At 44.1% G+C, this 576,716-nt stretch overlaps 4 protein-coding genes and 1 long non-coding RNA gene across 21 annotated transcripts in view; 1 reads left to right on the top strand and 4 right to left on the bottom strand.

Moving 5' to 3' along the window:
* Positions 1–34,011: 34,011 nt before the first annotated feature.
* ADAMTS17 (ADAM metallopeptidase with thrombospondin type 1 motif 17) lies at positions 34,012–377,573 on the bottom strand. Of its 4 annotated transcripts, none has more exons than XM_019460109.2 (24): positions 377,397–377,573; positions 376,538–376,908; positions 364,287–364,455; positions 313,915–314,087; positions 303,443–303,526; positions 302,569–302,726; positions 295,473–295,516; positions 243,254–243,359; positions 204,515–204,655; positions 202,150–202,300; positions 175,062–175,163; positions 173,870–174,015; positions 159,118–159,284; positions 150,947–151,074; positions 138,353–138,473; positions 133,797–133,865; positions 120,743–120,823; positions 111,108–111,265; positions 108,050–108,209; positions 105,336–105,471; positions 56,754–56,958; positions 52,258–52,410; positions 38,054–38,231; positions 34,012–36,925 (listed from the first exon to the last, which is right to left on the bottom strand). In XM_019460109.2, the coding sequence occupies exons 1-24, from the start codon at positions 377,473–377,475 to the stop codon at positions 36,756–36,758; spliced, it is 3,450 nt and encodes a 1,149-aa protein (XP_019315654.2). In that variant the 5' UTR covers positions 377,476–377,573; the 3' UTR covers positions 34,012–36,755. The 4 variants fall into 4 exon arrangements, with proteins under 4 accessions (XP_019315654.2, XP_019315653.2, XP_019315656.2 ...); XM_019460108.2 differs by having other exon boundaries at positions 175,062–175,166; XM_019460111.2 differs by lacking the exon at positions 133,797–133,865.
* On the bottom strand, positions 50,489–52,070 carry LOC109273350 (uncharacterized). Its single transcript, XR_008416990.1, has 2 exons — positions 50,613–52,070; positions 50,489–50,579 (listed from the first exon to the last, which is right to left on the bottom strand). It is a non-coding gene; the product is annotated as an uncharacterized LOC109273350 (long non-coding RNA).
* A 44,998-nt stretch (positions 377,574–422,571) lies between the features above and the next one.
* Positions 422,572–529,414, bottom strand: CERS3 (ceramide synthase 3). The gene is made up of 12 exons (XM_019460107.2): positions 529,163–529,414; positions 521,336–521,450; positions 502,210–502,383; positions 490,405–490,522; positions 485,019–485,137; positions 478,248–478,305; positions 477,306–477,356; positions 473,038–473,130; positions 470,031–470,159; positions 467,696–467,802; positions 455,793–455,946; positions 422,572–424,891 (listed from the first exon to the last, which is right to left on the bottom strand). Exons 3-12 carry the CDS (start codon positions 502,380–502,382, stop codon positions 424,727–424,729), a joined length of 1,167 nt encoding a protein of 388 aa, XP_019315652.1. The 5' UTR covers position 502,383; positions 521,336–521,450; positions 529,163–529,414; the 3' UTR covers positions 422,572–424,726.
* Positions 529,415–551,625: 22,211 nt separating this feature from the next.
* Positions 551,626–573,430, bottom strand: LINS1 (lines homolog 1). 11 transcript variants are annotated; one of them, XM_053888767.1, is made up of 10 exons: positions 573,345–573,383; positions 572,555–572,590; positions 562,913–563,016; positions 561,564–561,728; positions 558,949–559,449; positions 558,750–558,839; positions 557,757–557,898; positions 556,287–556,877; positions 554,455–554,630; positions 551,626–552,622 (listed from the first exon to the last, which is right to left on the bottom strand). In XM_053888767.1, the coding sequence occupies exons 5-10, from the start codon at positions 559,369–559,371 to the stop codon at positions 551,744–551,746; spliced, it is 2,301 nt and encodes a 766-aa protein (XP_053744742.1). In that variant the 5' UTR covers positions 559,372–559,449; positions 561,564–561,728; positions 562,913–563,016; positions 572,555–572,590; positions 573,345–573,383; the 3' UTR covers positions 551,626–551,743. The 11 variants fall into 11 exon arrangements, with proteins under 11 accessions (XP_053744742.1, XP_053744738.1, XP_053744739.1 ...); XM_053888763.1 differs by having other exon boundaries at positions 572,555–573,423; XM_053888764.1 differs by having other exon boundaries at positions 562,913–563,021; positions 572,555–573,423.
* A 283-nt stretch (positions 573,431–573,713) lies between these two features.
* ASB7 (ankyrin repeat and SOCS box containing 7) overlaps positions 573,714–576,716 on the top strand; it is a 50,792-nt gene continuing 47,789 nt past the window's right edge. For 2 of the 4 annotated variants that reach the window (XM_019460089.2, XM_053888773.1), the window contains exons 1-2: positions 573,718–574,264; positions 574,428–574,521. The gene's annotated coding sequence lies outside the window, so the exon portion shown is untranslated. Of the gene's footprint in view, positions 574,265–574,427; positions 574,522–576,716 lie in introns of all 4 variants that reach the window. The other 2 variants (XM_019460090.2, XM_053888774.1) reach the window with 2 other exon arrangements.

The raw sequence follows: 576,716 nt of genomic DNA on the forward strand, positions 1-576,716 counted from the left end.
ACTGTATGAGGTCCTTCATTTTGCATGTGAGGTCAGCATGATTCTCCCCAATTTACAGATGAAGAAGCTGAGATTCAGTGGCTTGCTCCTGCCCAGCTCCTCCACGACTGTGTCTTTGCCTAAGGCCTTGGAGAAAGAAATGAGTGTCTGTGGGTCAGGGCACTTGTGTAATACATGCAGACTGTCCCACAAAATGCTTTGTGAACATCCTAATTTGTTCCCATAACTGGGGACTTCCCAGAGAAAAGCCACGTGATGTTGAGGCCCAGGTTTTATAACACCTTCTCTACTTCTGCTCGGGACAAGTGTTGTGGAGCATGTGTCCAAAAAGACCATCTGGCCTGGATCCAAGTTCTCCTGGTAAAATGACTTCCCAGACCCTCCCATCACTGTGATGGGTTGAACTGTGCCCTTCAAGCAGGTATATGTGTTGAAATCCTGACCCCCAGCACCTCAAAATGTGGCCCCAGTTGGAAATAGGGTCATTGAAGATGTAGTTAGTTGAGTGGAGTCATAGGGTGGGCCCCTAATTCAGTATGAACTGGCATCCTTATGAAAAGGGGGAATTTGGACACAGAGACAGACATACACAGAGACAGAACACTGTGTGAACATAAAGGCAGAGGTTGGGGTGATGCTCCTACAAGCTGAGGAACCCCAAAGTTGCCAGCAAACTACCAGAAGGTAAGCAACAGGCCTGGAACGGAAGCTCCCTTCCCCAGAAGGGATCGGCACAGCCAGCACCTTGGCCCCAGCCTTCCAGCCTCCAGAGCAGTGAGACAAGACATTTCTTTTGGTTGAGGCCCCCAGTCTGTGGTACCTTGTTACAGCACTGCTCACAAATGGACAGTAATCTCACCACCACTCAGTGGCCTCAGTGGGCCCCCAGGCTCCGTTCAGAGGGGTTCTCTGCTGCGGACAACTAGAAATACCCTGTTGCTGCTCTGAGCAGATGCCGACAAGGCCTCACAGGCCGTCATTAGCCTCCTGTTTGCTCTGGCTGACATTCCCCCTTTCTCTTTTCCCAAAACAAACTTGGCTTCTCTGAGGCTCGTTAATTTCTGTTTACAGAGAAGCTCAGTGTATAAATACTCTCCTAGCTGTTAAAAGGGCTGCTTCTTTTACCTCAGGGTCTTTGTGTCACGTTAATTATCCTGAGGAAATTTCCAGGCCCTCCCTTTCCAAATGACTTCCTGGCAGCATCTGTGAACAGCCAGCCCTCCCCGAGGCCCCGACAAAGAGAGGGGTGGGAGGTGCCCTCCTCCTTGCTAACAAACAGAATCTTGGAGAACATGGTATGTTTCAGGGGGCTGCTTGAACAAACTATTCAACTGTTGTAAAGAGTCCTGAATTGGTGGAAGGGATTCCCCAGCTTTGAGACAGATCTAGGGGATCCTTCCCACAGGCATCGTAAGAAACAATGCACACAGGTCATGATTGATTAGTGTCCCTCCGCGGGGGGCTGGTTTAATGAACTGTACATCCATGCGTCGCAGCTGTATAAACTGTGTAAGTGCTTCAGGAGTAGATAAGGAAAGGTCAGCTGGTGTATTGTGACATGAACAAACAGAGTGAAAAACAGTGGCGAGAGTGTGCTATTGTGTGAGAAAGAGAGAAAGTTCAGGTATGAATTTGTATTTCCTTCTGTTATGGCCACACCAAAAAGCAGTAAAAGGGGCTGTGAAGGTTAATTTTACACCATGGTGATACTCATCATTTGTTCAAACGCCAGTCTAGATATCGCTGCGAAGCCATTTTTTTTAGATGAGATTACCATTTATATCCATAGACTTTGAGAAAACAGGTTACCATCCACAATGTGGGTGGGCCTCATCCAATCAGTTGAAGGCACTGAGAACAAAGACTGAGGTTCCCTGGAGAAAAGAGAATTCTGCTTCTGGACTGCCTTTTGAGTCAAGCTGTGACACCACCTCTTTCCTGGGTCTCTACCCTGTTGGTCTACCTTGTACAATTTGGACTTGACAGCCCCCACGAGCACATGAGCCAAGTCCTTACTCTCTCTGTCTCCTCTCCACGTTGGTTCATGTTTCTCTGAAGAAACCAGACTAAGACAACGGTTACCCAGGGTAAACTATTAGGATCAGGACAAAAGTAGGAGTGAGATCAAGGACGATAGGACTGGAGCAAGATTGTTTGATGTACTCCTTTTTATATCATGATTTAAAAAAAATTTTTTTAAATGTTTATTTTTGAGAGAGAGAGAGCGCGCGAGTGAGCACAAGCAGGGGAGGGGCAGAGAGAGAGGGAGGGACAGAATCCGAAGCAGGCTCCAGGCTCTGAGCTGTCAGCACAGAGCCCGACTTGGGGCTTGAGCTCACGAACCGTGAGATCATGACCTGAGCCAAAGTCCAATGCTCAACTGACTGAGCCACCCAAGCACCCCTATAGATCATTACTTTTGAAGCATATAAATGTATTACATATTAAAAATGTATAAAATAACTAAATAGATAAATGGATAAATACATACACACAGAGAAATATTATTCACCCGTAAAAGGAAGAAAATCTTGCCATTTATGATGATATGGATGGCACTTGAGGGCATTGCATTCAGTGAAATAAGTCAGAGAAAGACAATACTGCGTGATCTCACCAATATGTGGAGTCTAAAAAAGCCAGACTCATAAACACAGCAAACAGACGTGGTTGTCAGAGGTAGGTGGGATGGGTGAAGGTAGTGAAGGTACAAACTTTCAGTTATAAGATGAATAAGCCACGGGGGTGTAATGTACAGCAAGGTGTGTATAGTTAATAATACTGTATTGCAGGGGTACCTGGGTGGCTTAGTCAGTTAAGCATCTGACTTCAGCTCAGGTCATGACCTCACGGTTCGTGACCTGGACCCCCGCATCGGGCTCTGTGCTGACAGCTCGGAGCCTGGAGCCTGCTTCGGATCCTGTGTCTCCCTCTCTCTCTGCCCCTCCCCCTCTTGTGCTCTGTCTTGCTCTCTCTCAAAAATAAATAAACATTAAAAACACAATACTGTATTGCATATTTGAAAGCTGTTAAGATAACAAAGTTTTCATCACAAAAAATTGTAATTATGTATGGTGATGGATGTTAACTGAATGTATTGTGATCATTTTACAATGTACACACATATAAAATCATTGCATTGTATACCTAAAATGAATACAATATTATATGTCAATTACATCTCACTTAGGGAGCCAAAACATAAGAGACTCTTAAAAACTGAGAACAAACTGAGGGTTGATGGGGGGTGGGAGGGAGGGGAGGGTTGGTGATGGGTATTGGGGAGGCACCTGTTGGGATGAGCACTGGGTGTCGTATGGAAACCAATTTGACAATACATTTCACAGTAAAAAAAATTACATCTTAATTAAAAAGAAAAGCAAATAGAAGAACTTGAGGATGGGCACACGGCTGGTGTGGTTCTGGAACATGTCACGATTTTGCTCTAGAGCCAACGGTGACTAGTAGTGGACGACTTGTAATTCTGTTTAGCAAAAGAGGCCCCGCCAGGGTGGACTCCGTGGAAGATCAAGAACCCCAGGTGTATAGCCCAGCTCATCTGGGGCATCACAAGGGCTCTGTTACCATCCATTTAGAGGAGACAGGACGTACCACCAAACCTGTCTTGAGTGTCTGCAGAGGTGCCAGCCACACTTCAAGTTCAGTTTCCAAACAACGGGGCATGACATTGGCTGGTGGCCATCACAAGGTGTTGTGCTGCCCAGACCCACGAGTGATGGGTCAGACTCTCCTGAGAAACTGCCATGGGCTAAGCCCACAACATACACTCTGAGCCCAGGGACACAGTGGCAATGAGAGAGACCACTTATCCTCACAGAGCTCATGTGGTGAAGGAGACAGGAGGTAATGTAAATACGGTCTGGGAAGACAAAGGGCTGCTGTCTCGCTCAGTGTGGAAGATGGAGCTCTTTTATAGAGGGGATGGGGGGTGGCTTACCCGAGTGGGTGGCATGAGAGAATGAGAAGGAGCCGGCTGGGTGAGGAGTCGGTGCAGGAGGGACCCCCTTGCTGGGTGCAGAGGAGATACAGCACAGCTCACCTGTTTTCGTTCTGCCTTTCACGTGCCAAGGGCGCTGAGGAGGAAACCAAGTCCAGGAGGGAGAAGTGAGCTGTTCAAGGTTTGCACACCCAGCTGTGCATGCTTCTAATCTCAGCGGGGGAGAGGTTCTCTGATTGCTTCTGGTTGTAGCTTCTGGAAGCTGTCAGAAGCCGCAGCTGTGCACAGTTGAGTGGCGAGGCACGGGCTCTGGGGTCAGAGCTGCCCGGGGTTCAAACCCGGCTCTGCCACTTCCTAGCTGCGTACCCTTGAGTCAGCTGTGGGACTTCTCCGACTCTCCTCTCTTGAGGATTAGATATGATACTTTGGTGCTCTCTATGTGACAGTTACTCTACACTTTGTTCGTGTCATTTATGTAGAAAAGAGAATGAAACAGGGCAGGGAGTACATGTAGCAGAAGGGCACAGGAGAGGTTTCACAGGCAGAATTTTGAAGCGATTTCAACTGGTCCTTTGGAACCTCTGGAATGAGGGTTCTACCCCATGGACAGTCCCTGGGCCGGCATCCTTGGCATCCCCCAGGAAGCTAGAAATGCAGGACCTAAGGCCACACCTGGGAACACTGAACCAGAATTTACATTTTGACACTTGGGTTGGTGTGTACCCCGATTTCAACCAAGAAGCACTTCTCTACTGCTGGGGCCACTACCCATGTCCTTTGGCCTCAGCCAGTCTGGCTTCTGTCCCTCCTTCCACCAAGCTAGCATCCCCAGCTTCCCTCTGGTTCCCTCTGAGGAGTCCTCCTGTGCTTTGCTTTGCTGTCACCTCATGCACGCCCTACTTCATCAGACACCTCCCTCTCTAAGCGATATGAGTCGGAGAACAGGCAAAGAAGGAAGGACTCCAGCCGTAGGAACCATGGTGGGTGCAAGGAGACCCCATTTCTTCCTCTTCTGGTGACAAGAGAGTGGGGGGAGATGTGTCCCCTGAATGGACCTAGAGGCAAGGAGACTCAGACCCTCCTTGGTCCAGAGTTCTGTAAGGAGGCCCTTAGGGGGCTCATAGCCTCAGAGCTGAAGAAATGGGGCATGGCATGACTGGGAAGGAAATGGGAGCCCCCCACCCCAGCCCTCTGAAGCCCTCAGAAAGTGCAGAAGAACTCCTCATGGAGGAACTTTGGTGGACAGACAGAAGCCATAGGGCCATTTGAGCAATGGGCATGTGCCTGGAGAGTCACGTTGTGTCCCATACCTTGGCCAGGCTGAGGGGACTTGGGAGAGGTGGTCCTTAGCAAGATAAGGGCTGGAGTAACACTACACTCTGCCTCCAGAGGAGGCATCTCCCAAGGGAGATGTGAGCAGAGGCCACCAAAATTGCTTAGAGGCAGCTCCCTGTGGACCTTCTGTCTCCCCATGTCCTTACCCTGGACTCAGGATAAGCACCCAGGAGAGGGGAAAGAGTAGCTCAGACAAACCTCAGCCCCCTCCCCACCTTCAGGTGGCTGGGTCCTGTCTCTGGCTGGCACTAGGGGAGGGAGAGGAGTTTTTTGTTTTTTGTTTTTTTAATTTTTTTTAACGTTTATTTATTTTTGAGACAGAGAGAGACAGAGCATGAATGGGGGAGGGTCAGAGAGAGAGGGAGACACAGAATCTGAAACAGGCTCCAGGCTCTGAGCTGTCAGCACAGAGCCCGACGCGGGGCTCAAACTCACAGACCGCGAGATCATGACCTGAGCTGAAGTCGGACGCTCATCCGACTGAGCCACCCAGGCGCCCCTAGAGAGGAGTTTTTTATGGAATTTGAGAGTAAAGATTCGACACACGAACAAAACCAAAAGAGAAAAAAAAAACTTTTCTCTAACTGTGACTTCCTGCCAGACTCTTTTCCTTTCTTCTTCTGGTCCCTATCAAGCTTCTGGAAAGGTTTTCTGCCCTTGCTCCTTCGCTTCTTCATCTCTCACAGTTTCTCAGCCCAAAGGAGATTCAGATTACTAAAATCAGGGATGAAAGAGGTGATATGGTTACCAGCCTTACAAAAATAAAACAGAGCAGAAGGGAAGAGATAAACAATTGTATGCCAGCAAATTATATATGTAACTACAGGAAGTAGACAAATTCCTAGGAAGACACAAACTGTTGAAACTGACTGAAGAAGAAATAGAAAATTGAAAAGACCTATAACAAGTAAAGCAATAGTCAGTAATAAAGAAACTTCCTACAACAACCCAAGGCCAAGTGGCTTCCCTGGTGAATTCTATCAAATGTTTAAAGGATAAACAACACAAACCTTTTACAGATTCTACCTGAAAATAGAGGACAAAACTATTCTTAACTCATTCTGTGAAGTCAGTATTACCCTGATACCAAAACCAAAGCTGTAATAAGAAAACTGTAAACCCTACACTATGGAGAGATCCCAAATGTCCATTGACTGATGAATGGATAATGAGGTATTCAATGGAATATTACTCAGCCTTTAAAAAGAAGGAAATCTTGCCATTTGCAATGGCATGGATAGAGCTAAGATGTATTATGCTAAGCAAAATAAGTCAATCAGAGAAAGACAAATACCATATGATTTCACTCATGTAGAATTTAAGAAATAAAACAGATGAGCATATGGGAAGGCAGGGAGAGAAGAGAAAGAAACAAACTGCAAGAGACTCTTAATGATAGAGAACACACTATGGGTTGATGGAGGGAGGTGGGTGAGAGATGGGCTAGATGGGTGATGGATACTAAGGGGGGTGCTTGTTGTGATGAGCACCGGGTTGTATGTAAGTGATGGATCACTGAATTCTCCTGACCAATATTGCACTGTATGTTAACTAAAATTTAAATTTAAAAAAGGAAAAAAAGAGAAAACTACAAACCAATGACACTTAAAAGTATAGATACAAAAATCCTCAACAGAATATTAGCAAACTGAATCCAGCAGCTTATAAAAAGGATTAGAGAACATGACACAATGAGATTTGTCCCAGGAATCAACATATAAAAGGTTGGTTCAACACACGAAAATCAATCAACATAACACAACATATTAATTAACACACATGATCATTTCAATAGACACAGCAGAAGCATTTAACAAAATCCAACATCCTTTCACAATAAACACATTCAACAAACTAGAAATTCAAGGGAAATTTATCAGCCTTATAAATAGCATCTGTGGAGACTCCATATCTAACATCATACTTAATGATGAAAGACTGACAGCTACCCCTTAAGATAAGAAACAAGACAAGAATATCTGCTCTTGGGGCACCATATTCCTATCTCCGTTACTTCACCTGTATGATTTTTGACAGAGCACTTATCACCATCTAAAATATCATATATTTTGGGGGAGGGGAAGGGGTAAAAAAAGTTACAGAGAGGGAGGGAGGCAAACCATAAGAGACTTTTAAATACCGAGAACAAAATGAGGGTTGATGGGGGGTGGGGGAGAGGGGAAAGTGGGGGGTGGGCATTGAAGAGGTCACCTGTTGGGATGAGCACTGGGTGTTGTATGGAGACCAATTTGACAATAAATTATATTTAATATTTAAAAAATCATATATTTTACTCAAGTTTGGGGGCACCTGGGTGGCTCAGTTGGTTAAGCAATTGATTTTGGCTCAGGTCATGATCTCATGGTTCGTGGGTGTAAGCCCTGCATTGGGCTCTGCGTTGACAGTGCAGAGCCTTCTTGGGAGTCTCTCTCTCTCTCTCTCTCTCTCTCTCTGCTCCACGCTCTCTCTCTCTCTCTTATTCTCAAAATAAATAAATAAACTTTTAAAAAAATCTTAAAAAAAAGAATATCTTCTCTTGCCACTTCTATTCAACATTGTAGTGGAGGTTCTGGCTAGGGAAACTAGGCAAGAAGATGAAATAAAAGGCATTCAGATTGACAATAACGAAGTAAAACTATCTCTGTTTGCTGATGATAGGATTTTGTACATAAAAAAATATCTTCTCAATATCCATGAAGAAACTATTAGAGTTTAAGCAATGTTGCATAATACAAGATCAGTATATAAAAATCAGTTGTATTGAAGATACACTAGCAATGAACATTCCAAAAATGAAATTAAGAAACAATCACACAATAGCATCAAAAAGAATAAAGCACTTATGAAGAAAATTAACAAAAGAAGCACAAGACTTATACACCAAAAAATAGAGAATTAAAAAGGATCTAAATAAATGAAAAGGTATCTCATGTTCATTGATATGAATATTTAACATTTCTTAAGATAGCAACTCCCCAAATTGGTCTATGGATTCAATGCAACCCTCTTAAAATTCCACCTCTCTTCTTACTGCAAATATAGACAACCTGATCTTAGAATTCATACAGAAATTCAAGGGACCCAGAAGATCCAAAACAATACTGAAAAATAAGAACACGATTGGAGGACTCAAGAATTCCTGATTTCAAAACCTTCTACAAAGCTACAATAATCAAAACTGGCATAAGAATAGACATGCAGATCAACGGAATAGAAGTGACAGTCCAGAAAAGTCCTCACATTAAAAGTCAATTCATTTTTGACAAGGATATCAAGGCTATTCAGTGGACAAAAGAACAGTCCTTTCTAAAAATAGTGTTGGGACAACTGCTTATCCACATTTAAAAAAATATGAATTTTCATCTGTACTGCACACCATAGACAGAAACATTAACTGAAAATGGATCTGAAATCTAAATCTAAGAGCTAAAGTTATAAAATTCTTAGAAGAAAACATAGTTTTAAAAATTTGTGATCTTGGATTAGGCAAAGTTTTCTTGGATATGACACTAAAAGCATAAGCAATCAAAGAAATCAAAGAAAAAATGTACAAATTGGATTTCATCAAAACTGAAAACACTGTACCTAACCTAGCACCACCAAGAAAGTGAAAAGATAGCTCATACACTAGAAGAAAATATTTGCAATTCATATATCCATATATCCAGGTATATATCCATATACGCATATATCCAGAATAATGTATAAGGAATTCATACAATAAAAAGACAAAAAAAAAATCACTAAAAATAGAGAATTTGAATAGACATTTTCCCAAAGAATATAAGGAGCCAATAAGGATGTGGAGCAATTGGACCTCTCATAAATCCCTGATGTGAATATAAAATGGTGTAGCTGTTCTGAAAAAGTTTGGCAGTTCCTAAAAAAGTCAGACATCTAGTGTAATAATATGATCCAGCAATTCCACTTCTAGGTATATACACAAGAGAATTTATAACATATGTTTATGTGCATATGTACATATGTACAAAAATGTGTATATAAGTACTCATAGCAGCATTATTCATAATAGCCAAAAACAAAGAAACAATCCAAATGTCCATCAACTGATGAATGTGTAAACATAATGTGGTAAACCCACAGAATAGAATATTATTGAGCCATAAAAAGCATTAACACATGCTACAACCTGGATGAATCTTGGAAACAGTAATGAAGTGTTAGTGAAAAAGAAGGGAAAGAAGCCGGACACAAAAAGCCATGCATTGTATGGTTCCATTTACATGAAATGTCAAGAATAGGCAAACCCATAGAGGCGTAAAGTAGATTAGTGGTTGGCAGAGGCTATGATGAGTGTGGAACAGGAATTGACTTCTTAATGGGTACAGGTTTATTTTTGTGGAGGGGTGATAAAAACGTTCTGGGATTAGACAGTGGTGATCGTTGGATAACTTGGCAAATATACTAAAAGAAACATTGGGTTTTATCCTTTAAAATGGTGACTTTTATACTATCTGGATTATGCATCAAAAAAAAAAAAGTCTGGAATCCAATCTAGGGTCACACATTGCATTCACTTGTTATGTCTCTTTAATCTTAGTTTAAAACAACTCTCTCCTTACCCTTCTCTCATTTTCCCCTCCATAACATTGACATTTTTGAAGAGTCCAGGCCAGTTACCTTGTAGAACGTCCTACAGTCTAGATTTGGCTTGTTTCCTCATGAGTGGTTTCAGTTTATACATTTTTGGAGGGGTAAGATTCTTAATATTTGTTATTGGTAACACACAAATACAATAGATTTTTATAGTGATCTTGTAGCCAGTGGCCTTGGCAAATTCTTTTATTAATTTTAATGTCCTGTCTGTTTTTATTACATTTGTACGCACACAATCATGTTATCTGTGAATAATGACAGTTTTATTTCTTCCTTTTCAGTCCTTATCCTTTGATTATTTTTCTTGCCTTATTGCAACAGCTATTTCCCCAATCTCCTAACACTAACCACAGTGTTTTCCATCTGTAATTCATTATTTCAAGAATATTATATAAACTGAATCAAACAATATATAATCTTTGATATTTTTTTTCTTACTCAGCATACTTCCCTTGAGGTCCATCCAAGTCCTTGCATGCCAATATCCATATGATTTTTAGAATCATATTGCATAGATCTATTTGAGGAGAACTGACATCTTCCAACATCGAGTATACCAATGAGTTTAGCATATCCTTTAACCTATTTATATCTTTAAGTTTTTCTTTCAATATTATCATATGATTTTCTTCTTTTTTTCTCTGCTAATATAGTAAATAACTCTGATTTTAAGTCCCTCTTTTCCTATGCTTTGGAAGAATTTGTTGAAGATTAGTGATATTTCTTTCTTAATTGGGATAATTCACTGGAAAAACTATTTGCATCTGGTTTTGGGGCAGTTTTTTAATTAGAATATAGGTATTTTTAAGTTTCTATTGGTAATGAGTTTCTCAGTGCTGTTTGTCTTTAAACCTCCCTATCTCTCCTTCACTTTTTGAAGGATACTTCACTGGGTATAGAATTCCAGTTTGCCAGTTATTTTTAATAATGCCAGTCCTTGTTTCCTGATTTCCTGGTGTCCATTGTTTCTGTTTCAAAGTCAGTTATCACTTTAATGTTGCTCATTTGAAGGTATTTTTTTTTTCCTGAATGGTTTTATGTTTTTTTTTCTGTCTGTTTTTCATCAGTTCATTTGCTTTTATTCTTCTTGGGAATTACAGTGCTGCCTTAACCTGTGACTTGATTTTTTTTTATCAGTTTTTGCAAATTCTCTGCTTTTATTTTTTTCAAATAGTATTTCTGCCCTACTCTCTCTTCTCCTTTACTTCTGGGACTCGAAAATACAAATATGCTAGATATTTTCACCATATCCTAGATACCTCTTAAATTCTTTTCTCTATTTTCCAACCTTTTGTCTTCCTGTGCCTTTGTGTGGACATTTTCCTCTGGTCCATCTTCCAATTCACTAATTCTTTCTTCAGTTAAATTCAAGCTCTTATTAAACCCATCTGTTGAGTTCATATTTTTTATTATTTTTTAATTTTAGAATTTCTATTTTGAATCCTTTTTATGCTTTCTCATTTGCTGCTGAAATTGTATTTTAATTAATTGAACCAATTAATTATAGCTATATTGAGGTTTGTTTCTGATAACTTCAAATCCTGGATGTTCCATAAGTCTGTTTTGGCTGTTCATTGATTTTTTAAAATATTTTTTTATTTATTTAGAGATGGAGAGAGAGTGTACTGGGGGAGAAGCAGAGAGAGAGGGAGAGAGAGAATCCTAAGCAGGCTCTGCACTGTTAGTGCCCAGAGCCCAGCATAGGGCTGGATCTCAGGAACCATGAGATCATGACCTGAGCTGAAATCAGACACTTAACTGACTGAGCCACACAGGCAATCTGTGTTCATTGATTATTTTGAATTTTGCTAATATCCTCAGTTACTCCTGGCTATTTTTGATTGAATGCTGGACATTATAAGTAAAAAAACTTAAGAGATAATTTGAGGCTCTGGATTATTGCATCTACATTTTAAGAGGGTTACTTTTCTGCACTCAGCTAGACTACAGTCACTGGAAATTCCAGGGTGTATTAATCTAATCAGGGATTGATATGATTTTGAAGCTGGGCTTCAGTTCCTCTGAAGGGTGGTATCTTTTTAATATTCTGTGGTCAAGATGGCCTCAAATTATGGGCTAACTTCTCTGGGATTTCCTTCCTACCCCACAATTTCTCACTGGTTTGTTAGCTCTCAATGTCAGGCTTTCCTATTGTTATAGGGAGGTAAGTGGTCTGATCCACAGAGTCATTACTGGGCACAGAACCTACCTCACAGCAGCTTGTTTCTTGGCATGTTCTGTGACTTTTGATTACAAAGTTAGGTCCTTGTAACTATCTTTGAGAATTTTTTAAGGCCTGGGGTTAAGTCTTTCCCAGAGAATTTATGTTTGCTTTTGGTAGGTGCCAGAAAGAATTACCAACTTTATTTATTTATTTATTTACTTATTTATTTATTTTAATATGAAATTTATTGTCAAATTGGTTTCCATACAACAGCCAGTGCTCATCCCAACAGGTGCCCTCCTCAATACCCATCACCCACCCATCCCTCCCTCCCACCCTCCATAAACCCTGTTTGTTCTCAGTTTTTAGGAGTCTCTTATGTTTTGGCTCCCTCCCTAACCATTTTTTTTCCTTCCCGTCCCCCCATGGTCTTCCGCTAAGTTTCTCAGGATCCACACAGGGGTGAAAACATATGGAATCTGTCCTTCTCTGCATGACTTATTTCACTTAGTATAACACTCTCCAGTTCCATCCACGTTGCTGCAAAAGGCCATATTTCATTCTTTCTCATTGCCATGTAGTAAGAATGACCAACTTTAAATCACTTTAAACTAAAATTTCCATTTGGGATTCCTTTTGTTTTTGAAGAGAGTATGAATCCTCATTTCCTACCCTATGGACTAGGTAAGTGGTTAACATTTTTTTTCAGGGAGAATGCATTACTCCTTTTCTTTTTCTGTGGTCACCAACTGAAAGTGTTGATCTTCAAGAGTCCTTGCTTTATGCAGGAGACTCTGATGGGAAGTTTTCCCCCAAACAACCAGCATCTTCTACTTTTGTCTCTTGTGCCCAGGATAGCCCAGTGTAACTGGGGCTCTAGGCTGTGTGGGGGAGTGGGCACTCAGCACTGGATTTAGAGTCAATAGACCTAGGTTTGCCTCTCAGCTCCACCATAAACCAATTGTTCCATGCAGACACTTGCAGTTTTATTTTTTTTAATTTTAATTTAATTTATTTATTTTTTAATTTACATGCAAGTTAGTTAGCATATAGTGCGACAATGATTTCAGGAGTAGATTCCTTAATGTCTCTTACCCACTTAGCCCATCCCCCCTCCCACAACCCCTCCAGCAACCTCTGTTTGTTCTCCATATTTAAGAGTCTCTTATGTATTTGTCCCCCTCCCTGTTTTTATATTATTTTTGCTTCTCTTCCCTTATGTTCATCTGTTTTGTATCTTAAAGTCTTCATATGCATGAACTCATATGATACTTGTCTTTCTCTGACTAATTTCGCTTAGCATAATACCCTCTGGTTCCTTCCACATAGTTGCAAATGGCAAGATTTCATTCTTTTTGATTACCGAATACTCCATTGTATATATATATATATATATATATATATATATATATATATCACATTCATCCATCGATGGACATTTGGGCTCTTTCCATACTTTGGCTATTGTCAATAGGGGTGTTATAAACAGTGAGGTGCATGTACCCCTTCGAAACAGCACACCTGTATCCCTTGGATAAATGCCTAGTAACACTTGCAGTTTTATAAAAAGGGATGTAAAAAGTCTTTGAGTCAATAAATATTAGCTAAGCACCTACTATGTGTAAGAAACTTTTCTAAGTGCTAGGAATACAACAAAAATCTCTACGTGCATATGCATGCCCATATGTATAGTAACCTAATAAAATAAGAAAAAATTGAGTGAAATACATTTTATTTTATTTTTTAAAGTTTATTTACTTATTTTGAGAGAGATAGAGACAGCATGAGCAAGGGAGGGGCAGAGAGAGAGGAAGAGAGAGAGTCCCAAGCAGGCTCTGCATAGTCAGCATGGAGCCCATAGTCAGCATGGGGCTTGAACTCACTAACCGTGAGATCATGACCAGAGCTGAAACCAAGAGTTGGATGCTTAACTGACTGAGCCACCCAGGCGCCCCCAAAACTGAGTAAAATATATGATATTTTAGATGGTGATAAGTGCTCTGTCAAAAAATAATGCAGGGGAAGTCAAGGTGATAGGAATATCTGTGTGTGTGTGGTGGGGGAGGGCTCATCGGTTCTTTATCCCAAACACCAGCATATGACCTGGCACAGAGTAGTTCAATAAACTTTTGACATAGGAATTAGCAGCTTAGGGGACACCTATCACCATGTATGGCAAATAATAGTAGCTTTTGATTTTAGAATGGCTGTAGTTGTTACTGGATTCTCCACTTTATGCCCAGTTGATGTCAGGTTCACACAGCTGTGCTTGGGCTCAGAAATTATCCAGATGAAAACTGGGATAGAAGTTCAACTCCCTTCCTCCTTCTGTACACCATATCTGCAAATCTACTGAAAAGTCCATACATCTCTTCTCCCCCCGGGAGTAGCATCCAGCTTTGTGGGGCTGACACCTTGCTGTCTGGGTTCTCCCTGATCTCCAAGGAGAGGCAGGGAGCCACAAGTCCAGGGTGACTGCTGCTGAAACCATGCTGGGTACTCAGGTGCGGGCCCAGGTGCCTGCCCAGGTGTGTGCCTCGTGCAGAAGGGGAGTAGCAATTGGCAACACGGCCTGACCATGTGAATAGAGTGAGTGCACCCGGCCGGCAGGGGGCGCTGTGGCGTCACCTTGGGTCCAGTTTGTGAGAGTGCTCCTTCCCGTGGGCTTTTGTCCAAGATCACACAGCTGTTGAGTGGCAGAGCTTGGTTTTAAGTTTGCATCTCTTTGACACCGATGGTTATGGTTTTCTCACTGTCCGGGGCTCAGTTTCCTTGAATGCAGGCTGCCGCTTCTCACTCAGAGAGCCCAGAAAGCCTGGAGTTCTGCCTTGTGACAAATGGCATTAAAATTGACAGAAGAAGCTCCACTGGGTTTTCCAGAGCTTCTATGCTCTCCCCCTCCTCTGGGTTTCAGCATTAACCTGGGGACTTTAAAGAGATGTATGGTTGTAAGCAAGCCTCTGATCCAGGGCCTCTGATTTCTAGGATGTCTCCAAGGCCTGTGCTGGTCAGAAGCTCATGGCGCAGCACACAGCCAGGTGGCAGTGCTGGAAGGCTCCAGGAGGGATTTAGGCATTCAGCTCCAAATATCTGGCGCTCAGAGTCTGAAGTCCCCCACTGTGGCCCTCCCCACGCCAAAAGCCTGGACTTAAATACGAAATCTCCATTGTGGATCAGATGAATCAGCCCTGAGCCAGAGAGACTTGTGACACTACGATGCTCCCGTGATGACAAGCAGTGGACTGGGGGGTATAATAGAAGGTCTGCTAAGGGACTCATCACTCTGCTTGCAGATCCACTTCTAAGTGCCCTGGGGGCAGCCATGGGAATGCCCTTGCTTGTCTGCAATTGCTGGCCAGGCTCTTTCTCTTTTTTTCTCCTCTCTCTCTTTGTCCCTCTCCCTTTCTGGGGAGCAAGCTGTCCCCACCACCCTAAGCCACTGGGTTCTGAATGTTGAAGGGGCCAGAGGGGGTTCTGGTCTCTACTTAGCCACTCTCCCCAGGCAAATCACCTCACCTGGAATGGAGGGTCTTCACATCCCAGTTATACAGGCTGCTGTTAGTACCAGATAAAGGCTTGGGGGAGGGGGAAGGATTTGAAGGTTTCCCTTGATGGTTCATCCAGGGCCAGAGCTTGTCTCTCTTTTGGCCCAAATGGCCTAAGTCACCATCCCTGTCCATCCACCCTCCCCCAGATGCCAAGTCTGTGGCTGGAGGCAGTGTAAGGGGATGGAGAAGTTTGAGGATGAGAATTCTGTCCACCAGAAGGACCCTGGGCTAGAAGAAGATGGGACAGGATGTCCATTTAGAAATGGAAATGCCACCTTCCAGGAGATGAATGGTGAGAACAGATATCCTTGTTTTGTTCCTGATCTTAAGGAGAAAGCATTCAGTCTTTCACCATTAGTATGGTGCTAGTTTTGTGCTTTTCTTAGGTGCCCTTTGTCAGGCTGAAGAAGTTCCCTTCTGTTCCCGGTTTGTTGAGTGTTTTATCATGAGAGGGTGTTGTATTTTGTCACATGCTTATTTTCAATCTATTGAGATGATGGTATTTTTTTCTTTTATTCTATTAATATTTAAATCTATCAAATTGATTAATATCAATAACATCCTATTACTCTCTAGAACATCTCTAGAACCGATGAATATATTATTTTACATGGTAAAAGGGAATTTATAGATGTGATTAGGTTAAGGATCCTGAGATGGGGAGATTTTCCAGGATTTTCTGGTTGGAACCAATTTAATCTCAAGGGTTCTTATAGAAGGAGGATAAGAGGATTAGAGTCAGACAGGGTGGCATGATGATGGAAGAGAGACAGATATTTGAAGATACTAGCCAATTTGTGTTGCTTTTTAAGCCATTAAGTTTGTGGTGATTTGTAATAGCAGCAATATGAATTAATACAATTACATTGGCTGTTTTTTGTCTGTTGAACCAACCTTCCACTCCTGACATAAATCCCACTTGGCTATGGTGTAAAATCCTTTTAATATACTGCTGGAATCTGTTTGTTGGTGTTTTGTTGAGGACTATATTCATAAGGGATATTGATCTATAATTTTTGTTTTCTTGTCCGGTTTTGGTATCAAGGTTATACTGGCCTCCTGGAATGAGTTAGGAAATGTTTCCATCCTTTTCTATTTTTTGGAAGACTTTGTGAAGGTTTAATGTTAATTTTTAAACATTGGGTAGAACTAACCAGGGGAGCCATCTGGTCCTGGCCTTTTCTTTGTTGGAAGTTTTTTGGTAGCTAGCTTGGTCTCTTTACTTGCTGTAGATGTATTCAGATTTTCTACTTCTTCTTGAATTAGTTTTGGTAGTTTGTGTCATTCTCAAAATTTGTCCATTTCATCTAGTTTATCTAATGTTTTATCATTCAATTATTCATAATATTGCTTATAATACTTTTTATTTCTGTAAGATTGGTAATACTGTCACCTCTTTCATTACTGGTTTTAGGAATTTGAGTCCTCCTTTTTTCTTCTTGATCATGGGAGTTAAAAATTCCTCAATTTTGTCCATCTTCTCAAAGAATTTTCAATTTTGTTCATTTTCTCTTGTTTTTCTATTTTTATTTTTACTCTTGTTTTTATTATTCTCTACCTTATGCTTTCTTTTAAGCTTAGTTTGCTCATCATTTCTAGTTTCTTAAGGTTGAAGATTAGATTATTTGACATTTTTCTTCTTTTGTTTTTGATGTAGACACTTATAGCTTTGAATTTCTCTCTGGGAACTAGCTCAACTGCATCCCATAAGTTGTGGAATTTTGAGTTATTTTCATTCATTTCAAAGAATGCTCCAATCTCCCTTGTGATTTCTTCTTTAACTCATTGGTTATTTAGGAGTATGTTGTTTAATTTTCACTTACTTGTTGATTCCTCAAATTTCTCTCTGTTACTGATTTCTAATTTCATTTCATTGTGTTAAGAGAACATGCTTTGATTGGAATCCTTTTACATTTATTTAGACTTTTTTAGTGGCCTATATATGGTCCATCCTGGATGATGTTCCATATGTACTTGAGTAGAATGTGTATTCTGTTGTTGGGTAGGAGCTTCTACAGATATTTGTTAGATCTAATTGGTTAATAGTGTTGTTCAACTCTTCTATTTTCTTGCTGATTTTCTGTCTAGTTGGTGTATTCATTCCTAAAAGTGGGATTTTTCAGTCTCCAACTATTAGTGTTAGTTTTTCTAGTTTTCTCTTATATTCTGTTCAGTTTTGCCTCATCTATGTTGAGACTCTGTTAGGTGTGAATATGTGTATAATGGTTAGATATTCTTGATGGATTGAACCTTTTATCATTATACAATTCCTTGTCTCTAGTAACAATTTTTGTTTTAAATGGTGTACAAAACTTTGCTTCTATATAACTCTGGTCCCTCTTACCTTCTGTAAGCTCCTACTTTCACAAATCACAGCTGTATACGTTGTGCACCCATTAACAGACTTATAATTATTGTTTTACACGGTTGCTTTTTAAATCATCTTCCTAAATGTCTCCTTCATCAATCCTCTGGGAGAAGAAAGGAGTTTCAAACAAAAAGATAAAATCATACTGTTATCTTACTCAGTTTAGGCTGGTATAACAAAATACCATAAGTTGAATGTCTTACACACCATTTAATTCTCACAGTTCTGCAGGTTGGGGAGAACAAGACCAAGATGTCAAGATGGTTGAGTTTTGGGGAACCCTTTTCTGGTTGCAGACAGCCACCTTCTTGCTCTATCCTTTCATGGTGGGGAAAGAAATCTCATGTCTCTTCCTTTTAAAAGTAAGGGCATTAATACAACATGAGGGCTCCACCCTCAAGACCTAATTTGACCCCAATTACTACCTCCAAATGCCATCACATGGGGGATTAGGGCTTTGATATGTGACTTCTGGAAGGACACAAACACTCATTCCATGGTAACTGTCTTTTTAATTTACCTATGTAGTTACCTTTACCAGTGCTCTTTATTTTTTTTTTTTAATTTTTTATTCTTTATTTTTGAGAGAGAGACAGTGAAGCAGAGTGCAAGCAGGGGAGGAACAGAGAGAGAGGGAGACACAGAATCCGAAGCAGGATCCAGGCTCTGAGCTGTCAGTGCCGAGCCCGACACAGGGCTAGAACTCACGAACCACGAGATCATGACCTGAGCTGAAGTCGGATGCCCAACCGACTGAGCCACCCAGGCACCCCAGAGCTCTTTATTTCTAATGTGGGTTCACATTTCTTTGCCACCTGCTTCTTCTGCCTTCTTATTTATTCCCCTTTATTGTCTAATTTATCTCCTTTCCCCACAGTTTCAGGCATCCTTTTATTTCATTCTGTGGGCCTGTAAGAATTTAACTTTCTATCTGCACAACCATTGACTTCTGCCAGTTTTCAAGGTCATGGTTCCCAAGTGTCTCCTCCCCCTGCCCTCATCCCAAGTACAATGTGAGGGCACCTATCTTCCAAGCCATAGAAACATAATTTACTTGAGGAAAAACTGACTTTTAAAAAATATCATATTTTCTATCTTGTCTCTAGAGGCTACGGTAGTAAGTTCTACATTTTCTATTCTACTCTTACCAATTGCTCATAATTAGCAGCCATTAAATAAAGCAGTTGTCCCCTTGAGTAGATATGGGGCTCCAGTAGGGATGTCGTAAAACGCAGGGTAGACTTAGTAATGGATATCTGGTAGGAGCAGACCACCAGGGGTGGCCATTAACACCACATTATTCAGGGCCATTGTTACAGGACTAATTAATTGTGAATTAGAGTTTGAGCCACGTATAACTTAATTGTGGCATGGTGTCACCATTAATCATGTTCTGGAATGCTGAGAAAAGACCGAAGTGAGCTAAAAGTCGAAGGTTTAAGGTTTCTTGAAACAAAGCTCATTTAATGGTATTCATGAGTGAATGACGTATTGTGGTAACCAGTCCTTGGTATTAGTCCAATTCCATTGGTGATCCCAGGGGCTAGATAGCTGCCCAGATGCTGAGCTTTCTGGAAAACAGCGATTAGTATTCAGCATGTGTCTGGGGAGAAACCATATACAGCACATCTTGTATTTTCAAAGATCCAAATGGAGACCAAATGAGAAGGAGAGGTTTAAGATTTCCACATAAAATTCAAAAGTTGTATTAGGCTGAAGAGAGGGGCCAGATTTCCTTGCAGTTGGGGACTTCCTCAGGGTCCCATAGGCCTGGAAAGTGACCTAAACATGAGAGTCAACTTTAGAGGGGCAGGAAACAAAGCAAGCTTGGGGTTGGGGAAACCGCTAAGGTGCTTTTTCATGCTATTGGTCCAGTTATTACCATGAACGGCAATAACACTGGCTTCCGTCTCTTTGGATCTATTATGTATCAGGCTCTGTCCTAGGTGTTTTGTGGACACTAAAGTATATAGTTTCGTTTTCAGGACACTCTTTCATGGTAGGTTGTATTATCTTTATTTTAAGATGAGAAAACCATGTACCACATGTACCTGTGGCACTGAGCACACACAAATTCTGGAGTTAGGGTGGTCATGAATCATCTTACTGCTGCCTCTTCACTGTTCCTGTAAATCCATATTGTGGGACTGGTTCTTTCCCTGGCCCTGGATGAAAACTTTGGCCCATGAATTTTCTGGTCTCTCCTAGGTAATAAAAACAGTTCTCTGGTCACATTCTCAAGTCAAGCAAATCTAAATATTCTCTCAATTCAGCAGTAAAAATATCTAGTTTCATTTAATAATCTAAATTCTGAACTTAGTTAAAATTGAGATTACTCCTTCTCTCACTTGGGCTGGAAACCTCCTTGGAAGAGGGGTCCATGATAAGCCTCCTGAGTTGTTCTCACTTGGCATTCTTCTTCCATTTGCTTGGGGAGGGTGGAGAGAAAAGGGGAGTACGAAAGTTCCCACTCGTCAGGTACTCATGTGGCTATTGAATATAAGCATTCTTTGGGCCTCGGGGGCACTAAAGGCTGACTTTCCTCCTAGATCACTTTAATAGGTTGCTTGGAGATACACACCCACTGTCCCATTATCTGCTGGGATCTCCCATCTGTAGGGGTATGTGGAAGACATCTTTCCTTCATCTGTGGCTGACTTGTGGCTCTTTCCTTAGCTCCTGGATATGGGCAGGTTAGAGTTGGGCCCTTGTGGTCCCCTCACCACAGAATGTTCTTGGACAGGACCTGAGCCTCCCCCGTGACCACTCCCCTACTCCAAACTGGCTTTCTTTTACATAGAGCCCACACACTCTGCACACTCTGGAAACGTAGGCTGATCCTGGTGCATCAACCTCTCTTTCATTTTGCTGTCAAGGCAGCTAGGCAGCCTGCTATGAACTGAATTGTGTCCCTCTACCCCCATTTATATGTTGAAATCCTAAGCCCCAATGTGACTGTATTTGGAGATGGGGCCTGTAACAAGGTAATTAAGGTTAAATGAGGTCATAAGGGTGGGGCCCTGATCCAGTAGGATTAATACCATTATAAGACAAGATACCAGAGACTTGTTCTCTCTTCCACTCCCTTTCTCTCTCCTTCCCTCTCTCCCTGTCTCCCTCCCGGCTCAGCATCTAGAGGGAAGACCATGTAGGAACTATGGTGCTGTCTGTAAGCCAGGAAGAGGGCTATAGCCAGAAACCAAACCCTGTTGGACCTTGACTTGGGGCTTCCAGCCTCCAGGACTGTGAGAAATACATCTCGATTATTTAAGCCACTTGGTCTGAGAGATTTTGTTATGGCAGCCTGCATGGACTGATACATCTCTCTCTCAAGGTTTTTACTTCTCTGGTGTGAGTTGGGCAGCAGTCTACTGTGCCACTCAAGCTTCTGGGTATGTGTTGAATCCTTAAGAGGTCCCCATTTGGCCTCTTTTCCTAGGCCTAAGGGGAGTAGGAGGTACCATCTCCCTCTCCCCATTGACAGGGCCAGAGTGAGGCTCACAGCAGTGTTCCCCAAAGAAATCCTTGAATTATTTACTCATTCATTCATTCATTCATTCATTTATATTTGAAAGAGAGAGAGAGAGAACATGAACAGGGGAGGGGGCAGAGGGAGAGAGAGAGAAAGACAGAGAAAATCCCAAACAGGCTTCATTCTCAGCATGGAGCTCAATGTGAGGCTCAATCCCATGACCCTGGGATTGTGACCTGAACTGAAATTGAGTCAGGTGCTCAATTAACTGAGCCACCCAGCACCCCAGGCATCATCAGTATTTTTAGATCCATGAAGTAGGTATGTGGTTAAAAGATGTATAACGGGTTTGACAGTTTTGGCCAGGCACTATCTTGGGCACATGGCATCCAGTCTTGATATGGATCCAAACTTCCACATTAATGCCATTTAATACACAGATGGGAAGAAGATCATCTCTGTATTGAATCCAGGTATCTTTAAGATTTGTGGTCTTTCCACAAAAATACTGCACCTGCCTTCTGAAATGGAAGGTTTCTGACTATAGGCTCATGAGGGCAGGGCTGTGTCTGTCACATTTACCACTGTGTCCCTTGACTTCTGGCATACTTAGCACAGAGCCTACGCTATCGTGCAGGTGGTAATTGCCACATGGACATCAACCAGTACAGTGCCAGGCACATAACAAGGGTTCAATAAATAATGTTAACATTGTTGAGTGGAACTCTCTAGCACCAGAATGAGGGGTTGGGAATCAGGTAAAAATTCTGGGTTCCTCGGAAGGGTCCAAGGAACCTGTTCAGTGAAAGGAGCCTCCATGGGATGCAGCTGTGAAATATTACTGCCTGAACATTTTCCATGGGGCTAGAGCAGGCCCATTACCATTCGGGTCCAGCTTCTCCTTCTCCCCGCTTTCTCTCAGGCATACATGAGCCATCTCTGCTTCCTCAGGGGCTGTGGTTCCACCTGTCCCCCAAAGGAGACAATTGTCGGAGGACAGAACCACAACGCTGTGAACTGGCTGCAGCCGGTCTGAAGGAACTGGTATCTCAGCTACCCTGGAGGAGAGGAGGCCCTGCCTGGGCCCAGACCTCAGATAAGGCCTCAGTCCATGGTTTGGTGGGTCTTTTTGGCCCTTGGTCAAAGCAAGGACTGGGGGGCCCAGTTTAGGACAGGGGCCGAGGGTCATTGCTGCTTCCAGTTTCACTGCTACAGTGCTGTGTGACCTTGGCAAACATCATTACTCTCTAAACAACCTGGGGTGGGGTGGGGGAGTCTGCTGGCTAATGCGTTGCATGTGTATATTGCAAGGTATAATAAAACAGGCTCTACAAACCATATTTTGTCTTGGAGGGACAAACAGTACAAGCTATTTTAGAAGCATGGCTTAACCAGCTTTTCCAGCTCAGCTCAGAAACTGGCAATCCTGGCATAGTCTCTCAGAAGCAGCAAAGTCTAATTAGGTGTCCTTTTCTGCTTGGAGCCCAGTCTGATCCAAGCAGAAGACAAATATGCTGTTAGGCATCAAGGTCCTACCTCTTGTCCTCATTCATTCATCCAGAATCTTTATGGAGCCCTTCATCTGCACCAGGGCCAGGGGGCGTGAAACTGGAAACATACTGGTTTTTACCTCCAGCTTCAACTCCTGTCACTTCCACCACACTACATGCACCCTGTGTCCCAGCAACTTTTCATCCATCTCTGTTCTATGGCGCACTCTGTCCCTTCTACCAGGAATGCCCTTTTCTCTCTTCTGGCTGCCAAATCCTAACTCTTCCTTCAAGTACCCTCTCTATGAGGTTTTCCTGGGCTCTGTTAAGCAGAGCAAGTCACTCTGTGTTCTTGTCACTGCGAGAGGCAAAGACAAGAGCACCTCCCTGGCCTCAGCCTTCCTGCTGCTGAACACAGCCGTGCCCAGTCTGTGCTGACGGATGGCCCTGGTTACTCTGAATTACTCAAAGCCAAATAGGACCTCATCTTGAGGTGATTTCACCCATAAATCTGCCTCAGGACCTAGAACCTGTAGCCAGCATTTCTCCAGGCCTCTGTGGGAGCGGTTTTTAGTTCTGAGAAGGTAATGTGCATTGTAGGCTTACCGAAGGCTGGGGTCCAGGGTGGGTAGACCAAAGGTTCGAAAGACCCCAGGAAGCCTGCATGATAGTAAGATAAGAATATATATTTTGGAGTTTGATTTATTAGTGTTTTTTCTTTTCAAGGAGAGTCAGGCTGATTTCCCAACTTAAGAAGGAAGAACAGGCTATGGGTCAGCTGAGAGTGGGTGGGATGAACATGGCAGGGTGGTAAATGGCTGTTGACCATCTGCTTAAACACAACCTATTGACCCATCTGCTCCCCTCCCAGGGAACCCACCCAGCCAGGCAAACAGGCCCTAGAGTATCCACATGTGGGTCCTGCCTGAATCCTCCTGATATAATGTATTAATGGAATATTTAAAGTAGAGCAAGACCAGCAGACCAAGAGACAAAAAGTTTGTTATTCACAGTTCTCAAAAGGAGGGTGCAGGGCCACATGGGGAAGTGTTAGGGGGTGGATGTAGGCAAAAAGTCTTTACTGTGGTTTCTGCAGGAAGAAATGAGCAAGGCAGGGTAAGCAGAATTAAGATTGCCTAGTTTGAATGATACCAGTGGGCTCTGGAGCATTGGGGCTGTCCCTGGTTGTTCAATACCTGGTCCTTTGGTGATTAGGGCATGGGAGAGTGGCCTGGAGTATGAAAGTGAGAGCCTCACAAAGAAGGTGATTGGGTGTGTGGTGTAGTAGTTGGGGATTTGTTGGTTTGCATGCGGAAAGGACACTCTTGGATAGTCTATCCTGGGATATTCAGATGACCAAGCATCTAGGAATTGGCTAGCCCTGGGAGGAGATCTGTTCAACTACTCAGCTCTTTGTAGTGATCAAGCTGCCATAGACAATACATAAACAGGTGGGTGTGCTTGTTCCAATAAAACTTTAACAATAGGCGGTGGGAAGGAATTGGCTGATGGGCCATAGTTTGCAGATTCCTGGCTTAGAGACTTTGCTGTCCATAGGCAAGCATGGGCAGGAGGAGAATGGAAGGAGATGGAAGGACAGGGCTGGAGGGTCAACATGTTGCCTTGAGAGTGAGCCAGGGATGAGCTTTGAGCAGCGAAGCAGTAAAGAGAGTACCAATTAGACCTCAAAGGGTCATTTTGGTATTAGTATGGTGGCCAGAGGTGGCAAAGCTAATGGGGAGGCAACTGGAATGGGCCTGAACCAGAACAGTGTCCACTGGGGGGGCGGGGGGGAAGAAGGACAGACTGAAAGGAATTTAAGACAGAAAATGACAGGACTTGGGGATATTCTGTCTATGGGCTGGTTCTCAGGTTTCTGGCTTTTGCAAGAAGGTGTGGATGGTGGGGTCACTCATTGTGATGAGTAGGCTTGGAGAGGGACCATGAATGCGAGAATTGACTCCTGCCCATTGTAGGAGACTCTGGAGAAGGGCAAAGATGAGCTTCCCACTGTATGTTCCATGGGACACTTCTAAGCAGAAGTAGGTATCGGGGCTCTCAGCCCTTGAAGATGTTATTCAATTTCCTTCTTACATCTGCCATCAGTTGGCTATTATTCCACAGGGGTTACCTGGCTTTTCTCTTTGGCCGCTTCCAAGATTTGCTCTTCATCCATGATTTCTGCAGTTTCACTACTATGTGTGAGGTACAGATTGATTTCTATTTATTTTGTTCACTATTTGTAGTGCCTTTTGATATAAAAACTCATGTCTTTCTTCAATTTTTGGCCATCCTGAGTATCTCCTCAAAGATGGCTCCTCTGCCATTTCTTCCATTCTCATCTTGGGAGCGCCTATCAGACAAAAGTTGATACCTCTCAAACTGTTTTCACTCTTTCTTAATGACATGTTCATTAAAAAAACAAAACAAAACAAAAAACCCAGAAAAACTTCATTTCTCAATATAGTCTTTTATGTGAAATTCTTCAATCCTACCTTCCAATCATGAATATTCTGATTCCTTCTTCTCTAGGGCTTATCCAGTGTTTTTCACTTTTTCATTCTGCTTGTCAATTATGAGTTTTCTTGTTGGTTCTTTTTCCTATCCTCTTGATTTTGTTTCATGACTTCCAGTTCCTTTAAAAATGTATGTTATTCCTTGATTTCTCTCTTTCGGCATCCTAAAATAGCCATGTAGGAGTCTAGCTCACATCTGCAACTGGCTGTGTGCAGAGAGATATGTCCATCTGCCATGGCCAGGCGGTGTGGTCTAGACAGATAAAACCCCACAGGACTATCCAGTGTAGTTTGACCTGTCAACAGCTTGAAAAGCACAGGTAATGTCATTATGAAGTGACATTTGTCATGAGTGCAATATTGGAGGTGCAGAATTTATTTGATGGGGCTTACAAGGGAGGCACTCAAACTTTGAGAACTTGGCTTCACTGAATTACAGCCATCCGAAAGACAGCAATCTGATTTCTTCTTGGGCAGAGGTTTGTTTATCCTAAATGCTGAGCCAACAGCCCTATTAGTTTTGAACTGACTTAAATATTTTTCCACATTTGGGCAGAGCCACTATTTGCCAAGAGAAGGGTACAACAACATATTGTTATGATTCTCCAAGGACAGGGGACTGTGTAACCTTTCCTCCACCCTACAGCTATCACACTGTTCCATAAAAGTTTATTGACTTACACTGTAAAATGGTCATTTAGCATAGAAGTCATGATATAAATAAATTTTATATTTCATGATCTGTACATTGAGATGGGTGTTGCTTCTGCCTTGGAAGCCTCTGTCCTGAGTGATGTGGCCACTGCTCCAGAGGACACAGGGATCCTGCTGAAATTGCTCTAGGGCCATTTCATAAGCCACAACAGACTGTCTCAAGTTAACCAACTGTGTGGTCACACTTCACATGTAAGCATTGTATTTATGCACGTATGTCTACTAGGTGCATACAGAATACAAATGAAGTATAATATATGTGGATATATCATATAATTATTTTATAAAAAACAACATTGGAAAAAATCATGAACACATCAAACCAATATTGTTGAACATTTGCAATACTCTCTCTTCCCTGTACTGTATTCCAATTTAATAAAACAGCATCTGGCTTCCACTGAAGTTTCAAAATTTTTCCATATTTGATAGGTCAACAATTACAATAGTATGTTGACCTTGCAATATACTGTTTTAATAACGTGTTAATACATAGCAATCCTTGGATGGAACTTCCAGAATTGCTGTTTTATAATCATCCACTGGCATATTAAAACTAACCTCAGTGGCCAGAAAGCCAGTTGCTGATGTGTATCATTAGCTGAAGGATTGTTGCACGTGTGATTGGCACACATAGAATTAAGCTTGAAGTGAGCACCCAGAGACCTCTGAAACTTCTAAAGAACAGCTAGTTTGCAAGGATCCTGGGTGAGTGGTTTGAGAGTGCATTTGTAAAGGGTACTTGGCAATCTAAAGACTCAGTGGAAACTCAGTCCCTGGAGGAGCTCGCTGTCCCTAGTGGGCCTTCAGTGAACATTTCTACATCAACAATGGGGTCAAAGTCAGAAATGGACAATCATCTGAAACTTGGGAATGGGAAAAATGTAGAAAGTGAAAAGGAAAAGAGGAATGATGGGTAGAGGAAGGGAGAGAGGGAATAAATAAATAAAACCGAAGGAGAACATAAGCTAAAGAGGTGGAAAGCATGGAGAAGAGAACATTCTGAATGGAGAGAGAGACTTTGGAAGGAGCAGGGAGGAGCCTGTTGGAGACTGCAGGGACACTCCTTTTTCCTGAGCTTCATTTAGGCCAACCTATGTGTCTGTGCACATAATTTCTATGTGTTGGATTTTATGGAAGTGTTAGTCACTGGGTGGGTACCTGGACAGCCCTGGTAGTGTCCTGATCCACATCCTCATCACTCTGATGGAAAGGAGTTTTGTTTCGGCTTGACTAGGGTCTGTCTACCAAGGGACCCTTTGATTTACTGGGCCATTTACATTTTTCCTACAGAAGGATTGAGTCCCCCAGACCTGAATAGTCTTTTCCAAGGGAAACCCTAGCATTCTCCTAAGAAATTCCAGGAGGAGGACCACCTGGGTGGTTCAGTCGGTTACGTGTCAGACTTTGGCTCAGGTCATGATCTCACAGTTCGTGGGTTTGAGCCCTGCATTGGGCTCTGTGCTGTCAGCATGGAGCCTGCTTTGGATCCCCTGTACCTTTCTCTGCTCCTCCCCTGCTCATGTTCTCTCTCTCTCTCAAAAATAAATAAACACTAAAAAGAAAAAGAAATTCCAGGAGGAAAACCTAATTTCTTGGTCATTTTTGAGAGTTATCCCCTGGAATGCTGAAGCTGCTCGGGTTCAAAAAGGGGTTGTTTTTCTGAGAAGGGCTTCAAAACCAAGGGGATGACAATGTCATAGTGCATGGGGGAGTAACAACTGTCCCTGGTCAAGGAAACCCCACAGTGAGCACCCATGTTGCACTGGATCCTGCCAGTCATGGGGACCTGTCCTGACAACTCTATGAGCCTGATGGTTAAACTTTTATTCCAGAAACACCAGATGGTGGCGCCACGTCAAGCTTTACAAAGATCCTCACCAAACCTCAGACTCTCTGCCTCCTGAATCTGTCACTCTCCTGTTCCAAAGATAAAATGAAAAGGAGAGAAAACAGCTTTGAGATCACCATGGCAACCATCTGGAAACACCTGTCTCTGTTGGCAAAGGGTGGCTGACAAGGGGGAGAATTTGAAAAACTGCAAACATCTTGTTTTCATTGACTTACAGCTAGTTGTCCAAATATTTGTATCATTTGAGGTATATGCAAGAAAAAAAAAGTCATTGAATTCAGAGTGCACTCCTATTATCCAGTACAAACACCTTGTGGTACAATCTGAACTTTCCTGAAAATAATCTAAACAATATACATTGTGACTAGCAAAGGGGAAACATGTTCGCTTAGTGTCTGCATGTGTTGGGCATTAGGGATCTGATGATACATGAGGGGCATGGGTGTTTTGCCCTCGTGGCACTTACTTTCTAGGTGGGAAGACAGACTATATGGTAGTGCAACAGGTCAAGGGAGTCATGATAGGTTATGGCAAGGAATGAGGAAATATGAGGAATATGATGAGGAAATAAAGATGGCTGCCATGACTGGGAAGTCACTTCAGATGGCATTCAAGGAAAGTCTGAGGAATAAATAACATTTCAGCAGAGGCATGAAGGATGTAGATAATCAGCCACGGGAAGGTCTGGGCTAGTTGGGGCAACACAAGCAATAGGACCTGCAAAGGCCCAAAGCGGGGAAGAGGGTGGGGGATGATAAGACAGAAAGGAGGCTGTGAGGCTGATGTATATGTGAGAATGACCATGTAGGAGGGAGGACAGCAGGGGCAGGATCACACAGGGCTGTGAGATGAGAAAACTCCAGAGGTGAGAAGCTATTGAAGGGTTTTAAGTGGGGAGGATGCCAGGGTTTATGTTTGGGAGATATTGCTCTGACTGGGGTGTGGAGAGCATATTGGAAGGAGCCGAAAGGAGGGAGGGGGATGGTCAGGAGGCAGGGTCCTGGTGGGGGTCTGTGACGTGGTGCACAGTGGTGGCGGAGTCAGAGGGAAAGGCAGACAGATTAGAGACATAATTTGGAGGCAGAACCAATGGTATTTATGGCTGCACTGGACTGGGGATAAAAAGGGAAACTGAGGAAACAAGGATGACTTTGAAGTTTTTTTTTCTTTTTTGCCTTTTCTTTTTCTTATCTATCATCTACCATCTACCTATCAATCTATCATCTATCATCTATGTATTTATGCATGTATGTATGTATGTATGTATCTACTCATCCATCTATCTAAATATGAGTTACTTAACATACAGTGTAGTCTGGGTTTTAGGAGTAGAATTTAGTGATTCATCACTTACATATAACACCCAGTGCTCATCCCAACAAGTGCCCTCCTAATGTTCACTGCCCATTTAGCCCACCCCCCAACCACCTCATTAGTGGATAGTGGTGCCATTGAGACGAAGAAACCTCTGGAAGGAGTTTATAAGAGGGAGGAAATTGAGAATTTAATTTCATAAGATCTAAGCTTGAGGCATGCAGTGGGAGTTGTGCTGTGCTACACAAATCTCCCTCCAGAATCGAGGCCCTCATTCTCCCAGCTCCCTCAGTCTTGGCTGACTCACAGCAGAGTACGTTCCCAGGCCTTGCCCTTGGCAGAAGGGAGATAACTCTTTATGTTTTTTTAAATTTACTTTTTAGAGAGATAGAGCACAAGAGGGGCAGAGAGAGAGAGAGAGAGAGAGAGAGGATCTTAAGCAGGGTCCACACTCAGCATGAAGCCTGATGCAGGGCTCAATCTCAGGATCCTGAGATCATGACTTGAGCCGAAATCAAGAGTCAGATGCTTAACCGATTGAGCAACCCAGGCATCCCAGAAGGGAGCTAACTCTTAAGACTACACTTTCCCCAGGGCAGCTGGCAGCAAAATACACAGGCCCACCCCCTTGCATTAGTGTGGGACAACGTTGAAGGGCCATTCCAGCTTCAAAACTCCCTATGGCACCAGCTGAGCTCCTGTTGTGACTGTCAGGGTTCCCTATCTCTTTGTGCCCAACCAACCTTGATGCGCTCGCACCTTTGTTGTGTTCCTGAGGGCACCTCCCCGTGAACCTCCCTCCACAGATCTCCACCTCAGAGACTGGTTCCCAAACATGCAAACTAAGGCAGTTGGTGCCAGGAGCGATCCTAAGGAAGCAGGCCCTAAAATAGGATTTTGGAGTTGCATCTCCTGCCAGCTAGATCAAGGGACCTCATGCCCCTGACATCAGTACGAGTGGCATAATGTCTCAGTCATTTGAAAGACACAGGGAAACAGAAATTATAAAGTGAAGAAATTGAATGGCTATTGCTGAGTGTCCCTGATGCATTGGCAAAAAGCAGTAAGAGTGCTGAGGATGATTAATTTAATCCTTAGTCAATTACATGCTGCACATGGGATCCAAGTTGACAATGCTGCTGGGGACCCAGAGTGTTATCATGGTCCCATTCTAGAGTGAAGGGGGATGAGGTTCAGATAATGAATGGAGTCCTGGTCCAGGTTTGATTCATAGTGGGCCCACTGGTTCCTTAAGACCACCCAGTGATCATTTCCCCTGTCCCTGAATGGGCACTTGGGGTAGATGAACTAAGTCCTCATCCTGTGGAATAAGGCACCATTATAGTGGGGAAGTCCAAGTGGAAGCCTGTGATCCTGTCTCCCTCTCTCCAGGCAAGAAAGTGAGTCAATAGCAATATTGCAAAATAGCAATATTGCAATGGTGAATTTCAGCATCATGCTTAAAGACCGAAAGAATGCAGGGGGAGGTTATTCCACCATCTCCCCATAAAAGTCATCAGTCTGGCCCCTGAGAAATTTAGATTTGGTCCTGTCACATGACAGTCTTAACCAAGAATTAGTCACCAATGAGTATGCTGTGCTAGATGTGGTATCCTTTCCAGAGCAGATTAACAAGCTTCAAGATACAAGGTATACAACTTTTAAGCTAGGAAATGCATCCTTTTCCAGTTCTATCAGAAAGGAAGGCCAGAGTAGGTCATGTTCGTGTGTGACAGACAACAGTAGCCATCATGTACTGTCTTCTCCAGGGCTACCTTAACACTCTGTTATAACATAGCCCCAGAGGGCCTGGACTATACAGGCCCTTCACAGAATCCACAGTGATCCACTGTATCCACGATGTCATGTTAATCAGAGCAGAGACATGTAAATTGGAGGCCTCATAAAGACACTTGTGCTCTAGCAGGTGGGAGATTAGCACTGTGAATATTCAAGGACACACCGGATCAGTGATGTTTTTAGGAGTCCAGAGGTCTGGAGCATGTTAGCATGTCCTCAGCAGAGGCAAGGGCCCTTGACTGCATTTTCTTCCCCTACCATTAGGAATGAATCGCAGCAAATGGCAAGCATCTTTGGCTTCTGGAGGCAATTCTGGGAGAATCACTCCCAGGCAGTAGGGCTGGGTCTAATGGAACAGGCCACTTGTGCCATGCTGGACTTTAGAACTGCTACGGACAGTAGTTTCTATGGGCCTCCCTTTCCCCTCCTTTTTAAACAGAGAGTATCTACATCGGCTCTCCTGTGCCCATCCCACTCTTTTCTCTTGGGTGTTGGAGGTTGGGAGGAGATAATGTCCCTTCTGAGTTTCATGGTCTTTACATTGAGAGAAATAGTGCTCAAGAAGCTGCCTACCTGTACCTGCACCTGACTTAGATGGTGAAATCCAGGGCCTTGAGCCTGAACATGACGTTGAAATGGGATGGAACACTGGGGGGAAGGTGAGCATATTCTGCATGTGGGAGTATATGGCTCTTCCCCCAAATGGCTGCACAAATTCTCATCTCAGTTGCTCTTCCAGGGTCTTGCTGTTGCCCCCAGCAAGACATAGAATCTTTGAACTTAGGTGAGCCTTTGTGACTTCCTCAACTATTAGAGGATGGTGGACGTGATGCTGTTAAATTTTGAGTAGTTACATGAGGTCAGGAGAGTCATGGTCTCTCTCAGAGTGTTTGCCACTGAAACCCTGCCATTGTGCCTCAGGGCTGCCAAGCAGCCCCTTGGAGAGGTCACTTGTAGGTGTTCTGGATAACAGTCCTGGGTGAGGTTCTTAGAGCCAGCATTGGTTGTCAGATATGCAAGCATGGGAGCCTTCTGATAACCCCAGCCTCTCCTCCTTTGAACCACCCCAGCTAAAGCCACATGGAGGGAGCCAGAGGTAAGCTATCCCCACCAAGTCTCAGATTTGGCACACCTCTGAAAGGCCATCCCAGTATCAGAGCTTCCTGTGGGCTTGCCTGTGCACATGGAGAGGTCGTGTATATATATGGAGGTCAAGGGAGAGGTCAGGGCCAAAGATGTTCATTTGGGAGATACCAGAATGTGCATGGTTGTCAAAGTCTCAGGTCTGGGTGACATAGCCTAGGGATAAAGTATATAGAGAGATGGAGGTTAGGGCTGAGCCCTGGGGCATTCCATCACATAGAGTTGGCAGGAAAGGAGATCTAGGAAGGAGTTGGAGGAGGACAAAAGTCAGGACACAGTGGGTCCATAGACAGGGAGAAGAGGATGACCCAAAGGAGAGGGCTGCTGAGGACAGGTGTGAAAACGTCTGTGCAATGGGATACCTGAAGGTCAGGTGACCTGAGAATAGTGTTAGTGCAGCACAGGGGGCAGTGCCAGTGGTCTGGAGAGTTCATGGAAATTCCAACCCTAACCCTTCTAGCCTGTGTCCAGAGGTCAATCAACGAACCCACAAAGGAGGTCCTGACCTTTCCCTCCTTGGAGTTCCTGCAGCTCTAGCTCATTCTCTGTTGTTCTGAACTCCAGGCTTGTCGGCTCAATGGGGCTGTGGGCTTCTGAGCTGGTCTTTTGTTCTTTTGTGTTCCATCAGTTCCAGGGAGTGCTTGGTTCCTACTAGAAACCCACTCAACACTTGCTGATTGAGCGCTTGTCAATTTCACCCAAGAAATTGAAATGGCTGAGGACCACCCCAGAGTCTAAGCGGCTTATGGAGAAATCACAAACCATCAGGGCTGTTAGAAGTTCTAGAGAGATCAGAACTCAGAGAAAGGAGGAGAAGATACAGGTGCCTGAGGTAGATGGCTGATCATTAATGAGAATTAAGACAAGCAACAGCTTTCCTGGCAACTGGGGGGCCGTGGGCAGTTTGTCATCTGTTAAACAAACAGTCTTTATTTCACGAGATTTCTGGGGGCTGCTCCAATGTTAAAAGGAAGTGCTGTCTGTCGAATGGAGTTCCAAGTTCTTGGCTGGGGAGCTCTTTCTCCTTGATGCCAGGAGGAGATGAGACCCTGTGTAAATTTTGAGTAGTTACATGAGGTCATGTAACTACTCCCATGAGAAGGAGAGGTGACATCCCTGCTCCTGGTCAGGCCAAGACAGGGTCCCAATAACTGCAGCAATCTCAGTTATGGTGGTGTAGTACCCTTGCTGTGTCCTCAGTCTGGGACGATGGTGGGGCCAGGACCCCTGCTCACACTTGCACGAAGAGGGGAGCTGTATGGACCATCAGCAGGGTTGGGGACGGGGGTGCTAAAGACAGACAAGCAGGGTTGCAGGGAGCAGGTGCCTATTCTGACACGACCAGGGCTGGAGCTCTGAGGGGTCCCCTGCAGCAGGGGTCACTGCACCCCCATGGTGCACGGGCGTCTCCGTGAGCTAGGTGGCTGCTGTTCTGCATCAGACACAGACTGACAGCACAGCTGCCAGACCCTCATGTCCCCACCCGCGGTTTTGCAACCACACAGGGGTGAGGCCTGGGACGGAATGATTTGTTAGTGCTCACGCAGGGAGACACAGCCACCCGCCAGAACTGCATTTACCAGCGACCTCTGACCCTGTCCACAGCTGTGGTCGGGACGCTGTTCCAGGCAAGCTATGTGACCACTCGCAGAAGGACAGGCCTCCCTCTGTCAGCCCCGGAGGACTGGTTTTTGTCTCGTACTCCACAGACAGCTTAAAATTGTTATGGAAAAACATTTTATTAACATGTTCAACTCACTTCCAATGAAATGATTAATTTTTCATTTACAGTGGTGTCCAATGTTTGTCTTCTGTTCTTTTTTTTTCTTTCAAAACCAGCACCAAAAAGTAAAACAAAAATACCATGGGTACAGTACGTAATGTAAGTTAACTAATGGAAAATATATACATTTGACTCTGAAATGGAGAAAAGAGAACAAAGCAATGAGATTATTGCTGCTGAGGATCTTTCCCTGTGTTCTGATAATGTCAAGCCATGGTCAAGTGAGAGGGCTTCATTTGCACCCACAAAAGTAGCACCATAAGGTCGTAAGACTCTGTCGTTAGTAACGCGTTTGTGCAATCAAAAAGGTACAGTACTTGAGTGACAGTACAGGGTATTGTGAATAAAGAAACGTCACTGTTGTGATCACAGGGTTTCAATGTCTTCTGTACAAAGTGGAACAAGAGTGCCATCATGGCTTCGCCGAAATCAATCATTGCTTGTGCCATGAACAGAAGGCGGGCTGGTGAATTTCAGAGCAGCAAGTGCCAGCATGAGCTAAAGGAGGTCAGAGAGACATGGACTCTGGGGGAACCAGTGGGTGTTCGATAATAACGAAATCAATTATTTGCATTTTGAGAGGGTGGGGCCCTTGCCAGATGCATCCAGTTGATATAGTCAAGGTAGCCAGTCGGGGGGAATATTCAGAGGCATCCGAGAAAGTGCTAGCCTAGGGGCACGTACATGCCCAGCTTGGGCGGGCCCCGTGGGTTCCTTAGCTGGCTGCCCTGGCTCAGCTCCTCAGCCCCCGAGGCTGCTATCTTTCTGACATTACATGGTGAAGCACAGCCCATTTTGGAACCCTAGCTCCCCAAGAATTTGAGAGTTTTGCAGAAATGGGGTTTGGGGGAGTCTGTCAGTGGCCAAGCCTGAGCTGGGGAGGATAGCGTTTTGCATAGGCTGTGCTGCAACACTGACGGGGTTTACACTGCAGGGTGGATCGCGCTATCCTGGCACTCTCTCAATCAGAGCACCCAAGCAAGCTTCTCAAATACTTCTCGTTGATTCAAGAGGAACCGCACAAATCTCTTGTCATCCCTACCACGTCTCTATCTCTGGAATATTAGAAATCATAAATTGAAACAGCCTGTAAGACGGGGTTGAGAAGGCAGGAGATTTTCTTTTTGTTTTCTTTCTGATTTAAGCTAATGGACCCTAAAGTTGTGACATCATCAAAAACCAAAGCAGATACATAAACACAGCACCAATAAATCAGGAAGAACTTGGAGATGATCCCTGGGACATTGGCATAAGTGAGATTCCCCCGTCTGCAATAAGGGAGAAGGTGGGTTTGTCATGGTAAAGTCCTTGAACAAAAGCACCCATCAAACACCCACCAAGCTGGTGAGCAAAACAGGTCTCCTGGCATCTAGGGTCTTTCTCTCCCAGCTCCCAAAGCGGGCAGGGTCCTACCATCTTCTGTGTTCTTGTCATTTCCTCAGACTTCTAGACAGGGCACAGCTCTGTTTTGATAGGTTGCGGGAGGGAAAGACTTTCTTCGTGCTTTTCTGAGGGTCATCCTTGTCTTACTAAGAAGATGGGTCAATACCGACAGCATGACAATAATGGGTCCCCCAAGGTCTGGGCTGTGGGAAGGCTCGGTGCTTGTGCAGTGATCCCGGCCCCCCAGGCCGAGGGGCTTCTGGAGGAAACCAGTCCCATGCCAGGGCGAAGGAGGCAGAGCTTCTAAAAAGAATCAACTTCAGATAGATGGCCAAGGTCAATGGGAAGCCACGTCTAAGGTGCAAAGCTTTATGAAGTACTGACAAGAGTGGAGGCCCCCAGAATGTGGAGGGGCCACACACCCCTGACAAAGCTGTCCTGAGCTCACCTTTATGCCAGGGAACAGTCCCATCACCCAAATGAACAGATGTCCCATTTCATAGCACCTCGAAGAAAGACTTTTCTGTTTCCCTATGTGGTGGACAGTAGAGTATACAAATTAGATGCCTGCCCAAACCCAAACACTTCCAGAATATTCTCCCCAACACAGGTTTTTACGCAAAACTATGCGGCCCTGGTGTCTTTGGCTGATACAGATTCAGACTGTCAGGGACAAGACTTCCAAGAGAAGGCCCAGGATCTAGAGAACACCTTTTCAGAGATGAGCTGAGAGGCTAAGTGCTGACCCTGGCCCTCTTGGGGGGAGCCATTGGCAGAGGCTCACTGACATCTGTCCTTCCTTCCGGGGTGTCACCGGCTTTCAGAATAAAGCCTGTTTGAACGTGGAATGTCTCACTGGGGGGATAGTCCCCCTGCCCCCGGCACATCAAGCACCGGGAATTCAATCGTCAAAAGAAAGCTGGACAGAAGCGCTCAGTGACGTCTCTTTCTTTTGACAACTGTCTGTCAGAGGTGTTCCCTTTGAGGTACACAGAACCTTAGAAATTACAATAATTTTGTGACTCATGCCTATTTTTTTCCTTACCGGAGAAAGCCATCCAGTGGCCATTAACAATATATTAAGTACAAAAGCACTAACAGCAAATGTCAAGTCCACGCTCAAGTTCTATGCGATTGGATTCTCGGGACAGCCTGGTGGGGGGAGCGGCGCTGTGCTCTGGGGGAGGGGGGTCCCGGCCGCAGGACTGGTGCGCTCTTGGGTAGGGAGGCTTTCAACGAGCCATGTCATCAGGATTCAGGCCTCGCGCTGGCGCGTCGAGGGACCCTTGGGCCACGTGTCATGAGCTTGGTGGCGGTGGCAGCGGCTGGCGCATCTTGTTCGCATAGAAGTCCCTGCACGTCTGGCAGCAGCGCTGGTACCACCGCATGTCCTGACAGAGGTTCTTTTCTCGGATGACCCGGCAGTACACTGTCCACTGGTCCCGCGTACATTTGTAGGTCAGAGCGGCTACAGGGACGGTGGAAACAGAAAGCCCAGGGGTTACGGATGGCCCAGGGACATCAGGATGCCTGCGCAGGGGCAGCCTGTGGTCTGACACACTCCGGAGCTGCCCTCACCGACAAGCACACCGGAGCCTTGCGCAAACGGAGGAAATACACCCCCTGCCGGGGCCACGGGATGCCGCTGTTTTCGACAGGGGACACGCTCCTGTGTCTAACCCGACCCTTTGGCAGAGCATGGGTCTGCCTGCTGCTTCCTCAGGGCCAGGGCACTGTGCACCCTGCTTCTCACCTAAGTGGCACTTGCCGTTATTTTTTGGAGAAGGACACCATCGTTGCTGGCATTCATAAAACAGAACGGCACGGGGCGGTGGACATCAAAGGGCCACCAAAGCATAAGCTCGTAGCCTAAGCAAGTGGCCCGAATCTCCTTCAGGGTCATCCTGCAGAGAGAATGTCCTGCCTGAGGGAGGTCTCTGGAGCATACCAAGGAGGTGTGTGCATGCAAAAGCCCGGGGTGCCCCTCTGCCAGTTCAAAGACCCTCCAGTGAAGCAACTTAGAAACCCTCTTCATTCTGGCTGTGTTCCAGTGTTAGGGAAAGGGGCTCTGGGTAGGAAAAGATTCCTCAGGGATTTCTATTTGGAAAAGTGGACACCGTCAAAAGGAATCACCAGATTAGTGTTAAATGCTCCTCTTCTCCCTCCTGTGCCACTGAATTAAATACTCCACCCTATCAACACCTCTGTTTTCTTCTCAAGTGTTAGCTTGGGGAGCATCCCATGCGAACGTCACCGAGGCTTCGTGAATGTCGCCCCAGCTCCTTCACTTCTGGAAGAACGCACCTCCCTTTGCCCTCCTCGTGCACAGGAGCCCAAAAACATTGACTGAAGACCACCCTCCCGTGTTCCTCATTGTTGGCAGAGGGACTAAGCGGGACGCTTGAGCCGTTGTTGTGTTTGAGGTTGCCGCTAGCAGACGTCTTTTTCATGACAAGGAACGAAATTCCACCTCTGAAACCTCTAACCTTCTACAGAGCTGACAAAAGACCTCTTCAGGGCTCAGCTAGGGCCCAAAGGGGGCTTTCTGGCTTACAGAACTCCCACCTCCCCACCCCAGAAACCGGGGGCCACTCACCGAGGCGAGGGGAGGTGATGGTGTTCACGTTGATCTTGTCATTGCAGACCTCCTGGTGGCACTGTCTGTAGGCTGCTGGCTTCGAGAGGGCGGGGCACTCGTTGCCATGGCGGCCGGTGACCTTGTGCATGCACTGTACTACGCGGGACTGGAGGCCCTTCCCACAGGTTGAGGAGCACTGCCAGACACAGGGACAGCCTGAGCTGGGGGCCTAACCTACACCCAGGAGTCCTTGACAATGGCTTTGCAATGCAGCTGCCCCTCGGTGTCATTCCCAGGGGCTTGGAATAATGCAGGACAAGGGGCTTCACTGCATCCCAGGTGTCTGACAGAAACCTGCTTCGAGATGTTACGGACTGAATGTCTTTTGTCTCCCCAAATCCCTAACTCCCAATGGGATCGTATTTGAAGGTGGGGCTTTTGGGAGGTAGTTAGGTTTAGATGAGGGTATGAGGGCAGAGCCTCCATGATGAGAACTGTGTCTTTATAAAGAGGAAGAGAGACCAGAGTCTGTCTTTCCCCCGTGTGAGGACACGGCCAGGACACGGGCCCTCACCAAGAAACAAATCTGCTAGCACCTTGACCTTAGACTTCTCAGCCTCCAGAATCATAAGAACTAAATGTCTGTGGTTTAAGCCCCTTAGTCTATGGAGTTTCACCCCAGCAGCCTGAGCTAAGATGCAACACAGTTGCTAAAACATTAATGTATGAGGCCTGCATTTCACTTCCCACCCTCCCTACTCCCATTCCCAGCAGAGAGCTGGGCTTTTGAAATCCTTGAGACAGTGGACAGGGTGGCCTGATGGCATCCAGGAGGCACTGGGCCTGATGACCAAGTGGGTCTTCCCCAGTGCTTTGTGCTGTGGGAGGCTCTGGGGTCTTTGCCTGGTCTTGGTTGTGGAGGGGAGCTCAGGCATGAGTGGGGTCAAATTTCCCGCAAGCCTGGAGGGTCGGGGCTCAGAATCAAGGTGGAGAAAACAAAGCACAATCTTTTTTTCGCATCACAGAGTCAAGGAATCTCATACTGTTTGTGGCTGACAGCTTTAACTCAGACACCAAATCCCGGGCTGCTGGTAGACCTGGGTTTGCTAAAACCCGCCTGGCGTAGCTCAGCAGACATCCCAGGTTCCCAGTGAGCGGACTCGGTAGGACTTTCCCAAGTCCTGTCTCTCTTTGCATCCCTTTAAAGTGCTCCACAGGGAGACTGTCAGCGACTCAGCTCCGCCACCCTGGTCCTGCTCTCCGAACTCCTGGGCACTTGCACGCTCTCCCAGGGACCCTTGGAACTGTCTCTCCAATAAGCTGGTCGCTTCCAGCCAGAGAGCCAGGTTCCTATGCACTTTCTCCCCATCTGGTGTCCCCTAGCGCCCACGCAACCCGTGATTTATGGGGTTCTGAGAGCACTCTGCAAAACTTTAATAAAGCAAAGGCCTCAGGTGCAATAGCCCAGCTGGAGTTAATACCGGCACCTTGGGGTGGAGAAAGGAGAGCGGGGCCTGCCCTCCAAATGCCACATGCGGTGACGATGCCAGGTGCCGTCCGGAGAGTGTGCCTCCCTGTCTCCTCCCCTTTGTGCCGGACCTTGGCCTGTGCTGGAAGGAGGACCTTCCCTCCAGGGGTCTGCGAGGAGTCACCAGGCACAGGCTTGATGGGAGACTGCTGGTACCATTTGTGACCACGTGGGCACTGTCTGCTCCGCAAAGAGCTTTTGTGTGCCAGGTGAATTCCTCTGCAGAATCATGTGGGGTTTTTGTTTTTGTTTTCACTTTAGAAGGATAAAGAGGCTCAGAGGGAATGGTGCTCTGAAGGGGTCTTTGCAAATCAAAAAGGAGGTGGGAAAACCACAAGTGACACCCACTGTGGGCTCTGGCATGTTCAAACCAGAACAGGCACGCTCCCCAACAGGCAAGGCGGGCCCCAGGGCCCCCGCTTTGTGTCTTGCTTCACATCCTATCTTCTGGATACACTAGGCATGGGCTGCTTGTGGGCTTGAGAATTCATTGTGCATTAATGGATGCAGATTTCTGGGCCCCACCCTAGACCTTGGGGGTTGGCACTGGAGCACAAGGGAAGTTTGAGGGCTGCTGAGGTGGAGGAGTGAGGTCACATGAGGAGGTCCCACCAACAGGAGACCTTAAACTTAGGACGGCTGCCATAGCAACAGGACTTATACCTGGGGGGCCTCTGGGGGGGCGGGGAGCTGACAGCAGGTTGGGATCTGTTCTTGGGATTACCTGGTGAGCCCAAGGTATCCCTTGGTGTCCTTCGGTGTCCCAGGACAATCAATCAATATATGTAGAAGGGGCACCCACAACTGAGAACCTCTGATTTATCCTGAACTTCTGCCCAGTGGCCTGTGTAGTGGAATGAGCTCTCTCTTCTTACAACTGAAGTAGTTGAATATTCATATACAAATACCGTAAAACCTTGGATTGTAACTTGTTCTTCTAGTGCTCTGCAAGATGAGCAAACATTTCTAATAAGTTAAAATTTTTTTTAATGTTTATTTATTTTTGAGACAGAGAAAGACAGGGTGTGAGCAGCGGAGGGGCAGACAAAGAGGGAGACACAGAATCCGAAGCAGGCTCCAGGCTCTGAGCTGTCAGCACAGAGCTTGACGTGGGGCTGGAACTCACGAACCATGAGATCATGACCTGAGCTGAAGTCAGACGGACACTCAACTGACTGAGCCACCCGGGCGCCCCTATTATATACCTTTAAATATGAATGTGTAACTACCTGAATAAATTATATAGTTTATGGAGACATTTGACTAGTCCACCTATACCATTAAAGATTTTTTATATGTAAGGTGGTTGTAAAATCAAAAAAATAAAATAAAATCTACTTCCTGGGAAAATGGGATTACCATGTACTTGGGACCAGATTCCTGTGACTATTTGGCACTCAACTGCCTTTGTGAGGAAAAGAGGTATCTGCAGACTGATCTACAAGTGACATCAACATCCTTTTTCTCATCGGATCTTGACTGCACCATGGGCCTTGGAGCCACCTGCTATAGGAGACACACCCGGAAGGAAGAATTAGGAATTACGTGTCTTAATATTCCTTGGAGAGGGGGACCACCCAGGGTGGGACTGGTGGTGGTTGGGGCCCCAGGAAACAGCACAGCCTAATGGAGAAGGTGCCTAAAGCTATGTCTATCTTGCTCCTATGGCACCCCCTGACCGCGAGGTACCCAAAGCCCTGCTGGCTAGGCGGTCGGCCAGGGGTGAGTTACTTCCTGGCCAGGAACCTCAGGAAGTGTTTCGATGTCTTTTGCAGGTGTCATTATTATGTACGTAAAAATCAGGGCAAGAACTCAATCCTGTGGGTCTATTCACACCAAGCACAAAACTGACAAAGGTCTCTGCCTGAAAATGATCAATGACCATTGTAAAACTCAGGTATTCAGGGTGACCTTGATGGATGGTTTCCTCCTCTGAAAGTTCTTAGTCATGTTTCACATGCTCTGGGGACAGGAGGTTGGGTGGGGGCAGGGAGAGCATTCATGATGTCCCCCTGCATATGCAGATGGTATGTTTGCTTATCCTGTGGGTTTGCTTGTAAGGTTCCATAATAAGGTGGAACATTCCACAACAATCTAGAGGCTGCTGGCTACTGAGCTCAGTGGGGGTGTCTGGTCCAAGGTCACACGGTGAGTGAGTGGCAGAGGAGGGACAGGACCCCAGCTGCCCCATTCCATGGACCAAATTCCATCTTCCTGTACGAATTACAGCTTGCACTGGTGGGAGCCTCTATGGGAGCCAGGAAATGAAAAGCTAGGTCACTGCCCAGGTCCACTTCTTATTCATTATCTTTCCTAGTATGGGTCATTGGCCTTTAATTTCCCAGTCTGGAGAAAAGAACTGCTCCATGAGATCACAGAATTCTCTCCAAAGATCCCGCATAGAGACTCAAGGGTCTGTTCTCATGGCTCTCCAGCACCTATGTGAAGCCGGGCAGGGCCAGGTGACAGGCTGGGGGCCGACCCTCCGCTGCTGTAGGGGCATGTAGGGACCCTGCAGGCCCTGCCCCTCATAGGGATTTGCCTCTCAGATTAGGCTGGGCTAAATTTTAGCTGGAGTCCTAGGAACTCTGCTGTTCCCACAGCGGTGGGCTGTGAAAGGCCTGTACTCATTAAAAAGAACTTTTGAGAACCTTAGAGCATTTGCTTATCCACCTGAATTGTGTGTGAGCCAGCCCCACAGAGGCTGCTTCAATGCCTCAGGTGAGAAGACAAGCACGTAACCAAGTGGCAGGTAAAGAAACTTCCATTTCAGTCCAGGTGGTGTTAAGCCTGCCCGCCCCCGCCGAACACCCATGGGTAACCACACTCTCCCCGACTGGGGTTTTACTGGGGACAGAGCCATAGGGGCAGCACAGACCTGTCAGCATATTCCATCCCTGCTTACTCGCTGTGTGACCTCAGGCAAGTTACTTAACCTATCTGAGCCCCAGTTTTTTCATTTGTGGCTTGAGGATAATAAAACTCTCCTTGCAGAATGATTTAGTGATTAGAATCACTTGGACGGGTGACCAGCAGGGAGTCTGGGAGAGAGCGAGCCCTCAACAAGTGCTGCTATTATTATTAACAGTTAGCGCTTGGACAAGAACAGAGAGAGCCGACCAGGGAGTCCCTCAAGCCCAGGAAAACACACTGAGTCACTTGGCCAACTTGCTTAGCTCTCCATGGGGCGGCCATGCCCTGCCTGGCAGCAGGCCGCCACAGACAGGTGTTGCGGGGCCACCCTTGCCCGGCTCCTGGCCCTGATCTGGCAGCTCAGCCAGATGACCTCTGAGAGCACAGTTAGAAGCTGATTTGACCCTGAAGACAAACGTGATTGCAGACAGGTCTGAAGGGTTGCTTTGAACAGCATCCCGTTGTATGTAACTTGAGCTTGCTGCATTCAGGATAACACAGGCGCAGACAATGGGCTCCATCTCTGTCTGCCTCCCCTTGGCCTCAATTTTAATTAAACAGTGAGGAGACCACAGTGTCTCCAGATTGCACCGGATTAGCCCCAAGCATTGCTGTGAAGCCATTTTCAGGCTCTTAAAATCCAAGCAAACAGATCTGTAAAAAAACGTATCTGGTCTTGTTAGAAGCACTCTTTCACTGTTGGGTATTTTTTTTTTTTCAGGTCGCTCATTACGTTAACATTTATCGTGACTCCCTGAGACTCGGGAAACAAAGATAGAAATGGAGCAGGGATAAATCCAGCAGAAAAGCTCCCTGCCAGACGACCTGAAGCAGGGTCAGCCCCCTCCCCAGCAAGTGGCCGCAGCCGCACGTCAGAGACTAGGCTTGGTGACCCGCCACCGATCTCAGGGCCCTCCCCTGGCTAGGATGGGGAGTCAAAGACACTTGCAGCGGGAGTTTCACTGGAAAAGCAATAACAAAATCAAAAGTTCTGGTGCACAGAGAGCAAAAGGTTCACGGCAACAAAGAGAAATCTTCAACTTGAATTTACTCATGGGCTTGTGGTGTTAGTTCTGGTGTGGCTATGAAAAAGAGGATTCCCTAAAAGAGTGGGAAGGCCTGTGGTCCCTCAGACCCAAGGACACGGTGGAAGGCTTCCCACCTCTGCTTCCTTGATGACAATGATGGTGACAATAGCAGTAATAGCAGCCAGGTCCACCTTCTGCATGCCCGCTGAGGGCTGGGCCCTGGACTTAACGTCATTCTCGTTAGTCCTTGTTAATCATTCTACTACCAGCGGCTGTGGCCAGGGCAGTGCTCAGAACATAGTAGGTGCACAATAAACACACACCAAATGCGTGAATGGCACCACAAGGAGCACAGGACTGCCTTTCAGAGAGGCCGAATGTGAGGCTTAGGGCGTCCATGTGACTGTTCCCCAGTGACAGCTCCAGGCCCCCCACCCGGCCTCCTCCAGGGCCACACCGCTCCCCGGAGGGGAGGATCCAGGTCTCTGTCACCCCACAGAGGCCTGACCCTGATGACATGCTCCACTTCGGTGAGGACTTCCTTCTCTTCACTTCTCGCAGCTATAAAATCACCACTATAAATAACACGGAATCCCAAAGGGGTGTTTTGAGAATTAGCTAAAGGAGGTTGTAAAAACCTCAGGAAGGGGAAAACGCTGCAGGAATGTTTGGTGCTTGCATGAGCCCGGGGTTCCGACAGAGTCGGGGAGGGGGGGGCGGGTGGGCTGGCTTCCTCCCCGGGGCTCTGGGGTGAGCAGGAGGCTTGGCAAGGGGGAGCCCTCACCCCGCGGTGTAACCGCCCCCACGTTCTCCCGTTCTCCCAGAGCCTGGTGTCTGAGGGGCCAGCCCGCCCCCGGGGCGGGTGTGGATGGCAGAGAATGAGGCAGGGGGTGGGGGAAGAGAATACCCTCCAGATAAAACTCCATTTTGTGTCTGAGAGGCACTTGGCTGGTGAAATGTCAAAAGCTCTTCAAAAGCATTTTTGACAGATTTTCCCCCGACTTGGCATTGAACAATGCAAACATCGGAAGCTGTTGAAACCTGAAATAGCAGGTTTTAAACAGTAATGAAAATCCCCACTGTCTTTGCTCCAGCCTTGAAACTGGAAATGCTTTCTTAGACACACACACACACACACACACACACACACACACACACACACACACACCCTTCAACTCATACTCCCTCACAAACTGTTTTTCCCTTCTAGCCTCAGCCTTAGCTTCGGGTTTCCCCCAAGTCTCTGAATTTGCAACCTGGCGACCTACAGATTCTGGCTGGGCCACGCCAGCCCAGGAGCCAGAAGGCCAAGTTGACTCCCGAGGAACTGCAAGAGCTCTGGACTGTGCTCTGTGAGCCCGGAGCACAGGGGACTCTGCCTGGCCACTCTGTGTGTCCTTGGGCAGAGGCTGTTATCACTCCGGTAGCTTAGCTCTCCCAGCCCGTCAGTGACTGCGCACAAGATGCTCCACCCCGCTGGAGGAGGCTGGCCCAGGAGCCCAGCAAATGCCGCAGCAGCCCCTCTCCTGCCTCCTAGCCACGCTGTTGCCATGCGCACACACCGGGTCAGGGCACACACTGTTTTATGGGACCTGAACCACATTCAAAGAGCTGCTCTAAGATAACACATATTTGATAGGCCCATGGAAGAAATGGGATTCCACCAGAGATCTGTGGCTGCAGCAGAAGACAATGGCAAAAATAACGAGATGATGATGATGATAGAAACAAGCACCTCCCGGGTGATCTCCCTGTGCCAGGCCTTGGGCTAAGTGCTTTTACAGATGCCCTATAGGGGGGTACCCCTAGACCCAGCTGACAGAGGGTGATGCTGGTTCAAGTTTACAGGAGGCCACAGCCCAGTGGGGGGTGTGGACCTGTGTCATCCTGACCGTCTGCCCTACTTTAGGGTCACTGACGTAGCATGTGTTGAAACAAAAGTGTTCCTTAGGGGCAGCATCTCCTCTGATTCAATGACTAGGTCCAGGTAGTGGTTAAAACCCAGGCTGCAATGCAGGGGGAGCCACCCCCTCTCTCGGATCCCTTGCTCCACACCAAGGCAGCTGGTTTGACAAAGGGCACCACTAGGTGAATGGACGGGTCAGAGGCATCAGCTATTATTCAGCTCACTTCATGCAGGCACCTCTCCTCGAAATTTCCGATAACTCTGCTGCTCTACAGGAAGCCCATTTCTCTCACATGAGCAGGTATGGGTCCTGGACTTTTCTCTGCAAGTCCACGACCCAGTGGCAGGCTCTGTTCACCCACTCAAAGTGCTCCACACCGAGGGGGTATTCTGCCCTCTCTCCCTTCTGCCCCTGCCTGAAACGCGTTGAGATCTGATGACCTTCCTTTCATTGGCTGCTTATGCTCCTCAGAGTAATGTCAAATAGAGAGAGAATTGGCTTATCTCTCTCTTTGCCCACAGTGCTGGCTGCCCGCTGGCTGCCCCAGAGAAGGGCCCCGATATCCCCAATGTCTCACATACTTCCTCTTTGATGTGCAAGTTTCTTTTAATAAGGACTCAACTTTTTATTTCACAAATAAGGGTAGACAACGTGTAGGACCGCAGATAGAGGCAAGGGATTGCCATTATGTCAATGACTGATACAAAGCCCTTGGAGAGCAGGTTTAGATGGGGGGTGGTGTGGAGAGAGAGCAGGGAGATACTTGACTTGTTTTTTTTTGGGAGGGGGGTGGATCAGTCAGTTGAGTGTCCGACTTCAGCTCAGGTCATGATCTCGCGGTTCATGAGTTTGAGCCCTGCGTCGGACTCTGTGCTGTCAGTGCAGAGCCAGCTTCAGATCCTCTGTCCCCCTCTCTCTGGCCCTCCCCCGCTTGCACTCTCTCAAAAATAAATATTAAAAACAAAGCAAAACAAGGGCAGGTAGACACTTGACTTTATACCAAGCATATGCCTATGACGATTAGAGCTGCAGGCCATAGGTCATCTCCTACCCGTTTCAGGTTAGGAATCTAAGCCTCTGAGGTTATTATGCACCTGGAAGAAAGGTGAATTAAGAGCCAGAAGGCAGGGACCAGACTCTTAGCCCTGCTATTTTGTAGCTGTGGGACTTTGGGGAAAAAAGCCACATCACCACTCTGAGTCAGTTTTCTCATCTGTAAAATGAGGACGGGGTCAAATGAGATAATATGAGTGAATGTGCTTTGTAAATTTTAAAGCACTGGTGTATGTCAGGGGCCACTGTCACTGGTCCCAACAGGAGCAGTGTCACCCCCTGCCAGCATCCCCATCCACAGTTTTCCCAGGAAGAGGCTGCCTGGGTCCCATAGCACTGTGCTCATACTGGCCCAGTGGGACTCAGGGTGGCCTTCTGCAGTTGGCTCCCTGTCGGTCTGTACCTTGTATGGGTCACTATCCACTCTCATACCCCCAGGGCCCAGAGCGGGTTTTCTGGCACAGATCGGGAGCTCAGGAAATGCTGGTTGAATCCCAGAGTCTTGGCTGCCGGCCCCCAGCTTGGCAGGCAGGCCAGCCTTGCAGAGTGGGGAGTGGGGTCAGACCCCACCAAAACAGGTGCAAGCTTTGGAAGTGGTGTGGGCTGGAAAACTTCCCGTAACAAGCCCCTCTCGCGATGCAAGGTCTGTTCATTGCTAAGGCCGTGGAGCTGAAACCCCCATCTCCCTGCCTAGAGCACAGTAAGGCCTCCACCACTGAGTGAGAGGCTCTCCCAGACTTCTTGGGGGTCTGCAGCTCACACACTCTTCATGCTTATTTCTTCCTTTGACCTCCTATGGCCCCTGGGAGGTGCTGTGATTTCCACATCAGTCTGGGGCTCGGGTGTGAGGGGCACACCTGGGGCCTGACTGAGGCCTTGGAGTTAGACCAGCCCCCTTCCATGGGACCTTCGCAGGCACCAGGAAGTCAACGGTCACTTTGATCTCTTCAGTGAAAGGGAACAGCCATACTCTTAACACAGACAGCCAACGGTTTTCTTTAAAAACACCATCCATTATGATCCCTCCAGAATAATTTGTTTCTAATTAGAAACATCCCGTCATTTCAGCGGTGATTAATGCCTCTGGTCTTGAAACTGAAACATCTCAACTTTTGATCAAAAGTCATGCTATTCTAGAAAGAAATGCGATTTCCTCCTCTCCCATTTTAAGTGACGTCTCCCTCCCCCCGGGTTGAATACCCAGCAGTTAGCGGGTGAAAACAATGATTTGCACAGATCTGGAAATAGCTAATATCCCAGGAGGGTAGCCAGCTGCAGGCCATTTTTCAAACATGGCAGAGCAGTAATAATGCCCTCAGCAGGGATGGGAATGTGAAGCCTGTCCCTCATATGGGACCCCGGTTACGGTTCAGTCATTTGCTGAGGCTGGGGGAAGGGGAGGGGCCCTGCCTCCCCCAGGTTCTGGGTGTTGTTCTCAGGCACCCTCACCCAGCTACAGGAAGGGATGGGTGCCAGCCCCTTCTCAGGGGTGACTGGTCCTTCTTATTTCAGTGAGTGCAGGATGGCACCGGTGGAATGTCCATGGACTGGCTGGTCCCTCACCTCCCTGGAGACGGCTTATCTTTCTCAACGGCACCCGTGGGGCCAAGTAACAGGAGACTGCTTGGATGCAAAATGTCAAAGCTTCCAGACACACTGATGCCCTGACGGCCCTTGAAATTCTATTGACTTTCCTTTGGGGCAACTTGTGTGAAGCCTTCAAAGTCTGGAATGTGGGGAGGTTTGGAGGCTGGTTACAATGGAGAGGGTTTAAAAGTGCACTGACCCTTGGGGCAACTGGGTGGCTCAGCCAGTTAAGTGTCCAACTCTTGATTTCTGCTCAAGTCATAATCTTGCAGTTCGTGAGTTCAAGCCCTGCATCCAGCTCTGTGCTCACAATGTGGTGCCTGCTTGGGATTCTCTCTCTCTCTCTCTCTCTCTCTCTCTCTCTCTCTCTCTCTCTCTCTCTCTTCTCTCTCTGCCCCTCCTGAGCTTGTTTTCTCTCTCTCTCTCTCAAGAAAATAAACTTAAAAAAAAAATGCACCCACCCCAGGCATGCAACAAGGGGACGGTGCACAAGCCGCAGAGCAGAGACAAGATGTTACTCACAAAGCACATTTAGTCTGAATAAGTGAAAATGTCAGGGTAAGAACCATCCAGTGGAATCCACCAACACTGACCTGATCACCCAGTGAGAGAGGACAAGTATCCCCACGGGATCCTTTCCACTTCTCCAGAGAAGAAATGGGGAAAAACCATGGGCAGATTTCTATTAACTGTACAGATTTCTGTAACTGTGCATGCCAGCCCACCCAGGGATGGCGGTGGCAGGAGGGAGTGGTGGTGAGGCAAACAGGGTGAGGGTCCCACGGCTGAGTTCTGTGCTGCTCCTGCCCCACCACACTTGCTCCCAATATGTTCATGCATGCACAGACTTCCAGTTCAGTGTCCGTGATGAATTTTCAGCTTGGGAGAACGAGCCTGTGCCTGGGTCCTGGTTCTGGCCAGATGTGCTGGGGAGGGGGCCAGTGGCACCCACAAATGCTGAGTACTCTCCCCAAAGGCTCTGTGCACCAATCAGATGCCAGAAGATACCAGCCCTGGATGGCAGCCGAGATCATTCCGTTCCATTATTCTTTCTTGTTTTTACTTTCCTTGATCAGGGATAACTGATCAAGCTGGCTGTGGTAAAAAGTGGGCACGGTGGCCTTCTAATGCCTTCCTTTCCAGAAAGCTGGGAGGTGTTATTCGCCATGGTCTGGCTACTAGAGAAGCAGGCCAGCTAACGGCTCTACCTGGTGGGCTGTGTGTGGGAGTTGGCTGGACCACATACCAGCGTCCTCAGCCAAGGAAGTGCCCCTGAACATCGGAGGAGGGAAAGCCTGAGCTACTAGATCTGGGGCAGTGCCGTGCTAAGCTTCTCAGGCACTAGTCACATTCATTTTCTGGTGTTCTGCAGCTCCTAGTGCCAGGAAGCTCATGGTACTTCAGGAAACAAAAGTGTCCCTCTGGTTCTCAAAACCAGATGGCCATAACGGCTGGAGAAAGCCAAGCCCTGGAGAGCCAACGAACACGTGTAGGGCATGCTGTGGCTCAAAGGCACCGTCACGGGGACTCCGCAGCCCTTCTCGTTCTGTGTCCACTGGTTGGATTGAGCTCTGAACTGGGGTTCAGGAGCTTGGACTCTGCCAGAGGGGTGTGGGCACGCCACTCAATCTTGGAGCATCTATTGCTTCTTCAGTGAACCAGGGCTAATGACCCTGGCTGCAGGGCACAGGTACAGAGGTAAACCTCAAAGGGGAAATGATGCCAGGTGCCCTCAGACCCTGACGGGTGCACACAGCCCAGGCCCTAACTGACCACTCCTCCCCTCTGCTTCCTGCGCAGGGATATCTGTGACCATGGAAGCCACCCATCAGTAGCACAGGATGCACTTAGGGTGGTGACCACTAGGACCCTTCCAATTTCCCGAGTATAATGACCGCTTTATTCCAATCCACACCTGGACTTTTGGAGTCCAGATGATGTTACTTTACTATGTTGGGTAGTTGTCCCTCCACATCTTCTGACAGTTCTGACATAGGACACCCACAAATGTTTTCTTATTGGTTAGAACCCAAGCTGTTGATAGCCTGTTTACGTCAAGCTGGGTCTGACATGCTTGGCTACAAGACGGTTTTGGGTATGGTTGTATAAAAGCCTGGGTACTCCTACTGATAAGACAAAGTTAGATGAGATCAGAACGGGTTAGTCCTGGTGCCTGTGCCTCACAATGGTGTGGGCCCTGGGTGATAGGTTTGGGGCAGGAAAACGGGCTGAGATGTCCAAGTGCTGAGTCACATATACTAGCACGTTGAAAGCTCGGAGCGTCTCTGCGAAATGGCCAGGGCCAGTGTTAATGATTCTCCATTTCAGAGATAAAGAGACTGAGAGCCAGACAGATTAAGACACATTAAGTGGTGAGTCAGAGCTGTAACTCAGCCCCTTGACGTCTTTCTCACAGGATTCTAGGTTCTAATGGCACTTTCTTTTTGTTTGTTTGTTTTGCAAGAGCCTTCAAGTGAAGTTCAAGTGAGACTTCTTCCAATGATAAGACTCATCCTGGCAACTCCATACTAAGCGTTATTACATTCATGGAGAAACCGGACCTAAGCGTTATTACATTCATGGAGAAACCGGACCTACTGGCCTCGGTTCTATTGCTCTGGTCAGATTTTCTGATCAGGGCGTAAATAAACAGGAGGTGTTTTTGGTCGTCCCCAAATTCGCAGTTATCCAGATGCTGCATTTCAGCACAGACAGCAAACTGGAACCGGAGGAATTTGGCTTTTATGCACTCCAATAGTTTGCAGGAATTTGTATTCAGACTTGTGGGAAGGTGGCCATTTGGGTACCAGATTTGGGGAAGTTTTGCTTTCCAATGGCCAAAGCATCTCTCCTTCCATAAAGCAGAGGCACAAAGCAAGAAAGGTACTGCCTGGGCCAGGCAGGTAAATCAAAATGCATAGTGGCTGGAGGAGCCTGGGGAGAGGCTGGAGGACCAGGGTCTGGGGGAAGGTACCAGGCCTGCGTGGCCCCAGTTCATGGTGGCCACGTGAGGACGCAGGCCACATTGCCCTGTTGCCAGATTTCCAGACAGGGGCCCATCTCCAGACTTTCAGGTGGAATTGTCCTGTTTTTAAATGTTAGTAACTAATTCTAAAATGTTTAAGACATTGTTGTGCAGGCCATGCAAACACCGGAGGCTCTCGGGCCATCAGTGTGCAACCCAGGAGTGAAGAGGCATCGAGAGAAACAAACAGGGAGTTTTCAGTTGCTAAGACCAAAAAGAAACACAAACACACTCTAGGCTGTCATTAGAAATTTTCTTAGAAAATCCGACATTAGCAAATGTCACTAGAAATTCTATAGCTGTTGGGGCACCTGGGTGGCTCAGTCGGTTGAGCATCCGACTTCTGGTTTCAGCTCAGGTGGTCACGTTGCAGCTTTGTGAGATGGATCCCTGCATCCCATCCCAGCTTTGTGAGAATCTGCTTGGGATTCTCTCTCCCTCTCTCTCCACCCCTCCCCCACTCCCGCTGTCTCTCTCAAAATAAACAAACTTAAAAAAAAAAGAAATTCTACAGGTGTTGGGAAAATGTTCTCTAGAAGGTGTACTGGCTGGGGCTCACATGTGATGACTTAGCTCAGCCCCTGGTAAACAGGCTTTAGAGGTAACAGGTTGACAGATACCAGGTGAATGAGCAAAAGAAGGGCTAAGCAGGAAAGAAGTTTTTATATCGGGTTTACATTCCTGTGCTATTTAAGCCTCTCTGTCCCCCAGGGGTGCAGGCCAGGCTCTGGAAGAAGGCTCTTCCTTTCTGCCACCCCCAAGGCTCATACCTATCCGCCCCTGCATCATCCAGGCCCTCACCCAAGGGTCCTGAAGTGAATGGAAGTGTTGTTTGCCCATGAGCCCCCTCCACATTTGCCTCAGCCAAGGCTCCTGTGTGTTCACAAGGCTTTTGCCATGGCCGGCGGCCAAGTCCCCCGCAGGATGCTGGGGCACAGCCAGCACGCAGCACAGGACAGCCAACTGGCACCCGGAGCACCCTGCTTCGTGCTGCGGGGGGGCATTCGGTTTCCTTCCCACTGCACGCAGCCTGGGGTCACCGGCAGGTGCACAGCTTGGAGAGAAAGCGCACTTGCCTGGGTAGACTGGGACCGCCTCGTTGAATCGAGGCGCGTGGTGAGATCTGAGCTCCTGTTTCTAGAGTTCCCTGCAGGGTGGAAACGCAGGCGCGTTGGACTCACCTTGGACCAGTCCCCGGTTTTCCACTCGTAGCAGCCTGAGTAGTCCTCGCACGCCTCCTCTGCTTTCGGCCTCATGGACGCGTCGCATTTTCCTTGCGAGTTGGTGCACGTCACAGTTCGCTTTTGGGTCCCTTTACCACAGGTGGCAGAGCACTGCAAGACACCGGTTGGATGTTTAATCTGGTCTGATTCAGCTCAAGTTCATCAATCTTGTTAAGTCGCTCCTATGTGCCAGACCCAGTTCTGGGGACGCCAAGGGTGAAAAGGATCCTGGTCTTCCGGAGTCTGATGCACCTGGTCCTTTATGTGACTCCAGATAAGTGGCTGGTGATGGGGGGAGTAGGGAGAGCTCAGGGGCACCCAGAAGACCAAACTAAGAATTTAGTGGCCTGCTGCCAGGTCCCAAAGACCAATGCAGTGAGTGAGTTCAAGGGGCAAATGCTGCTGAGGACAGACACCAAAGCAAAGATGTGTGAGGCCCCTGGCTCCTCCCAGCTGGCCTGCAGCTATATGCACTCTGTCTGGACCAGCCTGGGGGAAAGGCACAGGTCCAGGGTGGAGAAGCGGGGAGACGCAAAGCCAGGCCACAGGTGACTTTCACGTCAGGCAGGTGGCAAGCTCTTGCAGAGAGCCACAATGACTGTTTTAAGCATGGATGCCAAGAGTGTGATGGAGCCATGTTCCCTGTAGCATTTTACTTTACTTCTTGGGAGACACTTCGAGAGACAGTGTGGGGACGGGGCCCAAGTAGGGCCTGAGGAATGACAAATCATGGGTGAGTCCCGAGAGAGGTCAAGATTCCCATTCCCCCAGGCAGCAAGATACACTGAGTTAGGGATGAGAGATGGAGTGACAAGATGTAAATAGTGCGGTCCTGCGGGGTGTATCTGGAGCCTTCTCCCCGTGAGCTCAGGGAGGGACCTCGCCCGGGCTCAAAGAGGGCTTACCCACCTCCACACCAAGCAGAAGGAAGCCCAGGCAGATTTGTGACCTTGGGAGGACAGGTCTGACAGCGTGCATGATCTGGCCAGCAAGAGGAGACATGGCCATAGACCCATGGAGCCCTCCCTCGTATCTGCCGGGTGCGGAAGCCCTGTCCCCACCACGCAAACAAACATGGAACTCGTGGCGACAGGGGGCTGAAGGCGGTGTTCTGCCAAGATGTACAGACACAAGGAAACCCAGGCTGCCTGGGAAAGTTCCTCCCAACTGCTGGGTCCCAGAGCTATGGTGGGGACAGCTCGTGAGTGTAGTAGCCCCAACATGGAGCCCTAGCAATGTGAATGCCTCTTTCATACTTGCTTGATTTATCAGAAATGTACAGCAGTGATATTCTTGAGCTACAATAAACTTGATTTTTAAAAAGTTCTACTGTGTCCCCTGAAAAAATGCACGGAGATCAAATGTTATTCTTTATATTTCCATTATTAATGTTTACCCCAAAATGTTATTTACCTTTATTTATTTATTTTTTTAATGAATTCCCTGTCCCATTTAGCTCTCTGACGGGCCCCTTGGGGTTCTTCCCTTCCCTTCCCTTCCCTTCCCTTCCCTTCCCTTCCCTTCCCTTCCCTTCCCTTCCCTTCCCTCCCCTCCCCTCCCCTCCCCCCTCCCCTCCCTCTCCCCCTCCCCTCCCCTCCTTTCTTCCCTCTTTTCTTTTTGAAACTCAGACTGCCTTGTTTTAGAAGAAATATATAGGCAGGGTCATGATCCCACAATTCATAAGTTTGAGTCCCAAGTTGGGCTCTGCACTGACAGCGAGGAACCTGCTTGGGATTCTCTCTCCCTCCCTCTCTCTCTGTCCTTCCCCCACTTTCTCTCTCTCTCTCTCTCTCTCTCTCTCTCTCTCTCTCTCTCTCTCTCGGTAAATAAAGAAACTTTAGATGAAATACACAGGCTTCAGAACTGGTCACCTAGCAGGGAGCTGGACAGCATGAGTATTTGGTCCTGTGCATGGGTGAGGGACAGCTTAACAGGACCTCAGATACAAGGAGTCGGTCTATGGCAGGTGTTACCTTCCTGGGCAGGCTGGGTTGTGGCCAGGAGGGCTGCTGCAGGGAGCCTGGGTTCCTGAGTCGACCTTCAACTTCTTCTTCTCTGTAAGGTGATGCTCCATGACCATTTCATCAGCCCCACCCTCACCATTTGACGTGTGGGCTCCTCCCTGGCACCGGCACCCACACCACTGGCTCTTTCTCCAACTAGAAGCCTACTTACCACTTATGCCTGAGTTTCTGCATTGTCTTACTCTATTCTGTGTTCCCTATCCCTTTCCCTTGAAGTTCAAATGCTAATGTCCAGTCTGTTTCTTTACCAAACCCTAGTTCAGCCCTTCTGACCACCAGCATTGGCTGGAAGCCTTAAGCCTTGAGAAAGGGGCAGCATTGCAGGTGGGGTTTCCTCTGGGGGACCTAGGAGGGCCATGTTCAGTTTCTCCCTTGGCTTCTGATCCAGGGATGGGGACCAGAAGCCCAGGACAGGAGAGAGTCACTATCTTTTGCCTCCTTCATGGTTTCTGCTCCTCATTCTAGCAAAGCTGTGAAGAAGGTGGGGTGTAGACAGTAAGGGTGATCAACACTGCTGGCTGAATAAGAGCAACCTTGTTGATCAAATACATTTCTCTGCCATCAGAAACGTAAACCCATTTGTTTCCAGAAGAAATATTAAAGGGGTTGATTCAGCATGTGGTGAAGTAGTAGAAATACGAGTTTGGTGAGCATCTCATGAATGGGGGCGAGATTTGATTCCAAGTTCAATGTGCAGAAAGATGCATTTGGCTCAAGGCTGGGCTGAGCCAGAATTAGACTGATTGGTACAGATGCTATTTCAGCATTAGGATCACATATGCGCAAAGATACAGATGTGAAATTAGAGATATTTCTTTTTTAAAAAATTTTTTGCATTTATTTATTTTTGAGACACAGAGCACAAATGGGGAGGCAGAGAGAGAGAGAGAGAGAGAGAGAGACAGAATCCAAAGCAGGCTCCAAGCTCTGAGCTGTCAGCACAGAGCCTGACACAGGGCTTGAACTCACAAACCGTGAGTGAGATCATGACCTGAGCCAAAGTTGGACACTTAACCGACTGAGCCACCCAGGCGCCCCTAGAGATATTTCTTTAAATCTTGCTTCAGTTGTCTCACCTTTTTCAATCTGGTATTCTTTAACACTATGGTGACAGTTGATAATGTCAGGTTTGGTTATTTTGGTAAGGACTTTTTTTCTCTTTTTTCTATGAGAAAGAATCCAAATGGAAAATGTATGGCTTTGATCTGATTACAGTGTAAATCTTGTTTGGATCAGGAGTCTGGTGATCAAGGATCTTAGGCTCAAGGTGGGTTGGGGGAAGACTGCATTCCTGCCTCTACCCCTCCAGCAAGTAGCCCCCCTCCCTAAAAGAGGTCCCTTGAACGTTTAACTTACAAACCTTAATACATGTAAAAAAAATCAAAATTTTAAACTCTCTCTTTTCTTTAAAATATAATAACGAGCAGGTTAAAGACTCAAGTCTTTAAATGGGTACATGTTAAGATCCGTCTGAAAAGTAATCCCCATTTCAGAGCAGCCAAGGGCAGACTTTTCGTTCATTAAGAATGGGCTGAATACTTTCTTATTCAAAATAATTCCAACTGTTTGGCAATAAAAAGGAACTTTAAAAATATTTTCCACACTGAAGAGTGTCTTGGATTTAGCCTTTCTGACTTTCCTAGAACACATTTGATGGGGGATCTGAGGGAAACTTGCCCTTTGTTCAGCTATTTTTTTGTTTTATGGCCAGTCAAAATCATTAATGCAAAGTCAATGCAAAGCCTTGAAAGATGATATTACCAAAGATAAAATATTTCCAGAATCACTCTTCAGCGTAAGTTAAAACTTAAGGCTTAATTGACCTCTTTCCAGCATGTTTTATGGCATGAGGTGTGTGATTCCAACCTGCGCACTAAAAACTGTCCCTTCCAGCATCTGCTTGTCTCTTACAATCTACAAAGACTGACACAGAGTTCAAAGAAAGCCTATGATACCACCTTACCAATCTGATCACACTAAAGTTCAAACGTGTTGAAAGAAAATTAAAAGATTGGTCAGTTGGTCTGTCTGTCTACCTACTTATGTCCACACCTACCCATCTATCCATCCATCCACGCACTCATCCGTCCATCCGTCCATCCATCCATCCATCCATCCATCCATCCATCCATCCAACTTTACATGAGAATTGTCATAGGAAATGGGATCAAACTGTGATATATATTATCAAAAACGTATACATGATCAAAACCACATTATCCATGCTTCCTTTAGCCATATTGTTATCTCAGGTGGAATTTAAGAATATGTGACTAGAATTCATCTTTTGGCTATCTGGGGGTTGGCGAGGACTGTGATATGTGGTATTGAGTCACAAATACCATGGAGGGAAAGGCACCAATTGGGTGGTGGACAAGGCACAGAGGCCCTGTTGGTGGGTTCAGCACTGGCGACAGCCCAGGCACCCACCTGTGACCACTCAGACGCCTCCCAGATGGACAGGCAGTCCTGGCCTTCACAGCTCTGCACTGGTGCTGGCCGGGGGCCCGGGCAATAGAGGGGCCGCGTGGTGACATGTGTGCCGTTCTGCAGCTGGTACACGCAGGTCACCTCCCGATGCTGGATGCCCTTCTCACAGGTCGCTGAGCAGGGGCTCCATGGGCCTGCCACCCACCTGTCCAGGAGGAGGAAAGACAGTGAAAAAATAACTGGGTGGAAAGGCCAGTTTCCCCGGAGGGCCTTCTGGACAGATCACGGCATCTTGGGTCTGTAGTGTGAGAGAGGGAGATAGACTCAAAGAGCTTTGCAATCAACTTTAGAAATAATTCTGAAGTATTAGGGCAGAGGAAGCCACATGAGTTGAGTAGTTCAATAGCTTATTCAAAACAGAAATCCTTCTGCACACAACACCTCTATGGTTGATTCAATTATTGCTCCCAAGTGGTCACTCTCCTTGTAGCGGGATTCCATATCCCACCCACTGTCTATGACGTGCTTTGTTCAATGGGGTGTGAGTGGACATGAAGTTGGCCATGTCCCAGCAGAAGCTTTGAGTGTGATTATGTGGTTTGGCTCTGGTTCTCCCTGTTTCCTGCCCTCTGCCATGAGAGCAGCAGGTCCCAATACAGGGGATGCTCCAACAGCTGAGCTCTGTAATAACATGACACCATTTGCTATAAGCCACTGAGATACCGGGCTCATTTGTCACTGCAACAAAACCAGACTGGTATAGCCTATGACAAGGGACACTCCAGGGCCAGCTTGAACACACCAGGACCAGGTACCCCCTGCTTTTCAAAGAGTGGATAGCCCTTTTGGGTGGGGACTGTCACTCTTGAGGAGGCAACTTGTGGGCTGTAACAGAACTGAGCTGTTGCAAGTGCTTGACTAGAACTTGGCCTACCTGCCTTATCTTTCAATGACCCCGGTTCTGCCATGGCTCCTGTTGGCCTTGTGGTGTTGGAAGGAAGCTGAGCAGTTGTAAATCATGATTTCTCAGGACACCGAGTGGGGCTTTGAATGGCCTTTTGGGGACACAAAAGGACTCTCTCCTGTTTGGTCCCTGCATGAGCCTCAAGTCCACCTAGTTCCCAGGAGCTCCCATATTAACAGAATGGCTCAATCTATGCCCATGTCTGATAAACACACTCCTCTTCATCATCATCGAGTCCTAAGTTGCTCAAACCAAATCTGATTATGCTATCCTGTTGTTTAGAAAAAACAGCAGTGTTGGGCACCTGGGTGGCTCAGTCGGTTAAGCGTCCCACTCTTGATTTCAGCGCAGGTCATGATCTCAAGGTTCGTGAGATCGGGCCCCGTGTCGAGCTCTGTGCTGACAGTGCAGAGTCTGCTTGAGATTTTCTCTCTTCCTCTCTCTCTGCCTCTCCCTCATTCATGCTATCTAAATAAAACACTTAAAAAAAACCCTAAAAAAATATATCAGCAGTGCCTTTCCACAGGCAGGTCCTTGAAGGGACACTGGATGGTGCCACCCCCCCAATTCTTCTCCAGTTCTAGCTTACTTGCTCATTCACCCATCCTAGCATGGCACATTCACTGAGGGCTTCCCATGTGCTGGGCACTGTCCTAGGTTCTGATGATGAGGCAGTGAACAAGACAAGGCCCTGCCCTACAAATCTTACCATCCTAATGGGAACAGACAGTAAATCAACAAATGTATACAATAGAATATAACACAGTAAACTATATATAACATATATCATATATGAATAGAGGAGATGCCACATGGTAGTAAGTGCTTCAGAGAAAAGTAGGGCAGTGTAGGGAAGGAGGGGGAGGAGGAGGGGGGTGAGCACACAAGTTGGCAGGGACAGCCTCACTGATAAGCTGACGTGTGAGCAGAGCCTGGAAGGAAGCGAGAGAGTAAGCAGAGAAGACTTCCAGGCAGAGGGCACAGTGGGTGCAAAGGCCCTGGGGAGGAGTGTGCTGGCAGGGTTGAGGAGCAGCAAGGAGTCCAGTGTGGCTGGAGAAGGGGGGAGGAGGGAGGAGCAGAGGGAGGAGCAGAGAGAGGGGCATGAGAAGGCACAGGGGGGAGATTCTACAGGCCCTGGCTGGCCACTGTGGCTCTTGTTTGAATAAGATGCAGTCTCAGGGGGTTTGGAGACAGGAGTGACATGCCCTGCAGGGCAGCAGCAAGGAGACCAGGGAGGAGGCCACTGCACCAGTCCAGGCAGGGGATGAGGGTAACTTGTACCAGCTGGGGGTAGTGGTAGTGGTTGGGGTAAATGTTGAGAAGAAGGAGCTCCCCCGGCCCCTCCCTCCACTGCTCCTCCTCATCCCTTAGGGCAAGCTCAGGCCACCTCCTCTGACTTTCAGTTCCCTTGGAAGAGCTCATCACTGTCCTCTATGCCCCCAGGGAATAAATCCAGGGAAGCTTCTCTTCCCAGACCCCTTGCATAAACTGCAGGATGGAAAGGGATGCAAAGGAGTGTGTGTACCCTGGAGTGTGAGGACAAGTGACATGTTGCCTGTAAGTTGCTTACAGCAGCACCTGGCACACATCAGCCCTTATAACTTGTAGCAATTGTTATTCCTTATCTTCTCGGCAGGAGAAGATGAAGTCCCAGAGGGCAGTGAGCAAATCTTGCCCCCATTTCACCACCTGACAACTATTTAAATGACACTGTAAGAACTAAACCCAATCCTTCCCATTTCTCCTTGTTCTGGTCTTTGGAGTGACATGATTGCCTTCGTAAATATTTGAAGATGGCTCTGTTGTTCCCTTGTAAGTTTTCTCTTATCCCAATCAAAATAATTTGCATGTGGCAGATCTGAATCCTTTCCCTTCTAATTCTCTAATCAGTCACTACTGTTCTCCAAATGGATTGCTTTGTCATGGGCAAAATGGCCCAGATGGGGTCTGAAAGCAGCAGGAGAGAATGTGATGATTTTCTCTCTCTTTAAGTGGGGAGGCTCCATGTTTATTAATGCAGCTCAGCTCCTTGCCATTTCTATTTTCCAAACAAAATAGAACTTAGAGGACTCTCAGCCAGATCCCCTTTGTCCTGACCTTTTGCAACTGACTTTGTGAATACAAACGTCAGGCTTTAGGCTGATGACACCTGCTGTTGTGCTGACCCCAGCTGTGAACAGAGCTGTGTCCCCCTCTTGTCTTTTGTATTTGCTGTGCTTCCTGGAGGCCACCCCTGGGAACTGGGACTGCTGTGTCATACTCATGAGAATGTCACCTGCAGGCTCTTGGCCAGAGGGTGCCAGTGTCTCCATCCCTGGGCACACAACCAGAGCATGTGCTCTAGGAAATATGCAAATTGACTCTGATCCACACAAAAGTCCATCTGGGCAGCCAAGGGGATGGGGAAGAGCTGGGAGAGGTTCAGCAGTCACGCCTCAAACGTCTCCTATGCCTCCTGTTCTATCAGTGACTGGAAGAGTCAGACCCAAGGGGATCAGATTCTTATAGAGCTGTGAGGGATTGCCAATCTTCCCCGTTCCTCCTTCCTTTGCTTCTGGTGTCTCTTGTGCATTTTGGGTGCTTTGCAGCAGTATGACAGAATGGAAAACAGCCTATGTGTCCCTCCTCCCCTTTCCAGAAGAATCCTTTGACCCCCTGCAATGTCCCCTGTTGCTGTTGCCCAGAGTCTGGCAGAGGAATGGGTGACAGAGCCCCACACATGTAGAGATGCATGACACTGATCTATGGTTGGCCCTGCTCCTTAACTGGGGGGGGGGGGGGTTCTCTGTCCCCTGGGGCTGTGTAAAAGCGCTGTCCCTGCTCCTGTCCTTGGGGTGATAGTTACTGTCAGATGTACTGAGGATCTGCTGAGGTTCAAAACAGGCTCTGTCTGAGGCCAAGGCGCCCTTCCGAACCTCCTGTGGCTCTCACACATGACCCCACACCTGCAAGTCACACGTGGGGCAGCTCACGGCACATTCCCATCTCCTTGCCCCTCCACCCTTCCTTCTCCCCTCCCACTTCCCAGCTCCACACAGGGATCTGGTTATCCAGACGCAACCATGGCACAACACCTCAGGAGAACGTACGACAAAATATCATTCGGCCTTAAAAAGGAAGGAGATTCGAAAACACACTACAATATGGAGGAGCCATGGGGACATCATGCTGAGTGAAATAAGCCAGTCAGAGAAGGACAAGTCCTGAAGGACTCCACTTACATGAGGTAACTGGAGTAGATTCATAGAGACAGAAAGATGGTGGCCATCAGGTGGGAAGGAATGGGGAGCTAGTGTTTAAGGGATGCAGAGCTGTATGTGAGCAGGAGGTGGGGTTCTGGAGACAGACGGTAGTAATGGGCACTCAGTGTGAATGTGTCTAATGCCACTTAAACTGTACACTTAAACAGGGTTGAGGTGGTAAATGTTATGTGTATTTTCATCACAATTTAATTAAAAAAAATTTAATATATTTTATCGTCAAGTCTGCTAACATACAGTGTATACAGTGTGTTCCTGGTTTTTGGGGTAGATTCCTGTGATTCATTGCTTACATACAATACCCAGTGTTCATCCCAGCAAAGTGCCCAACTAGACAGAGAGTGAGCAGGGGAGGGGCAGAGAGAGAGAGAGGAAGAGAGAGAAGCCCAAGAAGGCTCTGTGCTTGATCCTGCGAACCATGAGATCACGACCTGAGCCAAGAGCCGGGTGCTCCTTCAGAATTTAAAGAAGCGATGGTTAGGAACAGGAAGTAAGTGAGAGAAGGACAAGGAAGTGAAGTGTTCTCAAGTCCCAGGGAGGCCATGATGAGCCGGTGAGAAAGGCTGGTGCTCAGCTCTGTGCAGACATCAGGTAACCGCGGAGTATCCCTGAATGGCGTCTTCACCGAGTGCCTGTAGCCCCGTCTGAGGTGCGTGCCCAACCAGCTCCAGGAGAGCTGTTGCCCCACATAGGCACGCAAGCTGCAGGGGATCGGAGCTATTTTTCAGCTAGGCTTGTTTTTGCTCATCTTGACAAACAGCCACATTCCCTCCGTGAGGCTGGGGGAGCAAAAGATGACTTTCTGGAAACTTTGTTGCTGGTGGCTGAAAGAAACCATTTTACCAGCAGCCAGGAAGTCTGCAGGAGGGTCCTCTGTGGAAGAGGAACATCATGCAAGTAAACATCAGAGTGAAGTCCCACTAATCCCGAGTCCAGGAATGGGAGAAAGGAACTGTGATTCCGTAAAACAATTCATATTACAAGTGCAGCTCAAGCCTGATTGTTTTTTCACTCATGTCCTCTAAGAACCTTAACAGTGACATTTATTAGCTAAGTTTGAGTTTGTAGATCTTCTTAAAAGCAGTAAAATTCATGCTTCAGGAAGCCCCCATTAACACTTCCTTAGTTCGGGCCACCCTTCCTCGGTTGCTCTCGAGTCTGGAAGGACTGGATTCCTTTCCTGTCCAGCAGGAAACAGACTCAGCTCCTCTGCACATACTTCAAGTTCGATGCTTCTCATCAGATCCTCCAGGCAGCTCAGTCACTGCCTGAGACCTTGTATTCTTTTTTTCTTTTTTTTTTTATTGCTGCTGCAGCAAATGACCATAAACTTAATGGCACAAAACAACACAGATTTATTATTTTATGCTCCTGGAGGTTGGAAATCTGACATGGATCTCACTGGTCTAAAACAAAGATGCTGCCGGGGCTGGTTCCCTCCAGATGCTCTGGGAAGACTTGCCTCTTCCAGCTTCTAGATGCTGCCCCAGTGGCTTGGCGTATGCTCTTGTCTCCATCTTCAACGCCAGCAGCATCTGGCCAAGCCCTTCTCATATGCTATCACTCCAACATTCTCGTCTGCCTTCTTCCTCCACTTTTAAGAACCTTTGTGATTGCACTGGACCCAAGCAGATGATACAGGATAATCTAGTTTAGGGCCAACTGATTAGCAAGCTGTAGTAGTTTGCTTTTTTTTTTATTGCTGGAAAAAGTACCACAAACTAGGTGGCTTAAAACACCAGAAAGCTATTCTCTCACAGTTCTGCAGGTTCGAAGCCAGAAGGCAAAGTGTCGTAGGGTTGCTTCCTTCTGAGGGCTGTGAGGAAGATGTTCTATGCCTCTCTCCTAGGTTCTAATGACAGCTGGCAATTCTTGGTGTCCCTTTGCTTGTATGTGTGTTACTCCATCTCTGCCTCTGTCTTCACATGATGTTCACCCTGTGTCTCCATGTCCTTAAATAGCTGTCTTTGGAAGGACACTAATCAGATTAGATTAGGGGCCCACCCTACCTCAGTGTGACCTCACCTTAACTAATTACAGCTGTAATGACCCTATTTCCAAACAAGGTCACATTCTGAAATACTGACGGCTAGGACTTCAATGTCTTTTTTGGTGTATGTGTGGGGTGGAGATGCAGTTCAACCCATCACACAACTTTATTTCCAATTGCAACCCTCTGATTTCCCTAATTTCCCTTTGACATGTAATGGGAGTTCCAGGAATTAAGATCGAGATCTCTCTGGTGGGGGGCACTATTCTGCCTACGTTCCAGTTCTGAAAATTTCAGCTTCTATTCAAAATTCACTTTCTGTTCAGATCTTGATTTGGCTGAGATTTAAACTAGGTAAAAATCTTGTGAAACCCGCTGCAATGTGACTTAGTTGTTACAAAGAAACAATGACATATTTAGGATCAAGTTCTTTTGACACAGTTATTTTATGTTGACTATCTAGGGAATCTCAAATATAGAGAGCCAGAGAGAGAACACTGGTAGGTCATTCATTTTCAACAACTTCAAACTATAAACAAAACAAAACAAAAAACTGTGAGTTGTATTTCAACACAAGATGTGTTGGAGCTAACAAGTGTTGTGTCTAAGGGATTCAGTCAACTTTATGCATCTACAAAATGCATCAGTAAGAAGGATCTGGTATTGGCTGAGCATCGATCTATGCTTAGCTCTGTGCCAAAAATGTTCCCTACATTAGTTAAATTAACCAACGTAAGGAAAACAACATGCCAGTATGTGATAATCTGAGCAACTGTTATGGAGACAGACAAATGTCAGGCATAGCATCCTATAGGCCACGTGTAAAACATCACAGCATAAAAAGAATGATGGGAAACATCTCAGCCAAGTGTGTGGTCCTTGGGGGAAAGAGAAACATATAAACAGACAATTTCTTCACTATCTTATAAGTGCTGTGGAGGAAGTGGGCCTTGAGTTGGGTCCTGATGGTCAATGTGAAGTTGGCCAACCAAAGAAGCAGGACTGGTGCTCTCATAGAGAGAGACTGCCCATGATCCCATGATATTTAAGCAGCAGGGGGAGGGAGGGAGGAGAGAGAGAGAGAATGCGAGCGAGCAGCTGCCCAGTTTGGGATGGTTGGTTCTTGAAGAGTACTTAAGGGCGGGTGGAAGAGAGGTTGCCTTGGGTGTCTCAGGTAACCATGAATCTTGGGACAAGATGATGACTTTCACCGAGGCAGTAGTGCAGAAAAACAGATATAAGACTATTTAAGAGTGGGATTGAAAGGGCTTTGGGTATGTGGGGTCAAGGTGATAAAGGGGGCAAGAGTCAAGCTCAGGATTCCAATGGGCTGAGAGGAGTCCAACAGTACCTCCACTGCAAGGGAGAACATGGGGAGAGGATTTAGCTTGGGGGAAGAAGGGTGGGCACCACTTTGAGAGGGTCAGGTTGAGGCAGCCGCTGGGCAGCTGAGTGGTACTGGGAAGGGTCTGAAGGTGCAGTTCTGGAGTTCAGGGGTGGGATCTGGGGTGGAGACACAGGGTTGGAAGTCACCAGCAACAAGGTCATGGTAGAAAGCAAGATAAGAACAACTCACACAGGGAGCTTCTACAGGGAGAAAAGAGGATGGGGGACGGATGGCAGGGGTTGGGGATGCAAGCATCTATGATTGGAATAAGGAGCCAGAGAAGGAGCAGCCAGCAAGGCCAGGGAGGGTGGGAGGACTGTTCAAGAGAAGCCAGGACAGGGTTGGGTTGGAGGAGGCCTGAAAAGCATTCTCTGGATTTAGCCACAAGGAGGTGTTGCTGACACAGGAGAGGTCTCAGGGAGAAGAGGGTGCCAGAAGACAGACTTCGAGAATGCCCCTTCAATAAATCTGGTTTGATGCCTACACAGTGGGATCCACAGACTCTCAGTCCTGGAGTAATAATGTCTAGGCTTTGGAAACCAGGCCTGTCCTCAACGGCAGAGGTAAGGAAGACGTCTCACTACTCTCACTGAGGCTCTGGGCAGGTGGGCTGCACATGGAGGAAGGCTGAGTTAGAAGGTTAGACCTGAGGACTGAGGGGTGGAAGCAAAGGATCCAGAACAGACAGGGAAGTTTCTCTCATGGACACATCTGTCTAGAGGGGCCACCCCTGCCCACTGGCAGTGGCTTTGGGAAAAGTCATCCCAGCACAGATGGCAGAGCGGGAGACCTGTCAGAGACCTGCATAATGTCTAAGACACGGGTCAGGGACTGGGTGAGTAGAGAGAATGTGTGACAGGGATCGCCACTGTCTCTCCTTGGGATTTGGTGGCAGAGTTCAGGTCAACTGGCTCGTGTACCTTGAAAAAGGGTCTGGCCTGAAGAATGATCGTGTCCATCTGTAAGCCATGGAGGACCCAGGCAGTCTGATTTGGAAAACCAGATAGATTGAAGCTCTCCCTTCTCACTTACTCTTTGTCAAGAGAAAGTTGGAAAGCACAGGCTCACCTTTGCCCTCTGGTGGGTCAGCACTATACTCTGTGTGGGCATGGTCACCCCTCTGCTTTGTGGCCTGGTCCTTCCCTGCCGCCATCTTGCTTTCACCTCCCAGAGCTCCCAGGGGAAGGACTTTCTGCATTACAGGTGGAGAGACCACTGGGACATGTGACCAGGCTCACCCGAGACCCACCAGTTATTAAGTAGCGGGGGTTTGTGTGTGTGGTGGGAGGTCCTCTGTGTCCCAATCCAGGGGCTTTGTTTTTCACTTATACAATTATGCTTCTGGTTAGGGTACGCCTGACCAACCTCCCCATGATGCCTGTAAATCAAAGGTGCCCACGTATTTCAGTCACACATTCTCAAATTCTCAGAAGCCCACATTCAGGACCTGGACTCGAGTCTTCACCAACTCACCAGCCACGTGACCTTGGGCACATCAGTGCTCAAGCCTCAGTTTCCTCCTCTGCACAATGTCGGTAGTACTTTCCTCTCACAGGCTTTGGTAGAGGATTGGCCCACGTGATCTCTGCTTACATGGTCCAGGCCCAGATGATAAATGCATGGGAGGTAAGATCCCAGGGAAATGGCTGGCATGGAGGAGGCCCCCAGGGATGTGGGTCTCTTCTCCTCCTCCCCTGTGCAGGGCTGCTGTCCATTGGGCTGTGAGGGTGCAGCCAAGGAAACGCAAACACCTTGCTCTGCCTTCCTGTGGATGACAAGGCCTTTCCCAGCACACCTGAAGCTTCTGTCTCTGCGTGTGCTGCACGCTTGGGGGTCAGGAGACATGGCAGAGGCCAGCTGGCCAAGTGCCGGACCTCCTGGACTCTCTCCCCAAAACACCACAGAGGACCCTCAGGCAGCAGCAGACTCCCATCTGCCCGAGTCACTCTTGCATCTCCAGCCAGATTAGAGCCAACAACTCCGTTAAAAAAACAATCAAAACACGACTTCAACACGTGTCATTTATAGTCTCTGAAGATACGTGGCTGCTTTTATGGAACAGATGTCTGTGAAAGAAGGAGCGGGGTGAGGAGGGACAACAGGGGCTTCATGGGCCCAGCTGTGATGCTCTCCCGAGGGGACCAGGGTCATGCTTTACAGCCGCACGTTCGGCTCCAGCTCAGCATTTCTCCATCTACAACTTGAGAATTATGAGTTCTCATATACATTCCCCCGAAAAGTAATATTATTCACATATTTGTTTTTTTAAAGGAGGAAATGAAAACCTGAAGGGCATAATGAGGAACGAATATGCTAGTCTGTGAATGTGAGCTTTTGTGGGCTTGAGGGTGTTAGTCCAGCCCTGAGAACCAAGATGAGTGACTGGCCGGAGCCCGAGAACCTTCCCCATTTTCCTGAAAGGGTCTTTGGATCACTGTGGTTGGTTCTCATTTGCTAGGGAAAAGAAGGCAAAGAGAGGGAGGGGGGATGGAAGGAAGGGAGGGAAGGAGGGAGGAAGGAAGGACAGAATGACGGACAGAATTCCACACTTAGCTAAAATATAGTTTAAGGGAAAATGTGTTAAAAATAGTTTCTCGGGGAGCCTGGGTGACTCAGTCGGTTGAAGGTCTGACTTTGGCTCAGGTCATGATCACATGGTTCATGAGTTCAAGCCCTGCGTCTGGCTCTCTGATGTCAGTGCAGAGCCCGCTTCAGATCCTCTGTCCCCCCCTCTCTCTGCCCCTCCTCTGTTTGTGCTCTCTCTCTCAAAAGTAAATAAACTTAAAAAAAAAAAAAAGGTCTCTCTAGGGGAGGTGGGGGAGATGGGCAAAATAGATGATGGGGATTAAAGACTACACTTATGATGAGAGCTAAGTAATGTATAGAACTGTTGAATCACTATATTGTATACCTGAAACTAATATAACACTGTATGCTAATTACATTGGACTTAAAAACCTTGATGAAAAAATGGTTTTTCTAGATATTATACCAGCTAATCCTTTCTGATGGCTTCCTTTGTACTGGGCAATGTTCTCAGCACCTGACATGATTCAACTTACTTGATCCTTACAATGGTCCTATATAAAGCCATCCTACAGATGGGGAAATTGAGGCACAGAGAGGTTAAGTGTCTTGCCCAAGGTCACACACTAGTAAGTGGAAGAATCATAACAGTTCCACTGAAGTGTAAGTCACATAGCATGTAATTCATCCACATATGGAGGACAATTCAATATATTCACAGAGTTGTGAAACCACCACCAAAATCAATTTTAGAACACTTTAGTTACCCCCCAAAGAAATCCCTATGCCTTAGCTGCCATCGTACATACCCCCTATTTCAATCCCTCCCAGCCCTACACAATCACTAATCTACTTTCCATCTTTATAGATTTGCCTCTCCTCGACATTTCATATACATGGAATCCTATCACATGTGGTTCTTTGTGACTGGTTTCTTTTTTTAGCATAATGTTTCCAAGGGTCATGTATGTTGTAGCATGGAGCAGTATTTAATTCCCTTTTATTGTTGAATAAATAATATTGTTGCACGGATCTACCACGTTTCATTTATCAGCTCATCAGTTCATGGGCATTTGGGCTGTTTCCATGTTTTGGCTATTATGAATCATATTATGATGAACATCTGTGTATAATTTTTGTATGGATGGCTGTTCTCATTTCTCTTGGGTATATTCCAAGGAGTGGAATTGCTGGATGATATGTTAACTCTAAGTTTAACAATTTAAGGAATTTAAGACTTTTCCAAAGCAGCTGCACCATTCTGCATTCCTGTAGTAGTTAATGAAGGTTCTAAGTGCTCTACATCCTTATACATTTTTGCTAGTGTCTGTCTTTCTGATTATAGTCATCCTGGTGGGTGTAACGTGGTATCTCATTATAGTTTGGTTTTATTGTGGCAAAAGACACATAACATAAAGTTTAACATTTTAACCACTTTTAAGTGTACAGTTCAGCCGCATTCACTACATTCACATTGCTGTACAGCCATCACCACTATCTTCCAAACTTTTCTTCTTCCCAAACTGAAACTGTGGACTCATTAAACAATAACTACCTATGCCCATTTCCCTCCAGCTCCTGGAAGCCATCATGCTTTCTGTCTCTATGACAACTTATATGATACAACTCATATAAGTGGAATCATACAATATTTGTCCTTCCGTGAGTGGTTTATTTAGCATAATTTTCTTCAAGTCTCACTCCTATGGTAGCAGGTGTCAGAATTTCTTCCCTTCTTAAGGCTCATGGTATGTATGTAATACATTTCATTTATTCATTTGTCCATTGATGGACACTTTGGGTTGCTTCCACTATTTGGCTGTTGTGAGTAATGCTGCTATGAACATGGTTGTACAGTATTTTTTTTTTTTTTTTTGGTCTTTGCTTTCAATTCTTTTGCGTATATACCCAGAAGTGGAATTGTTAAGTGATATGGTAATTCCGTATTTAAATTTTTTGAGGAACCATAATGCTGTTTCTCACAATGACCGCCCCACTTGACATTCCAATCAGCAATGTACAAGGGTTCTAATTTTGCCACATCTTCGCTAACACTTGTTTTTGATAGTAACTATCCTAACGGGTGTGAAGTGATTATCTCGTGATTTTGAATGGCATTTCCCTAATGACTAGTGATGTTAAACATCTTTTCATATACTTAGTGACCATTTGTATCTTTTTTTTAAATGTTTATTTATTTTTGAGAGAGAGAGGGAGACAGAGCATAAGTGGGGAAGGGGAAGAAAGAGGAAGACACAGAATCTGAAGCAGGCTCCAGGCTCTGAGCTGTCAGCACAGAGTTCAAACAGGGCTTGAATTCATGAACAGTGAGATCATGACCTGAGCTGAAGTTGGATGCTCAACTGACTGAACCACCCAGGCGCCCCCTTTTGTAGAAATACATATTTGGAGAAATACATAACTAAGTCCTTAGCCTATTTTTAAATTGGGTTGTTTTTTGTTGTTGATTTATAGGAGTTTTTAAAAATATATTCTGGAAATTACTCCTTTAACAAATATATGATTTGCAAATATTTTCTCCCATTATTGGACTGCCTTTCACTCTGTTGATACTGTCTTCGATGCATAAAAGGTTTTCATTTTGATCAAGTCCAGCTTATCTCATTTTACTTTGTTGTCTGTGCTTTTCTAGTTATATGTAAGAAATCATCACCAAATCCAATATCATGGCCCTTTTTTCCTACGTTTTCTTTTAAGAGTCTTACAGTTTTATCTCTTACATCTAGGTCTTTGATCCACTTTGAGTCAATTTTTGCATATGGTATAAAGTAAGGTCCAACTTCATTCTTTTATATGTATTTACCATTTGTTGGATTTCTTTGTGGTTTTGATTTGTAGTTCTGTGATGGCTGATACTGAGTATCTACTCATGTGCTTATTGGCCATTTTGCAGTCCTTTGGAGAAATGTCGATTCGGATGGTTTGTCCATTTTTAATTGGATTGTCTTTTTTATTACTGAGTTGTGTTATTTATATATTCTAGATATGACTACTTTATCAGATATATGATTTCCAGAATTTTCCTTCAATTCTTTTAATTATCTTTTCATTTTCTCAATGATTTTGAAGCACAAAAGTTTAAAATTTGGATAATGTCTAGTCATCTATTTTTTTTCTTTTGTTGTGGTGATTTTGCTCTCATATATAACAAACCATTGCCTAATCTGGAATCAGGAAGATTTATGCCTATGTTTTCTTGTAATTTTTAAAGCTTTAACTCTTATATTTAGGTCTTTGATTCACTTTGAGTTCACTTTTGTCTGTGGTATAAGCTAGGGATCCAACTTCATTCTTTTGCATGTAAACATCCAGTGTCTCAGCACAATTTGCAGAAAAGGTTCTGTTTACCCATTGAATTGTCTTGGAATCCTTGTCAAAAATCAACTAACAGTAAATGTAAGGGTTTATTTCTAGACACTCAATTATATTCTATTGTTCTTTATGGTCTCTTTTTATGCCAGTACCATACTGTCTTGATTACTCTAAATTTGTAGTAGTTTTTGAAATCAAATAATTTTTCAGTCTTCCACCTTTGTTCTTATTTTTTAATGTTTATTTATTTATTTTGAAAAAGAGAGAGAGAGAGAGAGGGAGAGAAAGAGAGAAAGACAGAGAAAGGGAGTGTAAGTGGGGGAAGGGCAGAGAGAGATGGAAAGAGAATATCCCAAGCAGGCTCCATACTCAGCACAGAGCTTGATGTGGGGCTCAATCTCATGACTATGAGATTATGACCTGAGCTGAAATCAAGACTTGGATGCTTAATCAACTGAGCCACCCAGGGACCCCTGTTCTTAAAGATTGTTTTGACTATTAGGGGTTCTTTGCAATTCCACATAAACTTTAAAATCTGTTTGTGCAATAAAGACAGCTGGAATTTTAATAGGGATTGTGTTATAGCAACCTATACCTATATATTATAGATATAATAGTGAAATTTTAATAGAGATCATGTTATAGCAGTAGATCAATTTGTAGAGTATTTCCATCTTAACAATGTTAAGTCTTCCAGTCCATGAACATGGGATGTATTTAGATATTCAATACTTCTTCAATAACATTTTGTTGGGGCATGGCTCAGTTGGTTAAGCATCCAGCTCTTGATCCGACATGTAGCTCGGGTCATTATCTCACAATGTGAGTCTCGCACCAGGCTCTGCACTGACAATGCAAAGCCTGCTTGGGATTCTCTCTCTCCCTCTCTCTCTGCCCCTCCCCACTCATGTTTGCTCTCTCTCTCTCTCTCTCTAAAAATAAATAAATAAACCTTAAAAAATTTTTGTTTTCAGTGTAGAAATCTTGTACTTTTTTGTAAAATTTTTTCTAGGTATTTTATTGATTTTGATGTTACAGTAAACGGAACTGCTTTCTTAATTTCCTTTTCAGATAATTCATTGCAAGGGTATGGCTATGTAATAGATTTTTGAATATTGATTTCATATCTAATAACTTTGCTTGCTCAATGCATATATTAGTTTCAGTAGCTTTTTAGTGGATTCTTTAGAAATTTCCTATATATATAAGACCGTGTCATCTGCAAATAGATACAGTTTCACTACTCCAAACCAGATGCCTTTTCAATGTCACTTCATTTTCTTGCCTAATTTCTCTGTCTAGAACCACTGGTACAAAGTTGAAGATAGGTGGTGAAAACAGACATTCTTGTCTTGTTCCTCTCTTAGGGGGAAAACATTCAGTCTCCCTCAAGTATGATGATAGCTGTGGGTTTTTTATAGATGTTCTTTATGAGGTTGAGGAAACTCCCTTCTATTCCTAGTTGGTTGCATTCTTTGACTGTGATGAGTATTGCATTTTGTCAGCTGTTTTGTGTTTGTCAATTGCAATGATAATGCAATCTTGTCTTTTATACTGTTGATGTGGTATGCTACCTTAACTGATTTTCAGATGATAAACCGACATTGCATTCCTGGCATGAGTTCCACTTGGTTATGACGTATAATCCCTTTTATATTGCTGGATTCATTTTACCAATATTTTGTTGAGGATTTTTGTGTCTTTATTGATAAGAGACACTGGTCTGTAGTTTCCTTGTAATGTCTTTGTCTAGTTTTGTTATCAGGGTAACACTGGCCTTATAGAATGAGTTGTAAAGTGCTTCCTCCTCTTCCACTTTTTAGATGAGTTTGTGAAGGACTGATACTAATTCTTTTTTGTATGTTCGGTAAAATTCACCAGTAAAGGCATCTGATCCTGGGCCTTTCTTTGTGGGAAGTTTGATTACTAACTCAGTCTCTTGTTATAGGTCTGTTCAGGTTATCTATTTTTTTCTTCAGTCAGTTTCAATAGTTTGTGCTTCTGGGAATTTGTCCATTTCATCTAAGTAATCTAATTTTCATATCAGTAGCACTTTTATTTTTTCAAAATAGTAGCACCAAATCTCCACATAATAATGGGGAGAATTGGGGTACTTAAGGGGTCACATGTGCCAAAGTCACTGTGTTGTTTGAGAACAGGGTAGTGATTCTGAGTAACTCTGGACTTTACTAAAACTCTGACAATTAAGATATATGGGAAACATTTAAGGGTAACCATCAGAAGAACAGAAAAACTAATAGAAGGAAAAGAAGGAAATAAGAAATGCTTGCTAGTTTTAAATGTTTTGTAATTTTCGTTACCATTTCTTCTTCTTCTTTTTTTTTTTTTTTTAGAGAGAGAGTGCATGCAAGTGGGGGAGAGGGACAGAGGGGGAGAGAAAGCGAATCTTACACAGCCTTCACACTCAGTGTGGAGCCCGATGTGGGGCTCAATCCTGCAACCTTGGGATCGTTACCTGAGCCAAAATCAAGAATTGGATGTTCAACTGACTTGGCCACCTAGGAGCCCCAGTGCCATTTCCTTTTTAACCCATGAGTTATATATATTTCTAGTTTCTGAAAATATAGAGTAAGATGGATCACTACTTTTTACCGCTTACTTCCAATGTAATTTTCTTGTGCTCAAGAAACACAATGTGTTTTGTTACCTTGGTCACCATAAATGCAGCCTTGTCAATCAATGGAAAAGGAGTAAACTACCCATTATGAAATGCAGAAGCAACAGATTATCATATGGAAGAAATAAATGCATTGCCTCAACTCATACAGAGAAAGACATTCTGGATAGGTTAAAGCCTTATATATAAGAAAAGCCAAACCTTAAAAGTTCTAGAAGAACATGTAAAGAAATGTATTTATGACTGGCAAGGTAGGGAAGGAATTGTCAAACAAGACAAAAGAAGCACAATCCTCAATTAAAAGTTAATCAATGCAACCTACTTAAAGGTAACAGCTTTTACTCAAACACACCATAGATGAAAAGACAGGGCTCAAAGGAAGATATTTATAATCCAGGATGTATAAATCAATTTCTTGTCAATGCTCATAAACCAATTAGGAGCAGATAAATGGCCCAACAAATTAATGGTCAAAGAATAGGAGAATACATCACAGAGGAAGAAATATCAGTATCTTCTTAACATGTGAAAATCCTCAATCTCACTACAGAGCAGTGGAGTTAAAAAAATCAAATAGTGATGCACCTTTTCCTGCCTACCAGACTGGCAACCCAAAAAAGTCTGATGAAACCAAAATTTGGCCATGACTGGAGTGATGATAGCTCCTCCAGTATTGGTGACATGGTATCTATAAGTAAGCCATTTGAGAAAGTTCAAGCTGCACACATCTTGTGACTCTAATTCAGTTTCTATGGGTATAGTTTCTTGCACACGTGCACAGGAAAACTGGATAAGGATGTTCACTGCATAATTGTTTATATAAACCTCGACTGGCAGACTCTCCGAATGTTCACCAATGGCAGAATGACTAAAATACATAAGATGAAATAATACAAAGTCTAGAAAATAGGTGCACCATAGCCACAGTGGCAACATGAACAGATCCCAAAGGCAAAATGAATGGACATATGCTATGACCTTGTTTAAACATGCCAGATTATACTTTTTCTTGTTTGTGGATATATATAAATACAGTAAACGTTTGAAAATTTGGGTGGGAAGCATACACACCAAAGGGAGGGAAGGAGAATAGGACTGGAGGGGTCAGGGAGGATTATAAATATGTCTGTAATATATTATTATTTAAAACATGGGAAGTGACGGGGCGCCTGGGTGACTCAGTCGGTTGGGCGTTCCACTTTGGTTCAGGTCATGATCTTGCGGTTCATGAGTTTGAGCCCCACGTCAGGCTCTGTGCTGACAGCTCAGAGCCTGGAGCCTGCTTTGTATTCTGTGTCTCCCTTTCTGTCCCTCCCCCTCTGGTGCTCTGTCTCTCTCTCAAACAAATAAACATTAAAAAATAAATTTAAAAAACCATGGGACATGAAAATGGCAGTTGTGAAGATGTTAAAATTGGGAGGTGCAGTCATAGGTGTTTATTAGTCTCAGTATTTTTCTGTATAAATGAATATGCATACAAGAAAAATACATATACACACCAGAGCTAGGTCAGTATGTACTAACTGACCTTGACTGTAGACAGTGGCCACAGCTGTGGTCAACCAAGAACAATGGTGCCCAGGCCCAGGGGCAGACATCTGTTACCCTGTGGCCACAAAGGTCACGTGCTGCCATATCCTTCCTTTTTAAAAGCAAAGCCGAAAATCCAGAGTCTTTTTGCAATCTCCTTATGTAAAAATGTTGGAAGTGGATTCTAAAACCTTAAGATGCCCGTGTGGGCCAAGCCATGTCTGCTGTGGAATTTGGCCCTGCAGTCTCCAGTCTAGGACTTCACACTTGAATATTCCGGGGAGGTGGCTGTGGTGGTTCAGACTTTAAACCCAAGTAACAAGATGTGTATTTTCCTCCACCTCTTACCTGAGGAGGCCACTCTGCACCATTTGCCTGCCACAAGGGTCCTCCATCATTGCTTTGGTCCCCACGTTCCTGTTCCATGCACATACTAGTTTATCTTTTGATCGGCTGAATAGGTTAGCCCCAAGAAGTCTGTCCTAAGAAGATTAGGAAAAAAGACTCCCCTGGATTAATGATGTGACATGGTTTTCCCAAGACGACAGTCTGAGTAGTACCAATCAGAAATAACACCAAAGTTCTGCACCAAGCGGGCAGCAGAAAACACCCAGTGGCCTGATTAACACCAGCAGGAGTCCCTGCCTGGCCGTCGCAGCTACACAAAATTATTCAACGTGAAAACATGCAAGCAGACCTCCCCAACATTCCTCCGTCGCTACTGCCCCACTTTGGCTATGAAAATGCTCAGAGTTTCACAAGACTCTCTGAAAATGTTCCTAGGGGGAGTTCTCAAGAGCTGCAGTGAGCCAGCTCTGCGTCTTCTGGAAGGGGTACAGAGGGGAAAGGCCGTTGTGTTTGGAGGGACAGAGGCAGGGCTCCAGCACGACCAGCCTGAAGAGCTGGCTGACTCTGGCTCTGAGCTCGCCCTGGGAGGGTTCTGGCACACAGATTTATGAGCAAGAGAATTTATAGCTCTGCCCGCTTCCCCACCCACGACTACCTTTAATTGCAAGCCTCACATTTGCTCCCTGCACCCCTCCCACCAAAAGTGCTCCCTGACTGCCCCAGAGCAGACAGGAGCTAGCCAGACCCTTCAACAACAACCTCCAAGGTGACTCTCTGTTGGTCTATTTCAAATCCCTGGTGCCTCACACCATGCTGCTGTGTTAGAAGTGGTGGCTCTGCTGGTTATGGCTTGTGAAAGATTGTGCCCACTGTGAACCTGAGAAAAAATTCTTCAGGGGTGACAGACATCCAGGCCAGGCCTAGGGGGAGAAGGCTGGGTGATGCGGGACCCAAATACCGTTCAGTGACTGGTGTCCTGCAATGTCTACCCTCCTGCACTAAATGAAATGACTCAGGGTCTTTGGTGAGCATAACTTATCCTAAAAATCCTTAATGCAGCTGATGTCTTTGACACGTTTGACACTGGCCACCACTCTGCCTGATTATTGCTGGCTTTCTCCTTGACTCCTTAGATGCTGACAGCTCTTGCCACCCTGTCTCTGGTCTCTGTGGCCTCCTTCTCCCCAATTCTCTGGATTCTGGCCCTCCCCTTGGTTCAGTCTTTGGCTCTTTTGCTCCCACGGCTCATTTTTCTTTTTCCAGACCTTACTTATGCCACAGTTTCCATAGGTACTTTAATACAGAGGACCCCTGATTCTCCACCTTGGGAATTCTGTCTCTCATTGACAGCTGAGAGAACAGCAGGGAATCCCACCACACCTCTGGCTCTGGGTGGGCGTGGTCATAAACCATTCCTATTTTTCCCACTGACAAGTCCCATGGCCCCTTCTTTCCCAGAGAGCAGCCGTGCAGGGTGAGGATCCAGTGGGCAGTTCAGAATGCTCCCTCAGCCATGTCCAAGCATTGCCAAGCTAACCTCCACAAGGAATCTCCAATCTGCCTCATTTTCCCATTTCCATGGCCATCCTTGCCTGGGGTATTGTTACACCCTCCTAACTGGTATCCTGTCTTCTTCCCTTCAAGAGATCTGTGCACTTCTTCCATGGCTTCAATCATGTGACTTTCTCACTCTGAAATTTTCAATGGCTCCCTAGGACCTATTGTTTTTTACATCCTGGGCCTGGCAATCAAGGCTCAGTCTGATAATTGACTCATTCCTTCAGCCCTGCTCCTCCTTCATTCCACCAAAGATTGCAGATGTTTTCAGGAATATATGCAAGCCAACAAAAATAAGACTCTGGGTTAAGGAAAATAAGAATTAGGATAGATCTAAGGTAAGGGGAACCCAGTCTTATCCCCTGGGTTCTGGTTGGCCTCACATACCCCTTCCCTCCCCAGACTGTCTCATATTCCCTGACCCAGAGATGTGGATGGGCACTGTTCCTTCTGCTTGGCACACCCTCCTCATTTCTCTCAGTTGGCCAATCTCAAGTGTCTACCCTTCATCATGAACTCTTCTATGGGTTCTAGATGTGCCCTCTTCTACTTCTGGCACTTCTATGGTTCCTAAATGGTCTGAATGATACGGTTTCCCCTGAGAATATCTTCACCTTGCCATAGCTGAGAACCTCCTAGGAGGCAGCAGGTTCTGCTGTTCAGGCTCCCGGGATGAGTCTTTTTTTTTTAAGTTTATTTATTCATTTTGAGAGAGAGAGAGAGAGAGAGAGAGAGAGAGAGAGAGAGAGAGAGAGAGAGAGAATGAATATCCCAAGCATGCTTCATGTCATCAGCGCAGAGCCCAACGTGGGGCTTGAACTCATGAACTGTGAGACTGTGACCTGCGCTGAAATCAAGAACCACTCCTTGGCTAAGTCTTTGATGACTCTGGCTAATAAACTTCCTCCAGGTTCAGTTTTCCCTTCTGTGAAATGGGGTGAATAGCTCCTATGCATTAATTGCCAGCAATTAATCATACACGGTCAACCTGTTATTGTCCTACATCCCCTTCCGGGATGACTTAGGTCTTCAGTTGGCACATTAAAGAACAGCCCAGGATCTGTGCTCTCCTTCACCCCACACCAAGTACACTGACTTAGCCACACCACTCACAGACCTGCCCACTTCCTCCTCAGGCGTGGATCTCACGAAGGCAGTGTGTTCTGAGTACACCCTAAACTTTGGCTCTAGCACGTTGGAGAGACAGTGTGCATTAACGCTGCTGGCTAATAAAACAACCAGCAGTTTCCTATAAAAAGTTACAGTGGGATAAATCCACAATAAAATATTCATGCCCTTTATTTCACTTCACAGAAAGATTCAAACATCCCAACTAAATGGAGTCACAGCAGATGCTGGGCAGATTTTCTTCAGGCAAGCAAATGAGGGACAATAATTAGTCTCAATTAAGTTCTCAATAAATTATGTAACGGAGACCTTTAGCCACTCAGCCCGGAGTGCCTTGCTGGGCCAAAGTCGGTGAACCTGTTCCAAAATGATTTAGAAACTTTGGATTGCTTTGGATAATTCATGTTCTGAGTAAATTGCATAAAGTCTTGGCATGAGAGGAAATAATGAATACCATAACCACTTTCAATTGAAAATAATAATTTGTTAATAATTTTAATAGCTAATGAGCTACAGAAAACATGTCCCTGAGACCTCCAAACAGAAAGGAAAGAAATTAATTTTATTCCTGGATTTATTAAGTCCATGGCATTAAATCACCTACATACTTTTGAGGTTTTTATTCAGCAAGTATTTCAGAATGATCTGTTTCACCAGAACTCAGCTTCTTCTCCTTGATTTTAAAAAAGTTTCCTAAGTATCTGTTCAGTGAAGGTGTCTCTAATTGGGCTTTAAGGATATATCATGAAGAGAGGCGCACAGGACTGGCTGTCCCCATTACACCTTCCGGAACCTGAGAGGACAGACTTTTAGATAAGTCTTGTCAAACTGAGTTTTGTGACATCTTCTCCCTTGTGCTGTAAGTGTTGCATGTTGTCAATTTTTAGGTGAACAAGATAAAGTTTTATTTAGAAAACTGTAGAGAATGTTCCTCCCCCTGGTGAAATACCTGGGGTCACCAGATTCCTCTCCCTTCATGCTCCAAGGCCTTGGTCACATTCTGCTGTGTGGATTATTCTTGTCCACTTTTGATGGGAAGTTTCTAGCATAGAGCTTTGTGCTCATTGAAGACCCAACAAATGTTTTTTGAGTGTAATTGAATTCATGGTTGTCAATGAAGAAAATTGAGAAGTGATCTGGAGTTTCTTGAAAGGATTTTTGTGCCGGTCTCTAGAGGAATCTCTATCTACACTTTTACTCGTTTTAGGAATCTCTCCTATAGCCATGTTTTTTGTATACTTAGTAGAAATTATAAATATAATCCATGCACACTGTAGAAAATCTGGAAGGTACATGGCAATATAAAACAAGATGACCAAAGAACACATATGATCCTAGTCTCTACCTAAACATATTTTCTTCAATGTTGATGTCATACTCTAAACAAGTCATTTTGTATTTTGCTTATTTCACTCTTGAGAGCAGGTGCAATTCCTATATGATCAAAAATCTTTTCTCAAGAGTGATTTTTTAATGCTTGCATAACACTCCGTCACACGGATAGAGCCAAATTACTCAACTAGCACATACTTGTTGGACATTTGGGTAGCTGCCAATTTTGTCCATTTTTTGGATGATTTCCAAAGGGTAGAAATTTAAGTCCTGGATCCAAGGTGATGAGTGATGTATTCAGACAACCAGCAGGGACTGCTAGGATCTGTGTATGATGGCAGCACATTGCACTGTGACTGTTGACATCTGTCCCACTAGGCTGCTGAAGCACCAGCATAGGCATACTTGTTCTCTAGATGATGATGCTTAAAGTATGTGCCCAAGGACACTTGGGCAAGGTCTCTGAAATCCTTCTATATCTGTCTTTAGTGTTTTTTTTTTTTAAACCAACATACACAACCCTTCAGTTGTCCTTAATGAGGCAGCAGTATCCAGGACACTCGCCCTTGACTCCCATCTCCTTCTTTGGACACACCCAGCTGGTCAAGGTTTCCTTAGCATGTGGCCTTAACAGATACATGCTCCAGTTATAACCTGACCAGCTTCCAGTCAATAACAACACTGATCGAACATTTCTGTATGCCAGATGTCATCATGTGCTGTAGTTCTCACTGGATCCCTAGTCAGATGAGGAAAGAGAGGTTCCTATGAAGTACCCTGCTCAGGATCATGTAGCCAGTGAGCGAGGTGGGTTCTCCCATCATACTCCACCCAGCTCTGGTGTGATGCAGCCCAATCACTGCTTCCTGGGACCTCGACACAACTCTACACATATCCTGGCAGGGTGTTTGTCCTGTGTCCCCAGTCACGGGCTCTTCCTACAGGGGCTGGAGCTGTCTTGCTTCTCTTAGACTCTTCCACCCAGAGGAAGCTCTGAAGGGCAGATGGGATCCTCTTTATCTTAGGTAAGCCTCGACTGGACACAACATTTGCACATAGAAGGTGCTCAGTTAAGTCTGTCAAATGAGTGAATGAAGGAACAGCTTTAAGCGCTTAGGATGTTTAATGTCGGTGGACATCCCCAGTCTTCCCACTTCTGAGTTACTTCCATATGTGGGTGTGTTGTATCTTGTATATTTTTATTTCTGGGTAGAGGGGGCTTTTGCATTAAAAAACTTTTTTGTTATTAACTTCCAACTTTATTGCTTTGTGATCAAAGGGTCTTATTTGTACTAGTTCTAATTCATGGAGCTTTGATGCTTTCTCTGTGATCAAATATATGATCAGATTTCGTGAGTCTTCTCTGTGCCCTTGAGAAAAAGGTGATTTTCTACTATCTTGGTGTAGTGTTTGAGATATATTACTTGCCCTATCAATTGTGTTGTTTAGATCTTCTATATCCTTCATTATTTTTTAATATTTCTTTTTTTTTTTAGTTTATTTATTTGAGAGAGACAGTGTGAGTTGGGGAGGGGAAGAGAGAGAGGGAGAGAGAGAGAGACAGAATCCCAAGCAGGCTCTGACCTTCCAGTTTGGCGCCTGACGCGGGGCTCAAACCCATGAAACTGTAAGTTCATGACCTGACCTGAAACCAAGAGTTGAATGCTTAACTGACTGAGCCACCCAGGTGCCCCTCTTTCTTTATTTTATATCTACTTGCCACTTGATCTGTCCCACATTGCTAATGGTGTGTTAATTTCTCTTAAACCCAATAAATTTCTCTCCTAATCCCTTTGCATATCCCATGGTTTAGGCTTGAAGTTGTTATGTTATTTGGGGTATAACTATTCATAACTGTTGTATCTTCATTGTTAATATTCCTGTATACACATCTGCTTTAGTCTTAGTTTTACAAATATTAAAATGTTCACAGTCAGTCCTTTGACCAAAATGTCTCTAGGCATCTCCTAGTTAGAGGAAGAGCATCCTATCACGCAAGGGCTGGCCAACTATGGCCTGACTCTTGTTTTTGTAAAGTTTTTGACTTTGACTCTTGTTTTTGTAAAGTTTGACTCTTTGACTCTTGTTTTTGACTCTTGTCCCTTTGACTCTTGTTTTTGTAAAGTTTTATTGGAACACAGTCCTACCTATTGGTTTATATACTGTGTATGGCTGCTTTTATGCTACAAAGATAGAGTGGAATAGTTATGACAGAGATCATATGGCTTGCAGAGCTAAAATATTTAGTATTTTCCCTTTTTAGAAAAAGTTTGCTGAGTTCTGGTCTAGTAGATTCCTCAAGAAGGGCTCATGGGTACAGTATCCTAAGCTCTCGCATATTTAAGGCTGTTTTTCTAAAGCTTGATATTTGAAGCACACTTGCTGGATATAAAATCTTCAGTTCATGTTCTTCTTCCTGTTCACGTTCTCCTTCCTGGTCTGCTGTCCTGTCCTGACACCATTCATAGTCTTATGATCACTGAGAACTGACACACCTCTACACAAATCCTGGAAGGGTGTGTCAGTCACTGGAGCCACAAGGAGTGGGTGGGGGATGGAAGCAAGGGAGAGCAGAGTGAGTGCCCTGGTTCTGGCAAAAGCCTCACCACTTAACAGCACAGGTTTCTGTGGTGCATCCTGGTCCCGTGGCAGCCCCCACCATGGACCCTTGCCAGAGCAGTCACATGCTCCCTGGACACAGATAAAGGAGACCTGGATCTAGCTGTAGCTCCATGGCGATGGGCCATCACCTTGCCCCTGTTTTCCTGCTTCATCCATAGTAACATCATGGAGACTTGCTAAGTGCTCTGCTGACCTGACCCACCACCCCAATAACACTGTCTTACAGGCACTGGTGTTCTCATTAAACCCTCCCTCATCTGGGGCATGCATGCAGCCTTCTCCCTAAAATGCACATAAACCATCTTCCTAAGTCATTAATTTGTCTGCTAGTTGTGCCAGGGGTTGACAGCAGGCTGAGGCTGAATTCCTTGGACCTGCCCATTTATCCATTTGGGAAACTGAAACCCGCCCTCAGAATTTGGCCCCTCTCTCATCAGCCATGACTTCATAGAACCAATCAGCAGAGATTTGGAGGTAACATTTGTAGAGTTCTGTAGCATCTTGGATTGGATTTCCTTCTGGAATGGGGTTTTGGACACTTCTGAAAAATCATGATAATAACAACAGTGATCATAAAAATGACTTATTTAGCACTTACTGTGTGCCAGGAACTGTCCTAAGCAATTTATTTCTACTAACTCATATAATTCTCCTGATAGACCTATTGCAGTAGGTGCTGTGTCTCCCGTTTTACGGAGGCTGAGTGGTCTGGTCTAGATCCCCCAGTGGCAACTGTGGAGCTGTGATGGGACAGGAACCCAGCAGCTGAGCTCTCATCCTTGAACTTGGACACACTTTGCTTCCTGGGGCTCATGCTCTACATTCCCCATATCGTCCTTGGCTGTCATGCACACACATGTTGGTGTGCTTTTTATTCTGCCTTGTTCCAGTTTTAGCCTCATTCTCCTTGTTAAAAAGCAATATATTGACCTTATCCTTCCCAGTTTTTCTTACTTTGAAGGTTAATTTAACCAACAACAAAAAGCTGCTTTTGTTGAACCCTTCTAAACAGGGCTTAGCTGGCAGGCCTCTGCTTGACTGGCCTGTTTTCTGGCCACGTGTCCCTTTCTCCTGGTGTTATGCTCCTGGGTAGCTTCCTGGGTCTTCACCTGTCTCCCCTTGTATGTCTTGTTATATCTGTCCATGATTATGGAGTCAGAATCAAATCCTCCAGAATTCGCCCTACCTTTTAAGGTGTACTGACCTTCTTTAGCAGATCAGAACTGTCTCTAATTTGACCTTTATTTCTTCTATTTTCCAAAAGCAGAGAGGTCTGTACTTAACCTTGTTGAATTCCCTTTCCTGACTGTGACAAACTGAAAAAATGATATGGTTAGTCATTGCTTCCTAGGTTTCTGTCACTGTCATATAATAATGACTCTTTTCTTATTTGTAAGGATTAAAATGAGGGTGGTGGACCCTTTCACAGCACCTTCATCTGAGAGAAGAGCAAGTGGGCAATGCTTTGTCTATAAGCTTGGGTGACCAGCTGTCTGCACCCCTTACTGCCATCATGTCACTAAAGCTTCTGCTATGCAAGGCCCAGAGCCTCCTTGAGGGTCCTGCTTGCTTTCCTGACTTGGTTAGGGTCTCCAGCCCCAGTTGCTCTTTCCCCTTAATGATCTGGGGTCTGGGCCCCCTTGTCCTCCAGCCCTCAGAAGATGAGCTAACAGACTACCTTTCCTTCCTAGATCGTCCACACCCTCTTTCTACTGGAGGATTTTGGCATCTGCCATTAAATTCAAGTCATGGGACCTAATCCATGAAATCTGGTTATTCTCACCATACTTCCTGAGTTAAAATTTCAAGTAACCTTTGTTACCATATGTTGGTGGCTTTTGGTGTGGTGCCTGGACCAGCATCATTGGAAAGCATCACTGGGATGCAGATTCTCAGGTCCATCTATAGATCTACTGAATCAGAAACTCTGGGAGTAGGTCTGGTTATCTGTCAGTTAACAAGCCCCCAGGAGATCCTAGTGCACTAGAACTACTACATATGCTATAAAAACAATCACCTGAGGAGCACTTGGGTGGTTTAGTCGGTTAAGCATCTGACTCTTGACTTCAGCTCAGATCATGATCTCACAGTTCATGGGATTGAGCCCCATGTCAGGCTCTGCACTGACAGCAAAGAGCTTGCTTGGGGTTCTTTCTCTCCCTTTCTCTCTGCCTCTCCTCTGCTCTCTTTCTCTCTCTCTAAAAAAATAATAAACTTAAAAAAATAATCACCTGATTTCTGATTAGCTCTGTGAAAATAGCTGGTCTTCAGGTCACCTTTTGTTCTCCTTGACAACTCACTGGGCAGGTGCAGTTGAAATTTTTTCCCCTCCCTGCTCTCAAGATTTAGTGTAAAGCTCTCTCCAAGTGGCCAGTTTGCGTTTGCTTCCCAGGAAGCGGATTAGGAGTTGTGGAAGGGAAAACACTCCTGAGCTGTGTGCTGGGTGTGGGCCAGAGCACATTCATTACCTCCATGGTGCTAATTTCTGCCCTTAATGCCATCAGGAATTCCTCTTGGAAATTATGTACTTATATTTCACCAGGCTCCTTCCTTCAGTGGTGTGTAATTCCAAATACAGGTTAGCAGGCAGAGGTGATGGCAGGTTCCAGCATTTTGTATCCATCCATGTCAAGCGTAACCTTATTACTTACTCCCCACAATGTCTCCAGCCTGGTTTGTAACGAGCCACCTGGGCATTAGACACCTGTGAAGCTTCTAGTCACGCACCATGCCAGTAACCCAATCGTGGGGTCTGGATGACGCGGAAACCCTTTCATATAATCCCTTTTCCTCCCCAAGTCCTACCTCCATCCTGCTGATAATATTATCTGGAGTTCACAAACACAGCGCTCAGAAACATTCATGATGTCAGAAATGAACCACTCGAGATTTTTCTGTTATTTCAATTTACCCTGAAATACATATAAATTATATAAACTTGTTCTGACAAGAAGGGGAACATTAGCATATACCAGGACCTTCCCCCAATCTTTTATTACCAGGAAAATACTAGCACAGGTTATTTAAATTTTGTAGTTATACACTATTAAAAACGTGGTGTGTGTCCGTGCATGTGTGTGTGTGTGTGGGGGGGGGGGGTGGGGTGGGTGCACCCCATTGTGTCTTAAGAAATGATGGATAATCCATAAAATGCTGGGGTCCAACAGCTGGCTGATGTTTATCATGAATATAGTTTTGTAGCTGAGCAGTGATGATGGTTTTGGCCAGCATTCATCTAGTGCTTACTTGGGATGGAGGAATTTATAGGCATTACTTCATCTAATCTTCTCAAGACTTCTATGAGAGAGGTTCTAACTTCCCAATTTATAGATGGCAAGATCATGTAACTTACCCACGTGTTTGCCTGTAGCTAGTGGTGGGTGCTGGAACCTGACCCATGCTGCAACTGACCAACCAGTGTGTGATCTCAATAACCCCCATGAGAGGCTGCCCCCGGGAAATATGGAGAGAGCAGTTCACTCTTGTCCTCAGTTACCAAGCCTAACAACTTGTGTGTCTTGGTACCTCTACACAATAAGGAAGTAATCATCTTTTCTTCCCAACCTTAAAAATATTCTATTTAAATAAAGGCCAGAGTAAAGCATGCCTGGGAGAAGGACGGATCTAAGGAACTTCTGCAGGAACTGATACTAACAGAATGGATAAGAAGGACGCCTGGGAGGGGTCAAGGTGGGCCTGGATAAAGTCCACCATGGGCTGCACTGAGGATGGGTGAATGATTTAACCAGGGGCTGGTCGAGCACACACCAGCGGTCCAAACCAGCCTCTGACTTCCACCCCCTTGTCAATGGAACACCTATCCAGGTCAGACATGTGCTCCACGGTGGGTAAATGCATATGGTGCTGAACGAAACCTCATCTTCAACACAGTGCTGCTTTACTAGGAGATGAGGAATCCTGTCTCTCTGCATATTAAATAATCCATTCATCCATTCAAGCAACTTACTAGCCCTCTTAAGCTCTGGGCACTGCTGGGTATTGGACAGAGACCAGCATACCCAAGTGTTCCCTGCCCACATGGCACATTGTAGGTGCTCTACAAATATTTGCTGAATGAATGGCATATTGACAAGGTCCTTGTCCTTGTGGAGAAGAGAACAAGATAAAGAAGGGGAACAATAAACAAAGGAATAAACAGAGCCATGCAGACTACTTGGCAGGAGTGACAGACGTGCCTTGCCCATACCTCGTACTTGGCCACAGGAAAACTCACTGTTTGGCCACAGTGGACACACTGGAGGTGTTAGAGGCTACAAATTTGATCCCTAAATGGGCTGGCTTAGCTTTTAACACAGAAAAATCTTAGACCTGGGCCAGACCAGACCTTAGACAGACCACATCTTACCTGTCCAGTCGCTATAAATTGTGTCTTTGCTCATTCAGGTCTCAGTGAGCGTGAGGTTCTCCCGCAGCCTCTCCAAGCCCGTGATTGGCTAGCTGGGGGTCAAGAGTGACTTGTCTTGGTTTCACAGGAAAGCACCCCTGCAAGGATATCTTCCTGCCCCCCAAAACTTGGCACATACACAGGCCTCTGGGAAGCCACCTTCATATTTGAATCTCCTGTTTTAGCTGCCAAAGTCCTGAATTTTAATTTCATTTCCAGCATGAGTCCAGATAACACAAAGAACAAACCAGAAAACTGAACAACTACAGGTCTTCCTCAATTTATGATGGAGTTATGTCCTGACAGACCATCATCAGTTGAAAATACCCTAAGCTGAAAATGCATTGAATAAACCGAACCTACTGAATATCATGGCCCAGCCCAACTTAAATGTGCTCAGAACACTTACATTAGCCCACACTTGGGCAAAATCTAACACAAAGCCTATTTTATAATAAAGTGTTGAATGTCTCATGTGATTTATTGGTTACTGTATTGAAACTGAAGAACAGAATGGTTGTATGGGTGCAGAATGGTCATACATGTGTTGGTCCTTTACCCTCAAGATCGTGTGGCTGATGGAGAGCTGGGGCTTGTTGCTGCTGCCCGGCATCATGAGAGAGGATCATATCATGTGTCACTAGCCTAGGAAAAGATCAAAGTCAAAATTTGTGGGCTGCCTGGGTGGCTCAGTTGGTTAAGCATCCTACTCTTGATTTCTGCTCAGGTCACAGTCTCATGGTTCAAGGAATCAAGCCCCATTTTGGGCTCTGTGCTGACAGCGTGGAGCCTGCTTGAGATTCTCTCTCTCTCTCTCTCTCTCTCTCTCTCTCTCTCTCTGCTCCCTCCCCTTTTCGCACTCTCTCAAAATAAATAAACATTTTTTTTAAAAGTCAAAATTTTAAGTATGGTTTCTACAGAACATGTGTTGCTTTCACAGTACTGTAAAGGCAAAAAATCTCATGTCAAACCATGGTAAGTTGGGGACCATCTGTACGGCATTTAGCAAAACTGCTCTAGTGTTTAACTGCAAAACTTCAAACCTCTGGCTGCATGTTTCACTTCCAGAGAAGGGAGCCACCACAGCTTCCTTTTAACCCCCTCACTCTGAGCTGAAGTCTGCTCCAAGGCTATCCACTGCCTTCTCTTGTCCCACTTGTGAATATCTATTTAAAGGTGGCCTGGTCACAAAGGGTTCCTTTTCATGCTATGGTAGAAGCAGGTTGTACTATTTTTAAATAGGAATGTATAGCAGGAGCATGTCAGATTTAAAGTCAGAAAACTTGGTTTGAGTTCTGCTATCTGCCTGTATGACCTTGGGTAAGTTTCTTCTCAAAGTCTTCATCTGTAAAGTGAGATGACCAGCCCTTCCCTCCCTTCTCACCTCACCACTGACAGGCAGGAATGGACTGGACCCCTCCTACCCTGCTCTGGATTTCTGCCATCTCCATAATTTACATCATATCAAGAAGAACACAACTTCTCAGGTTTTTTAAAATGTTTATTTATTTATTTTGGGAGAGAGAGAGAGAGAGATTGGAAGAGAGAGAGAGAGAGAGAGAGAGAGAGAGAGAGGCAGACAGAGGGAGAGAGAGAGAATCCCAAGCAGGCTCCACACGAATAGTACAGAGCCTGATGTGGTGCTTGATCCCACAGACCATGAGATCATGACCTGAGCCCAAATCAAGAGTCAGATGTTTAACTGACTGAGCCACCCAGGCACCCCACAACTTCTAAGTTTTAAGATTCTCTGCTTTCACGTGTACGACATAGTGATTCAACAATTCTGTATGTTACTCTCAGTGCTCACCACAGTGAGTGTGTCACCACACATTATTGCAATACTATTAACTATATTTTTATGCTATACTTTTCATCTCCACGACTTGATTTCTTTTAAAACTTGAAGTTTGTACCTCTTAATCTCCTTACCGATTCTACCCATCCCCTTCACCCTCCACCTCTCTGGCAAAGACCATTTTGTTCTCTGTATTTATGAGTCTGTTTTTTTTTTTTTCCGTCTGTTTGCTAATGAGTATGGAGTTTTTTTTTTCTTTGCAGTGATGAAAATGTTCTTCAATTAGAGTGATGGTTGCACAGCTCCGTGAGTTCAAGTACAATTTTAAACGGACGAATTGTAATGGTACGTGAATTATATCTCAATAAAGGTGTTAAGAAAAGATTCTCTGCTTTTACAATAAATTCATTTTCAAACATTCTTTTGGGAGGGAAAGAAGTTTCTCTGAGATTTATAGGAACAGACTGAATTGTCAGTAGGGAAGCAGAAGGACAAGTGAAGAGAGTTTAACCAGCAGCTGATGAGATCACTGGACCCAGAGACATTTCTTTTCAGCTGTCACACCTGATCCGGTTACACTCCAGGAACTGGCACTTGTGTTGGTACTTGTTTGGGGGTTAAAATAACCAGGAGAAGCCTGGGTTTGGTAACACGTCGTACCACACCCATCACTAAAAGTCTGGAAAAAAAACTCTCATGCTTTGAGAATCGTACAATTGCTGATGCTGAAAGTTCACATCCAAGAGTAACATTCTCATCAGGCTGCCTTTCTTACCGGGACACAGGAATTTTCCAGTACAGTAGCCCTCCTGTTAATAGACTTGCCGGCTCTCACACTAGCTGGACAGCGTCTACTGGATGGTTTTCCTTAGTCTCGCTTTGGTCATGACATCAGCATGCCCCTACGTGTTCGGGGTGGAGGACAGTCTGCTGTTTCCGCCTGCTTGCTGTTGTGTTCCTTTTTTGGTTTTCCTTCTGGTGTCTACGCCATGCTTGGGCGGATCATGTGAGCTGAATCAGGCCAATCAGACCTTATCAGGGAACCTGGATTTAAGTGGAGCAGCTCCTGGAGGGGAGGCAGTGAGTTCACAGTGCCGTGTGGAGCCTGTTGCCTGCAGCTGGCTCTGAGATCCCTTCTCCAAGATATGCTGTTCAGCATCTCTTCAATGTGGGGAGCTACTCCACGTCCTTTCTATGTACTCTTATCTTTTTGCTACATTTGTAGATTCAGTTGCCATTGCCTGGGACCAAAGAACCTTGATGCACATGTTTCCTGAGTCCAGCTTCACTAAAGACAGAACCCAGTGTGTTAGAGAAGCTGGTGGTCTGAGGTCACTTCTGTTGCGTTTCTATGCTGTTGGCAGGGCTTTGGAGCAGGTGGGAGTCTCGTGGGGTCAGAAGTACCATTTGCAGACATGTCATTAGCTAACTGGGTGGTCTGCTGCCTCTCGCCATACTTGATCATCTCTTCAGTGGAAGAAAGAGGTCTGAGTACTGAGTGTACTTTTCTGGGAGAGGCATAGGGTCACCTTGCAGGGTGGTGGCCCCTGGAACCTTCTGCCAGGAGCACCTACCTCTAGAAACTCTAGGAAGAGGGACTTTCAAGATCGAAATTCTCCTGGGGAAATAGCCCGGGCATGGAGTTCTCACAGCAATTCACAGGGTGCAGTGGCACATCAAAAGTGTACTAGTTAGGGACGTTGCAATGATGAGCCCCATGTGGCTCTGTGTGATATCCCATTTCCCTTTCTGATGTGACCATGAAGTTCTTCCTCCCTCTAAACTTGCCACGGGCCCTGCTTTGGGAAGTGCTGCTGTTGACCAGCACCAGTGTGTACACATAGCGGAGGCCTGGCCAGCCAGCTGGTAGGAGGGTCACAGGACTTGCCATCTATAATTCCAAGAAGGAAGGACACTCAGAGGCAAGACATGCACTCTGACCTTAAGAGAATCATGAATCCCTGTGGAAGCGAACACCACAGCTGGTCTTGGAACAAAAGACACTGTCATGTACCGCTGCTAGTAACTGAACTGGCATTTGTAGCAACCTTATATATTTCAAATTGTGAACCCTTTCCTGTGACGTCTGAAGCTGTTCTCTACAACTCTCTCAGGAAAGGTTCTAAGCCGAACAGGGGAAAGGGCCAGGGATGGCTTCACCCTGTACTGACTTCCTCCACCCATTCTCCATCCTGCCTCCTTGTGTGCCCAACTCCTACTATTAGCCTTACTCCACCAGGATTAAAACCTCTCTCAGGCAGGTGCCTGTGTGGCTCAGTCAGTTGAGCATCCGACTTTGGCTCAGGTCATGATCTCGCAGTTCTTGAGTTTGAGCCCCACGTCGGTCTCTGTGCTGACAGCTCAGAGCCTGGAGTCTGCTTCATATTCTGTGTCTCCCTCTCTCTACCCCTCCCCCACTCACGCTCTGTCTCTCTTTAAATAAAGATATTAAAAAATAAATAAAAATAAAACCTCTTTCAGGAATAGACCCTATAAATTCACTTGGACACAGGAAGAAGGTTAAGAAAAAGGTAAAATTTCTTCCCTCCCAGGGCAATGTCTTTGGCCTACCAAAGAAATCCTTCATTCCATTCCTTCCTTGACACAATGGCTCCTTAGCCTAACTGTGCAGGCACACAGAACTGGAAGGCTAGCTTCCTTGGAGTAGGAGAAGCTGGTATATCTTCCAGCTAACCCCCCCTGTTCTCAGGAAGCACAAGAATAATGCTGTGTACCATAGGGAAACCCCAAGCACTTGAGATATTTGTAAAAAGATCCTCAAGGTACTGAGGGAGCTCAGTTTTTATAAGTGTGATAAGGCTGAGCAAAGGCCAGGCATGCAGGTACACAGCTTTGCTTTAGATGCTCAGAAATAACCTAAGTCCCATGGTGCCACCTCTCACAGGTACCCCTTGGAAGACTTATGGATCCAGCCTGTTTGGGGTCCTTCTAGAAAGGCTCAAGTGGTTTCTTAGGAAGCAATGGATGCATAATGCCACTGTAAGGCATTAGTTATTTAAACAATTTAATACAAATGCTGGGGTATTTCCAGAGCATATGCATTACTCTAATCCAGCAAGAGTGATCCTGTCTTTGTATGAAGGAGTCCTGACCAAAGCCTCTGTCGAGTTCTTTCTTTTTTTATTTTTACATCTATGTGTACAACGTAATGATTCAAAATTTGCTTATATTGCAAAATGTTCATGGCAGTAAGTCTAGCTAACATCTGTTACCATATGTGACCACAAAATTGTTTTTCTTGTGATGAGAACTTTTAAGATTTACTCTCTTAGCAACTTTCAAACATGTGATACAGTATTATTAACTATAATAATAGTTATAATAACTATAATAGCTACAATAATGAGCCATGCTGTACATTACATCCCCAGGACTTATTTTATAACTGGAAGTAGGTACCTTTTGACTTCCTTCACCCATTTCACCCACCCCTCCACCCTCTGCCTCTAGCAACCACCAATCTGTTCTCTGTGTTTAAAAATTTTTGTTTTTGTTTTAGATTCTACATGTAAGTGAGGTCATACAGTATTCATCTTTCTCTGACTTATTTCATTTCACATAATGCCCTCAAAGTCCATCCATGTTGTTGCCAATGCCAAGATTTCATTCTTTTTTTATGGTTGAATAATATTCTACTATCTATTAACTATTCATCTGTCAATGGAAATTTAGGTTGTTTCCATATTTTAGCTATTGTAAATAATGCTGCAATGAACAACGTGCATACACCTTTTTGAGTTAGTGTTTTCATTTTCTTTGGAAAAATACCTAGAAGTGAAATTGCTGGATCATATGGGACTTCTGTTTTTAATTTCTTAGGAACGTCCATACTATTTTCCATAGCGGCTGCACCAATATTCATTCCCACCAACACAAGGGTCCCCTTTTCTCCACATCCTCATCAACACCTGTTATTTCTTGTCTTTCTGCTAATAGCCATTCTAACAGGTGTGAGGTAATATCTCGTTGTGGTTTTAATTTGCATTTCCCTGATGATTAGTGTCATTGGACATCTTTTAACGTACCTGTTGGTCATGTTTGCTTTTGGAAAAATGTCTACTCATATCCTCTGACCAATTTTTTGGTTGGATTTTTTTTTCTTGGTATTGAGTTGTAGGAATTCTCTATATATTTTCGATATTAACCCCTTATCAGAGATACGATTTGCAAATATCTTCTCTCATTCAGTAGGTGGTCTTTCCATTTTTTTATGGTTTCCTTGGCAGAAGCTTTTTAGTTTGATGTGGTTCCACTTATTAATTTTTCATTTTGTTGTCTTTGCTTTTGGTATCAAATCAAAACAATCACCATCAAGAATGATTGCAAGGAGTTTATTGCCTATGTTTTTTTTCTAGGAGTTTTATGGTTTCAGGTGTTACAGTCAAGTCTTTACACCATTTTGAGTTCTTTTTTTGTGTATGGTGTAAGATTGTAGTCCAATTTCATTCTTTTGTGTGTTGCTGTCCAGTTTCCCCATCTATTGAAGAGACTGTCCTTTCCCCATTGTATATTCTTGGATCCTTTGTTGTAAATTAATTGACCATATATGTGTGGGTTTATTTTTGGATTGTCTATTCTGTTCCATTGATCTGTGTGTCTGTTTTTATACCACTACCACACAGTTTTGATTACTAGCTTTGTAATATAGTTTGAAAACAGGGAGTGTGATGTTTCATTCTTCCTTCTCAAGACTGCTTTGGCTATTTGGGGTCTTTTGTGGTTCCAGACAAATGTTTGGATTGTTTGTTCTAGTTTTGTGGAAAATACCGTTGGAATTTTGATAGGGATTGCATTGAAACTGTAGATCTCTTTGGGTAGTATGAACATTTTAACAATATTAATTCTTCCAATCCATGAGCATGGCATATCTTTCCATTTATTTGTTTTTTCTTCCATGTCTTATAATTCTCAATTTATTCCTAGGTATTTTATCATTTTCATGCAATTATAAATGGGATTTTCTGAATTTCTCTGATAATTATTAGTGTATAGAAATGCAACAGACTTCTGTACATTAATTTTGCAACCTTACTGAATTCATTTGTTCAAACAGGTTTTGTTTTTTTTTTTGGTGGAATCTTTAGGGTTTTCTTTTTTTTTTTAATTTTTTTTTTTTTTTAATTTTTTTTTTTTCCAACATTTTTTATTTATTTATTTTTTTGGGACAGAGAGAGACAGAGCATGAACGGGGGAGGGGCAGAGAGAGAGGGAGACACAGAATCGGAAACAGGCTCCAGGCTCCGAGCCATCAGCCCAGAGCCTGACGCGGGGCTCGAACTCACGGACCGCGAGATCGTGACCTGGCTGAAGTCGGATGCTTAACCGACTGCGCCACCCAGGCGCCCCTTTTTAATTTTTTTTTTTTAACGTTTATTTATTTTTGAGACAGGGAGAGACAGCATGAACGGGGGAGGGTCAGAGAGAGAGGGAGACACAGAATCTGAAACAGGCTCCAGGCTCTGAGCTGTCAGCACAGAGCCCGATGCGGGGCTCGAACTCATGGACCGCGCAATCGTGACCTGAGCTGAAGTCGGATGCTTAACCGACTGAGCCACCCAGGCGCCCCTAGGGTTTTCTATATGTAGTACCAGGTCATCTGCAATGACAGTTTTACTTCCCACTTTATAATTTGGATACCTTTTATTTCTTTTTCTTGACTAATTGCTCTGGCTAGGATTTCTAGAATTATGTTGAATAAAAGTGGTGGGAGTAGACATCATTTTCTTGTTCCTGATCTTAGAGGAAAAGCTCTCAATTTTTCACCACAGAGTATGTCAAGTTCTTATTTTAATTGTCTCAACCATGTACACGGTTTGTTCATTCTTATTGTGATGTTTCTGCTTTGAGGTTTGGAGAAGAGGTGCCATGGGTGAGAAGAAAGGGAGAGACAGGGCTTTCCTCAGGGTGGTATTTGACTGATCTGGGTAGGCTAGGGGCCACCGAGAGAATGGGCAGGTCTGTGTGCTCTAGAAGGACCCTTGAAGTAGGGACTCCTAGTTTCAGAGACTGGCTTCCCTTTTCTGTTTATTGAGTCCTTTCTCATCTTGTCCAGTACTAAACTCTGTGATGAAGGTAGGATAGGGGGCTATTAAGCCAGTATCAAATCATTTGACTACTTAGACTACTTGGAACATGGTAGTACATTGTATAGATACTAAAAAGAAATGACCAAATAAATAAAGTGATGGAGTACCAACTGGTAGTTATTCCCTTCATGTTATGGATGCACAAGCCACTGCTCAGAGACACAGGTGGTCACCCCCAAATTCCCCATCCCCCATTGAGAGGAATGCAAAGCACTAGTTTGTGAGTGGGATTCACTGCCTCTGGATTGAAAACGCTGCCTGCTTACTTGTGTGGTTTCACTAATTTGATAATAGGGGGTGGTTTTTTGGTAAGGCCACAAGAATGATGGCTGGCATGGGGAAAAGGACTTTCAGCCTCATTTGCCAGTGTGTTTGGGGAATGGCAGCAATGTTAGGCACATATCTTACTAGAAAGCTCTCTGGAGAAAAGGTATAGAGGACACAGGGAGGCTTGGGAGATAGCCGAGGGGGAAGGTCAATTCAAACAGGATCAATGGGAGGGCGACTGAATGCACCCATCAAATGATCTGACCCAAGAATCTCCAACCAGAGGCTCAGGGAGAGATCTGGCATTTTGTAGTGGGAGAGAATGGAAGAGATCAGCAGCCCATGCATGATAATAGTGGCCATTAAATTAAGATCTGGTGATGCTTGTTTAAGAGGTGACACCTAAGGTATTTCAGCCAATGCTCCTGTCTTGAGCTCCACATATTCTGAGATACCTGGGTTCTGGGTTGGGGCTGGCCCTTCAGACTCTGTATTCATGGGAACCAGCTAGAGGCCTCTGCTTAGAGCTGAAAGAGCCTGCACTTTTTAAAATGTGCACTTGTGTGTTTATTTTTTAACAGCCTTACGGAGATATAACTATGCCACAGAATTCAGCAATTCAGTGGCCTTTACCACAATCTAGAATATTCTTAATATGCCAAAAAGAAACTCTATGCCTTTTTGCTACCAACCCCCAGTTCCTTCTCTCCCCCTTCTCCTCAGGAGAAATATCTATTCAGATCCTTTATAATTGGGTTATGTGTCATTTTATTATTGAGTTGTAATAGTTCTTTATATATTCTAGATAGAAGGCTCTTATCAGATAGATGATTTGAAAATATATTTTCCCATTTGTGGGTTGTCTTTTCATTTGCTTAATTTTTTTTTCACTTTTCTTGATATTTCAGGGTATCTCAGGACACAGTGGGAGCCTATTAGCACATAAGTTTATAATTTTGATTAAACCTAATTTATCTATTTTTCTTTTTTTGCTTGTACTTTTGCTGTCATATCTAATAAATCATACATAATAAAGATTTTTTTCCTGCTTTCTTTCAAGAATTTTATACATTTAGCTCTTTAGGTCTTTGATCATTGGGTTAATTTTCATATATGTGTGAGCCAGGTGTCCATCTTTACTCTTCTATGTGTGGACATAAAGTTGTCACAATACCATTTGTTGAAAAGACTGTTCTTTCCTCATTGAATCCTCTTGGCCACCTTGTCAACAGTCAATGAACAGTAAATGTGAGGGTCTATTTCTGGACTTTCAAATATATACCATGTTCTATATGTCTGTCTTTATTGTAACACACTATCTTGATTACTGTAGTTTTGTAGTAAGTTTTAAAGTTGGAAGTATGAGTCTTCCAACTTCGTTCCTCTTTTTAAAGATTTTTTTTGACTATTCAGGGCCCTTTACAATTCCATTTGAATTTCAGGATCAGCTTATCCATTTGTGCAATAAAAATAGCTGGGATTTTGATAGAAATGGCATTGAATCTGTAGATCAATTTGTGGAATATTTCCACCTTCACAATATTAGGTTTTCCAAGCCATGAACATGGTACATCTTTCCATTTATTGAGATATTCTTTAATTTCTTTTAACAATGTTTTGTAGTTTTCAGAGTATGAATTTTGCACCTCTTTTGTTAAATTTATTCTCAAATAATTTATTCTTTTTGATGTTATTGTAAATGGCATTTTTTAAACTTCATTTTTGGTTTGTTCACCATTACTGTATAGCAATACAATTGATTTTAGCTTATTGATCTTATATCTTGCAACCTTACTGAATTTATTGGTTCTAATACTTTTTTTAGTGGATTCCTTAGAATATTCTACATTCAAGATCATGACAGCTGTAAAGAGAGGTAGTTTTACTTCCTCACTTCCAATCTGGATGCCTTTTATTTCATTTTCTTGTCTAAATGTCCTGGCTAGAATCTCCAGTAAAATGTAGAATAGAAGTGGCCAGAATATTGTGTCTTATTCTTGTTCCTAGGGGAAAAACATACAGTCTTTCACCATTAAGTATGATGTTAGTTGTGGATTTCTTATAGATGCCCTTTATCAGGTTGAGGAAATTCTCTTCCAATTCTAGTTTGTTAAATTTTGTTTTGTTTTGTTTGTTTTTTTAAATCACAAAAAGGTCTTGGGTTTTGTCAACAGCTTTTTCTGCATCTATTGAGATAATCATGTTTAAAAAATTATTTCATTGATATAATGTGTTACATTAATTCATTTTCAAATGATCAATCAACCCTGCATTCTTGGGATAAGACCCACTTGGTCATGGCGTATAATCCTTTTTATGTGTTGCTGGATATGGTTTGCTTGCATTTTGTTGAAGATTTTTCATTAATATTTTTTTAATGTTTAATTATTTATTTTGAAAGAGCATGCATGCAAATGGGGGAGGGGCAGAGAGAGGGAGAGAGAGAATCCCAAGCAGGCTCCATGCTGTCAGCACACAGGTGGATGCCGGGCTTGACCTCACAAAAGATCATGACCTGAGCTGATACTGAGTAAGCCACCGACTTTAACTGACTGAGCCACCCAGGTGCCCCTCATCAATGCTCATAAGAGATACTGGTTTGTAGTATTTTTTTCTAGTGATGTCTTTGTCCGGTTTTATTATCTGGGTAATACTGGCTTCATAGAATAAACTGGGAAGTATTCCCTCCTCTTCTATTTTTTTGGAAGAGTTTGTGCAGGATTGGTGTTAATTCTGCTTTAAATATTTGGTAGAATTTGCAAGTGAAGGCTACTGGTCCTGGGTTTTTCTTTTTGGGAAGCTTTTTGATTAGTAATTTAATCTACTTGTTATGGGTCTATTCAGATTTTCTATTTCTTCTTTATTCAATTTTGGTAGCTTGTATCTTTCTAGGAATTTGTCCATTTTATGTTAGTTATCAAATTTATTGGCATACGACTGTTTGTAGTATTCCCTTATAACCTCTTTCATTTCTAATTTTAGTAATTTGAGTCTTCTCTCATTTTTTTCTTGGTTGATCTAGCTAAATGTCATTGTTTTATTTTTGTTCTCTTCATGTAATCAACTTTTGGTCTGACTTTTTATTGTTTTTCTACTCTGTATTTAAAATATCACCACCCACCCACCCCCAGCGATAAAATTTGCCCTAAGGACTACTTTAGCTGCATTGTCTAACTTTGATATGTTGTATCTTCATTTTCATTCATCTGAAAGTATTTTGTAAATTCCCTCATGATTTCTCTTTGATGCAATTGCTATTTAGGAAGTTTTGTGCTTTTTTTTTTTTTTTATTTCCATGCATTTGCAAATTTCCAAAATTTCTTTCTGTTGTTGATTTCTAACTTTATCCCATTAAGGTAAGAGAATATACTTTGCATTATTTCAGTCCCTTTACATTTGTTGAGGTTTATTAAATGGCCTAGATGATGGTCTATCCTGCGGAATGTTTCACATGCACATAAGAAGAATGTATATTCTGCTCTCGTTGGGTAGTGCTCTATAGATACCTCTTAGGTCTAGTAGGTTTATAGTGTTGTTCAAGTCTTATACTTCCTTATTGATATTTTCTAGTTTTAAAAATCCATTACTGAAAGTCTGGCATTAAAGTCTCTAATATGGCTGAACTATTTTTCTCTTTATATTGTATATTTTAGGGCTCTGTTATTAGGTACAGACACATTTATAATTGTTATATCTTTGATGGACTGCCCTATACCATTATAAAATACTTTTTATTTCTAGCAATTTGTTTTGTTTTAAAGTCTATTTTGTCTGGTATTTGTATAGGTACTCCTGATTTAAAAAAACATTTTTTTTAATGTTTATTTATTTTTGAGACAGAGAGAGACAGAGCATGAGCAGGGGAGGGGCAGAGAGAGAGGGAGACACAGAATCTGAAACGGGCTCCAGGCTCTGAGCTGTCAGCACAGAGCCCGACGCAGGGCTTGAACTCACGCACCATGAAATCATGACCTGAGCTGAAGTCAGACGCTTAACCGACTGAGCCACCCAGGCGCCCCAAGGTATCCCGATAAAAATCGGCGTCCCGATTTTTTATGGTTTCTTTTTGTGACACATCTTTTTCCATCCTTTTACTTCGAAAAGTCTTTGTATACAAATAAGGAGGAAAGAATAATACTTTTCTAGAAAAAATCAGTTATATCTATGGATTATTTATTCCTGTAAGAGAGCCAGCCAGCACAGAACTGTCATCAGTGGCTTTCATGAGAAGGGGCTAATAATCTGGGAAGCTGCCACCAAGCATACCCCAACCTCAGTTCTGAAATATCTCCAGAGATTCTACAAGTCAGAAATACTTCATTGTCTACTCCCACTGTAGAGCCATTCCTTCTTGGTCTGATGTTTTCTTTTTCCCCTAGAACGTGGAGAGTACATATTTCTCTCTCATTTCTTCACTGTGATCTTGGTTGTATTTGTTTTTATTCCTCAGACTGAGTTTCAACTTTGCAATTTACTTGTCTTTTTTTGTAATTGCAGCATAAAATCAATGCAAACATTGAGTGCTCAATGCTCTTTATATTTTAATACTCAGAAAGTCAGAAAGAGAGAAGGACTTTTAATGGACCCCAGGGTCTACATGTAAAATATTTCTTGACAGGAGAATTCTGTTACCTGTGGAACTCGTATCTCGGAATTCTCTTGTCCTCTGTAATAATCAAAGGACAGGGATGTTCAAATAATCAAATGGTTAAGTATGGCGGAAAAGAAGAAAATTGCATCTTCAAATTCAAAATAGTGCTCTGAAATGCTTTCTCTTTCTCCATCTGGAATGTTTCCTAATTTAAACAAATAACTAAAAGCTTCAAAGCTTTACTATTTAATTTAAATATGAGTGAAATTCTGGAATTTTATTAGTGTTGGAAAACAGATCTGGAATCCATCTAAATTTCTCCTCACCATTCCCATACCGATAAGGCATGTAAGAGATCAGTAATGCTATTTGCTATCTTTCCTTTTCAGGCACTGTTATTTCATATGGTTTGTGGGGTGCCCCTCATCGTAGACCTGTGGACATATGCTAAGGTGTCTGAAAAGTGGGCCAAGCCTGAAAGAGGGGAGTCCCACTCTGAAGATCCCCAGGCTATCACTGTTGACTTGTAGTAACATACAACCATAGGCCTTGCCCTCCTGCCCACGAGCAGTCCTGCATCATGGGCTCCTTTTCTGCCACAGGGGGCAGTCAGTGCCAAAGATGGCCTCCTCTGGCCTCCCACATCCAGGGCATGGTAGATAGAGATGTGGCAATTAGATTTACCTGTTTTATTTTCCAAGAAAGCAGTAAACTTAAAAGCTTAACGTTTTAGACTGGCTAGAAATGGATTAAACAATGTTTCTGTTCAGATTTTGGCTGTGTCTAAAGATCCACACGTTCTAGGTTTCATTCTTAAGTCATGATCTCACACACACACACACACGCGAATATGCTTTCATAAAAACAGGAGGGGTTCCATTCCATTTTAACTAAAACAAGGCACACCTGGTTAAGATAATGAGCAAAGAGGACAAATTTAAAATCCAAATACACTTCCTTACAGATGACTATTCAATTCAACTGGCAGTACAATATTAGATATTCTTTTCTGAATCACTGTAATTCAATGTACAGTACAGTATGTACTGTCTGGGATGAAGTTCAAATCATAAATACTATGGGAAACATCTAATAGCTTGGAATGGCCTTTGCAAGTGGCCAATAAGCTCTAAGAGACTGCAAACATATTAAATCTGGTGAAGCATGAGCTATGTGTTCCAGAATGAGCCCATCTCCCTGCCATACCCCACCTCCTTACTCCAGCACTATCAGGGACTGGGTCTTAAGGAGCTGGCACATGGTGTTACTCTTTGGATGCCAAATGATGGTGGGGCCTCTTCCCTGCAGACTGTGGTCAGCAAGGTGAAGGCTGCTGGCCACAGTCATAACAGCTGAGCTGATCTGTGATTTCTGCCTCTCCTGCCAATGTCGGGGCCAGATTTGCCGATGTGTTTGTGTTGGTGTGCAAGATGCTGGAGAGAGGCCATCTGCCCTGCGTGTCAGATTCCAGATTCCGTATGGTTATGGCAGGGTTTGGGAGAAGTATCCACAGAGCTAGGGGCAGGATTAGAATAAAGAGGTGCTAATGGTGTGCAGTTGGGAAGGTAAAGGAAACTGTCGGGAACTTGATGGAAAAAGAGGGTTGAAGAAAATTAAAGAAAGATCAGGGGAAATAAAGAAAAATATAAGGGAGAAGACAAACATTGCTGTTGTTTTAAAGGTCAAGGAGTAACAATAATATAGAAAGGCTCTTTCACCTTGCCAGATTCAACAGTGAGTTGCATTTTGGCTCCTTCAATAAAATTTACACCATTGGGATCTTGGGCTCTCCTTCCAGGTTACAGGCTCTGTCTTCCAGTCATGCCCATCCCACCTGAAACAGTCATTTATTCTCCAGATGCTATACATCTCCACACTCACCCCCTTCACTAAGGTCCAGTTTTTACTTACAGATTAAATCTCTTTCTGATTATTTAGCACTAGTTTTCTGAGGCCAATCTCTTCACTTTTCTTCACCTTCGTCCATACTGCTATATGTTCTGAAGACAGGTCAACTAGATCACGCTATGCAAGAATTCAAGTTTTATTGTTCAAATATATGTGTGTGTACATACATATGTGCATATGTATATATCTCTATATAACATTTGAATATATAGCGTATGTATGTGTGTATATACATACATGTGTGTGCATCTGTGTGCTTAAATATAAATAAATATAACTAAGATTTATAGGAATTTTAAAATCTATCAGATCACGTTTCTTCAAACAATATTCTTTGATAAGCCATGGCAGTTCATTTTCATGAGTCCACACTTTAAGAATCAGTACAAAGTCAGATGGTTTAAAATATAAACAAACAAACAACAAATAAAACCAGACTAAAAGAGGCATCCAGGCTTTCTTTTCTAGGCTCTGAGACAAATTTCAGGTGCTGTCTTCTATCAATTTCATTTTATCCTCTGCTCTTGGAAACTCCACTCATTCTTTAAGTCTGATTCATATGATTTTACAGAGTCAGGAAGGGGGTCAAAGAGGAAAAAAAGATGACCCAGAAAGGTAGGTCAGAGAGGGGGAGGGAGAAACCAAGTCACATGAGAACAAGGAACCTGTGTGTCTTTCTTACTTCTAAATACCTTGGTACTTAGAACAGGGCCTGGTGAATGGGATGGTACTCAACAAATACATGCCAGATGAGGGAAATTACTGATGTTGTACCGTGCACTTAGGGTCAGGTTGGGTGCTTTTACATTTATTTATTTTTGAGAGACAGAGAGAGAGCACAAGTTGGGGAGGGGCAGAGAGAGAATGAGACACAGCATCTGAAGTAGGCTCCAGGCTCTGAGCTGTCAGTATAGCGCTTGACATGGGACTGGAACTCACAAACTGTGAGACCATGACCTGAGCCGAAAATGGAAGCTTAACTGCTTAGCGATTGAGCCACCCAGGCGCGCCAGGCTGGGTGCTTTTAAAAAGAGTACTGAACAACTGGGCAATAAAAAGTAACTAGGTATAACAACATGTTCTTCTTTGTGTAATAAGAACACGTATTTCCTGAGGCAGTACCTTTAGAACTTGGGCTCATGCTGAGGCTGTGGTCCCAAAGTCCCAGAGGGCAGAGCAAGGGTAAGCAGTAATCTAAGGTGGGGCCAAGTCTGGCCTGCAGACTGTTTTCCTACAACCCAGGAGTTGAAAATAGGTTTTTACATTTTTAAAAGGGTTATAAACAAAACAAAGAAAAACAGACATCAGAAACCTTATGTGGCCTGTAAAACCAAAACTACTTATTATCTAGCCCTTAACAGAAAAAGTTTGCTAACCCTCGTGCTAAGGAGATACTAAAAACGTGCCTCTGAGCTTACTTTTAGTCTAAAGTGTGTTTGGCTTGAACTTGTGTTCAACCACGGTGAGACTGCAGGCCTGTGGTCTGTCAGAATGCTCTGTGAGCACACGCACGCGCGCGCGCGCACACACACACACACACACACACACACACACACACACACACACACTCGATGTTCTCCATCCAAACTTAGAGCAGCTCCGTAGCACTGAATTATAGAGTTTATACTTTTGTTAATTCATGCTTGGTGATGTGACTTTTGTAGGTGTTTTCCGACATGATTTTCTCGTTAGAGTTTCACAGTGCAACAAAGTCCCTTCCTAGAATATCTGTGTGTGGCAAAATCATAAAGGTGTTGCATGTAATATGGTGTAATGATCACAGAGCTTTGTTATGGAGCTTTGGATTCATTTGGAATCTAGCTGAAATGCTCAAGGCATAACCTAATTACCTCCCTTCTGTCTTTCATTAAAGCTGGGAAATTTTTGGTCATTGTTTATGATTATTTTCTGCCCTAATCTTCCCCTCTTCCCCTTCTCTGACTCTAATTACATTTATGTTAGGATGCCTGATATTATGGCACAGATCACGGAATCTCTGTCACTGTCAACAATCTTTTCTTTCCATTTTCCAGATGGATAATTTCTATTCTTCTATCTTTAAGTTCGTTGATTTTTTTTTTTTTTTTCATCATCTGCTGTTAGGCCCATCAAGTGATTTTTTTAAAAAAATTTCAGACACTATATTTCTCAGTGCTAAAATTTGGTTTGCTTTTAGAGTGTCTCTTTTTTGTGCTTAGGTTTCCTATATGTTCATTGATTGTGGCTATATTTTTTCTTATGTATTTGAGCATAATTATAATAGCTGCTTTGAAATTATTATCTATTAATCTCAATATATGTGTCCTCTTGGAGTCAGTTTCCTTTAATGTATGGGTCACATGTTTCTGGGGTTTTTTTTTTGTATGTCTAGTAATTTTGGACCGTATCTTGAACATTGTGACTGCTATGTTAATCTATAGCAGTGCAGTTCAATAGAATTAACACATGAGCCATATATGTAATTTTAATTTTCTATTATCCATATTAAAAAATTAAAAAGAAATTTGTGAATTTTACTAATATATTGCATTTAACCCAATGTATTCAAAATATAACTATTTCAACATGTAATCAGTATTAAAAATTACTAAGATATTTCACAATCTCTTTCCATACTAAACCTTTGAAATCAGGTGTATACTTTTACAGCACATTTCAATTTGGACAACACTGCTACCAAAGATGGTTATGTGCTCAGCACAGTTAGGAGTATCATTAGTGAAGAATATTGAGAAGTGGTCCAATAAAAGTAACCCCATCATTTAAATTCTATTCGTTGGCATTCTGCAGAGATACTGAGGGCCTACTAGGATATGAAGAAGGAAAGAGTACACTGGGCTTCTCTTCCCTATCACATATGTGTCTCAATTCAATCAGAGAAACTCTGATTCCATGTTTTATATTATTTGGCTTATGTGCATAATTTTAGAAATATTTGGACGCTAAAATAGTTTGAAAACATAAATGATTTTAAAACAGGATTCTTAGAGCACCTGGGTGGCTCACTCAGTTAAGCATCTGACTTGATTTCGGCTCAGGTCATGATCTAATGGTTGTGAGATCGAGTCCTGCATTGGGCTCTGCACTGAGCGTGGAGCCTGCTTGGGATTCTCTCTCTCCCTTTGCCCCTCCCCTGCTTGCACACACACAAAATAAAACAAAATAAAATAAAATAAAGGGTGTCTGGGTAGCTCACTTGGTTAACCGTCTGACTTTGGCTCAGGTCATGATCTCACGGTTTGTGGGTTTGAGCCCTACGTTGGGCTCTGTGCTGACAGCTCGGAGCCTGAAGCCTGCTTCTGATTCTGTGTCTCCCTCTCTCTCTGCCTGTCCCCTGCTCACACTCTGTCTCTCAAAAATAAATAAATGTAAAAAAAAAAAAATAAAAAATAAAATAAAATAAAATAAAATAAAATAAAATGATTCTTGAATGGATTCCTAAGACCATTCTTGCTCAGTCATGCCCTTGAGCCCATGCTGACCTGTCCTCTTCTAGATTCACTTATCCTACTTTCCAATATGTCACAGAGCTGGGCTGTCTCTGTGACCTGTCTGATCTTTGAGTCTTCACGGTGGCAAGGCCTTCCTTCTTTGGTCCTGGATGTGTGTGTGGTTGATTCATTCACCAATTGATGCATTTGTGGGATGGCTGCTCATACCAAAGATGCTCAGGGAGACTTCTGAGAGTGAGCCATTCCTCATGGCCTTCAGTGTTAGGGTGGAATTTTATTCTTTTGTTTAAATTGAAGTATAATTAACATACAGCACTATATTAGTTTCACATGTACAACATAACAATTCAGTAATTCTATATATTGCTCACCACAATAAGTGTAGTCACCATCTGTCACCAAACAACACCCCTACCATCTTATTGACTATATTCCCTATGCTGCGACTTTTATCTCCATGTCTTATTTATTTTGTAACTGGAAGTTTGTACCTCTTAATCCCCCTCACCTATTTCCCCTTGCCACCCACCTTCATCCTTAAGTTGCCATGGACCACACACAACCCACAGAGTAAGTCTCACCTCTTGCTTTCCCTCTTATCTTCCCTCTCTCACTCATACACGCTTTACCAGTTTGACAAAGCAAAGGAGGTTGGCATGAAAACCAAAATGCTTTGTGAAACTTTTGTGCCAGGTGAGAGGCACAAGTTGGTCTTAAAAAGCTGCCATGTCAAAAGTCCAGCTTCTTTATAAAAGGAAAACATGCAGAGAACCACGAAGCAAAAACCATGTACCGCAACCCAGAGCAGAATGGGAGGCCAGGGGTGATATTACACACTCTAACAACCACAGCGCTATGCAAAGTCTCACTGAAATGGCCGGAAATAAGGAGGCTGAACTGACAAACACGTTTCACACAACTCATCTCGGTTGACAGCCCAAGAAAATTCACTCCAGAGCACATGAGAAACATGGCCACGAAAGCTGGGGTTGGCAACAGACCTCCTGATGGGTTCTAAACAATGTACAGCAAGATCCACACTCACTGGTGTTAGTTTCAGCCACTGAAACAGATCAACCACAGACACTAACCTGTGTTACTTACTCATGGGTTCTCACACTCGGACTTCGATTTCCTTTTTCTCCAAGACAAAATAACTTGGCGGGAGCTGACATGTATCAGTTGAAAGCATGTGATGATTTTTTCTGCATGAGATGTTCTTAGTGGCCTGCTAAAAAATACCTTCTAGCTAGGATTGCACATTTTTATCAGACCTCTCGCCAGAAAGTCAGTATTTCGAGCAAGCAGAAATCACTTGCCAACAACAAGAGAATGTGGCAGAGAGAGGTACTGTGGTGTTAACTGTATCTCACCCCCCAACTCATAGGTGCTTCTACCCCAACCCTGGAGGGTCCAAGTTTGAGAACACAGTGACTTACCGTGATTGGCACGGGTGTGAGTTGCACCTTCGGACCTGGGGCTCTGGACGGCTTGCTTGAGGACAGTCACTGTCATTCACCAGAGTTGTGGTCTTGTTAACAATCTGTGTGCAGGACACAATGGTTCTGCGTTCCCCTGGAAACCAAACACAGGGAACTGAGAGGCTGTGGCTACACACACCTGGAAAGGCCGTTCATTGATGCGGATGGAGGAACATTCAGGTGCGTCTTTTGATCAGTTTGCCATTTTAAAGTGGCTGTTGTAATGCTTTATTGGTTGTCAGAGAGAAAGAACCATAAGGTTAGGGATGAGAGTGTGTAAGACATGACAAGGGGCACCATGGGGCAGGAGGAAGATTCTAGAACAGGATCAGAAAGAGGCAACACCTCAGATTAGCTATGTGCTTAGACAGCTTGGGATTCATTGAGGCCAGAGTTCTGATTAGGCTCTTTAATTTCCAACAAAGATTGCCAATCTCTTTATCCGTTCCTTTGATATTTAAAGTCTATGCGGGTCTGGTCTTGAACCTGTACATCAGCCCTCACCAGAAGATCACGGCTCCCTATTACCGAATTCCTATGTGTTGGAGAGAAGTGAGAAGCAGAGGGGCTGGTCTGAAGGACACACAGACGTGCATCGTCCAGGCAGGCAATCTCGAGCCAACCTGAGAATCTGTTTCGCCAACTACTACTTGTCCAGGGTATCACTTGCATTTGGGAACTTCACTAACTGGTTATCCCAGATGGGTGTAGCCATTCTCTGGGTGTCCCCAAAGCACCCTACACACTGCTTGGTCATGACTTTGCCACGGAGGCAGATGATAGGGAGCAGGGAGGGTAGTTTCTGGAGTCAGGCAGCCTGGGTTCAAACTTGGCTCCATCACTAGCATAATGATCACCGTATCAGCAGCCAGCCACCATGCTTCTGTGCCTCGATCTTCTCAACCAGGCTGGTTTATTTAACCCCCATGCCTTAGGGTGTTCCAGGGATGGTTAAAATTAAGCGATACATATAAAGTATTTAGAACAGAGCCTAGCAAGGGTTAACACTCCATGTTAGCTGTATTTTATTTTCATTGTTATTTGGGAAGTATGGCAATGAAAGATTAAGAGGATGTCAAGGACAACTATTTGGACCCCAGATTTCTCGCTTGGTCTCCTGGAGAATTTGTCCTTTAGGGATGCCTCAAAAGTGTGGAGTCCTGAATTATACCATCAACTGTTACTGCCTGCAACTGCAGCCTTGGGTGAGTGCAGAAAGCATGGGGCCGTCTCAAGCCACATTTTCGTTTTGGCTGCAGGTCTGACAATGGTGAGTCATTGGTTGTCATCTGACAACCTGAGAGTCACTGGTGTCATAAAAGAATGCCACTGGGCCAACAGTGACAGCAGAACAGTACCCCCTGCCCCACCCGCCCCCAGCTGAGGGGAGGCTGCTAACTGCTCCATTTGGGCCATGCTTTGTTTGCCCAAGAAAAAAGTCTGGCAATTAGGGATGTGGGAGTTGCTGGATTTGGAGGTTGCAGGGACACTGGCACAGGGGGACAGCTGAGGGATGGGGGGCTCCTAGGGAGAAGTGCAAAGTGGGACAACGACAGGGCTGATGAGGGTTCCTGAAGCTATGCCAACTGCCAGGGCTGCCTGAGGAACAGGCTAAGAACAAACAGCAAGGGCAGTTAGCCAAGATGTGCAGGAGAAGGAAGGAATTCACAGCTGGCCCTGGCAGTGTCTGATGGCCCAATGATGTTATGGCTAGAATTCCTACCTATTAGAAATGGGACAAGTCACTAAATGGTAAGCAATCCTCTACATATTAGATACCTGACAAACACCATCTTAGCGGTCAATAGCCATGTGGGATTGGGTATTGGTGGGGCCATCCCACTCTCTGGGCTGGCATTCCAGAGTCTAGGTGAACTCTCCATCCTAACTCTGTGCCCATAAAACCCCATACATCCTGTGTCCCACCTCTCATCACTGGGCTGTGTGTCCTATCAGGGTGACAAACTGCCCTGTCCCAAGGGGCTGCTGGCTAAGAGTTCAGAATGGCTTCCTACTGCTCCCCCTAAACCTCCCCGTAATGAATATGGTGCCTTTTGCCGATACTAATTTTTGCAGTATGGCAGTTCCTTCCCTGCAGTAGGCATAGGGGCCGATCACTCTATTTGAGAGGTGAGAAAATTTTAGTATAGATAGGGTAAGTCATTTGCTAATATATGGCAGCAAATTGTGACTCAGCCAGGACTCATGCTCAGAATGTTTCATCAGACTCGTGGGGCTTTTTCCTTCTGCTGTATCCTGTAGTGGGACACCTGTGGCAAAAAGGAAAGAGTATTTTGGGGCAACACATCTGGTTCCCTTCCACCAAACAGTAACAAGTGAAGGTCTGTCCTGTTCATCCCCAGGGTCACTCACCTGTCATACCTGTGATGTATCTGCATAGCGGCCAAACCTCCACTCAGGTCAGAGTCCAAGGGCCCTGGGCCATAGGCAAAGCAGCCTTGGGGGCACAGCTCCAACACGGAGGAATTTGGAAGGCTACACAAGTGTTTTGCAGAGAGAGTTCACTGGGGTGCGCTTAAGTTTCCCGGGAAATACAGGTGACGTGGCCAGCCCTTCTCGTGCCCTCTGCACTGGCTGCCGAGTGCCTCGAGTTCACAGCCTTCCTTGAGCAAAACCCCACACCCCATGGGCGCGTGACCCCGGATGCTCACCTCCTCCGCACTGCACGCTGCACCCTTCCCAGCCGCTGTGGGTCCAGATGAACAAAGAGTCCTGGGGTTTTTCCGGCTCGCTTTGATTTTCGGCAGTGTAGTTTACAGGAACGGTGTACTCGTAATGGATTCCATAATTTTGGTCATGAAATAACAACACCTGGATCAGCAGCAAAATAAAAGGCCATTCTGGAATCAAGCGGAAGCATCCGGGCTTGCTGAATTTGCAAACCAGGCCGCCCTTGGGGCTGTCTCTCTACCAGGGTAACCAGTTCGTTTCTGGGTTTCAAAACACGTTCAGTCTAGGGGCACCCCCTTATTTGGGTCTTGGCTTCCTCAGATACTCAACTCAGGGGCTGGAGTGTATGTGGACCATCAGCAGGGAGCTCTGCCCCTTCCCATTGGAGACAGGACCAGTTTGGACGAGGAATTTGGAGACAGGCAAATTTGCGGGCTCTCACTGAACTCTATGTGGAGAGCCCCTCGCTGCAGAGAAAAGAGCCTGTTTCCGCATACTCACCCACGAAGCTGCCCTTGCAGGCAAGAAAGACACAAACATACTGTTTTTCCCTAAAAAGGCATGTGAACAAGTAGGGTTATTCTACTTCTTTGAGAATGAACACCACTCTTCATTCCCCTAGCGCCGGTCATTGCCACATGGAAGGCAGGCCCAAGGGCAAACACAGCCCACCACAGAGGAGCCTTGGGGACTTCTGTTTAGGAGTCCAAGGACGCACGAGCCTTCTTGCTGCCACAGGAGTTAGGATGCCGATGCCCACGGGGTGACAGGGGCCTGGCTCGAGGCTGAAAGCTCAAAGTGAGGGGCGGGGAGCCATCCTGCAGCTTGGGGACCCTTGGGTCTGAAATCCTGGTGAGTGAGCAGATGGACGGGCCTGCTCTTCGTATGACAAGGCATCACAAGCCCTGTAAAGACAGAAGTGCTCTCTCAGCTTTGTTTCTCGACACACACGCTTTGGTGCAGAACAAGCCTTCTTGCGGGAGCCTGGCTGGAGGTGATGTGTCTTTGGGTTAGACTCAGAACCAGTGGGTACTTCTGGGTCAAGGCAGCTCTCAAGTTCACTTCCAGGCCTGGAGAAGCAGCAGACAGCTACAGGCTGAGTGTGCTCCACCTGCCTGGACCCGGGGAGGGGACTGCACAGCTCCTGAGCATCTCCCACCCCTCCCAGAGCTTGAGTGGTGGGGTGGGGGTGAGGTGCTAAGAGCAGCCTGAACCGCATACACATCCACTTCTCCAAGAAACAGACGTGCAGTAATGCATGGAAAAATGCCTCCAGTTAAAAAAAAAAAAAAAAAGATAAAAAAAAACCTCTTTAAAAGATCTTTATTATCTCAGTATGGGAATAAGACTGGTGAATCAAGAATCCATATGAAACCAATTTCATGCAATTTTGCAGCCACGTATAATTTGTGTGTGTGAGTGTGTAATTGGTTTCAAATGCAGGTCCCCGTGCCTCTTATGGACGCTCCCGACCCTGCAGGCAATGTATGCACCCCAGTTTGGGGACAGCAGACTTCTATTTAGAGGCAGAGGGGCACGTCTCCTTTCTGGATTTAAAAACTTGAAGTAATCATTTTTCAAGAGAAAAAAGTGATTAATAAATATTAAAAACGGTTGGAACTTCAGCTGAGTCTTGCTTATCAGGCACGGTCTGCATGAGTCCAGGCTGCGCGTTTGCTTTGATGGGCTGACGGTTCACTCACAGTTGATGAAAGCATTGGGCAAAGAAGGAAAATATACCCGTCTTAGGGTTGGATAATAAAGCAGATTCATGTGCTAACAGGTGACAGTGCTGTATGACTTTTATCTCGTCTTATGCTTCCTCTTACAACAGGACAGGAGGATTTGTTCTAATCCAGTAATCTATTGCAGGGCAGTGGCTTCAGTATAGGTTCTTGGGCCCCAGAAATCAAACTTGCAGGGCTGCGTCTACAGTGGACTTCGTGGGCTGAGTGCTGGTCGCATGGGCAGGCTGCAGGATGGTTGAAATCATGCATGGAAACCAGTTCACTCTAATCAGTCAGAAGGTGTAGCAGGGGTAGGGCCATCATGGGTGATGTTGTACTGGGTGCCCGTGCTCACAGGCAGAGCTGGTCTCCTCAGGGGATTCCCTGAGAAGTGGCCAGGGAATCTTCTGGCTGTCACCTAACCTTGAACGGCTGCAGATTGCCAGAGACCGCAAATTAATGGAGGGAAAAAAAAAAAAATTTCCAAGCGGAGACTTTGGCAAGCACAGAGGACAAAATGTGCTTTGATTACAGACGCACAAGCTGCCACAAAATCCGTTCTTTGGAATGAGACATGGAATCAATAATTATGAGCTATCAGAAGTTAGCCATGAGAACTTCTGGACCCTGAGAAAGAAATGGTGGTATCCCCTTCTCTGGAGATCTTTAATGCTTTTACAAGGATGTATGACCGATGATAAAGTGGTTTACATGGGGTGCCCGCCCGAGACAAGAGGTAAGACAAGGTTGCCCCAACCTGGGCTGACTACCCAGGGAGTAAATCTTCCTGTAGAACCTGGTTCTCCTTCCCGATTCCCGAACTCCTGTTGCAAGCCGAGTCTGGAAAATCTGAGCGACGCTGGTTTGGAAAGAGAGTCAACAGTTCATTTCCAAAAGGTAGTTTCCAATGTGGATATACAAACTGTGGGGCGGATCTGTGCCATCTGATATAAAAACACAGACTCCAAGCGAGGCTGTCTGCTCGATGAGGCCAATTCTCCCTGGCTGCCACATGGCGAAGTATTTCCTTCCTGGAGGCGGTTCCTTTTGAAAAAGATGGTAACTCTCTCTGCCAGTGAAGAGCCAGGGTAAAGTTTTGGGAGGGGGAAATTCTCAGGCATGTGGCAAAAGGGATGAGATAAGAGAAGATGGAGAGAGAGAGGGGGCGGGGGAGGCTTGAGCAGCAGGTGGCCAGGTAACCCACCAGGAGCCAGGTCCCCAGGAACCTCTCCCCAGTTCCCAGGGAAGAAGAGGGCCAGCAGACCCCTTGGAGAATCAGGCTCAAGACAAACACAAAAGCACAGCAAGTTACCATCAGATGCAGTGGTATTTTGGTTGGTCCCTTGGCAGAAATTTTCTCCCACAGGCCCCTTCTAACGTAGCGCACAGTGGTGCCGGCGATCTGGTACTCCCCGGGGAGCTCGATCTTCCAGTCGCTGTTGATGGATCTCTTACTGGTGTCTTTCAGGGCTAGGAAGAAAAAGGGGACACCATGGGAACCAGGGGGAGTCAGTCTGGGTGTTCTGAGTGGTGGGGCAGAGGTCTCAGCCTCCGCCTCTACAGGGGAAGGGAGGAGGGTGGCGTGCAGTGATAGAAGGTGAGTTTTCTGTGTACCGGCAACAGAAGCCTGGCTCACAGGGGGCAAACAGCCCAAGGGCCGCAGGACCTGGAGAAACCTGAGAAAGAGCGGTTGCGATAGCGGCAGCTTCAAGTGTGGGCTGTCTCAGAATCCACCCACCCAGTGGGGGTGCGGGGAGGAGCGCCAGAGGGTGGAGACAAACACAGCACAATCACACGTTCCTAAACTCCCAGGGGAGAGGGTCTCCTGCCTGGTGGGTGAATTCTATCTTAACGTGCCCAAGCCTACCAAGAGGGACTTGCCGCTTTAGCAAAACGCATCAACTCATTTTACTGTTACCTACCTGGGGCTTCTTAAAGTCACAGCCCAGGGGCGCCTGGGTGGCTCGGTCGGTAAGCGTCCGGCATCGGCTCAGATCATGAACTCACGGCGCGTGGGTTTGAGCCCCGTTTGGGGTTCTGTGCTGACAACTGGGAGCCTGGAGCCTGCTTCGGATTCTGTCTCTGTCTCTCTCTCTGCCCCTCCCCTGCTTGTGCACTCTCTCTCTCTCTCTCTCAAATATAAATTAAGAAAAAATAAAAAAAGAAGAGTCGTAAAGTTACAGCTTAATCCGGCTTCTCTTAAGGATTTGATAGCCCTGCACTAGTGAAGTGGATGCCTCCTCAAGAAACCACCGTTACTCTTTTAAGTCTTTCCCAGTCGAGTCCGGGAACCCGGGCTGCCCACAGACAGGACGGCAGAGCTCCACCAGGGCTGTGAGACTAGGGCTCCGTGGGCTTCGGGTTCACTCTCTGCTGGCTCACACCTCCACCGGGTACAAAATGTGTTGGAAGAGACAAAACCAACAGTGTGATGATCGGCCGGAGCAAAACTGCGGTTTTTCCACACAAGCCACATAGTGATGGTCTGAGGGCTGACGGTGACTCGTTAGTGTCTCCTCGCTTAGGTTTGGAGTCCTGTCGTTCTCATGAGGAGAGCACTCTGTGGTGAAAGCCCATTTTTTTTTTTTTTTTTTTTTTTTTTTGTTGTTGTTGTTGTTTAGGAAAGCAAAGAACTACTCTGGCGGTTAGGAGAAGGTGGCAAATGACAGTAGGTGACACCAAGTCTTATGCCGCCCAAAAAATGAAACTTCAGGGCACCCAGAGTGCAATGCCTCAGTCTCTGTAAATACAGCTGGAGCCCCCGATGCCCCCAATGGCTTGGGGACACTGCTCCGTCCACAATCAGTGAAATCACGTTCCACCCTGCTCCCTCTTCTCTGCTTACCGAGGCCAGAAATAAAACACTTGCATTTAATACCGATTTTGCATAATAAGAGTTGAAGCCAAAAAGGGGCTTCCTGTGAACCCGGAATCCGTGAGCTCCGGGCTGGGTTAGGATCTGGTTGGACCCGGTCCTGGCCAGGCCACAAGCACCTGGGAGACGCTGGGCCTCTGCTTCCTCATCTCCAAGACATGATGGTCCCAGCCCTCACTCCCGCCCAGCAAGGCTCTCCTGGCACACGCAGAGGACATGCATGCTCAGGACTCCTTGCTTATAGGAACTGCCAAGAGAAACTGAGAAAGAAACAGGGAGGGCCGCTTTCCAGCAGAGCAACTTCCAGTTGGGGTTTCATATCCAGGGTGGTTGTGCAGAGCGAGCGGTTGAGGATTACAGGACTCCAGGGAAGGCTTAGAAGAGAGAAGGCTCTACTTCTTGGAATCAAATGTTTCCCTTCAAGAAATTCTACCTGCTACTGACATTTCCTGGCTCCTAAAAGGAAGCGAGAGTATCGGGATACTCACAATTTCTGCTTCCTCAGCCACCACCTAAAGCCACCATTTAAGGGCCATGTGCTCTGATTTGGCCCCTCATGTACTTTTACCCATGTAACCTTCCCAACAACTCTCCAAGGTAAAGGATCATTTTGCTGTTTCCTCAGATGAGGAAATGGGGGCCCAGAGAGGTTAAGTTACCTGCCTAAAGTCACACAGCTATTACGAGTAGACACCTGAACCTAAACAGACCAAGCACAGCACCCTTACCATTCTGGCTATATAAATCCCCATGTTCCTTAGGTTATAACCTCAGTCTAGAGTTTTAGGAAAAATGCCGAGATGGGCAAATGTCACCCTTGTTTTTAAAGAGGACAAAATCCAGGCTCGAAAGGGTACAGGGTCTTACATTCCATATACCCTCCTAAAAATCACTAACTTTGCAGATTTCCAAAGCTTCCAGTGAATGAACAGCCTCAAATGTGTTCGGTAATGTTAATTATTGGGGAATCTAGGTGAAGCCTGTATGGGTGTTCATTGTTCTAATTTCTCCATAGGTTTGGAAAATTGGTTCTTGCACACGCATATGAAAATTTGGTTTCAGAAATCAGTGCAGGCTGGTGGGATGTGGCAGACAGGCCAAAGGAGGGGCCAGAGTCTCAGAAAGAACTGTCTCCGAAAGAACAAGACTGGGAAGCATAGGGAGTGACCCACACACGCCCCCCCAACCCCCTCCCCCCCCTCAGCCCCTCACGCTTTTCTGAGGGCCTCCTAGCAGGTGCTAAGCACACAGCTCCTGTCCTCAGCCAGCTCCCTGTATGGAAGGTGAGAGAATGGATGAACACAACACAGTTTCATAGACTCTGTGGCAGAGGTGAGTTCGGGGCCCCCATATGTGTGTGCGGGGGACAGGGACACGGGCAGATGGGGAAGACTGTCTGAAAGCAACGCAGAGGCAGGGAGAAGAAGTGGCCTGGGAGCGCCTGGTAGGCAAGGACTGGATGGCATGGATCCTGACCTGGGCGGCCATGACTGATGTTCCTGTGGTGGGCTGGTGGAGAGAGGAAGGCTCTGTGTGGAGTAGAGGGAGGCAAAGGCATTTTCTTTTTCCCTAGAAGTTTGGCTGAGCAAAGGAGGTGAGGTAAAGAGTGGCTCTAGAGGGTGGAGAAGGGGAGAGAAGTTTCAGTGTTCCTGTTATTGGGGTGGGGGATTTGAGCATGTCAAGACCCCCCCTCCCTGCCCCTCCCCCTCCCGCCCCGTAACTTGGGGTTAGAGGGATGAACAGAAAAGTTTCTTTAGAGCTACATGCTGACCACCAGCATGCTTGGGCCCATCTCAGAGAACCCACTGCCCACACAGACACCAGAGGCACTCTGGGGTGACTGTGCTCCTTGTCGCGGCCTACCCACATGTGCCTGCTGACTCCCCCACTCAGTGCCCAGGGTTGGGGCCTTGGGTCTAAGACTTGGGGCCCTGACCTTCTTCTCAGGTTATGGCTGCTATGAATCGTGTGTTGTTGTCTGGCATTTATTTCTTCAAGTAACAACCTGGGGTTGCCTTTGGGGATATGTTCTTCCTCTAGCCATGCTGGGCAGACCCCAAACTCACCCCAGTTCCAGGCATGGACCCATCACCCAACCCTGGACAGTGAGAGTCAGTCCCAAGACTTCGTTCACCTTGGGAAGCAGCAGCCTTCTTACCACAGAATTGCCCAGAGACTCGATGTAAGTCTGGGTTACCAGTACATGGGAAGAGGCCCCCAGAATAAGGTCAACTGAGAGAGGACAGCAGTGCCCAGGGGAGAGAGAGAATATTTTCCCATGATATCATTTAAAGCTCCTGGATCCAGCTGTGCCTGAAGCTGATGCTCAGCAACTGAGAACTGGGTTTTGCTTTCACATTTGCTTTTTGGAGGTCAGTTAAAAAAAAAAAAAAAAAAAAAAAACACTAACCATGATAGGGGCAGAGCAGTTTGGGAAAGATTACTAGTGTGGACTCTTAGAAACCACGCTAGGATCCTTACTAGCATTAAGCTTAGTAGCCAGAGATTTAGAAGGTCTGACATTATCTATGCCTTAAACTGTCTCCCAGGCCTCTGCTCCTGTCTGACACTAATGTTCAGGATGAGGTGACTCTTTCTCACTCAGCCTTGTTTGTGCATTTCCCCGCCCTTTGTGGGAAGCACTTTAAAGTGACTTAGTGAATTATAAACTGAAAACTTGAAAGCTACCCGGCCTCCATGCCAGAAGTCAAACATCTGGGGGGTCAGGAGTGGGAAGGACTGGGAAAAGTGAGGGAGGGCACACCTGGAGATGATTATGAAACCATCTACAGAAACAGTGCGCAGAGGTGTAGGGGCCAGCCGGGGGAGCCCTGTTTCTGCTGGCAGAGGCACCCACTGTGGGTGAGATGCAGGGGACAGATGTCCAGCCAGCTGGGGCTTGGGGCTCATCAGCCTCCGATCACCAGAGGTTGTTCCTGTCAGAAAGGGGAGGTGCTGAGAGGGGTAGGTGGAGGAGACCTTGCAGGAGGTCCTCTGCTTTGGAGGAGTGGGTGTGGTCAAAGAATTGGGGGAAAGGAAGTGAGGGGGCAGGCTGTGGCTAGCAGGCTATGCCAGAACAAGGCCAGCAGCCGACTGGGGAAGAACACGTCAGTCAGTGGAACATTGGCAACCAGCCCCCTTAGGAAAGAAGCCGAGATCTAGAGTGCTTGTTGCTCCCATGGGGTCAATGCCCCCACCATGGAGGCTTTCAAGTAATCTGTGTGCCCTCAGTGAACGCAGACCTCCTCCAAGCCACATGCCACTACTAGGGCACCCCCATGAGCTCTGGAAGTGCCTGTCTTTGTTCTGGAGGGCCTGGTGTGGAGCTGCTGACTTGGTGAAGTCTCCCACTATCACAGCTTTGGGGGTGGGTGGGTGGGGCTCTCACGTCCCCAGAATGAATAAACTTTGCGTGTCCAAGCTCTGCTTGTGGCCACCTCCACGGGCGGCTGCAAGCTTCCAGGCACTGCAAACGTGGTTTCGCAACTGCCACTTGGCACCCCCATCCTCAGGACAGTTTGATCGTGATGACCATACTTTCTGAATTTTGCAGTGGGAGGAAAAACACAGAGTTAAAAGTAGGAGCTCAGCAATCCCAAGAAGCATGGAGATCGCCTCAAACCTACTGACTTCGGGTGAGTAATTTAGTCAGCAAGATTGAAAATTTGCAAGGTTTTTGCTGGGGTCCAGCAGTGACCCTGGAACTTCCTGCTGAAATCGGAATTTAGCACCTGAGATTCCTTCAAAAGGGAGGGACAGTAGCCTCAGAGAATCTCCGAACATCATGATCATTATCAGCAGTGAGTAAATAGGTTCCTTGTGCGTCCAATGAGAAAACCATGTCCTGGGGCCGTGTCAGCTCCAGCTCCAGACAGCGGTAACGCAGACCACCCCTGGCCCATCGCAGCAGCCTCTACCCTGAGCACGCTCCTTCACTCTGCAGGGCTTGCCAGAGTCCGCCAGGAGGAAGCACCAGGGCCCCCCACCCCCCAAGTTGTTGCAGGAATACTTTCTAAGGCCTTGCACATAATGTGGCGTTCCTTTTCTTAAAGAAGGCCCCTGAGTTAAACAAGTTTTGGGCCCCACAAGTTCCTGTCCCTCTCAATCCTGAGGCATCGATGGGTATGGGCAAGGATACTCCTTGTCGTAGGCAGTTTGAGATTTTTAGGCCTAGAAACTCAACAGGGGCTACTGAAATGAAGACAGATGCTTTGATTTGACAGGCAAACGATGGAGTTCAGAACACAGGGAAATCCTGAGCGACCTAATGGGATCTGTGCTGTCTGAAGTTCGGATTCGCTGGGGAGCAAAGTTTCGCTTGCTGGTTCTGCCTGGGTCAGAGGCTGGATGTTTGAAGCCACCATCTGAAATAGACCAGTGCCTGCTTTTGTGTATTTGGCTCAGGAGCCATTAGAAGCCTTTTGGCAGCTTTTGGAGAGACTTTTGCAGGGATGAGGATGAGCACGTGCTCTTTCTCGCTACCTGTGAAGAACGAAACCTCCTTAACGGCCTGGAACGTGAGGTCATGTGGCAAATGTCCATTTCCATCCCCGGGCCCTTCTTTTGCCCTGTGAACATCTACACATCGTCCCTGGACTTCACTGGGGAGCAAGTGGTGGTGGTGGGGGGAACGGGGACGTTCCTGATGGGAGGGCACAGCTCCTCCTTATAGCTGGCTGGAGGCAGGCACGAGAGGTCCAACCCCATCCCCATGCCCTCCTCTTGCATGGCGCTGTGCAGAAGCTGCTTCTTTTTTGTCCTTCTCCCTCTTGGATTCCACTGGAAGACTTGACCCACAGTCAACCTACTTCTAATCCTGGCATCCAGTCAGTTCCTTTTATTTCCACTCACAGTTCTGCCAGCTCTGTTCTTAGCTGTGGATGCAAACTGCAGAGGCATTTCCTGTTCCAGGTGGTTTTGAGCAGAAAGCCAGGCAGCGTGGGCTGAAGGTAGGTGGGGTGAAATTCTTCAGGAACTGCTCCCAGCAAATGTGAGAGTAATTCAAAGTTACACTGGGTTGACTTCCAAAGCACCCAGCCCCGAGTGGAAACAAGGCTTGTTTGAACTAACTTTAGAAACATAATGAGCATGGACCACCTTCGGATTTGCCCTTGCTCACACACCAGGCCCTGGAATCCTGGGATTAAAATGTATGAATAAGATAAGAAGACAAAAGCTGGCTTCCCCCTCTGCAGGAGGCCCGGTGCTTCTGGGGAAGTTGTCCTGAGACACTGAACCAATTTCCTTGGGCTGGAGGTTCGCTTCTTTGAAGTCCACATAAATAAGTCACAGCAATGGGCAGGTTTAACGCATGTTAGCCAGGGAAAAGTCGTTTCCCTCTGTTGATCTCTGGCTGTAATGGAACACATCAGAGCAATTCCAGGAGGCTCTGTGGATTGCCACAGGCCCAGATGAAATGAGGACCTTTGGACAAGCTGCTGAACCCCTGGAGCCTCAGTTTCTTCCTCAGCGAAATAGGAAAAGCAATACTTTGCAGTACTTAATGCGGGCGGTTAGGGGTCAGGTCTACAGAGCCAAGCAGGGCTCAGTGACTGGGAACCACAAACGTCGATGCTCCTGTTACCTGCATGTGTGGCCCACAGGCTCTGGGAGCTGAGAGGAGCCAATAGGAGAGCTCGCCCCCCCCCCCCCCCCACCATGGGCAGCATCACTATTTACTTGGCCCTAAAGTGGGTTCCAGCAAAACATCTGTGTTTGCTACAGAAGTTGAACAATCTAAAGGATTCTGACATCCTCTGTCATTCTTAGGTTGCCACAGAAAAGCACAGATAACGTTCCTATTTTGGACAGAAACCTGGGGCTGGGACGTCTCGGAAGCCAGGACCGGAAGCCAAGGGACTCACCTGCAGGGGCACCTGCTGGCCAGCCAATAAGTTGACCTTGGAACTGTGCCAGCTCTGGGGATATTGAGATTATGATTTTTGAATAAGATAAGGGTCAAAGGCAATGTCTGCCTCCCAAAGACACCCGGTGACCCCAGGGGGTAGAAATGTCCTTTCCAGGTAGGCAACGGCTGATGAACCAGTCGGAAAGGGTAACATCTGGGAGTGACCCAAGGTGACAGATGCCAGTGAGGCTGACCCAATTTCCTCAGGTGGGAGGAAAGGGGCGGGGGTGGGCTCTTTGAGAATTTGGTAAAAAGGCCATAGCTCCAAGGAAGCTGCCAGAAGCAGCACAAGGCTGTTTTCGAAAGCATGTATAAGCACTGTTCCCTCTGCGGCAACAGCTCAGACAGCTGCAATGAAGGGGGCCAGGCTAGACGGGGACAGTGTCCACACCAGGCAGGTGGAAAAACCACAGGGCTGATGGAGACGGATTTGAGTATGAACCTGTAAGGTTCCACCCCGGCTTAAGGAGCAGTGGTGGCCTCACGGAGGCAGAGTGGACAGCAGAAGAGAAATCTGAAGAGGAGGTGACAGGGTTGCCTGGGACACAGTAGGGGCCCCAGGCGGCTGCTTGCTGGTGAGCCCTGGTGTGGGCACTCAGGAATGAGAGCTCCTGTCCCTACTGCCGCCGTTCCCCAAAGCACATGTGTGAGGATTATCTGAGTGCCTGCAAAGTGTTTTCTTAAGTGACAGGACAGTGGTCTTCGTTGGAAACTTGCCTAAGAGAGGTTTGTTTTATGTCTGTCTAACGAGACTTGGAGTTTCTCAAGTAGAGACCATTTCAAAGAAAGACCTAGATCCTTCTGAAGCTGCAAAGGCAGGAATGTGGATAATGATATAATTAATAAAAAAATTAGCGATAAAAGCTGAACTAAAAGCATTTCATCAGGAGCTTCATTTGAGCCAAAACAACTTAATTCTTAAGTTTGAAGCCAGAGAGAGAGAGATCATGTCTTATAAATTCTTTTCAATCTCAAACGGCACCTTGCAACACAGACGGAGGAGATTATAATACGAGAAAGCCCAGGAGAAGGACCTGGGTAGGAGATCAGCCACCTCCAGTTTGAAATCCAACCTGAGACAGAACACAGGAAGGAGAAGGGCTGGCGGGAGGGCACGGGTCACAGCATGTCCCATCCCAGGGGACTAGCAGTAGAGGCAGGCTCTGAGCACCCTACTGGTCCCCACAGCAGCATAAAGAGCACATCACTCTACTCTGGTGCTCAAGTACCAGGCAGACCTTTGAGAGGGCCAATGGAGAGGCTGGCAGCTAAGCTTAGGATACACTCAGAGGGACTTCTGTGCCCAAGGAGGTGTTCAGTTGAACAATTCTTCGTAGGCTTTAAAAAAAAATTTTTTTTTTAAACTATTTATTTTTGAGAGAGAGAGAGAGAGAGAGACAGAGAGAGGGAGTGAGGGAGGGAGGAAGGGGCAGAGAGGGAGGGTGACACAGAATCCAGGCTCTGAGCTGTCAGCACAGAGCCCAATTCGGGGCTCGAGCTGTGAGATCATGAGCTGAGCCAAAGTCGGTCACCCAAACTGACTGAGCCACCCAGGAGCCCCTCTTCTTAGGCTTTAAGTATGGTTCTGTTGAAGGCAATGAGGAAAAATCTGGAATGGAAGCCAATCCTTCTGCAGACAGATGCAGGCATTTGTGCCTGAAGTCAATAGAGGTGGCTGTTAGGAATTTGGGGTACACAACACTCAGTGAAAACCAGGGTTCTTTTGTGCTTCCATTGGATTTAGGGCTATTACTCTTTTTTCCAGCTAAGAAATCATCCCCAGAGCCATCAACAGCCTCCAGGGGCTTCCTCCAAGCCAGGCAACGGGTCTATGCTGTGTAGGCTAAGGCTGCTCTGAGTTCTCTGGGGGTTACTTTGGGGGGCTTTCGCCACCCCAATTCCATCCTTCCTTCCTCTGTCATCTTCCATGACATATCCAAAGCTGGTGGTTCCTCCTGCTCTCCCCCACCCCATCTACTTTGGGGGTGGCTGCACTTTAGCCAAAGACGACAACATTGTGTGGAGTGCTCTGATTACTTCTGTCTTTATGTCTCAAATACCGGTGTAAAACCCGTGGCCTGGGAGAATGATGCTGGACCAAATAATCAGCCTGATCATGCAAACCTTAGAACATGAACCACGGATCAGATCATTTTCATTTTACCCAGAAAACTGTGGGCAGGTTTATCCTCCACCACGCGGATCCTCCGAGCTCCAGCTGGAATGACAGCAGCTTCAATATAACCTGTAGTGACAGACAAGATACAGGTAAAGCACACCTCCACCCTCCATCAGAGGTCCACGTAGAACCCCCCAGAAAGATCCACCCCTATGGTAACTTCAGAGCCTGTGGAATGGGATGGTCCAGCTCCGAGAAATCAAGTCAACCAACCAAGAGTTGTTCTTTGATGGCCAGCACCGCCCAGCTGCCCAAATTCCAGACAGCACCATTTGTATGTGTTAAGAGTTGAGCTGTCTCTCCCCCACTCCCATTCTTATGTTCAAGTCCTAACCCCCACTATCTCAGAATGTGACTTAATTTGGAAATTAGGCCCTTGCAGATGTAATTCGTTAAGATGAGATCGCACTGGAGTAGGGTGGGCACCTAATCTTATAAAAAGGGGAAACCCGGATGCAGACACGCACACAGAACTCCATGTAAACAGAGGTCAGAATGATGCATCTACAAGCCAAGGGACACTACAGATTGCCAGCAAACCACCAGAAGCTAGGAGAGAGGCACGAAGCAGATTCTTCCTTACAGCAATCCAAAGGAAGCAACCCTGCCCACAATTTGATCTTGGACTTCTAGCTTCTAGAGCCATGAGACAGTCAGTGAGGGTCTGTGATTTATGCTACTCAGTTTGTGGTACTTGGTTACAGCAGCCCTAGCAGACTAAGGCAGCCTAGAATCCTAGCAGACTAAGAGAGCCCCTCCAGGGAGCATGGACGCACAGAGCCCCCGGTCACTTCATCTGCTGGAGGTTCCTTTGGTCTTTGCCGGACTTTGAGCTTTTCCTGAATCTGTGGAATGATAGCGGAAGTTAAGCGACTCCCCCAGTGACAAAACCACTCCTTACCACACTGTGCCCCATTTCCTACTTCCATTGACCTTCAGGAATTTCTGCAACTCTCTCAGTGCATGCTTTTGTCTATTTCCTTGAGTATTTCCAGCTATAATGGGAGCCCTTCAGAGGCCAGAGGGCTTCCTCTGCCCATACTCTGACCCGACTTGTACCCAGACAGTGGGTGGATAATGATGATTCAGGGAGGAAATGGCTGAGGCTGCCAGGGAGGAGGTCAGCAACCAGCGGATGCCTGGTTTAACTGTGTCAATAAAGGAACCCAACACTATCGGTGAGATTCTGAAATGCAGGCTGGTAATCATTTTGTTATGATTTTCATTTGGGTTTGGACAAGGGTTATGCGTGTTTGCTTCAGCAATTTAGGTGATCATTCCAAATTAGATTATGAATCTTTCCACTGTGGTTCCTAAATGTGATCATCAGAATCAGCAAGGGAGCTTTAAAAATGAGAGATTTCTGAGCCCAGCTATGTAGAGATGGTGGAAATATCTATTTTTGAGGGGTCTATTTACTCCCTCATTTTCTCCCAGCAAAACTAGCTTCATTTTCGTTATAAAAATAGTACATGATAATTTAAACCACAAAAGGGGGGAAAAAACCCAAAATCAACCTGTACCACATTGCACTACAGAAATGACCCCTAAAAAGGTAATATTTTGGTGGCTAGCCTTTTCAGCATGTTAATGCACATAAAAATACATACATCATTTTACACGAATAGGATATTGTACGTAGTTTTAAAAGGTCAAGGACAACTTTAAGATCGAGTTTTGCTAGGCAATATGTGTCCAAGGTGCAAAATTCAAATTACAAAAGGATATGGTAGAAAGTATGTTTCTTTAATAAGATATATCCTGCACTTAGCTACCATTTCATTATTTACATATTATTACTATTTATAATAATTTGTCTATTTTGGCTTGGTTTCCATAAAGCTAATTGAAACATCCGCTCATATGGCAGTTTTATTTCTTCCTTTCTAATCGTTACGGTTTTAATTTCTTCTCCTTTCACCACCGTGACTGGAACTTACAAAATCACGTTGCATGCAACATGGGACTGTGCCATCCTTGCCTTATTCATGATGTTCACAGGAATGCCTCCAAAGTTGTCCCACTGAAAATGAGGTCTTCGTGATAATGTGATAGGTAACAATTATCAGGTTAAGGAAGTTCCCCCTTCGTCCTAGTTTGTTAAAAGCTTTTGTCACAAAGAGGTACTGGAGTGAATCAAGTTCTTTTTTGCCTGTACTGAGGTCATCATATTGTTGTTTTCCCCAAACAATCTGAAGACCTCAGGACAGTTGAACTGTAATCACACTGGTCACGGCTCACATGGCATGTGGGTCAGTATCTCAGCTTTGTCTTTCCTTCACCAACACATTTTACTTAATTGTTATTTCTTTTCCGTTCTGATGTTTTTCTGTAAATCTTTAGTTATAGTTACACTTCTATTATGTGATTTGTCAGCTGTAAGTGAAATATTTTTTTTTTAATTTTTTTTTTAACGTTTATTTATTTTTGAGACAGAGAGAGACAGAGCATGAACAGGGGAGGGTCAGAGAGAGGGAGACACAGAATCTGAAACAGGCTCCAGGCTCTGAGCTGTCAGCACAGAGCCCGACGTGGGGCTTGAACTCATGGACCGCGAAACCATGACCTGAGCCGAAGTCGGCCGCTTAACCGACTGAGCCACCCAGGCGCCCCTGTAAGTGAAATATTTTAATCCCTGGATATTAAAAGACGAGGAGGGGCTCCTGGGTGGCTCAGTCAGTTAAGCGTCTGACTTTGATTTTCTGCCCGGGTCATGATCTCATGGCTGTGAGATTGAGCCTGTGTCAGGCTCTGTGTTGACAGTAGATAGCCTGCTTGAGATTCTCTCTCTCCCCCCCCTCGCTCTCTGTCTGACTCTCCCCTGCTTGCGTGCATACATGTGTTGTCTCTCTCTCTCTCAAAAAAAGAGGAAGTCAGCATAGCTACACTGTGCTCCACTTTCTTACATCTTTTCAATTTTTACTGTATGAATCCTACACTGTATTAATTTATAACATTTATTTTTTGCTAAGATAATTCCTGCAGTTGTTTTAGTCTTAATCTTAAAAATTAATTTAATGTTCATTATGTGTCCCCTCTGCCACAATTTCTTCAGCAAATTCTTATGTCCCTCATGTTTGCACTCTTTGTGATGGGCTTGTGAGAATTATATTTTCTGAAATGTAATATAGTTAAAAATTATTGTTTGTTGTTTTTATACTTGAATGTCAGTTTCATAGCTATAAAATTATTGGCTCACACTTTTTTAAAAATTTTTTTTTAACGTTTATTTATTTTGGAGACAGAGAGAGAACATGAATGGGGGAGGGTCAGAGAGAGAGGGAGACACAGAATCCGAAACAGGCTCCAGGCTTTGAGCTGTCAGCACACAGCCCGATGCGGGACTCGAACTCACAGACTGAGAGATCATGACCTGAGCCGAAGTCGGACGCCTAACCGACTAAGCCACCCAGGCGTCCCTCTTGGCTCACACTTTCTCTGAGCTCACTGTAGGCGTTGTTCCATTGAATGTCAATGAGGAGAAGATTGAGGCCAATCTGATATTTTCTTTTCATTAGGTTACCTAAAATTGGGATTGAATGCCTACTAGAGTCTTATATTAAAAATCTGATATCTACTGGACTAGTCACCATTTAGTATAATTTTTTCCCGGGACATGAAGGTATACTATTATTATACTTGTTTGGTTTTCTTTTTTCAGGGACACCAAATTAGGCTTGATTTTCTTTTTCTTCCATTGTGTTCATTTAATCTCTTACTCTTTTGATGCTTTTTTTCATTTGCATTTTGCTCAGCTCATTTTTCTTAATCTTGTCCTCCGTGCTTCTTCTTGTGTTCTCAGCAATATCAATTTCCTTGCTTCCACAGGGACTTGGTTTTTGTGATGGATTCATTTTCTTCCTTGACATGTTTCCTCAGCTCTGACAAGTCATGTTTTGTCTCCCTCTGCCACTTCACCATATCTTCATTGGGGTCTTATGTCCTAGTCATGAGTTCTTATTTTATTGAGGCTATTGTTTAATCAGTTTTTGGCATTTATAACAGTAACATTTGGTTGCAATTTTCATTTTCTCCTTGGTAACACTTTGCTGGTGGTTATTTTTTTTTAACCATTCATTTGTTCTCCTGCCCTTTATTCCTTTCTTATTGCAGTTATGGATACTGTTCTGATTCTCTTCCTAGATTACTAGTTTTTAAGTGACACAAGTTCTAACTGTATAAGCTGCTTGCAGTAGGCTTATACTGTAGGCAAGGATGGGACAGTGTCGTAGGCAACAGCACTTTTTCTTGATATACAGTAAAAATTACTAGGATGTAAGTTTATGTGTATCAGTGAGTTAATATTTTTTATATATTTTAAATTTATACAAATACACATGTATATTTTCTCATAAGAATTTTATAATACAAGGAAATCTCAAGTCTTCTTAATCTCACTCCCCTTCCTGTGGGAACTGCCACCATCAGTTTGGTGTATATTCATTCAGATATTTTACTATTTATACATATATTCATGCAAACTAAAAATATACTGTGTGGCATTTTCATATTTATATTTGTCTATATTTTACATAAGTGTTAGAGTAACATTATAACTAAATATTGTATTATACTTTTTTTAACATGCTATTTCTTGGAGATCCATGTGAGTGTGTATAGTTATACTTCATTTTTCATTTAAATTGCTATGTAGTTATGTGACTACTCCCTTAATGATGGACATTTGTTTCAAATTCGTCATTGTTAGAAACAATGCTATATTATATAAAAATATGCACACAAACCCCTAACAAAACACTAGCAATCTAATCCAGCAACATATAAAAAGGATTGTATACCATGATCAAATAAAATTTGTTCCAGGAATTCAAGGTTAGTTTAATATATAGAAATGAATCAATGAAATCTATATAAAACACAAAAAACCACAAGATCCTTTTAACAGATTCAGAGAAAGCATTTGACAAAATTTAATACCCTTTCATGATAAAAGCACTTAACAAACTAGGAATAAAAGGGAACTTCCTCAACCTGATAAACAGCTCTTAGAAAAACCCACAGCTAACATCAGACTTAATGGTGAAATACTTAAAGCCTTCCCCCTAAAATCAGGAAGAAGACAAGGATGTCCATTCTAGGTACTTCTATGTAGCATTGCATAGGAAGTTCTCTTCATGTCAATTAGGCAAGAAAGCTTTTTAAAAGGCATCCAAATTAGAAAAGAAGTAAAAACATCTCTATTTGCAGATATCAAGATTTTATATATAAGGAAAATCCTAAAGAATACACTAAAACATATTAAAACAGGTTTAGCAAGGTTATAAGATATGAGATCAGTATACAAGAATCAACTGGATTGCCAGGCATTAGGGCTGAACAGTTAAAAATTAAATTAACAATCTGAATTAAATAGTGTCAAAAAAAATAAAATACTTAGGAATAAACTTCACAAAAGATGTGCAAGATCTCTACACCAAAAACTAGAAAACACTGTTGAAAAGATACTGAAGAAGATCTAAGTAAGTGGAAAGACATTCCATATTCATGGATCAGAAGACTTAATAACGTTAAAATGGAATACTTCACAAATTGATTTACCGATCAACAGTGTGTATAAAAATTCCAGCTCTTTGATTTTGCTTTTTTGCCAAGAATGACAAGTTACTCCTAAAATTCATATGGAAATACAAGGGACCTAGGATACAGAAATCAATACCTAAAAAGAGCAAAGTTGGAGAACTGACACTAACTGATTTTAAGGCTTTCTAGCCAGTTACAGTAATGAGGATAATGTGATACTGGCATAAAGACAGACATTTTTATTAATGGGGTATAATTGAGAATCTAGAAATAAATCCTTTATTGACTTTTTAAAAGCAAAGGTGCCAAGAATATTAAATGGGGAAATAATAGTCTTTTCAACAGTGTTGGGATAACTGGATATCCACATACAAAGGAATGCAGCTAGGTCAGAGGATATGAAAACCCTAACCAAAAAATGGATCAAAGACCAAAATCTAAGAGCTAAGACTATAAAAGTCTTAGAAGGAAACACAGAAGTACAATTTTTTGACCTTGGGTTAGGCAATGGATTCTTAGATATGACTGCAAATGCACAAGCAACTAAAGGAAAAAACCAAAGTAGATTATATCAGAATTTAAAACTTTGTGCTTCCAAAGACACCATCAACAAAGTGAAAAGCAAATTCATTCACTGGAAGAAACAATTTGTAAATCATTTTGATAAAGAAACTATACCAAGAATATATAAAACAGCTTATAACTCAATAATAAAGGGACAAATAATTCCATTTAAAAATAGGCATAGGATTTTAATAGACGTTTTTCTCCAAAGAAGATATATGGTATGAATGGCCACCAGGCACATGAAAAGATTCTCAAAATCATTAGTCATTAGGGAAATGCAAATCAAAACCACCGTGAGATACTTCTTCATACCCACGAAGATGCCTATAACCAAAACAATGGACAAGAAGAGCTGTAGAGAATGTGGAGCAAATGGAGGCCTCATTCATTACCAGCAGGAATGTAAAATGGTAGACACTTTGGAGAAGAGTTTGGCAGTTTCCAAAAAAATTAAACAGAATTACCATATGGCCTACCAATTCTGTTCCTATGTATATAGCCAAGAAAAATGAAAGCACATGTCCATGCAAATACAGATGTTCACATCAGTATTATTCATAATAGCTAAAAAAAGTAGAAACAACTCAAATACCCATCAACTGATGAATGATTTAAAAAATGTGGTATAACCATACAATGGAATGTTATTCAGCAATAAAAAGATGGAAGCCACTGATACATGGCTGTGATGGTTCATATGGGCGAACCCTGAAAATCTTATGCTAAGTTAAAGAAGCCAGTCGCAAAGGCCCACATATCGTATGTGCCATTTATATGAAATGTTCAGAAGAGACAAATATACACAGAAAGTAGTTGCTGAGGGCTGGGGTAGGAGGGAGATGGGGAATGAGTGCTAATGAGCGTAGGACTTCTTTTTAGGATGATTGTGGTGATGGCTGTGCAACTTTGTGCATGTATTAAACACCCACTGAATTGCACATGTTAAATGGGTGAATTTTATGGTGTATGGATTATATTTCAACAAAGATGCTTAAAAAGAAAACCCAATACTGCAGTGAACAGCTTTGCACATGTCTTATTGTGCATATATATGACGTCCTACCAGTCAGCTGTGAGAATTGCTGGGTCAAATAAACATCAATTTATGTGTTTACGTATAGCTAAATTACCCTCCATAACAGCTTAACTAATAGATAAGTCAACCAACACTATATGAAGTTTTCTGTTTATTCATAGACTTCTAAATACTTGAAATTATCAATCTTCTTTTTTTATTATTTATTTTTTAAATTTACATCCAAATTAGTTAGCGTATAGTGCAACAATGATTTCAGGAGTAGATTCCTTAAGCCCCTTACCCATTTAGCCCATACCCCCTCCCACAACCCCTCCAGTAACCCTGTTTGTTCTCCATATTTAAGAATATCTTATGTTTTGTTCCCCTCCCTGTTTTTATGTTATTTTTGCTTCCTTTCCCTTATGTTCATCTGTTTTATATCTTAAAGTCCTCATATGAGTGAAGTCATATGATATTTGTTTTTCTGTGGCTAATTTTGCTTAGCATAATACCCTCTAGTTCCATCCACATTGCAAATGGCAAGATTTCATTCTCTTTGATTGCTGAGTAATACTCCAATGTATATGTATACACCACATCTTCTTTATCCATTCATCCATCAGTGGACATTTGGGCTCTTTTCATACTTTGGCTGTTGTTGATAGTGCTGCTATAAACATTGAGGTGCATGTGTTCCTTCAAAACAGCATACCTGTATCCCTTAGATAAATACCTAGTATTGCAATTTCTGGGTTGTAAGGTAGTTCTATTTTTAATTTTTTGAGGAACCTCCATACTGTTTTCCAGAATGGCTGCACTAGTTTGCATTCCCACAAGCAGTGCAAAAGAGATCCTCTTTCTCTGCATCCTCGCCAACACCTGTTGTTGCCTGAGTTGTTAGCCATTCTGACAGGTGTGAGGTGGTATCTCATTGTGGTTTTGATTTGTATTTCCCTGATGATCAGTGATGTTGAGCATTTTTTCATGTGTTGGTTGGCCATCTGGATGTCTTCCTTGGAGAAGTGTCTGTTCATGTCTTTTGCCCATTTCTTCACTGGGTTATTTGTTTTTTGGGTGTTGAGTTTGGTAAGTTCTTTATAGATTTTGGATACTAACCCTTTATCTGATACACCATTTGCAAACATCTTCTCCCATTCTGTTGGTTGCCTTTTGGTTTTGCTGATTGTTTCCTTCACTGTGCAGAAGCTTTTTATCTTGATGAGGTCCCAATAGCTTATTTTTGCTTTTGTTTCCCTTGCCTCCAGAGACATGTCAAGTAAAAAGTTGCTGTGGCAAAGGTCAAAGAGCTTTTTGCCTGCTTTCTCCTCAAGGATTTAAAAAAAATTTTTTTAATGTCTATTTTTGAGAGAGACAGAGAGACAGAGAGACAGAGAGACAGAGAGACAGAGCATGAGTGGGGGAGGGGCAGAGAGTGAGGGAGACAGAATCTGAAGCAGGCTCCAGGCTCTGAGCTGTCAGCACAGAGACCAACGTGGAGCTTGAACCCACGAACCGAGAGATCATGACCTGAGCCGAAGTCGTACGCTTAACCAACTAAGCCACCCAGGTACCCCATTGCCTCAAGGATTTTGATGGCTTCCTGTCTTACATTTAGGTCTTTTATCCATTTTGAGTTTATTTTTGGGTATGGTGTAAGAAAGTGGTCGAGGTTCATTTTTCTGCATGTCGCTGTCCAGTTTTCCCAGCACCACCTGCAGAAGAGTCTTTATTCCACTGGATATTCTTTCCTGCTTTGTCAACGATTAGTTGGCCATATGTTTGTGGGTCCATTTCTGGGTTCTCCATTCTGTTCATTGATCTGAGTGTCTGCTTTTATGCCAGTACCATACTGTCTTGATGATTACAGCTTTGTAATACAGCTTGAAGTCCATAAATCTTAATATTTGCTAATCTAATAGGTGCAAAAAAATTATGCTGGAGATTTCATTTGCATTTCCCTCACTATTGATGTGGCTTGGCATCTTATTATATATTGGTTGGCTATTTGCATATCCTTTTCAGTTAACTGCCTTGTTGATAAGCATCACCCATGTTTTCTATTGGCTGGTTTTTTGTTTTTTTGTTTTTTTTTTAGTTTGATGAGCAGGAATTTTAGAAGTATATCTTAGGGGCACCTGGATGGCTCAGTTGGTTGATGTCCAACTCTTGATTCTAGCTCAGGTCATGATCACAGGGTTGGGGGATTGAGCCCTCCACTGGGGGCCTCACAATGAGCATGGACCCTGCTTAAGATTCTCTCTCTCTCTCTCTCTCTCTCTCTCTCTCTCTCTCTCTCTCTCTCTCTCTCCACCCCCTCTCCCCCACTCGTGGGAGCTCTCTAAAATTAAAAAAAAAAAAAATATATATATATATATATATCTTAGTACTTATCAATATATATTTAATGTTTTGAACCCAAACTCTTTACTTACTAGACTTATTGTAAACATTTTTTCCGTCATTTGTTGTTTTTTTATGAAGCTCTTTATCACATATTTTTAATTTGAGAGACATATTTTTGAGATCTTTTTGTTTTCTGATGGTTTCTTCTTAGAACATTCCATACTAGTTTTATGAATACAGTCACATCTTGGATCTTTTTAAGAACAGTTGGTAGAGATTTTGTATTTCTATTATTTGAGTGATCTTTTCCCATCTTTTCATCTTACCTTGCTCTCCCCTTTGTGTTGAGACTCCTTCAAGAAGGAGGCCAAAGATGGGTTGTCTTTGTATATACAGATGGGGTTTGGTGACCACGAGGGCTGGCTTTCAGCTGAGGGGCAGGGAGCCATTGTTGAGGGCTGACAACCAGAATAGCAGAACGTCAGCTATAGGAGCTGTGTGCCGTGGTGCTGGTCACCAAATATTTCCAGGTCTCTCTCCAGAAATGTTAAGGATGCATCTCCCTACATTCTTAAAATTGTGGGACCATGTGACATACTTTGACCTTAAAAATGTGAGTAAAACTGAGGTGCACATAGGAGCTTTAAGAGCATCAGGACCTGATTTGTTGTGTTCCCTTTTTCCTGCCAAGGTGGCTGTGGCGGCATCTGAACAATAAAATCTGTCAGCCCAGGTCCATGAGTGGCCCAAACACACACACCCTCCTACCTCCCCATGCTGGACATGTAACATGAGCAAGAAATAAACTTTTGTGTTAAGCCACTGAGATGTGGGGGGCTTTCGCATTGAGTCTTGTTTATTGTGGCAAATCCAAATCTATTAATTCAGATTCATATGTGTATGAATGTCCACCTGAGATGTCCTTGTTCTCCTCAGACCTTATCATAGGCTCCTTTTCATTCGTTTTAAGTTGAGCTCAGGAAGACAGGAAGTACTTGTTGTTCAACCAGCCATCTTTGATGGAAAGTTTGGTAGCGTCTGCCACACAGACAGCAAATGTCTGGGCATTGTTACTACAGATCCAGCCCCAGAACTTTCCGAAATACATGTTCTACTTGACTCCCCAGATGTAAACACAGTTCAGCCTGAGGGCAGCGGTTGTCTTACTTCTAGTGCCCTGATCCATCCTGATTCCCAGGCAGGATGACTGAAACCAGCCGGGGTGTGGTCCTCCAACGTGATTCCTTCCAGACACTTCCCCCAGCCACGGAGAAGGGCAGTGCTGGCTCGTCCAAACAGCCTGCTGCACGCGGCCCCTGCATTGTCCAGTCCTCACAGCGTGAGGCAGGGGTTTTTGATTAAAAACAGTTTTTACTCTAGTAATGCTTCTCTACTTGAAAAGTCTGGCCACCAAAAACACAACAAAACACACAGAACCAAACCAAACAACAACAAAACACATCTTTTAGGATTACAACATTGGCTTTTGTGCCACAGATTTCTCTCAGTGAAATCCATTCCTTCTGGGGGAGTTTGAAGACTTATTGGATTCTAGGGATATAAGACAATAAAATGTCAAAAGCAGAGACAAAAACTGTTTGGGGTCAATGTGATTCAAACCCTTCTGGAGAGGAATCTCCATTTAAACCGCAGAACTGACCCGGGAATAAGGATCTGCTTGGAGAGCTGAAGTATTCTCGGAGAGAAGCTGCTGTTAATGGAATCTTTCTATTTTGTGACTAACAAACCTTAGTGTGAACATTACTAGGCTGCTAGAATCTGAGGCACTGGATACATCCACCAAGATCCAGATTGGTTCATTTTCCACATTCCCCAGCAAGGTAGTATGTTTGCAACCAATGTCTGGTCACCATGCCTGTGTTTAAACTTAACTTTGGCACAAATAATAATACCGAAAAGGCACCCGTTTTTTCTCTCTTCTCTCAAGAACCCTGGGGGGTAGAGCAGATGAACAGTGAAAAGCTCAGGGTAGATGAGGCTTATCCTCAGGTGACCCCTGAATAACACAGCAGAGGAATCATTGCCATTCATGGGTTCTGCTAACCTTTCTAAGATGAGCTCCTCTGCTCATGACCTGCAGGGAACCAATCAAAGAGTCCCTGAAATGGAAGGCAAGTGTTTTGTCCACAGAGCAAGGAAACCACCTCTACCTCACTGTCCTCTGTCTGATGGCCCCTACTTTGACTCACAGCTCAAAGCCCATGCTGAAGTTGGTGTAAAAAGTGACCAGAAATGGTAAGAGTCCCATCACCAAGTCCCAGAGCACCCTGCTGTCATCCCTCAAACCAGATGGCCCCTATGCAGAAGCCAGATACCACATGTTGACTAGGCATGAAATATAATTAAAGGGGGGGGGGTGATTTACTCTAAGAATTCACAAGATAAAGTCACATTTGAGGTAGCGTAGCAGGACTTTATCTTTGGAATAATTTTTCATTCTAGTCTCTGCAATCAAGTAGGAGAAATCCAGTTAGAGGGATGTGATTTGGGTTCATGAGGAAGCCGTGGATAAAATTCAATGCCTTTGCCATCCTCCTGGGAGGACAGGTAATTTCTGCTGTAAGAACGAGTAGTTAGAAGGAACATCAGTGTGATGTTGACTTGAAACCGATCTTAAATCTTCTGAGGAGTTCATATCACCAGGCTATGAACACGTTCCCCTGCAAAATAATTTTTGTCTGATTCCCCAAGTAGCCTTGCTTTTAGATGATCACTTTTTGTGTTTTTAGTAACATTAACTGTCTTTGAAAGAAAACCATTGAACTGGCAAGGTACCATGATGGAATGCAGGTAAAACTCTGGCTATGTGGCCTGGAGCTCTTTCACAAGATTGTATCAAACATGTAAAAGAAACCAAAGTTCAATTTTTTTTTTTTTGTAGTTTTTTTATAAAATACTTAGGCTTTTGTGTAAGTTTATAGTTTTCCCTTTTTACAAAAGTTGTTTATGAGAATACCTCTATCTTTATGTTTATCCCTAAGGGCTATTCTGGGTCTAATTGGAAAGACCTCATTGTTTGGGAAGCCCGGGGGGCCAGACTAATACCCTTGTTCAGTTCCCAGAACGTGAGGTCAGTGTAGGTGGGCCAAAGCAAGGCCATGACCTTATCTCTAGTATGAAGACCAGGAGGATGTTATCCCCTGCCCTTTGGGAAATCCAACCCTGTGGTATGGAGACTTCACTATGGAAGAAAGTGCCACCTTCGGCAAATTCTCTGGCACGTCTTCGCATTTTCTGCCGAAGTGTCAGGTGTGGCTGAGAATGAAGACGTATCCATGGCACACTAATGCATGTTTCTGGTCTCCAGTCTCATAACCCTTTACCTTTTAGCTTTAAAATTGGTTTTACTCTACAGTTTTTCTTTTTCGCAATCAGTCCTACACGTCAATTATATGTAAGTGATTAATGGCCTTTGTGTTTATCCGTGGCTTCATGCATGACTCATTCCCGTCGACTGTGCTCAGAAAACATTCAGGCATGTAAGCGAGGAAAGAATCCCACACCACACATGTAACCACTGGTACTGCACATAATATATAAACATCTTACATGAGAAACACTTGGGAACAGCCTTTGCCATCACACACGTGGACACCTTCGTACAAGGATTATTCTTGACTGAGGAAAAGAAGTATATTGTACTTGGTTTACATGCACACTTCCAGAACTGAGACTGGTGTTCTTAATCACGGTGGAGAGAAGGCTCATTATTTGTTATCATAGAGGGTAAATTTCTCCACAGAACCTGCATACCCCACACCGAGAGACTTGGCACGTGACAGAGGTTCTAAAGGTAATTACTGAATAAATAAATATGTGACTTGAGGATCCATCTGCACTCAAAAGGGATAGATGACATCACCTTCTCTTTTAAAAATTCATAGTTTAAGGAGGTTCTCTTTGAAAGCAAGGGTAATGCGATTCGGAACCCATAGAGTGGTTCTTGGTGGGGACTTCGGTGGGTACTAGTCTCCTTTGTAGCACTGAGGAGGAGCACAGCAGAAAGATACAAATGTCACAATGACAATTTAGTGAAGGAGGTGAAGGCAGCACACCAAGAACTTCCAAATTTCTAAATTAAAAAACTCCACTGTTTGAACTCAACCAAAGGCTTGAGAATGTGCAAGCCCTCCATCCATCCAGGAAGTAATACGACAGCCAATTCGAGCAGATCCCTCCTATAGCCGAGTTGCTGAGGGCCTCGGTGCTTCAAAGTCAGGAGTCAATAGGCCAGGGGGTGTAATAAACAGCCAACACTGACCTCACAAGGACCCAAGAGGGGGATACCCTGGGGGATGTGGACACGGTCCCTGTGTGGGTCTGCTCTGGATTCTCAGCTCAAGCACTTAGGTGAAAAAACCCAGAAGGGTTCAGGCAAGGGTCAGGACTTCAGATAATTGGGCAAAAATCCTGCATTTGATTACTTGTTATCTTTCTGGTATGGTATTTCTTTTTGATATTTACCCTTAAGGGTGATAAGACATTCCTCCTTTTCCCAATCTTTAGGAGCTGGGCTAAGATGAAAGTTACCTTCCTATCTAAACTGACAGGATTACTGAATCCATCCAGCCACACTTGGAGTCACCCAGATGTTATATGACCTGGGGCTTTATACCAGTCCTAAATTGGGTTTTTCCTTCAGCCTGAAATGCCCTTCCTCCACCCCCACTGTCAGTTAATTTCTACTGGCCTTTTAGGGCTTGGGGACCACCCTCATCTTTCAGCAGGCCTGGGCCAGGTGGCCCAGGAGAATTTGAGGCCCCACAGCACCCCCCACTGAGATGCTTTGGCCTCACACTCAAGCTGCTTGCCTGGGGGTTCCCTCCCTTGACTGTGACCGACTTGGGGAACCTCTAGCTTTTATTTCTGTACAACTCACATTCAAAGTGTAGTAGCACTGGGGCACCTGGGTGGCTCAGTCGGCTAAGCGTCCAAACTTCGGCTCAGGTCATGAGCTCATGGTTCGTGGTTTCAAACCCCGTGTCAGGCTCTGTGCTGACAGCTCAGAGCCTGGAGCCTGCTTCGAATTCTGGGTCTCCCATTCTCTCTGCCCCTCCCCTGCTCATGCTCTCTCTCTCTCAAAAACAAACATTAAAAAAATTAAAATGTAGTAGTGTTGAATAAATGTTTGCTGGGTAAGTGGACTATTGGTGACCCTTTGTCAGTATCTCTGTATATGTGCATTCCAGAATGTCAGACCACGATTACAGGGTTGATGAAACTATGTTAAATAGCAATTCATTTATGTGTGAGTGAGCATTTCATGCACATCTTCTGTAAGCAGAATCCACAATGATATAAGCTTCTGCTCACAGACGGTGAACACTTGGGAAAAACAACTTCAGACTTTAAAACAAAGATGTGACATCTGGCAACTGCTCAGGACAGAACTTTTCCAGGTGGGTGAGGCTATGGGTGCTTATCTTTCTCTGAAGGTTTGCTAAGGCTTTTGTGCGCCAGAAGCTAGAAGGAAGCACATTAACCACAGGCCTGGGTGGGGGCAGCTACCCCCAGGAGGCTTCCAATGGTTCTCTGTCCCTCCACAGGGGACTGGCTGCCAGAGCCCCAGAATCCTGACCTCCCTGGGAGGAAGCCTACACATTCCTGCCCACATTCCTCCTGTGAACAGGTAGGATGAAGAAAGGGGAGGCAAGAAAAAAAAAAAGTTACTGTGATTGGAAGAATGCATCTACTCACGATGAGATCAAAGGTCAACAAGCAGATTAGACTCCAGGAAAAAACAGAGAACATTTTTTACCCCCATTGGGGTTCTCTTGGAAATGAGCTGCGATGTTGCCTCCAGTGGAGATTTTCAAAGGTGTGTGACAGAACCACCCTTAGTGTTCTACTGAATTGCCCCAGGGGCGGGAGCGGGCACAGATGTGTTCAACTTGCCTTCCACATAAGGGAGCAACTGGAGTTAGCTCAGTTTACTGAACAATATTTGATTTAAATAAAAGGTTCTTTTTTTTTTAATGTTTATTTATTTTTGAGAGAGAGAGAGAGAGCGAGGACCCACGGAGGGTGCAGAGAGAGAGGCAGAGAGAGAGGGAGACACAGAATCCGAAGCAGGTTCCAGACTCTGAGCTGTCAGCATAGAGCCCAACATGGGGCTCAAACTCACAAACCATGAGATTATGATCTGAGCCAAAGTAGAACATTTAACCAACTGAGCCACCCAGGTGCCCCAATTTAAATAAAAGGTTCTAATCTCTCCCCCACTTTTTAAAAAATCAGTACTAAAACTTGCAGAGGTTTTGTTGCTAAGTAGGCAAGGTCAGAGTCTCATGGCAGATTGGAGCTGGGGATCCAAACAGAGAAAGTGCCATTAGACATGTCAAAACAAATAGAAATCACCAACGTTCCAGAGCAGTGTTGTTCGAGAACTTTCTGCGATGATGGAAATGTTCTCTCTCTGTGCTGTCTGGCACAGGAGCCACTAGCCACCTGTGGCAATGGAACACTTGAAATGTAGCTAGTAGGACCGAGGGCTGAACTTTTAAGTTTGTTTAATTTTAATTATAATTAAAAAAAAAATTTAAACATTGATTTAAGAGAGAGTGCACACGCGTGTGTGCTCGAGTGGGGCAGGGACAGAGAGGGACACAGAGAACCCCAAGCAGGCTCTTCACTGTCAGTGCAGGGTCCCATGTGGGGCTCAAACTCATGAACCGTGAGATCATGACCTGAGATGAAATCCAGAGTCAGACACTTAACTGACTAAGCCACCCAGACGTCCCTATAACTAAAATTTGAATAGCCTAAAGTGGCCTGTGACTACTGTCCCGGAAGGTGTAGCTTCGGAGGGCACTTTCCCCCCAAACTGACTTGCTCTAGCACTACTTTCCTCAGTTGACCTCAGGAGCCACGCAGCAGGCACAGATTCTCACACAAGTGTCCTATTTTGTAGACTGGGCACCTGTCTTTAAAATCCAGAAACCAGGCCTGAAATGCACTTCCTAAGCATAAGTTTAAAATTAGATTTTGTGCTTACATTTGCCTCTGGTTTTGCTTTCACCAGATCCTGCAAAATCCTTGTGCAATAGGTTGCCCTTTCTGCAAGGTATCAAGAAGGAATGTTTCCGCTAGACCAGGTCTTCTATCCAGATACAGGAGAGGGGGAGCACACACAGACTTCTCCTCTCTGCCTCATTCCCAGAGGCCTGTTCTGTGGGACAGAGAGGATTACCTGTGATTGTGTTCCCCTGTGGGGTAAAATTGAAGGGAAAAGCTTCTATGGAAAGTAATCGTTCAAATTCGGATAGAGACTTTTCAGCTCAGCTCCGCCACCAAGCTACCTTGGTGATGTCGCACTTGGGCGAGCAGACACTCACTAAGGCTCTGAGAAGAGCTCTCTCCCCAGAGGACTTGTCTGCTTCATGCTCCCCTCGTTATGTGTCAACCCAGACACATCCCTGAACATCATAAGCTAGTGTCCCCCAGGACAGGCGATCAGAAACCATCTCCCACCTCTGGGCTAAGCAGCCCACAGCTGCAAAGATAGTTCTAGCAGAAAGCCTCCGAAGACCCATCAGCTGAACTTGGATGGACCTCTGTAAGCACAGTGTTGGGGGAGGTCTACATCTGGGAAACAGGAGACTCCTCTCTTCTGCATTCACAGTTGCCAGAGAGGCAGCTCAGACTTCCTGGAACATTCGGCTTCATGCGTGTTTTAGGGATGTGTGTAAATGCGGTCCTACTTTAGCTGACAGAACACTCAGAGAATCTTCTGTCTATAGGTAAAAATGACCTGGCCAAGTGTCACATCGGAAGACAGGCTGATGCAAAGCGCAGGGGAGCCCATTGGGCAGGTCAGGGCAGCACCACTGGCCACCATAGGGAAACCGCTCGCTTCTAGGAACCTAAAGATAATCTGGCTAAACTGTTTTCTCTTTGCCTTTCAGAAATCATAAAACTGAAGGGCCAGGTCACCTATTATCAACTAGAAGGTGTGTGATCATTGGCTTTGGGTAAAGGAATTACAATCTATAAACACCTACAGGCTGTCCTGCAGCGGCAGTAACCCTCGGGGCTCCCCCTCACCCACACCCTCCCCGCCCCCCACGAATGGCCAGGGTCCCCTGTCCCTCGGGCTTCGCACTCACCTGTGCCCCGAGAGTGGCTGAAGTCGCCCTTCACTACGCGGCAGGTCTTGCCGTCACCACTGCAGACCCCACACCGGTCTTCCTTGGCCGCGGACCCGATGATGCCATCACAGCCGATTTTCTGAACAACCAAAGGGCCGGGTTATTCTGTGTCTAAGACTCAGAGGGATCTTCCAGGAGAATCTCTACAGGGCTGACTTCTCCAACAGACCTGGCAGGCATGGTGCCTGGGGCCTGCCGGACTCTCAGAGTCCACGAAAATATTTTATTTCAAGATCAGAAGAGAAGGGGCACCTGGGTGGCTCAGTCGGTTAAGCATCCGACTTCAGCTCAGGTCATGATCTCACGGTTTGTGGGTTCGAGCCCGGCATCGGGCTCTGTGGTGACAGCTTAGAGCCTAGAGCCTGCTCTGGATTCTGTGTCTCCCTTTCTCTCTCAAAAATAAATAAATGCAAAACAAAAATCAAAATCAGAAGAGAAAAAAATGAATAGAATCCAGCTTGTATTATATCTGTTTTTATACCCACATAGTTGCCAGACATATTTTTTATTATTTGTTACAGAGGAGGGGACCCAGAAAGGCACATATTTATGCCTCCGAAGTCAGACTGAGGCCTGAGGCCTGGCCTTTCTAGCACCTCCTGAGGCAGAGGCCATGCCTCTGACTCCCACACACCCACTGGTGTGGCCACAACTTCACAGAATTCATGTTTCCCTGGGGCTGTGTGGGGCACCTGTATCTGGGTTCTAACAGCCAACAGAACAGTGTGCACAAACCACACTGACTTTTCTGTTGAGGCCAGGAAGCCCAGAGCTCCTTGAGACATGGCTGAAGACATGAGACCCCCCCATTTCCCTGTAGAGACTGAGCCCAAGAAGACCCATGTCTCTCAAAACTTTCAAAAAGGCATGTGTGAGGGCAGAGAAGAGTAACCTGACCCAGAGTGGTTCTGGGTGGCACAGCCCAAGTCAGTGTGGGAAAACTGGGAAAAGATTGTGAACTCTTGTTTTTCCTTAAAAAACAAAAAAAAAATGCGTGAGAATTTTATATTCCGCAAAAAAACACATCTAACTTTATATTCTGGCGAACACGGAGTATGTGTTGGCTAAATTGCTGAAACTCCGCTTTCCCCCCGGAAGTGAGTACTTCCAGAACAAGAACGGAGTTTCTCCACTGCCCCGTGCCCTGCATTAGGGATTGACGGTTCAGGCCATAAGGAAGTCAACAGCCAGATAACTCAGGCCAAGGTGATTTCACTCCTTCCCATGATGCTTGGGTGAATCTGGCCAGGGGCTTCCCTCCTTGCACCCCACTCCAGCAGGGCGTGGAGTGGAGCTGGCTGAACAGTTCATGACCTCCCGGCTCCCCAACTTAATCAGGACCCCCTGCTTCATGATAGGAGTGGGTCTTCAACGGGAATGTGCATCCGCCTCTCTAGGAGGGCTGTCAAGGCACAGACTCCGGGATCCTGTGCCCGGCAGGTCTGGGTGGGCCTGGGGATCATGGAGACCCAGACGCCATCTGCAACACCTGGCTGCACCCAAGAACAGCCTGGAGGAAGACAGGCTGCCACAGTGGACCCGGAGCCTGGAGAACATTGCAGGAGCTGCCTAGATTCATGATCGGGACTGCCGGCTGATTATTGCAAAGTTGCTCGATACAAAATTATATGGGCTAAGAATCCAAGGCAGCCACGATCCAAAATTTTGCTCAACCAGCATGGTCAGCGAGGGCCCTGGCTGCACGTGTGCTGTCAATCTGTGCTGCTCCTTTGGGTTCTAAAGCTCCAGCTTGCTTCCGGCCCCCAAACACTGGCTTCTTTCATGTCATCCTGACATGTCGCCACACGTGGCTTCCCTCTCTCTCAGGTGCTCTGAGCTCTAGACTCTAACGATGTGGACTTCCTGTTATCTTTTAACCACACTCCTGCTGGCTTGCCATCCCTATCTGGTACCTCTGTTAGGGTTTCCTGATTAAATAGCTTCTAGATGTTCTAAGTTAGCATCCCACTTTGTCCAGACCACCTTTCCCCCAGCCACAATGATGGCACCTGACGAATCGAAGGCCACACAGCAAGTTGTTTGGTGGGGCCAGGAGCAGTACCTCACCTCTTGCCTCCCAGCCCTGGCTGCCTGGGAATCTCCCCTGATTGTCTTCAGTCAAGGACCAGGGTCACTGGGAGGCATTCTGGAGAGGGTAGGGCCCCTTCCCAAAGCCTGCTGGGTTTGCAAGAATGTAGAATAAAGAAGCTAAAAGAACACGAGAAAAAGGAAAGTGAGGAGAGCATCTGCGCCAGAATTTCAAAAGGCCACGTGCCCTTTGGCTAGGTGATCAGGACAAGGAGGCAAAGTGTGCAGTTGGCAATCTTCCAGAGCAGGAGTTCACTGGGAAGCTGGAAGGACAGATGTGGGAGGTGCTTCAGGGAGGAACAGGGCAAAGACCCCACTGGGAGGAAGGGCGCTTAGGAGAACACACACCTTCCTAGATGAACAAACCACTTCTCCCAGAGTCCCCTGAAAGAAGGACCTCGGTGGAAAGAGACAAATGAGAAGGAGAAAAGGCTGTGGATTAAGTGAGCACTTGCAAAGCGCCTGCACAGCCAGACCAGCACTAGGTGCCCTCATGGCCAATCCTGGCAGGAGATGCTGTTGGCCCCAAACAAGCAGAGGCAAGTTAGGGAGCAATTTTCTACTCCTCCTGATATTCTTGCCACGGCTCCCGAAATGTGGCAAAAAGAACATGTACACAATGCGGCAGCGAAGCTCTGACCAGTACTGATTTAGACCTCAGGGGATCCAGAGTTTAAGTAGATATAATGTTTGGCATTGATTTCCCTTTTTTCCGGGAAGAAGTCCAAGTTAGTTGGGAGCCCAGCAAGGCCTGATGTCTGTGAGGCTGCTAGGGCATGCTTGGCCTGCACGGAACTAGCACCTGCCTCTTTTCTAAGAGTCTAGGATATTTCCAGGCAAGCCAGTGCGGCCCATCCTCATCAGTGTCTGTTCCTCTCAGGGGGCCAAATAAAGCATCTAAAGCGCATGGGCTTAGATCTGGATCTGAGACAATGGAGGATCCTTTCTGAAACATGATCACCTGCTTATTTTTTTGATTGGGACAATTGTTCTTGAGAGCTAAAATTAGTCTATGCAGATGGTATGCCCTTTCAGACAAAGTCTTGCTCTGCATGTTCTGGAGAACCTAAAGGGAACAACTCCTCTCAGTCTGACCAGCGGTGGTCAGTTTCTAGGGTAGACCAAAGATCTCCCAGGCCCAGAGCCGCAAGATCACGTGGGGTAGCTGTTCTCCAACTCCAGCATGCCAGAATCTCCTGGAGGGCTGGGCGGGTCACCCATTGTTAGGGCGGGGCCCCCGAATCTGCCTTCCCCAGGGAGTTCTCAGGCAATGCTGTGGGCCCAGGTCAGATTGGGAGACCACTGGGCTAGGTTTGGAGCTCAGAGATAGAGCCCCTCATGGAGACGGCCACTGCCACGGACGCTGAGCTTTCTGTGTCCCGAGGAGGCAGTGTCTACTTAACTGATACCCCCTGTGCCACTGAAAGACCCGAGGCATGAGTTCCCACTGGGAAAGTAACTACTGCTGCCTCCATCCTCTGTCACCCCTGAGCTGAAGCAGTTCTGGGCTGAGGTATCCTGGAGGCATGTGGGGGAGGCCAGCAGAGCAACAAGGACAACAGAGGCTGGTTCCCCTATACTCTCAGGAAGCAGATCCCCCCCTACAATGGTGCCCAGGGCAGGTAAATGATCCGTGGGAGGCTCCACCATGACACACTCTCTAGTTACAAAACCCCAAATGCCCTCAACTGAGGGCCTCACGGATCACCTGGATGCTGTTCGGTCCTTCCGCTCACAGGGTGGTTACACTTCTACCCCTCTCCACCAGGGAAACAGAAACTCAGATCTGGAGCCTTTGATAAGCCTTGCTTGTAGGATTCACATCATCTTATGTGTAAAACTGTCAATGGCTGGATACAGGCGGAAAGTGCTCTGCTCTTTTCTCCCCTTTCCCCACCCAGCATCTTGTTTCAATTTTAAAAACCAGCCTCCTTTGCTAAAACTTCACCTCTAAGAGCAAACGTAACTCAGACATGACTTCAAATTGTAGGCTAACTGCCTTCTGGATTAGGGCTAAATTACCCAGGCAGGTAGGCCATAAGCTTCTCTTCCACAAATGTCATGCTCAAGGCTGTGGTCACTATGCATATCCTGAGAATAATTACAGATTTGGATAGGAGCCTCAGTTTACCCATTCTATAAACTGGAATATTAACCTCAACCTCAACCTCAGAGGTTAAAAAAAATGACCTCTCCTCTGGCTCACTTCTTGGGACCCTCGTGACAGGTGGGTGCTGTCAGGACAGATGGAGACAGCACACAGACCATCCTCCCCCTAAGGGGATGGGGGACAGCTAGTACCTTATCTGAGCACAGTAGGGCTCAAAAGGTAATTGTCCTTCCACAGAACCCCTGCCCTCTCCAAAAAAGGAAGACAGGGAAGGAGAAAGTAGGCAGGACCACATCCTTCCCCTGGTCCCTCTTCGGGAAACATGCAGAGAGAGCCAGTGTCCAGAGGGTCATCCACAGGTGGGTTCTCCCATAATATCAAGCAGCGCCCCCATGCAGCAGGTCACTGTCTGCCCCAGTGGGCTTCTCAGATCATGTGCAAACAAGGACACATGGTCACCCTTTGTATTAATTCTTCGAGACACCCAAGGGGTCAGCACAGGTTTGTATGTTCTGCCCACTGTCTGGTATTATTTTAGGCACCTAGTGTGTTTGAAGGCAGGGCACACAAGGGATGTCAATGTCTAAGAAGCAGCAATCACAGAGGCAAAGAAGAGACGTCAAACTAACCTGCCAATAGTGGCATTTTCTCCCTTTGCCCCACAGTTAGTGCAAGTGACATAGAATATTTTTGCAAGGGACTGGGATTTTTTTTTTTTCAAAATGGAAGTTACCAAAGCATAAAACTCATTAATTCTGAATGTTAGAGGAGTTTTAACAATTGTATTTATGAGGACTGGTGTTCTAAGAGGGCAAGATGACCAAACCAAAGCAAACTCCAAACAATGAATTCTAGGATCTTCCTATGCTTTCCTAGCGATCCCTAGCAGTTACTTTTCCACATACACTAGGCATTCCTGCTACCGATTTCTGAGATTTCAGAGCAGGTCTTAAAGTTCCTGGTCAGCATCTGCAGGTCTGAGCCCTGTTCTGCTAACAAACTGGGGTATGTAGGACACCAGGGGAGGACACTGCCGGGGGCATAATTAATCAAAGGCTCAAGATGATAGGGAACTGGTGGGGAAAGCACAAGCTCTTTTTTGGTAGAGGCAGTCCCTGTGAAACACACAAAAAGCCTAGAAAGGCTTTAGGGCTCAGCACGCTGTGCTGGAGGAGGGGACAGGATGAGCCATGGACAGTGCAGCCATTTCTCCCAGAAGTGAGAAATATCCATCTTTGGTGATCTGAAACCTGGATTCTGCCCGCAGAATCCTGCCCCTGCATGGTAGAAGATCACCAGCAACAGACAACCTCCTGGTCACCACATATAGTGGCCATTTCTCCATCTTCTTTGACTTGGTGGCTTTGTCCCCTAATAGACTGTAGTGTCTACTTTTTCTCCATGCTCATGGTCACAGCCCAGTTTAGACCCTCACTATTCGGGACATGACCTATTGTACCTGTTTCCTCCCCTTTGCTGCCAGATTGATCTTCACCTAAGAGATGAGAAGACCCATGGTGGAGTACGTCCACACTTAGGGATTCAAGATGCTCCACGATGCCATGACACCTGCTCATCACCTCAGCTTTCCTCCCTCGTCCTCTAAATGCACACTGAACCCAATCTCCTCCCAGTCCCATTGCCTCTCAGCTACATGATTCACCCTAACAACCTCCTACCTGGTTTCCTGGGTTCCATTCAGGCCCCACACAGCTGATTCTCCATAACCAAGGTGGGTTCACACCTCTGCTTCAATCCCTCCACTCCCGACAGAATGAAATCTCGATTCCTGTCATGGCCTGAGGCCCTGTAGGGTGTGGGCCCTGACACCTCTGCCCTCACATCCACTCCTCCAGCACCTGCCACCCAGATCTCCTCTGCTTCTGGAACCTACCAGCCTTGGAGGCACCTTCTGCCTGGATCATTCTGTTCTGTCTTCATGAGGCTGGATCTTCCATAAATGCCATCTCCCTGGAGAGACCTTCCATGCCATTCAGTCTTCCTCAGCTACAATCCCCCTCTCAATCTATGAAACCATTTTCTTCTTCACATGGACCAGTCCTTGGAGAGACCATGTTTGTGAGTTTATGTGTTTCTCGTCTGCACATTGCATGGGGACAGGGACCCTCTCAGTCCTGCTCACCGTTGAACGTCTAGCACACGTTAGTGCTTAGCACGTGAAATGTGCTCAATAAATATTTGATGAATGAATGAACCCAGTTCTACCCTATATACTTTCTGCTATGTCTAAACCAAATCTCACTGGCTCTCAATTATGACTTCACCTTTGGTTGTTAGGGTTTTGCTTAAGTCTCATCTTCGGGACAGACTGTAAGCGCATGGAGGGTGGTGTCTTACAATTCTTTGTGTATGGTGGTCCATTAGGCAAATAGAATTACTTGTGGAATTTAGGAGAATTCTAAGACTTCTTGTGACTTCTTGTATTCTTGTCCCCCACACCTGATCCCAGCAGCCAGCATGGTGTTAAGCACATCACAGGTGTTCAATAAATGCACAAGAATGATGCCTTCTTACCGAGCTGGGCCCTGGGGCAAACTGGGATCAGGAGACTTTGATTTTCAGAATGGGACCTCTGTCTCTCTCTTATGCACCCTGAGCCAGCCAGCAACCCTTCCCCAGTGGTGAAGTTTATTGTCTCTTATTTGAACTGGGACTTTCTCATATAGGTTTGGATGGCCTTTGTTTTTTTGTTTTCTTTTGACCAGGAATAGAAGCACTTGCACTCTTTAACTTCATAGCTATCTTCCAACTATGCTTCATTCAGTCTCTTCTGTTGGAGGGATGCCACTAACTTCTTGTTTTAATTTTAACTGAATGCTTTTAGGCCAGCGGCACAGCCCCCAGCCCAGTGTTTCCTGGGCTTCTGTGTTAGTTGCACCAACTCTTACTGTGCTTACCTTTTTTTTTTTTTTTCACTTTACCTTTGTCTTATTAAACTACACATAATTTCCTCAGAATGGATGCATGGAAAATAAAATTTCTAAGTTCTTCTGTGTCTCGTAATTATTTTGTCCACATGCTTGATTGATAATTTAGCTGTGGAGAATTCTATGATTATCCCAATTTTCTGCCAGGGTCAGTTTCTCTGTTTGTTTTTCTTGGTCTTTCTTGTTCCTGCTGCTGGTTTTCTTCAAATAGCTGTTGATCTCCAGTTGACCACTCGTATTTGAGAATGAGGTACAGAAAGGTAGACTGAAAGGGCTCTATATTTGGGGGTGGGAGGGGTCATGTGGCAGGCTTCTATTTGGGACTGGTGGCAGGAAAGCTGGAGTTCACCCCTAAACTCAGGAGGGTGAGTGTGTGCTCAAGTGCCGAGGTCACACATCTGCCTCAGTTGTCCTTATACAGTTTATCACACGACTTTGGAAAGGAGCCCCCTGATACTTTGCATTGAGCTTATCACCTAACAGCCCATCAAGCTCCAAGTGCAGGGCCAGTCGTGATCAGCCATGTTGTATGGCCCTTTGCCTTCTTTCAATTTTCAGCCCACACCTCACTCCCACACTCTGTTCTCAAGTCCTAGACTCCCTTGAGCGTTCTGCTTTCTTTTCCATTGCGACTCTCCTCTTGTTTCATTTCTGGCCTCGGCTGCTTTGTTCCTTCAACGAAACTTCCATCTACTTCCACCCTCCACAAAGAGGTGGTATCTTTCTTTTGTCAAAGGGCCTCTGCTTCTCTTCGCCATCATGGTTTGTGCTATTCTGCATTTACCATCGGTTTAGTGGAGTCCCACGTGAGGCTCCATCTGCCAGCTTAATCCAGAAGTTGCAATGGGAAGTTAATTAGACAAAGGGGGGTGCAGGGAATGACTCCAGACTTTTTAGGCCCTGCTGTCAGTAAAGGTTCGGCACCAAAAGTCACACACTTCAGAGATGTCAACTGCAGTGTTGTGACATGGGGAGAAGCAGCAACAAGGAAGGTGTTGTTGAAATATAGGCGTAAGCACCTGTTAGGTTTTCCTACATGCTTGTTACCTCCTTCTTCACACAGGGGGACTCTGAGGCCAGAGTCTTAGAATTCTCCTAAATTCCACAAGTAATTCTATTTGCCTAATGGACCACTATACACAAAATGGGAGGCCAAGAAACACTGGACAGTGAAAATAGTTCATTGAAATGGGCTCCAGATTCCAGAATCACTAGAGTCCTAAGAGCAGAGGAGCCATCCACCCATGCATCCACTCACTGCTGTTCTCTTTTCAGTATGTAATCAAAGGCTCTCCTCCAAGCCAGCAGCTGGTGGAACACAGATAATTGGACACAGTCCTTCCACCGAGGAAGTTTATGGGACCTGAAAGTCTTTTGGGTGTTTATCAAGCCCAGGATATGCATACGAGTAAGGATCTCAAAGAAGTGGGACCCTAATTGGATGCCTATGAGCATACGTGAGCTGATGAGGCCTTAAAGAATAGCCAAGTGTACCTGGTCTCAGGTTATCTTCAGATCTACCCTTCACTTTGACTCATCGACTGAAGGTCAGTAGCTCTGAGGGAAGTTGTACATTTGAAACGTATGAACTTGATTTCTTTGTCTCTGCAGGTCAACATAGGCACTGCGGATGATGGGAGTCCTGATTTATACAGACTTGCCGAAAAATAGACAATGTTTGTGTTTCTTTCCCCAGCTCGCTCCTACTTTTATGAGTGCTGTTAAGTTTCATTTCAGCATGTGAAATAATTTGTGACTCACTGAAATGAAACTCCACTCAGTCCTCATAAAAGCAGAATAAAATGGTATTTCCATGTTTCGTGTTCTGGTTTGAATCAGCCTGCTCTGTGGAGCTTAGTGGAATCTGCTCAAAATGCCATGTGGGAGCCTCTTGTCCCCTCCATTCCCTACCAGCTCGTCACCGTGCTTCTCAAAATTTCCCAGAACTCCTTCTGCCACCCTAAAATAGCAAAATTTATAGCTGAAGGGAACAGAGGAAAAAGCTAGTAAGTGAACCATGGCAGTATTTCTGTAAGTGCTGTCTTACACAAAATGTGGATGATTTCTACCTTTTATCCAATATAATTAGATAATAGTATTGGTGAATAGGTACAGATCCTTTGCTCACTAAACTCAAGATTTTGTTTTATTACTATTCTTCTCTTTAACCAATTTTCTTTGCCTTACTCATTCACAAGTACCACAGGAATCCAAAACATTCTACTTTGGCAATTACTGTAACTAGGTATCGATACTGTACTTGTATTTAATTTCTTATACTCTTATTTAAGTATGCTCAACATTCTTATAAAACTTTATTAACTCTGACTTTGCTCATTTGGATTCTTATGAGAACGGACTCCCCAAGGGGCTAAATTTAACCTTTGTAGTTTCTCTCAGAGGAATAAGTGCTGTTAGAAAAATCACAGGTGGTATTTTTAACTTCCGTCAAAAAGTGAGTTGTTTTGCAGGGATTTGACTTCATGAGGTGCTTATGGGTGCATGCTCCCACCACCTACCAGGATGGTGGTCTTCTTGCTAGGACCGGTGGGCTGCCTGGAGGCAGCTGGTACTTGGGAACATCCATGCAGAGGAGATGGCAGTTCTGAGAACTGACAGGTGGGGCAAGGCTCTGATGAGCATGAGCCTGCCCACCTGCCACAGAGCATGGCCAGAGGGGCCACTGTCTGTACCTGTGTGCCCTAGTGCTCCTGTGCTGAGCAGTGGTGCCTGGTTAGTGCTAGTCTCACTTCAGCTGTCAGTAAATGCAATGATCGTTTGAGGCATTTGAGAGAGACTGGGGTGGGGGTTAGGGAAGGGGTGGCATCCGGGAATGGCAAGGCAGGTGTACCCATGTTACTGCCATCACGCCCAAGTGTAGGGCAGGTTCTGGCTTGAAGGCTGGCAGAGACCTGGTAGAGACCTTGGGTGGCATCTCACCCATATTGTTCTGACTGAAAAACTGGATATTTTGCTGTCATGGCGCAGGGAAGTTCCCTAACTGAAGAGTGTGCAGTGAGAACCAAGGTTACATGGGGCACCTGGGTGGCTCAATAGGTTGAATGTCCGACTTTGGCTCAGGTCATGATCTCCCAATTCGCAAGTTTGAGCTGTGCGTGGGGCTCTGTGCTGACAACTTGGAGCCTGGAGCCTGTTTCAGATTCTGTGTCTCCCTCTCTTTCTGTCCCTCCCCCCTCCCCCCCCCCCCCACGACTTGTGCTCTGTCTCTCTCTCAAAAATAAATAAACATTAAAAAAAAAAAAAGAACCAAGGTCACAGAAGGGACCCATTGGCACTGATCACTTAGAGCTGAAATCATGTCTGGCCACTTAACATTGACCCCACTGGCCAGAAAATTTCAGGACTCTTAGAAATGTCTGCACATTGGCAAGAACATTGCAAAAGATGCTGGCAACAGCCCAGAGGTAGCTCAGATGGTGCCTTCTAAAGGGTACAAGTGCTTTTTACTTGGAAAATTGTCCTAAAGAAATGTTCATCGCCACACTGTAGGATGGGCCCTGGAAATGTGTAAGTTAGGAAAGAAAAAAATCCTCCACTTGATTTGCTAGCAGATTTATAGGGAAATGCCGGCAATTCCTCATTTTGGTGACAATGATAAGACCTGTGTTCACACCCCCAAAGGCCCTGCACGTTCTCCACGACAACGCTGCAGCCCTGAGGGTCCAACTCCACCACCATCACCGCCTCCTTCCCCAGAAGGATGCCTTGCCAAGACTCTTGGGCACCTAGTGCCTGTCACCCATGCATATCTGGATTTGATAACAAAGCTAGGCAGGGCCAGAGGGGTCTGGATATTGCCAAGCTTTTTTTCTGAAAAATCCCGTTTGGGGACTAGTTTGGACTTCGCAGGGAAAAAAAATCCACTAGGGTTGAAATGGCCCCAGGAATCACCTTAGAGGTTGCATTTGTGTGTCTTGCTGCCTGCCTCCCCTTTTACTCTGTCTGTCTTCACTGATTCACCAAAACGCTGCCCTCAGCCATACTTGGGAAGCAGAGAGAACAAGACGCGCTACCTTATGGGGTCAGTCGGTCCCAGGCCTGGAGGCAGGTTTCTGGTGTAAGTATAGTTAGGGGGAATAATAGTTTCTCTCTCCCGTGACCCCTAGACTTTAAAATTTTTCACATGCTTTTAATAGTTCCATGAATCTGGACATCAGAGATGGGTGTTGACTTTGGGAGGTGTGGGCGCCCCGAAGCATCAGTAGGCACGTGGCTCCTGGGATCCGGTTTCTCTTTTCCAAGCAAAATGAGAAGACCCCTCAGAAGCCCTTGGTCAGTGGACTCCTTGCTTATTAGTCTCATGCTGCAGATGCTGGTCAATGGAGGCCAAACAAGGAAGAGTGGAAATCAGAGGCAAGCCCTGGTTTTCCTTTCTGTGCCAAATGCACAGCAACCCTGCTATCCATCTGCCTGCTGAGGGCTCTAGGAGCCACCGCCTCCTCCGGCTCTCAGTGGGCTCACCTGCTGAGGACACGGCTGAGGCAGCCTGGCCTCAACCATGAGGAGGGCACATGTCTGTGGCTGAGGGCGAGGACTCTCTCATGACAGGTGCAGACCCAACTGAATCAGCAGGAAATATGGCACATACAGCACAATGGAGGGTGGCATCATCTGAGTCATGGCCCTCTGGGCACACACCCTCTTGACTCCTACCCCAATTCCAGCTGCTGTACACATCAGGAGGATGGCCATTCTGATGGACAAATAGGACCGTTACGCTGGGCCAGGGAGCCTTGAGTCAGGAGGGCCCAGCTTCAGGTGAGCCCCCAGCTCAGGCAGATTTAACGCAGGTGGAAGGTGCACTTCTACCCATCCCCTCTCCCTCCCTCTCTTTTTCCTTTTGTCTTCTTGAATGTTACTTATCATCATTCTAATGAGTTGCAGACATCCAACACCAGGATGGCTTTGGGGACTAAATTGCAGTTGTCCCCAAAGCCAGCATATTGAATTGAATTCCTAGCACATTCAATTCAGCATACTGAACCACCTGTGAAGGAATCTGCTTAGCTCAACGAGATCTTTTATAGCTGAACAGAACATAGCTTGTCCAAAAACACATGCACGTACATCTTCCAGTCTTACCTTAGCATTCTACCTGTTCTTCCCTTCACCGGAATGGCTAAAGTTATTTTAAGATTTTTGAGATTATGATGTCGCCACTACTCTTCCAGCCACCTCAACTACCAGCTGGCCTATAGATAAGCTTCATGCTCAGTCACTGCTGAGGGAGGGAGGGGTGCCAAGCTGCAGGAGACAGCACCATGGGTGCCTTATGGAGAAAATCCGTTCCTTCCCCAGGGCTCTGCCCCTCCCTGAAACCTTCTGGGGTGAGGGAGGCTCCCCTCCAAAGAAAGCCCCACCAAAGACACAAGGAAAACACGTCACCTGGCACTTGCCGTGCACACAGAGGTCGGTCTCATAGGGCCCACAGGGTGTGCCATCCAGGACTCTGTCGGCCACCAGCAGCGGGGACTCCTTCCCAAGGGGTGAGCAGTAGAGTTCACATGGTTTATCTGAGGAGGGAAAGGGGAAGGTGGACATTGATGTGGGAAGTGGTTTGTGGGCCATGCAAGGTGCAGGTGCATACGGATGGTGGCCCAAATGATGAGAGGTCAGCATGGAATAAAGGTCACAGGAACCTGGCACATGCTCAGAGACATGGACCTGCCCCTTGGAACACTCAACACAACAAATGGAGAAAGACCCTCAGGCACAGGTGAACAACACATGGGTGAGGGCTCTGTGGGCTTTTATTTATCTTATTCTTCCTTTTCTTTAAGACATTAAAAATACCAGGTTGAAAAAGCATTTTGTTGTGTGCTAACATCTAAGTGAGTTGAATATATATGAAGGGTGAGGCTAGGAGCATCTCTTGTTGTGGGGGCTGGAAAGGGGGAGAAGGTGAATCAGAATGCCTTTGGGTAGGAAGGGGTGTGAGCCCCATGGATGTCTCTACAGCAGTGGCTTTTACTAAAAGCTTTAGTGCTCCACTGGCTGTTGGATAAAAACTGCAGGGCTGAGATATGTAGCAAGAAGGTCCTGGAAGAAACTGAGCAGGAGTAAAATACAGGAACATAGCAGCCTCTAGGACAACTTGGAAGGGTCATGTCAGAACCAAGAGAGCTCCGAGAACATGACAAGCTCTCATGCCTTTGCCAAAACTCTTCCTTATGCTTGGAAACCTCTCTCTGCACATAGCTTTCTGGGAGATTCCTATCACCCTAGAAGCTTCTACTCCAGAGCTCTCCTCTCATGCCATCTCTGACATGGAATCTCCCTCTGCACTTTGCTTATGCCTCCATTAAAGCCCTTAACTATTATCCTATTGTTTTATAATTGTTTGAGTAACTTCCATATACAAGAGGGTTTCTTATAAGGTGAGTTCCATTGCTAAAAGAGTTTGAAAGGGATGGATTTTAATTATTATCTTTGGATTTGAAGAACTGACAGTACTGGGAGCCCCTGGAGGACAAGGGACTGAGATTTTTCTCTCTTGTCCTCAGGCCAGGTCCAGGATCTGGCTTGCAGAAGGACTTGGTAAATATTTTAATCTTTCCATATAAACTTTAGAATTAGTTTTTCAATATCTACAAAATAACTTCCTGGGATTTTGATTGGGATTGCACTGAATCTATAGGTCAAGTTGACAAGATCAACTGACATGACAATATTGATTCTTGTCATGAATCATTGAAACATGGAATTTCTCCCCATTTAATTTGTTAAATTCATTCCTTACAGTTTTTCTCATATAGATCTTACACATATTTTGTTAGATTTATACCTAAATATTTCATTTCTTGGGTGCTCGTGTAAATGGTATTGTGCTTTTAATTTCAAACTCCATTTGCTCATTGCTGGTATACACAAAAGTGATTTTTGTACATTTACTTTGTATCTTGTAACCTTGCTATAATCATTTACTAATTCCAGGAGTTTTTTTCTTTTCTTCTATTTTTTTTTTGTTTTTGTTGTTGATTCTTTTGGATTTTCTACATAAATCATCATGTCATCTGCAAACAAAGGTAGTTTTATTTTTCCCTTCCCAATTTGTGTATTTTTCATTTCCTTTTCTTGTCTTATTGCATTATCTAGGACTACCAGTATGATGTTGAAAAGGAGTGGTGAAAAAAAAAAATCCTTGCCTTGTTCTTGATCTTAACAGAAAAATCAAGCTTCTTTTTTTAATAAATGAATGGATTTTGTTCTTCCGTATGTAACTGAGAAAGAGGAATGCACCCTTCTCTCTCTGTGTCACCTAATTCCAATGATGTTTATGTGATTATTTTGCAAGGAAACCTCCAGAGAGAGAAACAGCAGCACGTCTGTGCTGCCTCTGTCAGGCCCTTTGTTTCCACCATGATCTTTCTCCACTGGGTCCTTCCACTGGTTTCAGGTGAGCAAGGGCAGGGGTAGAAAAAGGCTTCTGGAGTTGACTTGGCCTCAGAAGACCTTGACATTCCAGCTGGATAGTTCTTGTCAGAGCAGATGTGCTGTCTCACTCAGGCTCTGCGGCTTTCATGACTGAATGACATTCACTAAACCACCAACATTTTCAGCAGCTTTCCAAAGCTCCTCTCTCATGGAGCTCTGCTGACCAACATGCCGAGTGGGATGTCTTGTCTTATAACACTAGAGAGAAGCTACAGAGGTTCAGTAGAAATGTTCAGCTTGTTTGTTCCAGTTAGTTGTGGGCGGAAACTGCTGTGAAGAGTAGTTTCCCAGGTAAGTAAAGTAATGATGTTTCAATGTTTATTCATTCAAAAAACAGGAATTGAGCCCCTCCACCACACAAGGCACTCTTGTGGCACTTTGGGGAAAGAAAGATGAGTAGTGTATGCTTTTCAAGGCCCTGGTGGTCTAAGGGACAGCAAATCCCAGAAGAGGCATACTGTGAAAAGCCACATGAAATGGACCTGAGCTGTCAGAGGACAGGGCACTAAGTGGAAAGAATGACCCATTTCCCAGCTAGCAGGCTAGAGGCAGTTGTCCCTCCATTTAAGTGGAATGACCCAGGAAGGCAGCCAGTGGAAGAGGTATGGGAGACTAAAATGTAAACTGAGATCAGGTTCTGGGAGGCTCATCTGACAGAATTTTTGAGGTGCTCTTTGGGACCTTGAGGTTTCCTGTGAGCACCTTGGGGAATGACTGGGAGAATGCAGCACCACAGCCCCCAGTCTGAGTTGATGGGTGTATCTTCTTCACATCCTAGGTAGGCTTCCTCTAATGTTACATTGTAAGGAAGGAAGGGTCCCCTGGGTCCAAGAAATCTGAAAACTACGTATTTTACCTTTAAACTGCCTCAATACTTGGCATAACTGAGCTTTGAAGTGATTTGTACAATAGCAGTAATAATGGTGATGATGTTGATAAAATCACAAATAACATTAATTATATTTCGTGTACAAGGCAGCATGCTAAGTAGTACCTGTGCACTTCAGGTGGGTGCTGTCATTGCTCCATCTTATAGACGAGCATGCGAAGCTCAGAAAAGGTACAGGCTACCCAGAGTCTCTTGATTGGCAAGGCCAGACCCTAGCCTCTTTGTGCCAGCCTAGTTTTCTTTCGGACACTGGGGGCCAAAAAAACCAAGAGACAAAATGGTGTTACTGAAAACAAACCACTAGTTTCATGAATGTTTCTGGCTTCTGAATATACTCTGACTTGAGCAGAAATGGAAATGGGATTTGGGTGAAAAAGTAGAGGGTCTTTTGAGACAAGTTAGAAAGACCAGACTTCGAGGGGTGAAGATTTTGGGGGGCTCTTTGGTGTAAACAGGAAAGTAGAGATTCTCCAAAGCAGGGGGGTTGACCTCAAATGGAGGATTTTTAGCAATGACCCCAGGCAAGAAAGTATACTCAACTCTGTCCACACTGGACTCTTGCAGCTGCAGACACTGTCCTCCTTGGCTTGGGAAGTCTGGGGGCACCCAGACTCCAGAACAGAGTTCAGACATAACACTTCCTTCCTTTGCTCAGACTGAAACTCCATTTGTCCATCTCCTTTTCTGAGGTCTGTGCTCAGAATTTAGGGTACCCCACACCTCTAGGAAGGTGTAGTACTCTCTCCCAAAGGGACTCAGGATAACCTTTATAAAACTTGAGGAGAAGCCCCTCAAAATTCCCTGAATATTCCCATTGGATGGGCAATTAACCTCCAGATAAATAAGGTGCTGTGATTTTCTCTGAGCACAGTATCTTACATTCTTAGTAGTACAGAAGGAGGTCAAATCTTAAAAGCTATACAACCACACACTCCAAAGAAAGCTTAGAGTGTCCCTCTTGGCTGATATGTGCCAAGATGAAATTCTGATTGAGGCTGGACTGTCTGCTGTAAATCCTGGTCTCTCACTGGCCCACTTGTCTCCAGGACTCATATTTTGATGAAGAAACCACACAGGGCAGGGGAGATGAGCTCAGGGGCTTGAGAGCCACCTGATCATATCTGCTCATTGGATGCCTGGAGGACTCCCCCTGGTGCTTCATGATGAAAAGGACACTTGTGGCTACTGGCACTCTTGCTGTTCTCTCTGCCAAGTGGTTACAAGGTCTTACTAAGGTGGAGACACCACTGAATTTTGAGGCCATCACAAGTGCTCACTCCAGCTCTGGCTGGCTATCTTGGGCGGGGGAGGGGGGTACATGCTGAGGAGACTGCTTTGTCCCCTATCCCCAAAGCTGCCCACCATGAGTCCAAAGCCAAGCCTTAGTTGATTGGACCAGAAGCAGCCACTTGACTGTAGTTGTGCCACTCAGTTCTTTTTCTCCACCACAACCTCATAGCCACGCCTCAACTGATTAGACTAAGTGTAGCCACAGGTAGACCAATCAGAGTCTCTCTCTTGAAAAAATCAGCACTAAATTCAGATATGGAACAGCTGTGTCTGTTCATGATTGATGGATCTGAAATAAGTCTATACCCCCTTATCCACAATCCAGAATTCCAAAAAGCTCTGGAAACTGCAAGCATGTTCTTATATTTGTGGCAAACGCATTTGGCAGCAAAACCGGGCTTGACTGACATGAGGCTGTTGGTAGTGTGCAGTATCCTCATTAGAGATTGTTCATGGATTACTTGGTAGAGATATCACATGCATCCCTGGACTGTGGAGTGCTTCCCAGGGCTCCACTGGGGGTATTAAGTAATATACGGTCGATATACTGTTGTTACCTAACACCAAAAATGTTTGGCCATATCTGGCCCCAAAGCGCTCAGATAAAGGATAAAGGTCCTTTATCAGGAAAGGTGCTGTGGGTGACCCATCAGCCTGCATGTGGACAAATCATGAGAAAGCCAGTCTGCAGGTGGGGGGCAGGAAGATACGACTCACAAACACATTAGTTGTGGTGGGCATGGAGAGGGGGTTCGGATATTTTCAGAGGCCCTGGCCTCAGACCCTCATCTGGGCCCTCGGGATCTGAGACACCCTTCATCTTTGCAACAACTTTCTCTTTTTCATTAAGCAAGTGGAGTCAGCTTGGCCAAACTGCAGTCAGAGAGTCCTTAACCATCATACCCTCCAGCCCCTGGAAGGCTGAGACCCAGAGTGGCTTCTGCCATGCCGGGGAGGCGCTGGGAATGCACCTCCACGTCCAGACATGGCCTTCGCCAAGCCCTCCGACACTTCAGTGGGCATGTGGCCTGCTGGCTTGGGCGGGAAGGACTGAACTCCTGAAGGTTTCTACTTAAATGAGATTCCATGGGGAAAGCAGAAATGGGGTGGGTCTGGCAACAGGGCATCTCAATGGGTTTCTGTCTAAAGGCTTTCCCACCCAGAACTATTTTCTAAGGAGAGCCTTTGTCTTCTTTTAGAGGTGGTATGGATTTGTGGTCCTGAGACCTCTCTTGGAAAATCTACCTCTGCAAGAATTCTTTTTTTTTTTTCAGCAGGAAAAAAAAGAAAAAATATAGCTTCCCCTTTCTTGAACTGTGCGTCACTCGCCAAAGAATTCCGCAGTGATAGCAATGCTATGAATAGGGCAGTCATAATGGGCTTCGAGAGAGCCCAGAGCCCGACCACAGGAATCGTTCCCATCACGGCTGAGCTAGAATTGGGCCTTTTATAAGCTGATTTTTCAGAAGAACGCACTTATAATCTGTATTCTCCCCCTTGCCCTCTGAATTGGCCATTTATTATTTTGTTTTCATCCTTGTTAAATGCTCCTTTCACAAATGCTGGCTTCTGTTTATATTTGACAGGGAAATGAAACCAAATATGCAAGAAGTCATGACAATTCCACCCTGGAGGAGGAGGTGTCAAGCTACCCTTGCAAAGCCCTGAACTTGGGGTCCCTCCTTCAAAGACAAAATGCATACTGCCCGCTAGCTGTCCTTATCAAATAGGGTAGTGCTTTCCAGATCAAAGGCAGTAGCACTCTGGCTATAATTATTGATGGTTTTGGTAGAGAGACATGAAAAGTGAGTGGGCAAGAACATATTCTGAATCCGGCAAGCTTCCCCAAATTGCTGCCCTGAGAAGCTTCTTTGGAGGGGGATCCAGGGCAGACATCAGTTTCAGCCACTGTGATGATAAGAGAACTAAGGAGCTCAGTGATCCAAAAGTGGTTACAAGTAAAATAGAAGCTTAATCTGGACTTGGAGAAATCTGTGGAAAACCAGCCATTTAAGTGGGATTTCTGCATCGAATAAAAGAGGACTGAAAGCTGAAGCAGACCAAGGAAAGAATAACAACTCTGTGTGCATAGCTGGGTGGAAATGGGTGAGTCTTTCTTAGATCTGACCTCTTTTTGCTCCTGACAAGCAGCAGAGGACACGACAGAGGGCCTAAGGGGTCTTTACCCAGCAGGCTGGGATGGCTGATGGTATGGAAACAAGTCTGCTCCGCATCAGAACTGACTGCAGTGCTGGAAACAGCTTCTGCTTGGGGCTTGCTCCCTCCAGATTAGGGGCTTGAATGTGCTCGTGACATGTGGAAGCCTCCTGTGTCTTCCTGCATCTGAGGAATGGCCAGGCAGAGAGAAGTGAGGATCCTGGGCGAGCCCCTGCGTCCAGCTGCATGTGTTCCTTTGGGGAGGGCGAGTCTGCTCGGCCTCCTCTCTCCTTGGTCTGCAGAAACAGCTGAGGGTACGGAGGCTGCTCTTCTCTTGAAGTCTTGGTTATGTGATGATATACCTACAATCACACAGCTCCAAACGGTGGTGTTCTTTTTTAAAAAGGAAAAGGTCTGGGGAGCTCCCAGATGCTTTTAAATGAGCCCATAGCCGAGCGGGTCGGTATTATCTGCGATGATTTAGAGCATCTCATGTTATTTTACAACTCAGTTCAAAGCACGTGGGTCAGGTTGCTGGGTTAAAAGCGACAGGTCTGAGGTCATTACTCCCTGTGATGCCTGGGTCTACCCCTACAGCTAGGTACACTTGACCCTGTAAGAACAGACTGCAGCATGTAGATTTTAGAAGTTCTTTAAACCACAAAGAAGAAACCTAAGACCTGGCACAGGAACTTCATTCTCCTACAGAAGCCTTAGAGACTCTGTTACTGCAGTTCTTATTAAAGCCTCTTCACTTGACACTTCTGAAGTCATGCTCTCTTACTCGAGTATGGGAAGCCAGATGATAGTTGGTTATTTTCTGAGTCACCTCCTCCAGAACTGGGGTCCCTCCCTGCTTCTTATCAGCTGCAGGGACTCAGATAGGTCCCATGACCCGTAACCTCTCCTCTCTGCATGGCTCATTATGCATATTAATTGAGATGATGTATGCAGAGCTAACCTGTGCCTGGCATATGATGTGCTCAACAAATAGGACCATATTGTCATCATTACAATACAGTCTTATCTCCAGGAGACAAAAGTCTAAAAAACCCTGAACTAGGCCATGGCCACAGGAGGCTGTGTGCGTGTGGGGGGGGGGGGGGGGGGAGGCTGGGGGGGAAGGCAGTCTTTATCAATGATAAATAGACATCACAAATCCTACAGACAAGATATACCACCTAGAAGTTTATCAGCCACTGGAAATGCCTGCAGCGGCCCATGGGGAAGCCTCCCTTGAGTTGGGAGAAATCTCTTGGAAGGAAAACATGACCTGTGCCTATCATCGCCTTCGGCGAGTTGTGAACTGGCCTCCAAACTTTTTTTTTTTTCAAACACTCTAGGCAAAGAGTAAAAGCCAACCCCAAAATGAACCGAGAAAGAAATGCAAGAAAGCATCAACCTTGGAAATAGAGACAGCAGACACAGAGACCCACCATCCTGTCCCTGCAGAGTCTTGCTCTCCTCAAAGCTGGCCCTGGGCCCCTCAGCACATGGCACTGTGCGGCAGGCCGCCAGCACACCCGCCTCGCTGCAAATGGGGGTGCAGGACAATTCTGGTCTGCTGCCCGCCTCACAGCTGCTTTTAAGAAATCTCCCAGGGCTGGGTCATCCAAGTTCAACCCCACTGCTTGAGAAGTGGGCCCACTGCTGCCTGGGGTAGCAGGACTGGAGCGTCCTGTTGGATGGATTGCTGGGAAGGGGGGGCCCTGTGGGTTTTCCCAGGAGGTGTTTACATTTTTGGAGAAGGGGGGGCACTGTGAAAGGACGTGCCATATGCCTTTACCATCAACCACTACTGCTGTCAGCAGGCCCTTCTTCTTGCTGCTGAGCCGGTCATGCGTCTGGCACTGCTGGTCCCGGAAGCTGGGCAGGCCCTTGGGGCAGGGAAGGTTCTCGCAGACGGCGTGCTCCACACTGGCGCCCAGGCAGTGCGTGCCTCCAGGCCCAGGGCTAGAAGGAAGAGAAAGGTCCGTGTTAACCAGACAGTGCTGTGGAAACAGCAGGGGCGTTTGGATTTTGCCTCTCTTGCCAAAAGGGGGAGGGGCCAGGCAAAGTTTCCAAAGCACCCTCCCTCTGCTCTTACACACCATATCTCGGCAATCCCAGCCCCGTGCTGACGGCATGTTTAAGTGAGCCATCAGAAAAATGCATCCAAGAACTGTAAATCAGGGTCATCTGGAAATAGAATACAGTGAGTATAAGTTCGGCAAGAATCACAAATTGTGTCTTTCATCTGAACCTAAAACTTGGCCATCTGTAACACTGAAAACCCAAAGGGGAATTTTTAGTGTGTGGATTTTTTTTGTCTGTTTGTTTGTTTTATTTTTCTATAAAACAAAGGCCTTTAAATGGCTCCTGCATACATTCTGGAGGTCGCTAAGTATGAGTAAATAGCTCTTGTTTACTTTATAATAAAAAGAATCAGAATGATTAATTAACTTGTTCATGGGCTTTGGGTGGAGACTGGTCAGATCCGGGCTCTGCAACCTTTGCTGGGGCAAGCGTGAGACCAAATGTGATCAATGACACGGCATGGGTCCCAGCTCTGTGCTTAGACTGCGGTTCTAAGCAGTTCTGGAGACTCAGCTGTGTTCTCTGGCCTAGCCCATGTGTGTGAGGGGCACTGAGGAGGAATAACAGGATGCTGGTCCAGCTGTGGCTGAAACGTGGCTCTGCCCACCGCTTCCATGAGGCCCTGGGGTATCCCCATCAGGCTCTGAACCAAGCAACCTCAGTGGCTCCTTTCATTTCCACGAGACCCAAATCACCATGATGGAGTACCGCTGTTTTCTCCCTGTACTTTTTACTGAAATTGAGCATTCAAGAGAAAAGAACACAAATCACAATTGTTTTGCTCAATGGATTCTCACAAATTGCATTTACCTGTTGGCAAGATATTTTTGACACATTAACCATTTCATACTAAGTATTTCTTTTCCTCCCTTTGCCATTCCTTGTGTTTAGACAACTGGAGGCCACCCTCTGATCACATGAGGGGAGATACATCACAGCAGAAGTCCTCAGGCTTTTGTGTCACAAAAGTCTACACCAGGGGCTCTACAAACATTTTTGGCAAAGGGCCAGATGGTGAATATTTCTGTAGGAACTACTCAACTCTGCCACTGTAGCAAAAAAGGAGCCAGAGATGATGCATAAACAAAAGGGCATAACTGTGCGCCAATAACACCTTATTTAGAAAACCAGGTGATGAACCAGATTTGGTCCATGGGCCATTGTTTTCCAGCTCTTTGTCTGCATAAATGTGTTGGAGAAAACATCTGGAATGGGAAGAAAGGCTTCTTTCATACCCCTATGACCATTTCATATACACCAGACATCTCTCTCACCTGGGCATGGTGACAGCCTTGTGAGAGGGTACATACTGGTGGATCCAGAGAGGGACCCTGAGTTCTGATCTCCAAGTTAGGAAATAGCAGAACCTCTCTGAGGTTTACAGGATCTGAGAACAGAGGGAGCTTTTGTTCTTTTTCCTTCCCAGAGCACAAGGCAGGCAGCTGGATCTCAGAGAAATGATTGCATGGCATAGAGAGAGTCTCAGACAGCCTCCCAAGAACCTAGGGCCTGCATACCAAGTGTGAACAGATGAATGGGTTCCTGTGCCACAAAGCACACTGTGGAAGAAACAGAGAGGGGAAAAGCCATGCGGACCAGCAGGAGGACATCTTCTTTGTAATAGGCAAGTTCCCATGGCTGGGATCAGAGAAGGGATGGGTAAGGCTACAGATGCTGTATGGTGAGAAGTTCTGGGTTGAATTGTGTCCATCCTAAAATCATATGAAGTCCTAACCCCAATGCCTCAGAATGTGGCCTTATTTAAAAATAGGACCACTGCAGATGTAGTTAATTAAGATGAGATCATACCAGAGCAGGGTGAGTTCCTAATCCAATATGATTAGTCTTGTTATAAAAAGAGGAAATATGGAGATGGAAACACAGAGGGAGAGCACCATGCAGAGATGAAGACAGAAATCAGGGTGATGTTTCTATACTCTAAGGAATGACAAAGATCACCAGCAAGCCACTAAGCAGTTAGGAGAGGTGCAAGGAACAGATTCTCCTTCACAGCCTTCTGAAGGAACCAATCCTTCCAAGACCTTGATCTGGCAATTCTGGCTTCCAGAACTAGAAGCGAAAAAACTTGTGTTGTTTATGCCACCCAGTTAGTAGCAGTTGGTCATGGTAGCCCTAGAGGACAAACATACCAGACGACACAAGGATCACTGAACTTAGCTACAGACTCAGGGAAAATGGGGCAAAAACTCCGGAAGTGATTAAGAATCCAACATGGACTAGAATGGAGTTCAAAAACACAAATTAAAAAAATCAAAAACACAAATGCAAATGAAAAATTGGTTTCTAGAAAAATAAAGAAAGCTATGTTTTCCTACACAGTTTAGGGTGTGAACTGAGATCTGTGCACATCATGTAATTACGCTCCTGAGATGTCACTGAGCTTTATTTTAGCTTCCATTGTACCCACCTGTGTCAATTGTTTTTTCCAGGTTTGCATCTGACTGACCCTCATAAACCAACTAACTTTATGGTTAATAGCAGGTTGGTGGAGAGGTTAGACAGGATGAGAAAACTCCTGGATCCAGGAGAAAGTGGGCCTGGAGGGATTCCTCATGTGCCTCAGGGTGCTTTCTTCCTGAACTCTGTTTATCTTGTTTCTTCTCCCTGTCCCTTCTCCCACGGGCAAGTCCCCTTTCAGCCACCCATCTAGCTCACTGTCCCATCTTCTCCACCCCCCACCCCGACTCTCTGTCCATCCTTGAGGCCACCTCCACCCTGCAGCCTCTTTTTATTTTCTACCTGGAGCCTGTCCTGACCCGGCTTGGTTCTCTGCTATACTGCTTATTATCAACTTTGTGAAATGGTGAGCTAGATTACTGTCTTCCTCCTACTTTTCTGTAGCTTTTAGCAGAGAAATTTGCACAGGCAAGTTAACAAACCGTTAACAAACCGTTAACAAACGGTAGTTAGACTGAGTTGAACTATATTATCAAAATTTATCTTAAAATGACCAAAAGATAGGGGCGCCTGGGTGGCTCAGTTGGTTGAGCGTCCAACTTGGGCCCAGGTCATGATCTTGTGGTTAGTGAGTTTGAGCCCCATGTCGGGCTCTGTGCTGACAGCTCAGAGCCTGGAGCCTGCTTCTGATTCTGTGTCTCCCTCTCTCTGCCCCTGTCCTGCTCATGCTTTGTCTCTCTCTCTCTCTTAAAAATAAACATTAAAAAAAAGAAAATTTTTAAAAAATGACCAAAAGACAGAGCAAGGTCAGGAAGATGGTGGAGTAGGAAGCACCAGGGATCCATTTCTCCACTTAGATGATAATTGTATTGGCAAAAACTGTTTGAAGTGACCATTTTGAAATTCTGGAGTCTGTTTGAAAGCGTGCAACCTCCTGGAAAAAGTTTGGCTGGTAAGCTGTGGTGAATTTAGATAAATTTCAGCCTTTATTGTGGTAGTGGCTATCTGTCCTCCACACTCCAGCCCCACGGCAGGCAGCTGTGCCTGTATTCCTGATGTGGCTGGCTGGAGCCAGGGTGGACAATGAGAACCCTATTCTCCAAATACTGGGGTTCTGTTCTGATTATTCAGTGCTACTTTTGATTTCTGAGATGTGGGGACAGAGGGTGGCCACCATTGTTGCAACTCCTCTGAGCTGAAGTGACTTCCCGGGAATTTCAATGAGCAATACATTTTTCCCTTCTTTTCTCCCTTTTGGGAGTCAGATATTTAAGGATTAAGTCATTAAGAAGCAACTGCACATATGGGAAAATTTAGAAAGCCACCAAGTATGCTCAGGGAAAGATGAAGTCTCATTAAAGGCTTGAGAAGACCTTATACTTTCACTTCAGGTTGATCCCCAGCATAGAGAAACTTTTTAACAACAAAGAAAGAGCAAATCATGGGACAGGGGGAAGCTGATTATCAAGGCTACATTATAAGATTCGAATGTCCAGTTTTCAACCACAACAACAACAAAATCACAAGGGATACAAAGGGAAAGGAAAGTATGGTCCAATCAAAGGAACAAAATACATAAGCAGAAACTGGGTCTGGGGAAACTCAGATGTTGGGCTTATTAGACAAAGACTTAAAACAACTGTCTTAAAAATGCTCAAAATACTGAAGGAAGATATAAATAAAAATGATGTATGAGAAAATGAGAGTATCAGTAGAGATAGAAATGATGAAAAGTTAAATTCCAGAGTTGAAAAATATAATAACAGAAATGAAAAATTCACCAGGTGGTTCAAAAGCAGATTTAAGCAGGCAAAAGACAGAATCATCAAATTTAAATGTAGAAGAAAGGCATGAATCTACAAATCCAAGAAGCTCAACAAAATCCCAGTAGGATAAATTCACTGATACATTTTTCAACCAAACTGTCAAAAAAAAAAAAAAAAGAGAGAGAGAGAATCTTAAAAGTAGCAAGAGAGAGTCAACAAACACCACATACAAGACAATCTCAATAAATTATGAGCCTATTTCTCATTAGAAACTTTGGAGACGAGAAGGCAGTGGCTTTATACATTCAAAGTTCTCAAAGAAAAAAAAATCTATCAACTAAGAATTCTATATCCAGCAAAACTGTCATTCAAAAAAATGATGGAGAAATTCAGACATTTCCAGAGAAGTAAAAATTGAGGACGTTTTTGTTTGTTTTTATTTTTTTAATGTTTATCTTATTTTTGACAGAGAGAGACAGAGCATGAGCAGGGGAGGAGCAGAGAGAGAGGGAGACACAGAATCCGAAGCAGGCTCCAGGCTCCAAGCTGTCAGCACAGAGCCTGACCTGGGGCTCGAACTCACAGACTGCGAGATCATGACCTGAGCCAAAGTCGGACGCTCAACCAACTGAGCCACCCAGGTGCCCCCGTTTGTTTGTTTTTACTACCAGACCTGCTCTACACAAAATACTAGAGAGTCCTTCACAGCTCAAATGAGAAAATGCTAGATGGTGACTTAAGGCCGTATAAGGAATTAAAGATCTCCAGTCAAGCAGGCATGATGCTAAGCTTTGTAAGCACTAGAGTGATGCTAGAGAAAGAACAGACTTTTCTCTCTGGTTCTGGTAATTAATTCCTTTCAGCAGACTCCTGCAGTGGCCTGTGATGCAGGCTACTTCCCTAGGGCAGCATTCATCCCATAGGGCAGCTTCCAAGAACACCAATGCTTTGGGGAAATTCCCAGCCTGGTTTCAGGTGTAGTCTCTCCCCTTGGATAGCTTTCCCTAACACCCCTTAGTGTGACTTTCCAGAGGGTTCTACCAGTGTGCCATCTCTGCAAACTTCTCCCTCATCCAATGAGCCTTAGTTTCATCCACTCCAACAAAGTCCAAGGAATCTCACCCGTGTGTGTGTGTGTGTGTGTGTGTGTGTGTATGAGACAGAGACAGAGAGAGAGAGAGAGAGAGAGAGGGAGGGAGGGAGGGAGGGAGAAGGAAAGGGAGAGGCAGAGGGAGAGAGGGAGGGAGAGGGAGGGAGAGAGGGAGGGAGAGGGAGGGAGAGAGGGAGGGAGAGGGAGGGAGAGAGAGATGGGCACCTTCATCTGTATTTGTTCCTTCTTTGGGTACTTTGCCTCAGATCCAATGACAGTGGCCACTTTTATATTTGCTCTTTCAGTGCTCTTCCGGTGTTCTCTTTATCTCTTAGCAGTTAATTCCCATTTGTCCAATCACCTGTTATAGCTAATGTTTTTTTGTTTTTACATTAAAATTTCCTGCTCAAAAAGAAAATGGCCCAAAGCATTGATTTTTCTTGTTTTCCTTTGGGTCATTATTTGAACAACATAGGAAAAAGAGAGAAGCAATCCATGAGTAGCATGATTTCTTACCCAAATCATCCCAGTATGTCAATCCATGGCCAGCCCCTTCCTTCTTCATGACTGTGTCTATAATCTGGGTTATCTGAGAGCTACCATGACACCAGTGATGGCTTCCCAGGTATACACTGGTGTGAGACAACAGAAAGACACCCTCCATATAGGAAGAGAGAGGAGCATCAATGTGTGGGAAGGGTGTGTGTGACAGGGTGGTCCACAAACTGAAGTTCTGTGGTGGGAGGACTTGGAAGGAGGGGGCCAACTTCACCAAGGAACCCACGTCATGTGAGTGTGCCAAGCTTCACTTGTATGGACACAAGGGCTTTAGGGCATGCTGTATTGGGGTTGGCAGACACAGGCAGGAGAGATCACCCTCCCCATGTCTGAGGAGCAGAGGGCTGAGGTTCTCATTCACTCTGGTAAGATTCTCTTGGCTACGCAGCATGGATAAAATAAAAAGACACCTAGGAAAACCAAAACAACAGAAACCAAGCTTGACATGGCTAAAATGAGGGACAGGTGAAATAACAGAATTCTGGTAGAAAAGAACTGTTCCTTTTTGAGGGCTAAAAGTAGACCTATGTCCTTCCCTCAGCCTTTCCTAAGAGGGCTGCAAGGCACAGACAAGCCTGCCAGGCTCCATAGCCTCACAAGGACTCACGGAAATAGATGGGGATATGACACAGTAATTTGAAATCTCATCTTGAGGTGAGGTGTGGTCAGCCGAGGACACAGGTGAAGAGCTTATATATAAAGAGGCACTTTCACATACACTGCAATTATAGACTAATATGGCCAAAGGGCTTACCTGTTACCTGTTCTTTAGAACCATTACCTTGATAAATCTATGCAAGACATCTGAAGGGGTTTCTGCCTGCATCCTTCAGATGAGGAAATCAAAGATCTAATATGATAGAACAAAGCTCAGTGGGTAAGAGGTGGAGATAAGAAGTGTGATTCCCAAGAGGTTCTGGATGCAGCCGGAGCAGGCTGGCAAGGGGGCTGCCCATCAGCTGTTGTGAGACTGAGAAGCCAGCCTGACCTACGAGTATAGTCAGCTGGGATGTGATGGACTTTTCAAGATGCTTCTCCCACATTAATCCTCAATTTCTACTTGTACTCTGTTGGTTTTTTTAAGTTTATTTATTTATTTTGGGAGAGACAGAGATGGTGTGAGTGGGGGGAGGGGCAGAGAGAGAGAGAGAGAGAGAGGGAGAGAGAGAGAATCCCAACTAAGCTCCACCCTGTCAGTGCAGGGCACGATGCGAGGATCAAACTCATGAAACTGTGAGATTGTGACCTGAGCTGAAACCAAGAGTTGGACATTTAACCAACTGAGCCACCCAGGCACCCCTCTGTTGGGACTTTATAAACATGAATAAAGTAGAAGATCAGATATAAAATGAAATGACTTGAATGGGCACATCATAAGAAAAGATATCCAAATGGCAAACACAGACACAAACAATGCTCAGCCTCATTACTTGGAAAGGAAATGCCAACGAAAACCCCAGGGAGATACCACTCTACACCCACCAGAAAGGCCAACGTGGAAAAGACTAACAATATGGGGCACTGGTGACGCTGAGAGCAAGTGGAAGCCCACTGTGGCTCACGGCAGTGGATATGGTAGGGTTGCTCTGCAAAACCACACCCTCCTTCGGTCACATACACGCACATTAGGAGGCAATGACTCCTTCCCGCTGTGTGAACATACACCTGCCCAACACACACACTTGACTAGATGGGCAGTACTGCAGCAGGAAGCATGCTCTAGAACAGGTGCCCGTTTCTCTATGTTATACCTTGATAAAGATTTTTTTTTAATGTTTATTTACTTTTGAGAGAAAGAGAGAGAGAGACAGAGGCATGAGCAGGGGAGGGGCAGAGATGGAGACACAGAATCTGAAGCAGGCTCTAGGCTCTGAGCTGTCAGCACAGAGCCTGACATGGGGCTCGAACTCACAACTGAGATCACGGACTGAGCCGAAGTCAGACGCTCAACCGACTGAGCCACCCAGGTGCCCCCCTTGATAAGGATGTTTAAAAATAAGGACAAACAATAAGGTAGAGAGGCTTTGGTGAGAGACTGAAAGTGTGGAGAGACAGGTGAGCTCCTGCAGGGCAGGACTGTGGCTTGTTAGGACTGGGTCTGAAGTGCCTTGGGCAGACTCCAGGGCAGAGCAGGGACAAGGCAAGGGGTCACTGAGATGAACAGGAACCCAAGGCACTTTCCCTCAGGGGTGGATAAACACATAGAATCAGGATAAGAGGAAGACACTCCAACTGAGTGACACATGTTTTTTGCTCTGTTCTACTCAATGAAGATAGATTATAAGATAAAGTCACAAAAGTGGTTCAGACCTGCTCACCATCTGGAGGCACAGACTGCTTAACGGACAGCAGCTCCAGGTGTCAGGGGTAGCGTGGGGCTGCTAACGCCCTTTCAGGGCAGCAGACATCCCAGGTTTAAGGCCTCCCCTTCGAGGTATCCAAGTAACACATGTAACTTAGGCTCAAGTGTAGAAGACTGAGATTTTTAAAAATCCATCCGTGGGAACACCAGGTCACTGGCATTTTGAAAGTAGACACATGGGGGCTTTGCTTTGGAAGCAAAAAGCAAGTATAGGCATATAGCTTCACGTCCCACCCCAAGGCTTCCTGCTTGGTCTTAGGAGGCTGACTGCTTTCCTTCTGGATGCTCATGGGGTGATGCTGTGTGCTAACCCCAGCGCATTCCGTATCTATGCTACACTCACCTTCTGGTCCTTCTCTGACAGAGCGGGCTTCTCACACAAGACCATCTGAACCTTTTCTCCTGACCCTACGTCTCCAGCCCTCTCCCTGAAACACAAGCCTCCTGATGGGGTACCAGAATTCAAATTGGAGATGAACTTTCTGCCTTGCAGTCTTTTGGCAGAAACTACCACCCACAGTGACACAAAATTATGGCAGGAAGGGGCGAGCCCAGGAAGCTGGATTAAAAACACGGATGGTCCCCAAGGCCTTGATGTCAGCTGGCAAGAAATACGAATTCCAAGAGCTGTAAAGACCAAGGCTAGGGAGAGAAAAAGGTGCGGTAGGGGAGCGGACTCTCTTGCCAGTATTTTTGGACAGTGAATAAACCAGCTGCAGAAGACGGGGAAGGAGCCAGGAATACAAAGTGAGGTGGGGGGGGGGGGGAGTTGGGTAGGGAGAGGTTGGTGGGAGCGTTCCAAGTCCGAGATGTTCATAGCAGTGTGATTCGGACATCCTTGGGAAATCTCAAGGCAGCGAGCCTGGTGATTTAAGGAGTGAGCCAGGCAGAGGACATTGTTTTGGTCAGAGATTGGCTCCAGGTCCTCGATCAGCTGTGCTTTGTAACAATCACCACGTCAGGCTTCTCTGCCAAAACAGGTTAACAACTGTTGCCTGGACTTCGTAAAACGCTGTCTGCATCTCCCCCGGAAACACCTGGGGCTGCCGCTAAACCACCCACCCAAGGACTGGGCCCTTCTCTTCCCATTCACCTGGGGTGGTTCCCTGAAAGGGAAGGAACCTTATAGAAACTACCTGGGGGAAAGAGCCTGTTGTTGCTTTCCAGAACGGAAAACAGATCTATGCTGTTATTACGAAAGGTTGGACAGGCTACCAAGGCATAAATATTACAGATGCAAAGACATAGTGTTTCTGTCACATGGAGTAAACAAGGCTGGGCTACATTTTGGACTTTGTTCTTGAGAGGGCCCTGAGCCTCCCTAGCTGTGGCCTACAACCTCGCCAGGGTTGGGCAGGTGTGTGAGAAGGTGACCCTCATGTGTAGGGGAACCTGAACCCCACTCATGGCTGTTCACGGCATCTAGGCCTCAGTGAGGTGAGACAGTACAAGAAAGGGGAGGCTAGCGCGTGATCTACCTTCTAGGCATAATAATTTACAATAACCTTTGTGTTTGGGGGGGAGAACAGTATGAAGTGTGTCTTCTGGGGCAGTAGAAAAGCAGAGACTGCTTTTTCTCAGCCAGCATGCATCCAAGTGATGAGGTAGGAAGCGGATATCATTGAGGACCGTTCTGCTATAAGCACGGAAAGGAAAATGGTGCCCAGACAGGTGTGGCCTTCGTGGAGCCCAGAGGCCAGTGGGGGGAGGACAGAGTGAAAACAAGCGAGCAAGTACAAAAGAGTAATTACAAATTGTTATCATACCTGTAAAGTAGAAAGAGGGTGCTGAGAGAGAGGGTAAAGCAGGCACCCAGTCTGGTGCAAGGTGCTCAGGAAGGAGGCCTGAGAGGACATTTAGTTAGAGACCCAAGGAGAGACACAGGCAAGCTGGGGAGAGGGAAAGGAATACTGACAAGTGTTTGGAGCCTGAAGTGCTGTATCTGAGGACAAAAAGGAAGCTGCAGTGAGTTGAATGGTGGTCCCTTCCCCTCCAAGATAATCCTACTCAGAACCTTCGAATGTGACCTTAATTGGAAAGAGGGTCTTGGTTGATGTAATTAAGGATCTCTTGGGGTGCCTGGGTGGCTCAGTCAGTTGGGCATCCGACTTTGGCTCAGGTCATGATCTGGTTCATGAGTTCAAGCCCCACATCGGGCTCTGTGCTGACAGCTTGGAGCCTGGAGCCTGCTTAGGATTCTGTGTCTCCCTCTCAAAATAAATAAACATTAAAAACAAAACAAAACAAAAGGATCTCTTAATCATGAGATGAGGTCATCCTGAATTAGGGTAGGCCCTAAATCCAACTACAGGGGTCCTTAGGAGAGGAGAAGACACACCAAGAAGACCATGTGAAGACAGAGGCAGAGACCAGAGGCAAGTCTACAGGGGCAAAGAATGCCAAAGGGCACCGGAAGCCACCAGAAGGTCAGGGAGAGGCATGGGTGGGATGAATTCTTCAATTTCAAGAAGGAATCAATCCTGCCAATACCTTGATTTCAGACTTCTGGTTTCTACAATGGGGAGAGGAGGATAAATTTCTGTTTAAGACACCAAGTTGTGGTCAGTTATTACAGCAGCCCCAGGAAATGAATACAGAGGCTATGGTCAAGAGTATGGATTTTATTCTAAGTGCAGAGGGAAATGATTGACAGGGCTGAAGCAGGAAGAAATATAACTGGATTTATGCTTAAGTGGATCTCTCTGGCTCTGTGTGGGAAATGAATCTGGGGGACAAGGAGCATGTGGGAAGCAGGGAGGCCAGTGCAAAACGTCTGAAAGAACAATGGAGCCTCGTTGCTAGGTTCTAAACCAGCTGTGTGACCACGGGCAAGTTACCTAACCTTTCTACCACTCAATTTCTAATCAGTGGAGCCAAAAAGAATACCTATCCTCATAGGGCAGCATTTTTACATGATTCACTTTCTGTAAATGCATAGGAGGGAGCGTGGCACACGGTGTGGGCTCACTGTATTTGCCATTCTTCCCCTGAGAGGACACGGAGGAGGAAGAGAGGGGACAAGAGGACCACTCACAGACTCAGGGGCTTTGGACTGTGGCAATGTCACAGAGGGTGGTGCTATGAACTGAGTGGGGAAGTGGGCTGGGAGGAGAGATCAGTTTGGGAAGGGTCAGGTCCAGGAGAAGACCAAGGGAAGTCGGCGAGGACTTTTTAATCTGTTTTTGCTTGTCACTATAAGCCTATAACTAGCTGAGTCCTTAGTCCAGAGTCAGAGCCTTGTCAAGGTGTGTGAAGGCACCATGTTGGAAAGGTGTCATTGCGAAGGGGAACAGGAGCCAGGAGACATGAGAGCACCAGTATTCTTTTTCTGGTCCTTCTACCATTGCCTGCCCCACGGGATGTTGTTGGATGACAGAGATCAGACATAAAGACTTCCCTCTCAGGGATGTGTCAGTGCCCATAACCATCTGATGTGCTAAGACCTGCATACCCCTCAGTGGCCTGTTTGTGGTAGCCTGACAAATCCCCCCCCCCCCCCCCATTCCTCAATGATAATACACAGGAAGAGGGGCAAGGAGAGAGAAAGTCCATGACCACCACTGGGTGGGGAGGAAGGGCACCTGATAAAGAAGAGGAATGGAAGATTTTTACAACTTTGGGATTTCTGGAACAGCCTCTCTCTTGAGGCCACTGGGTGTGGAGGGATAGGGTGAGGACCCAGCCCATGAAATCCCACAGCAGGTCAGGCCAGGGAAGCACGTTAACTTGGCTTTCTGAACTAGGGGTTCTTTAGGAGTGGGTGGGCAGAAAGCAGCTGGGATGAGAACAGTGGGTAGAGCCAAGGCATGGGGGATGCCTTAGCCAACATCATGCCAAGAAAACAAAGTCAGGGCCCTTAAAAGTTGTGCCCAATGCATCTGCTCAGCATCGATGACATCTTATTCTTGTAAGGGGTGTCCTTACCTGAATACAATCCAATTGTCAACCGTCTCTGGGCACAGGGTCCTTCTGGGCATTTAAAGGTTCTGATAGGCCCCTACTATGACATTTCCTGGGTGACATCTGGTGTGGAATGCTGTGCCAAAGGAGACCAATCCTCGGCTAGAGTACAGGAGCTCCAGATGCAAACATGACGCATCCATGACAGCTATGTATTACAACAAAGCCTTTCCGTGTAAATCACCCTCCTCTGAGCCTCAAACAGTGCTGTGAGTTAGGGGGCAGGGCACACAGTCTCCTCCCATCCCTAATCTTCCATTAGTGCTAATATAGAGAAGGACCATATACTAAAGATAGACCGTGTATGTTATATGTATGCCCATGAATTATTCCAACTTCAGACAGAGACACAGGTAATAGCCATCACCTGCTATAGGGAGTGGCCCTGGGACTTGAAGCCTTCTCTGTTTCACTTTGAAGTCCAGCTCTTCCTACCATACTGTGCCAGCTCCCTCTAATGGCAAAACTGATACCCAGAGGGAAGAAGGGGCTTCCTTGAGGACACACGACCCACAATTAAGCCAGGCCTAAATCTCTGCATCCTGATTCCAAATCCAGAGCTCTCTTCTCAGGGCCACAGATGAAACTATTTTAACTTCCTCACAGAGCCATGAATAAATAGAAACCTCTATTAATTTCTCACCATTTAGCAAAACAGGCTTTCTAACCTTCTACACATCTGTGATGGTTACTTTTATGTGTTGATGTGACTGGCCACAGGGTGTGCAGATGAAAGGTTATTTCTGGGTGTGTCTGTGAGGGTTTCTGGATGAGGCTGGCATGCGGGCCTGTGGACGCAGTAACGTAGATGGCCCTCCCTAATGGGCATCGTCCAATCCCTAAAGGTCTGAATAGAACAAAAGGCAGAAGAAGAAGGAATTCACACACGCACCCTGTGCCCCTACCCCCACTAGGACCTCTCTTCTCATCTTCTCTTGCCCTCCCCTGGGATTCCACCATCAGCTCCTTTGGGTCTCAGGCCTTCAGACCTGACTGGATGACATCACCAGCTTTCCTGGGTCTCCAGCTTGCAGATGGCAGATCGCGGGACCCCCTCGGCCTCCATAATTATATGAGCCAAGTTCTCATCAAGATTCATACATATATTCGTTGATTCTGTTTCTCTGGAGGATCCCAGTATAGCCTCTATGCTTTTAATTAAGAAGTCATTCCTAAAAGATTAAAGACACACCTATTATTTTTCAGCCACTCTGCTAAATACCGGAAGGAAAAGTTTTAACAAGACACAGTATGTGATGCCAATTCTTATAGCACTACTGGGGGAAAAACAGTGTTCTTGACGTTGACTAAACTGTGTGCATGTTTTCCTTTAATCGGGAAGTTCTTGACCTTGGCTGGCCATTGGGTTCACCTGGAGAGATTTAAAACATCCAGTTCCTGGGTCCCATCCCCAGAATTTGTGAATTAATTGGTCTGGGATACAGCCTGGGCTTCAGGATTTTTAAACACAGGAGGGATTTGCTAATTATTCATCACCATGACTTAATTATGGATATAAAGCATTTCTTTTTCACTGATAATTTATAACTTGCTCTTTTTGAAGTGAATGTGATGAAGTTGATGGCACACAGGACATGAAACAGACTCTTTTAAGAAATACTAAAAATGGGAAATTTCAGAGGAGACGAGAAACACCTGTGGGCAAGGAATTTTTATAATTAAGCACAACATCTACCCCTGAGCTTTCTGGAGCAAATGTGCCAAGAACAAGAGGGGTCATGGTGTCTTCTAGGTCAATAAAAGGAAGCTTATAAGATAAAACACAAGAACAAAACAAAACAAAACAAAAACACCCAAAAAACAATTTTCTCTCAAATCGTTCTAAAAGGACCCATGAAAAGTATCTGGATGTACAGGACAGCTGAAACCCCAGGTGCTTTGTGACTCATCAACAGCCAGGCAGCTCCCAGATCAGCTAAGAGCCAATCGAAAGGTGAGCCTCTCTTTTGAAGGTCCACAGGCCTCCCCGGAAGGTCCCCTAAGGAAGCTGCAGGCCAGGGGAGTGTGTCACCCAGCTGTCTCAGGACAGCTTTCTAGCAAGGCCCACGTGAGGAGTAAGGAGCCATGGGACTCAGGGTATCTGTGCTCACAGAAAGAGCTCTGTCGAAGTTGAGGTGGCCTATGACACACTCAACACCCTGCGTCCGTGGCCCTTGGAGGGACTTGGTCTTCCTTCCGCTCAAATTCTCGCAGGAGACAGACCCTCCTTTGCCTAAGGCAGGAAGAGCTGCTGCTGGGAAACCCCGATCAAGGCACCCTGGAGAATGCCTGCTCAAGGGGAACTTACGGGGGGTTGTCACATTTCCTCTGCCGGAAGCGGGCTCCCGTCCCACACGTCCGGCTGCACATGCTCCACGCGCCCCAGGGGCTCCAGTCTCCGTCCACGTGCTCCGGGATGGGTGTCTTGCTCACGCACTCCCCTGCGCGGCACCACTGAAACACAGCAGGGGGGCCCCAGGGGCCCTCAGTGCCCAAGGATCAAACCTGCTCACTCACCCGGTAACTTGCGATTCCCACCACGTGAAAAAGCACCTTGCCGTCCCAAATTGCCTTCTGTAATTCACGTACGAGCAGACCGTTTTGGGGCATGCATGCTTCTTAGCTCTAGCGACCTTTCTTCCTCACTCAACCTGACACCTGTACACCTGTGGCATTTGCAGCGTGCCCTAAAATCCCACGTGACGTGTGCTCCGTTGGAGTTTTCTAAGTTCTCAGAAAAAGGATTAGTTCACATGGCTTATGGAGAGACCTGAATTTCTGCCAACTTTCCTGACTGGGAGTGCATCTCTCTGAAAGGCTGAGTCTCCTGGCTTTGTGGTTTTGAACTTCAAAGTTGGGTTTGGTGCTTCGGAGATGACACCGTAAGTTCCACACGGGTGAACCTTGGCTCCAAGGATAAGGGAAAGCCAATCCTCTAAAATGGAAGTTTCCCAACGTGTGTGGCACATCCAGGGCAGGACAGGTGATTTAGTGGTTCCCAACCACGGCATCTCATTCATTCCTTGCAGGAAGACTAAGAGAACTCTGCGGCTGCTGGCCCTGAACACCTCTCCTCTCCAACACCAATCTCTCCGGTTAATGAAGATCAGGCCTACAGGCTTGCTCTCTTAAACTTGAGCTAGAAGTGAGCAACACAGTTCTCATAGAATTTATTTTATGATAGCCCTTTGTGTATGGCGAGCGATCCTGTTTTTCTATGTATGGTTTATTGACGTGCAAGTTTTAAGTAAATTCACTTGTATGACAAAAAGAGTCGATTGAACAAAAATAGCAAGTGGTTCTTGTATCTTATCAGCAGAAAAAGGAGAGGTGATGTGGGTGCCCCTCTTTTCCCAGAGTGGGCTCCATGGGCATTTCTGGGGCAGCCCAGAGGGTGCTTCAGGTACTCCTGAGTAAAGCACAGACCACTGCCCTTCAGGAGAGACGCCCAATGCTCAGGAGATGGGGGCTGGGGGAGGGCAGTGGGAGGCGGGGGTTACCTTGTCTGCCCCACACTCAGTGCCGTCCAGGGGAGGGTCCAGCTTGGTCTTGCAGGACGTATCTCCTTCCACCAGGCACCACAGTCCAGCGCACATCAGATGCTGCTGACAAGGGAAGGAAGGTAACTGCCTAGAGCACCACACACAGGTCACTACTGGGGGCAGAAGGTGGGGCTTGATGACTGGTTTGGATTGAGAATTTGAAACATGAAGGGAAGGAGGGTCATGAGTCTGGATGTGAAGAAACAAAAATATGTGCATCATTCAACTGGTTCATTTTAACTCAACAAAATTCTGTGCCTTTATTTCCCATGCTTGTCTCATGGGGATTCAGTTCAGCAATTCCTGCATTAGCTATTGAGGGCCTAGGAGTTGTCCGATGCAGGGCGCAGGCTGGGAGCCAGTAACAAACACATACTTTCCATTTAATGTAGGAAGGTATGAGGCAGACACCCATGGGTCAGACCGAGTGCATAGGAAAGGAATCTCTCCATCCTAACCTCACCAAGGAGGGCTTGCCGGAAAAGGCAGCTTCAGAGCTGAGGCTGGAGGGGCCACTGTGCAGGCCCAGAATTGAGACCCCCAAGGGGTTAAAGAAGGCTTTCCATTCTCCCTGTGGTCACCTGCTTTCTAGTTCAGCTGCATTATGCCTAATTTCTTATAGTGTTTCACCTAAAGAATTTCTTAACTGCACAAATAATTGAAATAATTCTATTTAAGAATAGGCATTTAAAAACAGACTCCCATTTGTATTAATAGGAAACCTGCATGTAGACAGAGTGCTCAAGATGGGACTATTTATGAAAATAGCTGGATACATGGCCAGTGTCCTCCCTGGCTGCTTCAGTCTCCCTTGCAGGACTCGGAGAAGACAGCACACTCACCGGCTGCTGCTTCCCCAGTCTCTCTGCTGGAGGCCATCCCCTGACCACGGAGCAACCGTCGGTCATGGGGATGGGAGCTGGACACCCCATCTCCTTGGGTGCAATGGCTCTGAGGCCAGCGCCACACTTCTCTCTGAGGGTCCCGGTGGGATGGTCCCATTGTCCATGCAGTCGCCTGCCCATCAGTGTACTTTGGACTTGCCACCCTCCTCTCCCTTCCCTGCCCCCTCACGGTGCTTCCTGGGATCACTTCCCAGATAAACTACTTGCACCCAAATCCTCGCCTCGTGGTCTGAAAATTGAGAACAGATGTACAGAAGGCTCTTTTAAAGACACAGCACTTCTGGGATGCCAAGCCCAAGCACACGGGGAAAAGGTCTGAGCCGCAGTAGGGAGATATCACCCTCCCGGGCGTGGCCGGGGCACCTGCGGGTACATTTTGGGCAGGGTGAGGGTCAAGGGTCCTTGCTCAGGATAGTCACAGTGGGGCTCACAAAGGGTGTGCTGTGCTTTGTGTAGAGTTCTGCTGTTCCAAGTAATCTCAAACATCTGCATAGAATAGTGTGCACTGTGCTGTCTCAAATCAAAAAATATTTAGAAGCTGAAGAGACAATAGGAGAAACAGGGAAGGAAAACAGGGCTGGAGGGGCTTTGACAAAGAGCTCACAGAGCGCAAGCTCTTGCTCATTTTTTCAAGTGTGTCGAAGCCACTCCATGCCCTTAAAGAAATTGATGATTCAAGGGGAATAGTGTGCCCGTGGGTTCAGGAAAACCCCTGTGTTCCCATTATTGTTCAGTTCTCAGCGGACCGGTAAAAAGATGAGAACTCTGAGCACAACCCCAGCTGGTCCCATAAAGACAGACTGCACCTCATTAAATGTTTGATTCCATGCACCTTGACCTCGGAGCTCTTCGAGAGTGTGGTGTCAGCGCGTGGACATGTGTTCATGAGAACAACGCTGACCCGGCAGGTAATTTATGGGTAGGAGTGCTTGGGATTAGGAGACACACCTGCCCCATCAAGAGGGAGAGGAGGAAGGCGGTGTGAACGGTTTGTTATGCACTTTATAGACCATGAATTCCCATAAAACTTTTCTAGCCATCAAAGAAAAGGAGATGAGTCTGGCAAAGACTTTCAAGAACACAAAAAGTAGTAACCATAAAGGCCAAAGAAATGAATTATATTATGTTAAAATGAAGAACTTCTGTGTATCAAGAGACAACCATAAGAAAGTGAGAGAGGATATTTGCAATAAAAGGGAGAGATACTTATAACGCATGGAGCCAACAAAGGATTTGTATCAAGAATATCTGTAAAAACACGAAAGCTCCCACAATTAAGAAAATAGCCCAGTAGAAAAATGGGCAAAAAACTTGAACACTTTACAAACAAGGGCATTTAAACTTAAGGATGGGGTGCCTAGCTGGCTCAATTGGTGGAGCGTGTGACTCTTGATGTTGGGGTTGTGAATTTGAGCCCTACGTTGGGTGTAGAGATCACTTAAAAAAAAACAAAACATAACGATGGCCAATAAACATATGAGCAGGTGCTTAATTTCATCAGCCACTACCACTTGGTACCTCTACACATGCACCAGAATGGCTAGAATGACAGAGACAGAGAATACAAAGTGTTGGCAAGGATGTGGTATGATATGAATGCTCTAAAACTGATGCTGAGCTTCTAACTTGGTTCAACAACTCTGGAAAACTCTTTGGCAGTACTTACTAACACTGAAGACATGCACATTCTAACACTCAACAATTCCACTCTGACGTATGCATCGGACAGAAATGTGTGTATCCCATTTTTATGAGGTTTAAAAACAAATAAGATAAAATTATCGTTTTCTGTGAGTCAGGATAGTGGATACCTTTCTGTGTTTAGTTTAAAAACAAAGACAAGGGAGTTGAGCAGAAAAGGCAACTTTAGAGCTGCAGCCTCTGATCCCAGCTCAGCCACCAGCACTGCCGTGTGTGCCCAAGCTAAGCAATCACCCTTCTGTGATTCCTTGTGAGTACAGGACAAATGGTAAGGACTGCATTAATGCTTGTCACTGCGGTGCCTGTGAGATAGCTGGCATTCATGTCATGCTTTCCAAGTGACCCAGTGCTCTGCCATCTGTAGGACAAAGTCCTCTAACATCTGTCATCCTGAGGACAGCTGTGGAAGGCAGGTAGGGCAGGGCTTTCTCTATTTTTTTCCTTCTTCCCAAAGAACAGGCACATGTTTGTGGAGGTCAAGGGCCTGAGCTGGTCAGAAGCACCAGACTGGGGAGTTCATTTATCAAGGTTCATATCCTGGTCCTTGACCTATGTAGTGGCTCCACACGTGTGTTCACTTTCTAAAAAAGAATCAAGCTCTAAATGTATGACCTGTGCATTTTTGATGCATGCTCAGTATACTATTTATGGTAAAACCACTTACTGAAAGAGAGAAGACAAGAGAGAAATGCATGCTCTGATAATGGAAGATTCTCTGGACCAACCTATCACAAGGTAGAAGCGGGAAAATCAGGGCTTCACAAGGAAAGTACAAGGATAGACCACGTGTGGGGGGAGCCACTCCTCAGAGCAGGAGAAAGACTGCATGGTGGATAGTCTTGCAACTGCTGGTCTCTTTAGGTCAGGACACACACACTGGTCTCATAAGGAGAATGCCTGCTAGCCTGGAAATAGCCCTGACACTCTCCAAAATGAACATCCTATCTATAGCTGGTCCAGGAATAACTCAGAGGTGAACAATTCATAGAAATAATCAGCACAGGATCTGTACTCATTAGTACAAAAAGGGAGAAGTTACGGGAAGGAGAAAGCATGTGAAGAATATTCACTCACTGGATAAAATGATCATAAAATGACTAAAAATAATGTGCAAGCACATGTGCATTATTATTTTTTAAGAACAAAGTAATTGCATTTTTTTTGGTTTTGTTTCTTGTTTTTTAAGTTTATTTATTTATTTTGAAAGAGAGAGAGCAAGTAGGGGAGGGGCAGAGGGAGAGGGAGAGGGAATTCCAAGTAGGCTCCACACTGTCAGCACAGAGCCTGACACAGGGTTCAAACCCATGAACTGTGAAATCATGACCTGAGCCGAAATGCAGAGTTTGACGCTCAACTGACCGAGCCATGCAGGCACCCCTGTTTTTTCACTTTTTGCACTTGCAAAAGGAAAATACATAAGAACTCAAGGAAATGATGGTCAGGTCAAATGAGATAAAATATTAACCATCACAGCTGGCTGGTCTCTCCTAAAGGAGAGAACCAAAGTAATGTAACAGAAAAGGTATTTGAATACAAATTCAAGGGGTGCCTGGGTGGCTCAGTTGGTTAAGAATCTGACTTCGGTTTAGGTCATGATCTCGCGGTTTGTGAGTTCAAGCCCCGTGTAGGGCTCTGTGCTAACAGTGTGGAGCCTGCTTGGGCTTCTTTGTCTCCCTCTCTCTCTGCCCCTCCCTTGCTCATGCTGTCTCTCTCTCTCTCTCTCTCAAAAAATAAATAAACACTAAAAAATGTATATAAATTCAAGACCCTATCCTGAAATGAAAGAATACCTCAGTCTCAGATTGAAAAGCAAAGCCTTGTTCCAGGGAAAATGGCGAAGAATCATGAACACGGAGGCATGTCCTGATAAAAGTTACTGGATTTCAGAGATAAAGCAAAAAATATTTTAGGCAGCCAGGCAAAAAGACCAAGTCACTGATAATGGGAAAAGGTATCAGGCTACATGCAGATTTCTCCACAGCAGCCCTCAATGCTGGAAGGCAATGGAACAATGCTCAGAAAGACGCAAGGAAAGAAAATGTAACCCAAGCAACTTCTAGCAACTGAAGTGTTGCCCAAATATTTAGGTTACGGAAAATTATTTTCAAACCTATAAAGAGCTGGATCTTTTTTGGGAGACAATACTAGAGGATGAAATTCAGCGAGCAGAGAAATGAGGGGAAAACCCAAGGATTAGAAGTGAACATGGATCAAAGACACTGACTGAAACGTGGGGACTGAAGTTAGACAACAGAACGCAGAGGCTATAAGCTAATATGAGGCAGAAATAATATAGGTATAAGAACAGGCTAGAAAAGAAGGTTTTATGAGATTGTCCATATACATCAATTTCTTTATTGTTTTTGGCTGGGGGAGTAACAAAACATAACAGATAAATATAGTAACTGAGATATAAGAGCTTTTAAAGGTAAAATGTTAACCACTAAGGAAATAATTAAATTGGGGGGGTAGAGGGAATGGAAAGAAGGGGTTTGAAGGTAGAAATTCATCTATTTTATCAAGCTCAAGGAATTAGGATACAGTAAAATAGATAGAAGTTGACCTAAGGCACCTTTTGCTTCCAGCAAATGTCAGACCAAATAGTCTGTGGGAGGCAGGGCTGCTCATCCATTACAAAAGCAGTGAGGTATTGTAATAAAATATCATCCTTATTGCTGCACTCACCAGAAGTAAAGGAACTATTCAAGAAAGCAAACACAAAATACACACATAGCTATATCTCTACATACATACAACATAGTCCAATCTGGGGGTAAGCACATACAAGAGGTGCATTCCCTTGAGGGCCAGCAATGATCTTGATACTACAGTTGGGAGAGTAAGTCTGGAATCTGGAAGGATTGGTGACATCCCTGGCTTTGGTTGAGACAAATATAAATTCTCTCTGAAGGAAAGCAAATCACCATTCAGCCTCTCACAATTCCACGGTGGTAGTCAATAAAAGTAAACTTACAATGAAACATGGAAACATGAATGACAGCTGGCGGAAGACACAAACACAAGACTTAAACTTTCAAAGTGTTTAGATAACAGAATGATCAGATACAGAATATAGAATATCTATAAAATGTTTAAAGAACTAGAAGATGAGATCACATACACAAGCTGGCAGGAAGATACTATTGAGTATGACCAGGCTAATCTGAAAAAGAAACTAGAAAGAACCTTTTAAAAACTGAATGTATAATTGTTGAAGAAAAGCAATAGATTCTGACATCATTGAAAGACAGAATGAGTGACTGGAAAATAGATGTGAATAAATTATACACAGTACAGTATGGAGAGAAAAGGAATTGGGAAATACTAAAAAAAAAAAAAAATGGGTTAAGAGATAAGAAAGAAAAATATTGATGTATGTATCTAATCATAGTCCCAGAAGGAGAGAATAGAAAGAATGGGAGACAGGAAGTATTTGAGAAGAAAATAGCTGACATAGAACATGTATCATATAGAATAATGAGTGCCCATACTTAGTGGGGGGCAGTCTTCTATTACAGCCCAACAACCCCTCCTCCTGCTACTCATACTGTAAGTGTAATGCCCTCCTCTTGTACATTTGATGAAACTACCAGCTTGCTTTGGATCCATATAATGCAGCAAAAATCACAGGATGTCATTTGAAACAATTCTTGGGCTAATGGGAAAGTCATAATGAAAGTTGCAAATGATAAAGAAAATAATGAAGGTGAAGTGCTAGATATCATGACAAATGAAGGAAGAGTCTCAAATACTCATAGACAATAAGGAAAATAAATTAAGTATCCATTTGAAAAAGTTTGAAAGGGGAAAAACATAAATCTATAAGAAAGCAGAATAAATTAATGATGAGGAAAGGAGAAATTTATTATTTAGGAAGAAGAAAAACAATAGGCAAATAGGAGTTGGCTCTTTGGGGGAAAAATAAATGGGATAAACCGCTAGTTAATCTATTTAAGAAAAAGGGGAGAAAGCAGGAATAACAGAAAAAGAAAGAAAGAAAGAAAGAAAGAAAGAAAGAAAGAAAGAAAGAAAGAAAAAGAAAAGAAAGAGAGAGAAAAGAAAGGAAAGGAGGAAAGAAAGAAGGAAAGAAAATAATCAAAATGTAAAGGAAATTAAAAAAAATAATCAGTGATCACTGAGCTCAATTCTATTACATAAGCTTAAGATGAGATGATTTCCTAACAGCATATAAATTAATAGATCTATTGTTGAGAATAGACTAAAAATGTATACAGACTAGTTAATACAGAAGACCTAGGGAAGCTTGCCAATGAGCTGCCCTTTCTGAAAACCTCTGGTTTCTTAGCAGTATTTTCCATAGGGGGATTCTATTTAGTCTTTAAGAAACAGATAATACCAATGCATTCAAACTGTTTAATGGCATACGAAAGGAGGGAAAGCTTTCCTTATTCTTTGTATTAATCAATATGACTTTGAAACCAAACTGAACAGGGCAGGAAAGGAGAAAAGCTTCATACCAAACTCATTTATGAACACTACTGTAAAAATCCTAAATAAAAGTGAAGCATGCACCATGACCAAGAAAGCTTTACTCTGAGAACCTGAAGATGGTTTAATATTAGAAAATCTGCTAATATAATTTGCCACATTAATAATTAAGACAGAACTCATCCATTCCTCATTATGGATGCAGAGAAGACATTTACTAAAATTTAATCATAACCTCTTATTAAAGTTCTTAACAATATAAATAAATGGATACTTTCTTCACTTGATAAATACCTATCTCATGGAGAAACATCAGAAGAATTTCTCATTAATGCTTCTGATGTATAGAATGTATATTATTACAGTTTTTATTTTAGATGAGAAAAGAATGGATATTATCACACTTTTTATTTTAGATGAGAGAGAGAATTAGGGGCTAATATAGAATTATATAACTAAAAACCCAAATGACTCAATTAAAGAACTATTATAATCTCTAGAAGAATTCAGTCAGATGGCTGGACATAAAATGAAAATACAGTAATCAAAGTTCTTTATAAATATCAAATACAACCAGTTTTAAAGATATAATGGAATATGGGATTGCAAGCTGGTGCAGCCACTCTGGAAAACAGTATGGAGGTTCCTCAAAAAACTAAAAATAGAACAACCCTACGACCCAGCAATTGCACTACTAGGCATTTATCCACAGGATACAGGTGTGCTGTTTCTAAGGGACACATGCACCTTCATGTTTATAGCAGCACTATCGACAATAGCCAAAGTATAGAAAGAACCCAAATGTCCATCAATGGATGAATGGATAAATAAACACACACACACACACACAACAGAGTATTACTCAGCAATCAAAAAGAATGAAATCTTGCCATTTGCAACTACATGGATGGAACTGGAGGGTATTATGCTAAGCGAAATTAGTCAGAGGAAGACAAAAATCATATGACTTCACTCATATGAGGACTTTAAGAGACAAAACAGATGAACATAAGGGAAGGGAAACAAAAATAATATAAAAACAGGGAAGGGGACAAAACAGAAGAGGCTCATAAATATGGAGAACAAACTGAGGGTTATGGGAGGGGTTGTGGGAGGGGGAATGGGCTAAATGGGTAAGGGGCACTAAGGAGTCTACTCCTGAAATCATTGTTGCGCTATATGATAACTAATTTGGATGTAAATTTTAAAAAATAAAAAATAAAATAAAAGATATAATGGAATAAAAGACACCATTAAAATAGAAAAAAAATATACTATAGAAATAAATATATTAAGAAACTTATAAAATATACATAAAGAAAAATTTTAAATTTCCTTGAGGGAGGGAGGATGTCTTGAATGGATGTAAAGAAATACTATGTAGGAAAACTCAAGTGTATAAAGGTATTATTTTTCCCTGAGTTAGTCTCTAAAATAATATAATTGAATTTAAAATACCAACATAATTTGGAACTAAACAAGCAGATTCTAAAGACCATATGAAGAAACAAACAAATAATAGCCTGGAAAACTGTGGAAAAGCATATGGTTAGTGCATTAAAATATAAAACAATGGCCATGTAAATATTAAGAGGTACATGATTATATCAGTGGAACAGGCTGGGAAATCCAGAAATATATTTTTTAAATGAGAAATAAAGAAGTATAATGTATTATAAAGATGGCATTTCGAATTCATGGGGAGATATGAATTAATCAGTAAATGGTATGGAGCCACCTGAGGGGCCATCTGGAAACCAACTGAGGTTGGATCCCTACCTCACACCTTACACTAAAATAAATGATTGCTGTATTAAGGATTTAAACATAAAAATGAAATCATAAAAGTACTAGAAGATACGATACAATTAAGTTTATTTACAATTTAGGAATGGGAAAGACCTTTCAAACCATGACATAAAACCCAGAAGACTAAAGATATTGATATATTTGACTTTACACACACACAGACACACACACACACACACACACACACACACACACACACACACACACTTCTGCTTGACATAAAATGATTTTAAAGAAGTAAAAAACAAACATCAAAAAAATCTGTAACTCATATTTCATCTAAAGGGCCAATTTCCTTAATCTATAAAATTTCCAACAAATCACTAAAAAAATCAATAATCCAAAAGATTTAAAAAGACAGTCCACAGAAAAGACAACCCAACTGGTTTTTTAATATATGAAAAAAATACTCAAACGCATCAATAAAGAAAGTGTCATTTAACCTGCAAGATTCATTTCCTAAATGCTCAGATTGGCAAAGACCAGAGAGGCTAAGCAGATATGGGAAAACAGGCACTTCCATATGTTGTTTATGAGAGTGTAAATAGAGAAGCCTCTTTGGAGAGCAATCTGACAATATCTATCAAGGACTGAGGCATGTACATAATTTCATCTAGAGTTCAAAGACAGGCAAAATTAATCTGTGGGGTCACAAAGAAAGACAGTGAGGGTACCTGGGTGGCTCAGTCAGTTAAGTGACTTCAGCCCAGGTCATGATCTCACAGTGTGTGGGTTTGAGCCCCGCATCCGGCTCTGTGTTGACAGCTCAGAGCCTGGAGTCTCCTTCAGATTCTGTGTCTCCCTCTCTCTCTGCCCCTCCCCTGCTAGCACTCTCTCTCTGTCTCTCACAAATGAATAAAAACGTTAAAAAATTAAAAAAAAAAGGAAAGAGTGATTATTGCTGAGGGTTACAGAGTAGAAGGGAACTTCAAGGAAGCTTCTGGAATTGAAGAAATGCTGTATTTATTTATTTTTTTAATGTTTATTTCTTTTGAGAGAGAGAGAGCATATATGTGAGCATGAGTAAGGGAGGCGCAAAGAGAGAGGCAAAGAGAGAATCCCAAGCAGGCTCCGCAACGTCAGCGCAGAGCCCAATGGGGGCTCAATCCCACAAACTATGAGATCATGACCTGAGCCAAACACACACACACACAAGAATGTAACTGTACACTTAGGATTTGAACTTTTCTGTGTTTCATGTTATGTTATACATAGGTGAATAAAACTCCAAAAATTACATACATGCAAAAATAGCCTTTTATCCACTTGTAGGCATTTATATTGTAGATTAATGGTTGTCAATTAGGGGTGATTTTGCCCCCCTGCAAGATATTTGACAATGTGTGAAGACATTTTTTGGTTGTCACAACTAGGGGAGGCCCCTGACTTATAGTGCAAGAGGCTAATGACGTTGCTAAATATCCTATAGTGCATAAGCCCCACCGCAAAGAACAGTCTGGCCCAGATGTCAAGAGTGCTGAGGTCAGGAAACTACAGATAAACTCACTGGTAATGACAAAAAAAATAAATAAATAAAAAGTAAGTTACAGTGGAGAATCCTCCAAAACACCTTAGCCAGGTGACCAAGGTTAACATCACCAGTATGGCAGTCCCCCTTTATCCATAGGGGATGTGTTCCATGACCCCTAGTGGATGCCTGAAACTATGGAGAATACTAATCCTATGGACCCTTATATATACTGTTATTTCCCGTATGTACATCCCTATGACAAAGCTTAATTTATAAATTAGGCACAGTAAGAGAGAGAGAACATTAGCAAAACAGAACACTTATAACAATATACTGTAATAAAAGTTATGTGAATGTAGCCTTTCTCTCTCAAAATATCTTATTGTACTCACCCTTCTTCTTCATGTGATGGATGTGAGATGATAAAATGCCCACGTGATGAGATAAAGGAACATCATCACTTCATGATGTGGGCATTGTGACATAATGAGAGGCTACGGGTGCCCTTCTGACCACGTCAGAAGGGTCATCCACTTCAGACCGCGGTTGACTGTGGGTAACTGAAACCATGGAAAGCAAAACTGCAGATAAGGGGGCACCACTGCCATAAGATGTATGGTGGGCCCCTTCCCAATAATGCATCGCCTCAATATCATCATGAGGAAACATCAGATAAACCCAAATTGCAAACGTAATTGACTAATACTGTTCAAGTGATGAGGTCATGAGAGACAGAGACCAAGGAACTACCACAAACCGGAGGAGACCAAGAGACAGGACAACTAAATGCAAAACAGGATGCCGGTACAGAAAGAAGGACATTGGTGGGAAAAGCGGTGAAATCTGCATGCACTTTAGTGAATAACATTGTACTGGGATTAACAACCTGGTTTTGATAATGATTCTATGATTCTGTAAGATGCTGACACAGAAGGAAGCTGGGGGAAAGGCATATGCTTTCTGGACTAGTTTTGTAACTCTTCTTAAGTCTAAACCTACCTCCCAACAAAAAGTTAAAAAAATAACACAATCTGTAGTAAAGGGGGCGGGGGGAAGGATGAGGCAACTCTATTTACACTGGTACTGAACAACTCTAAAGCGTAGTTAAGAGGAAAAAAAGATACGCAACAGTATGGTAGAATGCTAATATTTGTATGAAAAAGGGGAAAGCAAATATGCAAACATACAAATTTTGAATTTCACACCTTGTGCATAGATTTCTTATTCAGAAAACAAATTCATTCCCAAGTCACACTGATAACCAAGCATCTGTGGTAGAGATGGTCTTTGCTATAATTATCTAGTACCCACATGCCTATTTACAAAGCACTGATGAGACAAATTCAAAGATTGGCAATGTGGCTTTTCCAGAGTGAGTTCTTTCTTTTCATCTTCAATTCCACTGCCTCATTCAAGTCCTCGTCCTCTCTCATCTGGACAAATGCAGTCATTTCCTGCAGGTCTTGTGAATGCAGTCTTCCTTGGGCTCAATATGGCTGCAAAATCCTTTTGAAGACACAGATCTCAACTGAACGCATCCCACCACTCCCTTTGGGACTCACTGAAAACCCGTACGACATAGCCCCACTCTTCACTTCGTTTCTGCCCCTCTCCTCTGCCTGCTGCCTCCGCGCACCCCTGTGCTAACTGCACCTGACTACCCACATCCACAGCTCCTCTGTGCCCCTGCCCAGGCTGCTGCTTCTGCTGGGAGAGCCCTCCCAGCCCCTCGTCCAGGCCCACCTCCCTGCAGACTGCACCATGCCACGCTGGAGAAGTGAACAGTAAGCATCACCTGCTGCCTGCCCTCACACAGCTCAGTCCAGGGAAGGAACCAGAAGTGAAGTAAATAAGAGACAGCCATGAAATCATCCTTTGTATTCTTCAAGGCCAAATCCAGGAGCCCCATCTTTGTGAAGTCTTCCCTCCTCTCCTCTATTCCAACCAGCAAGAACCCATCTGGGTTCAATACGCATTCCACACTCAACTGCTGAGTGACCACCCCACGTGTCTCACCTCCCACCCACTTGGTTCCCCTCCATCACGATCTCCCGGGGGGCATCGGCTGTGTTTTAGTGCCTCCTCATTGCATTAGTTGGCACATGTCTGGAAGCACATTGAACATACCCCAAAAAAGCTTTGCTGAATGAGCAAATGAACGCACGAATGAATGAACGAACAAATACATTCACTAGTGAGGCAATGCACAGCTTTGATAGTGTGAGGGAAGAGCTGTCGTATTCTAAGCACTTATGGAGATCAGGCATTAAGCTAAGTACTTCATTACTACTCACGCCAACCTTGAGAGACAGAAACTGTCATAAGTCACACTTTGCAGACTGGGACTGCAGAGCTGGGACATCTCCTGGCCCTACAACACATACTCGTTATTCACTGGTTATGATACTGTCTCTTGATGGCTCCCAATTTCCTCTTCTGCTTCCTCCCCCTGCAACCTCGCATCCTCTGCACCAACCAGGCAGGAATGCCCATCATCGTCTCGTATTTGCAGGGGAATGGAATGCTCTGGGCCCTCCGCCCACAATGTTGCATTTGCAAGCATTGCCAGGCAACATAGTCTTGGCTCAAAGGAAACGTACAGCCACTGAAGCCACATCAGGGGCGGGGGCACACAGGTTTTCCCTGCTCCTGCACCCGAAACCAGGACACTCTACTCAAGACCAACTCCTGGATAAGAGGGATAAGGGAGAATTGTGTTTGTAATACACAGGATTTTATCCTGTCCTGGATTTTAAACTTTTTGGTAAATTGGGAAAGAGTAAAGTTTTATAGGGGGAAAAAAAAGAGGGAAATAAAGTCAGATGGGAAAGCAAAACAGAATGAACAAAAAAACCCTCAAAACCAAACCAAAGCAGATTAAACAGCAGTGGAAAGCCACTGTCCGGGGCAAAGAACAAGGAAAATGAAACAGCTGTCTGGTTCTAGCATCTGTTACCTCCCTGGCTACACTTAAGCATCAACTACATTTTGCAGCAGAATTACTCAAGCGTCTGCAGGACAAACGAGCCAATGCCCAGCTTCCTTCCCCTGGAAGGAAAACACAGGCAAGGTCTGAGTCCCTCGGAAGACAGCACTGCTCCTGCACTCAAGGCTTTGCCATTTTTCTTCAACTGGCGGTGGTCCGTATTAAGTGCTGGGAAGGCTGTTTTGATCCTCTCCCTCCACTGGGCACCCACTGAGTGTTTGGAGAACAGCTCTGTCTCAAAGCAATACTGAAGGCAATGGTTATGTAAAAAGCCTCAGAAATGTGTTGCTGATAACACAAGCCAAAAGGGAGATACAATAAGAGCTGGATGAAAAAAAAGTTACTAAATCCAAATTTTCCACAAGTACTACTGCAGTTTGAAGTCCTCCCCCAGGCTGGCATGCCAGCCCCACTTCTGGAAGGCTCCCTGAGTCCTGAGGTTGGTCACTCCTTCCATGTCCTGTGGGCTGCAGAGATGGTCACCTGGCTGGGGTCACTTTGTGTGTAGGGCGGGTGGGGAGGGGGGACGCTGCCGGGCGAAGGCAGGGTCAGGGCACCCGGTCACGCTCCTGGCAAGGGGTGCAGATGGGGGGGCGGGCAAGAAATGGCAGATAACACTCAACTTGCAAAGTCTGGAGAGCTCTCTGAGGAGGCAGTCTACTGTAAACTTCCAAACACTTCTGGAAAATTGAGGCCATCTGCTGCCAAAGCCCAACAGTTTTGAGAGAGGCTGCAGATGCTGGGCAGTAGGCTGAGACTGAGGCAGGCAGGACAGCTTTCAACCTGGCACCCAACCCAACGTCCTACCGCGCGGCTCTGTCTGTCTGAGAGCAGCAGGGCGAGGCTCTGGTTCCGGCCAGCTGCCCACTCCGGCCAGGTATGCAGCATTAAAGGGGCAGGTTTCATTTAAATCAGCAGTCCCCAAGCCCAGCTGAGTGTGAGATCCACCGGGGAAGTGGTCTTCCAGAGATTCAAAGGCCCAAGATCTGGAGTCGGACGTTACAACTTTTGACATTCTTGGGAGGAGCTTCTAATGACCTGCCAGGATTAGAAGTGACCAACATCAGAGAAAAGAGCACTGTAGTTCCAGATGGAATGTGACACCCTGAGCTTCCTGGACCCCACAGGGGTCTCTAGCCATCAAGATGCCTGTGAGAATCTCTATGGGATCTGGGAAAGTCTGCAAAGAGCTCTTCCGTCCTGGGGCCTGGGGGTGTGCCAAGAGAGAGATACTGATGCTGGAGAGCAATTCCTGGGGCTTCCAGGGTAGCAGGAGGAACGGAAAGGACAACACAAGGAAAGATGCAGAAAAGAAAAGCCGGCCAACAAGACTGCCAGCTACATAATCTGCTCCACTACCACTGGCTCCAGGATGGAAAAAATGGTACTAGCTAACCTTTCCTGAGTGTATACTATGTCCTAAGCACTCTAACTCATTTGTTACTTAGCCCTCGTAATAACCCTATGATGTTTAAGCAGAGCTATTTTCCCCATTTTGCAGACTAGAAAACTGAGGCAGAAGAGACCGTGTAACTTGCTGAAGAGGCAGAGGCTAGACATGACCCTGGGTGCCTGACTTGGGAGGCTCCCTTCTTAACCATTGTGTGTTATGAACAGAACCTCCACCCTGTACTTACAGGCCAAGAGAACTAAATGGGAAGAACGAAGGAGCAAACAATAGGTAGAAAAGAACACATACCCTCGAATGTCTATCACCATTCTAGACACTCTCGTCTTCCTGAAACAATTGGCCTATGGCTTCTGTGCTCAATACTTAAAAAAATAGCATGACATGCACATCTTAGGCCAGTGCAAATGCCAAGACATGTAGGCACACCTTTGCTCAAGTCAGTTATAAGGCTGGTGTTCATCATTTCCCAGAACTACCTTCCTTTCCAGGTAGGGCAGTCAGGCATGGGCTTTAGGGCAATGATGGCAGAACGTGCTGCCAAGAAGCTCGTCTGGTAAAGGGATGAGTGGTCATTACACAGCATCTTTCAACTCTGAATCTCCAGGAACTGGGGTGATGAGGGGGCATAGACAAATATCTTTCATGCTGGAAAGAAGTGAGGGCTTTATGAGGCTGTGATCATTGTCGGAACGTTGCCCGAGCTCCCTATTTCTTGCTCTGTCTCCGGGAGCAATGTCATAGTCTTTCTTTCAGTTGGTGATGCCTACGTTTGCCTTTCCTACCCTCTGCCGCACCTTCCAGGATATCTGAGACTCAACAGCTTTAAAGGCTTGTTACATAGTGACTTTGATTTCCAGTGACTTTCCTGACCAAGACAGGAGGAACTTGTAATCATAAAAAAGATGGATTGGGCTAATTGCATAAAGTTCATTTCCCCTTTGTCATAAATATTTACCATCCAATGTTTATAACTTTTGTGTTTGGACTTTCTTGAAATGCTTTATTGAATTAAAAACATCACATTACCATTGGCTAAAAGAGGAGACAGCTATATTTGCCAATAATTACTGCAACAAATGCCAGCTATTGATGCCAATTTTTTTTTTTTTTTTGGTAGTTCATATTTCCATAGACAGCTTTGAGGCTTACAATACCAGCATTTTGCAGATGTAATGGTGATGGTGTGGGGATCTCCAGGGCCCTAGACATGAAAATGGACTATATTTTAATTTTTTCTTGGTTCTCTGGTATGCAAATATTTAAGAAGGCAAGAAACCTGGTTAATATTTGAAGTGAGGCTGTTCCCAAAGCAATCATTTTTCTGAAGTTATTTACCCTATGCCCTTGAGAGAGGAAATGGCTTTTAAGTTTGACCTTAAAATGGCCATGAATTGTGTTGAAGAACATACACAAAGACCCAGTCAGGAGGTTGTGTATTTGAAATTCCAGCTAAAGAGTAAAATAGCTCAGGGCAAGCTAGCATTTCCTGTTGGGGAGAGACGGGAGAGACGGGGGCCTGACATGCCTAGTGCTGGGCACCTGGCCTTGTGCTACGAGGCACCTGGGGAGCCTATAAACACCTTTTCAGAACAATATTTGTCAATGCATTATTATAAAATTCACAAGATTGCCAAGGAAACAAATTTAACTATAATTCGAAATACAAGAATAAATACCAGTTCGTAATATTGTAACATGTATGTATTTCTTTGTCAGCACGTTACCTAAGAAGATCTAGCCGTGGGTCTAATAACCACCACAATTTCAAATATTTTTCTTTCTTTTTTTTTCATTTGAGAGGGAGTAGGGAGGGGGAGAGAAAGCACACAAGTGAGCAGGGGAGGGGGCAGAGGGAGGGGGAGGGGAAAGGGAGGGAGGGAAGGAGGGAGGGAGAGAGAGAGGGAGAGAGAGAGGGAGAGAGAGAGAGAGAGAGAGAGATGAGAGAGAGAGAGAGAGAGAGAGAATCTTAAACAGGCTCCATGCTCAGCGCATAGCACAACATGGGGCTCTATCTCACGACCCTGGGATCAAGACTTGAGCCAAAATCAAAATCAAGAATTGGACACTCAACCGACTGAGCCACCTAGTGCCCCTGTAATTTTAATTTTTTTAGTATTTATTTTTGAGAGAGAGAGAGAGAGAGAGAGAGAGAGAGAGAGAACAGAGTGAGTGGGGGAGTGGCAGAGAGAGAGAGGGAGACACAGAATCCGAAGCAGGCTCCAGGATCTGAGCTGGCAGCACAGAGCCTGACATGGGGCTCGAACCCATGGAACTGCGGATTCATGACCTGAGCCGAAGTTGGATGCTTACCCGAGTGAGCCACCCAGGCGCCCCTTTAATTTTAAAGTAGCGGTGACAAAACCACAATGAGATACCACCTCACACCTGTCAGAATGGCTAACATTGACAACTCAGGAAACAACAGATGTTGGCAAGGATGTGGAGAAAGGGGAACACTTTTGCACTTCTGGTGGGAACGCAAACTAGTGCAGCCGCTCTGGAAAACAGTATGGAGGTTCCTCAGGAAGTTAAAAATAGAACTATCCTATGACCCAGCAATTGCACTAGTAGGTAAAGGATACAAAAATGCTGATTCAGAGAGGCACATGCACCCCAATGTTTATAGCCGCACAATCAACAATAGCCAAAGTATGGGAAGAGCCCAATGTCCATCGACTAATGAATGGATAAAGAAGATGTGGTGTATATATACAATGGGATATTACTTCCATGGAATGGAATGAAATCTTACCATTTGCAACAACGTGGATGGAACTAGAGGGTATTATGCTAAGCGAATTAAGTCCATCAGAGAAAGACAAATATATGATTTCACTCATATGTAGAATTTAAGAAACAAAACTGATGAACATAGGGGAAGGGAAGCGACGATAAGATAAAAACAGACAGGGAGACAAACCACGAGAGACTCTTAAATAACAGAGAACAAACTGAGGGTTGCTGGTGGGGTGTTTGCGGGGGGGATGGGCTAAACGGCTGACTGGCATTAAGGAGGGCACTTGTTGGGATGAGCACTGGGTGTTATGTGTAACTGATGAATCACTGAATCCTATTCCCGAAATCATTATTACACAGTATGTTAACTCACTTGGATTTAAATTTAAAAAATAAATTAATAAAGGAATAAAAGTATAAATTGGTGTAATAAAAAATAAAGTAGTGGTGAGTGTAAATGATAATTTGAGATAGCAGCTACAACTGTCACACGATATGAAAAGATCTGTGAGTCCTAATCACGAGACAGTCACAGGTACTGCTAACCCTGCTGTGGCTTCCTGCCAACATCCACGGTTGAAGGAAATACAGCCGATCACTGAACAGCACAGGCATAAGGATGCCGATCCCAACACCAACAAAAATCCACATATAGCTTTCGAACTACTAACAGCTTACTGTTGGAGTCCTTACCAACCACACAAATAGTTGATTACCACATATTTTGTATGTTACATGTATTACATACTGTAGTCTTACAGGAAATTTACTGGAAGTAAAAGAACACGTTAAGAAAATCGTAGGAGAAAGTACATTCGTAGTGCTGTACTGGATTTATAAAAAAAAAAAATCCATACATAAGTGGATTCACAGAGTTCACATCTGTGTTGTTCATGGTTTAACCGTAGTCGTTTCAGTTACAGATTGAAGATAACAAAATATGTAAAGTTTCATGATCCTTGTTCACAAACCCTCTGAAATCTATTCGCAGACCCTGGTTCAGAACCCCTGCTTCCACACGATAATAAAGATGTGTTCATGAGAAACACAGCCCTCTTGGGACGACAGGCCTCTACCTTCTGCCAGGGATAAGCTTTTGTTCCTCATAAAAGGCAGAAGCAAAATGAAAACTCTTCCCACCAGGAGTCATGGGTTAGTATTTTCCTCAAAATATAATCTCTCCAGTTCCTTCTCTTCTTATTTTTATGGGTCCATATTCCAGAAAGCAAAAAAGAAAATGTTCAACTCCTCAGCACTGATGTGTTTCATGGTTTCATTCCCTTGGCAGTTTCCAACCTCTGTTACATTTCATTATTATTTTCTTTTGTGTGATAGGCTTAAAGTTCTAGGAATTTCTAAGATAAAAGATACACACACCCTATTTGTCTCGTTGATGTGTAGGTCCTTTTCCAACCTAACCCCCTACTGCTCTGCACAGGAATGCCAGCCGAGGGGCTTGCCAATGAACTTCCTGCCATCTAAAGTCTTTGAGGGAGCCAGGACCTGAGAACATGGACAACGTTCCCACTGCCATGTATGAATGCAGTTTGTAAAGGGAGAGATTCCTTTAGATTTCTGGAGGGTTTTTTTTTTTTTTTTTTGAATGTTTATTTATTTTTGAGAGACAGAGTATGAGCGGGGGAGCAGCAGAGAGAGGGAGACACAGAATCCGAAGCAGGTTCCAGGCTCTAGCTATCAGCACAGAGCCCGACGTGCGGCTTGTACTCACAAACCGTGAGATCATGACCTGAGCTAAAGTCAGATGCTTAACCGATTGAGCCAGCCAGGCACCCCCAGAGTTCTGGAGTTTTAATGGCTTTATGATACTCATTCTTCTAAACTTCCTGGCTTGGAGTGTTTTTCTTTCTTTTTCATGGTATCTAGTAAGTAGTAATTTTTTTTTTTCCTATTAAAGGGGGCCTCATGATACACAGAATTTTGTTGAGAATTGCCTCTGAAATAACCAGAGATACCTGACGTGTCATGACGTCATGGGTGTGATTATTGTGAAGAAGTCGACAGCTGGAGACATGGGATGAGCACGGGGCTACGAGGAGACCCACATCTAAATAGAACAGGTCATGGGCCCTAATGTCAATTGCAACAGCTTCTTAGCATAATGGAATATAAATGTCTATGGACTTATAATTCACCTTTACATAATCAGTTCTAATATACTTAAGGGGTCACAGGGATAAGTGATATATGCTCACATTTTGTTTTCTTTGTTGGCTTATTAGCTATACTTTTGCTGTGTTATTCATTGGTTGATTTACAGTTGGTATTATATATCTTTAACTTATCACAGTCTGTCTTTATGTGCAATTATTCCACCTCATACATAGCATAAAGACCTTACAACAGTATATGACCACTTGCTCCCATTCTGGTCTTTTGTGTGTATATCACACATTTTACATTTACATATGTTATAAACTCTGCATTACTGTATTGGTTTCCTATGGCAAAGCTATTAGTGTTTCCAACTTCTTCTCTAAAAAACATTGCCATAAACACAGTGGCTTAAAATAACACCAATGTCTCATTGTATGGTTCTGGAGGTTAGAAGTCCAAAATCAGTCTCACTGGGCTTAAGTAAAGGTTTTAACAGGGCTGGTTCCATCTGGAGGCTCCAAGGGGAGAATTTGTTTCTCTGAACTTCCAGCTTCTAGAGGCTCCCTTGCTCTCCTTGGTTTATGGCCTCTCCTTGCATGACCCCCACCTCTCATTTTGGCTATCATGTCTCCTCCTGCCTATTCTGATTCCTGCTTCCCCCTTAGTAAGGACCCTTCTCATTACATCAGGCCACCCAGATAATCCAGGAAATGTCCCCATCTCAAGATCTTTAACTTTTTTGTCATATACGATAAAGCTCACAGGTTCTGGGGATTAGGATGCTGGATATGTACCATGACTATATTCTTATTATTTTTTTTTTTGTAAGACAGTTGTTTAAATGATCAGTGATCCTTTTTAAAGACATTTGAACATATTTAAATATATCATATATCCACCCATATAGTCACTACTTCCAGGGTTCTTCATTCCTTTGTTCTGCCTGAAAGACTTCCTTTATTTTTTTTTTTTAATTTCTTTCTTTACATTTATTTTTGAGAGAGACAGACACAGAGCACAAGCAGGGGAGGGGCAGAGAGAGAGGGAGGGAGACACAGAATCTGAAGCAGGCTCCAGGCTCTGAGCTGTCAGCACAGAGCCCAATGCAGGGTTCAAACCCACAAACTGGGAGGTCATGACCTGAGCCAAAGTTGGATGCTTAACTGACTGAGCCACTCAGCTGTCCCTCCTTTAACATTTCTTCTAACATGGGTTGGCCAGCAACATTTCAGCTTTTCCGCTTTTGCATCATAAAAAGACTCCATTTCACCTTAATTTTTGAAAGAGATTTTTGCTGGGTGTAAATTTCTAATGTGACAGGTTTTTCTTTGCCCTCAGTACTTTATTTATTATTTTATTTTTTAAGTTTATTTATTTTGAGACAGAGAGAGCGTGAGTGGGGGGGCAGAGAGGGAGAGGGAGAGAATCCCAAGCAGTCTCCACACTGCCAGCACAGAGCCCGATATGAGGCTTGAACCCATGAAACAGTGAGATCACGACCTGGGCCAAAACCAAGAGTTGGTTGCTTAACCGACAGAGCCACCAAGGTGTCTCTTCTCTCAGCACTTTAAAGATGCGGCTCCCCGTCTTTTCTGCTTACATTGTTTTGAATGAGAAATACACTATCTTCTTTACCTCTGTTTATGTGTTCATAACGTTTTTTTCCTCTGGCACTTTTAAGACGTTCTCTTTATCATTACTTTTAAGCAGTTGGATTTTGATAAGTGCTGGTCTGGATTTCTTTGTGTTTCTTGTGCTTGGGGTTCACTGAGCTTCTTGGATACGTGGGATTATCATTTTCACCAAGTTTGGAATTTTTTTTAGCCATTGTTTCTTCAAATATTATTTTTGTCCTTGTTCTCTCTCATCTCCTTTTGGGGTGTCAACTGCATATGTATTAGGCCACTTAAAGACCCACAGCTCACTGATGCCATCTTCTTTTTCTTGTCCATAATTTTTTCTCCTTGTGTTTCATTTTGGATAGTTTCAATCACTTTGTCCTCAAGTTCACCAATCATTTCTTCTACAATCTCTCATTTCCCAGCAACCTCATGCAGAATCTCTTTCATCTCCAACAGTGTAGTTTTCATTTCTAGAAGTTTCCTTGGGATCTGTTTTATATCTTCCATATCTCTACTTAATGTGTTAAATCTTTCTGCTACCTTCTTGAGCCTGGGACCTGATGATAATTACTATTTTAATGCCCTGTGGTCTGTTAATGCTATCATCTGTGTCTCTCTTGGTCAGTTCTGACTAATTTTTCTCCTCATTATGGATATATTTTTTTGTTCCTTTGAAGGCCTAGTAATTTTTTATTTGATGCTAGATATTGTGAATTTTATTTTACTGAGTGCTGGATGGTTTTGTATTTCTACAAATATTTTTGAGCTTTGTTCTAGGACTTGGTTAGGTCACCTGGAAACTGTTTAATTTTTTCAGATTTTGCTTATAAACTTACATAGGTGGCACTGATCAGCATTCAGTATAGGGCTAATTTTGCCATGCTACTGATGCAACACCCTTATGCGCATTTAAGTGAGCTCCAGAGGTTGTACCTCTAACATTTTCAGATGGTTCTTTTCCTGGCCTTGGGTAGTTTTCTCACACATACATTGCTGAGCACTAAGCTGAAGATTGATGGAGATCTTGTGCAGATTTCTGAGGTTCTCTTTTTATAAAACTCTCTCTTCTATGGTACTCTGCTCTGTGAACAACTTGTACTCCCAGCTCTGTTTCTTCAACTCAAGAAGACTTGCTTCTTCTCAGTTCTCCCTCCCTGTGTCACAGCCTGGAGACCACCCAGGCAGTAAGCCAGGACAACTAGGGGGCTCACTATGTGCTTCACATCTCTCAAGGATCATAATTCTTCCTTGCTTGATGTGCAATGTCATGAAAAATCACTGTTACATACAGTTCATTGGATTTCTCAGTTGCTTCAGGTGGGAGGGTAAATCTGGTCCCTTTTACTTTGCCTTGGCCAAAGGCAGAAGTCAAGATAAGAGATTTAAAGGCAACATTGCAACCATGATCATTTTATAATGTGAGATCCACTTTCATCCTCAAGGGCATTAAAGAATAATAATGGTTATAAAGACCTGTGTGGCACTGGATTAAAAGACCTTTCTGATTGGTTCTGGATGTCTCTGGCTACCAAAGGAGTACAGGTTTTACATAATGCTTAATTTTCCATGGCCCTCAGAAGTTCAATACAGAGAAATGCTGATCTAAGAGATGTACACAGACAGATTAGTTCTGTGCTCCAACAGATGGGAATCAGTGTTATCCATAAAGGTAATAATAACATACATATCAGCTCAAAACTTTGGGTGCTGGCATTGTGACAGACCCAGTCCTCAGCGCCTTATGTGTATCAATTAACTCACCAGGAGCCTTGGATTTTTACCAATGAGGGCACTAGTACACAAAGAAAGAGACACACAGAGGTGGTCACTAGGAACCAGCCTGTAGTCAGTCACTATCAGATCTGCCATGCTGCTTTGGACAGTTTCTTGCCCTGGGAGGAAGCCACAGGACAGATCTGTATTGACCTCTGCAAGATATGTGACAGAGTCTTACATGTACGCTGGTGAACCAGATGGTGAACTGAGGCTTAGAGAATCGATATATTATAATTATACAGGGAGGTCTCTAACAGTTTTTCCTCAACTCAGCTTGCCCACAGGGTCATCAGTGGTTGGATAAAGTCACATAAGAACTTAAATTTTCTGTTTAGGGTTATGGATGGATCCCAGATCAAAACATAGTTACTGAGCACCTACTATGTGCCAGGCACTGACCAAGGTAGGTGGAAAACACTGGGGAGCAAAAGTAAAATTTCTGCCCTTGAAAGGTTTATAATCCAGAAGAGGGAGATTATCAGTAGTCATGACAAACAAATGAATTCTACAGCATATTGAAAATGCTATGTTTACGGGGGTGCCTGGGTGGTTCAGCCAGTTAAGTGTCCGACTTTGGCTCAGGTCATGATCTTGCAGTTGGTGAGTTCAAGCCTCATATGGGACTCTCTGCTGTCAGCACACCTCCCCACCCTGCTCTCTGCATGTCCCCTGATCTCTCTCTCTCTCTCAAAAATAAATAAACCTAAAGAGGGTTAAGTTTATGAATACAGGGCTTTCCCTTAGGGAATCAGGAGTCCTGGGTGCTCTAAGAGTGGATGGGGGAGGGTTACCCAGTTGAAATTTTAAGTAGCAGGTCAGGGCAGGCCTCCTTGAGAAGGTTACCTTGGAAAAAAACAAAATCAAAAAATCAAAAAAAAAAAAAAAAAAAAGAAAGAAAGAAAAAAGATGAGGGACTTAGTCACGGGGACAAGTGGGAGAAGAGTGTCCAGGCAGAGGAAACAGCTGGCATGAAGCAAAGTGGCCTTGCTAGGAGCATGCCTTCCAGGTTCAAGAAAGAGTGGAAAGGCAATTCAACCGGAATGGAGTAGGGGAAGGGGAGTGCAGAAGGAAATGAGGACCAGGAAGAAGAAGGACTCATACCAGCATCAAAGAGTCAGTGTTACACGGGAACAAGAAAGGAATAATACGACGTATATACGCTCTCCTGTTAGACTGAACACCGACTGAAACACGGACCCGTAAAGGTACAACACGAGGAAATTGATGATAAAACAAGCCTTAGAATCCCACAGCGGGGTGCTGCCTTGGTTTGTCTTTGAGTCATATGGTGTGTCCCAGGCCTAGGGCCAGCACTTCCAAAGTTCTTGGTTCCCAGCTGGCCTTCTGTCTCTCTGTTCTCCGACACTGCCTCCTGTGCATTTGTATGACATTTTCTCCCGTGTGAAGTTACCGCCATCTGTGAGATTCACAATGAAGGAAGCACCCTAGCCTCGCAAGCAGGACAATTTCCACCAGCTTCCCCGAGGCTACTGGCCATCTAAGTCAGCCGTGCTAAGAGGTGCTCTTTCATTCCCCTAAGGAATCGCTCCCGCTAGGTACCAGGGGGAGGAAAATGCCCATTTTATATTTTAGTACTGGTGAAACTCTCAGGAAAAGGCAAGGACGAGAACATATTTTGTGGTTCCTGGTGAGGTGTAGGAATAAAATGTTCAGCTTCCCTATAACTTACAAAATAAGAAGATTTCACTTTATGTAATTGTATCTTGAGCTTCTAGGGAGAATAAAAAGTGACACAGCTGAGCTGATCATTACTTGTTGACATTTTCACTGTCTTCTAGCAAAATGATGCTAGCAGAGGAAAATAAAATACCAGGTCACCTTCCTCCCCTTTGGGGTCTGTGTTTGAATGACTATATGTAGCTTTCCTTTTCTCCTTCAGTAATAGACACACCTGGGCTCACTCTGCAGCCCATTCCTTCCTGGCTGGGTGATCTCAGCCCATTGCCTAACCTCTCCTAGCCTCTGTCTTCTCATCTGTTAAATGGGGTTCAAAGCCTCTGCCTCAAGGGTCGCAGCCGGGGTTTCATGTGACAGTGCATGGGAAGCTGACCCTTCCTATTCACTCTCTCCATGTACTCTCTCTGCCTGGGAAATCATGAGCCCCTAGCATAGGCACCTCCCTCCTCCTGTCCCTCCTGGCTCAATTGGTGTGCAATTGGCTCCTAAAAGGCAAACGTGGCTGCAGCTCTCAGGGAGGAGGCAGTCTCTGCCCCACTCTCCGTAACTCCCCATCCATCCTGCCCCTGGTAGGGCCAGTACAGCCTGGCCCGCAACAACCCACCAGCCCCGAGAAGACTCCATGGTGGGCAGAGTGGCTGCTCTGTGTCCCATGACTCAGCTGGGCACTTCCCTCTTCTCCACCCCAGGAGCCCAGGATGTTTCTACTCTTCCTGAATGCTCAGGGTCCTCCCCTGGGGTTTTAATCATATGGATTTCATGCTGTCACCACACCATCCGAGGACCCTTTGAAACCGCCCTTTCTGATGGTTCTGCATCAGCAGGTACTTTAAAGGACTGAAGGCTGGGAAGGGTAAACAGGGTGCCTCCTGGCTGGCATATGGTATGTGAAGGAGAGTCTTAATGGCCAAGGCTGATGGTGAGCACATCAGGCACCAGGGGCAGACAGCCGGGGATGATCGAGTCCTGGGGCCCACTGCATCTCCTCAGAGAGGCGTCCTTCAACCCTGCTGCTGCTGGGCAGAAGATACAAGGCACAGGGGTGTAAAGTGGGACTCAGCTCTCCATTACTCAGCCTGGACGGGACCCTTGCTGGCACCTCCACAGGGCAATGGGGCAGGACAACGCTGGGCACAAATGCCCTTTGGGGAAACAGCTAGCAGGAGGTGCTAGCCTGGTTTGGGGGTTTCTGCACCCCAAACGATGGACTGGGGACTCCACCCTGATTTCCCAGACCAACTCCCACATAGCCAGGAAGCTCTCAAGAGGCCGCCTCCTGACTCCCGTGGTCCAGGCTGACTCGTTCTGCTGGCTGCGACCCCAGGGTCACGTTCTAGAGGCACAGTCCCTGGTGTGTCCATCTTGGAGATGGTCCTGCCCTGGGCTGGGGTCTCGCTCGGGGAACGTGGCCAGCCCTCCAGCCTCCCTCCCTGGGACCAGATACCATCTTGAGCTCCAGCACTTGGAGAGCCCTCCCTCAGGCCAACTGCCACTGGGTGGCTCCTGAGTCCCACACATCCCCAGCTAGTTCTGCTTCTGTCCTTCTGCTCCAGAATGGCACAGGCTCTGCTCCTCGACCTGAGCCAACTGCCAACGCAGGTTGCTGTGGCCTCCACCTGGTCCACGGCACGGAGACCGTGCTGCCCCAGGTCCTGGCGCCTCTACCCCGGCACCCGCACCCACAAAAGTGGCCAAGCCACGGCCTGCTGTCAACAGCATGGTGGGGAAAGTGTGTGCTCTGGGGGTGAACAGACCCGAGTCAAATCCCTGCTCTACTACCTGCTAACCAAGGCATTTCGAATGACCGCTGAATCTCTGAGGCTTGGCGTTACCATCTGTACACTGGGGACAACAACCCAGGGAACCTGTGGTGACGGCTCATCGGGCTCACACGCGTTTAGAAGCCTTAGGACAGGGGCGCCTTGGTGGCTCCGTCGGTCGAGCTTCCGACTTTGGCTCAGGTCATGATCTCACGGTTTGTGAGTTCGAGCCCTGTGTGAGCTCTGCACTGACAATGCGGAGCCCGCTTGGGATTCTCTCTCTCCCTCTCTCTTTGCCACTCCCCTGCTCGCTCTTTCCCTCTCTCAGAATCAATCAACTTAAAAAAAATTAAAAAAAAAAAAAGCTTCCTGTGTGTGGAAGTATGTCTATGCACGCATGTAACTGCATGTGTGCATGTGCGCACGTGTAGCTCTCTACAGGTACACCTATGCAAATGCCCTCAAGGGCGTACGTAAACACGCGTCAGGGTAAGCGAACAGGTGGGTGCATATACGTGTGCACGTGTGTGTGTGGAGTATGGATACCTGTGTCCTCCAACAGAAGCCAGACGCTCCATCCCAAGCCGGTCCTCCCGCGGCTGCTTACCTCCATGTTTCTGCAGAAGGTGGCATTGGTGCCAAACAGGATCTGGCATTGCTCGTTGGCACTGTAGTGCATGCCTGGCAGCTTGTGAGGGAGACGCACTGCATGCTGGCTCCTGGGGTCTGTGACCAGCAAACAGGTGCTGACTTTCGACCTGAAACAGCCAAGGGGCAAGTTGACTTATAAGGCTACTTCCCAGGTTTTTGTTTTGATTTGTCACTCAAGAGAAGGGGAGAAGGACGCATCTCTGAATTATGTATGGGAAGATGACCCAGGCACTGGACTCTTTTTCTACCTGGCCAAATGCAGATCTTTACTAAGAAGACAATGAGGGCTTAGCAACTAGGAAAGGGCCTGGGAATAATACCCCGTGAGGCTAACGTACTTTTCTCAAGTTTGAGCTTTCTTGGGTGAAAATCTATTTCTGAAATCGATTCCCACAGTATTTTCTTAGAATACATCTTTGAGGGGTGCCTGGGTGGCTCAGTTGGTTAAGTATCCAACTCATGGTTTTGGCCTCTTGGTTTTGGCTCAGGTCATGATCTCACAGTTCGTGGGTTTGAGCTCCGCGTACGGCTCTGTGATGACAGCTGTGGTGTCTGCTTGGGATTCTCTCTCTCCCCCTCTCTCTCTACCCCTCTCCTGCTTCCTATCTTTCCCTTAAATAAATAAACATTAAAACAAAAGAATACGTTTTTGAGCAAAATTATCATGAATAAAGAAAAAAATAGAAGCTAGGGTCATTTTTGCTTTATTTTGAATAAAAAACAAAGTGCTTATTTCCAACTCTGCAGACTCTCTTGGAGAGCCTGTGTCAGGCCATGGAAGCTGACTGGTCTAGGTGTCCTACCTGAGCACACATTCTGCCCTCAGTAAAAACTGGCTGGAGGCATGATTTGCAAAGGAGGTCAGGATTTCTACCGCGATGGAAACATTCACAGATGTTGAGAACAACTCTGAAAAACTGAACTGGGGGCTAAGAGCCTGTGGCTCCCTTAGGAGGTTGAATATTTGAATGCTTTTGCTTTTCAATTCCCAAAAGCAAGGCAGATGGTAGTAGAAAGGAAACCCAGCCTCACCCCAAGATTCTCGAAGAAGAGAGTTGCACGCAAGTATACACAGGCCGACGCTGGCCACCTCCCCGGGGCTCACACACACACAACACTTTAAGAAAGGCAATGGGACCAGCAATGTGCATATAAGCAAATGAAAATATCCTGCCTTGTTTCACTGACCCTTCTGGGGAAAATGAAACAATGTCAAGAGGCTTACAACAACATTTCATGGAGATTCTGTGATAACAAGTACTCAGGAAGAAATAGACGCTATTAAAACTAATGAATCCGTTTTTAAGCCTTGTGTAGCACATAATTTCTCCACCCACAGGAAATATCATGAAAGAAGACCCAGGATAGGGACAGAAGGCAGAGTGATGCCCGGCTTCTGCATCCCGAATTCACGGAGGGTACTTTAATGTGTTACTGAACCACAAAGCTCCGTACGCAGGTAAGACTCAGTTCCTTCCATCTCCATGTGGTGGACGGACGAATACAACTAAGCACGGAAGTGATCGGGGTCTACCCGTCAATCTGTAAGTTTATCCCTGAGGTCTTGACACTAAGGGATCCTTATGGTACCTGAGCAAAGACTTTGTTTGACAAAGGTCTGAAATCAGACGGCCAGCTCTTCTGTAGCAATCTGCAAGTGGAATGATGCAGATATATTCTGGAAAGAAGGTGGCAGCGAGATAAACACAGCCCATCCTTACATGGGAGGGGGGAGGTGAGCAAGCCCTGCTCCCCAGCAAGTGTGCCCCCTATCAAGGGAAGCAGGCTGAGCGTTAAGGAAGTGACTTTTTCTGTAGCACCCAAGGACACTGCTATGGTGGTATCCACTCAGAGTCAAAGTACTGCAGAGAAACGAAATGGGGTTCTTTTCAAGTCCTGGTCACTGTGCTGATATTCTGTCAATCAATAATGCATTTACGAGTAGCAGCTGGGTGCCCAGCATCCTGGCATATGCACATGTGAGAGGAAGTTTTGGCCAGATATAGGAGACTCTGCGCTGACCTCCTCTTTAGGCCAGATCAGAGTTCTAAGCGATTCATTTCTCTTTCCCACACTTGCTAAGACCTCAATTATTATTATGTCTTCTGGAAGCACTTGTTTAGAAACATTTTTTTATATTTTTTATTACTTTTTTTTTTTTTTTTTGAGAGTGGGGGCGGAGCCTGATGCGGGGCTCTCAACCGTGAGACCATTTTCACAACCGTGAAATCAAGAGTCGGACGCTTAACTGACTGAGCCACCCACATGTCCCAGAAATATCTTCTATTATAGTGCTTGTACGGAATGATTCAAGGACTTACTTGAGGAAGTTTTCCAGGTCATCTCGGCTGCAGGATGACCAAGAGAGGTCACTGGGGTTCCGGCCTTTTACCCACTCTCCTGACATGATGTGGGATCTGCCAGCGCAGGATGAGTGGTCATCATCATGGTTCATTCCCAAGCTGCCCGAGGAAAAGGAAAAGGAGAGAGGGACGCTTATGCTATAGGCTTTCATCTGCAGTTCCAGGTTCCAGCATACCATGCTAACTTAAATCAGGTCTGAAACACAAAGAGTGACACAGGCTGACACCCAGTACACTATTCTCAACAAAGCAGACCAGCAACCACGAGCTTATAGAGACATTGAGCGATGACTTCCTTACTTAATGAACGAAGACAGAGCAGACACAAGGAGCATTTGCTAAGTAAATGAATAAATGAAAAATTACATCAATGCTGTGATATTATCGTTCTTACACTGTAAACTTCTGATGGTTACTCTTATTTGTGACACTATAATAGACCAATGTTAATGATCTAAGTGTATTGCTGTCCTATGGAGAAGTCATTATGGGAAGGTCTAGTGGGAACCACCCATGACTTTGACTTATATAATAATATCATGGGTGTAAACCTTCAAATCAGTGGAAAATGTGGCTTTTCTGTCTTTCACATCATTATACCTGGGTCCACCAACATCATACCTGTGGCCTCCATGCCCAGTTGTACCTAATAGACACCAGGATGCCTGTCTAGATATATGTGGCTGACCGCACACTAGAAGCTGAACAAGGATCTTAGTTTGCTCACATGCTGTCACTGGGGTAACCTGAGGCACAGAACATACAAGATCAGATGGCCCACACTTTGCTGACCTGTGATATCCAGGGCAGAGATTCACTGTGCAGAAGGACGCCCATCCTTTGCCAACAAGCCCAATGGAGAAAACATGTACTTCCTTTCATTCAAAAATATTTACCAGAGGTTTCCCAAGTGCCAGCTAATGGACTACAAAGACACGACAGTGCACAAAATGCCATCCCTGACTCCAGATCACTGCCTGCCTGGGCAAGGAGACAACACAAACAGAGATAATTATAAAAAGAGGTTCTAAAGGCTTCTCTGGAGCCTCATTTTCCAGTTTCCGTCATACATCTCTGACCATCTTCCATCAATGCCCCCTGCTTGCTGCTTAATCCTGGGGTCTGTCGACAGAGGCCTGCCTGTATTCTTACTCTGCACACCCTCCAAGCCACTCCCATACTCTTGCCAATGGAGACACTCCCTTCACCAATACCATGGGGAGCTGGATTAGCCAAAGCTATCCTAGTCCTTGGAAAACACACCACCTGGCACTCGTGCTCCTGAATCCTCAGACTGGCAGGGCAGTCTCTGATCACCCACATATCTGCTCCTGTGAGTTAAGGGAACGCTTATCAAGACTTAACTGCATTTATTCTTAAGCCTATTTATGTCAGTAATACTTGCTATTTCAATTAATACATGAAACACGAGAACAAGAGTAGTTGTTTTCATGAAAACTAACTTAGCTCGCTAAAAATAGCCCACTGCCAAATTGGATGTGGGCAAGACAAGTGTAAGAGATGAGGGGAAAAAATATCATAAAAATCTGGTCCAGACTGCTTCACAAGGATCTTTTGTATTCTACCCAATCTAAAAAAGAAAAAGAAACTGGAATTTGAACTCATTTCATTATAACTCGTGGTTTGTGTGAAGAAGGTGACGTGCGAGGGCAATCAGCAGACACATACCCTCTAAGAAAAAGCGTTCACCGCCACTGCAATATTGGTGAAAAAATTAACATTTTCATGGCTTAAGCTTAAACCAAATGTTTAAGGCACCTAAGTATAATTTCTTTACGTTTCTCCACTTGAACCTTGTTTTTTGGTGGGGGGGTGTCAGTTGGTCAATTGACCAACTACTACCCTGTCAGAAGAAAGCTTATCTGTGGTGCCATGGACCCATGTGTTGGTGGCCATGTTTTCCCGTGGTCCAGACTGCTCTCCTAGATGTCACCCTGAACAGCCCTCTCCCTCTGCATTTCCCAAAAGGCGCTTCCAACTCCCCAGGGCAGTTTTCTATCCCTGGTGGAGTCTCTACCAGTGACTGGCACAGAGTGGGCACTCTGTGAATATTTATTGAATAAACTAGCTATTTAATAATGGAGAAAGCACCACAAAAATCAGAGAATCCATGTCCATTACGAGGGCACTAAGTCTAGCACCATGGCGTCTTGCTCAACAGAATGATGAAAGCCTTCTCTGGCTAGATTCAGTCTTGCCCTCTTGCCAAGAAACCAGGTATCCGTCCAATTCAAGTTAAATGAAGAGCCAAGAAATTGTCAGATAAATCTGACCAATAGGAGTAATTTAGATACGTTTCTATTGGTTACTTCACTGAATAAAATGAGTCCTATTTTTTAGCACCATTGTTCAGCTTTTTAGTTTTTTTCCCTGCTTGTTATCTATCTACGCCAATAGGTATCTACAGCTATCCATCTGTCTATCTGCCTATCATCTCTTTGTTTTGTGTTAACTTTTTTTTTTTTTTAACGTTTATTTATTTTTGAGACAGAGAGAGACAGAGCATGAACAGGGGAGGAGCAGAGAGAGAGGGAGACACAGAATCTGAAACAGGCTCCAGGCTCTGAGTGGTCAGCACAGAGCCTGACACGGGGCTTGAACTCATGGACCATGAGATCATGACCTGAGCTGAAGTCGGACGCTTAACCGACCATGCCACCCAGGTGTCCCTGTTTTGTGTTAACTTTTGAAGGAAGTGGCTGGTTTTTCAAGTGCCTTTAGCAAAGGATGCTAAAAGTCATCTTAAATTTGTCTTAGGGTTTTATCTGATATCTTTAAATGAAACTAGAGATAGGGTTTTCGAAATAAACAGATCTTCTGAAAATTTTGATGGATTTCGGTGAACTCTGCTAAATGTGTACAGGTTCCAGAAAGAAAATGTCTCAGGAAAACAGTGGCTCCGTTCTATCTTCAATGACAAGGTGTAAGCACGGCGCACAGACCAGGTGCAACTGGTCTGCTGTCACCCTTGGGGAATATAGTCCTACAGAGAACCAACCTGTGAGTCAGTTTTTCTTCTAGCTTTGCACTTTTATAAGCCGGTTCCCATCATCCTGGGCTGGGATCCCCTGAGTGGCCACCAGATGGGTTTTTTCAAACAACAAGGATGTTGTTTGGGAAACCACAACGGGAGGAGATCCAAGTCCTGGCAGAATGGCCTCACCACCTATGGAGGAATATTTCATCTGTGACCACTTCTAAGTTTTCTCTCGTGGTCAAGTTGGTCGTAAAATGAAAGAGGTTCCTTTGCTCACACTGCCAGACTCTGCTGGCCAGAGGGCCTGGTCTCTCAGGAGACAAAACTATGTTTAAAACAGTGCTCAGAAAAGCTGACTATGCCGTCGATAACCATATGCCTACACAGTGTGCTATGTTAGTGTTTCACTAAGCCAGCCCCAGAGAAGGACTTCCCCAAGGAATGTTCCAGTCAGCAAGATCAGCCAAGAGTGGGATTCTTGGATTTCTGGAGCCTGTTTCTAACACAGATCATGCTTGATCTAGTTTAAAATGTTCAAATGCTAACTAAGTGCCTCATAAATTTACAGTTTGATGAACTAGCATTGGGCTGGGAGTCCTGATATTTGAGGTTTACATAAACTACTGTTTAGGCTATTTTTAGATTAAATTCAGGATTACTTGACTGAGAAATGTATGTTGTTTTAGGTTTATGTCCCAGGGCATCTATTACTTCTGGCAACATTATATTTAACAAGAAGGAGTAGCATTAAGCGAACACAGTAATTCTGACTCTAAGTAACAGTGGGGTTAAGGACACGGACATGCCTCATGTCACATGTGACTGAGATTTATCAGACACAGTCACAACTTAATGGCCTTGAGTTGATTTTATCTTAAAACAAGTAACACGTTGCTTCTGTATTAGCTTTAGGAAATCCAATATGTACCATGCAGGGAGTTCTAAGAGAATCCCTACAATGTTTCACCCCTCCTAGCTTCACCCCAAATCCTGAAAACCATGGAGACGGCTGTGTATTTTAGGTTTGGTATATCTGCCATCTTGAAAGTGTTGGTTTTACCTGGCTCTGAGTCTGTTTCTCAGAAGCTTTGGGATTTTGACAACAGGTATACAATGAGGTCTCACCTCCCCTCCAAACAGGGAACCTGGGGAAATGGCTCCCGTGACGTAGCCTCCACACTGAAGGGGCTGCTGGCCAACCCAGGCCAACCCTGTTAGCCCTGTGGGCATACTGACAGTCCATTTTCAGTAAGTGCTCACTGAAGCAGCACTCCGCTGCAGTAATAGGGATGGCTCATGGCAGTTTCTAGGAGATAGTAGTTAGATTTGTATTAATTCGTATTACTTAACAGTAACAACTAACACATCAGCTTTATACTGGAAGGAAAATTCTCGACTGTCAATACTTCTTTGACAAGAACCACACTGTGCCCTCAATCTTCAGCTACTCAGAAACGTCACTTGCAAGTATTAAAAGTCACTAGGAGTAACAGGTCGCACTCATTTATCCAGCTTAAATTGTCATGATCATCAATAACCCGATTTAGAGGGAACAAAACAAGTAGGCAACAATAACATCAAAATCCTCTCCCCCCCCCCCCCCGGAGGAGGTTTTGTTTGTTTCTGTTTTTGTCCAAGGAAATGAGCCTATCAGCCTTCAGGGATTCAGTAGCAATGCAACCAGCAGAGTAGATCTGGGGTCTCTACAGACTCAGCTTTGCCTCCTACACACACAGGATCATCACAGTAAGAATGATCCTAAGTCACCATGAAGTTTGGATCACCAGTGGGTAAATAATGATCAGCACAGCGTTGGTGTTAAGTGTGCTTTGCTGTAGTGGATTATATCACAGCGGCTGACAATGGTTAAGACACATGCAGTATACACCGTCTCTCTTCACTCGCCAGAGCACAAAAGTAATGAAAACACTCAAGTTCCTGAATTTATGTATAAGGGATTTTGATGTCAGGTATATGAGTCAGGTCTGTCTCCTCCTTCTGCCTGGGCTTGTGTATTGTGTGTTTATCCGTACAGAAGATTCCCATCAAACGGGCTCTAACTTTTCATTGAACAAAAATGCAATTGACTGTGTTGAGAGAGAGGTCAAGAGAGAAAAAGAAAAGAGAGAAGGCGTGCATAACCTGAGTGATTCTGGCCCTCACTCTGGTCCCTGAGCGTGTACATGTGCGTGTGCAAGAGCGTGCATGTATGTGTGCATGTGCAAGACCGTGCATCCCCTAAGACAGTGGGACAGCTCTGTGTATCTGCCCTCCTCTCAGGAGGTCTCCGGGCCGCTCTCTGTGAATGCAGCACGACGCTGAGGGTGATTATGGTGTTTCACAACACACATTTGCATGCAACATGGGCACAAGGTATGAAGTTTAAATTTTATCTGATGCTTGAAGAAATGGCTGCCGGTTCCAACAGGGGCAGGAAGATCAGGTGTGACGGCCTTGGTGTCGGGTGCCTGAGGCGCACCTCCGGAAAGCAATTTTTAAAGGTAATGTTGATAAGTATTTTCACCTTTTATTCCTGTTTAAGAATCCACTCTGTACAAGCAGTTGCAGTATCACTGGGCCATCATTTGGCCTGAGTATCTTCACTTCTATTTCCATTTGTATCTTTATACCCTCCAGATGAAGCAAACACTTCCTTCATTCTTTTTTGTTTTTATTATTTTGTTTTAATGTTTATTTATTTCTGAGACAGAGAGACAGAGCATGAGTGGGGGAGGGGCAGAGAGAGAAGGGGACACAGAATCTGAAGCAGGCTCCAGGCTCTGAGCTATCAGCACAGAGCCCGATGCGGGGCTCGAACTCACAGACTGCTAGATCATGACCTGAGCCGAAGCCGGACGCTCAACCGACTGAGCCACCCAGGCGCCCCACTTCCTTCATTCTTGATGAGCCCCTTTGGGGCTGTAAAACTAGGGTGACATGCTTCAGGTCACACACCAGGCCAGACTCTTTTTTCTGAGACTATCTTTCCAGGCCAGGTAGACCACAGCAGGCACGGTGGCTCTCGATGATGAGGCTTCTCCCCTTCCGGCACCTTCCCCCATAGACTCCCTTCTGCTTGGACACGTTGCACACAGAGAAGCTGGCTTCCAATTTTCTGATAGTTTAATGAACATATGTAAACAAAGAGATGATACTAATTCAAAGGGATACATGCACCTCTATGTTCATAGTAGCATTATCGACAATAATCAAATTACGGAAGCAGTACGAGTGCCCATCAACAGATGAATGGATAAAGAAGATGTGGTGTATATATATAGAATAGAATATTACTCAGCCATAAAAAGAATGAGAACTTGCCATTTGCGGCAACATGGATGGAGCTAGGGAGTATAATGGTACGTGAAATTAGTCAGAGAAAGACAAATACCATATGATTTCCCTCGTATGTGGAATTTAAGAAAGAAAACAAATGAACAAAGGGAAAGAGAGAGAGAGAGAGAGAGAGAGAAACCAAGAAACAGACTCAACCCTAGAGGACAAACTGTTACTAGAGAGGTGGGGTGGGGGGAAATGTGTGAAACAGGTGAAGGGGATTAAGAGCACATTGATCATGATGAATGCTGAGTAAGGGACAGTATTGCTGAATCACTACATTGTACACCTGAGTCTTACATAACAGTGTATGTTAACTAATTTAAAGTAATTAAACTAATTTAGTTAAAATTTAAAACAATAAAAAAAAACCTATGTAGAAAAAAATTTCTGTTGCAAGTATATAGTTTATGAGTAGACTTCAATTCAACCCTAGTAGATGATGTAAGTGTAGACACGCCAAAAAACATACACATCCAGTAAAGGGTATCAAGATTTGGATTTCTCTCAAGAACTGTCAAAATGAAAGTCTGATTGTGAGCATGTCTGTTTCAGGATAGTGGTCATCTCATAATTCCTGTTAAAGGCTTTTGAAATAAAATGAATTCTGAAAGAATCTGCTAACAAGGTGAAGTTTTCAATGATAACATACCTTAAAGAAAAAAGAAAAAGGAAAAAAGAAAGAGATGATATGAAACCCCATTCTCATCATGCAGAAGCAAGTGCTATATTTGAGGGTCCTGGCTTTGGAGTCGCACAGACTTGGATGAGGATTCCAGCAACTGTGCACCTCCAATTCCTCATCTACGACTAAACAGGGACAAAATCTTAATGCCACTCATTTATTTGTTCATTCATTCAACAAATATTCATCAGGTATCTTCTACAAATAGAAGTCTGGCAGAGGCTAGACCCCTGCCTTCGTGGAGTCTGTATTCTAAAGGACTGGAAGTGAGGCATACGTGGGAACGAACACACACACACACGCTTGAGGGAAGAAGGCTACAGTCCCCAAACTGCAAACCCGGTGCCCTCAGAGAGCCACAGAGTTAATGAGGGAGGTGGGGAGATGCCACACCAAAGGGAAGGTGGGCTCATGGTGAACGGAAAAGGTGCTACTCTGTCAAATGCCTTTAAATTCCATTTTTTGCTGCGCCTGGGTGGTTCAGTTGGTTGAGCATCTGACTCCTGGTTTCCACTCAGGTCATGATCTCACAGCTTCGTGGGTTCGAGCTCCGCATTGGAATCTGTGCTGGCAGTGTGGAGTCTGCTTGGGATTCTCTCTCTGCCTCCCTCTCTCTCTGCCCCTACCCCACTTGTGCTGTCTCTGTCTCTTTCAAAATAAAATAAATAAACTTAAAAAAAATTCCATTTTTCTTTTGCAGTGAGCTAACTGAATAGAACAGGTCTGTCTTGGCAGATGTGGTGCAGGGACTGGAGTAAGGCCCCTGAAGAGCAGCTTTGTGGGAGCCCCAGAAGCCCAACTGCTCTTGGGAGGCAGTCATCCTGTCCAAGACTGCAGACACCCCCCAGGACACCTGTGAAGGATAATCACTGATGACCACTGGTCTATACCACTCGTTGCCCTTTGTAGGAAGAGCACGAAGATGGGGGTCCATGGCACAGCCTCCCGTTTCTTTACATCTCCCAGCAGCAGATCTAGGTTTGAAAGCACACACCAATCACACTCTTGCTTGTTTCTCTGAGCATCCAGCAGCCTGGGGCTGGTGAAGGCTTGAGGCACACAGGCCTGGAGGGCTGAAGCTATTGCCATCTTAGTGAAAACCGTTTCCTGGCTCTGATAACTCCTACTGGCTCTCTAGCCCCCGTGCTTCTGGTCCTTCCCTCACCTCCCCAACCCATGACAAAGATAGTCCTTACACTGTGACATGGGCCACCCTTCCCTGCTCCACCAGGTCTCAGGGCAGGGCTGGGCACATGGCAGGGCTCAATAAATGGCTATAGAACAAAAGCAGCACGTGGACATCTAGGTCCATATGACAGCTCACCAAGCACCCAGAATACAGGCTACCTGTGGTCTCCTTCCTCTGCCTCATAAACACAAGGATGACTCCAGGATGGGATGGTCCCCAACATGAACACATGAACAAATGAGAGGCACCTTCTTGGGACATCCATAGCCTTCTGTGCATAGGGCCCTCACTGCTTAAAGCATTCTGTGAGTGCGTCCAGGGAGAATGCTTCCATACGCTTCAATCAAATGATGCTTAAAAATTTTACAAAAAAAAAATCTACAAAGGTATGTTGGGTTTCTGACCTGGGAAGATATTCTATAAAAGGGGAGAAGGGCATTTGAAGTGGATTCCTGGTAGACATTCCAAAGATGCTCCGAAAGGTAGCTACATTGATAGAATAAGGACGTACCCTCCCAAGGTGACTACTTAGAAGTGACAGCATTGATTCGGATGGAAAGGCTGTAAGTGTTAAGAAAAAATTCCATCTGTGTGGCGCCTGGGTGGCTCGGCCAGTTAAGCCCTGACTCTTGATTTTGGCTCAGGTCATGATCTCGCGGTTGGTGAGATGAAACCCCACATTGGGCTCTGCACTGACAGTGTAGAGCCTGCTCAGGATTCTCTCTCTCCCTCTCTCTCTTTCTGCCCCTACCCTGCTTGAGCTCTCTCTTTCCCAAAATAAATAAATAAATAAACATTTAGAAGAAAACAGAAACTTTACCTATGACAAGGTAAACAGACTAATAAGCCAATTCTCCTTTCCTCTTTGTGTGTGTGTGTGTGTGTGTGTGTGTGTTTCCAGAATTATCTCAGATATTTTAAGAACTTTACTCCCATTATGCATTTGGCTTGTTAAGTTCCCCAAAAGGCCTTTCAGTTTGGGACTGCACTCAATGAACTAATTCATTTGGGGAGAACTAGAATCACTAAAGTTTCGAGTCTTGCCATCCTGGGACACAGGCACCTCTTTATCTTTTCAGGCTTTCTTAAGTGACCTCTGGCAAAGTTTTATTTTGTAAAGAAAGGTATTACATTTCTTATTAGCATCATTCCTGGGTATTCCAGATCTTTGGCAGATGTGTGGAATGAGGTTTGCTTATCATTCTTCTGTAACTGATCTGCCTATGTATAGGAAAGCCATAGATTATTCTATATTGGTCTTGTGATTTGCACCATGATGAACACTTATTGTTTGCAATAGTCTTGTCAGATGATTCTTTTTAAAAAAATTTTTTTTAAATGCTTTTTATTTTTGAGAGAGAGACAGAGACAGAGTGCAAGTGGGGTAGGGACAGAGAGAGAGGGAGACACAGAATCTGAAGCAGGCTCCAGGCTCTGAGCTGTTAGCACAGAGCCTGATGCGGGGCTTGAACCCACACACTGTGAGATCATGACCTGAGCTGAAGTCGAACACTCAACCGACTGAGCCACCCAGGCGCTCCTGTCAGATGAGTCTTTTACAACATGCAGATAACAACCACTCTGACTCTTCCCTTTCAATGCGTATACCTTTCTTGCCTTATGAAATTTGGCAGACTTCCAAAACAATGTAAAATATTGTTAGTTACCACATGGGCACCTTTACACTGGTCCCAAGTCAAATGGAAATGCTATTAATACATGCACACTGAATACACCTGCTCTAGAGGGCTTCTAGGTAGTTAAACTGGCTCAACTTAAGGACATTTTCTTCTAAATGATCATTTGAGGACTTCTTCACTGCCATTTCAAAGCAAACACTAAGAGAGTTTAACATGGTGGACAGAGTGATGGTCCAAGGAGAAAGAGGTCATTGCTAGTGTTAAAGATTTGCCCTAATTAGTTTGGGGACCTAAGACAAGGTTCCAGTCATATCAGGACTGTCTTCCCATCTGGGAAGTGAGGGGCTTGAACCAGATGACTATTAAAAGGTTTTCCAGTTCAACTGGAACGTATTATGTATGCCAAGTGAAATAAGTTAGTCAGAGAAGGACAGATATCATATGTTTTCACTCATATGTGGATCTTGAGAATTTTAACAGAAGACCATGGAGGAAGGAATGGGGGAAAAATAGTTACAAACAGAGAGGGAGGGAGGCAAACCATAAGAGACTCTTGAATACAGAGAACAAACTGAGGGTGGATGGGGAGGTGGGGGAGAGGGGAAAGTGGGTGATGGGCATTGAGGAGGGCGCTTGTTGGGATGAGCACTGGGTGTTACATGTAAGCCAATTTGACAATAAATTATATTATAAATAAATAAACATTTAAAATGACAATAATTTTTAAAAAACAAGGTTTTCTAGTTCAAGATGTAATCATTTCATGATTCTTAATCTGTAGAACTGAATACAATTTAAGGTAGAGTTGCTATTCAGTCTTTTAATAAGAGCTGACTGAACATAATCTTGCACCAGGCATTTTCGGGGCACCAGTTTCACAGCAAGGAGCGGCACACACAGGCCTGCCCGCAGAAATCCCACGGTCTGGCAGGGATCACAGATAAATCAATACGTTCTGACCCATGCTGTCCAGTGAAACTTTCTGTAATGGAGGAAAAATCTCCCTGTGTGCTGTCCAACATGGCCATAGACCACAGGTGGCTACTGAGTGTTTAAAATGTGCTATGTGACCAAAGAATGGAAGTTCTGATGATACGAAATTTTATTTAAGATAAATTTCAAGATCCACCTGTGGCTAAGTGCCACCTCGTTGGACCGTACAGCTGTAGCCAATAATGCCATTGAACTAATTTGAATACCACCATTGTGCTAGGAGCTGTGGATATCATACACTGGTGTAAGAGTATATCCATGTCCACAAATTACTTACAGACTTACAGATTCTGGGAGAAAGAAGACAAGCTGATGACACACCTGGAGAAGAATTAGTGGCCAGGCGTAGCTATCAGGAGCTAAGAGCCATCTTAGAGAAGGGAAACTTCCACACATCGTCTCATAGTGACTTCTTGTACGACCTAACTTACGCCTAGTTTTTCTGCCTGCTGATGGTTATGCTGCTGGTACCACCTGTGAAAAGTGGTACCTCCAAATCCCTGGGCTGGAGGGTGAGGTATTGGAAGAGCCTGGATATCCTCTGAGAGCTTTTCACAGCATCCAAGAAAATGAAAGAACATCAGCCTAAGTCTATTTTGACAAGAAGGTGCCTGGAGAGCAAATAAAATCTCCAACAGAAAGAGGGATGCTTCTTCTGTGCAACTAAACCTGGGACATTCTCAGTATCAAATCCATTTAGTCAAGGAGTGACATAAAAGAGTGTGCCTTTGCTGATTGAAAAAGTGAATGGTAAGATGTTAAGTTCTGTGAGGTTCTCCTTAGCTTTTTAAAAGGAGAACATTTATTGGGGAAAAAAAGAAAACATTATTTTCATTTCAAAGGAAGACTACAAAAGCACTGAGCTCTTCCAAAAATAATCACAGACACAATGAATGCCATCCTGGCCTCAGAGCTGTTGTCCCTTCTGTGGCCTGCTCTGGGGCCTACAATGCCAGAGATGCTCCCAGCCAAGGGTTGGTGTGACCTGTTGAAGTCCAGAATGCTGTGAAGCCCATGTAGACACCATCAGCTCCAGAGGCCAGCAGCATCAATAAGGCTGACATCCCTGTGATGTGCTCCCCCCACCCTCCCAAATTGCATGATGGTTCACTGGGCCTCCTGTTCTCCATCAAGTCTATGGTGGGTCCTCCTTTGGCTTAGCTGTATTTGATGGAGGCATGCATGGGGCATGGGAATGAGGTAGGGAAACTGAAAGACTCCCTAAAAAATCTGCCTGTTGCCCCTTTTCCTGCTTCTACTCTTGCTAGGACTTGAACCCTCACTCCACTTTACCCATGCCTCATAGTACAAATAGTGTATGTCCTCCTTATAGGGGACAGGGAGTTAATGATTTCTCTAGAACAGGCAACATCTAAGGAGGAACCAGTGAGAATGACCAGACAAAGCTACCATGTGTGTATTCCAGACCACTGGTGCTAAATAGCTGGAGGACACCAAGAGCCCTGGGTCCAAGGAATAACACCTAGACCCTTGTCTTTGTTCTAACTGGTTCCTGGATGCCTGAGGGACTTTATAGCAGACTATCACCCTCAGTAAAAAAAAAAAAAAAAACGCAGGCCCCAAAGAAAAGACTTGTGCTCCGTTCCTTTCTGAGTCTCCCAGATGCTCTGTATCTCCTCTCTCTAAATCTTCAACAAACTCTGTGCTGACTCCTATTTTATTTCCATCCTGCATAAAACCAAGGACCCTCTTGGCTGGTCCTGCGGGATCCCCTCTGCGTCCGAGGACCTGGCCTGCCAGCATCAGGAAGCGTTCTGAGAACCCAGGCTGATGCAGCGTAAGTGGGTCTCAGCTCCACTCACTTTTCCTGGTCTGCCAAAGGTGCATTGCAATGATGGGGGAACCAACCCCAAACTTTCATTCCCGGGTGGATCTACAAGGAGACCACGTGCCCAGCTTGGCGAGCAAGACCATAACAGAGAAGTTGAACAGCACAAAGTGTTTCTCTTTCAATAAACGTGCTCCCAAGGTCCTGCCAAGGAAAGACTGCGCTGTCCCTATCACAGCACTTACTTTGTGAAAGGAAACGGGGAGGTTGGGTGAGAATGACAAACACATGCTTTCTGCTTCTTGGTCTAAAGGGTAATTAGCATAAGGGGGCTGCAGACACCGGACTGGAATAGGGCAGGAAATGGAAGGACAGCTAAAACCTTCCAAAGACGTAAATTCCGGGCTAATCCATCCTACCATCCAGATGTCAAGAAGGAACTTGCAGTTAACAATGGATGGCAACAACTGATGTGCAAATGGAGAGTGCTATCCCAGTTTTAGGGAAATATATGGCCACTTCCAATCCTACAGAGCTGGGCTCTGCACAATGCCACAGAGGCAAGCACTTCAGGGAGCCAAGGTCAAATCTCCTGGTCCTTCTGCAGTGGGTCAAATCTCCACTGCCCAGCTCCACAGTGAGGTAGAGAAGGGAGAAGAATGTGGTTCCTTCTCTTCCCACTTCCAGTATCCAACACCCAGGGTTACCTGTCTGCTCCTGTCCTCCTTGAGTCCCTGATTCAGAGGAAACTTCCCTTTCCCTCCCTGCTCCCCAAAGCAGTTTGCATTTTAACACAGTCAGCCTCAGCACATCCATCCAGAGGAACAACTGTAATGGCAGGTGTGTTGAGCACTGTGGTAGTGGATGAGGCAAAGAGGGTAAAAAATGATGGGATCCAAGGGCAGGCTTTGCTCACCACACTCATCAGAGGTGGAGATTCATACCCTCCTGTGTCAGCTGAAGGCTGCTGTTCACTACGGTCTGAGCCAGGCAAGCCCAGAGGATATGGAGGCCCTAAGTCGACACCCTAATCGTGTGCTCATTCATCTACCAACACCAACTCCATGCCTGTCACATACCAGGCACGGCTCAAAGCACCCATGTGCCCATGGGACACGCATCAAAGGTGCAGACAAAGGTGGCTCTCTCCCTGAACATGGATGCTCAATGGGATGCTAACAGTGGGAACTGGGAAAGGAGATGTGATACAATGGTGGCCTCCTGCCTAAGAAGGAGAGAGCACCCAGAAAAGCAGAGAAACAGTGTTTTCATTGTTCCAGTACCCGTTACATATATTGCCTCACTCACAGGATACCTTACTGTCCCCACTTCACAGAGGAGGGAAATGAGGCCAACGGAGAGGGAACTAAGAAGATGAGAAGCTTGCCCAGGGTCAAATAGCTGATAACTGGTCAAGCACAATTTGAGCCTGTGCAGTATATACTCTGAACCTGCATGCATGGCCCAGCCCTTTGAGGATGAAATTTGCCTCCACACCCAAAGGAGAGCAAATGATGGGACCTGCTAACCCATGCAGGAGTGGCTTGTCTTGAAGGTCGAGGGGCTGGCAGGGAGCCCTCAGAATACTATGGACTGGATATGAAAACCCCTTTTAGGATTAGCAGTGGAAAGCCAAGAGGCACTGGAGGGCTCAAGGTCTACTGTCAGGGCAATGCCAGTAAGACAGTTTGGAGCCAGAAGAGGGGCCTACAGAGTGTGGACATGGCCTTGCAGAGAACAGGTGCTGGGCAGCAGCCAAGAGCCTTCCTGGGCCCAGCTTGGAGGAATCACACCTCTGGTTCTCTGGGGACTGAGACACTCAGGAGGGGCTTCAGACTTGGTCTCCTTCTAGACACCTCCTAGTTCTCTTACCTGAAGCATGCATCTGAGACATTGCTAGCACCCACCCTACCCTCCAGCCTTCCCATAAATACCTGAGGCTCAGAGGACATGGGCAGGAGAGGGACACAGACATATCCAGGGTCATGAAAAGCTGGCGGGGGGGGGGGCACGTTAAGGTTGGAGAATGACTCAAGGAGCGTGGGATCAGGGTGGGGAACCTTGAAGTTTTTGTGATCTCTACCCATCCTCTCCTTTTTGATATTTGAAAATTTTGCACATTAAAAATATATTACTAGGAGACTGCCACTCAGGATACTGACTCCTTTTCTGGTTGAGACCTAGGCTCTAAAGAGCCACAAGATTTGAGGCATTAAGGCTTCCTGAAGCTCCTCTGTCTGAGCTAGGGTGGAAACCAGAGCCCAAAGAGAGATGCCCACCCAGTACCTTTCTGCCAGCAGCAGCAAACACTTCCAGGAACCAAGGGTTTCCTGCCAGCTGGTCTGAAATCAGATTTCTGGTCTACCTCCCAGGTTCTGCTTTAATCCAACCCAGCCATCTTGTGAACAGCGATGGGAAACAGTGTCTAAAGCTTGAGAGGACATCACATTAGAAATCCTTCAAAGGTCCTCTATGGACTTGAAGATGAAATTTGGTGTGGTGTTGGAAAACCTCATAATCAGGCCTCAAATGACCATCTTTTAGATTTACCTAGAAGAAAGGCCGTATGTTCATTGGTTTTGTATTGGCCTCCCCCACCCCCACCAAGGAACAGAAGGACAGTATTTTTCTCCTTTTTAACCACTGGCATCCCTTACCTAAACAAGAGTATTTTCAAGTCCACCTAGACTTAGCAACTTTGATTTGCTTGGAAGCTTGGATTTAATAAGCTTTCCATTCACAAACGGTGGCAACTGCCTGATTTCTCAAGGGAGGGTTTTCCTCAGCCGATAGGAGAAGGCCTGGCTTGGATAAGTGTACGGTAGAAATTGAAAAGAGACAAGGGGGTAGGAGATGAAAACGGAGTCTCCCCCCCCCCACCCCAGTGGCAATCTCAGTCACTAATTCTTCTAGGGGCTGCTGTGTTAATGGGCGCTGGAAACCAGCCCCCAGCACTTCCTAACCCCTTCAAAGGCAGTGCAGAGGAGGGGATTAGCTGACCTGCAGGAGGGACCTGCTGCCCAGAGAAAACCTGCAGCTTCTCCAAGTTCAAAGACCCCTGAGGGACATCAAAGGGCACAGGATGCTCCAGGCAGCAGAAACCCTAAGGATAGGCTGCTTCCTGCTCCTAATGACCATCAACCCCTTCTTTTCCTTAAAAACCACACATCAGGAGGGGCTTTATGGCCTAATTATTTGGACTCTGCCTTTTCCACCTTTCCTGGGGCGGGGGGGGGGGGGCGGTTGGATTGAGAGTGTGGGGGGAGGCATGTGCATCCCCCTCCCTTCCTCACAGAACTGTGAAATATATGCTATGCGTCAGCAGGCCTGAGAGGGGTGCAGCCCCAAACAACTGCAGCCCCACAGCAAGCACTGTATGACTCCCATAAGACCCCAAGGGCAACTCCCACAAAGACCCCAGGGCCTTTGCTCAAGCCCTTCACCTCTCTGTAGATGCCCCTTCCCACACTTCCTACCAGCTGAGGTCCTCTTCTTTCTGTAAGGCCCAGAGGGCAGATAACGGCCTCTCTGTAGCTGCCCTTGACCCTGCCCAAGGATCCCTCTAGCCTGAACTGCCAAGCACCATGGTCCTTCTCTCAAGACTTCCCTAAAGGCAAAACTTGTCATTCTTCTTTACTCCTCAAAACAGCCCAGAGCCTCCCTACAGTCTGGCCCTGTGCTCACCACACAGAAGGTGCGGATAAGTGTTAGTTAAGTGATAAAATAATAAATAAGTGATAGAATGAAATAAGTGATAGAATAAATTGAACAAAACCAAGTTGAGTGTATCTAAGAGTTTCCCCTAAAAGCTTTCACCCTCATGGGTCTAGGGTCTCTTTGCTATATTTAGGTGGTAGGGTCAGTCTGAAAACATCACAGAATTCTTGTGGGTCCTTCCTGCTGCAAGTGTAATAAATCAGAAGCAAGCCGCCACACCTTCCATCTGCAACAACGGGTTCCCTGTCCTTCTTCTCCAGCTGTAAAGCAGGTTATGTCCCACCTAATGAAATTGAGCACTAGAGACAGAGAATTTCAGAGACCAATTCTACAGTCTTGCGACCAAGAGGGACCTGGCTCAATTTCTGCAGAGCACTGGCTCTCAAACACAGTCACGCAGTGGAATCTCCAGGCAATCCCTAGAAAACACTACCCCACCAGCAGAGGTTCTGATTTCACTGGTATGAGGCATGACCTGAGCATCAGATTTTTAAATGTTCCCCAGTGATGGTCAAGTCCATTAGGACCGCTGCCACAGTGTTGACCAAGTGGCTCTTGATGAAGGAGCATAAGGCAAGCTGACAGGCTGCAACCTGCCCCCCCCCCCCCCCCGCCAGGTGCAATATGTGTGATATTCCTTCTCAGGCACTCCAGGCTGCCCAAGAACAAAGGAAAGGGGGAAAACAAAGGGCTAACTAATAGAGATCATAGTCCTGCAGGACCTATGTCTCCATCACCCCTCCATAGTAATGTGGGAAACAAAGGAGAAGAAAATGGCAGATAGAACTAAACTTCCTTATAACCCACTAACAAATACTTGAGGCTGGCAGAGTAAAACATTTCCCCAGGAACTCCCTCCTGTCTTAATGCTTTGCTAGAGGGAAAAACAACCTTAGGCCTCCAGTATCCTCTGAGTCTTCTTCAGCATATGGAAATCTCACTGGAAACTTCCCCTGGACTTCCCCTAAGAACCCCATAGTATATAACCAGTCTCTCCTTATGTCCCAGGGCAGCTCTTCCTGCCCATGGGTCCTGTCCCCGTGCTTCAATAAATCACCTTTCTGCAGCAAAGACGTCTTGAAGAATTCTTTCCTGGTCATCGGCTCCGGACCCCATGAACCCACTATCACCCCAAAAACCTCATCAACTCTCAGACTTCAGTGCACACTAGAATCCCCTATCAGGGCCTGTGAAAACTCAGAGGGCTGGGCCCTACCCCAGAGTTTCTGATTCAATAGGTCTAAGGGGCCTGGGGATGGGGTGACAGGGAGGGGGATAATGATTTGCATTTCTATTAAATTCCCCAGGGATGCACAGCTGAGACCCACTATTGATGGTTTTACCAAGTGTCCCACATTGGCCTTGGGTGACAATCACCTGAGAAACTTTGAACACACCAATACCTGGGGCCCACCTCAGACCAAGTGAATCAGGATTCCTGAGCCTGTGGCCAGCACCTGTATTTTTGAGAGGCTCCCAAGTGAGACTGGTGTACCTCCAGAACTAAGAACGTTGCCTCCAGAAACAGGCTGTCCGTTAAGATGGCAGCAGGGGACCACACAACAGCTTCTTCCTATGCTGAGTGGAGATGGGCCTCCACGCAGCTTCCATGCACAGACCCCACGCCTGCCTTCTTAGTGAGCACGGACTGGAACCCTCACTCTTCGTGCTGTGACGGAGTGCAAATATTTGAGATCACACTCTTGCCCTCCTTTGCTCTTCCCTCCTCTTGCCCACACATTCCAGGGAGAAGCCCACATTGGTAACAAAGAGCAGAACTTCTCATCAAGCTTTTGGCCAAGCAACAAAAGGTTTAGGGACAAACCCTTCTTGGTTAGTCAAAGTCAAAATCCTAACTACTTTATTTCTGCCTGGATTCCCAGATTGGAGGCAAGACCGAGGGAGCGCATTACTGTTGGTAGATTCTGGACACACACACACTACAAGGCCCAAACGTATCATCTGTAAATTCGACCCCGATGGTGAAGATTCTAAGGAATAGACCAATTTCGGGAATGGGACTCCCCCAATTGCTAAATTATTAAATGCTAGTCTGTGTGACTTTCCGTGAAGTATTCTGGGTCCTGTATATATAGACTCATTGTTTCTCTAACACCAAGGGTTTGTCTGAGAAATTTCAACCCAATTGAGACCTTGGGGGCTTTGTTACTGCCATTTCTTTTTCCTTTTTTTTTTTTTTTTTTTTTGAGGCTCTTAAGCAATACTTTTTATCTTAAAAGAGAAATCTTCGCTTCTCCTAGTATAAATTATAGCTTCTTACAGTAATCACTACTGCTTAACTGGCATTCAATTTACAGGATAAAAATATATTCTTTTGGCCGCCTTAACGACTGTGTACACAGCTTGTCCTCAAACCCTCTCTGAGTTTTGGCTCAGAGCAGCTATCATGTTAAGAGGATGGAATGCGGTTTCAAGCAATGCCAGGAGTATTGCATAAGCGATAATTGATATTTTTACTAGCGGCAACTTTGTAGTTGATAATGGGTTATTAAAACAGGAAAAGAGGCCCTCCCCACAGAATCCCATCTGAGATGTAAAAGGAAAGGTGTTCCAGACAAAAAGCCCCTAGGTGTCAATAAAGGGTGGTTCTGGCAGGTCCCATATCTTCCAGAATGTGCAGCCCCAGGCAGAAAGCAGAGAAGAGTAACCTCCTTGTTGCAGGGTCTCCACGGCTGAGGCCAGGGAAGAGGCTGCCTGTTCACCCAGCCACACGCGACCCGGCTCTAGCTGGGACTCTGTCACACTTTTGGAGTGAGGCAGGGACACAGAAAGAGCAAGGGTACCAAGTGTCCTGCCATCCCTGCTCCTTTTCAAAAAACAATTTTGATACTGGCTTTTATTGAAATGTCTGCTTTCAACCCTTCTGTAAACCTAACAGATCAGCATCAAATCTGGCAACCCTGATGGGGCGGAGGCTGACTGGTCTGAAATAGGAGCTGCCAAGGGCCAGCCATCCGTCCTCATCTTTGGCCACTTCCACCGCCCAAGCCGTATCCTCCAGGTAGGATGTCAGGGAGGCTTCATCTACTTGAAGGCATCAGAGGGCTCATCCACTGCAAATACCATAGGTTCCCCTGCCCCGCCCCCTGCATTTTGAGGTTTTCAAGAGAATCCCAATTCTTTAGGCAAAGGAACCAATGCACTGATCCTTCGTGCAGCAAAGGAGGCTGAGGCAGAGCAGCAGCTGATGTGCAGGGGTTGGTGAGGGAAGGTGTGCCAGGGCAGGATGGAAACACCAGACCTTAGGGGTCACCTCTCCTCGCGGGTCACCTTTTGTCACTTCATTCTCACTCTCATGAAGTCACCAGCTCATGCTCAGTCTTCCTCATATCGCGTCAGCACCGAGTCCAGCTGCAGGGGCCACACCGCTGCTGATGTGAGTGGCCCCCCAGGAGTCAATGCGGTGGCCCTGCTTTCTGCTTTGCAAGATTTCGTATGCTTTCTATCCCTTCACCCTCCAGCTTCAACACAGACTCAGGCTTGTCAGTGTCACAGGCACAGAAATACTTTTTTAAGTTTCTTTATTTATTTTGAGAGAGAGAGAGAGGATGAACATGAGCAGGGGAGGGGCAGAAAGAGGAGAGCGAAGATTTCAAGCAGGCTCTGCACTGACGGTGCAGACATGGGGCTCAAACCTACGAACTGAGAGATTATGACCTAAAAGCTGAAATTGAGAGTCAGATGCTTAACCAACTGAGCCACCCAGGCGCTCCTGCAAATACTTTTTTGTGGCCATGGCTTTTCTTTTTGGGGCACTGGAAGGAAGACAGCTGGAGATGCAGGGCAGAGAGAGAGAGAGAGAGAGAGAGAGACAGAGAGAGAGAGAGAGAGAGACAGAGAGAGAAACAGAGAAAGACAGAGAGTGCCCAAGGTGGTGGAAACAGTGATAGACTGACCTGCTGTTTGTTGTAAGAATTCCCTGGAACAAGGCTGTAATATCCTCCAAAAACAAGGTAAAGGCCCTGTGCCTGGGCCATGAGGCCAAAGTCAGAATGACCCACACGGGTATGGATTTCCTCTGCCTCCACATCTTTCTTTCTGAGTCACCCTAAGTGTCCAGAAGAATTGTCTACAAGCTGTATCTGCATCTGGTCAAGTCCTGGGGGCCTAGGGCCTACCTTCTTGCTCCCCACCTTCCCTGCTCCATTATGGTTCCAGAAGGCACCACAACAGCAACACAGATGTGTCTAAACCATAAAGGACCATCTCCGGGTAGAAGGAAGAGATGTGAGAAACCCCAAAGACCATAATGAGTGAAGGCTTTCCAAAGCCAACTCCTCCCGACCTTCTCTGGAAACAGAGAGAGCTCTTCAGAAGCAGGGAACACACTCAGCAACAATGTCCAAGTGCCTTTTCTCTGTCATCACAGGGAAAAGTCAAAGGGCCAGCACCACACCAGAACCCGTGACAGCAGAGGCTCTTTTTCAAAAGCAACGTCACTGTGTAAGAATGAGGGAGCTCCACATCTTCTATGCTTCCGGGCTCATGAGACAGTCATCTGTCCACATGGGGAAGGCCATAGAATGATGGCAGGGAATGCATGCGGGACCCAAGGTATTTTACAAAAATCCCCTAACCCTGGACAAGCAGAGCAAGACTAGCTCCATTTTGTGCTACACCCACCATCTCATGTATAACCCCCACATGACCTTATTGTTTAAGACACTCCCCCACCCTAGTCAAGCTGCTGAGCACACCCTTACTGGAAACCGGCTCATATAGGAATGCAGAACCCCTAACTGCCAAAGAATGTAAACCCCGCCTTTTGCCCGCCAAACTTGCGCGCTAATTCTGACCAGAGTGATAGGCTAGTTCAAACAGTTACTATAGGGTAAGTTGTAATTCAATTGGCCACCTGCGTGTGGACTGACATGAATGTGCAACTTTCTGTGTGTGTTATAATCTCATTGGCCACTGGCCCCCATAAAACTGCTACACCTTTTAACCTAGGGGTTCAAGTCCCTGCTCCGCTGTGTCAGGTATACTTGGGCCCAAGCTCGAGCTTGTAAATAAACCCTCGTGTGTTTGCATCGGTATCAGCTCCTTGGTGGTCTCTCAGATTCGAAATTGGGGGCATTACATGCAGAAGAGTGGTTATTACCGACAGCGAACCGATGTGACCAATGGATGCGGGGAGCTTCGAACAGTGCGCGGTACAGCACAAGTGCTCTATTCCTGCAGCCACCACCATGATGACTGAGAGGAAGAAGACAATAATGGCAAGTGCTCAACATTAATGAGAACAGCCCTCAAACTTGGCTGTTCGTTGGAACCACCTAAGGAAGTTCAGAAAAATCCTCCCTACAGGAATCCTGATTTAATTGGTATGAGGTGTGGCCTGGATACCTGTGTTTTAAAAAGATCTTTAAGACATTCTCTCTTATTCTGAATTTTAAAATTCTGAATTAAAGGTGCACAGACAGCAAAAAGTAAAATATAGGGAGGTTCTGCGCCTCCCACTATGGCAACATCTTGTGTAATAACTGCAGTGTGACGTCAAAACCATGAAGTTGACGTTGGGACAATCCATAGTGCTTCTCCAGATCTCACCAGTTATATACACACTTTCTGTGCATGGGGGTGGTTCTGTGTAATTCTGTCACACAGCTTCCTGTAACTACCGCCTCAACCGAGAAATCAGAGCACTACCACAAGACTAACCTTTTTCGGCCACACTCACCCTTTCCCCCATCCCTTTAAACCCAAACAACCACAAGTCTGTTCCCCATCTCTGTAATTATGTTATTTCACAAATGTTACGTAAATAGGATCATGCGGTATTCATCCCTTCAAGACTGGATTTTCTTTACTCGGTATAATTTCTTAGGTGTTCATCCAAATGGTTGTGTGTATCCATAATCCATTCATTTTTTTACTGCCGAGTAGTATTCTGCAACACGGAGGGTCTACCAGTCATGTCGTCATGCACCCATGGAAAGACATCTGGGTAGTTTCAAATTTGGGGCTACTACGATCTAAAGCTAATATAGACATTCATGTGTAAGTTTCTAGGTAAAAGTAAGTTTTTTATTTTTATTTATTGATTTATTTTATTTTAGAGAGCATGAGCAGGGGAGAGGGGCAGATGGGAAGAGAAGGAGAGAATCTCAAGCAGGCTGTACACTCAGCACGGAGCTTGATGCAGGGGGCTTGATCCCACAACCCTGGGATCATGACGTGACCCAAAATCAAGAGTCAGACCCTCAACCGACTGAACCACATAGGTGCCCCAAAGATAAGTTTTTATTTCTCTAGGATAGATGCCCCAGAGTGCAATCACCGGGTTGTATAGTAAATTTTAGGGTTTTTAATGTTTATTCATCTATTTTTGACAGAGAGAGAGAGAGAGAGCAAGAGAGAGAGAAAGCAGGGCAGAGGCAAAAAGAGAGGGAGACAGGTAATCCCAAGCAGTCTCCGTGCTGACAGTGCAGAGCCTGATACGGGGCTCAAACCCATGAACCATGAGAACATGATCCAAGGCAAAATCCAGAGTCAGACACTCAACCACCTGAGCCACCCAGGCGCCCCAGTAAATTTTAGTTTTAAAAAGAATTGCCAAACTCTGTTCCAGAGTGGCCCTAGCATTTTACATCCCACCTGGTTTCTCCATCCTGGCCAGTATTTGGTGCTGTTGCCATCTATCTTGGTGATGTTCCATGGGCATCCATGGAAAAGGATGTGTATTTGGCTGTTGTTGGATAGATGTTCTATAAGCATCAGATCCTATTGCTTGACGGTGTGTTCAGTCCTTTTATATTAACTTATAATTAATTGTTGGAACATTTTTATTCTTTAAAATTGTTCTGAGAGGGGCACCTGGGTGACTCAGTCAGTTAAGCGTCCTACTTCAGCTCAGGTCATGATCTCACAGTTCATGAGTTTGAGCCCCGCGTCGGGCTCTGTGCTGTTAGTGTGGAGCCTGCTTCAGATCCTGTCTCCCTTTCTCTCTGCCCCTCCCTCTCTCCCTCTCAAAATAAACAAACATTAAACAAAATAAAATTATTGTCAGATAATTCCAACATGTATCACTGGTGTCTGCTGACAGACCTCTCATTCAAGTTGTGGACTTCCCGGTCCTGGTGGGATGGCTAATTTTCATCAACTGGGTCCTGGATATTTTGGCTCTGATGTTAGGTAAGTCTTATCCTATTTAAGTCTTCTATTTTACCAGGCAGTCACCCTGGCCTCCTTTTGTGAGCTTCGGTTCCAAAGACACTACAGTGTTCAGGACCCTTCTTCTGGTCTGCCCTGATTTCCTGGTGCTGCTGGGGCTGCCGTTCAGTCCCTGGTGGTGATAACCACAGAGGTGGAGGGAACTTGTCAAATGTCACCTGGGGTCACCAGGCACCTTCTGGGGGAGAGGGGTGTGGGAAGGAGGAGCTGCTGGGCCTGGGTCTCCTTATGCCACTGGTGGGGGTAGGGGGCAGGGTGACAAAGGCCTTCGCTGTTGCTGCAGCCGCCAGCAGATCCGGCTGCCCACCCATGTCCTGGGTGGGAGGCAGGAGCAGGGGTGACCTTAGGGGTTGTTGCTGCAGCTGCAAGTAGAGTGGGCACACTGCACTCTGTTTATGGAGCGTGTGTGAGGGCTCCTCATGAGCTCTCTCTTGGGCTTTGCCTTTCCCAGCCCGCTGGCTAGAGAGAGCAGACTGTTCTTGGGTTTTGTGTGGCTCCAGGTATTCAGTCCAGGGTTTGTGTGTGGGAAGCAAAAAGAAAACCCCAGAACTCACTCTGTGCACGTTCCTCAAGCGCTAAGATTCGGCTTTCATAGCCTTTTAAGTGCTTGTCTATGGACTCATTTCCAAGGTATTTGGTTGTATTTAAAGGACAGGAGTATCGGGGCGCCTGGGTGGCTCAGCTGGTTGAGCATCCAACTTTGGCTCAGGTCATGATCTCACGGTTCTTGAGTTCGGGCCACGCATTGGGCTCTATGCTGACAGCTCAGAGTCTGGAGCCTGCTTCAGATTCTGTCTCCCTCTCTCTGCCCCTCCCTGCTCATGCTCTGTCTCTCTCTCTCAAAAAATAATAAATAAACTTTAAAAAATAATAAATAAAGGACAGGAGTATGGAAAAGTGACTCTGGACCATCTCATTCCAGTATCAGAAGTCCCTACTGTCTCTTTTAATCCTCCTGACCATGCTGTGAGGAAGGAAAAAAAAAAATCAGTATGTCCATTATACAGATGGGGAAACTGGGTGGGGAGGGCGCACAAGGAGGTTGGTAACTTGCTTCATGTGGGACAAAGCTGCCTCCAGGATTTACGCCGTGAAAGCCTAAATTAAAGCTGCAGGCTTGGATTGCACATCCGGGCAGAAGCTCTGAGGAGACTTTTATCATCACCTGCTTACCTCTCTGCACTTGATATTTTGCACTTCACAAAAAATTACCTATTACCAACTATCTTACTTCCAAAAGCACCCTAATATTATGACAATGTCCTCATGTGAAACCAGTGCCTGTGATAGTGCTGAGGGTGCGAAGGCCCCATGCCAGAGGCTGGGTATCCAGGGCTAGCAGCATGGGCTCCAAGTTCTGGCCTCCCTGTTCAAATTTGGATTCCACCACCTAGAAGCTGGACCACAGAGCTGTGGTGAGTTGCTTAACCTCTCTGTGCTTCAGTTTCCTTACGTATAAAATGGGGAGAATGACAGTACTGAACCCATGGGATGATAGGGAGGATCCGACTAATGAATAGATGTAAAAACAATGAAAACAAGCTTGTTTACTAAACCTGTGAGATTTGCTCCTATTTCACAGAGGTGTATATGTGCTATAAGCTTGGCCCTGGGGTCCGTGCACCACCCCGATCCTGGTTCCTTTCGTCTCCTATGCCGTCCGAGGGTCACAGAATCAACCATGACAGAGTCTGATGTGAGATCAGAGATTGGTTCAGCCATCCTCATATTCCAAGAACCGCTCCTTCAACCCTCAGGCTGGAGGGCCAGCTCTGCAAATACCAGCGGGAGGAAACCAGCACTGCCTCACGAGTTTCTAGACAGCTCGAATTTTAAGAACTTTCTTCCTTCCACTGTGCTGAAACCACTTTCCCTGTGTTTTGAGCACACTGGCTGGGCTCTGCCCCGGGGGCCATGCAGAGCTCTCTTGTGTCCTGGCAGCCTCTCATGTGGCCCCCTCAGTGCTTCTGTCCCTCTGCATACCTCTTGTTCACATACATGCTCCTTTCTTCCAGCTGTTTCCTTCATCATCCCCCTCCCTTGCATATGGGCATGGTCCTGGCTCCTGATGTCCTTCTTAAAACAGATCCCCTAATACTGAATGCAAGTCTCCTACTTAACTTCTGAAGGGCGGAGCGGAGTTCCAACTGCCTCCTTCATTCCTGGAGATGAGGTTCATGTTAATATGGTCTAAGAATGCCCTGGTTTTGTAAGCATGTAGCTAACCATGCCCCCTTACATGCGGGAGATCTGTTTCATCTCTTGTGTCAAGCTTAATCTATGGGCAGTGGCTGCCTACAGAATTAGGAAGTATTATGAGCTGGGACTCAGTGGAAAAGGGTCCTGGGATCAATTAGTAATGTCTGTCAGTGGAAGAAAAGACAGACGTGTTTGTTGGCAGTGACTAGAAGCTTTTCAAACATGCTGCCATTAGGCCATGTTTCTACCATCCTGTGCATTATGTCTGGTTCATCTGGGGCTTAAATCAAATTAAATACCATCTGGAAAGCTGTAAGGCATATGGTTAGTGCGCAGACTTGAACACCGACAAAGGGCTTGAAAGCTGGATTCTGCCATTTACCATTGGAAGGTCCCTAGGCCTCATTTTCCTCTCTATAAAATGTAAATAATCATAGTAGTAGAGAAATGGGTGCAAATGAAACGCCATCCTGCATTGCTGCATTGGCCACTTTTCCAAGGTGGTCATGGACTTCGTGTACTCTGAATTTTTACACACTGTTCTCCCTCCCATCTTTGTGCCATCTCAATGACTGATGAGCATGCTATCCCTCTCTGCAAGCAGGTCATGACCGAAATGTTAAATCAGGGAGTGCCACGGCAGAAGGAAGCTTCTCTCCCAGACACACACCTCTCTACCAACCATGCCTTGAGTAAGGCTGTCCGGCAGTTACAAGTTCATTTGTAGGAGTATCCAACCTACAGTTCCCCCTACTTCTCATTTGGAATGTTAAGAGTTTTGCAGAAACCTTGGTGAAATTTACATTCCCTGCCTCTGCAGAATCTGTTTTGGGTGTGGCTGGTTATCCACAGATTCTTGCCTGACTTCTAGGATTGCCTCTTCTAATTCTGAATGCTCACAAATTATGTCTGACGAGCCATTTGGGAATCTTTCCTACAAATTACCTAAGTCTAAAATGTATACCACTTGTCTCATTTCCCTCTTACAAGATGCCATTTGCCTATTTAAGTCTTTGGCACACCTTGCTTCTCCTTCATTGCTTCTGCACAATTATCAAAGTGGGCTGGCACTCTCATCTGCAAACAAGTTCTATCGGTCTGGGCCAAGAGAGCCCAAATCATGTGAAGCAGCTGGTTGATCTCTTATCACCTCCTCCATCATCTGGGTCTTTAGCTCCTCACAGAACAAGGTGTATGTACAATCTCAGGATGTATGAAAACCAGGTAGGAGGCACTAGGCAGTCAGGTCTTGAGTATGTCCAGCAATAGAGGCAATTAAGTCACAAAAGGCAGTATCCTGCAGGGTGTGGCTTTTCAAAACACAAAGTGCCCCTGGTTTTCAAAAGGGGGGGGGGGGTCTTTATAACCCACTGCAAATTCACAAGTTTGGAATTAGGATTGCTTTTGTGTGTGTTGGGGATATGAGGGGGGGCTCTTTAACTTGCTTTCCACTTGGGTAACCAACCATCATAATGAGCCATCTTTCATGAAGAAGTGAATTTTATGATCACTTTGTAGGAGTTACTGTATGCACAAGGACCAGAGAACAGTAAGTACTGAAGACTGATGCCAGGTGATCTCCAGACTCAAGCCCCAGGGGCAGACCAGCTTCTCATGACTCAACACATGTTGCAGCAAGAAGAGACCTGGGCTTTAGGGCTCACTCTAAACCTTCGGATTGCAGCATTCCACATAGTACTGGTTTTCTAGAGGTCTTCTAGGACTGAGTAGTCAATGGAAAATGTGAAGAGAGACAATGATGCCTTTAATACCTGCCACCTGTGTAATTCCACAAACAGGGCAGCTGGAGGGATGGAGTCTTCACACATGTGTCACTGGTGGCAAGGATGGGAAGAAGCCGTCCTTAGGACAGGCACAGTCACTCAGGCATCTGCTTCTGCCACCAAAACCCAAAGAAAATCTGACTGGGAGGGGGCAAGACAGGAATGCCAGCATTTCCAAGTCTAGGACCCTCTTCTGCCCTTTGAGCATGTCAAAGACCACTCACTGCTCTGGGGCTTTTAGGGATAGTTTGACATTCCTGTTCAGTGTTTCAGTCCTGCCTCTTCCTTCCATCTTCACATGGCACAACCGCCATTTTGTGGGCAGACCAAACTCTGGTTGACCAGCACATTCCCCAAGACGTCTGTCGCTACCCAAGAGTTGGACATTCTGGAGGATAGCCAAAAATGTACCAGATTTTATGATGCACCAAGTTAAATATTTAGACTGGAGTGGGGTCTCTTTCAACAGATAGGATGGGTGGTGGCCATTCCAACCATGTCTTCAAAGTAAACTGGTGTCCAAGCTCCAGAGCAAGTTGAGCGGGAACCTGGAATCTAGCTCTGAACGCCGGCGGGAGAGCCCTCAGCGCCTGCTGGCATGGCACGGGTGTTAAACAAAGCATGGGTGGAAAGGAAGGGTCATAGAAGAAATTCCAAAACCAGGGCAAGAAGGCTATTCGAAAAACTGCCCCATGGGAAAAACTTACAAATGAAACAAACATCCATGTTCCCTTCATGGCCAGCTGGCAGGTACAGCATCCAGCCAGAAGCAGCATCCGCTGAGATGGGGTCGGCAGACAGGGCTACCACTCGGATGTGCTGGAATTGCCCTGCTCAGCTGTCTTGCATCAAGAATACCGGGGTGCGCCCGATCCCCACATTTCTAGCCAGCTCCCAGATGGCGTGATGCTGCTGGTGCTCAGACCACACTCTGAAGAGCAAGGCACTGGCTAGCTGCAGTTGCACGTGTTTCTCCAGTCCGTTCCTGGTGCACTGCCATCACAGTGGGGCTGCCTCATGCTTCTCTGCCAGATTCTGGACTGGGCATGGGATAGGGGGGTTTTAGGCGACAACTGTCAAGTCAGGAAGGACAATTCGGTTTGGGGTTGGATGGGGGAGGAAAGGAGTGGGGTTTCTGGGAGCTTGCTCTGCTGACAAAACCAAGCTCTGCATGGACCAGACAGCCAACAGCAAGCTGGCCTTTTTTTTCCGTCCTGCTGATGGGGCAGTTCCTGCCTCCCCTTGGCGGTCATAGAACATGTGCAACAAAGATGAATAAGTAGTGCATGTGCTCTCCTCACCGCAGAGCTGCTCACACAGTCAACCGTCGGTTCATTAGGTGTCACTTACCCAATGAGCCCATGTGCTCCTGTCAGGAAGGCTCCTCTAACCAGAAACCACCCTGCACGTGCCTCTCGGAAATGCACAGGGTGCCGGCTGTCTAGTCCTCAGTGTGTTTAAAGCTGCCTCATGGTGGGTGTCCTACTGGACCTGCTACGTCCTCATTGTGGGGACACTGTTAACAAGTTTGACTTGTAAAGGCCATGACTGTTTCTTACCCTCCCTCCTTCTCTTTAACAGTCTACCCAGTTGGAAGCTGGGTGGGAATTGGGGGAGGGGGGAGTCGTGGCCATGGTGCAGGCTTGCCCCCCAAGTGACACATCCCAGGGTCCCAGGGTCCAGCATCTCCCAGTGGCTATGCGCCCACCCCACCCTGCAGCATCAGCAGCTCAGGGGCCCTGCCAGCCCCAAGACTGTTCCTGGTTCGGGTCAAAACTGACCAAGCTGCCTCCTTTCTATTCTCTCCCCAGATGATAATCATAAGTGAGCATCAGGTAATCACCGGGCTTACTTCACACCTGCCCCCTCTCAACACCACAGAAGTGTGGCTATGATTAACAAGACAATGTCTTTGTAATGCTTCCAGTGACTTGCTAAGAAAATTATAACCACCCTCCTTCTAGATCCATCTATTTATGTTTTTTTTTCTTTTTTTTTTCCAAGACAGGCCATTCCCAGATCCTCACATGGGCCCTTGGCAACTTCTGTGCTCTGCTCTGACGTCAGGAACAAGATGTGTGATCTCATGGCTCCCCTTAACCCTTTCTGCTGGTCCTTTCTGACACCACCATCTGGCAAAACCACTACTTCCCCACCCTGTGTGCCTGCAAATGGACAAGAATGAGAAGGGCTCTTTCCTAGAACATGCTGTTGGCAATGCTGGTGGCAAAGTTCCCAAGGTCTTAGCAAATGTGCAGCTGCCCTCAGGTCTTTAGTCTGGAATTTTCCATCAGCAGTGGGCAGTAGATAAACAAGGATTTCAGGCATGAAGCCAAACACCTTGGGAGAATGGAGGGCATCTCTTAGCTAGCTTGGGCTGCTATAACAAAATACCATAAGCTGGGCAGCTAATCAATAATGGATATTTCTCACAGTTGTAGAGGCTGGAAGTCCAAGGGCCCTTTTTTAGGCTGCAAACAGCCATGTTCTCTTTGCATCCTCACATGGCAGAAAAAGAAGTAGCTAGCTCTCGGGTCCTTTCTTATAAGGACACTTATCTCATTTATGGGGGCTCCATCCTCATGACCTAAGCACCTGCTAATACCATCAGAATGGAGGTTAGATGTCATCCTATGAATTCTGGGGGGTCACAAATAATCAGCCCCTAACAGAAAACTCCACCTGTAGAGAAATTTCCATCATATACCCCTGCCACCTCCCATGGTCCTTACAAAACCCTAGCCATGTGAGCAGAGGGCGTCTTTCCAGGTAAAGGTGGGTAAATCCAGGCACCAAGGGACCCATGTGGGAAGGGCTAGGCCTCAGCACACATTTATTAGCTTGTGCAAAGGGCTTTGCTCGATGTCTCTGGCCACTTAGAGCCATGGGAAGCAAGGTAACTCTCCATTGGCGAAATGAGGCTAAGAGGACTGTGGACGTCCCTTGCTCTGAGAACCGGGAGAAAAGCCACTTTGGTGAAGCTGCCAGAAGCTCTGGCGATCTAACGAGAAAACTGGATCTCATCTAATTCCTGGAATAGTCTGTAACGTAAGGAAGTTCTGAGGGGATTTTGGAATTTGGTTCTTCAGCCAAAGTCAGACTTCCTCCCATTCTCCTCCAACACCATCCCGGACCACAGCCTTTTAGGTAAGGAAATCTACCGACAATTAAATGCAAAGAATTCCTGGGGCAGAGACAGACACTCACAACAGCTTCTGTAGCCTTCCCTGTTACAGTAATGGTTCTCTGGGGGCAGCAGGCGCCCCACATCCAGCTGGATTTTCCATCAGAGCGATAACGTCCGGCCAATAGCTGCACGGACTGGCTGCTCTGGATGCAGGTGGGACCACATCTGTCTGCTTGCAGAAGAGCTTTTAATGCTTTTCCCTTTGTTTGTGTTCCCCTCCCAGGCCTGGCCTGGGCAGATCTGGGAAGGCTGTGGTCAAGGTCCTCTTAAGGACAGCGGCTCGGGGCTCTCCAAGCAACTGGAATAAGCGTTCTGTCCCCACATTCGACTCAGCGTGAAGGGTAAGACTGCAGAGGACATCCTAGTAAGTTCTGTGCAATTCCTGTTAAGACTGTGCAGTGAGAAATCCTAGCTCAGGGCAGAAAAGCCACATAAATACAGCCATCGGTTACAACATGACTTTGCTGCTCTGGACACTGCACCTCCCGTTCAAAATCACACGTCTGGAAGGGGCCAGAAGGAAACTGCTTTTATGAAAGAGATGCTCAGGGCCACGCTGAGTGGGCTCATAGAAGCTGTGCAGGGCACAGGCCTGCCTTGCAAATCCTCCGGCACCGTATCCTCTGAAGTCACAGGTCACTAGCTCAGTGAAGACATGAGGAGGAAGGTAGCTTGTAAATTAACGTCAAAGACCCCACAGCTTCCGGCAGCAAATTTAAGAAATAATGATAAAATGAAAGGCAATGAGGCCTGAACGCTTTGTACAACTCTGGAATTTGGATAAGACTGCCGCGCCCTGCGGATGCTCACACACTGACTTTGATCCAGGGGCCAAATGCCGAGGAAATCATACTCAGGAATCCCTCTAAGCTCCTCTGCGTGAAACCTGAGAGCCCTAAACACTGCTAGCACCACGGATTACCCTTCAGCCTGGAGGGGGAGGCCGCAGGAGACTGTGGGAGCTGAGTGGGAACAGAGGGTAAGACCCAGAGAACCCGGGAGGAACCCTTCTGAAAACCCAGGGTCTGCTCTAGAACCTGTGCCTGCTCTAGAACCAGAACCACCCTGCAGACCTCCTGGGGGCACATACTGCTCCCCCCCTTTCTGTTCTGTGAGAAAGACTGATCCTCTATGTGAATACGACCACCCTAACTCTAACTAGAACAAAAGCACACTCCCCCTCCTCCCGGGGTTTCTAAGCAGTTATGACATTTCCAGAAATCCTCTTTCTGCTGTGCCTTCTTTATAAGGCTGGCCCATCTGATGTCTATGCTGCACCTACCAGACTGAGACCCCCAGCAAAGGGTTCGGGCAACAGCAGTGGCTGTCGGTGCGTCCGCGGGCAGGTGACCCGCCTGATCACATCTGGCCTCCATTCACTCTGCGTCTCCCCCACGCTGCGCCGGGCAGCTCATTGCTAATACAGATCACAGACAAACATTCCCCCTCTTCACACATCTGGATAATGGCTTTCCTTACTTCCTGTTCTGGACTCGAGACCACTCTTTTCAGATTGAACTGTGTCGGCTCCAGTTAGAAGAACATTCCTCCCCCAGAACAGCTGTCTCCTCCCCTTTCCCTCTGCTCCCCAGCCCTCCCTGGACACTCACCCACTCTCTGCCCATAAGCCACGATTCTCAGGGATGGGAGTCAGTTGAAATTCTGTGCTGCACACCAGGCGAGCACGTCCCCAGGCATGTGTAAATGAGACATCCTTCCAACATCCACTGCCCTGAGCTCATTTGCACACTGTCACATTCTGGCTGGAAACATCCAGAGTGCCTGGATCTAGCTTTTTAGGGAATGTCTTTATTGGAGGATACCAAGCTTCACATGGGACCTGCCTGGGGCCAAAGATCCCACTTGTTACTTCGGGACATGTAGTGGCATCCCACCTGCCCTGTCCTCATAGGACTGAGCTGGGGAACAAAGTCCCTGCTCTGTTCATGCTTCAATACTCCTTCCAAGTTCTGCCAGTCAGGCCGTGTTTCCAAAACAGGGGATGGGCATGGTTCTAAGGGCCATGGGCATATGAGCAAGTCTGAGAACCCAGCCGTGCCCCACACATTGCTGCAACTGAGCCCATTTATAACTGTTCGCATGCCTACAGGTGCACACATGGCTGCTAGATCACCAAACATCGCTCCTTATCAGGACACTTGTATCTCTACGCCTCAGTCCTGCATTTCTCTCCATTTCTGAGTACTCATGTACTCAGCACCTCAGTCCTCGATGGGGCACAAGCCTCCTGTGGGCCTCCTTCTACCTCTGCTCCTCCATTTCCAGGCTTCTGCCCATCACATTCACATTTTTCCCATCACTAACTTCTTGACGCTTTGTTCCGGGCCCTCAGTGAAGTCTCCCAGCAGGTGTCGGACGACAGGTAACAGAACTAACCCTGCCTACATACTGCCACTGTCAGGATGGCTGGGCTTTTCTTCACCTGCCTCGCCAACTGTGAGTGCATGTGGTTGGTTTGGTGTTAGCAGCGGAGGGCGTGGGTTTCAGGGTGACAGAAAGGCAAGCCAGGACCAGGACAGCAGGACCATATCTAGCACTATGTGGCTCACCTGAGGGTGGCCCAGAGGGACTAAAGAAAGGGGTTGAGACAGAAGCAAGAAGGTAGAGGAGGCCAAAAAGCAACAATGCAGCCTGAGTACTATTATGAGCCATGAATGTCCCGGGAATCTCCTGGAGGGTCTTCCTGAGCTGCTTCTCCCCCAGAGGGTGTGTTCTAATTGATCTCGGGTGAAACTCAGGCTCCTGCCACTTATAAATGCTTCAGGAGCCCCCCTTGGGCAGCAACACCCAGCTGTCACCTGTACCAGGGCCCCAAGCTTTCCTGAAGAGAACATTTTGCAGAGGCCACAACCCGAGCCGACCAACCAGAGACGAGATAAATTCCAGAATGGGAAGAGCTGAGAAAGGGCATATGGAAGTCAGAAAAAAATCCCTGGAAGAGCAGGTGGGGAGAGTGCCCACGTGGAGAACAGGCAGCAAGAGCCCAAACATGGGGCGTGGCTTGTGGGTCTGTCAGGAAGGCTTTCTGTAGATGTACTTGGGTTAGAGAGGTCACATAGTTTGACTCAAGGCAGGAACTGATCTGGCTCAGGCTTATCTAACAGAGCCTCCTAAATCCAACAGAAGCTGAGGTTTATTTTCTGCAAGAGAAAGCTCTTTGTTTCTACATATAAAGATATGTCCTGTCTTTTTTTTTCCCGTGTGTGTGGGTGGCCAAGTGTGCACTATGTGGTTCCCCTTCCCCCTCTCAACCCCCCACCCAGAAGGGCCTGTGTTTAGACATTTCCCGAGAGCTCTCAGTCTTACCTGATTGAGAAGCTGCGTGCATGGTGTTCTGGGTCTCCCCAGGCCCCAAATGTTCAGTTGAGACTCAGCTCTGTGCCCTCTTGCCCTCCAACAGTGCTAGGGAGGGCTCTTGCCGTCAAGTACCTCCCCTGGCCCTAATCATGCCATTTTCCCCCAAACAAAAGGCATTCTAACCAGCTGTCCTAGAACCACTTACTTTCTCCCTTCTACACTAAAACTTCCAAATCACAACAAACAATATATTCTAAAATTCTGGTAGATATATTATATGTTATATATTATATATTATGTATGATGTATTATATGTTATACATTATGTCATATGTTATATATTATATATACTATACCCAGGTGTTTACCACCCTGAGTGCGCCCAATATCATCTGATGTATTATACCCAATTATCTTAATATTATACTAAAGCCACTAGCAACTTCCTCCTTGATCTGTGAGGGTGTCCCTTGATTTTGTTTTTGCTTTTCTCATGGGCCATCAGCATGGACCTGAGCTTCTAATCCTCGGCAGGGGAGAGTCCTTCCCATGGCCGATCAGGGTTGAGCCTCAAAAGCATGAGCTTGCCCAAGAGAAACAAATGCTTGCTTCTAGCTGTCCTTCTTTAACTTGAAAGCCAAATACTGATAAACATCTTGGACACTGAGGTCTACCATAACGTACCCTGTTCTGGTTTCTCATGGGAAAACACCTGGGCAGTGCTGGCCCAGCTGGGTTGTGTCTCTAAAGGCACACCATGGCCCCCACTTCATCAATTTCAGTTGTAACCAATACCAGGTGTCAGCTATAGCTCTCTGGAGTAAGAGAGGTCCATCATGGCCATCTTCTAGCATTCAGGAGCTACTCCCCTCTCCTGGCCACTGCAGGATGAAGTAGTCCCTCATTTTCAGCTGGGTTCTCAAGCAATCATGGCAAGACAGAGAGACAGATGCCTTCCCAAATGCATGCTACCACATTTCTGTTCACTAGGTAAACATACAGCTGCCTACCAGGCAGTCTTTCATGAGCAAGAAGGCAACTAAGGTCATGAAGGCTAGAAAACCTCAAAGTCAAAGTCATGGTCCATCACGGCTTCTGTGTGGCACCAACTCATCCTCCTAGCGGAAGTGCAGAACAGCCCCTCCCAGGTTCTCATCCTCCAACCCCCACCAGAAATTGCAAATCCTTCAGTCCTCATCTAAACCCAGGCCTGGAGTCTTTCCACCCCACTTCTTTACCAGGTAATCACCAGAAAGCTGTCGATTGCAGCTACAGTACTTGAGTTTCGTAAGGAAGCCCCTCTTGCTGACACATTGGCTTTCTTCTGCCACTGACTGTCCCTTCTGCCTTGGTTGGTAGCAATCTGAAGGTGCCTTGGTTTTGTGGAGATGTAAAAGTTGTCTCCTTATTACCCTTCTCTTAGAACGTGGATCCTTACTTTAATAGCCCTAACATATGGGTATATTATCATAAAGGGGATCCCAAATCATATCAAGTAGAGACTAGAAATTTTTAAAAAGTAATACTAGTTCCCTAATCTATAAAAGTTAAATAATACCTACCCCACAGAACTGATCAATAGCATAATGAATGCACAGTATCTAACACAGTAGATGTTCAATAAATGAGATTGGATTTGACATAACCATCACTAGTACATTATTAATTCCTGTCCTAAGCAGAATTATTGATATCATGGTAAGAATTTTTCATTTAATTCATAATTTAGAACCTATCTGATTGCAGATTGGATCGGAGCCAGTTTATAGTAACAAAAAATTATTTTTGAACTTTAATATGTAAAATACAACCATTCGTACAAAGAGACCCAGAAAAGGGGAGAAAACCACAATTTTGGGACTTACGAAAATGAGTCTGAAAACGAGCCTGACATTTGCTTTGCGTTTTCTGACAGCCAAAGCAGAAAGAAAATCAAGTTCACTTATGCGACCCTCATTGTCTGATAAATGCAATGAGTAGCTCATGTGGAAAGTACACCTTTCTCCTAACATTCAGAGCTGGGGTAACTGCTCTCACAGATCCTCATATGAGGTATTTGGGGTAAACAACAGAAGGGCCATGCTTACGTGTGCCCACGTGCAAGGGCACACACCCCTCCTTCAGAAGACAAGTTTCACTTTATCAGTATTAAAAGGTTAGGGACACCAGTTGGTGAGTCCCCTGGGGACTTTCTAGGGGTATGCAGAAGAGTACTCTCATTTTCTAAAGCTTTCACTGAGAAATCTTCCTGAAGAACATGGACCAGTTGGCTTAGGTCCACTGAGAATACCATCCTATCCTTAGTTCACCTGTACTTAAGGAACACGGAGTTAAATTACTCGGAAAACACGGAAATTTAAGTTACTATATTTCAAAATATACAACAGCTTCCAGGTTTCATATCTGTGAAGCAGCCTGGCCAGTGGCTTCACGGAGAGTGCAGGCTGAGCCTTCTTGTTAGGCCTCCACACAGTCTGCTCTGCAGCTCGGAGCCCAGCTGACCAGAAGGGTCTGCAGATGGAGAGAATGTGGCTTCATTCCCGGGGGGACCCGCTTCCCAGTGCTCATGAATAATCAGAGACAACAGACTTTCTCTGAGAAAACCATAATCACCAGACTAGGGGCAGGGCCAAATGCTAACAGAATTTATTGGCTTTGATTAACAATAAGGTGTTTGTTTTTGTAGGTAATTAGAGTTCAATAGCAAGCTATAAAGAGCCCTCCAAGAAATTTAAGCAGACTGTACCTAAAGGCTACTGGAATATGACTAAATCTAACCATTCATTTCTGCAGACCTGCGCTGAGGTGCCAGTGACCCAGCATGATCGCACAGGTCATCAGGGAGAAAATGGCCCTCTGTGTTCTTACTGTCCAAGGAGAAAGGCCTCTGTGCAGGACGTGTGTGTTCACATGTGGGTGTAAAAAGCACTCTGGCATGTGCCCTGGCTCCAAATGCTGCAAGGAATATTGCAGTTCATAGAAATCTATTCAAAAGTCCATGACAACCCACATGCTGGGAAACGTTTTGACAACTGCATTCTCAAAACCATTAGGTAGTTGGTTCTGAGGAACTGGGACAGGCTGGGTGGGTCACTGAATAGCGGGAAGGTGTTTGCCAAAGTCGTACTGATTTACACTTTTCTCTCAGCAACCACTCTTGTTTTTTTTCCCATAAACCAGAAATATGAAAATATATTTGATTACCATTAGTTTTAAAAATTATTTCCCGGTAGGTAAAAAGGTATAGGCAATGTGCTGTCACCAGTGTTTTATCACTCATTGTACTCACATCATGATACTCAATAGATATAGAAAAGTCAACTACCAAACCCATCTACAGGAGTGAAAAACAGGAGAATGGGGCCAGATAAACAAAACGGAGGAGGAGGAGGAGGAGGAGGAGGAGGAGGAGGAGGAGGAGGAGGAGGAGGAGGAGGAGGAGGAGGGGGAGGAGAAGGAGGAGGAGAAGGAGGAGGAGGAGGAGGAGAAGGAGGAGGAGGAGGAGGAGGAGAAGGAGGAGGAGGAGGAGAAGGAGGAGGAGAAGGAGGAGGAGGAGGAGGAGAAGAAGGAGGAGGAGGAGGAGAAGGAGGAGGAGAAGGAGGAGGAGGAGGAGAAGGAGGAGGAGGAGGAGAAGGAGGAGGAGGAGGAGAAGGAGGAGGAGGAGGAGGAGACGACGACGACGACGACGAAGACGAAGAAGAAGAAGAAATATACATCTATATCTAGCCATAGATAGGGCTAATCCTAGAGGAAATTGCTTTTGTCCTCCTCCTTATAGATGGGCTTTACTCAAGAAGCAGCTTGAGTTCATATTTAGGGTCCCAGGCATCTAGTAGTCCATAGATCACTAGGAAACATTTACAGTACATTTATCCCCTCAAGAACTAGATTTCCATTTAACTTTGTTCGAGTCAACCCAATATAAATGTTCCTATTGTTCTTCATGCCCTGACCTCCTCAATTTGCTTATTTATTTTTTAAGTTCTCATGCAGTCATACCACAATTTTTCCTTCAGAGAAAAACAAAACAGACACCTATTGCAGGAGAAACAGTCAACACTCAGGCCACAGTTTTAGAGTCGGCTGGCTGGCTGCCACCTGAGACTTCCTGCAGGTGATCTTACTCATAGGCCAGCCGCTCAACCCCTCTGACCTTCTGTTTCCTCCTCTGAAAAGACCCTTTCTAGAACATCTTTGGGCTCTGGGGTCCAATGGCTATCCCATCCTCAAGGGAAGAATTTCCATGTACAAAGGCAGTAGCTGATAATTCTTTAAACCTAAGACACTGACATTCTACCTTCAGACAGCTGGACTTTATCTATGAAGACAAATCCCATTATTTGAACGATATACTTAGAGTGAATCAAAGATCGTGCTGGTCCAGGAAAGGAAATGCAACCAAAGAGGACACTCTGGGAAAAACTTCTCCCCTCTACAAAATAGACATGAACACGGAATTAACATTTCAACTCTCAGAGACCATCTGTTCAGTAATCTCTGGGGCTCCCTGAAGGGCTGGGACCCAGGCTTGCTGACCTAGGTCTGTGTTACGAAAGAAGCAAAGGCTTAGAGCAGAACTGTTTTAGAACTTACAGAATTCAAGTGAAAAAAAATATATATTCAGAAAGGAATTGGAAGAGGCAGAACAACACAGAGTCTGATACTTACTTGTGGCCCAGCTCATGAGCGATGGTAAAGGCCAAATTGAGACCATTGTCTTCGGCAAGGACACATTTCCTCTTAGCACTGCACACACCTCCTAAGTAAGCAATTCCTGCAGCAGAGACACAAAACACATCCTCTTCAGAACGTGGGAGGCCCTGACCTTGCGGGGCAAGTCCATACGGTCAACATCACACATGATTGAGAGAAGAGGGGCAAACTGGGAGGATGATGTAGCCACGGGGCTAGAGCTGTCATTCCAGAGCTCACGTGGGGGATGGGCTTGAGTATACCGCTTTTGGATTCACAATAATAAGCCACCATGCAGCTCTCCTAAGCATCTAAGTGGTGTCAGGCAATGTGCTGAGTGCATACACATTATCTAATTTAATCCTAATTACCCACGATGGCAGTAACAGAAGGAAACCAAGCCTCAGAGGTGAAAGGTAAGGTGGATTGGCCCAGAGAGGGAGGGAGGGAGCATCTCCCTAAGTCCTGCACTCTGGGCACCTTCTTCCCCTCATCCCAGCCCTAGCCCTTTGAGGGCCAATGCTCTCAGGTGTGAGCAGGAAGCAGAGGAGCAGCGGGGCTCCCAGAAAGCAGGCCAGGGAGAGCTGGGCAGAATATTCAGAAAGATGTTTCAGGAATCCTTGGGAGAAAATGAAACAGGGAGCCCAAGGGAGGGAGAGGACCACTGAAGAGTGAGGGCCTGGAAATCATCACTGAGGATGTGCCCTGTGGACCAACTCCTCTGCACACACACCTGACTGGGGTCCTTAGGCCCCTCTCTGAGACAAGAACCCAACCCAGCCAACTGGGAGCAAGACAGATGTGGGGGACTGGGGTGAGTGAGGGACAGGAGGCTGCCACAGCCTCTGGTGGGCAGATGGGAGTCTTCTAGGGAAGAAAGGTTATTCTGGCAGAAAGGTGTGTATAAAACAGGAGGGCCTTGGCCAGGCTGGGCACATCTGAGGCATGTACTGGCCACCTGTCTGCAAGCTGCCCCTGCCCCACGGCAGCTCTCTGCACTTCCTGTTCGCTTCTGCTATCTCTGCGCCCAGGACAGGCATCTCTTACAGATCCAGGTGGCCCTAGGGCTTATCTCAACAAAAGAGTCCGTGGACCCCACCCCCTCCCAGGGCTTGGGACAGAACTCGAGTGAGGGCTGGAAGCACTGTGGCACCTGCCTCCTCCATACACTGTGAAATGGATGAGTGGGTGGTGGCACAGAGTGGCTGGCCGGTCACACGCCCGAGAAGATTCAGTATTGCTCCTGCTGTGAGTTCACAAAGGATGTGGGGGGCGGGGGGCAGGCATGTGCCGCTTAGTGGTGCCTGTTGACTGGCTGGCTAGAGGCTCTCCCAGCCCGACTCTGCCCAACAGCCCTGTGCCCTGGGAGGGACTGCGGCCACCAGAGCAAGAGGCGCCTCTTTTCCACCCACAACACCATCAACCGCCAAGCTACATGCTGCTCCATTCAGAGGGCCCCTTTCACAACGTGCACAGGGTATCTCTGGAGCTGACACCTGCCTTGCAGGCACAAGAGTTGGGGAAGGAACGAGTTGGCAGAAGGTGGAAGAGAATGGATGGGGTGGTTGGGGGCGGGGGGGAATTAATTAAAAATGAGCCTCTTTCTCTGCTCCCCCAAAGCTAATCCAATCCTCTTTGTTGACATCAAGTTCTAACTGAGGTAGACCTCAGCCACACACCGGGCACCCCCTCCTTCCTCCTGACTGTCCCCCATGAACCCCTTAGAAGTATGGCGCCCACATCCCTGCTCTGCAGGGAGATGCTTCTCCCAGACTCCACTCACATTCGGCACACCAAGCCGGCACCACGGGGTATGTCTATTTTTATTTGGAAACATGCAATGTGCTTGGCCAAGTTTGCAGAATTAAAAAAAAAAAAAAAAAGAAATGTTATTTGGCCTCAAGATGCTTTTTTTGCACGTGGACATCATAATCCGGCAATGCAGACTATTGGAAGGAGAAAAATGACAAGCAGAGAAAGGACATGCTCTGGCTTCTCGGTGCCTTCAAGGTCATTATTCTGGTTTTGTTTAAAAATGCTTTGTGGGTTGCTACATCAAGTCCAGCAGTGAGTAGGTGGAACACTTCTACATAGTGCTGATGGTATGTGCGTGCAACAACACACGCACACACTCCGATGCACACCCAGAAGTGCTCTCCCAGCCCGGACTGTGGAGTCCTGGGTCAATGAATCAATTGGAACAATCAGATGTGGTCGCCCCCGGGAGAAGTCATCTGGTGAATGGGGGAAGGAGGCATCTAAAGCCAGCTGTGCTGAGCTTGCTGTCCCACGAGCGTGTGCTGAACCAGCAGCTTCAATGCCACACAAACACGTCCCCTGGCCTCTGCCGCGCTCAGCACCCAGAGCTGGCAGTTCTGAGTTTCCACTGGGATTAGGTAACACGCGACATGAGGGAAACGGCTAAGCAAGGAGCCTTCCAATAATTGCATTTTAATTTTTCCAAGGCCCAGATGATTTTTTTTAAACTAGAAAACAAAGGGTCGGTTTATTTACAAGAAATGTTCTCACACAAAGGTGGATTAAGGTCTAGTGCTTTCAGTGACGTAGTCCAATCGTGAACAGCCTGGTCATAAGAGCGAGCAAGGCAAAGCGTGTAAAAGAGGACGGCTCCTGATCTGGAGTGCAGGGGACTTGAGCATTTATGTGCCACAGTGTGGAAATGCGTAGAAGTCACAAAGCAAATCTGGAGAAAATCCCAGGTCGTTGTCAAAGTAAGAGCTTCGGGGAATAAATGGTCATTAAGCCATGAGCTCCCACGGGAAACAAAGCCACTGCTATTCCATGCTCCCTGGGAAGAACAGCAGTGTGGGGCGGAGAGGGTGCAGAAGCCCTGGAGAGAGACCTGTCACCTCAGGACGCAAAGGCACCAACCTGGAAAACCTGCCCCAGCCCCACACTGGCACTTGTCAAGAAATGAGGAAATACCACTTTTCTCTACGTTGATTTCCTGTTAAAAAAATGAGGTCTGTAAGCCCAAGTTCTGGTAACATCGATGCTGAAGGTGTGGGACCAGAGGGGCCTTCCCTGGTCACTGGAATTCCCTACGCAGACAGCAAGACCCTAGAGCGGTACTTTTCCATGACTTAAAATTCTCCACACACATAAAAAAATCACAGAACTTACTTTTGAAATTTTAAAAACATCAAACAACACATGTTTACAGAGCTCCCTGGAATAAAAGGGAAACAGACAACGGGGTCTTAGGGTCCTCTCTGTGGACAAGCACTGCTCTGCACGCGGGACCCTCCCTTATTTGGCGGGTATGGTTACTGGCCCAATTTACAGACAGGGAAATGGAGGCCCAGTCACCGGTTATAGGGCTGACCAAGCCCAGGCCCGGATCCAAGGGCAGGACTCTCTTTTCTCCAACACCAGGGCTTCTCCAGGCAAACCCTGGGCCTCCCTCACCATAGCTTTGGTGACCAACAACAATGAATAATCTTTGGGGGTTTTGACAATTTTCATAAATCTTAATGTGTGTTTCTGCAGAGATGGGGGCATAAAATAAAGGTTTCAGGTGTTCAAGTCCAAACGGTTTTAAAACGAAAGATAAAGACTCACTGGATATATGCAACAATAATAACAGTTACCTCTAGGACATGGTGAAGTCATTATAAATCTTAAATTTTCGTCCTTTTTCTCGTTTTTTTAAAATTTTTTTAGCGTTTATTCATTTTTGAGGACAGAGAGAGACAGAGCATGAGTGGGGAAGAGGCAGAGGGAGGGAGACACAGAATCTGAAGCAGGCTCCAGGCTCTCAGCTGTCAGCACAGAGCCCGACGCGAGGCTCAAACTCACGAACTGTGAGATCATGACCCGAGCTGGAGTCTGACGCTCAACCTACCGAGGCACCCAGGTGCCCCTCTTTTTCTCTTGGTTTAAACCTAATATAATGAGTATGTGCTTGCCATGAAAATCAAAGTTCTTGCTTATATTCCATTTATCCAAGGTGACTTATAGCAGAGGCAGAGGTGGGAGCGACCTCCCTGACCACTCCCTGCCTCAAAAAAATACCCTCCAAATTTTGATCCTGACTATGTGGCCCTTCAGGCAGCAGAGATGAAGGGAGGTCACAGTCAAGGCATCACTGAGTGTATGATTGTTTCCAAATAGCGGCTCACTCCATCTTTGCTACACTTCTGGCAGATTAGGGAAGCAAAACACGCTTTTAAAAATCTGAAATGCTGGGGCCCCTGGGTGGCTCAGTCAGTTAAGCATCTGACTCTTGATCTCAGTTCAGGTCATGATCTCACAGTTCATGGGATCAAGCCCCACATCGGGCTCTGTGCTGACAGCACAGAGCCTGCTTGGGATTCTCTCCCTCTCTGCCACTCTCCTGCTCATGCTCTCTCTCTCAAAATAAACAAATAAACTTAAAAAAAATAAAATAAAAATCTGAAATGTTGATGGGCTGTAAAGAGTTTTTCTGATGCCTGGAGAAGTCTACCTGACTCATTCAGAAAAGCCTGTCTCCTAACCTACCCTCCCAGCCATGCCAACACATTGTGGACATTCTCCCTTCTCCTCCTTTCCTTGATAGGATTGCAATTTTGGAGAGGAAATTGGCTGAGGAGATTTAATTATTTTCTTTCTCAGTAGAAAACTGCATGGTGTAAGCACAGAATTCTTAAACTCTGGGTTGACCATATTCTTTCTAGGTTTAAGAAGTAAACAACACATAGCTGTATAAACTCTGATTTATCCAGCAAATTGTCACGTGTAAACAGTTTACAGCTGTTGGCCTTGTTGCCCATTACTCAGACCTTCTTGGACTCTGCCTCTGAAAGAAACGGTCGAATTTCTTCTACCAACTGCTCAAAGTACTAACACCACTATGGTTATCACTGGGACGCAATGCTGCCAATTGCGAGAAAGCAACTTATATCTACTCACTTGGCAATCACAGTGGTTGGGACAGAGTTGCACATTCAGGCTCGTGGACATGTCCTCGTGCTCTTGTAAATATTGCTAAGCGGTTGGAAGTATGAGCTGAATGTGTAAACAGCATTTAAGAGCAAAGTCTTGGGGCACCGGTTAAGCATTCGACTCTTGGGGTTTCAGCACAGGTCATGAACTCACGGTTTGTGAGTTCAAGCCCCGTGTCGGGCTCCATGCTGACAGTGCAGGGCCTGCTTGGGATTCTCTCTCTCCCTCTCTCCCATCCCTTCCCCACTCACTCAGTCTCTCTCAAAATAAATAAACTTAAAAAAATTTTAAAAGAGCTAAAGTCTTACAGTCTAGTATGTGACAAAAGAAAAGGAATTACAGTTGATTCTTATTATCAGTGGTAGGTAGATTCTAAAAAGTCAGTGTAAACACCGGATTCTCAAATACATAGCCATTGCTCCCAGAGGACATTATAGGGTTAGGCTCCTATGAGCTTCTAGTCACAACATCTTTGTCAACTGATTAATACAGAACCTTGTGTTATGTGTTTGTGTTCAAAGACACCTCATTTAATATATGGTTGATTCTTTCACATTGAATTCATGGCCAACAGTCCTATAACTCCTGCCCGAATGAAGCTTATGTATTTTCTCTGTTAGGCACATGACAGCCTTTCTCTGCTTTAGACCACTAGACAGCACTTAAGCACTATTCTTGGAAGCCATTGTAAACAGCAAAATCACCACCAAAAAAAAAAAAAAAAAAAAGCACAAAAATGTAAAAAAAAAAAAAAAAAAAAAAGTGGCACCAGACAGGCCACGAGAAAGGCATTTGTGTACAGTATGACAGCTGGAACGAGAAGGCAAAAGGTCACTCTGTTCATCTGGGAACGTGCCTCTTTGGTGTCTCAAATTTTTGCTTCTCTGCACACGTCTGCAAAATGACCACATAAGCATTACAAAGACTGATTTTGGAGTCACAAATAAATTTTAGCAAGTAGGCAATTCACCAATGCAGAATCCTCGAGTGATGACAATGAACTGTATTCTAAAAAATCATGTCCTATTATCAGACACAGTGGAGTCCTCAACAGTTGCAATCAGGAAATTCAGCCTACATTTAACTGTCACGTTCATTTCTGAACTCTGCACTATCCAAATCGTTTGGTTAACTCAGGTCTGTCCTCCTCCGCACTTTTGCTTCTGCTTCCTCTCCAAGGTGAGTGGCCCACAGGGCCATCGCCTCCACTGTAAGTCACTGACCTCCTAAATGGTTCTGCACAGGGTGGACAAAGCCTCAGATGTGCTGAAAGACAGGCACAGCTTCAAAAAATTGGGACAGAACATTAACGGGAAGGCTCTGGAGGGCTGGTAGAAGTGGCCTGAGCAGCACAGCCCCGCTTCTTGGGACTGAGGAGCACCGCCTTCCAGAGCTGGCCCGGTCGATGCCTCTCTGCCCCAGCTCAGTGCCCCTATCTCCCAGGAGCACAGCTGGATAAGCCTTCCCAGACCTAGCCTTGTCTTAGCAATTCCACTACCAGTATGTATACCAGTTTCCCTGTTTCTTGTTTTCTGGATCCCTTGGGGTCAGCTACTGTGGAAGGAAGATGAGTTAGCCAAGGTCTTTATTCCTACACCATGAACAGAGGGTGAGGGCCAAGGCTCACAGAGGGGCATTAGTTCCTTCCTTAAACCTGAGCATTGCAGAGGCTGCCACTGTAATTCAAAAGTGCCGATACCTACACAGCTATTTACCGAGCAGGATGTCAATAAGCAGAAAAATTCAGCAACTTACTCAAGGCTAAAGGAAGCAGTAAATGCACAAAGTAAAGGGAATAGCTTGCGAGCCTGATCACTGAAGGGTTCAACATTCCCAATTTTGAAACTAATACAAAATTAGAGTAGCCAAAACAATGTAGTAGTTGAATAAACAGACATTTAGGTCAATGGACCATAACTGGGAGTCCAGAATTAAACGTTCACATTTCTAGTCAATTGGTTTTCAACAAGGGTGCCAAGACCATCCAGCGCAGAGAAAAAAGAGCCTTTTCAACAAATGGTGCTGGGACACCTGGACAGCTGCATGCCAAAGATTGACATCACATCTCCTTCTTTATGTGGTACACAGAAACTAACTCCAAGTGGATCGCAGAGCTAGATGTAAGATCTGAAACTATAAAACTCTTAGAAGAAAACATAGAAGTTAAGTCTTTCTGACCTTGGGGTAGGCAAATCCTTCTTAAGTAGAACATTAAAGGTGCAATGGAGGAAAAGAAAAACTCATGCCAGAGTGTTCATCGAGTCAGACACCTTCCCTGGAACAAGAGAATAGCTGTGTGGGGCTGGGAGTGAGGTGGGGAGAAGAGTCACCAAGACAGGCAATGGACACACAGACGCATCCCAAGGACGCTTCCCAGCCTTCCCCATGCAATACGGCTTTCTGCTAATTGGGAGCCACGGCCCAGCAGCCTTTGGGTCACAGGCTAACTTGCTTAGCCAGTCCAAATGTCACACGAACTACAGTTTTGAGAAAGGGGGGTTCTTGATGATGGTCAGAGTCAAGGAGAACTACACACTCTTACTCCAGGTTTCTCAAGTGTCTCCAGGATCCAGGACTTTGGGAAAAGATGCCACCCCGGTGAGGCAATCACAGAGCCAAGTCCCCAGAGTGGACTGGAGGGTCCCAGGGCTGGAGCCATGGCTCCAACAACATTTTGATGAGTTAAGTGAGTAAATGTAGGGGTCAACTCTCCCTGGGGATTTACAAGTTCGAAGCAAAAAAGTTTATCCTAACACTTTACTGCTTTCTTAGAAAACCCAAACGTGCTGGGACAGGGGAGGGAAGAGAAGTAACTGTTGATATTCAACAGACCATGACCAACATGAGCCAAGTGCACAGAGACATCCTGCAGATTTCTCACCCTTCAGGGAAGATGGCTTGTAACCTGGGGGGGGGTGGTGGCATCACGTGGGAGGGGATCTCTAGAGTGTAGACTTAACATTCCTCAAATAAGCAAGGTGCCTCTCCTCGGAGGACTCCACAGAGGCTCAGGGGCTTCTGGAAGAGGCCTGGACACCCACTAGAAAGGGCCCCCAGCAGGCCCACCTCAGGACATTGGAGGTGGGGGGTCTGTCCAGACATCCCTGAAGATCTCTTATTTTAACAAATACTTCATCAGGTGTTTCCTGGGCTACCTATACATGACAGTATCATGCCAGGTGTCATGCACGCTTGCATGTACTCCCTGAGCACGACAGGGACGCCGACCCATCTTCTAGCATTTGCCATTCCGGAAGCACGCCCACCTAATACTGAGCCTGCTCAAGGTCTGCACCTCTGTAGCACAGCAACCGTGCCTGTGTGTGTGCGTGCATGTGTGTGGGTTTGTGTGTGTGCACACGTGAGTGTGCATGTGTGGACATGGTCCCAGGCAGATGACACAGAGCACTCTTTCTGTAAGCTGATACCACGAGGTTGATGCCTATACTCCCATAGCAACAGATGCAAACGAATTTTGGATGCTTTCATGCGTTGTTATCAACTGGATAGCTTGGCATTTATTTTTGCCAATAATGTAAGAAGGAACTTTGACGGTCCTGCTTCAACAGCTTTAAGACTCCTCTGTCTTCTTCTCTTCCCATTAATGTTTTCCCTTTACCAGTAGGTTAAAATGCTCTCCCTCTCCCTCTGGAAAGGTGGGGTTTAGGTGCGGATGAGGCTGAAGGGACATGTGAGGGGTTTTGTCTAAAAATATCTCCTCCATGAGGGGAAAGAGACAGCTAAGGCTTCCACAGGGCCAGATGTCTCCAAAGGAGGGTCTGTGAGTAAATTGAAGTGCTCCCTGTGGGAACCAAGTGCTCCCTGGAAAGAGAACATATTCCCGACTCAGCCTTCTCATGGCCAAAGGATGTGCCCTGAGTCATAGTCCCTTCTCCACCATTCTGTTTGAGCTTGTTAGAGGGCCCAAAGACAGTGCCACATGGGAAGATGGCTAAATCGTGGTGGCAGCCAGAGCCACGAAGAAGGCAAAATGACTGGTGGCTGATAAGAGGGATCTCATGTACGTTCATCATGCCCAGCGTGGAGAACTGCACTGTGTCCCCCCAAATTCACATGCTGAAGCCCTAACCCCCAGTGTGACTGTACCCAGAGATAGGCCCCTTAAAGATGAATTAAGTTTGGGTCGCCTGGGTGGCTCAGTGGATTGGGCACCCAACGCTTGATTTCGGCTCAGGTCATGATCCCAGGGTTGTGAGATAAAGCCTGCTCTCTTTCTCTCCCTCTGCCACTCTCTCCCACTCACAGGCTCTTTCTCTCTGTGTGTGTCTCTAAAATTGAAAAAAAAAAAAAAAGATGTAATTTAGTTTAAGTGAGGTCATAAGGATGGGATGGAATCCAATATGACTGGTGTCCTCATACGAAGAGGAAGAGACACCAGAGACCTCTCTCCCCATGCACGCACAGAGAGCACATGTAAGGACACAGTGAGAAGATGGCCATGTACAAGTCAGGAAGAGTGGCTTCACCAGAAATCGACCCTGATAGCACCTGGATCTTGGACTTCCAGCCTGAAAACCTGAGAAAATAAATCTGCTATTTAAGCTACCCAGGATGGGATATTTCGTTATGGCAGCCTGAGCAGACGAATACACCCAGCATGTGACCTGGGTACAGATGCAAGTGCCCCGTGTCTCCTTTATTCACGTGAGTAACTGACACAGGAACTTGCCATCCTCATGTGCCAGATGACACCAGAGCCGCCCAACATGCTGGGGGACCGGGCTCCCTGTTTAGGACACAGTTTGGTAATAGGAAACCGATCTGGAATGTTGTACGGGCCATCAGTCAAAACAGCAAAAACGCGTGGTAGTCCCAGAGTGGCATTCTGGGAGTCAAGGATGTATCTATGGCTCTCTGTGTTTAAGGTCACAAAACCCCTCAACCAGTGGCACTTGGAGGCACAGAGCTGACATCTCAGTCATGTGGCAGTGGGGTTGGGGCTGGGGTCCCCCTGCCTGGGGAGAAGGGAGAAGACGAGGTTTTGCCAAAGGCACACCCCCGCCATCCACAGCATCGGCATCTTGAGATTGCCCGTCCCTCTGAAATGCTCTCAAAAAGTTCACCAGCACAGCCTCTGAGGGAAGAGCCAGTTTCCAATGATGCTTGTAAAAGTGACACGGTGTGCCAGGTCTGAAGGGCGGGAGGCTCAAAGCTTTTCTTCAAATCCCCGGGGAACTGCAAAGAACGCCAGGGAGAGGGGACAGGGAGAGGACTCAGGGGGCAGGGAGCTAGGGAACCGACCTTCTGGGTCTGCGTGGGAACCTGGGAGCCGCACCAGGCACACAGCAGGCCCCCAAATTTCTGCCAAGCAAGGGAAAGGGAGCCTTGCTGCTGTTTCTGCTCAGTGACTCTCAATGAAAGCGGAACCGGCAGCAGCGGGGGCACTCCATGTGCACAGGGCCAAGCTCAGCAAGCCGGGAAACACAAACGCGGTTGTTCTTTTCACCTTGACTCATTCAAAAACGACGAGCGCACGAGCCAGGAGACACACGGGAGCTTTCGGTGCAGACGGCCAGACAGTGGTTACGTGTGGGAGGAGAGGAGCCATGACTGAGATGGGGCCCGGGGAGGGGCGTCTGCCTGGCAGACGAACTCCAGTGGCTGACCGGGCGGTGGGGGGGGGACTGTCACACAGACGCTCCCATTATCATAATTCACCGAAGCAATTTAAAAAGTCAGGTCTGGTTACCCCGGAGGGAACAGACACGGAAGGGGCCTGAGCGAGTCTTCCCAGGGCCTGGTAGTGTCAGGTTTCCTAGTCTGTGGTCTGGTGATACAGGGTGCTCAGTTTGCAAATATTTGCTGAGCAGTACACTTAGATGGACCTGTCTCTATGTAAATTAGATTCCAACTGAATTTTTAAAACTATAAAGAGGGGCTCCTGGGTGGCTCAGTCGGTTAAGTGTCCGACTTCGGCTCAGGTCATGATCTCACGGTTCGTGAGTTGAAGCCCCACGTCAGGCTCTGTGCTGATGGCTCAGAGCCTGGAGACTGTTTCAGATTCTGTGTCTCCCTCTCTCTCTGACCCTCCTCCATTCATGCTCTGTCTCTCTCTGTCTCAAAAATAAATAAACGTTAAAAAATTAAAAAATAAATAAAAACTATAAAGAGATGCACGTACAAGTGAAATAGGAAAGTACGGACCTGATTTAACAGTGTGGGAATGACCATGATTATTGGCCAATTTAGATGATGGAAATTGGTCTTCTCTCAGGAGCTAATGTATGACATGGCAACTACCATTGATGCTACTGTATTGTTTAATTGAAATTTGCTAATGAGAGTGGCACTTAAGTGTTCTCACTACGCCCCCCCCCCAAAAAAAGAAAGTAAATATGTGAGGTGATGGATATGTTAATTAACTTGAGGGGAATTCCTTTACAATGTATACATATATCAAACATCACATGGTACACTTTAAAAAGCGTATCTTACAATTTTGTTTGTCAATGATACCTTAATAAAGCTGGGTGGGGGTGGGAAACAGAGTTTATATTGAGAGCATTCAAGGGTCATAGGTTGATAAAGTCACAGTGCTAATAATTAGTTAATTAATTAATCACAGAGGTATTAACTAGTCAAGGTCAGGTTTATCAGTATCACCAGACCTCACCTGTATTACCTGTATTTCTCAGACCATATGTGCTGCTTCTAGAATTTACCTTTATCGTCTTGCAAGGACTCTCGCAACGGTATGTTCTCGAAACTTGCCTGAGACAGCCCTGATAAACAGCTTCACTCCCTCTCATGCTAATAGCTGTATTTCCACAGTCAGAATAAAATACGAGGTCACGCATAGAAATATTTGCCAAGTTAGCAAAAAAAAAAAAAAAAAAAAAAAAAAAAACCACAAGAAAAAAAGAACAGCTTTCTCAGAATAATTAAGAAACCACATTTCCTGCTAAATGCTTAGCCCAGCAAAGTCACCCTCTTGGGGATACACTGTGAAATCTAAGTGAGACCCCAGGACAAGGGTCAACAGCAGCACCAAAGGCGCTTCCATACTGTGTTTTGTTCTACGCCCCTGTAGGGTGGGCCTGGCTCACTGGCTGTGCATGGGGCTGGGGGGTGGGGTGGGGTGGGGGGAGACAGGGAAAGGTCAGGCCAAGCCCCAGGGCATCTCTGTGCACCAGCTCCTGAGCCCAAATCCGCAAATCCCCCACTGGCAGGACACTACAGCCCCCTCAACTGAGAAAGTAACCCAAAGTGGAAGTTGGCTGTCATTTTTGACTCAACATTCATGAGCTAGTCCACCGACCATGACAAGCCCTCCCTTCTGATGGCCTAGGGAGGCTTGGGTGGGGCTCTGCGTCCACCCAAAAGATGAAGAACACTTACTTTTAATATGTGGAAATTCCACATATTTCCATCTCATTTTTGTGCTGACGGTCCCTACGCTCTATCTCCAGGACGAGACTTGGGGATTTAAGCCTTGCTGTGGCATTCTACCGAGCCTGGCCAGCCTGGCCATCCCACACTTTACCCCAGATGCAGCCCATACCAAACAGGATTTGCTACTCCAAACTAAGCATTCTCGAGCTCCCCCGTCCCCCACTTCCAAGTTCAAAAGCTCACAGACCCAGGGAACCTCTCTTTCTCTCCTCCCCCCACCCCATCTCAGAAATCATCAAGGGCTGTCACTTCCTGCTGCTCACAGACTTGGAGACTTACTCCTTTATCTCTGGGTCCAAGCCCAGACCCTTGCCATCACTTTAAGCGTGGACTTAAGTCATATCTCCTCAGGGGTCACCTCCCTGTGTCTCCCCACTCTAGTCCTTAAAACACCAGACTGGAGTGTGCCCTCCTCCATTGATTCTTCTCCAATCCTGCCAGGGCATGCTTCTCTCCTCCTCTAGATGCCCAGAGCCCATCATGGTACCTTTACTGCAGCAGAAGCCCTGTGTTCACGGTAGCCCAGGCATCTGAACAAACCTTACGTCTGTAAAGACACTAAGCAGCCTCTCTGGTCAATACGACCTGCATGCCACAGTATAGGTTAACACATCCTCCAAAAGTTCACAAGTGGGGGAGCCTGGGTGGCTTGGTCAGCTAAGCATCTGACTCTTGGTTTTAGCTCAGATCATGATCTCACAATTTTGAGGGTTCGAGCCCCACATCGGGCTCTGTGCTGATGGTGCAGAGCCTTCTTGGAATTCTCTCCCTCCCCACCTCTCTGCCCCTCCCCTGCTCACGCTGTTTCTGTCTCTCCCAAAATAAATAAATAAACTTAAAAAAATTTTTTTTAAAGTTCACAAAGGAATGAACACATGCCAGTCCTGCCAGCTTACTCTTCATATAACACCAGCCTCTGCTGCTTCAGAGAGGTCAACTGGAACAGGGAGGAATAAATAAGAAGGAGGAAGATGTTGATGAATGCTAACATTTCTTAAACACTTACCATGTGCACACCAGGCCCTGTGCTGATGATTTCCATACATTATCTCACTGTATGCTTATAATCACCTGATGAGCTACATACTATTATTATCCCCATGGTACTGATGAAGAAACCAAGACCCTAAGAAGTCGATAGTTTGCCCAAGTTCAAGCATCGAGTAAAGGTGCTGAGATTCAATCTCAGGGCTTTTGTACCACAGGCCTTGTCTGAAACTTGCACCAGAGGCTGGCAAACGGTGCCCACAAGCAGGATCTGGACCACAGAGATGATGGACCATTTAATAAACTGCTATGGCAACAGGTGGTCTGCAGGGCAACAAATGAATTAAGTTCTCCGCCTTGCCATACCATACACAAAAACCAACTCTAAACAGATTAAATACACAAATGTGAAAACCAAACTTGTGCATTCTATCAGAAGGAAATGCAGGGCAATGCCATTATGATCTTAGATAGTAAAAAAAAAAAAAATAAAATAAATTAAAGCAATACCTAAAGAGCAGCAATCATAAGGGAAAAGACTGAGAAACCTAGCTAAATCCACACTGGACATGTCTATGTGACAAAAGGCATCACAAAGTTCAAGACAGAGGGCAGCCAGGATGAAGTGACTTGCGGCTTGCATGGCCAAGCAAAAACGTAAAAGATGTTCCTTCCACCTCACTAGCAGTCGGAAGTGCAAAATAGCCACTCGCACCCAGCATGTTGATAAAACCTAGCAAGGTCGTCAGGATTAAAGACTCTCGGGTGCTGGGGGTGCCTGGGTGGCTCAGTTTGTTAAAAGCCTGACTCTTGATTTTGTCTGAGGTCATGATCTCATGGTCTGTGAGATTGAGCCCGTGTGTCTGTCATCAAGGAGCCTGCTTGGGATTCTCTCTCTCCTCTCTCTCTCTCTCTCTGCCCCTCTCCCTGCTTGTTCATTCTCTCTCTCTCTCTATCTCAAAATAAATCAATAAAAATTTTTAAAAAGACTCTTGGATGCTGTTAATGAAAGTAAAAACTGGTAGAAAGGCCATTTCCAAGAGCGATCTGGCCCATCCAGAAAAGCTGAAAGATGTGCAGGCATTGAAAAGTGGCTATACCCCAGGAAGCACCAGGCTGCATTTCTGCACTGGCATGCCCTACCCACTGGCCCTGGTGACAGCAATCTCTGCAATCCTCCCCCCTCCGAACACCTGGGCACGTCCACACATGTCCACATGCATGCACACAGATGCACACATGCACGTGTGCACACATACAACCACAACTCTACAAAAAGATGCTATTACCATCCTCACTGGCCCGTGAGAAAACTAAGGCACCCACAGGATGAGCCACTGTCCCAGGCTCATGCTACAAGAAGAAGAACCCACTGAACCAGGTAGGCTGGCTGTAGGTCCCCCTGTCAGTCCCCAGAGGACACCTCTGCTTCAGGGAGCTGGAGGCAGGCAGGGGAGACAGACACACAGCCAGGTCTGTGCAGAACGCATTCCAGGGGCTAAAGGAGAAGCCTGCCAACTACTGTTCAAAGCCCAGGGAGTTTTCTATTAAAACATAAACTCAAAAGACTCTAATACAGATGTCTTTAACCCTTAAGACTGTGCAAAATTTGGTACATGTGTGTATTTCTTGCAGGCGGGTTTATAGCGTTCCTCAAATTTCCAAAGGGGTCCATAACCTCAAAAAAGTTAAAAACACTAAACACAGGAATCCCAGAATATAATCAAGGACATTCCCTAGGAAAAAATCCTCTCTGGACAGCCAAGTCAGACCAAAAGATCCTGAGAAAATTACCCTTCAGCCCTCAGGGACTACCCAAGCATTCCTCAGAAGGTGATAACCACCAACGTTTTGCAGAATGTGCTTTTCTTTGCCAGATCTTAACTGACTGACTCATGGAGTAGACGAGTAAGGGTCGAACTCCCATTATTCACCAACAATGTTACTTTTAATAGAGCAGCCAAAGCAGTACAAACATTGGAAGGTGGATTTTGTCAATTAGGTGCATGCACTTTATTGAGAAAACACTTTAAATTAAGTATTCAAGTTATAACGGACACTGTGGTTGTAAAGAATTTAACAATGAAAGAAAAAAAACAGCTGGGGGATATGCATGCACATGTGTATGATTTACAAATACATAACCCAGAGTGTTGAAATATATATATGAACTTTTCAAAGAAACCACTGTTCTGTTTTGACAAGGCCCCTATCTGTTCCCTCAGGCTGCATTTAACTATAGGACTTTTACTGTATCTTAGAGTGTTTTATTGGATCAGGGAATTGCACGTATGTGGAAGTGGACCTCATACAACAGAGTACAAGTGACATTTGTTACAAATTGTCTTTGTTTTCTGCAAATGACTATTTCTTAAAAATGAATTTGTTTTGGGTTAATAAGAGTAGAAACACAACATAAAAGCCATTTGTTGATTTCGCTCTCCACTTGAAGGATACTGACAAATTAGCATTCTCATTCATAAAACTTATGTCAGCATCTGCTGTATCAGCTTCAAGGTTAAGGTCAAAGGAGCATTTATCCTGCTTCATCCTGTCCACAGCACACCTGACATCCTGACAACACCAGCACATGAATAGAATAGAGCTTTGGTTTTCTTTAAGTCCTCCTCAAAATTGGTCTAACATAAACAACCAACCAATACTTGGAGACAAGGCAGGGAGAATCCCTCTTATAAAAGGATAAGTCCTTCAAGACCATCTTCTGAGAAAGTATGAAATTGCACACAAATTTTTAAGGCATTTCTTAACCACACTGCTGGCCTGGCCACCATCCACTCTTCCTGGTACTGGAAACCACAGAATGTTCTGGGTTCATCTGCCCTGCCCGCCACCCACATAGGATGCTGAAACCATTTCTTAATGCCTCTTGTATTACCTCCCTTAACTGGTCACTCCAATTCCAAATATGCTACAGACTTCTTCTGAGATGGGCTTAGGTTATCACTATGGGAACAACGACACCATGGAGACGTGGAGGTTTGCTGTGAAACTGTCCCATCAACAATTTATCCCACTCCTGTGTCTTAGTGGGATAGAACTGCCCCCATTCCATTCTATTGTCCCACTGATCTCTTGAACCTCAGTCTGGTATCATGAAATAAATATTAATCCCAACCCTCTCGGTTTAGAAGATCTTCCATTCAAAAACATAAGAACCCAAGAATGCAAACTGAAAATTCTTGACGCTGTACCATGCAGGGCAGGCTCTGGCTATAGCCAAAGCCAGCCCCGATGACTGGTTTGAAATGCGGAAGCAATAATAAATCAGATGGACTGGTGAACGCAGGAATCAAACCAGAATGTGGCAGAGCAAATTTCCCAAAACAAAGCAAGAGGTTGACTGAGGATCAGCTGTTCATGAGATTAAGTGACAGTCTTCCTGAACTCCTTTTTAGAGTTCGTGTCTGGATTTTGTCTGGAACATCTACCAAACTGATCGAGACCCCAAATATCTGGCATTCCTTTTATAACTCCAGCCCTGTGACTGTCCCTTGGCCATGGTAGTGGGACATTTCTAGCCTTGATTTCAGGTTATGATGGACTCTCCTCTTTTATCACCTGAGCTTTTCTAGCACAGATAATGCCACTTGGAGTCTTTATACAACCATCAGAGACTTGGAAGACCTCTGGGACACCCACACTGGTCATCACTGCCCTTGGTGGGCCATTTGTCCCTCCAGCTGATAGTCAGCAAAGTCTCTGACTGTCCTGGTGTGAGTGACCAAGGCAGCAGAGGTCCCTCTCTGGGTATAAGGGATGGTCCACAAGGCCCCTGGGCTTCTCTCTAGGTAAGGGCAAATGGACCTCCCTGAAAAAAGCTTCTAGTGCATTTCCATTCTCCTGCTCAAAGACATGGCAGAATGGCCAATGAACCCCACAAGAGACCCAATTCTTCCGAAGACGGTTCTCAAACTCAGAGTTATCAATTTATGATTAAGGATACTGTCTGACTCTCCATAAGAGAATTGGGATTGTGCTTATTCAAGCAGGGCTGACTTGGAAGCCACTGTATCCAACATACCCTTGGCCATTCTTGGGGATATAAACCATGGGTAGACTTCTCTCTGGGCCAGCTGACTCTGAGGGGCTGGGGAAGACAGTTCTGGACTCAGGTCTGTGTCTGAATCCCACTCTGCCATTTACCACCTGGGTGATTATGGCAATTACTTAATCTCTCCAAGCATTTTTCCCCATTCGTAAGATGAGTCTAATACCTAACTAATGGTTTGAGGATTAAATGAATAATGCAAGTAAAGCATTTTTCACATAGTAAACACAGAACAACTATTATCTATTACTGCAATTATTTTTTACCAAATCCAAATTTAAAAAAAGAAGTTTTAACAAAAAGTATTTATCAAGCTAAAATTCTGTGCCAAATAGCATACAACAATTTCTCAATTATAAGCTTTAGTTGCCAGTGTAAAGATGTGCTAAGCCTCTAAATGCTTTTATCAACATGACAGGGGGTTTGGAAAGCACCATCCTCAGTGGTCTTCAGGGCCACTCCTCTACATGCTCTGGGGGCAAGGATGCAGCCTGGTAGCAAGAGCTATCAACGTGCCCTTCCATTGTTTGGAACCATGCTGTATTTCCTCACTCTTGATCTGGGCTTCCTCGGCTGACCCAATTTCAACTTGGATTTTGTACTGATTCCTTCCGTTTTTGTTTTTCTTTTTTTTAAGTTTATTTCTGAGAGAGAGGGTGAGAGAGAGAGAGCACAAGTGAGGTGTCATAGACTCTGGGTCTGATGTTCTCTCTTGTCCAGCAAGACAGCAGGAAGCAGGATTGAAAATGCGAGAGAGGCTAATGTCTGGGAGGAGACAAGAGCCCCGAATAAGGGTCCTTGCTCCATTTTTATTAAGACCAGAAGACTTACAAGTGTGATGGATGTGATGGACGTGTACAAAGAGACAAGGGAATTATGAACATTAACTCATGGGTGTGGGAGAAAGGGGGTTTTAAAGATATGCGGTGTTAGGGGTTTGGGTCAATACAAAACAAGATTCTGGTGCTGGGTGGAAGGTTGCTTACAGCAAACATGAGGCACCACCTCTGTTTACTTGAACTGATCTAGGGGACAAGAAAGACAGAGCATGCTACCTCAGGGTCAAAAAGGCACCTTTCTTTTGCTAATTATCTCTGCTCTGGGCAACTTTGCCTGCGGTCTAAAGTCCTGTCTACCTGTTTACCTATTTTGGTCCTTCCTTCCAGTGAAAGCAGCTTTCTGCTATTGTACTAAGTTGGGGGGCATTTCCACCCTGAATGCCTAATCTTGTTTACCTCATCTTGGATGTTTTCATCCTGAGATTTCCCATTCCTATACCTTTGTCCTATACTGTGGGCCTTTGCTCCATTTACCTAAGTTTATTTACCTAATCTTGTTTACCCAAACTTGGGTGTATACATCCTATGGCTTTCTAATTCTTTATGCCTTGTTAACAAGCTCAGGGAATTCCCAAGCCTATTCCCTGCAGTGGGGGAGAAGCAGAGAGGGAGGAGACAGAAAATCCCAAGCAAGCTCCATGCTGCCAGTGCAGAGTCCGATGTAGGGCTTGAACTCACGAACCATGAGATCATGACCTGAGCCAAAGTCAAGAGTAGGATGCTTAACCAACTGAGCCACCCAAGCACCCCTGGGTTGAGTCCTTTCAAGCACAGGGCTCAAAGAACTCCTTTTGGGGATACTTCTACCTGCCCGGACCCTGCCTGTGTCCACTAAGCTACCAGGATGCTTAATCCAGATGTTTCTACAAGCCAGTTATCTACGTCCTGGTGCACCAGGCATGCCTGATAACTTCCCTGGGCTCCAAAGGGAAAGAGAACCCTTTAAAAACCTTCTCAGGTTTGGAAATAGAATTTCTAAAACTTGAATAAAGATCTTTACTAAGATTAAATCTACAATGCATACTGAATGCACTCCTTGCAAACATCATGTTCTGTTGTCTCCCTGAAGTCACCTTACCTCCTTGCTATAAGCCTCCTATGTATCTGATCAAACACAATTCTAAAAATTGATAAAATTAGTTTTCTGAGTCAGAAAATGCTACTTTCAAGAGGAAGAGTTGACATTAAACTTATAACTAGACAATAGTGACTTATCCTGGGAGTATGTATTATAGCTCAGAAGTATGTTTCTGAAAGGAAAAAAGAAGTAGGATATCTCGTATTCCACTGGAGAAAATATCTGTCTGGGTTTCCCCACCAACTTATCATCCAGGCCAAGACAATTCAGTGGAGGAAAGAATAATCTTTTCAATAAATGGTCGTGTGCCAACTGGAGACGCAAGAAAATGGATGTAGACCTGCTCCTTGTATCACATACAAATATTAACTCCAAATGGATTGTAGACCTAAACATAAGAGATAAAATAATAAAACTCTCAGAAGAAAACTTAGAAGTAAATCGGGTGACATGTGATTAGCCAATGACTTCTTAAGTTTGACACCAGAAAGTACAAGTGTTAAGAGAAGACTCAAGCTGACTTTCATCTAAGTTGAAAAGCTTCCATGTAATACTCTTACTAAGTGAAAAGGGCAGTGCCTGCCTTGGGAGAAAATATTTGCAAATTACCCACCTGATAAGGGAGCTGTACCTAGAATATATAAAGAGTTCTTACAACTCAATAATGGAGAAGAAAAAACAATTTAAAAATGGCAAAGATGCTGAACAGACACTTTTCTCAAAGAAGATCTGCAAATGGACAATGAGCATGTGAAGTGTTGCTCATCATTAGCTGTCAGGGAATTGCAACTGAAAACCACAAGGAGATGCTACCTCACCTCCACCGGAATGACGGTGATTCAAAAGACAGGTGTTGGCAAGGAGGCAGAGATTAGAACCTTCACACATTGCTGGTAGGAATGTAAAATGGGCAGACACCTGGGAAAACAGTTTGACATAGAGTTAGCTCACCACTTCGCAATGCTGCTTCTAATTATATGCCCAGGAGACCTAAAAAGCCATCTGCATAAAAACTCTTACATAAATGTTCACAGAAGTATTATTCATAACAGCCAAAAAGGAGAAATAACCCAAATACCCATCTCCTGAGGGTGGATAAGCAAAATGTAGTATAGCCAAGCAATGGAATATTATTTGGCAATAAAAAGAATGAAGAAGTGATACATGCTAAAACATGAATAGACCCTGAAAACATTATGCTATGTGAAAGAAGCCAGAAACAAAAGGCCACAAAGTGTATGATTCCATTTAGATGAAACGTCCAGAATAGGTAAATCCATAGAGACAGAAGGTAAATTCGTGGTTGGCTAGGGCTTGGTGGGGGTGGGGGGTAAGGAGGGAGTATGGCCTTCGTCCAATGGGTCCAGAGTTTTTGTCTAGGGTGATGGAAACATTCTAAAATTAAGTTATGGTCATGGTTGCACAATGCTATAAATACACTAAGAAACACTGAAGTTTAAACATTGTAAACAGGTGAACTTTATAGTATGCAAATCATATTTTAATGAATAAAAATAATTTACTCTATTAATAATAAAATAAAATCATATTTTAATAAAGCTGTTTCTAAAATGTTATCCTGCAAAGGTTTTTTGCCCTTTTTCCTAATTAAAAAAAGTTTATCAGAGCAGACATTCTCGAAAACACTGAAGAACTTGGAACAGGAAAATCAAAACCACTCACAACCTTGCCCCTACATAAGGAGGTAATGTTACTCTCCTTAGGGCTTTTCTCATTTCAAACCCAGGATCGTGATGGCAGACAGAAGTAAACTAGCACCCAGCATCCCCAGAAGTCCTGCGACTATGTCTTTTAGGTGGTCTCAGTCATCGTCCTAATGTGGGTTGGGGGAGGCAGGTAAGGAGAGAAGCCAGGGAGAAGTCAAGGTAGCTTTATGCTCAGGAGATGGCCAAGGGAAGAATAATTCTGACTTCCCTTGGAAGTCACCCTTCCAGGTGGAACTGAATCCATCACCTGATCTTGGGGTGCTAGAGATCCAGAAGTATTCTGAAGCAAGATGGAAATCATTCAGCTAATTCCCCTAGCTCTCCATCTCCCTCCAACTCTTTTTACCTTCCACTGAACTCAGTACATAACAACTTCTTAAATAATGTGTGCCAGGAATTGTGATAAGCACTTTCTACATGCTGCCTCACAATTTTATGTAGCAGGTGCAATTATTATTTCCATTTTGCAGAGGAGGAAACCGAGACATACACACATGTCCTTATGTCCTAGGTGCATAACCTATTCCTGACGCACTTGCCATGATCATTTCTGATGTGTACAGTTTTACCACGAATACACTCATTCATGTATTTAACCAGCAGTGCTAACCCGATGAAGTGAAAGTATGGCCTTGAACACTCTTCAAGTGTTCATAAATTGAACACTTTGGCTCAATTTGGCTGGACAACAGACGTGTGTCAAGTCAGGCCTCTCTACCAGGAGACTCCTCAACCAGGGTCAGACTAACCCCAAAATAGCATTCAGTAGCTTGAGGGTCAAATAGTTTCTTCTGTGTCTTTTTTTTTTTTTCAATTCAAATCCATCTCAAATGTGGGTGCCTCAGTAGCCTAGAGCAGAAACATATAGTTTTCTTGTCTTTGCTTCCCCCCCCCCACCCATGAACCGTTCATTGTGAAAATCTTCACACCGAAAAGTTGAAAGAAAAGTAATATGATCAGCCTTGTTCCTTCCACTAGAATCAATAACGGGTGACATTTTCTTCTATTTGCTTTATCTACCATTTTGAGATACAATTCACATACCATAAAATTCGACTTTTAAAATGTGTAATTCTGTGGGTGTTGGTATATTCAGAAAGTTGTACAACCATCGCCAGGATCTAATTTTAGAATATTTTCATCACCCCAAAAAGAAACTCTACTCATTAGAAGTCACTCCCCTCTCCCCGTTCCCCCAGTCTGAGGAAACCACTAATCCACTTATGGTCTCTGATTTCCCTATTCTAGACATTTCCTCTAAATGGAATCATACAGCATGTGACCTTTTATGCCCGGCTTCTTTCACTCTGCTTGACATTTTCAAGATTCATCTCTGCTGTGGCCTGAATTCATACTCCTTCTAGCTGAATAATATGATCCATTGTGTGGGTATACCTCAACTCATGTAATATTTGGGTAGTGTCCACTCTTGGGAATTTATGAATTTATGAATTCATGCAGTACTTCCATATTTAATTCTTTGAAGAATGGAGGATATGATTTTTTTTAAAAAATTATTTAATGTTTATTCAGTTTTGAGAGATAGAGAGCAAGCAGGGGTGGGGCAGAGAGAGGGAGACACAGAATCCGAAGCAGGCTCCAGGCTCCGAGCTGTCAGCACAGAGCCCAACGCGGGGCTCAAATTCATGAGCTGTGGGATCATGACCTGAACCGAAGTCGGACGCCCAACCAACTGAGCCACCAGGCGCCCCAGGATATGCTTCTTGATTTCCAACTTAATACTGCCAAGTGAATGGGCAAATGCTTGTGCTGTTCTTCAAACAGTAGCCTACGAGACGTATACAAATCTTCTCAATTAAAATAATACGAATAACACACGTAAAAATTTTATTCTGCTTTTGTTGTCCTTTTGAGGAAACAGAAGCATTTCCCTGGGGTAACAGATATCCCAAGGTATCCTTATAGGTTCCCCTTTAAATATATTCTCGCTTGTTCTAAAACCTGTCAGGTACTGGGTCAATCATGACTATTTGCCGAAGACCCCGTATATGTTCCAACTTCCACATCGTTCTCAGGAGATCACAAATCTTTCCAGAATGTTGTTTCTCAAAGAGGTAGGGAAAGGGTGTCACGGTATAGGGGTTTGTGGGCAGTCTGAGGGCTGGTGTACAATGGTCCGGAATCGTATCTACTTCTAAGGACTCTAGGTTCTATTAGCAGGGCCTGAAATAAGGCCCCACTATTTGTGCTCAGGGTTGGCAGGGCCTAGAGACTTCTTCCGCCTCTGCCAACAGTGGCTTGGGGTCTCCAAGAGGCACCATGCAGGCATCATCTGAGGGCCTTGGAAATGCTCTCAGCTCCACCACACGGGGCCCAGATGACACCCATATAGTCTGGGACCTGGTCAGCCATGTGGGCTAGCACATGCCCCAAACTGTCTAGTAAACCAAACAGCGCCTTAGCCTTAAGACTGCTTTGGTGGTAGTCTGACCTACCACTGCAATCAACCCACCAACTTCCACCGAGACCATTTCCTTATAGCCCCTAGAGACGAATCCACACAGAACAACGTACTGTGGCCGGGGTGTACACACTAACATAGATCCCGGGAAGAAGCAAAGAGTCAGGTAACCACGGAGGAGGTGCTATTTTGTGCAGACGGTTCTCTGCCTTAAGTCTGGGCATCCGTCCGGCTTTGGATCGCTCTTAATACCACACTGGCAGACAAGCCGGACGCTCCTGCCAGCGCACTTGGATCAAAGGGATCATGGCACGATTGAACAGAAAGGTGTGATAAGAACAACGTGGCTTTGTTCTGCTGGATGGCCCTGCTGCAGGAGGAGGCAGCTCAGACGGGCCTCGGCACTGAGCCGGGGGAGCATGGCGCTCGGGTGACTCATGCACCTGTGCCGCCTGCGAGCACTCCCCACACCAGACTCATGGGCTTGGGTCCCTCCACTCTTGTCGACAGCTATCCCAGGGCACAACCTGCCGTGTTTGGCCCCTTCCAGGGGGCAAGCCCTGGAGGTCAGTGCTCCTCCACCTGGGGAATATTTGGAAATACTGCATTATGATGACTGTGGGGTCACTCGTGGGCAGAGGCCAGGGATGCCAAATGCTCATGAGCAAACCAGACAGACCTGCACACTGAGCATACTACTCCGCCCATGATGTCAATGTGGCTGCAGCTGAGAGGTGACCCTTTTAGGGCAAGAGTCCTAAACCCAGGGGGCACCTGGGTGGCTTAGTCAGGGAAGCGTCCAACTCTTGATTTTGGCTCAGGTCATAATCTGGTCATTCAGGGGACTGAGCCCTGCATCGGGCTCTGTGATGACAGTGCAGAGCCTGCTTGGGATTCTCTCTCTCTCCCTCTCACGCACATGTGTGTACTCTCTCTCTCTCTTGCTCGCTCTCTCTCAAAATAAATAAATAAACTTTAAAAAACAGTCACAACTCAAATGCCAGTGAAGACCAGCTGAGTATCCCATGGGTGACACAGGTTCCCTTATAATGGTCTTGTGAATTGTGTTCTTTTGACACAAACACACTGTGCTGGCCTTTTCACTACAAATGGGTATTTTCTGTGATTTAACTCTACCAAAAAATACAATCTTTCACATTTTTTTCCTTGAAACGCTCAGCCTTACTGACCCTTCTCTTCATTTTCCCACCTTTTATAAACATGTAGGTAAAGCAACATTTTAGTTTCCTCTTAACCGTACCACAAGGAAAGCAACTGCACAAATTTGCAAATGAATGGCATTTGCCCTTCACCAATTAGCGCCAGAGAGACAAGAGGTCAAGGCAGACACTGTGGCAAACTGGAAACTGTCTAAAGGGGCCGCCACTGCTCAGCTCGAACAGATTGCTGTCATCCAGGATGTGGGCCAGGAGTTGCCAAACCTATCCAGGAAAGCCGGAGAGTCAGGGACGAGAAAAGCACGGTGTGGTTTTCTTTTTTGGTAAATACTGAAAAACTAATAAGAAAAGCTAAACTAAAAAAGAAAGAAAGAAAGAAAGAAAGAAAGAAAGAAAGAAAGAAAGAAAGAAAGAAAGAAAGAAAGAAAGAAAGAAAGAAAGAAAGAAAGAAAGAAAGAAAGAAAGAAAAAGAAAAGGTAAACAAAACACGTTTGAGGCCAGAGGCAGCCTCTCGGTACCTAGTTTGCGATTTCTGCAGGGGGTGTGAAAGCATTTCACATGCTATCCACCTGCGCTGGTCCCGAGCTGCTCTCACGAGGCCAACAGCTGGACCCTGCCTTCCTGGGACGTTAGGAGCAGGGCAGAGCACCCAGCTCCCAAACAAGGAGACTCACAAGAATCACAATGACTTCTGTTCCAGGGACCTACATGTGCAAGGGTGTCTATACTGGCTGCAGCCCTCTGGTCTTGCTCAGCAATTACACAGCAGAGACACATCCAGTGCAAGTGTCCAAGTGTGGGGAGTGCAGTGGGGGAAGCATATGCACCTGAGGGGGGGTGCCACGGACGAAGAAGTTTTCATGAGTAGCAATTTCTTCCTCTGCAGCCAGATGTCGACACCCCAGGGTGGAAGAACTGGCTGAGATTCAGACACGGTTACGCTGTCGTAACGTTACTCAGTCCCCACAAATTCCAAGGAGGGAACTCAAAAGGATTTGACTGGAGACAGAAAAATGCTTGTGATTGTAAAGAGGCAAAAAGTTATCCTTTCTTAGATGTCCCAGTTCTTTACCCCAAGTGCAAAGGTCAGGAAAGGCCATTGTTTTCCCAGCATCCCCTCCGATCTGCCTTGACGTTCCCCAAGGCTTACGTTTCGGAAGCAGCCACAGAGGGACACAGAAAGCTCTTTGTCCCGCACTGGCTGCCTCAGGCACTGACATTCCAGGGAGGGGACCTCCCTTCAGTTCCAGAGAGAGCCCCACGGGCATAACCCCAGGCTCTGGATAGTTCTACTCTTTGTCCCTTATGGGGCCACCCACAGGTTTGGGGGGGAAGGAACAGCAAAGGAAGCTACAGAATTGGGCAGGCAACTCAAGAATCCCACAGATGTCACCACCAAAGTTCTGCTTGGACCCAGGAGCACCCAGAATTACCCGGTCCCCAGGTGCAGTGCAGGTCTAAGCGGTGGCCTTGCTGGAACCCTGTCATCCCTCTTATGTCCCTGCAGGGAAAATCCACCACCAACTTCACAGCCTTGGGGAACGCGTCCTTTGCGGCCTGAGTTCCACAAGCAACCAATTTTCTTCCATTTGCAGCAAAGCACACAGCCACTAATTGCTCCATTGTTGAAAAGTGTCCAACCATCTTGGCAAAAGCCTTCAAGGGACAAAAATTTCACACAGGGATCTAAAAAAAAATCTTTTTTTTTTTTAAGGTTGGGGAGGCATATAAAGAATTATTTCTCTCTTGTGGCAGAAAGTGCATGTGGTTTCCTTAAAACAATCAAGTGCCAGGGCACGGACCAAACTAGGACCTAAGAGGGTACAAAGGGGACCCAGAAGAGTTCCCCCAACCTGATGGCTGCTGCACCTGAGGGGCCGAGAGTGGAGCTGTGTCAGCCCATGGGGGATGATCAAAGACAGAGGAAGACGGGTGTCCTATGTCTCCAAAGACAAGCAGGGAATCAGCCAAGGTGGAAGGGTGCAGGGCCTTTCTGGCCTGAACCCCAGAATCATGAAACATGGAAACAGGTAGAGTCTGAGGGACCATGTCACCACCGGAAGCAAAAACTGGTATCGTCCACAGCTAGACCGTCAAGTGAAGAGAAGACTTCTGGTGCAGCTGAATCTGCGGTATGAAGAAATGCACAAGAAAGACAAGATACTCAAAGGAAATATGACCCTGAAGAAATCCTATAATCCCATCACCACGTTTGAAAATCTGGGGCATGATCTGGAGAGTGAAGTGCAGGGGGTTTCTATCAAAAGAGGAGTCTCTGGAGAGGCAGGTGAGGGGTGAACAATAAAAGGCCTTGGAAGATTCATCTCAGTTGGGATTTCACCCTGTGGGCGTGGAGGAAACCAGGGGCTAGTTTTATGTAGGAGAACGACAGGAATACATTTAAATAGAAAGTAAGCCATGGTAAACTGGTTGGTTTGACCTAGAAGACAGTATCTGGTACAGACTTGGTACTAAGAACTATTAGGCTGAACCATCTGAAATTGCGGATAGTCAATGGCGTCGACATATAAAAATGACAGTGTCACTTGATTCAACCTAATATATGTGATTTGATGCAATTAAGTGACAGGCAACATTTATCATTTAATGACTAAAGATATAGGGAGGGCTGATCAGCACTATCAACAATAGCCAAATTATGGAAAGGGGCCAAATGTCCATCAACTGGTGAACAAAGAGGATGTTGTATATATATACAATTGAATACTACTCGGTGATGAAAAAGAATGAAATCTTGGCATTTGCAACAACATAGATGGAACTAGAGGGTATTCACTTAGGTGAAATAAATCAGAGAAAGATATCACATGATTTTACGCATATGTGGAATATGAGAAACACAACAGATGAACACAGGGGAAGGGAAGGAAAAATAAGAAAAACTAAGAGGGAAACAAACCATAAATAAGAGACTCTTAAATACAGAGAACAAACTGAAGGTTGCTGGAGGGGAGGTTAAATGGGTGATGGGCATTAAGGAGGGTACTTTTTGAGATAAGCACTGGGTGTCATAAGTAAGAGATGAATCACTGGGTTCTACTCCTGAAATCAAGACTACACTACATGTTAACCAACTTGAATTTAAATTAAAAAAAAAAAAAAAAATGGAGGGCTGATAAGAAGAAGGGGAGAGATGTCTGCATCTGGCCATCTCCTTACTCCCCCGCCCCCCCCCCCACTGGCTCCTCCAGGTGACCTCACCCCTTTCCATGGCTCCAGTCCTGTCTGAGTGCTAATAAGCCCCAACTGCCATCTCAGGCAGGTCCATGTAGCATGCCTCTTGGACACTTCCACCTGGATTTCTCCTGGTCTAAAGCCAAACCCCAGCCCCAGGTCCAGCTCCAAATCAAAAGTGTTTCAACTTGACCCAAGTAACAACTGTCTACCATACTGGATGCTGAGCCAGGTGCTGGTTGGTGAACAAGACTGACATCCTTCATCCTTTATCTCCCACCTGCCATCTACCTTCTGTCATGCCAGAAATCCTCACTAGCCCCTCTCCATCCCTCCCCATTCACCTCCAATTCGTTATGAAATCATTTCTATTTGGCTACCTCGGATACCCCCTTTCCTTCGTCTCCTCTGACATATAAGTTAGGGTGCATTTGGCTGTGAGTTACAAACAAGCTAGCTGACTGTGTCTCGTTCATAGAGACAACATCGCTGCACAAAACAGGGGTCTGGAGGTGGGTAGTTCCGGGTTGATTAGATAGTGGGTGTGGCATAGCTCTGGGTGGGCAAGTCTGTGACTTCTGGCCTTTCCCTCATGGCCCCAAGATGGCTGCTGTAGTTCCAGGCACGATCCCTGCACAGCAGCTTCACAGGGAAGAAAATCTTCCTCTAAAGCTCCCAGCAGGCTCTCCTGTAGGTTTCCCTAAATGTGGTCACAGGACCACTGCTGCAAGGGAGGCTGTACAAGGGATTATCTGGCCAAAGCAAATCACCTGCGATGACTGGATCAGCCCCTGAGGGTGGGCACTCTGGCAGGTGAGGTATGAGGGAATGGCTGTTAGGCATGGAGCTAGCAGCTAGCGGTGTCTTCACACGGCCATCGTCTTACAATAACTGCTTCCTCCTGATCACCACTCCACCTCCAACCCCTTAAAAGTAAATCAGGTCACAGCATTCTGCCTGAGGCTATTTAACAATAAATCACTGCAGGAGATACAATCGATAGCCTCCAACAGCACCTACAAGGCCTCATTTGGTATGGCCTCTCACCTCCCTCCTGGCTTATCTGTCACCATTTGGCTCCTTTTTGTCCCTCGAATGCAACAAGCATTTTCTTGCCTCAGAGCCTTCAGAAGGGGCTGTCTCCATATCTAGAACATTCTTTCCCCAACCCTTTACATGGTGGACTCCTCACATTTCAGGTCTCGACCCTCATGCAACTCTCTCAGACAGTTTCTGTAAGTACACTCTCTTAACACCATGAACTTTGCCTGCATAAACCCTAGCACGGTTTATAGTGTATACCTACCTGTATGACCATTTCTTTTATGTCAGCCTCCTCAACTAGAATGTAAATGTTCTGACATCAGGAATTTTCTCTGGTCTACACACCACCGTAACCACGGGAGGGCACTCAGTGCCTGACAGGTAGCACATGCAAATAAACACTATCGAATTCACAGTTGGTTAATTAGAAAATGAACAAAACAGCCCTTGAAAGTCAGACTGGCCCAAGGGGAAGAGGAAGGCTCAAGGGTGATGGTGCATAGGATACTTTGTGCAGGAAGGCAAGGTCCAGGACCCTGGGTCGGCCGAAGCGGAGGTCTTGGTGTGAGATACAAAAAAACCACTGAACACATAAGGTGGGCAGAGGCTTGGACCTTTGACTGTCATGCTCAGTGTGTTCTTTTAGGGCTCCATCTTTTAGGGTTCTTTTAGGATGCTCCATCCTCCATGTTTCCATGTGGATAGACCTCAGCTGCGGTAAGGTTCTACCCAGTAAAAGTGGGTGGCTTGCCTGCCTGAGGGTCTGGGGGAAGGAGTTCACATGCTCACTAGCCTTGCTGGCTCACCTTTCTACCTAAGGAAAATGAGGCCCTGGGGTGGGCTCATCATTTACAGCATGGCCTCTCCTCTGCCACAATGGCTGCAGGGGATGAAGCTTGGCCATTCTTGGGTGAAACACTCAGTGACATTCAGGGCTTTTTCCTCAGTCACCTTCTTCAGTAAGAGCTGTGGCTGCCACTGGCTCCAAACTTGGGAGGGGAAGATGGCTACTGCATGTTAGCCCTAAAGACCCCAACTCAGCAGTTCACCATTTTTTTTTTAATTTTTTGAGAGAATGAGGGAACGTGAGTGTGCATGCATGAAGGAGGGGCAGAGGGAGAGAGAGAATCCCAAGCAAGGTCCACGCCCAGCACAGAGCCCGACATGGGGCTCAAGCTCACAACCATGAGATCATGACCTGAGCCGAAATCCAGAGCTGGACACTTAAGTGACTGGGCCACCCAGGCGGCCCAGCAGTTCACCATTCATTCCACAGACAATGGCTATCAAAACACCTTCCTTCCTCCTAAGTGCCTCTCCCCATCCATTCCCAGGGCTGAGTGACCTGGTGAGTGTGGCCCAGCTTCCCAGTCCCATGGTCTCATATTCTGCCCTACTCCTCTGACCTGGACTGTGAGTCCTGACTAATCTTTGCTCATGTCCTGGTCTGTAGCACAGTTCACTCTCAGCTTGGTGTTTTCTGCTCTCTGCAGCACACAGTCCCACCTGTTCGCCAGGGCACTGACTTCACGTGTGCAAGGACACTCCATGGACTGAGAGCCACCACAAGGCTGGCCCCACTAAATTGAAGAGGCCCCACTGTCCTGGACTACAGTCCAGAGTCCACTCCATGCTGACTGCACAGAACCACACGATGTCCCAGAAGCAGCCACTCAAAGGCCATGCATGCCGTTGAAGCTGCTAACCCCCAACCACGCCCACAGAGTCTGGAGAACTCGGCACAAAGCTCCGGCCACCTGAGCAAAGGCAAAGGCTTTCTGCTGAATGTGAGGAAAATTGTCCCAAGGTGGTGGTGTGCTGAGATGCAGAGGGCAGGTGCACATAGAGCGAAGACAGAAGGCTCACACAGGCTGCCCAGCCAGCACGACACTGCTGCACAGAGTCATGGAAAGCAACCGACACAAGGAAACTATGACTGCATCAGCCTCCCTCACTGAAGGAAGGCAGACAGGCTGGCAGACCATCAGCCGACTTCAAGGGTTTCAAATCACTCTGCTCTGACCTCTAACCACCAGCCCATAGTGAAGTTTTAGAAGCTTCCTGGTCAAGCCTGCACAGGCATAACGCAAATGAGGCATGTAAGGAGAACCATCGAATTTTTGCAGCAAAACCCCTCAGAAACATTAGCAAGGGCACTCATGATGCAGCAACATTAGCAAGGACACTCATGGCGGGCCGAGGCTGCCTGGCCTTGCTGGCCACTGCCTTCTGACATTCTCAGAGTGATTGCCACATTCTACAGAGCCCGTCGAATGAGTAAGTACCCGGGGCTAATGGTAGACTAAATGGTAGCAGATCCTGGTGTGTAAGATAACCCTTTCCAGATATGGACAGAGTTGGAGGAGAAGCAGTCTATGCCAGGGATGCATGTGAGTGATTCCCAAACCCATGGGTGGTTGGGTGTGAGGTGCAGGGGAGGGGTGCTTATTCCTGAGGCCAGCACTGGCTCAAGAGCAGACAGAGGTGTAGAAGAAACCGGTTTGGATTAGAATGGTCTGAAGATAGTGACAGTATGTTCAATAAAAATCTCCTGAAAGACACAGGGTCTGAGGGTCCAGAGTCATCTTCATAACGTCCATCTCAGTCCTGGCCACAGGTTAGCCCAGGAGAGACTGATACTGAACACTTCCACCAGATGTAGCAATCCAACAAAAGGTTAGGAAATACTGCCTTTACTGTTTAAATGAAAAGTACCTTGGGGGGCGCCTGGGTGGCTCAGTCAGTTGAGCCTCTGACTTCGCCTCAGGTCATGATCTCACAGCTCGTGAGTTCGAGCCCCACGTCGGGCTCTGTGCTTCTGCTTCTGTGTCTCCCTCTCTCTCTGCCCCTAACCCACTCGCATTCTGTCTCTGTCTCTCTCAAAAATAAACATTAAAAAATTTTTTTGAAAAGTACCTTGTGGATAACAGTTACACTAGGAAAAAGGTAATTAGAAGAGTAGATTTAAAAATATACACACACACGGAAACATATTTTAGCGGGAGAATCGAAGCCCATTGTTTACACTGAACACCACTGCACAGGTGTTTTGACTCTGTCTGGTGACCCAATTAGGAGGCCATCACTCTGTCTCCCAGCAGCTAGGGGACAAGAACCATCTGCAGGGAGGAGGAAGGAGTTGGGATGGGGGGCGGGGAATTATCTCAGCAAGGTAAGTCCTGGAAGGCAGCCACTCTTCCCCCCACTCCCAGCACCGGGAACTCTGTTGGCACCAAAAGGAATTTTGAAGTTGTAAACCCTTCCCCATCAGAGTGCAGATGGAGAACCCGCACATCCTAGTGGGGGAAATAATCCAAAGCAGTCTTTAAGATAAATACTTCCATCAGGGTAATTTAAGTGCTTTGTATCTAGCGATGGCGTGCCTCATTATTTCCAGCGCTGTGTTATGTTATGGCTCGTGTCGCGTTCAATTCTGAACTCATGCCATTTATCAAAGACAAGAAAATCCCAAAGGCACAACTACTTATCATCAGATAATCCAATGGAAAGTTTAATTGAGGCTTCAGTGCAATGCCTCTTGGCCATGACCCCTACACATCTAACTCTCCAGCTAATTCTCATTTCATTAAAGTACATTTCCCAGTGTGCCAAAGCTTCTTACTTCCTAAACTGGCCACTGGAACTGCACAGATGATGATCGCCTTCTTAGAGGAATGAGTGGCACCTCTCCACTGCTGGCCTGGCCGGGATGGGAGGCGATCAGATCAGGGGTCCAGTTACTGACAGGAGACCTTGCTCCCTTCTCGAAGGACTACGTGTGATCAAACCATATTTTTCTAAGTATTTCACCACCTGGTCTCTTAGTTGGGATTAGAAGGCCTTCTCCAGGGCTGACGTCACAGGATGAGTAATTTCCCGGCATGCCCTGAGGCTTTCTCAGGGCAGGAGGTATTTGGAATCACTTGCTTGGCTGGTCAGGTGCAGGCTTCCCCTGAACTCACTAAATCTTGTCCAAAAGGGTTGACTGTCTGCTGCTTTCTTGTGAGCTTTGAGTATACATTTTTTGGCCTTTGATTCAGCTAACGATTATATTATGTAATCTTGTGGTAATCCCCCAGAGACTTCAATGATGTATAGGAATTCCTTGTCAGTTTTCTTCTTTTGAGCCCAAATTTGGACTGAGCACAGAGACAAAATCCTTGGCACCAATCTTCTTCATTAGTCTCCACGTCTAATTCCTGAACCTTCATTCTACTTATAAATTACAGTTACTCTAGAACTCAGCAAGTCAGCAAAAATGAATCAAGGAGACCTTAGCCTCACTTGAATTGCTTTCAGGGTCAAGACTTGTTTTCCCTCTGCTGAAGTAATGAAGGGATTTATGCTCAGAATAAAATAAGCAGAAAAGCTGGGTTGGGCTGGGGATACCTGGCCAGAAGGCAGTTCCAGATTTCACTGCAAATTTCAGAAGGCAAAGCATTCTCCAATAGGGCCAAAATAGCCCCAAAGTAGCACAGAAAGCCAATCCCTCCAGGTGGGACCCCTCCTGCCTGTGGTGTGGAGTCAGCATGGGGGGGCCTCAGCTTCTCCCCTACAGCCACCTCCCCCACCCCAATCTGTATCATCTCCCCAAAGGCAGAGGTGACATTCAAGTCCTGGGTGTGGATGCATCCCTGGGCTTTGGAAGCCTGAGGGAGAGGAAAACAGTGCCAGATACAGAATGAACTCTCTGGTATTCCTAGACTAATTCCAAGTCACACGGAGAGGTTATATGCGCTCCCGGTAAGCCTATTCTCTTCTTGATCAAAAACATGCTGGTGGGACATAGATGCTACTTTGGCTGTGCCCCTCCCTGCTTGTGCTGGGAAAGCTTGTCTGGCCATGGAAGGCTATGTGGGCAAGTGTCAGGCCCAGAGTTACCAGAACTGCATCCTTCCTCTTGCCGCATGCTCTCCCAGCCCACTTCCTGACCACCTGCTGCCATGGAGCAGTAAGGGTGATGTGGGCTACCGCGGATTGAGTGGGCCTTACCCGCAGACCACACAGCCCAGCTTCATCTCATTTCATACTCACAACACGTCTGTGCACAGACACCATTTCCCTTGCACTTAAGATCTGAGGCAGCACGTGTTCAGTCAACTGCCCACAGTTTCACAGGTAGAAGGGCCACCTCAGGTACACCCCACTGGAGGTACACCCTGCTTAACCTCCAAGGCCCACTGCATAGTTTTAGTCCTCAAACGTGGAAGCTACCTAGATATTTAACAAATAGCAGTTGCATCTGAAGCTCCTTTATGGAAGATTAACGCACTGGAAGGTTGCATTGGGTATCCTTTTTTAAGATGGTAAGCTGGAGTCATAAATGGGGCTGAAAACTCCCTCGTGGTGGGTCATGAACCTCTAATCTCTCTGAACACCACTACCAATTTATCTGGTCAACAAATTCACTTTAATTCATCTACTCGGTTATGCAATACACATTCATGGGGCCATCACAAGCTGGGGCTGGGAATACAATGGGGACACGAAGACAAAGAAGGGTCTTCTTGGGGTTTGCGCTCCTGCTGCAGAGGCTGACAGCACACAGATACCCATGCAACCTGGGGTATTGATTAAGCAGGAAATGGAGAGGCTGTTTCTGCTTCTCTTAGATGCTATTTGAACAGGGATCTGAAGGAAGGGACAGAGTGAACAATCAAGACGTAAGGGGGAGAGAATGTGGGGCCCAGTGACACAAGCAAGAAGCTCTGAGACAGTGGAAAGCTTAGCAAGGGAGGAATGAATAGAAGGCACAGGTGAGCAAGGCCATGAGCACTGGGAGGTGAGGTCAGTAAGGGAGCCAAGGGCTACCAAGGGTGTTCTGGGGCCTTTGGATTTTATCCAAAGCCATTGGAGGAGTTTAAGCAAGGAATGCCCATGATCTATGTTTTAAAAGGAACCCTCTGGTTACCCCAGAAGAATGAGCTGTCCAGGAGGTCACCACAGAGGCCTGGAGACCCGGCAGGTGGGGGTAAGAAGCCTGGACCACAAGGAGGAACAGCAGATATGGTTAAAGGAGGTCTGATTCAGAATGTATTTTGAAGGCACAGCAGGTGGGAATTGCTGGTGGTTTAGAAGTATCAGGCACCTCCTGAAACAGACCATCGACGGCCAGCTGATTTCCAGAAAAGGCTAAGAAAGGTCACAGCCACCATTTTCCACGAGGCAGGCAGGCCTAACGCCAAATGCTTCACATTTGTTCGCATCCTCCGCCCTGACAACACCGCCAGGCCGGCAGGCACCCCGCCACGATTCCACTGCTGCGGAGGGTGAAGGGAATAGCCCAAGGTCACATTGGTGAGGAGCTAAGCCGGCGGGCCGCACTAGAGCCCCTTCTTCTTCTGCTCTGCAACCTGCCTCCTTGGCCTTACACATAATCCCAAATTCACAGCTCTCTCTTTTACACGCAGGCTGTGCAAATCTGGGCGTGGAGGGAAAAGGCTGCTTGGCTCCACACCGAGACTGTCTTATTGATTTCCTTTTCCAAGATAAAAACCTCTTGGGGTTTCCACTTTATCTCAAAACTTATGTTTACCTTGGCAACCGGAGCTCTGTGGCAAAGGAAATGCTGTAAGCAGCCGGTAGAGGCCGGCCCCTGGGGCTCCCGCTGCTCCCCTTGCCCTGCCTCTCTGGGAACCCCTCCATTTAATCAGCAGCCCGGCCAAGGTGGAGAGCAGCGGGCTCCTGAGGCAGCCCCTCCACGACCAGGCACAGCTATTTGGTCCTGTTTGATTCTGTAACCATGGGGTACAGGGGACAGTAAGAAATATCTGGAATAATAGGAGACCAACCAAGAGGAAAGCAGTGAGAACCCAACAGAGGAAGCATGAAGTTGAATTGGCTTTTCCAAAAAAACAAAAGCAAAAACCACTAATCATTTTCATAGAATTGAAGAAGGAAAAAAAAAAAAAAAAACAACGACCCTGGAATGCCGTGGGAAAACGAAACAAGGAGCTGCATGCTATATAAGCAGCACCTTTTGGCAATTTGAGAAGCAGGCCCAAATGGCCCCACAGTGAGGCAGGGAGCCAGAAGATTCTCAGTGGGGGGCAGGGGGAAGGGGGGGGTGGAGAAGGAAAAATGGTATAATCGTGTTTAGGGAAAGTGTCTTCTTCAGCAGTGATAGGAAGAGAATTCTATTTGCCAGAATACTCAGAGCGTGCTCTGGGAAGGAAGCCAGCGGTGCTGACGTTGGGGAGGGGGTCCACAGTGCTGCTTCCCTGGTAACTTAATGCAGCTGCATTAAGGGTATCTATCTAGCTTCCCTGAGCTCAGATCTCCTTGTTCCTTCCATCCAACACACACACACACACACACACACACACACACACAGCCAACAGAATTAAGTCCTCCTGTTTCTCTAGTACTGCCAAGGCTTAATCAGTGGTTCTCAAACTTGAGTGCACATCAGAATCCCCTGAGAGCTGGTGAAAACACAGACTGCACAGAAATTCTAATGCAGGAGAGCTTGGATGGGGCCAAGACTGTATTTCTACCACCTTCCTGCTTCCCAGGTGCTCCGAATGCTGGGATCACCCTTTAAGAAACATTAACTTTGAGCATCTCTTTTCCTGAACGGCAGCACCAAGGACTTCCAGTTCCTCTTCTGACACTTGTTGGGCAGGGGGCACTGAAACAAGACCCACAGAGTTAGCGCAGACGGCACATTTATTATGAGTGCTGGGCCTCTATCTACACTGACTCATCCACGATCACCACATGAGGAGGAATTACGATTATGCCCATTTTACTAGGCATAGTGAAATAGGCACAGGCCCACTTTACTAGGAAAGTGAAACGTGAGGACAAGAGACATGCCCAGGTCTCTACTGTTAGCAGAGTTGGTATTTGAAATAGGTATGGGGAAACCAGAGGCTGTTCTGGAAACTTCCACTCCCTCCTGCCCTGGACTCAAATCCAAACTTGCACGTCGGGCTCCCTGGGTCCCCGAGGCCCTGCCCCGGAGTCAGCTACCCACTTTGGCAGAAGCACAAGTTGGGTGTCAGGCTGGCCTACATTCTCCCGCTGTGCAACTTAGAGTAACTCAGCCTTGGTTTCTCCATCTGTCTGTTGGAACGTTAGCTTGGACACAAGCACCTGGCAGGTGGGAGAACCTCAATAAACATCAGCCCTTGCTCCCCTCTGTCTCCACTGTCCTTGCTCACACAGTGACTCGTGCCTGAGGAGCTGTCACCCTGACCTGCTCTGAAACCCTGCCCCAGGACCCTTCCAGGAAGACCCACACAGCGGGAAGAGGAAGGCCTATAGCCAATGGCAGGGAAGCAGGCATTCAGAGCAGCACCATTATTAGGGTCCCCCGCAGGCACTTTCTCATGTGATGCTTAGAGCAGGCCTGAAGGAGGATGTTGAGGTCTCCTACAAACAGGGAAACTGAGGAATCCTGACTTTATTAAGTGACATGCCCAATGTCAAGTAAACACCAGCATGAGGATCCACACTCAGGTCTGACTGTGGCCAAGAAGCAGAGCCAGGAGTCCTACATAAGGAAAGCAAAGGTGGAATGGGCCAGGGGACACCCTGCTTGTCCTCACTGGGGGATGGCTGGTCACCCTGGGGACCCTTCCTTTGCTCTTAGGGATTAATACTGGTGGCATAATTAACATCAACACCTCTAGAAGCCCTGGCCTGCAAAACAGATTTCAGGTGATGAGTCTGATTTCTGAATGTCACCCTCTCTCCAAAGTCTTCATCCACTCACTCCTGCTGAAATCTGAAGGCCCTCTTCCTCAAAGCTCCATTTCCCTTCTCTATTTTTCCTCTTTGTTGATTACCTCTACTCCTGCTAAGATGACTTCTAGATCACACATATCCATCTCCTCTACTAAAATGTTCATGCCACAAAGACAGGGACCTTTGTTTTGCACATCCAGGATCCCCAGAGCTGGAGCAGAGCCAGGCACACAACAGGTACTCAATGAATATATACAAATGCAAAGCCCGCAGAAGCCAAGTGTCTGCGAGGACACAGGTCTATTCCGAAAACAGTGCATGATAAAGACAGGGGGCAAAAAGGCCATACTGGGTAAAAATAATGATGGACAATCGATAATTGCAGAAAAAGAAAACCAAATGGGCACAGATCTGGCAAGAGAGATAGGAGTTAAACCCTCAGGGTTTCCAGTGAGTTCCTTCAATGCCAGCTGTCACTCATTAATGGTATAATTTCAGACAAGAAATGTATCCTTTTGGGGGCTCAGTGTCCCCATCTGTTCACAGGAATAATGATACTTCACTTCAAAGGTTACTGAAAGGCAAAATATAGTTAAAATACTGGAGCTGAACTGTCTGGGGTCAAGGGTTGGCTCCACCCCTTACACGCAGTATGTGGCTCTGGGCAAGTTAGTTACCTTCTTATACCTCAGTTTCCCCATATGTAAATTTAGCAGCACTTCCTCAGAGAATCGGGAGGACTAAATGAATTAAAAGCATGAAGGATCTGGGAGCTCCTGGGTGGCTCAGTTGGTTAAACGTCTGACTTCGGCTCAGGTCATGATCTCAGTTTGTGGGTTCGAGCCCCATGTCAGGCTCTGAGCTGATAGCCCAAAGCCTGGAGACTGCTTCCGATTCTGTGTCTCCCTCTCTCTCTCTCTGCCTCTCCCCTGCTTGTGTACATGCTCTTTCTCTGTCAAAAGTAAATAAAACATCTTAAGAAAATAAAAAATAAAAGCATGAAGTCTCTGATATCCAAGTTCCCAACAAACGGTAGCTGCTCCTAGTTGCAGCTCTGTCACCACCAGACGACAGGATGAGCAGCAGCATGGACGCCATCTGGCCACGAGGGTCCGGTGTGAGGATACAGCAGAAGGCTCTGTTGAAAGCAAAGCTCCTCCACATTCCAAGGGGAAGTTCAAAGAAGGCTTGGATCTTGGCACCACTCCCAGGCTCGTGAGGTGCTAAACTGTTGCCTGCTGCTGCCTGCTATGCACTGCATGCTTGAAGCACCCCTCTTCCCATTTACTGAAGCCCTAACTCCCAGTGGGATGGCTTTAGGAGGTGGGGGCCTTTGGGAGGTGATCAGATTTAGATGAGTCATGGGGGTGGAGCCCGCATGAGGGGATGAGTGTCTTTGTAAGAAGAGGAAGAGAGACCAGGCTCACTGGCTCACTCTCCACTAGTGAGGACACAGAGGTCATCTGCAAGCTGGGAAGCTGGACCTCATCAGACACAGAATTGGCCAACACCTTGATCTGGGACTTTCCAGCCTCCAGAACTGTGAAAAACAAAGGTCTGTATTTAAGCCTCCCAGTCTATGGTATTTTGCTACAGCAGCCCAAGCTGGTGAAGACAATGCCCTTGACCAACAGGAGATGGAAGAGGGCATAAAGAGCTAGAAGAGGCTACCATTTGCGGACATGAGCAAAGAAGAGGGACCCTCTCCAGCCCTGGAGAAGGGAGCCCCAAAGAAGTGCTCTAGGACCACAGAGGCTGCCATCTTGTCCACATGTGGATGTCTACTGAGATGCTAGGTTCCTTGACCTTCCTGGTGCTACTGGACTGAGGACCAGGACACTGCAGAGAGAACGCCAATGTGGCCAGGAAGAGGATGGACAAGGACACAACACCACTATTTACTCAACTTGACAAAGAAATCTAATGTGAATCTCATCCATCAGGGCCTTACTACCCTCAGGGCAGGAGACTGTAAACCCTCTGGGGAAATATGCCCTATCCTCAGGATTGGCTCCCAGGCCCCTGGCTAGTGAAGGAGGAGGTGGTCTCCAGGTTAAAACCATCACTGGACATCTCTCTTCACCCTCAGTCACAGCATGCCCTAACCCTAAAGCCCTAGGTCATGCTGGTTCATCAGTGAATCTGCTCCCCTCACACAGGGTGGTCCAGTTGTTATAGGACTCCTCTCAATGCCCACCTGCTGCCTTCCAGACACGTGAGGGGCTCTGGGCTCCACTTCCAGCCCAAGACTGGTTCCGGACTCTTGATCAAAGCTGGGAAACTGCTGATCCACACTTAGACCACCTCAAGAGATAGGAGTTGTTCAGCACCAATGGGCTCCCTGGCCCTCAGTACTGATCTCAAGGAACAGCAATCTTTGTACTTCTCTTCCCTTCTCTGCCCTCAATACCTTCTACAAGGGAAGGAATTTCCCCAAAGATCATGGTGAAGTCTGAGGGGTTGTAGAATACACCACCCCAAAATGTGCCATTTGGGCATAAGGATTATTTTGAATGAAGGCAATTATGAAGCAGTTACAAGAAAATCTCTGTCCTTCCCCCATTTGCCTAAAAGCAGAACATGCATTTGTAAAGGTGCCTCCTTCTCCTTTCCATAGAAGTTAATCACCAGAGATAACCCTAGATCCTTATCAGCCCAGAGATGGCACCAGAGGAATCTGTATATCAATACAGGCTTAAACCAGCCCTTATCGACCATAGGTCTTCCTAAGACTTGTCACTACAGAAACCCAAAGTCCTTTGCCTCTGTCTGGTCACTTCTCTGAAACTGTATTTGTTTTTTTTTTGTTTGTTTGTTTTGTTTTTTTTTAAGATGCTAGATAAGCCTGAGTTCTAACTACCCTTGGAGTTACCCATTACTGCACAATGCTCCCATGTGCATTGCATGTGTTAATAAACTTGTCTGCTTTTCTCTTATTAGTTTATCCTCTGTCAGTCAAATTGACAGGCACCCAGCCAAGACACCTAAGACTGGTAGAAGAAAAATAGGTTTTCCTCCCCTCCAACTCCAAGACTGCTTTTTAATTCTTCATGGGAAGAATGCTCAAGGTTCTGGGCTCTGTCTCTTGTCCTCCCCACACCCCATGGGACACCTGCCAGATTTGTTCCTTCCAGCCTGAACGTGGAGACGGTGCCACTGTCCTGTCAGTGCCCCAGAGCAGAAGTCCTCACTGTATCGGGACTGCCAAGTACCTCAAGGACAGAGTCTTATATGTACTCAGACTCTGACATTTTTGGTCATTAGAAGTAAGCACAGTAGCAGACAAGATGTCAAATTTCAGAGTCTACACACGTTTTACTTCTCACTCACATAGCATCCAATGTGTTAGGGTCCATGGCTGCAGCTCCCTGGGGAACCTTTGCCAGTCATCCAATGGAGAAAGAACCTCCAGTACTATTCAGAAAGATTTGTAAGGGCCATGCCTAGAAATCATTTCTACTCTCCTTCCCACTGGACAAGGCAGTCATTTAGCCACACCTATTGTTAGGAAGGCAGGGAAATTTAATCACTCAGAGAGAAAAAATATGTGTGGATATCAGCTAGCAGTCTTTCCATAACACCCTGGACCGTGTCAGCAACATGTCTTAACCAAAATTCAGCAGCTTCCTAACCAAGACTTAGCTCTCCCTAACCATGATTCAGCTCTTCCTAACCAGGGCTCAAGTCCCCTCCTAACCAGGATTCAGTCTCTCCTAACCAGGACTCAGTCCCTTCCTAACCAGGACTCAGTCCCTTCCTAACCATGATTCAGTCCCTCCTAACTAGGACTCAGCCCCTTCCCAACCAGGACTCAGCTCCTTCCTAACCATGACTCAGCCCTTCCTAATAAGGACTCAGTCCCTTCCCAACCAGGACTCAGCCCCTTCCTAACCATGACTCAGTCCCTCCTGACTGGGACTCAGCCCTTCCTAATAAGGACTCAGCCCTCCCTAACCATGGCTCAGCCCCTTCCCAACCATGGCTCAGTCCCTTCCTAATCAAGACTTAGCCCCTTCCTAGCTAGGACCTAGCCTTTCCAATGTATCAGTGGAACCCCCCTTCCCCCACACAACAGCGCTCGTCAGGAATTTCTGATCCAAGTTGTCCATGCCAGTAATTACAAAGGTTGTTTGAATCCAAACCCTAGATAACATCCAGGCCCATATCTGGTATCTGTGCAACAGAACAGACCAACAGGCTGGCCTGACATAATCTCTTCTTCCTGTTCTGAAGCACTCCTAAGTGTTAAGCTTCATATTTATAGAAAGTGAGCTAGAAACCTCAGAGCCAACTTTCAACTTCATACAGGAGAATTGGGGGTCCTTCCATTTAAGAGCCCACAAAGGCCACAGAATTCTGGTAAACTACCTGAAATATACAAGCAACACACAAACATTCTTCCCTAAATTGTAGTTCTGCCTCTGGAAGGTCACACACATCCTACCCTGTGGTTAATTCTGAGCACTGACCACATGGCTTGAGTGTGACCAACCCCAGCTCTGTATACCATGAGTCCAACAGTTGAGCAGTCACTGAAAAGTGAATTCTTGACTCAACTATAAAGTGAGGACTTTAATGCCAGATACAGACAACGATGGCCCCATGGGCCAAAAATATCAGCAGTAACTTCACTAAGTCTCAGAGCCTGCATGGTCCAATCTGACCCTAGAATCTAAGCCAAAGAAGCATACCTAGCAACCAAGAAACTTGCAAAAGGCCTCCTAACCCCTACTTGCATCTCTCTAAGAATATTAATGAAGGCACTACAATTCAATCCCTAGCAATGCTGCTCAGAATTCTCTCTCGTCTCTTCACTCTTCCCCCCACCTAGAGTCTCATCCTCTTCTATCTCATCACCTCCCACTCGGCCTCCCAGGGAGGAAAGCACAAGAACCTCCTTCTGTGGGAATTGTACTTCTCCCATCCTGATTAATTTTTCTCAGAAGAAATCTTTGAGAAGAAGGGGGAGTGAATAAAATTCATAACTTAGCTCTTTTGGCCATCTCACTTAAAAAAATTGTGATGAAGTATATGTAACACAAAATTTACGATTTTAACCATTTTTAAGTGTACAGTTCAATAGCTTTAAAGACACTCACATTGCTGTATAACAAACGCTGTCTTGCAACTGTCACTACCATCCATCTTCAGAGCTTTTCCATCTTCCCAAACTGAAACTCTACACTCATCAAACACTAACTCTTCACCCTTCCTCCTCTTGAATGCCTGGCAACTACCATCCTACATGGTCTCTGGAATTTTGATGACTCTAGGAACCTCACATAAGTGGAACATACATTATTTGTCTTTTTGTGACAGGCTTATTTCATTTAGCCTAATGTCTTCAAGTTTTATCCACATTATAGCATATTTCAGAAAACCCTTTGCTTTTAAGGCTGAGTAATTCCCGTGTGTGTGTGTGTGTGTGTGTGTGTGTGTGTGTGTATCTGTTCATTATTTATCTGTTTATCTGTTCATTGTTCAAAGGATACCCTGAATTGCTTCTTTGTGAATAATGCTGCTATGAATGTGGACATACAAATAACTATTCAAGTCCCATTTCTTTTGGGTATATACCTAGAAAAGGAATTCCTAGATGATAGTTTTATTTTTTGAGTAACTGCCATACTGTTTTCCATAGCAGATAAACCATACGTTCCCTCTAGCACTATACAAGGGCTCCTGTTCCTCCACATCTTCACCATAACTTGCTATTTTCTGGGGTTCTTTTGGGCAACAGCCATCCTAATGAGTGGGATCAATCATCTTGTTTAACCTTGAGAATAACCCTGGGCATTATTATTCCCATTTTACAGATGAGAAAACAGAGCTGGAGATTTTAGATGACTCATACAAGGACACTGGTGGAGGCAGGACTCGAACCCAGGTCTAGCTACAGGGCCAATGCTTAGACCACCACACTAAGCCAACCATGGTCCCTGAGGATGGTTCAGTGTTCACTGGGAAGATGGTGGGACTTTTTGGGTGATATAAGAGACCACCACATGGGTCACACTGTAAAGAAAGCAGCAGTGGGAGCACTTCTCCCATTCTTTGTTCTCACTGGACCTACTGCAGACGTAAAGCTGATCTCCTCACCTCCTGCTCACTCCTGAGGCTTTCAACGAGCAGGAGGCATGCAGGCTCCAAGAATGTTCAAGGATTCACAATCACACAAAAGGCATCTCACAAAGACCACGTTTCCTGTTTATGATTCTACTCCCTGTCCTTCTTCCCTGCCCTGGGCCCCATTCAGAGAGGGTTTTTGTTGTTATTGTTTCTCACAAAGTTAATAAAGGGTTGGGACTGAGAATTGCATGACTGGAGGAAGAGCAGTACCATAATGAGATGAAGCATCCCCCTTCATGCCAAGCTAATCATAAAGCACTCCTCTGGCCATGAGAAATGGAGACATAGAGGGAGCAATGGAGACAGCCAGCCTCTGCCCATATCATGCCAAGGCCTGTGATAAATAGGGTGGCAGACTGTGGCCTGACACCAATGTTACCGACATTATGTGCAGGTGAAAGGCCACTGGAAGGGCATCTGTTTCAGAATCCCCTTCAAGCCACCTGAGCACAGAACCTGGGAAGGGGCTAATCAGCAGTCTTGGGGAAGGACATAAGGTACACACTTTCTGAGCTGAACATAGAAGAGGATTCCAAAGCCTACATTTGAAGGGCCACAGCTGGAAACCCTACAGGGGCCAGGTTTTTTTTCCTGTTCAGCCCTGTTGATTTCCAGCCCCAAAGGCAATCAACCATGGCTACGTGTTTTGTTGGTCTCTGTGTAGTTCCAAAATAAATAGAGTTGCGATCTCCAAAGGGCTGGCAGAAGCTTACCCCATGCAAAACAGACCCATGTATTTTCACCATTTTAAAATTTCAGCCATTATGTAACCTTGAACATGACCCTGGCACAAGGAAGAAGAAAAGTTGAATTCGGTCCCCTGGGGCAACTGGTTTCCGTGTGGACTTCCCGCCAAGTCCCAAACAGAAAGCTCCCGCCCTGGGTTCTTGTGTTATCGCCAGGACAGGCAGGCCTTCTTGGGGCGACTCCCTTCTAGGGAACTCACAGAATTTTGTGGGCACAAAGGAAGCCCCTCCAGACTTCAATATACAGGAAGTATGCACACACACTATGCACTTCTGCCATACATGTGTGTAGTTAGGCATGTGTTTCAAGGCATGTATGTGCGCACGTGTGTGTGCGTGCGCGCGCACACACACACACACACATTCATCTTTTTATTCTCCCAGATACTATTTTCAAGTCACACCACAGGATAGCTGTGCAGAGGTAAACAGGCAGGAAACTCCCCAGGGCCACCCCGTTCTTGTCCGCTTCTGTTCTCTTTAGGCATGGTGGCTCTTAGGAAAGTCTTTTAGAAGACCCTCTCCAACATCCAGACACAACTTAGTTGTCATTTTTGAGAAAACAATCTATGCCTACATTTAAAGCTGAATGAGTGAGAGAAGAAGCCAGCTTACTGAAGTATATACTATTTAGCTTTCCCAGAAACTCTATTAGCTGAGAAATCTAAGCTGAATTTGTGGGGAGCAAAGCTCTAACATTAACAAAATGCAACTTTCCTAACCCTCTTATGGGGATGGACTATTTTTTTTTTTTTTATTGTATGATGAGGGAGGCAGCACTTGTCCAAACAGTCTGAATCCCTGATTGCTAGATGCATGCATATTTGATTTCCAAAATTGAAACCTTTCATAAAACCTCTAAAAAAATCACATATCATGGTCAAGAGCCTAACTATAAATACCAATATAACTTCTAAAAAACAGATGAATTTGCCGAAGACCTAAGGTCATCTGATTTGGGACAACTAACATGTCATTGAATGGTATGCCTTCTCCTCTGTAAGCTTCTCAGAGTAGACACAAAGGACACAGTGTGGGTAAGCCTGACACTGAAGCAACATGTGCCCAGCATGGGGTGAGGTTATAAGGAAAACACATAAGAACTTATTCATTCAATGGGGTAGTCAGAGGCAATCATCTGAGACTACTTCTGACAAACAATTTTGTGGCAAAATCGAACCCTAACTTCTGTAAGGTCATAAGGAATAACAAAATAAAGCAAACAAACCCATAGGAAAGCTCTCAGAAACAAAGAAACCCAAAGCTCAAGTCTAATGAGTAAAACTTTTGTATTTTTATCCCAAACAAATTTTCCAGCCTCATTCAGCAAACAGAACCTTGACATCTCTACAATTCAAACACACCCTCACAGAATGAAGACTTAACACTACCATGAAAACACATAAAAATGAATGTGCACTCTGAAGGAAATTCCACAAAAGAGGGCAGGGGGAATCTACACACTTTTTTCAGCCACAGCACCAGTTGCCTAGCCCTACTTAGACATGACATAGTTCAGAGCTTGATGAACTCCTTGATGCACTTAATAAAAACCCAACAGGTGCAGTGTTAGGACACTAGCCCCACCCTCCCTCGTCTCTCACTGGTTCCCCAGCACATCTTCCTTCCGTGACTCTGTGTAGGTTGGACTGAAACAGACTTCCAAAGCAGAAATATCATTCCCCCAAACCTTCATTCTGGTGTGTGATGCTCCTTTCTGCCTTTCCTCCCTCATTGACAGACCTGTTATGTGGAGGTCAGTGGCCATATCCATGAAGTCCCCACTGGGCTGCCCACACCTATTAGGGAGTTCAGCACCAGTGCTGTGGGCCACATAGGGAAGGGCTCCTTCCTCCCAAGTTCAGGGACAGCCATGGGACCCTCAGTGCAGAGCAGCAGGACCCCAGAGCATGGACCCATCTTGGAGCCCCTCAGCAGCATCTCCCTGGCCTTGTGTGTGAAACACTTCATGAGGCCACCGAACATTTATTTCCATTGTCCTTTGTGCAGGATTATCACTTCCCTTGACTTGGCAGTGGCACGGGTAAAGGAGGCTTTTCCATTAATTAAAAAAATGAAGGCAAACAAGGAAAAATATAAATCCCAGTAATTAAATTAGTGAAGCTTGAATAAGGTGGCTATCAAAAAAAAAAAAATTCACCACAGCTCAGTTTACAGCTAAATGTGGGAGCAGGACAAATGCCATGGAACCGAAATCTGTCTGGTCATCCAGGCTGTAGAGATGTGTGTTGGGAAGAGGAATGTGGGAATGTGAACGGCCAACAAAGGCTTCCAGAGGTCTTGCCTTTTCACACTCCTGAGCACTCCTCACCCCTTCTCATCTAGGGCAGCATTTTCCTCAGGATGCTGGCAGCAAAGCCAATGGCTCAGGGTGAACCAACTCAACAAAGGAAAAGCCCACCCCCAACCCCCACAAAGGCAAGGCTTGTAATGTGCAAAGTAAGCCCCCCTCCCCCCCAGTGAGGGGGACAGTTACTTCTCTTAGGGATGAAGCTGTTTTTCCAGATCCTTCTGCCTTGAGTTGTCTCTTCTTGTGTGTGTCCTCCTCCAAGGTAGAGATCAGCAGAACCTCTATGGTGCCATCCCTTTTCCTTCCAGAGCTGGGAGGGAGGGTCCATAAGGTATGATGGTTTTAAAATCATGTTCACTCAGTCTGTGTAGGCAAATCCCTATCCAGTGTGGTAGATCTTGGCGAGCCCCCTCAGGGGTCGGGACCACCTTGGTTAGGGCCAGGGAAGCTCCCCTTGCCTCTGTTAGTAGGACCCTTGTGATGTGCACAGACAGTAAGCTGCAGATATGCTGGTCTCTCATATTTCAATCTTTACTGAAAGGATGTAGTGAACATTGGTGATTCTGGAATGTCCAGCATCTGTCCCTCCTCCTGGCTAAAGCACGCGGACCACCTCCCCCCACCCCATGGAGAACTCCATCCCATGCATTGTTGTGGGAAGGAGTATAGCCCCCCCTGCGCAAGCCCAAAGAGCCAGAGCCCCCCTCATATCCTGCGCAGGTGACCTAGGGCAGGCCTGGGAGCTGGTGAAAAACAGCTGGCTGTGTGTATAGATGGAGGCCATTCCCTGCAGGCCCCAACACTGACCTCTGCATGGTGTCTATGGCCTCACCTGCCAGGGCTGCCTAGGGTGCTGTGTTCCCACCAGATCTGCCACCGTCATGGCAGCCCCTTTCTGATAAACGCCCTTTTTGCTTGCTCCTTGCAATCGGGGTCCTGGTCTGCTGAAATGGGCTAATGCAGATGGAACAATGTAGAGGGGAAGTATTTTTAAATTTTCTTTTTATGTTTATTTTTGAAGAGAGAGAGAGAGTGTGAGCAGGGGAGGGGCAAAGAGAGGGGGAAACAGAATCTGAAGCAGGCTCCAGGCTCTGAGCTGTCAGCACAGAGCCTGACACGGAGCTCGAACCCATGAGCTGTGAGATCATGACCTGAGCTGAAGTCAGATGCTTAACCAATTGAGCCACCCAGGTGCCCCCACCTTTTTTTTTTTAAGGGGAAGTATTTTTAACAGAACCCCAAATTCTACTAACTACCTCAGAGATTCTCCAAATGGATCGTTCAAATTTAACTTTTAAATCTATTTTAAGCTACTTTACAGGACAGTAATAAAACATTTACAATGGTAAGTTGCTTTTGGAGGGATAGTGGCTGGGAGGGGATAGGAGGGAACCTTTGAAGGGGTCAGATGACATTCCATACCTTAATCTGAGTAGTGGTTTTGAGACTACATACGTATGATCGCACAACAGTGTGGACGTACTTAATGTCACTGAAACACACACTTAAAAATGGTTAAGATTTTATGTATAAGTTTTATGTTATATACATTTTACCACCATTTAAAAATAGGTTAAAACAGAATTCAAAATGCAGCTTTAAAACTATTTCAATAAATACCAAAAAAGCGCATAGGCGTAACTTAAAATTTCACCAAGATTTGCACCCTTTCCCATATGTAAGTTATACCCTAATCAAAACAAGAAAGCACACACACAAAAAAACACTGTAATATGCCAAGTTATAAAACACTGGTGATTCCCAAGCTTTCCTAAGTTTCTCAAGGTACCACATTATCTCATTTTCTGCAGAACCCAGGGCACAGCCCTCCTGGTAGAGCTGGATCCTGAGATTTGAAGGCAGCTGTTCAAAATCTCTTAGCACTGGCAACCACATATCTATGTGATTCAGATTATTTTTTCCATTCCGTGGAATCAAAACAAAATACAAAAATAAATTGGATGCTGGAATGACAAAACTACAGAGATGGAATACAGATACATGGTAGCCAGGGGTTAGAGAAAGGGAGGGAGGCAGGGAGGGAGGGAGGAAGGGAGATTCTACAGGAGCAGCCCAAGGGAGTTGCTTGGAGGTAATGGACTGGTTCTGCTCCTGACTCTCCTGGGGGTTGGATGAATACCTACATATGGGATAAAATGTCACAGAACCATATGTAAAAACATACCCCAAAATGGGTTCATGCAAAAACCCTGTGAAATCTGAGTAGAATTTGTAGTCTAGCTCATTGCATTGTGCCAATCAATTTCCTGGTTTTGGAAATAACACTACGGTTACATAAGATGTAACCATGGGAGGAAGTGGGGTGATAGGTACAAGAGACTTCTCTGAATTACTCTGGCAACCTTCAGCTATTCTATAATTATTTCAAAATAAAAAGTTAAAAAAGCACAGAAACAGATCAAATGAGACTGCTAGAAGCCTGTCATAACCCCAGCTTTCAAATTTTTCTCTTCCTGGACTCACCATTGTCCTTACGAACTGACTTAATAGTACAAATAAATTATGACACATTAAAACAAAAGCACCATGTAACTATTTTTTGTTTTCAAGGAAGGGATTCATTTCCTTTGTAAAAGCTGAAAATCACTGAGGTATTGGAAAGAGCATGCAATAAGGAAGTAAGAGACGGGGCTAGTTCAGCCCTGAGCTAACCGGCTGTCACATAAAGAATTATTACAGCTGGTCCATGCAATTAAAAGACTTTGTGGAGGAAATGAGACACACACATCTGGGAGGTCACATAAGGACGTAAGATTTCCCCAGCAGTATGCAAAGTGTCAAACGAATAGTGCTATGGATTGTATTGTGCCCCCCTCCCCCAAATTCCTATGTTGGAGTGCTAACTCCCAATGTAAATGTATTGGGAGACAGGGCTTTTAAAAGGTAACAAAGGTTAAATGAGGTCATGAGAGTGGGGCACTAATGGAATATGACTGGTATCCATGAAAGAAGAGGTGATCAGGGGACGCCTGGGTGGCTCAGTTGGTTAAGTGTCCAACTCTTGGTTTCGGCTCAGGTCATGGTCTCATGGTTCATGAGTTAGAGCCCCATACTGGGCTCTGTGTTAACAGGGCGGAGCCTGCTTGAGATTCTCTCTCTCCTTCTCTCTCTCAAAATAAATAATTAAGTTAAAAAAAAAAAAAAAAAAAAAGAGGCAGTCCGGACACAGACACACACAAGAAAGACCAGCTAAGGACATGGGGGAGAAGGCAGCCATCTGCACACCAAGGGGAGAGGCTTCAAGGAGAAACCACCAGGGCCGACATGTTGATTTTGGACTTCCAGCCTCTAAAAGCATGAGACAACAAATTTCCGTTGTTTAAGCAGCTCAATCTATGGTACTTCAATAGAATAGCCTTAGCAGATGGACTTAAGTAGCAAGGTGAACTAGTTCAGAAGAAAGAAGAAAGACAGAACTAGCTGTTCGCTCTTTAACAGGGGGTCTGAAATAGAGTACATAATCACAATTGATGGTTGATGTGAAAATTATATACTCAAAAGAAAGCCAGCTATAAATCATATGAAAGAAAACCTGCAATTCCTTCATCTGCGTTTATGCATGCATTCAATCAATCAATCAATCAATCAATCAATCAACAGTGGTGACCAAGACTTGAAAGCCCTGTACCAGGTCACACAGGTGAAGGGCAGAGCTTGGCTCTGCCTGGTACAGAGTCTTCTGGGAAAGACATTCAGGCAAGGGCAATGCAACGGGTATCTCCTCAGAGGCTAGCACAGGGAGTGGGAGGGGTCTGGAGCAGCCTCAACCCCTACCGCACCCCACCCCCTGCTGGGCAGAAGTGAAGAAGCTGATTTGTGAACAAATGCTGGGAAGGAACAGCCACTCCTTGAGATAGTACATGCTTTTTTGGCTCTGCCAAGGGATACTGGTCTTCCTCAAGCCCCAACTGGACTGCGACAGGTGTCAGCTATCCCTCTGTTGGAGCCGATTTTATGATGCATTTGCATAGCGATTCCTTTATGGAGACAGCCCCTGACAATGAAGCATGGATTGGTGGGGCAGTTTTTGACACTTGTCTCCCAGATTTGTTTAGGGGGCTGGTGGAATATAAGATAAAAAAAATCATCTCGAAAACTCTAAAATGTGACATAAATGCTAGCTATCATCATACTAGGTTTTTTTGTAACATTTATTTATTTATTTTTGAGTGATAGAGAAATAGTACGTGCACACAAGTGGGGGAGGGGCAGAGAGTGAAGGAGACCCAGAATCTGAAGCAGGCTCCAGGATCTGAGCTGTCAGGGAGAGCCTGACGAGGGGCCTGAACTCACAAACCGTGAGATCATGACCTGAGCTGAAGTCAGACACTTAACAGACTGAACCACCCAGGCACCCCCCATCATACTAGATTTTGTAGGGCCTTTTAAGCCACCTAGTTTAAAATGATCAAGGTCACCCAGCTCATATGTGGCCGAGCCAGAGCAAAGGCTCAGGATTACCCACTGCCAGGACTCCCTAGGAAACACAGGTTTTTAAACATTTGAATTCCACAATAATATTTATTTGTCAGTCCCATACTGTTTTACTACAATTCAAAGCACATCACGTTCAGAATCTTGCTCTTGGCAGTACAATATTTCAACCTCCTGGTGGATAAAGGTTAGTGCTATAGCTGTCAAAATTGGAAACCGTCTTGGGGTTTCCTCTGTTAACCAAGGGCCCTATTCCTATGCTCAAAGACTGGTTCCAGTTTGAAACCTACAACATGTCAACAACAAGCCAGATACAACTGAGGATAGAAGAGAAAAAAAAAATGGCAAATGAAGAAAAAGCTGAGGGAGGAAGCAAAAGTAGAAGGAGGGAGGAAGGGAGGGAAGGGGAAGAAGAAAAATGTGCCTTGTCAGCGCCACGTGTTGGTCTCAGTACCATTTGACCAGAAGGAAACGAGCCTGGTGCCCAGACTGGCAGAGGAGACCCGTCTCACCCCCATACAGTCACCTGTTAGGACACTTGGTAAAGATCACCCACATACATGAGAGTAAACAGTAAGCTTTTGTCTCATGACAACTGTGTTAACTTGGGGGGGGGGGGTTCCCCTCCTGCATGAGTGACCAAGAGGCTCAGTGCCAACTGTGTCCCCTACCACAGTCATCTTTAGGCAGCCCCTGGAGACACCTTCTATGGTTTAACTTTTCATACCTTCCTTATTAAGCATCTGTTTGGACATCTTCTGCCATGAGCAACCTCAACATTTATCAGGGGGAAAAAAATGAAGTAAAATAAAGTCAAAGAACTAATTTATAAGAAAAGAGGCAACAGAAAAGGCAGAGTGTGTCTGAGGACAGTTCCTCCAGACTAGAAGTCTTACCAAGTCTCCAGATTATCACAGGGGGGCGGCAGCCCCTTAAATTATTATTATTCTGCCTCTAGACTTACCAACGGTGTCACACGGTTCATCTTTGTGTACGCAGAAATCTGTCCTGAAAAAAAACAAAGACAGACCTGGTCAGGTGTATGCAGTGGCCCCCAAGAATGGGAGAAGAAAACACTGTCAATGAAGCCCGATTGGTTATCCTGCTCTGTTACTGGTTCGGGTGGCCCAGCTTATAGTGAAGAACACCAATTAGCCACTTGTCAAGAGTAACCCATCCACAGTTCCCACCTCGTAGGCCCAGTTACCCCACATAAAGCCCCCTTTTATAGCTTAACGACTCCACCTAACACTCAGTTGCTGGGAGGACTCCCTCCCAACAGCTGAGAAAGTTCTTGAAGCAGACATTTGCAAATCATGCATCAGAGATGATTAATATTCACTATCGTCAAACTATAGTGACCTCCACAAGCTCCTCGACATGGGCAGCAACTGGCCTTAGATGCTGAAGTGACCAAATGGCACTCACAGGAGAAGACAACAAAAGTAATGTCTGAAAGTTATGCCCTTTAAAGCTTCCCAGGATCCCCCGGGTGTGTGGCTGTGTGAGAAGAGCACTGGTCCAGCCCCAGTTCCACAGGTACAAGGGGTTCGCTGTGGCCTCTAGCCACTCATGTGTGAAACAACAGGTCTGGGCCCTTCTTTTCCCAAACCAGAGCGTTCCCATGATACTTTCCCAAAGTTCCCACAGTTAGGGGCTGACCAAACCAGCGGTTGGGGCAGTGCCCTGCCTGGGACCGGCCATGAAGAGCAGTGGCCTGGTCCTCCAGGGCCCCGTGCTCATCTTCTCATGGAGGCCCATGGAGGGCTGAGAGAAAGCACCCACTCCCTTAAATTCCTTCAGGTTTACAAGGTGTGTTCTGAAGCCATGTCTCATTTCACTTTCTAAGTTCTTCCGGACAAGCCAGCCGGATAAGGTTGACACTAAACCAAGTTACGGAAGAACATGGCAGGTCTGGGTTGGGCCATCTTTCCCCTTTCTGACACTCTGTCCCCTGGCATCAGTGTCCTCAATTCTTCTCCTACCCTCTGTCACAACCTATTCTCAGGGAAGGATCTGACCCATTTGTTCACAGAGGGCACAATGACAGAGAAGCCCATGAGGTACTCTCCTAACCTAACTTTGTATGGTCATCTCTCCTTCTCCCTCCATGTCAATCCCAATCCAATGTGCAGTGTGTCCTGTTGCATCTGTCTCCAAAGTGTAACCCACGCCTGATGCCTCTCAGCGCTGTGTGGGATCCCCTGGAAACAGATAAAAGTCTGTGCGTTCCTGACTCTGGCTTTGCTTCAGGCTCACCTGAAGCTTGTCAAAGACTCCACTTGCCTACTTAGACCCACAGATTCCACTTGGAGTCCTGATGTACAAAACCAGATGTGCCAGACAGCTGGCAAGCCTGGGGGAGAGGCTGGGGCAGCTTGGAAGGTGTGGCCCGTAGAACTGGCCAGGGAGACATCGAGGAGGAGCGGGGACCAATCCTGTCAGCAGCGCCCATGGGTTCTGCTTACTACAAGTTTCTAATTTTTTCCTAGCAAGCCCTTCTATTTTTATCATCAATTGTAAAACAATCTTAATAAAGGGAAAAAGGAAGTTTTCACAAACCCCACATTTTTCATAACCTTACCCCAAAACCAAGGGAACTTTCATGGAAATGGAGAGAGGATAACCACAAGAGCCATAAAAGGAAGGCTTGAGGTTTCTTGTTTGTCTGTTTTTGTTTGTTTTTGTCAAAGATGACCTTTGAGTGTTTTTGTATTCTTTGGGTAAATGCCCAGTAGTGAGAATACAAAAACACTAATTCAAAGAGATACACGCACCCCTATGTTTACAGCAGCATTATGTACAATAACCAAGCTATGGAAGCAGCCCAAGTGTCCATCGGTTGATGAATAGATACAGAAGATGTGGTATATACATAAAATGGATTATTATTTGGCCACAAAAAGAATGAAATCTTGCCATTTGCAACGACATGGATGGAGCTAGAGAGTATAATGCTAAGTGAAATAAGCCAGTCAGAGAAAGATACATTCCATATGATTTCACTCACATGTGGATTTTAAGAAACAAAACAAACAAGCATAGGAAAAAAGAGAAACAAACCAAGAAACAGACTCTCAGGTATAGAGAACAAACTGATGGTTACCAGAGTTGGGGGGTCGGGGGTGGGGGGTGGGGGGGGGGGAATAGGTGATGGGGATTAAAGAGTACACTTGTTGTGATGAGCACAGGGTGATGTATGGAAGTGTTGAATCATTATACTGTGCATCTAAAACTAATATAACAATGCATGTTAACTAACTGGAATTAAAATAAAAACTTAAAAAAAAAAAAGATGACCTTTTAAAAGACTAAGTAATAGGCAGTAGAAGGTGCAAGAAGTAGCAGCAGAGAGAAAAACAAACAAGTAAAATTAGGGACACATATATGCTCGCTGCTCTGGTATGGATCTGACCCCAACTCAACATTCTTGATCTGACACCCCTTCCATTTAAATAACCAAGCTGGCCCAATGCCTTGTTCCAGGGTTTCCCAGCATGAGCAACTGAAGCCTGGGCAAAAGGAGAAATCACACATGACCACAAGTCTCACAGTCAAGAACTAAACAGAACCGAGAAGATGGTGCCCACTTCACGGGCGCCATCTTGGGGATAGCCAGCGCTGTTGGCTGACAGGAGCATGGTGTATTCTCTCATCCCATGACTTCCCTGAAGGGAAACAGGTGATCTCAAATGATGGACCCTGCAACATCATCCATTGCGTCACCTGAGGAAGTGGGAGGAAATGCAGTTGCTCACAGAGGACAGAGGCAAGCTCAATTAGAACGCTGGCTTAAGAGGGGCACGGGGGTGGCTCAGTCGGTTAAGTGTCCGACTTCGGCTTGGCTCAGGTCATGATCTCGCAGTGTGTGAGTTTGAGCCCCATGTCAGGCCCTGTGCTGACAGCTCGGAGCCTGGAGCCTGCTTCCAATTCTCTGTCTCCCTCTCTCTCTGCCCCTCCCCTGCTCACACACTCTCTCTCTCTCTCATCCTCAAAGTAATAAACATTAAAAAAAAAAAAAAAGAATTCTGGCTTAAAAGAGTCAGCCAAAATTTGACTCTTCTTTCTTCTTCCTGCCAAGGTTGTTTCTCAGAAGAGAAAACACAAGCCATGTTGCCGCAGGGGCAGCTTCATCTTCAGGTGCTCCCACCGCAAATTCATGCCAAACCCACTTTCAGGGGCTGTAGGATTCAAGTGAGGTCCCAACGCAACTCTACAGTCTCTAGTCCATTCCCTTTCCGCCGCTTGTTCCTCAAGAGAAGGAAGGCTGTGTGGACCTCTGTGACCTGGTGTGCTTCGTGCCTGTGTGCTCACAAGCTTCCCGTCCTGCAACATGGTTTTTTCTGTTCTGCTATCACCATCTTGAAAGTCTTTGTCATGTGGGGTCCCGCATTTTCCTTCTGCACTGGGCCCCACAATTTATGTAGCTAATCCTGTGCATAACCGATTGCCTTGGCATACAGTTGGGGCTTAATAAATAGTGGCTCCTTTATTATTGGCAGACATACATTTCCAGACCACTTTCAATGTGCCCAGCAAGCTTCCCGGTGGCCTGGTCTCCCCAGTGTTTGGAAACCCCAGGAAAATGTAACGTGATGCTCCACAGATACTCACTGAGCCCTCACCATGAGCAAAGCCGGCAAGAGACCCTCTTGGTCAAAGTCTGAAGAGAAGACGATTCCCGGGGAGTGGGATGGAGTTACGTGGAGGGGAAGGTTCAGGGATGGCAGGAGGTGTACCTGTGGTTGAGCTCCAAGCTGGCCCTGCATGTTTGCTCCAGGTGCTTCCCAGGAGCACAGAGCTGGGTTTGGGGGGAAATCCTATTTTCATGGCTTCCTGAGGGAGATGCACGGCCAAAGGTAAAGCTGTGCCAGGTGCTGAAGCCTCCTGGACCCCAGTCCTCTGTGTGGGTCCCACATGGTCCCAGACTCAGTTCACTCAGAGGTGTTTTCTAGCCCCAGACATGACCGCAGCTGCCAGAAAGCCAGCTTCTGTGGCTTCTGGCTCAGCAGCTTTTGCTGGACATGATGTCATGCTCACATCTCTGCGGCTGGCCATCTGTAGGGCTGGTGGATGTCCAGGAGAATGCACTCTTGGGCTCAGCCACAGCACATAAGGGGGGGGGGGCAGAGAAGAAACCCTTGCATAAGCCAGTCTCAGTCCCAGGACTGGGGGACACTGGCCCCCAAACACCGCCTGGCCTGTGCAAGCTGTGATTAGACCCTCAGCTCAGATTACTCCGGGAGGAAGGGGCTGTTTCTCAAGAGCAGCTGCTGCCTCGCACCCAATTTCCACGTGAAAACATCAGCCCGTTATTATCCCAACCTAGGAACTGCAGCTCTCGGCCTCTAATTATTAAACAATGCCTCGCAGCCAACTCGGCTCCCAGCCCCGACTCTGGCGCTGCCTCCCCTGTCCTTCTGGGAGGCCTTGCATTTAACAGCTGCGAGGACCCAGAGAGCAGGTTGGGCACTGGCCGATTTGGTCCGGCAGCTCCACAGAAGCAGGTGAGAGGAAGCACCTCGACTGCTCAGGTAGTTCATCAGATGTCAGCATGAAACCGGGAAAGAGAATCCCAGCCCCAAGCTGGCCTCAGGGAACCGAGACGTAGGATGCCTTTTCATTGATGCTGCCTGCAGCAGAAGGAACCTTGCTTTTCGGGGCCACCAGACATCCCCCCCTCCCCAGCACCCATACTCAGAACCACCCCATGCATTCAGGACCACCACCCCCGCCCCCCCCCCCCCAGGTGCTTAACCAGAAAAAAAATTGTAAACTGTTTTATTGTGATTACACAGAACATAAAATTTACTCTCTTAAAACGTTTTTCAAGTGTACAGTTCAGTGATGTTGAATGCATTTATAATGCTGTGCAACTAATCTCCAGAACTCTTTTCGTCTTGCAAAACTGAAACTATATCCATTAAACACTAGCTTCCTATTCCTTCTTCTCTCCAGCTCTACACTCTGTGTCTAGGAATTTAACTGTTCTAGGTGTCTCATGTAAATAGAATCATACAACATTGGTCTTTTTATGACTGGTGTATTTCACTTAGCGTAATGTCCTCCAGGTTCATCCATGCTGTCGCATGTGACAAGACATAACTTCCTTCATAAGGCTGAACAATGTTCCGTTGCATGGATGGACCACATTTTGTTTATCTACTCATCCATCGAAGGAAACCTGGGCACCTTCCACTTTTTAGCTATTATGAGTCATGCTGCTAGGAACATAGGTACACAAATAGCTCTTTGAAACCCTCCTTTCAATGCTTTTGGGTATATACTCAGAAGCAGGATTGCTGGATCATACGGTAATTCTGTATTTAGTATTTTGAGGAGCCTCCATACTGTTTTCCACAGCACCCACACCATTTTACAGCCCCACCAGGAGTGCTCAAGGAAGGGTTCCCATGTCTCCGCATCCTTGCCAACACTTGTTATTGTGTTTGTTTTTGGTAGCAGCCATCCTGATGGGTGTGAGATGTAGAAAACCAACGTGTTTATACCAAATATTTCCAATACAGTAAATAGGCTTGTTGGAAGCAGGAAAAAGAAAAGAAAGCCAGAAATCCTAACTGGCAGCCTTCTCAGGCTGAGGGTGCATTCACGTCTGCAGATGGCATTTTGTGCAAGAGCTCATCCAGAAGCTTTGTCAACACCGATTTCAGTGACATTTATTATTGCCTCTAGACAAAAAAGGGGAGGGGAGCAGTGGCTACTCTTCCCAAACCAAGACCACTTGCCTGTGCTTTCTTGACCCAGCCAAGCAATGAAACTTCAGGGAAGAAACTACATGGGGAAAGTTCTCACGAACATCAGAACCTGTACATTTTATATAGTTTTGATACAAACCACTTTCAAAGTAGTGACCTTGGAAGTTTAGCATTCCAAGGGTGAGGTTTGGAATGATGCATCTACAAGGCAAAAATGCCAGACTGCAGGCAACCACTGGAAGTTAGGAAGAAGGAAAGATCCTTGCCTAGAGCTTCCGAGAGAGCACAGCCCTGCCCACGCCTTGATCTTGGACTTCTGGCCCCCAAAACGGTGAAAGACTAAATTTCTGTTGTTTTGACACACCCAGTTGGTGGTAATTTGTTACTGCAGCCCTGGCAGACTAAGATAACGTTGCTGCCGCCTATGTGGAAACAAGGCTGTCCCTGGTTTCTGTTGTCCACTGCTGGCCCCTGGTTTCCCTCTCAGTCTGGAAAAGTCCACCTCTGTAGTCTAGAAAGAAGCTCAGCTCCCTACTTCAAGTAGAACCGCCATGTGAATTCCCCAGGCATCTCTGCCCACTGCTGTTGTCCTGAGAGGGTCCCGTGGATGGGGTTGCGCACAGCACACGTGTGCCGACGTGGACCTCCTCCTACAGGAACTCGGGGTATCCACGGCCCCCATAATAGTGTGTTTAAGCCAGTTTGGAGGCAGCCTCAAACACAAGTTAACTCTTTCCCAGTGAACCTTATATTTGGTGCAGGGGAGAGGTAGTAGATGAATTGCTTGGGACTCCTGGAAAACCAGGATTTCAGTACTTTTATACTAATAATAGCAATAGCAGAGATTATGGCTAACATTTATCATGCCCTTACTCTGGGCCAGGCACTGTGAAAAACCCTTTCCAGGGATGCCTGGGTGGCTCAGTTGGTTCAGTGTCCAACTTCAGCTGAGGTCATGATCTTGTGGTTCGTGAATTCAAGCCCCACATCAGGCTTTGCACTGATATTACAGAGCCTGCTTTGAATTTTCTGTCTCCCTCTCTCTCTCTCTCTCTGCTCTCCCCCACTAGCGTTTTCTCTCTTTCTCTTTCTCTCTCAATTAAATAAACATTAAAAAAAAAAGAAAAGAAAAGCATTTTCCCACGTTCACTAAATCCTCATAACTCAGAGGTAGGTACTATCATTCATCCCCATTTTACTGATGAGGAAACTGAGGCTCAGAGAGGCGGCCCCAGGTCTGATTTCCAAGCCTGAATTCCTAGCAAATAGCCCTCTATTCCCCTCCAAAGAGGGAAATGTCTTTTTCCCATCACATTTCCAGCTACAGACCAAATCCAGCTGTACCTGGTCACAAACACAGCAGCATCCACAGGGGGCGTATCGTCCTTCCCTCCTGGAACCTGATTGTTGCCGAGGTATCTGGCTCCTCCATATTCCTCATTCTGCCAGTGACAGAAGCTCTCCAGGGACCGCTCACCATGGTGCCCGATGGACAATTTGGCCTAAAGTAAATCAGGGGTGGGGAGGGCAGTTAAAGAAGCAAACACCCAGGGAAGCCTGAGTTTATGTTCAGAATATAGTGTGGAGACAGCTGCTTGTTGGGATGTCATTCGATGATGTGCTTCCCCCAGATACAAACCTAATGCTGGTAGGAAGATGGAAGATGCAGAGACCCAGAGAGAGGCCACCAGGGCCTTATTTGTAAGTTCAAATGAAGACCATGTTATTATTCTCTCTCTTTTTTTTTTTTTGGCAAACTGAACAGTGTACCCAACCAAGCATTAGTCTCCCATTATCAAATTCATTGCCTGCCTCTGCAAGGCGACGTTATCACGTGGGAATGCACTCAACTGAAAGACCAGAAAACAACTCTACAGTGAATCCAAATTTGGAAGCTCCAGAGGGCTTCCAAAGACCTCCCCATCCAGATTGCACACGTGAGATGTGCTAGGGGTAGAGGGAGGATGTGCACAGGTCCACTGCTTAGGGCTCCCTCGAGATTCCAAGCAGATTATATGCACACCAAGCTTCGAGTCATAGTGCCTGCCCTCCCTGCTCTGGACATCCCCAGGCCCTGGCCCAGGGCATGCTGTTGCCATCTGCAAAGCCAGGGACCACAGAGGAGACTGACAATCTCCTGAGCTCTCAACAGCAAGCAGGAAACTTCAAGACCGGTTGCACCATCTGCACACTCTAAAGGGCACCCCTGGGGACTTACAGGCCGTTGTCGTAGCAGGACAAGCTTGGTAACTTGGATGTTCACTTTACTTCCAAGGCTCTGGTGCTGAAACATATTGTACACCTGTCAAGAGAGAAAAAAGGAATGTGGTGTAAATATAAAAATTAACAAAAATACAGCAGTATCCTGGATGGGATCCTGGGACAGAGAAAAGATGTTAGATAAAAACTAATGACGTCTGAATAAACTATGGACTTCAGTTAATCATAATCAGTCAGAATGCCAAAAAACCACAAATAATCCAAGGGGCACATGATGTGAACAGACATTTTTTCAAAGAAGACATATGGATGGCCAACAGACACATGAAAAGATGCTCAATCAGGGGAAATCAAAACCACAATGACATATGACTTTACACCTGTCAGAATGATGAGTATCAAAAAGACAAGAAATAACAAGTGTTGATGAGGATGTGGAGGGAAAGGCACACTGTTGATTGGAAATCAGTTGTTAAAAAGATATAGGACAGCAGATTCTGAAAGGAGGAATGGATATTAGATGATTCTGATAGAAAACTCAAAACTCCCATTCTTGGCTTTTATGCAGGAGGTTGAAAGGGACCTTCATGTAGGGGAGGGGGGAGGTCAATGCCTGTAGCCATCTGCCATGTGCCAGCCTGTGTCATCTCTAACCCTCATCACAACCCATCAAGTTTTTTCTCTTTGACATTATCTCCACCACCCTCAGCTCACCAAGATAACACCACCTGCTCAATACCCCCAGTCAGTCAACAATGACCCCAATTCATATCCAGGCTTGTCCAGCCAATAAGACCATATTCCTTCTTTATTCCCTAAAGTCCTCATTCCAACCACGGCACATCATGGAGATAGAGGCACAGCAATAAAAGAGGATTTGTCCCTCAATTTTGCACCTCTTGTTGGTAGAACCTAATTATAAGGACCTCAATATCAAAAAAAAAAATCAAAGGAAAGCGTTTCAAGGGGAAGAGAGATAAGAAATCTCAAACAAGGCGGAGGAATCAAAGTTGACCTGGATGGGAAAAGCCCACTGAATGTGAAGATCCGTGGGTCCCTTTCCTGTAACATGGACAAAGAAGGAGGTAGGGGGTGCCCCAGGGGTAGATCATGTAGGTGTTTAAGATATAGAGAGAACAGGGAGGACAGCCTTTTGAAAAAGTGCACTTTGCCACTGCCCACCTCCTTCTCTGGCAACCAGCCATCGCTTCCTCTGTATCTAGGAGTTCAGTCTTCTTAGATCCCACCTATAAGTGAGATCATACAGTTTTTCTTTTTCTCTTATTTCACATGGTTTTGAATATTCTACTTTGTTTTCTTTCTGACAGACACAATCTAGGAGGCAGAATTTTGCAGCAGGGACATTAGAACTTTCTCCAGCTGGTACTGTGTTCCTTGGTACATCGGTGGCAACATAAAGCAAGCACCAGAGCAGACAGGGCAGTCACCGTTAATTCAGGCCACATGAAGCTGGACACAGCGTCTGGCATACAAACGTCAGAAGCCAGGCACGCACGATGTTTGAGCATCTGTGTGACAAAGGAATTAGCTGTCTCATTGCTTAGAGCTTACTCTTTGAAAACTATTATTAAAGCAAAATAAAATCTTTGTGTAATTTAATATTCTTTCCCACAAGGAAAAACAGAACACGTTTAGTTGTTCTGTTCTTAATCCCCACCCCCCATTTTTTCCCCTCAAGAACAAAATAGCAGGTTTTTTTCTTTTTTTTTTTTTTTTTCACACTGGACCATCTGTAGGCCAATTCTGAAGTCATGTCTTAATTACCTATCCCCAAACCTGGGTGAAGAAGGGGAAAACACATAACTTTTTCCTTGTTTTGATATTTTGAGAACCACCCAATGGCTGCAATTCAAATTTTTCCAGAAATATTCAGCAGTAGGATTGGGCCCAAACTGGAAAACCTCAATTCAAAACATGAAAAAAAAAAATAGGAAGAATGAAACCCTGAAGTTCTGAGGGAGAAAATGCAAGTTGCACAGGGCTTCAAGGTGCAATCTACTCATCACCTAAAATGTCAACCCCAGCCAAAGATGTTAAAAGATATTGTTTAAAGAAGGTTTAAAGGAATGACACAGTAAAGCACTTCTCAACAGTACTGAGACACAGCACATAAAGGAGGCATAAAGAATCTGCATGAAATAGTGCAAATTTCAGGACAGCAAAACCATAGGAACAATCTGCCTCTCCAGAACATTCCGTCTCCTCCTTGCTGGGCTGATGACAGTTCTGTGCATCCTGTACAACCATGAGCCCCAAAGTCTCAGTCGCTTCCCATGGGGTAAAAAGGATGTGAGACAGAGGGGAAGAAAAACCTTCATACTTCAGGGTCTAGGAGGAAGGGGTAAGAGATGGGAACTGCTTCATGCACAGAGTTTCAATTTTGCAAGATGACAAAGTTCTAGAGATTTGGTTGCACAGTGTGAATATACTTAACAATACTGAACTGTATACTTAAAAATGGCTAAGGTGGGGGGCACCTGGGTGGCTCAGTCAGCTGAGCATCCCATTTCAGGCTCAGGTCATGATCTCCTGGTTCATGGGCTGGAGCCTCACATCCCGCTCTGTGCTGACAGCTCAGAGCCTGAAGCCTGCTTCCGATTCTGTGTCTCCCACTCTCTGTACCTCCCCCAGTCTCTCTCTCTCTCTCTTTCAACTAAACTTTAAAAAAAATTTTTTTAAGTGGCTAAGATGGTAAATTTAGTATGTATTTTACCACAATTGGAATTTAATTAATTTTTTTGGAAGAAGCTTCATGCCCTAGCGACATTCTCTAGCAAGACCGAAGGCAGGCATTTCCCCTTGACGTGTGCCTAGGGTACTCACATCCAGGCAAGCACATCTGGGAGCCTGACCACAGCTAGAGCACCTCGTCACCTGGTGGGCACCGTACCATGTTCCCACAGAGCTCAGCGGAGCACAGGATCTCCGGGGAGACCCAGAGCCAAGCCAGGAGAGCCAGACGAAAATCTGATGGCAGCCACAAACACAAAGCAGCAGGCCCCAAAGACATGTAACGAAGTCTCCTCGTCTTTTTTTCCCCATGGAAATTCAAGCTCAGGAGAAGTCCTGGAGGCGGCAGCCATACGATGTTTAGGGAGACACCTGGTTGGGCAAAGGAACAGCACCGCCAATCGTCTGGAAATTCTGTCTCCGGCGTCCAGCTCTGGCTGCGTCCTGGCAAGTGTTCAGAGCCCTGACTGAATTTGTCACATTTCCTTGGCAGCCTGGGGGCCAAGCCGGGTAGACCCACTGCCAGCACCACAATGCAGCTCTCCTGCCTGGGCGACTTGGGGACACAGGCAGGGAGGGGCAGACAGGGCCAGAGAAGAAGCAGGTGATGGGGACACACGGAGAGGAGCTGTTCAAGGGCCAATGCAGGGGTTTCATAAGAGCACCACCTACCTGTGCTACCTGGAGCCTCCCCAAGGACAGACAGGGACCGCGGATGACACCCTCCAATCACATTGGGTGCCCATTCAGACCCCCATGTAGTAAAGAACTCTTTCTCTAGCACAGTGCCTCTGAGTGGGGTCCCTGAAGCAGTAGCACCTGGGCATTTGTTGGAAATGCATTCTGAAGCCCACCCCAGAGCCACTGAGCCAGAGACCCTGGGGGTGGGCCCGGCCACCCGCAGTTTACAATCCCCCCAGGATCCTTCCAGTCAATCCTTCCCAGGGATGACTGCTGGCGTGTGAGGACCGGGGAGTGCTCTAACACTGTGACAGTTTCTCTGGGCACCAGAGAGAGGCTTCCTGTCTGTTTCACATGGTAATGGGGTGAAATTGATGTCATTTTTCCTCCAAACAGAGCTTGCCTGGAACACCGCAGGTTTTCATCTCACTCCATGGTTGTTAAGGAAGCTAAAAACAACCAAAGCTCCGTCGAGGGGCCCCATTTTCCAATCTGGCTGCCCAAACCCAGGGTTTCTGCTGTCAGCGCCACCTGCTTCCGCCGGCAATTTGTTCTTGAAAATATTCCTGCTCCTGTGTCATTACCATCCCCAACCGCGGGAAACCCGAGATACATACATAAGAAGGCACTTCAGCACATTTGAAAAACTGACAAAAGCCAGGTCCAGAGGACCACTCTGCAGCCTGCTGCTGGCGGAAAGACCCAGCCTGGCAGAGGCGTCTCCCTCCGCGTGCACCCGTGCACATGAGCGGTTTGCTGGGGACACAGAGCCTGGGGCAGGACTCCAGTTCCTGGGATACGAGTCAGGCGGAGGGTTTTTTTTTGTGGTTTTTTTTTTTAATGTTTGTTTATTTTGAGAGAGCAGGAATGAGCGGGGGTGGGGGGGGGGGGGGGGTAGAGAGAGGGAGAGAGAGAATCCCAGGCAGGCTCTGCACTGTCAGCACACGGAACCCAATGCAGGGCTCGATCTCACAAACCGCGAGACCATGACCTGAGCAGAAATCAAGAGTCAGAGGCTTAAGCGACTGAGCCACCCAGGCGCCCCCAGAGGGGTTTTTAAAAAACACAAATCAGCACATGCCACTCTTCTGCTTAAACCCCTACAAGTAGCTTCCGGTCGTGCCTGCAGCGAAGTCCACTCTCCATGCCCTGGTGTACCAGACTGTGAGGTCGGCCAGCTGCCACGGCCTCTCACTGTGTCCCCTCCCCCATCACCCACCAGAAACCTCCTCTTTCTGTGCCTCCCAAATGCCAGACTGACTTCCACTGGCTGGCTCCTCAGTGCCTCCTCCCTTCTAGGGGGAACATCACTCACTTCTCACAGAGGTGTCCTGACCGCCTCACTCGCTTGCTATCGCCTGGATCTTCATATCGCAGTTTATAAAATTCGCACACGAATTTTACCGATTGTCATGTTGAGCGCTGTCTGTTGGTCCCTCCAACAGGGACCTGCATGAGGTCCATAGGAGTGGGACCTGTCATGGTCCCTATTCTAGCCCCAGACCCTAGAAGAGTGACTAGCACACATGAAGTAACCAGTAAACAGAGCTGAATTAGTGAGTGAACTTTCTAAATTGCAGTCAATACATATGACATAAAAGTTACCATCTTAACCACTATTAAATAGTGTTCAGTAGTGTTAAATGCATTCACTTTATTGTGCTATGATCACCACCATGCATCCAAGAACTCATTCATCTTGCAAAACTAAACCCTTGTCCCCATTAAACACGAACTCTCCATGCCTCCTCCCCCGGCCCCTGGCAGCCCCCGGCAGCCCCCATTCGACTTTCTATCTCTATGAATTTGACCTACTCTGAGGGCCTCATATAAGTGGAAGCATATAGTATTTGGGTATTTGTGACTGGCTTATTTCACTTAATAGAATATCTTCAAGATTCATCCACGTTGTAGCCTGTGTCTGAGTTTCTTTCCTTTTTAAGGCTAATATTCCATAGCACATATAAACCACACTTTATCCATTTATCCATCCATGGACACTTGGGCTACTTCCTCCTTTTGGCTGCTCTGAACAATTCTGCTGTGAACATGGACATACAAATATCTGCCTATGGCCCTAATTTCCCTTCTTTTGGGTATATACTCAGAAGCAGAACTGCTAGATGACATGATAATTCTATTTTTACCTTTTTTTTTTTTTTCTGGAAGAACCACTGGTCTTTTTCCCATAAGCACTGCCTCAATCTACCGTGACACCAACACACATGAAGTTTCCATTTCTCCACATCCACTCGGCTTGCTATTACGCAGATTTTGAAATAATAGCATCTCGATCAAAACGATAGAAAGGCAGCGAGAGATACAGGCTTCCAGTTATGGGAATGAGCAAGTCACGGGAATGAAAGGTACACCATAGGGAATATAGCCATTGGTATTGCAATAGTGTTGCGTGGTCACAGATGGTAACTACACCAGTAGTGAGCACAGCATAACTCACCCAGTTGTCAAATCACAATGTTGTACACCTGGAACTAATGTCACATTGTGTGTCGACTCTACTCAAAATAAACAGGTAAATAAATAAAAATATCCTAAAGGTAATGAAGTGGTATCTCATTGTGGTTTTGATGTGCATTTCCCTAATGATCAGCGACACTGAACATCTTTTCTGGCTCTTGTAGGCCGCTTCCAGATCTTCTGTGGAGAGATGTCCATTCAAGTCCTTTGGCTGATTTTTCAATAAGGTTGTTTATTTTGTTGTTGACTTTCAGAAGTTCTCTATATTCTGGATATTGTCAAATATGTATTTGCAAGTATTTTCTCTCATTCTAGGAGTTGCCTTTTTACTCTGTGGATAGTGTGCTTTGATGCACAAAAGTTTTTAAATTTGGTGAAGTCGGCTCTACCTATTTCTTCGTTTGTTGCCTGTGTCTTTGGTGTCATGGCCAAGAAGTCATTGCCAAATCCAAGGTCATGATGTTTTTCCCTACGCTTTCTTCTAAGGGTTTTATAGTTTAGCTCTTATATGTTCAGGTCTTTAATCCATTGCAAGTTCATTTTTTGTATATTATATTAGGTAAAGATCCACACATGCCTGTCACCTTGAACAGGTGCCCCTATACTTGATAGCCTTTTTTGTCCCTCATCTCCTGCATTGACTTTTTTGTGTTTAGTTGATTTTTTTAACAGTGAAATTGTTTTAATTCATGTCTCATTTTCTCTTCCTATATTCTGTATATTCTGTAGCTATTTTCTTTGTGTTTACTGTAGGGATTATGCTTAACATCCTAAAGTTATAATACTCTAAATTGATTTTATACCAGCTTAAATTCAGTAGCATAACAAATCTCCACAGCAAAATGGTTTTTAAAAAGCAAATAAACATTAAATTATAACTCAAGATAAGGACCAAGTACAAAAGCAGCCAGCTATGATAAAGAAAACAAGTTGGCCTTGGACACTTAAACTGTCCAACCAACTCTTGATTTTAGCCCAAGTCATGATCTTGAGGTTCGTGGGATCGAGCCCTGCATCAGGCTCTGCCCTGAGAGCATGGAGCCTGCCTGGGATTCTCTCTCTCTCCCTCTCTCTGACCCACTCACACACTCTGTCGAAAGGAAAGGAAAGGAAAGGAAAGGAAAGGAAAGGAAAGGAAAGGAAAGGAAAGGAAAGGAAAGGAAAAGAAAAGAAAGGAAAGGAAAGGAAAGGAGAAAGAAAGGAAGAAAGAAAAGAAAGGAAAGAAAGAAAGAAAGCAAGAAAGAAAGCTTAAAAAAAAAAAAAAAAGAAAACAGGTTGGCCTTTTCAGAGGGATCTATAAGAAGAGCCCCTCTGAGGGGATATTTACCCAGAGGCTTTAAAGATAGAGAAGCTAGCTTGATAAGGAGTGGGGAGAAGAGCATTCCTGACAAAGAGAGCCCAAAGAGGGTGAGGGAAGAGCCTGGGGCAGCTGAGAAACAGTGGCCCACATGACAGTTTGGTGTTGAGGTGGAGAAGTGAATAAAGTCCAGGAGAATCAGGCAGGTCTCCACTGTACAGCCTGGGAGGGCCATGCAAAACAGGGGCATTCTGCATCAACTGCACGGGAAGCCACAGAAGGGCTTAGGGCTGCTTAGTGACAAAGTCCTAACTCTGTTGGATGAACCTCTTGCTGGCCATTCTGGGACAAGGATTCAAGAGAGAAGAAAATGAAAGTGAGGAGCCCAGCAAGGTGGCTCCTGCAGTCGTCAAGGCTAAAGGTAACGATGGGCAGACCAGGGAGGAGAGGGAGAGAAACAACAGGCCCCAGACATGCTTGTCACCTTGAACAGGTGAGACAGGGGTCCCTCAGCCCTGGTGTTGCGTGCTCGCCCCGCTACATACTTGCTCACTGGCCGTGCACCCTGACTGTGTCACTCCCCCCGCAAGGCTCCACTTCCTTCTCTGTAAGATGGGCAAACAATGAAATCCACCAAGTCAGATGATGAGGAGAAAAAACCCAGCCACTCATCATGGACATCCACTCCTTTCCCTCCTCTCAAACACGTGCCATCAGGCCACTGACGGACACCGATCTAATTCATACGTCACAACCATGAGACGCTATGAAAACTGGGAGCCGACACGTAACACCATATTCCCCCAGCTTTGAACGTGTTTTCATACACCAAGTCCCCACAAGTGCCCAGAAGCCTGCCTAGATTTAGCCTCAAGGGTCAGAGTGGCAAGCGTGGACTGGCAGGTCTCTACCCAGAGACCCAAGTGAGACCCAATGATGCTACTTCCCTCAGCCTGGAGAGAAACGTGTTGCAAGGAAGGTGGCAGCCACTCCAGCAGACTCCCCCGAATCCACAGAAGCTAGGCACACAGAGCCATTTCCATCCTGCAGCCCCACAGTAAACACTCTGGCGGGAGAGAGATGGGCTGGTTGGCCTCACCTTCCCGCTCACGGCACCTGAAGGCTTGGCTAATGACAGGGTTCCTCATCCCGACCACAATCCTTTCCCATCCTCCTGGCTTAAAGATCATCTTACTTCCTAACAGAAATCCCTTGGCTACAACAGCCACAGGAAGAACAGAATTCTTTGGAATTCTTTCAAAACTAGGGTTTTGAGGGACTGAAGGATGGTAGTGGTGGAGGGGGGTCTCGTTCCAAACAAGGGGCAGCGTCTGAATGCAACCCACCGTTAAACTTGCTGAAGAGCTAACCACCGCTAGAGCGACAGAAACCAGTGTTCGGTGCTGAGAGTCTGTGTGACTGGGTCAGGAGACTCCGTCTTCATTTGCTCTCTGGTCTCGCCACCCCAGCCAAGAGCCCCCACGGGAGGTGACTGGAGGGCTCAGTATTAGCATACACATGCCATATGCCTCTCACCACAGCGGCACTGCTCTTATTAGGCAGGCCTCATCAGAAAACATCTAAATCCCAATTTAATGTGGCTGGCCCCAGATTTGCCCTCAGCGATGGGATCTGGAGCCTCCAACGTCTTAGTACAAGCAGTGGAAGAGAAGCCAAGGCCGTGGAATTAAAGCCAAGCAAGAGGACCACTCAGTCTCTGTCCTTCAGCCTTACAGCTTTGGGGGGCGGGGGGGGTGGGGGGCAACACTGCCACGTACCTCCCCCTCCCTGCCTGTGATAAAAAAACAGCTGCCGCTGTGCTGACGATAAAATTATGAAAGCAAATATCAAAGTAGAAGCTTTGCCTCATTACTACTTTAGTTGCCATAATGAGTGTTTACTCTTGGCACTCGTACTCTGGACAATTAAAAACAATAAACGAGATGAAATTAACTACAGATGAAAGGGTCTGGTGTGGAGCCAGCCCCACCAGCCGTCCTCCCGGGTTTCCTCAGGGCAGGACAAAGCACAGCAGCCCATCATTAAGCAGCCACCAGGAGGACTTGGGTTTGTGCAAATGAAGAACTCAGGCATATTTCTCAGAAACCCAGGCCAGCACCTCCCTCCTCCCTGCCTGACCCCCGCCTCCACCCTCACTCCTGCCCCCTAGCTCCCTCTCCCCTACACGTTCTCCAACTCCAATGCCCCCCTCCCCCAGGCGGGGCACAGCTGCTGGGGCCGTTCCTCCCTTCCCCCTTCAGCGGCCCCACTGCTCAGGATGTCTACCAGCTCTCCCCAACTGTTCCCCTAAGGCTCCCCTATTCCCTGTTGCAGCCACATCATACCACACACCACCCCCCCCCCCGCCCACAAATGCAGCCCCTGCCGCACCTGCTGCGAGACCTGTCACCCCTACCCTGATCTTGCAAACCCTCACTCTCGCTCAGCTCAAAGGTCAGCTCTTTCCCAAAGTGCCCATCATGCAGGATGATCGCTCAGCAGCCCTCCACCTGGGCCCCAGTGGCCCCTTGCAGATAATTCTACTGTGAGATGGTGTTTTATCTGTCTGCCGATACCACCACCTCCCAAGGGAAGGACCAGGTCTGTTGTGGACCTGTATCTCCAACACCTAACGTAGTGCCAGTGGTCTTCAGAGATGCTTGTTAGGAGAGCGGATGGATAGGTAGAATTGGGATGCATGCAAAAGTCTGTGTCTCCACTGTGAGGAGTGCAGCCCCTCCCCTGCCCAGCCATCATGTGAAGATTTCCCTCTATCCTCATTCATTGAGTCAGATGTAGACACAGGCTTCCGAGCTCCTTCCCTGGTACACTCAAACAGATAACCTCCCCCCGCGCTTTCCCCCAGCCCTCACAGCACACGGCAAGAACCGATTCACATTAAAATTTGATCCTGATTCTTTCTACTAGACCACTGACTCCTTAAAACGGGCACTGACTCACTCAACTTCAAATCCAGGGGGTCTAGCACTCAACAAAGGTTTTGGCAAACCTCTGATAAGAGTGGCAGGCAGGGCACAACCACGGGGCAGACCCAGGCGCCAAAACAACGCACGAGGGCAGGGGCGATGGGTGGGCCCTCTCCCTTGGGAAGCCCTTCAGTTCCCTGCTCAGGGGTCACAGGGCTGTGTGTGTCTCCAGCCCTCAGCCCAGCTTCTTCCTTAGCTGGGGAAAAGACAATGACAGAGCATTCATCCAGGAGGAAACAGAGCCCCCCTGGGTCAGAACACCGACTGGAGACTCACCATGTTCATGACCGTGAGGATGAACCTCTGGGCGGCCTCTGCCCCGTGGTACTGCACCATGTCGGCATCGGCCACCACCAGGGTCTCCACCGTGTGCTCGCTGGTGAGCTGGATGGCGTTCCTCCGCTCCCGCCAGTCCTGGGACGGCCTGCCCCTCCTTGGCTTCTTCTTTTCTAGAAGACAACGGAGACATTCATGCAGTCCTTGGCACTTTGATTTCCAAAGCCATAAGGGAAGCCGGCCTTCTGTTGAGCCTCCCACAGAGAATGGTCAGTCTCCAGTGGCCAGGAGATGGACCTCCACCGTCATGGGGTGGGGGGGTGGGGGACCTGAGCTCACTTGCTACAGGTGGAGCCGATGGGCAGAAGACGGCTCACACCTGTCCACATCACAGCCGAGGAGGCAAAAGGGACTGAAAATCAGGGAAGAGAAAATCTGTCCCATCAGAGGAAGGCAGACAGCAGGACACAGTTGGCGGAGGAAAAGGCAGCCTAGGCCCAGTGGGGAGAGATCAGAAAGCACCTCAGGTTAACGGCATAGAAAGGGTTCTACCCACTGCTGACGGCTGGGACCCAGGGAGGTGGCATTCTGGCCGCCGTTCTGAGAGTCGTGAGTAAAGAGCCATAAACATTAGCAATCACAAAGCATTATTTCAAAGGAAAACAAAATATAATCAGAAAAAAATATTGCATGCCACACACATCCCAGCCAAAATGCAAGTAAGTGTGTCCTTTCCTCAACACAGGGAAAGGTTAATCTTCTGTTGACTCTCGGATTTTTTTTTAGATTATTTATTTTTGAGAGAGAGAGAGAGAGAGAGAGAGTGTGTGTGTGTGTGTGTGTGTGTGTGTGTGTGTGTGTATGTGTGTGTGTGTCTATGTGTGCACAGAAGAGGGCAGAGAGAGAGGGAGAGAGAATCCCCAGCAGGCTCTGTGCTGTCTTGAAATGGGGCTAGATCTCATGAACCGTGAGATCATGACCTGAGATGAAATCAAGAGTTGGACGCTTCACTGACTGAGCCACCCAGGCGACCCCTCTTCTGACTCTTTAGATAAACTGATGCCCTGTAAGGTCTCACTTTGATAAGCAGGTGTTGTTATTAATTAGAGCCCATATCACAGTGCCTAGGCATTCAAGCTGCCATGCGAGGGCAACCTAGACTTTGTTGGTGAAAACCCCTCTGACCGACACCAAAGTGTGGTATGAATAGTGTGTACTTTCAGGATCCAAATGTAAATAGAAAGGCAGTGCTTAAATTTGTTAGCTATCATTCCCATTTTCATCACTAAACCATACAGAAGTCAGCCCTGCTACAACTTTCATGCAGCGAACCCAGCCCCATATGCACAAACTGGCTTCATAAAGTGACCTGATCATTCCAGGGCCCCAAATGCACACTACGAAATAGCCTGAGATATGGGTCATAATGAACAAACAAGAATACTCTGTATGATATAATTTACAATCGTGAAAACTGAAAAGCAATCTAAACATCCAACCACAGAGAGAGCCAGCAATGGGAACACAATATGTAGCTGTGAAAGGCATGTTTGTGAAGGTGATTTAGTGATGTAGAGAAAAGCAGGAATAAATCTGCATATACAGTTCGGTCCCAATTCTGCAAAGATTCAGCACACAAGTATCTTCAGGTGAAGGAGGAGGAGGAAATAAATTTAAAAATAAAAAATAGATAAACAGATGGACAGATAGACAACCAACCAACCTGGGTAGAACATAACTAAAACGTGAATGATAGGGAACATATGATCTTCGTTTTTCTTTTCCATTTGTAGTTTTCAAATGTATATAATAAACTAGAATTACTCTATTCACTTAAAATGTTGAGTTTGAGAAAAATACAGAGGTCACTCTTAAACTCTCAACAATACAGAAGGCATGGGGGAACAAAGTTAGCCACAGAAATACAAGATGAAAAACATGAACGCCTTGGCCCCACAGGATGGGTCTCTCCTCGCCCAGAGCCAGGCACACCTCCATCGAGACTTCTGGGCCTCAGCAGTGGAGCGAGGGAAGGAAGAGTCCATTTCAAGTCAACAGGCAAGGTCCCAGATGGCACTGCCTTGCATGCAGTCAGAATGAAAGAGGCCGCTTGTTAAAAATCTCTTTGTAAAATCTGTACCCACATATCTATAAAATCAATACCCATATACCTATCTTCACCAACCAGATCATCTCTGAACGCAAGGAAGATGGACCACACATGATCTCCAAATTCTGGGCTCAGGGTGCTTGTTTGCTGGGTGCTCACGGCCTAGATCAGACCGATCTGTCCAACTTGGAAATTTGCAACAAACCCCCTTGCTCCCATTTCAACACTGTGGAAGTGACGGGCTACCAAGCAAGAGCTCTGTTGTCACGAGCACACCCACGTGCTTGCAGGCAACCGGCCAGGAGCCACATGGTGCTCTGTCTCATGGTGCTAACTCCCCTCTTGATAACTCCTCTCTTGGAGTCACCAACTCCTGTTCTCACCTGCAGATTCCTCCCCAAGTGGGCTGCTCAGTACTTCTCTTTGCAAAGTGTCCTATATTTTCAGGTTCTCACGTGAGAAGAGCTACAGTTTCAGCGTGGCCCTGAGGACACATTGGCAGTATCTCTCTGGAAGATGGCGAGCTCAAACACGTAAGAGCTGAACAGTCTCGAAGAAGAGTAGCCCATCACTCCCAGACCAGAACGGCAGGGTTGCTCCCAGACATTCAACAGATCAAAATGCTGCACTGGAGCATCAGTCTTTCAAGCACAAAGTAGGACTCCTAAGACCTGCCCCTCCCTCCCTGATGGGCCACAGAGAGCTAATAAATAGGCTGTCACAACGGGCACGATGCTGGGGGTTGGCATATGCCCAGAATACTAAGTAACAGGTATAACACAATGGTCAGGTGCTCTGTGGTTGTTAAAGGATTTTCACTAAGACGGTCTCATTTCTTCCATTCATTGCCCACCCCACCCCCCAGCCCCTGGCATAGGACTTGGTGTGAAATAAATATTCATTGAATGAATGCACACGTGAGTAAATGAATGAATGAATGCATGGATGAATGAATGAGTGAGTGGAATCCCTGTTTCCCACATAACAAAGCTGAAGCCAAGTACTGGGCAGTGGTGAATTTGGCCCTAGAACCCAAAGCTTCCTCCCTCAGCTCTGACTCTCTCCAGCTGCCCTATGTGTGCCAACATGGTCCTCATTGCCATCTGAACTTAAAACATAACAGTAGGAGGGTCGAAGAAAGCTTAGCAGGAAAGGATTCTGTGTTGAGCATGATGAAACTGACTTTGCTGCTGCATGCTGCACACACAGTGTGCACGGCGACTCTGAGCAGCCTTCAGTGATAGTGCTCCTTCCCCTTGGATGGTCTCTAGCTTGTTCCAGGCCCTGCAGCAGCTATAGCATAATTATCCCTCCGGGCTGCCTGCACTCCCCTCACCGAGCGTTGCTAATTTGGTCTGTCAGGCCAGAACCATGCCAGGCTGGCTGGGGACTCAGAGACATACCCCAGTGCTCTGTCCTGTCCCCGCATTCAAGGGCAGAGGCCTGATGCCTTGATCCAAACCCCTGCAGCTAGATAGGTTGCAGGAATTCAGAATTTTTCAGATTTTGCAAGGCCATGCGGTGCGTGTGCCACATACTGAATAGTTTCCCTGAGGTCTAGGGCAGCGAGCGGTTATCAAAGGCACTATTAATTCTGCAGAGAAACGAGGAAAAAGGGGGTCAGAGGAGATGCTCCATAGGCTCCTATCAGGGCAGGGCAGGCCTTCCACAAAATGAGTGTCAAAAATCCTGGATTTGGGAGTTACAGATAAGAGACCAAGGACCTGTATTCCTTCTCCATGCCCATGTCCTTCCTGGGGGGTAGTGGCGGAGGGGAACAGCAGGGTGAACGGAAGCTTGCCTCCTCCCTTCTCCTCCCTCTCGTCAGCCACTCTACCAGTAGCTCCGTGATGGTTATTCCTTCCCTATAGCGAGAACAGAACCGTAATACATTTTTACCTTTAATGCCACAAACTGCATACATATGCCCTAACAGACACGCTTCATCAACACCGATATTCATGAGTTGTAAGCATCATGAAAAGGAAGAAGAACAATACCAATTTCAGAATAACAAGGGTGCTGGATCCAGATCTCATGGGAGAGGTCAAAGTTCCAGCTGGGCAGGTGTGCAGCCATCTGCGGGGCCTTCCATGCTGGGCTCGGTAATACGCCGTCTCCAGCCACTGTGGGAACGGCCCTCACCCCATCTGATGAGGACAGACCACAGCCTGTGGGGCCCCTGGCCCTCTCGGGCTGCTACAGATACCAGCGATCATTCTAAGTTCACCCTGTGGTCTTGTTTGCCAGCACACTGCTGGAGCTGGTGCTGACTGGGTAGATTTTCAATCTCTGGCTTCATATTATTTTTCTTACATTTATTTTCCCTTTGCCCCAATTATCCATTAAAAAAGAAAATTCTATGTACTTATGGAAGATACTCCAAGTCTTTTTTGTTTTAATTTTTTTTAATGTTTATTTATTTTTGAGAGAGAGAGAGAGAGAGCCTGAGTGGGGGAGGGGCAGAGAGAGAGGGAGACGGAATCCGAAGGAGGCTCCAGGCTCTGAGCTGTCAGCACAGAGTCCGGATGTGGGGCTTGAACCCACAAACCATGAGCCGAAGTCAGATGCTTAACCGACTGAGCCACCCAGGCACCACCCCCACCCCCAGACCAAGTCTTTTCTAGAACAAGAGGAGGAAGAGAAAAAGACAAAACAAAGGGCATTCTATGTGTGGGACTTTTAGAATATTCACATCACTATTTATCATAAGAATTTGGGGTTACTGAAAATGTTGAGCAAATACATAAATTGTCATTTTAGTTATGAGTTTTGCTCTTGGCAAGCTAAAAAAAAAATCTCAGTTGTAAATTAACAAACTCCGCATGAATTAAATATTTCTTTAGTTTAAAAATAGAGTATTTAGGTATTTCCCAAGGAAAAACAACACATGGATCACAAAATATTCTGTGTGAGAGTTTAACAGCCAGAAGCCATCCCTGAATTGCTCCGTGATTCTACCAATTTCATTTCCAGGGAAGACCTCAGGTCACCTTTGTGCCAAGGGAGAGGCAAACCAGCTTGTGCCAGCAGGAGAAGCAAGTTAGAGAGAAAACAGACATGGCAGAGGAAATGGGGGCAGGTGCCCAAGGCCACTGGGCCCTTCGAGACCAAGGACAGACAGCGCTTCAGGCCGAGAAGTCCGAGACTGGTGTCAGTGCTAGGAATTGGTCCAACATGCTTACAGAGTTACAGGAAAGATTCAGACTTAACCTTGTTGTCATGCAAGCCAGAAACATCAACTTTTCCCACACATAGCACTCAATGTCCAGATACAAGAATGTCTGCACCTGGGCACACGGGCACAGCGGAAGACTCCAGAAACAGACATTCACCTAGCTGCGCTGACCACGGGTTTTCTCCAGCTCTCTTGAGCACAGGGTAAAGGCAATCCCATCAGAAGCGCTGGGTGCCATTGTGACATGTTGCAAAGTATTTACCTGTGGTCAGAGGAAGGCTACCCACCCCTCATTCTCATCTTGAGACACAGATGATGGGTGATTTGCACCCAAACCGCTGAGACCTTTCTAAGCCCTGGGGCAAGGAATCCCTTCCAGTGCTGGCAGGGGGATCCACACTGGCAGGACGGGGGCAGTGTAGGCCCCACTGCCCAGAGTGAGCACAGAGGGCAGGGAGGTCTGCGCCCTGAGGGCCACAGAGTTGATGACAAGAATTCAAAGGAGGACTGTGGTCTGGGGCAGACCAGAGAGCATGCTCAGCTTAACCAAGAGCCAGTGGGTGGGATGCTGGGCAAGTTGCAGACTCTCTCCAAGCCTGATGTGACCATCTTTCCAATCAGAATAACCACACCCACAGCCCCGGTGTGCAGTGATTAAGTGAAATGTGTATCAAACGTTTACTACCTTCCCTGGAATGTTATGAGTCCTTAATAAATGGCACCTGTATTATGATGAGGAGCATGTTGACGGTGGCAGTGGGCAGTTGCCTTGTGGTTAAAGATGTGGTTTTAAAGACAAAACACATGAATTCCAATCCTGGCTCCCCGATTGTTTTGTCTGACCTAGGATAAATCTCTCACCCTCTTTTAGTCTCTGATGACTCATCAATGAAGCAGGGAGAATCACAGCTCCTTCCCCAAGGGGTGCTGTGGGGCTGAAAGGAGATCCCAGATGTAAGCCCTTAGCAGAGCGCCTGGCTCATAGTAAGTGCTCAGTAAAGCTTAGCTTGACTGCTGTTGTTCAAGGAGACAGAGGAGCCTGCGGAGGCTGCAGCTAGGGTATCCCCCCAGGCGGGTTGCCTGAGTCTTCCTCTCAAAGCTGGTGAGGAGGAAATGAGGGAGCCACGGGAAGTTCAGCAGAGGGAGCACACAGTCCATGCTGCAGTTAGGAGGAGGAGGGGGCAGGCCCGGGCTCACCATTGCAGGAACACAACTGTCCACAGAGAAACCTTCTGAGACAGTAAGGCAGTCCTCCCAAGCCACAATTTGGGTGTGAATTTTGATTTTTAAGATAAGGTTCCCCCCAGGGAATCACTTTGGTGAGAACCTTCTTGTTTTCACACCTGGTTCCTCTGGGAACAAACAGCCCTAGGCTATCCGAGGGCACCCTTCAGAGAATCGCTCCTAGAGAGCAATTATTCCATCTGAAGGTTTTCTGGAGGAAATGCACCAGCCAAGTGTGAGCACTGGGGACAGATAAGATCACACTTGCCTTGCCAGCATGTAAGGAACACAGTCTCTGTGTTGGGTCTCCGTGTGCTCCCCTAGCCTGCAGCTAAGGTCCCGACCACAGCCTCCAGGAGCCAGGCTATCGCTCCCCATGAGGAACTGATATGTGTGGGACAGTGGGATGGTGCATCCACTGCAAGGGGCATTTGGGGTCTTCTGGCGGAGCCAGCACCCCATGAGGTGACATCCCCTGGAGCGGGACAGTGACATACCTGGATATCCCAGCTCGGTGCAAAACACACCCTTGCACAGTCTTTGAGGGCTGACAGGTGAGTTTCCTCCCTCTGAGTGGCATGAAAAATAGGCCAAGGGTGGAATTTATAAAAACGGCCACTCCCTCAACTTCCACTGAAATAGGATCCAGCTCTGGCTGATGGAACACTGTGTGGGGGAAATGAGGACAGAGAGCGAGAGAGACTCTACGCACCCTCACGATTTACCGCTGAGCATAAAAGATTTAAAGTGACGTACCCCCAAAATAGACTGAAATTAAATTAGAGACATTAACAACCAAAAAAAAAAAAAAATCCAAATATGCTAACAAGGTCACTATGGCAGCTCTGGTGATAAAAATCACTGTGGTGGAGGTGGGGGTGGGGGCGCCTGGGTGGCTCAGTGGGTTGAGCGGCCAACTCCTGGTTTCATCTCAGGTCACAATCTCAGTTTGTGAGTTCGAGCCCCACATCAGGCTCTGAGCTGACAGCACGGAGCCTGCTTGGGATTCTCTCTCTTTCTCTCTCTCTGCCCTCCTGCAAACTTGCTCTAAACTACCAAAAAAACAAAACAAAGCAAAACAAAAAAACCATCACTGTGGGATGTTAGCCCAAGGCACGCAGAGCACCAGGCACTGCTACCCACACTGCTGGTTTCCTCTCCTCGCAGCCGGAGTCACAGACAAACAAGCCCAGGCACAAAGACGTTTGTTAAATACCTAGCTCTGGGCCTCGAACCCACTTCATGGGGATTCCAGGGTCAATGGTCCAGTCCGTCCATTCTGCCTCAGAATTTGGTTCTGAGTGTTCTGAAATGAGGGAAAACTTTTTTTTTTTTTTTTTGTAAAGGTAAACATGCGTGCTTGTGAGTTTTCTCGCTCTCCTCTGACAGGTGGAAAAATACCATTCCTCAGGGAAAAGCAGTATTGACCTAACACCAACCTCTAAAATAAAGATACAATAAGACTTCACATGGGGTCCTCTTGGTGATGTACAAGGCAGTGTTGTTGTTGTTGTTTTTTAACATTCATTTTTGAGAGAAAGAGCCCAAGCAGGAGTGGGGCAGAGAGAGAGGGAGACACAGAATCTAAAGCAGGCTCCAGGCTCTGAGCTGTCAGCACAGAGCCCACGACCTGAGTCGAAGTCAGACGCTGAACCGACTGAGTCACCCAGGCACCCCACAAGGCAGTGTTTTCAGTAATGTTTTATGGCAAATGTGATCATGAATTCTGTTCACTTCTATTGGCTAGGAACCTTCTGCAACACCAAAGAGCCTAAAATTAAACACGCATCAAAAAGAATTCCAGAAAAATCCTACCCTGTGTCCCAAGTCAGCAGCCTTAGATGGTCTTTCTGTCCAAGGAGGGCTGGGCAGCCAGCATAACATGGGGAGGGCAAGAGTGGGGCAGAATCAGAAAAGGAGGACAGCAAGTGGCCTGGGTTAGAAAGGATGTGTGAGGTCAAAGATGGTGACAGTAGCTTCTGGAATAAGAGAGGTGCTGTTTGGCAGGTAAGACCCACTCATTTGCCTGATGGCACAAGCCCCAAGAGAGGTCTCCCTGGCAACCCATCTAAGGCACCAAGAGTGTGTGGCTCCCCCCCTCCATGTAGGCTGCCTGGGCTACCATGCAGGACATGTGAACAGATTGTTTTTAATTTTTTATTTTCTGGACTGCCACATCAAAAGCTCATTCAAATCTAGAGAACACACCTAACTGTGGGAATAGCAGAGCCTCCCAGACCAGATCAAGCAGGACAGTGAGGCTCTGGGGTCCACGAAGAGTGCCTGAGAGCACCCCACCCCGCCGTGGCCTGTTGCTGGTGGGAGATCCGGTCAGCCAATCTTAAGGGTCGATGCTTGCCTACTGGGGTCGACTGTGAATTCACGAGCCCAAGCGTCACCCTCTGGACCCACCACAGTGCCTACGTGGCACTGTCTGGTGCACAGTAGGAATTCCAGAATTATACTTAGCTGAATGAATTTTGTTAAACTCGTTGAACTTCCTAATTAATATCAAGATTAATTTTTAGAAACTTAACATAAATGTTCCAGAATTATATTCTCAAAAGTGGCTTCCTCCACCTAAGAAGGAGGTGGCCAACCTGGTCCTGAGAGGCCCACAGCTCTGACATCTGATAGAGCTGGTTGGAATCTGCCCATGGACTTGCAGGGTGACCATGGGCCAGTTCCCTCATCAATAAACCAAGGTGATAATTACTCCTCTCTCTTAGGGTGGATGTGGGTAGTAACTAAGAGATGCGTGCTCAGCCTCCAACATGGGATCAGATATAGAATACCACATCCAAGTCATGCCGCTAGTCTGATTTCTGTCTTTAGCATTGCATTACTATTATTGTGGTAGTTAACCGCATATTAGGGTCTAAACACTAATTTCTAAGCTTTGCCTGATCCTGGAAACAAACAGGAAACTTGGATGCTCATATGTGCTCTATGGGGTCTAGCTGCTCATATTCTCCATCTACCAGCACCTCTAGTCTAGACACTCATCAATCAGCTTGTTGCCTTTGATATTTCTTCCTGGGTCCAGGGGGCATGAACAAATTTCTTCAAGGCTATCCTCAACCATGCAACAATAAATTAAAATAATACAGAAACAACAGCTTCAAGAAGAGTGAGGGAGTGGCCTGTAACTCCTGCTCAACATCCCAATGTAACCTTCCAACATTCCAGAGGGGGGAATATTTTAATCATCCCAAACGTGATAGAACATAAAACATGACTGTACGTGAAGTTGTCTACTTAAACCATGAAACATTCATAACATTTCACATTGGATAGAAGAATGGAAACCAAATGCTTTTCATTAGAGCTTGGAAAACAGTACAAATCCGTCTCCTTGCAGGGAGACACCTAGTGCTGCCGCGAGCGGGCTTTCTGCACACAGACCCTCACCAATGCCACCACTACAGCATGAGAAACAGTAAGATGTGTTGTTTCAACTGTATATCCAATAGCCCCACTTTCCAAAAATAAGCAACCATGAGGTGTAATGAAAAAAGTTTCAAACAGAGAGGGAGGCAAACCATAAGAGACTCTTAAATACAGAGAACAAACTGAGCGTTGATGGGGGGGGGAGACAGGGGAAAATGGGTGACGAGCATTTGTTAGGATGAGCACTGGGTGTTGTATGTAAGCAATGAATCACGGGAATCTACCCCCAAAACCAAGAGCACACTGTATACACTGTATGTTAGCTAACCTGACAATAAATTATGTTTAAAAAAAGGAAAGAAAAGAAAAGAAAACACCCTCAGGTTGGGAATTGAGAGCTCCAGATATTCACCTGGGCCTGACCCTGATGCCACTTAATAGAAAGGTCTCTGTTTTCCATGCATGCGTAATTTGCCTTTTGTCTCTCAGCTCCCCTTCTGCACTGTGCTCTGGGGCTGAAAGCCTGCAAACTACATTTCCCAGACCCCTTTGCCAGTTGACTTTCTGTTCAGCTCACCAACAGGGGGCACTAGAGGGAGACCAGAGGGGGACCAGATGGAGAGAAGAGGCTCCTTGTGTTCTCAGCTCAGGGTGGCACTGTTCAAGCAGTACTACTGGACCATATGGATCCAGCCTCCAGCTCCTGGGACACTCCTAGCCCAGCTCCCCTACCCCCTCAGAGGTACATCCGTAGTAACACCAGCTTGGCTACACCCCTTGGTGGTCTGATACCCCTTCAGACACTTACCCCAAGCTCTTTGGTCCTAGAAAAGCACCTCTTCCTTTTCTTACCCCAGCCCTCAGGCAACAGCTGTTTCCTGGGTACCCCAGCTCCCCCTTCTGCTCATTCCGACTTGAGCACGGCTATAACCAATTCCATGTGAAATCCCTCTAGTTAGGAACACCTAGCATTGTCTCCATTTTCTTGACTAGACACAAATGCATAGAGCCTACAATGAGAGGGTCAGTCCTTAAACTACCTACTAGATTTCATTCGCACTTCCCCGTTTTGGAACTATGGATTCATTTTTTCACCATTGGAGTATGAATGGTGATGTGTACCATTGGATGTGTACTTCCACACCATAGAACACTGCCATGAACAGGAATGCTACCCTATATTCTGAGTCACCATTTCATAAAAACCAATCACTATGGGGCTCCAGGAAGGGAATACAAACATGGATGCATGGCACAGATTTGTCAACCTGTCACTGTCACAACCAAGGACCTGGGGATAGTGCCGCACAGACTCAGAGTCAACGTGGGGAAAAGCAATGGAGGAGGAAATATGAACAACCAGTGAGCCAGCAGTGGGTTTTAAGGCGTAGCTTCAGAAGTCTGCACACACAGACTTACACACACTGCTCTGCAATAAAATCAACAGGTTCCCAACACTTTTTTTTTTTCAAGCAAAGCAAAGGGTCTGTTTGTAGAAAAGCCATCTTTTCCAACTGGAAACGATGGTTCCACGTGTGCAGAAGAGCTCCCAGCCAGGTGAACTTTTCGGCAGCTGCAGAAATCCAACATCCTTGAAAAATAATGACCTTCTCTCTCTTGCTCTCTCTTTTTTTTTCAAATAGGGGGGAAAAAAAAAAACTTTTTCTCTCCAAGTATGAATTCTTTAAATAACTTACCCCAAGGCCAAGTCATTTTCATAAAAGGCTTTTTTTTCACGTAAATTCCTTACAAAGAAAGGTGGAAAATAAGAGTTGTGTGTGTGTGTGTGTGTGTGTGTGTGTGTGTGTGTGTGTGTGTGTGAAAGACCTCAAATGAAGAACTGATCAATCTTGGAATCCAAAATCAGTCCCTACATTACTCAGGAAGTATGAGCTATACTTGTTCCCTGAGACACAGGAGGGCCAAGGGCAAGAAATGTGTGTTGGCCCCAACTGGACCTTTGACCCATGATCAGAGTCCTATACCAAGTAGCCAAACACCACTGCCTACGGGTGAGGTTGAAAGGTATTCAGCCAATAAGTGTTGATTGGGAATCTACTGTGTGCCAGGTACTGCCACCATGTAGGTGACCATCCAGAAGGAACAGATGTTAACCAAATGTACAAATGTATGAAAGTTTATAAATGCAACACATGCTTGCAAAAAGAATAGATAATGCCATGAGAGAATATAAAGGAGGGTGTTCCAATTTAGCCTCGGTTCCATGGGGAAGTGCCACATGGGCCAAGATCAGAAGGGCCAGAGTTAACATGCGGATGGAGAGAGAGAAGTTGGGACGAGTCCTGGCAGTGGGCACAGCATGTGCATAGGCCCTCGGGTCAGAACATGGCATGTTCTAGAACCTGCAGAGGGCCAAGTGAAAGAGAAAGTGTGGCTGGCAAAGAGGCTTGAGCCACAGGCAGGGGCAAGTGTGGCATGTGTTCAGGGTTTTCTTCACCCCAGGAGCAGTGGGAAGCCCTTGAATGTGTTATCCTGGCTGCTGTGGGTAGAACAGATTCTAGGGGCCACCATGGAAAGCAGGGACACTGGCTGAATGACTACTTCAGGAGCTCAGGGAGATGGGCCCCACACTTGGACAAGGGGGGGCAACTGAAGGTGAAAACTTAGAAGGTGACCCCAACAGTACTGGGGATATTTGCATGAGTAAGGAAGGAGGGCCAGTAAGGAAGGAAGGAGAATGCACCATTTGTGCGTTTGGTTAATATCTGTTCCTTCTAGATGGTCACCTACATGGTGGCAGTGCCTGGCACACAGTAGATTCCCAATCAGCAAGGATGATTCCCAACCAAGGATGATTCCCACTTTGAATGTTGTGTTAATCACAGAATCAGGAACCACTGGTTCAGGGTCAGGTGGTTAAAAATCAAAAACAAAAACAAAGACAGTGTGGTTTTAGGCTAGATACATTTCAGATGTTCTTGAAGTACCCAAGTGGAGAAGCTGTTGGATGTGCAGACTTGGAGCTTAACAGCAAGGTGAGATCAGAGACCAACTGGCACTTAGGAACCAGTGGTCCTAGACCAATCTCTTAGGGACTTCAAAACTACATGGCTGGATGGAAGAGCTTGAACCAACACGCAGGGGGCAAAGGCTGGGGTGGGGGGAACACATGAGGTGCAAGGGGTACAGAGCATGGAGTCACAGGAGCCAAGAAAATAAGGTCTCAGGAGGGAGGGTTGCTCAGCATCCTCAACACAGGACACAGCCATGTCAAGAGAGATTGGATGGAACAAAAGAGAGGCTCATGAAGGTCTCAGTGAGCAACCTACCTACCAGAGGAAGATAGGAGAAGAGTTAAGATACCCTGAAACTAGACCAGGGAGGGGATGAAGGCAAGGTGAGGAAATGGTGCAGACTTTGGCGAGGTCGGGGAGCAGAGAAACAGGGATGCACTTGAAATATACTAGAATAGAGGGGCCATTTCCCTGAGATGGCAAGAACTTGCACATCTAATGGGGAAACCCAGGCCCATGGAGGGCTGCCATCTTCACTCAGTTTCTACCAGTCTTTCCCTCTCATCATGTTCACGAATGGAAATCCACAGACTCCCAACCAGGAAGAATAAGGCTTCTAATATGCCCACCTTACACCAACTGAGAAAAGATGACCTCCCATTCAACAGGCACTAGCCAAGCCCCAGATCTGTAGCTGGCCCAGGGTTGTCATTACAGAGTGACACACACTTGGGTGGCTCAAACAACAGACATATTTCTTCACAGTTCTAGAGGCTGGGGGTTTAAGACAGAGGTGTCGACAGGGCGGGTTTCTCTTGACATCTCCCTCCTTAGCTTGCAGATGGCCATCCTGTCCCTGTCATTTCACAGGTCGTTCCCCTGTAAGCATCTATGGCCAACGTCCTGTTGGGGTTTTTTTGTTTTTGTTTTAATGTTTATTCATTTTTTGAGAAAGAGAGAGAGAGAGAAAGAGAACATAAGTGGAGGAGGGGCAGAGAGAGGGGGACAAAGAATCCAAAGCAGGCTCCAGGCTCTGAGCTGTCAGCACAGAGCCTAACATGGGACTCAAACCTGCGAACCATGAGATCAAGACCTGAGCCGAAGTCGGACACTTAACTGACTGAGCCACCCAGGCGCCCCAAATGTCCTCTTGTTATAAGGACACCAGTCATACTGGATTAGGACCCACACTAATGACCTCATTCTAACTTAATCATTTCTTTAAAGACCCTCCTTCCAAATACAGTCCTATTCTGAGGTACCGGAGATGAGGACTTCACCACATGCATGGCAGGGAGAGAATTCAGCCCGTAACAGATATTCATCGTCTTTCCCACCTTAAGAAGTGTGGACTGGGAAGGTCACCTTTGCAGGAGTTGGTGCGTGTATAACCGTATGGTCAGGACAGTGTGGCAATTCCTAGCAAGGACAATCCTTGCAGGGGTCCGTGGAGATTCATTTGGCAAATCTGAAACAAACAATGACAAGTTCTCGGAATGCTCACGTGCTTTAAGTCTTGCTGAAAGTGTATACACAAGCCTACTGGCGTTTGACAGTTTTATCTTTTAAAGTGATGGAAAAGAAAAAAAAAAAAAAAAGAAGAAGAAGATGAAGAAGAAGAACATTCCCCAAACGCACAGCTTGGGGGAAGAAATTAATGAACATGCTCATGTTTCAACCAGAGCAAGACAGGGCAAACAAAAGCCTGAAAAGAAACTCACTTGTCTTCTGCACCTGGACTCCCCCATCGGAATCCTGGGCATTGTTCCTTTAGACAGATGGTCTTTCATCTTTGACAAGGAAACACAAGAAACTTTAGATCGCTCAGAAATTCCTCCACCTCTGCAAGAAGGGCAGGCCACACTATGGATTAGGAACTCAAATGTAAAACTAAAATAAAGCAAAAGGCTCTTTCTACCCCTCCCCCCGACACCCCTGTGGCACTCAGCACACCCTAGCATGGTAGGTAGGACATCTCCCCCAAGCTTCAGGGCTCTGAGGGTGGAGACTGCCCCTTTCATTTCTGTATCTCCACCCTGAGGAGGGCACGTGATACACCGTCAGGCTTCAGTCGCCGTTCTGGAATATATAAGTGAATGAGAGAATCAAGTGAATGAATGATGAACAAAGGATCAAAGGATCCTTTTGCCCTCTTTTTTAGAGCCTTAGACAGAAAAAAACAATCTCCTTGGCCTTTGCAGAGCTCTTGGGTGTCAGGGGTTCTTCCAAATGTATTAAATTCCCACATATTTCCAGAGCAGTCTGCAGTGAGACAGCATTCACTCCTCTAAAGGCCTCTTGGGTTTCACAGAAGCTCCAGATGTCCCCTAACACATGGAAAAAGAGCTCAAAATACCTGATGTACAGGTGGGAAAACAAGTTCAAGTGCTCCTCTTCTGGCCCAGAACCAGTCACCAGACTACGCTTGTTTCCCAAGTAAAGAGCCTCCTTTCCAAATGCCCGGGATGCTCCAGGGCAAACCCGAACGTGGGCGCAGTTCTCCTGGCACCAGGGTGACTCTTACTAGTTGGACTCCTGCTCCCACCCTTCCAATGCCCCTACCACATCACCCAGAGGGGACTTGTTCTCTTATGGCCAGCTCAACCATTTCTTGGACGTCCACATGCAAAGCAGCCTTGGGCTCCACCAGGGTGAGCCAACCAGCGAATCCATGGAGGCGATGGAAACCTCTGTCAGGCCAACTCAAAAATTCACTAGAACAGCCTCCCTCTGTTGTCCTGTGGCTTCCTCTAAAATCCAAGGAGGCCCCTACATTATTGCCTTCATGAATTCAAGCACCTCATCTCTTTCCCACATCCTGGCCTCTGAACAGGTCATAACTCCAGCTAACCAACAGTCACATGACTAACTGGTACTTACAACTCGAATGCCACTTCCTCAAAGAAACTTTCCTTGGATTCCTTCATCTAAGTCACTATAGCACATTCTCCTTTTTCCTGGGACCACTTTTCAAAGCCGGTAATCATTTAATTGTTCTATGTATAGTATTAGTCTCTTCCCCTGGACAGGAAGCTCAATGAGAACAGCACCTAGGTCAGTTTATTCATCATGGATACCTAGTGCTTAGCATGTAGTAGCCGTTCAACAAATAGCTTTTTCTTATATATGAAATTTATTATCCAATTGGTTTCCATACAATACCCAGTGCTCATCCCAACAGGTGCCCTCCTCAATGCCCATCACCCACTTCCCCTTCCCCCAACCCCCCCATCAACCCTCAGTTTATTCTGTTTTTAAGTCTTTTCTGGTTTGGATCCCTCCCTCTCTAACTTTTTTTTACAAATAGCTTTAAAATAAGCAAATGAAAGAGCAAATGAAAGAATTTTCCACATGTGTACCATGACAAGTGGATATATTCTCAATGTTATCACCTTTTAATTGTGTTTAATATTTAAATCTTTACCCATGCACTTAAAGTAATTTCTTGTGTATCATTTCTGAGTCTTTGTCATTGAAAAGAGGATTTTAATGCCATTATATTTATTATTTTAATTAGTAATGTTTTCTTTTTAGCTCCTTTTCTCCCAGTGTTTTCCTACGTGAACTGTATTTCATAAAGTTTTCATCTCTAGTACTGAGGAGGCAATTCTATTAGTGAGTTATCTTTTATAATCTTGAGAAACGTTCTTTATACAGCTTTCTCATTATCGATATCAACATAGAATTTTGGCTTTTCCCCTTTGTACAGAAAAGAATTTAGCTTCTCTTTTTTTCTCCCATATTCCTTCTACTTCTCAGATTTATGAATATTTCTTAAACTTGAGGTACAGACTATTATGAAACTATTATTATACTTTATATTTTATATTGTTTCTTAATTTTCACAACAGCTTTGTTGAGATATAATCCACATACCATAAAATTCACCCATCTTAAGTATACAATTCAATGGTTTCTTAGTATATTCAGAGTTATACGATCCTCACCACAATAGAACATTTTCATCACCCAAAATGAAACTGCATATTCTTTAACAATCTCTCCCTATTTCTGTCTTCCCTAATTGCAGCCCTAGGAAACCACTGATCTATTTTCTTTCCTCCTAGATTTGTCTATTCTAAACATTCCATATAGACAGGATCATATGCTACCTGGTCCTTTGTCTGATTTCTTTCACTTATGGTAAAGTTTACAAGGCCCATCCGTATTGTAGCATGTATCGGTACTTCATTCCTTTTTATTGCCAAATAAGTTTCCACTGTATGAATGTACCACATTTTATTCATCCATTCACTAGTTGACTGACATTTGGGTTGTTTTCCACTTTTTGGCTGTTGTGAATAAGGCTGCTATGAACATTCATGCACAGGTTTTTATGTGGACAAATGTTTTCGTTTCCTTTCGGTCTATACCTGAGAGTGGAATTGCTAGACCATATGGTAACTGTATGCTTACACTTTTGAGGAACTGCCAGGCTGTTTTCCAAAGTGGCTGCACCATTGTACATCCCCAGCAGTAGTGTATGAAGGTTCCAATTTCTCTATGTTCCCACCAACGCTCACTATTATCTCTTTAATTATAGCTATCCACATGAGTGTGAAATAGTATCTCACTGTGGCTTTAATTTCCATTCCCCTGATGTCCAACGATGCTGAGCATCTTTTCATGTGCTTATTGAACATTTGTATAGCTTCTTTGGAGAACTGTATATTCTAGTCCTTTGCCCATTTTTAAATGCAGGTTTCTTTTTTCATAATCGAGCTACAGAATATATTCCAAATACAAGTCCCTTATCAGATCTATGGTTTGGAGAAATCTTCTCCTATCACGTGAGCTGTCTTTGCACTTTCTTGATGATGTCCTTTGAAGCACAAAAATTTTTAGTTGTGAAGAAGTCCAATTTATCCATATTGTCTTTGGTTACTTGTGGGTTTTTTTGGTGTTGTATCTCAGAAATCACTGCCAGATCCAAGGTCGCAAAAATTTATACCTATATTTTACTCCAAGAGTTTGATAGTTTTAGCTCTCACATTTAGGTCTTTGATCTTCCCTTGATTTTTCAATTATTGCATTTCATGTGCAACTATATTTGCATCCATTAGTTAGGCTTAACTCTAGCCAGTTTCAATCATCAACACCAACTCTTTACATCATGACTTCCCGATTTCCAGTCTCTCGATTTTGCTTCAGTTCAGAATCACCTGCAATTACATCTCAAGGAAATTCTTCCTAGAAGAAAGACATGTGGGGTGTAGAGTTTCGAAACTCTTACCCTCGGTTGCCCTCACACCTGATCAACAACTTGGCTGAGCAACATAACCATTTCTCACCCCAGCACTGTCACCTTGGTTCCATTGTCTTCTAGGACTTAGTATCTTGGACAACTCTTAGGCCTGCCAGATTTTCGTCTCTTTTGAGTCACCCATTTTGTCTGCTTGAAGATGGCATAACTTTTATTGGGACTCTTGTAATTCACAAATTTTGCCAGGAGAAATAACTGTGGGCCTATGTATATTAATTTTTACCAGAACACAGAAAGTCTTTTATCCTGTAAACTAAGTTGATTTTTTTTTTTTTACTTTTTTAATTGTTTTTAATGTTTATTTATTTTTGAGAGAGACAGAGACAGAATGCAAGTGGGTTGGGGCAGAGACAGAGAGAGGCACAGAGCCTGACGCGGGGCTCGAACTCACAAGCTGTGAGATCATGACCTGAGCCGAAGTTGGACGCTCAACCAACTGAGCCACCCAGGCGCCCCGTTTTTGGGGTTTTTTTTAAAAACATTCCAAAAGTCTTCATTCATTACAAATCTTTTTTAACTGCTCCTAATCTAACCTGGGGGGAAGAGGACTCCTTCTTCAGATATACTTAAATTGGGTTTCCATTTTCTATAATGCATTTTTTTTTCTCTACAGTGTATTTTTTTTCTTACTGCTTTCTTTGCTTTGTGTCCCAAGGAAGCATCTCACATTTTTTCTCTGCATCACTATTTCAAATGGGCAGTGTCATTCCTGTCCACTACTGCCTTCTGCTTGGGGTTTTAATTTTGTTATAGCAAACTTGAGCTTTATAAGCTTTCATTACCTCACCAAGCCCCTTTTATTCTAAGGCTATTGTTTTTACATCTCATTCTATAGTCCTTAGGACTTTTGCTTCTTAAAAGCCCTTTTTGCTTCCCATTTGGCATACTACTTTTCTAAGATTTACTCTGGTCCCTGAAATAAATTCTTTCTGCACAGTCGGCTCTGCCAGGCTGGGATAGTGTCTTAATCTCCCCAAACACTGGTACTATATATTCTGAACTGATAGGGCACTTAAATATGGATCCACAGGCCTCCTTCTGTCCACAGGGCAATTCTAGATGCGAAGTACCAGCGTCACACCTCCTGCTACAGGGCTGTCCTGGAATTGGCTACAGAATGGCTACAAAACAACGGCTAACGCCAAACCAAGAAGGACAGCTGACCAGTTTCCTAAGTATCCCAAATCCCCTGAATGTCAAAGCCAAGGAAAAATGAGTGGAGGTGGAAAAATATTTTCTCTTGCCCTCGTTTGGACAGGCAAGGTTTGGCCACTCTGAAAAGGCCACTGACTGTCCTTGGCGATCTGGGCCCACCATCCTTTATAGTCAATGGAAGGTCCTCACTGATTTTAACAGTGAAATTTAACAATTTCTTAAAGAATTAAGAAAAATCCCTTCATTTTTCTAAATATGTTTTTGTTCTTTTCGATCTTCATATGGGTTTTAGTGGGAAGGACTGCTTGCTAGATCCAGTATTAAACTCAAGGTCATGCTGCAAGCATGCTTTGTAATACCCTTTTCATCCAGAGATTAATAAGAGAGAATTTCTATGGCTTCCTAATCTGAATGTGTCATCATATCCAGGGGGATTTATTTCAATCTGCTGCCACTGCAGATTATAACAAGCGCCAGTGGACTGTCCTAAGCTCTGTGGCACAGCCTTTATAAGAGGCTCAGTAAGTCCTAAGCCCAATAGCCTCAGCATTCAATTCTTGAGAGATAACACTGCATAACACTGTTGTATGACAATTCCAAATGCTGGCAATGTGTTGGACGCTGAGATGTCCCAGTACCTCCTCAGGACATGCCCTATGCCCCCCCCCCTTTTCTTTAATGGTACTGTCCTGCCCTATCTCTCAGAGGCAGGGTAGCCCGTTCATGGCCTCCCTTCCTTGCCTCCATGTCCTTTCACCCATGTTTACTGCACATCCCTTTTAAGTCAGGCTTTTATCACTTCTGCTCTGATCCTGGCACACCTGAGCCAATCATTCACTGCACAAGCCTGGCTTGTACCAAGTGGCCCAGGACTGTTCTGTTGCAGGAGGATGCCTCCCTCTATGAATTACATGGTGAGTTTCTGTTAATGTGACTCCAGCTACTTGCATCCCTGGAAACCACACTGATTTTCTGATCTAGAAGCCTATAGGAGCAGACCAACATAAAGTCACCAGTCCAATGAACAATCTTCCAGGATGAAATTCTGCCACCATGTAACCTGACCACTTCCAGCAGGAGCCTCACCTGTGGTGACCACCCTGTGTCACCAATCAGCACAGCGGTCTGGGATTAGCTCTGGATATGCCTCAATCTGCAATCATGCCTGCCTACATGTCCCCAGCAGAAGCCTCGGATGGGGCACAGAAGCCACATGAGCTCACCACTTGTGGCCCTAGTCCCACTGCAGGTCAACCCACTCCCTGCCTGGACACTGCCCAAGAGAAGATTAAAGTCCAGCCAGGGAAATGCACAGGTCACCTGCTATTGCCACGACCAACCTGCTTCCCAGCTCTGGGAATGGCATCAATGAGTTTTTTTCTAGAATGCCCTCTTCTCAGGGCCAGCTGTCCTGGTCAACAGGAGAAAAAGCCCACACTCCCTGTCGCATCCAACAGGGGGCCTCTCTTGCTCTGAGAAATCTTTAAGGAATATTAGATCACAGACTGTACTTCAGAAGATCCACTTCAATGCTGTATAAATTAAGTCATCACCTTCACTAGCACACTGCCACGGGCAAGCTAACCTCAGATTTATGACACTTAGACTTCCTGCCTAGAAGAGCCAATTTTATGACAACATTGGTTCCCAACCTGGCCATTTTTCTCTTTCAGTCCATGAGCTGCTAGAAATAGTTACTTGTGTCCCACTTCTGGGAAGAAAGTATGAGGAGCTCACTGGGGAAAACTATTAAAAAGGTTCGAAGATCTCTGGAAGTTTTCCTAAGGATATTCAGGAAATGAAGGAAAATTTATTCAAGAGCATCTTAGGAACAAGAGTCCATGACATTTGAGCCACCATTCACTCCCTCCCACTTTAGCTCTGCTTAATGGAAGCTTCATTCCAGATGAGTGAGTCCAAGAAGACTGGCTCTTCTTCCCCTCAGTTGCCAATCAAGGGGTATGGTACTTCACCAGGAGTGGCAGGCCACCAGCATTTCTCATCCCCTCCAAGTCCAAACTGAAGAGTCTAATTCTTAATGAGTACATCCAAAAGGTCAAGGCTCCCTTCCTTCACCAAGCCCCCACCACTCAGAAGAATGCGGCTCTATCCCCAGAAAATACTAGAGGCACCAATCACCCTCACATCAGCTCTCTCACAAGGCATATATTCCATGCTAGAAGAGATAAGCTGAGAAGATCACAGATTACCAACCTGCCTACTGCCTAGAGTAATGGCTCTGAGATTTTCCCCAGGGATAAAGGCAGCATGCTTTCCCCAGAAGAACTGGTGTTATTTAAAACACAGTGTGGAAACATTCAAATCTAAGGGCACTCTCCAGAAACAATGCAGATTTTAGTAGCAAGCAATATGAGACTGGAAGCTCCTTTTATCTAACAGAAGCTAAATGATAGGCCACCTAGTTCATCAGAGAGAATCAAGCGGGGGAAAGACAGGTAAGGATAGCCCTCCTGGAATTAGAACAAATCTTTTAGGGTTGTCACAAAAATGATCCCTACCTGCACTCAGTTGGATCAAACTTGAAGCCAGTATGTCCCAGGGCACTGTTGAAAATAATAGAGTGATAAGCCAGCAATCAGTGAAACCTACATGCTGGGTGTGATATCAAATGGGGGAGACAGCTTAACAGAAAGATCATGGAAAGAGAAACTCAAAGACGGCCCTGATTAAACCACTGTCATCTCAGAGAGACTGTACACATGCCAAAGCCTGCTCCTTCTGAGGAGCAAAACAACAGGATTCACTCCGTACAGGGAAAAAAAACAATCACCAAAATAGTCTGAGTCACCAACAAATAAATAAGCAAGCAACATCAAAAGCAAGACCTAAAAAAAGAATACGAGAATCAGTATCCAGCTTCCTATATTTATTACCTAAAATGTACAGTTTTCAACAAAAACATATGAGACATACGAAGAAAAGGAAAGTGTCACTGATACATAAAAAAAAAGGCAAGTAACAGAAACTGTCTGGGAGAGAGCCCAGATGAGAGAAATAAAAGAAAAAGACTTCAAAGCAGACACAATAAAAATGTACAAAGAACTAAAAGAAACCATGCTTAAAGAAGTAAAGAAAACTATGATGACAATGTTTCATCAAATGGAGAATATCAAGAAAGAGATACAAATTACCTCTGTTAAACAGAACCAAACTGAAATTCTGGATTTGAAAAGTACCATAACGAAGATGAAAATTTTGTGATAGGGGCTAAAAAACAGATTTAAACTGGAAGAATAAAAAGTGAATTTAAGGACCTATTGATAGAGATTGTATAATCTGAAGACTAGGGGAAAAGTGAACAGAGCCTTCAGAGAACATAGGACAACAGTAAGCATACCAATATAAATGTAATGGGAATACCAGAAGGAAAGGAGAGAGTAGAAGGACTAGAAAAACATCTTTGAAGATTTAATGACGGAAAAATTCCCAAGTATGATGAAAACCATGAATCTACATACGCTAAGCCCAACAAACTCCAAATAGAATAAAAACAGAAATCCACACCCAGACATACAGTGAAAATGATGAAAGCCAAAAAAAAAAAAAAAAATTAATAAACAGAGATAAAATCTAGAAAGCAGCAACAGAAAAAGGACTGGTCATGTGTAAGGGAATCTCAATAAAATTAACACCCGACTTCTCATCAGAATCAATAAAGGCCAGAGGCAGTGGGATGACACATTAAAAACTATCCTCCATAAATAAAGGCAAAATAAAGACATTCTCTAATAAAAAACAACAGAGAGGTTGTTCCTACAAGACTTGCCTACAACATATAGTAAAGAAAGTTCTTCAGACTGAAAACAAGTGACACCAGATGCTAATTCAAATCGAGACACTCAAAAAAGAGGAAAGGTGAATATGTAATTATAAGAGACATATAACTACATATTTCCTCCCCTTCTTCTCATATCCAATTTAAAAATAAACTGTATAAAACATTATGTATACAGTTGCACTGCCAGGCTTTCACATACAGAAATGTAACATGTTTGACAATCAGCACAAAAGAGTTAAGTGAGAGGAAAGTTGTCTTGGGGACCAGATGGTAACTCAAACCCACAAAAACAAATGAAGAGAATCAGGAATGGTGAATAAGGTTGATATAATAAACTCTCTCATATCTATATATACGTATATATACATTATATATATAATAGCACAAAACAGGTAACGTGGTGATATATGTAATACATACATACACACACACACACACACACACACACACGTATATATCAGCACAAAAAAGGTAGAAGAGAATAGAGCTATATAGGAGCAACATTTCTATATCTCACTAGAATTAAGTTAGTAAATGTGAAGTCGATTCTGGTAAAATGTATGATATTTCTATGGCGACCATTAGGAAAATAACTTAAAAATGCATAGTGAAATAATTAATAGAATTAAAATGCTAAGCTAGAAAATATTCGCTTAATAAAAAAATAAAGCAAAAAAGAGAAACAGAGGAACAAAAAGACAACATGTAGAAATCAAAAATTTCAATGGCAGACATAAATCCAACCATATCAACAACATTAGATGTGAGTGGATTAATCCGATTAGAAGGCAGAGACTGGCAGAACAGATTTCAAAAATCCAACTAAGTGCAGTTATTGAAAGACATACTTTACATTAAATGATACAAATAGTTAATGGTAAAAGAATAGAAAAACATAACATGCAAACAGCAACCATAAGAAAGCGGAAATGGCTTATAGCACTATCAGGCAAATTGAAACAAACTGTTACTGGAGATAAATAAGGACATGTTATAATGATAAACCATCAAATTATCCGGAAGACAAAACAATTATAAACATATGTGTACCTAATAGAGCTGCTTAATATACAAAGCCAAAACAAAAAGAATTAAAGGGAGAAATAGACAATTCAACAATAATAACCAAGATACTTCAACTCAATAACTTAACCTTTACCTTAAGACACTAGAAGAACAAACAAAATCCAAAGGAAACAGGAGGAAAAAATAATAACAAAAATTAGAGAAAAAAACTAATGAAATAAAGAATAGAAAAACTATAGAGAAACATCAACTAAACCAAAAGTTGGCTCCTTGAAAAGCTCAACAAAATTGTCAGACTTTAACTACATTGGTTGGGGTGGGGTGGGGTGGGGGTGGGGGGAGGAGTGGAGACCCAAATCATTACATCAGTTATAAAAGAGGGAACATTACTACTTATCTTACAAAAACACAGCAGATTATAAAGGAACACTATGAACAACTTTATGCCAACAAATATAACATAGAGGAAATGGACAAATTCCTAGAAAGACAAAAACTGCAAAAACTGACTCATGAAGAAATAAACAATCTGAACAGACCTATTATAAGAGAGTGAATTTGTAATTTAAAAACTACCCACAAAGAAAAGCCAGGCAAAGATGGATTACTGGTGAATTCTGCCAAACACTGACACAGAAATTGATACTAATTCTTTACAAACTCTACCAAAAAATGGAAAAGAAGGGAACACTTCCTTACTTATTATACGAGGCACTTATTATATTTATTATTACCCCGATTACCCAAACCAGATAAAGACATGACAAGAAAAAGACCAATACTATAGACCAATACCTCTTATGAAAAGTAAATATTCTCAACAAGGTATTAGTAAACTGAGTCCAGCAATAAGAAAAAAAAAAAAAAAGGAATATACGCCATGACAAATTGGGATTTTCCCCAAAGAATGCAAATCTATTTAACATCCAAAAATAAAAAGTAACATAACGTAACACCTATAAAACAGAGGGCAAAAACCACAAAGTCACTTCAATAGAAGCAGGAAAAAAACATTTGACAAAATCGAGCACCTCTAAACAACAATATCAACCACAATAAAATATCAACCACAATATCAGCCACAATAAAAACTCAACAAACTAGGGATAAAGGAAGCGTCCTCAACCCGAAAGATTACCTACAAAAATCACACAATTGACATCATCCTTAATGGTGAAAGACTGAATGCTTTCCCCCTAAGATCAGGATCAAGAAAAGGATGTCATTTCTTGCCATTTCTATTCAGGATGTGTTGAAGGGTCTAGCCAGGGCAATGAGACAAGAAAAAGAAATAAAAGACATCCAAATTGAAAAGGAGGAAGTAAAACTATCTCTATTCACAGACAGCATGAACTAATACATAGAAACCTCTAAGGAATCCACTACGAACTCTCTGAACTAATAAATGAATGGAATTGATATTGAATTAATAAAAGATTAAAGGATGCAAGATCAATAAAGAAAAATTTTTTTCTATAAAGTAGCAATTAAGAAACTAGAAATGAAATGAATAAGCAATTCCATTTACAACATCAAAATGACTAAAATGTTTAAGGACAGAAGTGAAAATCTTACACTCTGAAAACTATAAAACATTGCTGAAATAAATTAAATTAAATTAAATTAAATTAAATTAAATTAAATTAAATGGAAAGGTATCCTATGTTCATGGATCAGAAGACTTCATATTCTTAAAATGGCAATATTCCCCAAACTGATCTATAGATTCAAAACAATCCCTATCAAAATGCCACCTGGCTTCTTTACAGAAATTGAAGAAACTGATCCTGAAATTCATATGGAAATTCAAGGAACTCAGAATAATAATTTTTTAAAAAATGAAGAAAAAAAAGAAAGAAAGAGGAAAGGAAAGGAAAGGAAAGGAAAGGAAAGGAAAGGAAAGGAAAGGAAAGGAAAACACTCTTTGTAACAGAGTCTGGTACTTTCTTAAAAAGGTACTTTCTAAAAAGGGGCACCTAGGTGGCTCAGTCAGTTGAGTGTCCAACTCTTGACTTCAGCTCAGGTCATGATCACAGGATTATGGGATCAAGCCCTGCATTGGGCTCTACACTGAGCATGGAGCCTGCTCTCTCTCTCTCTCTCTCTCTCTCTCTCTCTCTGCCCCTCTCCCTTGTGCTCTATCTATATATAAAATAAATTAAAATTAAAAAAAAATTTAATGTTTATTTATCTTTAAGAGACAGAGAGAGACAGAGCATGAGCAGGGGAGGGGCAGAGTAAGAGGGAGACACAGAATCTGAAGCAGGCTCCGGGCTCCGAGCTGTCAGCACACAGCCCGATGCGGGGCTGAAACTCACAAACTGTGAAATCATGACCTCAGCCGAAACCAGACGTTTAACCAACTGAGCCACCCAGGCACCCCTAAATTAATTTTTTTAATGTAAATACATACTTACTTTATGATCCAGCCACTCCACAGCTATCTGCTTATCCAAGAATTAAAAGAAAATGGTCCATAAAAACACTTGTAAACAAATATTCACAGTGGCTTGATAGTATAGCTCAAAACTGGAAACCCAAATGTCAATCCATAGGCGAACAGATAAACTGGATTATCCACGCAATGGTATACTACTCAGCAATAAGAAGGAATAACCTAAAAATACACACAAGAACATGGATGTGTATCTCAAAATAACTATAAGTGAAAGACAAATGAGAATATACACTGTACACGGGATGCTTCCACATACACAAGACTCTACACAATGGACACCAACCGAGTAGCAGAAAGCAGATCAGTGGTCCCTGAGGAGGGGAAATGCTGGGAGGGACAGGGGAGAGGCTACAGGGTCCACAAGGACAGTTGGCAGGGGGTAATGGACATGTTCATTATTTTGATTGTGGTGGTGGCTTTACTGGTGTGTTCACGCATCAAAACTTCTCAGATTGTATATTTCACACACGTCCAGTTTAGCATATGTTAATTTGATTTCCTTGAAGCTATAATCAGTTGACTGATTAAGCATACTCAGTGGGGCAGTACCACACTTCTGATACAAAGCCCTGCTTCAGCTCTGCCACCCACCGGTGATGGCCCAACAGTTTCTAAAGAAGTCAGGGCTGAAGAGAGAAGCACCCAACATGTTCTCTCCTCCCTTTGGAAGAAGGAAGGCGGTACACCTCTCCTCATGTTGTCTGGGACCCCCGCACAATGGAACAGGACCCTCATCATTAGCAGCGTCACGAACCTCAGGTGCATCGTGGTGGCTTTGAGTAAGGCTTCTAAATTCTTCGACGTTGATAGGTGCAGTCTGTCCCCACCCCCCTTAAATCTGGTTGCACTGGGTGACTGCTTCAACCAACACGGCACAGTGGAATCAATGCTCTGTGGTTTCACAGGCTGAGACAAAAAGGCTGGGCAGCACCAGGCGGGTTTGCTGGAACTCATGCACTTGCAGCCCCGACTGGCCACGGAACAAGCAGAATACCACCATAATGTGAGGCGGCCAAGTCACAGGCAGAGGCCATGTGTAGATGCTCTGGTTGATCCTCCTCGAAGTGATTCACTCTCAGTGCCAGATGTGAGCGAAGGGGCTTCCTGATCACTCCAGCCTGCCTCCAACCCCGTCTCCCCCCTTCAAATCTTCCCCAGGCTGGAAGTTCAGACACCATGGAGCAGATAACAAGCTATCTTCTCCATGTCCTGTCTGAACTCCTGACCCAAGGAATCTGTAAGTATATTTAAAAGGCAGTTTCAAGCCACTAAGCTTCAGGGTAACTTGTTACACAGCAATAGTGACTGATGCAGAGGTAAATGGAGTAATTTCTTGGGTTTCTCCCATGCCAACTTAGGTATGGTGCCAACTCCTATGCCCTGCTATGCTTCCAAAGCCCAAAGTGCCTACCTATATTACTTGTGCCAACCTGGACTTAGGGGCCTGGGTACTCTACAAGAACACCGTTCCAAAGCACTGCTCTTAGAATAGTCTTTCATGTAGGCATGGCCCCCCAGCATGAACAGAACTTCTTTCCTGCACTACCCTTGGAGAATGGAGAGGAAAGATAAAAAGGGCATTGCACTTTACAGACCCCTTGGCAAAGGCCACCCCTGGAGTCTGACCCAAGAGAAAAAGGCAGAGATTGGCAAAATGATCTGTGCCACCTAAGGGGCCATCTGAGGCTGTGCCCTGTTCTGACAACAGAATGTCTCTTTGCCTTTGGGGACCATACGACATGTGGGGTGCTTCTATCACAAGCCTTCCACTGCTTCTGCATGCTGACTGTGTTATGTGGGCAAAATGAAGGACTCAACTCTTCAGAGTGATTGGTCCAGGGCAGGGCATGTGACCCAAGCAGGATCGTGTGAGTCCCTTTATGAAATCTGAGGTGACTCAGTTCCTGGGCAGGAAGACCTACATGCGATGCGGCTGCCGGGGTTTCCTTTGCTACTGTCAGGGAAGACCTGCTGAGATTGGAGCCCCACGGAAGGAAACAGAGGCAAGAGACAGCAGGAGAAAGCAGCAAAGTCCCGCCACACATAGCACTGAAAACCCAGGTTCCATTCATGAGTGATGCCTGAAAGGCTTTCCACGTAAGCTAACAAATTCCTTTTTCTTTTTTGCTTAGTTTGAGATAGAAAGAGACCCGATCAGTGCTGCGCTCCTCCTGCCTCTAATTCCTAAAGGCTCCTCCATGTTTATTGGGCTGTAATGGGAACCACGTAGTTTGGCAGTGACGGAAGGAACTGAGCACTTAAAGAAGGGTAAAATGCCTCCAGAGACATGTCGAGTAAGAAGTTGCTATGGCTTAGGTCAAAGACGTTGCTGCCCACACCCCAATGTTTATAGCAGTTCTATCAACAACAGCCAAATTATGGAAAGGGCCCAAACGTCCACTGACTGATGAATGGATTAAGAAGATGTGGTATATATATATATACATATATACATATATATATGTATACATATGTATATATGTATATATGTATATATGTATATATGTAATGGAATACTACTCGGCCATAAAAAAAGAACGAAATCTTGCCATTTGCAACACCATGGATGGAACTACAAAGTATTGTGCAGAGTGAAATGTCAGTCAGAAAAAAGACAGATATCATACAATTTTACTCATATGTGGAATTTGAGAAGTACAACATAGGGGAAGGGAAGGAAAAAGAAGATAAAAACAGAGAGGGAGGCAAACTAGAGAAAAAATACAGAGTTCAAGCTTAAATACGAAGAGCAAACTGATTGCTGGAGGGGAGGTGGGTGGGGGATGGGCTAAATGGATGATGGGCATTGTTGGGATGAGCCCTGGGTGTCATATGTAAGAAATGAATCACTGGGTTCTACTCCTAAAGCCAAGACTACATGGTATGTTAACCAACTGGTATTTAAATTAAAATAATAATAATAATAATAATAATAATAATAATAATAAAAATAAAATATCTTGGTTATATTTAGAAAAAAAAAGGAGGATAAGAGGAGATAACGGATGTAATGTGACTGACATGATGCCAGGCGTGTGGCTGATGTCCTCCGTGTCCCCAAGGACCAGAACACAGTGTGAGCTCCCACAGACCCTCTTGCACGTGAGGCTGCCTTCTGGGCCAGGAGTTAAACCTGGCGCCCAGCCACACACACCTGACGAGGCCACACCCGGGAAAACGTCTTGCCCACACATAAGAGCATCCACTAAGGCAGCCCCATTATCACAGATCTGATCTAGACAATTACTCCGTTTTATGAAAAATACAGAAGCAACCACCAAGTACATTCTGAGAAGCTAGTACATCTCCCGCCAAAAACTTCCCTCTACAGAAGGATTCGCTCCAGATTTCCTTTAAATGGTAAGCTCATGTACTTAATTTAAAATTTGCTTCATTTTGCCAAAATCTCACTTTTTAAACAACTTTTCAGTGACACCTATTACCGAGAACATCACACTCCCGGAGGAGAACAACCTCTACTTTTTTTTCCCCCCACATGCACAGACGAGTCACACCCACACACATACACACCACAAAATGTTTTATAGGAGAGCCTTGTCAAAAAGTTATTATAAAACATTTTATTTTATCTGGCAGCCAGAAATGATGTTCAGCTGTCTGGAACACAGGCTGCTAGAGGCTGCTTGTCACAGACGACTGGAAGGGCAGGGAGGGACGGAGAAGACTGGACAGAATCTCCAAAGAGAAAGCAAGTGGCCATTGTTCACACTGTCAGAGTCTCAGGCTTCCTCAAGAGAGCACCGTGTCTCTCACGCGGCCTGTAATTAAATCAGAATTACATTCTTCCTGCAATTTGCAAGTTTCCTTCTTTTTTTGCTATTGCTAACTGCTTTCCCTTTTTAGGTAGTTACTGGTACATCAGAACTCCAAGTAACTATTCTTTAATACAGTTAAAACTGGAGTATCTTCAAGAAGTCTGTATTGTCAGCATCAGAATCATGAAAAAAAAAAAAAAAAAGTCATGGGAAATAAAAACAGAATCCTGGCTTAGCTATCCAACTTTGTTCTGGCTTCCCCTCCCAGTCTGCTCTCTCCACTGGATGATCTGGTGTGAGATCCCTGTGGGAGCCTGACTGGGCAGCAGGAAAATCCACCCCCGGGGGACCCAGGGGCAAGTCTCATTTACCTGGATACACATCTTGGGTGCTGGTCAGAAGAGGTGAGAAAACCACACTGGGTTTAGGGCCACCAGTCCCTGCTTTTGTTTCCTCCCGAGTCATCGTGTCCCCAAATCTAGCAATTATTTGGTCTCTACCGCCAACAGGGCGTTTTGTGGAAGAACACTGATTTTTTTTTTTTTTACAACACAGGTGTCCCAAAGAAAAGTAAATTTTTAATCACATGATGCCCATTTTCTACCATGGCTAAAAGCCGCATGCCAACAGAACTTCCCCCCTGATGCTGCTGTCCCCACAGCCCAGGGGATCACACCGGCGGTCCGCCAGGGACAGTACCTTGGCGACAATCACATGGGGAGACACGCCTGCTCAAGGTCATGCAGTACATATGCATTTTGAGCCAGGCCTCAAGTTCAGGGCTGCCTGACCCCAGGCTCTGCACTTAGTCTCCTGGCTGCCATGAGCCCCTCTCCATATTTCCAGACCAATTCCTGCCGGCCGAATGAGATTTCCAGGCCCTACGGGCTCCCGGGCACGCTGGCAGTGTACAAAGAGACATGTGATGGGAATGGTTCCCCTTCTCTGGAATCATCTCTTCAGCACACCCACTCAAGTCCTGTCATGTTCAAGGCCCAGCTCAAGCCTCACACCCCCTCACCCCACGCTCCTGTGAGCATTCCCAAATCCCCCTTCCCATCCCATCAGTGCCCACCTTGGGTTGGGTAACCGGATTCCGTGCAGCTTAGCCCGCTTCTTTAAGCTCTTTCGCCATGTTCCCCGCCATCCACCACGGCATCCCTTGAGGGCCTGGTACTCATGGGATGACGTGAACACAGAGGAAGAGGAAATGTGTTTGGGGCGTCCCCGGAGGGGCTCTCGAATGGAATTCCTAAACACTTCACGAGGTATGGGTCATATGACACTGGAGAAAAGAGTAACTGTACTGTTCTCAGCCTTGAGACAATCAAGTGAAAAATCTCCGCCTTTGTACGGGATGGACAGAGACCCAAAAACCCTACCAGAGCCAGGTCTGAAAGGTGACAGGGTGGGGAAACAGTGGCATCTGGGACAGACAACCTGCTGGCAAGGGACACCACTTCCCCTAAGGGCCTGAAACGCAGATGCTCACATCCCTAGAACAGCCAAGATATCACTCGTCGCTGGAAAATGCATATTTATACTGAAAGAGACAGTTTTTCAAACTCAGAGACAAGCCAACAAGGCCCCTGACAGAAATTAATTGAGGGCCTCAGCCTCAATGCTGCTCTGAACACTCCACACCAACAAAATGATTAACTGCTTCACAGAAAGGGGACCATCAGTCCAAATATGACTCAGACAAGACCCTCTGGGACAGAGAAGGCATGAAACACAAATGCTCAGCTATCCCCGCTGTCGACTGTCAGCTCCACACAAGGAAAAGGCACAGTGTCAAGGTCAGGAGGTTGGAGACAGTCGAGGGAAATCAAAACTCACCCAAAAGCAGAATCAGAAAAGTAGCAGCCGGCCTAGGTGGTGATGGGTAACGGTTTATTTTCTGGGAGAAAATTGTAGTTCATTAAATGCTGACATAAAGAAGGCTCATTCCCTTTGTGAGAGCCCAGAAGGCCAAGTATGGACTCCCTAAGGGGTCCGTGGGGACATGGCCTAGAAGCTCCATCTCTAAATAATGGCTGTCTCCTTGCAGAGAAGAAAAGCCCCTTTACCCCTGACCCAGGCCCTGAGCATCCCTGGGCCTGGGGAAATGGCATCAACACCCCAGCAGACATGGGCGAGGTCTCTCTGGGTCCCCTGCTGGGGGCTCTGGCCCTTCAGAGCTGGTCCCAGGTCCCATCCACACCACCATCACAGCTGCCCACCAGTGATGCCCGGTATTTTCTGCTCAACTGAGTAGGAACACTATCAGCTTTATTGGGCTTTTCCCCTATGGCCCACTGTCCAGCTCTGTCCAAACACAGTGACAGGGAATTTGATCTACGACTTGCTAATGGATTGAGAAAGGTACGAGAGCTCCTTCGGCCTGAAGGCATTTTGTGCAACCCCATACCCGTTCCAGCAAGCAAATTCCCTGTCTGTTCGTGCACAAGAAATTGCCCGTTGCTTTGAAAGAAGGCTGTGCAAAATGAACCCACTGCATTCGTGGCTGGAAAGCACCCAAGAAAACTGGGCAGCAGATGTCCTGATGAGACACTTTTTTTTTTTATTTCTTTCTTTTTTTTTTTTGCTGGGCTTTTCCATGAGAAATTAGTGTACTGAAAAGGCTAGACCTTTCTGCAGGGTGGGGAATGCAACCCTAAAGTCATTTCTGAAAAAGACCAAACAGTTGCTCCAAACACATCGTCTGTTCCCCCTTCCCTTTCCCTGTGTCGGACTTCCTGGCCCGAGAGTCTGCCTGCTGGGAGGGAAGCCCGGGCGTGCTCCTTCACTCAGTCACACATTCTCTCCCACTCTCTCCCTTGGAGGGAACATGAACCATGAACACTGCTGATTCAAAAATCAGACACTTCTGCGGGAGTTGGCAAGACCTGGATCTCCACCCCCACCGCCCCTGGAACATCAAGTCAGCGCCTCCTCGGGGCCATGCGCTCACTCGGCTGCCTGGGCCACGCCTTCTGGGGGCCACGGTCCCTCCTCCAGCCTCAGGGCTGGACCGGCTGCCAGGAGCTTCCTTGAGCCACCTGGACAGCCCCAGCCAGCGTGCACTTTAAATAATAAACTATGCATTCTTGATCCGTCTGCAGCTCGAAGCAGATTTTCCTATTTAAGCTGGAGGCCTTCTCTGCTTTGAGTTACCCAGGAGGGGCGGGTGTGTGTTGCATAAGAGCCCAGGAGACAACTGGGGAAAGACAACACTTCTCTTCCGATCCCTCTGCTTGGTGGAGCCGCATGTGGGAAAAAGGATTCAGACACACACGCACAAAAAAATACCCTGGTATCCTTTTTTTTTTTTTTTTTCTTGGCGCTGGAATTTCAGATTTTCTTTCTCAGTCAAGTACTGGGAATATTCAAGAAGAGGACTGATGTGCGTGTCCCATACTAGTTTTCCTGTGTTCTCTCAGAGAATATGTTCAAAAGACAACTGACAGAGGAAAACAAAGAATTACTAAATAGAGGCTGCAATGCTCAGCCTTACAGGAGAAACACATTTGTGAAATGTTTCATAGAGACACTGGAAATATATTTATGATTGTGGTAGGGTGGAGAATGCACACCCCCCCCCCCCAAAGATGTCCACAGCCTGATCCCTGGAACATGTGAATGTTAACTTACATGGTAAAAGGGGCTTTGCAGATGGGATTAAGTTAAGGACCTTGAGACGGGGAGATTATCTGGCATTACCCATGTGGGCCTGATGTAATGACACATGTTATTATATAAGGGAAACAGACAGAGGTTTGACAAAGAAGAGAACCATCAGAGGGATGCTGCATGAGAAAAACTCCACTGCCCATTGCTGGCTTTGAAGATGAAGGAAGGGGCTGGGAGCCAAGGAATACAGGCGGCCTCTAGAAGCTGGAAGAGGCAAGGAAACGGATTCTCCCCTAGAGCCTCCAGAAAGAATGAAGGTCTGCTAACATCTTGACATTAGCCCAGTGAAACAGATTTTAGGCTTCTGACTTCCATAACTGTAAGAGAATATATCTGTGTTGTTTTAAGCCACTAAGTTTGTGGTAATTTGTTACAGCGGCAATGGGAAAGTAATACATGTGTCTTCTAGCCAGAGGGCCTTGGACGCAACTAAGACAGTGGACAGAGATGAGGGTGATATTCAGAACACAGACAAAGCACCTCAGGATTCCAGAAAACTAAGTGAGGCAATTAGGATGGATTTCCTGGAATAGGTACCCTCTAAGGTGGGCCTTCAAAAATATGACGGGTGTTCAAGAGCAGTACAAAGACGGACACAAAGGGGTCATTCCATACAGTTCCATAAGCCAAAGTAGACCTTTTGGCCACAGTAGGCCCTGTGACCAAACAATTCATAATCTAGTTTGAACCACAAGAAATAATAACTATTTTATACATTAAGTAAGGGGGGAACCTTGATGCACTGAAATTTGGAAACCGAGACAAAATTTGCTAGGAAAACAAAATTCACCAACATTGATCCCATTAGCAATACAAAATGCACATCAACTTTTTTATAGAAGAAACAGGGAAAGTTATAAAGGAACTACAGTCCCAGGAAAGCACCGGGCTGAGATGGTTCCAAAGATGATTCTACCAAGCCTTCCCAGACCAGACGGCCTCAACGATGCATAAATCATTCCAGAGCACTGAAAACAAAGGAAAGCTTCTACACTAGCACGCGTACACGTGCACACACACAAGCACACACAGGTGCATGCACACACACACACACACACACACGAATGACAGAGCAACATCACATACAAATATGGATGCAAAAAGCCTAAACAAAGCATTAGCAAATAACAATAACACTTTAAGGAAATAATACACTACAACCAAGTGAGATTTATACCAGGAATTCAAGGTTGGTATAATTTACATAATATACCATATTAGTACATCTAAGAATAGTCACATGTATCCCTGTCTCCCCAGTGCTGTAAAAGCCTTTAGAAAATCAAACATCCATGTCTGATTTTAAAAAGCACACTCACAGGGGCACCTGGGTGGCTCAGTCAGTTAAGCATCCAACTTTGGCTCAGGTCATGATCTCATGGTTCGTGAGTTCGTGCCCCGCGTCAGGCTCTGTGCTGACAGCTCAGAGCCTGGAGCCTGCTTCAGACTCTGTGTCTTCCTCTCCCTCTGTCCCTCCCCTGCTTGCACTCTGTCTCTCTCTCTCTCTCTCCCTCTCTCTCTCTCTCTCTCTCTCTCAAGAATAAACATTAAAAAAAATTTAAAAAGTATACTCACAGGACAAATCTGAGACCATCTGTGCATTAAAAAAAAATATAAGTAAATAAATGAGTATCCATAGACTAAAATAAGAATTTACAAGCCCACATCAATATAAATAAATGGGGAAGAAGAGGATTAAAAATGTGGAGGAAATAACGGACTCAGAAAAGCACCATTTTGAAGCCCCCACGATAATAATTGAGTCTGGAGAATCAAGAGATGCTAAAACTAGTGAGCGAAAGTCTGATGAAGGACAGGATATTCACAGGGCACCTGGGTGGCTCAGTCGGTTAAGCCTCTGACTTCGGCTCAGGTCATGATCTTGTGGTTTGTGGGTTCAAGCCCCGTAGCAGGCTCTGTGCTGACAGCTCAGAGCCTGGAGCCTGCTTCGGATTTTGTGTCTCCCTCTCTCTGTGCCCCTCCCCTACTCACTCTCAGTCTCTCTCTCTCAAAAATAAACATTAAAAAAAAATTTTTTTTTTAAAGAACAGAATATTCACATAGTCTCAGAAATATCCCACAAAATTTTGCTAATTGTATATGTAAAGATCAAAACCTTACATCAGATTCACCTAGAAACACAACCTGAACCAAATAGTAAAAGCTGACATCCCAATAACGGGATAAACTGCCAGCACGGGCCTCCTGATTAGATGCGCTGAGAAGAACACAGTATCACGTTGGTGGTATTCCTGCCAAAAATGCATAACCTGTGCCCAATCATGAAGAAACAACAGACAAGACCAAATTTAGAGACCTCTGACCAAAACAAAACAAAACGAAACAAAACCTAGGCTATACTTGTGTTTTTGAAAGAAGCATGAAGATTAGGAGAGACAAATACTAAGTAACTGACCCTGACTGGAGGAGACTAAGACACAACAACTAAACACAACACGTGTGACTCTAGATTGGATTCTGGAGCAAGAAAAGAACACCAAACACCATGGCTTAAAGACCTCATTGGGACTAGCAACAAAAGTCAAATATAAATTGTACTTTAGATAATGGCATTGTGTCAATGGTTCATATCCCAAGTCTGATAGCTATACGATGGTTAGTAAGAGTTGTTTGAAGATACAAATGGAAGTATTTATAGGTAAAAGGATACGATGTCTGCAAATTACCCTCAGGTGGTTCAGGGGGGAAAACTGTGTGTAGGGGAGAGAGTGCTGAGGAGGGTGGCAGGAAGGAAGAGGGGGAGGCATCAAGGGAGGACAAGAGGAAGGGGGGTGAGAGAGAGAAAGAGAGAAAGCAAGCTACAGAGCGAGTAGACAAAGTGTTAATGATCAGTGACTGTGAGTAATGGGTACACCAACACTCTTTGCAACTATATCAAAAGAAGCAGCTAACAAAAATATGGAGGAATACAAGAGGGCAGGGATAGCAGAGCAAACAATTTTCAGTCTGGATGGCTGGAGACGGGGAGTCAGAACACTGGGAATTAGGCCGGTGCAAGCGGGCATTGTCAGACAGGGACTTGGCTGGGAAACACCAACTTCCAGAGAGCAGGTGGTGACAGTAGTCGGCCAGCAGAGACGTGTAGATGGATCGAAGGAAAGACGAAGGGCTCAAGACACAGTCTGGGAAGAGGGTAGTGGAGCAGGGTGGACCAGATAAGGACCCCAAGGCAGTGAGAAAAAGGAAGGGTGGCAGTGAGCACAGGTGCACCCTGGCAAGTGCTGGCATGTGGAGGCCAGGAGAGCGGACGAGGGGCGAGCATTCCTTGCCGGCAATGTGTCCATGATGCTGGGAAAATACAACTGAGAAAATGAACTAGGCTTGGGTTCTGAGGGGGACACTTTAGTTCCACTGACCGCATCTGATCCCAGAGGTAAAAGGAAACCGGAGAACAGTAAAAGAAGGCTGGGAAGGCCATACCAGAGGTCAGCAGGTGGGCAGGTAGTGGGGGAGGCATGACTCCCCCCCTCCCCCCATGTATCAGATTCCAATCTCAGGAGCAATGTGCCACTCAACAACCCCCCAGCCCTGGTTTGGACACCCCTCACTTGATGTTGGTGAAGTCACAACATCAGTCTGGTGGCTTGGTTCTCACTCCCTTCTTTTCTCCCTCTACCCCGCCCAGCAAGCACCACTGGGAATGAGAACATCCTTCCAGTCTGAAACCCCTAGGTTAGCACAGGAGGAAGGGGTGAAGTGAGGACGGAGGGCCCACTTCCCTAGAGCACATCCAGAATGAGACCGGTCATCAGTCTGCCATTCGAGTGTCCGCAATCATCTCCTGGAATGTTGGCTCCATGAGGGCAGGGACCAGATAAGGTCTCTTGTTTACTACAGGATGCCCAGCGCCCACAACTGGGCCAGACACACAGTCTCAAATAAACATCGGTCAAGCGATTAAATTCCCGCCTTGGATAACAGGGCCTGTTACAAGTTTTAAGGCAGAGACCCAAGAATAAAATATGTTCAAGCCAATTTGTAGGAAATATCCACACAGTCACTGAAAGCTTAAAAGCAAAAGAATATTTACACGGAGACTCATTCAGACACTGCCTCCAGGCCTGGCTTGCCCATTTTCCCTGAGTCTCCATTGGTCAGCCCAGAATCAGAGCCTCCAGAGGGGACCGCAAGAGCACGGGTGAGTCCCCCAGGCAAGACGGCCTTCCCTCCCAGTTGGCCTTCACCAAGCCTCCAGCAGGCCCTTGTGTGCAATGATCTGTCCACTCCTTTGGAGATCTTGGGGCTTCTTTTGCTGAATGACCAGAATTTTTTAAAGAAGGAAGGATGGAGGAGGGAAGGGAAGAATATACCACAGGTCAGCTGATTATTCCGGTGGGAAGAATTTTTTTAACTGAACATATAGGAATTTTTAGAAGGTAACAAGCTTTCTTTAACTATTAATATTTTTAAATGCTTAGGGGTCCCTCCCACTACATGCTGCCTCCCAGTCAGAACACCTGCAGGGTCTCTTCTGGTATCCTCCCTGCAGCACCCCATGTCACCCCAATTTCTGCTACCACTGTGATGGTCAGCTTGTGCCAACAGCGCCCCTCCTCAAGCATATGGCCCTGGCCTCTCCTTTTTTGCAGGCTCTTATACCTAAGAAGCCTGCCTGGCCTACACAAGAGCAGTTGGAAATCTGGGAGACAAGAAGTGCTGGGTAACATCCAAGCTCTGCCCCATCTGCATCCTTGAGATCACTCTGGATGCTTCCATGCACTTTTCAGAGTTGCTGCTGTAGGAACCACGCCCCCGCTGCCTGCAGCAGTCCCCTTGGCACACTCACCTTCCACTGGATTTTCCATTGGATTTCAATGGAAGTTTTGCTCCTCCCGGTCTCTCTCTCCTGCTTCCTGGGACTCCTCCCTTTCTCAATCTAACCACCTATACTCAAGCCCTCATCTGACGCCTGGATTTTAGAGAACCCACTCTATGGACCTTTTCCATAAAGAGAAGACACCTTATGTTTTAAGAATACTTTCTACTCAATGAAAGTCCATTGGCATTAGCTCATTTAACTCCTAGCACCCGGGTGAAATGAAGATACTGAGAAAAATATTACCTCTATTTTACAGATGAGGAAGCATAGGAGTAAGAGCAATTAACAGGGAAGCAGTATCAGATGCTGCCCAAAGCTGCCGGGCCCCATCCCCCTGGCTGCGTTCACTCCCAGGCCACATGGACGGGCAGTGTCCATTTTACAGCATCTTACAGGCTCCAAATCCACAGAGTTATACAGCCTCAGGGAATAATAATGGCAATAATTATAATAATAGTATAATGATGATGATGATTTTATAGAACAATATTACTGGGTTTTAATTTTATTCTTTCCAAAGTGATTACCAAGCATCCTCCTGCTACCCAAACAGCCCCGACAAAAACCCATAAGACTTCTTCAGTCATTTGTCTTAAAAAGAAATAAAAATGAGATCAAAGGCATTCGGATGAACACATGGTTCACATAAAGCAAATGGCAGGATTGGAGATTGCCCCTCGAGCTTGTGAGAACTCAGTCAGAACACAAGAGCAAATGCAAAACCAATTATTACTAAACACTCAAGATGCCAAAGGGGCCCCATGGGCTTTTCTAAGAAAGCTCTGAAGTACAAGAAACACTTATCTGGTGATCTCCAAAGTGCCCCCTAGGAGCATCAGGCAGCCAGGAGATGTGGATGTGGGTCCCCAGCCTAAACAGAGGCAGAGGGTCTGTCTGACCCCCTGGCCTTCCAGGGCGGATCCTTGCCCAGTCTAACACGGGTGCCAGATCCCTCCAGAGCAGGTGGTGGGTACACATCAGAAATGCCACAGGTGGCCCAGGAAACACTCTGCCAGGTCGTTACAGGAGCTCCTTTTGGCCCAAGGGAATAAACTCAAGTTCCAGAGAATATGAAAATCGTGGAGGATCTTCTTCAAACAACACTGACCAAGGAGATAGCACTTCTATTCGGTCCATGAAAAGCAGTGAGTGACTCCGGTGTGCTGATTTACTAGGTATTAATGCAGTTTTTTTCTAAAGCTACTGTCATAAGGCAGCCTTTGTGTTCCTTTGCCACGGGCATTCTGTTGGGCCCAAAGCAGAAGCCGCCTGGGCATAGCTGCCATTCCAGGCTGTAGTTTCAGAAAACTAAGCTCCCTAAATGAATAACAGTAGGGGAAGGAGTGCCCTGGAGACCAGGGGCAGGGGCCGAAGCAGCAAGAGCAAAAGGGGAGGCTTCTATGAGCAGCAGGGAGGCACCTCACACTTGTGGCCCCCAGGGGGTGGGTCCCAGCCACCCCACGGCCCCTCTGAAGGGTCCCTGTCATCAAGGATGGCACAGAGATGCTGGGAAATTTCATACCTGGGACAGTTAACGAGAACCTAGCAGACATCAGGCCCAAATATTGGCCTAAGGGTGAGGGGCCAGTGTTACACTTGCTACCGTGAGATAAGAGATGTGGCTGGGGCCCCAGAGTGGCAGGACACCTGCACCCACAGGCACAGGGAAATTGGGAGAAATTTGTCTCCGTACACAGCCCTGAATTCCAGTGGAATGTCAGGCAGAGTCTCGGATACAAACTGCCCCCGCTTGTGCTACACACAAATACACGTCACTCTCAAGGTTTTCCTAAGGAAAAACGTGAAAGTAGAAATCACATTGGGACTGGTGAAAATGTCCTGGGGCATCTGACAGAAGCGCATGTAAAATTACTCAGTAGAGATTTTTCCATAACCCAACATATAGAGCACACCTGCAGAGGATGGGGCAGTGGGGTACATAGATGTCTACACTGAGCACAGTATAAAATTAGAATCCACATAGAAAATGGTCCAGTGTAAGTGTGAGTGGGCCAATATGACAAACAGCAAGATCAACATCCCAAGAAATTCAGAAGGTGGAATAATTCAAAAGAGACTTCAAATACTTATGGTAAGGGATGTCTGGGTGGCTTAGTCTGTTAAGCGTCTGACTTCGGTTCAGGTCATGACCTTACAGTTCGTGGGTTCCATCTCCACATCAGGCTCTGTGTTGACAGCTCAGAGCCTGGAGCCTGCTTTGGATTCTGTGTCTCCCTCTCTCTCTGCCCCTCCCCTGCTCACACTTTCTCTCTCTCTCTCAAAAATAAACATTAAAAAATAATAGTAATTAGGACAAAATTACCAATCTGATAAAGGGAAGGGTAAAATCATAATGAAAGAACAGGGCACTATGAAAAATATAAGGCAGAACTGGAAAAGAGTCAAATGTAACTTCCAGAAGTCTAGATTCTAAACACTAAAACTGAAAACTCAGTGGTTCGATTAAATGGAGATTAGACCCTATTTAACAGAAATCTGGTGAACTGGAAGACCAATGAGAAGAAATAATCCAGAATACAGAAGAGACCTAATAGGTTAAAAAAAAAAATGGGGCTCCTGGGTGGCTCAGTTAGTTAGGCGTCCAACTTCAGCTCAGGTCATGATCTCACAGCTCATGAGTTTAAGCCCCATGTTGGTCTCTGTGCTGACAGCTCAGAGCCTGGACGCTGCTTCAGATTCTGTGTCTCCCTCTCTCTCTGCCCCTCCCCTGCTCGTGCTCGCTCTCAAAAATAAATAAACATTTTTTTTAAATTAAAAAAACAAAACCAGAGGAAAGAACAGGAAGGTGCACATCTACTGAGTAGGAGTTCCAGGAGGGGAATGAGCTGATCACAGAGAAGAGGCCCCTAAGATGGAGGCTGGGCCTCTCTCAGAACTGACAGAAGCTATGATTTCTCACATCCAACAATCACAGTGGGTCCCAAATGGGATAAATATGGAAAAAATCTGCCATAGATATACTATAAACACAAAGATAACATGATTTAACCTGCAGAGAGAAAAGACAGGTTACTTGCACAGAATCTAAATCTGAATGGACAGAAGACCTTCTGTAGCAAAAACAGAAGTCAGAAGACAGTGGAATAATATCTTCAACGTGTTGATGAGAGTTAAGGCTAAACCTAGAGTTCCATATTCAGCTAAATCATCACCAAGAGTGTAGGTGAAATCAGGGCAGTTTGGGAAAAACAAAGATAATAATTTAGCCCTCGCCAAGATTAAAAAATAATAAACAAACAAAAAAGCAGAAACAGACCCATAAATACAGAGAACAAACTGATGGTTGCCAGAGGGGAGGGAGTGGAAAGTGAAGCAAAGTGGGCAAAGGGGAGAGGGAGATACAGGCCTCCAGTTCTGGAACAAGTCACAGGAATCAAGGGCACAGCATAAGGAATGTGGTCAATGATGCTGTAATAGCTACATTAACAGAACATGGCATAACATATTAACTTGTCAAATCACTAAGTTGTACACCTGAAACTAATGTAACATTGCGTGTCAACTATACCCCAAAAAACTAAAAGTAAAACACAATTTTTTTAAAAAGGAGTTATTTCCAGAAGGATCTTAGACACAGAAAAGTAGGTTGCAAGAAATAATACTGATTAAATTGGCAAATATATAAATAAATCTAAGTAACTCTAACTGTAAAAATATATAATGTGAAAGTTTATAATCTACTCCACATCCATGGAAGAAAGAAGGGGGAATTGAGAATATCTGGTGAAATCAAAAGAAAGAAAAACAACAAAAAGATACAGAAGCAAAGAAAAAGCATAGTATTGTCAATCGAAAACAAAATATAAGGTGGTGGAAATAAACCTAATTATAAATCAGTAACACCACAAATGTAAAAACACTAACATTGCCAATGAAAAGACAGATATTCTCAAACTGGACATTTTTTTTAAAAATTAGGACACATAATACTTTTAAGAAACATATATAAGCCACCGTTATGGAGAAAGCCTGAAAATAAAAGGAAAAGGAAACATTAGGCAAACATTGACCAAAATAGAAACTCTGACAGTATTAATATTATGTAAAAATAGCTAGGACGCCAAAAGCTTTACTAGGGATAAAAAAAACCAAAAAGGCCCATTACATGATAGTAAAAGGAATAACTCACCAGGAATACAGCTCCTACACCTGAATACGTCAAACACTATCACCTCATAACATAAAGTGAAAAATTGATAGATTTGAAAGGTGAAATTGGCCAAACCACAAAAGTTATGACATAAGTTTTAACATACCTCTTGGTAAAACGAATACATCAAGCCAGCCAAAAATAATGAGGACAGGATGATTTGACATCACAACAGTTAGACCTAATGAACACATATACAGAACACTGTTCACAGCAATTAAAGAATGCAAGTTTTTTTTTAATTTACACATAAAACATTTATTAAAACAAAAAAAATGCCTATACTCTAAACCACAATGCAAATCTCAACCACTGCTAAAGAATCAGTATCATATGGAATATTGCCAACAAGCTTCTACTAGACCTAACCCTCCTGTAGACAGCAATTATAAATTTGAATAAAATATAAAAACCCAATGACCTGAGGGCTGGAAAGTGAGCCAATGCGGGAAGACTCTGGGGTAGGGGGTGGGCAAGGCTAGGAAGAAAAGAATAGCACAGGGGGCTGAAGAGTACCACAAAGTCATGCTTTAAAGGGTGGCTTATAAGGGCGCCCGGGTGGCTCACTCAGTTAAGTGTCTGACTTTGGCTCAGGTCAGGATCTTGCAGCTTGTGAGTTCGAGCCCGCGTCAGGCTCTGTGCTGACAGCTCAGAGCCTGGAGCCTGCATCAGATCTGTGTCTCCCTCTCTCTCTGCCCCTCCCCTGCTTGTACTCTGTCTCTCTCTCTCTCTCAAAAATAAATAAACGTTTAAAAAATTTTTTTTAATAAATAAATAAAGGGTGGCTTATAATCAATCCAGTAGGAGGTCTGTGGTCCTCAGGCCTAAAGACACAAAGGACAGAGTTCAGGGCAACAAAGTGATGGGAACCTAACTGGGGACATGCTAGAAAGGCATTCCCATAACTTAATTACAGTATGTTGTTATCAGGGTTTTTTTTTTTAATGTTTCATTTACTCATTCATTTATTTATTTATTTTTGAGAGAGAAAGAGAGACACAGCACAAGCAGGGAAGGGGCAGAGAGAAAGGGAGAGACACAGAATCTGAAGCAGGCTCCAGGCTCCAAGCTGTCAGCACAGCACAGCGCCTGAACTCACAAACCATGAGATCATGACCTGAGCCGAAGTCTGAAGTTTAACCGACTGAGCCACCCAGGTGCCTCATATAACAGTTTTTTGGTTTTTATTTTAATGTTTATTTATTTATTTTTGAGAGAGAGAGAGAGAGAGAGAGAGAGAGAGAGAGAGAGAACGAGCATGAGCAGGAGTGGGGCAGAAAGAGCAGGAGACAGAGAATCCCAAGCAGGCTCCACACTGTCAGCACAGAGCCTGATATGGGGGTTCGAACTCACAAACCCATGAGATCATGACTGGGTCAAAATCATGAGTTGGGCACTTAACTGACTGAGCCACCCAGGCACCCCTGTTGTCATAATCATTTATTTTATTACAGTTGCTGTTAATCCCTTTCTATGCCTAATTTATAAATTAAACTTTATCATAGGTGCATACATATACGAAAAAAACATAGTAGGTACAGGGTTTGGTACAATCTGCGGTTTTAGGCATCCACTGGGGGTCTTGAGTGTATCCCTCGGGATGGTGGTTTCTTCTGAGGAGTAAGTTAGAGGGACAATATGGGATGGGGCTGGGGAGATACTCAGTCATATCCATAAATGTTAATTTCTCTCAAAAAAGAAAAAAGTTCTGAAGCAGATAGGGCAGATCTTAACATTGGTTAAGTCTGAATACTGGGTTCATGGACTTCTGGTTTTGTGTGTGTGTGTTTTGCCTGTCATAAGTACTTCAGATCTAAAAATAATTTAAAGCCACTACATTTGTTTCCTTCTGCCCTATCTCCTCCACCAAAACATAAGCTCCCCGGAGGCAGGGACCATGCTGTGTCAGGCTTACCACAGTGTACCCAGTGTCTAGAGGGTCAACAAATACCTAATAGCTAAATAAATGAAAAACAAGAGGAAAAATGTAAGCAGATGACCTCAAAGAGTCACTTCTGGTCTAGAAACACTGAGATTCTTTGATTTCATTGTGGATTTGTTCAAGAGGCAAGAATGACAGATTCAAGAAGAACAAGGGAAGCTTTTGGCTCTTAGCTTAGTGCCCTATAGGGTTTCTCTTTATCTCCCACTTTATACAGAACCAAGGGCATTAAGTGGTCCCCTGACAATAAAGACTGGGGGTACAAGTAATAATAATTACAAGCACGGTGGCTGCAACAGTAGTGGAAATTTGTTAGTGGCTAAGCGACAAGTGCATTATCTCCTGTAACACTCACAAAACCACTAAGAGGTGGATGGCATTACTTAGCTGATGGGACTGAAGGTCAGAGTGGCTCAATCCTTTCTACCTTGTCTGAGGCTCTGTAGCTCCTTCAGTATTTGTTTATCAAGAAAAATACATGAACAGATGACCAGCCAACTATGACATCTATTCTTATAGAAAGGGTCTCTTCACACAGCCTGTTTCTAATTTCTTCTAAATTTGTTTTCTACCCTCTAGGCATTTGTGAGTGTTCTCAAGAATATGCCCCCCCACCAGCGCAGCTGGAAGTCTAACATCACTCCTCATCTGCGTGTTCCCCTTCAGCAATAACCCTGAGAAGCAGACAACGCTGGTATCATCATGTCAATGTTACAGAGGACAACACAGAGGTGGTTACGGACTGAATTGTGTACTAGAACTCTCAGCAACTTAGAGTACAGTGTTTGAAGAGAAGGTCTTAAAAAGGTAACTAAGTGCAGATGATGTCATCAATAGGCTCTAATCCAATATAATCAGTGCCCTTATAAGAACAGAAGATTAGGACACAGACACGCACAGAGGGAAGACCATGTCAGGACACAGGAAGAAGGTGGCCATCTACAAGCCAAGGAAAGAGGCCTCTGAAGAAACCAACTCTACGAACACCTTGACCTTGGACTTCTAGCCTCCAGAATTGTAAGGAAATAAATGCCTATTGTATAAGTCACCCAGGCTGTGGCACTTTGTTCTGGCAGCCCTAACAAGTTACAACAGAGGCACAGAGATATCAAGGGACTCTCCTGGGGTCACATCCAAGAAAGACAGAGTCAGGCTTCTAGCATGTTCTCCTTTCTTTCCTTTGGAATAATTCTTAAACGATCAGTGTCTGCTTTTGGAGTTAATGTTTTTATATGTAAATAAACACTTAAAATATTAAGATGGAGAAACTCAAAGTAGTAGCATTTTAATTCCATTTATGTTGGGTTCTTCTTCCAGTTAAGACATAGAAGAACATGAAACAACAAAATACTGTATAAGCTATGAAGTCATTTTAAGTTTATTTATTTGCTTTGAGAAGGAGCGTGAGTGGGGAGGGGCAAAGTGAGAGTGAGAGAGGGGTGGGGGTGGAATCGCAAGCAGTCTCTGCACTATCAGCACAGACACCAACGCAGGACTCGATCTCACAGTTCTCGAGATCTCACTAGCCATGAGATCATGACCTGAGCTGATATCAAGAGTCGGATGCTTAACGGACTGAGCCACCCAGGTGCCCCTCATTTTTATCCACTTGGGCAGCTGAGGTCTTGATGACATTTAGAGTAGAACCAAATTTCAGAGGAATGGAACTCTTCCTAAGTAAAGACCATGAGCCACTTTTATCCCTGGACCACAGATGAGATAAGGAGCTAAGAAGCATCAGACAGAGGATCTTGCGGAAGTGTGGGGGGAAAAAAACAGCCAAATTCTGACCAACCATGTGAGCTGAAATGACGGGTCAGACCTGGAGTAGAGGTCTGACCTCTGGTCCACCAGATTTTTACCGATATGGCGGCCCGTGAGAAGCCGGGATGAGGACAGAAAGCAGAATGATACCTCCGTGGTGATGTGGGGGCTGGGACCGAAGCTCTTTTGGTCCTGCCTCCAGACATGTGAACCAGTGACGAGCTGGAAGTCGTCCAAGTTGCAATCCAAATCAACCCACTTCATCTCCAGACTCAACAGTAGAGTTTACCTCCTGAGCCCTGCTGCCTCTCTGTCACTACAAGAGAAGCTGGCTCAGGACAGGCTGCAACTTCTGAGGAGCCCCACCTGCAGAGCCTACCTGAGGTCCAACCTCCTGCTCTGCTCCTCAGTTCCAAGAGCCCAGGGCAGTGGTGGTGTTGGTGGTTAAGCCAGTTTGGTTTCTGTCATTTCCAACCAAATGAATCTTAATGGATGCAAAGCACAAGCCCCAACCAATTATTTATTGCAGATTATAAACACAGTTGTTATGCAAATTATGGCACAAATTAGCAATACACAATTTCTAAAGACTTGTGGCATCCTCTAAATACTCACTAAAGTTAACTTTATAATGCTATATAAATGAACCAAACAATACTACAAAATAACTGTAATGATCTTTTAAAACAGTCATAACAGAACTTGAACTATAAAGCAGACATCTAGAGCGCCTGGGTGGCTCAGTCGGTTAAGCATCCGACTCTTGATTTCAGATCAGGTCATGATCTCACACTTCTAGCCCCACATCAGGCTCTGTGCTGACAGCACGGAGTCTGCTTGGAATTCTCTCTCTCTTTCTCTCTCTCTCTCTCTCCCCCCTTCCCTCCCCTGCTCTCTCTCTCTCCTCAAAATAAATAAACATTAAAAAAAAAAAGAGATATCAATGTCTTTGCAGGTACCATTGTCAGATGGCATATCTGGGTTATAAAGAGCCCACCGAAACACTGTAGGATTCCTATTCTGACAGTGCCTTGTGGCAAAGGAGTTTTAACATTCTGCCATCTACCTCAACCATCGACATGTTACATCTACCGTGATGGAGGAGAAGACAGAGATTGAAACTGTTACTAAAGTCCATGAAAATGCTAAGTGGGGAGATTCTAAACAGAATCCAATGGAGAAATTAAAATAAGCATAGAAGACAGACAAAAAGTTTTGAAGTCGAAATTGAGACACATTTAAAAATATCCAAACTGCCAACTTAGTTGTTGGGAATAGCCCCCAAAACCTTCAAAAACTTGTGCTGTGACAAAAAAGAAAAAAATGAAAAAAAAGAAAGAAAAGAAAAGCCCACAGACTCCATATTCTTCACGCCAAGTTCCAACCTGGAGTGATGCTTTATGGATCAGTTTATAAGGTCCTAAAAATAAGGAGCAATAAAGGTGATAGGATAAGACTGTCCTCTCCCTGGGAGCCCCAAAGACTGCCAGAAAGAAATGCAACCTCAGTAGTACCTACAAGAAGGCAGTGGGTCCTCCCAGGAGCCTCCATTGTGCTAGTCCATCTAGTCCATCCCTGGAGAGAACAGGGTGGCTTACCACAGTTCAACTCTCAGGTAAATTGAGCGTTTCACGGAGGAGGAAAAATCACTACACTCCTCACCTGCAAGAGCCAGCTGGTTACTCCCAGTCTGGGTCCAAAGTCAGGGCAACACAAGATCCAAGACAAGGCACAATGCCACATCTGACAGCCATGTTCATCCCTAGAGAATATGTTCCCGTCAGAAATCTTGGATGATTAATCTGATTCATACGTCCGGGAAAACAAAAATGTTACCTTGCTGGTTTCCCAGTAAATTGATTTTCTCAATGTCTAAATTAAATTTCTGAACTCCCAGAAAGTTAATTCACACTAGATAGGGCCTAATTGACTGTTAATTAGCTAAACTTATTAGAAGGCCCACTGTCTGTCTCAATACAGCAACAAAATTTACAGCGTATTTCACACAAAGCAAGAAGGACCAGAAGGGAAATAAATACACACCTTTCTCCCGTGTCCGTGTACCTACCCAGGCCAGAGCCTGGCACGGCAGAGCACACTGATGGGAGGTGTGGGGGCAGGGAAGGGGAGAGGATTTTTTTAAGCAAATTCAGAAATTTCTCACAAGGCTGCTCTTAGTTTAACTTCATCTATATCACATCATCCCCACCCTGTTTTTGTTCCTTTCCTTCATTACAGGCTAAACACTCCATCAAAAGGGCGCCTTGTAGCCAGCCTCAGAGACAAAAATGCAAACCTGAGCACAATGTATCATTTGGTCAGCAATCCTTGGTATCACGCATGCCCCCAAAGAGGATGTCAATGGGGGGAATGAGACAAATATTCCATGAGATCAGCCACTTGAATAGAGGCAAAAGTGAGAATAAAACGTATTTGCCCTTGGACTTCATTGTGGGGCCCTGCCTGGTGGTTCTCACCTGCAAAAACCCACTTCTGATGGCCCACTGGTGCTATTACTCTCGTCTAATACTCCTTAGCACAGTGATTCTCAGCACCAGCTGAACATAAGAACTGCCTGGGGAGGTTTTAAATCACCAGATGCCCAGGCTGTGCCCGAGACCAATTAAAGCAGCTCTCCGGGGGGGCAGGACCCAGGCTTGAGTGACTGTTAAAGCTCCCCAGGTGATGCCCATGGACAGCCAGTGCTGAGTCCTACTGCCTTTGCTATTCCCCCTGCCTCTAAAACAATATATTCACATTAGCAGCAGAAAGCGCACTCAGATGTGGAATGACCAACAGTCATTTACTTTGAAAGCAGATTTTTTTAAAAATGCTCCACCGAGACTGTCAAGTGGCTTAAAATAACACGCCAACATCAAGCCGAAACATACAACCAACCAACTTACCCAAACCCCTGCTTCCTATTAAAGAGTATTTTTTAGGGGCGCCTGGGTGGCTCAGTCGGTTTAAGCATCCGACTTCGGCTGAGGTCTCACATTTGTGAGTTCGAGCCCTGCATCAGGCTCTTTGCTGACAGCTCAGAGCCTGGAGCCTGCTTCGGATTCTGTGTCTCCCTCTCCCTCTGCCCCTCCCCTGCTCACACTCTGTCTCTCTCAAAAACAAATAAATATTTCCAAGGTCATTGGAATATGAAACCAAGACACTATATTTCTTTATCCAGGTAAGTCTTTAAATGCCAAAAGCACAACTCCCAAACGTCAGCCATGGGGTCCCATGCCCTCCAAGGAGGAAGTGCCACCTGTGAGAAGCAGTTTATCCGTCTTCATCAGGGGACAGTCACAGGAAGACGGCCAGTGACACAGCAGGGTCAATTTCACAGTGACTGTGACATATTCTTAAACACCTGATAAGCCACAGGTGGCTCAAACAGAAGCACAGAAAGCAAGAACCCTGGGTTCTCATCCCCAAGCTACTTATTAGAATCATGCATGAAATGCTAACACCAATCCACATAAACAGGAAAAGGAAGTGGCCTTAGGGGCAACAAACAAAACAGCTTCAAAGTACCGGGAAAGGTGAGTTCTTGCTCACATGATTTCAGTGCATTTGGGGACACGCAACGGTGCCGAATGGTGTGTGCTGTCAGTCGAGAGGTTTCCCAGACTCACCTGTTAGAACCTTGCAGAGCTGCCCAGGTATCGGGGCCTCGGTGGAGGGGCTGGGTTTTGTCAAGGACCATTTGCGCCTGACCAGGTGCTCTCGTCCGCTGAGTGGGCCCCGAGAGCTGTTGAGTGGCTGGATTAGCACCTGCTCCTGCCCAAGCTGGATGAGGCCAACCTGCCCGGAAAGAGGGAAACGGGACACGAGTCAGCCTCGTTCACACACACCCACGACGCCAACAGCCCGAGGGCAGCAAAGCCACCTGGCTATGGCCTGGTGCCCACGTCTGGGCTTTGGCTCTGCAGGCTGCTCCGATTTGCCGAGCCCAAGAACGAGCTTTTGTGTGGCTTGAAACATCCCACCCAGTGGCTGTGTTTGGGGAGGGGCGGGGCAGGGGTGCAGAGATATATACCACAGCACCCACTTTCCAGGTTCACGTTCCAAAGAGATGTATTACTTTATTATTAACAAAAAGAAACTTCCTTTTAAAAATTATTCCTTAAATCATCCTCCAAAAGCCCACTTGAGGAAGCAATACCAAAAGTGTTGGGAACGAATGACGGTTACATCCTTAATGGGAAAAACTGCAGCTTATTCCCGGGGATGTTTAGAATGAAAGAGGATGGCTGGGGTGCCTGGGTGGCTCAGTTGGTGAAGCATCCGACTCTTGATTTCGGCTCAGGGCATGATCTCCCGGTTCGTGAGTTCAAGCCCCACATCGGGCTCTGCACTGACAGTGCTGAGTCTGCTTGGGATTCTCTCTGTCCCTCTCTCTGCCCCTTACTCCACTTGTGTGCCCTCTCAAATAAACAAACATGAAAGAAGGAAAGGGAAGGGAAGGGAAGGGAAGGGAAGGGAAGGGAAGGGAAGGGAAGGGAAGGGAAGGGAAGGGAAGGGAAGGGAAGGGAAGGGAAGGGAAGGGAAGGGAAGGGAAGGGAAGGGAAGGAAAGGAAAGGAAAGGAAAGGAAGGAAGGAAGGAAGGAAGAAAGAAAGAAAGAAAGAAAGAAAGAGAAAAAAAGGGAGTCAGTCCTGTGGTAGGAATAGCTTTGTGATAGGGGTTTCGTACATTTTGTTCAGAACTTGCGGTGTTTGGGACACCTGGGTGGCTCAGCTGGTTAAGCATCTGACTTTGGCTCAGGTCATGATCTTGAGGTTTGTGACTTTGAGCCCTGCATCACGCTCTGTGCTGACAGCTCAGAGCCCTGGAGCCTGCTTCAAATTCTGTGTCTCCTTCTCCCTTTGCCCCTTCCCTGCTTGGGCTCTGTCTCTCTCACTCTCAAAACTAACTAACTAAACAAACAAACAAACAAACAAACAAACAAATAAATAAATGAACTTGCAGTCCTTAAGAGAACTTGACAGTGTCCAATGAATTAGATTTGTGATTCTAGTTTAAAGTCGAGTTAGATTTGATTTTAAAGTCGGGGCGCCTGGGTGGCGCAGTCGGTTAAGCGTCCGACTTCAGCCAGGTCATGATCTCGCGGTCCGGGAGTTCGAGCCCCGCGTCAGGCTCTGGGCTGATGGCTCGGAGCCTGGAGCCTGTTTCCGATTCTGTGTCTCCCTCTCTCTCTGCCCCTCCCCCGTTCATGCTCTGTCTCTCTCTGTCCCAAAAATAAAATAAAAAACGTTGAAAAAAAAAAAAATTTAAAGTCTTATTAGGTCTATAAGCAATATTAGAATGTGTAAGACAACTTGAGACTTCCCATGTTTATAGGACTAGCTTATTAGGTTTGGACACTTGAGTATTTACAAAGGGCTCCTCAGCAATGAAAAAACTTGACAAGGAAACTGAATATGTTAAATTTCTCAATGCAGGTTTAAAGGTTTAAAAGTTGTTAATTGCCAAATTTACAAGGAGGGGGGCAAATCTTATCTAAAGCTTCCTTGAAAAGGATTGCAAAAACCTTCCTAGATAAAAGGGGTTAAGAGTACACTTATGTAGATGAGCACAGAGAAATGTACAGAATTATTGAATATTGTACACCTGAAACTAATAACTGTATCTTAATTATACTTCAACAAAAATCGTTGGAAAACTTGCTAGATTATAAATAGGATGTGATTTGTTTTTGGTTTTTTTAATGTTTATTTTGAGAGAGAGAGAGAGAAAGAGAGAGAATATGGGCTCCAGGGGAGGGGCGGGGGAGAGAAAGAAAGATGGGGGAAGAGGGGGGGAGAGAGGGGGGGGGAGGGGGGGGGAGGGGGGGGGAGAGAGGGAGAGGGGGGGAGAGAGGGAGAGGGGGGGAGAGAGGGAGAGGGGGGGAGGGGGGGGGGGAGAGAGGGAGAGAGAGAATATCCCAAGCAGGCTCCACGCTGTCAGTGCAGAGCCGAACGCTGGGCTCAATCTCACCAACCATGAGATCACAATCTGACCCTAAATCAGGAGTTGGACATTTAACCAACTGAGCCACCTAGGCGCCCCTAAATAGGACGTGATTTGTAAACTGAAAGGAAAATTTAAGACCTAGGATTTTTAGTTTGCTGCTTTAACAGAGTGAATACTAATTCTAAAATAAATATACATAGTACAGAGAACTTTCCTATCCCTTGGAACCAACGCTGATGGCACGAAACCAGTTTGTGCTCCTTCCCTGGGATACTAGCTATCATCTTCCCTTCTGAGGTGTCAATAAAGCAAGGTAAACCCCCCACAAGGAACCCGACTGGGTCAGGGCTGGAGAAGGACCCGTGTTTGCACACTGGTCTGTACAGTGCCCGGTGCCTCCTCTGAGTGGATGCCCAAGACCATCTTGGCTAACCAGATTCAGTAGATCAAGCAGATCAGTCTTAGGCTGAAATGAGCATCATCTCTTCTCTCTCTCCTACACTATTCTCCAAAGGCCAAGTCATACTGAACCAGGGGCTCTCAAACTCCAGCTGCACATGAAAATCACCTGGACGTCTTGGTAGGCCCTGAGAATGTGCATTTCTAAGTAGTCCCCACGTGATACTCACCCCACCAGGACAGGGACCAGGCTTTGAGAAGCATTGTTCTCCCTCCCAGCCAGTCCTCTGGTCTCAAGGACAGAGCTCCCTCAAGCCAAATGGTAGAACTCCTTTACGTTTGGAAAGGATGCCTGGATACCAAGCCTCTCTGCAAGTACATCAGATCAGCGAGTAAGATCGCCTACAACTTTGAGCCCCCAAAACACAGGGGGAGACCGTACTTACAGCTCTACACAGATCTCAAGGTTTCCATTTCATTAGAACTTCTGCCAAGAACAACTCCGAGATTTTACTGCCCAAATAAAACTGTCTTAAAGTGGCACTGTGTGGCCTGCAGGGAAGCACGGCCTTCTTCCCTCTCCTTTGAAGTTAAAACTTGAATTTGTTCACGAAGATACTTCGGGGAGACTGAAGCGGATGCAGAAGGTGGCTGGGGGGGTATGCAGGGCTCCACTGCAGCTACAACTAAAGAAAGCCTCAGCGCAGAACACACACCTCCGTGACCGTGGCGAACACTTCCATGTGTCGAAATAAAGTTGGCAGGGATGGCCCAGCACGTGGGATGAGCCCCACATGGAAGGAGCCCTGTGCTCTCTGGAGGATGCGCTCAACCTGGACTCTTCCTGAAATGCTCTGGCTTTGGGAGGCCACAGGCCCCCTTGAGACTAGCACTTTCAGGGTCAGTTTCCAGACCAGTCTAGTGTTTGCATTCACAAGCTAGTGTAAAAGGCCAGTTAGCAGGGGCGCCCAGGTGGCTCAGTTAAGCATCGGACTCTTGATTTCAGCTCAGGTCATGATCTCACAGTCTATGAGTTTGAGGCCCACAATGGGCTCTGCACTGACAGCACGGAGCCTGCTTAGGATTCTCTTTCTCCCTCCCTCTCTCTCTCTCTCTCTCTCTCTCAAAATAAATTAAAAAAAAAAAAAAAAGGCAGTTAGCAGGTAGTTCTAATGCAATACAGGAATACAGCATGGCCCATTGGTGAGGAAGCCTGCAGGTACATACACACAAGCATAATCTAGCCCCTTGCAGCTCTGCCTCAGCAGGTCTTGTTTGGAGGGGCCCACGTGCTGGTTCCTACCCCTTCAAGGGAGGAAATGGGAACACTGGTAAGATGATTATGTGGCCTGATGGACTGCATCCTCCCTGGCGGCTACTTACCCGCCTGGGACCTGACTTGTAAGCAGAGATGTGGCCTGGACCAGCACCCAGGAGGGAAGGAGCCGGGCACAAGCAAGGACATTGCCCTGCCCCTCCCCCAGTCTCACGGTCTGTCACTAGGCTCCCTGAAATGTCTCTTAATGCTCATCCTGCCATCACATTACCAATGATAAAACGTTCTGCTGAAAAGTGCCACTTATGCCCCTACTCACACACAATCTAGGCCCAGGGCAAATACTGGTCAGCCCTCTTTATCTTCTCCTGACCTTCCCACTTCCTCCTTTCTTCCTCCCAAAGCCCTCCCTCCTCCCTGGCACTCTGTGTTGCAGCCCACTGCCCACTGTGTTATGGGGCATTTGTCACAACCTAATCGTTTGTTCCTCTGAGACAGGATCACAGTTATTCCTCCTTTATTTTTCCAGTGTCTGCCACCTAACAGTTCCTCAAGAAAATGTGAGTGGAGTGGAACAGAATCAAATGGGCTGGACCGGCATGAACTTTCTGTAGTCTCCTTAACTCAGTGATTCTCATCCCCGGCTACACATTGGAGTTGTTTGGCAAACTTTAGAAACTCCTGATGCCCAGCACCCACTCCAGGCCAACTGAATCCGAATCCCCGGGGGGCGGAGTTCTAGCACTGGTATTCAGAGCTCGCCAGGAGATTTCAAAGTATAGCCAGGGCTGAAAACCATTGGGCTAGCTTTTTTTTTTATGTTTTTATTTTATTTTTGAGAGAGAGACAGAATGTGAGCAGGGGGAGGGGCAGAGAGAAGGAGACCCAGAATCTGAGCTGTCAGCACAGAGCCCAATACAGGGCTCGAACCCACAAACCGTGAGATCATAACCTGAGTTGAAGTCAGATGCCTAACCTACTGAGCCACCCAGGTGCCCCTCCCCCACCCCACATTGTGCTAGCTTTTAAATGGGTGCCAGCGATGCACTTGATTTAGTTGTCTGGAGGCAGCCCGGATTTAAACTGCCTGCATGAACCTGGACCTTCCTCTGACCGTGGGGCTCTGCCCCCTGGCTTCTAGCCCACTGCTGCCCTGTGGCCCCAGAAACTGGGCAGAGCTGCTTAGATTTGCATTAACCCTCTGGTCGCCATCTGTGCTGAGAGGTGAGACACAGGGATATTCCTCCAAGGCCAAGGAAACAGCAGTTATGAGCCTGATGAAAGAGGCCTGCAGACTTCATCTGAAGAGGCACCACAGTAAAGGAATGCCTGTAGCAGATAGGACTGGAAGCCCTGAGGCTGCGTAGTTTTAAAGGATACAATGACCCTCCATGAAACGGTGTTCTTAAAAGAGAAATCTAAAGTTTTCTAAGATGTGGTATCCCACCAAAGAAATGTGTGTCAAATAAAATGCCATCAGGTATAACCTGATATTATAACAGTTCAGAGTGGCTCCTTCTCAATTCTCTTTGTTCTGGTGCTTTCTTTGAAGGGTTTCTGCACTGTGTTAGGAGAGCGTTATAAATCAGGTGTCATGAACTCCACCCCACCCTCCGAAGCAGAACTGCCTCTCCTTGCAGCGTGGAAAATGCACGAAGGACACACGGGTTTTCATCATCTGCTAACATCAGCACAACTTCTCAGCATCACGTAGAAAATTAAGATCATGCAAAAAAAAACCAAAAACAAAAAGTGTGTCCTATGGATGCTCTAGAACCAAAGCACACACCTGTCTGAGGGGAGGACGCCCCGTGACTGCAGACCTTGCTGTCCCATAAAGACCCCACTGGAACTTTGGTACCTGGGGAGCCCTCTGAGCTCTTTCATCAGGAGGCTGTGGCTCCTTGGTTAGCTGGTGTGGGTCTTAGGTTGCCGCCTCCCCATCGATGGGCTAGCGTGGGTGGTTTGAGAGTATGAAGCAAATGGGGTTGTTAGTTTGCCTCTTGCGTGAGCAAGTCTGCTTCCAAGAAGGAAAAAGAATCCTGTGACCTCAGGGCTGCCTGTACCTGCCTCCAACTTTTGGGGGGGGGGGGGCCTCAGAGGAGCTCCTGCGGAAGAGGGGCTCCCCAACCGCCCCCCATCGAGTCCCACTGCCTCTCTCCTGGAATGCCAACCAGAGCCCCCTTTCAAAGTCCAGCCGCTGCCTCTGCAAACACCAGGTGCCTAAACTGATTCTTGGTCTTCCTTCTGAAGCCAGCTTCCCCCGCCTTAACATGGGCCAGTCACTGCCAGGCTCTCCCTCTTTCTGATCCCTAGAGTCGGTCACAAAGACTCAGCTCTTCTTCAGAATCTCTCCTGCATCATCTTCCTTCCCATCTCCACCACTCAAGGCTTAAGCTTGTCTCCTCGGGCCTCTGAATGCTCTCCAACTCCAGTGCCCCCCCCCCCCCCCGCCACGCTATCACCAGGGACCCCAGTCAATAGCCAGAAATGCTCCCCATTGCTTCTAGGCCGGTGATCCTCAAAATGTGGTCCCAAACCAACAACGGCACTTGGGAATATGTTAGAAATTCAAGCTCTCGGGCCCACCCAGACAGGCTGGATCAGGAGTGCTGGCGGTGGGGCCCAGCCACCAGGGTAACAAATCCTCCAGGGAAGGTGGATTCCAGCTCAAAGCTGAGAACCACTGCTCTAGGATAAATTCCAAATGCCTTAGGTTGGTACCCAGGGCCCCCGCCTGGTCTAAGCCACACACCTGTCTGTTCAGCTCATCTCTTACCATCGCCTTAAATTACCACTCCCACCCCCATTCCGCAGCTGCCTCATGGGCCCCTGATCTGGCGAAGAACCTGGCTTTGGAGGCTTTGGGGTCTCTCCACCCTCTTAGAACCTGAGCCCACCCCCTTTGCTCCAATCCCGCTTCTCCCTGAAGACCCCACCCCACCCTTCTGCCACCATGCAGGCTCCAGTACACCTTCCTTCCTGGGCGTACCTGGACTGCCTTCTGAGACAGGGCCCACCTTGTATTCCTCTCTGAGCCCCCGCAAAGTGTCCTACACAGGGCAGGTGTGTGATAATGATCTGTTCATTTAGGCAACAGTGTTGACTGACTGGTTGATTTATAACTGGAAAAGTCTGGGCCTCGTAGGGCAACAGAAGAAACCTGTTTTTAATGCCTTAATGTGCCAGGCCCTCTCCCTAAATGATTTCACAGACTCGATCTTACTTCATTCTATCAACAGCCACACAAGGCTGATGTTATTTACCCGTCATCTTGGCTGCAGACGGGAACGTTCAGAGGAGGTGGCTCACTTAGGATCATAGCCCCAAATGGCCGTGCAGCCTCATTTCCTAAAGAACAAGAACGTGACCGTGCATCTGTGTGCAGAGGCATGCCGGGGGAAAGGATAGCGAGTGACTCTGCATGGTTCCCTCCGACGTACTGACTGCAAAAACATCCCCCGCTGCACACGTCCCAAACCAGGCAGCTGTAGCATTTCAAAGCTCAGGAAATAAGCCCCAAGAATGCAATCAGTCTAAGACCTCTTTGGTTTATCATCTCATCTTGCACTTCTTTCTCTTAAGATGTTGCCAACTAAACAAAAGTTCAGATGGGGAAATCTAGTTACGTGCTGTCAGTAGGACACTGGGGAGGGTTACGCGGCCTAAGTGATCCCCGTGAGCAGTGGGCATAGAAAGTCACCATGAGGTCACATGACCATTCTTCAGAGGAAGAGGTGGAATGCCCCAGAATCCTCCGATTCAACATCGTCCCTTCAAATCCTTCATGCCTCCCAAATTTTGCACAATCTTTTCCCTTATTTTCCTTACCTTCCCTAACAGCCACTCAACTGTTGTCTTTTTACAACACTTTAAAAATGTGTATGCATTTTCCAGATACATTTATGCTGTATGTGATAAGTTCTTCAGTAATCTTAGCTGATGAATCACTTAGGACGCTGTGCTCTCCCCACACCTGTACCAATAGGATGATGTCGGACACTGTATTCTGTGCTATTTGCTCCCTTCCGAATGGTCTCCATACAACTTTTGCCACGGCGGATTCCTATTCAGCTGTATGCAATCAAGTGGTGCTGTATCAAAAAGCTGGGCAATTTTATAATCAATCCAAATAGAGTCTGAGAACTCTAAAGGGAGAGGCAGCCACCTCCCACACCTGCCCCTTCATCAGAGGAGTCACGCAAACGCAGGCTGCTTTCTTGAGAATGGAGTCCCCAACTCTTCCGAGCCACCTGCTCACTGACTGGCTGACCACAGCCCCACTCTGTTCTTATCTGTCTAGCTCATGGAACAGAGAAGAACATTCTTGCAACGCTCTCACGGAGATCATAAATGATGTGCTACCAAAACAGCCCCCTGCGCTGTGATCAAGAGGACCAGCCAGAGCCAGGTTGAGCTGGGCCATCAGGTCAACCCCAGTGACCAACCGGGATGAAAGACTCCAAGCAAGGGTTCTGTGGAGTATGGCTGTGACTCCAAAGAAAGCAGGAACATCCCTGACCTCTCTGTCCCTCTGGGGTGGCCTGGAAAATGGGCATGGCTTCTTAAAGTCCCACAGCCCAGAGCTCCTGGATGTCCTGTCTGATCTCAATATTTCTCTCACAGCACGCGGCAGGCAGGTCACGGCCTCAGCCCAGAAGCGATGGACAGATTCAGGTGGCTGGACTCCCCTGAGCTTACATCCGTTAAGGAAGAAAGGCCACCACTCAGCAGCCCAAACCCGCTGGCAGGCGCCTCCCCTGCTCTCTGTCCTCATGTGTCCTCCCCTTTATTCACTCATCTCAGACAAGGAACACAGCCTTTCCAAAGACTGACACTCATTCTATCCCTTAAAGTTCCATCTCGGCGGCCTGCTCGGGTGAAGTTTAACCTGATTCCAATTCCGCTGGCCTTCTATGAGCTGGTCTGATTCCCAGGAGGCAGCTGATCCAAACTTACATAAACTCTCTGGGGGTGGAAATACCTTCCTCACATGCCCAAAGTTCACTGCTTTGAAATCATACGGTTATAGAAACCCTTCCAAAAACTTACGTGATGTCTAAGGACTCCCTGAAATGTAAATAAAATGAAGAAGCATAAACAAAAAACAATTAATACTTGTACCTATGGTCTTTGAAGAGCCAAGAAGCGCAGCCTGCATGGCTTCTCAAGATAAGACAGAGACAGGGAGAACATCACAGGGCCCACGCCTCTGCCCACAGTCCAAAGAAGGAGGGGCAAAATGGAGCACGAACTTTGCGCTTCATGCCCCATAAACAAGCAATTATCTATTCTAATCATGCATCTCCTTCCCTTAAACCGATAACAAACATCTCGGAAGTCAGCACAGATGCCACGCAGAGGGGAACAGAACATTCCCCGCCTGTGCACCAAACACTCCACACTAAGCCATTTGGGAGATGTTTAATGCGTCAGGACTTAATTACTACTCAACGTCGGAATAAAGTTTTATTGAATACAGCCACGTCCATCTGTTTATTTACCGTCTATGGCTGCGTTTGCACTAAAAGGACACTGTGGACTTAACCGTGACAGAGACCATATGGCCCACAAGGCCTAAAATATTGACGATTTGGTCTGTTACAGAAAACGTTTGCCAGCCCTGGGGCTCTACATGATCTTTAGATACAAAGAAGCTATGGAATGCTCCCATCTGTGGACATCAAAAATCTCCTACTTGAGGGGTGCCTGGGTGGCTGAGTTGATTATCTCGTGGTTTGTGAGTTCGAGCCCCGTGTGAGTCTCTGTGCTGACAGCTCAGAGCCTGGAGCCTGCTTCGGATTCTCTGTCTCCGTCTCTCTCTGCTCCTCCCTTGTTCGAGCTCTCTCTCTCTCTCAAAATAATAAACATTAAAAAAAAAATTTTTTTTAATCTCCTACTTGCAATAGCTCCTCTCCCACACCTTGTTGCATCCTGTCCTGACGAGCACACCACACACACCACAATCCCCACTTCTCAGTGCTTCCACCAGGGTCGACAGCAACTAACACAACATTGCCACCCACCTGAACTGCCTCAAGTGCACGTGAGCACCAAAATCAAAGCAAGCTAGAGTGCGATGCAAACGTGGTTAGCCTGAGATCCTTCTGCTCTCTTTTCCCAACATGTCTCCAGGGCTACCCCGCAACCAAGGGGCCCGCTCCAAGTCACCACGCTGCTGTCTCTTCCTTCCTGCCTGCCTCCAGCCTTCCTCCGTAGAGTGTACTTGGGAAGAAGTGTCCGACATCCAGCTCATACGAACAGGATGAACACAGCAGACTAAACAACAGAGGCGTCTGCTCACGCAGGAATTTTAGAATCTCAAGTCTTAGAGGTGCACCAGCGGCTGGCATACGCTGAACTCAGCCTCTTGGCGGGGTTCCTTTATCTAAAGCACAGCGCCCTCACATGGTGCTGAAGGGAAGGACAGCCTTCCCAAACACCGGAGGACTGAAGTGAACCCTCTCTGGCAGCTCAGATGCCACCTGTGAGAGGGCCCAGCTTTCAACTCTGTGAGGATTTGGAATCCACGGTATCCAGATTTCCACCCTCAGCCCCTTCACAGATAGCTCCTCGCTGGAAACTTTACACCAAGAAGTATAAACTCTGACCTCTAGAGAAACTCACTAAACCACAGCAAATGGGATTCAGATGTTTCCATGTACAGTACAGTGATGTGACCTAGACTTTAAACACTTTGGCAAAAACAGGAAAAATGATGTGGGCCTTCCAGTCCCTCCCAGAACATGATACAGCCTTGACCCGAGTCCTACGGTGATCTGAGACTTTCTCACTCCTACTTAAGACTCCTCACCCACAGCCCACATTCTCTGCCCCCTGTTCCACATTAGCTCCTAACAGGCTCCCTCCACGGTCCGTTTTCCTTGTTTAACCAAAGACGCCAATTTCTCCCAGGCCAGCAAAAAGCAGATCATGTTGATCAGGACTCAGAAAAGTCTTTCAAGGAGAATCAGTGAAAGCCAATCCTAGGAAATTACCCCCAGAGTTCCTCTACAGGGCTGGGAAGAAAGCAGAAGTCTTACATAAAGACTTGGACCCCCAGGCTCTCTGGCTCTGCTGCAGATTCTCGAGGACTTGTTGCATACTGTGTGGGGGAAGGGCTAGAGAATTCTAGACGGTGGAGCAAGATAAGGCAAAGGTGGGGGAAGCCGTCTCTTCTGCCAAGGAAGAACAGATGCAAAAGAATAGCAGGCGCTGCATCCCCAGAGGCCGATCATGACAGGAGATAGAGAAACAACTTGTGCATTTCATGCTCTGAGCCGATACCAAGCTTTGTGGTGGGGCAGCCCATCTGCCAGCCATGTGCACTCCTAGGGGGCACAATGGAGGAGCTGAGAAGCATTTGGCTGGGCACCAGCATGCAGTGAGCAAGTGGGAGCACAAGCAGGGCAGAGGTGCACAAGAACGTCCCCGGCCCCTCCGAGCACTGTCACAGTGCCTCAAATGTAGCAAAGCAGGGTCCCTAGGATGGGGTAGCTACTGCCACAGCAAGGGCGCTTCTGGGGACTGGAAGGGGGTCTTATCACCAATGGTAAGCACCCCTCAGGCCTGGCTGAGGGTGGCTGCTTGTGGTATAAGGGAACAAGGGTATGAACACTCCCTCTCTTGGTTCTCACGTTTCAGCTAAGAAGAGAAGTGTAGTGATCTGGCAGGGGACCCCTCCAAACTTTCCTTCTCTGGGTAAACACTCAAAAGGACAGAAGGAAGGTGAATGAGTGCTCACTACCCTACCCCCACATCCAAGAATAGATGTGATATATGCCTAAAGTGTTCCCCAGGAGGCGCACACATACACACCTGTGCAGATGGACATCAATCGTGTTCTCTCTACACCTGGGTGAAGTGCTCCTCTCAGTCCAGAGGCCTGACAGGTTTCTTCTCCACCACACCGGTGCCCCCCTGGGCGGACTGCTGCATACCCTCTTATGCAACCCCCGAACAGCGCAGTCCCTGTGCACTTCAGAGGTTCACTACCTGGCTACTGGATCAATACTGGATCTAATTATCCAGAAGAAGGCACTGGATAATTAGGCGCTTCCCTTCTCAACCCCTTTGCTCAGACACCCTCCGAAAGGTCAGGGCGGGAAGAGGCGAGGTTCCCTTCGGACGGCAGGAGAGCACCCCTGGAGGCTGAACTTCCCGCCGAGGCACCCCCACCTCATCCCAACCTCCCCCAGGGACCACCCCTGACTCCATGACAGAAAGACGCGCAGACCCGCAGGGGGCGCGGTCAGTACCAGGCCGCCGCCGGCGCCGCAGGCGCTGAGCGAGACGAGGGAACCGGGGTGGCCGAGCACGCGGCCCGAGTAGAAGCACAGCTCGGCGGGGCGTCCGCGGCGCCCCGCCGCGCCGGCCTCCTCCACCTCGAAGCCCCGGGACAGGAAACGCAGGTCGTGGCGAAGCTGCAGGTACAGGTCGCGCCCGAAGGCCGGCAGGTGCAGCAGCAGGGCGCGCTCGCCGGGCCGGACTCGCAGGGCGGCTGGGGGCGCGCGGGGGCGCCGGCGCTTTCGAGGCCCGGGGGCCCCGGGCAGCGGCGGCAGGTGCACGTCGTCGGGGCGCACCCGCCGCGGCAGTACCACCTCCACGTCGGCCGCCGCGTCGCCGACAGCTGCGGGGAGAGAGGAGACGCGTCAGCGCGGCGGGACCCGCCCGCCCGGCCGCCCGCCCTCCCTCCGGCCGCCCGCCGTGCACGGGGTCCAGCGCTGGGCACTTGCGCCAGCGTGGGGACAACGCGGCCCCGGGCGGGCGCTCCCCTCCCTTCCCTCACCCCGGCACCTCCGTGCCGGCCGGCGCCTCCGCCCGGGCCCCGCGCCACCCGGGGAAGGTCTCCAGCCCGGCCGCCCGGAGCACCTCCGGGGCCAGCGGCGCGGCACAGGCATCCGGAGACCCGGCGGCTGCGCTGCCGCCCGGGAGCCGCCTGGAGCCCGGTCCTCCGCCGCGGCCAGCACCCCCTCGGCCCCGAGCGCTGTCAGCGGTCCACCGCCGGACCCCGGCCGCGCAGGCAGGCAGGGGCCGCCAGGATGCCTCGGGAGGGTAGATGGAAGGTGGCCGCGAGAGGCACGAGCAAGGAAGGGGCGGTGGGCGAGGGAGCGCTACCTGTGCCCGGGTCCAGTCCCCAAAAAAGCAGCAGCAGCAAGGGCAGGACGAGAGGAGGCAGCAGGGCGCCGTCACACATGGTATTCGGGAGGAGCAGCCCCCCAGAAGGTCGCGGCGAAGCAGGAGCTCGCGAGGCGGCGGCGCCAGCCGGAGTGAAGCCCTCCAGCCTTTGGAAAAAGTAATTAGCGCTGCGGACAAACCCAACGTGGTAAATCCCAAGCCCCGCCTTCTCCTCGGAAGACAGGGGGCGATTGGACTCTCGCTTTCCCCTGCCCCGCCTCCCGCTTTCCCATTGGCTAGGACAAGTCTAAACCAGAGTGCGTAGTTAGGTTGTAAGCACTTTCTTACACGTGGTTTCTGGGCAGTGGCGGGGACGGGACACCAGGTGGCGCGAGGGAGCCTCCTGGAGCTGCGCTAGCCCGGAGGACTTGGGAGGACACCTGACTGGGTCTTCAGAGTTTGTTCTCCTTGTCAAAATGCTCTCTGACCCTGCTGCCCCGCGTGCCAAGAAGACAGGCCGGTTTCAACCATAAAACCATATTCTATCCGCATCTAGAGTAAAACTAGTTTGGATTGTCTGCCGCTGTATACTTCTTGCACACCTGATGGTTACATACAACACGGCGGTGTTTATCCAAACCCCTCACACCTCCTGTCCTCTTTATCCTCACAGAAGCCAGGAGTCCAGGCATGATCACACCCTCTTACAGACTGAGAAACTGAGGGAGAGAGACCTTAAGGAGCTTGCTAAGTTACCCGGTGAGTTTCTGTCAGAACAGGAGCTAGAGCGTAGTCCTGACTTCCAGCCCGGTGCTGCTTACAATGAACAGCAAGGGGCTTCAAAGGCAGGCAGGAGGCCATATTAGCCCGATTTTATGGGTTAGGAAACTCGCACAAAGTGGCAAAGCCTGGACTTGAATCTTCTGGCAACAAAATGAGTTCATTCTGTTCCCACCAGAGTATAACTGCAGTTTGCAAGAAAGATGATTCCTTTAGCTTCCCAAGGAGCATCTTGTAGAAAACAAAGCAAAATAGAATTAACTGAAACACTCCCCGTTCTCGGGTCTCCCCCCTCCACTCCGTGTCCTGCCTGTTACTGTTTTCTCAAAGCAGAGAGGTTACAGCACTCTTAGTGGATTCTGCTTGGGGCCTTTCAAAATCTAAAATTTATCCGAAGGAATCCAGAGGTGGGGCACCTGGGTGGCTCAGTCTGTCAAGCGTCTGATTGGTGATTTTGGCTCAGGTCATGATCTCATGGTTTGTGAGTTTGAGCCCCATATCAGGTTCTGTGCACTGATGGTGGAGCCTGCTTGGGATTCTGTCTCCCTCTCTCTCTGCCCCTTCCCTGCTCTCTCTCCCTCTCTCAAAAAATAAACTAATAAAAAAATTTTTTTTTTAGAAAGAAGGAATCCAGTGATGAAAACTGTCCAGCTTCCATGACATTTAATTAACCCCAGGAGTCAACTGTGTTCCTGGTTCTCAATAAAGCCCACTGCTTTTACTGTAGCAAACTCGCTACTCTGCGCATCCTCCAAGGTATGGCCGACGGAATCCTTTCCTGCTTTGTCTACCCCTGCCCTCCACAGGGGCTGACCGCTGCTAGCCACTTAGCTCCACGGGCTGCCACTCACTGCTACGTACCACACGTCCACACTCGTCCAAAAAAGGCTTGGAGCTTTTTCCCTCCCCCTTGACAGCAGCCTCAGCCCCTTGCTGATGGCACAAGAAATAGTGGTGAGCTTTTCGATGCAGCTTTGTTAGCAAAAGAGCCTCCTGGGGCAGACCTGCCCCTGAAAGCCAGGGAACAGCAGCCACTGTGCTTCGTAAGAACAATTACTTCTGCCATTTGAGGTAGTCATCATCAACCTACGACATGATGCTCAAATGCATCAGTCCTTAGGAGCATGCAAACTAAAACACCAGCAAGATACTCTTCCATCCCCCCAGACCGTCCAAGACCAAAGAGCTTGGAAACATCAAGCCTTGGAGACGTTCTCCTGCCCGTGGGTGGGAGTGTAAATTGGCACAGCCACTTTTGACGAATAACTGGGCAAACCGTAGTAAAATCTGAATGCTACACACCCTACAACTTTGCAATTCCTCTTCTGGTTCACTACCACAGAGAAACACTGGCATCCATATAAGAATGTTCACCACAGTGCATTATGAAAGGGCAAAAATATTGAAAACCTGAATATCCATCATTACGTAAATGGCTAATAAAAGACAAGGCATCAATTGTATGCAATAATCTCATATTTATAACAACACGGAGAGAACTCTAAGACTGGTTGTCAAATTTAAAAAAAAAATCAAGTTGCAGCATAATGCACATGCAAATGTCAAGACTTCCAAAGCCCACAGCTAACATCATCCTCAATGGGGAAAAACTGAGAGCTTTCTCCCTGAGATCAGGAACATGACAGGGATGCCCACTCTCACCGCTGTTGTTTAACATAGTGTTGGAAGTTCTAGCATCAGCAATCAGACAACAAAAGGAAATCAAAGGCATCAAAATTGGCAAAGATGAAGTCAAACTTTCACTTTTTGCAGATGACATGATACTATACATGGAAAATCCGACAGACTCCACCAAAAGTCTGCTAGAACTGATACATGAATTCAGCAAAGTTGCAGGATACAAAATCAATGTACAGAAATCAGTTGCATTCTTATACACTAACAATGAAGCAACAGAAAGACAAATAAAGAAACTGATCCCATTCACAATTGCACCAAGAAGCATAAAATACCTAGGAATAAATCTAACCAAAGATGTAAAAGATCTGTATGCTGAAAACTATAGAAAGCTTATGAAGGTAATTGAAGAAGATATAAAGAAATGGAAAGACATTCCCTGCTCATGGATTGGAAGAATAAATATTGTCAAAATGTCAATACTACCCAAAGCTATCTACACATTCAATGCAATCCCAATCAAAATTGCAACAGCATTCTTCTCGAAACTAGAACAAGCAATCCTAAAATTCATATGGAACCACAAAAGGCCCCGAATAGCCAAAGTAATTTTGAAGAAGAAGACCAAAGCAGGAGGCATCACAATCCCAGACTTTAGCCTCTACTAAAAAGTTGTCATCATCAAGACAGTATGGTATTGGCACAAAAACAGACACATAGACCAATGGAATAGAATAGAAACCCCAGAACTAGACCCACAAACGTATGGCCAACTAATCTTTGACAAAGCAGGAAAGAACATCCAATGGAAAAAAAGACAGTCTTTTTAACAAATGGTGCTGGGAGAACTGGACAGCAACATGCAGAAGATTGAAACTAGACCACTTTCTCACACCATTCACAAAAATAAACTCAAAATGGATAAAGGACCTGACTGTGAGACAGGAAACCATCAAAACCCTAGAGGAGAAAGCAGGGAAAGACCTCTCTGACCTCAGCCGTAGCAATCTCTTACTTGACATATCCCCAAAGGCAAGGGAATTAAAAGCAAAAATGAATTACTGGGACCTTATGAAGATAAAAAGCTTCTGCACAGCAAAGGAAACAACCAACAAAACTAAAAGGCAACCAACGGAATGGGAAAAGATATTTGCAAATGACATATCGGACAAAGGGCTAGTATCCAAAATCTATAAAGAGCTCACCAAACTCCACACCCGAAAAACAAATAACCCAGTGAAGAAATGGGCAGAAAACATGAATAGACACTTCTCTAAAGAAGACATCCGGATGGCCAACAGGCACATGAAAAGATGCTCAACGTCGCTCCTTATCAGGGAAATACAAATCAAAACCACACTCAGATATCACCTCATGCCAGTCAGAGTGGCCAAAATGAACAAACCAGGAGACTATAGATGCTGGAGAGGTTGTGGAAAAACGGGAACCCTCTTGCACTGTTGGTGGGAATGCAAATTGGTGCAGCCACTCTGGAAAACAGTATGGAGGTTCCTCAGAAAATTAAAAATAGACCTACCCTATGACCCAGCAATAGCACTGCTAGGAATTTACCCAAGGGATACAGGAGGACTGATGCATAGGGGCACTTGTACCCCAATGTTTATAGCAGCACTCTCAACAATAGCCAAATTATGGAAAGAGCCTAAATGTCCATCAACTGATGAATGGATAAAGAAATTGTGGTTTATATACACAATGGAGTACTACATGGCAATGAGAAAGAACGAAATATGGCCCTTTGTAGCAACGTGGATGGAACTGGAGAATGTAATGCTAAGTGAAATAAGCCATACAGAGAAAGACAGATACCATATGTTTTCACTCTTATGTGGATCCTGAGAAACTTAACAGAAACCCATGGGGGAGGGGAAGGAAAAAAAAGGAGGTTAGAGTGGGAGAGAGCCAAAGCATAAGAGACTCTTACAAACTGAGAACAAACTGAGGGTTGATGGGGGGTGGGAGGGAGAGGAGGGTGGGTGATGGGTATTGAGGAGGGCACCTTTTGGGATGAGCACTGGGTGTTGTATGGAAACCAATTTGACAATACATTTCATATATTGAAAAAAAAAGAAAATGTCAAGACTTCCATAAATACGCACAATATTAAATCATTTGTATGGTAAGATCATTGGAAAAGTCTGGAAGGATACACACCAAACTTTTTTTTAAGGTTTGGTGTTCTTTTTATTTTAAATTGCATGAAAGGATATATGTCAGGGTTGACAGCATGTCAACTGTTGACAGTTGGGATAAACTGCTACCATTGTAGGTATTTCAAGCAGGGGAGTTTAACATGGAGAATTGATTACAAAAGTTAGGAAGAGCTGAAACCATAAGTTCAGTGATTAAATGCTGCCCCTGCCCCTGTGGTGCATTCCAGCCCCAGGGGCCTCTGCCTCTGCTGCACCATTGAAGACACTGTCACAGTTGGTTCTGGATCTATCAGACGTGTGAAGTAGACTGCCCCTGTGCCCATTGCTGCACCAGCAACTTCAAACACCAGACCCTTATCTCTGTTTCTTGCCATCTGATCTCCTGCTAGAGCCTCTTTTTGGCAGAATCTAACAGGAAACCTAAAAAAATATAAGGGAGCCATGGCACGTAGGTTGAGGACTTTCAGCCTCAACAATGAAAAGCAGAACTTAGAAGCAAGCACATGGAGCTGACAGACCTTCTAACGGTCTTAATCTGGCCTCAATGAGTCTGAATCCCCTTTGCCTCTCACCATTGTGTTCATCAGTCACCATTGGAAGTTTAAGCCTCTCTTCCAAAATGATCTATTGGTCCAATGCAATCCCTATCTAAATTCCACTGGCATTTTTTCACAGAAATAGCAAAAATCCAAAATTCATATGGAACCACAAAAGACCCCAAATAGAAAAAGCAACCTTGAGAAAGAACAAAGATGGGGAGGTATCCCACTTCCTGGTTTCAAACTATATTATAAAGCTATACTAATATAGCTATATTATATATTATATTTTATATTATATATTATATTATAATATATATATTATATATATAGCTAGAACAGTTCCAATATAGCTACAACAGTAGGGTTCTAGCATACAGACACACAGACCAATGGAACAGAATCAAGAGCCCAGAAATAAACCCAGGTATTTCCAGTCAACTAATATTTGACAAGGCAGCCAAGAATACTTGAGGGGAAAGGACAGCTCTTCAATAAGTGGTGATAGGAAACCTGGATATTCACATGCAAATGAATGAAATTAGACCCCTATCTCATACCACTCACCAAAATCTACTTGAATTGGATTAAAGACATAATGTAAAACTTGAAATGATAAAACTCACAGAACAAGGGAACATAGCACAGGGAGCAAGCTCCTTGGCATTGTTCTTGGCAATGATGTTTCTGGATGACACCAAAAGCACAAGCAACAAAGCAAAACTCGACAAGTAGATTTTACATCAAATCTAAAAGCTTCTGCACAGCAAACGAAACCACCAACAAAATGAAATGGGAGAATATGTCTGCAAACCATGTATGGGGTAAGGAGTTGATATCCAAAATATATAGGGAAATCACACAACTTAATAAAAAGTAATAATCCGATTTGCAAATGGGCAAAGGACCCAAATCAACATTCTTCCAAAGAAGACCTACAAATGGCCAACAGGTACATGAAGAGATGCTCAGCATCGCTCACTATCAGGGAAAAGCAAATCAGAACCATTATGAGATATCACCTCACACCTGTTTGGATAGCTGTCACCACAAAGGCAAGAGATATAAAGTGTTGATGAGGATGTGGAGGAAAAGGAACCCTCATGCACTGTTGGAGGGAATGTAAACTGGTTCAGCCACTAAGGAAAACAGTATGGAGGCTCCTCAAAAAAATTTTAAATAGAACTACCCTGTGATCCAGCAATTCCATTTTTGCACGTATATCTGAAGGAGGACATTATATTAGGTGAAATAAGTCAGTCACTAAAACACAAATACAATTCCATGTATACAAGGTACCTAGAATGGTCAAATTCATAGAGATGCAAGGTAGGAAGGTGATTACCACCTGCAGGGGGAAAGGGGAATAATGGGTTATTTAATGGGTACAAAGTGTCCATTTGGAAAGATGAAAAAGTTCTGGAGGAGGGTTGTGATGGCTGCACAACAGTGTGAATGTACTTAATGAACTGCATACTTAAAATGGCTAAAATGGTAAATTTTGTGTTATGTATATTTCCCCACAATAAAAGAATGCTTTAAAAAGAAACCATTACCATTGGCTGGTAATTACCATTACCATTTCATCTTAACATACCTTGTCTTGCCTTGTCTTAATTTTGTGTAAGGGCAGAGCTTAATTCCATTTTGAATGGAGCAGAGGACTCAGGGTGAGATTAAAATGAGCCGAATAAGCAAACAAAACGCCTACAGGTGGCAGTGGTGATCTGACTCTGGTGTAAGGAAAGCCATCTTCCTGGTCTGGTGTTCAGAACAATTCGTTGTGCCCATAGTTGACAAAATTCAACTTTTCAGCATGTCCACAAGTTTTTTTTTGTGAACGGCTCTATTCTGGTGGACAGTGGTCTTTTCCAATCATGTTACCCAGCAACGGACCCCCAGAAGGTCGGGTATATTGCGTCTCTTGGCCTCTCTCCAGATGCTTCACAGTGGACACTCGGGTTTGGATGCTGGTAGGCATCAGAGACCATAACTGTTGTTGTTAGTGAAAGCAAGACTCTGCCAAGACCCACCATTTCAAAGCCCATACTTAGAAATAGAGGGCCTGAGCCACAGCCCGGGCAGAGCATAAACAGAACTGTAGGCATTCGGGCCAAATATGATCCTCTTGAATCCCTCACTCAGGGCTTTCTTGAGCTGCTCGTTGGTGAGTCCAGGGGACAAGACTCATGTGTTGACTTGATCTGTGTGTAGGTGGAAGAAGGGTCCTGTGGCCTACAGATCAGTAGGCAGTGGCAGGGTTGAGGAGAGAGGGTAAGTGAGGGGATTCCACACTACAACCTCCTCTTTGAGACTCAATTCACTTGATTTTTGAGACAAGAAGCCCTCCTTTGGCAACCAACGAGATGGCCCATCCTCTCCAGCAGGGGGCATCCAGCATCAGTCTCGTCTTCCTAAACCAGAATTGGTTTGAAATGCCGCCGTTACTGTTTCCAAGGCAAAGGTTTTCTGATTTATATTTCACCCTTTCCCTATTGAGCCTGGATCCTGGCCTGAAATGCAGCTACTCAGCCAGCATCCTAATCCCCTGAGTGAATCTTGCTGCCCTCTCCCTGTGGGGTCTGCATGCTCCTCCCTGGTACCAGGGTGCTGGGCCACATCTGCTTCACCAGGAATGAGTGCCCTTCCCACATGGGACCATTCCTGCCTGACTCCAGGAATGGCCCCATCTGGAAATTCCTGCTGTGCTCCATTCCTGCTCACTCAAACAGGCCTGCAGGGTGATACTGCAGAACAGATGCAAGTTACTACTCCTTTGAGAAGTGTTTTTTTGAGGGGGGAGTGCCCAGGTGGTTCAGTGGGTCAGGTGTCCCACTCTTGATTTTGGCTCAGGTCATGATCTCGCAGTTCGTGGGGTGGAGCCCCGCGCAGGGCTCTGCACTGACAATGTGAAGCCTGCTTGGGATCCTCTCTCTCCCTCTCTCTCTCTCTGCCCCTCCCCCCACTCACGTTTTTCCTCTCTCACTCTCTCTCTCTCAAAATAAATAAACATCTTTTTAAAAATACAAGTAATTTTTTTTTTAGTCTAGCTATTATTTGTTCAATGAGGGTCTGCTACTCGCCCTACCCATTCCCAATATCTTGGCCCTACCCACCTCCGGGCTGTGCCCCAGATCTCAGCCTGCCTTTTGGGGCAGAGTGTGCATCAAAGCCTTTCGGTGTCCCCATTGTTGAAAAGACAACTCTATCTCCAGCTCCTTCTGAGCATCACCAGAGGCACCGCCTGAGTAGAAGGCAGCACTTTGCAGCCCCCATGTGTCTGAATTAGCACAATGAGGGCCTTTAGTGTCAGACGTGAGGACACCAATTCCTCTCCCCAGGGAACAACCGAGAGAAGCAGCATATTTTCCTTTGTTCCACACACACCGTTCTCCTCTCTCATGTCTTTCTCCTCTTTCAGCATTGCCCGTCAAGGTCCCAGAGATCTCTTTCTGTCCCAGTTCTCTGTTTGCTCAAGAAAGCGGTTTGTCTGATGTGCTAGGCTAAAGTGTGATGCAACACAGGCTGAAAAACAGAATTGACCCAAATTTATGTTTGATTTCAGTATAAATGCAAATGATGACGGCTCAAATTGTGTGGTGATGATACAGTATACAGTATATGGCATTGGACAGCTGTCTAGACACTCAGACAAAACCCAAGTTAGATTGTGTGATGGCTGTAAAATACACTTGACCTTGAACAACATAGTTTTGAACTAGGCGGGTCCACTAACATGCCGATTTTTTTAATATAAATACATCACAGTACTATATAGGTATTTTTTCCTCCTTATGACTTTCTTAATAACATTCTCCTTTCTCCAGCTTACTTTATTGTAAGAATACAGTGTATACTACATATCACATGCAAACTATGTGTTAATTGACAGTTTATGCTATCAGTAAGGCTTCTGGTCAACAGGAGGCTATTAGTAGTTAAGTTCTGGGGGAGTCAAAAGTTCATGTGGATTTTCAACTGCACAGGAGTCAGCACTTCTAACCCTCCCGTTGCTCAGGGGTCAACTGCATATCGGCTAATTATGACCCCCTTCCCTTCAACAGACAGAACCTAATTCCCCCACTTGGAAAGTGTGCTACATTCGCTGACTTATTTCTAACAGAATGTACTGGGAGTGACAGAGTGAGGCTTTGTGATTTCTGGGACTCTGTCATAAAAAGAATACACCCTCTGCCTGTTGTTCCCCCTCTCTCTTATTCTTTCTGTTTCTCTCTTTCATCACTTACTTTGGTGGAAATAAGTGGCTATATCATGAGAATACTCAGGCAGCCCTGTGAAAAAGCCCAACAAAAAGGAAACCAACTTGCCAGAACCAACTAACTAACCATGTGAGTGAGCGACTTTGAAAGCAGATTCTCCATCCTCAGTCAAGCCTTCAGATGATTTCAGGCCCCAGCCTTAGAGTCAACCCCAAACATTGTGAGCAGAGACAAACTATCCCAACTGTGCCCTGGCTGAATCCGTGACACACAATAAAACAAGAGAAAATAAACTATAGTTTTTTAAGCCACTAAGTTTTGGGGGGCAGAGTGGATAATTTCTTACACAGCAATAGCTAACTAATACAGATTCGTAACACATACTAAAATTGACTCCAAGATAGATTAAATTTTTGTAAGCAAACGTTCATTCAATGGTGGCATGCGGGAGGTGGCCATTAGGAGTTCAGTCTACCCAGAAGCAACCTGCAGGGTAAGCAGGGTAACCACATTCACAAGAGCCTCCAGACAGCTGGTTGGTCACCCTCCATGGTTCCTTCACTAAGCCTTGGCCCAGGTCCAAGGACGAGACTGACTGGCTTGCCTGGAAAGTAATCAGTGTGGGTGCTTGAACCCATGCCTACATGTGTTTGGCACCATCAAAGAGAAACTGGGAGTCTCAGCACCCAGAACATAAGCAGAAACGCTGAAAATAAAAAGAGAGAGAGAAAGAGAGAGAGAGTCATACACAAAGGAAATATAACCATAATACATGCATAGTCATCATAATGTAAACACTGTGAGATGATTTTCAACTGTTCAAGTCAACCAGAAAGAAATTCCAGAATAAGTCATTCTGGCTATAGAACCAACTGTAAAAGTTATCACCCTGGAAAATGTACAAATAATAAACAAAGAAGGAAGGGAGGTAGGAGGTTAAAAGGGGGAAAAAAATGAAGAAAAGTGTGCAGGGCAAGTACCCTCCCCTTCCAAAGTGGAGAATCCAAAGATACTACCTGTGGTTGATAAAATAAGAAGTGAAGGTATACATATATATGCTTTTTATTTACCAAGGCAACCAATAAAAGAAGTAAAACTCTCTTTACCTGGGACAGGAATGTGATAAAAGTGAGGTAAATCCTTATCCATTGTAGCAGTAAATCAGCTGGTATGTCTAATCTTGATATCTAAAAAACACTGATATAAGAATAGTGTTTTAGGGGTACCTGGGTGGCTCAGCTAAGCGACCTACTCTTGGTTTCGGCTCAGGTCATGATCTCATGGTTTGCGGGTTCAAGCCCCACATGGGGGTCTGTGCTAACAGTGCAGAGCCTGCTTGGGATTCTCATTCTGTCCCTCTCTCTTGGCCCTTCCCCTACTCACGTTGTCTCTGTCTCTCTCAAAATAAATAAATAAACTTAAAAAAAAGAATAGCTTTTTTCTTTTAATTTTTTAACATTTATTCATTTTTGAGAGACAGAGAAAGACAGACTGTAAGTAGGGGAGGGGCAGAGAGACAAGGAGACACAGAATCCGAAGCAGGCTCCAGGCTCTAAGCTGTCAGCACAGAGCCCGATGCGGGGCTCGAACTCACGACAGTGAGATCATGATCTGAGCCAAAGTTGGACGCTCAACCAACTAAGCCACCCAGGGGCCCCAAGAATAGTTTTTTAATGACATGAAGGAAGCCATCAGAAAAACTAACAGAAATAGTTAAAAAGGAGTGAGTATGGAGATATAATTGGAGGAGGTGTCATTGTTTCAGACTTCAAGAACTTTCCTGAACTATCATTTGCTTTCTTTGTTGAATATAGTATTTTGAAAAAAGTAAATCTTTAAAAATTCCAATGTATTCCCACCTTTAATATACTTAGCATATTGCCTTGTGTTTTCAAGTAGGGTACATTTGTATCACATAATATCCACAAACTACTTAATCTTACAATAATTCTGTCAGGGAAAACACATGATCTTTCATCATTATCAGATAGGGAAAGTGAACTGAGAAATGCTAATGACTTGCCCAAGAGAACTTAGTAAAATATTTCCTTAAGAGTTATACCTTCTGGGGCGCCTGAGTGGCTCAGTCAGCTGAGCAACTGACTCTCGATTTTGGCTCACGTTCATGATCCCAGGGTCGTGGGATCAAGCCCCATGTCAGGCTCCATGCTGAATGTAGAGCCTGCTTAGGATCTCTCTCTCTCTCTCTCTCTCTCTCTCTCTCTCTCTCTCTCTCTCTCTTTCTCTCCCCCCCCCCCACTTTGTCCCTCTCCCCAGCTTGCACTCTTTCTCTCTAAAATAAAAAAATATAAAATTTAAAAATTAAAAAAAGTTATAACTTCCTAAAACATTGACCATTTCTTACAAGCATTCCATGAGGTGTAGAGTCCCACCTCATGGATGAAAATATAATGGCAACAAAGATATGTAATCTCCCCCCTGGATCCCAAGGAGACGGTGGATGAATATGGTTCCTACTTCTGTCCTGCTTTGTTGCTTCCTCTGTGGGAAGTGGTGACCATCAACACAGCATCTAACAGCTGAAAGTAAGAAGAAGCAAGTGAGGTGCAAAGGCCTCATCATAACCCTGTGTTATTAACCACACTACAGGTGGGGCCATAGCACTAGGATAAAAATAAGCATTGTGCTCATTGAGGCCACACAGCAGGTCAGTAGTAACACTGGGATTTGAATCCGTGTTGGGGCACCAGAGTCATGCCTGTCATTAAGTGGGGGCGGGGGGGGGGGGGGGACTGGAAATAAAAAAAAAAAGGAAGTTCACTTGCCTATGAATGGATCGTATGACTGGGTAGTAAATCTATCTCTCACTGTCTGTATAGTTTAAGGCAACATTTTTCTCTCCTCAGATCCTCTAGTTTCTCATCTGTAAAAGGAGAAGGTGAGCTAGGTTATCTCCCTTTTGAGCTGGAACTTGATTGTAGCCTAGCTGATGAAATCAGGTAAGAAAAATAAATAAAAATTCTATTGGGAAGGAAGAAATAAAATTGCCTTTATTCACAGAAAATATGATCATACTTGTAGTTATAAGTTATAAGATTTTTTGAAGTTATAAGGACTAATAAGTATGTTCAGCAAGGATCCAAAATACAAGATCAATATAAAAATTTCTTGTAGGGGTGTCTGGATGGCTCAGTCAGTTAAGCAACTGACTTTGGCTCAGGTCATTATCTCACAGTCCATGAGTTCAAGTCCTGTGTCAGGCTCTGTGCTGACAGCTCAGACCCTGAAGCCTGCTTTGGATTCTGGGTCTCCCTCTCTCTCTGCCCCTCCCCAACTCTCTCTCTCTCTCTCTCTCTCAAAACTAAATAAAACATTAAAAAATTTTTAAATTAAATTTCAATTTTATTTCTATACATTAGCAATGAACAATCAGAAATTAAAATCTATAAATATCACTTACAATAGCACAAAAAATACAAAATACTTAGGGATATGTCTGAAAAAAGATGCCAAAGACCTGTATACTAAAACTATAGAACATCACAGAGCAAAATTAAAGAAGGCCTAAATGCCTGGGGAGATGTACAATATTCATAAGACTTGGTATTGCTAAAATGTCAAATCTCTCCAAATTGATATACATATCTGATACATCCTTAAACAAATTCCCCGCAGACTTTTGGAGAAACTGATAGCCTGAGTCTAAAATTCATACGGAAATGCAAAAGTCCTAGAAAACAACTCTGAAAAAGAACAATTTGGTGGGCTATGTGATTTCAAGATTTATTGTAAATCTACACTAATCAGGACAGCATGGTATTTGCATCAAGTTAGACAAAAGAGATCAATAGGACAGAAAATAGAATCCAGATATAGACCCACACATATGCAGACAACTGACTTTTGGAAAAGGTGCAAAGGTGGAGAAAGCACAGTCTTTTCAAAAATGTGGCTAGAAAATTCAGAAATCCATAGGAAAAAAAATTAACAGGCATACCTTGCATCATGTATAAAATTAATTCAAAATGGAATATAAACCTAAATGTAAAACTTAAAACTTTCAGGAGAAAATCTTTATGACTTTGGTATAGGCAAAGACTTCTTAAGATAGGTCACCAAAAGAATGATCCATTTCAGTCTATCAATATCCAAGGGCATATTGATAGACTGGACTTCACCAAAATTAAAAATATTCGCTCTACATAAAACACTATTAAGGAATGAAAAGATAAGGCACAGGCCAGGAGAACATATTTTCAGAGCATATATCTGATAGGATACTTCTATCCCAAATATATACAGAACTCTCAAAACTCAATAATAACCTTATTCAAAAATAGTAAAGATTTGAACTTTTACATTCTCCAAATGTTTCACAAATTTCTCCAAAGAAGTTTCACAAATGGCCAGTAAGTAGAAAGATACTCAACATCATTAATCATTAGGGAAATGCAAATCAAAACCATGATGAAATACTCATACCCATTAGAATGACTACTCTCAAAACAATGGAAAATATGAAGTGTTGATGAGGATATGGAGAAATTGAAACCCTCATACATTGCTGGTGGGAAAATAAAATGTTGCAGCCTTTGTATAAAAATATGGCAGTTCTCAAAATGCCAAATATAGGGGCACTTGGGTGGCTCAGTTGGTTAAGTGTCCGACTTCAGCTCAGGTCATGATCTCACAGTTCGTGAGTTCAAGCCCCGCATCAGGTTCTATGTTGACAGCTCAGAGCCTGGAGCCTGCTTCAGATTCTGTGTCTCCTTCTCTCTGGCCCTCCCCCACTCACTCTCTCTCTCTCTCTCAAAAATAATAAAAATGATAAACATTAAAAAAATTTGTAAATGTCAAACATGGAATTACCATATAGCTCATCATATAGAATAAAGCCTGTGGGGTTGGAGAGCTGTACAATGGGTATAGATGGATGGATGATAAAAAAAAGTTTTAGGAATAGATAGTGGTAATGGTAATTGTGAATGTACTTAAGGCTACTGAATTGTACACTTAAAAATGACTAAAATGATAAGTTTTATGTTACATATATTTTAAAATATAAAAAACTCAATAATAAGACAACACACATCCAATTTTTCAAACAATGGCCAACATTTTCTTCAACATAGTATTGGAAGTCCTAGCCTCAGCAATCAGACAAGAAAAAAAAAGAGGTATCCAAATTGGTAAAGAAGTTAAACTGTCACTATTTGCAGATGACATGATACTATACTTAGAAAATCCAGAAGACTCCACCAAAAAACTACTAGAAGTAATAAGTGAATTCAGTAAAGTTGCAGGATACAATACAGATATCCAGAAATTGGTAGCATTTCTATACACAAATAATGAAGTAGCTGAAAGAGAAATTAAAAAAACAATTCCATTTACAATTGAACCAAAAAGAATAAACTACCTAGAATCAAACTTAACCAAGGAAGTAAAAGACATGTACTCTGAAAACTATAACACATTGATGAAAGAAACGAAAGATGACACAAGTGGAAAAATATTCCATGCTCATGGATTGGAAGAATTAATATTGTTAAAATGTCCATACTGCCCGAAGCAATCTATAGATTCAATGCAATCTCTATCAAAATACCAACAGTCTTTTGCACAGAACTAGACAAATAATACTAAAATCTGTAAAGAACTACAAAAGACTGAATAGCCAAAGCAATCCTGAGAAAGAAGAACAAAGCTGCAGGTATCACTATCGTAGACTCTGAGTCTGGAGTTCTCTCTTGTCCAGCAAGAGAGCGGAGGCAGGATTAAAATGCAAGAGAGGTTAATGTCCGGGAGGAGACAAGAGCCCCGAGTAAGGGTCCTTGCTCCATTTTTATTAGGATAAGAAGGCTTACAAGCATGATGATACAGCCACTATGGAAAACAGGACAGAATTTCCCGCCAAAATTAAAAATAAAAACACCATATGATCCAATAATTCCAACACTGGGTAATTATCCCTTATAAATGAAAACACTAATTTGAAAAGATACACATATCCCTATGTCTATTGCAGCATTATTTTTTTTTTAATTTTTTTTTCAACATTTTTTATTTATTTTTGGGACAGAGAGAGACAGAGCATGAACGGGGGAGGGGCAGAGAGAGAGAGGGAGACACAGAATCGGAAACAGGCTCCAGGCTCCGAGCCATCAGCCCAGAGCCTGACGCGGGGCTCGAACTCACGGACCGCGAGATCGTGACCTGGCTGAAGTCGGACGCTTAACCGACTGCGCCACCCAGGCGCCCCTATTGCAGCATTATTAACAATAACCAAGATATGGAAACAACCCGAGTGTCCATTGATTGGTGAATGGATAAAGAACAATGGAATAGTACACAGCCATAAAAAGGATGAGACTGTGCTACTTGCAATGACATGGATGGACCTAAAAAGTATTATGCTGAGTGAAGTAAGTCAGACTGAGAAAGATAAATACCATATTAATTCACTTATATTGGAATCTAAAAAAAACGAATGAATAATGAACAAAAAGCAGAATCAGACCTACACATACAGAGAACAAACTGATGGTTTCCATAAGGTTAAGAAGGTGATGGTGTAGACAAAATGAGTGAAGGAGAGAGGGAAATACAGACTTCCAGTTATGGAATGATTAAATCACAGGACTAAAAGTCACAGTATAGGAAATATAATCAGTGATATTGTGATAGCATTGTAAGGTGACAGATAATGGCTACACTAATAAGCAGAGTATAACTTGAAGAGAAATTAAATCACTGTGTTGTATACCTGAACTAATACACTCAAATTTTTTTTAAATGAGCAAAAGATTTGAGTAGACATATTGCCAAAGAAGAAGCACAGATGAATAGTATCTGAAATATGTCCAATTTCATTAGTCTTAGGGAAATGCAAATTAAAAACCACAATGAAATAACAACTCTGTATCTGTCTAATGACTTAAAGCAAAAAAAAAGAAAAAATGATACCAAGCATAGTGGGGATGTGGAGGAACAGGAATTTTTATGCGCTACCAGGAGAATGTAAAATGGTACAACCACTTTGGAAAACATTTTGGCAATTCTTTTAAAAGTTAAACATATGCCGGGGCGCCTGGGTGGCTCAGTCGGTTGGGTGACCGACTTCGGCTCAGGTCATGATCTCGCAGTCTGTGAGTTCGAGCCCTGCATCTGGCTCTGTGCTGACAGCTCAGAGCCTGGAGCCTGTTTCAGATTCTGTGTCTCCCTCTCTCTCTGACCCTCCCCCGTTCATGCTCTGTCTCTCTCTGTCTCAAAAATAAAAATAAACGTAAAAAAAAAAAAATAAAGTGGATTGTGCTCAAAACATCACACATAAGATGTTAAAAAAAAAAAAAAAGTTAAACATATGCCTACCTAGTCATTCCACTCTCAGGTATGAAAGTATATCTCCACACAAAGACTTGTAAATGAATGATCATGGCAGTTTTATTCATAACAGTCAAAAACTAGAAATAACCCAAATGCCCATCAACAGATGAATGGATAAATTGTAGAATACACAGTATACAGTGACGTGTACACACAATACACAATGAAATACTACTTGGCCATAAAGAAGAATGAACTATTCATACTTGTGACAATAGGAAGGAATCTCAAAATAATTGAGTGGAGGAAGCCACATATAGAAAACCAATACATAGTGTAAGCACCCAGGATCACATTTACATAAAATTCTAGAAAATGCAAACTCATCTGTGGTTGACAGATCAATTGCCGTCTGGGGAAGGGGTCCGCACAGGGAGGTACATGGAAGAAAATACAAAGGGATAGGAGGGAACTGCTGGGAGTGCTAACTATACTCATCATGTTGATTGAAGCGGTGGTCCCATGGATGCATACCTATGTCAAAGCTTATCAAAGGACACGCCTGAACTATGTGCAGTCTGTTGTATGTCAACTATAGCTCACTAAAGTCGTTTCAAAAGCAATGTTGAATTTAAAATACAAATGGGATGAAATGTTGACGATACTTTTATGTAGTTAAAGCTCAAATCAACACTGTATTGAATTCAGACAGAGTGGGCTGGAAAGACATACATTAAATATGCAGATTGAATTCCTCTATCAGGGAGTGGGAAGTAAAGGATTAAAAAGAAAATAATGAAGAGGGCGTTGGGGGGCCCAATGATGATACCGTGCAGAGAGTATGATTAAGTCCAATCTGTCCACTATTGTCCTGGGAGAGGGGAGGGGTGGTGCAAGGGAAAATTGGAGGGAGGAAGGAGAGAAAGAGAATTGAAGGCAGGGAGGAAGAAAAATAAAGGAGGACGAGGTGGGGAGGGGGCAGCCAGACACACAGATCTCAAAGATACATGGAGTCTGCAGAAAGGCCTCTCGCAAGCTGGGCTTGGCAAACACGCCCCTGGCGAAGGGCCAGACAAGGCCTGGGCTACATCTAAGGGTGAACTTACATGGGTTATCAAATTCCCCTTTCCTGGAGCCTCTGGAAGTTGTTGCCAAGAACAGAAGGGGGGAAAATCCGTCCCTTTGTCTCTCTTTTTTTCCCCTTGGACCTGATTTCGTGTTTTCCTCCGTCTTACTTCTCCCCGGGGACCATCCGGCCCCAGCTGCGGAGGGGGTAAGACGTGGGAGTTGGGCAAAGGGTGGGACCAAGTGAGGCGCGCTGCACCGGGTCCCCCAAAGCCGCAGAAGGGCACCGAAGGCGGGGATGCAACCCCAGCCTCTGCCCAAAACCGCTTCCTTAGAGGCGGGAGGCCAGGTGCGCCGCCGCCGCTCCCGGGCGCCAGGAGGAGAGGCCGCGGCGCTGGTCCGGGGCTCTCCAGGAGCCGCCCCTCTGCGTTCCCCCGCGTGGCGGCGGCGTCTCCACCCGCGGGATCTCGTCTCCACCCGCGCGCGCGCCCGCCCGCTCCGCCTTCTTAGCCTGGCCCGGGCGCAGAGCAGGAAGTTCACACACGCGAGGAGAAGCCTCTCCAGAAGCATTTGCACAGCTCTCCACCATCCGGCCAAGAGCCGGGCCGCTGGGGTAGCCTGGCAGGGGTGCGTGTGTGTGTGTGTGCGCGCGCGGGCGGGGGGTGGGGGGAGCCCTTGAACTTGGCGGGCGCTGCGGCTTGCTCTCGAGGAGGCTTGCTCCCATTCTTTTCCGTCCGAAAATATTTGTATTGTGATAATACACAGTCCCCGAAGCGAAAGTCAAACGGGCACCCAAAGATACCTTGGGGATCTTCCAAGCGGACAGATGGACAGAGCCACCCGTGCACCGAGATGCGGACAGAATGCAGAGGTGCAGAGAAGTGATGGTGGGGGGTGAGACGGGGGTTGGAAGGTAGGAGAAGTGGAGAGGGAAGCCGGGAGGGAGGCTGGGAAAGAGCGCGAGACGTCGGGAGGTGGGGCAGAGGGGGCGGTGAAGGCAGGGCTGAGTTGGGAGGAGCCAGGAGAGAGGGGAGGAGGAAGGGGACTTCTCGAACCCTCTGTTCCAGATCTGCTCCACCTCCCGGGATCTGCCCTTGTCCCGCTTTCTCTCCCCACTACCCCAACCCACTCTTTCTCTTTCTGGCCCTCTGGCTTTTTGTCCTTTGCTCTCTGTTCACCCGCTGCCCCCAGCCCCCATCTCCCACCCCATCCCTTTCTTGTTCTCCCTCTCTCTCATGTACTCTTTTTAAAAATAATTTTTAAATGTTCATTTATTTTTGAGATGGAGACAGAGCACGAGTGGGGGAGGAGCAGAGAGGGAGACACAGAACTCCAAGCAGGCTCCAGACTCCCGAGCTGTCAGCCCAGAGCCTGATGCGGGGCTTGAACTCACGCACTGTATGATCATGACCTGAGCAGAAGTCAGGCACTTAACCCACTGAGCCACCCAGGTGTCCCTCTCATTTACTCTTTTTGGGTTTACTCTGTTCTCTCTCCCTCTAGGTTGCCTGTGCTTGCACTCCCCCCCCCCCCCCAGGCCCTCTCTGACTCCAGTGAGAGCAGTGCGCTTGAGCTGCCAGTTATGGGGGCCTGAGGAGGCTGAGCTGGCCTCTGCGGGAGACCACAGACTCTTCCCAAGGTGGACCCCAGCCAGGCATTTTCTCTAAGACTTCTAATCAGAGTGACCACATTGACCACTGTGTTCTTGGATGTCCATCCTGCGCCAGAAGCCCATAATATATCACTTTATAATTGCTCCAGATTTTTTTTTTTTTTTTTGCCTTTTAGGGATAGGTGTAATGAATTCATTGTCATGGCCCATTTAATATAATGGGGGGGAGGGGAGAGTTAAAAACACCCATCATTCATCCCCCTATTTTGTCACCCTAAGCTAAGCTCCATTACTGGGAAGGGGAAGGAGCCAGCCTTCCCTGTCATTTACCCTGACCAAATCCCAACCTCTGTTCAAAGTCCACACCTCTGCTGCATTTGCAATTATTCCCAATTAATTACAAAAAAGCTGAGCTCCCAAAGATTAAGAGGAGTTCACCAAAGCCCAAGATAGTGGGGAGCAGAGTTTGGAGTTTCTGACTCCAAAGCTCTACTCATTCGTGCCTACTCGTGCCTACTACTCGTGCCTTATTTGTATTAAAAAAAAAAACATTTTTTAAATTTTTATTTATTTTGAAGTGAGAAAGACAGAACACGAGCAGGGAAGGGGCAGAGAGAGGGAGACACAGAATCCAAAGCAGCCTCCAGGCTCTTGAGCTGTCAGCACAGAGCCTGACACCAGGGCTTGAACCCACAAATGGCGAGATTGTGACCTGAGCTGAAGTCCGACACTTAACCCACTGAGCCACCCAGGCGCCCTGTTGTGGTTACATTATTTTTAAACTGTAGAATGCATCCCATATACAGAAGTGTACATAAAACCCATATACAGAAGTGTACATAAAAGGTATGCGTACATTTAACAAATAGTAAAATGAGTACCCATGAACCTATCACTAAGCCCCTGCCCCCCATGCTCCCTAGATTTATACACCTCCTCCTCTCCCAATAGACAACTGCTCTCTGGACTTTTACATTCAATTCATACCTAAGTATGTATCCCCACATAATATGTTGTTGAAGTTTAGAAAACCAAATAGCAGAATAGCCCCTGTTAGGGAGAGGCTCTCTGGAGAAAAGTTGCTAAACAGAATCCCCAGGTCATAGTTTGGTTTTGGCTCCCCTGAGAGCTTCCCAAGAGGCCATTCTCAGAAAGTATCATGGCAGGGCACCTGGGTGGCTCAATCGGTTAAGCGTACAACTTTAGCTTGGGTCACGATCTCACAGTTCATAAGTTTGAGCCCCACATTGGGCTCTGTGCTGAGAGCTCAGGGCCTGGAGCCTGCTTCAGATTCTGTGTCTCCCTCTCTCTTTGCCCCTCCCCCACTCATGCTCTGTCTCTCTCTCTCTCTCTCTCTCTCTCTCTCTCTCTCTCTCAAAAATAAATATACATTAAGAAAAAAAAATTTTTTAAGTATCGTGGCAAGATCACAAGCAAGCCCTAGAAACACAAGTCTTACCTCACTAAGCTTACAGAGAATGACTAGATGTTGGTCTTTCCTCAGTAGTATGTAGGGTAAGGAATGAGATGCTTAATAAGTCTGGCTTCTAGGCTAGCCATTGCTGCTGGAAGACAATTCTCACAGGCCTTTTGCATTTCTGTGAATTTTAAAACATTGATCACTTCTGTTCCAGACTATCTTTTTAAGGGTATTTGTACAAACAAAGAAACAAAGACACAATGTCTTGGAAGTGGAGATAGTATCTCTGTATCAAAAAGATCTGTTGGCTGTCCTGTGTAATACAAATAATATCTTCCTCTGGGGCCAAGATCAAACAGGTTTGCTAGCAGACCCTTTGCAATGGTTAATCTTACATGTCAACTTGACTGACCATGGGCCACTGGATTAAACATTGTTTCTGGGTGTGTCTGTGAGGATGTTTCTGGATGGATTCGCATTTAAATTGGCAGTCTCGGTAGGGTGCCCTCCTTGCTGTGGATGGGCATCATGCAATCCACTGAAAGCCTGAATAGAACATCCTGAGAATAAATACACTTGAAGTTCATTTTCAAATTAAAATGTATAGTGATACGGTTATCTTGACACTACAAGCTTTACAAGATAAAACAAGAACATCCTGCTTGGTTTTCAAGCCCAGCTCTGCCGTACTCAACTGGGTTACTTTTTGATCAATGACTCTTATCTCCAGGTTTTGGCTGCTTCTTCTTAAAAACAAGAGAGTTATGCAGTCAAGGTAATGGCAGCCATTTAAATACAAATCTCCAAACACATCCTTGGAAAAGCAATACAGAACAACATGAAGAACAACCATAACTTCAGAAAACCCACATCCTCTAAAAACCTAGAAGACAAAAAATGTCCAAGTTCAAGTATCATGTTGTTAGAAAAATTAACACTAAATCCCACTGAACAATCAGGCTCTCACCAGATGCCTCCAAGGAGAGCAAGTATAGTACATTAAAAAGGGGTGGGGGGGCTCCTGGGTGACTCACGGCTCAGGTCATGAGCTCATGGTTTGTGAGTGCGAGCTCCACGTCAGGCTCTATGATGACAGCTCGGAGCCTACAGCCCGCTTCAGATTCTGTGTCTCCCTCTCTCTCTGCCCCTCCCCACTCACGTTCTGTCTATCTCCCTAAAATAAATAAACATAAAAAAATTTTTAAAAAACAGTAGAAAAGAAGGGAGCTATCAACAGGTCCAAGATTGATAAAATTATTTCCAGAAAGAGAATGTCCACAAAGTGTGAAAATCCTGAAACAAGGCTGGCAGACCAGAGCACGTACTACAGTGTGACTGTCTTGGAAGGACATCACTTCTAGAGACGCTCTGCACACATTTTTTTATGTTTATTTATTTTTGAAAGAAAGCATGAACGAGGCAGAAAAGTGGGGACAGGATCTGAAGCAGGCTCTGTGCTCACAGCAGCGAGCCTGATGTGGGGCTCGAACCCATGGACCACAAGATCATGACCTGAGCCCAAGTCAGATGCTCAACCAACTGAGCTACCCAGGTGCCCCTTTGAGAACTTCCTAGGTGCCGGGCCCCTGGTGTTGTTCCTCACAGTGGGCTCCAGGTGTTCCTGGTTTCTGACTGTGCCATATCTCTGGGAGCAAAATGGAAGAAGTAACACTCCTGGGAAGAAGCTGACCTTGGGATCCACAATATCTCAAGTTTCTCAATGAAATTTCTCAAGTTAAAGTAAGAGGGGGTTTTGGCAAAATGCAAGTGGAACCTAGCCAAGTTCCTTTGGTCAAAGATAGAATCCAGGGTGTTTGCCAACTTGAAAGCATCTGGGTTTATCACAGCCTTTTCTTTCTCGAAAAGCCCTCAAGACCACCTATAGGTGAGAACTTACATTGTCCAGCTAAGCTTGGTGGAAAATCCAGGGCCTTGGTAGCAGAGAGAACTTTCGGTTGTGGCCCATCCCAGGACAAGCAGGCAGGCTGGAGTCTTTCACCAGGGTGACCAATTAGTTGTGTCCTACAGACAGGTGTCGAGTGAAGGGCTGCCCGTTCCAAAGAGAGGATGGCTGCTTGGAAGATAATGACTCTGGAATCAGGACACATTGATTTTTCTCAAGAACGCTTGCTTATCAGGTTCTTTTAAAAATATTTACTAAAGTAGAGGCACCTGGGAGGCTCAGTCAATTAAGCATCTGACTCTTGGTTTCAGCTCAGGTCATGATCTCGGGGTTCATGAGTTCGAGCCCCGAGTTGGGTTCTGCACTCATAGTATAGTGCAGAGCCTGCTTGGGATTCTCTCTCTCTCCCTCTCTCTCTGCCCTTCCCTGCTCGCATACTCTGTCTCTCTCTCTCAAAATAAATAAATAAATAAACTTAAAAAAAATAAGAATACAAAAATCTTTACTAAGGTATAACCCACATATGAAAAATGGGCAAAATGTAAATGGAAGGCTCAGTGAACCACTACGAAATGAAGACCCATATAATCAACCTATAGAATAACAATATCATGGCCATCAGATCAGGAGCCCCATTGGCACCTGCCATCACTGCTGTCTTAACTTTGATGCTATAGTTTAATTTTGTGATTCTTGGATTTTACATGGATGGAATCACACACTATTTGTATATAGCTACTTTGACATAAGTCACATGTTTGTTAAATTGGTCCATGCACACATCATACTACGTACAACGGCAGTTCATTTTCATTGCTATTTATTCTTTCACTGTCTAAAATTACCACAATTTGTTTTTAACAGCTTTATTCAGATATAATTCACATATTACAAAACTGACTTTTTTAAGGCATACTGTTCAGTTTTTTTTAGTACATTCACAGGGCTGCGTACTCATCACCACAATCTAATGTTAGAATAATTAATCTTTGGGGTGCCTCGGTGGCTCAATCGGTTGAGCATCCGACTCTTGATTTCGGCTCAGGTCATGATCCCAAAATCGTGGGATTGAGCCCCTCGTTGGGCTCTGTGCCAATTGTGGAGCCTGCTTAAGATTTTCTCTCTCTCCCTCTGCCTCTCTTCTCCACTTGCTCACTGTGTCTCTCTAAAATAAATAAAAAAAGAATAATTAATCTTGATCCAGTTATCATTAGCCATCACTTCCTATTCTCTCCATGACACCCCTACCCTGAGGATATACTTTTTGTCACCATGGATTCAGCTATCCCGGACATTTTGTGTATATGGGATGAGTCTCTTGTGACAAGTTTCTTTAACATAGCATAATGTTTTCAAAGTTCATCCATGTTGTAGAATGTATCAATACTTTTATTTCTTTTCTTTTTTTTTCTTTTTCTTTTTTGTCAAATAACTCTAATGTGTGGCTGTACACATTTTGTTTTACTTTTTGGCTATCATGAATAATGCTGCTTTGAACATTTGTATACAAATTTTTGTGTGCCCCTGGACTGGAAGACAATATTTATAACATGTCAATTGTATGAAGGAGCTGATCTACAGATTCAGCATAATATCTGTCAAAATGCTAGTTGACTTTTTACAGAAATCAGCAAGGTGACCCTAAAAGTAATGCAGAGATACAAGGGATCCAAATAGCAGAACAATTTTGAAAAGGAACAAGTTTGGAAGGATAGACATATAAAGGGAGTAGACTTGAGAGCCCAGAAATAAATTTAAAAACAACTCTAATTTTAGCTAGTATCGTGCATCTATAATTGTACATCAGTAGTAGTTTTAATGTCCACTTCCCTAATGACTAAATGTGGGGGATAAACTTAGGAATCCCCCAGGCCTACACCAATGGGTTAACAAGGCATAAAGAAACACAAAGTCATAAAATGCTCACACCCGAGTTTGGGTAACCAGATTGGCACTCCAAGAATAGGGAGGCACAAAGGTGCCAAGAATAGGGAGGTGCAAAGGCACCCCAAAATAGGGAGGGGGTGCTGAACTCCCCAAAATAGAGGCAAAGGCCTGAAATAGAATCGGCACAAAGGTGCCCAATACATAGGAATAACAAGATTAGATATTCAGGGTGAAAGCACCCCAAGTTTAGTACTATAGCAGAAAGCTGCTTTCATAGGAGAATAGGGCCAGATTAGGTAAATTGGTGAATTGGACTTTGGACCACTGGGCTTGTAGGCAAAGCAGCCCGGAGTGGAGATGGTTAACAAAAGAAAAGGTGTCTTGTTAACTCTGAGGTTATTTCCCCTATCTGTCTCATCCCCTAGGATAGCAAAGATCAACAGGCACGGCGCCTCCTGTCTGCTGTTAACAACCATCTACCCATCTGCCCGGCGCCTGGATTTTTTTTATATTGACCCAAACCCCAAACAGTGTATATCTTCAAAATCCCCGTTCCCCCCTCACATCCACAAGTTAATGTTCCTAGTTTCTTTGTCTCTTTGTACATGCCCATCACGTTTGCAAGCCTTCTGATCTGAATAAATACGGGGCAAAGCTCTTGTCTTTTTCCTCCGGACATTAGCCATCTCTCTTTTTAATCCCGCGTCCGCTCTCTTGCTAGGCAAAAGAGAACTTTAGACTTAGAGTCTACGACAACTAAAAAATTTACATTTTAGATTTTCTTGGCCATTAAGCTATTTTCTTTGTAAGGTGCCAATTCAAGTCTGTTGCCCATTTTCTATTCTTTTTCTGGTTGAGTTTTAAACTTTCCTCACATATTCCGGATATGAATTTTTGGCCAGATATATTGCAATTATGTTTTCCCACTTTGTTGGTTTTATTTTCACTTGATTAATGGTGGTTTTTGAAGCACAGATGATTCAAATCTTAGTAACGTCCAATTTACCAATTTTTGCCTTTGTTGTTAGTGCTTTTGTGTCCTACTTAAGAAACATTTGCCTATTGCCAAATATTGAAGATTTTCACCTATGTTTCCTTCCAAAAACCTATAATACATTTTTAAAAGCTAGAAACCATTCTAAAATCTAGAAATGTTCCCCAAATCTATGTTTTCTTCTGGAGTTATTTTATCTTTGACATTTAGATTAATTATCTGTAGAATTAATTTTGCAGAAAAGGGGAAAAGATATTTTTCTATTTATGTTTCCAATTGAACCAGTATTATTTATTGAAAATAATTGTGCCAGTGATCAACTTACTGCCTCTCAGCTCCAATTACACATTTCAATGCCTTCTCTGCAGTAGGGCACAGAGCTTCTTAAGCAGTTCTCTGTTATGTGAACTCCACACTACCCTTTTTCAGTAGAAAGAACTGGAGGGACACTGAAAGGGAAGGGGCCTCTCCTGCTGCTTTCAGTGGCTGCAGTGTGAGTTTGAGGACATCCAGTGATGTTTGCCTAAGCCATAAGCCCACTTTCTCAGCAACTTGGCAATACCAGCCCAGCCTGGTGCTCACATTTCCATGGCTCCCTTGGGCACAGGCACTGCACACTCCGACCTCTCACTTCCACCAGTGCCCCCTTCTGCACATTTATATGCTTGGCCTTCAGCTGTGGCTCATTTGCAATCTAGGGGTTGCGTCCTGCTTGCCCAGCAACTGTTGTCCAGCTCTGGTTGGGGAAAACCAGAGAATTCTGACATCCAGGGGCTCCAACCATGCCTTATCTGAAGAAATCTGAGCCTCAGTCTGAGAATGGAACCCTTCTCCCAAGTTTGTACCTCCCTGAGTACTCTTGCTCAGACCCAGCATCCTCTTATATCTTATGTTATCTCATGTATCATAGCTTAATCAGTTATAAAGAACTAAACTTCCCTTCTTTAAGTCACTGGGTTTCCGTGTCCTGATTGGACACAAACTGATACAATAACCATCATTTCCCCATTGTGCTTTGGGGCAGCTTCCTAGGCATGTGTGGGTCTGGGGCCAGACTCTATTCTGTTTCATGTATCTTCGTCTAACCTTGAGCCAATAACCACAATAATGTCATAACGATTTCAATACTGAGGTCCCGGAATTTTTTGTTATATTTTTATTCTCATATATTTGCATTGTTATGTCATAGTAAATGGTTTAAATCTTTAAATTTTGACTTTCTATCTTTTGTTACTGGTATGTAAAATACAGTCTTCGACTAACAGTGGTCCAACTTAACATTTTTTACATGTTCAGTAGAAACAGTAATTCAAATTTTGAATATTGATCTCCTCCTGAGCCAGTGATAACGTGGTACAATATTCTTTGATGCTGAGCAGTGGCGGTGAGCCCCAGCTCCCAGCCAGCCATGCTGTCACGAGGGTAAACAATCCATATACTTACCACCATTCTGTCCCCATACAGCCATCGTATTTTCCACTTTCAGGGTGGTGTTCAATAAATTCCATGAGCTATTCAACACGTTATTATAAAATAGGCTTGTGCTAGGTGATTTTGCACAACTGTAGGCGACTGTAAGTGTTCTGAGCACATTCAAGATGAGCCAGGCTAACCTATAATGTTCAGTAGGTTATGTGTATTAAGTACAGTTTCAACTTAATGATGCGTTTATTGGGATGTAGCCCCAACGCAATTTGAGGCAGGTCTGTACAATTGACTTCTGTAGGTTGACTTTACATTTAGAAAGCTTAGTAGATTCACTGACTGACTAATTCTAATAGTTTGTAAGTAGACCCTTTGAACGTTCTATGTATATAATAATGTCATTTGAGAATAATGATTATTTTATTTCTTCCCATTTCTTCTGCCTTTTCCTTTTTCATTGTAACTTATTCATTAGCTAGGACCTCCAGGACAATGCTGAATAGGAATAATGATAGAGGGCATTTTTGTTTCACCCTGGATCTCAGAGAGAACATCTTCAACACTTCACCAATACATACTACAGATATAGTGTGTATCTGTTGGTGCACAAACCAATTTTCATCCCTTTTGGAGTAATACCATCTCTACTGAGAATGCATATAGTAACATCATCATATTATTTGTTTCTCATTTTTTCCTGTTAATGTGATAAGTTGCATTAATTCAATTTTGGGTGTCAAACCATGATTGCATTTCTGGAATAAGACCCAGTTAGTCAGGATGTATTATCTTCTTTATATATCATTGGATTCAATTTGCTACTATTTTAGTAAGGATTTTTCATCTACGTTCATCAAAGAGATGGGCTATAATTCTTTGTCAGAACACCCATGTCAGGGTTTGAGATCAAGATCATGCTGGTCTCATGAAAGTGCTACAATGTTTCCTCTTTTTCTGTTATCTGGAAGCATTTAGGTGCAATTGGTGTTATTTTTTAAATATTTAGGAAATGTCATCAAGAAAGCCATCTGGGCTTGGGATTTTCTTTGTAGGAAAGTTTACAATAACAAATTAGTTTGTGAGGAGGATTTTAATTTTATTATTCTTTTCAAAGGACCCACTTGTGGCTTTGTTGATTTTTCTAATGCCCATCCATTTGCTGCTTCATTAATACTTGGCTTGTCTTTTTTGTTTCTTTCCTTTCTCTCACTTAAGTTTGATTTCTTTGCTTACAGCTCTTTTGATGGCATCTAATAACACTGGGTTTATGTTTTTGTTTTTGCTCTTTTTTTTTTTTTTTTTTTTCCTTTTGGCCTTTCATGTATATATATATGCATGTGAAGTCAAAATTCCTCCTGGCACTGTTAACAGCTACTGCCCATGTGTTTTGATCTCTTCTTTACCATTCATGCTAAAATATTTTCAAATTTTTGTTTGGAACTTTGGACACATGGACTATTTATAAGCAGAGTCTTTAATTTCCAGGCAGTTGAGAATTTTCTGACTCTCCCATGGCTCTGTTTTCTGGCTTACTACCCTGTGGACAAGAACATACTCTGTCCTGTTGAAAAGAAATGTATTGAGGCTTTCTTTCTGGCCCACATATAGTCCATTTTAATATGTGCTCTATCGGCATTTGACAAACATGCAAATTCTGTCATGGTTTGGTAAAGAGTTCTTTGTGTATTAACTAGGTCAGATTTGTGGATTGTCTTATTCAGATCTTTTATATCTCTATTAGTTTTTTTCTCTTTTTTAATGTTCTGCTTATGTTATTTAGAGAGGTGGGTTAGAGTCTTCCACTTGAGTGAATTTGTCTATTGTCGTTTTAGTTCTGTAAGTACCTGTTTTTTATTGCTTTTAGAGAGCTGTTTTCTTTATTATTTTTTTTTTTACAGTCCAGTTGACCTTTAAAAAACATGGGTTTGAATGGCACCAGTCCACTTATATGTGGATTTTTTTATGACTACAATACAGTATTGCAAATGTATTTCTTTTCCTTATGATCTTCTTAATAATATTTTCTTTTCTCTAGCTTACTTTATTGTAAGAATACAGGATATAGTACAGACGATGTGCAAAATAGTGATAATCAGCTGTTTATGTTACCTGTAAGGCCTCTGGTCAACAACAGGCTAATAGTAGCTAAGTTTTGGGGGAGTCAAAATTATATGTGGACTTCTAGCTAACGAGGGATCAGGGCTCCTAACCCCTGCATTGTTCAAGGGTCAAGTATAAATTATTTCCCTTGCTTTTAGTACAACTTTCTACATCTTTGTATTTAAAGTGTATCCCTGTAGGGGCACTTGGGTGACTTCGTTGGTTTAGGCATCTGACTCTTGATTGCAACTCAGGTCATGATCTCACATGTTCATGAGCTCAAGCCCCACATTGGGCTCTGCCCTGACAGTGCAGAACCTGCTTGGGATTCTCTCTCTCCCTTTCTCTCTGCCCCTCCCCCCACTCGTGCAGGCGGGCGCGCACGTGCACACACACACACACACACACACACTCTCTCTCTCTCTCTCAAAATAAATGAATAAACTTAAAAAAATAAAGTGTATCGCTGTAAATAACTTATAGCTGGTAAGAAATAGTCTGCATTTGGGTCCCCCCGTCTAGGCTCTCCTTTGAGATTTGGAGGATGATTTTCTCCACGACACTTGGCACTACAGGAATGTCCTTGCATTTTGTCCTGCTGTGTGGTTTCAGAAGTTGACACACATCTCAAGGGTCCATCTGGGCATCTGTCTGCAACTTGCAAGTCCAGCCCCAACTAAACAAAAAGTTGTTTGTGCTGAGTTCTTTGTCCCACAGAAACAGCCCTCTTCTGGCATCTCCCCATGGATTCTGGGACCCTTACTCACCCCAAATTGAGAAGTGTCCCCAGGGAAAGACTAATCTCAGCAAGCCAGTATCAACTCACTCTTCCCTTGAGGACATTCGGTTCTTACTTACTGTCCCCCAGGGCCTCTCTCCCTCCTGAGTCTTTTCTCGCCCAAGCACTGGTCCATTTCTCTGCTTTTCTAAAGTTTTTTCTTCACTCATTAGCTTCTTGCCTGCGTGCCTTCAGAATTCAGCAAATGTCTCCAGGAAACACCAGCCAGGGGCTTGGGGCCCTCAGCCTTATATTTCATCACTCCAGGGTGCTGCCCAAAGCCAGGTTGGCTTTTCTGGCCCTGGGCAGCAGCCCGGGCAGCAGAGGAGCAAATGCAACCAAATTCCCTGCAGGCAGAGGCAGGGGAGTATCCTAGCTGAGGTTCTGTCTTCCCCCCAACTTCCACTCTCTTCAGCCCTCATTGTTTTCCTAGCTTCCCAGTGCTTTTGTACACAGGATTTAAAAATACGTTCACCCAGAGGATCCTAGGTGGCTTAGTCAGTTAAGCAACCACCTCTTGATTTTGGCTCAGGTTATGATCTCATGGTTCGTGGGTTCGAGCCCCACACCAGGCTCTTCATTGACAGTGTGGAGCCTGCTTGAGATTTTTTCTCCCTCTTTCTCTGCCCCTTCCCTGCTCATGTCCTGTCTCTCTCTCTCAAAATAAATGAACTTAAAAAAATGTTTTAAAAATGTGTTCACCTTTTCTAGTTGGTTGTCAGCAGGAACATTAGCTGGCTGAGGCCTACTCCATGCTACCCAGAGGCGGAGGGAGAACTATATTGACTTTTTTTTTTTTACATCCAACGTTCATAAAATTTTAAAAACTTTATTCAGGTAACATTGACACATAATAAACTTCACATATTAAGTTGTGCAATTTTATAAATAAATAAATATACGTACATGTATGTATATATCTGTGTACATATATAAATGTATGTATCTGTGTTTTGTGTGTATATCTAATATATATATATATATATATATATATATATATATATATATATATAGTAAAAATGGAATATCAGAGTTTGTGCTCTTTCTTGTCTGGCTTTTTTCGCTCCAGATTCATTCTTCCCTGTTGTTATGTGTATCAACAGTTTATTCTTTTCTGTTGCTGAGTAGTATTTCATTAGTTATGGATAATCCAAGTTTATTGAACCATTCATTTGCTCGTTGACATTGGGCTGTGTCTAGTTTTTTTCTGTTACAAATAATGCCTCTATGAACATTCCTATAAAAAAATTTATATAGACATATGCTTTTATTGTTTTGAGGTAAGTACCTAGGAGTAGAATGGCCCATATGGTAGATGAGTCTTTAACTTTTTAGGAAATGCCAAATGACTCCTGAGTGACTCAGTCGGTTAAGCATCCGACTTTGGCTCAGGTCATGATCTCACTGTCGTGAGTTTGAGCCCCGCGTTGGGCTCTGTGCTGACAGCTCAGAGCCTGGAGCCTGCTTCGGATTCTGTGTCTCCCTCTCTCTCTGCCTTTCCCCCACTCACACTCTGTCTCTCTCTCCTTCAAAAATAAATAAACATTAAAAAAAAAAGAAATGCCAAATGATTTCCCAAAGCAACTGTACCATTTTACAATCCTATCAGCAGATGAGATTTCCACTTGCTTCAAATCCTTGCCAACACTTACAATGGTCAGTCTTTTCATTTTGAGAAATTCTAACGTGTGGTTTTAGTTTGCTGACTGATAATGTTGGGTATTTTTTAATGTGTTTATTTGCCATTCATCTGTCTTATTTGGTTGAGGATCTGCTCAAATCTTTTGCCCATTTAGAAATCTAGTTGTTTGTTTTCTTAATATTTAGGCTTGAGAGTTCTTTATGTATTCTGGATACAAGCCCTTTATTAAATATGTGATCTGAAATTATTTTTCCTCCCACTCTGTCACTTGTCTTTTTGTTTTCTTAGCTATGTCTTTTGAAAAGTAAGCATTCTTAATTGTAATGAAACCCAGCTGATCATTTCTTTTCTTTTATGGATCCAGCTTTTGGGGTTGTACTGAAAAAATATTTGTCTCTTCCAAGGTCACAAAGATATTCTTCTATGAGTTCTAGAAATTTGTGTTTTAGATTTTACGTTTAGATTTATGATCATTTTGAGTTAATGATCATCTTGAGTTAATAAAGAGATGTGGATCCAAGTTCTTGTTGTGTTTGTTCTTTGCATGTGCCTCACCAATTATCTCATCACCCTTTGTTGGACAGTAATTTTTTAAAGTTAAACCACTCCTGCTTTTCTAGAATAAACTTAACTTCGTATGGTGTATTTTAAAATAAGTTTTTAAATTTTTAAATTCTGTTTGTTCGTAATTTGTTTTGGATTTTTTAATTCATGTTCATGAGTGAGCTCGGCCTGCAATTTTCCTTTCTCACAATGTTTTTGTTAGATAATCAAGATTATTATAGTCTCGTAAAGGAAACTGGAAGTGATTCTTCTTTTCCTATTCTCTGTAAAAGTATATATATTGAATGGCATTATTATTGTTTAAATATTTGGTAGAATTCACCAATGAAGCCATTGGAACTGCAGTGTTCTTTATGGGATGGTTGAATTTAATGTTTACGCAGTTGTAGGATTATTTCACGCAGGCCCCAATCCCGACCCTAATAGAGCATAATCCCTGATCGGTGCAATTCAGCTAGAAAATAACAATAAAAATATCAGTAGGAAATGTATATGTGTTTAGAAATTAAGAGATTTACTTCTGAGTAACCTATGGGCCAAAATGGAGTCATAATGGAAATTTTAATATATTTTCAATTAAATGACAATGAAACAACTATGTATTAAAATTTCTGATTTGACTAAAGCCATCTGTAAAAGGATAATTTATAGCCTTTATAGTAAAACGGAAGAAAGGCTGAAAAACCTATAAATACTCATATCAAAAAGGTAGAAAATATCGGATGTGTGAGTGGCTCCTTGATTTTGGCTCAGGTCATGATCTCACTATGGTGAGAGGAAGCCCCACATCAGGCTCTGTTCTGGGTGTGGCATCTGCTTAAGATTCTCTCTCTCCCTCTCCTTCTGCCCCTTTCCTGGGCTTGTTCTGTCTCTGTCTCTGTCTCTCTCTCTCTGTCTCTCACTCTCAAAAAAAAAAAAAAAAAGTTCGAATGCCAATCTTCCACACATTCTTCTGGAATAGAAAGAGTGATAATGTCCTAACTTGTTAAGGAAATTTATAAATTACGAATACTGGTCCTTTGACTGTAATGAGGATTATAGCACTGTGTAAATAAATGTCTTTGTTGCTTGCCCTTTGTGTGTGTGTGTGTATTTGTACTAATTTTTATCTCTTCTTTTTCAGTTGCATCTTGTTATGCAGAAGCATGACATTATCATTGTTGTATGGAATTCTAAATATGTGTAGAAGGTCCTGTGTGGGTGCTGAGTTGTCAGATGGAGAAGCTGTGTTAATTATTTACCTATTACCGCTCAGCTCTAAATGCCCCCTTTTAAACTCTGCTCTGTCTTGCTGAGGCCGGTTCTCTCCTAACTACACATCCCAGACCCTTGCCAGTTGGCTTCTTGTTAGGTTTGCTTATAGGAATACTTAGGAAGGTACTAACTGGAACTAGTTAACTAATTAGTTAACTGGGAATGTAGGAGGAAGTGAGAAGGATGCTCCTTCCTAATTTAAACTTCTTTCTTTTAATGTTTGTTTATTTGAGAAAGTGAGAGAGAAAAAGAGAATGTGAACAGAAGAAAGTTAGAGATAGAAAGGGAAACAAGAATCCCAAGTAAGGATATCCCAAGTAGAGCTAGAAAGGGAGACAGAGAAAGCCCCCCATGGGGGGCTCCAACCCATGAACCAAGAGATAATTATCTGAGCTAAAATCAAGAGTCAGATGACTAAGCCACCAAGGTGCCCCCCTATTTTCCAGCTTCTGTTGGCAGCAGCTGACAGCCTGGCCCTAGTGCTCAGAACCAGCTTCAACTGAGCCCCTCAGAAATGCCAGCAAGAGCCAAGTGCTGCCCCTTTGAGAAACAGAGTGCCAGCCCTCTGCCTCTTTCTTTCTTTTTTTAAAGTATTTATTTATTTATTTATTTATTTAGAGAGAGGGAGTGGGGGCGGGGCAGAGAGACAGGGAGAGAAAACCCCAAGCAGGCTCTATAATGCCAGCACAGAGCCCAGTGTGGGGCTTGAACTCATGAACTGTGAGGTCATGACCTGAGCTGAGATCAAGAGATGCTCAACCAAATGAGCCACCCAGGTGCCGCAGCCCTCTGCCTCTTTCACCTGCCAGCCTGGGCTTCCTCTATGGAGGTCCCAGCACTGTGTCCCCTTCTCAGAGGTTCAAGAACCAGCCACAGGGCCTCCTCTCCTCAGTGGTACAAGCAGCAGCTGCCTGGACTTATCACCTACCCAGAGTATGGGGGCCAGCAGTGCAGAGTCAATTCTCTGGGAATTTATGCATTAATCCCAGGGGGGACCTCTCCTCCAGGCACTTACATTCTGGAAAAGCCTTTGTATCCACTTCCTGCATTTACTATCTCTAGGTAACTTGGTGTCCCTTTGACCTTTCTCAGTCTTCAGCCCCTTTAGAGCCAATTCCCTGCATTAAATCTCTTCTGTTTGAAATACCTTGAGTGATTTCAGTGCTTCTCTGACTGATACACCTGTTTTCTGTGTCCGTTGCCCACTAGATTTAGCATGAGCAAGGTTGGGATGTGTTTTGTGATAATGTGTGTCTTGGAATGACACATAGTAGGACTCGATAAATATGTTTTAATCACATCAATGCAAAGAGTATCATTCTTAGAGATCAGTCAAAAGTGCAGATTTAAATCTAAGCTCTGCCATTTACAAGACGGGTGACTTCTGCCTGTATTTCAGAAACAAAGCTAGTACTATTTTTGTGTCATTTCAAAAGAGATCTCATTTAATCCTTACAACATACCTTAGGGGAAAGCATTATTCTTAGAACCAAGAAAATAGTGGTTCACACAGATGAAGAAGCTTCCCCAGGCTGCATATTTCATAAGCGGTGTGCTGTGACTCCAAAGTGGGGACACCAGACTCCAGAAACCATCCTCTGTTGTATGGAGTTCAGCTTTACCTAGCTCCCCACGAACGCTTGTCTCCTCATCTGCACACTGATAACCTATAATTCATCATTTGGGTGAAATTATATGAAATATCACAGATGAAATTATATAAATAAAAAAGTGAATCCACTTTAAAAAAATTTTTTTTAATGTTTATTTTTTAGAGACAGAGCACAAGCAGGGTAGGGGCACAGAAAGAGAGAGACACAGAATCAGAAGCAGGCTCCAGGCTCTGAGCTGTCAGCAGAGACCCTGATGTGGGGGTTGCACTCACAAGCCATGAGATCATGACCTGGGCTGAAGTTGGACGCTTAACTAACTGAGCCACCCAGGTGCCCCGTTTTTTTTTTCTTTTTAAAATAAATAATCTGTGGCTTCATAGTTTAACCTTAATAGTAAATCCAAAGCAAGCCCTACCCATGGGCCTGGCCTTCCCATACCTTTCCTTGGTGGCCACCATGCATATTCTGTTGAGTTATCTTAATGTACCATCTGACTTGTTGCCCTCTTATCTCTAACCTGACCCCAGTGGGGCTGTCTTTGGATGCTTAAGGGGACAGATTCTTCTGCCTCTGCAGAGGATGACTCAGTTGGGTCCAGGTTAAGGGCTCCTACTCTAGAGTGTGTTGGATACAAAGCCCCAACAGCATCCAGACCCTTCAGTGGTATTTACAGCCTGCAGTGAGAAGCACTGAGTTCTGTCTTCTAAGATCAAATTCATATCCTAGGATTTCAATGTAAATGTTACAAAGCCCTTCCCTTACCCCTTCACCTTCCTCCGAACAGCAGGTCATGATCAGGTCATGATCTCATGATTTGTGAGATAGAGCCCCATGTTGGGCTCTGTACTGACAGAGCAGAGCCTGCTTGGGATTTTCTCTCTCTCTTTCTCTGCCCCTCTCCAGGCTGGCACACACTCTTGCTCTCTCTCTCAAAATAAATGAATAAACATTAAAAAAAAAATCAACAGGTTGTGTGTGGGGAAGCAGCCAGATGGCAACTCACAGGTCTAGGCAGGTCTAGGCTTCACTGGGACATAGGACAGATTTACTTACCAATGACTTAACGTTCTCTGCACCAGCCTGTGTGAGACAGGCTGAGTTACTTGTTCACAGGTACTGGGGCTGAATGGTGGCTGTTCGCAGGGACCCAGGGACATTAGCTGGTAAACCTCTGGAGATATATGGCTATCACTGGTGGGGAGGTGGGGGTAAAGAGCCAAGAAAACTGCCAGAGTAAGAAAGCTGCTTGTAGTGTGGGGGTTTAGAGCCAAGTCTTGAGGGGAAGGTGTGGGGTTTCCTGTTCAGATTTCAAGTGGGAAAGTTTCAGCCCCTTTGTATGGATTCTGTGTTCTGCCAGGCCTCTGTCACTATCACAAAGGACCTGAGTCCTTTACCAAAAGGTGCCCAGATGGGACCTAGTATGACTTAGTCACAATGGGCAAGTCCCTTCTCCTAGGTGGACTTAGGTTTCTTCATTTAAAAACTGACCCATCCATGCGGTGCCTGGGTGGCTCAGTTGGTTGATTGGCTGACTTCAGCTCAGGTCATGATCTCACAGTTCTTGAGTTCAAGCCCCACATTGGGTTTGCTGCTGTCAGCTTAGAGCCTGCTTTGGATCCTCTGTCCCCCTTTCTCTCTGCACCTCCCCTGCTTGTGCTCTCTCACTCAAAAATAAATAAACATTTAAAAAATAAATAAAAATAAACATTGGCCCATCCAGGGATCCTCAGTAATGGCCTGTTGTCTTGTTTTTAACACCTGGGACAGAAAAGAAAGTTCAATAAAATCATCTTACTGATGGGACTAGTGGAAGATGGAAGACAAAGTGTTGCCTTCCCCAAGGTCAGCAGGCAGTGGGTGGAACCAGCTCCCCATAGACTCGGAATCCCCAGACCTCCTCAGGGATTTGGTTTCCCCCTTCTGCAATTCCAGAATGTATGTGGGTTTCCAATAGAAAATGAAACCTTGTTACACAAAATATTCCTAAGTGGTTGCAGGGTGAGTAAAATGTAAGAAAAATACCCAAGTTGTACTATTTAAAATATATATTGGTTGACCCCAATTATCTCTTCATTTTCCAAAGGAGCACATCCACAATTAGGTAGACACCAAGGTTTCCATGTTAGAAATTTGAACCAGATTTCACTTCCCTTTCAAGACATTTAACATGGAAAAAGGAGGAACTAACCTTCTTCAGGGCGCTGCCAGAGCCAAATGTTATCTATAGCTCTTGGTCTGGGTCACCCTGAGCAGGAAGGCTCTCCCCAGTTTCCTGGTGTGAGCCAGAGCTCTACTAAGACTGGAAGCTAGGAAACTTTAGTTAATATCTGAAATTATCACACATAATATGTATAAAGTTAACCATTCAGAAGTCTAACATGACTGTAAAGCTTCCAGATTCACAGAAGGGAAACACATACCTACATGCACTGCAAAATAATCCCCACAGAAAAGATAAAAAGGAGGAGAAATTTAAAATCTGAAAATAAGAGAGAACTTAGACCAAATATAAATGTTATACCAATAAATATGAATGGAATAAACTTTATTACAAGAGAAGACTTCTAGACAAGATGGAGTAAATGCACTTCTTCCTATTCTGCCCACTAAGTACAGTTACAAACCCTGGATACAAAACATCAAGCAAGCATGAGAAGACACTGAAAGGTGGAGAAAAGAAAGCAGACTGGCTAGGGACCTCAGGATCCAAGGAACAACAGTAGTGACTTCCTTGGGTTTTCCTTCTACCTCATAAATCCAGGACTGAGTGCTGGAGAAGCTAGCAAATCACAGGCACAGACAGCCCTCCAAAAGCCCCATTATCTCTAGCCAAGAGACTAGAAAAGAGAGCTTAACAAGACATTGAACAATGACAATAACTTCTCTACCCTAACACTATGGGAAAAACTATGCTTTCCCCCTACTTCTATCAGCAAAGATCAGTGGAGAAGTCTAGATTTTCAGCAGCTGTAACAAGGCATACTGCCCCCCTCCCTACACTGGGCTGGTGTCAGAGAAGGCAGAGTGAACTAGGACTTTCACTACACTCTATCAATAATGAGAACTCACCCTGCTCTGCAGTGTCAGTGGAAGCCACATGGGGAAGCAATGAGGTGTCCCTACCAGCCAGGGTGGCATCAGTGTATCAGCCTAAGTCTGGTGGGGAGCCTGAGAAAATAGAGTGAACCAACAAACAAAAACATGCGGTGCCTGGGCGTCTCAGTTGGTTGAGCAGCTGACTTTGGCTCAGGTCATGATCTCATGGTTCGTGAGTTTGAGCCCCATGTCAGGCTCGTTGCTTGTTGGCGCAGAGCCCACTTCAGAGTCTCTCTCTCTGCCCCTCCCCTGCTCACATTCTCTCTCAAAAATAATATAAACATTAAAAACAAACAAAATAACCCCAAACAAAACCATGAAGGTAGCCTCATGGACCTGTGTAAGTGTAACTGAAGAGCTAATATGTGTGTCATTGGACTCCCAGATGGGAAAGGAAAAAAAAGAGAGGGTCTGGAAAAGTCTTCAAATAAATAATGACTGAAAATTGTCTTCATTCAGTTAGACATAAGCCTATAGATTTAAGAAGCTGAGGAAACACAATATAGGATAAATCCAAAGAAATTCATATCAACATGTGTCATAATCAAACTTTTAAAAACTGAAGACAAAACTTACAGTGTCAAGAGACACATGACATCTATCAATAGGGGACAGACAATTAAAATAAGGACAGATTTCTCATCAGAGACCATAAAAACTGGAAGGAAACAACATTTTTCAAATGCTGAAAGAAACTAACTATAATTATGTAGTTATTTATTCTATAATTCTATACCCAGCAAAAATATCCTTTAGGAATGAAGGGAAAATCAGAACCTCCTTAGCTAAAGGAAGCAAGGAATTATCAGCACCTACCCCAAAAAAGTGTCTAAAGAGAATATTCAAGACAGAAAGTCATGATAAAAGAAGGAAACTTAGAATACCAGGAAGGAAGAGAACACAACAGAATGAGTAACAATATGGGTGAATATAACAGATCCCTTCAACTTTTCTTTTTTTTAACCAATTTTTTAAAAGTTTATTTATTTTGAGAAAGAGAGAGAAAGCGTGAGCAGGGGAGGGACAGAGAGAGAGGGAGGGAGAGAGACCTAAGGCATGTACATGAACATTATGTGCATCATGTGCATTTATTATTTTACCTTATTATTTATTTTATTTGTTTGATAGAGACAGAGACAGCATGAGCAGAGAAGGGGAAGAGAGAGAGGGAGAGAGAATCCCAAGCAGGTTCTGCACTGCCAGCCCAGAGCCCTATGCAGGGTTGGAAGTCAGGAAACTGTGAGATCATGACCTGAGCTGAAACCAAGAGTTAGATGCTTAATTGAGCCACCCAGGCACACCTATATCACGTTATTATTATCCCAAACTGCCAGTGCAGAGCCCAACGCAGGGCTTGATCTCATGAACCAAACCGTGAGATGATCATGACCTAAACCAAAACCAAGAGTCAGATGCTTAATCGACTGAGCCACCCGAGCCCCTCATTTTCGCAACTTTTTAAGAAACTTATACCTACATAAAAGCATACAAACCATAAGTGTACAGTTTGATGATCTATCACAAACTCAACACACTCATGTAAGCCCTATCCAGGTCAAGATGCAGAAAGTCACTGGTACCTTAAAACCCACTCTGACCCAATCCGGGCGCAGGATCTCTCTTCTCCCCAAAGGTAACGAGCATCCTGACTTTTTCTTTTTTTAAGTTTATTTATTTATTTTGAGAGAGACAGAGAGAGCATGAATGAGGGAGGGGCAGAGAGAGAGGGAAAGAGAGAATCCCAAGCAGGATCTGCATTGCCAGCACAGAACCCAATGCAGGGCTTGAACTCACAAAACCGCAATATCATGATTTGAGCTGAAACCAAGAGTTGGATGCTTAACCAACAGAGCCACCCAGGCACCCTCTGACTTTTTCCATCATAGATTGGTTTTGTCTGTTTTTGAACTTTATGAAAAGATGGAAATGTAAATTATATATTCATTTTGCATTAGCTTCTTTTGAAAAACAGGAAGATGAAGCTACATTGTTGTAAATACCAGTTCACTTCCATTGCTATATTGTATCCCATAATATAAATACAATAAAACCTTGGATTTCCAGTAACTTGTTCTGCAAGTGTTCCACAAGACTACCAAACACATTTAATAAATTTTAACTTGATAAAATGACCAATGTCTTGCAATATGAATAGTATGGATGCTGAATATCACTTGATCACGGTTGTGCCAATGATTCTTCTCTCTCTCTTTCTCTTGGTCTCTCTCTGCGAGAATGTGGGTGATGGTCTCCTATGCTCAGATGCTTGGTCTCAGGCCAAGGTGTTTGGCAGAAATCAGTGATTTTTTTCAGAACATTGGAAGGTACCCACAACTAATACTAGTGTATTTTTTGTCACTGCGAAGCACCTATAGACAGTCCTTTGCTTTTCCATCCAAGAGTGAGCTTAAGAATGCTTTGCTTCATTCTAGGTCAGGCTGCCTGCAGATATAGACCCTTTCCTCTACCACCTTATTACCAGTTATGTTAAATACAGTATATGACAAGAGTTTATTGATACTGTACTGTAGTCAACATCCATGCAAGCGTATACAATGGCCCCCAGGCAGAACAAGGTTGAGGGGCCTCTGGGTGGCTCAGTCAGTTAAGCATCCGACTTTGGCTTGGGTCATGGTCTCATGGTTCGTGGGTTTGAGCCCTGCGTTGGGCTCTGTGCTGACAGCTCAGAGCCTGGAGCCTGCCTCTGATTCTGTGTCTCCCTCTCTCTCCAACCTTCCCTTGCTCACACTCTGTCTCTCTCTCAAAAATAAATAAACACTGAAAAATTTTTTTTAAAAAGAAAAAGGTTGAAAAGAAAAACAGTGAGAAGAAGGAGATGATTACAGTGGAAGTTAAGAAGTCATCAAGAAGTACAAATGAGGTATGCGACTGGCCAAAATTGCAAGATTTTGTAAGAAGTCTTCATCTGCATCTTGTCTGCAGAGGAGGAGGAGGAAAAGGGGGAGGAATCCCTCACTTCAAATGAGATTAGGGAGATGTGTAAAATGTGGGAGACAGTGCAAAGTTTTGTAGAAAAGCACCACCGAATAAGGCTGTAGCATTGCGAGGGATGAATCTAGCGACAACGCAAAGTCACATTTCTGCGAAATCCTCAAAAGGCTGCAAAAGGAAGTGTCATTGGATAGATTCCTTATTAAAGTTGCACGTAAAGAAAAGATTCCACTGAGCCAATAGCAGTGATTCCATTAGTGACAGTGAAAGTCATAATAACCCTCCTCTCTCTTGTCTCCCTCACACCAGCTGTGAAGGTCTTCAAAAGTAAGTGCAGGTTAATTTATTTTTCTTTATATTTTCTATTTTTAAAAATATTTTGTATTATATTACTGTATTATAACAATTTGTATATGAATATTTTTGGGTTGTAGAATGAAACATCTGAGTTTCCGTTATTTTTTATGAGGAAATTTGCTTTGATATACAAGTGCTTTGGATTACAAGCATGTTTACAGAACAAATTATGCTCGTAAACCAAGGTTTTACTGTCTACCACAATTTACTTACCCATTCTACTCTTAATGGGTATTTGGAAATGACTTGTTTAGGCTATCATGAACATTGCTGGTAAGAACATGCATATGCATTCTTTTGAGGTTCATGTATGTGCTTTTTAGATACGCACTTAATAGTAAAGCTGCTGGATTGTAATATGCACATACATCCAATTTTAGGAAATGACAAACATTTTCAAAGTGGCTGTAATGATACTCCTGCAGCAGTATGTAAGTTCTTATTGTTCCACGTGATCGCTGCTTGGTACTAGCAGCCTTCCTAATGATTAATGAAATTGAGCGCCTTTTCATATATTTACTTAACTGTTATGGTATTCTGTAAAGCATCTGGTTAAGTGCCTTGTTGATTTTTTTTAATTGGGTTGTCAGATTTTATTTGTAGGAGTTCTTTATATGTGTTGGATATGAGTCTTGTCAGTTTTAAGTATTGCAGATATTTTCTCCTGCTCTATGGCTTTCCCTTTCACTCTCTTCATGGTGTCTATTGAGAAATAGAATTTCTTTATTATTATTTACTCTGATTTTTTAATGTTTTCCTCTATGTGTAATGCTTTATTTTTTTAAGTTTTATTTCTATTGAGACAGATAGAAAGAGAGAAAGAGAGCGTGCAAGCAGGGGATGTGTGGAGAGAGGGAGAAAGACAGATCCCAAGCAGGCTCCACAGTGTCAGCAAGAGAGGCCGACTAGGGGCTTGAACTCATGAACCGTGAGATCATGACCTGAGCCAAAGTCAGATGCTTAACTGAGCCACCCAGGTGCGCCCCATATTGCTTTTTGTTTTAAGAATCCTTTGCTTAAGGGCTAGTATCCAAAATCTATAAAGAGCTCACCAAACTCCACACCCGAAAAACAACCCAGTGAAGAAATGGGCAGAAAACATGAATAGACACTTCTCTAAAGAAAACATCCGGATGGCCAACAGGCACATGAAAAGATGCTCAACATCGATCCTCATCAGGGAAATACAAATCAAAACCACACTCAGATATCACCTCATGCCAGTCAGAGTGGCCAAAATGAACATATCAGGAGACTATAGATGCTGGAGAGGATGTGGAGAAACGGGAACCCTCTTGCACTGTTGGTGGGAATGCAAATTGGTGCAGCCACTCTGGAAAACAGTGTGGAGGTTCCTCAGAAAATTAAAAATAGACCTACCCTATGACCCAGCAATAGCACTGCTAGGAATTTACCCAAGGGATACAGGAGTACTGATGCATAGGGGCACTTCTACCCCAATGTTTATAGCAGCACTCTCAACAATAGCCAAATTATGGAAAGAGCCTAAATGTCCATCAACTGATGAATGGATAAAGAAATTGTGGTTTATATACACAATGGAGTACTACATGGCAATGAGAAAGAACGAAATATGGCCCTTTGTAGCAACGTGGATGGAACTGGAGAGTGTGATGCTAAGTGAAATAAGCCATACAGAGAAAGATACCATATGTTTTCACTCTTATGTGGATCCTGAGAAACTTAACAGAAACCCATGGAGGAGGGGAAGGAAAAAAATAAGAAAGAGGTTAGAGTGGGAGAGAGCCAAAGCATAAGAGACTCTTACAAACTGAGAACAAACTGAGGGTTGATGGGGGGTGGGAGGGAGGGGAAGGTGGGTGATGGGTATTGAGGAGGGCACCTTTTGGGATGAGCACTGGGTGTTGTATGGAAACCAATTTGACAATAAATTTCATATATTGAAAAAAAAAAGAATCCTTTGCTTATCTTAAGGTCATGAAGATGAATGTCCTCTTATGTTTCCCTCTGGAAGCTTTTTCACATTTAGATCTACAAAAACACCTGGAATTTATTTTGTATATGGTATTAGGTAAGGATCAAGTTTAATTTTTATCCTTAAGATAGCCAACTGTGCATATATGCATGAGTTTGTTCCTGGTCTTTATACAATTTTATTGTTCTATTTGTCTCTCCTCATACCAATCTCACACTGCTTTACTATCCTTTTTGGTAGTATGTCCTGGTACTTAGTAAAATGAGTTCTCTTGCTTTATTTTAAAGATTGTCTTAGCCAGTCTTGTTTCTTGATATTTCTGTATAAATTTAAACACACACACACACACACACACACTATGTGTGGGATGTTTTGCATTTCATTTGTAATATGAGTTTTTATTTACTTTTTTCAAGCCTCATAATTTTTATTTCTTGAAATATTACATTAGGCAGGATGAAAAATACAATGTTGAATATATTCAGGATGATGGGCATCATTAATGGACATCCCTCAGTGATCATCCCTTTGGGGAAAGCTTTCAGTATTTGGCCATTATAGCATCATATGATGCTGGCTTGATGCTTTTTGAAGGTGCTATTAAATCAGATTAAGGAAGTTCCTTCTTTTCTGTGAAGTTTTTTTTTTTTTTCAAATAAATAGTTGTTGAATTTTATCTAAAGCTTTTGAAGATATGGCTTTTTCCTTTACTCTTTTAAAATGGTAACATTGATTTTCAAATAATAAATCAACCACAACTTCCTGAAATAAACCCAACTTGTCTGTCATGCATTCTCTTCTTTACATATTGTTGAATTCAGTTTGCTTTGTGTTGAGGAATTTTGTACTTAGGTTCACAAATGATTTAGCTAATAGTTGTTGGGTTTTTGCCTCCTAATATTCTTTTCAGATTTTAGTATTGAGATTATGCAGGCTTTATGAGACAGGTATGGATGTGTTCCTTTGGTCTCTACAGAAGTTTGTATAATACCTGTGTTAATTACTCCTTAAATATTGGAAGAATCCACTGGATGAACCATCTGGGCCTAAAGATTTTGTGTGTGTAGGGGGTAGAGGAGTGGATTTCAAAATTTTGGATTGAATTTTGTTTCATTTAGATGGCTACTTAAATATCTACTTCTTTTTGTGCCCATGTTAACAAGTTGCATTTTTCTAGGAACTTACACATTTTGTTCACACCTTAAAATTTAGTGACATAAAGTTGCTCATAACATTCTCTTATCTGTTGAATGTCTACTTGCTCTACAGTCACAGTGAAAATGTGGTCAAGAAAGTTCCTTTTGGATCAGTCCCCTTTCTTAGCACTTCAACATTGCCTTGCACCACAGGCCCCAGATGCCATGACCCAGGTTAGACCCCAGCCCACACTGGTCTGTCCGCACTGTGTACAGCCAAGAAGGTCACCCCCGTCAGGCCTATTTCCTCTTGTCTGGAGTCTGATACGCCAAAGGCAGCAGCCTTAATGTCCTAACTTGGTTCTACCCTTCTCCCTGTTCCCTCTGATTTCCGGCAGGGCATTTCTAGAGGCAAATCTTTTTTTTTCCACTTGTCGGTGAGAGCGATAATGATCTCTCAGAAGCCAAGCAATGCGTGTGCTGAATCTACTCCTCCGGATTCTGCCTTTGCTTTATTGTAAGTCTTCACCATTATAACATTGGTGGCACAGTGGACTGTGTTTTTATAAAGTCATCTGGCATAGTGTGAGCCCTTGGTTCTGGTAGGAAGAGAGGTGACCTTTAAAATGACCACAAAAGCCATAGAGGATGTTACAAAAATGCGTATCTACCTTTCCAGAGGTAGTTCAGTGCTTCCGGTTGTATCAGAGAGAGCTGAAGTTGGCCTATCAAGTTTACCTTTCACATTTAAATAAGAAAAAAAAAAAAAAAGAACTGGAGGCTAGAGCAGCCAATAAACATGTTTTTACCTTAAGTGAGAAGATAATTTGGTACAGAGACAAGACCAAAATAAATCAAGGAAAAAAACAGTATGTTAACTGGAAACATAAAACATAGTGTCTCAATGGGATTTTTCTTCCACCAATAATAATAATATAATATAATATTAATAATAATTTAACAGCTATGTTCTAAAGGGAGTGGAGGCATTCTAGATTTATAATATAACATTGTACATATGATGCCTATGTCATTGTACGCATAAAAGCAAATAACAGGCAGAGAAAACTTGACATAGGTTTTTCTGTTGTTCTAATGACTCCTCAGGAAGAGATCTTGATGGGGAAAGAATTAGCAAGGGTTTTGAGTTTTGTCTTTGTTTATCCTGAAGATTTTAAAAACATCTTTTTATTAAAGAATAAAAACCGGGGAACCCTTGCTGGGCTGTGCCTTTCCACTCAGCAGCAGCAGCCTGCATCAGGGGGGCCTGTGTGGATGTCTTGCCAGCCCTCACAGCCCTAACTCCCGCTTGGTTTTATAATAGGGGCCCCAAGCAAATGGGACAAAAGTGCAAAATGTGGCCCCCAAAATATGAGAGATTGGTGTGTGTGTGTGTGGAAGGGTATTTGTGTGTTCCGTTCAAGCTCTTCCTCTGCAAGGCTCAGCTTCTCCTCAGCCAGCTGAACCCTAAGTCTCAGGTCTGCCCTGCACTCTGGGCTCAGATGTGCCCCCTGAGGGGGCCACCAGCAGGCTACTGACCCACCAGCCTGTATTGGTATCTGTATCTGTATTGGTATCTGTATCTGTATTCCCTGAGTGGTCTGCAGCCCCAAGAGCTGCCATTGACTCTAACACTTGTCCTTGGACATTTCTCAGGGGGTATTTTGCAGCCTTTTGTTTTGTTCTGTCTTACTGTTGAGCAGTCTGATTGGGTTGCATAGCAGAGATGAAAGAGTGTGGCATTCTCTTTCTGTTTCTAAGATTTCACTTGGGTCAACAGCTTGCACACATGTCATGCCCCAAAGGCTCAGGTTTTCCGGGAAATAATGGCTAGGTGAGCAGCCTGCCCTGGGTCTGACTCTCCGGGACAGGCCCCCAGAGGGATCCTACTGCTGTCTGGGCAGCTCTGCCAGCCTGAAGGAGGGGCTCAGGGCAGGGGCAGGGGCAGGAAAGCTTCCTTCTCAGGAAGCGAGTGAGAGGCCAGCAAAAGACAATAAGGAATTGGGGCCCAGGCTGCCTCCACTGGCCAGGGGACCTGGGGGTAGAGAATTTGGGGGAATTTGAGAATCATCCCTGGGTAGCTGTTACCAAATATAATGGAAACAACCTTCTGGATATTTGCACTTCTGGGTATCTCCAGACACATTTAAAATAAATTTTTTAAGATTGTGCCTTTTGTTCAGGCCCATTCAGTGCCAAGTGTAGCCAGGTTTCTGTCTCCCAGAGTTGGCATCATAGTGAAAACAGGGTCAGGTAACAGTCACATTGCAGTTGGCAGTTATACGCTTTCCTTCTGTTGTTATCTCATTTGATCCTTACTCCAACTCCATGAGGTAGGCCAGGCAAATATTACTATTCCCACTGGACACCAAGGCTTGGAAGGTTTAAAAAAACCACACACATCAGAAAGTGGCCAGTGAGCCCTGGAAGCCTGGTCACCTCCTTTGGTCCTTCTGCCACTGTTGCATTGCATCCTCTACATCACTTTGGGAGGCAATGAGCTGTTCTCTGTGGCTGAACACACCTGAAAAAGTGGGTTCCCCTAGAACCTCTCAAGTAATCCTGAGAGTGAGCAAGGTGGCAAGGTGCAAAGTCCTACTGGCATGACATGAGCGCATGGAAAACCACCAGTCTCACATATATGAATGAACACAAAACTGAAATGGGCCTCTGGAGAAATCCTTGAAATCTTTGACCAGTCTGAGTCCTAACTGCAGTAAAATCCATAGGGATGCTATATTTAACATTTTAACACAAATTAACAACATTTTGTTAAATACATCTCAGGGGGAGAGGAAGGTAGTGGTTGAAAAGAGGAAAGGGCAGAATCTGGGGTCCCTGTGGCTTCTGTAGGCCACAGCTGTGGAGGGGGAAGCAACTCTGGCTTCCAGCAGCCCTTAGAGGACACTGTGACCCGGTAGCTGCATGGACTTCAACCTAACGGCCATGTTGACCGTTGAGAATGAGATGCCTGTTGGCCCCGAGGCCATTCTTCAAACAGTCTCTCTCTTTGCCTTTGGTGGCTTCTTCCTCCTCCTCCTCCTCCTCTTCCTCGTCCTCTTCATACCCATCCTCATCATCACTCCGCACATCGTGGGTGTCCTAGAGAAAGAAAGGAATGGGATGTGAGTGACAACCTTCCAGAAAGAGGCTTGAGTGATTAAGAAAACCCAAATCCCAAACTCAGAAAGAAAATGCAAATTTCAAAAACCAAACATTCACCAAGGTAGAACATATCATGGGTCACACAATCTCAACAAACTTAAAGAATTGAAATTATGCAAAGTATACTTCAGATTATAATGGAATTAATCTAGAAATCAATACAAAAAATAGGAAAATCTCAAACCAGTTGGAAATTAAACAACACACACTTGACAATGAATCAAAGAGTAAGTCACAATGGATATTAGAAAACATTTTTATTAAAATGAAACTACAGCATATCAAAATTTGTCAAAGGTAGCTAAATAGTGCTTATAAGGAAATTTATAGCATTAAATGTTTATATTAATAAGAAGACAAGTCTCAAATAATTTGAGCTTCCACCTTAAGAAATTAGAAAAAAGAAGTGCAAAATAAGCCCAAAGCAAGCAAAAGGGAGGAAATAATAAAGAAATCAATGAAACCGAAAACAGAAAAAACAATAGAGAAAAAGCAGTAAACCAAAAGCTGGTTCTTTGAAAAGATCCATAAAATTGATAAATCACTAGCAAAGGAAAAGAGAGAGAAGGCACAACTTGTCAGAAAATAAAAAGAGGATTCAACTATGGATACTACAAATATTATAAAAATAACAGAATACAATGAGCAATATTATGCATATATATTTGACAACTTGGATGAAATGGACTAATTTCTCAAAAACTACAAACTACCAAAATTCACCCAATATGGCATAGGTAACCTAAAAAAGTCATATAACTATAGAATAAATTAAATTAGTTATAGATCTTCTGGAAACGAATATCATCAGGCCCAGAAGTTTTCACTGGCAAATTCTATGAAACATATAAAGAAGAAATAGCACCAAAGTTCCACAATATCTTCCATTAAAAAGAAGAAGGAATACTTCCCAATTTATTTTGAGGCTAGAACTACCCACATACCAAGGCCAGAAAAAAGACAGCATAAGAAAAAACAACTGCAGACCAATATCTCTAATGAATATACACATAAAAAAACCTCAACACAATAGTCCAAATCAAAACCAGCAATGTATAAAAATAATAATACATCACAATGAAGTGGGGTTAGTCCCAGTAATGCAAGGCTGTTTCAATATTTAGAAATCAATGAATGTAATTCAACCTATTAATAATCTAAAGAAGGAAAAAATATATAATTATATCAGTTGATGAAGAAAAATCATATGACAAAATTCTACATCCACTCATGATCAAAAAAAATTCAGCAAAGAAGAAATAGAAGCTAACATCATACTTAATGAGGAATGACCAAACGAACGCTTTCCTCCTAAGATTAGGAACAAAGCAAGAATATCTACTTTCACTACTCCTATACAACATTGTATTGGCAGTCCTAGTCAATGTAATAAGGTAAGAAAAAGAAACAGAAGTCAAACAGATTGGAAAGAAAGAAGTAAAAGCATCACTATTTGAAGATGACATGATTATCTATGTAGAAAATCCCAGAGACTCTACCGAAAGCTCCTAAAATTCATAAGTGAGTTTAGCACAAAGTTGCAGGACACAAGGTTAACACACACACACACACACACACACACACACACACAAAATCTTGATTTCTATATGTTTCTTAATGTTTATTTTATTGCTTGAGAGAGAGAGAGAGAGAGAGAGAGAGCATGAGCAGGGGAGAGGCAGAGAGGGAGGGAGACCCAGAATCCGAAGCAGGCTCCAGGCTCTATGCTGTCAGTACAGAGCCTGACGTGGGGCTCAAACTCACAACTTCGAGATCATGACCTGAGCCGAAGTCGGAAGCTTAACTGACTGAGCCACCAAGGTGCCCTGCATTTCTAAACAATAATGTAGTAGCCTGAAAAATGTCCTCAAAGATATTAAGTACTAATCCCTAAAAACCTGTGACTGTTACCCGATATGGTAAAGTTTTTGCAGATATGATTAAGAATCTTGAGAAGACTGTCCTGGATAATCTAGGAATGCCCTAAGGCCATCCAAAGTGTATAAGAGAGGCAAAGGGAGATTCAACACAGAGAATAGGCAATGTTAAGATGGAGTTAGAGACTGGAGTAATGTGGTTGCAAGAAGGGAATACTGGCAGCCACCAGAAGTTGGAAAAGACAAAGAACAGATTCTCCTACAGCCTCTGGAGGGAACACAGCCCTGCCACACCTTGATTTCAGCTCAAAACTGATTATAGACTTCTGGCCTCCAGAACTGTGAAAGAATAAATTTGCTGTTTTAAGCCATCAAGTTTGCTGTTTTAAGCCATCAAGTTTTGTTACAGCAGCCACAGGAAACTAACATGACTAGCAATGTCTGACTAAAAAAAGAAATTTAAATATCTGTAACATTACAAAAGTTTCCAAAAAATAAAATGCTTAGGTATAAATCTAACAAAACACATATAGGATCTGTATATAAAATCTATAAAACTCTGATGAAAGAAATCAAAGATCTAAATAATTGGAGAGATATACTATGTTCATGGATTGGAAGATTAAACATAGTAAAAATGTTAATTACCCCCAAGTTGATCTACAGATTCCACACAATACCAATTAAAATCTCAGCAAGATTTCTTGTACATATAGACAAGCCGATTCTAAAATTTATATGGAAAAGCAAAGAGACTAGAAGAGCTAAAGCAATTCTGATAAAATTGGAGGACTCAAACTACCCAAATTTGAAACTTACTGTAAAGTTATAGTAATCAAAGCTGGGTGGTATTAGCAAAGGGATAAGCACATAGATCAGTGGAACAGAATAGGGAATCTAAAAATAGGCACACATAAATATGGCCAATTGAGTTTTGACAAAGGTGCAAAAGGAATTCAATGGAGAAAGAATAGTGTTTCCAACAGTGTTGGAACAATTAGAAATCCATAGGCAAAAAACTAAACTTTAACCTAAGTGTCATATCTTACACAAAAGCCAACCTAAAATGGATCATAGATCTAAATGTAGAATATAACACTATAAAACTTTTAAAATTTTTTTAAGTTTATTTATTTTTGAGACAGAGAGAGACAGAGCATGAACGGGGGAGGGTCAGAGAGAGAGGGAGCCACAGAATCGGAAGCAGGCTCCAGGCTCTGAGCCATCAGCCCAGAGCCCGAGGCGGGGCTCGAACTCACAGACCACGAGATCGTGACCTGAGCCGAAGTCGGACACTCAACTGACTGAGCCACCCAGGCGCCCCAAGGCTATAAAACTTTTAGAAGAAACACGTGACCTTAGGTTGGGTGAGGGGTTCCAAGATGTGGAACAACAACAACAACAACAACAACAACAACAAACTCCATTGGAAAAAACCAATAATCTGGACTTCATCAAAATGAAGTCCACTATAAAAGACACTATTTAGAGAATAAAAAGACAAGGTGCAAACTAGGAAATAATATTTGCCAACCTCATAGCTGACTTGTATGCATAATAAAGCACTCTCAAAACTCAACAATAAGAAAAAAGCAAACCAACTGAAAAGTGGGCAAAATATGCAAAGAGAAGCATTTCCTTAAAGAGGATACAGGATGTCAAAAAGCATTTGAAAGGATGTTCAATATCATTAACTGTTAGCAAAATGCAAATTAAAACCAGGATGAGATACAACTATAAACCCATTAGAATACCTAAAATTAAAATTACTGACAATACCAAGTGCTGACAAAGACGCAGAGTGACTGGAAGGAACTCTTACACATTGCTGATGGAAATACAAAACGGTACAGGCACTTTGGAAAATAGTTTGACAGTTACTTATAAAGTTAAACATACGTTTACTATATATGGCAGCAATCCTATTTCCAAGTATCCACCCTGGAGAAATGAACATTATGTTCACATAAAAACAAATGTTTATAACATCTCTATTCATAACTGCGAAAATTGGAAGCAACCCAAATGTTCTTCAATCAGTAAATGGATAAATGGTGGTGCATCTGTACAATGCAATACTACTTACCAATGAAAAAGAACCAAGTGTTGACATTTACAAGAAATTGGGGGAATCTCAGAGGCATTATGCTAAGTGAAAATAAATTAGTTTTAAAAGGATACCTACCATATGACATACTAATGTTATTTACATTCTCTTCTTTTTAAAAAATGATACATTTTTCTTAAAGTTTATTTATTTTGAGAGAGAGAGAGCAAGGGAAGAGTGGGGGGGCAGAGAGAGAGAGAGAGAGAGAGAGAGAGAGAGAATCCTAAGCAGGCTCCTCACTGACAGTGCGAGTGCACACTGACACTGACACCGGGCTCGAACTCACTAACAGCGAGATGACATTTACATGCTCTTCTTGAAAAGACCACCTACCTGGATGGAGAAGGGATGCCAGGGGCACCATTATGGTGATGGCTACACAAATCTATACCTGTGTATAGATTCATCAAACTTTATACAGATGGGAAAAAGTCAATTTTCCCGATGGTGTTTAAAAATTAATCATATTTCTTTTCAGATAGAAAATACTATGGTTTTCCCAATATGCATTTGCTAAGTAAAGTATTATTCATGTAGGCCTTTTGGTTGTCAAGATGCTCTTATTGTCGGGAATTAGGATGGGTTCTATTTTCTTTATGCAGGGACTCTTTCAAGGGCAGTTCTTAATGAAGGGGTATAGGCTGCCCCACCTCTCTCAGGTATTCTCAGAGAAATTCTGGGAGGAAGACTCTCAGAAGAATGACATTGCTACAGATCAGGCTTCATTCCAAAACAGAAAAGATGGTATGGATTATTAGAACAATATTGAGAACTCAGGCTCTGGGCAAGGCCAGTGTTGGCCATGACCCCGCACCCCTCTAAACCAGTTCACAAACATCTCTATTAAACTTAGACTAGAAAAGAAAACAAACAAACAAACAAACAAACAAACATGGGAGCATCTGGGTGGCTCGGTTGGTTGAGCATCCGACTTCAGCTCAGGTCATGATCTCCTGGCTCATGAGTTCGAACCCTTCATCAGGCTCTCTGCTGTCAGCACAGAGCCTACTTCAGATCCTGTATCCCCCTATCTCTCTGCCTCTTCCATGCCCCCCACCCCGCCAAAGCGAATAGAAATTTAAAAAAAGAAAAAGAACATGGAAGATGAAGGCTGGTTCCTGACACCCCATTTTTTGAGATGCCATCTATAGCCATATGAGTCACTTTCTCCTTTTGTGACCTCCAGACTAAACCTGACCACCTCTGGGTATATGTAACCGAATACCTCCTCTGTGTACAATCTTCCTGCAAACACGGCTTTTGAAAAAACCCAACGTACCCATATTCTGCTGCCTTAATCACAGAAATGTCACGTCATGGGCTCTTCTCAGTACGATCGGTTCTTTTCCGCAACAACACAGAAAGGGTCTTAAAGTAAAAAGGCTCACTGTAAACATGGAGGCATAAACTTGGTGTCTCATCTGTTATTCAATGGAGAAAGGCAATCTTTTTATGATATGCTGGGAACAGGGATCAGAAGTGCTGTTCCCCTCTGCAGATGGGGTCCTTCAGGGAAGGATCATGCATGGCTGATGATTGCTTTCATGGACCACGCCCCTTGAGTCTCCTTCTTCAAAAGATTTTTGTAGGGAACAAGGGGAAATTTGAGTCAGAATAAAGAAATAAATTTCTCTCCAGAAAAGCAGACTAGCATCTACTGTCCCATTTCTCCAGGACTTAAGGAGCTGCTTCAGCTGAGATATGAACTGGTCCTAGAAGATGCTTCCCATTGCCCCAAGCCACATCTCCAGCCCTCTTACCTCTAGGAAGGGGTCCTGGACCAGTGGAGCCTTCTGGAAATCAATGGCGTCTAATGGTCACAAAGGTTGGGGAGCATCACTGATTTTCAGTAAGCAGTGGCTAGAGATACCATATATCCTACAATGTGCCTGACATCCTAGCATCCTGCCAGACCTCTGTGTAAGTGAAACTGTGTTTCTGTGTTTAATCATCCAAGCCTAGAACCTAATTCCATTTTACATTCAAGCACAGTAATTCTTGTGTGGTTTTAATATACTCTCAATTCTCCAGGAACATAACTATGTACACAATTCAAAGGAAGGCTATACTTTGTTTTGTTCAGGGCTTCATAATTTCAGAAAACCATGTCACAGATGACACAACACTACCGGGGGGAAGTTGAGTCCCAGCACAACATGCCTGCATCAGTCTGTGTTTACAGCTGCCCCATTCATGGTGAGTCTCCACATGAGCAAGCACGGCATCTGTTGACCCCAGGATCCTCTTGAGTGTAGTTTTGCACGTAGGTTACACATGAAATGAATGTTTTATCAGAAATGCCTCTTATATCTTTTTCTATTACAGTTGTAGCATTATATTAATTTTGAAATTATGATTATAGGTGAGTTATATTACCTGGGATTTTTTTTTTAATTTTAAGAGAGAGAGAGAGAGAGAGAGAGAGAGAGAGATATTGAGAATCTTAACCAGGCTCCACGCTCAGCATGGGGTCCAACGCGGGGCTCAATCCTATGACACTGGGACCATGACCTGAGCTGAAATCAAGAGTTGGACGCTCAACCGACTCAGCCACCCAGGCGCCCCCTTAATCTGGGAATTTAATTTCAGGCTAGCGAATGGGATACGGGTCCAGTAGGATTGAGAACCATGGCCCTAGATGATGCATCAAGCTCAGAAAGGATTTTTGGATAGTGAGAGTTTGTTAGATGGATGTACAAGTGGTTGCATGTTATGCAAGATTATATAATATAAATCGGAAATGATGGGTATTAAAGTATTGCTAAAAGCTCATGTTATATTCAATTTTATCTTGTATATGCCGTCTATAATAAAACCATAACAGCAGTGGAAACCTCAAACGGATTTTTTTCCTCTGCTCTAAAAGTCCGCTGTGTTCCACCTATTCATCCCTCCCTCTTCCCCAACCCCTCGTGACCACTGACCTGTCTACTGCCTCACAGATTTGTGTTTTCCAGAATGTCATATAGTTGGAATCATAGAGTATGTAGTCTTTTAAGATTGGCCTCTTTCACTTAGTTATGTGCATTAAGGTTCCTCCATGTCTTTTCATGGCTCAATTGCTCATTTCTTTTTATTGCTAAGGAATATTCCACCGTCGGAGGTACCACAGTTTATGTACACATCCACCTACTGGAGGACGTCTTGGTTGCTTCCGAGTTTTGTCAATTGTGGATAAGGCTGCTATAGACACTCATGCTCTAAATGTCTATGTGCTGAGCACTGGACCAAGCAGCTAGTGTGAATAATAACATTCCCTCCTCACAGTAACCCAAGACATAGGAGCCAGTCTCTTTACTTTACAAGAGAGGAAACTGAGGCTCAGAGGGATTAAGTAACTTAGAAGGCCACACAGCTAAGAAAGGCAGATCGGATGAAAACCCTACTCTAAGCTTAGAAACTGTGAACCGCAGTGCTCTACAGACCCCTGCTGGAGTCTTCTGCACACACACTTGAGACAGGGCACCCAGGAGGCAGACACTCAGTTCTGTTTGAGGTCAGTTCTCTGCATAAGAAAGCTCCCTCTCCTTTCCTACTGAACAGAGCACCAGCGGTCTCCTTATACCTCCTCACCCTGTTCTGACTCTGCCCTTGGTACTAGCAGGACTGACTTTGAAGCATAAAATTGGAAATAATGAAAATCACCCCTAATTAATTATTCTTACTCTGTGAGACAAACACTGACATGTTTTATTCTGTTCTGTTTCATTGCAAAAACGGTGGTTGAGACCTAGGAAACTGGATTACTGATCTGTCACCCACAGTTTGAAAAAAGCTGACTTTGGGTATGCCAGAAAAAAAGAGGTTTTTCTAAATAGCCCAAATCAGAGAATATTAAAATACAAACCATAATGCATGTTCTGCAAAGCACCTTTTCACAACTACAAATCTTTCCCAGCAATTACAACACTTAACAGAAATCAAAAACAAATCAAGCTTGCTCTAGTGGAACAAGGAATTAAATACTTGCTAAAGGTCAAGCCACAGTGTTTTCTGGAACACTACCTGTCTGCTTTGACAGAGTGCCAAGACTCTGCTTACACAGCAGCATTGAGTCTGTCTCTTGGAATCAGCCCATTTCTTTTCCTGCATTGCCTTTCCCTACACTGTTCTCTGCACACTTTTAGTTGTCACTGGGCTAGTAGAACTTGTCTCATGCAAATGTTGGCCTGAAACCCTCCCACAAATTATTAAAGGCCCAAGAAAATGCACGCATAAAGAGGACCCAGAACCTTTTGAAGAGTGAACTGGACCTTGGATCAGCAGCCAAAGGGTCACAGCTACTTGGTTCAGTTCTCCCACTTGCCCAAGCGTATGGGCTCACATGCTCACCGTGATCTGCCCACCTGAGCTGCCCCTCAGTGAAGGTCTCAGCAGCTGCCATTACAGAGAGCACATCACTATCTGATCACTTTAGATAGCATTCTTTTGAATTAGCAAAGATATCTATATGCAACTGAACTTTTTCCAGAAATGACCTGGGCCCTCTAGAACACGTTATTAACAATATTATTCATTCCACGATTGAAGTGGATGAGTATAATTTTTGCAAAGTCTTTTAAGAATCCCCTTCTCACCTGGCAACAACCTTTGGTTGCACAAAACGGTGGTGGAAAGAATGAGGGACAAGTTACATATGTAGCGGAGACCGTGTTACTAGCCCTAAAGGGGGTTCTGGAGCCCCCACATTACCAAGAGGCATCAATATTGGCAAATGTCATCTGCCTGGCACTCCAAGAGGGCAGAGAAGATGTGTGTTCAGAGGATGGGCTGAAATCACAGCCACTGTGAAAGGAGACTGGCAGTCAGTTTGGAAGCATCCCATACACTAGAAGAAATAGAAACCTCTGAAATTGGGGGACGCCTGGGTGGCTCAGTCAGTTAAGCGTCCAGCTTCAGCTCAGGTCATGATCTCATGGTTTGTGGGTTTGAGCCCTGTGTCGGGCTCTGTGCTAGCAGCTCAGAGCCTGGAGCCGGCTTTGGATTCTGTGTCTCCCTCTCTCTCTGTTCCTCCCTCCACCCCCAAAGATGAATAAACATGAAAGAAAGAAAGAAAGAAAGAAAGAAAGAAAGAAAGAAAGAAAGAAAGAAAGAAAGCTCTGAAATTGGGATAAAAATGGCCTTCCTCAATTAAAGTCATGAAGTCAAAATACCCCTTTGAAGAGTGGGTGCCAGGAATGGGGGCACAGAGCTGAACTGACTTATGTCCAAAGACTCAAGCATCTGATCCCTAAAGTAATGAACACACTTCCAGCTTCTGCTAGTTTCCTTTTCTTTTGGGGAGCTCACAAAAACTGGCTGACTTTGTAATAGTACATGGTAATTACCTTCGGTTGGTGTCAAATCTCTTGGACACAGAATGCCAGGATCAAGATCACAGCCCCAGCTGCCTATAATTCTGAGTGTGAGTCAACGTAGTACCTAGCCCTTTATGTCCTGTGGAGTTTGGATCCACATCCCTGAAAACATACCCTGAGATTGGCTTGTCTGTGTACATAGAATGTTTCCTCTTGAATTTCAGAGCCAGACACAAAAGTTGCTTTTTAAACTGCCCAACTCACCAGTGTAAACTAGACTATAACCCTTGAACAACATGGGGTTTAGGGGCATTGACCTCTGCACAGTTGAAAATCCACGTATAACTTTTGACTCACCAAAAATTTAACTGCTAGTAGTCTACTGTTAACTGGAAATGTTATCAATAACATGAATAGTTGACTAACACATATTTTGTGTGTTACATGTACTATATACTGTATACTTAAAATGAGCTAGAGAAAAGAAAATATTATTAAGACAATCATAAGGAAGAGAACATACATTCTCAGTACAGCACAGTTCAAACCCGTGTCGTACAAAGGTCAAGTGTGCATTCTGTTTTCCACTGATGGCTTTTTTCATTTCACTTGGTGCTATCAACGTCTCTAATTTCCTTAAGAAATGAATTCATTTTGCTAAGGCTTATGGGGGCTTTGAAAAATGAGCTTCTAAGAGAAGAAGTCAGTTTTAGGGCTAGGTGGATTCTAGAAAGTGTCTTGTCAAACATGTTCATTTTCCAGGTTAAATAAGAACTTCAAGACTCCATCGCACCCAGCTGAGTGACACAGCCCCGCAGCAGCTGCATGGTTCTTGATAACAACCATAGATGTCTTTCATATTCTCTGTATTACCTAAAAATTAATTAACAATGTACCAGACTCTGTCATAATCATCCAATTGCGATGGATGTGGAAAATGATTTGGTTTCGTAAATGTAATTTGCTTTGGGGATTGGAACCATTAAAATTAGCGCATTCTCTAAACTGCCATATTTTATGGCCTTTAGAAACAGCTTTAGATTCTATGGCCTGGAAATTCGACAACCCTAACAAGGCAAAGATACAAAACGATTTTGGAAAAAAAAAATCACTAGGATTTAGGTAAGCATCGTTTAAGAAATAATCATAGAAAGGTGGAGGGTTAAGTATATAGTCATAGAAAATGTGTATTAAAATTGAAACGTTCAAATTTGTTTTAAATATTAGCATCCAACAAAGAATTTCTACACTCCATTAAGAAGGGGGGAAAAACACAATGTGACAGAAAAGTAGACAAAGGATCTGAGCAGGCAATTCACGGAAGAGGCAACATTTGTGACAAATAAACTATACAAAATGCTTAGTAATCAGGAAGATGAGAATTAAAATGAGATTTAAAAAAATCTCACATTCATCAAACTGGTAAATATTGAAAAGTCCGATAAAAGCGAGTGTTGGTGAGGATGTGGGGAACGAGAGACTCTCACACACTCGGTTTGAAAGATAGTTTGACAGCATCCAGGAAAGGTGATGTGGGAATCCTCCCTACAGAGAAACTCTCATTATACATTCCCAGGGAGACAGATATAAAGATGTTTATGGTAGAATTGACTATAAACAGGAGGCTAAACAGAGTGTGGGGTATCTGATTGGTGGAAAACTGTACAGGAGTTAAATGAATTGATCCACAGAGTAACATGTGTCAATGTGAATGTCATGGATGAAGAAAACAAGATGCACAATTATATATACTAGATGTAAAGTTTAAAAATAAGAAAGCAATACTCCATATTTTTGACTGTATTCAAGTCTAACAAGCATATGAAAGCATGGGTGGAAGGACACAGCTTCACTGGTTCTCTTTGCAGGGGGAGAGAGGGGAATACAATCTTTCTTTCTAGTTTCTCTTAGGTGATTCCATCTAGTGTGCAGTAGGCCCTCAGTATCTGTTTGATGAGTGAGTGAATGAATGAATCTAACACCACAGCAGAAACCCCCACCTTGACTCCCAAATTTATACCCCAGTGTGGACCTCTCTCCCTGGCTTCAAACTCAAATGCTCACGGCTAGACAATCTCCCCTCAGCTGCCTAATGGGCTTATCAAATGCTGGTCAACTCATACACCACCTTTTCTCCGGTCTTCCCTATTTCAGCAAATGGCACTTCCATTCATTCAGTTGTTCCAGACAAAAACCTCCAGATCATCCTCAGTCCTGCCCTGTGTGGGAGACCTTGTTTCCCAGCCCATCACACTCAGTGGGGCTCTTTGGTACAGACCTCTTCCCTTGTCTTCAGCAATTTCCAAACTCCATCAAATCCCTGTGGCCAGGATCTAGATTCTGCGTTGGCTTGGCCCATGGGCTCAGCAAACTGTAGCTAGCACAGCAGTCAGCAGAGCTGTGCCACACAGGTTTGGATCCCCAGAGCCCCCTCCTGACCTACAGCACTTTGCAGCAGACTCATGACAACCACTTCAGAGAGTTCTTGCGGGACAGGGCCGTTTCCTTGGTTCAGAGGAGCCGTGCTGCCATTGTTGCTGAGATTTCTGAATAAGGAAAATTCACAAAGTATCTCACCACTGTCCTTCTCCAGTGGTAGACAAAATACAACTTGTTCTTAGGCAACCCCAATCCACCAGCTCACATTCAAAATGGAATACATAACATCATTATGGCCCATAGCAACTAGAGTATCGTGGGGCTATTCTACACCAGAGTTTCCCAACTGGTGTGCCAGGAAAAGGTTAAAATATGCTGAGACATTGATTCCTTTAGATCTTGGAGCAGCTACCAGAGCCCCAGTCTCCTCATTCTTTGGACGGTAGCGGCGATTTTCCCTAGCATGCTGTGCAAGTATCAGTCTCTCAGTGCCCTGAGGGAAGGAAGATTGGGAAGCGCTGTATGGGGCTGAAAGAAATGTTTCAATAAGTAGCAACCTTGGAAGACTTCCTCCTAAGTACAGTTGCTTGAACTAGAGATGGGAAACTGTGTAGCTCAAACTTGGATGCTGTGATTCCAGGGGAGGGAAAGGTATGTGCGAAGGGCAGGAGGTGAGAATTAGCTGCTTCCAGGACATGAACGGTTCTGCTGCTTAGACCCAACATTCGACAAGGTTAAGAAGAGAAGAAATGACAAGACAGAAATGGTCACTAAGTGAATGAAAAGGAACCAAGAATGACTGCTTGGCATGGTCAACCCTACCACTATTCCCTTCCCAACCCAAACTGTACATGACCATGAAGGAATGGAAAGTTGGTAGTGTTATAAATGTGTTCATTTTCACCCAGTTCCAACTGAACAATAAGCTACAATCTTATTCTCTCCATTCATCAGAACTTTCCCAATGCAGTTGCCTGATTTCAAAAGGAAATGGCTGGCAACCATTTGGAATTATCATTTGAATAATTTTAAACCACCAATATTTACATCTGAAGAAATGCTACCCAGCTAATTACACGGAGCTTGGCTTCTCAAGAACTAGCGAGTTTGGCTGTTCCGGCATAACCTACCTTCCCTCTGTATAGAATGACAACGGGAGGTGGGAAAGCAGGGAATACTTTGGGAACACCACCAACCACAAAGTGGAATCAGCCAAAAGAGAAAGAAGTTCATCCATCCATTCCAGGAACCTCAGCCTAGGCACTCTTGACATTGTGAGCCTGGCAATTCGTGGTGTGGGGACTGTTCTACTCATTTAGGATGGTTAGCAGTAAGTTTCTTTAGTTTCTTTCCACTAGATACAGCTGTGACAATCAGAAATGTCTCCAGAGATTGTCAAATGTCTCTGAAGGGCAAAATCCCCACTGAGAACAACTGGCTCAAAAACTATTTCTTGAGCCCCAGTGCATTGTGCAAGGTGTCAAGGACATAATAGTCTTTGTTTTCAGATAACTTACAGTCTACTAGAAGAGCCAAATGCTAAGAGCTCAAACAAATAACAATAAATCTAGAACTACGCATTTATAAGTGTTACTATGAAGTAGAGAAAACCACCATGTGTGAATTAGGGATCTCACTTAGATGGGGTGACGTCAGGTAGCTGTGCCAGGGAAATGGAACTCGGAGGTAGTAACCTGAAGGGTAAGTAGGAGTGGTCAGGAAAGAGTGGGGTGAAGAACGTTTCAAGAAGAAATAGTATGTGCAAAGGGCCTCAGGTGGGGTAAAATCTTGTCACGTTTGAGGGATCAGAAAGGCCAATGCAGCTGAAGCATAGTGAGAAACATGGAGCATGTCCTAAGATGAAGTCAGGGAGTGAGCATGGACCGGATTATCAATTTCAAAGATCACGGTCAGGAGGTATATTTTATTTCTAAGTCCAACCAGAAGCCACTGTGCAGCACCGTCTGAGATAGCAACGACCAAAACAGACAAGGCGTCTATACTCAGAAAACTCCTGCTCTAATGGGGGGAGCTGGTTGCTATATAACAGCATTCCTGATTGCTGTGTGGAAGGGGCTAGAAGGACTTCGGAGACACCAGAGGTAGAGGCTGTGCAGGCTGTGACTGTAGTCCAGGGGAGCAGTGGCACGGATTGGAGGGTTAGCACTGGAGATGCAGAAGGGGTGTTACTTAAGAAAGATCAGTGCCCAACGGCCCCCAGGTTTGGAAGGGACATTTAGGCTCATCTAATCTAGTTTCTGTTGACACATACACACTCCTGCTCATACATCTCCAATAACTACAGTAATTGTCCAAAAGGAGTCTGTGTACTTCCTTCAAACATCGGTCAGTTTTTCAAACATTTAAAGACAGTTAAATCCTCTTCAAGCTAAATATTCCAATTTCCTCCCACAGCTCCTCATATGACACAACATCAGAACCCCTCCCCGTGCTGTGTTATCTTAGAGAATATACTCCCATCTGTAGCCATCAATCTGAGTTGTATTAATGTGTGTAACACAACCAGCACCACCCAAGTCATACACGACTTATCACTTTCATATCCACCAAAAAAAAAAAAAAAAAAAGTGGGAGAGGGGGCGTACAATAAATGTAAATCAAACCCTGATATCTACACTTCTGGCTTTACTGTTTCATGTAACTTTTTCTTATATTTTAAGATACTGGAATATAAGATCTTTATCAATTAATCATGATTTGCCTGTTAACCAAGGTTAACATCTGGCCCTGGCCTGTCTTCCTAAAAACTGATTGCAAGGATTACCAAGCAAAATAAACATTGACAATGAGGAAAAAATATACTAATGCTAATGAGATAAAATGCTCATTTCAAGTAAATGAAGGATCTCTGCCATAGCATTTCCGTATACCTCTGGGAAAGACATCTGCAGCTATGGTTTCAATAAAATTGTAGAGCTGTGTTTTTGAAATGCCTTAAGGAAACTCTGGGCTTGGGAATCTGTGGTTCTACATTAATGTCAAAAGCCCAGGAGGTCATGAATGACTCATAACGTCCCACTGCTTTTTGAATGGCTCCACATCTAAATCCACAGTTGGCAATGAAACAAAGGACAATATAATAAGCATTTTATGCTGTTTTGAAAGCAAACTTTTCACTTCAACTGTATGAAAAGAAAAAGAGGTGCATTCAGTCAAAGAGTTCAATTTTCTGAACTACTACCCAAATACATTCCTTTTTGTTATATTAGTTCTTATGATCCAAAATGACAAGGTCACAGAAAAAAACAATTGGGTTTTTCTTTCTTTTTTTTTTTTTCCTCAAAGAGGCTGCATTAAATTTAAATTGGATTCTATCAAACCTAGCTACACAGGGACAGTTACTGTTAGTTACCTGGATCTGAATTTTCTAGACCAGGGCTTCTCAAACTTTAATAGGCATATAATCACCCAGAGTTCTTGATGAAGTACATGCTCTCATTCAGAAGTGGGACCTGAGATACTGCATTTCTGAGGGTTTTTTTTTTTGTAAGTTTTCACTTATTTATTTTGAGGAGGGAGGAGCAGAGGAGAGAGGGAGAGAATCCCAAGCAGGCTCCACGATGCCGGCACAGAGCCTGATGTAGGGCTTGATCCCATGAACTGTGAAATGATGACCTGAGCCAAAATCCAGAGTCAGACGCTTAACTGAATGAGCCAGCCAGGCACCCCTGGTGAAGCTGCATTTCTAACCAGCTGTAGGTGATGCCCAGGCAGAGTCACCACTGTGGTTAGCAGGCTGTTTCTGAGGCCACAGACTCTCCCTAGATTGCTGCCCTCTGTGAAAAGAGGTGCAGCGAGTCACCTAAGGATCTTTCTAATTTGAAAATTCCATGATTTCAAATAATTTTTATTTCTTTAGTATCTATATATCACGAGTCTTTAAAAAATTTTTTTAAGTGTATGTGTTTGCTTTGAGAGAGACAGAAACAGCGTGAGCAGAGGAGGGGCAGAGATAGAGGGAGGGAGAGAGAATCCCAAGCAGGCTCTGCACCGTTAGCTCAGAGCCTGACATGGGACTTGAACTCACCAAACCGTGAGGTCATGACCTGAACCAAAACTGAGGGTTGGACTTAACTTACTGAGCCACCCAGGCACCCCCTAAGATGAGTCTTTTTAATCCAGAAAGGCAATATAAAATTACCAATATGTCTCACTTCCTATAAAGGATGGCTGTTTACAATTAATTAGTCAATCATCTTATAAAATGAGTCAGGCCTTTAATTCTCCAGAGAAATGTACTACTTAAAGAATTCTGGGTTTCCACAAAGGAAATAATCTCCAAGTGTTTCAATAGTCTGAGTTTTCTTTTGTAAGGATGTTTTAGCATTGAGCACCTATGTGACATGAAAGTCTGCTGCTTTTGTTAAAATTTGCAAGATGGGAGTATTTGTTGAGGTCATGTCCACAAACTCCACACATGTGGGGGAGAAATGCAGCTATCTTTGGTTTTTAGAAAGTAGACAATAAATGGAGAGTCATCCACGGACATCTGTCCAGCAGTGGAGAAGACACACAGATACACACATACATGGACTTCTCGACTTTCTAGTGGCTCTCAACCTGAGAGGCAGATCGGAATCACTTATATCAGGGGAAGAAGTCAGTCAAAAATTCCAATGTCCAGGGCCACCTGGGTGGCTCAGTTGGTTAAGCGTCTAACTCTTGGTTTCAGCTCAGGTCATGATATCATAGTTTGTGAGTTCAAGCCCTGCTTCAGGCTCTGTGCCAACAGCCTGGAGCCTGCTTGGGGTTCTCTGTCTCCCTCTCTCTCTCTGCCCTTCCCCACTTTCTCTTTATCTCTCTCAAAAAAATAAGTAAATAAACATTTAAAAAATTCCAATGTCTGGGCCTTGTCTCATAAATCCTGATTTAAATGGTCTGAGTTAGGACCTGGCCATGAGTGTCCTTCTTTAAAGGCTCCACAGGTCATTCTGGTCAGGTGTAGTCAACATAGCTAATGTGTAAAAAGTTCATCTGAAACAAAAAGTGGAAATCCTAGGAGATCTTCTTGTCAGTGTGAGCAGTATACCTCACTCTGTATTTGCCCTAAATATAATCACAATCCTCACCTGATGAAAATATATATCAGGAAAAATAATAAAGACTTTCTTCATGAGATGGTTTATGTAGAATACTCCTTAATTCTTATAACAGACGTCCTAGACAAAAGGTCCTCAGGAACATTTAAGCATCCATCACCAAATGTCCTCTTTTCCATTCTGTTTTTTTAAAAAATTGTTTACATTTATTTATTTTTGATAGACAGAGAGCATAAGTGGGGGAGGGGCAGAGAGAGAAGGAGACACAGAATCCAAAGCAAGCTCCAGGCTCTGAGCTGTCAGCACAGAGCCCAATACAGGGCTCGAACTCACAAACTGCAAGATCATGACCTGAGCCAAAGTCGAATGCTTAACCGACTGAGCCACCTAGGGGCCCCTACTACTTTTCATTCTTAAGCAAAACGTTCAAATGATAAGCTTATTAAGCAAAGTGATGTTTAATAAGAAGGAATATAACTTCCATCACAAATCACCACCATCACCAGACAATCCCCAAATGGAGGAAATGTGACTTGGCCCATGTGAAAAAGACTTAGAGGTTTTAATCAATTTCAAGCTCACTATAAATTAACAATGTAATGTGATTATCAGCAACTCAAAGCAAAACTAGGCTGCATCGATGGAAGTAGAGTTTTCACAAAATGAGACATCAGACCTGCTTTTGTATTAGTCAGACCATGTGTAGAAACTGATGCTCATTTAAAGGAGAATCTGGATAAAATGAAATGAGAGAGGTAGGTGAAAAGGCTCAATAGCATACCTTGGGATGAGGTACAGTTTAAAGAATTGGAGATGTTTAAACATTTTTTTAAGTTTATTTATTTATTTTGAGAGAGAGAAAGTGAGAGGGAGAGAAAGAGAGAGAGTGGAGGAGATGCAGAGAGACAAGAGAGAGAGAGAATCCCAAGCAGGCTCCACACTGTCAGCACAGAGCCTGATGTAGGGCTTGATCTCACGAACCATGAGATCATGACCTGAACCAAAATTGAAAGTCGGACACTTAACTGACTGAGCCACCCAGGTGCTCTAAAAGAATTGGAGATGTTCAATCCACAGAAGCAGAGCCACACGGGTGAGAGTAGGGCATATGGTTGATATCTAATGGCTACCATGCAGTTCTGTGCTGCTAAATGCAGCTTCCATACTGAGACATCATCAAGATTACATGTGAGAATGGAGGAAGAAGTCTATTATTAAAAACGTTTTAAGCACCTGTGTGCAAATGATTTACTTGAGGACTTCTGGGCTTGGAGAACAATCGTAGACTGATTCCACATTTCTCCCTCACTTTCCAAAAACAAATACAGCATCAAATGCCTTCAATTTTCCTGGGGAAGAGAGAACACTGTTTGGGTATCTATAAGAAGAAAAATATATATATACAAATTCGAATGAGCTCCCTCAGCCCTCTAACTTGTGCTGGGAACATGGAGAGGGGAAGGTTGGAAGAATGAGCAGGATGGGTGTATTGACCTAGAAGTGCAGACAAAATCACCTCCAGAAAGAGAAAGGGAAAGTATAAATGCACAGGCTGGGACCTGGTAGTTCATAGCCCTTATTAAAGAGAAGGAGCCCCAAAGTGTACCAGACAGGAAGTGTCACTCTCAGAGAAGCAGAGTTTGTTGGGGAGAATCAGGTATATAAAGAAGATGTGGTACTTGGAGATAAGCAATGAAGGGAAAAAACAAAAAATAAGGATGTCAAACAAAAAACAAACAAACAAAAAACAAAAAATAAGGATGGGGGGCACCTGGGTGGCTCAGTCAGTTAAGTGTCACACTTTGGCCCAGGTCATGATCTCATGGTTTGTGAGTTTGAGCCCTGCATCACTTCAGATCCCCAGTTCTCCGCTCTCTATAACCCTCCCCAGCTTGTTCTCTCTCTCTCTCTCAAAAATAAATAAATACTAAATAATTTAAAAAAAAAATTTTTAAAGACAATAGGTTGGCTTTTGTCCTCTATTGCTCACAAACTGAAAACTTCTTGAGTGGAAAAGGAAAGGTAGTGGGTACAGCCAGCATAGTATAATCAAGCATAACAGTATAATTGAGCATAACACCAGGGGCCCCATGAGAACAGATCACACATGAGAACATATCCCACCATCTGTCTCAGATGCAGGAGGAGAGAAGTACAATGGCTAGTCTAGAGCTGGGAGCTACAACATCCAATGTGGTAGCCATTTGCCACATGTGTCTTTTGAGCAATTGAGTTGTGGTCAGTCCAAATTGAGAAGTGCTGTAAGTGTAAAATCCACACTGGATTTCAAAGACTTAACATGAAAAAAAAAAAGAATGAAAAAGGTCTCATTCCTAGTTTTTTGTATTGACTGCTGAATCACTGTATTAGCTGTAAATATGATTATAATCCTTCCCCGATTAAAATACACACCAGGCAAAAGATACCACAGGCAAAATTGAAATGATAATATTTTGCTTATGTTGTGTTAAATATATTGCTAAAATTAATTTCACCTGTTTCTTACGGTTTTAAATGACACTACTAGAGAACTTAAAATTATATATGTGGCTCACATTATATTTTATTGGACAGCATTGGCCTAGAGGGAAAGATCAGGAGTAAAGAGGAGCTACCTAACAGTTATGCTCATTTGAAAATGAAACAGACTATCTCAGGAAGTGTATAAACTATTGTTATTTAGAAAATAAAATACTGTGACAACTGCTTCTGGCCAGGATGGAAAAACAGGGAATAGATTATCCTAGCATGTTAAACAACTAGAAAGCTGGATAAAATATAAAAATAGTTTTTAGACACTGTTCAAGAAGTAGCTCAGGACTGTGATTCCTGAGAAAAGGAAAATGGAGGAGGGGAGCCGTTCACCTGTCCCAGCATACCATCTTACCATTTCTAAGCTGAAGCACAGTGAAGAAACCAAACAGAGCCCCATGGTGCCACTGAGTTGAGGAAATAGAAATTGGAGTTTACCACCAGGCAGGTATTTGTGGGACAGAATGCTGGAGAGAAGGAAGATATGCAGAGAGAGAGAGAGCTTCAGAGATCTTTAGTGGAATTCCCTTCAGTCTTTGACTCAGCACTGACCAATGTGTGTGTGTGTCAGGAAACTACCAAAGGCCAGGCAAAGAATCACCAGAAAAAAAGTTGAAAAACAACTCCTGGAGCTCATACTGGGGTGGCAGTTTGTTGTCTGCTCAGCAGCCAGAGTGAAAAGAACTCTTTTTAAATTTTTTTTAAAAGTTCTTCTTTCTTTTAATGTTTATTTACTTTTGCGAGAGAGACAGAGACAGAGACAAAGTGCAAGTGGGAGAGGGGCAGATAGAGAAAGACACACACACAGAATTGTAGACTCCAGGCTCTAAGCTGTCAGCACAGAGCCTGATGCAAGGCTTGAACCCATGAACCTTGAGCTCATGACCTGAACCTAAGCCAGATGCCTAACTGACTGAGCCACCCACTTGCTCCTTAATGTTTTTTTTAATTTTAAAATTTTATTATTATTATTTTTTTATATATGGAGAGGGAGTGTGAATGGAGAAGAGTGTTAGAAACAATTCCAAGCTGGCTCCACACTCAGTGTAGAGCCTGATGAGGGGATTGATCCCATGACTCTGGGATCATGACCTGAGCAGAAATCAAGAGTCAGACGCTTAACTGACTGAGCCACCCAGGTGCCCCAAAAAGAACTCTTAGTATATGGACATCAAAGAGAACACTAAGAAGGACTTCACTGTTAATTAATAGCCATCGACCAATGGTTATTCTGGTCTCACACTAACAAAGCTTAAAAACAAGCCTTGAAAGCATCAAACTTATGACAACACCTTGACTGCATATACAAAAACAAAATACACTAGTTGTACTACATACAAAAACACTATTTAAAGGCATACAACAAAATCCAGCATCCAACAATGTAAAATTCAAAACGTCTCACATCTATATTAGTATATGTGCTGCTGAAGTGAGCACTGCCTGGCATCTAATGAAAAATTACCAGGCTTGCAAAGAATTTGGAAAATATGGCACATAACCAAGACAAAATTCTATGAATAGAAACAGAACCAAGAATATCAGAGATGATGGAATTATCAAACAAAGATGTTAAAATGGCTTTTATAAATATGCTCCATATATTCAAGAAAGTAGAGAAAAACACAAACATAGTAAGAAAAAGGGAGGATGCAAAAAAGACCAAAATATAATTTATAGAGATGAAAAATATGATATATGAAATTAAAAAACACACTAGATGGGATTAACTGTTGATCAGACACTACAAAAGAAAAAATGAAAGATTGTGAAGACATAGCAATAGTAATCAGTCAAAATGAAGCCTAGAAGGGAAATAAAAAGACTGAAAATGAACAAAATATCATTGATTTCTGGGCAAATGAAGTGGTCATGCAAGTGCCACAAGAACAGGACAACAGAAGGGATAACAGAAGAAATTTTGAAACATTTGTAGCAATCTAAGTTTGATGAGATCTGGAAACCCACAGGTTCAAGAAGCTCGACAAACTCCAAGCAGAATAAACATTAAAAAAAAAATCTTATCAAGATACATCATGATCAAATTGCTGCAAACCAGTGCTAATGAGAACAATTTTAAAGCAGCCTGCGCCCCCCCCCCCCCTCCGCAACAAAGAGCATATTTGTTTAGAGGAACAAAGATAAAACAGACATTTCATCAGAAAGCATGTGAGGCAAAAGATAATAAAGCAGCTTCTTTAAAGTAGTAAAAAGAAAAAGAAGAAGAAGATAAAGAAAACCGTGGTATCTTAAATCCAGTAAAAATATGAAGAGAGCCAAAAATGGTAAGAATAAAGGGAAATATTAAAAAAGTTAAAATTTTATCATTTTAGAAAATAATTAAATGTTCAAAACAAAAAAATAGCAATATAATAAATGTAATTAATATTTATATGTAGATGTATATTTTCATATATAAACATATGACATTTATTATATATTATTAAAATGCATGACGACAACAGCACAAAGCACAGGAGTAAATAAATAATGCAATAAAATGAAGCCTTTGAAACTTCTATAAAAAACACCGTGTGCTGGGGGAAGAAAACATGATGCACCTCTACAGAAAGGGAAATGGACATATGAACCGATAGGGGTGGTTCTCAAACAGGATGAGAACATCTGGCAACATCTGGAGACATTTCAAGTTGCCACAACTAGGGATGGGATTGCTACCAGCATCTGGCAGGGAGAGGCCAGGGGTGCTGCTAACCACCGTACAGTCCCCAGGACGGCCCCCATGACAAAGAATCATCTGGTTCCAGGGGTCACCAGTGCTACTGTGGAGAAACCCTGAGACAGATGCAGACCTGCCAATTGCAGAGACGCTTCCAGAACACCTATCACTCCTGGGGAGGAACGCAAGTGTGAGTGCCAGGACTGCCTGTAGAAAGTGGGAGCTGGGAGGGCCACCTTCTCCAGGGGTGACGGGGCACAAGTGGAGGAGACACGCAGAGCCACCAGACCTGCCACCTCCAGTGCCTGGCACCCGACACATTTCTAAAGGCTCTCAGAAAGGCCCGGCCTGACTCCAAACCCCACAGGGCAGTGTCTAGGGGTTCAGCCTCCTGCAGCCTCCCCACCTTCCCCTCCAGAAACCTGTGAGTGCCCCTTTCTCACCAGACACTTCAGCAAACTGTTTCAGTGCCTCCTGGATGCCCTAGGGCTTGGTGACTGATCTTCCACAGCTCAGAAAGGACTTTTGGCATGAGAGAAACAAGTGTCTTGCGAGTGGGGGGTGGGGGACAGGAAGTAACTGGAAATGACTGACTAGGAAACCATGGAATGTTTACTGCAATTGTTATAATCAAAGATTTCTCTGCCCCTTGAAGTTTAGAGAGCCATCTCATTCACGTTGGCATTTTATCCTGTAAAGTTATCACTCCCAATGAGAAAACAGAAGGTAAAATAATAAATAAATGACTTTTCCAAGGCCTCACTTCTACGTGTTTGGAGCCCATGCTCTCGGATGCCTAGCCTGCCTATAGAGGTACACGCAGTCCTCTTCGTGGGGACTGCTGTTAGGTTCAGGATGGGGCAGGAAGAGGTGGGAGGCCCTCAGAACCATGGTTCTAAACCCCCAGCCCTGGGGGCTCCAGGAATGTCCTTCTCTGGTATTATCCTTGGTTGAAGAGAGTTGCCTTATCTGGAGTTAAGCTCCCTCCCCACAGCGCAGCCCACATTTAGCGATAGGTTAATGTCAGGGGACAGAGGTCCAGCCTCTTTGCCACAACTGGACATCTCTGGAGGGCCACCCAGCTCTAGGGTTTTCTCTAGGGTTGGCTGAGGCCTTAGCTGTAACAGCACCACCTCTGCTCAGTTCAGCTCCCTTCATCCCCTCACGGATGTGGAGTCCCACAGCACCCCTGAAATCCCCCTGTATGTGCACATGTGTGCATGGTCTCACACACACACACACACACACACACACACACGCAACTGAGTCGGGGAAGCAAGAATGGTACAGAATGCAGGCAGTTTGTTTTCCATCTCCTCTACACCTTCGCTGACCTTTGCCCTTACCTGTTACTCTCTTCTGGACAGCCAGGAGCCTGGGGTCATCCCAGAGCCTGGACTTTCCACACATTCTTCATATCATCTTGTGCCCAGAGAAGTGGGTAAAGGAGATTTCTGAGGGGATGTGCATGTAGATTTAGAGGCTCCTACCAAATCATGACATAAGTAGTCACCCATTATAGCTCCTATAGGATCAGCTCTGACTTTAGCCTGTGACCCCACCACGGCTGGGCCTTGGTGGAATGCTCTAGAGATTTGATTGGTGGTCCCAAATCCAACCATGTGAGTGAGAACAACCAACCCCATTCCCTTGAAAGACATGACCATCATCTCCGGAAATTCTAAAAATGTTATAGAAGTGTACATACAAGCCCAAGTCTCTTGGAACAACACTGAGGCTGAGGTCTGACTGAAATGAAAGTCTCAGAGCTGGCATGCAAAATGGGCTGTGGGACCACAGGAAGAGTGTGTGTGTCCAGTGATGCTCTCTTTAGGATTTCCAGAGTCCACCGTATGTGGCAAGCAGACACAATTTGCAGAAAATAGCCCCCACTGAGAGTCCAGGGTCCCACGGATGGCATACCTGTTATGCCCCAAACAGAACATAGATAAAGGCATCATGATGCTAAGGCCCACGTGATACATCAAAATGAAAATGTTGTACAAATTAATTTATTTTACCCATTATCTATAAACTGAATGAATCTTCGGGAGTAAGGTTTCTTTTGTGTTACATAAAGCTCTCTTCTGAGACTTATGTGGTGGGGGAGGGATGGGGACTGCAGGGAGGCTGTCGCCACAGAGATTTGTGGGATATTAACAGAAACAGTGCACCTCTCCCCCCTACCCCTGTTTTTACCAGGCTCTCTGGCCCAAGAGCCCATTAATAGTACTTTCACATCCTGGTGTGAATGTGTAGATTTATTAGCAAGCCATAAATTGTTCCTGTCTCCTTGTCTAGGCTGATGGAAACAGAAACTCAAGTTCCAGGGGCGCCTGGTGGTGCAGTCAGTTAAGCATCTGACTCTTGATCTCGGCTCAGGTCATGATCTCGGGGTTTGTGAGTTTGAGCCCTGCATTGGGCTCTGCGCTGACAGCATGGAGCCTGCTTGGGATTCTCTCTCCCCTTCTCTCCTCCCCTCCTCCACTTGTGCTTTCTCTCTCTCTCTCAAAATAAACACATAAACTAAAAATAAAAAAGGAGAAACTCAAGTCCCATATAAGATATCTCTGTGTGTACATGTGCTAATGGGCATCTGTGTGTGGCTTTTTCTCTACTAATTAAATGGAGTATCTGTTCTTTTCAGGAATATATAAAATTCAATTCCATTTTCGTGAAATGGTTTTTAAAATCAGGTATGAAAGCTGTCAGAGCATCTTTTATCTCTTCTTATTTAGATCTTCCCCCATCCCTCACCTCCTTTTCAACTTCAGCAAGATATGATCAGTGGTTCAAGGAAACATCCAGGGCCATATTTGGGACAGGGAAAGAAAGGCAGGATTTGAGTGCCTACTGCCATCCTAGGTGGTCTGGTTGTGCCCTGGCATCTGTTCCGAGGCCTCCTAGTCCAGGGCGAAGCAACAGGAATCCTGCTGGAGGCAGAGAGCTGGCAAGAGGCGGGTTTGCTCACAGTCCTCTCAGGATACATTTCCCTTCTGTGATTATCTTAGAGCCATGATGGTTGCCTGTTCTACTCTGATTTCTTTAAACAATTCCACACTTTCAAGTTTCTAAAAACTCAAATTTATGATTGTTTCAAGCCACAGAATCCCATAATGGGGATAGCCCTAGGGAGATTTTCTAAAGAGCATTCTCTATGAAGAGCAGGAATTCATGGATTACTGTCAAGGAGACAATGACAAGTGAGCAAAGTCATGATAAGACTATGAAGTTTGTAGTAAAAGAATGTAGAGAAGAGCATGCTGTGTAACTTCAATTATATAAGGTTTAAGAAAGTCAAAACTAGTCTATGGGGACAGAAATAAGAACAGTGGTTTCTGGGGAGCCTGGGTGGCTCAGTCAGTTGAGCATCCGACTCTTGATTTCAGCTCAGGTCATGATCCCAGAGTCCTGGGATTGAACTCTGTGTCAGGCTCCGAGCAGAGCACAGAGCCTGCTTGGGATTCTCTCTCTCTCTCTCTCTCTCTCTCAAAATAAACAGTGTCTGCCAATGTGGGAATGGGTGATGACCGAAGTAGACGCTAAGAACGTTATAGGGTCAAGGAAATGCTCTACATCTTTCTTTTTTATTATTTTTTTTGATGTTTATTTATTTTTGAAGGAGAGAAAGACAGAGCATGAGTGGGGGAGGAGCAGAGAGAGAGGGAGACACAGAATTCAAGCAGGCTCCAGGCTCTGAGCTGTCAGCCCAGAGCCTCGAACCAGGAGATCATGATCTGAACCAAAGTTGGACGCTCAACCAACTGAGTCACTCAGGAACCCCAAATGTTCTACATCTTAATAGAGTATTGGCCGCTTGGTCTATACATTTACTAAAACTCACCAAACAATAAACAAAAAGATAATGAAATTTGTGAGGACTGAGTGTACATCCACTGAATGCACACGCAGGGAAATACATATAAACACACACATATTAAATACATATCACTCATGTTAGGAGGACGTACATTCACAAACACAGAGCTGCTGCAGAGGCAGGAGAGCACAGCACATGAGCAACATGGGCTGTGAAGTCTCAAGCTTTGCAGGCATGAACCCCACTCCCATGTGACCTTGGGTAAGTCATGTAACTTCGTCACTCACCCCCCTCTCTTCCTCTAGGAAACACAGAGCACAGTTTGATGTGCAAGGGAGTGGTACACTGCAGTACAGTGGGAAGGACTTGAGGAGGGGGTCATGGTGTCCTGGTGGATGCGTCGTGGTCTCTCCCAGTTCTGCAAGTCTATTTCACGGCTCGGCTGAATGTAGTGTGTGGAAGAAGATTCAAATTTGAAATTCCTTAAGCCAAGCAACTTTGCATGGTTACTTTTTACAAGTTTATAAACTCTACTGTTGCTTCTTCAATAGATTGTTGTAGGGTTTTTAAAATGTTTTTTAGTGTTTATTTATTTTTGAGAGAGAGAGAAAGAGAGGGAGCATGTGTGCGCGTGTGCATGCGAGCAGGGGAGGGGAAGATAGAGAAGGAGAGAGAGAGAATCCTGAGCAGGCTTCGTGCTGCCAGTACAGAATCTGATGCAGGGCTTGAACTCAAGAACCATGAGATCATGGCCTGAGCCAAAGTCAGAGCCACCCAGGTGCCCCCAATAGATTGGTAAAGTAGTTAATCTATATAAATACTTGGAACTATGGAAATGTAAACTGATAGCATTTTTATAATACGCTATTTTAACCGCCAGCCTTTGTGATATTTCACCTCTTGTCCAGCAAAGGGCAGGTTTTACATCCACTGCTAACTACCATGAAAAGAGACCTAGACGTTTCCTAGATGTTACAAATTTTGTATTTCTTCCCCAACATGCTGATATCGGAGTGTGTCAAAAAGGATCATCAGAATGTGAGTCCCGAAAGTTGTCTGGCAGAAGACAGCTTAGCAAGGGCTCATGGGAGCCCTTGGACTGACGCCTGACTCAGCTGCGGCATTATCTAAGTGGAAGGGAGGGAGGGTTTGACTGACAGCCAAGTGCCAGGCTACCTGGAAGTCACAGGCTCTCCATGACTTGGCACAAAGAACCTGAGTTAGTAGTAATAATGGTAATGACAATGGTAGCTGACATTATCATGTGCTTGCCATGTGCCAGATGCTGTTCTAAGGGCTTTATACTACAAGGCAGGTGTTAATATCACCACCTCCATTTTATAGGTGGAGAAACTCAGGCAATCGATGGAAGTAATATCCCTAAGATCACACAGCCAGCAAATGAGAAAGCAGAGATTTGAATCTACACAGAGCCTGCTTCACAAGGAAGTGATTTGAAACTAAAAAAGTAAATACAAAACATGTTCTTATGTTTTCAGAACGTTCAAGCACAAGTTAAAGGATTCGTGCTGGGTTTTATTCTATTATCTTGATGACTCAAGTTGTTTTATGGACTATTTTTTTACCCCCTACAAGTATTTTAAATTAATTTTCTGGTTATTTCAAAGCAACAATAATTAGAAAAGGCAGAGTATTACATGTTAAGAGACCCACGTTCTAGTCTCAGCTTTGCCATAAACTTACTATGTGACTTTGGTCGAGGCCTCAGTTTCCCCTATTTCTGAGAGGGTTCCCTTCTTTAACTAAGAGTTCACCGCACATAAAGTGTCATCTCTGAACTGAAGAGACGCTGCCTGTCCGGAGAAGATGGCTGGGGCAGGTTGCCAGGGGCCAGTTTCCCTGTCCTGGCTGTGACGGCTGCGTGCAATGCTCCTCCCTTTGCATTTTGGCTGTGCACCAGCCTAAGATGTCAGAGAGACATGCTTGAGTTGGCCAGCACCCCGTGTGATATTTAGAAAGAAGAAAATAAAACCAGGATGATGATCAAATTCTCTGAAGTAATACTAAACGAAAGCATGCCACCCTCCTTCCAACTTCCTCTGAAAGCACTTCTCGTGTTTGCAAAGAGAATGACAAGACGGATGTATCAGCCTGTCATACTTCCCAATGTGATGTGTGGGCTGGTAGTTCCTCACAACCCCCCCCCCCCCCCCCCCCCCCAGTTTAGAGGAACCACTTCGGTTCCTCTGTTGCTTTAAGGTCTTCAACAACAGGAGCAAACGGTAGAAGGTTTTCATTCGTCATACTCGTGCAGTGACCCTACTATTTAGGGAAAATAAGGTATGGATATTTCCAAAATTGCTATTTTTAGGATGTATAATCACTTTTGTCTTGCCAGCCTACCAGGCAAATCCGTGGAGGCCACAAAAAGGTTAATAAACAATTTTGTGACTTTCCACGCCTGTGTGGTTTGTTCCCTTGAATGACGTATTTATTTGCATATTCAAAACTACTCATTAAAGGCCTAGAAGCTTAAAAAGACAAATTCCCAACCTCTGTTACAAGATTTGAAAGACATTTGAAGAGGCCTGAGAACTTCTGCAATTCCCTTTTTTAATATCCAAGAATTAGTCACCTTAGTAACAACTGAGGTGTACATTAAATGCTAACTACGTATTAAATAGAGTTGAAAACTGACTTGTTAGTTGTTCCTCTAAGAATGTCAACTCCCACCTTTATCTGTCTCCTCCCCCTTTGCAATGCAACTGTGCCTTCAAATAGCATTCTTTAAAAGGCACTTTACGGCTTTGGAGGAATAAGCTGATTTCACAGCCAGTTTTGCCACCGCTATGGAAAACAGAGTGTGCATGCAAGCCAGCTGAAGTCATAAGAACTTCAGGGATTAGGGCTGCAGGGGCCTCCACTACTGCTGTCAAAATGCAATTGGAAACAGCTTTTCCAAAGTACAGCATGAGAAATCGGGAATTCCTGTCCACGGCTCCCCAACGCACTGGGTTTTTAATCAGGCCTGGTACAACACATTAGAGGTCAGAAATATGAAAAATTATGCTGAAACCAAACAAGAGTACCTTCTGGTCTCCAAGTTTTGTTCTGCTTGGATCCCTTCCAGGCCTGTAATTATTGTCACTCACCAGCCATTAAGGGAACCGTTTCTGCCTAGGGACGGGCGCTCCAGGAAGGCTTGACTCAGTGGTGGGACAGGCTCAGTTCAGTGGCCTGCCTTCCTTCCAGCCCCTGGATGTGCAAATTGTCTAAAGACTCAACTTCTTAACCTTATCTCAGTTCCTTTAACTTTATCAGTCGCTCAGAGGTAAAATAACTTTTGCAGAGGTCAGGAGAAAACTATTTAGAATATTAATAAACTAGAATATTTGGATGAAAGTTGTTTGTTTGTTTGTTTGTTTGTTTGTTTGTTTGTTTGTTTGTTTTTTCCTGGGCATTCCTACTTAAGGGAAAGAGTCCACTCTCAAGAAAACAAGTTCAAGTCAGTAATTTATTTAAACAAACAAACTCTACTTTCAGAATCTGGTTTGAGATTAATCCAGATGCAATTTCCTATACCTCTGTCTAGATCTAGAAGCTAAGAGAGGGTAGAAAACCCAGAGGTCGATTATCGCAATGTCCATTTCATTTGTCAACTCTTCAATAATCTTTGAGGCACATTTACTAAAATAGGAAAACAAATGAATTGGACGGTTGATCAAAATGTGAGCTTATCAGATAAATTGACAGGATACCAGTTACATTACAAGCCACTCCCTCTGATGATACAGTGTCATACTACACATGAATGGTGACACCAAAAATGGGCCCACTGTAACTTCCACCTTGAAAGATCCTTAATTAAAACTCCCTTAAAAGTATGATTTCCAGGGGCACTTGGGTGGCTGAATCTTAAGTGTCTGACTCCTGATTTTGGTTCAGGTCATGATCTCACGGTTTGTGAGATCAAGCCCCACATCTGGCTCTGCATAGACAGCACAGAGCCTGCTTGAGATTTTCTCTCTGCCCCTCTCCTGCTCTCTCTCCCTCAAAATAAATAAATAAATAAACATTTTTTTTTTTAAAGTATGATTTCCAGACAAAGAAGGAACTATGATTTTATTTTATTTATTTATTCTTTTACTTGCCTTAAAGGCTCAAGTCAAATTCTGTCTATTCGATAAAACTTTCCCTGGTTCCCCCCCTGGAGTCAACTAGTTTCTGTCTTCCACAATATAGGTGGTCACTAGTAGGTAAATATGCCCCCCACCCCAGATGCTGGGTTGTTTCCCCAATGGCAGTAATCATATCTTACTCATTTTGGAAGCCTTTCCCACCCCTGTTCTAGGATTAAATCCCAGAACTGAATTCAAAACAAACAAACAAAAACTTCTATTGTCTAAAATGTATTATTAATTTGTTATTACTTAGAGAAGAAGCTGTTTTCAGAGAAAAAGCATAGCCAAATGACAGACAATATTTCAGATGTAGGAGAAAGCTCAGAGGGAGAGCATTATGTGCAAATTGAGTGTTCAGTGAAGGTAACCGTAAGGCTCTGAAATACTACTCAACTTTCACAATAAAGCTTACCCCAAACCAGACCAAATTTAGACTTATTAGGACACTCTTTAAAATTCAACAACCAAGGGGCACTTGGGTGGCTCAGTTGGTTGAGGGTTTGACTCTTGATTTCTGCTCGGGTCATAGTCCCAATGCCGTGGGATTGAGCCCTGCATCGGGCTCTGCGCTGAGTGTGGAGCCTGCTTGGGATTCTTTCTCCCTCTCTCTCCCTCTGCTCCTCTCCCCTGTTCATGCTTGTGCTCTCTCAAATAAATAAAAATAAAAATAAATTAAGAAGCAGCAATCAATATTTGGATAAAAGTTTTATAAAAATTACTTGTCTAATAATAAAAGCAATTTTTTAAAAGCACCTTAGAGACCTACTTAATGGAAAAGATAGTTACCTTTTAGATACATTTTAATCAATAATGATCAAATCAAGAAAATATAAAGAATTCTGGTTAACTATTAATTAACTAGAAAGTTCCACCACCTGGGCCTCACCTTCAATCTAGCAATGAAATCTACTCGTTAAGAACAGTAAGACTCAGACAGCCCTTACCTTCATGAATATACATCTTTTGAGCATCTTCAGGATGAAGTAACACCAGTAGAGGTGAAGGGCTTGCAGGACCATGAGCTGGAGGTTGAGGAAGATGTATGAAAAGAAAGGCTCAAGGTAGTGCAGAGGAAGGATCAGCGTGCAATATAAAATCCTAAAAAAAACAGAGAAAAGTATTTCATTAAAAAGCACTTGTGAATTTTCAGTGAGAAAATAAATACTTTTTCTCCCAAGGCATACAACATTTAATTCATTTCTAACCACGTCCAGGAAATCCTCAAGGGAAAACAGTATACTAACATTACCTTTTGTATCACTGGCGAGCCACACACACAAAAATACAGTCTGCCTCTTGGGAGAAAAGTTAAAGCAAATGGAATTTTTATTGTCACACTGCCTCCACTCCAAAGTTTCTGTACCTGGGTTTCCTCTTTGCAAACAGAAGAGCATACAGAACCCTACTAGGCTTCCCGGGATTTGTAGAACAAATAGGATAATGCATGTTTACATGGAGTTATAATTGCCTTATAACACAATCTCATTTATTTGACAGAAAAGGTGAATGGGGGATTTTATGAAAGTAAATTTTCCAATAAGAGAGGCTTTTAAAGAAGCAATGATTCTATTACTTCCACTTTCTGAAGTGAACTGAATACTTTATTGATTTCATGAGCAGACTCCCGGGCATCATTGGAACTGCCCTTGATGACCCAGAATGCACAGTGCCTTCAGATACAACTACAGTGTGAAGGGCTACCTGTTTCCTTCCCAAACTTCATATACTACCATGATCTTAGAGTTTCTGGATAGGTTGACTTGTAAGTATATTATTCTAATTATAAAAATAATCTAAGGGCATCTGGGTGGTTCAGTTAGTTAAACATCTGACTTCAGCTCAGGTCATGATCTCATGGTTTGTGAGTTCAAGCCCTGCATCAGGCTCTCTGCTTTCAGCACAGAGCCAGCTTCAGATCCTCTGCTCCCCCCCTCTCGGCCCCTCCCCTACTTGTTCTCTCTCTCCCTCTCTCTTGCTCTCTTTCTCTCTCTCTCTCAAAACAAATAAATTTTAAAAAATCTATTCATGAGGCATCTAGTTGGCTCAGCCAGTTAGGTATGCAACTCCTGATTTCGGCTCAGGTCATGAACTTGCAGTTCATGAGTTCAAGACCCAGGTCAGGGTCTGGACTGACAGCTCAGAGCCTGGAGCCTGATTCGGATTCTGTGTCTCCCTCTCTCTCTGTTCCTTCTCCCGATTTTCCTCTGTCTCTCTCAAAAACAAACAAACAAACAAAAAAACAAATTTAAAAAAAGTAATTAAATGAACTCTAAACTCTGTATAACAAAGATAATAGCCATTTATCCATTTTATGTATGCCAATCATTTTTAGACACTTAGGAATTATAGAAAAATATAAAGAGGGAAACTAAAAGTCACCTAAAATCTCACAACTCACAGGTAACCCAGTACATTTTGGTAAACGTAACTGAAGTCATTGCTCCTAAAAATACATTCTTTAAGTCTTTAAGTCTTTTTTCCCCTTCCTCATCATCACATAATTTTATATAACAGAAACACACTTTGCATGTGATTTTTAAAAATTTTTTTTAATGTTTATTTATTTTTGAGACAGAGACAAAGCATGAACGGGGGAGGGTCAGAGAGAGAGGGAGACACAGAATCAGAAGCAGGCTCCAGGCTCTGAGCTGTCAGCACAGAGCCCAACGTGGGGCTCAAACCCACAAACCGCGAGATCATGACCTGAGCCGAAGTAGGACGCGTAACCGACTGAGCCACCCAGGCGCCCCTGCATGTGATTTTGTATCCTGCTTTTATGACTAAATGATATGATACAGAGAGATTTCCATGTCAATGACTCTATCTATATATCAGGGATCAGCAAACATTTTTGTAAAAGGACGGATAATAAATAATTTAGGCCTCTGGGCCATTTGGTTACAGTTACAACTACTCAACTCTGCCACTGTAGTGTGAAAGCAGCCGTAGAAATATATCAACTAGTGGGTGTGGCTGTGGGCCAATAAAACTTTATTAACAAAAATAGTCACTGGGCTGGATTTGGCCTGTGAGCCAGAGTTTGCCAACCCCTACTATATGCCATCCTCTAAACAGCTGCACAGAAATCTATTTACAGGTATCATAATTTATCTAATCCCTTATTGATAGCTATTTGTTTCCAAAGTTTCATTACATTATGGAGAATACTGTAAGAATTACTTGTAAAGATATTTTGATAGAACCATTTGATTATTAGAATGGCTAAAATCCTTAATCAGAAAGTATACTCATTTTACATTTTAGAATATGTTACAGGACTGCTTTCTAGAAGACCATACCAGTTTATAGTCTTGCATTCAATGTATGAGGGTACCTGCTTCCTTAGATCTTGAGCAACATTGTACTCTGTCAGCCTCTACCTAAAAGAACATCACATTGTTTGTTTTGGTTTTTTTTTTTAATTTTTTTAACATTTTATTTATTTTTGAGACAGAGAGAGAGAGCGCATGAACAGGGGAGGGTCAGAGAAAGAGGGAGACACAGAATCCGAAACAGGCTCCAGGCTCTGAGCTGTCAGCACAGAGCCCGACGCGGGGCTCGAACCCACGGACCGCGAGATCATGACCTGAGCCGAAGTCGGACGCTCAACTGACTGAGCCACCCAGGCGCCCCAAGAACATCACATTGTTTATAGTTACATTTGTATTTTTTGTGAAATGAATATACGTGTATATATATTTATATTTTATTTGGTTACTTTGATTTATACATTGGTGAACTGCTTCTTCATGGTATCTGTCCATTTTTCTATTGGGGTGTTTACTTTTTCTGTTGACTCATAAATGTTCTTTACATATCAAGCACAACATTATTTTTAAAATCATATTAAATATCATCACATAGTCTGATTCCTTCAACCTTGTTTATTTTTTTTTTGGGCGGGGGTGGCAAATCAGCTTCTAAAATATTTTTGTAACCAAATTTATCAATTTTTGCCTTTATAGGTAGCCTCCATGTTATACTTTAAAAGGCCTTTCTCACCTCCATCATTATAAACTATATTTTCCCGTATGTTCTTTCTTTTTTTTTTAATTTTTAATGTTTATTTTTGAGACAGAGACAGAGCATGAGTGGGGGAGGGACAGAGAGAGAGGGAGACACAGAATCCGAAGCAGGCTCCAGGTTCTAAGCTGTTAGCACAGAGCCCAAAGTGGGGCTTGAACTCACAGACTGGGAGATCATGACCCGAGCTGAAGTTGGACACTTAACTGACTGAGCCACCCAGGTGCCCCTCCTATATGTTCTTAACATAACCGGCTCTACCGCTTAAAATCCTGGTTCTATGTAACCTTGATCCACTTCTCTGTGCATTTTCTCAATTGTAAAATGGAAGCAATGATTATCTACTTTATTCATTCAATAAATATTTATTGAGCACCTACCAAAGTGCTACTTGGCACTTCATAGGAGCCAGGAATGTAGCAATGAATAAAACAGACCCAAATCCCTGAAGTGCTAAGGCTCACATTCTGGGGCCTGCATTCACAGGGATTTCAGGAAAGAATGTACAGAAAGCCTCTTTGTCATTCTGATTTGCTGGATCTTTGGGGAATTGTGTGCCTTTTTCTGTACTCTCTCAGCCTAGAATGTCCTCACCTATTCCCTTTTATTTTTTTAATTTTTTAAAATGTTTTATTTATTTTTGAGACAGAGAGAGACAGAGAGAGACAGAGAGAGAGAGAGAGAGAGTAAGCAGGGGAGGAGCAGAGAGAGAGGGAGACACAGAGAATCTGAAACAGGCTCCAGGCTCCAAGCTGTCAGCACAGAGCTTGACACGGGGTTCGAATGGTGACCTGAGCCAAATCATGACCTGAGCCGAAGTCAGATTCTTTTTTAACGTTTATTTATTTTTGAGACGGAGAGAGACTGAGCATGAATGGGGGAGGGTCAGAGAGAGGGAGACACAGAATCTGAAACAGGCTCCAGGCTCTGAGCTGTCAGCACAGAGCCCGACGCGGGGCTTGAACTCACGGACCGAGAGATCATGACCTGAGCCGAAGTCGGCCGCCCAACCGACTGAGCCACCCAGGCGCCCAGCCCTTCCCATCTTCAGCTAAAACTCTTTTCACCCATCAAAGCAAGCACGGGAGCCTCTGTAACAAGTCTCGGTGCTGTTCTGATCACCTCTGAATGTATAGTATTTCTCTAGGCTCCCCCACTACCTCCTCCTTTAGAGCGTTTGGCCTGATTCATTCAACCTGCCTTGTACTAATAGATGCTTGTACGTCTTCATCTCTGTGCCCTCCCTTCACCTGTTCCAGGGGCTTGCTCCTTACTAGGTCCCCGATAGGGATTTGTCAGTATCAAAAACGGTAAAGGAAACTACTCAAAAGCATCCACTTTACAGATTCTACCAGGGAATGTGAATAATGCAGTTACTCATTGTGATCCATGCAAAGGAAAGAAAAAGGGTTCTGACTGACCTGCGATTTCCCTATTTCTCTATTCTTAAAGGGAAGACACAGAAAAGAGGGTTCTGGTTGGAAGGAACCACATGTACAGGGCCCTTGGGTGGGAGGCATCATGGAAAAGTCAAGGGCTAAAACAAGACCGGTGCAGCTTAAGGGAGAGGACCGTTAGAGGGGGGCGGTGTGAGATGCCAGTGGAGAGTTGAATGGAGGCATCTCATGTTGGCCTTGCATGTCATGGCATCAGGAAGCTTTGCTGGATGTAGAAAGGGGAGTGATACGCTAGGACTAAACTCAGCAGAGAGGATTCCCGGGCTGAGGCCATTCCGGGGCTGTTTTCTTGCCTCATAACCTGAGCACATGTCACTGAGCTTCCTGGTCCTGGGACAGGGTGGAAGTCACCCCCTACCCCTGTGACAGGGAGGCTCCAGGGGGACACACAGCCAGCTTTGCAAACTGTGGAGTCCTAGAAATGGAGGAGACTACCATTAAAATGCAAATGCCTTCTGAGAGAGCTGCAGAGAGGAGAGAGACAAGGCGTGGGCTCTGGAGCCTGGTAGATTAGGATCATGTCTCTCCTGCTGTCTTCAGCGAGTTACAGAACTGCTCTGGGCATAGTTTCTTCTGTCAGATCAAAACAACACCACTCCCCTCGTCAGACTGTCATGAGGGTTAGAGGAGTTGACAAATGGGAAGAGCTTAGCATACAGGAAGCACTCGAAAAATGGTAGCTGGGACTATTACTGTCACTACTGTTGTGAGGATGACTGCTTTTCCACCCACCCGTTCCCACTACAGGTGGCTTATGGGGTGGGAGGGGAGTACAGCTCCCTGGGCTGGAGTTTCTGCTTAGGGAGAGGAGGGGGGAGCCACTCAGGAGAGGGAGAGGAGCTCCAGAGGAGTGGGGACGCTGTGCTGCCAGAATATTCTCTGCAGGAGGACAGAGGGGACAGAAGTGGAGAGGAGCTCCAAAGGGGGTGGCCACCGTGGCCCCAGGGACAGCAGGTTTGGGGGCTGTGGTTACATTTTCAGGACCTCCTTCTGTTGGTCTCAGGGTGCTCACTAAGGATGGTCCAGTCTCTCAATCCCAATTTCTTCTCCTCCTTTGCTAAAAGAAGAATGGGAGGAAGGGAAAAATAAACACTTTGTCCTCCTCAGTTTTGTCCCAAACACATGTGTGTCATGTGTGCTGGCACATGAATGAGCATGCCAACACCTGTTTACCTTCCGGGCTACATGGAATTTCTCACTTCACAGGGGATGCCCCAAGACCGCTGCGCTCCTGGATTCCTGGAGCCACTTTGTTCCGTCCACCGCCTTTAATCTGTCCAAACGGTGGCAGGAGTACCACGCCCCGGGATTGCGAACCTTGGCTTTTCCCCGCTTTGGTTCTGTTTCCCATCTCCACTCTACGGCAATCAGTGCAGCTTTGGTGGCTTGAAAAGATCACATTGCTGGTATAAATAGTAGCTGGTTTTGCTGGGCTAGATAAGGCAGCCACCACAAGTTGTATTTTCCTAATGCACACCAAAAGGTCTTCTGCTAATCACGGGGGCGAGCCCTAAGCCTTTTCAGGATAACAAATACTGGTTCTACTGGTGAGTAATTGCCTACCTTATATTTCAGGGATGTCTTGTATTTCAAAGTGACTGCGTAGTTGAAGAAAACTTAATAAATACTTAGGGAAGGCAAATTATGCCTGCTTTTAGCTGTCCAGTTTAGTCATTTAATTTGAAACATATCTGTTCTCAGTTTCAACTGTCCTGTTTCTTGTCTCGGTTCTTTCATAACTAGCTGTGTGAGCCCAGAAATATCTTAACCCCTCACCTGGAAAATAAATCGGGGGTCTAAATGCTTCAATAATGTTGATGACACGAGACACGGGAAGGGTGAGGAACTGTCCCTGGGGGAATGACAACTGAAGGCAAAATGTGATCCTGGGCCGGATCCAGGAGGAGGGAACAAAGCAATAAAGGCATTATTGCATCAATGGACAAAACTGAAACATGGATGGTGGATTGCTACATTTCCTGAAATCGACAACTATTCCTGTGATTCTGTAAAAGGATCTCCCTGTTCTTAGGAAATCCGCACCGAAGAACGAAAGAATAAAGGGACATGATGCTTGCAACTTTCAAATGATTTAGAAAAAATATATATGTACACACGTGCTTGTGTGTGTGTGTGCGTGCGTGTGTGTGTGTGTGTGTGTGTGCGCTGAGAGTGATGGGGCAGTGGGGAGAGAGAAGGGAGGAGAAAGCAAACAGGACACAATACTAACTAGTAAATCTGGGTGAATACAGTGAAGCTCTTTGTAACATACTTGAAATTATCCTGTAAGCCTGGAATTATTTCCAAATATAAAAAATGACCAAATTCTGTAAAAGGTCCCTTTTCTAAAATACCATGATTTGAAGAAGGGTGAGTGCTGTAGTTGTCCTTTATGAACTTATGAACAGCAGAAGTGCCAAGCATGTGGGGTGCGAGGGAAGGAGCTCCAGTGAGGGCACCCTGTCGAATGAGACACTGAACAAACACAGGCGGTGAAATTCACAGTCTCCCTCATAAAGTATGTAACTGGAAAGTCTAGTTCCGAGATACTCATCTGCAGCAGAGGCTCAAGGGAGTGGCCCCAGCTTCAGCAGAGCCACTCTTGCATTGCACAAGTCCCTCCTTTCCTCTGGTGGCTATGCAAAGGGCACTGTACCATCCCATGAGGGCATGGCGCCATGGCACAATTGGACCCATGCTCTGCCCTTATCATTCAGAACAGAGGCTCCAGAGGTACCCAGGGGCACATGGGTAGCTTAAACAGTTAAGTGCCAGACTTGGGCTCAGGTCATGATCTCACAGTCAGTGAGTTCGAGCCCCGCGTGGGGCTCTGTGCTGACAGCTCAGAGCCTGGAGCCTGCTTGGGATTCTGTGCCTCCCTCTCTCTCTGCCCCTCTCCTGCTTGCGCTCTGTCTCTCTCTCTCAAAAATAAATTAACATTACAAAAAAAAGAACAGAGGCTCCAGGCCTTATGACAATGGGAAATGTCCACTGGGTCCTTATTCTTGTTTCCCTCCGATGAGTGTCTGCTAAATGCACTGCTCTACGCTTTCAGCTTTGTCTTGTCTTTTTTAAAACTGTCCTCTTTCTGATAGCCATTCTGAGTATTTATATCGTCACATCATTCACAGAATTCCCTTTCACATGAGGCTTCCCAGAGTACCATTTTTCTATGCCAGTGAGAGCCAGATCACCAAAAGCTGCAGGCTGAAGCCTAGTGAGCCAGTGATGGGGAATATAAAGTTACCACAGCATGTGGACACTTGGAGGTCAGGAAGTTACTTATTTGAATATTACTCACTGTTGGAAATTTTTTTTTTGAACATCCAGTAGACAGATCACATAATATAATAGTCTTCACATATATAGATGAGGTAGTTGATACAAAGATCTCTTCTACCACCGTCGTGACCTCCTGCACAGTAGGAACTGTGTCTTGTTCGTCCATGTATTTCTTACAACATCTAGCTGTGATGAGTTCCAGAAATGGAGAAGTACAGTGAGCCAGCACCACCACCTGTAAACTTCAGCTGAGACAGAGAGCTCCTTTCCTTCAGCTGGAACAGCCTGGACTAAATTGTTATCTGTTCTTGTTGTTTATGGAGGAAATTTTCGAGAGTCAGGGGAGTTGTTTACCTGAACTTAGGAAGGGCTTTCTAGCCTAATGATTCCCTGGAAGTGTTCAGATACTGTTCCAATAGATAGGTACATCCAATAATTCAACAGTTTAGAAGTCATTATTTTAAAACAACAGTTGGTAATAAAGTGTAAAAAACTAAGCCTGAGATTTAAATGGCTTTGAATAAAAATGCAAACAAATGAGGTAAGTAGGCAGTTAGATTAAAGTAATTTGACCAAGGCCAGTTGGAATTCCTGCCTAATGTTGAGAGGAACAGTATTTTAAAAAACAATGTAATTACTTCTTGCTGACACTGATTGAGTAAGAACTGGCTAAGTAAGATTCCAGAAAAAAGGAGGAGAGAAGAGAAGGCACAGTTGTACTAATACAAAGAGAAAGCGATCAGACAACAGCAAATATGCTTGAGGCTGGGGAAAATGTAGGGAAAGTGAAAGAAAGGGAAAGACATGTGTAATGGACAAGCTCTAGTTCTTTCTCTCAAAGTTTCTGGATACATTTCAGAGGGGTCAGCTTTCTCCCCACTCAGCCCTTCATCTTACCACAAAAGGTGCAACAAAAACAGTTGGGAGGAACAGAGCAACTGATGGCCAGCTGCCTCCCACGGCACCTCAAAAATGTCTGAATCTGGAAATAGGTCGATCATCTGCACATTGTTTGGTCCGTAGTAAATTCCATCCCCCCCAAAACTGAACTAATAAAATATCCTTGAAAATTGAATCTACAGTTACACATTTTAGACAGATGCTTGGAGTCAGGCTAACAACAAGGAACTGACTTTTCCTCTTTGGCACCGCAAGATGATTGTGTAACACGTTCAAGCTGATGGGAACACTATTTAAGCTAGAGTAACACACTGCAACTGATTCTTTCAAAAACCATCAAGAACCAATCACCCAAACTTCCAATAGCTTGGTGAAGTTTTCCTCAACCTTCCAATGAGGACCAGTCAACGTCAGCGCAGAAAAATTTTTACCAGCAAAACGATTTTTACAGTCAAGTCTGTTAATACTGGTTTATTTGCAATCCAACTCCCTGAAGACAGCAAACCGTGGTATTGGCTGCCCTCTGCAGTGGGCTGGTGAAGTCAGCGAAGTATCAAGATCAAGAAAATGCCAAATACATGCAACTAATTCTCCTTGAAATGCAGAAATGCTGGCAAGGGAATGACTTAAATCTAGGATTTTTAAAGACGAGGGTATGTGGGAAAGTTCACACACCACCTCCACAATCCCTCAACCCCAGCATGATGTTTGGTTGTTTTCTGGGCAAGATAAGCTTGCTTGTTGATTTAAGACATCATGGGAATGTCTGAGGTTAATATCCTTCATTGCTAAATCAAAAGCCAACCACAGCAGCAACACTTAGAAGCTTCTCAGAGAGTTCCCTGCACTGAGAGCTTCCACGGTGTATGCTTTTTAAAATATCCCCGCAAATTCTTTGAAACTACTCCTGTGGATAAATGGAGTCTAATTTTCCTTCCCTCAAATATGAGCTGGGCTTAGTCACCTGGATCCAATGAAGAACAAGAGGTCGGACGTGGCATGATGGTACTTCTGCAGGTGGGTTATAAAAGGAGACACAGCATCTGCCTAGCTCTCTTATGAGCTGCTCACTATTGAAATCCGGCTGCCATGCTATGGGGAGGTCAGGCCAATGGAGGGTACGCCAGCTGACAGGCCTACCCAAGGTCCCAACTAGCCATCAGCATCAACCAATTGATCCTATGTGTGTTATCTCAACCATGTGGAGTGTGGAAGTCTTTAAGAAGAGTCCAATTCTGGCCACATCTGACTGTAACCACATGAAGAGACTCTAAATGAAAACCACCTAGCTGAGGTTGGTCAACTCCCAAACCCGTAAGTCATAATAATAATAATCAATAAGTGTTGTTTTTTTTAAAAGAGAGGTCTGCAAACTGAGGCCTGGTGGTAAAATCTGGCCTGCAACCTGTTTTTCTACAGCCTGTGAGATCATCTGGGTTTGGTACATTTTTAAAGGGGTGTAAAAGAAACAAAACAAAGCAAAGAATAATATGTGACAGAGACCATATGTAGCCCTTAAATCCTAAAATAGTTATTCTACGGCCCTTTACAAAAAAAGCTCCTTAAACACTGTCTTAAGCCACTAAGTGTACAGATGGTTTATTATGTAGCAACAGATAACTGGAACGCATGGTGTCTTTGGAACATAATAAGAGGAATCGATGGAAAAATGCTGGATTTATAGCATCATAAAATTCACACTGAAAAGCCGTAAGTCAACAGTTACCTGAAAGTCAATACTTATCCTATCAATAATTGCTATCATACAATATTATAATTTCATAAACACACTTGCTCAACCAAAGCAGAAGTGAGGATAATGTGATTCTTCAACCAAGGAGAGTATTTCAAAGATGGATCTCACATTTGATTCTAGGTGAAAATTCTAGATGAATCATCTAGATGATTCTAGATGAAACTTCAAATTCTTGGAGAATTATTAATAACTTCAGCAAACATAGCTGACATTTGCTGAGTCCTTACTATGTTTCAGATGTCATTCTGAACTATTTTATATGTATTATTTTATTTAAGCCTTGTGACAACGCTTACATTTTACATATGAGAAAACTGAGGCACAAGGAAATATCTAATATGTCCAAGATTACACAGGTAGTAAGTGTGGGGCCAGGATTTGAATCCACGCCCAACTTGCATCCATGAACTTAACTACCACACGCTGCTGCTCCTCTCCAGAAAATGTCTAAGTAAGATACTGGTCTATGTTTAAAGCTGTAGCTGGCTTCCATAGGGAGGGCAGCATCCCTTGACCTCTCTGACCAGACTTCCCTGGGGTCTAGTCAAGGATGCTGTCCACCCACTAGGAACCAGGCCTGGAAGTGGGTCTCCATCCCCTTCCCCTGCAACCCAGGATCTTCAATGACACTAACTTTTCTGCTGAGAGGATCTGAAACTCTTAGTCCGGCCCCAAACTATGGCTGGTTATAAGTTCTTTCTTCCAAACCATCAAAGACTTCCTCACATTTGTCCTCTGGTTCCTGTCAATCAACACGTGGAAAATTATGCTTGTCAAAGGGATGACTGTCAGGGGAGACACTATATACGTTCTTCAATCCTTGCCCTTGACTAAATAAAATCAACAGGCTGATCGAGAGCCGATCAATATTGAAAAGATATCCAGAACTTTGTTAGGGCCAGTGATCATGGAGAATGAAATCAGTATCCCTTTCTTCATCTGTGAAGTAGGACTGGTAATACCTATCTTTATGATTTGTTGTATAGACTAGAGCCAAATTATACAAAGGGCCTAATCCAGTGTCTGGCATTCAATTAATGGTGACCACAATTACTGTTATTTTTAACATAGAACATGCCTCTCTTTCAAAGAGCTGCTGATTGGCCAATGATATTTCACTGAATAACTGGAAAAGCTGTTAATCACAAAGATCCATATTCACAAAACAAAACATAGAGTCAGAGCTGCTGCTTACCCATTGGGTTACACATTTCCCACCTCCTTTTGTAATAAGCCTTTTCCACGCTGGAAGGTGTTGTTTTAATTATTTATAAAAATGGCCCCTTCACATTAGTGTTTCCAACTGAACTTGGCACTAACGACTGGACATCAGTGTAAGGAGGAGAGGGCAACACTCTGACTTCGACAACATGCCAAGGCCACCTCAGCACAGTGACCAAAGTCATGGTACAGCACCTTGTCTACTCACCAGAAGGGAAAGACAACGAGGCGGCTGATGAAAAATATGGCGGAGAAGATGAAAAACAGCGTGTTACAAGTTTGCTTCCATCCAGCGTAAGAAAACATCTTCGCAGACTGAAAACAAAAGAAAGCAACTGCGTTCAGATAAAGTGATTTAGTATAAAATTCTTCAATTAAATATTCATAAACGAAATGATACGATGATACCATTAAAGGGTTGGGTCCTGGATCCAAACTTGAACGTGTGGAAAACTAGAGGGTCAGGAAGATGCTTGAAGAAGGCAAAGGCACCTTCTGAGTAAAAGTGATCATAGATATTGGGGCTATTTTTCCTTGCAAAGAAAGTGCTAAGAAAATGACCTACCAACTCTCTTGAGGAATCTGAAAGATCAATAGGCACCATCTTTAGGAGGGTCTAAACAGGGGCAAAAGTTGTACCACGTCTGGGTTCAGATAGAACCTGCCCAAGAAGACAAACACTAAAACCAACTACTCAAGGAAGCTGTGGACTAGGCACCTTCTGGAAGATATAAAAAAATGAGCCCCATTCCACTACTTCATGCTGCCTCTTCCCAGCTGGTGGAAGGTACTGGCCTTGCTCGTCCAACCTCAAGTTAGATCATGGCTTGTGAATCAGAAATGATTCATGATCACTAACAACATGAAGCTGTTCTCATAGTTTATTCACGAAGGGACCTCTGAGTTTGACATTTCATTTTTCTTCTGTTCTTTTTTTTTTTTTTTCTTCACCTAAGAACCCCAGAACATTTCCAAACAGTAATGAGCTAAATTTCACAATATACCCTAAGGGGTAAATATGACTTCTCATATTACAGCTGAGGACAGAAAACAAAGCATTAAGCGATTTGCCCAAATCACCCAGGGAGTTCTATCGTGTCAGTGATAAGGTGGGGGAGGGTGGACAGGGACAGCCCAGTGCTTATTCCCAGTCCCAACAGCTAACTCCCTTTTAACAGCACAGTGAAGCTGTTTTACAGTGGATGTACACCAAAGGCTAGAGGGCTTAGAAGCAACAGAGTAGCATAAAATTCTTAAGTCATGGCCAATATGGTTTTAATTTACAGGCAGGGTTACCGAGATATGATCAGAGAAGGAGGTAATTATAACAGAGATGGCTACATTCAGACAGCGATACATGGGAAAACCGACATAATCCTTCTTTTGCTAAGCCATCTGCTGCCCTGAATAATCTAGACCTTTAGAATGGGATTTACATGTCTAACTGCAATTGCATAGAAGAAACAAAATTCTGTGCACATCTGATATTTTAACAGTAGCCAGTTGCTTCAAAATAGCTTCAAATGACTTCTGGTTACATCTAGAAAAGGGTTTAGCAAACTACAGTCCAGCCTATGGGCTAAAGCTTGTCACTCCTTAAGGATGGGTTTCACTTTTTAAAGGGGTATGAGAAAATAAAAAACAAAAAGAATATATGGCAAGAGATCCTATGTTGCCCACAAGGCGAGATTTACTATCTGGCTCTTCACCAAAAAGTTTGGTGAACGCTGCTCTAGAAAAACAAGATCCTATCAAATTTAATTTCTTCCATACCAACCTATATTCAGGCGATCCTGAACATGAAATGGGTTGGCATCATTTTCCTCAGCTGTATTATAAGCGAAGGTATTTAAAGGACACACTAAGTGGCTCTGGGAAATGTGACCCTAAGTACAGCAGGAGAGCTGGCCGGGAAGAGGACCCTCGGATCACTGCCTCAGGGCAAACGGGAACCAATACATAACAGAAACATGTAGAGAAAACAATCCTAATTTTGTTTTGTTTCTCATATTTTGTGTTGTTTGGGATTAAGAAGACTCTTGCTTTAATGTCCCCTGCTCCAAAACATTCCTTCCTTAGAAAGGAAATGTCATTTAAATAAACATCAGCTCTCATTCTTTAAAGCTGGAGGACCATCCGTGTGGGGGAGTGCAAGCATCCAATGGGTGTTCATCTTTGGCTTAAGGAAATATATGGTATCATCCAATATTAAGAATCCATAATGCCACAAATCCAAGGTTTCCTTTTCAAAGACTAGAGTTCATTCCTTCCTCAGAGACATCAGTGTACTTTGTGAGCTAGTATCTGCGTGCGACTTTTGCAAGTGGGATCCCATGAGTTAACCTCTCTCAAGTACCCTGGAGAAGGATGGAAACTAAAAACTAAAAGATTTCCTTTCTTTAAGCCCGGAGACATCCTCAGACTTCGGGTGTTTTCACGACAGAGAGCCCTGCTAAATCACTCACAGACAATTCTTCCTGGGACGAGACACAAAAACCCGGGACGTGGTATTGTTCTTACTTTTTTTAATGGCAAAAGTTTACCTCCAGCCAAATGTCAGCCACGTCATGCACGATCATCACGAGGGTCCCACTGCGGATATAATTAGCACACCAAGAGAAGCTCATCAAACTAATAGCAGCCAGGTGGTGGATGACATGAGCTAGAAAATCCTATATAATGAGAGGAAAATAGCGGCTATTAAGCAAATGCAGTTATTTCCTAATCACTGGAAGAGCTAACAACAACAACAACAACAACAACAACAACAACAACAACATTTAAAAAAAAAAACCAGTAACTTACATCTGAACGTTTTGAAATTTGTAAAATGCTTTCACTTTAATTCTTAAACACAATCCTTGCAAGGGAACTAGCACATATTATCCGCATCACTGAAGTCACTGAACTCTGAGACAGCATTGAATAGTTGTCATCTAAATCCTAAACATCTCCTAACATCTTTCCACTGCCTCACACTGGATATACATACAACATCCCATCCCATATACATACACACATGAATATATTCCTGTGTATATTTACATCTATCACTTATTCCCTGTCTAATTCCAACAAGGGAAAAAGACAGATACACAATATAGTGAAACTATACAACCATTAAAATAAGAGTTGCTGCATATGAAACAAGTAACAAATGAAAGTGTAACAAATATATTAGCAAATCTAGGCTAAAGAAAGCTATTACAATTGAACATAAAACCTTAAAAGGTTTTCTGCAAACAAAATATACAAATGGCCAACAAGTACACAAAAAAGACACTCAACCCATGGGCTGTCAAGAAAATGTAAATCAAAACCACTTCATCCCCACTAGGATGGCTATAATAAAAATGATGAAGAAAAATAACAAGTGTTGGCAAGGAGGTAGAAAACTGGCATGCTTATATATTGCTGGTAGGATGTAAAATGCTACGGCTACCTTGCAGTTGCTCAAAAGGTTAAATATAAAATTATCATATAGCCCAGCAATTCCACTCTTAGGTATAGACCCAAGAGAAATAAAAATATCTCCATGCAAAAACTGGCCTATGAATGTTCACAGCAGCATTATTGCTGGCAGCCAAAAAAAGAAAACATCCCGAATAGCCATCAAGTGATAAATAGATGAATAAAATGTAGTATATCCATACAGTGGACTATTATTTAGCAATTAAAAGGAATGAAGTATGGATACATGCTTCAACATGAATGAACCTTGAAAACATTATGTTAAGTGAAAACCAGACACAAAAAACGATTTGTTATATGATTCAATTTATACGAAATATACAGAAGAGGAAAATCCACAAAGACAGAAAGTAGATTAGTGGCTGCCTAGGGCTGAGGAAGTTAGGAGGAATGGGGAGTGACTGCAAAAAGGTACAGGATTTCTTGTTGGGGGTGACAAAAATGCTCTAGTACTGACTATGGTGATGATTGCACAGCTCTGTGGATATATTCAAAACCACTGAACTATGTACTTTAGATGAATGGATTGTAGTATGCAGACACCTCAATAAAGATGTTTTAAAAAAACTTAAAGATTTCAGTTTCCTTGTAGCCAAAGTAAAAGAGTAAATATGATACTACTAATAACAGCCTAACTAATTGAGCACTTACTGTATACCAAGAAGTGCTTTGTATGGGTGAATCTGCTTAATTCTCATAATAACCAGAGACAGGAACTATTTTTAGCTCTATTTTACAGATAAGAAAATGAAGATCAGGGGGTTTGGCCAGTTAGCTTGAGATGTTAGTGAGTGGTGAAGTCACAGATTCAAACCCAGGCGTTCCAATTCCAGAGCCTGTGTTTTACCCCCCTCCCGATAGTTGTATGTCTCGTATGTCTCTGAAGACATGCATTTACAAATATATGACATATATTTACATTTAATTTTTGAAAAGGTACCCAATGCACTTGTATGTAATAAAGAGAAACCAACTACTGAAAAATCAAAGGTGGGAGAAAGACAGGATCGTTATAGGATCAACCCACCTTAGTATATCTATGAAGACCTTCTAAAAAGTGATTATTTTCAATTCTCTCCCTTGAGAAAATGGCTCAAACAATTTCATTTTGATGTATTCTTAGCCCAAACTAAAGTTAATGACAGTTAATCCACAGCTATTATTAAGTGTGTGGGAAGGAGATTGTTTCTATCAGATTTTTTCATAATATGTTCTTATACTTACATTCCAGAAGTTTTCTGTTAGATCTCCAGTTAACTGCAGTTGATTGAACCCCTTAATGTGGACAGTGGACACCATCACACCCCCAAACATCATTTATTCAAGCCAATTGGTCTTATCTCCTTAAAACTGAGTTCAACTTAACTTTACTTATCACACAAATTTTGTTACAAACTGACTTTTAAATAGAGAATACCATATGAAGTATATGCCAAGAGTATCATTTGATATGTGTTGCTAACATAGATGATGAAATCTTGTGATTGCATTGAGATTCTAATATGGTTTTCTTTACCAGCAAATGGTTCCTAAACAGTTCTTAAAACGCCTCACTTTGTTATGTGGGAGGATACATTTAACATGCCTGTAACTCAATTTCCCTGCATATAAAGCAAAACTAATCATGCCTGAAGCAAAGTTTCCTTGTAAAGATCTTGGATGAATTAAGGACAGCATGTTTTTAAAACCTTTTGAGTACATCAAAGAATTACATAAGGTAGGTTGTAATCAACTAAAGGATGTGGCCGCAGAATTAAAACTACTAGGACCTAAAGAACATCAAATTCCCAAACCAAAAGAAAAAAACAAATCACATAACGGAGAGTTCTCTTCTCACTGAACAAAAGGCGGGGTGGGGGAGGGTTCCACATTAAAGTTTCTCTAATGTTCCACTACAAAAACCTGCCAAGGCACCAAAGTATGAGCAAGATTTGCATTAATCTATGTGCTATATAAAATGCAAAAAGGCTATGAACTGAAACTACACACATGGAAGAATACAATTTAAAGACTAAGATTTGGGGGGGAGGGTAAAAATTTTTGAAGAAGTACAAGTAGTTTTATAAACAAGATACTTACCTTCCTCTTGACATCAGAGCCAAAGCTAAATATCAGAGACCAATAAAAACTCATCTCCAAAATGTAGTACCAGTACTGAGAAGGCAGCAAGGGCTGAGGAAAATGAGAAATGAGAAAAATTCACTGCTTTAGCATCATCAATAACTCATTATAAGGCATTAAACTATTGTTTATACCTATTTAATTCCACAAAATTACAATGCTTTAAGATTTCAATTTCTGAAAAGGAATCAAAGATAATATTTCAAGGCATTTTATTTCCAAAAGGGTAGATAAAAATTCCAAAATCAAGTTAAATGTTTTATTTAAAAGTTTATAAAACTATGGAGTGCCTGGGTGGCTTGGTCGGTTAAGCACTCGACTCTTGATTTTGGCTTAGGTCATCATCTCACGAACCATGAGATCAAGCCCTCTGTGCTGACAGCTCAGAGCCTGCTTGGGATTCTCTCTCTCCCTCTCTCTCTGCCCCTCCCCCACTGACATGTGCACATGCATGCTCTCTCTCTCTCTCTCAAAATAAATAAACACTTAAAAAAAAAAGTTAATAAAACTACCACAGGTGTGATTGCATTATTTTAGTTGATTAAAAGTTAAATTAGGAAAAAAATTCAAAAATCTTTCCTTAAGAATATTGGCCAGTCTGTTCTGCTATTCCCATAATTTACCTTGTTTTATGTTTCTTGAATACTATTCAAAATTTGATGTCCTAACCTCTTTACTGGTGACAGTTAAGTAATCAGAATTGGCCTATTCTCAAAAAGGGCAGTAATAAAATATACACAATTATTTAAATACTCCAAAAATGTCTTCTGAAAAAAAATTTCTACATCTAGAATTTTACTTAATAATGTTATAGTGTGTGTATGTGTGTGCGGTGCCTATCTTAGGTAAGTTGATATATTACTTGGTGTAATGGATTGTTACACTAATGCCTCCAGTGAATTTCACCTTCTGATATCCATGCACTGGTATAGTCTATGTGACCATGAACTTGATCTTGGGCTTTGGTCAAGGGATCATAAGCAAATATGATGCAAGCAGAGAGTCTATAATCACCAGATAAGAAACCTGAGCTATCCTGCTGATAAGAACAAAGTAGAGGATCAAGGTGCCCACCGCCAAAAATATGAATGAGGACACCAGGGACATGAACCATCCCCTAATCAACCCACCAACCAACTGAAAAATGCATGCACGAATTCATTTAACACAACATGGAACAGAAAGAACTGCTCAGTTGAGCCCAGCTCAAATTGTTAACCCAAATCACGAGCAAATAAATGGTTGTTGTTTTAAGACACTGTATTGAGGATGGTTTGTTAGGTACCAATAGATAACTAACATACCTAAGAAGTTCAGAGTAAGTTGGAAGCAGAAGAATAAGACTGGAGTTTGGCCTACATAATGCCTGAGTATCTTATGGTCTAACCTTTGATTCTTTAATACTGAAGCTAACATATTAAAAGGAATAATTTTCTGGTCAACTAATCATCCTCAGTAAGGCCATAAAAGAATGAGACAGCTGCTGCTTTCTTCTATGTCAGACAAGCACCTATGAGACTAATTCTCCTAGTGAGAATAACTAAAAAAAAAATCCGGGTAAAATGCATAAAAATATCTGTGAGAAGGCATCAAAGAGCAACCAAGGCATCCAGAACCTGTGAAGCTAAGAGTTCAAAGAGAAAAATGCATTAAAAGTGAATCCTTTATTTCAAATGCATCCTTAATTCAAGAAGTACTACAGACCCTAAAGAGGATAAATTCAAAGAAAACTACACCTGTGTATAGCATTAGTGAGTATTTGTCAATTTATAAGCAGCATGGACCCAGAGACTAAGAAGTAGATGAAGTTAAATGGACTTTTGGCAATCTCATACTGCTAGGATGCAAATTGGTACTCAGGGCCAGCCAAGCAAGAAGAGTCCTGGCAAACGCTGTAGTCTTTTATTAAAACCACTAGGAAAATATCCTAGGAATATGGGTAAGTTGTAAATACATCTGCCCTCAAAAAGACTGGAATCAACCTTGAATCAACTCAATCACATATAAGATGAAGGTGATCTGTCTCTATTATAACTAATTGAAGTGAAAGTAAATCTTCTCAAGAGGAAGATAATATTATCCTGAGCATCTATACTTTTTCATATACAATATCTATCATTCAATAGAAAGTTATCAAGCACAAGGAGATAAGAATAAGAAAATAGAACAGACCCATAGGTGATGAAGACATGGGATTCATCAGACCAGGACTTTAACTTTGAAAACTTGGTTAATATGTGGAAAATTTCAGTAAAGAACTGGAATCCATTTAAAAAAAGAATTAAATGAAAATTTGAGAACTGGAAAACAGAGTAACTATAATTTATAAGATATATTTAACAGCAGTTTAGACACTGATAGAAAAGACACTAGCAAACTAGAGGACACGAAATACAATATATCCAGATCTGTGAAGGATCTGAGATTTTACCCTACTTGCAGGACAGCTTGCCACAGTTTCATGGATAATGATTAAAGATATGAAACTCCTGGGTCAGAGATAAAGAATAGTTTATTATTCACAGTAATAGTAGTTGCCAGAGTATCAATATTTGGGCCAGTTCTCCCATCTTAATTCATGTAGGGCTAAAAAAAAGGGTCAGAAGACATCTGCACATGTAATGGGTTGTATTACAAGAGAGGAACACTGAGCTAGGAAACCTGAATCTTTCATAATAGATAGTAACATGCCTACCCTTTGCTCCAGAAGGAGACATTTCTATTTTCCCAGGTTGTCTGTTATATAAACATCCTTGAGAAGATAGTACAGAACAAAAGGCAGGCAGTGCTTCATTTCATTTGACATGCAAAAATGCAAGAAATCTGTGGTGGATTAACTCCCAACAGACTAAAGCTCAGAGAAGCAAGAGGATGGGAAACACTGGAAAAAGCAAAAGAGACATATGGGACTTAGTGTAAAGGTCTAGAATGTTAGTACACCTGTAACTGGAATTCCAGAAAGAGAAAAGAAAGAGAAAGGAACTAAAGTAATGGCTAAGAATTTTCCTTTCTTCTTAAAAAATGTTTTATTTATTTTTGAGAGAGAGAGAGAGAGAGCAAGCAGGGGAGGGGCAAAAAGAGGGAAACAAAGGATCTGAAACAGGCTCCATGCTGACAGCAGAGGGCCCAATATGGGGCTCGAACTCACGAACTGTGAGATCATGAACTGAGCTGCAGTCAGATGCTTAACTGACGGAGCCACCCAGGTGCCCCAATGGCTGAGGATTTTCTAAAACTGACTGAAGATATCACACCACAGATTCAAGAAGTACAATGGACATTAAAGAGGATACATTCAAAGAAAACCACATTTATGCGTATCATAATAAAATGTGAAAGACAAAGACAAGATATAGAACTCAGAGAAAAAAGACATTTTGTTCAAGGAGGCAAAAATAAAAACTGACAGCTGAATTCTTAAAGAAAATTATGGGATCCAGAAGGCAATGGAATGCCATTTTCAAAGTGCTAAAGGAAAATCACTGCTAACCTAGAATTCTATACCCAGGAAAAATATCCTCTAAAAAATGAAGGCAAAGTGATAACATCTCAGAAAAGCAAACCAGAGGGACTTCTTCAGCCAGAAGGATAATCATCCCAGATGGAAGCATGGAAAAGCAAGATACAAGGCATAGCATTGGGAGGGAGATTTAACTGATTTACAAAACAATAATAGCAATGACTTGTCAGGTTTTAAATATTTGAAGGAGGAAATAGGAGGGGGATATATACAAAGTATTCTAATGACTGTTCAGTGGCTGGAAAGAGGTAAGAGCACTACGTTTTATTAGAATCCATCCAATAATTTAAAAATGCACATGGTGATCTCTAGGATAAATACTAAAAGAATAAAAGCTAACTGAAAAGCTAATATAAAGAAAAAAGTGGAATAATAATTTTTTTTTTCAAAAACTTGACTGGCCCATAAAAAAGTAAGAAGAGAGTACAATAAAAGGAAATGCACTAGGTGGTACAAATAGAAAATAAATAGTAAGATACTAGATTTAAACTCAAATATGTAATTGCATTAACCATAAACAGACTAAAGGAAAAACACACATGACGGGTAAATAAGGAATAAGGAGGAGTAAGCTTCAGTAGAGAAAGAGCCAAAGAATTGCACAGACATGGACAGAGAGTAGGAATGGGGCTCGGACCTAACTCATGGGACAATTTAAGGGGCCCAAAGCTGACATAAGGGAGGGACCGTATCACAGGGGACTTACCTGCCTGGGATAGCCATTCCACACTTCCCACAGGTCATAAACCCAAGGTTTCTGAAAAAGAAAAAAAAAGGAACCAAGGGAGAGAAAATAAGTCTTTGGAGTCAAAGGCAGATTTCAGCAGAAAACATAAGCTCTTCCTGATGTCACTGATGGGGGCACACATGCACAGTAAACTGTTGCTCCTGCTGAACCTCTCTCTCTTTGTACATCTTCCCATACAACATATCTGTGATGCTTATGACTTCCAGTGAATCTGGGACCACACACCTTGCTGTCTCATGCAGGGAATTATTCAAACAAGCGAAACCTCTAACGATATTACTTCCGAACCAGACTGTTGTTTCTGCAGCAATAAAAATATCTTGAAAGAAATCTCTAAAAGCTGGTCATCTTTTTTTTTTCTGTGAACTATCTATCACTTAATGAGGTAATCATTTAATAACTATTTAAGCAGACAATGCAAAGGTAATATGGGAAGGGAAGATTTCTGATGAGTGAGTACCGAGTCTTGATAGAACAAGTGGGATTCGATATGGCAGGGATGGGATTTGGCAGGTAGATAGGGGTGGGAAGGGCAAGAAGTTTCTGGCAAAGGGGATGAAATGTGCTAAAATCCAAAAGTGAGGATATACCAGTGTGTTCAGTGGATTGTTAGTAGTTCAGGGGTAGCTGGCACATGGGTTGTGCGAGTGGAAATAGAGATTAGGTTTAAGACTTATGTTTGCAAAAAAACACAAAAAAATAGTATTTGCAAATTCAAAGCTTAACAAAGGCTCTGAAAGACAGCCTGAGGGTTTCTGACTTCTCTAGACATTAGGATGAGTTTAAAGGCATAAAAGCTGGTTATTTTACTGAGAATATTATTTTCCAAGGAATTCACAGGCAAGAATTTTTAAAATTAAAGACAAATTCCAGTCAAAGAATATCAAAGAGACAACTTACATCATAAAGAAATACAATTCCAGCAACAGTCATTATTAAGTAAAATGTAAATCGCCAGCTGCCAAAAGAAAGAAAAATCTTGTGAAGGTGATTGACATCTGAGGAGAAACGCACTTTGTATGACAGTTTGGAAAGAATGCACGGACAAATCTAATGTGACATCCTGACTCTGCCACTTGTTAAATGGCTGAAACTGTAGGTTAGCCTTAATTTCTTCACCTATAAAATGGGAATGACAAAAATTACCTCAAACTGCAGAAAGAATTGAAGCTAATTTGTGAAAAGTAAGCATCTGGTACGAAGTAAGCAACAACAGGTGACTACTATTATTACCGTTAGTATCATACCTGACATACGATAGACCCAATTCTTGACACACAATAGACAATGGGTTGACATTAGTATTAGTCTAATCGTTTATTTGCACCCCATGTAATCCCCAGTGAAAAGGTTTCCATGTGGCCAGATTTTCGTCTTGTCTCTGAAAAGCAGATTTTGAAAGAAAATCTTTTCCTCATGTATGAACAGAGACTTAAAAAGACATATCAATCAACTGTACTGTGTGGGTTTTATTAAGATCCCAATTCAAACAAACAGACTGTAAAGAAAATTATGAGTCAATCAAGGGAATCTGAACACTGATTAAATATTTACTGTTATTACAGTTTTTCTGAGGTATGATACTGGTGTTGCAATTTTGTTTAAAAAAACAGAGTATCTCTTAGAGATACATACTGAAATATTTATAGTGAAGTCATATAATGTCTGATATTTGTGTCAAAAGTAATCCTCAAGGGGCACCTGGGTGGCTTAATTGGTTAAGCATCTGAGGTTTGGCTCAGGTCATGATCTCAAGGTCCATGAGTTGGAGCCCCACATCAGGCTCTGTGCTGACAGCTCAGATCCTGGAGCTGTTTCAGATTCTGTGTCTCCCTCTTTCTGCCCCTACCCCGCTCACACTCTGTCTCTCTCTCTCTCTCAAAAATAAATAAACATTAAAAATTTTTTTTTAAAAAAGTAATCGTCAGTCATAATTGGTTGAAGGTGGTCAAAAAAAACAAACTTTCAGTATGGGATAAACAAATACTGGGGATGTGATGTACAACATGATGATGATAGTTGATGCTGCTGTCTGGTGTACTGACAAGATGCTAAGACAGTAGACATGTGTCCTCATCACAAGGAAAAAAACTTTTTTTTTCTTTTTTGTACCTGGATGAGATGACAGACATTAACTAAACTTACTGTGGTAATCATCTCATAATATACGAAAGTCAAACCATCATACTGTGTGCTTTAAACTTACACAGTGATGTAGGTCAACTGTATCTCAGTAAAACTGAAAGAAAAAAAATTTATCCACAAAAAACAATCTGTGCTAGGAGAGAAAAGTAGGTCAAGGACACAGATGACACAGGATTGCCTTCAGTTGGTAATAATTAAAGTCCGTGATGGGTACATAGCACATATATTTCATTATATACCAACATCTACTGACCTCTTGACTCTGTGCCAAGCACTGTGCTAAGCACATGTGTGTTATCACATTTCTATCTTCACGTTTGTGGACTAGGAACTGTAATTAGCTCCTCATTATGGATAAAGGGCAGATAAGGTGGCTACCACTAAAGGACAAAAGAGGTTGGGAGAGATCACATAACTCCCCGAGGCTGTGCAGTGACCATCAGATGCAAGCACAAAACCCAAGTGTCAACATTTTCCTGGACTGGTCTTGTCAGGTTGCATTACACCATCCCAGGGGTTTCAAGGTGTGTGCGAGGAATTCCTGGCATCAAAATATTTTCATAACACCACCACCGTGTTATTGCCATTTTCACTCATCCCCTCACAAGCATACAGTGATTTCCAGAGGCTACCTGACGTGGGGCGCCATCTTTGCTCTAAGAGCTGATATACTGTGTGCTTGTGTACTCTCATATTTTATAAATGTCTCAGCTTTCATTTCCAATATCGGTAGGCATAACACACACAAGCTAATGTTCTTTGTGGTCTTTGACACTTTCAAACCAAGAAGTTTGAGAGCGGCTGCCCTTCACTAATTATAAGACAAATGATAAGGTCTTATCATTGTTGTTTCACTGGTTTCAGATGAAATAGTTGGTAAAACTTCCCTTTCTCCCAGGAAAGATGCAGACAAATATAATCGCAAGGGAAAACGATCTCTTGGTGGTGGTGGTGGGTGGGTGGGGGGGGGGGGGAGGAAATCCAGAAACTGATTGGTCAGGCTCAGACAGTAAGTACAGCCAGGGGGACTGGACAGAGTAAATTCGGGCAATGGCAACAGAAGCTGACAAGGGCAGTGACAGGGCTCAGGAATGGGCAAGGCCCAGTGGAGCAGGCAGGGACCAGCCCCAGGGTCAGCTAAGGCAAGATGGCAGCCCACCCAGCCAGAGGAATGCTCCAGGTATTGAGTACTGGGAATCACCTGGTATTTTCATAATAAACTTCCCACCGCTAGATGGAAATGCTTATTTTAAAAAGTGGTCAGGTAATATGGAATTTGCTTTAAAAATAAAGGATGCAGTGTGGATTAAAACCCTGAATTCTGAGGAACAGGACTTAGGGGTCATTATTTTAAAAAGTAACGAGGTACAATAGCCAAGATATGGAAGCAACCTAGTGCCCATCAACAGATGACTGGATAAAGAAGATGTGATATATATGGACACAATGGAATGTGTCCATGGGCACATGGAATATATATATATATATATATATATATATATATATATATATATATACACACACACACACACACACACACATACACAGTGGAACATGTATGAAAATGAAATCTTGTCATTTGTGACAATGTGGATGGACCTAGAAGGTATTATACTAAGTGAAATAAGTCATACAGAGAAAGACAAATACCATATGATTTCACTTAGATGTAGGATCAAAAAAAAAAAAAAACCCACAGCAAATGAACAAATAAAACAAAACAGAAACAGACTCACAGATACAGACAACAACCTGGTGTCTGCCAGAGGGGAGGGTATAGGGGAATGGGTGAAATAAAGGAAGGAGATTAAAAGGTACAAACTACCAGTTATTAAGTGTGTAAAACTCGGGGATGCAATGTGCAGCATAGGGAATGTAGTTAATAATACTGTAACAACTTTATATGGTGGCAGATGGTTGCTAGATTTATTGTTGTGATCACTTTGGAATGTATATAAATGTCAAGTCGCCATGTTGTACAGCTGAAACTAATCTAATATTATATGTCAACTATACCTCAATAAAAAAAAAAAGAAAGTAACCAAGGAAACAATACAGTAAACTTAAGGTGTTCATCATGATATTATAGAGGAGTTTCTGCCTGTTGGAGAATAATTTGTAAAAGCTTGGTGTTGGGAAATAAATTTCCTGAGATTTCCAAAATGCCTGGGGCTAAGTATCTCTTCGTATGATTCCCATAGCACATCCCATAGCTGGTGCAATAAAGTGTAATTAAATAGCTTGGCATTTTGCTTTCGTCTATTTATTTAGTCTATAATAGCAGTGTTCTGACTTAGAGGAAATTTGTGACATTTCTAAAGAAGAAGGTAAAGCTTAAATTTTATTTGTTGGCCCTCTCCTACTTCCTGAACACATTGTAGAATTTCCTGCTTTGTGTCTTTGCCTTACTTGAAACATGCTACTCTCCAATCCTGATTTCTTTTCTCATGGAAATCCCAACTCATTCCTCTTGGTCTGACCTCCCTTTCTCTAACGTATCCAGGCTTACTGACACCATCTCCTCTGAATGCCCTCAATGCATCTAAACATGACCATGAACTACAGGTATACAGGCTCATGCACCATCGGGGTGGAATCACTGGATGGATGTTGTGGTTTCCTAAGCGATAGTCTTGTCTCCCTGATTAGCTGTGTAAGGCGAGTGACCAGGCCTTCCACTTTTATTTCCCTCCTAAAATCTAGAACTCCACCCAATGTGGGAGAGTGCCACATACAGAGAAGACTGTCAACATAACCCTCTCCTTTGCCTGACTGATGAATAGTTGACAATTTGAAATTCCCTTCCATGGCCTGAATTATTAGGCTGACTTTCAGCAGGCTAATTGACAGCCAGATTCCCAAGTGTTAGGTCTTGTTGACCCAACCAGTTAGCTGATATGGTGGGTTTCTCCTTGCTAAGAGGTAAGCATTAGGTGTCAAGGGGCAGTACCATGGAGCAGAAAGAATACCACAAAAGGAGTCAAAAGATATGAGTGCAGTAGCCCGGCCAACAGCTAGGTTATCACAAGCAAATTCCTTTAAGAAGATGGACCTGTAGTTTCTCATTTCTTTTTCTTTTCCTCTCCATTTTTATTGAGATTTCATTGACATAAGGCACTGTGTAAGTTGAAAACATTTTCATTTCTTACACAGAGCTAGCTCCACCTTTCCTGATTGTTTCACACCATTGGTGGGAGGCTGCAAAATTATTTATAAACTGTAAGTCAGCACTGTTGGGGAGCTGGGTGGCTCAGTCAGTTAAGCCTCCAACTTCGACTCTGGTCATGATCTCACAGTTCATGAGTTCAAGCCCCACGTGGGGCTCTGTCCTGAAAGCTCAGAGCCTGGAGACTGCTTCGGATTCTGTGTTTCCCCCTCTCTCTCCCCATCCCCTGCTCACGTTCTCTGTCTCTCTGTCTCAAAAATAAATAAACATTTAAAAAAAAATTTAAGCTGTAAGGCACTGTAATGTATAAGAAATTACCACAGACTTTCAGGGGCACATGATCCAGCTCAGGAGTAGACAATTAATTCCTGCCTGGGGACTTTATTTAAGATAAGAATCATTTACTAGAAAAAAATTAATGAATGACAGTAGGCAAACAGGAAGATGTAATATGTAATATGAGACTTTTTAGTGTTTTGCACTAATGGTTTAAAGAGATTCTGTCATGCCAAGCTGACATCAGTAGCAACAATATTAATCTCTCAAGAGCTAAAAATCAAAGAGCTAGTTAGAAGACAAACCAGGAGGGGTGCCTGGGTGGCTCAGTCGGTTAAGTGTCTGACTTCAGCTCAGATCATGATCTCACGGTTTGTGAGTTCAAGCCCCGCATTGGGCTCTATGCTGACAGCTCAGACCCTGGAACCTGCTTTGGATTCTGTGTCTCCCCCTCTCTCTGCCCCTCCCCCGTTCATTCTCTCTCTCTCTCTTTCTCTCTCTCTCTCTCTCTCTCAAAAATAAATAAACACTTAAGAAAAAAGAAAAGAAAACAAACCAGGACATTCACATTGAACTTCCATTGGAAGCCAGTGATGAGAAATTACTGTTTTGAGACACCCTGAAGACGTGGGCTGTACTCCTACACACGATCAGCATCACAGCCAGATCACATCAGTCAGGAATATCCAGGTAAACTGAAGGAAGCCATTAAAGCTTAGCCTCAGACTCTATTTATTTGACACTCTTACATCAGCTCGCTATTCACTTCACCATTAAAATAAAATAATATATCTGGTAAAAATCACCGGCAATGAGAGAACTGTAAGAAACAGGGAGAAGGAAGGGATGCTATTAGTGTATACAGTGTGGAATCAAACACAACCCAATAAATGAGCATTTGTCTGGATGCAAAGCAGAGGAAAAGGGGGTGCCTAGGTGGCTTAGTCAGTTGAGCATCTCTCTCTCTTTTTTTTAAAGTTTATTTATTTATTTTGAGAGAGACAGAGACAGAGTGAGTGGGGGAGGAAGAGAGAATCTGAAGCAGGCTCTGCACCACCAGTCCAGAGCCTGACATGGGACTCGAGCTCATGAGTCATGAGATCACGACCTGAGCTGAAACCAAGAGTTGGATGCTTAACCGACTGAACCACCCAGGTGCCCAAGCATTTGACTCTTGATATCGGCTCAGGTCATGATCCCAGGGTCGTGGGATCAGGCCCCTACATTGGGCTTTGCACTGGTCATGGGACCTGCTTGAAACTCTCTCTCTCTCTCTCTCTCTCTCTCTCTCTCTCTTCCCTGCCCCTCTCCCCCACTCATGCACTCTCTCTCTCTCAAAAAAAAGAAAAAAGGAAAAAAAAAGAGGAGGAAAAGAGTAAGAGTGGTGACCTAGTGTTCCTTTTTCACACAGGTATCAATTTCTGCCACCAAGGGAGTAACCCAAAGTACAACAAAATTCTACAGGAGGGGAAAAAACCCCCACAGAGCCCAAATGAAACAAAAAATAAGTGCAATGCAGCCTCACTGCCTGCAGAGCATATTCAAAGTAGCCAGCTCTGAAAAATCTTACTTGGTACCCTAGCCTACCCTGACTCCCCTGCTAAAACCAACTGGGAAACCCAGAGGAATTGGCCATTGAGTCCACAGGCAAGGGGTGGAGGGGCTGGTGGGGGAGGAGCCAAGCGAGACAGAGGAACAGACACCGTCTCATTTTCTGCTCTTATAATGTGATATAATAATTGGAATGTGCTTGGAAACAGGTGATAAAGTCTTGTGAAGTAGGGCCAACCTCTACCCTAGAAAAAATAAACACCAGTTAAGACATTTGTATTGTTTTTCTGGACTTCAAGGTGAATACATAATATGTCCTATTCATTTCAGAGAGTTCATAGCATGCCCCATTTCATCGAGAAGGAAACTGAAGCAGAGAAGGTCAATGGGTGACTAGCCTAAAACACCCAACTGGTCAGTGACAGAGCTGGGTTCGAACCTTCTTTTGCTCCAATTTCAATGTTCTTTCTGAAATGACCATCCTGCTCCATGTAAAATCATGACATTACAAAAGCTTGAACTGTCCTACTTACCAAGCTTCTTGGAATCTTTTCATCCTGCAAGGCCTCTGTTGATTCCGCCGACTCCTAAACCATCTTTCCACCTGGCGCTCTGTCAAGTTACACTTCTTCGCCAGTCCATAAATATCAGCCTGAAAGGCGATAAAATGAATGAACAAGTGATAAAGAGCAGTCATATTGGCCAGCAGTCAAGAGACAGTGCAACTGGCTTACAAGAGTTTGTGCACTGGAGAGGAGAGAGACCATGTGTTAGATCTTGGGACAGTGAATTTGCCTCTTTTGCTTATGGAATCACACACACACATACACAGGAAAAAAAAGAAAAGGCTGTTAGTATCCCAGCACTCTGAGTTACTAAAAACGATCAATTCTCTGTAAGTTGGCAGCAACCCATACATTCAAGCTGCAGATGTGAGCTCACTCAATCAGCAAAGTTTTATTGAGGGCTTCCCAGGTACCAGGTAGAGAAGCATAGCTTAGATGTTGATCAGATCCAACTGCCTCATCTTTCCTATGAGAAGCTGGAACACCAAGCGTGTTAGTAAGTTTTCCAAGACCTAAAGTTAATAGGAAAGCAAGGACAAGAACTTAGGGTAATGCACTTTCTGTTCTTTCACACGATCTTTCTGATGGCTCCAAAAGATAATACAGGAAAGACACAAACAGGTGTTGGCCATCACTTTCACATTTAATCAGATGTAGAGCCTATTTCAAATGAGTTCAAAATAATACCAATCATAAAAAAAAGTAAAGATTGCAGAATATAATAGTGATGATGGCTTCTCTTCTGGGAGGCAGAAATTATTATTTAAATCTGGAAATAATATGGATGATCGATTAGCCCAAAGGTCATAAACTCGAAGTTCTCCTTGGGCCAGACAAGAAACAAACATGATTGAGTGGACCAGGTCTGTTTCGTGGTGGGATTGGAAGTTGTATTCTTTTCACACAGGCAGGTTTTATACATTAAACCCACAGTTCTTTCAGCCAGCACGGAGAAATTAGCTCTGTAATTTTCTGAAACACCTGCTCTCTTGATCTTTCATTTTCCAACACCAGTACAAGAAATATTTCCATTTTCTCGTCACTAGAAAAAATAAAATTTCATACTGGCCCTCAGCTTCAGTGTGGAGGAAACAAGCAGGAGCTACAGATGCAGTGGACAGAAAAGCACATGCCCTCCCCCAAGAGTGCGGCCATGAACAAGCTCTGGCTGATGGTTCCCAGAGTCCAAGTGTACACACAGAGCTTTTATGTGAAATCACCAGGGATTTTAATGTTGATGACTAATACCTCAAAGTAAATTTTTTTTATTTTTATTTATTTATTTTGAGAGAGAGAGAGAGAGAGGGAGCAAGCATGCGAGCAGGGAAGGGCCACAACAAGAGGGAAAGAGAGAGAATCCCAAGCAGACTGCACTGTCAGTGCAGAGTCCAACGTGGGGCTTGAACTGTGAGATCATGACCTGAGCCCAAACCAAGAGTCAGATGCTTAACTGACTGAGCCACCAGATGCCTATCAAAATAAATTTAAAACCAATTTTGGGGGCATCTGGGTGGCTCAGTCGGTTAAGCATCTGACTTCAGCTCAGGTCATGATCTCGCAGTTTATGGGTTTGAGCCCCGCGTCTGTGCTGACAGCTCAGAGCCTGGAGCCTGCTTCGGATTCTGTGTCTCCTTCTCTCTCTGTTCCTCCCCCACTTGGCTTGGGCTCTCTGTCTCTCAAAAAATGAATAAACATTAAAAAAAAAAACCAAAAACCAAAAAATAAACAAAAAAACCCAACAAAAAAACCAATTGTGGATCAACATTGCAAGGGCCGAACAAAGCCTCCCCAGTGGCAGGACACCCAATAGTCTGTGTTCAGTCATACAGTTTCTGCTATGTTGTTGTGCATAATTCGCATAATTGTTCAGTCGCACAAGGTAACAGTAGATAAAATTCAAAATGAAGCTCTCACGCTAAAGACTGGCAAAAGACTAATTGCAGCTTCTATGTCCCTACTAAATTGCTACCTGTGATTTAATCTGCAAGAAGGAAAACAAGACAAAACAAAAACAGGATATAGCCCATATTATACTCTGGTAAACTGCCCTATCTAATACCTATTCTTTTTATAGGCTAAGGGTTCACCTGCTGTTGTTTTTTGTTGTTGTTTTGCTTTTGTGCTCTTGAGGAGACTGAGTTGGCAAAACCATTGATTGGTGTCTACTTTTTGCAGGCCTTATGCCAGTCATTGGAGGTCCAAATGAGTAACCCTGATGTGGGCCTCCCTTTCACAGGGTACAGTCTGTCTGGTGAGGAAGTAAGAAAATAAAACAAAAGAATTCCAATCAAATATCAAGAGTGCTAAGACAGGGGAAGATTAGGATACCACGGGACCTAACTCTGTGTAAGCAGTTCCTGGAAGTCACACATACGCTGGACCCTGAAAAATGCCCTGAGAAGGAGAGGATAAAGAAGGGAAGTGTCCTGGCAGAGGGTCCAGCACGTGAGGTCATCTGGAGATGAGAGTGTGGATGCACAGGGAAGCCTGAGGAACAGAAAGAAGTCTGGCTGGGTAGAAACATAGGAAGAGGAAAGGAGGGAAAATGTGGCTAGGCTCACATCAAGGGGGGCTTTGTTGGGGATCTATCTTGGGGGTGACCGGACATTTGCACTGTTAAGTCCCCCTCTTGCGGTGCGAACTGAATGGAGGCGCAGGAACACATCTGGAGATGGACATCTTTGGCCTTTTTGTCCAATCCCTCTGCTCTCACAGCGAGGACCTCGTGCTGGACAACTCTGGAAGTCTAGATTCCCTAGCCCACGAGCCCCACGCACATCAAACTCCCTCACAGGAAGCAAGAACACAGTATTTCCATAACAAAATATGGCAGGGAACTGAGAGCAGAGGACCCAGTTCTGCTACTTCATCGCTGGGTAGCCCGGAGCACTTCCTCTGACCCCCTGTGGAAACGGGGTGCTAACAGCATAAGTGCTTGCTTCCTGCATCACCTCACGGGGATGGTTACAGGATCTGGGGGCTCCTGAGGGAAAACGTGCTGTGCAAACTATCCTGTGCTACATCAGTGCCAGAGATTATGGCTGAACCCAGAAAGGACACCATGGGCTGAAAATCATTTAAGAAAAAGCATTCCTTTACTTCTGAAATACTTTGCAAGCAAGAATTGATTCCTCGAAACAGAGGACATGCTTCAAATGCTGTTGGTTGGTCCACAGTAGGACATATACTGCTATGCTGCAGCACTATATCCTATTTGCTTGATGACTGAAAGAGTTCTGGGTCTAGTTTGACTGTTATAAAAGTTTTATATACTCAGGCATTCAAAAATATTTAGTGGGCCTCTATTCACAAGTGCCATGCACCATTCTAGATGTTGGAGATTCGGCAGTGAGCAAAAGAAAGTCCCTGCTCTCATACTGGAATCTTCTCAAATCTGGGAACAACTTAATTTTATTATCCCATCATTTCTACAGATATCTGCTTAATAAATTGCATCTAGAAATAGCACTCGAACATGATTTGAAGCAATTTATTTTCTGTTTTAGAGCACAGATGAATCTGGTTGAACGTCAGTCTTGACAATACTGGCTTCATACACTCTAATATTATTAGGATAGAATCCTCTTGCAAACAAAAGTCTCTAGAAGTATTTTCTTATTGATATATAAAACAATACCTCCAATGCACAGAAAATTGTGCAAGATGTTATGTTAGTACTTCTTCAACTGTCACATGGCTCTTTTCTCTCCACAGCAGGGAGACTTGATAAAGATAAAATTTTCTACATAATTTTAAATTTCCTAGAAGCTGACCTGAAGGTTTTGCTATAACAAGTATATCAAGTGATGGGTAGCATAGCACATTTCCTTATGTGTTATATAAGGTATTACCCAAGTTCGTTGTCCTCAAACAGAAAGAGAGAAAAATAATAGGGACTCTCTGAAAGAGTCCCAATTTCTCATAAACACATTTCAAGAAATGTGAAATGATGTGTGGGCACTATCATCACCAGTAGTAACAACAGTACTGAATTAAACAACAGCAGTCATTTAGAGCAGGTGAAAATAAAGAACACGTGGAAATGGCTTGTCAGACTGTCCTCATTTTAGAAAAAACAAAGAATTCCAGGACAGAAGCTGAGGGCAGAATAAGTTACAGACAGTGCTGGCTAGCTGTGAACTATTCTGGACATGATGCCTCATGCTATGTGCTCAGACTTCCACATGCCTTCTTTGGGCAGGGAGCCCACCAGACCAACAATAGAAACAGTTATCATGAAACTGAATTCAGCAAATAAAGTTCAGCGCCCTTAAAAATCTACCTATCCTAGGGGCGCCTGGGTGGCTCACTCGGTTAATTGACCGACTCTTGACTTCAGCTCAGGTCATGATCTCACGGTCCGTGGGTTCAAGCCCTGCATCAGGCTCCGTACTGCAGAGCTGGCTTGGGATTCTCTCTCTGCCCCTCACCTGTTCTCTCTCTCTCTCTCTCTCTCAAAATAAATAAAGTGTAAAAAAATCTACCTATCCTAAACTGTGTTAGCATACACTCTCGACTTCCAAAATTACTGGTGATTGCTGTCTGTAGTCATCATAGAGGGTGTACCACTTTTGAAACATTTGTATTCCATCTCTCATTTTAACTATGGTGGGAAAATGAAACTAGACTTGCCTAGACACTATCTTTTTTACAGCCATTACATCAAAACCTTTTTTTTTTAATGTTATGCACACAAGCAGTGCACTACAACATTTCATTAAGTGCATCTTGTATTGTGAATAGAATTCTGACTTTCCTAAAAATTCTATCTCTGGGGCATCGTAGGAGCACAGCACATTTCTGAATGTGTTGAGGCCTTGGATAAAATAAAGTGCCCCTTCTCACAAAAGCCATCCCAGTGAAGACTTTAAAAATGTGTGCAATGTATATCAATGGTGCCACAATCATCAGAAGTCTCAGATAGGAGCTACTCTGCCTTAACAACGGTCTTTTGTGATTAGTGTACTTTTGTATAAGTATATTTTGTACTTTGTGTATATATTAGTATACTTGGCATATCTACCCTCCAAAATTTAATTTTGATCTTTATACCTAAATTATGGCATTGATTGTTAAACACTTTAGTTGAAAACAATAGTTCAGCTACGAACATTGGTTATTTTATATTATAATATTTACTTGTCATTTTATATTATGTTTGGAATGCATTCCAAGCGTATAACATATGCCCTCAATAGAGGGAAAAAAATCCAAATGAATCAAATCATTTAATGGTTAACTGGAACAGATATCTTGTACAGATGAGGTAAACCACTGGTGACTGAAACATTAAGAAAGAAGTTGTTTTTTTTTTTGGTTTTTTTTAATCCCAAAACAAAGACTTTGTACTTACTTGAGATGGTTGCCTTGTGGAACATTTGAAAAAATTCTCTAAGATGGTATTTGGTATAATCTTCTTTCTAACTTCCTCTTTAATGCCAAATGCTTTTGCTAGAGGCATGGCGATAAACCTACAAAATATGAAAGAAAGTAAGTCCAAAATCTGAGAATGAACCCACAATGACACCAGAAAACTCAAGCTGTAACTTTAGGTTCCAAATGAAGGACCAGTCATTGGGTCATGTTATTCTTGGGCTATCTACAACCAACCTCTGGCTGACAAAGAAGTTCAAGGAGAGCAAATTTTGAGACCCTCTTATACAAGCAATAACTTAAAAAAATAAGTTGCATGCTGTTCTCAAATCTACTTTATGTAAACCCAAATATATTTATATATAAGATCCAGGAATTAGGATAAGCCATTTCACTTAGAGTTTCGTTTTAAGACTCCTAGGGATTAAAATGAATAATTTTATTATATTTTTAAGTTTATTTATTTATTTTGAGAGACAGAGAGAGCACGAGCAGGGGAAGGGCAGGGAAAGAGGGAGAGGGAGATTCCCAAGCAGTCTCTGCGCCATCAGCTCTGAGTCCAATGTGGGGCTTGAACTCATGAACCATGAGATCATGGCCCGAGCTGAAACCAAGAGTCGAATGCTTAACCAACTGAGCCACCCAGGTGCAGTTCTGGAAAGTTTTATTTGGTGATATTCTCTTAAAGAATTACTGTGTTCTTATCTGAAGTTCCAACTTATGAGAAAAATAGCCTGATTCTTGGGTAAATATCTCAGAGTGGAATTGATAGGACAAGTATACACTTAACTTTATAAGAAACTGGCAAACTGTTTTCCAAGATGGCTGTACCACACTGCATTCCTGCCAGTAAAGTGCCAGAGTTCCAGTTACTCCATATCCCTGCCAACACTTGGTATTGCCAGTCTTTTCAATCTCATCAATTCTATGGGGTGTGTACTGGTTTTCACTGACTTTCCAATCTAATCCTTATTATTTCCTAACTTCTGCTTGCTATAAGTTTAGTTTGCTCTTTTTTTTCTAGCATCTTCTTTTTTTTTTAATGTTTATTTTATTTATTTTGAGAGACAGAGAGAGAGAGAGAGCGAGAGAGCATGAGTGTGAGCAGGGGAGGGGCAAAGACAGAGGGAGAGGAAGAATCCCAAAAACAGCAAGGACACTGATGTGAGGCTCAATCTCATGATCTTTGAGGCCATGACTTGAGTCACCCAAGGGTCCCTTTTCTAGTTTATTAAGGTAGAAGGTCAGATTACTGATTTGAGATCTTCCTTCTTTTTTAATATAGGTGTTCACAGCTATAAATTTCCTTCTGCTCACTGTTTTTTGCTGCATCTCATAAGTTTTGATATTATGTTCTCTTTGTCATTCATCTCAAAGTATTTTCTAATTTACCATGATTCCTCCTTTAACTCATTGGTTATTTAGAAGTATGCTGTTCAATTGCCACATATTTGCTCATTTCCCAATTTCTTTCTGCTACTGACTTCTAATTTCATTTCATTGTGATTGGAAAACATACTTGGTATGATTTCCATTTTTTTACATTATTGAGACTTGTTTTATGGCCTAACATATGGTTTATCCTAGAGAATGCTCCTTGTGCACATGAGAAGAATGTGTCTTCCATTGTTATTGGGTGCTATGTTCTACAGATGTCTGTAGTGTTGACCAAGTTGGTTTATAGTGCTGATCAAGTCTTCTATTTCCTTTTTAATCTCTCCCCTAATTCTATGCATTATTAAAAGTGAGATATAGGAGCACCTGAGTGGCTTAGCCGGTTAAGGGTTGGACTTCCAGTCAGGTCATAATCTCACAGTTTGTGGGTTCAAGTCCCATACTGGGCTCTCTGCTGTCAGCATAGAACCTGCTTTAGATCCTCTGTCCCCCTCTCTTTTTGCCCCTCCCCCACTTTGCGCTGTCTCTAAATAAAGAAATAAATAAATACTTTAAAAAGTGAGATATAGACATTCACAGCTATTTGTTGTCTATTCCTCCCTTCAATTCTGTCAGTTTTTGCTTCATGTATTTCACAACTTTGTTGTTAGGTGCATATATGTTTATAATTATTATATCATCTTGATATATTTACCCTTTTACATTATAAAATGTCCTTGTCTCCAGTAACAATTTAAAAATCTATGAAAGTCTAAATTGTCTGATATTAGTACAGCCACTCCAAGTCTCTTTTGTTTACTGTTTGCTTACTTTTTCCATACTTTTACTTTCAACCTATTTATGTCCTTGAACCTCAAGTGTGTTTCTTCTAGAAAGCATATAGTTGGATCATGTATTTCTATCCATCTCTCCTATCTATGCCTTTTAGTTGGAGTATTTAATTACATTAAATACTTAAGTATTTACATTAATGCAAATTATATTTAATTACTGATAAAACAGGATTTAGGTCTGTTATTTTGTTATTTGTTTTCTATATATCTTATGTCTGTTATTTCTCTATTCTTCCATAAGCTATCTCCTTTTGTGTTAGATATTTAAGTGTATATTTTTAATTCTCTCTTCCTTAAAATATTCTTCTTTTAAATTATTTTTCCTAGTGGTTAACCTAGGGATTACAATTGGCATTTTCATTTATAACATCATAGTTCAGATTAATACCAAAATAATTTCAGCAATATACAAAAGCTTCATTACCTCCCCTCTCTGTGCTGTTATTATCATATAAATCATACATTTATAAATTATATACTAATCAACACAGATTCATGATTTCAGTTTTATGCAGTTGTCTTTTAAATCAGATAGGAGGAAAATGTGTTATAAATTAAAACTGTGTGTATACTTTCTTTTTATTTCTTTTTTTTTTAAGTTTATTTATTTATTTTGAGGGCAGGGAGGGGCAGAGGGACAGGAGAGAGAGAATCCCAAGCAGGCTCCACACTGTCAGCGCAGAGCCCAATGAGGAGTTCAAACTCATGGAACAGTGAGATCATGACCTGAAATGAAATCAAGAGTTGCACACTTAGCCAACTAGGCCACTAAGGCGCCCCCTTTTTATTTCTTATGTAGGTGACTTTACTGGAAGTGCTTTTTATTTCTTCCTGTGGATTCAAGTTACTGTCTTCTGTCCTCTAATTTCAGTCTGAAGGATTTCCTTTAATATATCTTGTAGGATGGCTCTGGAAGCAACAAATTCTTCCAGTTTTTGTTCATCAGAGAATGTCTTAATTTTTCTTCCATCTTGAAAGATAGCTTGTTCAGTTGACAGTATCTTTTTTTTTTCATTTCAGCACTTTTTATATGTCTTCCAACTGCCTTTGGCTTCTATGGTTGCTGATAAGACATCGACTCTTAATCTTATTGAAGATCTCTTGTATATGATAGATGCTCCTCTTGAGCTTTCAAGATTCATTGTCTTTGTCTTTTGACTGTGATGTATCTAGCTGCTGATCTCTTTAAATTTACCCTACCTGGAATTTGTTTAGCCTCTTGGATGTGTATATTAATGTTTGTCATCAAATTTGGGGAAATTTTGGGCCATATTTCCTCAAATATTTTCTATCCTATTCATTTTCTCCCTTCTTCTGGAACTTCCATTATGCATATGTCGTTATGCTTCCTGGTATCCCACATCTCTCCAAGGTTCTTCATTTTCTTTCATTCTTTTATTTCCTTTCTCTTACTCAGACTGATGACTCTTCTACCTGCTCAAATACGCAGTTGGACTCCTCTAGTGAGTTTTTCATGAGTTATTGTACTTTTCAACTCCAAAATTTCTTATTTCTTTTATAATTTCTAACTATAATCTTTTTATTGATATTCTTGATTTGGTGGGACATTGTTCTCATTCCCTCCTTTAGTTCTCAAGCATGGTTTTCTCTAGTTCTTTGAACATATTTAAAATAGCTGATTTAGAGTTTTTGTCTAGTAAGTCCAACATCTAGGCTTTGTAGGGGACACTTTCTGCTGATTACTATTTTTTTCCTGTGCATGAACCATTCTTCCTTGTTTCTTTACATGCCTTATAAGTTTTGTTGACAATCAGACATGTTAAATAATATGATGTGTCAATTCTAGAAACGAAACTGTCCCTCTCCTCAGAGTTTGTTTGTTTTGCTGTTTGTTATCATTGTCCATTTGTTTACCTAGTTCCTCTTTTGAACTGATCTGTGAAGTCTGTATTCTTCGTCATGTTTGGGCAGTGGAGTCTCTATTGGATTAGCTTAGATATCATTTCATGATTGGACATAGATTTCCTTAAATGCCTGGAACCATTAATTCTCTCAGTCTTTGCCAAGGAGCTCTGCATACATTTTGGGACACCCCTTCAGCACTCAGCTAGGCAGTTGCCAACTTTGCCTTAGCCTTCACTTTCTTTTTGCACAGAGCCTCAAGATCATCCAGAGGTGAGAGCTAAGGGCCTTCTCAGATCTTTCCTGGGCACGTGGATAGCCCTGGGCATACTCAAAGCTCTACAACTTCAAGTGGCCTTCTGATTTCCAAGAATATGTCCGATCTTTTCAAAGCCCTCTATGGACATCTCATTTTCCATTTTATTTTATTTTATTTTACTTTATTTTTTATTATTTTATTTTTGACGGGGGGGGGAGGGGAGAGGCAGAGGGAGAGGGAGAGGAAGAGGGAAAGAGACAGAATCTTAAGTACCTCCACACTCAGTGGGAACCCCAATGTGGGGTTCAATCTCACAACTGGGATGTCCTGACCTGAGCTGAAATCAAGAGTTGGATGCTTAACCAACTGAGCCACCCAGGAACCTTTCCAGTTTTCCTTTTTAAGTATTTTGCTTAATCTATTGTTTGTCCCAATTGTTATCTACTACCTCAGGCAGTTTCAAAGTTAAACTATTGCCTCTACTTGTTTTAGACAAGCACCCTCAAGGAAAGACTTTTCTGAGTCAGATCCAGTACAACAGCCTTGTAAGTACTGTATTCTAGGCAACCACAAGACAGGTCAGGTAAGGATAATTCTCTGGTAATGATGCTTTGAAGGAGCTCTAACTCTCTTCTGCTCCCTTCAATGGCTGCCAAGGTGATGGTTTCCACTGAAATTACAGGTTGTTGGTTTTTCAAGGCTATCACAGAGGTGGAAAGGAAGGATAGAAATAGGGAAGTTAATATGCCACAAAGCTTGCTATTCCTTCCAAGAGTCAGTTGTTTTTCTTAAATAACAATCCCTGGATTGTTAATTATGAATTCTGAAAAGTTTATTTTGACAATTTTTGCTAGTTTTCTGATTGCCTTTAGGGAAGACAGAATTTTTAGAGGAACTTTGACATTTTTGTTAATTTCCAGGGTGTAGTGGTTTTAATTTGCATTTGCTAATGACTAAGGATATTGGACACCTTTTCATGTGTTTACTTGCCATTTGTATATCCTTGGTGAATTATCTATTCAAGCCTTCTGCCATTTTAAAAATCAAGTAATTTTTTTGTTTATTATAATTTAATTATAAGAGTTCTTTATATATTCTGAATTTTAGTCCCTCATTAGATACATGTTTTGCATATATTTTCTCCCAGGCTGTGGCTTGTCTTTTCCTTCTATTTACATTTTTAAAAATAACCACAAAGGCGGGGTCCTTGGGTGGCTCAGTCGGTTGAGCATCCAACTTCGGCTCAGGGTTCATGAGTTTGAGCCCCACTTTGGGCTCTGTGCTGACAGCTCAGAGCCTGGAGCTTGCTTCAGATTCTGGCTGTCTCTCTCTCTCTCTCTCTCTCTCTCTCTCTCTGCCCCTCCCCCACTCACACTCTGGCTCTCAAAAATAAATAAACATTAAAAAAATAATAACCATTAAGGCATTTTTGCATATCATATAATTCACCTTTTCCAAATATACTATTCAGTGTTTTTTTAAGTAAATTTACCAAGTTTAGAATCATCATCACAAATCAGCTTTAGAAGATTTTCATTGTCCCGATCTAATCCCTTATGCATATTTACTGTTAATCTTGTTCCCTCTCACCCCTGCCCCAGGAAATCACTAATCTATTTTCTGCCTTTACAACTTTGTCTTTTTTGGATATTTAATGTAATGGAATCATAAAATAATATGTGATTGCTTATATCTGGCTCCTTTCACTGAACTTAATGTTTTTGAGGTCCATTTGTATTTGGAGATATATTTGGAGTTTATTCCTTTTTATTAATGAATAAAAATCCATTGTATGTATGTATAGACATACATTAACAATGTCTTTTGAAGAGCAAATACTTTAGCAGTTTACCAAGGGAAACAAGAACATGTGTCCTTATAAATTCTTGTACTCAAATATTCATAGCACCTTTATTTGTAATAGCTAAAAACTATAAACAATCCAAATTTCCAACAATTAGTTGAAGGATAAATGAATTGTGGTGTATCAGTGTTGAAAGACTACCCAGCAATGACAAGGAATCACTGATACATACAACAACATGAAAACAATCTCCAGTGCATTATGTTCAATGAAAGAAGCCAGACACAAAAGACTATGATCTACATGATTACATTTCTAGTAATAGAAAAGGCAAATTATGCTGATAGAAAGCATATCAGTGATTGCCAGGGGCTAGTAGGAAGGGAGAAGATAAACCAGACAGGGTACAGGGAAGTCTTTAAGCTGATGGAAATCTTCCATGTCATAATTGTGGTGATGGTTACACGACTGTATAGTGGCTAAAAGGCATCAAGTTTTGGATGAACTCTATTATATGTAAATCATACCCCAATAAAGCTGACCTTAAAAAATAACGATATGTCCCTATTCTTTCTTCAGTTCTAACAAAGGCTCTATCTTCTGCCAGGTCAGTCTATTTTAGTACTTACTTAGAGGTTTCTGTGTTTAATTAAACGCCAGAAATTTTTGGTTATGAATGATCATTTAGCTCTTCAATTCACTTTTTTATGACCGTGGGAGTTGAATAAAATTTTTTCTAAAACAATTTGATAAAATATATAAGCCAATCCAACTTCCAAGTGGACTGAATTCTCCTGGAAATGGCCCATACATTTCAGAGACGTAGAAAAACAAACTAAGTATGCGCCACATGTACATAGAGCAATGTGGATAGATCATAAAACACGAGTCTGCATTTTTACAAAGAAGAAAGAAAATGAGGTCTCATCACAATACCGTTTATGTCAACCAACGACAACATGCACTTTATGTTTATGCACATGTTTTGCCGGGTCATACAAACAAAAAGCCATCAAATCCATTAGAACCCAGAGGGCAGGAATGGGACTAGGAAACAAGGATGAAAGGTAATTAATGAAAAGAGTTAATTCAAATCAATCAGTCAAGAGGTCTTACACAGACCAAAGAGAGAATGCTATGATTTGAGAACTATGATTAATTTTCCCTTCACATAAAATGTCCAAATCAAACAAAAACTAAGATGTCCTTGAAACTAACAAAGTCTCCAAATACATATTTGACAAGGTTTTGGATAAATAATGGAATTCGTTCATTTGTCCAACCTATGAGTTGAAACGTTTTATTGGGAGGGAAACATTCATTGTTTTTACTAATAGAATAACACAAATATACAATGTTTTAATATGGTAATGTTCTCAGTCAGAGTCACTCAATGCTCTTTCAAATGTTAGAAATGAAGAAATTAGGAACAATTTTAAAAGCAAAGCAGAATTGAGCCAAAAAAAGCTTTATGCAGTAAAGGAATACAACCAACCTCAAAGCCGAATAAAGTGTAACATTCCACTCTAGAGGGTCATGTGGGAGATTAGTATATGGATAAATATATACAATCGGTGAATATACATATCCATAGCACACTTGCTGATCTGAGGAACCCACCTGTATTAAAATTATCAATTTAACCAAAAAAGAGAAATATGGTCTCGTTTTTTTTAAGATGCCCAGGTTTCAAGGACAGAAATAACATTTTTGACGAAACACAGGAAGTATATAGTTTTCTATTTTAGCATTATCTTTCCTTTTCAAATAAATCTGGAAAATCAATCACTTCATCTGATGTAAGTGTAAATAATTATGAAGAGGTACTTAATTTAAAACTCTGTTTTGAAAAAGGAGAAAAGAATGGAGTATAAAAATATTTGATAAACTGAAAAGAGAAGGGAGACAGGTCTTAACTCTAGAAATACCTTAGAGATTAACTTGCCTGAACTTTCATTTTATGGATATGGAATATAAAAAAAAATGTCCAAGAGGAAGAAAAAAGAATGTGAACTTCTGCTCCCATGTAAACGGTTCAATGTTAGGTTAATTGCCAAGGAATGAGTCTCTCAGGTTTGCTACTATTGCAGAACTGAGCCTTCAGATGGCCCCATGCAGACACCCAGACAGCCCCCTCTTCATCTGGCACTTCATCAGTTGCCTGGGAGCCAAAAGCCTAGCAATTTGAGATCCCCCTCCCCTTTTTTCAATATTCTTTTATAGAATAAAAGGAAGGCAGCCCTAGGCAGATATTAAGCATGTGAAGTCTAAATACTGTTCCTTAACCACAGGGCACCTGGGTGACTCAGTAAGCGTCCAACTTCGGCTCAGGTCATGATCTCGCAGTTTGTGAGTTGGAGCCCCATGTAGGGCTCTGTGCTGCCAGCTCAGAGCCTGGAGCCTGCTCTGGATTCTGTGTCTCCCTCTCTCTCTGCCCCTCCCCTGCTTTCTCTCTCTCTCTCAAAAATAAATAAACATAAAAAAATTAAATACTTCTCCTAAACAGAAACAATAACCCACTGGCATAATTATGGTCGATTCCCAGTTGCTAACGAAGGATTCAAAGGCTCTTTGAACAGAGTTTAAGCCGGGGTTTATTTTATTTATTAAAAAATTTTTTTTAATGTTTATTTATTTTTGAGAGAGAGAGAGAGAGACAGGGTGCGAGTGGAGGAGGTGCAGAGAGAGAGAGGGAGACACAGAACTCAAGTCAGGCTCCAGGCTCTGAGCTGTCAGCACAGAGCCTGAGGTGGGGCTCGAACTCACAGACTAACTGACTGTAAGCTCATGACCTGAGCCAGAGTTGGCCGCTCGACCGACCGAGCCACCCAGGTGCCCCAAGCCGGGGTTTATATGAGAGAACAAAATATCTGGAGCAATGTAAGTCTCAGATAACATTTGAGTCTAATGTACATATTTTGAGACGATTTCAATTTAGGACAGTTAATAACAATCCTTCTTCAACTCTTGGAAATTGCTACAGATGGGTCATTCCACCTTTCCTTCTTTGAAGAATGAGGACATATTAGCCCATCATGAGCTTATGTTGCTCAGTAGAAATGGTAGAAATGGGGAGTGTATTCAAGGCACAATTAAATGAAAGAAAAAAGATTACCTTTTGACTTTACCACCTCCGTCCTTGCCTTGACCCTTCTGGGACCACAATTTACTTTGAGACAATGTGTTTATTCCACAAGTATTTAAATTTGAGTGGCTCAGATCCCCTTTAAATCACATTTCAGACACATAAAGGAATGCATAGAAGAGTCTGGAAAAACTGGTTAGAAAGTGCTGTGCTGGACTCCCCACTACGAACCCCAGTCAGCAACAACAACATGCACATACATATATGCCACAAGCTAAAACTTAGAAGGAAAAGGAGTCCAAAATACAAAGCAAATGTCAGTCCCTTTCAAATGATCTACTTCTTCGTTCTTTATCAATTCTCTCTCTCCGTTCTTGTTATTCTAGGAAGGGACATCACTTTCTGATCTTAAATGGCTCCTGGCTAGCACTAAGGGATAAAAATAAACCAGCCAAATCACAGCTACTGGTCACTTCATGGAATGAGTACGTGTAATATAAACACAGTCTAGGACCAAAGAAGAAAGGTTTCGTGTGATAAATATATCGTGGGAGATGCTGAAACAGTATCAAATTTACATGAGTTTTTAAGATAGTTCAGAAAATTTCACATTTGCTAGCTTATGTTTTCTGTATTTTCAAGAGATACTAACTAACTCTTGTCTGCCATCAGGAGTATTGTACTGTGAAAGTCCAAGAAGTACTGGTATAATGGGAAAAAAAAAACCCAACAGCCCTGAACTTGGTGTCATAACATGTCAGTTTATGTCCCAAATCTACCCCTTGAATACTAACTGTGCGATCTTGGCCAGGTTACTCACTTCTTATTTTCTTGACTGAGATCACATCAGTTGTGATTTTATGTACTTGTGAAACTGTAAGTTTCTATTCAAATGCAAGGTGTAAGCAATATTTTATTTATGACATATGTGGTTTAATCTAATGCAAATTATATGGTAAACCTTGAAAAAGATATAAGCGCATGCTTCAAAAGACATAATCTCACTTCCAAGTTAGATTTTCCTTACTTCTATTGCATTCAAACAGAGATGTGAGGCTAGTGGACCAACACATCATTTTCTGTAGTGAATGGAAAAAGCTAAGGGTGAATTATTGGGAGTTAAAGCTACATGAGGAGATTGGAAAAATGACATAGACTATACTTAATCCCTTGAGAAGAAGCAAGAATGGTCCTAGGAATTACAAGAGGATTGGATTCCTTCCTGATTATTGTTGGAGCAGCTTAGGCTAAGACAGAGCAAGTTGGTCCTCCACAGCTGTGCTGCTTTGGCAACCAAAAGAGTTTTCTAGTTCTAGTCCTGATCAAAATGTAAAAAATGGAGCTGTCCACCGAGAAGTGGGAAATCAGCAGTGCAAATCAGGAGAAGACCTGGATGCCAAATTCAAAGATCACCACATGCTATGCAAGACAAGCAAGGAGTTCAGGGTAGTAGAAAGTAATTTGCTAAATCGGACGTGCAGCGGCAAATCCTACTTTATTTATGCATTCTTTGACAAATCCAAACATGTGAGTAAAAAGTGGAATTAATGGTCAAAAAGGAAGAACATTTGCAAATGTTTCCAGCTAAAGTTTAAGTGGTATCCAGGGGCTTCCTCTTCCTCTCGATAGCAATAGCACATTGTTGGCCCAAGTAAAGTTGTTATTTGCACAAAAACCTTTTGGAGAGTCTATGAAGCAGAGTTGGTCAAACTAACTCTTGAGATAAGGACCCTGCAAATGGTTATAAACATATGATCTGAATTACAGTTAGTCTTGGACTAAATGATCTTTATCAAGTTTTGTCTTAAGTTTTTCCAACTTTGACATTCAAATATTCTTTTTGCTCCAAAAAAGTTAATGTGCTAATAACAGTTTTTGAAATAGAGACAGCCATGGAGATTATAGATGAACATTTATCTCCTGTTATCATAACACAAGCACAGTTTTAATAAAAAGGTTGGAAGCAGTATCTATTTAAATTAAATTAAAGAAAAAGAAAAGTTTGCTTTTTCTGAGAAAGCAAATTGATATTTTTTCTTTGATTTCCTTATACTTTGGAATGAAGGACTGCTATTAAAACTTTCAGTAAACCTTTAAAATTATGCTATAAAGCAAATATTAAGTTTGGTCTTTAATGAGCCATTTTTGCTATTTTATAGGCATTCTAAAATGACACAGACTCTTCTAGCACTGACTTTCTGGGAACGTTTATCCTTTGTCAGACAGCATGGGACATGGAAGATGAAGTGGGTCCCCACGTTGTCACTGGCACTAATAAGTCCTATGATCCTTAACATCTCTTGACCTCAATTTTCTTCACTGTGAAACTAACACACTTGAGGAGATTGTGCTCCTAATTTTCACTTGTTCGGCTTCTAGATAATGTTTGGCATATATACTATTTGATGAACTCCCCCAGAAATCTGTAGCCCATTAATGGCCACCTCTGAACAACAGATTATTTAACGTTCTTACAAAGATTCCAGTATTCCAGAGTTGGGGCAAAGAAGAGGAATGGGAAGGAAAGACACACAAATACTACTTACTTTTCAAAGAAATGTCTGATAACCAGCAAGACGAAAGCATACGGAATTGTCATGTACAAATGAGAGGGTTTTACAAAGACAAGTCCATCATGATCTTCAAGATCTGACCACTTTATTGTTGGAGGAAGCCAGAACCGTTCCAACCAAAACCATTCTTTAAACGTCTGAAACATTCTAGAGAGATGGAAAAAGAATATGTTAGGCTTATAAAGCAAATACTTAAAATTAAAATAACATCAAACACCATTACTCAAAATACCTATGCCAGAGAGTTTTGAAGACAAGGCAAAATGGAATCCTGTTATTCAATGGGTTTCATGATTGTTCATTGCATTAAACAAGAATTACTCTGCCGATACTCTCAGAACAATTTGGCTGTGGCATGGCAAACTGAAGTTTAACATACCACTGTTCATACTTTTGGCACAACATACATTGATATCATGGGTATGTTTCTTCCTCTTCTATGACTCTATCTATGGTATGAAAAATTATTTAACAGTAATCTATCTCTACACCTTCAACATGCCCAAGGTCAACCTCATGAAAGCTCCAAGTATGTATAAATCTACATTAATACCCTGATAACTTCTTTGGGAAATAAAGAATAAGTATATTTAATTTCATAGTACAATAAGGAGCTCAAATCTGTTCATGTCAACAAATATTTATTGAGATTCTATTATTTGTCAACCACTGTGCTAGGCACTGAAAATATAAAGATTGAAAAGATAGCATTCTTGCCTTGAGGACCTTACAGTCTTGTGGGCAAGGCAGGCCTGAATATCTAGATGACTTTGACATATCTTTTTTAGGTACAATAAAAAAGGCACAGGGTGTTGTTGGAACGAGATGATGGGCACTGAGCCCAGCCAGGAAGTGTCAGAGAAAGATCCCTGGAACAGATGATCCTTGAGATGTCCTGAACAATAATGGAGATAAACTAGGGAAAGGCAGGAAATGGGAGTGGGAAATAGAAGTTTTAAGGAGGGAAAAATGCTATGATCAAATAACCAGAAACAAAGAAGAAAACAGAATTAGATGCCCTAATCTCATTGTTTAAGCTATGAACAATTTTTAGTCTTGACATATTGACCTTGAGGATGTTTTGATTTCATCTTTTAATAGTTAATCAGAGAAAGGAATCAAAATGTCCTCAGATTGATCACAAGGTGGTCAAAGTAACTCTATCGAAACATCTTGATTTGTAAATATTGCAGTTCCCATTGAACACGACCAGCAGTTTGGTACTACTACAGTGTAAGAATCCAAGGTGTGGGATGGTTACACACAGGTGCCCCGACAGTCTAAGTTCATTGCCTCGGCACGCTTCTTAATAGTGCCCCCTTACTTTCAGAAGTGCTCTAGTTTGGCCAATAAATCATATGGTCACTCTCATCAAAAGGCTGGTGAGTCAAGTAGGACTTTGTCATGGAGGGTGTGAGACCCATGCTAAGCAGCTTGGACTTTAGCTAATGACACCCACTGAACAGTATTATGCAAAGGAGTAAAATGGTCAGATATTTTTCAAAGGCCACTTGGCAGCCAGGTCCTCTGTGAGCCCAAATGGTGTCTTTCTGCAGATAGGAGGATGGCGTCACCTCTGGGCAGACACAGCCCTTCTACCCAGGGGGCTGAGGGCTGGATGTTAAGGCCCCGTGAGTCCCCTGGCCAGGCACATATGTGGCTACTTGGTTGGCAGTGGTATGGAGTCCGTTTCAGGAGACAGGAAGACTGGAGAGCAATTAGGAGTTTCAAGTGCTGAATACAGTCAGAAATGGGAAGGCTTGCACTGCAGTGCTGGCATCAGGCACTGAGTATGCTGATAGTAACATCCTACATGAGACTACACATGAGATCCCGACGAGGTAGAGAACAAAGAATTAAGAGAGAAGTGAGGTTGAAGGGGGAAATAGACAACCCCAAGAAGCAGAGGTCAAAGAACAAGTATGATGGGAGGGACTAAGGACCCCAGAGGGCAGGAAGTCTCAATCAGAGGTGAGGATCAGAGGGTGGAGTCCTGACGTTACAGATTTCCAACTTCAGGTGAGGAAGAATTCCGGAGTGTGGACCCCGATATCCTTCTGAAAAATCCACACCCCAAGCAACAGCTGAAGCCTGCTGAGATAATTCCGTGCTTCATTTCATCTCTCATCCAATGTTAAGAGATGTGCTTATCCGAAGTAGCACTAACTCGGTCACACCCACAGCTGCAAGGCTTGTGTGCAGAAAGAGAAGTGTTGCCTTCTTTCTCATGTGTTATTTCACTCTGATTTCTACTCTGGGGGAGGATGAGTCCTATGAATATAGCTGCAGTTGTGCAAATATGGAATGAAGATAATCAAGAAAGACTAGTTGATATTTCCTCCCTATCAGGCTGTGGGGCTACAGAAAGGAAAGGGGTGATCCTGGACTCAGGGAGCTTATGACTGAGTCAGGACTCATGTGGCTCTGGACTCAGAGGGAGGCAGTGAGAACAGGGGAGAGGGTAGTCAGGAAGGGGAAGTCACACACTTTGGGAAGGGAACTGGCGATTCAAGCTCGGTTGCCTGGGCCATCTGACATAACTGGCCAAAAGAAGGCATGAAGAGAGGTAATCTGTTTTGAATGCATGGCCAGATACAGCTCAGTAAAAGAACAGGCCTAAGCCTTGAGTCCAACTCCAGCTGAAATTCAAACTTCCTACAGATCTCAGAAACCAACTCTGGCCATGGGAGGCTCTGTGTAATGGGCAAATCTTGGGCCAGGCCTTGACCTTCACCACATCAGAATGAGCTACACCTGCAAGGGCAGAGAGATTTTTTTTTTTTCCCTAAAACTTTGCCTCAGTATGTTCATAACTTTGTTGGCTGTAAATTTAATAGTCTAAGGGTGCCTGGGTGGCTCAGTCGGTTAAGCTTCCAACTTTGGCGCAGGTCATGATCTCACAGTTTGTGGGTTTGAGCCTCGGGTGGGGTTCTGTGCTGATAGCTCGGAGCCTGGAGCCTGCTTCGGATTCTGTGTCTCCCTCTCTCTCTGCCCCTCCCCCACTTGCACTCTGTCTCTGTCTCTCAAAAAAATAAATCAATGTTAAAAAAATTTTTTTTAATTTAATAATCTAGGGTTCAGGGAACAAACAGCAATGGTGATTGAGTTACTTTTTCTTTTGCTATTGTTATAGTAATTGTTATACAAAATAGTTCGCTCACTCCTAGAATGCAACTCCAGGCAGCACAGATTATTTTGTCCAGAGTGAAAACCAATTAAATAAATAGTTTACAACAGCTATTTAGGAGTTGCCACTCTAAATTATGCCCTTGTGCCTCATATGCAAGCAATGAACCAAGATGTTGAAAGCCATAGTAATGCTAATATCCCACAGCTTAAAACATTTAAAGGGAAATAGAAACAATACAAAAGTTGAGGGTGGCCCCTGGAAAATGTGGCTCAGACTGCGAAAAAAATAAATCTAATTATTTATTCATTCTTTTTTATGTGCTGCCACCAAACATCAATTATTGCTGCTTCAAAAACAGTCAAGGATCCCTTCTTCACACCATTCACAAAGTTTAACTCAACATGAAGCACAAACCTTATAGGCCTTTATGGACCCTTATAGGGCTAAAATTAAAACACTCTTAGAAGACTAGATAGGTTTATGCAGTCCTGTGGGTTAGGCAAAGCCTCCTTACATATCACACCAAAAGCACAAATGCCAAAATTTTTATAATTGATAAATTGGACTTCATCAAAATGAAAACCTTTTGTGCCCAAAGGAACACCATCAGGAAGTGAAGAAGACAACCCACAGGATAGGAGAAAATACCTGAAAATCATATGTCTGATCAGTGATTTGTATTTAGACTATATAAAGAACTCTTGCGACTCAATAATAAAAGGACACGTAATCCAACTTAAAAATGGGCAAAGAATCTGAACCTGAATATCTCACCAAAGAAGATACACAAATGGCCACTAAGCTCATGAAAAAAACTCTCAACTTCATTAGCCATGAAGGAAATGCAAATCAAAACCACCTCAGAGGTACTGTTCACACCCAGTAGGATGGTTATCATCATAAAGATAACAGGTGTTGGCAAGGATGTGGAGGACATGGCTGGTGGGAAGTAAAATCGTACAGATGCTGTGGAAGACAGTCTGGCAGTTCCTTGAAACGTTCACCGTGGAGTTACTGTATGACCCAGCAATTCTACATGTAGGCATTCAAGAGGGTATGTAGGAGAATTGGAAGGATTCATGCTACAACATGGATGGCTCTCGAAAATGTGCTAAGGAGCCAGACACAAAAGGCCACATATTGTATGATTCCATTTATGTGAAATGTCCGGAAGAGGTAAATCCGTAGGGACAGAATGTAGGTTACTAGTTCCTTAGGGTGTATGAAGGGAGTGTGGGGCGAAATGGGGAGTGATTGATAATGGGTACAGGGTTTCTTTTTGGGCTGATGAAAATGTTCAAAGATTGAATGTGGTGTTGGCTACACAACCATGAAGATACTAAAAAATGTTGAATTGCACACTTTAGATGGGTGAATTGTGTGGTATATGAATTACATCACAAAAAAAGAAAAAAGAAACAGGAAAGAAGCTTCCTCCACAGGGTGCCTGGATGGCTCAGTCAGTTAAACGTCCGACTCTTCATTTAGGCTCAGGTCATGATCTCGTGGTTCATGAGTTCAGGCTCTGCATCAGGCTCCTCACTGACAGCGTGGAGCCTGCTTGGGATTCTCTCTCTCCCTCTCTCTCTGCCCCTCCCCTGCTCTCTAAATAAATAAATAAATAAATAAATAAATAAACTTTTAAAAAATTAAACAAAGAAGCCTCTTCCGCTTCAACCCTTTTAACCCAGAGCTCATCCTGCTAAAGCTTCCCATTATTTCATTTATGGGGCTTATGTTTACCTCCCAAATTCACCTGTGTCAAGCTTGTGTCCACGAACCAAGAAAAGTAATTAAATGAAGGAAAGACTATATCCAGATTCAGATTTCAGCATGATTTAAAGTTCATGACTTTCTGGGGGAAAGAAATAGCATGCTTTAAAAAGCAAAAACAGACTAACCGCCCTGAAGGAGAAGCGGCTGTCCTAGATGATCGCCCCCCTGGGTGTAAGGGTGTTCGGTAGACATCCACAAGCCCACATTTTAGCTCTAGCAGTGGGCTTTAAAAATTCAGGCGATGCCTCCAGCCAGCCTTTCTACCATCCTGTTACTTCTCTCAGGATGAGATCAGAGGCTAAACACAGAGAAATGAGCTGAAGAAAACCGGGGCCAGCAGTCTCCAATCCTCTGGGCCACTTGGGTCTACTAGCAAGAAACAGGTCACGGTCCCTCAGCCTCCTGCTAGCTGTTCCTACGGCCACAAGCCTGTGCCAGTACCTCTGGCCTCCTTTATAGCCACCTCTCCCTGACCCTAGTGTATCAGACATGCCATTTTGGAGGTAGCCCAGCATCTGGCTCTCAGAGCAGCAGGGGAAATCACCACCAAGGGGGGGGGGGGGGCGGAGCACTGCCTTTCCCACTGAGAGAGCCAACATGGACCATTCTCCATCTGCTGACAGTTGGCTGGGATGGCCTAGGCTTGGCCAGTTGGATGCTTTTCTCAGGGCTTTGAGTCTGGAGCAGACAGCGATATCCAGCGGCAGCCGATGGCATCCTGCCTAGGCCGCTGCTGTTGAAAAGATCGTTGTCATCTCTTAGCTTTTTGGCCTTCCTGATCCCATCCCCCCACCCCACCCCCCAACCCCGGTTTCTTGGTTTCCACTGTCATCCAAGTCTGATCCACCGGCCTTCCTTCAGGGCTGTGGGCTGCTTCCAATGAAGCCCTGTGTTAATAAGATGGTTAAGAGAGAGGTGGATTTTGTTGCCTCTAACCAAGAGGGCTTACACGGAGAAGCAGGAATCTAGGGGCAGGCAGCCTGTAGCATTTGTCAGTTCCTCCCTCTGATCTCATCTTGCAGACAACGAGCACTTATTTATCCCCTTTCTCCTCTCCCTCTTCCATTTTGGCTCCTGCACTGCCTAAGTTTCAAATCACAGTGGCATTATTAATAGTCACTGTGTAAGGTATTTTTTGGTTCAGTGTAAAAGAGGCTGCTGGCCTCCCTGACACAGCCTTAAAAAGATGTGTGGTAGATGACAAGATATATTACCTGTGCAGCCAGTGAAGCGATATCTTTATGCTGTGTTAATGAAGTATAGCAATATTTCAATAATAGCCAGGTGGAAAGAGAATTAGAAAATACTGACATGGGGGAATACTTGCATTTTTTTATGTTAGAGAGAGAGAGAGAGCTCACATTCGAGGAGGGGAGAGGGGCAGAGGGGGGGAGAGAGAGAGAGAGAGAGAGAGAGAGAGAGAGAGAGAGAGAGAGAGGATCTTAAGCAGGCTCCATGCTCACCAGGGAGCCTGATGTGGCACGACATTGGGATCATAACCTAGGATCGTGACCTGAGCTGAAATCAAGAGTCCAGATGCTCAACCGGCTGAATCACCTAGGCATCCCAGGAAAAGCCTGCATTTTTAAAAGCCTACACAGGTTACTGCTGTAAGCACAATCCTGAGCATTGGCAACAATGAATCTGTCATTCAAGGCCTCTATGCCGGTGGCGTCTGGGACAGTCTGGGAAGCCCACTGACTCCCATGGCAAATTCGCAGCCCACCTCTCCATTCCTTTAGCTCAGCTCTAGGCCTTTCTGGCAACTGAAATATTGTCAGCTCTGTTGACAACTCTTCTGTCTCTGCTTGGTACGCTCTTTAAGCAAATGTATTTTACTCGTTGGCCACTCCCAGTGCCTTTCTTTTTTTTTTTCTCATCTGCTACTCAAAAGTCCCCCTTTCCCATCCCTCGTCCATTCTCTGAGTACTGCAACTCCTATTTATATAAAAATATCTGAAGGAACCGTAGTATTTACATTAAAAATATCTGAAGCTCTTTTTTAAAGTAAGAAATATTTGCAAGAAAAATACCTGCATTTATTTCTTTTCACTTTGAGGAAGTATCAGTATTGGAGGTAGCATCACAGTCCAGCTGTGTTTTCCCACCTGCCAATACTGTGGAAGTTTCAAACCCTATTTGCGGCTGCAGCTGCCAGTAGTTTGCAGGAAGACAATCTAACTAATGTGGGTTTTTATGACTCATGATTTTCTGACCTCATGGATACAGAACCCCAACAGGGTGAAAGAAGCCTGCTGAGCCACTTTCTCAAATGAACACCATTAAATTTGACCTTAGGACTGAAGAAATAAAACCATCTGGACCACAAGTTCATCACTATTTGAAGCAACATTTTTGCAAAGTACTAAAAAAAAATGTGGCACTTGAACCCTTGCTGAGGTGAGAACTCCAAGTTAGGCTGAAATTTTGGGCAAACTATCAAATTCTGGTAATTATCCATGCAATCCCTACTGCTAATTATCCATGCAGTACCGACTGTAAGTAACCCCATCACCTGAGGAGATAACGCTACAGAACATATCTCTTGGAGAGAGGAGAGTGACGAGAGAGGGAGTCTACAGAACAGAACACAGCTCTCAGAGGCCAGTGACGAGAAATGGGAAACTAGGCAGACAACTCTAATTGAAGTTACGGTGTATTTCTGAGCAATAAAGTGATGGAAAGACCCATTTGAATCGATGTTCACTATCTCAGAGTATTATTAGTGTTGGAGGATGTGAGAGTTGGTGAGAGCTTTGGAGACTGGGTGACCGGCCAGATTACAGTGGGACCAGGGTCCTCTGCTAACAAGAAAGGCAACTCCAGAGGAGCAAAGAGTGTGCCTGGATTGTTCACTATTGTACACCCGAGGCTTGCCACACAGTACACACCAAGTAAGGACTTGTTGAATGGATGGACAGAAGGTTTGCCGAGGCTGGCATAGACTTTTGAACAATCAAGGAGTGACGCTAGAGCCAAAAGTGATATGTAATTTAATTATCTAAAAACCATCTCATTTTTATTAGTTGCAAAACAATTTTTAAAATTTGGTACAAGGGATCAGGTAAATATGTTTATCTACATTTCATCTGTTTGTGTTTTCTTTGGAATGAATTCTACTAACTCGGCCAAAAAACCTGGTTAAGCCTTCAAGATAAACACATAGGAAAACATTAGCAGCTACTTGCTTCCTGTCAATGGCGTAAGGACTGAGCCAACTGTAAATTCCAGCTCTAAAAGCATTTTAAGGGGCGTCTGGGTGGCTCAGTTATAAGCCTCTGACTCTTGACTTCTGTTCAGGGCATGATCTCACAGTTCGTGAGATCAAGTCCTGTGTCAGGCTCTGCACTGACAGCACTGAACCTGCTTGGGAGTCTCTCCCTGCCCCTCCCCTCTCGTGCGTGCTCTGGTGCGCTTTCTCTCAAAATAAATAAAAACTTAAAAATAAATAAATTGTGCCATTTCAAATGGATAAGACAATGCAAGTGATAGACTAACTTACCTCTGAGGAATATTTATTGTGATTAAATTAGTGCACTAAAAGCCTATAAATGTTTGGGCTTACAGTGAGAAAACTGAAGAGAAAAATGAATGAAAAATAAATAAATAAATAAATAAACAAAACCTATACTCTGTGTAGAGAAGTAACTGACTTACAATAAGATAAGTAACTCTCTCATGTTAAATTTTACCATTATATCAATTTAAAACCTTGAAGAAATTCAAGACAGACCTATAGCTTAAAAAAAAGAAAAATACAGAGCATTTGCAAACACAACCAGGATATCACCTCAAAGATGTCATTGAGGGGTATCAGGATGTCTTGAGTATTCAATGATTCTTCCTTTTGGTTATAGTCCCCATATACCCCTGGCCCCAGGTTTTCCCTGGGCATGTGGCTGTCCTGCCATGTGAGACACTGCCCAACCTCCCCTGTGGCTAGATTTGGCCATGTGTGACTGTCCACGTCAATGACACAGCAGTGGAATTCACTTGAGTAATCTCCCTAAATACCAAGCTGTGTGTCTCTGTTTCTCTCTTTCTTCCATCCTAATAACTAGAAAGAGGGATGACAGGATAGAAGCAATCTTTGAGGCCAATTAGCCCATTATCCTGGCCTACCACATGTCTGCACAGTTAAATACAAGAGAAAGAAACTCTTGTTGTCAAGAAGCCATTGAATTTTGGGTCCTTTTTGTTTTAACAGCTCAGACCGTAACTCTCACATATATAGAAAAATATGAAGGAGAAGGAAATAAGAACTACACTGCCATATTGTGTTATATTTTTTCCAGGTAGATTATAAAATCTGGAGACATCTGCTCAACAACAACAAAAATATCACTTAGAGAACAAAAAGGAAGCCTATAGACTGGGAGAAAATATTTGCAATATTTGCAATAGGAAAACATTGTATCTAGAATATATAAAGAGCTCAGTAATTTAAATTCAATAATTTAAAAACTCTGGGGGACTTTTTAAAATAATAAGTCAATTGGGGACCTGTATTTCCATTAGTATTCTGCCTACTGGGGAGCATGCTCAGGATTTGCTCTGCCTACAGGGCTTCTTGTATGGAGCCTGTGCCAATTATCAATTCATTGCCTCTCAACTGCAAATCCACCGTTTTTTTTTTTTTTTTTTTGCCTGTCTGTGAACGGGTCTGCTTCCTTTCCTATTTTCCCTTTGCCAGCTGGCCCTGGAGCTCTATCAATAGAGGATGGTGGAGGGATGTTGCAGGATGAAAGGGTTTTGCTTCCTGACTCTGGTGCACTCCCAGTGAAAGGCTCCAGGAGCCCTGAGCAGCCAGCAGATTCTCCCTGGGGAGTTTTGTACTTGGGGAGTGCTGCCAGTGAGACACTTTCCAGTGACTAGGTCTCCCCCGCATTCTAGAGGGCAGATTCCTGGCAAGTTCTAGGGGGCTGCTTTCCAGCCTATTCTGCTGGTAATTCCTCTGTGTCTTCCCCAACAGGTGTGCCTCTGGCGGAGGGGGAGGGGGCGGTGCAGATAGGGTGGCATTTCCTTGCATGCTCTAGCTCAGCCCCAGGGGTCATGAGGGTTTCCTACAGCAGTGATCCCTGCATTCTATACAGTTCTTCCTACTGGCCAATCCTTTATTTTCTCCAATCTTGATTGGGCCCAGACTGCCTTGGTGGAAAAGTCCAATTTTTAATCTAATATGCTTAATCTAATATGAATTAACAGAAGCTAAAGTTATTCTGAACAAAAAAAATCAAAAAGTCAAAAAAGCCTCTGAAGTTCCAAAGCAGAAGGGAGAACCCTCTCATTTTTCCCTTCTAATATTGTGTGTAGAGTTTGGTTACAGATTAAATGATGCCTGGAGATTTCAGAAAGATGTGCTTCTCCTCCTCTGCTCCTTTCTCCATTCCAAGGCTTAGGTTAATGTCCCCATGAGCAGCCATCACTTTCCACTAGGGCAATAAGTTCTCCCTGTTTAGTAAACATAACTGGGATATTTTCCCAGCAAAACTAATAAACTCCTAAAATGCCAACTAGGCACTTGGCATCTGTATGGGGTCAAGCTCTCTTTGAAGCCAGGGCTATCCCCTAGTGCCATTCTCTTCAGGCCATGTTTCTCTTGGCTCTGTAATAAAATTTCACAATATGCCTTGATCTGGGTTCCTAGCTTAAATAGCCCGCTTCCTAACTTAAATATTGAGCCAATGAAGTTTAATTCCTAGAAAATCACAACTTACTGTTTGCTGTTGTGTGCAGAAAAACCCAACGTGGGGATGGCTCTGCCAGAGGCTTAGGGTCCCAGCGGCTCCCCCTTTGTTTGGAGGCAGCTCCTCATGGCCTGCCCTCACCTCTGCATGGTCTCCTGGGAATGACCCTGGAACACTAGATCCCTGTCTGCTTTTCCAGGCTGACTTGTGCCTCCCATGCTCCTCACTTTGTGATCTCGAAAGTCAGGTCTGCTTTCAGACTCTTGAGAACAAAACACAAAGTTCTTACCTGCCTCCCAGTATGTGCATTGACTATTCCTTCTGCCAGGACTCCTTTTCCCCATCTTCACCCAACTCTCTCCTCCTAATCCTTCAAGCCCCAACTTAAGCCTCCCTAAGAGTTCCAGCAAGGATTTCCCTGACCCCTGCCCCCCACCACACATTGCTCCAAATCTAAACCAAACATTGCCATCGCCCCCTGTTCTTTTCCTTCATAACCTGTATTAAATTTGTAATTACATGTTTGTATGTTGATTGGATTCTGGCTCCCACCTTAGACTTCAAGATGCACAAGAATAGGCGGGACACCTGTTTTGCTCACAACAGCATCCCTAACTTGGCATACAGTAAGTGTACAAACAGTAAGTGCTCAATAAATATTAAGGGAGTCAGTATACAGCACAGTAGTCAAGCACATGGATTTTGGAGCAGACTGCCTGGATTTAAGAACTGGTTCTGACAGCTGACTAACTATGTGCCCCAGACAGCTAACTTAATGTCAATGTCAATCTCTCCATCTATAAAACAGTGGTGGTAACTGTACTCCGTGAGTGAGTAAATGTTTGTAAATCACTTTATCACATGCCTGTTAATAAATAATAAATAATAAATAAATAATAATAAATAATAATAAATAATAATAAATTGGAGTCAAGCTGTTCAATATCATTTGCCCTTCTGAAGAGGAGGAGCTGAAATGAACTTTCTTCTTTAACTTTAAATTCTTTAACTGACACCTCTTAAATTAAGTTATTTAAAAATAATATACAGTGCTGTGATATAGTTAAAACTACTACATTTAAAAAAAAAACATAAATGATACCACCCTTTAGAGTAATAAGTTTAGGAGTCACCAAAATGTTCAAGCCTACCTAGGAATATATGTGAAACTGGACAAAAAATATGTTTAGGCTATAGTTAATAAATACTACTTCAGTCTCAGTGTTCATAATAATGATTTTTAAAAATCTGAAAGGTTTAAGTATATTTTGAAATGTTAGCTCTATGCAATAACATTCAGCTAAGACTAACAATTATGATGTTTACCAAAATGAGAAGTGTTTAGACTTGTAAAAAAAAACCCCAAATTCAAAATTATATCTATACTATAATGATATGATGGTATATCATCTCATTTTTATACTACTTTATACATATACATCTCAGTGTGTGTGTGTGTGTGTGTGTGTGTGCAAAGGCAAACTAGAAGGAATGAAAAAATGGTAAAATTCTTGGTGTTGAAAATTTTAAATTATTGTTACTGTTGACAATTTGTTACTGATGATCCAATATTAGGAAAATTTATAACCGATTTCTGCTTAATGACTCAAATCAACAAAAGTAAATTTTGCTCTAAAAACCATACAATCATCCAGTCCAGCCCTGTACATATGAAGAAACGGAGTCCCAGGGAAATACAGGTGCACTGTCCAAGCAAACCCAGGAAAGCCAGCTTTTTCCCAATACACACACAGTTTCCCATTACTAAAAGGTGTTATTAAGGTGATTTGTTTCACATTAACATTTTAAGACAATCATTTTTTCATGTAAATGTTTCACTTACAAAAGCTAATGGCTGATTTGAAGTAAGGCAAGTTTGTTACCTACCTAAAACTTCTCATAGCCTTCTTAAAGATGCAAAAGCTAACTATGAGAATATCTTTTGTACTCTAACAATTTCAGAGAAAATAGAGTGTGCTTCCATAGCCAGTAGAAAGATCTATCTATATAAACTGACTTGAGATGCCAAAGGTAATGAAGATAAGAGAGAAAATGCAGCTTACGGAGACAGGATTCACCAAAATGTAATTCTTCCAGATGCCTCTTCAACTTTATCACATTTCTACTTTATCTCTGTTCCAGTCATTAATTGACAGACATTGCCAAAGTCCAGCTCAGGGCCAAAAACGAGGCCCTGATCAAGGATGTTTATTGAGACCAGTCACATGGCTAAGAACTTGCAGAAAAGCAGGTATGACTGAAATCAGAAGGATGTGAAGCAAAGTTACAGAATAGATAAGTCTTAGAAGCATGTAAATCCTAGGGTTCAAAGAAAACGGGCCGAGAGATGATTGGGAGGGAATCTATGAGAAAGTTACATAGGATGGATTGTTCATAATTCTGCCTTCAAAGGTAGAATTCCTCCCCACCCCCACCCCCCATTCTTTTAAAGTTAACTTTCGAAGTCTAAAAGGTAAATGAATAGCTGGGTAACTAGGCAAGGCTGTTGCAATGTAAAGAAATTTTAACCCAGTTAGCATCACATCACCATTTCCTTTCCAACTGCTATTAAATATTTTGCTCCTCTCCACCGAGTCCTTTCTTGCAAGCTCTCTTCCCTGGCCTGGTCAGTCACCCATCTTGCTCCACAAATTACCCTGTTATTAGTCACAGGCACAAGTGAGTGATGTAGGCAAGAAGGGGGCTGGGAAGCTCGTTGACGGTGACTCACAGAAGAGCCTGAGGAGACGCCCTGGTCCTGTCTCAGTTCTCCCATTTGAGAGACCAGAGGATTGGCCTCGTGTCTGCAGAGCCCTCCTGGGTGGCGCGGAAGGGTGCTGCTGCAGGAGCCTCCCCGCCATGTAGTCAGAAGAGTCAGCAAGACTGTCCCACAAACTGCAGGCCCGTAACTGATGAATATAATCAAAAATTAAAAAAGAAGGAAAAAAAAAAGAATGTAGTGCTTCACACACCAGCTCAAGTAGCTCGTTGTCTTTCAACCAGTCGCAAAACTTGAGAAAGAACTATGGCTTTAGTGTCAGAAAGCCCAAGGTTCGAGGGCCAGCCCTGCCTCCTAAAACTAAGTGAACTTGAGCAACTCAGTCCCTCTGAATCTTTGTTTGCTCCACGTGCTCCATGGTGCCAGTCCTGCCTTCCACAGAGACCTATTGCAGATTAAGAGTGATTCGGTATGTAGAAATACCTGAACACGGCAGAATGCTGGACCTATGTTACAGAGTCATGGTATCTTATGATCTTAACCCTTACCGGGTCTGGCCAAGAATCTGACGTCAGGCTGGTTTAGACAGTAGGATTAAATTCTAAGTTTAAAAAGATTCCCCAAGGGAGAGTAAGGAGACACCCCTGCCCCTTCACAACTACGTTCTCCCCATAACCTGCACATTGCTCACTGCTGGGAAACGATAACCAGTTCCATTTCTTTCTTTCAGTAAGGGAAGCCTACGTGATGGACACAAACTTTGCCAAACAGAAAACCTGGAGACAGTCCTGCAGAGGCAATACTACACAGTGTCATCTAGTTGAGACCTTCCCGATGATCAGACTCCCCTAGGGTGATACCCAGACCCCAGCACCCCCCAATCACGACACACCGTGGTAGAATTTCTGGGGCAGGACATGGGGCAACCCTAGGCCTATTGGCTTACCAAGGAATAGGGGTTTGGGACTCTGAATGCTCATCGTCACCCTTTCCCGATACCTGACCTAGGAGAGTGCATGACTTCCTCTAAGCCTTGAATTCCTCATCTGCAAAATAGGCACAATATTTTTTACTTCTCTACAGTCTAAGTCGGCATTAAATAAGGTCATGTGTCTAAATCACTTTGTGTAACTTGGGGCGTCCAGGAAGTGCTCAATAAGCTGTAGGTGTTAGTACTGTCACTATTTACATTTCCTCATCAATGGCACCATGGCCTTCCAGGTGGCCCAATAGTCAGCCATCATTCACTGGCTTCCTGCAATACCCTCATCAGTGTTAAGGCTGCCTAGACCAAGTGTTGGCAAGGCGGCAGCTTTTCTGAGGGATGAGTGTCACTTGACGCGGTAACTCAGTTCCTCAGTGACAGAGGGATTTCTTACCTCACTAGAACCTGTCTTGGGCAGTGTCACCAAAGGAGTCATTTTATGAAAGAGAGTAAAACCTAAAGGAGGGTGTGGGGCCCCATCTTGATCAAGAAAGAATCTGGAACATTCCTCTCACAGATGAGGAGGATGCCAAATTACTTTCAGGGAAGGACATGGGGTTACTAAGGCACACTGATGAAGCAAGCCCAGATTTTAATGGTTTTAAAACATATGCTTACGTAATAGTTAAAGGCAGGGTTTCCTGTCACACAGCCTGCTGCCCCCGCAGAATGAAGCAGTCTTTGGAAAAGAACAAGATGACAAAGATTCTAGAAATCTTCAGAGGAGGGTGAGGTGTGGTGGGTGTGGAAGCTTACAGTATGGGGCCTAGAGGTAGTGAAGGAGTGCAGGAAAAAAATCCCAACTGCATGTTCGCAAGGGCCTTCTTCTTTGAGTCCGAAATCACAACAAATTTAGGACAATAAGGGGCACGTGGCTGGCTCAGTCAAACGTTCAGCTCCTGATTTTGGCTCAGGACACGATCTCACGGTTTGTGAGTTCAAGCCCGCAGTCGGGCTCTGCACTGTATCAGCACAGCGCAATTTAAGTACAGAGCGGGAGAGACAGAGACAGAGAGACAATAGAGATCAAGAGAGACAGAGACAGAGACTTAGGGAGGGCATGTGCAAAGTCTAGAACATAGGGAAAATATTTCATTTATTCATTTTACAGCTTTTGATTAATGATTAAATCCATGGCTTCAAATTTAGAGCAATTTTGCCTGCAAAAGTAGCTGGAGGGAAAAACATCCTGCATATATTGTATGAAAATGCAACATTATTTAAAAATAAAAATTTTCCTAGGTTTCCAGACTTTTTTTTTGAACTTTTTAAAATTTATTTTTATTTTTTAGAGAGAGACTGAGAGTGTGAGTGGGGGAGAGGGGCAGAGGGAAAGAGAGACAGAATCCCAAGCAGGTTCCATGCCCAGCTCAAAGCCCAACACGGGGCTCGATCCCATGACCCAGGGGGTAATGACCCGAGCCAAAATCAAGAGCCGAAATCAAGACCTCGGGTAATGACCCGAGCCTACTGAGCCACCAGACTTTTCAAACATACATTCTTTCCAAAAGGGTATCCTTAACTTTCTCCCTAAAACATAATTTTCATTTCAGTCTCTGATTTCTGTCTATTAATGCAAATCTATGCTACAAACAAGAGAAAACACTATGCTAACATATACAGAGTTCCCTATGTCAAGGCCACATCTTGCACCCAGTCAATACCCTTTTCCCTGGGGGACATACGTCGGTCATGTGCCAATGTGATTTTCCAGCTACTCCTCTATTGATCCTAATTTGAGGTCTACGGCTTCCTAAGCCTTCCTTTTTAGAGACCTTTTTCTTTAAGCTAAGACTTTTTTCTCCAAGAAATATAGTTGGCTGAAGTGCTACTGGGGATGACTAATCCGAATTTTGTGAGCAGGGCAACATGTGAACCTAGGGGAAGAGACGGTGGTGGAACTGGAGTAGAGAGGACCCACAGGGCAGGCGGCTAGCTTCACATGCTGAACGGGGGGATTCAGAGTTCCTCTGTGTCACTCATGTTAGTGAAGTTTAAATATGGATGTCTTAAGGCCGATGTGAAAGACAGCAATGCTCTGAAAGATGGTGAATGAAAGGATTGCATGATATTCAACAGCAAAGATCCCAAGTGCAAGAAGTGTATGAAATATAAGTGAAAGAGACACCACTCTAGGGGCATCTGGGCGGCTCAGTCGGTTAAGAGTCTGGCTTTGGCTCAGGTCATGATCTCATGGTTCACAAGTTCCAGCCCCGATTTGGGCTCTCTGCTGTCAGCACAGAACTTGCTTCAGATCCTCTGTGCCCCCACCCCCACTCTGCCCCTCCCCTGCTTGTCCTGTCTCTCAAAAATATGTAAATATTAAAGAGAGAGAGAGAGAGAGAGACACTAAACTTGTGTGGAATCTCTTAAAATATACCAAGAGATCCCTATTGGAGCCTCAGTGAAGTCCTTTCGTTCAAGGGTGGGGAGAACCCTAGATGCTTCTCTTCCCTGCCAAGTGAAGCTGTTTCTCAGTAAATTTTTCTTCCTGCTAGTTTATGAGGTTGGGAATGTTACTCAGCTGTCAGTCACCTTATTAAATCTAAGCAATTTCAACCTTTGCCATGCTGTCAGGTGGATGTTTACAGGGCATGATGGTAGAGAGGAGTCACATTTACATAGTCCATGGCAATTCTGAAATCGCTCAGCCTTTGTCACTCTGTCATGCATCAATTAGTGATATCATTAAGCACCAACTGTGTACAAAGGGCCCTAAGCTTCATGCCCAGGAGCAGTCCCACCCTTACACCCTGGCCTTATTTTAAAAGATGCCACTCTGGCATTCCTCTGGCCACACTTGTCTCCCACTGGGCAAAGAGTCCATAGGCCCAAGGCTACATGCCCCCACACACACCATAGCCCCTTTCTAGACTCGCTAGGGCTGCCTAGGACCCTAGAATTCCATGCCTAAACAACCTCTAAGTCCACTTCCAAGGCCTACATGGACACTTCTCCAGGTGTATCCTTCAAAAAAGTGACAGCACAACATACCCTTAGGCCTAGGGATGGCCAAAAGCAGACTGTTGGGGAGGAGACGAGGAACTCACACTTGGGCACCTACACTGGGGCATCTGCACACATATGTCCTGGGCTTCTAGCCCAGCAGGACAATTTTGGGGCTGGGAAGGGGGATAGGGCCAGGCTGAGGGCCACCTAATTCCACACGCACTCCTGCCCTGGGCCCTTCCAATGTTAGGGGTGGGCCTGTCTACAGGGCCTCAGGGTAGGTCTGCAACTCTAGAAAGTCCCAGCAATTCTGGAAGCCAAAGATCTACCCAGGCTGTGCAGCCACCAGAGGAGACAGAAATCCTCATGTAATTTCTGACTGTCCAGCTGAACCATTCCTTCCCAGAGAAAGCGCCTTCTTCATTAGCAGAAAGTAGTTTATTCACTCCAGCTTACACATGCTTCCCCAGTTTCCCCTCTAGCAGACTACTGCTTCAATGTTGGCTCTCCCCTCACTAGAAGGTAGGCAGGAGAGATAATATTTGTGATCAATGGGGTTTGTGTTTAGCAAAGCTTTTGGTAAGGTGTAGAAAACTGTAGGCTAAAAGGCAGGGGTGGGGTGTGTTGGTCATGAATCCCTTCTGCATTCTCTACTGACCCACTAGGAATTGCTTTGGTGGGATGTGGGGAGAAGGCCCCTGCAAGCAAGGACTGTGGGCTCAGGGGACAGGGTAAGAGATGTGATTCAGATGCCCAGCGGCTCTGATATCTGCTTTTGCACCTGTAAACTCGGAATAGCAGCATTATCTTTTCACAGACCTTTACAGAAGTTCAATGAGGAGCACCTGGGGGGCTCAGTCGGTTGAGTGTCCAACTTCGGCTCAGGTCATGATCTCGCCATTCGTGAGTTTGAGCCCCAGATCAGGCTCCATGCTGTCAGCTCAGAGCCCACTTGGGATCCTCTGTCCCCCTTTCTCTCTGTGCCCCATCTCTTTCTCTCTCTCTCTCTCTCTCTCTCTCTCTCTCTCCCTCTCTCAAAAACGAATAAACATTTAAAAAAAGTTCAATGAGATGATCATAATTATAACGATCATAACATACATCACAATTTACAAAATTTCCTTCCTCACATTCCACTCATTGTATCCTCAGAAAACCATGCCCTCAATTTACAGATGCAAAGTGAAGGTTATAGGGATAAAGTTACTTGCTCAAGGTGACCCAGAGCTAGACTCAAAGGAAACTCTGAGGGTAAAAAGGCTATTTCTCTTTAAAGTACCTGGTTTTGCCTTTCCTCAAGTCAATATCTGTAAATGTGCGCTGTGAATAACTCTTCCCCATACAAATAATCAGTTCTGTCACTTGTGATGACTTTGAAGCAATGTGCTTTTGAAAGTCCTTCTCTCACAGGGAAGAGACTGGAAGCTGGAAAGTGCAGGACAGATAGAGCTAACCTTTCCTTCCTTCTGATTAGAAAGGGGGTTCGGGGAAATGGGAAGGGGAGGGTGGGGGCCAGACCAGAGCACAGATGGAGCTCTTCGCCACCTGGTGCTCTCAAAGGAAACTTTCACTCAACCTCTCTCCTCTCAAAACAAAACAAAACAAAACAAAAAAACAAAAAACAAAACCAGAATATGGACCTACAGTATTTCATAGAGAAGAACACGGCACTTGCCTTCCCCAGTCACCTCTCCTCCCCAGAACACATAAAACAATATCACATAATAATAAAGCTTTGGGTCACAGCTGTAGTTTTCCAAGATCACAGCTAAGAAAACACAGTAGAGATAAAATAAAACAAAATGTAAAATAAATTAAACAGTAAACGTACAAATAAAATGAACAGTAATTACCTTGAGTATAAATGAGAGCTTTCTGCAGAGGAATTCACGTACTATATATGTATGTACGTGTGTATATATATACGTATATATATATAAAAGTTTCGCCTTCACTTTCACAGCATCCCTGCAGAAGCAGAAAAGGGAAACATAATTAACAGTCTATACAATTATACCCATAAGTTTCCTTCTAACTCTAAAACTTTAAGTCAGGGTTACAAACTGGTGGCAGATCTTGATATAGGCTGAATTGGACCTCCCAATCAGTTTGGGACCTACATAGTGCTTTAAAACAATTTGAGCCAACATTTCAAATTTAGGAATTTTCACATAAAAATCCAGATCTATAGTTTCATTTGAAAAGACCAGAAGATCTGGAAATAATCATAGGACCTGCAGGCCTTAAGGGAGGCACAAGATTAATCACCAGGCCCTGCTAATCACTGCTAATTTGTTACCTGCTTTGCTTTCTAAGCCATTTAACTTTGTGATTCCTTATGTCTCTAAGATTTATCAATGTGAACTATGTCTTCAAAGTCAGTGCAAGTTAAGTAAAGATAGTATGAGCCTAGCACAGCCTCATTTAATGATTATAGTTTGTATCAGCGCATGGTGTTTGAAGGAGCCAGTTGTGACCCATTAATGCACTGGCTCTCAACTCTGGCTCTCTATGGGAATTACCTGGAAAATATTTTTAAGCCAAGCTCTCCCCTTAGACCACATAAATCAGGATCTCTGAAGGTGCCATCCTGTCATCAGTATTGTTGTTATTGTGGCTTAACAAACATATGTATTAAAGCACAGTGTAGGATAGTAAAGTAACAAATCACTAAAGTAAACACACCTGTGTTAGAACCAACAGCCAGACCAAGAAACAGGGTATTACCAGCATCCTAACCCCTGTATTTGTGTCCCTTCCTAGTCACTACCCCACTTTCTCCAACTATCCTAGACTAACTTCTAACAGGAAGGATTAATGTTGCCTAGTGGAACTTATATGAACAGAATCCCACTGAATGCATTCGTTTGCATGTAGAGTCTTTCCCTCAACATGTATGACTAAGATACATCCAGGTTGATGCAGGTAACAGTGGTTGACTCATTTTCACTGGTGTTTAGTATTCCATGGTATAACTATATCGCAATCTATTTTTTTATTCTCCTGTTGAAGGAAATGTGGGTTGTTTAGAATTGGGGGCTGTAACAAATAATGCTATTTGTTAACATTCTCGAACATACCTTTGGTAAACATACATATGCATTTCTGTAGGGCATATAGTTACGCAGTTTTCTAAAGCTGTTGTGCCAATATATACTCCCACATGTGTGTATGAGAGTTCTAGCTGCTTCACATTCTCACCAACACCTCTGTGGTCTTTCAAATTTTAGCCTCTCTGGTGGGTGTGTAGTGGTACGTCCCTGTGGTTTTAATTTGCATCCCCCTAATTGTTAATCAGGGGAAGTACCTTGTTTCATATTTTTGAGCATGTTTCATGTTTCTTGGCCATTTGGATATGCTCTTTTGTGAAGTACCTGTTCAAATCTCTTGCCCAGGGGTGCCTGGGTGATTCAGTTAGTTAAACATCTGACTCTTGATTTTGGCTCAGGTCATAATCTCACGGTTCGTGAGTTTGAACCCCGTGTTGGGCTCTGTGCTGACGGCACGGAGCCTGTTTGGGATTCTCTCTCTCTCTCTCTCTCTCTCTCTCTCTCAAAAATAAACATTAGGGGAACCTGGGTGGCTCAGTCGGTTAAGCGGCCAACTTCAGCTCAGGTCATGATCTCACGGTCTGTGAGTTCGAGCCCCGTGTCGGGCTCTGTGCTGACAGCTCAGAGCCTGGAGCCTGCTTCAGATTCTGTGTCTCCCTCTCTCTGACCCTCCCCCGTTCATGCTCTGTCTCTCTCTGTCTCAAAAATAAATAAACGTTAAAAAAAATTAAAAAAAATAAACATTAAAAAAAATCTCTTGCCCTATTTTCTATTGTGTTGGTCTACCTTTTTTAATGGACCTGTTTACTGATTCTGGACATGACTCTTCATTGTTTATATGTATGGCAAATGTCTCCTTCCCCTCTGCAGCTTGTCTCTTACTCTTTTAATAGTAAGCTTTGATGGAAAGAAGCTATTCGCTTTAGGATAGTCCAATATATAGATCTTTTTCATTATGCTAGTACTTTTTGTGTCTTGTTTTTAAAAAAAAATCACTGCCTGCCCCCAGGTCATGAATATATTCTATTTCGTCATCAAGAATGTTGTTGTCCAGTGGAAAAATAGTTGGAGCCAAATATGTAACTGAAAGTTTTCTCCTAGTCACATTTAAGGAAGAAAAAAAGTGAAACTAATTGTAATAATGTATTTTATTTAACAGGATATATCTCAAATACTATCATCTCAACATATAACCAGTATAAAAATTATTAATGAGACATTATGAATTTTTTCTCTCTGGTAAGTTTTTGAAATCTGGTGTGCGTTTTGCACTTATAACCTGTCTCTACTGGACCAGCCATATTTCAGGGACACAATTGCAACAAGTTGCTAGTGGCTATCATATCAGAACAATGCAGATTTAGAAATTATAGTTTTACCCACCACACCTAAATTAACATTCAGATGTGCATAAATTTCGAGGTTAGAATCAGGATTCTAGGCTTTTCCCCCCATCTGTATATTCAAATGCCTATCCCTTCTGTATAGTATCAACATGATCATAAATCAAGAGTCCAAATAGATGGAGGCTTATGTCTAGAATCTCTAGTTCATTTCATTGGTCTACTGTGCCTTTGGCTTTAGTTTCTTTTCTTTTCTTTTTTTTTTTTAAGTTCCCTAGTTGATTCTTATATTCAGCCAGTATTGAGAACCACTACCAGTAGGTCACAAAATTTATTAGTAGCTATGACCAGAAATTTTATGGAGTGGAATGGGATGGAATAGAAGAGAAAACATCAATACGTACCCAGTATTGTTCTGTGAAACTTTCATTTCGGTCAGGGTGTGTGTATGTGTGTGTGTGTGTGTGTGTGTGTGTGTGTGTATTTAAATTGAGATCTAAAAAGTATTTCTTACCATCAGTGATGTCCCCCCCCCCACCAAAAAGGCCTGAAATCTACTACAATAGTGCAATCTGTGAACCAATTACTTGGGAAAATTCAGCTTGCATGTTATCTTATAGTTGTCATCTAGAAATGCTCTGAAGCTTTATTCTTATACCATTGGTTATAGACCAAAGCAGATCTCCATTTGAAACAAGTCAGGGAAAGCCACTTACAGCTAATAGGACAGGAGGAGCTCATTATAAAACCCTGCAACTTTGACCCAAAGCGGAATATGATAATGAATTCATGATGTGAACATTACAAATGAAAATTGCTAATCTGCATAATTTGAGATTTGTTCAGCATCAGCAGATTTTATGGTTTTCAAGTTTTAATGGGATGTCAAACAAGAAAACAAAATTTGAGGGGAAGAAATTGAAGCCAATTTAGCTATTAAATGATGTTAAATAACCTTCGTTATTGAAGAAAATGCTCTCAGAATTTTTGCTTGAATTTTGAAAGGATTATTTTAATGTTCGGCTTATGTCAAGATCAATCTAATCAACAACTATTTATTGACTATCCACTAAAATATGTCTGGCAAAGGAATCAAAATAAGAGGAAAACACTTTGTTCTTGCATACAAGTACTCTGTAGAGAACAAATGGATTGTGGCATACGATTTTCCCTAAGTACTTCATTTTAGAACATGGATATAGTAAATAAAAATGATTTCAAGCCCCTTAATGTAACATTTTGTCTCTCCAAATGTAATATTTTGTCTCTTCAAATGCATGCCTTATCTGTGAATTTCACAGTTTTCCCATTAAGAGATAAAGGAGGGATATACTTGGTGGTTATTTCATAAGACATACAAATGTTGAATTATTATGTCATATACCTGAAACTAACACCATGTTCTATATCAGTTATACCTCAAAAAAAATTAAAAAGCTGGAGACCTGTTTTCATTTTTCCCTTCTCCAGTCCTAGTGACCACATGTCACATGTTTCAGAAGGCCCAGCTACAAAGATGGAAGAAGAACCATCTATGACAGAAAGAGAAATAAACCTTGGTTACACACACACACAATATATGTATCCTTTGGTTTTATTTTTATATTATCCACCTGCACGTAAATGTATGTGTGCAAGAGAGAGACTGTGGTGTGTGTGTGCGTGCCAATCTTTAAAAAAAAATTTTTTTGTAATGTTTATTTATTTTTGACAGAGAGAGACAGAGCATGAGCAGGGGAGGGGCAGAGAGAGAGGGAGACACAGAATCTGAAGCAGGCTCCAGGCCCCGAGCTGTCAGCACAGAGCCCAATGTGGGGCTCGAACTCACAGACCGCGAGATCATGACCTGAGCCGAAGTCGGACGCTTAACCAACTGAGCCACCCAGGTGCCCCATGTGTGCCAGTCTTAAAGAGATTTGGAGATTTTCATTAAATATCTCCATTTTTTTGATATTTCCTGAAGATAGAATTTGGAGATCAATAAAAAGGAAGATTTCCATTGAACTGAAACCTCTATAAACCAAATACCAGCTATGTGATAGGCCTTGGGTCTGTTGAGTTTACTCTCCTTAAGAATGCAGCATGAACTGTCTCCACAGACTTTCCAATGACCAGATGGGGGAAAAACAAACAAACAAACAAACAAACAAACAAACAAAACAAAAAGAAGAAGAAAAGAAGAAGAAGAAGAAGAAGGAGGAGGAGGAGGAGGAGAAATGGTTATTAAAATGAACCAAATCCCTTTGACTTTACATTTCTTTATATTTGTGAGGAATGTAGACACTCACAGCTTGAGAAATTTTAAATTCTCATAATTAGGAAAGGTGAAGTTTGTGTCAAGGTCACCCAAGTTAAATCCCCTTCTCACTAGAGCCACCATCTATTTGTTAGTGGGCTTTCTCAGACTTTAAGGTATGATAATAATGAAATTTGAAAATAACTGTCTTTAAAAGACAGTGATTGCTAACGTCTATTTATAACCAAACATCTGTCTTCCATCAACAGAAAGCCCTGTGAAGAATTTTGGCTGTTACAGTGTTGTACAAGGTCGAAGATTTTTAATATCTCCACTCACTTGCCATTTTAGGGTTTTATGCCTAAGCCCTAATTTAGGTTTTTAGCGTGATTTCTGTTTTCATCTAAAAAACCCACTGCAAGATGCAATCTTAAGGCAATGTATATAGTATGACCCATAACATGATGAGACTGATGGTTGCATAGGGCTTAGGAAAATAAGTCTTGCTACTTTAGAAAGTCTTATTTCATAGTGACAATTGTCTGGACTGTCTAGGGCTGTCACAAAGATTTCTTCAATCATTCTGAGTCCACCAAATAAACAAAACAACAAACTTGGGCTGTGTAGGACCAATAAAGTTGGTGTATTGGGTGTGCAGGTGTTTCTAAGAGAAGGGAGACCTGCATTTGATTCCAAAGGGAGCCCCCCTGTTCCTCTCTTCTATCTCTCTGTAGGGAGAGATTGTCAAAGCACCATTCTTGATGCCAACTAGCTCATTTGGTGAACGTGACTATAGGCTTTTAGCCAGTAAATAAATCAAATACTCTTCTTCAAATCCACGTTTTTGAAGGTGTATTATCTCCAGTTCATTCTTTGGACTCCATCCCTAAATTCACATTGGGGATGCCTCAGAAAGCCCAAGGCTATTGTACAGATGGCCTAGAGCCCAAGGTAAATGAATGGTTGCCATGCTACACTCTGTGTTTTATGAGACCTTGGACTCTCCTCCCATGCACAGCCTGCGGGCAACGTCTTGGGGGCCTAAGAAAACTCAAACGAACTCTGTGTGTGTGTGTGCATGTGTGTGAAGGCGCGTGTAAAAACATATCTTTCCTTTAACTCTGCAAAGATTAGCACAACAAACTGATACTTGCAAAAGAGTTATCTGATGCTCTTGCTTTTTGCCTGATTTTACTATGCTTCGGGGGGCTCTTTGCATAGGATGTTTACCACTCTGCCTCATAGGCTGTGTCAAAGCCAGATCAGCTCCACCACAGAAGATCTCAATAATCACCACCTGGTTTTCAAGGAAAGTCAGTGACACTATGATAGAATAAACAACACTGGTCAGTTCCATGAGGGCACAGTCTTGTCTGTTCACTGCTGATACCCCTGAGCCCAGAACAGGATCCAGCACACTGAAAACATTAGCAAATAACTGGAGAAATGAATACTATTTATCAAAAGCCTATCATTTGTCAGTCATGCAGAAGGCACTTTGCATACCTTGTCTTTCTATCCTTTATAACAAATAACCCTGCGGGATGGATATTATAATAATTAGCTTATAAATAAAGAAACTGAGGTTTGAAGAATTTCACTGGCTTGCCTAGGTCACATAAATAGTAAGCAGAAAGCAGGGATTCAAATCTAGATCTGTCTGCCTTTCTAGCCCATGTTCTGTTCACCACACCATGCCTTCACCCCAACAGAAGCAAATTATAGACTGACTTTTGGTCTTTTGCTATCAGATACCAGGTTGGCATATTTACATATTATCATGGCTTCAGAAACCCCTCTATAGGACAAGGTTTCTGAAGAGCTGACAGAACAGGATACGAACAGAGAAGGCTCCAATCATGTATTTCTGTGTGCAACAGACTTTGGGCTTTCTCACTTCTCTGCTATGCTACTATACCTCTCACTAAGCTGAAATGTCCTCATTGGAAAACTTCAGAACATGAGTTCTGTCTCACTGAATTAAATGGGCAATGCATTTATGCACAGCAAGGACTCAATAAATGTAGATTATTACTAACCCAGAATTATGTAGGTTATTACTGACCCAGAATTGTCTCCAAACTATGTCAATTAATTTGATTGCTTTTGGAAAAGGCAGAAGTATTTTTAAAGGGAAGATTATGCAATTATTATCTATTTCCCCCCCTTAAAAAATGTGCCCCTTTGTTCAGCAAATTCTACTGATGAAATTTTTAAGTGGCAACCCCTTTTTTAAAAGCTTATAGGAGAAAAGGCAGGAAAAGGTGCTGTTTAAAGTCAAAAACCTCACTCGTGATTGAGAAAGTACTTGAATATTGAGGATTAACACATAAATTAATATTCATCATCTGGTGAGTCCCATAGGTTTCTTTCCCTTGCTCTGCATAAGGCTTTTCAGGAAACAACACTGTTTCAAAGAATATCCTCACTAAACGTGTACATGAGTTAGAAAAAATTTTATTATGTTCCTCTAGCCAAGGCTGACAGTTTTATAACTAATCGGCTAATGCCCTCTGGACACACACAGCATGGAGAGGGTCTCATCCAAGATAGAGCCGGTTTAGAGAAGTTGGCCGCTGTGAGGCGAGCAAGTCCTGCCTTGTTCCAAACTTAAGACATGCCGAAATGGTCTGAGATGGCCTTGGCCATGCCACCTGGAGACCTGTGGTCACCCTTTCCATTTCTCCTTCCGAATACACCAAGCTGTACTGACTGAGGGCTCAGCCTCATGTGAGTCCACTCCCTGATTCCACTCCACTTCCTACCCCTACAATGAATCCATTTACACTTGCCAGAGAGCAAGTGATACAGGTCACGACGAGAAGTCTGGACTCAACATTTGCTCTCCACTACTGAATATTTTTGAAGGAAAAGTCATCAAGCAATGGGATTCAAATGATCAGGCCAAAAATGAGCATTTTGATCATATCTCTCTCTCTCTCTCTCTTACACACACACACACACACACACACACACACACACATACACAGTCAAGGCCAACGTGGTTTGAAAGCTCTCAAATGGCCACAACAAAAGCAAAATGGTGCCTACCTTTTCTGAAATCTCAGCCCACAAAAGATGCCCCTTGCCTGTGAGGAGCAGTCAGAGGCAGATTTCCAGCGTTCCAGTCAGCTTCGTTCTCATCAGAGAGCAACACACCTCATCTCTGTGTAAGCTCTGAAATTCTTTCAGAGACCCACCCTCTAAAGTTGCAAGTCAAGATTTCCGACTGAGGGCGATCAGTGACGTGAGGCAAAGCTACTGGATGGCACCTTGAATTTCTTCCTGACGGGAGGATGCTTCCTGTTTCACCACTTGGGAGAGGAGAGGACTGGAACTCAGTCAGACACGGGATGACAAATGCACGATTGCCTCATCGTTGTTGGTTTTGGTGCTCACCGTCATTGGCCAACTACTAAACGAGGTGGTCTTACTGTTTGCGTTAAAAGGAAGGGGTTTATGTGGCGGAGAGAAACCTGAAACACTGTTGACAACCCTACTCTCCTCGCCGAGCACGTCTGACAGCAGCTATAGCACTTTCTAGAAGCCTGGGAATATTGGCGGAGCTTTGGACTAACTAAATCCCTACCACAACCACCAACAGCATGCCACCCATCCGCAAAAAGGCAACTACTTCTCTGCCTGTTTCCTAGCGGGGGGGGGGGGGGGGGGGGCGGCGGCGAGGAATATCAGTTTTTTGAACCACGTCACAAAAAATAAAAGTCTGACCACCCTTTCCTTTCAGAATAGTCAGAGGTAATGCACTTTGTTTATATTCGTGTCAGCCTCAGAGAACAGCCGTCACAGACAACGAAAGGCGAACCTGTTAGTAGCAGGACACAAACGTTGTCTGTCTGCTTGAGGCGCTCCAATTTCAAAGGCAAGTATGCCTACATTTACAGTGTTTATTTGAGATATTAGACCTTTTGGGGCCGTTTTCACTTTCTCTTGCCTGAAGATGAAACAACTCTGGGCGTGGATTATTTAAAGGTGCTTTGACGAGCAAGGAAGCTTCACAAGTTGGTACTTGCACCCCCTCGTAGCCAAACCTCACCTCCCGGGCGGTTCCGGCCAGGCCGCCTACTCTGAGGGCCTGATTCAAGGCCCTTCCCATCGGCTGACTTCATCTGCTGAGAGACACCTTTCTTCTCCTGTCAGCTAATCAATGACAGCAAATTAAAAATTAACTAGAGGCAGAGAAGAGGGGAGGCCAGTTTCAGACTCCACAGTTTCTCAAGTTTCACTAATGAAATTCCATTCACAGATGGAGGACTGGTGAAGGCCCTTTCACGGGAGCCTCATTCACTGAATTCTCCCTACCCTGTTTTTCTCTCCAGACTTTCATTTTTTTTAATTGTTTTTATTTATTTTTTGAGAGAGAGAAAGAGATAGTGCATACACACAATGGGGAAGGGACAGACAGAGAGGGAGACACAGATTCCAAAGCAGGTTCCACGCTCCGAGATGTCAGCACAGAGCCCGACATGGGGCTCAAACTCAAGAACCGAGAGATCGCGACCTGGGCCAAAGTCAGATGCTCAACTGACTGAGCTACCCAGGCGCCCCTCTTCCCAGACTTTCTTTGGGCTATTGACAGGGTTCGGAAATCTTAAAGCTCATCTGGCAGGAGGGCTGAGCTCTCAGCAGAGTGGTCACTAAGTGAGGCAGGTTGTGTGGTTCAGATTCTGATCATGTCTTACCAGGCGACTCCGTAGAATTGCCTGGTCTTCCTGACCCCAGGCTACTATCCCTTTCTAGTCCATCATTCTCCAACTGCCACCCAGCTTACCTTCCTAATTAAATTGTTTTTCTTTATCGTGTCTCTCTTCCCCACTGATAAAGCTCTACCAGCTACCTTTTCCCTGTAAGCTTTCTTAGCATGGATGATGGCCTGGTTCCTGGTTGCAAGTGGCAGATCTCAGTACCTCCTCAATAACCAGAAGAATCCCATCATCATATGCTGTACTGAGTCACTGTCAGGGTGTAGTCCTTTCTTCCTTCAGGGACAAAGGTAAAACTTAACCTGTTGCACAATCTATGTGATGGGGTACCTCCAGAGGGATAGAAGTGGGGAATTCTGATGGTTTGTGGGTTGTGACATGGGGGGAGCTGTGTGCGTGCACATCAGCCCAGTGTGTCTTTGCACAACTCCTCTGAGGAAGACAAATAAATACAAATATGGTTCTTTCAAAGACTCCGAAGGTGATGCCTTTCCTTTTCCCTTTCCCCCTTGTGTCTCATGATGAATGTATCAGTTCACTGCTAACAGAAGAGAGAGAACCCCAGGAAGCATGTAACCCCAGGAAGCAGGTAACATGCGTGTGTGGGTGTCTCTTCCCTGGGTAACACTTAACTGTCTCATTTTATGAGAAAAGTTTAGAAGCCAGTTAAGACATTAAATCTGTTGTACATTTTAAGTCCTCATAAATAGATGTTGTTTATTAAATCCTAATGATTTGCTTTTTGAAAGTGAACATCACACCTCTGCCAATTAAACGTGGGCAGTTAAGCCTGATATTAGTGGACAAAGTTTCACAGGGAGCCGCCAGGGGCTGCATTGCAAAATGGATGGGTTTTAACACGCAGAGCAAGCTTGTTACTAACTGTTACCGAAGTGAGTGAGTGTGTAAAACACCTACTGGGAATATTTCAAAGAGTAAAACAGGAGAGGGGGACAAGGTAAGAGCAGTGAGGACCCTAGGCAAACCTAGTCAGGAGTCTGGAGGGCCACTTAGGAACTCACAAGAGAAACACAGCATAAGCAGGACGCTGGAAAATGGACTCTGGGCCACAGCAGGAAAGCACAGAACTAGAAATTGTGTCCAAAGTTCTGCTAGCCAGGAGCAGAGGGTGCACAGGGTATAGACACAGAGGAAAGGGACGGGGAGCAATTTCTGATATTTAAATTGCATGTTACATTGCAAACCAAGTCTGAGCCTAATTTTCTAGAGAAGGAAATGTAAGTTTGATAGAAGTGACCTGCTTTTACCTCAAAGGAGAGAAACCCTTCCAAGAAACTTAATGAGTACAGTTTGGGCTACATTGATCTTAACCTAACCAGTCCAATTTTCTGGGCTTTTAGGTAAAAAAACACTGTTTCCTTATAATGTTTCATCTTATCATTTTCACAGACTTTCCAAATGCAAAGGTTTTTCTGATAGACAGATATGTTAAGTCAAAATGCTACCAAACTGTGTATTCTTTAAATAGGTACATGGAAAACCTCCTATGGGACAAGGTGATGTCTTCACAAATGCCTAGAACAATACGTACACCGACTCAATTTGAACACTACATCTTCTTGGTGTAAAAAGCTCCCTGGATGATTTGCCTAAATCCCCACAATGGACGATAGATTACAGACCCACCTCAGAAACATTATAGGTTTGGTTTCCAGACCACTGCAATAAAGTGAACATCTCAATAAAGCTAGTCGAGGAATTTTTTTGCCTTCCCAGTGCATGTAAAAGTTATCTTTATACTCTACTGTAGTATATTAAATGTACAATAGAATTATATCTAAAGAATGTATATATCTTAATTCAAAAATACTTTCTTGCTAAAAATACAGTATCATCTGAGCTTTCAACCAGTCCTAATCTTTTTGCTGGTGGAGGGTCTCGCCTCGATGTTGATGGCTGCTGGCTGATCAGGGTGGTGGCTGCTAAAGGGCGGGGCGGCAGGGGCAATTTCTTAAAATGAGATGACAGTGAAGTTTGTTGCATCGATAGACTCTCCCTTTCATGAACATTTTTCTGTGGCTTGCAATGCTGTTTGATAGCATTTTACTCACAGTAGAACTTCTTTCAAAATTGGAGTCAATCCTGCCGTTGTTTGACCAACTAAGTTTTGTAATATTCTAAATCCTTTGTTGTCATTTCAAAAATCTTCACAACATCTTCACCAGGAGTAGATTCCATCTCAAGAAACCACTTTCTTTGCTTATCCTTAAGAGGCAGCATTTCATCCAGTTACGTTTGATCACGAGATGGCAGGGGCACCTGGGTGGCTCAGTCAGTGAAGTATCCGTTACCCCCACTCACCAGGTTCCACAATCCCCCTGGCCTAGTGTTAAAGAGCATCATTTGTGTGTTCACTGAGTTTCGGCTCAGGGTATGATTTCACGGTTCATGGGTTCAAGCCCTGTGTCGAGCTCTGTGGTGACAGTGCAGAGGCTGCTTGGGATTCTTGCTCTCCCTCCCTTCCTTCTCTGAGGTCTTGAACCCTTGAAGTCACCCATGAGGTTTGGAGTCAGCTTGTTCCAAACTCTTGTTCATGTTGATATGTTGACCTCTTCCCATGAATCACAATGTTCTTGAGGGCATGTGTAATGATGAATCCTTTCTGGAAGGTTTGCAGTTGACTTTGCCCAGGTCCAGCAGAGGAAGCACTATCTATGGCAGCTGTAGCCTTATGAAATGTATTTCTTAAACAATAAGATTTGCAACTTGAAATGACTCCTTGACCCATTGATTGCAGAATGGATATTGGGTTAGCAGGCATGAAAACAACATTAATCCTACTGTACATCTCCATCAGAGCTCTTGGGTAGCCAGGTGCATTGTCAATAAGCAGTCATATTTTGAAAAGAATCTTTTTACTAAGCCATAAATGTCAACAGTAGGCTTAAAAATAGTCAGTAAATCATGTTGTAAAAAGATGTGCTGTCACCCAGGCTTTGTCGTTCCCTTTACCGAGGGCAGGACGAGAAGATTTAGCTTAATTCTTAAGTGTCCTAGGATTTTCAAAATGGAAGTGGGCACGGACTTCAAGTTAAAGTCACTAGCTGCATTAGCCCCTAACAAGAGTTGGACTGTTTTTTGAAGCTTTGATGCCAGGCACTGACTTCTCCTCTCTAGCTGTGAAAATCTTGGATGGCATCTTCTTCCAAGAGCAGGCTGGTTCATCTACACTGAAAATCTGTTGTTTAGTGTGCTCACCTTCATTGTCTCAACTAGATCTTCTAGAGAACTTGATGCAGCTTCTACATCAGCACTTGACTTGATGCTCACTTTGTACTTTGATGTTATGGAGATGAGTTCCTTCCTTAAACATCATGAACCAACTTCTTCCAGCATCAAACGTTCTGTCTGTAGCTTCCTCCTCTCTCTGAGCCTTCACAGAATTGAAGAGAGTGAGGGCCTGGCTCTGGATTAGGCTTTGGCTTCAGGGAATGTATGGCTGGTTTGATCTTCTATCCAGACAAAGTTTTACGTTCTCTGTATCAGCAATAAGGCTGTTTCACTTTCTTATCGTTCGTATGTTCACTGGAGTAGCACTTTTCATTTCTTTCAAGAACTTTCCCTTTGCATTCACAGCTTGGCTAGCTGGCTCCAGAGGCCTAGCTTTCAGCCCATGTTGGCTTTCGACACACCTTCCTCACTAAGCTTAATCATTTCTAGGTTTTGATTTAAAGTGAGAGACCCATGGCTCTTCCTGGTACTTGAGCACTTAGAAGGCATTGTTGGGTTATTAACTAGCCTAGTTTCAATATTGTTATATTTTAGGGAACAGGAAGCCCTGAGGAGAGGGAGAGAGACGGGGGAACATCTGGTTGGGGGAGCAGTCAAAACACACATATTTATTGGTCAAGTTCGCTGTCTTATGATTACAAGAGTAACATCAAAGATCACAGATCACTATAACAAATATAATTATAATGAAAAAGTTTGAACTGTTGCAAGAATTACCAAAATGTGACAGAGACACCAAGTGAGCAAATGCTGTTGGGAAATGGTGCCTGCCGATAGACTTGTTACACGCACGGTTGCCACAAAGTTCCAGTTTGTAAAAAATGCATGATCTGTGAACCACAATAAAGTAAAGCACAATAATACAGCAATGTCTGCATAGAATCTGAACTGAGTCTCTATTACCCCCACTCACCAGGTTCCACACTCCCCCTGGCCCAGTGTTAAAAGATTTCCTGGCAGATAATTTGAGAGAAAGTGAGAAAACGAAAGAGAGATCATCAGAACTGATGGTTCTCATATATTCATACTTGAGTGCCACCCCCTAAGCTCCTTCCCCTCTCCTGCTTTAGGTCTCTTCATATCACATTCATCACCATATAACACATGTGACCTCTTATTGACTTGTTTGTGACCCATCTTCCCCATCAGAATATTAGCTCCATGAGTGCTGGGATTCTTGTCTAACTTGCTCATGGCTGAGTCCTCTGGGGACAGAACAGTTCTTGGCACTCAATGCTGAGTGGGTACACTTAATTTGGTTATTTATGGTTGAGTCTCTTCCTATCTACCACAATAGACAGTTGCTTTTTTCAAAGGTAGTTCATTTGGCTTTCTCAAAACTTACAGGTGGGTACTGGGTGTCATGAAGATGGCCAGTTCTAGTCTGAGTTTGTTGGGAGACAGGGAGATTTTTCCCTCAAAGACTTACGTCTGTTACACTCTGAGTACTTAAAGCAAAGGGTTTTTAGAATCCATCTGGCTCATACTCTGGGAAGGCCATGGAGCTGTCTGCCAGCCAGATCATACATTGTCGTGTGAGCTGCCTGCCTCTCAGTCCACAGCCCTCACTGAGAGATGGCCAGAAGGTCTTTGCATATGGCCCTGGCCACAAGTGTGGCTGTGGGTGACCAGGCAGCCCTCATCTCAACTTGCCTCTTCCAGAAAGTTCTTGTTGCTACACCCGTTTCCACTTTGTGCTAACTATGTGATCTTATGCTTATTAGCTGTGTGACTCCAGGCAAATCACCTAACCTCTCAGCCCGTTGGATTTCTCACATGAAAAATGAGGAAAATAACAGCAACGCCTCAGAGTTGTAAAAACAGTAAATGAGGTAATGTCCATAGAAGAGCACCTGGCATATAGTAAGACCTCTGTTGACGTTAGCTATGATGATAATTATAATTGCTGTTACTAATTTATTTCATCTATAAGCTTTATTCCTATGTTACTTTTTAATAGACTTTATTTCATGCACATAGACATAGATTCTCCAATTAAATCTTGAGTAAGACTCCAAGTAGCACCCATTACCATTCTCTGAACACACACATTTATTCATTAACTCATTGATCAAGTATTTCATTGGGTTCATACCATGTGCCAGGCACATCATATCTTTTGTGGGAGCTAAGGATCTCAAGAATAAAAATATAGCATGATTGCCCAAACTGATACAGACACACACTCATATGGATGAGCATAAGTGTTCACAAACCTACTGTACAGAGTACAATAGGCTCTGCATCGGACAAATTGGGACCACGGAGGAGATGAACTCTCAAACATTTACTATTTCATATCCTACATGCATGCAAGCATAAGCTGCGGATTTTAGATGAGGAGCTAAGACTGTATAATATGGCATCAGGAAGCAGACAGAAGGGTAAATAAAATTTTCATTCCCCAAACAACCAATCCCCTGATTGTCTAGGTCTGTGAAGGTACAGCTTGGTAGCTTCAACAGCTGTGCTCCTTTATCCAGCATTGTGTTGGGCATCAAAGTAAATAGTCCATGTGCTTTGAATAGACTTATATGAGTTGTGTCAACAATAGGTAGGAAGCAACAGGCGATAAGAGGGAGATGAGTGTCTCAATAAACACATGGGCTGTCAATACCATGTTATGTGTGATAATGGGAAACAAAATGCCCCTGATCCATCCAGCCATCACTTATTCAACACATATACTATACGAGGTGCTTGACATATAAAGATGGAGACAATGTCCCTGACCTCAAGGAGACTACCATCTATCTTTGCCCCCTTACTTTATTCTCCCTCCTACCCCATACCCTACATGCTACCTGCCAACAAGGAACCAGGAGAAGATCTGCTTGGCTAGCCTGAGACACCCCAAAATGGGCACATTTCTTCAGCTTGTGAATTCTTGGGTATGATTTTTTTTTCAAGCCGGACTAAGTTTCATGAAGTCAGCCAACTAAGACTTATTCGCATGAAAAAGACACTCACCCATCTGCCTGCTTGTGAACAAAAGACTGATTATTCCATGGGGCACCAGAAATGCAGCCCAGGCTTGAGGTTAAGAGTGCTGATCACCTGTGGGATAGTGGCTATCGGACCACCTCAGTCACTCTCTGGTCATTTCCAGATTCCCTATGATGGAGTTCTAAACCAAGTACATTTCCCTTCATCAGCTGCTTTTTTGCCACCAAAGCACCCACAGTGACCAGAACATCCCAGTGCAACCTAGAATGGTACTGAGATCCCAATCCTTGGGGGCTGTTTCCCTTTTCCTTTCTGGTTCCTGAGGTAGAGCCATCCTCCTGCATGTTGCTACCAAATAATCTCAAAACACAGCCTTTATCAACTTACTTCTTTCCTCCAGAATCTATGGCATCTTTATGCTGGTTACATTCGATCTAAATTTCTATGACAGCTGATTTCCTAAACTCCCCTCAAAAATGGGATCCCCACCTAGGCTATCCCCTTGTCATCCCCACTGTACTCCAGTACCTTGAGTCCCTGGGCTGAGCCCGTAGCTATGCTCACTCTGACCTTCGCTTGCATCCCACCTGTGATCAATCCCTCCTCATCCAAGACCTCCATTTCCATTTCCTCTGGGAAATTCTGCCTCTCTAATCAACCTGAATCACCCTTTCTCTTACTTGAGCCTTTACACTTAATCTGAATCACACCATGAGCCCCATTTTATATGCAGCCCCATTCTTACCAGTATAGAACAAAATCCTTCCATCATATAACTGGATGAGTGTGTGTGTCATACACATGCAGGTATGTGCCTTGTCTCCACTAGGCTGTAAACACCCTATGAGCCCAGATAGCCTGGAAACACTACCAGGTTCATAGGAGACCCTCAATAAATATTAGTCGAGGATCTGATAACACTCCTTCCCCCTACGTTTTAAGCTATAGGTACCTTCTGCTGCCGCTCTTCCTCCTTCCACAGTATTTTCATTCCTTCAGCAATTATTTATTGAGCCTGGAAACAGGAAAATCACAATGAACAAGGCAGCTATGGCCCCTGCTCTCTAGCTACTCAGTCTCAAGCTCTGCCTAAGGTTGGAAAGGCAACCACATTCCCTGAATGTCAGCACCCATTTCTTCTCCCTCTTTGGGAGACTATCCACAGGTCAACGGTGCTACCCAGCCAATGCTGGGGTCTAACACTTTGGAAGACACTAAAAGGATATGAGCACAATACTATATACACCAAGTTGATTACAAAGGGTCCTTCACTGCCTTCTACTGAGACCTCACATCAGGAAAAAGAACCCCTTTTGACCTCTTTTACATTAGACTGGTTTTGAATTAGAAATTCAGATGTCACATAACTTGTTTCACTACTGGGTGCTGCCACAAAGTGTTCAATGAGATAGGATGATTTCTATTCACTTACACAGCAGATGTTTCATATCTTTCCTGAAAAAAACACCAAATGTTGGTTCTTCTTTCTTTATTTATTTTAAATGTTTATTTACTTATTTTGAAAGAGGGGGGGGGGCAGATAGAGAGAGAGAGAGAGAGAGAGAGAGAGAGAATCCCGAGCAGGCTCCATGCTATCAGCACAGAGTCCAATGCAGAGCTCGATCTCACAAACTGTGAGATCATGACCTGAGCCAAAATCAAGAGTCAGATGTTTAACTGACTGAGTCACCCAGGTGCCCCTAGTTCCTCTTTAAAAAAACCAGGTATAAAAATTAAGTTTCACTAAAAACTAATAATATGCATCACTGAATGTTTCCATGAATAATTTATAATGTTCATTCATTCATACATCTATGGAGTTGTACGTACTACATCATACTATATACTATATATACTACATCATAGCAGTTATGACAACTATAAGTGTGGTTATAATAACAATAGTTTGCTTGATCATATTAAACTGTCTGCAAGGCGCATTTGCAAAAGAGAATACTAGCCATTTATAAGTAAATATCTAGGGGCACTTGGGTGGCTCAGTCAGTTAACTGTTTGACTTCGGCTCAGGTCATGATCTTCTGGTTTGTGGGTTCAAGCTCCGCGTCAGGCTCTGTGCTGACAGCTTGGAGCCTGGAGCCTGCTTCGGATTCTTGGTCTCCCTATCTCTCTGCTCCTCCCCTGTTCATGCTCTGTCTCTCTCTCTCTCAAAAATAAATAAACATTAAAAAAATTAAAAGTAAATGTCTGGCCTAAACTTTTTTAAAAGCCGGACTAAGTTTCATGAAGTCAGCCAACTAAGACTTATTTCCATGAACAAGACTGTCACCCATCTGCCTGCTTATGAACAAGACTGGTTATTCCACAAGGCACTAGATACAAAGCCCAGACTTGAGGTTAAGAATGTTGACCACCTGTGGGATAGTGGCTATTGGACCACCTTGGTCACTCTTTGGTCATTTCCAGACTCCCTGTGGTGGAGTTCTAAAGCAAATACATTTCCCCCCATCAGTTGCTTTTGTGGATAAATTGTATACAGGGAAATTATCCCCAACAACTCTGGTTCAAACTTTTCATTATTTAAATCCTTAAAATCAAAATCAACTGACCAATCATTCAACAGACAAATGCAAATACAAAATATGAAAATAATTATTATAATGAGCACCAAGGGCTTCAGATTTTAGTTAAAATTTTTTTTAACATTTATATATTTATTTTTGAGAGACAGAGAGGGGGTGGGAGAGGAGCAGACAAAGAGGGAGACAAAGAATCTGAAGCAGGTTCCAGGCTCTGAGCTGTCAGCACAGAGCCTGACACGGGGCTCAAACTCATGAACTGTGAGATCATGGCCTGAGCTGAAGTCGGACGCTCAACCAACTGAGCCACCCAGGTGCCCCAGATTTTAGTTAAATTTTTAAGAAATCTTTTTTTCAAAGCTGAGAAGAAGACCACCTGACTGTCAACAGCAAAACTTTGGCCTCAGATACGCTTTGCATCAAGGTCCTGTTTTCCAAGACAGTAACATAATAACCAGAACAGATGAGAAAACTCTTGGACTGTTAATACAGGTCATCACTGAGTTTCAGCAGGGACAATGTAAAGCAAAGATCCTCACATAGTCACACAATAGGAACAGAGGTATGTGTAAATCATGCATAATTTCACAGTAACAATGATGGCTTGTGGCTCCCATAATTGCTAACCACCAGTGACTGATCTCACATAGTGAAGCAATTCTCCCATTCCATTCCTTACATATCAGGAATGATCTATACTGAATGTGATGGACCGGATACCCAGATACATGCCATGCTAATACATGTAAAGTAAATGTAAAACACACAGAGCTAATGAGGACAGAAATACCATTTGATTCTTCCACAGTTCCAATCATGTAAATAATTGTTATTAAGATAGGTTATTACTACTGTAAGCATACTTTCTGTATAGGTAACATATTTATCCTGGTCTAAACCAGTAACTTAATTTTTAAATGTAACCCACAATACCTTTGTACATACCTTTTACATCATGACCTAATACAAATATACCTACAAATATACATAACTGAAACCAAAGTTTCACAAAACAATACTTATCCATACTATCTATTATCTATTCTAGTCTAATATTGACTCTTTAAAAAATGCTGGTCTGGACCTACTATACTGGTTTACTCACCCATTATGGGGTGACAGAGCACAATTTATAGGGTCCAAAACTACCTAATTGGATTGCTTTACCCTTTCTATAATTCTACATACTACTTAGATTTTTTCCCCCTTCATTTCAGTTAATTTAAAGACATTTTCTGATGAGATAAAAGACAAATTTGGATAAGCTTCAAGTTTCATAATTTTGGTCTCCAAACTATGACTACTAGGAAGAGAAACCTACAACTGAGTCTAAGCACATGCTGAACACTTGATAAATTTTGCTGAATTTTAGAGTAAATAAATGTGTATTTTCAGTATTTTTTGAAAGTAGGGATAATAACTTTTACCTGACAAAAACCAAGCCCACTCAAAGAGGCTTCCCGGCCAGAGGCACAAAGGCCATAGGCTTGTGGGATCAAGTCTAGGCTCTCAAGTCCATTTCTGGACAGTGTCCACAGCTCCCTGCTGAGCCCCCTACCACAGAAAAGAGCAGTAACCTGGGCCAGATCTCTATTCACCTGGTGGGGTTAATATTCAGAAAATATGGAGCCAACCCAGCGATTCACAAAAACCCACGAAGACAAAGGCACTCCAGCCTGGGATGGGCCTAACTGACTTTGCAAGGCCCAGTACCAGTGGGCTGCAGCAAGATGGGGAGGCGACTCGGCCCAGGACACAGCCTGGGCCTGCGCGGGGGCGGGGACAGGGCCAGGGCCTGCGTGGGGATATGGACCGGGGACAAGGCCTGGGCGGAGACAGGGACCAAGGGAACGACCTCAGCCCTGAGAGGGGACAGGGACAGGGCCCCGGCCTGCGTGGGGACAGGGACTCAGGGCATGTCCTCGGCCTGCGTGGGGACAGGGGCCTGGCTCAGCCTGCGCAGCATCGGCTCCGGCAGGGAGGCCAGCCTGCCCCGCGTACACCCCCACCCCCAGAGCCCCCGGAGCCACATCCTTCCCCAGCACCTTTCTCCTCTGCTCGGAGCCGAGCCGGGACTCCAGTGCGCAGAGCCAGGGCCAGGGGTCAGCACAGCGGTGCATCCTGGGACGAGGGCCCCTCGAGGCTGGAGGGGGCACGGTGGAGGGGCGGGGGGTGGCGCGCGGGAGGCGGGGTGGGGGTGGGGAGGCCCAACAGGCAATCAGAATACTGCAAAGGGAATGACAACAGCTTCCTGTGTGGGCGCCAGGTTCACGGCAGGTACTGTACCTAGGCTGCACTTCTGTTAATGGGCACACTGACCTTGTAACACAGACTTGTACCACAGGCCGAGTGACTTGCCCGAGCTGTCCTGCTGGTACATAGCTCAGCTGGGGTTCTAATCTGGGTTTCTAATAATTCCAAACCCGGCGCCCTTGTTACTCCATTACACAACCTCTCCAGAGGTTAAGTAGCAACTGGTCTACAAACTGTCCACAACTTCCGGGTGCAGGGCGAGGAAGCTCGAAGCAGTTCTGGAATAATTCTGTAAGCCCAGGTAGGTGGTGATCTCTCATTACAAGGTTGAATTAACAGAGATAGATCAATACATAGCATAGAGATAAAATGAAGCGATGAAAAATCTCCAGCAAAAGAGAGGGAACATTATTTCTTTGAATATTTGACTAAAATATGAACCTGTGAAAATCATTTATACAGGAGACAGTATTGTGTTGTGGTTAGGAAAAAAGGCTTTGGAGCCAGGCAGCCCTGAGTTCAAATTCTGACTCTAAAATTTACTAACTTTGGGATATGTGACCTTGGGCTTTTAAATGCTTTATCATAGCCTTTTAAAATGCTACTTTCCTCATGAGTAAAATGAGGGTAATAATTCCTCCTTGCAGGGGGTCCTAAGGGTCATATGAAAGAAAGTCTATGAAGTATTTAGTATGATACCTGGTAAAAATTAAGTGCTCAGAAAATGATAGCTGTTTTGCTATTTAAGTACACAAAAACGTTTAGGAAATGTATGTTCTTAATAATAAGTAACTCAATTATTACTGTTTTGTTTTGTTTTGTTAGGTCTTACTACATTTTCCATGAGATAAAAATAAAAAGGCATCAAGGAGAGCTCGGGATGAGATAAAATGGCAAGCAAGGAGTTGGGATACAGGCACCATATGAATAGAGATGGAGGAAAGATTTCAAGGAAGTGGAAAAGTAATCACAGATTTAAACCTGCTTTGGAAGTGATAATGAGTTGAACTGACATTGGAGAAAATCAGATCAGGTACAAAGAAGTAAAAAGTTCAGATGTTCTCTCAGAATGCACTGGAGAACAAAGATCAAGGTGATAAGGGAGGAAGATAAGCATGGAGGTAAGAAAGCAGAAACTCAATCTACAAATGACAACATAAAGAATATCTAGGATGTTATATAAGACATGTTCTAGACAAGAGTACTCAAAAGAGAACCAGATCTAGACAGAGTTTCAGGAAATTTTTACCTTTTGAGGACAAGAAATTATCTGGGATGCACCCACCGGAGAAATCACAGTTAACCCTAAAAATAATCAGTGAGGATGGTCTTGCCTTTCTCCTCCAGAACAACTAAGGATAGAAAACAATGAGGCAAAATGGCAACGGTTGAAGAAAAGTTGCAACACAAAAAACTATTCCCAGATAAGTCATTTAGGTCAACAAAAGGAATGGCAACCAGAAGACACGGTCTGATATGCAAGGTCTCAGAAAATATACCCACCTTCAGTTGCTGAGAGCCATACACCAGTCATCCTTCCTGGAAACTTTACCTGGAGAGGAATCAAAATTAAGATTAGCTCATTGGACACACTTGTGACAGAAGAGGAAAGGAGAATGAAGACTAAGTGATAAATATAATAATAGTAATAAATATAGTAATGATAATAAAATGGAATGTAAAAAGCAAAAGTAAAATTTGTAGAAGATACATAGGGTAAAAGTTTATTGGGAATAGCCATGTGGTTTATGAGTTCAGATGACATTAGCAATGGCCAGAGAGCTGGAGGAGCAAGGAAGTGAAAGTGAGCAAAATGTTACACAGCATGGAGTCTATGCTTATGGCTTTGGTCTTGGTTTTGATGACTAGAAAAAGGAATTTTCGAACATGGTTTTTGAAAGCATAAAAAGATAATGATTTGTATAGTTAAAAAAAAAGTAGGTATGTTTCTAATTAACTACAAGACATAAATCCAAATTATTTATACGAATAAATATAAATTACTAACAACCCATATGCAACCCAAGAAAAAACAAAGGAAACATCGAGGAAGAATAAACTGAAATAGCAAAGATGTAATTTATGACAAGAAAAATCATCTGTAAGGTTAAAACTATGTATGTCATACTTTGAATAAAAAGGAATAACTTTTGGATTATTAAAAACTTTTTGATTGTGTTTATATTATAAAATAAGTCTGCTGTTTATATGGTTGACTCTTGAAAAATGTGGTGTTGCAGCACACCTTGAGGTGCTGACTCTTGTGCAGTAGAAAAATCCATGTATAACTTTGACTCCCCAAAAACTTTATAGTAGCCTACTCTTGACTTGAAGCCTTACTGATACCATAAGCAGCCAATTAACACATATTTTGTATGTCCTATGTATTATATACTGTATTCTTATAATAAAGTGGGCTAGAGAAAGTAAAATGTTATTAAGAAAATGTATTGAGAAAATACATTCATAGTACTGTACTGTATTTATTTATTTTTTTAATTCCAAATAGAAGTGGAACTGTGCAGTTCAAACCTGTATTGTTCGAGGGTCAACTGTACGTGGTCAGACCAAAGAAATCATTCCAAAAGGTTTAGTTGTCAAGGTCACATAATAGATCATCCAAAACCCCTGGTCTTGGATGATCCCCATGCACTTTTCTTTAGATACTACAGTGGTTTTTCTCACCGGCTGGTTCCCAGCTCAATTTGCAGGGTCAAGGTAGACAATGTACACTGCACAAGGGTTCCAGCATCATATGTTCTACGTATCACTATTCCAAATGCCATGTCCCCATGTTTGTCAGTCCAGTCTCCTGCAGTAGATATGTTGTCACTGACCTATAACCACTGTAATGACACATCTTCACTGGAGATGGGCCTTTTCCATCCCCCACAACAGACCACTAAAGAACAAAATAAGTAGTCTTGTTAATGTACTTTTTGCGATGTTGTTAAAAGAAATGCTTCTGATGGAATCCCAGTGGCTTCTTCTTTCTCCATGCCAATCTAGGATGTGCAGAGTACTGTTCTAGATCCATTTCCAAATCTCCATCTGAAGGTGTGCTGACGTTCTTTTTTTTGCCCGTGCAGACGTTGGAGAGAATTGGGCTATTTGTGATTACTCTCAAATGTTACTTTTATTCTCCTATTAGTTTGTAATGAGACTCACCCATATGGTAGAAAAGCTGTTGCCAACTAATATTATTTTCCACTTACCACTTATCTTCCCTTCCATGTAATCATCAAATCATTCCTTATACATATCAAAAGTGACACACAATTAAGAGGGCATATGCCATATTCAAGCAAAAGATGCCACATGACATCAAAAATGATTTACTTGTCAACAATCTAGAGAGTAAGGGAAATATCTTTATTGTAGAAATTAAGCAAACTCAGAAAGAATTTTGTCATTTACAAGAGATTTGACAGTCAAAATTCCAATTCTATTTTATACAAGAAAGCTATACTACTCTTTTGTTTTGTTTTCAGAAATGAACAACAACAACAAAAAAAACACCTAGCAATTTAGAGATAGAAAATATACTTTTCTCTTCTTACCAAATAAAAATAGTGTAGCTTCTGGGAAAGCCACCAGTCCTTATTACAACATATTGAATACCTTAAAAAAAACAAAGTCATAAGCAATCATAAATGTGCTGTTGGTGTGTTCGTCTCATGAGACTCAAGGGAGAAATATGCCGACGGGAGACATAGAGCCTTTAAAAAAACAAGTGCTGCCATGAAGCCACAGACAATCTCAAGCACATTAGAAGATATCTTTAATATAGATGCATGTTTTAAACTCTGTGGCTTTCAATGACTAGGTGGACTCTTGTCTGAAGCCAGACTAAAAATACCTGAACTTTTCTCACCAGGAAGGAAATCATACCCTGATCACCTTCCATTTCTCAGTTCTTCTAAGTATAAAAAAACCAAAAAACCAAAAAACCAACAACTGTATTTTCCTTGCAAACAAAGCTAAAGTTCCAAGCGGAAAAGTACAAGCAATACTAGCTCTCCACAAACATGTATTTTACCCAGTGTGGGAAGTAACTGTATTAGTTTGCGTCAAACTACTTGGTATAGCTCAATGTCAATGGGAAATTTAGAGAGGAATCATTGTTTTTCCCAGATCGTAAAAAAAAGCATCCTAGTGGGTTTTGTAATTAGGACGGGATACATGGCGTTAACTGTAAGGGCTTTTTGATCTGCGTTGTTCAGCTCCATAATCAAGAAAAACTTAGACTTGGTTTGTTAGTTTGGGCTATGATAATATAGTCAGAAAAAGCATTTTATCAACCCCAGTTTTAAAATAGACATTTTAATAGAGCAAGACAACTTTATACACTGTGGTAAATGACAAGACCCATTAAGGTTCAGTATTTAGGTCAAGTTTCCCAACACCTGGGCAGTAGGAGTAGGCTGAATGCAGCCAAGAAGAGGTGGGAGGAGCAGCAGCAGGTCAGACCAGAGCCTGAGGAGATGCTTGGTGGCAAGAACATTGCCTCTGGGGATAGTGTTCAAATTGTTGTTAACTCAGATAGTTTGCTTTTCAGCATTTCTACCACTTCAAAGATGCCACCAAAAATTCCAACTACTGAGATGGTACAAATGTGTTGAAAACTACTGTCCCTGAGGTTTCTCCATCTTCTCCTGTGCATACTTGGTCCAACCAAATCCCTCTTTCCTACTTCACCAACAGCCTCCTAATGGTTAAAGCGCCCATTAGCTTCTTCTCAGAGATACTCAGAGCCATATGCATTTTCTTTCTCAAAGCCCTGCCTAACACCTCTGAGTTTCCTCAGGGTATTTCTTGCTCTCCTGTCCTTGGCCTGTCACTTTTCTTCTTCCACCAGGCCTTTTCTCCAGCCTCACTTGAGTCTCAGGGCAATCACACTTTGCCCCATGATTTTCATCAGACCTGTGTGCAACTGTCCTCCATGTTTGCCGAGGGCCATTCTAACTTTCAACATGGGACTTCTGTCTGTCTGCTGGACATCAACATGTGTGGGGGACAGTGTGTGAAGTCGCTCAGGGGAAACTGAATCTGTCTCCCTCCTCACAAGACTTTCTACTTCCTTATTTCCATGAACAGCAGCATCTTCAGCCACACAAGTGAAAAAATGGCACTTGTCTCTCTGGTTGGTCCTGTCTCCCCTTTTAAAAATTTAGATTTTTTTTTCTTTTCAGTTATATATGCAAATATTGTTTCATGATGCAAGTCTTTTAGTTCTGGAAATTTTTCTTGAATTTTAGTACTGTCTCCCTTTTTTCCTTCTCTTTCTGGAACTTCCATTATCCTGTTGTTTAAACTTGTGGACTGGTCCTCAAGTTTTGTTATAGTTTCTCTCTCCTGTTTTCCATTTTCTTTGTCATGTTGCTATACTTTCTAGAATTCCTCAAATTAATTTGACTACATTTTTGTTGAGTTTTTTATTTCTGCTATCATATTTTTAAAAAAAAATTTTTTAAATTTTATTTATTCTGAGAGAGAGAGAGAGAAAGCACAAATGGGGAGTGGCAGAGAGAGGGAGAGAATCCCAAGCAGGCCCATGTTGTCAGCAGAGCCTGATGCAGGGCTTGAACCCATGAACTGTGATATGACCTGGGCTGAAATCAAGAGTCGGATGCTTAACCAACTGGGCCACTCAGGCACCCCTCATTTCTATCATATTATTCATTTATATGAAAAAAAATTTAAGTGTAATATCCTCTATAACCATTTATCTCTGAGGATATTCATAGATTAACTTCCTAACAGCTTAATCTGTCTAGTTTGTTTTGGCCTCTCTTCCATGTTAGAGACTTTCCCCAAATGCCTGATGATCCTTGGCTGTTCACTCATACTTAAGAGTTGAACATGCCCATCAGAAGGTCTATGCATTTGGGTGAGGTTTGTGACTGTGGGCTTCAGAGTAGGGTGACTTGGTGAGAAATTTCTTTGGGGAACCTTCCCATATAGCTTTAGGTCTTTTTTCTTGGGTTGGTCAGATTCCTCAGAAAAGTGGTATCTGGTCTTGTGGGGGAGAAGGCGGGGGACAACAGAGGTTCTCAACTTTCAGTGTGTCTACTTAATCCCATTTTCAGTGTGATATGCCTATCCTCAGCTGTGCCTGGTGTTCCCTAGTCCAAAGTCCCCGTTTCACTCTCTCTGGGAAATAAGCCTCTTACATACCTGAGAGAGAGCACAATGGTTTAGCTACACGAAATTGGACAGAGGGTCTAGAGGCAATTCTCAAATAGGCTTTCAACCATCCCCTGGCACACAGTGCAATGCTCGATACTCCTGTCTTCAGGGAGATTCACCCGGTAATCAGGATGCTCAACTTTCTCCATTGCAGCCAAGAATTTGGTTTTCTAAGGTTTGCTCAGTCAGTCCTTGTGTCTCATTGCCTCTTTACTCTTGTTGTAGTGGGTCTCTGGAGAGAGAGAGCTGGATGCAGGCATTCAGCCAGGACTTGCTGCCTCATTGCCATTTCCACTGCCCTTGACTCCAGTGGGACTCCTGCAGGACTCTTTCTAATCTTGCTGCTTGTCCGCCTAGCTACTATATTGCTATGGAAGTCACCTTTTTTTTTTTTTTTTCAAACACAAAACCAGTCATTTACTCAAAAACCTCAATAGCTCTCCATTGCCTATAAAACAATTAAAACTCCTTAGCATAGCCCCGAAGGTCGTGGATGATCTGACCCCAATATCCCTTTCTAGCATGAGATCGTGGAGAACAGTATGAGGACATTGGAACCAAACTGCCTCAATCCATTCTCTGGGCTCTGCCACTTTACCAGTTGGGTGATCTTGGCCAAGTTACTTATCTCATCAGCAACACAAGGATTATAATAGTACCTGCCCTCCAACATAATGGCGAGTATTATTAGAGCCCTTAAAACAGTGGCTGGCATAGGAAGTGCCATGTGAGTGTTAAAGGAAAGCCTCTGCACACCTGTCTCCTCCAGGAGATTATCAAGTCCTTGGAGAGGGCTCTATCCCATTTAGTCAGCATTTGTGGGACATATAATGGCACAGACATGATGCTATCCACAAACGACTATGTAAAAGGAGCTTGGCAAATGAAGACTGACTAAGGATTAAAATATAATGGGACAAACCCTACAATACAGGAAAGAGCACAGTGAAGAGAATACGAAGCATGTTAAGATCTAATGGTTGAGAACAGTAGGGGAAGGCTTCACAGACCCGACATTTAAGATGGGGCTTGATGAACAATTATGTACGACAAAAGGTTGTGCTGCTAAGACAGTGGGTGGGGGGAGACCCGACAGGTGAGGCTGGAGAAGCAGGTTGGGGCCAATTGCACAAGGCCCTGCATAACCTGTTTGAGTCTGTATTTTGTTTCAACCAGTTTGTCAATTTCACCATCCTAGCATGCTGGGAATGCCAAGACAATTTTGAGGGGTTAAAGGTATTTTGTTACTAATAATAGCTGAAAGGCGCTTCATTGGCAATTATTTAAAAACCAAATTTGAACACATTTCCAAATAATGTTCAAGAGGCCAGCCATAAAAGAACACATACTTAATGATTCCCTTTATAAAAAACAAAACCAGGCAAAATTAGTCTATGTTGTCGCAATTTGGGATGGTTACAAGTGGACAGTGACCAGGAGGGGATCCCAGCAGGACTCCTGGGGTGCCAGTAGTTTCTTGATGTCGTTACTGGTTCCACAGGTATGCTGTTTATGAAAATCTATCAAGCCGTACACTTATATGTGGAACTTGCTATATCTGTTAATATTTCTAGTTAAAAAAATAAATTAGACTCATGATACTTTGTGCTTACTTGGAGACACATTATGTGTTCACTTAAAGAGGCGGAGCTACAGGCTGGGAACTCATCACGCCAAGCATCACTAGTTTGGTCTTCGTTTATGGGCTAACTCAGAAGGGCTCTTGGATACTCTGAATGGCCAAGGATAGCCAACATCAGTCACCTTGACCACTAATAGGACTTCATGAGTGTGTGACAAATTGACTTACACCCAAAGGTCAGAGACTGAAATACCAACACTCAGTATACGTAGAAGATGGCCTCTTCCCTCATTTTAGGTCTAACAAGGGGCTGATGGTTCCATATTAACTTTACAGAGAAACACTGTTAGGTCAAAACCACAACAGTATAAGCATGTCTTTTAAGGCATTCAACATGTATGTACCGTTAGGAGCATAAAGAATCCAGTTTGTTTTCTGCTTTTCTTAAATAAAAGGTTACTTTCACTAAAACAACAAAAATAAAACTATGCACCCAGTTAAAAACAAATAAAAGAGTAAAAAAAGATATACAACGAGAAGCCAAATCTTCTGATTGGTTTCCTGAGGCAATCAGTTAGGACTTTCTTATATAAAGGTTTCGTACACACAAAAGCATATATAAATGTATAGGTGCATTACTCCTGTCCCCTTCTTTTCTTAAACAGATGGGAGACCTATATATTCACTTGTTTTTTCCTGCAGATACTTCATCTCTGTAAACATGGATATAGCCCATTGTTTCCACAAGTATAAAGTCTTCTATAGAGTATATATGTTATTTAACCAGGTATTTCTGCTTTTTTTACAATGTGCATCGTACATCTTTGAATACACATTCTTTAATATGCTTTTTAAATTATGCAGAAACTGCCCCAATGTATGCCAACTGTTAGCAAACTTGCTGACTTCTGCATTTCTTTCTTTCTTTTTTTTTTTTAATTTATTTATTTTGAGAGAGAAAGAGAGTGTAAGCAGGGGAGAGGCAGAGAGAGAGAATCCAAGCAGGCTCCACATGGACAGCATGGGGCCCGAAGTGGGGCTGAAACCCACGAACCATGAGATCATGACCTGGGGTGAAACCAACTGAGCCACCCAGGCACCCCTTGACCTCTGCACTTCTATTTGGTTAACATTAGCATCTCATTGCTGTCTCAGTTAGCAGTCCTCTTTTTAGTTCCACTGATCTTTCCACTTCCACCTGAATGACTACTAAGCCTGATACAGGGCTCTATCTCATGACTGTGAGATCATGATCTGAGCTGAAATCAAGTTGGATGCTTAGCCGACTGAGGCACCAGGGGCACCTTACAACGATTTTAAATAGAAGTATTATCTAGTGATTGAAAAATGTGTTTTAAAGAATAGACTCCTTTTCACAGAACAGACCATACACCTACATATACAGAGATAGTCACTGAGATTTTAAGTTCTTATGTATCATATTACAACATGTAAATACCTCGGAGGGAAATAACAAATAACACTGGATTAAATAGTGTCATTCCCAAAACTCACATCTAGCCAGAACCTGTGACTGTGACCTTATCTGGAAATAGGGTCTTTGCTGATGTAGTAAGATGAGCCCATACTACACGACAGCAGACCCTAATCCAATGATTGGTGTCCTTGTAAGAGGGAAACTGGATAGACACATACAGGGAAAACCTCATGTGACAACAGAGGAAGAGACTGGAGGGACACAGCTCCAGGCTGAAGAATGCCACGGAGTGCCAGCAATCGCCATAAGATAGGAAGGGGCAGGGAAGGTTCTTCCCTAGAGCCTTGAGAGAAAGCATGGCCCTGTTGACTCCTTGATTATGGACTTCTAGTCTCCAGAACTATGAGAGAATAGATTTCTGTTGTTTGGACCACCAAGTTTTGTGGTAATTTGTTACAGCAGCCCTAGCAACCTAACAAAATGACCAACCCAAATTTGAACCCTGTAAATTTCAAGTGATTTATCAGGTGACTTGGCATTTGATGTATATTTGTCAGTCACTAGGTTACTTCGAAAGGACAAAAAGATAGACTTGATTTAGAGAATGCTTGTGAGGGTGTTTTGGTTTTTTGTTTGTTATTTTTTTACTATTATCTCATTAAGGCACAATTTACATTAGGGAAAAACAGCTCCTGGAAATAAAGTGCTACCGTTTTACAAGGCGTTCATACTCTCATTATATATCGCCCCGATACGTTTTAACAACTTTAAAAGTGCTGTGGGATTATACGGGAAAAGATTTTTCTTCTGCAAGCGGTAAACAGCACCTTGTAGTTCCTCAAAGCACTTCAGTGTTTTGGAAGACAGTCCCACTTCAGAGACGTTATTCGGGACTGTATCCCAATCAACGGAGAAGAGAATATTAGACTGTTTGGGAACCAGAGGCCTTGACTGAGGCTGGAGGCTCACTTCTTTTTCTTCCCCACTTGTTCCAACTGTGTCCTGAAATTTCTTCACTGCTTCTTGGTGTAAAGATACTTGTTTAGTGTTTGCTGAACGCTGGTCTGTGCCTTCTACCTCAGAATCATCAGAGCTGTCATAATCTACCAGACTTTGAGAAGCTCGTGGGGGAGATGGGCTATCAGCCAGGAGCGTGGCGGGGGTCTCCTTGGGCATCACAAGCTGGTTGAGAGGTTTGGAAGAGGCATCAGAAACCCAGGAGCCGGAAGCACGGGCATTTCTGTGATTACCAAGAGCAGCCGAAGGTCTCAGTTCTGTTTGGTTGCTGCTCGTGTCTTGGATAAGTGAGGGGCTACAAGCACAGATATTTATGTTGTCTTTAGATTTGGTTACATCAAAATACTTGCAGATCGTGAAAAAGTCAGTCCAGTCTTTTTGTAGTAACTTTAAATATTTAACAAAATATTCAAGGAAACAGGTTTCCGATGAAATCAAAAAGTCAAGAAGAACTGAAGCATCAAATCCTATATTTTTTAGTAAGAATAAGAAGATGCAGTGTGGATTATAGCCATATTCATGTGTGTGATGGTTGCACGTTTCTTTTTCTTGGGTCAAGCTTTCACCAGCTTTACACTCTCTGAAAATAAAGGCAACAGAGACTTCAGATTAATGACTTTTTACAAAAATAACAGTTTTAACAGATACAATTCACATACCACAAATTCACCTATCGGATTACTTTTTAATCTATGCATTATCTTCAAAGAAAAAAACATCAAAACAATCTCTTCCTCTACAAACTCTATATAATAACCCAAGTCAATAAAATAAGTAAAATTCAGGGACCTTGGCAGTACTAGTTATTGTCTGCCAAAAAAAGTCCTCTGTCTTCCTGTCTTGACATCAGAGTTCCTCACGCCTACAGGTAACTAATTGCATGGAGTAAGGTGGGGGCTGGAGACTGACCTCCTTCCTTTCCTTCCAAGGTCTCCTCAATAAGGATGGGTACGTAACCCAGACCGCCAGTCAGAGTGCCTCATGCTCCTGGCTACAATGACTGCTTCCTTAGATGAATCTGTGACCCAAGCAGGCTAATCAGATCCCCCCGCTGGGACTTTTGCTAGAGCTATTAAAGATTGGAACTGTAAGGCTGGTGTCAGCTGGGCACTGCCGGCAGCCCTGCCTGAGAATGAGTGCAGAGAAGAAGAACGATGATCAATGACGTGACTGTATCCCTGTGTATACGGTGACATCTGATGCCAACATGACCCCCTGGAATTTCTAATTTTGAGCTAATAAATTCCTTTTTTTTTTTTTTTTTTTTTTTGCTTAGACCAGTTTGTGTTGGTCCTTTTACAACCAAACAATCTTAACAGATACAACTACATTAGGAAAAATACGTAGGGCATGAGCACATGCCTCTCTGGACATAGTGAAATTAAGAAAGTTAGAAATTTAATTCAGAGGTTTCCTCCTTCCTGAGGAGTAAGAAGTCAGCTTTGAGCACAACTAAGATCTATTTTAATAGGCATGTGTGTTTTCAGATTGAATTTGTGTCTCACCGTTTTGGAGCCTAACTCAAATCACATGCAGGAATTTTGTGTTCTTGATTAGAACCTTTTGAAAATTGGCCCCAAACACTTACAGTCTGAAGGCAGCCACTGCCAGCAGGGCCATAATACAAGTCAGAAACTGGCAGCGTGACACTGTGCCGTTGGTCATTAGTAAGAAATCCCTTTCTCTGAAGCCAAGAAAGAAATGGAAATAAGGCAAATACTTTAGGACTTTAATAAAGCAGAGCAGAAATAGTGTAAAAGGTCATCAGTTATTAACTCCGTAGCCGATTACAGCTATTTGCCACGGGATGATATGACCCCATGTGCAGCTGCTTTACTAAAGCAGAAACAGGATCAGCGGAAACCATGTCATCACTAACAAAACTCCATGACCAATTTCACATATTTGCATCAGGTTGGTATCAGCCTCAGTGCAACTGTATACTAAAATGAAAATTTCGAGCTGCTGCTTTGGTTACTTACACGTTTTACTCACCTTTAAAAAGGTGAAAGTCCTAGAAGCTCATTATGGGAAAGTCTTGGGGGTGAAAAGCATTTTTGAACATCGATTAAATTAAGGTTCGGACAATGGTACTAACGTACTCCTGATCGCACAGGTAAAACTGATGAAGCGTAACCAGAACCCGAGTTTTCCAGCCCCCTGGTCTGGTTCTACTGCCTTAGATCTGCCTACCCAGCCAAGTTTTCATAATGAGAACTCAAATGTAATCTCATTTTCATGTAGGGCAGGGTTAAAGAAAGGAATTGGAACTTATAAGGAAACCACAAGATTGTTACGGATTTTTTTTCCCCCCTTAATGATGGAAAGTAAACAGTATGTCCAGCACATTATTAAAAATGTTTTCTGCTTTCCTGGCATGTAGTTACTACCATTACTTTAAAATCTACTGGCCTGATCAACGTTAGGTAGATGCCCAATGATGCTCTGGCAGCTTCCACCATGTCATCGTCTTGTTCTATGAAGACCCTGGAGATCCACTCACATGCGTTGTGTGGCTGAAGGGAGGGCTGAAGGTGAGGCTTTAAGAAGGTCAGTAACTCAGGCATGAAATTCTGTAAACCAACTTCAAAAAATGCAAATTTCAAAGAGCAGGCAACAGCTCAGGAATGCATTTATATCTTGCTATATAGAAAACTATAGCATTTCAAGTATTCCAACATGCATTATCATCATAATGCACACTTTTCAAAAATCCTGTGAGAGATGAGCTCTCTTTTGCAAATTAGGAAACTGAACATCAGAGAAAAAGAAGTGACTCATTCAAGAAGATACAATTAAAATGTACAACCAGATCATCTACTTGCCGCAAGTGCCAAATAATGGATGCTCTCTGAGAAGCAAGAGTTACATGAATTCTTGCTAGAAACATACAAATGAAGGAGTAGCAGACAAAAGAAATCACTTCGCCGGAAGCTGCAGCTGTCTGTTACTAGAAGCAACAATGCAACCAAGAAAAAATCATTTTGCCTTCAAAATAACAGGAAAAATTTTTGTTTAAATATTTAAAGTATTAAAAGAAAGACTACTATCAAGCACAAAAACCAAAAAAGTTTTGGGGAGTTGTAACCGCAATTTAAAACTCTGACTTGTAGAACATACGCCACCTAGTGTTGTAAATTATAACTGCACAGGGTGAGGAGGGTATTTAGGATGTAGTAATTACACGGTAAATGGTATCTATTCAAAGCAACGCAGGGAAGTCACGGCTTACAATTCAAACCTTTCAGTAAAACTATATGTTGCTTGTTTAGAGACATCTACTATTCCTTTTTATCACATGAAATGGAGGACATGTCTTCCCCAACACCTAAATTAAATATTCTACTTTAAACAGAAGTCTTTGGAGTTAAGATCCTGAATATTATATGTAACAATTTCTTTTTATTTTTTTTAAGTTTATTTATGAGAGAGAGAGAGAGAGAGAGAGAGAGAGAGAGAGAGAGAGAGAGACAGCATGAGTAGGGGAGGGGCAGAGAGAGAGACACACAATCCGAAGCAGGCTCCAGGCTCTGAGCTGTCAGCACAGAGCTTGACATGGGGCTCAAACTCACAAACCATGAGATCATGACCTGAGCCGAAGTCAGACGCTTAACCGAGTGAGTCACCCAGGTGCCCCTATATGCAACAATTTCTTAATCAGTGTAACTTCTCACATGTTAGTTTCAATTCATTTCCTAGTTATCCATTATCTACATTAGTAGTTACCCCAATTTTATGAAGCAGAATATGAATGAAATAGTACAAATATCTTAACTGAACAGACTTATATCACCTGCCTTGAGGCGACTCAATAACACCTTTTTAACTTTTGTCATTAATTATACTATATGAATTCAGTTTAGCCCACAAAAAGTTGACTTGTTTCTTCTTTTTTTAAAAGCTTATTTAAAAGAGAGAGAGAGGCAGAGAGAGAGAGGAAGAGAGACACAATCCCAAACAGGCTCTGCACTGTCAATGGGGGCTCGAACTCATGAATTGTGAGATCATGACCTGAGTGGAGATTAGATACTTAACTGACTGAGCCATCCAGGTGCCCCAAAGTTGACATGTTTCTTAAGGGAATTCTAATTCTTGTTTTAAAAGAAAACTTAATAAATTATAACTATGATAACATGTAGATTAGTGAAGTTATAGTCCTAAGATTTGATAATTATGAATTATTTTATATCACTAAACAATTACTCATCACTTTGCACACAAAAGGAATTCAGAGAATTACCTTTCATTTCATTTGCTGAAGCACAGTTTTGAAACTTGATTTCTAAGGATTTAATGATAAGTAGGCTTGCTGCTCTGAGGATTACATGATCTGGACCAGGGACACGCTCATGTGCAGGTTGAACTTCATCTCCACCGAAGAAGGGAGGTTTTCCATGGACAGACAATGTCCTCAATAAGCCCAAATCCACAGCTTGCAAAACAGCATCAGCTAAAGCCAACATGTCTACACCTAAATGCTGATCTGGTGGCATCAGGGCAGGGCCAGATCCCCGACACAGATCTTCACCCACTTTCCAGAGAAGGCACTTTTTGATGAATATGATGAACCTCCTTTTGACAAAAGCCTGAACAGGCCAGGTAATAACACCTAGCACACAAGAGGGTTTCAAAAATAAAATCCTCTGGCAAGTGAAATGTAGCTTCAGATGGACTCTGGAAGCTATAAGAAGTTCAAGCAATTCCAGGGAACATATCAAGCTATTTATTATTTTAGAGGTATCTTGGCAGCTTTCAAAATGCTGAGAAAATAAGGAATTGTAAAAAACTTCAAAAGCAGTGTCAAAAAGAGTCAGGAACTGCTTTAAAATTTCTGCAATGATAAAAACAGTAATATTAACAACAAGAAAAACAAAGGCTTCTTAAAACACAATTTACAATTCAATTTTTATAAATACTATCACTTTACACGATGAAAAATGGATTTGGATTATTTCACTCATGTGAACAAGTGAAGATACATAGGATAACGGCTAATAAGAAGAGGAGGATTTTATACACAATGGAATACTACCCAGCCATCAAAAAGAAATCTTGCCATTTGCAATGACGTGGATGGAGCTAGAGTGAATTATGCTAAGCGAAATAAGTCGGTCAGAGAAAGACAAATACACAGGATTGTACTTGTATGTGGAATTTAAGAAGCAGAACAGATGAACACAGGGGAAAAAAGAAAAGAAAAGGCAAACCAAAAAACAGACTCTTAACTACAGAGAACAAACTGAGGGTTACTGGGAGAGAGGTGGCCAGGGGGATGGGCTAAATGGGTACTGGGAATTCAGCTGGGCACTTGCTGGGATGAGCACTGGGTGTTGTATGTAAGTGATGAATCCTGAATTCTACTCCTGAAGCCAATATTACACTATTTCTTAACTAACTAGGATTTAAATAAAAACTTGAAACAAATGAACAAACAAAAGAATAAAAGCTAATAATCATGGTTAATTATCCTTTTTACAAATATCAATAGCATCAGACTATGAAAGGGATATATAATAATAAAGAGGTTTAATTTTTGTCTTATGTTTTATTTTAAAAAGGTATCTTCAGTCAAAAAATTTGGAGGGAGAGTCTTTAGTTTTTCATACATGAGGACAGATCAGATGCTGTAAAATAAATTTTAATCTTCATTATAAACATCACACCCCTTGGGAGCAAAGGAATGGCATTTATGGGGGACCATAATTTGTACCTGTTTTTTGTGAACATGTGTCTTTAAAGATTTCCTTTATTATAAAAGTAAGGGTCCAGAGGCAGTACACTGCTTTCTCATTTTCAGGGTATTCAGAAAGATTTGTCTTGCAAAAAGCAATCCAGGAATTACTTAATGCTATCTACGACAAAAAACAAAAAGTAAAGTTATAACATAAAATTTTCTTTATAATTACAAATTACCTATTATATACAACTTCATATAACATTTCTTATTCCCTTGGGGGAAAAAAAGAAAGCAGAGTATTTGGAAAACAAGGACACAAATATCCTAATATTCTTTAAAAAATTCAATATGCCATAGAAATAAAAGCTCAACAGTGAACATGAAAATATTAGCAGTGATTACTTCTAGGTGGTAGGATAATGTGTGGTTAACGTGTGGTTATTTTGTTCTTTACACTTTCTCCCATTTTCCAGATTTTCTACTACAAATACCACCTTTTTGTATTTAGGAAAAAAATGTTGAGAAAACAACAAGGAATTATAGCTAAAATAAATCAGTAGGTGCTTACATTTATTAACGAATTCTGAGATAAGAGAAAAATCTGATGCTGTTTGTTTGTATTTTTTTTTTTTTTTAATATTATGCTGAGGACCATTCTTAGAATTTATTTATGTTAAACCTGTAAAAATGGTCTTGGTCTTCAGCAGGGGTTCCTAAATCTTTCTTTGGAGACAAGGAAGCAGGCCTACCTGCTCCTCTGAGAAGCTGAAGAAAGTTATGGACTGACTTGAAACCCATCCTTGAGGTGAAGAATCGGATTTATAATGGTTTACAACATATTTAAGACTCTAATCTTTGATATAAGTCACTATTATATTACTCCATTCTTACACTTTTGTGGATTTATGTGTTCTTAGGTGAGCAAACATTTTATTGGTACAAACATCTGAAGGGGAAAATCGAGAGCCAAAGAACAATTTTAAAGAAACTATAAAAGAAGTAACATAATTTGATTACTTATCTTACCTCTTCTCTCATTTGGAAATACAGAAGTAGTGCAAGGCACTTGGCAGCCATGTGACATAACAATTTATCCGAGTTTTGGAACATACAGGTCTATGGGAAAACAAATAAGTTTATCCACTATTGCCAAATGTTGTCAAAACTTTTGTCCTAAAAATCTGCATCTAAAGAAAAAAAAATCCACAAAAAACAACTGGCTTACTAAGGTTGAATCGATGTCAGAGGATTTTAAAAGAATTGTAATTATATCTCTGTATTTTTCCTTTGCGTGGAAGTCCGTTTCAACAGACAATATTCTGGTTATCATCACTTTGATTACTGTTAACTGAAGGAGCATGATTTCTCGGGCACTGCATGTCGGAGAGTGTCTCTTCAAACACACAGACACTACGGAAATGGTACCCAACGTGGTGCTGGGTGGCTGGTGCCTGCCTTGGACACCATGGCGGTTCGAGCATTCTGGAGAAGCGGCTGTAGAGCAATCCTGAGCTAAAACTGCTGGGTTGAGATAAAAGATGTATTCCTGGCTCTCATTTTCAAGTGTGGCTCCCAGAAGTACCTTCTTGTAGAATTGTTCTAACACTTCAAAAAAAGCTTTCATTTTGGCTGCCAAAACACATCTCATGAGAAAGCTGACGACTCCAAACTGTAAATATTAATCTTAGAAATGCGATGAATCTCTCAGAGGGTTCTTCGGTGAAACCTAAAATAGGAAAAATAATTTTTAAATTACAAGTGTTATATACATCGTAGTACAAGGGAAAGGCATCTGTTTCCACTTAATCATTAGTCTCTCAAGTTAAAGGTAAGGACGACTGCTTAATTTCTAAAATGGAAAACTGGTAATAAGAACATTATTTTAAGACCATAAAAACGAAATGCATGCTTTCTATAAGATTTAAGGCCATAAAATTATTTTTAATTTTATCGGAGCAGAAACTTCACCTTCCCTCTAACATTTTTCAGTGGGCCACAAGGGCTTCTCAGCCTTGGCACTGACACTCGGGACTGGATAATTTTGTTATGGGGAAGCTGGCCTGTGCCTTGTAGGCGGCATAGCAGCATTCTTGGCCTCTACCCACTAGATGCCTATAGCACCTCCTTTGGGGGCAAACCCACTCAGGCTGAGACCCATGGGGCTCAATTCCAATTCATTAACCTTCATCTCAGGGGCGCCTGGGTGGCTCAGTTGGTTATGTGTCCAACTCTTGATCTTGGCTCACTCAGATCATGATCCCATGTTTCGTGGGATCGGGCCCCATATCAGGCTCTGTGCTGACAGTGTGGAGCCTGCTTGGGATTCTCTCTCTCTCTCTCTCTCTCTCTCTCTCAAAAATAAATAAACTAAGAAAAAAACACTTTACCTTCAATGTACAGATGAAAACCTAGTTAGATAGTTATGTGGTCAAACTATTGTGGTTATGATGATTAATTCCCAACTTCAATTTAGTGATAATATAAAGATCCTTAGTCACCGCTTTCAACATTTAATAAAAAATTTAAAAATGCCATCCCAAGGAAAAAACAAGATGTTAAGAAGCAAAAGTAATCCAAACGGGAGCACACTGTATTTGTAGCTGGATACAACTTTAGACATTCGGGTGTCCCTGACTCTGACACAATGGAGACCAGCAAGAGTGGGAAGAAGGGGTCAGGCATGGCTTATAAAGCAGGGAATATGGACAATCACTGATAGATGAATAGAACAGAAAATATTATGAGTAATAGGAGTATTAATGTAGTTACTAAAGAGCAAGATGATGAGGAAAAATTTAGGATCTTGGCAGAAACTAGAGATTACTGAAAATCCAATGGAATGCTGAGCCTCAGGAAATTATCTGATCCTCTGGGACTCAGTCCTTTCATAGCCTTTGAGCTATTTCACACCTTTGTAAATTGTAGATTACTGATAGCAATGCAAATAATTGTTATCTTACAACATGCAAATATAAGACTACACTGTATGTTAACTAACTTGAGAATAACAGGGAAAAAAAAGAATGTAAAAAAAAAACCCACTAAAACGGGGGTGGGGGTGGGTGGGGGTGGGGGAAGGGGGAACCCCCAAATCATGTAAATAATTGTCTGGGGAGGGGCAACCTCCCCAATCGGTGGGAAAAGCCAATTATGCTTTCTATTTGTAAATTTATTTCCACATTTCTTACTCCATATAAACTCATGTGGCTCTTTAACTTTTCCTCTTTAGGCCAGTTGTGTCATTTGCCTAGTTCTTTCATTAGTTAACAAGTTAAATACAATTGCAAATAAAGTTCATTGTGTACTGGTGATGATTTTGTTGTCTGACAATCTACCCTTTAATAAACTCCAGGGCCTTGCCTCATCTACTCTGGCCCATTTATAAATGCCCTACCCATCTTTAACCTCAGTCATCCCTGGAGGAAACCTACTAGGAGTCTTGTCACTTACTTTGGGTTGGTCTCACTTCTACAGTATGGCCCACTGATTTGCCCCTGCCTGGTCTTTAAACCTCCCTCACTACAGGTTTCTTTCCCTGGCTTAGCTTCTAGGGCATTTCAACTCCTGATTCCTACCCTCTCCTCCGCCAAGATGAACTGCCTTGTTTTTGCCCTGTAAGTATTAAGAAACCTGTAAATTTTAATGTAAAGTTATGAGTGAAACTTTGGTTAAATTTCTCTGAATCCTCTTTTCAAACTGTGACATACATCCCACATCATTTGGAAATGTAAGTAATTATCGGTAACTTTGTTCTATCTGACAAAGTTCAGTGTTATCTGTTACCCTGAACACTGTGCTCCCAGAAAGCAAAAATGGTTAATGTTAGAAGAAAGTGCTCACCACATTCCCAGATAGGACTCCCCTCCATGCTTCCTCATTGATTCCCTTGTTTCATAAAAACTCACATTCTCTCCTTCTTCTTTGAGAGGTATTCTATTAATGAACATTCTCCCTTTTGCAATAGCCTGAATAAACTTATCTTCTTAATTGTCTGGTGAGTTCCGTCTGCCACAAATCAGAAACTAGTTTTCATATTCTACTTCAAAGTCCATTTCCATTGTACTTATTTTACTTTATATTTTAGTTATGACAGTAACATTTCTTCCCAATAAAACCAATAACATCTTTTACTTAAGTTGACATAAATTACTGACACTTTTGTATGTCAAATATCCTATGACAATAGACTATTTTAGGTTTTAACTAATAGCACATGTGTGAGTGTATTATAATTTTTAGCCACAAAAGAAATTATTTTTATTTCAATGCTACAACAGTAAAAACGCTTCCAATAATATTTCTATATATCTTATAAGTTCTTGAATTTTTACCATGAATGAGAATAAGACTGCTGCTAATCAACCATTTTTGACCTAGGAAAAGGGCCATTTCAGCACTCAAAACTGAAGTGGATACCAGTAAATGAATAAATAAACAAACAAATGAGCAAGTGAGCATTTCGGGGGGGATATGGGCTATTTTCTGTCATAGTGGGACCCAGGTTCTCTGGTAAGCGTGGTCGCGAGAAATCAGATCTAAAAGTTATAAACTTTCAATTAAGGAGAGACATTTTCAAAATGACTCTTTATAGACAGAGGAAAAAACAAAAGCATCAACGGGGGCCCACACATGCCAGGCAGGTGTAGCAGGGCCAAGGACAGGCTGCCCTGAAAGGTGCCACTTTGGCACATTGATTATTTCAAATAAAAGTTACTTAAGAGATGGCCTGTCAAGAACGCTCAGACCCTCCTCCGCTGTCCCTGCCAAAGCAGGAAATAAATCTCCCATGAGAGGAGTCCTCCCTGTATCAGGAGGTAGAGATACCCTTACCTCTAGAGATAGGGAATTTAGAGCCAAGAAGCCTGTATAACAACCCTTGTGACTTTTTACTAATTTATTCCCCCAGCCCAAATTCTCTTTAGAATTCCTTACTAATAAAAGCTCCCAAAGTTAAGTTTTCTCTGTCCTGTTACTTCCTCACAGATTTATTGTCTCTTTGTCTAAAAACTATAAAAACCGCTTATCTTGGTCATTTCTTTAGGCGTCCCGGTCATTATTGGGCCTCTGTGCACACATCATAAAACTTTTTTTCTGTTAATCCATCTCATGTAAATTTAATTCTTAGTCCTGCTGGAAGGCCTTGAAGCTTGAAGGATGGAGGAAGAATTTTTCCTTCCCTTCACACGCACCAAATGAATGAAGAGGACAGATGTTAGGCTGGTTCTTCTGTGACTAAGCATCAATCTTTCCTCATGACAATGTCTTTTCAAGTACTGATGCTGGCCAAAAAAACCTGCACTGAAACAAACGTCTGTGAGCAGCCTATGGAGAATGATAGCTTTTTTTGTGAAAGGAATTATAGTATTACATGAAAGGACAAATCCTGCAAAAACGAACTAGGGGATTTGACCAACCACACTTTTTCCCCCTGAAGTGTCATTCCAAGGTTGGTACATCTCAAGCTCATTACCAGCCTGGGCTAGAGGAAGGCGTACCCCTCAGACAAGCTTTTGAGCAAGCCATGCTAGATATACATGAGAAATACGTCTAGCTTGAGAAGGAAACAAATATTAGGAAAGGTCTGTTTGGGACAGTAAATGGGTAGTGTCTTTCAAAGAGTTTTTTTCAGAAAAGGCCTCTTGGCAGAGGAGAATGAACTCCACCACCAGACTGCCTAAGTGAATACCTAATATAAGCATAAAATTTGCCTCCAGTCTCTCTTTTACTGTTGAAGTGCTATAAATGATTTGAATTGTGTATTCTATTCCTAATAAACTGTGTTTGTCTTAATATAAAAAACAATATATTCCCACTCATCTTCACATAAAGTCGATGCTTTGGGAATAATAATTGTTAAAGTTTACTGAGTGCCTACTATGTACCAGACACTGATCTAAGTGAGTGATAGTTTCACAACAGATTTATGAGGTGGATAATTATCATACCCATTTTACAAATAAGTAAATTAAGGCAAGGAGAGATAAAGTTAAAGAGTTAAGTGGCAGAGTCAGGATTTGAACTGACAAAGTCTGATTTGAAAGCCTGGGGTCATCCTCAAATTTTGTCTGATGCTCCAAGCCTCAGGACAATGGATGAACAGAGGAGCTCTAATAAGCTTCCAAAGCGAAAACTTTGTGAGTAAAAATTCACACAGACTAATCTTCAGCACTCTCTAGATTTTCTCCCGTAATACTGTAAAGCAGAATACCTATTCTTAGAATGATTTTCACATGCTGCACAAAATCTAAACTCAAGGTCAATTACCAAACAACTTCCCAACGCAAACCAAGATTACTTTTTTCAAAAGACACTCAGCAACCAAAGGTTAAAACACTAATCAGGACATCCATTTGATTGAATTTTTATATTAAATTACTTTCAGAAGATACATCAAACCCAAGATGAAAAGCCAAAGTATCCACACATCATACATCAACATCAGCCCATCAACAGTTAAAGGCAGTATAAATATGAGTAATTAAGACTTGATTTTACTTCACTTAAAATAGTTTCAACTCTTCACAAAAACTAACTCAAAATGGATCATGGGTTTAAGACTTAAATAAGACTTTAGGAAAAAAGAAAAAAAATAGGAGAAAAATATTTGGGATTCAAGGTTAGGCATAAAGTTCTTAAACTGGGCTCCAAAAGTACAGTCTATAAAAACAGAAATTGATAAACCAGACCTCAACAAAATTAAAAACTTATGCCCTGTGAAAGACCCTATTAAGAGTATGAAAAGACAAGCTATTGACGGAGAGAAAATATTGGCTACTCACATATCCAACATGGCGCTAGTATCTAAAAATCTATAAAGAATTGTCAAAACTCAGTATTTTAAAAGATAATAATTAGAAAATGGGCAAGAGACATGAACAAACCTTTCCCTGAAGAGGATATACAGATGGCAAATAAGTGCTTAAAAAGATGTTCAACCACATCAGCCACTGGGGAAATATAAATTAAAATCACATTAAATACCAGTATCATTATAACTGAAATAAAAATTAGTGACACCAAATTCTGGAGAGGATATGGAGAACCAGACCACTCTTATGGTGCTGGTGAGATTATGAAATGGTACAGTCACTCTGGAAAACAGTCTAGTAGAGTCTCTTTAAAAAGCTAACATACTCTTAACCATATGTTCCACCAGTTGTGCTCCTTGGTATTTACTTGAAGGAGCTGAAAACTTATGTCAACACAAACACCTGCACCCAAGTGTCCACAGCAGCTTTGTTCAAAATTTCCAAAACTTGGAAGCAATTAAGATATCCTTCAGTGGGTGAATGAATAAAGAAACTGCGGTACATTCAGACAATCGAATCTTATTCAGTCCTAAAAAGGAAGAGCTATTGAGCCATGAAAAGACACAAAGGAACTTTCAATGCATAGTATTAAGTAAAAAAAAAAAATCAATGTGAAAGGCTATATATTGTATGATTCCAACTATAAGACATTCTGGAAAAAGTAAAGCTATGGAGACAGTAAAAAAATCAGTGGTTGCCAGGGGTTGGGGTGGAGGGAAGGGATGAATAGGGGAGCATCTCTATTAGGGCAGTGAAAATACTCTGTATGATCCTATCATGGTAGATACGTATCATTGTATCTTTGCCCAAACACAGAGGATGTACGCTACCAAGAGTGAACCCTAGTGTGAACTATGGACTTGGGAAGTAGGTTCATCAATTGTAACAAATGTACCACTCTGATGGGGGGGGGGTGTTGATAATGCAGGGAAGGGCTATGCACGTGTGAGGGGCAGGAGGTATGTATACAGGAAATCTCTGTACTTTCTGATCAGTTTTGCTGTGAACCTAAACCTGCTCTAAAATAAAAGATCTTTAAAACAAAATAAGAAACTAAACATGCAACTACTATATGACCTAATAATTACACACCTGGTCATTTATTCCAACAAAATGAAGACTTACATTCACACAAAAACCTGTACATGAAAGTTCACAGCAGGTTCATTTATAATAGCCAAAAACTGGAGATAACCCAGATGTTCTTCAATAGATGAATGGGTGTCCTGTGGTACGTCCATACCATACTGGGACGCTACACAGCAATAAGGAAAGAACTATTGATAAATATAATAATTTGGATAGCTCTTACGTAATTAAGCCAAGAGAAAAAAGCCAATCTCAGAAGGTTGCATATTGTACGGCTCTACTCTTGAAATGACAAAATTAGAGAGATGGAGAAGAGATTAGTGGTTGCCAGTGGTTAGGGAGGGCCCCTCCCGCTTAGCAGTAGGATTATACAGGCCAACACAAGGGATCCTTATGACCATGGAACTGGTGAGAGCAACACTAACCTGCTGTATGTGATAAAATTGCATAGGACTAAATATACATACAGATAAATGAACAGAGGTAAAACAGGAAATCTGAACAAGATCAGTGATTGTACTAATGTATCTAGCTTCTGATACTGTACGATAGTTGTGAAAGATGCTACCATTGGAAAACTAGGCAAAGGGTACACAGTCTCTCTCTGTATTATTTCTTACACTTGCATGTGAATCTACAATTTCTCAAAATTAACAATTCAATTAAAAATATCATAATTTCAGGGGCACCTAGGTGGCTCAGTCAGTTAAGCATCCAACTCTTGATCTAAGCTCAGGTCTTGATCTCAGGGTCATGAGTTCAAGCCCCATGTTGTGCTCCAAGCTGAGCATGAAGCCTACCTAAAAAAAAAAAAAAAAAAGAAGAAGAAGAAGAAGAAGAAGAAGAAGAAAATATAATGATTTCAGCTACAGACATCAGCCTTCTGATCCCAAGCATTAATATGCATAGAATTTCATTAATATCAACTTTATCTAAATGTAAAGATATTAGAACTTTGATTCTGAAAATTACTAGAGTGAAAACTAAGCAGAATGGCATTTTAAAATGCTAAAAAGTATTTAAAAAAATTTTTTTTGTTTATTATTTGTTATTGGGAGAGATACAGAGTGCAAGCAGGGGAGGGTTAGAGAGAAAGGGAGACACAGAATCTGAAGCAGACCCCAGGTTCTGAAGTGTCAGCATAGAGCCTGATGTGGGGCTCGAACTCAGGAACTGTGAGATCATGACCTGAGCAGAAGTCGGATGCCTAGCTGACTGAGCCACCCAGGCGCCCCTAAAAAGTATTTTCTTAAAAAATATTCCTAAGTAAGGGGCGCCTGGGTGGCTCAGTCAGTCAAGCATCTGACTTCAGCTCAAGTCATGATCTTGCCATTCGTGGGATTGAGCCCCATGTTGTTGGGCTATGCTGACAGCTCAGAGCCTGGAGCCTGCTATGGATTCTGTGTCTCCTTCTCTCTCTGCCTGTCCCCTGCTCATGCTCTGTCTCTCTCGCTCTCTCTCTCTCAAAAATAAACATTAAAAAAACTTTTTTAATATTCCTAAGTAAAAAATAGGTAGAAATTTTAAGTGCACAGTCTATTCATTAGAAAACATTCTGCCATCACCCAATTTCAAAATTATAAAAAACCAAGCTGCTAGTAATTTAATCCTTTTTTGTATGCAGAAAATAAAAACAACAACAAAAAAGGTGCCACTATCTCTTTAGGATTTTCTTTAGATAACCTATATATTTAAATTCAGAATACAGAAAAATAATTACTTTCATGGTCATTGTTATAATGAAAAAATGCTTTTCTTTATATGAAAAGCTATTATAGTTTGTCAATTGACTGAAAAACTCAAAACTGGGCTTTGGCCAAATGCAACAGCAAGTTCAAATCTGATCATAGCTCCACAGGTCACTGAATCGACATTGCTCCATTAATGAAGATGCTGTGATTCTAAAGGCAGAAGTTGAGACTTCTAAACAAAGGCTATCCTTCCATGATTCTGGTTTCTGTCCCAACTAAGACAGCAATCATTATGTCTAAACAAACAAATGAACGAACAAACAAATAAAATGAGTCTAGTTAGAGTCTACAGAAAGTTCAAGGGTGATGCCAAAGTCAGGGGAGGCTGAGGAGGGTGGCTAAGGCACTGACAAGGCCTGGAAGACAAAAGGAACATAGCTGGTGAACTGTGATTTCAAGAGGACCTCCCTCCCCTATAAAAGATGGACGCAGAAGGGATATCTTCCAACAGCATGTCACGTGCTTTGCCCTCCTAGTTCTACTCTTCATCTTTCTCCATGCCCCAGTATTCTCCAATATTGGAAGTCCTAGGTAGAGCAATCAGGCAAGAAAATTAAATTAAAGTATCAGAATTAGAAAGGAAGAAGTAAAACTATCTCTATTTGCAGATGACATGACTTGACATAAAGGAAATCCTAAAGACTCAACCAAAAAAATGTTGGATCTAATCAAAGAATTCAGTGAAGCTGCAAGATACAAAATTAAATATGAGAATGAGTAGCATTTTGTTACAGTAACAACAAGTTTTCTGAAAAAGAAATAAAGTAATTGATCCCACATGTAATAGCACCAAAAATAAACAAACAAAAACATTTAGGAATGAATGTAACCAAGGAGGTGAAAGATCTCTGAAAACCACAATGCACTGATAAAAGAATTCAGAGACAAAATACATGGAAAGGTATCTCATGTTCACGTATTAGAAGAATTAATATTGTCAAAATGTCAATACTACTAAAAGTCATCTATAGATTCAATGCCACCCCTATTAAGATTCCAATGGTATTTTTTTTATAGAAGTAGAAAAAACACTCCTAAAATTTACACAGAACCACTAAAGACCCCCAAAAGCCAGAAAAAAATCCTAAGAAAGAACAAAGCAAGAGACATTACAGTTCCTGATTTCAAGCTACACCATAAAGCTATAGCCATCAAAACTGGCATGAAAACAATCAGACCAATGAAACAGAATTGAGAGCCCTGAAATAAATCCCCACATATACAGCCAACTAATATCTAACCATGGATTCAAGAATATTCAATGGACAAGACAGTCTTTTCAATAAATAGTGCTGAGATAATTGGATAGTCACATGTAAAAGAATCAAATTGGATCCATATCTTACACTCACAAAAATTAACCCAAAATGAATTAAAGACTTAGATATAAGACCTGAAAGCATGAAACTCCTGTAAGAAAACACAGGAATAAAGCTCCTTGACATGGGTGTTGGTAATTTTTTGGATGACTGCTAAAGCACAAGCAACAAAATAAACAAGTGGAACTATGTCCAACTAACAAGCTTCTGCACAGCTGAATAAATCATCAGTAAAGTGAAAAGAAAACCTACAGGATGGAAAAAAATATTTGCAAACCGTACATCTGATGTCCAAAATACATAACGAACTCGTACAACTCAACCAAAAAACCACAAATAATCCAATTTAAAAATGGGCAAAGGAAACAAAACAAAAGCAAAAATGAACTATTGGGACTTCATCAAGATAAAAACCTTCTGCACAGCAAAGGAAACAATCAGCAAAACTAAAAGGCAACCAATAGAATGGGAGAAGACATTTACAAATGACATATCAGATAAAGGGTTAGTATCCAAAATCTACAAAGAACTTCTCAAACCCAAAAAACAAATAATCCAATGAAGAAATGGGCAAAAGACATGAGAATAGACACTTTTCAAGAGAAGACACCCAGATGGTTAACAGACACATGAAAAAATGCTCAACATCACTCATCATCAGGGAAATACAAATAAAAACCACAGTGAGATACCATCTCACACCAGTCAGAATGGCTAAAATTAACAACTCAGGCAACAACAGATGTTGGCAAAGATGTGAAGAAAGAGGAACACTTTTGCGCTGCTGGTGGGAATGCAAACTGGTGTAGCCACTCTGGAAAACAGTATGGAGGTTCCTCAAAAAATTAAAAATAGAACTACCCTACAACCCAGAAATTGCACTACTAGGTATTTATCCAAGGGATATAGGTGTGCTGTTTCAAAGAGACACATGCACCCCAAGGTTTATAGCAGCACTATCGACAATAGCCAAAGTATGGAAAGAGTCCAAATGCACACCAACAGATGAATGGATAAAGAAGATATGGTGTATATACACAATGGAGTATTATTTGACAATCAAAAAGAATGAAATCTTGCCATTTGCAGCAATGTGGATGGAACTAGAGGGTATTATGCTAAGCAAAGTTAGTCAGAGAAAGACAAATATCATTATGACTACACTCATATGTGGAATTTAAGATACAAAACAGATGAACATAGGGGAAGGGAAGCAAAAAGAATATAAAAACAGGGAGGGGGACAAAACATAAGAGACTCTTAAATATAGAGAACAGAGGGTTGCTGGAGGGGTTGTGGGTGGGGGGATGGCTAAATGGGCAAGGGGCATTAAGGAGGACACTTGTTGGGATGAGCGCTGGATGTTATATGTAGGGGATGAATCACTGGATTCTACTCCTGAAATCATTATTGCACTATATGTTAACTAACTTGGATATAAATTAAAAAATAAAAAATAATAAAAATAATTTAAAAAAATAAAAATGGGCAAAAGAGCTAAATAGACATTTTTCCAAGGAAAATATACAAAAGGCCAACAGGTACGTGAAAAGATGCTCAACCTCACCACTCTGGGAAATGCAAATTAAAACTACAAAAATGAGATATTACTTCACACCTGTTAAGAATTGCCATCATGAAAAAGAGTTAACAAATGCTGGCAAGAGGTGGAGAAAAGGGAATCTTTGTGCACCATTGTAATGTAAATTGGTGTAAATGTAAATTACATTGAATGTAAATTGGTGCAACCACTCTGGAATCTGGAAAGCAGTACGGAGGATCCTTAAAAAATTAATAACAGAACTACCATATGATGCAAAAATTCCACTTCTGGGAATATATCCAAAAGCATCAAAAAAAACCAACCTGAAAACACATCTGCACCTTCATGTTCCTAACAACATTATTTAAATAGCTAGGACATGGACGTGACCTAAGTGTCCATTAATGGATGAAAAAGTTGTGTAATATACATACAATGGCAAATTATTCTGCCATAAACAATGAGGAAATCCATTTGCAACAACACGCAAGGACCTTGGAGGCATTATGCTAAGAAAAATACTGTATAATCTCATTTATATGTGGAATCGAAACAAAAAACAACTCCAAACTCATAGAGAAAGAGATAAGACTTGTGGTTACAAAGGCAGATGATGCGGCGGAGGGGAATTCAAGGAAGGTGGCCAAAAGATACAAACTTCCAATTATAAGTTCAATAAATACTAGGGATGTAAGGTACACCATGACGACTATTGCTAACACTGCTGTACGACATACAGGAAAGTTGCTAAGAGAGTAAGTCCTCAGAGTTTTCATCACCAGAAAAACATTTTTTTTTCCTTTTTTTCTTTCATTTCTTTTTACTGTATCTATATGAGAAGATGGGTGTTAGCTGCACCTTCTGCGGCAACCGTTTCACAATTTATAAAAATCACACCATCATGCCATATGCCTTAAACAGACACAATCGTGTATGCCAATTATTTCTCAATAAAATAGAAAAACAGTTGGCATCTTTAAGTGTTCAGTCCTCTACAGCCTCTCTCTTAGAGCAATTTCATGGATTCTCAATGTCTTCAATTATTATCTCTATGCTAACAACTCCAGAATCCAGTTAGGGTCTAACTGTCTTCTGGGTGCTATACCCAAGTATGCCCAGAGAGTTTTGGGCTCCAGACTCAAAACGCTATCAGAGAGTTGCACTTGGAGGTCCCACAGGCACCTTTAGCATAAATTCAGCTCAACTTCTAAGGTCCCTCAAACTTGTTTTCTCTTACATCTCACTTTAGGTGTATCTCCGAGTCAACCAAGCTAGAAACTCAGACATCTTCCTGGAACCCTTCCTCACCCCAATTCTCTCCATTTTCACGGCCACTATTGCAGTACAATACTTCTGCCCCCCACAAACTAACAGATTTTTTGCTACGTGGTTGTTTCTTAGCCCACATCACACCCACTTTCCTCTGAAAAACCCCTCCACCTTCCTTAGGAAAAAGTCCAAACCCCTGGACAGGGCTCAGAGGTCCTTCAAGATCTGCCTCTTGGAATCCCTTCAACTTTCTGCCCCACAAACTAAGCTACAGGATTTCTCTAAGGTCCTCAAAAACCATGCACTTTAAGGGTTCCCAAGCTTTGCCTGGCACCTTCTGACTAAATCACATTCAACTTTCTCCCTCCCACGTTCAACCTTTAATGTGGAAACCTGCAGTCCAGGGGAAGGCTTTCACATATCCAACTCAGGATTAGGGGGCCGTGCCAAGTGCTCCCTCAGCCTATACTACACTATTTATCTCACTGCATGGTCTATAAATATTTTCTAGTTTGGTTTACCCACACTTTGACTATGGGCTTCCCTGGGCAGGACTGAGGTGCTTGCTTACATAAGCCAGTATGTAGCTCATGAGGAAAGCACCAAAACATGTACTCCAGAATGAAGAATAGTGTAGAAGACAACGTGGGGCGGGGGGCGCGTGCAAATTCAAAGTGTTTGCAGCGACCCCCGCCGGCCACACAACATCTTAATTTATCTTATTACTTAAAAGTAATTGGCATATTAAATTACTTCCTTTATATAATCAGACAGACCTTTCTATGTAGACATTGGTGGTAGCCAAATGTTTGGTATATCAAATGGCTCAGTTTAAAATAATGTCAATGCTTGTTTAGATTACTCTAATAGCCTTCCAGATTTGCAGTAACCCCGCTCTCAGCTACAGTCTTTCCCCCTGAGCAGTCAGGGATTTTTTCAAAAAATAAATAAGATATTGTGATTTCCCTACATGGCTTACAATGTCCTGCAAAGATCCGCAGTTTTTCCCACACCCCCAACCTTACTACCAATCATTCTCCCTTTTACTCACTCTGCTCAAGTACGAGGGTCTTCTTTCTTGCGGTTGCTGTTAAACAGCAAAGATTATTCCAGCATCAGAGCCTTTGCACTGTTGATTCCACCTGCCTTCAAAATTATCCCCAACCCATCGCCCCAGATCTTGGCACGGTTGGCCCCTCCTCATTCAGATCTCAGCTCAAATATCACTTCCTCAGAGACGTTTCCTGACTACTTATCTAAGATAGTCATCACATCCTAGTCAAACTCGATCCCACTATTTGCTTCACTTTATATAACCTATCCCTTTGTGATAATTTTGTGTTTATCTGTCTCCTATTTTAAAGCGAAAGCTCCACGAGGACAGGTGATCGCACCTCTCTTGTTCACTGTTGTCTCCCTACCGGCTAGAACCGTGTCTAGCCAGTTATCACTTTCTAAATGAATACACGCACTCAATAAACCCGTCCATCTCGCATTACTTTCCATTCTCCTTTCCCCTCCATTGTCAGAAATCCGTGAGGGTCGCTATCCTCGCAGGAAAGCTCTTGCAGCGTTACCACCGTTCCAAAGAGAGTCCTCTTCTCCTCTCCGGGCGAGGCAAGCCCAGCCTGGTCGGTAAAGGGGCCTCGGGGACCGAAAGACGAGCCACAGACCCGACACCCGCCTCTGAAAAGCGCTGAGGAGGGGCGGCGACTCAGGGTGCCTCTCTCCTCGTTTCCTGCGGACTGCTGCCACCCCAACCTTAGACCCTCTGACCTGCCTTTCAGTCGGCGGCACACATTCCTCCCCCGCCGCCGAGCTCCGCGGCCGCTCCCAGTTACCTGCCAGGGATCTGGCTTGGGAGACTCAGCCTGGCCACCACCATCCTAACCCACAAAAGCGCCCTCCAGGCCACCGTACTTCGCGGAAAGTATAAGCTAGTTTCTCCTTCCGCATGCGCAGATGTCCCGTTCGGCGTACAGTGTCTCTTAGCAACGGCTTCGAGTCCCTCCGCCAGGGGCGGAGCATCGGAAGCCACAGTGGGGAAGCCGAGGGGGAAATGAGTGAAGCCAATCCGAGACGAGTCCCAGCCTCGATCGGCACGCCTCCTCTAACTGTCGCGAATGCGCAGATGGCTTTACGGCAGGCAAGGGGTGGGGGCAGCTGGGGGTAAGGAGGGGAGAAGGAAGCAACCAACCAACCAAGTCGCCCCCACCCCCCACCCCCACCCACCCCGGACCTGGTTTACGGCTCCGGGCTCAGGCTCCAGTGCGGCCGCTGATTGGCTGCTGAAGGCTTGGTCCCATCCCAGTGACCCCAAAGTGCTGGAGGGAGGGGGCGGGGGTGGCCCAGTGCAAAGTGCATCCCGAAAGCCCCCTGCCTGGAGCCCCTGCGGCTGGCACTTCGGACCCTGTATGACCCGGGACCTCGCTGCCCCGAGACCTCTCGTGTGCCCCGGTAGCTGGGAGCCTCCGGCCCGGAGCGCGGCAGCCCCCTGCTCCGAGCCCTCAGACCGGGACTGCCCCCCCCACCCGAGCCGGGACTTCCTCCCTGCACCCCTGCCCCGAGGCTGCCCGGCGGTCAGGACCGTCGCCCCCATTCTGCTCGGCTGTCTGGATGCTCGGCGGGCTGGGGCCGTGAGGCATCAAGAAGGATCAGGAACACCCGTGTCCGGCCCTGCCTGGGATGTTTGTTCAATGGAGAAGTTGGTGAGTGTGGAGAAGGCTGAAAGGAGGAAGAGAAGCAGCAGCTGAGGAGACAGGTAAAGTCAGTTACCTCCCCCGAGGGGAAGGGGACTGGCGGGGAGGAAGAATCACTGCTTCTTCCTGCCTGCCCTTATCACTCTTCCTTTTGCTACCCCTTCTCAGAGCCCCTTCCTCCTCGCCCCTGGGTCACTGCACCACTCACTGGTTTTTGCTTTCCAGGTTTGAGCTGGCTAGAGGAGACGAGAGAGCAGGAAGGGTCAAGCCACCCACCAGAGAAGCAGCAGAGAGCCTCTGACCAGCATCCTGTATAAAGGTAATAAGCCAGATCTCCCCACCCCATTGTTTATTTCTAGCCCCTATCTCATTAAGCATTGCTTTATTTTCAGCGTGGTTACCTGGAAATGCAAGTCTTTCCTGGCACCCAGTTTCCCAGCAAAAACAAAACTCTGCCGGTGCCTGATCCTTAAGATTTTAATTAATAATAACTTCTCTATCCCAGAAACATATTTTCCCTTCTCTGTACATTGTGTTTTCTTTTTTTCTTTTTCTTTTTTGCATTATCTTTCTGTACACTGTACCATTTACCCTGCTCTGAGACTTTGAGACCTTTTTGTAGCCCCCCCCCCCAAACCTTACTCTCAGAGGAATTCCTCAATTCCTTGTTAATTGCTTGTTAATTCTGAATGACTCTGCTTTTTAATTAAACCACAATTTTCTGTTTTCCCCTTATGTCTGCCTATCACCTTTCCTCTAACTCTGTCAGAAAATCTTTTGAGTTAACTAACGGACAAGGGTTTGGTAGAGGAAGATGCGGTAATGGCTTGAAATTTATGACTTTTGGAAAATAACTTGACTTTTTCTGCTAGTGAAAAGTGAATCTGTGTACCTTAATAGTGTGGATAGTATGAAAGCAATATTTGCTCCTGAAGCACGTACCTGTAACTAACTCTTCTGGCTTTTATGTGTTTCTGTTGACAGATGTGAATGGGTTCTGAAACTGTTGTAAAACGATAAGTAATATTTGTGACACCTTAGATTTTCTAGAAGAACTTACAAAACTTCATACAATATTTTGTTAATCATTTGACACTCAAGAATTTGAAAACAAAGGGATGTTTTGGTGTGTTTAGAATCTAGGGCTTTATTCTTGCACTCTTCATAGATAAGGTTTATTTCAAAATCCTTACAGATAATTTGTTAGATTGAAATTTAAGCATCTAATTCATGTGATCACATTTCTGTCGTCGTATTTTGTTGCTGCTTCTGGAAAATACACCAAAGGTAAGTTTAGGACATTCATGTAATTCCTAAAGAGGGAATATGATCAGGGAAATTATATAAGAGTTAATTCACAAATTAGTCAAGTGAATGACTTCTCTAATATCCAATAACAGGAGTATAAAGTGACTTGTTAATCTCAGAGTTATTTTAATATCTCAGATTGTTTAGGGAATTTCAGGTACAAAGAAGTACTTAAAATAGCAGAAGTTGTTAGGAAATCGTTGATTTACTCTGTTCCACTGGACTTTCTGCCTTTCCCCAAAAGAAATGTATGCCTTTCCTGATTCTTTTAATTGTGAAGACATTGCTAAAGATACTTTTAAGTGCTCTGAGGGTTTGCATATTCTTGAGACCTGGTCCTGGACTCCAAAGGGAGAGTGTATGCTACTGAATGGAATTGAAAATCAGTATCTACCACTGACTGTTCCATGGTGAACATTTAGGGCAGCCTTTATGTGCATATAGGGTCCACTTCACTTCAGTAAAAGCTAGGCAGAAGTCTATAAAAGTTAAAGGCAATTTTCATTATGCAAATATGCAAATCTCCAGAGAGATGCCCAATGATTACTTTAGGAATTTTGTCTTTTAAATGCTAACGTATTTGGAATATGTTTTTAAGGTAAAGACAAATGATGTGTTTTCTATTCAGGCCTTCTCACTTACATATTTTTTCTACTTTAGATACGACTCTAGCATGTTTTCATTTGCAAGGGGTGTTACCACCTGAGATGGTAAGGGAGCAGGTCTGTGGCGAGTCAGGCTTGTAAGTTACAGAGAGAACACTGCTTTCTTCTGGTTGCCAGCCAGATCATTCTCATTGCTTAAATAATATTTCATTGCTCCTCTCAGCTTTTAACTGCCTTTCTCTGATTAGGGAATATGTATATAAATCGTTGGCATCTATTCCTAGTATTAGCATGATTGAGAGTGTTTGGTCTAGATTATGCTGAACATTTAAAACGTTTAATATGGGTAAATATTTACCAGCATGGACAGTTAGGTAGTTTATATTTTTCAGATTGGTAGTTAACTTTGTGTTAATTCGATTGCCGTGTATACAGGTTTTTAGAGAAAAAAAAAAATGGAAAGCGCCTGATTTATTTGATAACCAAATATAGATTTATAGTCACATAGGGGGAATAACTGATTTTAACTGAAGATCTACAGTGATGCATTTAGAGTATGCTGTGGCTCTATACTTACATTCTTTATACCTGAAGTAATACC

Source organism: Panthera pardus, unplaced genomic scaffold (genome assembly GCF_024362965.1).
Source record: "Panthera pardus isolate Hobbes unplaced genomic scaffold, ASM2436296v1 HiC_scaffold_24, whole genome shotgun sequence".
Classification (NCBI taxonomy): domain Eukaryota; kingdom Metazoa; phylum Chordata; class Mammalia; order Carnivora; family Felidae; genus Panthera; species Panthera pardus.

What these genes read in the sequence shown, in the direction of transcription:
- ADAMTS17 (XM_019460108.2), bottom strand. Translation starts at nt 377,475, where the DNA reads ATGTGTGACGGCGCCCTGCTGCCTCCTCTCGTCCTGCCCTTGCTGCTG. An exon ending in TCCTCACGGTCATGAACATG is followed by an intron (nt 303,527 to 313,914) that starts GTGAGTCTCCAG and finishes CTCTCTTGACAG; the next exon opens with GTGTACAATATGTTTCAGCA. An exon ending in AAACCGGGGACTGGTCCAAG is followed by an intron (nt 38,232 to 52,257) that starts GTGAGTCCAACG and finishes TGTGTCTGGCAG; the next exon opens with TGCTCCTCAACCTGTGGGAA.
- CERS3 (XM_019460107.2), bottom strand. Translation starts at nt 502,382, where the DNA reads ATGTTTCAGACGTTTAAAGAATGGTTTTGGTTGGAACGGTTCTGGCTT. An exon ending in AAAAGATTCCAAGAAGCTTG is followed by an intron (nt 478,306 to 485,018) that starts GTAAGTAGGACA and finishes TTCTTTTGGCAG; the next exon opens with CTGGCGATTTACATTTTACT. An exon ending in CTCGTTGTCTTTCCCTTCTG is followed by an intron (nt 455,947 to 467,695) that starts GTGAGTAGACAA and finishes TGTTTTTTTTAG; the next exon opens with GATTTTATATTGCACGCTGA.
- LINS1 (XM_053888770.1), bottom strand. Translation starts at nt 559,371, where the DNA reads ATGAGATGTGTTTTGGCAGCCAAAATGAAAGCTTTTTTTGAAGTGTTA. An exon ending in CTGACATCGATTCAACCTTA is followed by an intron (nt 558,840 to 558,948) that starts GTAAGCCAGTTG and finishes GTTTTCCCATAG; the next exon opens with ACCTGTATGTTCCAAAACTC. An exon ending in ATTTCCAAATGAGAGAAGAG is followed by an intron (nt 557,899 to 558,749) that starts GTAAGATAAGTA and finishes TTTTTGTCGTAG; the next exon opens with ATAGCATTAAGTAATTCCTG.